Here is a 557736-nt window from a genome sequence, read left to right as displayed (position 1 = left end):
CTCTACCTTCTTAAGTTATTAAGGTTCATTTAAATCAATTTAACCTCAGGAGCTTGAAGCAATACAGAGCTACATACACAGACGGTGACAACTGGATTTACATTTTTTAAGGGGAACAAAAACTAAACTCCAAATAGATACTAATGTTGTTAATGATCTGATGAAATGTTAATAAAAGGTGATGATTACAGTGTTTACAGTTTGTTGTCACTGCTCCCGAGTGGCCCATAAAATCAGTTAATGCAGATTTAAAATAATAATTAATGCAAATCTAATTAATCCAAAACAAGACTCATCTATAAAACTTTAAAACATGCAAAAAAAGCAAGTAAGACATGTTTCCCAACATTTTATTTAGGGTAAATGTTCAATAATCAAGCTCGCTGTGTATTCTAGTATTTACCTACAGAAGCCATACAATTATGTACATAGAAATGTTGTTCCAGTTTTAGTCGGTGGGAATGGTATGTCCAATTGTAACCTGTAGAAAATCCCAACATAGATCGAGTGGAATGTGCAGAGTCAAAACAGCTTTGAGAAACACATGCGTGGGAGGTTATAAATAGCACGGTGGCACATTCATCCCAGATTCATAAAGGAGATTAAAGCCGGTGGGGAGGTGATATATGGCCCGAGGAATTTTCGCTGTAACCTTGAAAGGTCCACAATTGGAAACTTCACAGGCGGGAATGTGAGGGATTCCTATTTTTGTACGGCTGCAGTTCCAGCGGGGTTTTACTTTTACCCCGCGGATGTCCCTCCCTCGTCCCCCCCGTCACCCCCGGGTTCTGTTATGTTGTTGTGGAAGGCTGAGAGTCACGGGTGCTTTACATCGTTTGTCAAAGTGTAGGAAATACTACGAACAGTAAACATCGTATAACTAGTCTGACAGACACGAGTATAACATGTCAGTTTTGTGTCATTTTATGCAGACCGTTATTAAGAGCAGCGAAGTTCGAAAAAATAGTAGTGTAGTTATTCCAGTTAAAGGTGTCACATATCTCTGAATGATAAATAACAAATTAAACTGGTGGCAAAAAGTCTGCAAACCCCAAATCACTGAGAGTAACATAAATATAAAATCACTTATGTTTGTATCTGATTTTACTTCGGTTAGAAAGCATCTCATTCGGACAGATTTCCATCCGACCTGATTTAGGTCGGGCCAATCACAACCGTTTATCTAAAACTGGGTGGGTTTAAGTAAAAAACCAAGATGGCTGCCGCTGAATTTGAACATTTGAAATCCGCTACAGCGCCAGTATGACAGCAGTTCACCTTGCGTACAAATGGTTAGCATAGCAACTAAGTTCAGTGTTACATGGAACTAGAAGCCATACGAATTTGATGCTGGCACTAGCCTAGCTTAGCAGCCTCTAACTCAGCATACGTTTCATTGCTCTGTTCGTTGTAGCGTCCAGACGTATTTTGGGTTGTGCACATTTCTAACAACCACAAAACAGCTAACATCATTAGCATCCCATTTAAGTGTCCCAATTCACGCAGGCCTACATGCTAAATCATTGGTATGTGGCCTCAAGAGCCCAAATCTATGCAATCAGTTCCCCCTGTGGACGTCACAATGCCTGCAAGGAAAAAGCTGCTGTATTTCCATCAGTGAGATTCTTGACAGTCACATAGTGTGCTCATTTTTCACAGATATATTTTACTTTTCATTGCATGTGATGCACAAGTGTAACCCAGAGCATTATTAAAGCTCTGTTCCCTTTATTGACAGTAGAAGCAGACCCTGTCTCCCAAAGATTACATTTACTAAGCATTGGTTGAAACAGCATATAGATTAAAAAACGTGTTTTATCATAATGTGGAAATGATTTTAGTGAACAAAACTACAAAGCTTGTTGCACACATCATTTTTATTGCTATATTTTGGGCATGTTTTGTACAGGTAAAAGTGCTGAAATCAGTAGGACAGTCTACAGTCTCTCTAAATCTACGTATTTTTGTTGCCCAAACCTTGAGAGATGCACAACACTCCAGCTTTGAAGTCTTGCACTTTGTATGCCCTGGCCCTGCAGGTGCCTAATTAGTGTTATTAGCCACACCTGTGCACTTCCAGCTGTGTCAAAAAGAGGGCCGTTTGTATTTCTGATTCGACTTTCAAAGTTCAAACCTCGTCACAGTTTTAAGAGCAGCTAAAGTAGAAACTTTCCCAAACTGCTTACATAGGCTGAATCAGCACTATGTTAGGTGAATTGATAATAAAAACCAGTAAAGGACACCGCTTTATGTAAGAATGTAAGATAATGTTATGTGCATAATATCTTCAAAAGGTATTTCCACACTCATTATGCAGGAGGACAGGACGTGAATGTACGGCATATTTCATTTTCATGGATATATAAATATATCCATGAAACAGCTGGATGCACTCGGGTAAAACAGGAGAATTGTGTAGTCGGTGGTGTTAAAAAAGCAAGCACACTATTCAAGATTTGTGTATTACATCAGGTATTGCAAATGCATGAGATTTCCTTTGTTGTTTTATACAGAAGGGAGGTATTCTCTGGGGCAGTCGCGCGTAGGAAACAATACAGCTTTTATTACGGGTTGTCTTGTCAGGCTGTAGAAATGATATGTGCAATATAGAAGAGAGTGTGTGTGTGTGTGCCTGTGAAGGTGCTGGTTTCTGTGTGCTCTTTGACAGGTAAGACAGATTTTTACATCCTGTAGTTAATATAAAAATCAAAAGAAGAACTAGTGCTCCCTGTCACTCAAACTTTCTTATTTCCATGCTAAAACAATAGTCACAGAGCAATGGAAACATGACAAACCAACGATAAATTAGCTATGATGATACATTTCTTGGATAATTGCCTGCTCCAATAGCTTACAAATATAATATATATAAAAATGACACCCAGCATCAGATTATAATTGGCCTGGTTAACCGAGCTGAACGGAAGTGTAGGCTAAACTTTCCTGAGATAACCGGTGTCGTGTCCCTGCTGTTCACCGGTGGTGCATTCTCTCCCCAGGGCTACTGTGCATCCTGAACCAGACCATAAATTCCCGTCAGTGTCAGGGGGTTGACGCTTCAGCTGTCAGGGAGAATCATGGGATTGCCCGAGTAGAAACTCAAACTGGAGGATCTGGCCTCTCGGGCAAGGAGGTGGAGTCGGGATGGACTGTGGGAAGTGTAAATCTGTCCAGAATCCAAAGAGGCCTGGAGTCAACAGCTATGCAGAGAGGACACTGAATATAAACACTGAAAACTGAGTATAGGTCTATACTTAAAGACTGACCCAATGAGGCTCTTTAGAAGTTTGGTATGACACATCTCTTTTATAGGTGGGGTCAAATTTGTCTTCCTGGAAGATATATATGTAAAACTTCCATATTAAAGTGTCTAAAACCTACTAGGCCTGTGTTATACATTTAGTTAAGTTGTTTTCTAAATGTTTCCAACATATTTGAACCCAGAAAAATTCATAATTTTCATCCAGGTCATGGTGCTTTTCATTTAGTCTACTGTGCTCCAGGGAACGGCTTTCATTTGGATTAACAGACCTCTCGTCGTGTTGTGGATTTAATTTATTTCAATCTAATTTTCATCATTCATGTCTTAAGTTTTATTGTCAATACTCTGATCTAACTCTGCCGTCATTTCAGACCCACCTCTCTGCCTGTAGAATCACCTCGCCTGCCCATTCCCCTACTCACCTGTTCCCTATTGCCTGATTAGCTCCCAGTACATTTAACCAGTCCACCTTCACCAGCTCTCTGCCAGAGTGTCTTTGTGCATTGCCTTAGTGTTTCTTAGTCTGTTTTCTGAACTAGTTTTTGACGTTTTATTGGCTCAGCCTGACCCCTTGGACTTTGTTTGCCTGTCTGGATTTGTATCTTTGTATATTTTTAAAAACTTTGTTGCTCCAAACCACTGGCATTTGAGCTTGGGTCTTTTTTGCCTCTGAACTTTGACATGCTGCCAAACATACAAACATCATGATAAATTAAACATCACAGATTGACAGGCCCGCCGCTCACATCTGTCCGATAAAAAAATGAAGCTAAAGGCAGGAGATGGCTAGCTTAACCAGGCACATAAACTATCTAACAATCTAACAATCTGACTACAAGCATCTGTAGAACTCACTAATGAACACTTGTTCATCTAATTTGTTGACTAAAACGACACACAAAAACTTTTGTGTAAAAAACAAGAGCTAAATCTGAGGCTAAAGCTAGCAGAGTGAGCTTATTTGGCCATGAAAACTAGCAGCAGCCAAAATAGCTAGCCTGGCTTTATCAAGTGATAACAAAATCCGAAAACTAGCAGCTAAAGTTAACGCTAAAGCTAACTAATTAGCACGTTACATCTAGTTTGTTAAGTAAAACAATGTACAACAGTGAAGTACAAGAACTGCAGGCTGGTGTAAAAACAAGTAGGGCTACTAAATATGAAGCTAAAGCTAGCAGAGTTAGCTTATTTTGCCATGAAAACTGGCAGCAGGGGAAATAGCTAGCCTGGCCCTATCCAGTGATAATAAAAAACTAGCATCTAAAGCACATTAATTAGCACGTTAAATGTAGTTTGTTTAATAAAACAATGCACAACAGCGAAGTACAAAAACCGTAGGCTGGTGTCAGAACAAGTAGGCCAACTAAATATGAGGCTAAAGCTAGCAGCATTAGCTGTTTTTAGCATGAAGAGTGGAAGCAGGCAGAAATGGCTAATCTGGCTATATCAAACAAGATAAATGTGTTATTATTTAAAATTATAGAAGCTGATTTTTTAGCTTTGGACAGAGCCAGGATACTTGTTTTCAGTCGTTATGCTAATTCTGGCTAATTGGCCTCTTGTGGCCTGTATATATTTGTCCAGCAGATTTGAGAGTGTTATCAATATTCCACTCTCAGCTGAAGTGAAACAATATCGCAGCATGTAGGGCGATAAACTCCTGATAGAAAATAAACAGGGTAAAATAAGTTCAGGTGGGTTTATCTTACATATCCCTGACTCCCTGCCTCCAGCAACATGAAATTCATGAGGAGGTTTAAAAAGGCTCACTGCACTTTGGCAGCACCTCAATATTTCGAACTGTAAAGTAGGACATGATCCCAGCAGGGACAGTCAGTATCTCTCAGAGCACTCATAGATTCAAACATTTTTTTCTTGGGTGAATTATTGATCAGACGCTGGGGAAGAAGTGAGAAGAAGATAATGACATACAAAGCTGTGCTGCGGATTTATTCCAACTATACTGATCATATCCGTCTTTAAAAAATGGGAAGATTCTCTCAGTATTTTTGCTGGTTTCTTTAAGGAGCCAGGAATGTAACCATAAGCTGTTTTGGTGCTGCTGAATGACAGAACTATGTACAGTTTCAAAAGCCCCAATTTTATGGCAGCAGGATCAGGTTGTCGTACTGTTCACAAGTCGTAACCATATTACTTTCCTCCCTTTAGCAACTGTTAAAAGGGGGATCCAGTTAGGACCAGTGCTGACATGGAGGTCACAAACAGAACTGATAATGAACATGAACTGTAGGACCTCGTCTTTCTCCGCCCCCGTCACACACCGCTTACCCCCCTATGGCTTTGCTGAGCCTCCTGCCTCATACAGGCTGCACACTCATTGGGCTGTTTTACTCTGATCACCGTGACGGACACACCGTATATAACCCAGCTCCACACCTGGGATATGAATTAGCCTATCAAGGGTTAAGTACCCTGGTCATGGGCCCGATGACAATGCCTCACCTGGGGTCACGACACTTTGACATTCAGGGTCTCCAGTCCACTGACTCAGGCTGCAAAGAGCGGCTGGTGGATGAGTGGAAAATAGTGTTCATAACTTAATAAGGATATGGATTTGGATGAATGATGGTGTGTCAGAACACTAATGACAACCGCTTTGTCAGAGATTGGTCCAAAACAGAAAGAAAAAGATAATTTCCTCGATTGATGTTTTTAATAATTGCGCTGTTTGAAGAGTAAAAAATGGATAATAACTGCCACCAAAAATATGTTTTTATAAATGAGATTTTACTCTACTAATGTTTGTGGCTGTGTTTTACAGGCCACCTGCTTGTTGTTGCCTGTTGTTGTTTGATAGTAGGCTAGCATGTACAATAAAGTGCTCAAGGTGGCTGTCTCAAAGTTAGATCAATATACTATCACGTATAATTTAACATATTCACCTTTGATCATTAAGATATTTGAGATAAATGGGGATTTAAAAAGTTCAAAGACATCTTTTTAAGGTAGACTTTGTGGCCTGTTTTGTTGCCCATTTGCAGCTAGCTAGCCAGAGTAGCTAGCTACAAACCTTTCAAGCCACTCTGCTAGCTTATTTAGTCATTGTACGGTTAATTGTAGTATTATTATTTTTTATCCTGAATTCACTTGGGGAGGAATAATCTATCTGTAATGGTCTATTGGAGTTCAAAGTTCATTGTAGTAAGCAAATAAGCTGGTTCTTAAAGGAGTTAACTAGGCTACTGTTAGCCTAGGCTACTCCTAGCTAACGCAAAACTAGTGACTAGTGAACCGGATGGATATTGAAGCAAATCTGCTTAAGTAACATAAATGTTAGTGTCCGATAAATTGGAAACACTTTCTATGAGGATGAGGCTGTGTGCTAACTTAATGTGCTTGAAATTGAACTGCCTTATCGTCACGTTAGCTTGTCATTCAAGTAAGGCAGCGAAGGCACAGCAAATTAACAAACCACATAGTTTTACAAGATGGATTAAGATTATGCCCGTTAGCTTACATAAGTAAATAAGATTTCTTCAAACTAAGTGTTGGTAACAGAAGGAAAAAAAACGTAAATGAGAGGAGCACATCACTGCTGCTAACTCCTGAAATAAAGGCGTCCACTAGCAGCCGTGAAGGGCAATAAACAAAGACTACAACAGGTGGTTACAATGAGCAAATTCCTCCTCTCTAGCTGCGCTGCTGATTAGCCAGTTTCATTACCAGCCAGAAATAACCTCTGATGTCATACCAGGACATTCAATTATCAGCAGACGTAATCTTCTTTAGCATGACTCTCTATCTCTTGCAAAATCCATCGATTATACAGAGATTACTTGGCAATCGGCATAACCAGACCTACCTAAACTTGAGCCTCTATTTCTGTTCACATTCAAGATTTCCACTTAAGCTAACTACCTATACTTTCCCTGTCTTGCTTTGCTACCTTCTGCAAAAACTGCAACCTTAAACTGTGAGCTGAAAATGGCTTATAGGACAATACCATGACATGAACAAGCCATTTCCATTTCTTTGGCATACAGGAGAGTTAGCAGCTAAGTTGAGAAAAATGTATTTGCAGGAATTAGACAGGTTGCCAGAGTGCATTCAAGAAAATCATGCTCAAACAAGGTTGTCACTTTTGCAGTATTTAAAGTACCTCACACTATGTTTACAACACATTTAAGTGTTGTTGCTGTTCTCTAAATGTCAAGATATGGAGTAGCAAAATTCTTAATGCACATAGGCATAAAATCCCTTCCTGCACAGGGCTGGAAGAGTGCCAGTCGAGGCTAAAGTCTTCCACAAACAAAAGCTCCCCTGCTCTCGAGCTGTAACACAGTCACTACTGCCAGTATGATAGCATCTCCCACTGAAAACACAGCTAATCTTTTTGGCCTGGCTCCCCGAAACTCACAGGCTAGACTCAACTGTGGTCAAACAAAGCGGGGAGTAACTGTCTCTGGAGCTAAGCTAACAGACGGCTCCTCTCACTCGTGCCCTGAGCTGCGGGTTAGACGTGGTGGGCTTGGGTTTCAAAGGCGAGTGGGGAAGGCAACGCTGATGGCATCTGCCTTCTCTCTGGTGGACGACACAGGGATTCAGTTCAAAGGCCGAGCCGGCTGAAGTACATCAATTAGCGAGAGGAGAGAGCCTGCTAGCTTGGCCGTTTGCTAGCTAACTCTCTATGACCTCAGAGAATTACACTATGAGGCACGATAAGAGTGTTGGAAACTGGTCGGACAATGTCAATACACCCTTGCAAATGGACTGGTATTGATGGACTGGCTTAAAGGGTTGTTCCCGCAAATGGAGGCAAAGAATAATAACTCACAGAAGAAGAAGAAACAACAACTAGCTTAAAGCGCTAGCAGATTTAACCAGCTGTTCTGATCTGCTTTTCGGCCATTTTTTCAACAGGTCTCCCTGTAACAAACACTGAGAATAAGCTTATTGCCTGACAGATGATGGTGATTTAGTTGGGAGTGATCTGAAGGTCCCCCCTGATTGATTCTGTCCTCATTCAGGAGAGTGATGGATTAGATTAGCCGTTTAGCTAGTGTGTGTGTATTCGGTGTTGTATCGCTGTCTGCCTGCCAGACAGAGCCATGGACGAGGACTTAGAGAGGGCACTGGCCTTGACCCGACAGCAGACGATAGGAGACCTCTCGTCTGGCCAGCGAGGTGAGACGTTGACCCCGTTGCCCTCTGTCTGGTTTCTGCCCAGCTCTTATTCATGTACTTTTTGACAAGTGCCTCACATTGCAGAGCAATCATTGTGAGAGGCATTTCTTTTAAGTGACTTTTTATTGCTCAAAGAGAGTGAAAATTGATTCCAAATCAAAAGATGAAGCTGTTTTCTTTCTCCTTTTTGCAGTATTGCTTTGATGTTGCAGCCTGTAAACGATATGGTGGAACATCGCTATCATTAATATCACACTGCCTCTGGGAGCCGGGGGATGCAGCCAGCGATAACACCAGAGTGAATCCAATCATCAGCAAGTGTGACTGTAGCCATGGCAGCCTTGGTGACAATGATCCACCAATATTAGTTTTTTTCTGAAGTGTCTGAGCCTAGAACAAAGCGTGTTTTGTTACAATGAAAATTGGGCGCTTGAATAACAACAAGGGAAGGGGGATAAAGCGCCCGGCTCCAAGAGAAACTAATAGGATATTGATGAATGTGAGTGTTGACGAGTGAGGAGAGGGGCACTGCTGCGCTGTATAATTGGTTATATGGGGTCTATCATTAAAACAACAGATAGCAAAGGGCACTGAAGCTTTGGTTGGATGCAGGCAATAACATGATAGCCATAAAGCCACAGTGGGTAAAGAACACAGCCATGTCTGGCTCAGCCGTAATGGGGAGCCTTTGTTACCCAAAACCAATGTTTTAACCTGTTGATCCACAAATATAGTCGAGACGAGGGCGTATCATCTAGAATCAAGAGTTTCTTTAAACTTAAAGATGTCTGTAAGTCTCCTTAGTATTTTAGTTAACGCTGAGCTTAGTGGTCATCAGTCAACTGAATGATCCCTGTGCGCCCCAACCGGGATTTCAACGTTGAAATCTGGTTGCGTGAAATCAGGACATAATTTCAACCGGCTAAAATACGGTTACGACATCAGCATGTCAGAAACACATTTTTGTTTTATCATTTTGATAATTTGTTCAGTTCAGCTATGAAAGGGTGACGAACGTGACGATTGTAGCAGCATGTCTCCAAAATCATTCTGCAGCGGCTGGTGAAATCCGGTCTACATAAAGTTTACACATTTTATTTTTCATACAAAAATCAAAAACATGGCGCTTTATGGGCTGTGTGATGTTAACAAGAAGGTTCAGAGACAGTGTAAAGAGAGTAGTTTGAAACATTCCCCACAGAAGAAGAAAAAAGAAGACTGAGCCTGTGCAGAGACGTCGGCTGTGCAGCTCTGACTATGAAGGCACTAAGAAGTCACAGTGGTGCTATGGTTATGAGTGCTTGACCCGGAGGCAGTTATCGTGGGATTGAAGCTGACTATGTCCATATACTTTTTTTCGTTGGTGACTGTGATGCACTGCTTACTTATATAAACATTTTAGACGCTATTAGACTTTAAAATTGTCGTTAATAAGTGTGTGAGTGTGTGAAGAAGCAGGTGAAATCTGGTCTAAACATAAACGTTGAATCAACTTTTTCAAATAGTTAAAAAACGTTAACTTTTGAACCAGTTTTGAACGTCTTTTCAACAGTAAAATGCTCACTGGGATGGTTTAAGTCATAAATCAAGCACTAAAATCCAAATATTTCCCTGGTTCCAGGCCCAGCAGCTCCAGTGTCTGCTCATATTAAAGTCAAAAGAACTGAAAATAAGTCAATTTTAAGATATCACCGAGGGAAAAATTCCGGAAGAAAGTCTTAATCCTTTCTGACATTTTTAGAGTAAACAATTATCTACTAATTCTTAAAATTACTCATAGTTTCTCACAAGCTGCAGGCCTAATTTAGGGTTATGAAACTCTTCGTCAAAGACAGGAAATATAAGGGCACGTCATCCAGGGATAATGAATATGGATGGTAAATGAAGTTGACAGTCAAAGCAGCTCATTTTGTAATACATAGAGTTACTCTAACTATTGTAAGGACGCCAATAGAACATCTGCATATTTAAAGTTTATCTCCTTTCTGAAGTCCCCTAAAATTCTCTAAAACAGTGGTAACCAACTGGTGGGTCGGGACCCAAAAGTGGATCGCGGAGCTGTTTCCGGCGGGTCGCGGAAGTGTGGCAGAAAGGCTATGCTGCGCTTTTATTTTGAAGGACATGGGTTTCCTATGACGATTCTTGAAACTTGTTGAGCCCACCAGTAGTTGCCTTTATGTTGCACTTTTTTAGTTTATTTCTGTTGAAAAAAAGGCTGTTAACTGAATGAATTGTAGAGGCAATATGTTCTTCTTATGCAAGCTGCAAAGATTTTAATTAAATAAATTTGACTGGTTAAAAAATATGGGTCGCAATTTGGGTGGGTCCTGAGGCGAGACCAGCTGAGTACCACTGCTCTAAAAAGTTGTTTCCAATGACCAAATAACAAATATAATCTCTAAAATTGTCTACATTGCATATTTACTCCAACTGCTTCCACATAAAGTTGTCCATTTCCATTTCGTCCATTTTAGTCCGGCTTAGCAAAACTTTTTAATTTCCTTTTCCTAGACTCTCTATCCGTCCCTCAGGTCTTCTTTACTATATTAATGACCGTCTTCTGAAACCGCTCTTCAAAGTGATTCAACACTGGTGCATGTCTTCCAGAAGTAATGAATATGAATGATCAATTAGAGTGGACTTTCACTTCATCCAGTGTCCAAAATATGAGGAAATCTTTCTGATATTTAGGTTGATTCATTAGGACCACCCAACCCAACGTAATGGCCATCCTGTCGACTCCTCGCTACAATATTTATGATTGTCTGACTTGGCTGAAAGCAATAAATGTAATTTGATTTACATTTGATCCCTATAATGTTGACAAATGGGCTGAAGGCCGCGTCCATCCATACGTGTGTGTGGCCCACAAAGTGTAAGAGAATCCCGAGATTCCCACTTTTGACACTCGCATGAATTATTCTCAACAGGTTGCTCTCCACACCCAAGACCCTCCGGACTACCATTACTGTCTAAACACAGGGGAGGGTCATTTAGCATTGATGATAGTGTGTGTGTGTCTGAGCCAGTCTAGCATCCCTGTGTGTGGAATGCAGCAGGCACGGTGGGTCTTTTATTCTGAAGGTGTGATGTTGTCAGAACAAAGCGTCCTTTTTGCCGCTCGTGTACACACACACATGCAGACACAAACACACGAGTCGGGCACAGCGCCTGGTGCCTTGCACGTCACTGTGAAGGTCATCAACACCTGTTTGATACAATAAAAAATCTAGTGTTACTGTTGTGGAAGTTATTGCAGATAGAGTTTCATTGTGTGGGTGTAATAGTGGTGCAGGTGCATGCAGGGAAATGGTCAGACGGGTGTTATATTATTGATAGGGAAACATCTGCATGTTTTATTTTATAGTGGGAATCCTTATTGGAGACAATAATTCTGCGGAGAAACATTTGTCCTTCCAAATATGACTATCTAGGAACCACTCTAGGGTAAGTTTGACAGTCAGGTTAGCTATGATATATATGCAACATCGGGTTAAACTTTCAAAATAAAGCTGTCAATAGTTAAATAATAATAAAGCTTGCAGAGAAACACTTCATATTTTATCTCTTTTGGACGTGTAACAATCATAAGCGCCTGGTTTATACATTGTAGTATGGTTATGGTTGGGCACCAATACTATTTGGTTACGTTAAGGCATGAAAACGACTTTAAATTCAGGGAAATTATCATGGATGAGGTTTAAATAAGTACTGTATGTCTGTATATACGCTAGTTACGTAACTTCTGTATGCTATGTCGCTAACACACCTTATTTGAGGTAGCTAGCATGCGTACTTTAGGTATCTTAAAAGGTAGTTCACTTCTTTTAAAGAGCCCCTCCAGTGAAAATCAAGTGTTTAACCTTGTTAACATCTCCATGTGGTGTTCTTCATGTGCTACAAGACATATCAGGGACAACATCAGCAGTCATCTCCATGGCTGGGCCTGTCTGCCTTTAAACTGCAGTGTACCAAGGACAGGCTGAACAACACGTTTTCAGATTGGCAGGTTTGAGACGTCACAAACCTAAGGAGCCAATCCCGTTAATGGACGGGGTGATGCTATGGATATCATTATGTGTAACCTATGGCGACCACTAACATTAACGTTACTACTACTAATTACTACATTTCAAGCTAGCTAAGTTTCAACAAGTTGTCTCTAAATGATGGTAGAGACGTGTTGTTGTTTTCGCGACGGAGGGAGCGGTTGGAAATGTGCACAGTGGGCGGGGCCTATGCAGTTTGAGGAATTTTGAATGAGGGAGAAGGAGGAGATGCCTTGGGACGATTTTTATTTTCAAGTAGAGCATTTCTTCTGAATAAAAGTCCTGTGTTTGTTTCACCGATCCATCGCCCTCACTACCACCACTAGCGTACCTACAGCTTCATATTTTGACTCCTTGGGCCACTGAGCAAGCTGCTGTATTTGAAGACTAGGAGTCACATTGTTCTTGGATATAATGGGCTGTAATCCTCTGCAGAAATTAATTGTCCCTCCAAATGAAAGGTCACGACAGGCCCACCAGGTCCGCTCACACATAGAAAATCAATTTCTGTAAGAAGAGACTATCTTTTTCCGGAGAAAGTCCCTGGCTGAGCTTTTAGGGGATGGTTACCCTTAATGACTTAATCCAAGTTCAGTCTCAGTGGTCTCAGCTCTCGTTCTGTGTGTGTGTGTGTTTGTGTGTAATCCTTGCTGTGAGATGGGAGCCCAGAGCTGACCTCACTGTTTGGTTTCACAGGGTCTCCGGGGGGCCCAGGGAGGTTCTGGGGCTGGTCCTTACAGCAGAGCGCTCTGAAACACTGACATGCAGGCCGGGGTCCGCGGGGACTGTTGGCCCCGGCTCCTGTTACCGCCGGGTTAGTCACGCTCTGTGAGATTTATGTGTGGAACAGTAGTGAGGGTTTGGGTTGCACGATACCACCAAAGTGTCGCGATATTAATCCCCCGCGGTATTGAACTTGTAATTCCAAAAATGTCCTAATATCACTGCTATGTCTGTGAATCGGAAGACACTGTCAATATATGAAGTTCCTGCACAACTTTCCCGAAACAATATGTCTGTCATCAGATTTACGAGATCATGCAAAAAAGTGATCATGCAAAAAAGTGTGTTTTAATTTTACCTCCACACTTTAACTAACACCATTTCTACATTCTCTCCCAAACGGCCCTTTGGTGTTAAAGACAAATGGTGCAAAGAAGTTGAATTCTTCTTCCTTTGTGATAAAAGAAGTACAGATTATTTTTGCATAATCTGCCTTTATGAGTGTCAGGGGTTTTTAAATACATTATTGAACTATTATCATGGATGCATTTATGTGTAAGAAGTGTTTCTTTGTTGTCACTGTAAAATCTACCACAGTCTATCTTAATAAAAGAAGTGACTCAACTCAATCCTCAAAGAAATGTATGTACCTCATCCCAATGAATTAGCAGTCACTCAAAAAGGATTACTGTGGTACTTACTCATTTTGAGTGATATTAATTTCTGTAACTTTAAGTAAGTGATTACAGTTAGTTACATTAACTTATTTAGTCTAAGAAGTGGGGTAGCTAGCGGTAGCTGGCAGCAACAGTAATGTTGATTGTTGGGTGGCGGCTGCAATGGCGATTATGACGGTGCATGTCCGCTGAAAAAAATTGGGGAAAAAAACAACATCAAATTTTACAAAACAAATATTAATAGAAAATATTAGCAGCAATTAAATCCAATACAATTAGGTGTGTCTTCCTTTGTTAAAGTGAGTGTTAACATCTGACATTGATTTGAGGACACTGGGTCGCATGACACAGAAGCTATTGAAAAAAAACATAAATGATTCTATAAATGGATGAAAAGAATTGTGGTTTAATATGTAAAAAACAAACATGCAGGTTTCAAATTCATTTTACACAACCTCACCATTTCTTAAAGGGCCAGTTCGCCAATTTTCAACCTCAGTCCTATCATAATATCATGGGGAGCTAATGCCATTATGGTAGGAAAAAAATGCAATGTCACTCTGTGCCTTTGGAGGACGCAATCCGCTTCTCCAATGGGCCCTGGAAAACCTCCGCCAGACTACAGAAAAAGCGTCATCTGGCGGAGACCAGGGAGCTCGCTAAACTACACTTCCTCTATTTAGGACGCCCGCCTCCGATGTCATGTCCCGTTCAAAATCGTCAGGTTTGAAATGTAGACTGCAGACCTGAAGACAGGAAAAAATTAGAAAACATTAGAGCCATTGCCTGCAGCAAAAATGGTAGTATTTCAGTCCAGCGTCTCTAGCTGGGCCGTTCCTTTCAGAGGGAGGGGCGCAATGCACGCTGGGTGTTGTAGGAATGTAGAATGGGCAAAACCACAAACTGTTTGTACAACTTTCTCCACAGCTATGGCACAAATTTCAAATATTATTGCTTCTATTGATTACAGAGAACACCAGCTTTGACAATTAATAAAATCCAGAAACTTGGAATATTGTTGATCTTGTATGTTGAAATAATCTTACTGTGTTACTAGTTAACGTAATTATCCCCCAAAACACTAGTCCATGTAGGAAAGAGCTGATGTTATTCTTATTGCTTATTCTGAAGTTGGACTGAAATATGATTTCATGGTTCTCCAATATGCTTCTTCTCTCCATGCACACACCTGCAATATCTGCTTCTAATGATAGCTTCATCTTGACTCTGAATGTTGGATGGCAGATGGCAGATACGTCACTATGAATCACTGAATGTATAACCCCTGCAGTGTTGCTAAGCAGCGGTACAAATGGCATTGGAGGGAACATACCTTCATATAACTCAGACGTCAATATCAACACGTTCAACAACATCATAAATTCCTTTGGTAAATTTTGCAGGCAGGTTACGACAACAACAAAACCAACAACGTATCTTCACGAGGAGACCACACAGCGAGAGAGCTGGATGTGTGGCGGTCGTTTTTAAAGCAAGCACTCGTCCCGGTTGACATTTGGACAGGCCGCTGGTTAATGTGTTGTTTCACACTGTTTAGCGTTGGTGGGGTGGGCCCATGGTGTGGACGGAGCCAGGAGGGGACCACCTCTCTGGTGGGCGACCCTGGGTGCTCGGAGCAGGGTGGACAGGTGGAGCGGGACCCCCCAAATTTAACCGCGGACCTCCAGTAGAGAATACAAGGTCCTGTGTGCCCAGGTGGGTTATCAAGTTGGTTTTTAGGGGGTTTTTTTTAATAAGAGAATGTGACGTTCAAGTGTTTTTGGAAAATTCAGTCTTTTTCAAGCTAAAAAACTTTTTTAATGAGCTTAAAACATCTTCTTTTTGATAGAAAAGCATTTAAAAAGTAATCAATACTCTTGCAGTTAATAGGTTTTTGAGGGGTATCATACAATCTGTCTTATACTGTACATTATGTAGCAATTTAAACCTGTTTCCATGAGCTTATAACATCATTTTTCAGACTCTAAACCCTCTTGCAGGCTGGATTTCTAAACTGCATGTGTTGGCCAAACAAAAAGCTGTGTTATTACACCTCGTTCTTAGTGTAGGAGGGTTTTAGCATCCCGGTGCTACGCTGAAGAGCCATAAGGGCTGCGCACACGCCCCTGCATGGCTGCAGACCACAAACAGGCAGCACAAACAATCCCGAGTCTGCCTCGTGTTTTATCTCCATGCCACCCACAGTTTACACCAGCGGGGAGCTGAAACCTTGCGCTGCCCGGGGTTCATCTCAAAGCCCCCTGGCTAATCACCGTACCCGAGCCCATCACAGAGGCCATTAGAACTAACCCACCCTCTGGCTCCTGGTCAAATTATCACAACACAAACTGTAACTTTAAACTGCTATTAGACGTTAGTTCAGTTTCCCACCAGTTCAGTTCCGCTGCTGGCTGGAAATCAAGCTTTCTCCGTCTGTGTTTTTCGCCCCTTTGGAGGATTTCAGACTTTGTTTTAAGAGGGCAGCGCTGATGTTTGAGACCGGCACGCTCATTTGGACATTCTTTGTGAGTGAGGAGTGCGATGTTTGAGTTTTGAGTCATTTCTTCATGCTTCAGGGATGGAAAGAAGACGGTCAGGATGATGAACAATCGGAGGAAATGGAGTCATCCTGGAGCAGTGATTCCCCTATTTTCCCTTTCGCACAAATGTCCAGAACTGACCTGTCTGACCTTTTGTTAACAGCGCATGACAAAGGAATTCACATCTTTACTCTCTACAGCACCGGACTATTAGCATTAGCATCAAATCTTTGCTCAAGGCTCCTCCTACCTTCTCTGTGTCGGCTTGAGGCAGATGAAAGGCGACGTCAGTGGATCGTTGGCGGTGATTGTCGGACATGTTTTCCTTGATTCCCTCTCCCCGTGTGGTCCCCGGTGGCCCTGCTTTTAAAAATACAGCCTCCTGAGCCCGGGGGAAAGAAAAAGAAGCTTCTCATAGCAGCTGAGTCTTTACATGTGAGAATACTGATCTCACCAGGAGCTCGACAACAATGACAACAGATTATCCCACCACAACCGTGTAAACAAACCCCACAGTGTGCTGAAACATGCTGCACACAGTGTCAAACTAGCTGTAGATATGCAGTATGTTGTGCTTTGTTAATCCCCCCGGACTTTTCTTAACAAAAGCGGCCATGGCCATGAAATGTTGGACTTTTATGACTCATGCAGTGCTGCCATCAAAGCTCTAATTTGGCAATATAAAGGTCAAAGGTAAACATCAAGGTTAAACCATGCAGGCCTGACCATATGGAGACTTTACATTTTGGGTTGGTTTCACCTTATCCATCATTCTGCCTTACTTAAGCCGCTTCCCACTGGTCAGAAAACCCACTAACAGCTTTTTTGCTGAGTGGGAAAGGTTACAATCAGCATTCAGACCAAATGACTCTGCAGTAGACCCAGGTAATTATCGCCCCGGCTGCGACTCCACGTCATCTTAGCTACAAATTCCACCCGTCTCCGTCCGAGCAGCGCTCGAACATCGTTCCAAATTTGTCGGCGGCGAGTTTGATATAGTTTGAATGACTAATACAAACAATAAAGACCTAACCACTGTAACATCTTTACTAACCCTGTCTCCAGCCTGTTTGTGACGTCGGATGGTGACGTAGCAGAAAAGCCGACAGGAGTATACTTCACTGGCAATGGGAAAAGAGACAATCGGCATCTATAAGCGGGTCTTCCCGGGTCTAAAAAACCTGCGTCAATGCGCTCATTTTGGAGGGCAAGGGGTATGTGACCTGATGTCCTTATTAGTGGCTAATTTTTGTGCCAACTAGTGTTGAAACACAATATGTTGATCAATGTAAAAATAAGATGGTGGCAACCTTCCACAGCCGATCCAAAATAAAACTGGACAAGGGAGAACACCTGATGAGATTTTATGTTAGAAACTTAACGTTTATTTATGCTTAATACAGATTTTTAGTTTTATATGGAAAAAAATATGTGACTAATTTAAATGATTTAAGAGCCTGAGGGAAGGAAAAAGAAACTCATCAAAGCAGCTGTGTGAAAATAAAAACGGACTATGTGAATGAAAGAAGCAGAAACAATGGACATTATAATCCCTATCAGGAGAGACTGTTACAGTGAAACAGCAAGCAAGTGAAATATTGTGTCTGTTATGAAAGCTATCGCGCATTTATCCCTTTGTTGACTCTGATGGGGAAAGTTACTGTTTTCAAGACTGTGAAGCAAACCCACAGAGCAAAGCACACACATGCATTATCACCAAGCTTGAGTCCAGCCATTAAAGCAGTGCAGCCCAGTTCTGCCAGCAACCCCCAGTGGAAACCCCTTTGCTTCTGCTCATCCAGGGAGTTGTGTTCATTTAAGCAATAGTAGAAAGACATACTTGTTTAAGGACATTGGGACTTTATTATTTACTCAAATTGAAAGTGTTAAAGTAAGCCATCAAAGCTTGGAAAGAATTTAGAAGAAACAATTAAGAGAATTAATAAATCTTGCAGAAGGTAGTGATAATTCTTTCAAGGGCAGAAAGATCCCAAATCCTTTAATTATGTTGCATTGTTTGCTCTTTTGTTTTGCACGTTTAGGCATTAAAATTATAATTTGTTAGAGGTAGTAATTAGATTATGTTATACAGCAAAATAATCCCATTTCCCTAATATGAGGACATAATTCTCTATTAAAAAAAACACTTCCTGTTCAAAGATAAACCTTTGTTTTACTTACCCAAATAGCTAGGAGAAGAAAAAGCATACAAAGCAAAAGTTTTGGTCTTTAAGGGTTAAATTAAAGAAACCAACACTTTTATGTATTTTTTATTTTGTACTAAGATCGCTGTGCATTGCCATTTAGCCCAAAAATGCTACTTACCAGTTATCAGTGTTAGCATGTAGCAACACAGCTAACAAGCTACCTGCTGTGTGGTTGGTGTTTACATCCCGTGACAGAATCTGCCTGTAAAAGGCCTGCTTGTGTTATTTCAGCATTTGTCGTCAGGTTTGAGAAATATTTTGCTTGTCAACAAAGGTCCTCACCTGGGAAACGGTCTGTAGATTCAGAGGAAGGAGGTCTGGCATGGTGGGTAAAAGGGGAGGAGCTAGTGGGCAACCTGGGTAAACACAAGAGGGTCATCTGGGGTTCAAAGCAAGGAAACTCTGGTGAGGTCTCATTCTTTTTCTGCTCTGTTATTCTGCCTCTTCTTCTCAAACACCTCTGGAATTACTTTGATCACCACAAGGGTCCAAAACTACTTACTCTTTACTTGCACAGATACTTTTCCATTGCATTGATAAAGTTCTCTGCAGAGTTGGATCTGATAAATGTGCACGTGCATGTGTTATTGAAACCATTGTGCCAGGTGAGATATATCCACAGAGAATGTGAAGAATTTCAAAACCCATCTCCTCCTGCAATACGGCGTAGGAAGATGATTTGCACCCGTGCTGCCTGAGCTTTATATCACCACCAAAAAGAAGTCTTCACTCTGCTTCACTGTGCCCTCGGAGTTAAAGTTACATGATGAATGACAGGGCAATCAGATCGACTTTCCAATGCTGCGAGACACTGCCGCCCTTGAGACATCACCGGGGGAAGAATTGTTTCGCAGCCGGGGCTAAAAAGACATCAAGATAAAGGAGAGGCGGATATTGAGCATAAAACTTTAACAACAGATAACAACTGATACATTTCTTAAAGTGATTGTGTTTTATCTCTGCAGAATAAGTCGATCTTTATAACCTAATTACCGCAAGATGAGTATGAAGAAGTGCCAGGAGGAGTTTGGGGGGTGGGTCGGGGTGATGGGGTTAGAGGGGATCGGCGTGTCACTGCTCCGCCGAGCCTTCATTGAGCACTTGATGGATGCGCTGTAACCAATGGAGATAGAGAGCCCCCATAGCCGGAGCGAGCACACAATCTTCTCAGCAGATTAACTTCCATTGATTTATAGAGATTTACCTCAGGAAAGAAAACAGCTGGAAAAAAAGACAAATACCGAACTGGAAGGGGATAAACTTAACAAGAGAAAAGCTCATTTGTTAAAAAAGATTTTTATCACCATAAAGGTTGACGATAGAATGACCAAGCAGGTGGTTTATGACACAAAAACAACAGTGTGTGATAAAGAAAACATTAAACTAACATAATGGGATTTTTTATTTCATCTTTGGGGACGCAGCAAAAGCTGGAGACAAAACACAGACATATTATCATCTCATAAAAACTATATGGCTAACAGAGATTGTCTTATCATTGCTTAGCAACTTGTAATGCGGTCCTTACAAGCAAGGCTCTGCATTTACGTAGTGTTGAAGTTTTTTATTTTTCCTGAGTTGGATAAAACAGTGTTTTTAGCTCTAACTAACATATGCCGCTAATGTTAGCATGCGTGGCTAACTCACTCACCACATACAGTGTTCATAGTAAGCTAGCTCCAAGCCCAAGGAGCGCATCATTAACTGTTACTTTGTCGGGTTACAGGTAAGGTTCAATAAATAATGAAATAAAAACTAGTCATGTTTATGACTTGCACATCAAGTGAGTCGTAATCCCTAACTACATGGAGGACATTTCCGGAAGCGATGAGACTTTAAGGGAATGCTAGCCTCTGTCCTGCACTTTAACTACAGATAACTAGCTCCTCATTGCAATGCAGGAACAGAATGCTTAAACTTAGCTTCCATGTCTTCTTTAGCCTCAGTCTTTTAGCAATTATCAAGTAGAGTCATCAATTAGTTCTCAATCAATTTGTCAAGTATTTAATATGTGTCAGCTGGAGCCGTTAAAAACTCCCCTGGAAACACTATTTTCAGCTAGCGCTAGCTTAATTAACTAGCTAGCGACAGCTGATAAAAAACAGTTGTCACGTTAGCTAGCAAAACCACTGGAATTTGCTTTTATACTTACTTCTGCATTAAAAACTCCCCTTGAAACTATATTTTGACAATACACAGAGCTAGCAGTAGGTTATTTAGCTAGCTAGCTACTGCTGATAAAATCTTCTAGCAACAGTTATCCCGTTAGTAAGCAAAATCTCTGGAAAGAGCATTCATACTTTAAAAACTCCCCCTAGAACAGTATTTTCAACTAATACACAGAGCTAGCACTAGCTTATTAAGCTAGCTAGTGAGTGCTAACAGCAACAGTTGTCATGTTAGCTGGCAAATCACTGGAACGAACATTTACTTCTACATTAAAAACTCCCCCTGAAACGAATACACAGAGCTAGCACTAGCTTATTATGCAAGCTAGCGAGTGTTGATAAAATCCTCTAGCAACAGTGTGTCCCGTTAGCTAGCAAAATCTCTGGGGATTATTTATTCTTCTGCCCCATTTTAAGGACTTCCTGTTGGAAGGTCTTTTAAGAATTCTGACCCATTTATTAATGTAAACTGCTGAAGAGTGTAAAGATTGACAGGCAAAGCAAGAGTTACTAAGTGGAATTAGGCTTGGTGAATGGTCAGTTGCCTCCCTCCACAGACAGCCACATAGGATTCATTTGGAATCGTGTTTGTACCACTATGAATGTCCAATAATCTTTCTCACATTAGCTTTCTTTAGGGTCCAATAACTCCTGAGGGAAATATCTTTGTCATTAGCTGCTAAAGGCTCTACTATATGCTCGTCTGTATGCCTTTATGTACTGCGCTGTAGCACAAAGTGGGCTTTAACTGATACCAGGAGCATATCTGCTATAAAGAGCCAACATCTTCTAATAGGCTTTATTCTTATCATGTGTGAAATGGCCTTGCTTCTAGTAACCGATTGAACAATTTTATCTGGGACACTAATAAACCTGCCAGAGGTTGGAGATGTCTGTGAAAGGCTGAATAATTCAGACTCGGAGAGGAAGCTATTAAGTATAGATTATGTGAGAAGTTGGAATCAGAGGGGCGAAGATAATGTCGGAGTCTGGCGGCCGACTATTGAGAAAGAAACCTTTACTGGACTCCCTCGGACAGAGGCAGAAAAAAAACTACAATTTGTTCAGCTTAATAATCTCTCCTTTCCCCCTGCCATTAACACCCCTCCATTAAAGTGAAATATCAGATGTGGTCTAACATGAACATTAACACAGCTCCCATGACATCAGCGCCAAGCTTTGGCCAAAAAGCCGGAAACTTTGGCACAAAAACATCAACTCTGCAAGTGTCTTATTTTGTGGGCCTATACTGTGAAAGTATATGAAGCCTTGCTGCTGTAGCTAAGAAGCCTCGTTAGGGTGCTTTTCCTTCCTTTTCTTGTACATGTTCTTTTATGTGCTTTTTGTCTAAAGTGGTGCACTCATACATTTAAAACATTTCCTTTACAGACAATAAATGTTTGTAAGGCGTATGCAGGATTCTGTACTTCCTGTCCAATCAAAGAAAGGTCTGCTTTTTAAGTTTATAGCTGAAAAAACTACATCCTGCTGCTCTTTTTAATCAAAAATATAATCAAAAATGTAATATATAAAGATGCAAAATGCTATTGTATTTTTCCACTCCATCTGTGCCAGACATAAAACCTTCACGCATCCATCAACAGCATTTGCTTTTGTTTTCCCAGCCTCCAGACAAGTCAGGACAAGTCCAGTCATGTCTTGTCGTGTCACTTCAGGGGACTTGCATTGAGTCATTTTACCTCACGTTGCACACAAGCATGTATGGTGTGGCATTAAGCCATGTCGCAACTAATATCTTAATGTTAGAGTGTGTCGCATTTTGTTACAAGTAATTATAGTCAATCCACCTAAACAGAAGTCATGTTAAAGCTCCTGTGAGGACTTTTTCACTGGTGATGAAACAGACTGAAATTAATTCTGATGACTCTATATGAGCTACAAAAGCAAACCAGACCATCAGTGACAAGATAAATATTTTCTATATAGTTTTTTTTAATACCTGAAACTGCTGGCGGTGGGGGGTAGGTGTCAGACGAAGCGATTAACTGCACGATGCCTTTGTTTACATTTTCCAGGGCCAACATTTAAAGAGTGATACATATGACTACGGAAGAGGATTAGGGCCATTGGAAAAAAAAGATGAAGGTCCAATAATTTTTTTATTTTTTTCTCCCAGTAAAAATAAAAACATTTTTTTTCCAGTGGCCCTTATCCTCTTCCGTATATGACTGCTAAAGAAAGCAGGATGAGATTTTTTTGTTAAAAACCGCCACTTAAACATGTACAGCACAAAATCACTTTTGTCCACAGGGGGCGCCAAAATCAACACAAACCAAAAGTTCCTCACAGGAGCTTTAAGTCATGTTACATTCAGCTAGGTCATGTTGCATCGAATATCTTAATGTTACAGCGTGTCACATTATGTTACACGCCTTAACAGAAATCACGTTAATATATTACATTCTATTTAAACGTGCATATTTATATATTGAAAGAGTGGCATCAGAGCGTTTCAGATTCTAGTTCATGTTCCAAATTCTGTGTGAAATTTGTGCTGTAAATAATTCCTGCAATTAAATAAAAGATGTCTGCTATGCGTATTTATTCATTTATTATACTTTAAATATGTTTAACCAGAAAAGGCCTCATTAAAAGTTTCACACATCAAACATTTACAGACAATACTTTCTGCTAACATTCCCATGATGCATGGTTCTACCTTTTATCTATGCAAAAAATTGCCTTCATTTGACTCTACACTTGTCCGAGACAATGATCCATAGTGTCCCGAATTGTTGCTCAGCTTGTTGCAAAGAAACACTGAGTGTTCAAAGGAGGGAGTGATTACGAAAGTCCTGTAATTTAATGTCTCATCAAACACGAAGAAAACAACACCCCTTTACACGACTCACAAGCGCACAAATGAAGTTCTGCAACAGATGAACAGTGCTTAAGTTGTAAAGGCTGTTTTAACTGCGTGCATTCATGCATACCCACCCTTTAGTTAGACTGTGTTACAGCCTGGAGCCCCTGAACAGGAGTCTTAAGGGACCTGTGAGTGCGCACTGTTTGTTTAATAGCAGCTCATACAGTAGTTCCCTCCTGTGGATGCAGCCTGTATTAGATGCAGCTGTAGCTGTGTGTAGGTGTGCCTCTCTTGTGTGTAATAATGTTACACGGCTACTGCTGGACAGATGTGCACCTCTCTCCCTCTGACACACGCACACACACATTCATACAGATGTGCACAGACAGAGAAAAAGAGAAGTCTCCTCTCCCTCCTCCCGCCTGAATATCCTTCCACACCTTGTTGATGGGACCGGAACTTTCCTGTGTTTCGCCGGGGTGGGCCGTGCTTGACTCATGGGGCTGAATGAGAGGGGTCGTGACCCCGGCTATGAACTGCTTCCTGTTTCTGCTGAAGTGCTCTTCCGAGGCCTGCGGCGATCACAGGAGAGGCAGGCCGGCAGCCGGAGCGCGTCCAGTCTGAGTTTGACGCTGCCACAGTAAAAAACATACATCAACGGAGCAGTAGCTGGAACGGGACAGAGGGGAGATAGTGATGTGCTGTTATTTACTGCTGTGAGAGCTACAGGGAGAAATATGTTCACTCAGTCAGCTGAAGAAGAGGAGAGAGAGCGTTGGACAGGGCTCCATGCAGCTTGATGGAAGTTCTATGGTAGTGTCAGTTTTCTCGGCTTATAGCACAAACCTGGGTTGTTTTTTGTTGGGTTGTTTTGCGTGTATTTCTTTCACTTGTAATGAAATTGTACTCACAAAAATATCTGTGAAGTCTGGGAAATTGGGCGTGAAACAAGAGGGCTCATGATCAAACAGGTTGAGATTTAGCCTCACTATCTAAACCACTGTATGTGCCGGTAAAACTGAACCAAAGTGCACCTGAAATGTCGGTTAAAGTCCACCACCGGAGAAGAAAAAAGGGCAAGTGTGGCAGGTCAAAGGTGAACCATTAATTTGTGATTTTCAGCATGTTCATGAATCTTTTCCATGGCTCTTTGGGATAAACAAAGGGAACCAAGTTGCACCTGAGAGTTGTCTTCAATTCATCGATTGTGCCGAAATTTCACTGCCTGCCCCTATCCAAGCACCTTTATCCACTCTAGTGCAATTGGTGGTGGTAATGCACCTCTTAGCTTGTATAGAAGTAGACATCCACTCCCCTTTTGTAGGGTGAGAACCAGCCAGTCACAAGGATGCGAGAAAATATAGCGAAACTAATGTAGCAACATCTGGCCGCACTACAGCAATTAAAGCAACGATAAAGCAGAGTGCATCTTATGCAAAAGGAAAAAAATCGGTTAAGAAGGGTGAAAAGGAAAATAATACCCCTTTCCCACCAAAATTAGCGCGCTGATGCATGTTTTTCAGACCCGGGAAGACCCGCTTATAGAAGCCGTCTCTTTTCCCATTGCCGTTGGAGTATACATCGTCGGTCTCTTTACTGCTTCGTCACTGTCTGACCTCACAAACGTGCCGAAAACAGGCTGATGTTATGGTAGTTAGGTCTTAATTGTATCTATTACTCATTCAGTCTGTGCATCAAACTCGGCGGCGACAAATTTGGAACGATGTTCAAGCGCTGCTCGGACGGAGACGGGCGGAATTTGTAGCTGAGATGACGGAGCATGGCATCGCGCCAAAAAGGGGGCGGAGATTAGCGTGTCGACACGGGTTTTGTGTACCCATCAATGCCGATCGGAGCCGAGGTGATAATTACCCGGGTCTACTGCAGAGTAATTTGACCCGGGTCTGAATGCCGATTGTAACCTTTCCCACTAAGCAAAAAAGCCGGGTGTTAGTGGGGTTTTTTACAAGTGGGAAAGGGGGTTAACAGTCTGAACCTCTTCATAGTATCCACTTGTAACCTCACAGTCGTATTATGTTTGCAGGAGTTCAACAAAGAAGCGACCATTTCAGTTTTAGATTTAATTTGTGTTCATATGTATACATTTTAAAAGACATTACGTTTTGCCGGAAAAGTGGGGGTTAATATTTTCAACATATTTTTCATAGTTGCATGCAACCCTTAAGAGACACTCTGCTGAGCCCCAGCCTTCAGCAGGAGAGCTGAAGTCTTGGTAATTGGACAATTGTTGCAGAGGAAGAGGCAACAGGTTCCTGAAAACATTGAGACTCCAGAGGAACTCTTCATTAGTTCGAACATGAATAAAAAATACGATTTACTTCTTTACTGTCGCACTAATCAAAAGAAGATGTGAACTGTTGTATTTATTCCTCTTGTGCCTGTTAATTCCGAAGACGAGGAGGATAACAAAGATGTTTTTCTTGCTCCTGGAAAGTTGACTCTTGAGCAACCCGTCGTAAATCAAAATCCAACTCTGCTGCCAAATATATAAAACTTCTCTGTCACAAGTGTAGATTTTTAAGTCAGAAAATCAGCGATAGCTTTGGAAAAGTGTCAAACCTACCGCAAATCACAATGTTTCAGAGAATAATTGGGCAATTTGCAGCAATTACGGATTCACACAAGCTTTGTCTCTTACCTATCAAACCCAGTCTCCTCGTATCATTTCTCCTGCGTCGGTGCCTCCTCTGACCTCCTTGTGCCCCGCTGACAACTGTCATGCGCTGATTTAGGATTATTTTTAAATCAGGAGCTGTCGAGGTTTGACGAGGACGAGGATGGGGTACCCGGGTCCCTTGAGGCCTTGTAAATCTGGACAGTTTACTACAGAGAGGAGGGGGGGGCGGCCCCTGTGCTCTCCTCGTCCGAGCCCTGGCGTAATCCCACCACTTCCTCTCCTCCGCTCTGCTGCCCGGGCCCACGCCGTAATGCATTTTCTGTAACTAACAGCCGTTGTTTCCCGATTGTCACGCTCCCATCCCTCTCTCCTGGAATGCGTGTGTGTGTGTAGCAGTAGGATAGGGTTTTAAAACTCTCTGCAGACTGGGAAAAAAAAGAGAGAAAAAGTGGTAGTAGAAGGTCTGGAATTGCAGTTAATATTAACACTACCCTCCTCCATTACCACCTCCTTCTCCTCCCCATAATTCCTCGCTCTACGGGTGCAGCAACCTGGGCCTCCTGCTTCCGTCACGCTTGCCCCCTTCTCTGTCTCCAAACAAGAACACATGGACGTCAGGTCCTCTTTTTCTGCCAGCGTCCAGCCCCTTTCAACAGCTTTTACTCCTTTAATTAGCCATGTCCCCCACTCATCTCCGCATATAGGAGGCATGACGTGCAGGAGCGCACACACACTCGTCGGCAGGATGGCACGGCGAGCGGCGTTTGGCAGCAGTCAGAGGGCAATCAATTCACGCTTTTCTCTCTCGGTAACATTCTTCATAACACTTCCTGACAGGTCTGAGGCGAGGAGCTTAGAGGAGTCGACTAGGAGGTCAAACTGCTTAAAAAAGAGCAACAGGTTTTTGGGAGATTCGCCAACTTTGCCCCCAAAGTGATGAGAGCAAAGACAATAAAACTCACCTGCCCACTTCTGCTGATGTAAGTGATAAAAGATGACTCATTAAAGGTCAACAGCAATGCCAAAAAAGAAGATAGGGAAGCTCTAACAGGGACACACAGACAAGAAAGGCGCACACTCTCATCAATGTAAGTTGACCCAACGTATCCCTTTAATCACGACGTTAAAAGAAACAACAACAACCGTGGCAGCAGTGAAAGATAACCTCCATACTTCAAAGCTGTCTGCAGTCCCGCCTCAGAGCGCTGTGAACTCTAATAATCTGCTGCACAGGAGGTGACGCTCCGTATGAACTGTGTGTTTTCACTAAAATAGATCCCGGCTGACCCCTGAGCGAGGGGGATCAGCGCAGGTCCTCTTGCAGGTTGTCGCAGGGAAAAGGAGCACTGCAGCCGGGGCTGAAGGGTAAAAGGTTGGAGGGTGTGTGAGGTAGCCTATGACCCCTCAATTTGGCTCGGGCATAAGAGTCAGGGGTCTCGGGGGGGAAACCGCTGCATAACCCGGCTCACCCTGTGTGCAGGCCATGTCCAGAGCCACTGTGTCCCTGTGAAAAACAAAGATGGAGGCAGAAAAAGACGTGATCAAGGCAGATTTTATTAAGAGACAGTAGCATTGTGGATTGAGGAGCTAACCGGGCTGAATTGTTTGTTTTTTAGCCAACAATATCACTACAGAAAAACAGGATAAATATAAATAAAACATATGTTACTAAATGTAGAACGCAAGCACAATTAGTTACATTTATATTGAGTAACACAAATGCTAACGAAAAGTAACAACAGTTCAAAACAATCTTGATCCAAATAAAAGTCACCACAAAACTCAACCGTGTCTTTAAAAATCCTTCAGATGTGAGTAAACACCTCTTTAGCATTTACTCGGGTTAAATATTGTAAAGTAAATCCGTCTTAACGATTAAAACAGTAACACACAACTCCTGCCAGCTAGCATCAGCCCGCCAGCTTTAGCTAACGTTAGCCAGAGGAACACAGCACTTGACAGAAGTAGCTCACTTACCCGGCTAACAACGCTAACTCACAGTATGAATGTAGCTAGCTCAGGCACTTCTTCACCGTCTCCCCTATCGTCCTAATAATACTCCATGATGCCTCTCTGCCTCCAGCACGTTAGCAGTTAGCATCCTCATTCTGAAATTAGCAGTCTCTGATCGTTGCCACTGAAATTTCCCACTCTTCCTTGTTTTTTAGGGATAAAATGAACACACGACAAAAGTAGCTTACTTACTCAGCTAGCGCTAACTCATAGTATGAATGTAGCTTACTCAGGCAGTCCACTTCTTCCTCTGTATTGTCCTAATTATCTTCCATGCTTGCGTCACAATTACCCAACCATGTTAGCGATTAGCATCCTCATGCTGGAATTTTTAGTCTGTCCTTGTTGCCACCAAAATCATCCTCTTCCCCTTGTTTCTTTGTGATAATGAAATTAACACGTTCCATAATCATCTGATTTCCACAAAATTATTGTTTTACCGAAGCTTTTCAACACCTATAGTAACTCCTGGCTTAAAAATGTAAGAGTATGCTGTGCTAAAAAATGCTATTAGCCTAGCAACGATACAAACCCACCTGTGAAATCACACAACAAGCTCACGTCACTGGAACGTCATTGCATAAATTAAAATATGATTATATAAAGTTAAGCCAGATTGATGTCTTCATATGTATATATTACAGATTTTATTCCATAAATATGTAAATCACAAAAGCACTGCAGGGATGGGGGGCTAAAGTAGGGGCTCAGTGGGAGCTTAAGACCATGCTAGCCCCCTCTCTCCTGCCACAATAGATAGGAAACAAAGTTTCTGCGGTGTGATCGCACTGGGACTAATTCCGCCTTGGTTCACGTCTAGGTTAAATACGTCGGGAATGAGTCAATGCTGGCTGCTCAGAGTGTGACTAACAGACGAGTCAGAAACATGAAGCTCTTTTCTGGCTTCTTTCAGACCCAAAAAACATGCAGAGAGGAGCGCGAGCGAGGGCCTCTTTGTGCAGAGTGAAACAGATGAGATGAATCCATCATCAGCTCGATATTCTCCCCAAAACACTCGACGGTAACGAAGGGTACTTTAAGGGAACAGGCGGGGGTGATACTAAGTGGAGCGTGGGATTGTGGAATAAAGAGACCTGACTTTAAATTTGCCATCAGCGTTCAAGCCCGACTCCTGAAATGTTTATTTCAGACGTTCGAGTGGCTGCACATTTGTGATAGTTGTCCTTTGTCACAAGCAATGAAGCATTCTGCAGAAAACATTTGCAGGAAAGTAGGAAAATAAAAGACTTGATGAATGAAACAAGGACCATTGAAAGACTGATTAATTTGTCCGTCGTCTCCAAAAATGATCCTGCAAAGAGAGAACAAACTGGTGCGCAAATGATCCCAGATTGGTCTCTGAAATTTCTCCCAAACAAATACAACATCTGCTTTGCATGCTCACACTAAAACCCAAATAAAACAGTGCCTTTCCTACAGACACACACTTATAAATGCAGGATTGCTCAGTGTTAATTGTCAGGATAATTGCTGTCCTCTTCGCATGGAACTACTTGTAAAATTAGGAATCTCTTCTTAGAAAGTGTAGAAGTGTACTTTGGACTCTTTGCATAATTGATGAGGCCCACTTTTAGTCATCGAGATTGCAGTAAATGTCTATCTCTGAAGTTTGAAGATTTGAGCATAATTGCTGTAGATGTGAAAAAAAGGCACTGCTGAAAACTGTAAGAATGCTCCGTCAGCATCCTGGGCAGAAAGCAGATGTAATAAACACAGCCTACACACTGATGTGAATGTCTTGTCATCCATCATCTTAGCATGCATTGGCTGCTGGGACTCAGAGGGTGTGGGGATGCCACAAACATACCAAAAGGGGGTTTTGAAATTCAACATATTTATTCCAAGATTACCTCTAATATGGTCAGACATCAAACCTTAAAACTTTTTGAATTAAACGTGTCCGTCAAGAATCTAAAGTTTCTCCCTGATCTAAGTTTCAACAGCCTTCTTGCAGAGCCAGGAGATGGTTAGCTTAGCTTAGCACAAAGACTTGAATGAAACAGCTAGCTTAGCTCGCCTAACACTATCTCTAAAGTGACTAATTAAGCTGTTATGCCAGGTTTGGTTACTATGCACAAAAGTTGAAGTATAAAAATGACCGGCTTTTTATGTTATGTGTTAGACATTTCTTTTTCTCTGGAGCAGTTGCCAGGTGAGACTCCACTCCAATCTTTATGCTAGCTAACGCTAACTGCTATGACAATGTTATCAAACCTCTCCCAAAATAAGGAACTTTTCCTTTAATACTATGACTGCAACTACTGATTTTTTATTACTATTTATCAGTTGATCAGTTTTGTTCTTTTAATTTCCCAGATACGCAGACAGTGCTGCATGTGTGACGTCTACGGTTGGCTCCGGTTGTAACTCTTGATTTTCCTGGCTGACGGTCGCTTTCCTTTTCAGACTGTTTGCTTCATCTGAGCGTCGAGTTTGTTTCTTTTTCTTTGGATTTTCACTTCTTGTTGAAGTTGTATCTGTAGTCATCCATCTTTTCTGTGTTTGTTCAGCCATAGTAGATTACTGTTTACTCGCAACACTTGCAGAGAGCGGCAAAACAGCCGCTTAGCTCCGCCTACCCTCTCTGGCAGACCAACCACTGCTGGGTGATGGAAAACACGTCACTAACTGGGCACCGCTTGTGATTTTTTCCGCCAAAGTCACCACAGACACCCAGTCTGTAATACTGCAAATGCAAAGGCTTTCATCAGTGGGCTATAGGCTCGATCACCTTTGTGTTACCTTATTCAGCGATAGATAGAGACTTAACAGACATTTATTTACATGGAAATCCTCAAGATTTTTATTTTAAGGTGAATAAAACAAAGAAAAATCCTTGAGACTGTTTCGATAACTTGCTTTAGAAATTATTTTAACTATGAATCGATTATGGACATTTGTAATGATTTATTTGCTCTGATAGCTTATTTATGAATTAACAGTTTTAGCACTAGTTAAAAAAGGTTAAAGACACACTGAGAGCAACATTTTGGTACCAATAAACATAATTTCTTGATTTGAACATCAGACATACTGTAACAAATCCAGCTTCAGCCTCAGTGTTGACTTTCAAACTCCTTCAAAGACACAGTCAGAGTGATCACCTCTCCTCCAGGACAACGCAACAGATAAGCCGCTACGGTGGCCCCTCATTATCACGCTGGGTCCAAACAGCGGCGCGTCGCCTGGCTAAGCTGCGTTTCCTCTCCACTGAAGCAACATTTGCTACTGTCCCCTGATCCTCCGCTGCTGGCACCTTCAGCCAATTGTTGTTTACTCATCCAGGGCAATGAGGCTCGACGAGGAGGTCAAACTCTGCAGGGAGGAGAAGGAGGAGGAGGAGGAGGAGAGGAGAAGTCAATATATGTTAATTAAAATACCTCCCTTTTTATTTTCGCTGCCTCTTTCACTCTGCAACGAGGAAGCTGAAATAAAAATTTAATGCACTCTTAGTCGTGCTTGAAGCTCATTTTGTGTGTTTATGCATGTGGGTGTATTCATATGCTTTCATGTGTTAATTACAGAGTGTGTGTGTGTGTGTGTGTATGGAGGGAGGTGTCGTGAGGAGAGGTGGGGATGAAGTGCAAGTGATGACAAAATGCATCCTGGCCTAACACCTCTGTGCTTGTGTGATTTGGAGACCTACAGAGGCAGAGGTGTTAACAGAGGAAAGGCAGGTGCTAGGTGCAGTGTGTGTGTGTATGTGTGTGCACAGCCATAAAGGAATAAATCCTGCACACTAAATGACAAGATTTAAACACCTGAAGAACGACAACACTTGTTGCACAGAAATAACTCGGGCACCTTTGTGTTCAGGATCCAATTTAGTTAATTTACCTTCACAGACGCTTATTTTCTGAATCACTGGAAAAGTAGATTTACAGAGCTGTAACTGCATCAAAGCAGCTTGTCGAGAGGCAGGAAGTAAGCCAACACAGGTGCCAACATGTCTCATATCCTGCTATGTCTCATACAAATTACATTAAACAACACTGCAACAAACTGTCACTTCAGTTTAACTTAACTTCCTGCAGCCTTGCATGGATAATTTAAAGCAATCCAGTCTGTTGGTTTCTATGTTATGTTAAAATATGTTGAATAAGTAGACTGCAGCCCTCTCTTAGGAGGTCACACTGTCCATTAGAGGGGTTAAACTAATGGGCTAAACTGTAGGGGTGAAAATCACACGTTTCACCAGGATGCGGTATGATACGATATTGATACGATATTGATACAATATCGATACGATACGATGTGATACGATACTATATTGATACGATATGATATCGATACTACATAGATACAATATCGATACGATGCGATACAATACTATATTGATGTGATACGATATTTATACGATATGATACAATATCGATATGATGCAATACGGTATTATATTGATACGATACGATTCGATACTGTATTGATACGATATGAAACAATATCGATACGATAATATATTGATACGATATGATATTGATACTATATTGATACAATATCGATTCGATACTTTATTGATACAATATCGATACGATGCGATACAATACAATATCAATACGATATGATACTATATTAATACGATACGATATTGAACGATTCTTTGGACGATATTTTCCGATATCATGATAAGATGATATCATTGGCAATTACAATCAGCCACATTTATATTAACCCGCAAAAAGCAACTTAAATATAATTTCAAAACTTTATAACTGAAGTCTTTAATTTAAATAAAGTTTTTAATAGAAGGAAAAAATACACAAATATATCAGAGGGCCAATATATCAGTCGACATGTCTTAAAGTTCACAACAGACTGTTGTTTCACTTCACTTTGATAATAATAATACTGATGATATTTAATTGTTGATTATTGAATTCAAATATGAATCCATATCAATGTATGAGGCAGCCACTTGGACAAAGCATGATTTGTTAAGTGTCAATGAGGCGTTTTGTGCAGCTTTATAGGAGGTGGTTTATTAGAAAGCAGCACCTGTTGTTAGTCATGTTATAACTCTATGTTTAAGAAATCTAATGATTCTAGTTTCTTCAGCAGAAAATGATAAAGAGAGTTATATTGTTCTGAAGCTTATTCTGCTGTTGAAGAATGCATTACTGTGTCTCTAAGACGGGCAGTTTTGCTATTTTGACAGTTGTTTATTATATTCCTGTCTTACTTAAGCCATAATATACACACATTATTCTGAGAAAAAAGGAACAGAGACCAATTTTCCGGAGAAAAACAACCACAGACATCAATTTTGACAGCTCTGTGCTCCTTCCGCCTCTGTTCCCGGCAGCCTGCTGCATTATCCACATTAGTTTCCCCTCTGTTGTCAGCCCTTATTGCTCTGCTGCAGAAAACACAGCCATTTCCAGTGGCACTGAATGTCACCGGCGCAGCATTATATGGCCTTTAGAGGTGAGGCAGTCGGCAGGGGCAGAAAATAAACAGTAGTAAACAACAGTAGCAGTGGGGGAGTGGGCTTCCCTGCTGTGTTGATTATTGGAGGGCCGTACACAGGCCTGATCCCCCCCGGGAGCTCACCGAGCGGGAACGGCTGCTGCTGGCTGCCCACAGAGAGGCCAACAACATCTGGGCCTCAGCTCAGCTAAGCTCACCTCATTATAGCGCTGTTGTTGTGGTGGTGGAGCGGGGTGTGTTTGTGCATTTACATTGGAAGGAAAAAGAGAGCAATAACAAGAAATGGGCACAAATTAGGAGGAAAATGCTGTTAAAAAGGTGGAGCAGAGCAAATACACCACCAAGAATTCACACAGCTGAATATGCCTGCATTAAAACTCATCCGCCAAATCAGGAGTGGAAGAAACTGTGGTCTGTTTTTAATCACAGAGCAAACAAACAGGCCTGGAACGCGAGAAAACATTTCAGTAGTGTTAATTTATATGTTGTTTACACTGATTCCAGAGCAAAGAGGGCCTGCATAGCATTTCTAGACTATGACTTATTTGTTCAAGCATGTGGCACGCTTAATGTATTTGGGTATTAATGGGTACAAATGTAATGTGGTGCATACTCATCGATCATGTCTTGATGTGTGTGAATATGAGACATAAGAAATGGCAGCAAGCCAGTTTCCTAATGGCTGCAGGAGAGGGAGCTTTACGTCACTGGTTCACCTCTGTCTTCTGGCTCCCCCTGCTGGTCAAAAGTGGAAATTGTGTGGAAATTACAGGCAGGTGTAGACGAAGATTACAAATGTTGACTGCTTTTAAAAGTGATAATGGTCAATTTAGAGAAACTGCAACAAGCTTCAATATTATAATTTTATAAGTAGGTAAAGTGATATTTTTCCCAGGAGAACTTTTGTCTGATTAAAAATTGTTTAAAATATAATTACTGTAAGGGACAAAAGCAAATAAAGTAGCAACACAAATAGAGGAATTTAACTGAATTTGATACAAAAGTTTCATTTAAAGAATGAAAAAAGTTCATTCTTGTAATGTTGGCGTATCTGCTCTAAGTGATGTACATAATATAGAATATCAGTATATAGTAGTACATATAGTACTATGGTAATTGCTATGATTTACTTTAAAGATACAAAACTCTGTAGCATAATTTCTTAAAATAGTTTAAATTCAATTTAAATCTAGTAATCTCCTGTAACTAGTTTGTCTTATCCAGAGGTCAAAAGGTCAAGTTCAAATGAAAATTGATGCTACTGATGACGAGGACGTAATTTATGCTGACTAGGATTTTCATGATGATGACTATACTGATCTTGTTGATGTTAGAATTAAAAAAATAAACGCTCTACACACTGCCTGTCGGCACAAGTGTCCGATCGCACTTGAAGCTGTTTTTTTGCCTCTTACCGACTTCGTTCCCTCCTGTCTTGCTCGTCTTTGTGTATCAACTCTCAGATGTACGTCGCTTCGAACAAAAGCGTCTGCTAAATAAAATTGTAAAAGCTAATTATGTTGCTTATTTGCTTACCAAAGAGCAATTAAAGTTCACCACTGTTTTTGGCCAAGCAGGATATATAATGTAGTTCAATGTTGAATAATAAAAAAAGACAAATTAAATTCTTTGTTCCTCCAATTTATTAAGAAAATGTACAGGGGGATTAACGGTAGGACTTCTGGTAGCGGGCACGAGCTCCAGGTCCACCGAACTTCTTGGACTCGCAGCGACGTGGATCGGCGACCAGCAGGGTCCTGTCGTACTGGATCAGGATGTCCTTGATCTCCTTCTTGGAGGCCTCGTCCACATCTGCAGAACAACAAGAAGGTCATTCTGACAGTTCTTCTCTATCCAAAGCGTAACTACATTCTTAATTTTTAAACACAGTATGTGCACTAAAGTAAACACTTAACTATGAATATAAAGATTTCCACATTAAGCGGAGTGAACATTTGTAGCACTACAAGTTTGTTTTCTTTGCTTTAGTTAGAAATCATACATTCAAGAAGACTTTACCAAAGTGAGCAACAATGGAAATGTTTAAAGAGTCCTCAACAAGACAGTTTCTATGTGAACAAGAAGGCCAGTAATTTCACTCCTTTTGAATTTTGCACTGAAATTTGCCCACCGAAAATTGGAGTTTTCAACTGTTTTGAATTTCCACAGATCTGTATTGTCGTAATTTCCAAGACTTAACTGTCCGTTAAATCCACTCAGTACCAAAAAAACAAAAGAAGTGTATTTAAGTATGCTACTCCCTCTGCTGTCTCATTGGATGCTCCTAGAATTATTTTTAAGTTATTTGGATACAAATACATCTGGCAGAAGATATTTTGAATGCTGAAGCACTTTTGTGATCTCTTCTGATTATGTAATTTGATATTTTCATTTTAGATTTTAAAGTTAAGCTCCAAAAACATTTAACGTAAATCTTTCACACATACATCGACATCCATCGTCCTGTAATGCAACACATGCCGATAATATAATCTCAGTGAAAAACACACGCCACTGATCTTGCCTCAGATCACTAGGTGGAAACAGCAGCAAGCATTTTAACACACGTTTAACATGTTTTTAGTACATGACAACATTTAATACTCACACTTCTGGTAGTAGGCAACCAGGGATTTGGAGATAGCCTGGCGGATAGCTGCAAGATAAAAATAATTTTAAGCATTGGCTGTCAAAGAAAACAAAACACACTCACTGCAAAAAGGTTTACATAAGACAATTCATGACTAGGAAAAGAATGTTTTAATTACCGTAGATCTGTGCGACATGTCCACCACCCTTCACTCTGACTCTGATGTCAACTCCAGCAAAACGCTCCTTGCCCAGCAACAGAACTGGCTCCAGAAGCTAAAGAGAGCAATGAATGATGTCACGCACACATTTTATAAAACATCCAGAGAGAGAAACATCTATGGCAACAACTACAACTGCTGCAGGTGTAGAGATGGACAGATTACGTGATGCTGCATTGCTCATTCCACCTGTGACACCATCAGTCCATTCCACACACTACAGTGCCTTCTTTCAATGTTCACACACTGATGTTAATCACCCATTTTAAAGGGACTCACCTTGTACTGGAGGGTAGCAGGCTCCACCATCTCCAGGGGTCTACCGTTCACCTTGATCAGACCATTCCCCCTCTTGCAGTGGGCAACTGCTGTGGCGGTTTTCTATAACAGAAACAATATCATCAGATATCACAACCAACTGGCAACATTTAATTTCCTATTTATAGATAGATAAAACTAATTTAATTAAAGAATAAGTGCATCCTGACATCTTGTACTGATACACATTTGCTAATTGAAAACGCATATGTCAAGCCATGAGACAGTAAGTAAAAGTATGTATGTGATAAGATTGCTTGAATGACACGTGAGCAAAGATTGATGTTGGCATACTCTTTTTAGAAGTACAAGCACAACTACTGCTAGCTTGTGGGCTACATAGCTACGCTAGAGCTGAAACCATACATAGCAAAGCCAGCCGGTGGCTAACCTAGCTGTCAGCTAAGCGGACCTTAACAATCACATACAGCAGCAATATAGCTTCTAACAATCATGCAATACGTCTTAGAGACATATCGACCAACAAAAACGTTTCAGTGCAGGGGTATATCGGTGTAAAACTACGCCACACCACCACTTCTGGTTAGCTAGTTAGGCTAACGTGAGCTAGCAACACGGGCAGTCACAACACCACACGTGGATTATAAACTATTATTTTACTTACTTTACGTCCAAAAACCTGGACAGACTGCAAAGGACCTTTAGCTGGCATGTTTCTGAAACACACAGGGGACAACAATTAAATTACAAACCAGTGATTAAGTACAATTTATTCTATTTTTACGCATCAGGCTGAAGAACATACCGTCTTCAGCTAGGGTGCCGTACGGAGAGACCGATGGGGTTTCACACGCCGAACATCAGGGGCTGCCGCACGACAGCTCGGACTTGCTTTACGGTAGGTTGTGCGACAGTTGCTCCCGCTCTACCTCCATTTTACATGTTTCCTTCAAAGACTTTGCAGTTTGAGAGAGAAATAGGCGTTTCTTGATATAATAGGTGATTTTAATTAATAGAAAATATCACATATTTGGCTTATTGACTGTCAGTATGCAGACAGCTTTTCGGGCACATCCTGAAAATCCTTTTAAAGGGCATCTGATGGCTATTTAATAAAGAGGCAATGAGGTCCTATTGCTAATATTTATGGTCTGAAAGCTTGCACATGGCTTAAATATTTTGAATAATATTAAGAAGATTTCTACTCTGTTATGTAACTGCCAATAGCAAATATAACATTTTAAAATAATCTTATTTAATAGCCTACTTTTTCCTTTATTACTGTGCAATTCTAATAAGCCAATATTGAAGCCAGTGTCCACACAGCAGTGAATGTTTACATTGTATTTGAGGACCTCATAACAGACAATCTTATGGCCTTTAAACAGGACTGAATTGTGCTGTTACATCCCTATTCTGTGGCCATTTCTGCTTTTAATAAACACAAACTGACCACTATTAACATATTTGCAGTCCTTATTCCTTCATTCTTCTAGTCTGAGCAACTGCAAAGCACAAATTTACCCCCAGGGATAAATAAAGTATTTCTGATCTGATCTGAATCACACACAAAAAATATGCAAAAGAGTGAACCAAAGCAGTCAAAGGAGTTATTCTCCAAAAGGGTCACAAACAAGCACCCATTTTTTGGTTTTCATTAAAATGTCATATACATAAATAAAAATGAGGACAAATGTTTTTTTCTCATGTTAATGTTTTTATTGACCCTACCATTCAAGCCAATAATGACATTTTTTTCTCTCATCATAAGGAAGCTGCAATGGTGACACAGCATAAGGAGGAAGAAAATAACTTCTATGATAACCATGACAGCCACCTTTAGATCTTTTAATCCACTACGATATAATAATAGATTATTGTTTTGCATCTTTAATGTCTCTGTGTTGTAAATTCACAGGTAAGACCCTTTTATATTTAGACAGCGATCAAGAAAAGGGATGTCAAAACTATTTGTAAAACCAAACATTACATAACATTATGTTTATTATAGAAAAAATTCAACTAAAAGTTGATTACGTTGAATCCAACACTATCTTCCAACAAAAAGTGGTCAAGCAGTGAAAATCTGGACACATTTGGGAAAAAGTTTAAGGATGTACGACCTGTAAGATATATCGCCTTTTCAGTGGAGGAAAAGTAGCTGTCTAAACAACAAAAACCAGAAGCAGCAGCAGCACTGTTCTGCTGCCAACAAAGGGGGAAGGGTCAGGAGACACTAGCCAAAATCCAAAATTAGTTTCTTTACATGGACAGAAATTGTGATAAGCTGCCCTAGTCTTATAAAACACAATGATAAGGATGATAGTATAACAGTTTGTTTATTCAGTGGGGTCTGGTAGAGCCATTTTGCAGCTATATTGTTTATAAATATTAGCTATATATAGATTTTAATCTGGATTTTGCTTTGGAATTATATCACCTGTCAATGAGAAATTAAATAATGTTAAAATCTCCATGAACTGTGATGTGTCAATCGTTTTAGAGGCCTGGTTAATGTAAAACTAGTTTTGTTTCTAAAGGAGTCTCCTCCTTGGCTGTACGTCTAAATCCCTACACAACAGCGCCCTCTAGTGGTGGTGAAATGAATAACACTATTTTAAGAGTGACATCATTCCCATCGCCAAGCTGGGGGCAAGGCCGCATCATCAACCAGGCAATGTCTGGCAGGAATCCTTGCATTACATTTATTCCCCCCCTTCATTTGGGCTGACAGGCATTGAAATACACAAACTATCTGCATTTTGTTTTCAGCAAACTTTATTTATATGTTTCTGGTGAGTCAAACCCCAGAGATCATGTGGTTCAGCTCTGCTTGGGTCTGAGGAGCCGTAGGGTCAGGGTATGGAAACAGGACGTGACATGGGAAAAAGGAAGTGGTTAGCTTTTTGGACGTCAAATAACAGCTCGTAGTCGTACACAAGAGACAATCTTTGATCTGAACACAAAGTTGGACAATGTTGGCCTCAAACAATCCCCTCTGCTTTCCCAAGATTCACCATGCATGTGCAGACGACAAAAAGTCTTTGTGCTGATTGAGGGGAGGTACTTTGTCAAGAATTTCAACGCACAAATCCTGACACTGGAGACGAGAGAAAGTGTCAAGCCACAGTCTTACCCTTAAAGGAGGGAAGCAGCAGGGCCATTCCTGATTCAGAGAAGGACTGCAGATAGATTACATCTTGGGAATCTGTATACAGTGGCGTGAGTCATGTGTGCGATGTGCACTGCCTACCTATGCCTGACATTTACTACAGTGAGGCTGGTGTTTATAGTGGCGGCCACGGGTGAACAGGCACCTGGCTTCTTTTATTGTCAGAGGGGCCGGTACTCCCCACAGAGTGGTGCTCATGGAGACTCATTTGTGTGTAAGCATAGATTTCAAGGTTTACATACTCATCTTCTCTCTATTATCGCAGCTCAGCCTTAAAACAGTTTGGACCTAAAGCTCTATTCCTGAAGTAGTGTAAAGTCAGGTTTTGGCCACTTGGGGGCAGTGGAACGAACTTTAGACACTACATTAAAAACAGTTGAGGGAAAATGTTTGCAAACAGCTAGCTAATTATTGATCAAGCAGACACATTAGCATTCGTAGCATTTGTAGTCCAGTTGTGTTCATGGCCACATAATGAAAAGGAGTCCAATATTCACTCTATGGTCTCATCCAACTCCAGCTCGTTAGCATTTGGTGCTAACAGGAAGCAACATGTTTATGCTGAAAGAATCCCGCTAAGGCTGGAAATAATGTTAATGAGAGCTTTCAAAGTGAACCAAAAATTGATGTTAATGTGCTTTGTAAAGCTAAGGGGGAACCGTAAAGGTGGGTAAAAGTTATCTGTTGTTTATTTACAAAATAATTTTATCAATTGTTAATCTAAAAAATATCTCGTGTTGCAGCTTTAAAGAGCAGCTCCAGTCATGTTTAAAGACATATAAAATGTAAATCTCTAAAATCAAAAGGCTGAGAAAAGCTGTTTGGTTCATTTTCCCCAATACTCTTATCTTGAAATTTAAAGCCTGCTCTAACGGACTCATTATATAAGGACCTGGTCCAGAGCTTTATCTGCTCTTTTCTATAGGACGCTATCTTTCTGTCGCCCTTCCCTTTCTGTTTCTATTTGACAAGTCTGAGCAGTTTATTAGCCAACAGATACAGATGTAGCTATAGACTGAGGGCCAAAATCTACAGCCGAGTCAGGCAGACAGAGGAAGCACTGTGTGGGGACAGCGGGCTGCACGATAAGCTCTCAGATAGGCCTGTGTTTGGTCACTAGGGGAGCCCCGTCACTGTCTGCATAGGAAGCATGTTAAGGCCGCTGAATCGTCCCTGATTTCCTGTTCTGTTAGGCTGCATGCTAAAGCTAACAATCCTTATGTGATGCTAACTGTCAAGTTTATCTAACAGTGTCCAGACGTCTCAAAAGCTCTCACATTACTGCTTTGGATTGAGGTATTTTCAGCTGAAAACCCAACACAACCACGCTATAACTTCTCCCGCTGACAAAAGATAAATCTTCATGTTTTTAAGATCCAAGACTCTTCAATCCCACATTTTTTAATGAGCAGACACCGAGCTTCAGTGCTTAAGAAGAGGTGCAGAGCTTACAGAAGGAGCAGAGTCTGCAGTCATCCAGTAAAAGAGCGGGCAATAAATAAAGACCACACCATATATGTGCATTTCCTCTCCACGGCCTTATGGAAACACATCACCTGGAGGCGCGACCCCTCGACCTTGTCTTGTCACAGCACCCTGAGCATGAGACAACACTCTCAGATTTACAGGGGAGGAGATGCCGTTCCCGGCCGGCCGTAGCGTCTCATTTGACCATAATAGGCCTTGCGGTGGTTGAAAAAGTGTTGCGGGTAATTGAAGTTCCCTGAGCAGAAGGAGAAGATCTGCTAAAGCCCGGTGGGCGGAGAGGGCCGAGAGGGGCGCGAAAAGGTTTTGTGAGGTATACAGAAGCTTGGTCGCAATGGCAACGGGAGAAAAACTCTGAGGAGCTCATGAGGCAGAAAAAGTGTTTTTACTGAGAGGAAGAGATATGAAACCCCATGAATCTGCAAGTCAAGAGAAATATGATTCAAGGCAACAGGTCTTACCTTTTATATCCTTGTGCGCGGATCCATAAATAGCTCCCTATCTCATCTTATTCCTGTGAAATGCTCAAATGTACCAATATTTTCCATTTCCACTACAAGCCTGAGGTTGCGTAAATTTATCTCTGATATAAAAAAGAATAGAAATGAATGTATTTATTCATATTTCTTCTGTATCCTGCAAAAATGTAGTGTAAGAAACATAGAGCCGGTTGGGGCAGATGGCTGTGCACCAATAAGTCTGGGTGTGCTCGAGGTTTCGGCCTCATGAGAAGGTAACATGTTTACCTGGAGGCACAAACTTTTATTGGGAATTTTCGAATATCTTCTAATCTAATATGGCAGATTTTCCAATAAACTCCCTAGTCCCTCCTTTGCACAATCCAAAGGTGGTGCTCGAAAACGGGGATGTCCTGGCGCAAAGTCTCCCCTGAAAGCCTGAGGTACCAGAATGGCTTCCACACCCCCCTTTCTGGCCCGTCTCTGTGCCATGGCAGCAGTAAATATTGACGTCTGCCCGAGTGTGTGACAGCTCATAGCACTAAAATGTAGCCCGGTATTGAACCCTGGTTTGGACTTGAGCCCCTTCCATTAATTTGGCTATTTCAGCTCACATTTACCACATAGCAGCGGGCCTTGCAGCTGTCCCGTGCTCTGTCAACTTCCACTGGCCTTGGTAGCTGGGGCCAGCGGGTAATGCAGAATGAGCGGGCTCAGGGGTGCAGCGGACATATTGTCTGTAATCTCAGAATGCAATGCTCTGTTTAGATTAGTGAGTATGTCATTTTCTTTTTTATATTGCACTGTACCTCTCTGCAACAGGCACTTTCTTCATTGAGGACATTTTGACGTGTTATAGTATGTGCACTGTGCAGGCCGGCTCGCCTTAAGTTATTATCTAGGTACATTTTTGGACTTTAATTCTACAATTCCTTTCCTTCTGAGAACCTACACCTGTGTCCTAATCAGGAGGAAATTGATAAGGAATATAAAGACTCTTCTGTGTGGAGTTTGCACGTTCTCCCCGTGCATGCGTGGGTTCTTTCCAGGTACTCCGGCTTCCTCCCACAGTCCAACAACGTGCTCGTTAGGTTCTTTGGTGACTCTAAATTGCCCGTAGGTGCAGGTTTGAAAGGTTGTCAGTCTCTGGGTATCAGCCTTGTGATTGACTGGCGAACAGTCCAGGGTGTAACCCCGCCTCTTGAACAGGATATGCGGTAGAGATAATGGATGGATGGATGGATGGAACTTATTGGGGCAATACACCTTTAACATCGGGCAGAAAGTAAATTATAGTAGTAAATTATATTCTATATTATGATTGTGAGGATGCATTATGAACAGGTTAATTGGTAAAAGTCTAAGTTGATAATGCTGTAACACTTTTTTTACGTAAATATACTCCATTGGGACATAGTTTAAATAGAAATAAATACGATTTTTCAGCTTTAATGTATAAAATGCTTTTATGAGGCCGTAATCTTGCCCTTTTATTTTGAAAATGAATCCTGCGTTTTACTAGTCCTTGTTGGGTGCAGGGCCAAACATGTACCAACCCATATCAGCCCACCGATTTATTTGGTTTGATCATTTTTCATGAGTGTTCGGGATACTAAGTCTTGTTGTGTTATATGTATCGGGGGAAAAAACTCATCAGCGTTTGTGCCTTTAGTGGAACTTAATGAGTTGAAACACACCATCAAATTTGGTTTAAGAAAACAAAAGTCATTCAAACAGCCTCATTATGTATTTCAGTAGGATTTATTATTTAAAGAGGAGCTTAATACTCCACTTGAAACGTTGAATTCATGGCTCCGATCTGGCAGCGCAACAGGGCCAAACTTGCCAACACAACAGCCTTTCATTCGCCCATTTGTCTGCATGCGCTGTCACACATGCACCGGTACTTCCCCTCCATCAATCTCACTCACGCACACACTCAGCTCGCCCACACAATCTGCTCCATCACCCTCCTTCTTTGCTCTCGTTCTCCCCCTACTCGCCCTTTCTGTGTGAGAGTGTGTGGGTCGACTGTGGTCAGGAGGCAGTGGCAGCGGGGTGAGAACGAGGCCATGTGGGGTCTGGCTCACATCGACGGTGATAAAGCCAGAGAAGGTCACCACTACAGCAAAGCCTCCTTTATTCCTCCGCTGTGACTATCTGATCCAATCTGGAACATGGAGCTCCGGCCTGCTACGGCCTTTTACAACATCTGGGAATACAATGATGAATATGATGAAGTAGCATCGCCTCATTTCCCTGTCTTTGTTTGTGCCTCACGAATTAAAACGTCCAAAGATGATGAAGTGTGGCCTTGACAGCATGATAAGTACATGTTACGACTTGTGGTTTATTTCTCTCATAAGAACACATGAAAAATGACAGTCACGTCTCGCCGCTGTCTTGTGTTTCGTGTCTTCTTGTCTTAGAGCGTATTAAGTCAGAGTATTTTGGTATGTTTGTAAAGTATAATGTATCCATATTGTGTTTCCTGCAGTGTCTATGCTCAGTCACTCTGTTCAAGGCTCCCAGGGGTGGAAGAGACGAGGCTGGGAAGCTCTGATGGGAAAGTGGGCCAGCGCTCTCAGCCCTCCACTGGAGAGCTCCTTAAAAGGCCTGGAGAGATGATGTCGTGGACTCTCTTTCCTTTTCGCCCCCCCACTTGTGCTTTTTTCCCTCCCTCCCATAGCGGTGGAGAAGCCCAGGCAGCAGGAGCAGAGCCAGGCTTTGGCCAAACTCATCATGCACATCAGAGAAACACACGACACTGATGACTTCATTGAGCTGAAATAAGGCTTCCATCCATCAGAAGCTGGAAAGGCCTGTTATGAAAGATAGGATTTCCCAGATTGGGAATTATTCTGCCGTGTTGTACCCACTGACTCCACTTTTTCTAAATTTAAGAGCGTTACAGACAATAGCAGAACTGCTTCAAACTTCCCTTTATGTGCAAAGCAAAAGCAGAAATGAGGAGGAAATGCAATATCACGTTAGCAACAAGAGATGCAGAAGTAATCTTTTGCAAGTTGTGTTTTGCTAAGAGGGAAACCTTTTATTTAGACACTTTCCGCACACATCGGCTTGACCTGCCACTTCCTGGTAGCGCTGACCAATCAGAATCTCCAAAACACATTAAATGGTGAAAGTCTTCACACGCAGGCACTTGTCTCTCTGTTTTGCAAGCCTGACTAATTTTTTCCATCCTCTGTGTTAGGGGTCAAGAACCACTTCAATTACACAATGCTTGTAAGGCCAAAACAGCTCCCTATGCCCCCTTTAACCCCACGAACAATCAGTCTGGAGCCTCTGCGCTGGCTTTTCCCAGGTAAGCTTCAAGCGTGTGTGGGCGAACTCTTCGCTCCTTCCTCGCTAGGCTACAATCTCTGAGCCATCTGCTGTTATCTGGGGAATGTTCTCCACACACTTCATGGACATATATGTACCAGAGCTTTGACATCTTTGCTATTTTTAGCACCAGCTTGCCACTGGAGGTTGTTATAGTGATGTCACGCAGGCTTTCAAAATAGATCTGATTGTTTATCTTAGGCTACACTTCCTGCCCGCTTTGCTTGTCCTATTTGTTTGTGTTTATTCATCTGTCAAACTGGATTTTTTTTTAGCTATTTCAGAGAAGGGACGTTTGCCAGACGTACATCTTGAACTTAATTGAGTATTAATCTCAAGAACTGATCAAGACTTTCAAATAGGAGCTCCACAAACTTGTTAACTTGCTAGATGAAATCATTGGCTTAAATATGGAGCTTGATCCAGCAGGCAGTAAGGTTTAATATACAGCTTGCGCCGGTACCAGATTAGCTTAATTTTGTTGCTGAAGCTAGTAGCCAGTTAGGGTTGAAGCATAGCTGTAGCCAGCAGCCAGTTAGCTTAAATTTACAGCTGGAAGCAGCAGTTGGTTAGCATTAGTACCTAAAGCCGGTAGCCACAAATCCGTAGCTGGAGCTAGGACCCTGTTAGCTTAAATATCAAGAGCCTATAGCAGGTTGTGTTTTACATGTAGCTGGAGCCAGAAGTCAGTTGGTTTGAAAGTGAAGCTAGAGCTAGCAGGCAGTTAGCTTAAGTACCTAGCTAAAATTTAGTTGCTAGAGGTAGGAGCCTGTTAGTGTAAATAACAAGAGTCTGTAGCTGGTTGTGTTTTATATGTAGCCAGGTAATTTAAAGTGAAGCTACATCTAGCAGACAGTTAAACATGTAGCTGGAACAAGCCGGGGGTTAGCTTAAGTACCTAAAGCTAGTAGTGACAATTTAGGTGCTGGAAGTATGAGCCTGTTAGCTTAAAAACCAAGAGCCTGCGGCAGGTTATATGTAGCTGAAGCCAGTAGCCAGTTGGTTTGAAAGTGAAGCGACGGCTAGCAGCCAGTTAGCTAAAACATGTAGCTGGAACAAGCAGGTAAGTCAGTAGTCAAAAATGAGTAGCTGTGGCAAGTGGTCTGTCAGTTAAATATCCAAATCTTGTAGCCGTTAGATTTAAACATGAAGATGGATACCGCAACTAATTAGCTAAAACATGTAGCCACTTTGCTTAGCCCACCTCAGCACAAAGACAATCGTATTGCAACTTAAGAAACCTAAACATGACATTTTTACATTTAGGTATGTAGCTGGGAAAAAGGTCTGTTAGCTTAACTGTGTAGCTTGAGAAAGTAGTCTCTTAAATTGTAAATCTAGAGCTCAGAGCTGGTCAACTTAAATATGTAACTGGGGGCAGTCGCCTGTTAGCTTATAAATCAAGAACATGTAGCTGGTTAGCTTAAATACAGTATGTAGCTAGAACCAGCACCAGTTAGCTTAAAATTTAGCTGAAGCTAGCATCTGGTTAGTTTTAAATATGTAGCCTGTAGTCAGTTAGCTTGACTCTCTCTAGAGTAACTCTCCTCAGAAAAGCAAAATAAGCATAATTTCTAAAATGTTAGACCACGGTCTGTTAATATCATCAGACTGAGTGTAGGGTGTGCTTACACCTGGTTGAAAGGTTACTTTAGGAGTAAAGACATGAGGCTGGAAAATCAGCCTACCTTTGGGGCTCTGAACGCAACTGGTGATCCCATGTGACAGGTGAATTGTGCTCTGTTTTTTCGATGTTCAGAAGCTCAGACATGGGGAAGGGTAAGTCGTCCCAGGGGGCAAAGTAGACTCTGCTAACACCAAGACGTCTACCTTCTTTCCTTAGCCCTACGATCACTCCCACTCCCTACATCATCCTCCTTATTGACTCAGGTAAAACCATACTGTAGCTGTTCATAGGTAACAGCCTAGATAACACGGCTGACTGATACGCTACAATAAGGTTTGGTCTGTCATATTTTCCCCAACATGCAACTGACCTTGTCAAAGGCGCTTAAAATGCAATTCATTTACATCCCTCTGGCTGCATTTCAGACATGGGAGACAAGGACTGTGAATATTGGCACTAAATCTGCCTTGACCCAATTCATAATAGACTCTAAATTTAAACGACATCACAGAGAGCGGATCCAGCTTGAACCTCTGTAATCAAAAAATGTATTTGCACTTGCATCAGATAGTCCCGTCGCTAAGATTATAAGAAAGCAGTGGAGGTATATTTAAGTGTATTTCAAATGTGATTATGTCTAATCTCAGAGCGTTTCATTTTTTCCTTCTACTTCACACCCACTAAAAATGTTGCAAAATTATACATCACTTTGGTTTTACACTTCTGGGCATGAAGCATAACGTCCAGCCAAACAAACAGCCCTTCTGTAATCCTGCATTACCTGGTATATTTTCCTCTTCTGGGCGGTAATTGATCATCCCTAAAACTATTCTTGATATCATCTTGCCTGCTGGCTTCATGCTGCAAAGTTAGAGCTGATAATACTGTCAGCTGGCTGCATAAAGGGTAATATTCATGTGGGTAGCTTCACTGCAAGTGGGAGAGTAGCACAAGTAACACTTATCTATTTTTACGCTTCTGCTTGAGGGCTTCCTTTGTGAAGTGTGTGGATGGAGCTTAACTGAACATCATTTCTGCATAATAGGGGAGAGTTAAAAGCTGGATTTTACTGCTGGACACAGTTTCGTTTAAGTAATTCAGGTCTAAGATGGACTTAATTAACTTGATTTAACAACTTTAGCCAAAATGAGAGCCTTTGTTAATGTAATTCATGTATTCGAAGACATGCAGGGTCAAGTTTTTGCCCTCTGGCTGCAGCAAAGTGAGTATGATAGATGCTGGTCATGGGAAACACTGTACCCATTGTATCTTGCAGTGGATTTTAAGATTACGAAGGTCATGGGAGATGAGCTCAGTTAAGAAACCAGATATATGACACCTGTTAATTGAAACGTGAACCTGTCTACATGTGTAGTAAACGGCCTCGAAGTATTGCGCATGACAAATGAGATGGTCATTGACCTTTGACCTCGGAGAATGCACCCACTGGGCTCGCGCTCCATGGTTCGTCCATGGGGTTGAGTTCAGTTCACAATGTGTAAGTGGTATTTAAACCTGATAGGGCCCAGGCTTTAAAGACTGAACGCGGCTCTGTTTTTCCGCTCATGCTTCTTTTCATGAAGGTGAATGGAAATAATGAGGGTGGAGGGATTTCTATAGCTAAATCAAGAAGTCTAAAAACAGGGCAAACAAAGCTTTAAAACCAGACTTAAATAGGGCCATTGGAAGTTAGGGAGCATTGTTGTCAGTTTTCGTGGAAATCTTTTTGTGGAAGCTTTTCTGATATCAAATATTTGTATTGCTATAAGCTGTTAGCATGAATTAGCATGACGCAGAGAGCAAATCACAGAGAATAGTCACTTCACTTGGCAGTTACCCGAAAGTTATAGCCTCTATTGATTCATTAAAATGTTTTGGTGTTTATTTTTGTACACAATGTCTCTGTTTTATTCAGTCTCAAGGCTCTAATCAACCTCATCTGTTTTTAGGAAAAAGTGGTGTTGCGTGGAAGCTAATGAATGCTACCTGCTAGCAAACAGCAGAGAGACGAAGTTAGCAACAGGCTAGTGACCGTATTGTTGCATTCAGCAGCTAATGAGCCACATTTTTCATGCAGGAGATAGTAGTGACAAGGCCAGAACAAAAAGGTGTATAATATTGGACTTGCATGTATTAGATGGCAACAAACACAGCTCTAAATGAATGCTAATGATTCCCTGTGTCTGGTTTAAAGACATAAAACATGCTCATCTTTATCTGACGTATGGTATTTATTTATGACAGCAAAAATTGATGATCTTTTTTTCCATGGCTTGCCTAGCTGGAATGATTCATGGTAGCTTTTAGTACTAACCCATTACAGGCTTCACCGCAGCTCCAGATTTTGGCCTATTATTAGCCTCTTTTCTCTAGGAAACAAGGTCACTCAAATAGCCTTGGCTTATTAGGCTGTCATTACTCATTTGGCCTTAAAGACACATACATCACAGAATTAAGTCCACTTTTAATTTGCACATACCTCACATAACCCCGTCAGCATATATATTTGAATTGAGTTAGCACAATCAAACATCTATTGTTATCATGGCAGCATGACGGCCTGGGATTGAAACAGCAGAATGAACTGATGCTCCAGCTGTACAGCCCCTCGCTAAGTGAAAGCGACTGCCCTATTTCTGTCCGGGGTTAGGGCTCAGCTGTCGTCTGGGAGTGGATCACCTCGTGAACACTCTCCAACCCTTCACTATGGTTCCCTCCTGCACCCCACTTTTGAGTGCAGAGTGCTATTGCTAAGATATCTTGCCATGTTAACCCCAGACCATTCAGACTGCCAAAGGTTCTTATGTCGAGTTAGTATTTCTGAGAAGCTGATCACGTGTGTTGCATCTGTCAGAAATGTTGAGGCTGCCACAACTCTAGAATGTGCCATTCATTTCTCTTCCAAAAATGCAAATAGTAAATCAGTGCAATAGTTTCGAGTAGGTTTTATGCGATATACACATTGTTGTGTATTTGATCCGAATAATGAAGGGACCTAGCATGGATTAGCAGTGAACAGACAAACGAGAGCAACCCAGCAATGGAATAAATGCACTAAAATCGATAGTTTCCAAGGCAGGGGTTTGTTTGTAATCGTCAAACATGTAGGAAAAAACAAGAGATCACGCACTAGATCTTATCGAGATAAATAGGCAAGAATTGACCCTGAAAAATCCCAAATCCAGCCTGTGAAATAAACATCCTAAAATTGGGTCCACTTAAAATCTTTTTTTCTGGTCTATTAACATATTGAGTGCATTTTTGAGAGTTAAAGTTATGATCTCGAAGATCTCAGTTTCGTTGTCTTTGGCGGCACCTATGGCGATAAACGGTAATTGCGGGAGCACACTTTCCAGATATCCAGACAGTGTTGCATGTGTGACGTCCACGGTTGGCTCCGGTTGTAATTCTTAATTTTCCTCGCTGGCGGTCGCTTTCCTTTTTAGACTGTTTGCCTTCATCTGAGCGTCCAATCTTCACTTATTTTTTAAGTTGTATCTGTAGTCATCAATCTTTTCTTTGTTTGTTCAGCCATAGAAGATTACTGTTTACTCGCAACACTTGCAGAGAACGGAAAAGCAGCCGCTTAGCTCCGCCTACCCTCTCTGGCAGACCAACCACTGCTGGCTGATGGAAAACGCGTCACTAACTGGGCGCTGCTTGTGATTTTTTCTGTGAAAGTCGCCACAGACACCCAGTCTGTAATACTGCAAATGCAAAGGCTTTCATCAGTGGGCCATAGGCTCAATCACCATTGTGTTACCTCATTCAGCGATAGATAGTGACTTAACAGACATTTATTTACATGAATATCTAACAGAAGCCCACACCTCACCTTGCATTCTTGAATCTCCAGCAGAATAGGCTACAAACAAACTATGTAACATTAGCATGTCTGACAAATCAGTTAACATGCTATCCCTTTGCATAAATATCTTTGTCATACTCTAGATCTTTTAGCATAAGGCCCTGTTGAGTCAGTACTGTAGATCAATGAAGTGGCACAATCATATCTCTGACTGTGCATGAAGCCATTTGCCAGATCTGCGACCTTTGTGATGTATGACTCTTGTATTCTGATGGATATGCTCCAGAAATCTTATGCTAACATTATCATTAAAATAACCTGTGGGGTGTTAGATCTCCTTTGATCCTCTCTGTAATCTTGTATGCCATTGGATCATGCCACATACAGGTCCCTTTATACCAGTGCAGACACAAACACGTCAAGTAGCATCCACAGCTGAGGAGAAGGCCACAGCATGTGACCACCAGCCAGATCAGGTTGCTATTATTACACGTCTTGATGAGAATGGTCTGCCCCCACTCTTCTTCACCCAACCTGCCATTCCCTCCTCTCCTCTCTCTCTCTCATCTGTCTCCTCCTCCCCTTTACTTCCTGTATTAACCTTGGACAGAGTCTGTATTGTCATTCCAGTCTGTCTCTAAATACTCTGCCAGTTGAAGCCCCTCATGACATTGGATTGGGAGGTGAAGTTCTACACATAGTTAACATGCAGTCAAATGGAAGATGGACGTCGAGTTGAGCCCAGTCCAGAACAATAAGTCACCTTGGGGCTGGTACTTCATGGATGAACTCTTCTCGGAAGACTCTTTTTATATTCCATGTGAATCTGGCTTCTTGTTGTCTGTAGACCTGCTGACTGTCGCCTGATACCACAGGCCATGACAAGCTTTTAAATCCACCAGTGTCTAATTGAAAGGGTCTAGAGCCCACGCTATCAGGGTATTTCTCATCCTCACTTTTTAGACATCGTCAGATAACATCAAAGCATGACTATTTCTATCTGCTCGATAGCGGTGCTGTCTGGACCTGTGAATTGGAGAAGGAGATGAGTGTGTCAGTGTCCTGGGCGCCAACAACAGGCATTGGGTGACATGAGAGCATGGGAGTTCAGCGTCTGGCTTCTCTCAGATGCGACTGAGGTGTCCACACTTCACCAGTCACCCCTATGTGAGTGCTGCTTGTCTGGGTCACCTGCTCTGACATGCTGGGGGGTATGACTGGATACAGTAACTGTAATACATTTGAAGTTAGGTAGTTTCCCCTTCTGAGCTTACTGTTGGGGAATTTGGAGGGCTTATTATCAGTTTGAGTCTAGACTAACTGGTGATAACTTTGCTGATAGTCAGCAAACTGTATATTAATAGGCACATGGTCACTTTTACACAAACTAAAGAAAAAAGAAACATATTATATTTTAAAGGAACATATTATGTTCATATTTTTTAGGAAAGTATGCTAATTTGTGTTGTTGCCAAGAGTTAGATGAGATTACCACTTTCATATTTGTCCGGCTAAACCATAGATTCAGCCAGTAGTCAGTTAGCTTAGCTAGCTAAGATAGCCAGTCAGCTTAGCAAGCTAAGATATTTTTAGAGATACCACCATTTGTTACAGAACCAGGACAGCTGTTTTAGCCTGTATAATGTCTTTTTGCTAATCTAAGCTAACAGACTTTTGACGGTAGCCATTTATCAACCAAACATATATAAAGTTGGTTTCTTAATCAAACTCTAGTGCAATAGGGTTATTTGGTTTCCTGCTAGGAGACTGTTGAGAGTGCTCATATAGCAGCCAGCAGCCAGTTAGCTTAGCTTAGCTTAGCACAGACACTATAAAGTAGGGGAAACAGCTAGCTTAAAGGGACTGGCAGACAGATTTAGATGAGAATACCACCCTCATATTTGTCTGGCTAAAACATAGACCCAGCCAGTAGCCAGTTAGGTTGGCTTACACAATCTCCCAGTTTGGGATCAATAAAGTACATCTATCTATCTATCTATCTATCTATCTCGCCAGTTAGCTTAGCTAGCTAAGAGATATTACCATTTGTTACAGAATCAGACTCGCTGTTCTGTAAATGGACTTATTTGGTTTCTTGCCCGGAGTAGAAGGCTGATATTACTGTTTCACACTGTCAGCCAGCAGCCAGTTAGCTTAGCTTAGCACTAACACTGGAAAGTAGGGGAAACAGCTATCTTAAAGGCACTTACAGGCCGATTTTGGCTTTCTCTGGCCTTTTCTAATCTTTATGCTAATCTAAGCTAACTGCCATCCATCAACTGAACAGATACAGTTGGTTTTTTAATCTAGCTCTAGTGAAATAGGCTTATTTGTTTTCTTGCCAAGAGTCTGGTGAGAAGGCTAATATTACTGTTTCACACTGTCAGCCAGCAGCAAGTTAGCTTAGCTTAGCTTAACACAGACATTATAAAGTAGGGGAAACAGCTAGTTTAAAGGCACTGGCAGACAGTTTTAGTTACCTCTTATTGAGCAAGGCTAACCTTTTCTGCCCATTGTCTAATCTGTATGCTAAGCTAAGCTAACTAACTGCTAGCTGTAGCCATTTATAAGTCAGACAAATATAAGATGGATGTAATTCTTGGCAAGAACGCTTATTGGCGTATTTCCTTAAATGTCAAACAAGTGCTCTAATTAATTCAAGAATTCATTGTATTACAGGCGATGATTAGGACAGATTTTTCCCTGATATCACATATCTTAAGACCAAAACCATTCAGTGTTCATGTCAGCTATTAGCATACAATTAAACAGCCGAATTCCTCTCTTTTTTTCAGCTGTCCATCCTGAACAATTCACTTAAGAAAACCTCGTCTGGTTTAACAAACCACACGGGAGAACAGTCCCTTTGGAAACACTCAATTAAAGCTGTAAACAACAGCTTCCTCTTGGGGATCAGTCATAGGTGCTGAGGTCTCTGACAGTGATGTCACACTGCTGAGAACACGCCTACAGTGACATGACTTTTAGGTCTGTTAGTTTGCTCGTGCACGTTTAAGCAGCTGAAGGCAAACAGTGAGAGTGTGTAATTTAGTGATGTTGATACACTTGAGTCACATGCAGACAATTTTTATTCTCTCAAGGAACAGGAACAAAAGCAAACACTCATCGGAGATCAAAAGCAGGGGTAATGAAAAACAGGAGTTTGTCTTGGAGTCCCGTGACACATCTACAGTAAGACCGCCATCATATTCACAAGTCAGCGGTGATGCTGACTACTCACTTCTGTTGTTGTAGAATCTATTTCCAAAAGCCTCCTGACATCCCATCATTCATAAAAGTACTGAATTAAGCCTGATTTATTTTCTAACATCAGCCATAATGTACTGCATGTCATCTCTGACCTCACCGAGGTAAATACAGCTGCAGAGGGGGTACAGCAGGAAGCATAAACAGGATGTATTACTGTACCTCCAAGATGTTTGTAAGTAAGTGGAGTGTGCAGACATACAATGAAGAGTTTCCATGCCTTCAGTGCAACAAGAGGCCCCTCTTACATAACTATACTGCTGACAGATTTGAAGATAACTGTAGAGGAGATTTGCACTTACAATGCACAACAGAAATTTGTCCTTTTACAGCTTCAATTTGATTTTTACTTTTGTCTTGAGCTGCTAATAATGCCTGAAAAAGTACAGTAGAATTGAATCATGTTTTCATCTTTATTTGGAGCTTTCTGATTAAATACATCGATGAAATCCAATTTAGGGAGCTTCATGATATCAAGATAAGGGAGTTTGAGGCCACAAGTTTCCTCTCACGGTATAGTTAGGGTGAGAAGCTCAAATGCTTTCACAATGTTGCACTGCTGTGGTAAAGGTTGCCTGTCCTATACATGGAGGGAATCTGGCACATTGGACCTGGTAAGACTACGAATAGTGACAATCTAACAACAGCTGTTGTTAGCATGTAGCCATGTCCTTGCTAACATTACTGTTTAATTGTGCAACATGTTACGATAGATAAGGCTTTCCTCGGATCATATGATTTTGAAATAATTGAAAATAAAATTCCGTCTGGAGAAAGAAATCATGTAAAGGCTTCCTCAAGTTGGAACAACAACTTTGAAAATCAGATAAAAACTGACAGCCTTAACGTCATAAACATGGCAGACCAAGGCAAGTGTTGCTTGACATCAATAAGCTTTGGCTGTTAGTTGCAGTCCCCGTAGAGTAACCTACATTCGTTTTTAGGAGTAAAACATAACATGTCCTTTTTTAGCAACATACATTAAGACTTAAAGCTCAAGAACACACAAACTGCGACAGAACCACACCAACTCATGAAATTGAGAAGAAGCGAATGCAGAGTACAATCCTAGCTAACTTTATGTAAGCTAATGCTGTGTTTGCTAGCAAGTTGTTAAATGCTAACGTTAGCTGTTGTTTGGGCAATCAAATATGTTGTTTTACATTGAAATATGGCACAATGTCCCTCCATATGTATTTCTTTTCAGTTGATGATCCATCCAGAAGTGGTGACATGATAACTATTTCTCGAATTTCAAATGTTTAACGTTTAAAGTTTATACATTTAAACGGTTTTGAACTTCACACCTAAGCTAACGTCAAAGGAAATTGGCAGTATAATTTAGCTTTAAACCCGACTTCTTTGATTTTAATTTTATGTATTAATTTATCTTTATTTTACAGGGACAATGCATATTAATCAACATTTCTGTAAATATACCAGTTAGCCAAAAGGCTAGTTTACATCTGTCATCCCTGGCCAGATGTTAAAATAGGCTCCCTAAAAAAGAACATAACAGCTTGTGAAAAACAAAAACATTAATAAAATATATATATAGAAAGTGTCATGATGGTGGAGTAAAAAGTTAGTAGCCAGTGGCATAAAATACATGAAGCATGCAGGACAAACAATACACAACAATAGACAAGTATTGATAAAAACACCCAGGCAGCATATTGGATATTTCTGCACTGTAAGCTTAAGCTTGTTAAGATGTCTTATCACATATTCAGAGCCTGATATTTTATTGTTTGATATGTAAAACAACCTTTTGAAACAGCTGTTTGAGCTACAGGTTTTAACACAGTGTGCAGCCATAAAACTCTTAAAGAAATACACACTCATTAAATACTGGATGCGGCCCACATGGCTCGTCTTGTGCTGTCAATCACCATAAGGTCGTCCCTTCGCTGAACAGCAGCTTACACATCACTTTCACATTAAAGCCTCTGGCCAACAGCTTCCTGACACCGACGCTGTTGGTGTTCCACCATCCCCATGAGTCAGTAGAACCACAGTAATTTCCCATGACATTTCTGTAACATTTAGGATAAGTATCATCCGAGCTGCTGCTCCCCTCTGGGTCTTAACCTCTGTGTTCTGGCTCAGAGTCCCCATGCCGCAGTCCAAGTCTCATTTACAGCATTTGAAGACAATAAATTATTGAAATGTGTCCACATTCAGTGTCAGTGACAGTAAAATGAGAAAATAGGGGTAGTCTGACTCATGGTCACAGTTGTGTAAATGTTTTGGATCACGATTCTGCTTGGACAGCTTGTTATTCAGGATGTCAACTTCAAGTTCAGTAGGTGGGTGGTATCTAATCAAGCACAAGCAGCATCATTTTCAGGTTTAAAATGTCTTTAAACCTAAGAATAACATCATTATCGCTTGTAATGACACCTCAAGTAAAACAAAAAAAGTGGCTGCACGCTTCTTACCTACAAAATGCGTATGAGGAGGCACTACCGCACCCCCTGCTGAGTACACATGGGTGTCTGCCAACAATAACACACAGCGGAGCCAAAATAAAAAACACTTTATGCTTGGCCACCTTGCTTTTTACTCCAGGTTGAGCGGGACCACCCCGGTGCTCGAATCCTCTAGACATTCCTCGCACATCAAGTGTTACCCGTGAAATCATTACAGGTACTTTGTGGTTCAAAGGCTTTTATTTTCCATCAGTGAGCAAACTGTTTTCATTAGATGTAAACTACACATGTTACATGTGACCTAGTCTGAATAGGGAATTCAGATGCTGCAGTCATGCGTGGAAGAGAGGGGAAATACCTCAAAAAGAAAGTTTGGTTAGTGAGCGTGATTAAATATTATTTCCTGGAATGAAAAGAAAAAAGGTGAGTCACCTCCCAATGAAAATATAATACAAAACAAACAAACAACTGCAGGGACATAAATTCATTTTATTAATTAATTTCTTGGACAACAACCATTCAACTCATCTTCAAATATAGTGCCTTTAATTTGCCACAAATGACTGATTTTCTGTTCTCACGGTGTACTCACGATATATGATTAAGAACAGTCCAAATAAGCCACATGGTTGACAATTCAAATATGCAGATTGGTTCTTATATTCATAACTTAAGTGAGGCTATAATAATACCTATAATGTAAAATATATTACAGGAGATAAGTAAACTTTTGTCTTAAGGTTTGCGCTATTCCATAACTCCAATTTAGACAATTCAGTGAAAGAAAAAATGGTACACTAACACAAAAAACTCCAACACAAGCTAAACTAAATATCCAGCAAATATTTCTATGGCTTCCAGAACTATACCTTTTTATAATTTAATTCATTAAATGCTCAACATGAAATGAACAGAGCAAGTATTAATGTATTTTGCTGATGAAGGTGTTGAGTATTCACATAAAGAAAGATTTATAATGCTCATTATTGACCAAAAAACATCAACACAGCCACATCCAGCATCTTGCCATAACAAGGGAACCATCTCCATGAACTCCTGCTGCTGGAAAAAGGCCCAGGATGTGGTTTAAAGTTTTGGAAACAACAAGTAAATTGAAATTCTGGGAAGCTATTCATATAATGTCCTAGATTATTTCAACAAATAGCCTCTATTCACTGATTCTGTGATAAATGTTAGGGTTAGAGGGTGAACTATGACTTCTGTTTTGCACCTGGTAAATATCACGGTAAACAATCTTGTATTTAACATCAAATAGAGCTGAGAGGACATGTTACAAATACTTGCTACTGTATGTGACAGTGTCTCTCTCTGAAAGCACTAGTGAGCTAGCTAAATGTTATGTAATATTTTCGAGTGCTCTTGTCTTATTTGGTGTACACAGTCTATAAGGGATTACCCAGCTCACTCTCCCCTCATAATCTGCTGATGATGACGTTATACTGCAGCTTCTGAGCTCCAGCTCTCGCGAGATTATGAGAAACAATCCAGACGCCCTCTCTCTCTCTCTCGCTCGCTCGCTCTCTCTCTCTCTCTCTCGGTTCCCCCCTCCTCTCCAGCCCTCCCTTCCCACGCCCCAGTGCGCTGTGGGATAGTGGCACTATAAAGTATATCCTCTCTCGGAGAAAGATAAGAAGCCCGAGACAGGAGGGGGATGAAGATGGCGGACGCCAAGCAGAAGAGGAATGAGCAGTTAAAGCGATGGCTGGGCTCGGAAACGGACCTGGAGCCTCCTATTCTGAAAAAGAAGAAGACGAAGGTGAAGTTCGATGATGGCGCCGTGTTTCTGGCCGCCTGCTCGAGCGGCGATACCGAGGAGGTGCTGCGAATGCTTGACCGGGGCGCTGACATCAACTACGCCAATGTAGACGGACTCACCGCCCTCCACCAGGTTTGTGTGAACGTCAGTCACCGGCACTGCCAGCATCTTTACACACACATAATGCTCTGCTGCTAGCTGCTGTTCGCCCTGGAACACCTGTCAAATGGAAGCCATTCTCATCCCGTTGTTTACCTACCTAACCGAGCACAACCGTCCTCCTCGACGCAGTTAGAGATAAACTCTGGCTTTTATCTGAGTTTTGTTATGGGATACTTGAAACCATAAACAGTGCCTAATGTGCATGACATTTTTGGAGCAACAAAGTTAAAGTCTTAGCTTTCAGGACTACTTTCCCCCCTGCAAACTAGCCTGTAAACCCAGGTCGGTGGGCGCAGTCTAATTGGTGGGCTGCTGCATTTGAGATTGTTTGTGTTTTTATGTTTGAGTTATACTGCTGGATCAAACTAATAACAGCTTCTACGATCGACTAATGCTAGCATCTTATTGTAAATATTGTCATTGATTGAAACAGTCGTTTAGGTTGAATGAATTCCGTAGTGATGGCTGTAGCCTGGCTAGCAGTAAAAGTCGTTTTGTTGATAAACCCTCCACAGCGGCTGAGACTACTCTCTGGAGACGGAGCAGCTAGCTTAGCTAGTTAGCTTTACATCGTCATTCGGTTGCGAAGCTAACGTCTTCTTGATAGGCCTTAACCGTATACCACACTCGCACAGTATTCAGTGTTGACTGTCGTGTTTGGTATATGAGTTCAAATATGATCATATTGTGGATGGTGTTGTGTTATTTCATTGCTAAGCGGAATGTATGCTAACGCTACATTAGCTGGATAAGCTAGCTGTCGTTAGCTGTTTTGTAGGTTAATTCATTCGTTAGCCAGCTTGAGAAACGACGTCAACGGAAGCCCTTTTGTCTCAGAACTTAGCGTTTGGTGACTTTGGAGTGTTTGGTTTCAACGAGAAACATGTATGAGCCGCATACTCAGCTATTTTGCTGGAATGTCAGCGAGGCTACGCTAACTACTTTACCCACTAGCCATGGTAGCTGCGTCTTCTAGCCTCTGTACTTTGAAAGCCAAATAATGAAAATGGCAGCCTGTTTTGGCTGTCGTTAGTCAGTAACCCCAGGTGCTGCAGAATGAAAGAGGCTTTTGAAACCAAGCATTGCAAAATGTCTGACTTGCAAGGTTCATATAACACATTTTCAGCCATTTAAATAGCCCACGACTGGATCGTTGCAGGTACAGAAAGATGATTCCTGGTATGGCTAAGTTGGATTTAGTGCTGATGTGTACTGACACAGAGTCGATTTGTCTTTATTTTAAACGCTCCAACTTCGGTTTGTAAATACTTTATTGTAATTTAGTGGACATGTCAGTGTAGTTTCTCAATGCATTTATGTTGTCTACTACCAGGTTCATTATATGCTCCCAGGTGTGCCTTCTTCTCTCTATCATTTACTGGTAAACAAGTGATACCTGAAAAATATATGAGAGATTCTTTTCAGATAGAAACAGACGTCTTGATTTATTGCATCTGGTGTCATTTTTTTACAATTGAATATGATTAAATTATTTGATGTGCTTTACATCAAATCCAGAACTTCTTTTCAGTTTTTAATACTTATACATGGTAGTATTCGTTCGGTAGTAAACATTTAATAGTGAAATTGAAAGGGTACCTGAACCTTGCATTTTGTGTGTGTACCTTAGACCCCTAGGGCAACAGGACAACTCTGGTACTTGAGTAAAAAAAAGCAGTTATTGCTGTTGGAAACAAGTATCTCTTTTAGTACTTACATTTTATTAGATCTGTTTTAGACTAAACAACAGCAAAGAACAATGATGGCATCTTAACATCCACAGTATCCAGATAACAAACAATATATATTATGGATCACCGACTTTCAGTACTACTTATTTTGTAAACAAGTCTCCGTAATTGACGGAGTATACGGCATAAAGAAGGCAAATTGCATTTTAGACAGGGAGGATGCGCAGGGCAAGCCAACAACGACTTTTAGTCTGAAAAACATATTAGCTTTTTTGTCTATCATGTTGTGTTTAAGTCGCTTCCTAATCCTTGTAAAAAGCCAGTCTTTCTAGCTCATGAATCCCTTTAATGATCTTAAGCCAGTCATCTATTGTAGGTGGGTCTGTCTGTAACAAACAAACCTTTTTACAGTGGAATTCGTTGCATAAGCAATGTTGCTTTATCCACCTGTTTGTTTGGACGGCAAGTGTTTATATGATCTAAGGATTAATGAAGGACTTCTTACATTAAATGTTTAATGCTTGCATAGACTTCCAGTGATGTCACCTCATTACTCATGCCCACATGTCTAGTCTTAGTAAGCCTAAGTACTGTTAAGTGCACCACCTTGCTACATGTTATGTTTGTTGTCCAAGACTTTGCTATTAAAAGTTTAAAAGCAATTTTTCCGAGCTAGGTCATTAGCTATATCTGAGGATGATGAATCCAGTTTATTTCCGTGGATATTTTCTCTGTGCGTTTATTAATGAGTTGTTAAATCAACCATTTCTTTGTGCTCAGAGTCTGCTATAATTAAATCTGGAATTAGTGTGGCCCCCTGTGCAAGCTCATTGGGTGGAAACGTTGCCTTTTTTTGGGCCGATGTCCAGGGATGAGCTAGAGTGAGGAAAGAATTTGATTTGCAGTGCCGCTCTCCAGACCTAACCATCTCTGGAGACGAGAAGCTGGTGTGTGTGTGAGTGCGTCTGTGTGTGTGAGTGTTGTAGGTTTGGCATGTGATCCAGGGGTTTTGGGATCTTATAAAGGACTTGAAGAAGGCGATACAGGGATTCATGTTTAAAGTGCTAATCCCAGACTTGCAGAGAGGTCAGGCTGATGTTAGTCTCCTTTGATGAAGGGAAGAAGAGATTGACAGCCAGAGTTATTTGATGTCTTTGTCATTCTTTCCTTGCAGATTTTAGGCTGTAAACTCTACATCATTTTCTGAAACTAACATCTTTGTGTTGGAATAAACTTACAACTCTTCTGTTGAATGACTGACCTCTGGCTTTGTTGTGAAGTGTGTCATGTTGTTACATGAGGGCTCACTCCTCACTCATATCACTCCCAACTGGTGACCGATGCAGGGTTATAAATACCCCCGCCACAAGTTCTCCTAACTGGGTTTCAGGAGATGATACTAAGTTTGGGTATGAGTCAGAGTCTGTAGCTCTGCTTTGTAGTGCAGCTCTGGCATAATCTCACATTTAGAATAGAGGTTGTATCTTCGTGTGAGTCATGGATCTTCTGTCACTTTATAAATGATTTGTTGCAGAAGGATCGGTAAACATGTTCTCCACTGTTGTTGTGATGCATGATGAAGACCATTACAGGCCCGCTCGCAGATATGGACGCTGTTTAAGGTTTGGTTTTGATTCCTGCAAACACACCAGAGTGATAGTTTACGATGGTATGTGTTGTAGAGCTGCATCTTGATAGTCAAACGTTGGTGGGTTTGATACAGAAAAACCCCCTCAAACAGCAGCTTGTCCAATGTCTGATCGCCTTGTAGACCTATCTGTTGTGTAAGCCTTCATTTTAAGGAAGCCTTGTGGGTAATGTATGAGAGTTTGAAATGAGAAGTGACACAGTAAACTGCTTGTTTTTCATGGGCTTTTAACCTACAGTTACAGCAGTAAGTGTCCAGATAAGCTCAGGTTCAAGGATAGTGATTGTTATAAGGTCCCTGTAATGTGCTTGCTGCAACGATTGAATAAAGCCTCGGTTAAAGCACTGTTACCAAAACATTTCCCACCAGTTAGTTTGTTAGCGAGTAGCTACGAGCCAGGCTAAAGCCAACTGAATCAATGTAAAGAAACTAAACGTTATTCAGAGTAATTCTGGCTTTTTTAGCATTATCGCTCTCTTTGTGCGTGTGGTTGAAAAACCTATATTTAAGCTTATTATAATAGTTTAATATTGCACATAAATGCAGCACTTTGTTGCTTATAACGAGCTTTTTGAGCACTAGAACTCAAACAGTTTCCTGATGACCCACAACATGCATACTTTGATTTAATAAACTAATATCATAAATGTGTGAACACGCTTAAACAAAGTCTAAATAGGTGTATCTTTAGTCGGGAGCAGCCCTAGCAGAATCTGGGACTTGAGTGCAGCAGATCAGTTCACCCAAACACAGACTACATGGATTCAGGTGGAAGGTGAAGAGGACGCACGAGTGAATGTGGGGCTCAGACAAGTGGAGATTCCAGATCTCGTCGGCTAAACCCGTCTCATAGCGTAGCATTCCAAGTCCTGTCGTCCCGGCCTGTGCATTCCTCACATGACAGTCGCTGGAAACCATGGCAAAGAGAGAGCCGAGCAGACATTCCTCAGCTGTCACCTAAACCCCTCCCCTCCAGTCAGTCCCCCTCCCTCCCTCTCTGGCCCGCCTGTCCCCATACAATGCCAAGGCCCAGCTGACTGTCGCCCACTGAGCTCCACCAAGGCAATTAGCGTGGAGGTAACCAGGGCTTGTCGCCCTGCGCAGGAAAATCTCCACACTGACCCACACCTGAACTTTTGTCTCGAGCGACCATGATCCTTAGGAGCGAGGTGACAGGACTCAGTTCGGCTTAACATGTCCGAGTCGGGCATTACAATGCCTCTGCTCTGTTGACATTACACACCCTCATTATGGCTCTGAAGTCTATGAACATTATCTTGCACTGTTGCGATGACAACGACTCAGGCAAGGTTGCTAGTCACTTGTGTTGGTGGATTTGCATGTACAGAGTGGGAGTTGCATAACACAGTGAACACAGAGAGAGAGTCTTTGGCAGCGTTCTGCAGTTAGAAATGAGAATCAACCTCTATGAATCTTGTAATGGAACAATTACAGAGCATGTGATGGAAGGAAGATGGTGAGGTGGCTCTGTTTCTTTTCATCCGCACCAGCATCAGTCATATTAACGCATTACATAATTGCTGTGGATCTCACTACAGCCCCAACCCTGAGATTCTCAGCTGTGCCTCGAGGAGCAAAAACGCCTTTGACATGTCCCTGTCCTCCTGATAAAGACATCGTGGCATCCTCTTACAGACCCCGAGCCTCGCATCTTTCTGCCTGAGGGGGAAAATCCCACCATCTCACGTGGAGAGGCCCCCTTAGGCCAAGACGAGCGCGCATCACGTTGCATTTCAGAGCCTCCTTGTTGCTCTCACCTGTCCTGCTAGCTTACACAACAGAGATGGAGGTTAGTTATTTAATCCATGAGAATCTGTCAGAGCTGTAGTTTGGTAATCTGCCTGTATAATACCCCCCAGATTAAATAACTGTTAGATAAAGACTTTTAAGAATTACATATTTTGGGGATGAGACGTAACGCAAATTGCTGTTTTCAGTTTCCAGCAGCTTGTGGAGTTTGTGTGGGCGTACAGCGTGCTGCCCAGATGAGAAAGCAATGCTCTGTTGCATGTAGGTTGGTACATCATTCCCCGGGCCTGTACCACGAAGAGTTCAACAAATCCAGGAAGCCTTTTTTGTAACCTGGCTACATTAAACCTTAGGGAAATGAGTTTTCTGAATTTGCAATGAATGCATTCAAATAAAGGAGCTGTTGGTTGCAGCATAAGACCAATCACAAACACAGGCTACTGGCTGCATATTTTGCAAACTATAGTATTAGACAAAAGGGAAAAGTCAAAAACATAATCCAGGCTAAAAGCAGCACAGCTGCAGCCGGTAAATGCAGAAGGACAGCTGGCCAAAAACTGTGTCAATGTGTAAGTAAAGGCTTAAAATATCTAATACATATTTTTTAGACAAGGCGATATTGGTGGCACAGTTGGATGAGCTTGACTGTTGTTTGTATTACAGTAGATGACACCAGGGTGCTTTGGTGTGTAGAGGGGACTTCTGGCATGTGTGGAGCAAGCGTGCGTCTTTCTTTTGTGGATTCATGTAGAGATTTGCTTTCAAGAGTTACCGTCAAATACGAGTCGCACCAGAATGTAAGACGCAGTCTGTTTTGGCGGGTATCCCAGAGGGGAAAGGTTTTCTTAGTTATTTCGACACCATTTCAATTTATTGATATTTAAAACAGTCAAATTACTGCCTGTTTTTGCCATGTTGAGTGCTGTAGTTGGTGGTAGCTGGCAGCCTACGGTAACATTGATTGTTGTGAGGGTAGCGGCTGCAATGGCGATCATGATGGTGCATGTCCGTGATGAAGCGTTAGCAACAATCAAGGTAGTTTTCCTCCCTTAGAACAGCGAGGAAAACAGCACTGCTGCATATTGTAAGTAGGAGACGTTGTAGCGGCTTGGACCCGGAGATGTGACGTCCCCACTTGATAACCGGATAGAGCCACGGTCTGAGTAAAATAGCGTAACACAGTAACATACCCCTGCCTTTTATACTGGTATATTGGTTGCACCGGTATAGGACGCAGCCCACTTTTAAGATGAAAAAATTTATATTAAAAGTGCGTCTTATACACCGAATTTTACAGTAACTAGTTGAAGTATTATTGACATGCTTCTATGTCAACACAGTAAAGGCAAACTGCTTTAAAATGTTTGCTTTATTCTGTTTTTAAGGTAATTTACTCCACTCTGCACTCTGTAACAGGATCTCCGTCCCCATATTGTCTTCAGGCATTCGACCTGCCCCGTTTTAGAAGAAGTAGTCTGCTTTCACATCACATTTCCTGCAAGAGGTTGCACAAGGCTTCCAGGTTCTTTGTTTTGGCTTAAGGCTGTCGTACAGTAGCAGCTACTCACTCATGCATTTCTAACATATTGCAGAATACATTAAAATGCAACTTAATAATTCATGGACTGGAATCTAGACAGTGTAGATTTTATTGTTCTTTGTCTAGCTCGAATAGACAACTACCAGTCCTCTTTAAAGATGTTTATTGTCATGATTTTGTAATCTGTTGTGGCTGATATTCAGATCTAAATACTGCTTGTTGTATGAGTTATGATTGTGTGTAATTGCTATTTCAAAACATGGTGTAAAAGCACGAGCCGACACTGACTCATGTCGCTTGCTTTGTGCAAAGCGTACAAGAGACTAATCATGATTTACTTTTATTCAGCCTCTCGGTGTTGTTACTCATAATTCTGATGAACGATCAGTTTCATGAGGGTACAGTAGGGGAAATATTATTGCGTCATAAAATTTTGAACTACATAAAACAGAACAGGTCTTGCAGAAGTAAACTGTAACCTATCTGCTGAGTTCAAACAGATGGCAGGAGCAACGTCGGGGATACAGGGAAGGAAGCATGTCTGGGTCAATGGATCAAAGCCAACCAGCAGAAACAATAGTAGAAGGACAGAGCAGCTACATTAAGGCGTATTTAATTTTGTTTTCTGCCAGTTCCTCCCTGTTTTCATTAGAATAATCAATAAGAAGCTGGTTTGTATGCAGTTTATGTACCTTTGGGCTGTTTTGAATCAGCGTAGTAGTACTATCAATGCACTAAAAATGAGATAAACAAGACAGTTTAGCTTCTTACATTCAAGTATAGGTCATCACATGTACGCTGAATTCCAGTCTGCAGTGAATCATTGCAGCAGTATCGTAACCGCAGCATGCTTGGGGGTTAATTTTAGAAGCGGAGCCCCTGAACATGTATATTTTACCTGTGTGTAATTGTCAGGTCTCTCCCTGTCAAGCTGGCTCTGCGCTCTGTTCCATTCAGCCTCTCTACCAACCCTGTAATCAACAGCAGGAAGTCCTTGCAGGGTGTTTGCGCGCCAATGCTTCGCAACACGCCAGGTCATCTGCTGATTGTGACACGTCAATGTTGTTTCCTTCCACACTGTGTCGCGGTAACATGTATGACTTTGAAAGGAATGCACCCTCAGAGGATTGGTCTCTACTGAAACAGAAAAAGTGTAGATAAAAGATTCGACAACTCTACAAAATGTAAACATTGATCATTATCTTCATCTTTTAGATATGACTTCATTTTAAAAATTCCCATGGCATGTCATTGTCAATGTTTCCGTCCAAGTGTAAGGCTAGATAATATTGGCTGACAAATCAGTAAGGCTGATCAGTGTGGAAATATTTTGGATTTCGGACAAATGATGGGTTCAACGTGCAAAGCATATGCCACAAGCAAACAATGGCGTAATATGAAACACAACAAACCTGGCCGGCACCTAAAAATATACATTGTATTGACTTTCGTGCTAGCTTAAAGGAGCAATTCACCCCTGTAAAAAGCCACCGTCAGTCAACGCTGGTGTTCTCTGTAATCCATAGAAGCAATAATATTTGAAATTGGCGACATAGCTGTGGAGAAAGTTGTACAAACAGCTCGTAGTTTCGCCCAGTCTACATTCCTACAACACCAAGCGTACATTGCGCCCCTCCCTCTGGAGGGAACGGCCAAGCGAGAGACGCAGAGTGAAATGCTACCGTTTTTTAAGTCAAGGACAGTGAATCTTCAGGTCTGCAGTCTACATTTCCAACCTGACGATTTTGAATGAGACATGACATCGGAGGCGGCGTCCTTAATTGAAGAAGTGTAGTTTAGCGAGCTCCCTGGATGTAAAACGCATCATCTGGCGGAGGTTTTCCACGGCCCATTGGAGTAGCGGATAGCGTCCTCCAAAGGCACAGAGCGACATTGCATTTTTGTCCTACCATAATGGCATTAGCTCCCCATAATAGCATGATAGGACTGAGGTTGAAAATCTGTGAACTGGCCCTTTAAACTTTGAACTTTTCTGTTTGTCTTTTTTAAAACTATGACGACAACAATATACATTTCCTCTAAAACTACAATCCTGCACGTCTCAGTTAGATCCTTCCCAGCTCTATTTATGACTCTGCTTTGATAATGCATAGCAGGGATGAAATGCCAGAGGCTACCCTGCTGGTGGATCTGGAACAGCGAGGGTTCTCTGAAGTATTTCAGATGAGCGTTGCTGCTGCAGGTTGGAACTGGTTCACCTGGGGTCGTAAGGAGAATTCCTCAGCGGAGTAAACCTGCTGCCACGTATATGAGCCGGGCTGACTGGATTTCTACGGCAAGGCTGCGGCCGACACGGACTTGACCTTGCTTATAACCTCTTTTCATGTGGACTCTTGATTTCCCACTTTAAATGTCCATAACATTGCTGTACTGATGAGAAAATGAGAAAAGCAGCCATTTTTTAATCTCTTCCTTTCTGCTGAATGTGTTTTGATGACATCAGTGTAAACTGCTTTGATGTTTTATCCATATATGACGTTGCAGCTCTTGTTGCAGAAGTGTGAAATGCTTTTAAGAGGTGAAAAAAACACGTTTAAAACCGATTGATAAATGGGCCGTAACAGGTTAATGCCCACCACTCACTTCTCTGTCTGCCCCGACCTTTCCAGGCCCTGCATAGTATCGAGCTGCTGTGAAATGTTTGTGTGATGACTTCAGCTTGTTTTTTTTTTCCCACCCCGTGGCACAAAGTGTCTGTCTTCCACTTAAGCCAGGTCTTCTTGAAGCCATCCCGCTGTTGTTTGCTTGGCGGCAGTCACATGCCTCACGCTGGGTGTTTTTTATGAGCTGTTTTTGAACTGAAAACACCTGGACCCAGAGACTCTGTGAATTCCTCATTGTCTTACAGAGCGGCGAGTGCAATTAAGGCAGAGAGCGCGTGTCCATTTGTTGTCTGTACAAGGGTGAGGTTACATTCTTTCCATTTAGGCTCAAAATGGCTGCATCTTCGGATGATGAAATGCGGGGAAGAGGTGAACATGGTGATCGGCCTGTTGCACACACTTTGTGTTGTGAAGCCTGGAAGCAGTTTGTTGCTTCCACCTGTCACAGAATCTCCGACTGTTATGATTACTGTGCTGCTGATTTATCAGACAAATGATGTTTATTCCACAAAACAACACTTAGAGAAATAGATTGAATATTGGCTTTTAAAGCTAATATCTTGCTGCATTTTCACTTGATGTGCATTGATTTTTCTCAGCGCTGAACCATGAGCGGCCCTGAGATTAAATGAACCTGCTGTTTGCTGTGATGCTACCCCATTAGCGCTCCTGTGAGTGATACTCTTCCTGCAGATAAATAGCAGTGTCAGGCCTGGACCTTGACAGTCTGAGTGCTTTGGCTTTTGATTGAAATGGAATTGCATAAGTATGGTCTCTGTGTTAGCAAGGAGTTAGTTTTTCATATTTTGCATAATTAGAAATGTTTGAATCCTTGTTGAATGTGTCTAACTGGTAAACAAAACGGATTCTACTGACTATCCAGTAGGGCTGAACAATTAATTGAAATTTATTTGAAATCGCAATATGGCCTGCTTGTCTGCAATTTTCAATATGCGCAATATTTATTAATGGTGAAATGTGTGTCAGAATACCATTTTAATTTAAATATTATAATATAAATTATATATATATATATATATATATATATATATATATATGCCGCAGAGATGTTCTACATCCCACACGTCATACACAGACGTAAGTATGAAATATCTTTGTTTGGTGCAGATCCCTGCAGAAAACATACCGTAATCGTTTGAATGCTTTTCAATTAACATTAGGAAAAATTATGTAAGAATTATCATTCAATTTAATATCGCAAATCATGGGGCGCTGGTTTAGCTCAGTGGGTAGAGCAGGCGCCCCATATACAGAGGCTACAGTCCTCGTCGCACTGATCGCAGGTTTGACTCCCGGTCTGCCGATCATTTGGTGCATGTCAGCCCCCACGCTCTACTCCCCACATTTCCTGTCTCTCTTCAGCTTTCCTATCGAATAAAGGCAAAAAGCCAAAAAACAATTCTTAAAAAAATATATATATTTATGTCACAAATCATATCAAAATTGCAGTATAAGTCAAAATAATTGCAATAAGATTTTTTCAAAAAAAAAAGCAGAGCCCCTGATAGAAAGTAACAATGCTTTTGTTCATCAAAAAATCATACAATTTTAATATGCAAAATAATAGACGCAAAAATTAATTCATTGCAACGTCTTCAAAATGAATTTAAACTCCGTGTTTTATAGAGCAGAAGTGTCCGGTCACTGAGTCCAATCAGGCTGAGATGTTAATAAATGTAATGAATATTTAATTAGCCTCAACCGCTCGAGCAGCTGTGTGCAGACGGAAGAATTCATTACGATGCAGCGCAAAGACACAGACAACCCCCCTGTGCATGTTATGGGATCATGTTGTGTTAAATTAAATCGCCACATTATGTCAGATCTGTGGCATCAGTTGCATGTGATCGTTGTTTTAAGCTGCTGGTATTGATTATTGATCATGGAGGTGTCTAAGCGTATTAGGTACCCCTTTGTGTCTCCTTCAAGTCAAACAGAGGGCAGTAAAATGGATTGTGCTGCAGGTTTTTTAGGCTCATAACTCGGGGAGGAAAGGGGGATATTGCTCTTCTTTCCTCACTGAGGTGGTGATGGTAGGAGGGATCAGGGTGTTGGAGATTTCAGGCCAGAGAGGAACAGGAAGTGGCTGTTTATTTTTCTCATTTCCTCTTTGAGGCTCCACTAGTGAGCCTGCTTCTTCCACTCCCTCTTCTTTATAACTGACGCCAACCCGACTTAGACATATGTACACACATGTAAGCAAGCGTACAGCAATCTGTAACGCCTTGCGTAATATTTTGACTAAAACTCCGGGGGGATTTCCGTGAGGTCTGGGGAACCAATAGAGATGACTAAGTTCTGCATTGTCCTGCAGTTTCACTATTAGTTAAATGCTTTTCACTGGGCTGCACAATAAGCAAGTAAAATCTGCAGTCTGACTAGTGCAATTTTATAAATATAATGTGCATGTTACAGTTTAGTTTGTTTACATGAGTTTGTATTGTATTGGTAGCATTTTGCTCTTGATTAATCATAATAAAGCACTCCTCATTAATGCCTTATCCTGCCTTCTAAAATTACTAGGCCATTACTAAGAGTGTTCCCTCAATAACCTCCTAATTACTGCTAATTGATAGTAAGTAGGGGAGTTATTGCACAGCAATAATAATCTTAACAGGCTAAGCTCCTCATAGGTCCTTATAAGGTAGAATCAAATACAGAGCATTTTTTATACATGGAAGCAATTAAGAGATTATTGAGGAAAAAGTAGGTGTCGTGCAGAAATATAGTGTCCTCAAATCAATTACATTTTGCTGCTGCTGATTTTTTTATACGAATATTTTTATGGATCAAAAGCTTCCCTGTCATGTGACCTAGTGTCCTCAAATCAATGTCACTTGTTAATACTCACCTGGACAAATAAGACGCACCTTATTTTATTGGATTTTTTTGTTTTTAATATTTCATATTATTTTCCTGGAAAAATCAACTAAAGGCTTTTTTTCAATAGCTTCTTTACTTTATTAGGATCCCCATTAACACCTGCATAAGCATTGGCATTAAAATAAGTAGCAATTGTTTCTTGACAAAAATCAGCCCCGGGGATTTACACTTTCGAACAGGTACACTTTCTTATTGTTCGACCATCACCTTTTCCATGTCATGTGACCTAGTAAGAGATTTATTATAACGAATAATTAAGAGCCAGAACACTACTAATATTCATGATTATAATAATACAAAAAACAAAATGTTTATTTGTTTAGCTCTTCTCAAAACCACAGCTTCAAAGTGTTGTACATAGTAAGGCCTGAATAAAACAGGCTCACACAAGCATAAGAGAGGAACAATTCAAAACACTCGTTCACTTAAAATGATAAATAAAACACAAGGGATAAAAGTCAAGATTACAAGAAAGCCTTGCAATTAAAAAAGCTTATTTATGTAGTGATAATAAGCAACTAGTTAGCGATGAATACCCTTCTTTTTTAAGTCCGCTTAAAACTGTGTAATTAGTGTTGGCCTTTGCGTGACAATGATCGCACTTCAGCGTGCATTGTGATGCAGTGCTACTCTGGTGCGGATCCATACTCGTGCTGTAATGGCTGTAAATTGGGAGAATGCCTGCTGGGCAGACCCTGGCACCCACACTCTCCATTTAACCCCTCGGGTTCAGCACATGTTGGCGTGAGCAGTGACACTGTGCCTGTACGCAGGGGAAAAGAGAGGGGACAGGGGGGTGCACCCGCTGTGGTCCGTTCTCAATGCCTCTTTAGTAGACTGACTGTACATGACTGCTGACTGAGCTATCTACTGTCCTCCGTATAGCAGCCTCCACATAAGGCTTCTATTATATGGAAATATCAACAGAGGTTGTATTCTGCCATCTCTCCGTGGCTATATGACCCCTCTGCCTCCACCGCTCGGTGCCCCCCTCTCGCCTTTGGACCCCTCACATGGAAACTAATTTGGCTCTCAAGTGGGGCTATTGTTTTGGCTGTCGAGCGAAAGCCCAAGTGAAACATACAGTTACGATCTCGCCGGCATTTTTTTTTTCTTCTTCCCCCCCTCTCTTCCTCAATCCTGGTCTTCTTTTTCCATGGGAATCCCAGGGCCATATATGGTCGTCCTCAGTAGCAGGAGCAGCAGCTAGAGCGCTGAAGGCAGAGGCTGTGCATGTGTGTGTGTAGTCTGGTTACAGCTCCCAACAGGGCTCATCTAGTGGAGGGACCCAGCTGGTCGCCCTGCAGCGCTCTAACCCTCCCCCTCGTACCCTCTGGCCTCATGAACCCTGCCAATAGCACAGGAGCTGTGAGCTCTTTGTCTCTGGCGTAAACACACACACACACACAGATACACTACCTTACAGACTCAACATTAGTCTCTCTTACAAATATAGATTCACTGATCCTCATATAATCCCCTTTTATTCACGTATTGATTGTTCTGTTTGATATTATTTTTACTCTTACCCCCATTGTCTGGGCTGATCCGTCTGTAACGCACACATGCGAACGCAGACACATAACGCACTCATACTTACATGCAGGCGGTAAGAAGGAATTCCTTTTGTGGAAGTGGCTGCGCGCCTCTGAGCCAATGACGTAGCCCGCGAGGAGTGGCCAAAGCGTTGATGCCTGAAGCCCCAAGGCTAGGAGTATTACTTATCTGGGAATTTCTCCACTGGTATGCTAGTCCAGGGCCTCTGCTGCTTACTGCTTAGGTGGCTGCAGAAAGAGCCCTCTTCTGAGCTCAAGAAGAAGCCGCTTTGTTGCCCATATTGTTGCTTTATTTGGGAGAAAAGTTGTCTTTCTCTTTGAGGACAAACATGAAACAAGTTTCGCTTTACTTTAGATGCCCTAAGCACAAATTCTGTCTCTATTTTGTGCATGCAATGTTTGAGAAACCTTACACCATAATACCTAGATAATGTTTTGGCTCTCATGACAGATACTCGAGGGTTTCAGCCATCATCCATCTCAGTGAGAAAGTACAGAAGTTTCACTCCCCCCCTCCACATCACACGAAGAAGAAAGAACCAGATAATTGCAACGGAAGAGTTTGTTTTTTGTGTTTAAATGTGTTTTCTTAAGCAGAAACTGTAGTGAAATCGTCCTTTTTCTCCATGTTCTTTTGTGGTTGTGTAGTTGCTTTGATCCCGGCAAAAGTCCCGATCATAATCATAGCGAGAGTGACTCAAGCCTTTTGCGGGTTTGGGGGGGGTTTGAACAGCTGTTGCAGACAATCGCTGAGATAATCTCTCGGTTTGTTGCTGTTTTAGTTTTTACATTTAGTGACTGTTGCATAATCCGCAGACAACTCAGAGCAGAGTTTTCACCGGGACTGTTTATTCAGTTGAAAGTTCAGTTGTCCTTTATGACAGCTGTTGACAGTGAGGTCTGTGGATTATCCTGAAAGAATCTGGACATTGTTTCTGAAATGACATGTCTCTGTTGGATGACAGTGTTCAATGATTGAGCACCACAAAGGAAATTCCAGTCGCCACCATTGGCAAATACAGCCCAAACCTGAACTGTGCACAAGGCGAGATAACAACAGGGGACAGAGAGTAAACATATTGGATTTTTGTTTGTCTCTGATTAAGATGAACTGCCCTTTTAATGCATGTACAGTCCATCAACAGTTTTGACACTCATCCAAAGGGCTGTCTCATGTTTTACTCCCAGGAAACAGGTTCATGAGAGTTTTCCATAAGTGGCAAAAGTTGGCCCAACATATTAAAGTGTTTCAATGCTCGTCATTGTTGTTTATATTCATATAATTTCCCCAGAAGGAGGAATGTTGTCATTTAGCGGCCTTAAGTTAGCGTTAGCTTGGCACACAGACCCCGTGTTTCAGTGTTTCATTACCAGGTTGGTTTACTTTGAAGAGTAGGAGACCTAATTCAGCTCCAGGTAAAAAAGAAAATCCAGGAGTCTTAGGAATCTGAACCTCAAAACAAGCTGATTACCGAGAAACAAGCTAGCTACAGCTCTGTTGGCAGCTCCTCTTGACGTAAGTCGTCTGAAGAGCGCCTGAAAAAATTGGCTCCCCCTGAAACCTTGTAAACGCTGAATATGGAAGGGTCAGTTTAAAGAGTTTATATTGTAGCTGATGCTCCTGCATTGCTGTGTGTACCCCCACAGAACTTGTGTATATGTATATTGCACATATACACGGCTTCCCAATTTGAAGCCATACAAAGCACAACGAGGAGTCTTGCAGTTGTTTACAATCCTGCCACCAAACTGCACCTTATTTTGCCCTCCTGCTTTAGGCATCAAATGTGATACACACTGATGGTCTCATGATATCCCTTGTAAACAATCATGAGTGCAAGAGAGCTGCTAGCACAATTAGCTCAGCTGGCTGCCTGTGCCATCCTCAGCAGCGAAAAGTGAAGGAGCAACAAGAGCAGCTTTCTGCAGGGAGCTCGAGTTGTCCATCTGAGAGCGCTGCTAAAAGGAAGTCAAGGAGGGGAGGGGTCTTCAAGTGTCTCCTTGATGTGGAGTGCTGCTAAATTAAGCTTGGAGCTATCTGCGTGATGTGCCAGGAGATAATAAACCAACCCGTTTTTACACACACAGTAGCTGTACCCCCTTTACAGTATAAACTTGTCCAAGTGAGCAGTGTGGCGCAAGAAACTGTCCTCTGTGCTCACAGTTTGAGCTTCAGTTCCTGTTAACACAGACTGTTTTTACAGTGTTCTAGCTAGATAAGCTCATGTAGTTTTACCAGTACATCCTGTAGGCTTCCTCTTATGTTTATCTTTCACATGTATTCACTCATTTCAATATGAGATGCTAATGTGGCTATGTAAATTAGTGCAATTTTCTTCTTTTGCAAGCTGTGTTGTCTCGGCCTTTTGGAAACAGACCTCCTGCTGGAGATTGCTTTTACATGATCCTGTTTAATTGATCTAAAAAAGGGCCTTTATTAAATGTGCATTAGAAGGCTAAGACCTCTTTTGGGCTATCCCATTGTATAATCATTGATGACATCATAAGGTCACGTTTCACATGAAATGTGTGAACGGTTGGATTGCAGATGAAACTATCAAAACTTCTGGTGTGTTAACAAATTGTTTTGTACATTCAGAAATGTTTTAAATCAATATATTTTATGTGTTAATTTAGTTTGTATTTTTTGTATTAATTGCCAAATATCAATACTTTTACTAATAACTACAGTTCCCTGACTCAGTTACATAAACTTTAAAGGGCCAGTTCGCCGATTTTCAACCTCAGTCCTATCATGCTATCATGGGGAGCTAATGCCATAAATATGGTAGGAAAAAAATGCTACGCAAAACGCGTCATCTGGCGGAAGCCAGGGAGCTCGCTAAGCTACTTCCTCGATCTAGGACGCCCGCCTCCGATGTCATGTCTCGTTCACAATCGTCAGGTTTGAAATGTAGACTGCAGACCTGATTCTTTTTAGACGATCCCCCGGAATATTCTCATCGTATTTCGGATTCTGTACCGCTCGGAGTTGTTGCCTGCAGCGATCAAGTGACTTTTCCTTGACTGGAAAACGGTAGTATTTCACTCCAGCGTCTCTCACTGGGCCTTTCCTTTCAGATTGAGGGGAGCAATGCACGCTGGGTGTTGTAGGAATGTAGACAAGCGCCAGTTTCAAATATTATTGCTTCTATGGATTACAGAGCTTTGACTGACAGTGGCTTTTTCCAGGGGTGAACTGTTCCTTAAAGCCTCACTTGTAGAAATTACATCACTAAAAGCGAGTTCTTATCTCGGTAATGCATCGACTAACCTCACCTTCATCATATCTGCAGAAACAAAAGCCGCAGCTTTACTGTGGATTCAAACATTATAGTTGTAGTTTCAAGGTGATGGCTTAATATCCCACCACTGGGTCTTGAGGGTCTTTTGCTATGACTGGTGTCTTTTGAATGTTGTGATAAATTAGACCATAATTGGTAGCAGTGGCACCCACGGTCGCACTGCACGACGTCTCATTTTTTTTGCCATAAAAGGTCATGAGAATCGCTGCGATAACACTCAAAAGTCATCCCTGCGAGAGGTTAGAAAAAGAAAGATGGCACCTCGAGATGCTCCACTCAGCGAGACTTTTCTGATGTTGTCTCTCAGTGGTTTGCTCTTCGCGCTGCCTTCAGGGGCTATCCGAGCATCCCCCCTGTGCTTTATAATGAAGTCTTTTCTCTATTTATTTATGTTTCTTTCAAAAGCCCCGACGAGGCCTGAACCCATGTTCTCTTTTTGGCTTTGTCATCATGGCAACAGACCGGCCTCTTCTCTCAGGAGCATGTCATGGGTACATTTTTGGGCCCGCTCAGAGAATGAGCTTAGCCCATCTTCTTTGCGGGCGCTAGCAGGGAGTAGAGCTCAAATTCCTCCATATTATTTCAGGATTAGACTGGTGCATATGAGGGACACTATATTGTTTCTGTCCTAATCTTCTCCATTTTTATCCCCACCGGCTCGGGGAGGTTTATTAAGTTAATCTGGTGATAGCGCCTATAATCAGCCCCATTTTGGGTGCAGCTAATTGATGAGTGTGTGAAGTTTTTACAGTATTTACACACTGTATGTTCAGCATTTATGACTGCTATTTATCTCGCAGGCTCAGGCCTCATGACATGTTAATGTTTGCCTATTATAGAAGATTGTTTTCCAGTTTTAATGCCAGTGTGTGTGTGTATATTTTTATGTCCTGTTGTCTTGCGGTGCTTCACATTTACTATGGCTGCCTCAGGAGAGGTTTCTCTTTGCTTCTCTTTCATAAAGCGCCACTTGAAGCCATATTTACTCCGGGCTGATCGTCCAGTTATGTCTCGCTGAAGTTTCTTTTAATGCGCTCCCAACAGCTCATAAACACAGAAGACACTTTTTATGATTTAGAGCAACAGTTTTGGGGAGTTGGAAAAGAACGTCGTACGAGCTGTCCTGTGTGGTGAAATACGATGCTAAGTGTTCTGTCAGCAATATTTAAAAGGTCCCGACTTTCTGACTCCTATTGCCCAAGGTTCAGATTTTTTAATTTAGATTAATTTCTAATTAGATTTAAAGATTAATCACTGCTTTTCCTGCTCCACTGGTAACCACATCCAACAAAGCCTAATGGATAAACAGAGCCGTGTTCAGAAGCTGGCCACACACTGTACATTAAACTCTATCGACAAATCAAATGGAGCATCCTGTGTCCATTGATTAGTTTAGTACATGATTTTTTTACGTCAGCTTCCCAGAAGCCTCAGTTTCCATTAGAGAGGGCTTTTTATCAGAAAGGGCGGCAAGGATTCATCCTGTAGTCCGGCCTGGCAAACTGACAGGATACATCAAGTGATAACTAACATGCAGAGGCAACATGATTAGACAGCCAGTCGTTGCTCTCTTTAACAGCAGCTCTCACAGGTGTACTTTATGTGTGTGTTTGTTACTTAAAGGATGATTTATATACACACATGGACATGTGAAGCAGACCTAAGTTTCAGTGACGGGTTCCTGCTCAGCCTGGAAAATATGTAATATTCAACACAATTAGAGATAGACCGATATGGTTTTTTCAGGGCCGATACCGATATCGATTATTTGTAGTCAAGGAGGCCGATAACCGATATTTGGAGCCGGTATTCATTTGCAGTAAAAGTGAAAATATTGGCGTCAAAATTTTGAATAATACAAACTCCAACACTTAACTTTGTTTAAATGCCTTTAAGCATATGTTTATTAAACAAACAAACAAAAAGCGCAGGGAGTTCCCAGGGTCAGCAGCATCTCTTATAAAGTTAACTGAAAATTTAAATAAATAAATAAATAACTTCCTGAAGTTTTATAAAGTAAATAAAACAAAGTTAAATAAAATTTGCAAAGAAATGAAGTTTTTCTCCTCTCCGCCGTGTGTGCGAGCACTCCGCACTCTTATCGGCCGTCGGATATAAAAAAAAAAAGAAAAGAAAAAGAAAAAAAAAGGCTGATGCCGATATGCGTCAAAATGCCGAATATCGGCGCCGATAATCGGTCGATCCCTAAACACAATACATGTTTTAGCAGTTGAACCTGATAATGCTTTTCAATAGGAGTCTTTGACCTCTTTCACTTCAGCGTCACATAAAACAGCTACATTAGACGGAGTCTCATTTTTACATGCAAGACGCACATTTATCATTCTTCCTTATTTTCCCAGATCATTTGGGGAGCTGGTTTAGTCCTCGATGCAGCGCCCCCGGGTTTCAACTCCCTCGCCGCGTGTCGTACCGACTCTCTTCCCCTGTTTCGGACACACATTTTTGGCATTTTTATGCCTTATATTGAGAGACAGGACAGTGGATGGTCTTTACAAAACCTATATAATTCAACCAGACAAAGACTTTTATTAAGCTAGTCAGCTAAAGATGGTAGCAGCTTTGCTCGCGGCCCCGAAAGCCTCACCGAAGAGCGTTGGAAAGACCCAGATTTATAGTATGAAACTGCTTTTATTCCTAACCTAAAAATGAGCTAGCTTCTCCTGTTGACGTGCTTTGTATGCTGATCGGAGAAACGTCGAGAGGTCATTTTCAGACTCTCATGTTGTTTCTCCTGCGGTAATCTGTGTACAGTCAATTGACGAAATGCTAGTTGCCGCCTCTCGACTGATCTTAAGGGGAACTAGTAAATCCATCAACACATTTGTCAACATAAGATGACATCTACTTGTTGTGGTCCTACCCTGAGCGGTATCTGTGTGACTTTATATTCTAGTTTACCCGGCATGGTATGATTCTCATTAAAAAATCACATTTCACCCAAGCTTGGTTTATTTGATATCGCTCATACTCTTCTTTTTATAGGTTGTAAAGCCGTCCATCTTCCTACCTTCATTCTCGAAGAGGCCTCATCTCTGCTCCCCCTCGCAGGCACACTGGTCAAACAGGTTTAAATGGCAGCGTGTCGGCGAGTGAGTCGCTACATGTCTGAGTGTTTCGCTGCGGGCACCGTGCAGGTCCTATATGTTATTCAGGGGGCTGATTGTGATGTGTGAGACGGGATTAAACCCGCATTGTTGCTTTAAATAACGTAGATATAATATGAATCCCCCTGCTCTCCTCTGTCTGACTCACTCTCTGATAAACAATGGAGCTCAGTGTTAGTAATGTAGGGTTGCAAAGCTCTCTGCTGCGCCTCTCTATACATCCCTTTTTCCAACCCCCTTTCCATCGGCGGAATGTGGAGGATGCCACAGCACTTTCTCCAGACTCTCCTCCTCCTTCTCCTGTCCCTCTGGCCACTACACCACACATAGTCTCGGTTTAGGCTGTCACTTTGGCACCTGTCAGCCGCAGACAATTACGGCCATTAAGGGATTACCTTTGTTGGGCTCCACTAGCTGCTGGGAGGAGCCAGCGGAGGGCGGTGACGCACCGAAAGAGGGAGGTCACATCCAGCGCTGCGTTCGCCTTAAGGGGCTTGTTTCCATTCTTAGAGAAGGAGAAGACTTTGAAGAGATAATAAGCGTGCAGGGGCTGACTGAGGGGGAGGATTTGGAAGAGGGTATGGAGGACAGTTTTCAGACGAGAGGCAGAGAGCTGTAACAATCTTTTTTTCCCCAGTTCCATCTAATTTTTCACTATTGACAAAGACAAAACATCAGTGCAGTGTGTTACATTTAATAGCTGTTGTCTCACATTTCCTAAAGTTGTTCTTAAACACACTGCAAAGACTACACATGTTGTGCAAATGCACAAAAAGAGATAACAAGTGAGAATATGTCTGATTTTCTATGCTTTGCACATGAGTAGTTATTGCTTGAGGAAGAATAAAACGCCACCAACTTTCCCACCAAAATTATCACGTTGACGCAGGCATTTCATACCCGGCAAGACCTGCTAATAAATGCCGATTGTCTCTTTTCCCATTGCCAGTGAAGTATACTGCTATCGGTCTCTTTTCTCCTGCGTGACCATGTGACATCACAGGGTTAGAAAACAATAGCACGCACAAAGAACTTACATTATACTCTTTGCTAAGCAGTATAGAGGCCAGTGAGGATGTAACAGTGGTTAGGTCTTTATTGTATCTATTACTCATTCAGTCTATCTATCAAACTCGATGTTCGAGCGCTGCTCGGACGGAGACGGGGGGGAATTTGTAGCTGAGATGACAAGGAGTCGCGTCAATGTGTGTAATAGCATTGCGTGGGAAAAGGGGTGGAGATTGGCGCGTCAACCCGGGTTTTGTGCTCCCATCAATGCCGAGGCGATAATTACCTGTGTCGACTGCGGAGTTATTTGACCCGGGTCTGAATGCCGATTGTAGCCTTTCCCACTTAGTAAAAAAGCCGGGTGTTAGCGGGTTTTTGACCAGTGGGAAAGCGGCTGTAGGCCGTACAAAAATGGTGGAACCATTCATTCTTGATTACACTTAACAGCCAATAAGATGGCTCGCTTTCACTCACCGCCTTGGCTTTGAATTCAACAAGCTCACTCAGCTGTTGATAAGGGCCCATCTGCCTCTTCATCTCAAATCCCACAAGCAAGTAAAACGAAGCTTAATGAATCTGTGGAGGATCGGAAGAGCAACACGCTGAAAGATTAGCCTCCATCCTTCAGTACCCACAGAAAACCACGGATGTCATTGTCTTAACACGGTAGTAGATTAACTGGGAATAATACCAAGATGATTATATTGATAAATTTTACTATATCTAAGGATTGTCTGTTACACACATTCAGTGGGTTGACTTCTCCTGTAAAGCTCTCTTTTATAGTTATCAAATTGTAGGTTTGGATGGACACAAAGCAGCCATGTGTTGTGACAGGTTATCTATATTATTAGCACATGATTGTGACGTCTAGCTAACAAACCTTGAGTTATGTCTTTCTTTGTTGTCTGCCTCAGTAACAAACTCGCATTCAAAATCCATCTGCACCTGGAGAAACTCTGTGCCTGAGCTCCCACACACAACCAACCCTCATCCTACACACACACACACACACACACACAGCGTCAGATAAGCTCAGTGAGGCCTCTGCAGGCGCTCTTCAGCTCTGGCCATGTACGGGGGTTGTAAACGGCCCAAATTTGGACAAGGATTCCAGCCAGATAGTCGTGTGCCCTGAACGTGAGGCCGCTGTGCGTCGGTGTGTGTCTGTTTCCCTTGTCAACGCTTTTGTTGTCATAGCCATCCCAGGAGAGAGAGCGAGACGGTGCAGGCTCCGGGTTTAATGATGGGGGGAGAGGGGGCTGGGGTGGCATAGATTGGTTTTGGTTTTGATATTACTAAGTGGTCGTAATTGTAGATTTAAGGTGTGTATCTTAACTGATTATTTACTACAATGGCTGTCAGTCAGTGAGCTTGAGAATCCACAGCTCAGGTTATTTAGCTGGATACCGGAGAAGAGAAAGTTGCTGTTTTATCAACTTTATTTCAGACCGCTGCTTTTCAGATCACCTTTTTTTTAAGGTAACATCTGAACCGTAGGGCCTGTGTGTCCTGACTGAAAAGGGCACCGCAGGCTGTCTGTTGCTGCCTTTCCTCGGTCTCGTTGTCTCGGATTGTTGAGCAGAAATGTGACCCTTTGGACAGCTTGCTCCCTCTCAGGTGTGAAGCCAAGTAAAGCTGCTGCTGCCCTGTCTGTGTATGAATTTAATACCATTTTAATTAAGTCTGAAAATGTCTCCCTCCAACAAGATCCTCCAAAACAATTACACACCTACACACTTAGGCCAGACCTAGATATATGGCTTTAGTGTAGAATTGTAGAGGGTCCTGAATTAGGCACAACCAATGACTGTATATGTAGATGGACGATGCGTCTCCATCTGCTGTCATTGTATGAGATTGAAGCCAAAACAACCCCGTGATGGGCTCTGCCATCTTGTGATGGTGACGTCATTTGGAGCCAGAGCGGATCAGTAGAGATCGGTGGATGGAGCCGCCGTAGCCGCTGCCGCTAACCTAAACACACACTTAAAAAAACAGCAAGGATCCTGCACGTCGGCGTATTTAACAGCAGAACAGCTTCTTGAGTTGGTCTGAAGCAGACGTTCACATATATTGATAACTTCAATGACTGCAGTGATTGTTTTAGTTAGGAACAGATCGGCTGCAGGAGCCGGATTTGTCAACAGAGCTGTCAATCATCCTTTTTACAGCATCAGATAACTAATTAAAAATAAACTTGTCAGAAAAATGAACACTTGGACGTAAATCAGCATGATAAGAACTAACTATAATGACAGAAACCATGCTTGAGAAAAATTTATCGGGCGTGTATTTTGATTTTATAGTTTGACCCATGTCCCATCTGTTAACATGGAGGAGGCGGGCTTTATGAGCTACACAGCAGCCAGTCAGCAGGGGGCGATAGAGAGGGTTTGGCTTCACTTTGAGGGAGCTGTCATGTCGTCCATCTTTTCATGCAGTCTATGCTACTGCTATATCGGTTGGGTGGTATAATTGGGCCAATATTGGCCATTCACACATATCGGTATTGGCATGAATTTATTCAGACTTTTTTTTTTTACAAAACGTTTAATAGAGAAAACAACGCATGTGAAAGGTCAAAAATTCACTTGGCAGCCGTCTCTGTAATCTGTAGCCTTGTTTCCATATCTGTCTGGCTCTAGTCCGAGTAACAAAAAGGTTTTATGTCTTACAAAATACATAAAAAATCGAATAACAGTAAAGTACAGACTCGTGCAGGTGTTGTAAAGATAAAGGCCTGATGCATGTCTTGTGTACATTTCCTTTACACAACCAGCGCTTGTATAACGGAAACCCAAAGTACGCCCACCCTCGCGAGAATTCTGCATCATAGTGTAGGTAAATTCACAACACCTCCCACTTCATGAGTCAGAAGACCTTAAAATAGATCCCTCCCACTTGTGGCCGCTATTGATTTCTGTGGGTATCAGTCTTTGTTTTCACCTTGTCATCAGTCAGATTTGGTTTGATGCACTGGCGGAGGAGAGGGTGTCAGAAAGCGGTTAACAGCCTCTTTGTGGTCTCTCCTCCGGTCTGGGATGTGCCGATCATTGTCAAAGAAGCGTCATATTTTTGTGGGTGGACTGCTAGCTTGCAAAGCAGTGTCTTCACTTCACTTTGACTGTGTAGCGTAATCTCCTCAGTGTGACCCTGATTTGAGCTATTGGAGTGTTTTAATAGTCTAACATATTCAGATGTTCCTTAAGGTGCTCCAGTTTCCTTCCACACTGAACGACACGCTTGTCCCCACCACAAGAGTATAAAATAATTCCTAATGATTACAACTGATTAAATAAAGAGGACAAACTTTCGGTGCTGGCATATATCTGTCAAACTTTTGCTCAATCACAGATGTGGATGTAATCGAGTGATTCAGCCGCTCATTGTAAGAGTACGTTGTGGTTATTTTAGCGGTTTGATTTATCACCCTTGAGAAAATATTTGGCTCATGTACAAAGCTCTCTTTGGTGAAGTAAAAGCAGCCTTTGAACGTGTTTTTAAATGCTACTATTTCCATAATGTTGCAGCGTTCAGGCACCACACCTTAGAGCCTCCAGCAGCAGCACTATGCTATGTGGTATTTAAAGCACCCCCGCTATGTGCCGGCATTTTGGGAATGCTCCGGCTGCCTTAATTCTGGATGCACGTGGCAACCTATCAGACACTGACATAAGCACATATGCATCTGTGCACGTACACACGCACAGGGCAGGTCACATTTCTAGCTTACAGTCACCTTACTCTGCCTCTGCCTCTTTTTCTCCTCTCTCTCTCAGGCATGTATAGACGACAATGTCGACATGGTGACGTTCCTGGTGGAGCATGGAGCCAGCATCAACCAGCCCGACAACGAGGGCTGGATCCCCCTCCACGCTGCAGCCTCCTGCGGATACCTAGATATAGCAGAGTAAGTCTTGCACAAGGCTTAAGTTTCTAAGCGGCAGCAGTATCTGTTTCATCAGGTTTGAATTCTGCACACTCATCCTCACATCCTGTCTGGTATCTGGCTTATTCTAAGAAGCACTTCTTTTAGCGAGGCACCTTTCAGCTTCATGCTTTGGTGAAACTGTCCGAGCATCGAGGTCAGCTGAGTTCACGTGTACAAGTCCCATTGGTTCCACGCAGTTTCATTTGATTGTCAAGCACAAAGTGACATCAGGGCTGACATGGCTGCGCTCCAGCTGAGGTCTGCACCTCTTTGAGCCCCCCATTAGTGACCTCTGTCTTTATATCAGTGCTAGCAAGATTGATGTCTGCTCAGTAGGGCCAAGTGCATTGCTTTAATCTAGGGATGCACAATATTGGATTCTTTGCTGATATCAGATGTGCTGATATATTTTCAAACCGTTTTTGCCGATTACGATACCGATATATATTAGACACGTTTAATTGCAGAGAACATCAAGTCTCCACTGCAGTGGAATTGATATCATGTCTATCCTTATTGTAGTGGCCCACTGGCAGATGCAGAAATAACATAATACAGTGCTTTATAAAACGTACACAATCACTGGGAAAGGAAACGACTTGAACTTAGGTTATGTACAAAATGCCATATTTATTTGTATATAACATTGTCTTTCAAAAAAAACCCAGTAATGTTCATACAACAAGGCTTGGATGATGAGATTTGGCCCCTCCTCGCGTGACCGATTCCGAGCAACCATTACAAATGGCAGACTTGCTGTCCGTTTCGGAAACCTGCACCCTTCTTCACGCTTGACAGAAGAGGTGTGGTGCATGCGCTGCGTGCCATACTCACGCCGAGTTGATGTTTTTTGCATTACGTCAAGCTTTTTTAAGGAATCATCGAGCATTTAAGGCAGAATTAAAACGTTTTATCGGCGGAAAAGTGACATATCTGCCGATGCCGATATGTCATTTTCAAGCCGTAATCTGCAGTTACCGATAATGTGCCGATAATATCGTGCATCCCTACTTTAATCATGTGTTTTTAGCTAAATAAAATGAGATTTGGTTTGTCAATTAGCCCCCTTTACTGCAGAAATGCCCATGGTGCTTTTTTAGCGAGCATGAGTGAATTAACTTGTCTAAAGCCAGTTATTAGGCTGCACAAAATAGACTAAAAAATGCATATTTTGATCGTTTTGACAGATATTACAACAAGTTTTGTGGACCACTACTTCATTATTTTATCACATTATTCACATTATTTACCTTTTACCAGAAAGAAGAAGCGTCTGCATGGACTATCGCACTTGGCCTTGTTGCAATTTTGATAACATTTGGATTAATTGTGCAGCCTCTGTAAGCAGATCTCTGCACATTTTGACAGGAGCGTCGGCCCATCTGATAGCTCTGACACACATTGTTAAAAGTGATGTAATCAAATATGGCGAGATCATTGTCGGCCACTATATCTGGAATCGAGCTACACTCTAGTATTTTTCTTGCCTCAAGTCCTTTTCAGGTAAGAAGAGCGCTCACAGGGCGCTGAACACAACGCAGAGATGTTATCGGAGGATATCTAAACAGGCTAAAGGGGGCTGAAGGAGCTCAGTTGTGCTCATTGTTCAGCATATTGGGAGTGTGCTGTGACCTGCTTTACTTCTGTGTTACATTACAGGAACCTGGCTACAGATTTATCCCCCACTGTTGATGTTTATCCAAAAAGTAACAAGTGCAACTATCTGCAGGGAGATAAACATCTGGCTTATGTAAAAAGTGCTCTCCACGTCATTTAAGTTGTTTTCTAGTGGCTGTTTTATTTTAAGGTTTAAGGCAAATTGTTTTGTCTCTTATTAAGACATTTGGGATTAAATTCTGGTACACAAGTTTGAAAGAGAAATACAGTTTCTGATCCAGAATCTAGTTTCTAAAAAGTCTTGACACATGGACAAGATCAAAAAATATTTACATAGTCTGCTGAAATCCACTCCACACTCCCTCCAGCAGGAATGCTGTGACCCACTTAATTTGGACTACTTATTTTGGGTGATGAAAAACACAAATCACATTTTTCCAGCAGAAGTCTCTCCAGAACAACGGATTAGTGGAAGTTGAACTGGTTTAACTGTGATGTTACTATGTTAGCTTTCTTTTCCCAGCACTGCCTATTTATTTGTATTCACTGAGGTGAAGCCATGGTTCAGTTTTCCTATGATGCCTTTGGGTTTTTAAGTTTTTTAAGGTTAAATATCTGAGTTCAACAAAATCAGCAGTCTTGATTTTCTTAAAGGGCCAGTCCGCCGATTTTCAACCTCAGTCCTATCATGCTATTATGAGGAGCTAATGCCATCATGGTAGGTAAATGCAGTGTCGCTCTGTGCCTTGGAGGACACTATCCACTTCTCCAATGGGTCCTGGAAAACCTGGGGCCAGGGAGCTCGCTAAACTACACTTCCTCAATCTAGGACGCCCGCCTCCGATGTCATGTCTCGTTCAAAATCATCAGGTTTGAAATGTAGACTGCAGACCTGAAGATTTTTTAGAAGATCCACCGGTATATTCTCGTCGTATTTCAGATTCTGTAGCGCTCTGAGGCGTGGCCTGCAGCGAAATGGTAGTGTTCACTCCAGCGTCTCTTGCTTGCCTGTTCCTTTCAGAGGGAGGGGCGCAGTGCATGCTGGGTGTTGTAGGAATGTAGAACGGGCGAAACCACGAGCTGTTTGTACAACTTTCTCCACAGCTATGGCGTCAATTACAAATATTATTGCTTCTATGGATTACAGAGAACACCAGCTTTGACTGACAGAGGCTTTTTCCAGGGGTGAACTGCTCCTTTAAGAAACTGAAAAATCCCTCCCTCAGCTCATAAGAGATGTGTGAATCCTCAAAATAATTACAATTGTATTCATAACTAATCAGGAAAATTAGCTTATGTCTTGCTCGGTCCATTGTCTGTACCTTTGGTCTTGTAATGCTGGGAGAAAGAGTGGATCATAGGCCAATCGTATTTCTGTAGAGCCGAAATATGTGTGTCACCTCCGACCATCCAGTGGCCTTTTTGACCCGTTTACGTGTAGAAATTAGCCACATATTTTAGGGTTGTTTACTCCTCAGTTCCAGCAAGTCTGTTTCCAGTTGTCCTCATGAACACCAGCTCAGCACTGGGCTAGTATTACACAAAACAATGATTTTATTGTTGTCACATACTGAGTGAAAAGGTCAAGTGGCTGCCCTGCTTTGGGTGACTAATGGAGACATCATGTCACAGAGAGAAACTGCAACCTGATGTGGGTGTTGAACTCTCAGTGGACTCATTTCAATCCCAGCATCCTCATTTCACAGTAACAGGAACTCCAAAGACCCCCACAGCCGTTTAATGCCAGGGTTGGTTAAAAACCCCACAGTGGGACTCGAGACCACGAATCCCATCAAACCCAGCGAGGCTGACCCGAAATAGGCTGAATAGAAAGTCCAATCAAGATGATATAAAGCGCTGAAACGTGACTGCAGTCAGTCAGGGCCATGTGTGGGGGAAGTCATAAGCACCGAGGATATTTGAAGTGGTGTGTCGGCCTAATGAGAAGGGCCCGAGTCTCACCGCAGCTGTAATTGGAAGCAGCTGAAGTCAAGATGTTGAACGGTTAAAAAGGTCTCGAATCTCTGCTGGTGGGAGACAAACTTTTATCAAAGGGTTAAATCACTAACAAGCCATGAAGACGGTGTTAATTTAAACGCTTATTTTGGTTGGTTCTAGAGGATTTCATGGTTTAACTTTGGGTCGGTCAGGCTTTAAAATAATGACTTTATAAAGAGTTGTGCAGAGTTTTGATATTTATTCAATTTAAACTGAATCATCTGTGAAAATAAAAAGATTTCAACCAAGCAATGTTTGCACCAACTCTTTAATGAAAAGGAGCAAACAAAGATAATCATGAAAGCCTTCAATGCCTACATTTAGCACCCTTATTTTATTGTGGAACGTTAACCCTTTAGGATTTCTTAAAATGTTCAATTTCAATCTCACAGTTGACTTTCTGTTCAGTGCCCATTTTGCGTATAATTAATACACTATACAGATTTACAACATTCACTTACACTTTGAACAACTTAAAGCTGCTCAAGTCATGACCAGTTGAGCCTGACGGATAAATCAGCCGGACCATATAAGCAAATATTACCTTAATGAAGTCATAATTTACACGGTTGTTATTTATTAACCGACATGTGCCTGTTTAAATATATGTTGGAGTCATTTGGAAACGGTGTCTCCATTGCATAATTAGTGTTTAACCTTGTAAACATCAACATGTGACGTCACAAACCTAAGGAGCCAATCCCGTCAAGGGACGGGTGATGCTATGCATATCATTATGTGCAACCTATGGCAACCACTTCGGCAATGCATGAGCAAACTCACTACTGACTACTACATTTCAAGCTAGCTACGTTTCAACAAGTTGCCACTAAACGATTGCAGAGACGTATTTTTGTTTTGGCGACGGAGGGGGCGGTTGGAAATGTACGGGCATGGTGCCTCGTCACTAACTCTTCTTAAATCCACATTTTCTCACAATATTAGTAAAGAGAAAGTTTAAGAGATCCATCTAAGATAGTTTTATGTCTTGTGTTTATATTTAGAAAAACGAGTACAGGCAAATATTTTATTGTTTTTATCTGTTGTTGTTTGCCTTTATAGTAGTGTTAGCTGGCTATAATGTGTGAACACTGACAAAGGATACAACACCCATGTTACATGACATTTAAATGTGTGTAACTGACTCATCACACACACAAACACACACATCAACTAGAGGCTGTCAACAATGAGTGCTAAAATTGCATCTGTCACTGCTGTAGGTAGTTTACTGTAATATCCAAACATCCAAAACACACGTGTCTGTGTTTGTGTCACTCCTTCTCCAGGCTCCTCTTCTTCTTTATTATGTAGGTGTGGAGGAAGACTGCCATCTGGCTTTTTTAAACATGTTCCAGGAGTATATTTACCTCTTGTCACGCAGTGTGTGCTGCTGCTTCAGTGTGTTTTAAAAGCCAGTAGAGGTGACTACATGAGTATATTCATATAAGCGTGTCTTTAAGGGTTGTGTTTTGTATCAAACTCTAACAAATTAGAATGGTGACGAGGATAATCCATTTAATTATTGCAATTAGTTGTAAGTAGTGAATAATGTAATTGGGCCTGGAGGTGTCGGGAAGATGTGACCGGTAAAACAGGAGGTGCAGACTGTTGTTGTCGTGTCAACCGCTGTTGGCACTGACCCAAGAGCAACATTACTCGGCTCCTGCCCTTCAACTGTTTCCTCATCAGTTATCGGAAGCGAATAACCGCGACGCGTGCTATTTCCTTTTGAGTTTGACCTTTTCAGAACAGAAACTAACTAGAATATTTCTGATTTATGCTACTTTTTTAGGAGGATGTTGTATGAATATGTACTCGGTTCAAATCTTAACTGTTTGTGTTGTTGTTGCAGGTATCTCATCAGCCAAGGTGCCAGTGTGGGAGTCGTGAACAGTGAAGGTGAGACACCGCTGGACATCGCTGAGGAGGAGGCGATGGAGGAGCTCCTGCAGAATGAAATCAACCGACAAGGTACAGTGTAATCTTTAACTCTGCCTTTTGATCCTATACTGGGTAATCCTTCTCTCCCGATGCAAAAATGGGCATTTAAACGTGCACTACACTGTGTAAGTGTATGTTTTATGGATGTAATGTAATGTATTCACCACTGATAATTCATTATAGCCTATATAGCCTTGAATAAAAGGTGATTTGTAGGTTATGCTAAAGGGTTGCAGAAGAATAGGAGACAGATCAGTGCTGGATTTTTGTTTTAAACCAATAATTTGGAGACATAAATATGAAATATATCTACACTGTTTTATTTATGGAGTTATTTCACAGTACTTATGAGGGATGTGCACAATAACTGGTTGACCGCACATCGACCGAAGTGTGTGTGTGAAGAAGTTTACCGCTTACTTACAATGGGTAGGGCGATAAAAGCACAACACTTACCAGCAACATTTAGTGTCCGCCCGATCTGCCCCAACAAATGGGCTCTTCGGACTCTATTGTGATACCATTTGTTTGTCGTGTCGTACGGCTCCGGGTAGACAGAAACGGCCAAAACAAGTTGCTCCTCCGTGTTTGGTTGTAACCAGGGAGACACCAGCACCTTTCTGAAAAGTTGAGAGATTTTCAGCTCAAAAGGCTCGGAGCGACCGGCACAAAAAAGGCGGAGCACTCTAAAAAAAATATTGATGCGTTTGGAGGACGGCGTTTGGAGGCCTGGGAGGGATTCAACCTCCCAGGCCTCCAAACGCGAGGTATGACAGCCAGACACACAGCCGACAACCTCGCAGCTTCACTAATTGCTGCGGTGGATACCTGGGGACTCGCTGGGAAAGTGTCTGCATGGGTCCCAGACTTTTATCCAATCCAAAAAGTACATTTTAATCTTGTCAGTTAACCGGTTATTCACCGTTAAGTGTGTCGGTTAACCGGTCAAAAACTACACATCCCGAGTTATTAGTTAGCCAATAGGATATATTTCATGTATAGCCCCTGGATAGATGGCACCCTAAATGGGCTGAAAGACAACAATTAAGAAGCTTGCAGAGCACTGATGAAAAGCATGAATAATAATGTTATGACAAAGTTTCAAGCGCTGCCATGTAATCAGGCTTAATCATACCTCAAACCATCCTCATGTGTTTGCTGTGCTCATGGCAGCATAGCTGTTAGGGGCCCTGCGTGTGTTTTCACGCATGTATGAGTTTGTTGTCAAATAGATCCTGAGTTCACTCTGAGTGTCGGTTACCGCCTGTTTCTCCCTCGCTTGAAGAATAACTTGCATAACACAGAAAGGTGATCCAGCTGTGTTGTGAGCGCTCATGTGATGATTCGAAACTGAAAAGTCGAGTCTTTCTATTTTTGGCCGGGCAGGGGCATTCTTGAGATGATGAAAGGCCCTCCCCCTGCGGTGAGCGGCCACGCACGGACGTGTTAACTGGCCCCGGGCCAGGGGGGTGCTCCTCAGCTCGTATTCACTAATAAAGCTCTGCTGTTGCCGTCTCTGTGCCACCATTTGTTAGTTCATAAGCAAGCTTTACGTTCTTAGATGTTACTGCATGTGTTGCTTGCGTGCAGACAGGTAGGCAGTCATGTTAGCCTTGATGATCCATGCATCATGTTGAGGTGGATTGTGCGTCGAGCATCTGCAGCAACCTTGAGAAAAAGCTCGAGTTGCTGATCTCTTAACAGTCCTTTAAGTCATGGTCCAAGTGTGTGCAGGCATATGGCATCCAGCGATGATTACACTCAGAGTGCATATTCCATGTAGCGCTTCTTGACCGTGTTATATAACAGCAGCGAGACTTGTACCCGCCCGAACCCCGAGCATCTCGTCCACCGGCGGCTGTCAGCTTTGATTTGCCGACGCCTGATAGATGTGCTGCCTCCTCTAAGATCCATCACTAACGGATGCAACCCAAAAGTACATCTTCATTTGTCATGCCCCTCCACTTCAGAGCCAAACTTTTGAATACTTTTCAGTATGTGGAGTTTCTCCACTCGAGTTGGAGCCTAATGTATTAATCATGAACGCAGACTTTTCTATAAATCTGCTTTTTGAGATAAATCTCCAGTGAGGAGTGGATCTGCGCTGATCCTGGCCTCGGGGCGGCTGCAGACAATCCACTGCTCAGTTCTCTACGCTCGAGATAGCAGGCAGCATTATGCAACAAACTGTTGTGTAACGCTTCTGTATGTTTGTAATGTGATTTTCTCCTCTCAAAGAGACACCAGTCATGGGGTTAAACTTGTTAGCGAGTGGCCATGGTTTCCCCTCAGCAGGAGCAGCCTCTGGATGCTCTCCTTGACCCCGATCGGGTCAAGTGACTGGACGGCCCGGCTGCCAGCCTCCCTCCCTCCCTCCTCCATCAGCTGCCTCACGAGGGCTGCTGCTGTCCTTGTAGTGGACCGACGGAGGACAATATCTCTGATTTTCTGTCCCTGCTTCAGAGAGAACAGATGGGTCAATTGGTTTGGGCTGTCAGTAGTGTCCTCGTAGCTCAAAATAAACACTTTCTCCTCTGTTCTTTTGCCTTTTCGTTCTATTCTTGTGCTCGCTTCAGGATAGATTTCTGCAGATATTTCACTCCAACTCTGCGAGAGACGCTGCAGGTATAATGCCAGTGTGGAGAAGAGGGAGGCATGTCTTTTTCTGCTCTCTTTATCTCCTCACTGCTCATGTAGATGTGCCGTTCTCTTTTAAAAACTCAACTCTGAACTGCTGCCAATTTCTCCACTCCGCTCTTGTTCTGTAGTCCTACTTAGAGGCCATTAGGCTCCCTGCTTTTTATAGACACAGTGTAGGCTACTTCCCAAGAGATCACAGGACGTCGCCCTACCTGGCCGGCTCCCATTGAATACATCGACTGAACTGCCTTAAGGAAGTTTATATATCGTTTTCATTTGAAGCGTATCGAGCTTTCAAGGTTACATGACAGCTCAAGTGTGATTGATGATTGAACAGACTTACGGTAGACAAACCTGGCCTTTAAATTGACTTAACATTTTTAGCATCACACCATTTACTTTTCTTCTTAGTCTAATGTCTTAGAGAGCAGTTATTCAGCTTTGTTAAGACCTTGTGGTTTTTTGAAACTCAAAAAGAGATGCCAGAAGCTGGCGGGTTTGGTGTCATCCCAGCCAAAGTGCACTGTTAATCCTGCCAGACGTGGCCTCTCTGAGAGGCGAGAGTCAGAGACAGCTATGTGAGCTCGTCATTGTGCTTTTTTTTGAGTCTTAAAGTGGTAATCTTGAAGATCTCAGTTTCGTTCTCTCTGGCGGCACCTGTGGCGATAAATGGTAATTGCGGGAGCCCAGATATCCAGACAGTGCTGCATGTGTGACGTCCACGGTTGGCTCCGGTTGTAACTCTTGATTTTCCTGGCTGACGGTCGCTTTCCTTTTCAGACTGTTTGCTTCATCTGAGCGTCGAGTTTGTTTCTTTCTCTTTGGATTTTCACTTATTGTTGAAGTTGTATCTGTAGTCATCCATCTTTTCTTTGTTTGTTCAGCCATAGTAGATTACTGTTTACTTGCAACACTTGCAGAGAGCGGAAAAGCAGCCAAATGTCTGGTATCCTGGCTGCCCGACACTGACCGGCCAACTGTAGCGAGAGAATGACTTGGTTTGAAATGAAACTTAGACTCTGAGTCATCTTCTTCCCAGTCGGTTTCACTTTCTTAGACCTCAGCTCAGAAATCATCCCGATGAGTAACATGTCCAGCGGAATATCACAGTCGCCTTGCTCACTTTCAGCCTGTGTTGCACGTGGAAGGATTTTGACATCTCTCTCAGACTTTGAAAAGGCACTGGTTTCTCCTTGGCTGCGTTTGGGAAGTGAGACATTGCACTCCTCTTCAGCTTGGTTAATTTCGACTATCCCTCTGCCTGCACCTCTCCTCCAGCCAAACTTGCAGACACAGATGTCCTCTTTCATTGGTTTGAGAGCTTGAGGCAATTTCCCAAGCTTTCTAGGGGTGTCAGGAAGCGAGTGATGAGAACAAAAACCTATAAGATCAGCTGAAGCGTTGGCTCCGTCCCCGCTGCGCTCCTCTGTTTAGCTCAACACAGTTAACGCTCAGCTGACGAGTCGACGAGTCGACGTTTCAGCCCGTCTCGTGTTCCAGCCAGGTGTCAACAAGACAATACAGGCCTGTTTTCACTGCTGCGCCACATGCAGCTTATAGCTTAGACATATTGACCCACTTAACAGGCTGAGTCCTGTGTGAGTTTGCAGCCAATATTTCATTATTCAATTGACAGAATTTTGGCACAAAACTGAAGAAGAAGAAGTGCTTTACAGCTCCCTCTAGTGTTTAGGAAGGTTGCCAGAATATTGTTGATTATGTTATTCCTCTTTAGCACCCAAAAACTAGAGATTAAAGTAGAGAGAACGCTTATTTCTAGACTTAAGAAAATGCAATCGTTCAGCGTTCCAGCCGGCAGCTTGTTTCTAAGTAGCAGGTAATCCTCCTGTCCCGTGCCACTTTTAACAGCATCACTCTCGCCTGTCACTCACCAGGGGTGGACATCGAAGCAGCCCGCAAAGAGGAGGAGCGGATCATGCTGCGGGACGCCCGGCAGTGGCTCAACATCGGCCAGATCCAGGACGTGCGGCACGCCAAGTCCGGAGGAACGTCGCTCCACGTGGCCGCCGCGAAGGGATACGTCGAGGTTTTAAAGTAAGCGGTTTTGATCTGACAGGTAGAAGACGTTGCTTTTTGTTGCATAAAGTCTGTCCTTTATTTCTCATTACATTAATGCTATTAATAGCGACGACGGTGAAGGCCAAGAGCTGTAGTTTCTTTCAGTTCTGCGTCTTGTCAGAGCGTTCTGACAGTCTCTGTGGGCTGTTAATACGGCTCCACAGCTCGAGGAAAGAAGCTGCAACCGCCTGTCCATCTGCTCTGGGAATCCAGCCAGCACACTCTACTGCCATAGATAGCTCTAAGACCTCTCATGTTTAGCTCGACTCCCATATACATGACGCTGATCTAAAGTTTCCACGTCACGGCTGAACTATGGCCTGAAACGTTAGAGTTTTAAAATCTGCAAATCTCATCCCGCTCTCTTTCAGGGATGACTAAGATTTTCAGATTATGCGTCCACGTGTTTTCGGGGGTTGTATCTCATAAATCTGATCTGGGGCCACAAACGCTGACGCACTTCTAAAAAGCCTGGACCCTGGCAGCACTTTGAAAAGATTAATCCCAGAGAAACATTCTCTAATTCTAAGAAAAACTGTTTTTGTTTTCCTCCACTTTGCAGGCTTTTAATCCAAGCAGGGTATGATGTAAATATTAAGGACTATGATGGCTGGACTCCTCTACATGCCGCTTCACACTGGGGCAAAGAGGAGGCCTGTAGGATACTGGTGGAGAATCTGTGTGACATGGACCTTATTAATAAAATGGTGAGTAAGTGGAACTGTCACGAGTCCCGTCAGCGAGTGCAACGCAGCCCACATATTAGATAACTTTATTTCATTCCTCTCCCTCAGGGCCAGACGGCGTTTGATGTAGCAGACGAAGACGTTCTGGGATACTTAGAAGAACTACAGAAGAAACAAAATCTGGTAAGTCAGATTGGATGCAGAAAACGACTCGAGCTGCGGTGGATAATTGTGGGATTTGAACCTGAAAGAAAGATTATATGCTCTTCTGTCTCTTCCCCTGTGAGAATATGTGACTATCTGTGTTTCAGCTGATGGGTGACAAGAAAGATGTTAAGAAATCTCCTATAATTGAAACGACAACCACCGGGGAAAACAACCAATCACTGAAACCACTCAAGAGGTAAATATCTTGACAGTGACTGATTTACTTTTTTAGGATCGCACCGACAGTACAGGCAACACTAAAGCCTGTTTCACACATGCACTGCACTCCTGAACATGTCCTGACTTACGGCCGATTTTTTGACCCCGACACCGGCCGATGCACACAGCAGCTCTTCCTGCTTCTCTTTCTCCCACTCTCCCTAAAAACACAACTCGCGTTTTGTATTTTCTTCACCTATGATCTCGTCTTAAGAGCAGCGGGTGAGCCGAACGTGAGGGAGGCTCGCTGTTACGAAACGATCAAACCTGGCTAATGCGACCGACACTACACAGCTGCACTTAAAATCTTTAATACAGAATAAGATGGTCAGTGTTTAACAGAAAACGTCGCACCTCAATCAGTGCATGTACAGGAGGGACGTGATAGCGAGTGCGCTTGTGCGTGTGTTTTCTGATGAGCATGTGGGAAATGCTGCTGCAGGTATGGGAGAGACACAACGTGAGAAACAAGTCCAGCAAGTTAAACGATGGATTGACGATCTTTTTGACAGATAAAAAAAAAGACATGACAGAATTAGGTGCCAAATTTACTTAAACATGAAGCGTTTAAAGCAGAACAGCTGCTGCTTTTGTGACATCACGATAGAGACGATAAAAAAACACATACAATATTTTGTTTAACGATATACGTATATTGTCATATTGCCCTAGTCGTGTAGCCAGATTGACTTGACTTTAATTTATAGCCTTAATTACCTTTGCCAAAATTTCAACATCATGATGCAGGTTAGTAAAAAGTCAACATAAAGCTTTGTCAGGTCTGTCCTCAAGAGGAGAAGAATGCTTGTTTGTTTAACGGAGGTCAGGTCGATCGTCTCTGATGCATTCGAGGAAGTCGGGAAATCTAAACGCTGAATGGCTTCCGTGACACAGCGCCAAGGGAATTTATCCGAAGTTGAATTTTAGATCTAGAGCAGATTGTTAGCTGAACTTGCTGCAGATGTCTGTTTATAGAGGTTACCGTAAAGTCTGGAATAAAAGTCGCACCGGAATATAAGATGCAGTCTGTTTTTGGGGGGGTATTCTAGAGGGTAAAAGGTTTTCTATATATTAATAAAAACAAGTTATTTCAACACTATTCGGTAACGTTGATTGATGTGAGAGTGGCGGCTGCAATGGCGATCATGACGGTGCATTCCTGTGACGAAGCGCAACATTCAAGTTGGTTTTCCTCCCTTAAAACAGCAATGAAAACAGCACTGCTGCATATTGTAAATAGGAGACGTTGTAGCGGCTTGGACCCGGAAATAGTTGAATGCGTAGATGTGACGTCACCACTTAACAAACGGATAGCGCCGTCGTCAGAACACTTGCCATCCCTAAAATCCACGTCCCTGCCTACAGATTCTACGTTTCTATGTAGAATCTGTAAATAGAGATTAGGTGTAAACTAAAGGTGTTTTTAAATGTGTGTGTCGTAGCAAAGAAACGCTTCTCCTGGAGCCGGAGAAGAGCGCCCCACGCATCGAGACCTTAGAACCGGAGAAGGTGGATGAAGAAGAGGAGGGGAAGAAGGACGAATCGAGCTGCTCCAGTGAGGAAGAGGACGACGAAGACTCGGAGTCGGAGACTGAAGCAGGTACTGAGCGTGAGAGCGTGTGTCGCTTATTTTTAGACCTTTAATGTGGTATCAAAAAAAATCACATCTGAAGCCCCAAAATGTTCCTGTTTTGCATTTCTATTCTAATTCTGCCTTTGACCCCTCCAGACAAGACCAAGCCTGCAGCCTCAGTGAGCAACAGCACGCCGACGCCGACCCCGGCCGCCATCACCGTGACCTCTCCAGCAAGTCCAACTAACCAGGTGACGACCCCCACTTCACCAGTGAAGAAGGTATGATCTGGTGGACGAGTATTCATCATGCCGCCTCAGTCCTGGCAGATTTCACTCCCAGCGGTTGATTGCTTTTCAACGAACCCAATCATGCCTCGTTTCTCCCCTCAGACCGCATCACACAGTAGCTGCACCTCCTCCGTAACATGAAGCAGCGGCTCCACTGAGACATGTTGGTGCCGTGTTATGTACACAAATCACATCTATTTAGTTTTCTTCCCTTTGAGCAGAAACTTAATTTCACAGCCGGCTGAAGACACTCGAGGGCTTACATAAATGAGTTACTTCAGCCATCAGAGGAGTACGTCGTCCCGGTATGACTTACTCCTCACGTGTGCAGCGAGTACACAAATATATTTTCTGTGGCGTTAACAAGTGGGGATGATTAATAGCCAATCCTGGGTAGTGTTAAGAGTTGTTAGTAGAGTCAGTAAAGAGCAGTGGATTGTTTTTACTACTAGGGCTTCAATGGTAGTGTTGTCCCTCTTTTGAGTCTGCTGCCCTCTGCTGGAAGAATGAGGCAAAGCACTCAACCAAAGTGGACCTGGTACATCATTCCAAGCGCATGCATGTCTCCTTCCTCTTTAAACAAATACTTAATTTAGCATCATGTTTAAGGTAAAATGTTTTAGCGGAGATGAAGTGGAAACAATTTAGAGCTAAGAATTAAAATAAAAGCAGCATTTAATCTTGATATAAGAGCCCGCCTACACTCTGCATCATCTTTTCACACTCCTGAATGCAGCCTAATTAGGATGCCACCTTTTCTGTCTTCATGCTGAATTTACAGCCATTAGTCAGCAGCCCATTTTACACTGCCAATTCAAGGCAGTTGTTTCGTCTGTTACGTTTCGTCTTCTATGTTAAACGCACGGTAGGGCTTTGCAAGATGACAATATGTCGTTAAAACCATATAGAAAAACAGATACGATATACATTTTCATATCATCTCTATCGTGATGTCACAAAACCAGCGGCTGAACTGCTTTACGGCAGTTTTTACGTCATTTTGACAACGCTTTACGTTCTAATCCTTGCACCAGACCATCAGCGACAAGATTGATTATTTCTATATAGTTATTTTTAATGCCTCAAACCGCCGGCGGGGGGGTAGGTGTCCGACGAAGCGATTAACTGCACGCTGCCTTTGTTTACATTTTCCAGGGCAGACATTTAAAGTGATACATATGATTATTAAAGAAAGCAGGGTGAGATTTTTTGTCATCACTTAAGCACGTACAGGACAAAATCAGCAAAGAGATAAGAGGTACGCCTTTGTCCACAGGGGGCGCCAAAAGCGACACAAACAGAAAGTTCCTCACAGGAGGTTTAACGTGGACATTAAGGTGCCGAAAAGCAAAAACGGAAATGCAGTACTTTTTATTTTTCAAGTGTGTAATTCACACAAGATTTTACCATGTGGTTATTTATTTGTTAAATTACCAGAAAACATGCATATTGTGATATATATGTGTGTGTATATATATATATATATCGTTAGATAATGCACGGTGGTGGGGCAAAGTCGTTCCGCCTATGAGCCGGCATCAGAGGTAGTAACAGAGGCAAAATGGCGTCTGTGTGAAGCAGCATTTCGCCGGAATTAAATGTGACATGGCAAAAGGCGGCATGACGGCGGAGCATCATTATGGCGCTGAGGCGGAACTGCGGCGTTAAAAGGGCCGGCGTCTTGCGATCAGCGTCCACCTACCTCTGAACGTTTTCTCTGCTTCCTTTCTTGCAATGATCTTCTTGTTCCTGTCCTTCTTTGAGGCCCAGCGCTGCTCACACAACACAATGTCTTCTGTCTTAACAAGAGTGAGCAAAACATTAACCACGTCCGGTTTTGACACTACCAAAAGAATAATGGTTTGGCAGTAAGCATTGTGTGGTGTGACTAGGCCTTATAAGAATCTGTCCTTGCTATAAAGTGTGTTTTCTTTTGCTGCTGCTGCTGCTTCTGTCTTATTCTTGCTTCTTTTCTGTCTCAACCTCCCCTCCCTCCCTCCCTCCCCCTCTGTCTCTGCGTCTTTCTCATCCCGGGCTCTTGTCTTTGGTTGGCTTTAGTCTGATTGTATTACTCCCCTCATGCCTGTGGCGGAGCCAGGCTGTCCTGCATTGTGGCGTCAAGGCTTGCGCAAAACTGGCATTTCTCTAGTGCCCAAAAAACCTATGGTGAGGCATTGGTGTGCACCGGAGTTGTTTCCTCATTCTACATGCACCTGTGCACTGACAGAGTACTTAACAACCCCCCAGAGATTGCTGATCAAACCTCTCCTTTCGCTGACTTTCACTCGTGGTGGTGTTTTCACTTATAATCAACAAACGTACTGTCCTGATTGTGCTTTCACCGTGTGTCTGTGTGGCTTCTGTGCTTTGTTTAGTTGCTTGTCGTGTTCTGATGTTAAAGTCTTCGTGTGAAAACAAAGCTGAAAACTGTCAGTCGGACCCTTAAACAGGATAATCCCCTTTCACCACTTATTATACAGGAGCGCTACATATTAGCTGTGAGAATAGCATTCACTAGTAGTTGTAGGCGTGGATGTGATCGTACCTCTTAACCAGCATGCCTATTAAAAACTGAATCCCCTGGCGATAACCGTTTTGTTTGATACTCACCAAGACGACTAAAAAATCCTCTCCATAAATGAAGACATTCGTGCGCTAACCTGCTGCCCTTTCCATCCCTATCAGGCCACTCAGCCTGCCGCAAAGGTCTCGTCTAAAGTGGACGACGACAGGAAGGACGAGTCCCCGGCGTCCTGGCGGCTGGGTTTGAGGAAGACGGGCAGCTACGGGGCGCTAGCGGAGATCACGGCCACCAAGGAGGCTCAGAGGGAGAAGGACACGACCGGGGTGATGCGCTCCGCCTCGAGCCCGCGCCTCTCCTCCTCGCTGGACAACAAGGACAAAGAGAAGGTCGAAAGTCGCATCATTTAATTTTCAGTTATGTGTGGACTGAAATCCCGTCTTGGGTAGTTTTTAAATTACATTATTTTACAGGAGAAGGATAAAGGGACCCGGCTCGCCTACGTGGCCCCCACCATCCCCAGGAGACTGGCCAGTACTTCGGACATCGACGAGAAGGAAAACAGGTGAGCAAAGCTGCTAAACGTGTTAGCATGAGCGGCACCTGCTGCCCACTGCTGTGTGTTGCTGGCAAACGCCACGATGCTGTGCATGGTGTGTGGCACCAAGTCACTGCCTATTGTTAGGATGTTTTGAGCAGGCTTAGATTTGAAATTTAAAAGAATAAGGGCGGGTTAAACAGTGGGTAGAAGTTTAAAGGGACAATCGGGACATATGTAGGATCTATTTCTGTTTTTGGAAGCGTTGGGTACAACTGTAGCTTGTGGTTCCCCAGGGACTCTACTGCTCTGATACGTAGCGGCTCGTACACCCGGCGACGCTGGGACGACGACCTGAAGAACAGCGAAGGAAGCGCCTCCACCAACCGAACCCCCAGCTACCAGCGCAGGTCAGCCTCTGCTGCGACACAATCCTCCATCCTTCATCTCATCGACAGCATCGTCAGAGCTCTGTCCCATCCGATCGGATTCATTCATCCGTTCTGAAGCGGGCTAGCTCTAAAGTCATTTAAAACTGTACATTTAGCTTGGTTGTTTTCAGAGATGTGTACGTACATGCTTCCAAGCAATACAGAAACGCCTTTCTCGATCACTGCCACAGAGTGTGTTGCATGACTGTACCTGTCCTGTCGGGTTTCTGTGCCAATGAGTTTACAATGCATTACTCAGATGTTTTTACAAGCCTATATACCTGTCTGGCTACCAAATGAATCAAATTCCCAGGGTTGATCATGGCACAGAACCTAGATACGGACTTATGCTGCATGCATGTCGTGTGGGAAAAATACTGGCTGCAAACCTCCTTAAGTTTTCAAAGTTTCCAAGATAAAAAAAATCAGTCATTTGGTTGAATTTCTAAAAGTTCCAACATTATAGCATCAACAGCCGTCCCCATATGACATGCATGCACCGATAGCGTGCAAAGCTTTAGTCTTAAATATGTGTGTTTTTATCCTGTATCTGTGTGTTTGTGTGTGCGCCTCCACCGCTAACATGCCTCTCTCGCCCACCCGCCTGCCAACACGCCAGCACGTCCCACACGCTAGCACTAGGGCGGAGCGGCAGCACGCGGGACGTGCCAGCCAAGTCTTCGTCCACCTCCAGCTTGGACCCTAACACCTGTAACACTAAACCCTGGCAGCCACCCACCTCCCACTACCAGTCTTACAGCATTTACCGCAGGTACACCAGCCTCACCGGGGCTCCACCGTCTCTACACCCACCTGTCCTCTCTGACCGCGTGTCTCTGCGCTGCTCAAGAGCCACACCTTGTCTTCTGTGTTCCTCTTCTTACATTTTATGTCTTAATGAATATTTAAAGAGATGAAGTTCACCTGGGGATGAGATGAAAACAAAGTGATTCAAATGTCTAATACTGTCTCTCTTTGTAGCGTAGTTTACTAAAACAGCAAATTGTCTCTCTTAATCAATTATTAGCGCTAATGATAGACAAACCCTTAACCCTCCCCTAAACCATGTGCTTTGCAAAAACATACATGAATCCATGCAGTCATCTTACAAAGACAGTAAGATACTTTCTCAAATTAACACACATAAACAGAATTTATCACCATAGTTGCCTGTAATGGTGTAATAGTCACCATTAATGTATTTTAGTGTTTTAAAGTCAGTTTGTTTGATCCGCATCAAAGACCACATTGTTACAGTGTTGCCTCGAGTTTGGTTTGTGTTCATGCGGCAGCTTTTACCATGCGCAAGGAAACTGCTCTCTGATTGGTCAGAATTTCCACGTGGACTTTATTGTTTTGTTGTCGGAGTTTTTTTTCTTTACTTTAAACCGACACTGTTCCACAGTTCGATCAGTTTGAATTAGGGATGCACGATATTGGATTTTTTGCCGATATCAGATGTGCCGATATTTTACAACTCATTTAGCCGATTGCCGATACCGATACCGATATTTTTTTCCCGCACACCTAATTGCAGAGATCATCAACTCTCTTCTGTATTGGAATTAGCGTGCAGTATAATGGTGATACTCTTATCACATTTGTTAAAGCGGTCGGGGTGACGGGTCTTGAGATGGTTAATCAAGTTTGTAGTGTTGAAAGACTTTGCCTTGGCTCCTCCTCGCATCACCGAAGCTGAGCAGTCATTGCAAATAGCAGTTCTGCTCTCTATTTCAGACATTTTGAAAAACTTCCAACACCACCGACATTTTGGCTTCTAACTCTCTCATGCTGCAGGTAGACACACGCGACGTCATCACGCTGCGCCGCGCAGGTCTTCTTCGCACCGGGGACATTGCGCCGAGGTCGGGCATTTAATCAAGTATGCAGCAGCCCATTATTTTATCAGTTAATTATATCGGCGGATATCGGCCAACACGCCCATATCCGATAGTTCATTTTTAAGCCAATATCGGCCGATACCAATAACGTGCCCATAATATCGTGCATACCTAGTTTGAATACCTCCGTGTTCTGTGAAATTGTTCATTCAGCCTATATTTATATTAGAGCCCTCACCTCGCCGCTCCCCGACGTTTGTCTGCGTGTCTCTCTTTGCAAGTGACAGCACCCGTTACCAACCCACAATGCACTGCTTTTTAGTTAACGTCCTACATTAGGTCCTACTTTAAGTCCGTTTATGTTCTCACCTGAATCGAACAGGACCGTGGGGAGTTCGATTGCGTGTTCTCACCTGTCCAAACGAACCGGACTTTCAGAGTCCGAAAGTCCGGACCAAAGCTGTCGTGTGAAAGCACCCTAAGGCTCGATTTACCTCGTTGTTAATAATGTATAAACAGATGTCATCACTAACAGCAGAAACCAAAAATGAATGATGTCTTAAACCTCTGCAACTAATATATAAAATTAGATGGTAAAGAAAAAGTATAACGAAATTGTCTATCACAACATGCACGTAACAGGAACAATAACAGACAATAATGTTCCAGCGTGCGTAGTGTTAATTTAATTTAAGTGTCTTTTGGTCTGAAGACTTTCTGATGTTGGTGGTGGCTGCGACGCTTCTATATTCTCTTCCTGTGGGAGAGTTTAATGACTTCTTTAAATGAGATCAACTGGATTAGAAGCAATTTGTTAGGCTTTTAGCGTCACCTGTGTTTAATATATACATCCCAGTTGTTCCTAATAATCTCACTGGCAAACTTTGTTATACAGTCTATTTTTTTCCAAGCCCCCTGGTGCCTATAATTTAACTTAACTCGGCAAAAAAACTAAATGTAGTAGTAAGCTACATTTCCTCTCCCTCTTAATTCCATGCAGTCCGAATATTTATATATGAAGCACTATTATTTTAGCTCCAGACTGAAGCAGCGATCATGTGTAAAGGAAGGTAACTGAGCTCTGATCACTTTATTTTGACCCTGCTCTCTTTTATCTCTGACCTTTCGTCCCCCAGCGGCTCTTTCGGAAGAAGACACGAGGACTTGAGCTCCTCGACCACCTCCTCCTCTACGACCACCACCACCTCCTCATCTGTTACCTCGCCCACAGGCCACCGCGGCCTGCTCTCCAGCCTGGGCTCCTCCTCCACCCGCACTGGCTCCACCAGTCTCACCAGCAGGTACGTGAACAGGACTCGAAGCTTGTAGATGTCACACTTTGTCTTTGAGCATTTGTTAAACTTTTTGTGACGGGTTAAAACTTTTAGTTATTTTAACTTTAATGTGAGCTCAGGATGTTTCTACTATCAAACCGGAGAGTACAAAGACCCTTGTTTTGTTGAAACATTTAATTTTAGTGTAGTTTTAGTCGACGCCGCAAAACATTGTACGTTTTCTCTCTTGAGAAAATATGACCTCCCTTCCAGTCTCCATCTTCTTGTTTTAACTTGTTTTAAAATTAACACTTTAAATATCAGCAGATCATCCATACAGTAAATGAACAATAAGAGGACGACATCTAAACATTACTTTTCATCATTGCTTCTCAATTAAATTGTCTGACTGAATCCGACAGCCGATGATCGCTCCTTTTTGTGCAGAAGAATGACGCGTAAAACGCCCCTTTTTCTGTGAGCGTGCACAGAGCCTGAAGCAGTTCACAACCACCTTGGTGATACCTGTCATCTCCAACCAGGTTACCCAGTTACAGGAATGATTGCTTGTATTTTGACAGACAGATCAGACGCACAGTGGGGGAAAATATGCGTTTAGAATGTCCGACAGCCGACCACTAACATTTTAGTTCCGTCTCGTCTCGTTGACGAAAACAAAACATGCGTGTCGTCAGAGTTTTTATTATCAACGATCTATTATTAGCTCCTTAACGTTTGTCGTCATTAGTTTTGTTAACGAAATTGGTTGCTAGAGTAATCATCTAGCCAAATTTCTTGTGAAGTTTTAAGTATTTTCAAGCTTAAGTAAGCTACTAAACTAGCGTGCTATAATATGAGAAATATGCAATCAGTTGTGACGAGCACATCCTTACGCGAACCCTGCGTTTTTGTGTATTTTAATAAAAATGGGGCCAAAATTCACAAACAGAACATCACGCTGTATTGAAGAAGTCTCGTGTCTAGACATTGAAACCAATAAACTCATTAGGAGGTATTAATTAAAGCAAGAAGTGGGGACATTTGATCATATCAGTCTTCATGTTTGTAAACAGCAAAGTCGCCCCCTGCTGGCCATGAGAGAGAATGCAGTATCTTTGAAGTGGCTTCTATTTTCAGACTAATAAAAAAAGATCAACAACCACAACATTCAGTATTACAATAAAAGCACTCAAATGGAAGCTTTGAGGCTGTTTCTTTAACAAATGCTACAAATGCTCGGTGTGTGTGAACAGGTACTGGTCAGAGGAGAGTGCAGAGAGGGAAAAGGACAAGGAGAAGGAGTCTGCTGCGGTCATCCCCACTATAAACACTGGCTCTACTACGACCACCACATCCACCACTACCACCGCCATATCTACCACTACCACCACTGGTACTGGCACTGGTCCTGAAAGACGCAGGTAACACAAACACACCTGTTTATTGGGTTGAGAGTTTCAGCTTCTTGTAGCGACATGTTTTATTCTTTGTTTTTAGCTTTAAAGTTAAAATCTTTAGGGCAAAGACTTAAATTATCTTGCTCGACTTCTTGTATTTATGTACTATATTTGTTTGTGTATATTAATGACATTTAAAGCTCACATATCGGAACCAACCCTCGACTGTAAGCAGCTGCAAACAGAATTGTTACTAACCTTAAAAGCTCCCATTAATCAAACAGTAATCCGGATGCGTTTCCTCTGTTTGAGAAGAGGGTGTGTGTGTCTGATCTTCAACTGTGTACACAAAGTGTGTAGGGAGGAGAGTTTGTCTGTGCGTGTGTGTCACAGAAAGCAAGCGTGTGTGTGTGTGTGAGAGAGTGGGGTCGAGTGCGTGTCTTCCTGTTGCCGTGCTGAAATAAGCCACCTGTCACAGTGGGAGCAGCTCAGGCCTGGACCGCTCCAGCGACTTCTCCTTATAAGGACGGTGGGCAGAAGCTGCACATTTTCCTCAAGGCCAAGTTTCTGTTCTGCGCAGAATGAGTTCATACGTCAGTGCGGCCAACAGAGGCAGAGGCACACAGAGAAAGTGCTAGAATAACTCATTGTTTTGGTTCCCAAACTGTGTTGCCTGTTTGAGCCTGATTGTGTTGTCGCAAGAGTTTAAACACAGACCTGAAGCCTGTTTTACAACACTCAAGGGTTGTTTTAAAGCTTTATATAACTCTAAGGAAACATACTAACAAACAACAGAGCAAACACATTAAAATACAATGATAACAGGTGCAAGGATACATTTTTTATTTGTGTCTTTGTGTCCATCAGGTCATATCTGACGCCAGTGCGAGACGAGGAGTCAGAGTCCCAGAGGAAAGCACGCTCCAGACAGGCTCGACAGTCCAGGAGGTCCACCCAGGTCAGTTTATCATCTTTTATTGTGTTAAACACTTGATGATTCTGATTGGTTAATTACAGCATTCCGAGGTCTGTTATTCCTCGAGAGCAGACCGTTGATAGGCATGCAGCTCTAATCGCACAATCCGGAAGGCTAACTGTAATCGTATCAATCCGCCGAAAGAAGTTCGGTACATTTTACGTCGGCCTGTTTACGGAGGGAAAAAAAGAACATCTGAGAGAAAGCAATAAAGGTTAAACGATGCAAAAACTGTAGAGACGGAGGTCTACAAAACTTAAGACCGCACATGAAGTAAACATTATACAGTACAGTCATATACTAGAAGCATATGGGGAGGAGCTGAGTGAGCGAGAGTGTAGTGGTGCAAGTGGGAGAAAACGTAACAATGTGGGCATGAGTTACATGAAGTGTCGGGGATCGGAGCAGCAGAAGAGCAGAGAAAAGAGTGATCGGTAGCTGTACGAACAATAGAACTAATGTAAAGTTTAGGCATGCTGTTTGCGTATTAAAATGAGGGAGTTAGCCTCGAAGCTAGCGACAGTTTCAGCCCCGGAGCAGAACAACAAGTCTCCCCTGTGCTTTCTGACTACGGTCTGGACGCTGAAGCAGGAGAGGTTAACAACAGCTTGGCTCGTTAGTTTCCTCCCCTTCATTCCCCCCAAAAAATTCAACAATTTAAAAACTATACGAACAACTAAAAAGAGAGTCCCACGTAAAAGACGATGTAAACAAACGGTGACCTGAAGATGCCCCTGGTTTGCATTACGGTTTTATAGCTCAAGACTGTTTGAATACATGTCGTCATTTCAGGTGAGACGGCATGTTTCGTGTACGCAGGCAGCACATTTTACAAGCTGTCAGATCCTGAGCTCTGTCTTTTCCTGCATAAACGTAGGATCTGAACCGTGCCAAAGACTCACGCTAAGAATTCAACATCGTAAAGAACCAGTTAGACTTTTACTGCAGAGCTGAATGTAGTTTAAATAAGAAGGTTAAGAAATAAAGCTCTCTTCATCCAGGGTGTGACTCTGACTGACCTGCAAGAGGCCGAGAAAACGATCGGCCGGAGTCGTCCCCCAAAGACCCGAGAGGAGGAGAAGGAGGAGAAGGAGAAGCAGGACAAGGAGAAGCAGGAGGAGAAGAAGGAGACGGAGACGAAGGAAGACGATTACCGATCAAAGTACCGCAGCTACGAAGAGGTACGTGTCCGCTCTGGACTTCTTTAAACCAAATTCAGGTTGCTGTGTCTTTAACTGTTGTTCTGTTTCCTTTCCTACCAGCGCTACCGGCCTTCGTCTTCCTCCTCCACCTCCGCCATTTCCACACTCAGCACTGCCTCCACCCCGTCCTACTCTAGCACCGCTTTGTCCTCCAGTTCGAGCTCCCTCAACAGGCCTAACAGTCTGACGGGGATCACCTCCTCCTACAGCCGTTCATCCAGAGATACGGAAAAAGGTCAGTAACTAAAGAGGGCACACCTTTTGCTATAAGGCTGATTAAGTAGCTCCTCTCTTTCCAAATACATGCATGAGCGTCCGTGGGAAACTACAAGTCAGCTTCAGGAAGGAAACACTGACCGCTTTGTTCCCCCGCGACCAAATCCCTCTTTTATTTCCCTCTGAACTCGAGCCAAGTCAGGTTGTTTTTATGTTTGTGCCGCATGAAGTCAAATCATTGACGTGCTTAACCTGAACTTTTCCACTTTGCCCTTCTTGTTAGGAATGCTTTATGGGTATTTGCACACTGTTGATGTCAGAATAAGACGTCTCTAAGTGTTTTCTGGGGAAACACAGGGCAGAGTTCGAAAGCAGGTCATTCACAGAAAACAAACGGATGTTATAATCACCGCTCTCAGCTCTTGTTTTCTAGGTTTCCTTTCCTGTATTTGCTCTTTTCAATGGTGCAGATCATTGTGTGTAAATTTGTTTAACCTTTTGTCGTTTGCTCGATGGACAGAGTTGGACAAGGAGGAGAAGGAGGGAGAGGACAAGTCTCAGCCTCGCTCCATACGGGATCGCAGGCGGCCCCGCGAGAAGAGACGCTCCACCGGTGTCTCCTTCTGGACCCAAGATGTAAGAGACTAGCACACGTTAGCTTTGTTTCCATGGAGCCTGATGCATTTTAAAGTTACATTAATATAAAGTGCACGTGTCTCTGAACTGTATTTTGTGCTGCAAAGTTTTGCACATTTCCTTGGTAATATCCTCAGCACTCCTGCAGAAACCGTACAGCTCTTTCACTACACTTTAAACAGATATATTGTACAGATACACGTAATTTTCTTTAATATTTTACATGTTTTTAAACTTTTTTAAAGAGTGCAGCCATTTTCTACTTTTTATTCTTCCATGATCACCCCTCTGTGTACGTCACAAAGCTGTTTGAGTTATATATAAGGTGGAGCGTGTAAACACTGGACCGTGTCAGATCACATCTAAAGTCCAAAGTGAATCCTCCAGGTGATTTCAATCAGAATGTAAAAGTGAACATTTAACTTTTCATCTTTTATCAAAGGTTACTTATTTTATGCTCGTAAATATTCATGTGCAGGATGATTTATGACACCTGCACAACCCCGAGGTTTCTCTGTGATCATGTGGATATTAAACACCCGGAGTCGTGTGTAACCCTCGTATCTAATTTTTTAATCTCAGGGTGATGAAAATGACCCCGACCAGCAGTCCGACTCAGAGGAGGGCAGCACCAAGGGAGACACACAGGTGACTGGACACACTCTCACACACACACAGGACAGAAAGTAGGCTTTAAAGCAGGAGCCCAAACCGAGCTCTCTTCTCTGGTGCTTCCTCAACTCATGAAGTCCAAGCAGGTCCAGCAGCCTTTGATATTCACCACTCCATGCGGCTATGATTTCCTCCCCGCCCACTTACATTCCCTCCGCACCCTCTGCAGCCTTTGAATTCCTATTGTCCCCACACCGCCTCCTCCTCGTTTCCATCTTCTGGTGATTGTCTGGTTGCTGAGGTGACCTTGCAGACTAAAAGTAGTCTCAGACATGGATCAGTTGGTTTTAAACATGCAGACGAACAAAGGAAAGGAAGTCTGGGTCACTGGGGTCAAAACACACACGCACACACGGATGAGACGGCGAAAGAAAACACTGTTCAACTCTCAGTTTTGTGCTCACAAACAAGAATTTCAAACAGGGATGAGCAAAATTAGCATTAAAGAAATATATAAACCCGTCTTCTAGTCCCCGAAACAAGATAAATAACTATAAAGACGCTTTTTAATCCATGCTATACATGGGAGACGCAGCACAGGGCAGAAAGGGCAGTGTTGTAAATACATCCTGTTTGAATGGGTGTGTCTGTTACAGTAGCACAGAGAGCAAACAGTAGTTGCCGGAGGACACACGCACAAACAGCTTGCAGCCATCACATACAGTAAGACAGTAAAAAGGGTGGAGCTGCAAAAGAGCACTCAGTAGGAAACAAGCAATTATCTCTGCTTGGAGATAGAAAGGCTCTTCCTTTTCAGCCCGGTAAACTTAATTATAAACACTAGGGCTGCACGGGATTGGAAGAAACTGACACTTCGATAACTATTTGTTACAAAAAAATCATACTTATTACTTTTTGGGACTGTAGGTCTATTTTCTTCTAACAAAACAAAACGCCTTACCTACTTTTTCAACCCTTAGTTCAGCGGTGAAAAAGTAGAGTAAACGGGTAATAAACATGGCCTGAATGACACATAGACTCATGGGCTACAGTTCGGATCATCTGCTCCGTCAACGGTCTGTTTATGTGGCCACCAGGACGAGGTGCTGCCTTCACTATCGTTGCATGTGACAGTAGCAGTAGCGTCGTTTGTTTACAGGCAGGCAATCTCGGATCCCATCGGCTGTAGTCTGACGACGATATAGCCTCTGGGGACAGCGGTGGATATGTCGGCCGTGTAGCCAGTGGTTAGCGATAAACGACTTCATTTTCCGCGTGCTGCATTGTTTACAGAAAAAGAACCCGTCGTTCTTGTGATTGACTTTAATTAACGGGTCTTACCTTTGCCGAAATTTCAACATCATGATGCAGATCATCTTCTCAAGAAGAGAAGAAAACTTTTAAAATGCAACGTTTGTTGAACGGAGGTCGCGTCGATCATTTCTGATGCATTCAAGGAAGTCGGGAAATCTGAACGCTGACCGGCTTTTGCGTCACGGAATTTATCTCAAGTTAAATTTTACATCTAGAACGGATTGTTAGCTGTTAGCATGCAGATGTCTGTTTATAGAGATCAATAAGAAGCTAAATCGTCGTCAGATCACCCTGATGGGAGCCGGGATTACGGCGCATTACATTACGGACTGTTTTTCCTGCATACGCCACCGCCTGCTGATACGTGATTGGTCAATATTACTCGGACTACAAGCGTACTACAAACGGAAACACTTGCCGCCCCTAAAATCCACGTCCTGCACAGCGGACAGTTCACTCTGTGCTCTCGGGAAGAGCGGCACTAAAGGGATATCAGACGGACTCTTCCTGTAGCGTTTTCGTTTTACAGCAAGCAACAAAACATTTGTCAGGCGTTACTATCGCACGTCCTGTGATGTGACGATTGCGCATGCTCACATCGCGATTGTAAAACGATATATGTGCAGCCCTAATAAGCAACAAAAAGTAAAAGAAAATGGTAGAGGATGATTTATAACAGACTCTTAAAGCATTTCCATTGCAAAATATTGAACCTTCAGAGATAAATTAATCAATGCTGCATTTATAAAACTCATAAGTCAAAGGCAGATTGTGGCTATAAATCTCTCGCTGTTTATCTCATCAGTATGTATGTAGATCATTTCCCTCGGAGGCTTCAGGACTCCAATCGTAGCCTCGTCATGTCACCGCCCTCAGGAAGCCCACTGCAATTTTAAAATAGCTGGAAGCCCAACCCTCCAACCCCCCGACCTCCATATCTGATGCTCGGCCCCCGTTCTCAGGGCTGCTGCACGAGCACAGCAGGCCTCCAGGCGCTGTCTGACACAGCAGCTGTTTAGGAACGAGTCTGCATGTATTTGTAGGTAGTGGTAGAGTGTGTAGGAGGCGGATCGCAAAGGTCAGGCTGATGCATACAGAGAGGCTGTGGAATCTGAGCGAGGAGGTTTAGAATGAACAACACGTCCTGTTTCATCCTTCTGTTCGGTTTGTTGTTGTATCTGTGAGCTCATTACTAATACGGTTTGTTACAGCCATTAACATTCTCCTTCATGTTTGCTTTCTTACAGAGTGACAGATTGTCCAGGTATGTCTCACCCCTTCATTTTACGCTCTTTGTTATGCTATCCGTGTTGCTAAGCGATCGTACTTTAAATACACTTCTACTTTTTATTTTTTTACAGCACTTCAAGCTTAGATCGTAATGACGCTCTTTTTAGTCGTGGGTATGGTGAAAGTCGGAGGACATACTCGAGCCGACTGGATAGAGACGACACCACTGACTATAAGAAGGTATATGACAGGATTTTACTTTAATGTGCTGTGATTTATTTGTCTTTTTACTGCTGTATATTTATGTTTTGTTTAATTTTTCCTGTACAGCACTTCATAACTTTGTTTTGCCAACATAAACACACTGTAAAAACTTCAATGTACTCGCATAACGTTAAAAAGTGTGATAGGTGACAGTACTCAAGGCTGAAAATGGTCTGAATATAAGACATTTATAAGAGATTTTTTTTCCTTGACATGCATCTGAAAAAGTGGGACTGTCTAGACTTTTAAATGCCAATATACGTTCACAACAAACGGCACCACTTCTCTGTAAAGCGAGGCCAGCTGTCACTCACAGCTGCAGAGCCAGGGGGATAAAAGACGGAGAGACGCAGTGAGTGGCTTAATAGTAGGCCAACTTAACAAACCTTTGAGGCGGCGTAATTACCGGTATGTCAATTTTAAGATAGTAGTTGTCACAGAGTGTAATGTTCAAAAATGGGGAGCCCAAAAATACCACGGGCCACCGCAGAGCTCAGTGCCGCGTCCTCCTGCGCTCTTAGAGGGCTTAGCCCGGCCCTCCGCCCTTTGGTTAAGCTCCTGGGAGTCCCCCAGGACTGGGCATGCCCTCCCCGGCCTGGAAAAACGGGCCACCGTACCGCCACGTCTTGCTAACAGTCTTGCTAACAGGTGTCCTTAAAGCGGCCGCTTCCAAGAGTTTGACAGAACAGTGTGTGAGTGAGTTACTGGAAAACGGAACCAAGGTCAGCCCGTTACCCGAGCTGTCGTCGAGACTGACATTTAATTTAATTTAAATGTAAAGGATATTAAAAACGTGATTTTTTCGAAGTTTTTCGAAAAAGAATTGTCTCTAAAATCAGGGTCGTCTTATATTCGGACCAGTACTGTACTTTTGTTTGTTATAATTCTTGACTGCTGGATGCGTCTGCACCTCCCTCCCTTCAGCTCTACGAGCAGATCTTAGCTGAGAACGAGAAGTTGAAGGCCCAGTTACGTGACACAGACCTGGAGCTGGCAGACTTGAAGCTACAACTAGAGAAGGCCACACAGGTACGCTCACCTCCTGCTGCTTCACCTGATCAGTACTGATAACATAAGTAGACCTCTTAATGAGACTTGTATTCTTTCCTCCTTGCAGAGGCAGGAACGCTATGCTGACCGATCACAGCTTGAGATGGAGAAAAGGGTAATCCGACCTCTTATATCATCACAGCTCTGTTACATTCCTGTTTAACTCGACCTCTCTCAGAAGTGCGTCTGTCTATTGTAACACTCCCGCTGGGTTTATGTCTGAAGGTAACAAGCAGGCCCCAATATCATCTGGGTGGCGGTATGATCTAAACCTGAGTTTTTGTATCAGTCTCCTCTCTGCTGCTTCCTGTCGTGTCACACGTGCCCTTGTAGCCGGGGTCAAAGGGGACTTCCTCCCTCCTCGCCACCCAGAACACCTGCCACCTTCTCTCTCACCTGTTTATGAACCTCAGAGGCAGCGTGTGGTCACCTCTTCTCAAGCTTATTTTGTCATTTTTCTGTGTGATTATTTCAGTTTCTGCAGGACGTAGAACATTTTTAAACTGTTGAAAGAACTTTGTGCATGTGTGTTTTCATGTGTTCACCCTCTCAGTATAATGCTGTTTCTTCAGCTGTGCAGCCATTAAACTCCTCATTCATTCATTTAAAGACACATTCAAGAAAATCTGCCATCTTTCTTTTGTCTTTATAACATTTTATGAAACAAGAATGTCCTTTTTTTTTCTACAAAAAAGGCATTCTGACCCTCTGTTAACGAGTCATTTCATCTCTTACCATCCAATACAAACATCATTTGTCATCCCTGCCTTTCAATATCCTCACTCATACATACTGTATAAGTATATACAACATATATACTGTATACAAGAAGTGGGTGTAGCTACTGTGAAGTCATCCTTTGGTTTGTAGAGTCCTTTTAGGTTCGGACTTCGATTAAGAGAGGTAGCGTTAGCTTGGTTAGCAAGGTGCATCCGTAGTTTAAGGTAAAATCTTTCCAGAAACCCAACTCGTGTACAAAAAATTGACTACTTCCTGTAAGAAGTATTTGAATGCACTTAATTGTAAGTAATCTTTTGTTTTGCTTCGCATGAAATAAGCTGCGTCCCAATTCAGGGGCTGCGTCCTTTTAAGGACGCATTGGAAGGCCGCGTCAAAGGCTCCTTTTCCCGGTCCACGAAGGATCCATCTGGTGCATCCTTCGTTGCCCAACGTATCCCGAGATTCATTATGCGCTAATTCAAACGAGATAGCGGACTCTTAAGCGTCCGAGGAATACACTTTTAAACGTGAAAGTTTTTGGTTTCAACTCAGTCGAATAGCTAGAAATACAAGTTTTAAAAATAACGTAAGAGTAGTTAGCGTGCTAGCTCCCTTTTGCTAGGCTATGGCGATAAACGGTAATTGCGGGAGCACACTTCCCAGATATCTCGACAGTGTTGCATGTGTGACGTCCACGGTTGGCTCCGGTTGTAAGAAGTAGGATTGTTTCATACACGTCTATACAATCTGAATTCCCTTTGCAGCCAGTGCAGTCGCCCCCTGCTGGCCTTTAGAAAGAATGCAGGCTTTAGGCACTCCTCCTTAGGCTTTTATTTTGAAACCAGAGGCTTTATACGTCCACTTCTTTTATACCGTCCGTGTGTTTTCACCACTCGGTACATAAGTCTGAACTGGCTGTTGCTTGTAGGTGCCTCACATGACATGCGTGTGTTCAAGTGTGTGTGCTGTCGCTACACCCCTCACCATCTTCCACACCTCTTCATGCAGTGTGTTTCTGCTGATTGTCTCCATGAAATGTCCGAGTCCTGAGTTAACCTGCCTTTCCTCCGCCCTGCAGGAAAGAAGAGCTCTAGAAAGGAAGATTTCTGAGATGGAGGAGGAACTTAAGGTAACAACACACACTCACACACACACACACACACACACACACAGACAGAGAGTTATGTTTCATTTCCATTAATGGAGGCAGGATCGCAGCGAGTGTGTAGGTGGTACTTGTGAGTTCTAACAGCCGTCACTGCAGAGTATGAGTGTCTCTTTATAGATACACATGTGGTATTCATCTCAGATGCCCTGATGCTTGAAATATTGTGTTCAAACTTTGGTCTTATTAAAACTACCGTATTGGTCGGAATATAAGACATACATCTGAAAAAGTAGGGTCGTCTTATATTCAGGGTTTAGACTTTTAAATGCTAATATACATTCACAGCATTAGACGGCGCGACTTAGCTGTAAAGCCAGTGTACCCCTCATGACTGAGGCCAGCCGCCACTCATAACGCCAGGGGGATGAAAGATGGAGAGACGCGGTGATCGTCCGCAACAAAGTGGCTCAAAAGTCGGACGAATTATTCAACAACTGAGGCGGAGATATGATGTCAATTTTCGGATAATTGTTATCAATGCAGCAGAGTCATTTAACAAGCAGCCAAGAAATACATTGTGGCAGAGGGTAATGTTTGAAGACAGCGAGCCCAAAAAATGGGCTAAGCTAACAGATGCTAACACAGACAATCGTACAGCAGTCCTTAAAGCGCCTCCTTCGAAGAGGCTGGCAGGAGCGTGTGTGAGTGTGTTACTGAAGAACAGAACCCTTTTGAAAGAGCTTTCATCCAGCTGTTCCAAGACTGCTGTCACTTCACTTTGATGGTTAATGATTTATTAAAATGTTTAAAGGCTTTTTATTTCATTTAAATGTGACATTTTAATGTAAAAGATTTTGAGAATGTGATTTTATTTTAACGGTAAAGTAAAATTTGGTCTTCAAAAGTGAGTCTTGAAAAGTGGGGTGCGTCTTATAATCTGTGTCGTCTTATATTCAGACCAATACGGTAATATACTTAACGGAAGAAATGAGAGATACCATCGCAGAACAGACAGTCAACGGATTTGTAACGAAAATACAATATGTGTCACAGTCATTACCTCGTTAGTCCAATATCACGGCAGCCAATAGGAATGATGGTGATGCATGTACTGTTTCTAATAAGGCGTATGATATGGTTGATAAACAATATATATCGCTGCCACAGTCACAGTTGCCAGTACAAGCCCGAATATAAGACGACCCTCGGTCCTCGTCCGCCTTTCGTCTTGTAGAATTCTAACACAATTCTTCCGTTGAAAGAACAGTCTAAGATTAAGGGCGATCTATCGGCAGAAACTGAATATAATACCGTAAAACTTCAATTAATAGTACATTTTATTTACTAATCTCTAAACTCACCCTGCCTTTGTTTTGGACCAGTAAATGTGACGTGTGGTGTTTGAGTGTAGGGGGAAAAAAACTCTCGTTTATTAGAAGCTTTACGGTATGTATGCTTTCTAATAGGTGTATTAGCTCGTGAAAATGACAATCAATGTGTGTTTGTTTCCTAAGAATGAGGTTGTGTTATTCTGCAACTACAAAAGCCCAGAATGGACAAACTAAACACTTCCTCTATAAGAAAGACTTTTGCAATTCGCAGTTTAGCAGCTAATCTAGCAGTTATTACTTGGTTGCAATCTGCAGCCTCACCTCTAGAGGCCACTAAATCCTTCACAATGCATTAAAAAAACCTCCACAGATCCTCATTTATTTGCAGCCTGACAGCAGCCTCATGCTCACACACACACACACACACACACACACACACACACACACACACACACACACACACACACACACACACACACACACACGCACACACACTCCTGTCAAGCTGTTGAATCTGAAAGATTTCCGATGACTCACGATGCGATGACACCTGTATTTCTTGGCTGCCTGAGAGATTATTTGGTCCGTGTCCAAAGTGAAGACGTCAAGGAACACTTCCAAAACAAGTCACACCTGGCTTAAGTTAACACGTCAAGGGCTGACGTAACAACCCCTACGGTTATCAAGGTGTAAGGTTACTAACAACCCCTGATTGGTCTTTAAATCAGTGTCCATCTAATGTTATAAATATGCAAACATGTAGTCCTAAAAACCTCCACTTGTGCAAATGTAGTTCAATCACTGAAAGACTTTTTCCCTGCCCACGACGCTACATTCATCAGTATTCTGTTCAGGCCACGTCTCAGGTCAGCTGCGGTAATCTATGTTGACACAACATTTAACTTCCTCTCTTCAGACGGCCAATTAAACGCTCCCTTTCTTTAAAATTCGGCGCAAGAGAGGGAGAAAAAAAGAATCCATTAAATTCTGGTAACGCGGTGTTGTTCCCTTGGCTGTGATAACAAAGTGTGTTTATTTTTAGGTGCTAGACAGCTGGCCGATCTTATCAGTGTCACTTTTCCGTTCTATCTACAAGCATCACGCTGCAGCGGAGAAAAAGCTCTTAATCATTCCTTCCAAAAATCTGTCCCCATTTTCTAACAATCTTCCTTTTCTGTTTTCCCTCTTCTCCTCCTCTCGGCCCCTCTCTCCTGTTAATTTACGCTCTCCTGTCTTTCATTAACCCTCCTTTTTTTACACCTCCTCCTTCTGCCATTCTTTCACCCCCTCCTCCCTCTCCTCCCTGCCCCCCTTTTTCTCTGTTCTCCTGTGTTGTGGTTGTTGTTTTCCCCCCCTGCAGAACCTCCCCCAGGTAAAGCAGGTTCAGGCCCTGCGGCAGGTTAAAGAGCGGCTGCAGGCTGAGAACCGGGCGCTGTCCCGCGTCTTGGCAAAGCTCACGCAGTCCGCCTGCAGCCAGCTGCCCACCGTCGACCTCTAAAGCCACGTCCGTCTGTCCACCACCATCTCCTCCTCCTCCTCTTTATTCTACCTGTTCTTCCTCACCCTCCCCCTCCCCATCCATCGTTCTTCTCATGCTCCATTCGTGCTCTGCCCGCACCCATAGACAGGCAGGTGCCCAGCCGCCCACTGGTTTTTGTAAACTCCCCTTTCCGCCCCCCTCTGCCTCCCCAGAGCTTTTGGTTTTCAGATTGGGGAGGGTGTCTTTTTTTACAACAGGACACTCTCCTTCTACAGCACACAACAGGCAGGTGATATTTGCACCTTTCAGCTTGTAAGACATATAAAATATGTCAAATTAGAGGAGAAAAAGCTTCGGTAAGTATCATTTAAGGCACATAACCCCGTGACGTGCTGTAAAGGAGAGTGTCCTCTTTGTAGTTCCTAGTTGTGATGCTTCCTTCAGAGGGAGCTCAGTTGTTCCGTTTGGCTTGTTCTGGCTTCTTTTGCATGAAGTGGCTTCCTTTTTGTTTTTTTGGCATCAAAATATTTTTGGTCCAAATCTTCAGAGACTTTTTTTTTTTTCTTTCCCTCTCTTTCTTTACTCCCCAAGTTTGACTTCGACTGATCAATCAATCAATCAGTCAACAAAGGGTGAAGTCAGCTGCATGCAGCAACACGTTGTATGTGGAGGTGAAGCATTGTGCCCATCGAGTTTAAAGAAGCTGTATTTCAGAACAGGATCAAAATGTTTGCAAGCTTTGATCAATAAAGGAAAGTTTGTTTTTTAGGGGAACTGAAAGTCTGTCTTTGTCCTCGCCACCACAGCTTCTGTTCATTCTGTTAAAGGAGAGTCGAACAACGTTGGTGTACACACGATCTAAAGCCACACAGCTTTGTGAACTTCCAAAAGTCTTTTATTGGAGATATTTAGGTTCATCATTTTGTAACGTATTAAACAGCAATGTTGCAAATAGACGAAAATTCAAGTTCAAAATATCAGAATCTTTGTTTTTCCCCTTTTTGCAGACAAAATGCTAAACACTCGCTTATAAACAGACTAAACATTGGTGTCGTCTTTATCAGGCATAACCTCGAATACTGAACCCAGCAGGTGTCTTCTGGTTTTAAAAATACCTTTTAAGTCTTGAAGTCCGACTCTTCAATCGATAAGTCACGTTCACAAATTGTATCAGTTTTTGGTGTATGAACTGTGTCCAAATCCAGGGGCTGCAGCCTACGGAGGACGTATGTGAAGGCCGATTGCGTCCCATTTCGAAGGCTCCTTCAGGTGCGCCCTCCTTTCCCTGGGCCACGAAGGATCCATCGGGTGCATCCTTCACGGCCTAACGTATCCCGAGATTCATAGCTCGCCAATTCAAACCAGTTGGCGGACTCTTAAACGGTTTCAACTCGGTTGAATAGCTGCTATACAAATGTCTTAAATGAAAGGGGCCTTGACACAAATTATCTTTAAAATAACAGGTTAAGTTGCGTGACATTAGTTATGCTAGGTAGTTAGCCCGCTAGCTACTTGTTGCGACAGAAGCGGTGTTTGGTGACGCAAGGTTAAGCGCGGGAACAGCTGGTGACGCAAACAGGAAATCCTCCGTAGACCAGACCGTCTCGTTTCAGTTCGGCTTTAGCGTCTACACAGGCTACAAGTGACTCATCCTCCGTAGACCGCGTCCTTCGAACGATGCAGCCCCTGGAATGAGACACAACCATAACCCAATGTCATTGGATGTAGTTTGCAGCCTGAATAACATATTACAACTTGGGTTTCTCGTCACCGCCTTCCATTAAATTGTAATCCAGCTGTTAAAAGATGCTTTAAACATCCTAAAATATGAGTGCAGAGGATCTGGAGACATTTTGGCATTGTTCAAATTCAGCCGTAATTATCAAAGGATTATCAAATATTGCAATGCATCCTGGTCCACATCCTGTAGCCACTGCAGACACAGCTCCAGGAGCAAAAACGGCCCCTTCAGAAGTCCTGCGATGATTCTATCATGACGGTATTTGCACGCGCATTATTTTCTTTGACATAAAAATGCGTTACTCCCGACACCTCCCGGGTTCTGTATGATATAATACCACAGTCGACACTTTAAATTTCGCTTCTTAAATTAGATGAAACTATAGATGATATAAAAAACACTCTTTTATCTGCTGTGAATTTTTGCGGCTGCAGACGAGCAGCCGGTCAGACTCTGCATGGCTTTCTCAGGATCTTTGGCCTGTGGTGTGCCCGCTTTTTTCCCTCTCTCTCTCTTTGAAGGATGTTTTATTTATTTTTTTAAAAAAAAGGACAAAACAAAACATGAGAGATGCTGTGTGACTCCGAGATTTGCTTTACACAGGCTGCAATTAACACATGTGTCAAACCGGCCTGACTGGTTTAACGACAAGCCCGTCGTCTGTCGAGACTCGTCTAACCTTTTTCTCTCCGTTTCCTTTCTCTCTCCTTTCAGACGCTCCCAGACTTGAAAGCCGACAACCAGAGACTAAAGGACGAGAACGGAGCGCTCATTCGAGTCATTAGCAAGCTTTCCAAGTAGAACCCACCCCCTTTTTTCCTCCTCACCCCGACCTGTCTTCTGCACCCCCTCTAGTCCCCCATGGCAGCGACTAATGGAATTGCACATTTAGATATTAATTGCAACAGACATCAGAGACAAGACTCCTTTTATTCCTTCTTTATCCCAACCTTTTTTTTTGTTTCGTTGTTGCTCCTATTCCTCCACCGCTGCAGCATCCATCCATCCATCCATTCGTCCCCTATCCTCGACTATTCTCCACTTGATTGAGTCCCGGTAGAGCCGCCGAGTTTACAGAGCAGGAAAGGGAAACGGGGGTCGTGTGATGAGCATGTAAAAGCATCGTGTGGGGCGGGAACAAGCCTGAGAACTATTTAACCAATAAGCCTTAGTTGTACATAAAGAGAAAAACACTCTGCATCGATCTCTTCTCTCTCGGCTATCACTGAACGACAGATATTATCCAACACCTGATTTTATTTGTGCCACAATCTTTTTTGTTTCCTCTCCCTGTGGAAGTGTTGTGTGCTGTGCGGTTTCCCCCTCTCCTTAAAGTGCCACTTCTTCTTTTTTTTTTGCCCCTATATCAGCTCCTTGTGGCCCCCTTTTTTATTTTATTTTTCACCCCCACACACACGCTCCTCCATTTTTTTTTCTCGTACCTCTGTGTGTCTTCCTCCAAGAGGGAAAAAAATTTGAATTCTCGCTTTAGCGAAAGAGGCGGACCTGGTGGAATTTAAGCTTTCACTGTATGTGCAATATGCATCTTCTTTTCTTTTTTTTAATGCTTTAATGATGAGTCCATCACACGTAGGATTTTTCACTCTTCCACCGCTTCCATCGCTCACCTTTTCCTCTTTTTGTTTTAAGTTTGTAGTGTAGTCGGTTTATACTCTGTATTTCTCACTTTGTTTTAGCAGGTACTGAGTGACGCTGTATATACCTGTATGTATTTGTTTGAGACCAGCACATGGCATGCGTTTATGGTTCCCGTCTGTTACTATTAAAAAGTATACAAATTCCAGAGGACAAAAAGGTGTGTTTTAATTCTTCTTTTTCTTTTTATAGTCTAAAAAACATTGGCTACAGTACAGTAGAGCCTCTCCGTTACACGGGACAGACGGCAGTGTTCAGTGCTTTTCTTTTTGTTCCAGTTTAAAAATAAGTGTTCACATAATTGTGAGATTAAAAAGAAAATAATCGCTTCACTACATTTCACTTTCATTGTATTCAGTATCTTGGAAGAGTGCTGTTACTTTTTGTTTCCGAATTTTTTAAAGCTGTAGTATTATAGCCGAGGTGTTGTCACTAAAAAGTAAAAAAAAGAAAAAAAAAAGAATATCTTAGGTATCGCTAACCCGTTTCCTTTTTACAATGTCTACATGCACTGTCGATGCCATGTGAGGAGTCGTGATGTCAGGTTATAACGCAGAATCGCCACCGTCAAATATTTCATGCATCTGAAGACATTTTATGCATTTCAGTGGCCTTTTAAGGATATTTTAGTAAAAGAAGTTTAAAGAGAAAAGTCACTGCAGATGGACTGATGACCATCTTCTCTGGTTTAGACTTTTTTTTTTTTCTTTTTCTTTTTTTTTTTCCCGTCATCTTGTAAAATAGGTGTGTGGCTTAATACATGCAAGCTGTGCTGTGACTACCAACCACTGAAGAGTTCATTAAAATAAACTTGTACATTGTAAAGTTCCCACGTCTGATTCTTTTTTCAAAGTTGTTGTGCTGCTCATGAAAGTTCACTGTTTACACTGGTTTCATTTGATCTGTATGAATCATCCTCTGTGAGAGACGAAGCAACATTTTCTCAGATACTTTTGGTGGTAAGAAATCCATTTGTGTTTCTTTTAGGCTTTTATGAATCATGACTCATTAGTCTCAATACTTTAGTTTGGATCAATAATTTATAAGGTAATTTTTTTCACTTTTTTGGGGTTCCTTTTTTTTTTTTTTTTAATCTATTTATACGATAAGCTTTTATTGATCCCCCACAGGGGAAATTCACTTGTTACAGCAGCTCAAGAGAGGCAAATTAAAACAGTACTCAAGTAATAAAAATAGACAAAAAAGTACAGGTGGCTATAATATATAATATAAATAATATAAATGTGTAAATGATAACTGTAAGAAAAATAATAGTAGTAGTAATAAATCTATACACACGATGTACACATTTTTCCTTGTCGATAGATTAAATAGATTATTTTTCTGCACAGAAAATTGTACAGTTAAATGATAAAAACACACATGGTGTGCAGCATGATTACAACCAGAAATGAGAACTGGATTGGTTTTATTTCGAACATGTTATAAAAAGAAGGTCATACAGAAAACAATAATTACACAACTAGAAAGCACAACGCAGTAACAGATTGTCGAATATTTGATGACTCTGTACACACATCCGACAGGGAGTGGGAAGAAGTACAGACTTATTTAATCCCCCCCCCTCTCCATAAATCATTTTTCAATTATTTTCCAGCTTCCTTAAATATAAATCTCAATAATGATTTACCTAAACTTACCTATATATATATATATAGTTTTAATACAAATATATTACTAATATGTTCATATATCAAATATATAAAGTCATTATTTACATAATTATTTATTGTGACCAAAAATATGAATTCACTATCGATATAAATGTATATAAATAACAAACCAATAAATAAACACCTGGTTATAATCAAACACCTTCATCCCTGTACCTTGTGAAAATCACATCCTTATACCTCTTATTGAATTGGTTTATGTTTGGACATCCCTTCAGCTCATCATTCAAACTGTTCCATATTTGGTTAAACCACAAACCAAGATGAACCACTGTCACAAATTGTTGCATGTAAACCATTAAAAAATCCTAACTTCTTTTTGAATGTTAACACAGTTTGGTGTGGCGTTTTCTTTTTTTTATTAATCTATTAATTGGGATTATTTGAAAAACGGGTACAAAAAAGTACAACAGATTTAAATATGGAAGCAGTCATCAGCAATGTAAAGATGTCTGTAATGAAATCTTGTTTCGTTACCTTTATATTTCTTCTACAATAAGTACAGGTCTATTTTATTATTATTAGTGATAGCTGTGATAAAGCAAGAGTGTATAAATCATGAAAATGGTTACAGTACACAATAAAAATATCTCTCTATAAAAACGACTATTTATTCTCTAGCAAATTTAGACTTAGAATCAGTCAGAGTAACTGTGGCGCTGATTCTGGAAACACACGTTACCTTCTTGATTATGATCTTGATTTTTTTTCACACCTCAAACAACAAATGAATTCACCTCCAGAGGAAGTCCTTTCGGTATATACATTCAAAACTACTCGCATAGCTGCACAAGGGGAGGGGTAATAAAGGGATAATTTAGTTGTACTGGCCCTTTAAGGCTGTTATACACTTATACCAAGTCATATATATCTATGAGGTCACTTCTTGTACAAACATTACTTGAACTGTACAAGCTCCTTCTCCATCAGGGAGCAGTTATTTCACCGTTGCTACACTCAGTTACACCAGCAGATGGCGCACAGCTTTGCACACAATATTCACCTCTAGTGGAGTTTTTCATCTGGAGAGCACACGTTTCTTATGAGGGCAAATTCAGCCTTCAATGCAAATGTTACACTAAATTAGACATGCAGAATGAGAGGTCCTGGGTTGTGTTTAACTTCATTAGCTGCACATTATAAAGGTAAAGGTCTTGACCTATCAGGTGACCTATACTCATACTTTCATTAGTATTCAAGGGGAAAGATTAAGTAGATACAAAAACATGTCAAATGCCAAAAATCCCATAATGTCCATTTACATCGAGTCTCATTTTGTGAGAGCATTTCATTATTATTTTCTGACCCAGAATCCTCTGCAAGAAGAAGAAACAGAGTGGCAAGGTTGTCAAGTGGCTTTTTGCATCTCCAAGGCGGCCATTTTTTCTTCATAAACATGTGAAGCATGTACGAGCAATAAGGTCAAAGTTCAAGGTGAACAAAAAAGGTTTATACTTTTTATCAGCTGCTGCTGTATTGACTACTTTAAAATGATTATGTAATTATTGTAATCTCAGATGGCTCGGCTCAGACTAAGATGATCTGCAGTTACAGAATGAAGCAGTAGCAGCTCACTCCTCTTTAAACCTGTGATGAAGTGCTCCAATATTTACATTCAGCTTTGGGGGATAAGCCTCTTGTATCTGCAGTAATTGCCCCGAGTCATGCAAAAGTGTTTGTCCTCTTTATTTTCCACTGCCTCAGCGCGTGGTTAGGAGGTCTGGTTTGTGTCTGCGCTCTGATACGGACACGCTTCCCCGACCGTCCCGAGCACAAAGTCTTCATCAAGATCTCGACAGAAGGAAAAAAAAAAAGATCTCCTCGACAGATTCTTGGCCGTAAAAAGTCAACAAGTAATTATAGTAACAAATGGCTTCAATTAACGCTGTTTTTTCTCGTGGTGTTAGTCTGGCTCAGAAGCAGGGAGGGCAACATCAGGCGGTTAGTTTCTGTCATTGGAGTGTGTTCTGATGCTTCACCTGCATTTTCATTAACATCTGTTCGAGATGATGAATGATTCTTCTTCTACACTTTGGCTGCGGAAACTTCAGGACTTAATTTCGTAACTTTTTCATGTGTTTACAGCTGTTTTTGAGCGTCTATAGTCATGGCAGCTCTTTAAGACTGTAGACATTGGGGGGAATTTTTTCCCTCCAGGATTTTGTTACCTTTCCCCGTGATTGTTGCAACCAAAAACGTCTGATTTCATGGCAGCGTTTAAAAACGTTACGATGTTTTGAGGCTTTTCTTTTCACTCTTTAACACATCACACATCCATTGTGATGAAGCCATCTATTGCCTGAGTTACACTGTAAACTCTAACAAGTTAAGTTTACTTAAAACAAATTAGGAGGCTGATTACCCTGGGAAAAGTAAGTAAAAGAACATAACTGTGTGTTATTGGAGTAAGCTGTACTTTTTTAAAGATGTGAGCGCTTAATGTCTCCAAGCACACTGTAAAACCTGATCAGTTAGTTCAACTCAAACCATTTGAAGAAACCGACTCTTCTATTTATTGTTAAGTAAGTAAACAGGATCCATTCCATTCAGTGCATTGAACTTAAAATGAGTATTTTGAACTGATCAATTAAGTAAGATCTGGAACAAACTCCCAGAAACATGCAGGCCTGCTGAAACACTTACTACTTTTACTTCAAGCCTGAAGACTCACCTGCTTTTTATTAAACTATTTTAATACATTTATTTTAATAACTGTTCTAATTATTCTGATCTGAACTGTAGCTTTAACTCTTATCTTTTTATATTTTGGCTTCTGTTTTAGCTGTTTTTAGTTTATCTTCACTTTGCTTTTTAATGTCTTGTTTTATGATGTGTTTCTTTGCTTCTGTTGTTCTGTGTAAAGCACTTTGAATTGTCTTGTTGCTGAAAATGTGCTATATAAATAAACTTGCCTTGCCTTGCCTAAGATGACCTTAGGGAAGTAGTTTATCTCAACTTAAAACTCTCCTGTGTCTGCTCATTTCAGTTGAGGAAACCGATTATCTTAAACCTTTAAGTTGCATTAACACAACACAAATATGTAAAATTCGGTGTATAGGACGCACTTTTAATACACATCTGTTTATAGAAACATTTATAGTTATATTTCAGTAGTTTCTGTGTCATGTGACCCAGTGTCCTCACATCAATGTCAGATGTTAACACTCACTTGGACAAATAAGACATTGGATTTAATATCTGCTAATATTTTCTGTTAATATTTTTATGTAAAATTTTATGGGGTTTTTTCACGTCTTTTCTTTAACGGACATGCACTGTCATGATTGCATTGCAGCCGCCACCCTTACAACAATCAACGTTAACGTAGGCTGCCAGCTACAGCTAGCTAACGCACTTCTTAGACTACATAGGTTAATGTAGCTAACTTTAATCTATTACTTCAACCTAAAGTGTTCCAAAAATTAGTACCACAATAATCATTTTTGAGTTACGGCTAATTCATTGGGATGAGTTACGTCAAATTTCTTTGGGGATTGAATAAACGTCCTTCTTTTTTACGACTGTTAGGTCCGGTCGATTTCTGTGACAAGACGGCAACTAAAATGTGCTCAATTCAAAGCTATCTGCATGTGCAAAGAGGATATACACATGATAACATATTCGCTGTTCTACTCGTTACTTTGGGCTGCTGTGGCAATAAAGCAATTGATAAGAGAACAAGGGGGACTACTGTATCACTGAGATGACTATTTTAAAGTTTCAGCACAGAAGACATCAAGATATAGATTTATTATTATAGATTCAGTGTGTAGAGTCTCCTTAAAGACACTGTAGTTCAAGGCCGGATTAGGAAGCTCATGAAAGAGAGACAATGACACCGATCAGCTGTCCGCTTCACAGAAAAAAAACACGTTTTGAACATCAAAGAAGTGAGTTTGGGGCGTAAATGACTTCATGCACGTGAGGAAATCCGCAGAAAAGTTGCGGCAATCAGTTGAATTTGTGGGAATGCAACATCGCAACTGCCCAGAGAGACTGTCTAATCTTTATCGCCAAAAGTAGGTGGACAAAATTTGAATAAAAACACTAGTATGGCCTTTTAAGTGTCACAGCCAGAAGAAGTTAGTAGCTCATTGAAGCTCTAGAAATATGACCAGTAGTAACTCTCAGCAGGAGCTGTTAAGGACTCCTGATTGCTGGCCCCTGTCTTTGATTCCTGACGGCAGCTCCACCGTGAGATGACGCACTGCATGTGCTTCTCTGGGCTGGAAATCATCCATAAAGACGGAATAAGACACACGGAGACACTCTCATCCTCCCTGCTCATATTTATTTCCACCATGGCCTAATCTCCCTCTTCTTTTCTCTACCGTAAAGTGCAATTTTAAAACCCAGAGTAGACTTAGACACACAGGGTGAGCAGAAACCCTCCCTCAGTCAGCGGCGAGGACAAACAGCAGCGGGGTTTCTTCTCCGATGACAAACGATGACAAACGGAGGCGTCCTGGTGAAGTGACAGCTCGAGTCTGAGGCTGAAACAAAGACAAACACAGTTGGTTAGAAAAGAGCGAGAATTTGTCGTGGATGCTTCTAGAAAAGAGGATATAACATGTCTTACTGTTTGACTGCTTTTATTAAATACTTATTCTGCACTTTAATGCATCATGGGAATATTTAAGAGGTTATATTTCAACTTGCTGATTAATTTGAAAGAGTAGATGTGAATGGAAATGGGAAATAACTGTATGTGTGTTGTGTAGTGCTGACCTGTGTCTTTTTACTCCCTCTTGAAGCCGCTGAAGGAGCAGGAAAGGGGGCAGAAGTTAACTTGATGATGCGCTACAGTGTGACATTATGACATTATTATGGTGATTATGAAGTGACTCCACTTGCTGATCCGCCTACAGTGGACTGCACTGCAAAAAAATCAGCAATTTCAAAGAGTCGTGTAGTTTTGAAGTAGTTTGCTGCTTTTATTTTGGTAAGTATGCTAAGTTGCTCACTTGAAAAGATTGATTGGAGGATCAATATCATTCTTAAGTCTGTATAGTTGAAAAATAAGCTATAGCTTGAAGCTGGTTAGCCTAGCTTAGCATAAGGCCTGACAACAGACGTAAGTAGCTTGCTAACCAAATTCACCAACCAGCACCTTTAAATCTTACCAGTGTTTGTTTAGTGTGCAGCAGCTGGTTAGCTTAGCTTAGCATTAGAGCTAACAACAGATGTAAAAAGCTTGCTAAAACATTCAGCTTTTATTCGTGGTTTTATCACAATAATAAAATAGTTTATAACAACAAAATCAAAACTTTTCTGCTTTTATTTTGTTAAGTTTAGTAAGTTGCTTGCTTGCCAAGAGTTTGATGAGAAGATCAAAACCACTGCTATGTCTGTACAATAAAAAATTAAGCTATTGCTAGCAGCTGCTTAGCTTAGCATTAGGCCCATCAAGAGTTGTAAATAGCTCGTTAACAAAATTCACCAACCAGCACCTGCAAACCTCACCACTTATATGTGTTACATGTTGTTTGTTTAACGTACAGCAGCTGGTTATCTTAGCTCAGCATTAGGCCTAGCAACAGACGTAAGTAGCTTGCTAACCAAATTCACCAACCAGCACTTAAATCTTACCAGTGTTTGTTTAATGTGCAGCAGCTGGTTAGCTTAGCTTAGCATTACAGCAAACAACAGATGTAAATAGCTTGCTAACACGTTCAGCAACCATCAAACTTTCATTGCCAAAACAGCTTTTACTTGTGGTTTTATCACAATAATAATAATCATAGTTTTTAACAACAAAATCAAAACTTTTCTGCTTTTAGTTTGGTAAGTTTAGTAAGTTGCTCGCTATTGCTATTGCTAGAGGCTACTTAGCTTAGCATCAGGCCCGACAAAAGTTGTAAATAGCTTGTTGATAAAATTCACCAACCAGCACCTGCAAACCTGACCACTTATATGTGTTACATGTTGTTTGTTTAAAGTGCAGCAGCTGGTTATCTTAGCTTAGCATTAGGCCTGGCAACAGATGTAAATAGCTTGCTAACAAAATTCACCAACCAGCACCTGCAAACCTCACCAATTATATGTGTTGTTTGTTAAAGGTGCATAAAAATTTGCGTTAAAACATGAGAGAATATGAAAGATGGCAAATATTTCATACAATTTCGAACTTTTGAAGAACTTTTGTCTTTTAAAGAAGAAGAAGAAGAAGAAGAAGGAAGGATTCCTTTACTAGAGGCTTTATCACCGTACCATGATGTTTTTTTATTCCTAGTAAAGACAGATAATTATGTTATTTACCTTTGTAGCCATCAAAGTTAATTGTCTAACATGCTTAAACACATAATCTCCCAGTCCATCTCATTATATTCTCATCCTGACTGCAGTGGAGGGTTTCTGCAGCTCTGCTGGCCTTCTTGACATCTGTGGGAGAAACATTGCTTGAATACTTGCTTCCTCTTGGATAAACACTTTCATGGGGGAGTGGGCCCTTAATTTGGGCTCTCTGCTGCAAAATTACTCACTTATAACAGCCTCGGACTGAAACAGCACTGTCAAAAATATGTGAACGTGTGAACGCATGAGTGGCCCTTACACAGTGTTATATTTAATATACATATCAGGCCACTTTTGGTGCTTTATTTACATTTTTCCTCTTTACTGCAAACATTTTTGGGTTGCAAAATGCCTGAAATAGACGTGGAAATTAAGCATGCTTACTTTGGGAATACATTACTGGAATGTTGAAAAGGATTCAGTTTATGTTGGCATGGACGGAAATACTCAGCGGCGCCCCCTGTGCCCCCTCATTCTTCCTCATTTTCCCCTTCTATAGTGCAGACAGAAATATGCTAAATATGCAGCAGAGTGACCTGAGTGCAGAGACTTATTTTTAGCTCAGGAGAGGCGCCTCCTTCCTTTGCTCCACCCAAGTTTTCTCATTATCTGTAGCAGGGTTTGCACATGCAGAGATAATAGCGCAATGTGTTTGGGTGTCATATTTTTAGGCAAATAGGAGGGCTTTCTCAGACGCTTTCTAGATGTATATTTAGAGGGAAATCATCAATGATAATCTCACCTGAAAGTCAGCGCACCCTTGGGAGGTAATATGCACACAAATCTGCCCCCATAAGGCCCGTACCCTTCAGTAAAGTTAACTTATAGTGCTATTATCCTGGCGTGGAACGAGCTTTCTGACAGTATAGCAGCGTTAAATCACCGCATGGGGAGAAACCTGCGAGCGCTGTGAGGTAATGGCACAAAGCACAAGGATGGAATATCACTGGAAGGCCGTGCAGAGTTATTACAACGGAGCGATGACTTGCAGTGTGTTAGATTCATTATATTATAGCACCCTAAGCTGGGGTCATTACACAGGAGAGCTGCAGAAGGAGGCGAAACGGTGATGCTGATTATGTGACTGGTTTAAAAAACAGTTAAAGCAGAGCTGAATGATTCTCGACTCTTTTCCAGTTAGAAAGCTTTAGCTTTCCGTCCTATGACACAATATTCCTCAGCAGATGGAGTTCAGTGTTCCAATTTTCCGAGCACTTCAAGGACTTTTCGTCAATTTTCGACTTTAAAGTTGAGATTTTATTTTATTTTCTAACCTCAAATACAATTTTTACATGTTTTGATGTCCGAAAAAACAATCATCTCTATTAGTAGAGCCCCTTTAAAAAATAAAATGACTCCAAACAAAGCCACACATTACTAACACTTTGGTGTTGTAATATAATATAGAACTATGCCTTTAGGAACTCTTACTTTATGCAAATTTCAGGTTTGATTTTACATTTAATTGTGTTTCCATTGAAGCCATTTTCCTATTAATTTCTTTCTTTAATGGTTGGAAGTTACATGTCGTTCATTTCACTTGTACTTTCTTTTAATTTGAATGCATACAGCTTCAGTATGTAAAATTATCTTAGAATATTTATACGTTTTCTTGCTTCCTGTTTCTCTTTGTGTGTTTTTGACCCTGAAACTGATGTAAATATTGTACCTGCATATGTGTGTTATATCTTAAGGACATTCTGAAAGGCCAAGACTGAATAACTGAATGTAGACATAGAAGCTGTCTTTGTAGCCGAGAAAAACACTGATACATTGATGATGACGATTTCACCTCACGAGAACTGTCAAACTGTTCCTCACATATCTCATTCAAAACATCATAAGTGCAAGACATAAACGTGTCAATCTTATGTTGTCCTCACCTTCCCTTTAGCTCGAATTAAGTGTGTACATCATCAGCATGTGCTGAACCAGGAGTCTCTCCTCTGATCAGAGCTGGTTAGGTGAGTCATGCCGCGCCTAAGGGAGTCAGTCTGTGAGATCTGCGTGGGAGAGCTTAATCTTTGACAAAAAGTCTTCTGCAGAAATGTTGCACTCTGACTGTGCAATTATCTAAAGCCTGAAGGATAGAAATCGGTTACATCGTGCAGTCTGTGTAAGAAAGAGTCATTGAGCTGTACAGAGTTAAAAAGAAATAAAATTATCAATGAATTTACAGCGGAAACGTAAGGTTCTCAACTCTTGAACTTCTGTAAAAAATGTTATTCTACCTAGCTTTTATAAACGAATTAATATTATGCACTACAAAACAATACAATGGTAATGCAAAAGTGCAATAGAACAAGGCATGATAATAAATGTTTCATTGTCCCTATGAGAATATCACAAATGCACTTTAAAATGTCTTAAATACCTTTAAAAAGTACAATACTTCCTCCTTATGGGAATATAAAATGACTATTACAGTGCCTTTATCACCATTTCTGCTCCAAAGTTACTTCGGCTTATTCCGGAAATGTTCGGATGTTTCCGGACTCACCCGGTGTGCCAGAGGGCAGAGCGCGAGCGCAGCGCCTCTCAGCGCTAGAGACAAGCGCCATTCATCAGAGCGGACCGCAGGCACACCTGGTCGGACAGAAGAGAGCAGTTTAGCGACTGAAACAGCTCCGCACAGGTGAGTTTACACCTGAATTTAAGCTTTTACTTTTGTTTCGTCAACTTTGGCACACTTTGAGTTAGTTTTACACGAGAGAAAACCACCAGACAGACACGGAACGTTGCAAAGTTTTAACGCATTTAAGCTAGCTGCCAACGGTTATTTTTGACGTACGCACAATTGACGTAGAGACAAATTAACGTAAGGTTTTGAGGACGTGCCAGAGAATATTTTTTATGTAGAGGCTGACTTTATTTTCCTCCTACCTGTCAACAGCACCCGGGTTAATCACTTGAGGAATGCGGTGCCATTAGGACAGGAGCCGAGAGCTGAAAGTTCAACAAACTTCAACTTTTAAGTTAATTTTCACAAACTTTTGGGACACAAAAGGGATCATGGCAACGGGCGGATTTAAGTCAAACGCTACGACAGACTTTTTGGAGGAATGGAAGGCAAAACGGGAGAAAATGAGAGCCAAAATGCTTGGGGACATTGCTGCAGCGACTGGTGCTCCCATGGGTGCCAGCAACACAAACAACAGCAGCAGCAACAACAGTAGCCGCCACGCAGCTCCACCGGGCACCGAGCTCCCCAACAACCCGGACCGAACCGCCTCCGCTGGGAACTGCCACCCCTCCTCCTACTCGGTGGCTCGGTCCTCCTCCGGCTCGGCTCTAAAGAGACCCGAGGAGGAGACGCACCACCCTGCCCATCACGCCGCTGCCACCCCGGTGAGCAACCTGAAGAAGGCCCCGCCTCAGCAGATGGAGAAGGCTCAGTGTGCGACCCCGGACTCCAGCCCCATGGCGTGCAATGACAGTGACAAGGAGAGCCCATCACCCAGCAAGGCGAAGGAGAAGAACAGTAGCGGTCCCAGTGCCAGGAAGGGGAAAGGGCAGATCGAAAAGAGGAAGCTGAGGGAAAAGAGGAGATCAACAGGTGTTGTCAGCATACCATCCAATGAGGTAAATCAATTCAGCTTATGTTTAATGTTATTGTGACACTTTAAGTGGGTCCCATCTCCACAGGGAAGTCAGGGGACAATATATTATACAAAACAGCTTCACCTCAGCAGGATAGTTGATGCTGTACAGAGTTTTGACTCATTCACACTGCTGCCATAAAATGTGATGATGTAGCGCTGCGAGTGTTTTCTGTCTTTGCTGCATGAAAACTTTACACACCAGAAGTTGTGTTGAGAATAGAGCCGGGCTGATACTGCGGTTTAGAGGCTGATATCGGTACTGATATTTAAGAGTCTGTTACTTATTAGCTGTTGTTGATGGAGTCAAGACTTATGACCAATTTAAGTGCTGATTGGATTCTTTTTTTCACTTGATAAACTACTTAAAAAGATCAGTTTTCTGCTGATAGTTGAAGGGGTTAATTAATAGGCTTATTAAAACTAAATAATCTAAATCTAAATGCAACACTTAAAGCAAATATAACAGCATTTTAGAAACTGTAAACTCTACTGGAATAAAGAGACATTTTTTCCAAGATGAAAAACTAAACTTGGGCGAACATCAGAAGAAGTTGAAATCGTCTCCCACCATATTCTCACCTTCATCTACCTGAACTGCCTCTGCAATTTCTCTCTGTGATTAGCTTACATCAGTTTAATAGATTGATCTGCTTGATGCATTGGTCTGGCTCTTATCTAGAGCAATATTAGTGTGCTTGCTCTTGCATACTTCTGGCCGCAGATATAACATTTAGATTAAATGTGAAGTCTTCCAACTGCAGACGGACTTATAGGGGTCAGGTCGAGGGTTATCTTCCGTGCAGGGGGACGAATTAAGACTGAAAGCTTGGCTCCTTAAGTTTGTTATTGTTGCATATTACATGGATGTCCTTTTAAGGGATAGTTTGTGCTGCTGTGATTTGGCTTTTTTCCTCTTTTGTAGCTAAATTCACGTCAGATTTCTTGGCTGTCTTGTCTTTTAAACATCTTGGGAACATGTCGGAAACACATTCTCACTTTACCACGTTATCCCTGTGTGCTGTAGATCCATAAATATTTAATATATGAAAAAAAGGCTGTTTTCCAAAAGTCTCCAAATTCCTCCCATACGTGTGTCTGGTTTAATTGAGCCTCTGCAGCGAGAGAAATGTAAGCAGCTCTCAGAAGTTGGACAGGGGGAGAGAGAGAAAGGGAGGGAGGGGCTGTCTGCTGCTGGTGGCGGCGTTGGGGTGTTCATTGTTATTGAATTTAAATCATGTCACACTCTTGCCTAATTCCTGCGCTCCAGACACATGCAGGAACTCTGATATGAAGCTGTGCCAGCCAACGAGCACTCCTGAACAGTTTTGTGATTATGTACCCTCACACACATCCCAAAGAAAAACACAAACTGAACATAATTTAAAGGGATAAATGTTTATGTATCAAGGTGATGGTGGTTTGCACAACCACCCTGCTTCCCGTATCCCCTTCTATCCCTAAAACTTGTTGCCCTCAGGGAAGCACAACTTGGAGTTTGACCAGTTCCTCTGCTGGCGCTCCACATCCTGTTATTAGGTGCTCAGCAGTGCCGAGCAAAGCCGTTTGAAAACTGGTCACATGCCAGGCTGTAATACTGGGCTTCAGCACTCTGGGCCGTGCCAGATATGTTAGATCGTGCCCATAGGCAACTGATTACCAAGTAAAGTGAGCGAACAGGCTATTACCAAGGGAGGTGGGAGGTAATCTGATGAAGTGGTGAGCTGATTTGTGTTAGTGTGGCAGAGGGGAATAACTGGAAGCTTTGATCCCGACTGGAGTGCTCTGGCTTCGGGACAGTTAGAGGAAATTCCCAGAGTCAGCTCCTTATCTGTGAGATACATTGGGTACGTTTATGTCCACTAGTTAACCTTCAATCTGGAGCACTCAGATAGTTGAGCAGAAAGGTGTCAGAGAGCAGATCAGGTGCACTTTTATTTGTGTAATAGTCAGTGCAACAGAAACTATGAGCTAATAAACTGGGGTCACTGTCCCGGTTCTTTAATATTGGGTATCTGTTGACGCCTGAGGCCAATCTGAAACTCCTTTTACCTAGATTTACCTACATGTTGTTACAATTTTGGCATCCGTCACAATTAAGTAATTAAAATAAAATGCCAACTAGGGCTCGGCAAAATGGCTAAAATACAAAGCCGCTTTTTTTTTCACACCGAGTCTGATTTGGGATTTCGATTAAATTTGATGCAGCTAACTTTAGCGGCTTTTTAGCAGGTATGTTCAAGCTTAAACATTCTTGTGCATCACACACTTTTCCCACTCAGCCTTTGTAGGATATGCTGGAGTCATTTAGTTGTGCTGCTGCTTTTATTTGCACCAGACTTCTGGCAAACTTTGTAGTGGACGTCGGTTTGCTGAACAGTGCAAAATAACACTATTGCTGCACATTCAACAACATTAAATCCCTCGTGTCCATATAGCGTCTTTTTCTGAGCGCTGTTCCCAATCAGGACAGAGCGTATGTGGCTACCGAGAGAAAGCGCTGCACCCAGATCTGCCTTTTTTGTGCGGCCGCTCCGAGCGCTTCAAGTTGAAAATCTCTGAACTTTTCAGAAAGGCGCTGGTGTCATCACCGCTGCTTTTTTCAGGCAGCTAATCAGATGGGGCGCTACTCGTCACCCTGGTTACCAAACATTGAGGAGCAACCTTTTTTTGTAGAGACCGAAAAGCCCATTTCAGTTAGACAACTCACGTTATAGTTTGAAATGTTTATTGCAGCAGCTTGTGTTTGGCGTTTCGGCTCCGACCACATTTGGTCGCAGATTTGTTTTAAATGCAGAAATTGAGGAGCGATGAGATCATATCTTAAACCCCCTTAGCTGGAGCCGGCAGGTGGATGCTGGGGTGGTGGTGGGGCTGAAAGTAGGAGCGCAGTACTGGTGCCGGGCAGCGATGGCAATGACTGGAAATCTTGCAGCTTAAATCCACTGTCAGTTGGGAGGAAGTGTTGTCAGGTGACTGTGGAACTGACGCATATCAATTTTTAAATCAGTGCAGCTCGAGTTGTGTGCTTGAACTAGCTCGCAGGCGTCGCCCCATTTGTGGCAGCAGATCGGCCGGACACTAAATGTTGCCGCTATGCGTTGTAAGCTTGTTGTATGCTGTGTAGTAAGTTAAACTTATAGTTGTCACAGAAACAAAACACGCCTGCGACGTTTTTTCTTTCACCACACGGGTGCTTCATCCAGCGCCTTGCCAGCACTTTACCGCCAGAAAAAAGCACTATGTGGACACGAGGCCTAATAGGCTTTATTTTTCTCAGATGCTCATGACCTGAGATTCTGCAAGCCGTGGAAATCGGAGAGTAACGTAGAAATGCTATAACTGGCAGCACGGAAGATATTTATCCTTTTTAATATTTCCCTTTCTCTTCCTGTTGCAAAGTGGACCAAACTATGCAAATAAGGAGACCCTGCACACCAACTCTCTTTGTGATGTGAATATGAGTGGACAGGTGTGAATAGAGATGCTGGGGATTGTGTCCCCGCCCGCATAATAGCTGCTGAGCGGGATTTCAGAGCATCAGCGGAACCCAATCTTCTGCCTGTTGAGCCCATAATGGCTCGATAAAAGCTCCATACTTTACTGGAGAAAAGACACTTCTGCAAAGCATCAATCAGAACCACCTCCTGCACTCCAGGAAGGTGTCGCCTTTCTCTTACCCTGCTCGCTGCCTCAAACTGGGGGGCATTGTTGTTTTGCTATTAGTGACCTTTGACCTTCTCACGACATGCTTATGCAACAGAGGAATGTGGAACCCGCTGAGTGTGTTTGAGGGAGGCTGCGAGGTTTGAGCCGTCGCTTCTGAAAATGTTTCGGGTTGTGATGTCAGCATGTTTCCTGTCGGACACGCCGTATGTGGTCTCGCGTTGATTCATGACTCTCATTGCGCAGCTTTTTATGACCTTAGTGAGTTATGAGGCTGTGGTCACCCTTTTCCAGACAGAGAGTGTGAACTTTGTTTCATGTGGATGGCTGGAGCTGCCCCCACGGAGGCTGCTGCTGCTGGGGAGTGTGTGGAGCCTCCACAGATATTTGTCTGCAGCGTCACCGAAGAGGTCAACAGGTTTAACATGCGATACTGTGCCGAGCGCTCAGGCAGTTAACACTCCGGTGATAGGAGGGCATGGCAGACAAGAGGGCTCCTTGTTTAGCTCGATCTTTGGAAATGTAATGGGTTGTAATATGTTTAATGTTTTGTTAAACATATCTTAACCTTTATCCTAAACACCGCTATTACGCTGGGAGATCAGTCGTCACCTACTCCAATTTATAAGCCTTTATTTGAAGGCCTAGGAGAGTTCCCAAAGATATATGTGCAGAATATCTACTTCTCTACCTCTCTCTCCCTTCCCAAACCCGTCCTTACAACCTTCAGCCTCTCTCAGTCTGTCACCAGGACATAGCTGGAGATCTGTATGTTTTCAGCACTTGTGATATCCTTCTAAATATCTAGAAGTTGTAGTTAGGGGAGGTTATTTTATCTGGGTTGGGACACATGGGCCAGATCTGCAGGTTGCATTAAAAGAGTTGTCTGCTTCAAGCTTTAAAAGCGTAACACCACTATTTCGCCATTGCACTTACTAGTTCGCTAATCATGTGGTGACAAAGCCCAGTCAATCCGTTTAAATAGAGTGAAGTAAATAAGCAAATAAGTTGCCAGCATGGGCAGTAATGTTCATGGTTTTATTTCCTGAATGACGTCCATCCATCTGACTTGTTTGTGTTGGTGTAGGTCATGTGTTCGTGGTGACGTCAACGCTGCTCTCATTGTTCAAATATATCAGGTCTATCAGGTAAATAAGGTGAATAGATACTCGTTGGTGCTTACGTAATGTGGTTGGTACCATTAAAAGTACAGAGTGAATGTTTGAAGTGAAATTAAAGCTCAATTTTATATGAAAATGTACATATTTGGATGTTGCCCCATTTCGTGTCTGTCTATAATAATGTGTTGAATCAAATTAAGCTTTTTGCATCGTTGGGTCGCGGCGGCAGCTCTTTCATTTGCCTACTGTGACATGATTAAGCAAATGCCTTAAATTCAAACACCCCTGCCTTGTTTGTGCCCTAATTTGTTTCTGCTCCATTTTATTTTGTGCCGAGGTTCAGTGAAGGGTGACGTCGTACGGTTTGTTTGGAGACGGGCCGCGCCGAGGGCACATTTTGGACAACATTAGATCTGGTTTCACCCCAGTGCAGCTGGAGAGAACGCATGGATAGATGCTGGTTTAATGAAATGGATAGTAATAAGTGTTTTTGTTGCCAGTCTAACAGACGCAAACAGATTCTGGAGGATACTTATTTGTCCATCTGTTTTATAGCTTTCTAAAGGCGTTTAAAAGTTGTATATTGCTGCATTTTTATGAAATAGCATGATAAAGTTTGATGCAGCAGCTAACTGAGAGTGGAAATTAAAGTCACATTCTCTCCACTGACTGAATGAAACCAACTGTGACACCTTTGTCACATAACAAATATTGAATTTTGTGAACTGCCCTCCCTAAATCCTTAAGTTTGTTAATCAAATTTAAATAGGCTTTCAGCTCACAGCTGTGCAAAAGAATGCAAGAATGTTAATTTGCATGACGTGGAGCGTGTTTTACTCGCTGTTAAAACCTTCTCCAAACAAGGGCACATCATCACAGCAAATACCACAGGGATTTAATCATGGACTTAAGTAGGCACGGAGCTATTTAGACGGGGTGTTTTGTTTCCTTCTTTTCACTTGTTAGTCGAACAACAGGAATGCTAAACCTTTTAATTAAAACGTGTTTCAGAAAGTGAAGTTTGCCAAGCCAGAAGCACCCATTCCCAAGCTGAACATTTAGTCCGGTTGACGTATTGGAATGAACTCTGGGCTGTTTACGAGGGCCACTGTCACTGGAAACGTTTCAAACGGGTGACTAATGGCGAGAAAAGTCCCAGTCGAGCCGCTCTGAGAAATTCAAGGGAATTCCAGAGAGGGAGAAGAGCTGGGAAGAAAGAGGAAGCGCTGCTCGTCTGCTTTCTGCAATGAAGTCGTTACCAGCTCGCCCCTTTTTCCATACAGGCACCTGAGGGTCTCTCAACACCTCATAAAACACCCAGCACCCTTGTAATGCGCCGTGACACGTGGTTTTGTTCAGTTTGTAGGAATGTTACATAAACTTCAGTCCCCCATTGAAGTGACCCCTGAGTAGGTGGGGGCCCATTTTCTGTCAGGTGGCATCAAATCACCGGATTAGAGTTTAAGAGGTTGTGGGAAGGAAGTATTACAGCCCGGCCACAAGCTAGTTAAAGTGAAACAACTCGACTCACTGCATCACTTTGTGGTGTTTTCTACTTGAGTCGGAACTGGTGCTTAGGGCCCTTTCCCACTGGTTAAATAACCCAGTAACACCTGGCTTTTTTGCTCAGTGGGAAAGGTAACAATCGGCATTCAGACTCCTTGTCATTTTGGCTACAAATTCCGCCCGTCTCTGTCCGAGCAGCGCTCGAACATCGTTCCAAATTTGTCACCGCCGAGTCTGATAAATAGACCGAATGAGTAATAGACACAATAAAGACCTAACCACCGTAACATCTTCACTGACGTTACTTTACTAACCCTGTCTCCGGTGCATTTGTGATGTCAGATGGTGACGCAGCAGAAAAGAGACCGACAGGAGTATACTCCACTGGCAATGGGAAAAGAGACAATCCGCATTTATAATTGGGTCTTCCTGGGTCTGAAAAACCCTGTCAACGCCCTATTTTTGGAGGGAAAGGGGTTTTATTGCCCCAGCCAGGGCGCTAAAAGAGCTTTGAGTCGCCCGTGTTAGTGTCTCTGACACGACACACAGGCAGATACTTTATGTACAGTAATATACTAAATAAAAAGTCCACAATTTGTCGAATAGAATCAAAATTACAGGACCACAATTTCTGACAATTATAGAAACGTTCCCTTGTTATTGGCCTTGTTATCACAGTAGTAATAGGTGCTTTTAAAGTTGGATCCTTTCCTCTCTGCTTCCTGTTGGAATTTGCTGATATTTGCACACCAAGTTCAAAGTCTCTTTTTATCCAGGTCACTGCTCTTCAGTTATGGCTATTAAGGAACTCTGTGGAACAGATTGTAGATTATTACTGAACGCCCCCCCCACCCCCCTGCATGGCATGCTTGCACCAGAATGCACAGTCATGTAAAACCTGCACTGGCCCCGAGCACTGACGTTGCATGCACACATCTCGTGAAGAATTGAGACGGAGCCATCCTGCTCGCCTGCAGCCACTCGCTCTCCCTCCTCTCAACTTAACAGTTACGAGCTCTCAGATCTCTCAGGGAGCTTTATCCCAAAAATCTGCTCAGTTGGGGCTAATATCGTCAGCACGGATGATCACTGAAAGTAGGATGTTGACTGACACGATTGCTGTCTTTGTGGCTAATCTTTAACCACTGATCGTGTACATAGCCAGGAGAGACAAGTTCGTCACTCATTAACTTTTGTTGAATTAGTGTCGTCTTGGAATTCAAAACAGCCCCTCTAAATAGAGCAGAAATGATTGATACTCTGTAATTTGCATCAGTCAGATGTTATGAAGGATGAGCTGCACAAATTGGTTAAACCCAGAGTGCAGCATAGCCCATGTAAATATTTAACCAAATCCTCTTTGACTGTTTTGTCTTCAGGCGCAACACAATGTCAGAGTGAATTGTCCTGTCCTTGTCTGACCCTGGAGTTAGGCCAGTATTTTCAGCCCTGAAAGTTAAAGTCAAACCTTCTTCACTCAGAAATTTTACACCTTCAAGTTCGATTCCACATCTTTCAGAACATCTGTCATAAACCCCTTCCTGGTATTTTTCCTCCTCATTACCAGCACTCATGCTGAGGCCATTAACACGATCTTGAGTATGTTGTGGTAACTGACATGCAGCTTGTAGAAATTTACTGTTCAGTCCTAATAGTTTATGGACGCATGCTGCGATAAGCGATAATCGGTTTCATGCATCGGCTTTTGGGAAACGAGTCTCCCCCCCGTCGCGTGGCCGTCGGGGAACTTTCTGTACTCTGCTGCCGGGCGTCTTGGTTGTATGACGGCACACAGACACACACAACAGGGGGTGTTAATCAACAGAGTCGTGGATTAGAAGAGTCAGCAAGTGTACGTTGTGATTTTCTGCGTCTGTAATGTGTAACCTAGTTGTCGGACATTCCTGTGTGTTTGCTGACGCCTGTGGGGAATATGTGAGTCAGCTCTAATCAGGCCACTCTGCATGATTAGGCATTTGGGAGCCTGTCTGTTTGTGTTGGTTAAAGTAGAATTACTTAGAGACCCCAGTGTCCGTTTTCCCACTGTGCTCTATTTTAGATTCTGGTAAACATTTGGTAAGCCTGTGTCCCTCCTCTCTGAGCACTGCTGTCTGTACGCCGCAGTTTAGGAAGGATTCATCACTTTTTAAAGGAAGGACTTCCTCTTTCAAAAGACACGAGAGAGAAATGAAGTTTGTTGACTGTATGACACATAAATCTGTGCTGCTGTTACACTACCTTTTAAGCATGTTACAGAAAAGGATATAGGAAATATTCTTGTGAAAATTTGAACATACCGGGCTGCACGGTGGTGCAGTGGTTAGCATTGTCGCCTCAAAGCTAGAGGGCTCCTAGTTCGAATTTTGGTTTGGACGTAGGTGGGGCCTATGTGTGGGTTCCCTCCGGGTACTCCGGCTTCCTCCCACAGTCCAAACACATGCTCGTTAGGTTCATTGGTGACTCTAAAATTGCCCGTACTATCAGTCCAGGGTGTACCCCACCTCTCGCCAAATGACAACTGGGATTGGCTCCACCCCCTCCCCCCTGGTGACCTTGAACAGGATAAGCGGTACAGGTAATGGATGGATGGCCACACAAACACCAAAATGCTACTGGACGCTATGGACAGACCTACAAGCAACCAGGACAAGCTGCTTGGCTTGGTAGCAAGATCCAACATCCAATTCCTATTGCTCCTAGTCCATCATGATGCATAGATATATGGCGGGACATCATTTAGTAACCAACACTCACCATTTGTACGTATAGTGAACTCCTATTCAGTTTATTTCATACTGACAACAATCGCATTAATCCCACCCCTTACCAGATAAATGGTTGTGATTGGTCCAACCAGGATTCGGTCAGAACTGGATGTGGACCAGAGCTAGTGAAACATGAGCTTGCTGATTTCTCTGGTTCCCAGGCCGATGTATTTATCTTGTTATTTAGCTTTGAACTATAGCATCATGACTAGGCTAATTCGTATATAGCCTGTAAGCTTAATGTTCCTCCCAGTTGAGAAACAAAGAAAGAAAAACAAAGCAACCACAGACAGAAAACACAGACTCAGAATGAAAACAAAGACACAGATAAATCATCAAATGTCTCCCTTAGTGAGGTTCAATGTAAGGCATGTAAACGAGCCAAAGGCAGCTCCCCTTTAGGAACAGTTTGGGAGAGGTTGATTCACATTATTGGGTCTCTAAACATTCAGAATCTCAGTTTTAGAGCATTTGTAACAGACCAGTGCTGTCTGATATGTCTTGTTTGAAGCAGCCACAGTCCCCTGCTCACTCTGCCGTTTTATTACACGAGGGACAATAAGCCTCAGTAATATCCGTATGAGTGAATGCACACCAACAGACTCTGATTCTGTCTGCAGTCTAACAGGTTTCACGCACTGCCTCTGTGCGTTATGTCACCATGGATCCCTCTCAAACGGGTTTCTCTGCCGATATGCATCGCTGTTATCAGACAAGGTGGTTTACAGCCCCTCACCTACACTGGAGGAACAATGAACAAACATAACTTCCTTTTGAGAGGGAAAGTGAAAGACTGACAGAGGAATGTTGGCTGAATAGGATGATGTTTTTGAGTCTCCGGTGTTTCATTTGGCAATTTTTACTTTCCAAGAGGAGGACAAACTGATCTGCAAGAATAAAAAATCTGAACCCCAATGATGCTCTTGGCGCATATGCTGCCCTCGAATAAAAACAAATAGGATTTATTAGAATAAGACACAAGAGGATTTATGTGGTAATTTAGACTGAAGTGAAAATATTTTCATCACCAGCCGATTGATTTAATTTCAACATTATGACAGGTTTATATTTGATGGATGTGCAGGGTTTTCCCTCCCATGGCTGTTTAAAAAGGCCACAGAAAGTCGCGCATCAAAAGGACTCCGTATTGGAAACACAGCTCGGTAAAACAGCCCAGGAATGCAGTCAAACCCTTGAAATTGAATAAATATGTGGCTCTTAACTGCCAAGCGCACAAAGCCTTGATCTTTAAGCCTTTCTTTCCAACAAAGGAGCCCAAAAGCTGCTCGAGTTGAGAGAAGGGCCTACCTGTTAGGAAGCTCATGCCTTGAAGCTCGAGGGTCTTTGTATGCGTGTGTGTGTTTACTGACACCAAAAACACAACACTAGAGGAAGTCATCTTAAACTGCACCATCTAGAAAATACCTCATTTTCTCATTCCAGCTCTCGTCCCTTTATTTTCGAGCTCAGTTGCATAACCAATGGTACCATTTATCATGTCTACCCTTTTTAGCCAAGCTGTATTTATCCCAACGACTCACAGGCATAAGTGTGGCAGCTTGCAAGTCTGCAAAAAACACAGAATAAAGTAGAACAACCAAACAAAAACTAAAAACTGTATCTGGCTTACATTTTAATGTAATCGCCTTTAAATTTAGGCTACATGTCAACATCTTAACCTTATAGTTCTTGTTTAAAGAGGAGGTATTAAGCTCTTTGACATTTTAAGACATATACTGTTACAATGTTGGATGTCCGTACTAAACGCGTGTTTCAAATCTGTAGGTAAAAGTATGTTGCAGGGTTGCAGGCTTCTCAGCTTAGTCTGCAGGCTGCTGTGAACGCCAGGTTTCAGACGTTTTTTTGTACTCTGCACTTTGTGACGTCACAAAGTTGTCAGAGAGCTGGCCAATAAGAAGAAAGTGGGCTTGTATGTACGGCGGTTTCTTAAAGGGACAGAACTGGCTGAGTCGTTTCAGGCGGAGGCTGTATGAGGGCCTGCACAGAGCACCAGTGTGAGAAAAATTAGGAGTTTTTCTAACTGTAAATTATGCTAAGCTACTCCACAGGTATCACAGAGTGAAATATGTCAAATCAATCAAACTCCATTACAGTGTTAACACGACAAAAAGCAATAGAGCAAAGACCAGTAGAAAGCACCACATACCGAGGATCCTGTTGTGTCTTAGCTATATCAAACACTTGACTGTAACCTGCCAAATTTTGTCCTCCATTTGTTTAACTTGTTTAACTTAACCTTTGAGATTGTGAAATCTTGTACCCCGCTGGATATTCTCACACTGAAATCTTGTGACACAGTGTCGCCTGGCTCGTGTCAGACCGGCCCAAAAACAAACAAACCAAGATCCGCATCACTTCCGTCCCATCACTTGAACAACTTTAGTCTGACTCATGTTAACCTTTGCTTTGTTTCCTTTCGGTATTGCTGCGTATGTTGTTGTTGTTGTTGCAATGACGGCCCTAATCCTTGCTGCATGTGTTATAATGAATGCCCTTATCCATGGGTGTTAACCTCACCTTAATGATCAGGTCATCGGCTGTTATTCACCTACATCTTCTTTGTCGGTTTTTCCTTTTTTAAAGTGCAGCATGATTTATATCGCGGCTGAAAATATCTACTGCCACTGTTACACAGCTCTCTGTTGTTCAAGCGTGCTCTCCGCCCTCACGCTGATGCCGTCTGACTGCAATAACTTAATTTGGATGCCTGTCATGATCCGACAGGGAGGTCAAAGCTCGGGGCAGGGAGCAGACACAGTGATTTGTGTTTTCTCTGATCTCTGACCTTCACGCAGTGGCCCAAGCAGCACGTCTTTTTTGTGCTCATCATGTTGATTATTAGTTGGGTTGATTTGAAGACTCATAAATATTCAAATGCTGGAAAAACAACAATTCCAGCCCTAACCTTTGAAAGGTGAAGCATTTGCACAAAGGGTAGAAATAAGTATACTTAGTACTTGTGTGTAGAACAATGCCAGTCAATGTCGTGTTGGAGTACTCTACAATCATCTTAAACAAGCACTTGAATATGGAGATAATTTAAATCCTATCTCTTATTTGATCTGGAAGTATCAACAAATCCTCTTTGGCTTTTTGGTACGTTCTTAGTAATTGAGAGGAGGCGACGCAAGCAGGAGCAGCTCAGGAGAGCACATCTTGTTACCGAACTTTGATAGAAGCGCAGACATAGCATATGATGGCCTCCATGTTTGTTTCCTCAGGGGGTCTGTCCGCTCACCTCTTTAATTTTGCATCTTCCAAGTTTTGAGCTGTAAACTTTCTACTGCTCTAATCACAACAAAGGAATGCTGCAGACCCCGGGGCGGCAGTCTCGGATTTTATGCTGTTTTTATTTATTCTCCATGAATACTTGTGTCGCTCCGATGTTTTTTTCTTTGTATTTCTCCTCACTTGAAAGCAAAAAATGTCGCATATTTGATGCCGCAACTGATTTGTTTTTTTCCCTTTTGCTGTCTGACCACACAAAAACCCAAAGAGAAAGTTGAAAGCACAGATGTTGAAGCGTTTCAGTCGTGCCTTCATGTTCGGAGAAGCAGAGCAGTGATTTTTAGTAAAGCGGTGTTTTGCAGCCCTCTCTCCTCTGTGGGTATTAACCTTTGCCTGTGGCTCCTAAAAGATTCATAGCCAATGAAACTTCTCAGTACAGCGTGACACATTGGATTTTCATCACGAGCCACCCTGGTTGATTGTATGTTTTTCTTTCTACCGTATGTCACAAATCCCTCTGTTTTTCCACCACCAGTTCCTTATTTATATGTTTGTCTGGTCGCTTTCTTTTTTTATTCCATCCTTCTTTTTGTATTCAGCCTGTGGATGGTTTTATTTTTCCATTTCATCCACGCTTCTCTAATAAAAATCCTGCCTGTCCGCAGCTCCGTCCTCAAGCGGCTCATTAGTAAATCAGTCCTCGAGCCTGCATGCGTCCATACTCATTTGTTTGCATTCACAGATTTCAGGCTTGGAGCTCATAAGTAAACATGAGGTATAGCTGTGTGCGTCGCCTGCGTGCCCTCTCCTCTGTCCTTCTCCTCAGCTCTATTTTTTCCCCCTTTTTTTAACCGTTGGTCCAGTAGCCAAATGTGGAGCTGTCCAGGCCAGGATGAATTGCCCGGTGTCACCAGCTCTGTCTGTCCGCAGGGCTGGATTCATCTTCCTCTTGTCAGCCTGAAAGGTCACACAATCAACCGCAAACAGTCGTCAGCCAACCGTTATAGAGGACACAGAGAGAGGGTTGCATGTACCCCTGGGAAGACGTTACTGGATGTAAACAGGATGCTTCTGGAGTGCAACAACTTCATTATTGTCACAGTGCACAAAATGCATGACAGTTCTATAGTGTTCGTCTTTCTACCTCTACTAGGAGTGATGTGTGCTTTCACATGCACCCGCCTTATCACAGAGTGGAGCAACAGTAGGGAGCCTTTCCAAGCTGAGGCACTGCAGACTAGGCCTTTGCAGCCTGAATGTTGTGGCTCAAAATGACTGTATGTAAAGCAGCTTTGATAAAAAGGGCTTCAAACTGCGAGCATGTTTCTCTGACAGAAAAAGGTATGCCTTATTTTAACAGGTATTTCTGTTGGTAGCTGCTAGCCCCTAAGAATACATTTCTCTGACTATGTTTACATGCACAAAATATCCATTTTTTTGCACATTTGAAGTGCTGAAAAGTGCTTAAATTTTAAGTTTTTAAAAGCTGTTTGCACCTCATAAAAGTGGTTTTCATGTGTGAAACCTCCCCCAGTTTAAATTTATATCCAATCAACGGGCCTAAAACATTACCCTTCATAGGCTACATCACGTCTAGTCTCTTTGTTATGCCAGATTTATAGTTAAAGAGCAGCTCCAGTCAAGTTTTAAGACATGTAAAATGCTCTGCTTGAAATAATAAATTGTGTCTGATATGTTTTTTCTGCAAAATACGTTTTAAAATCCTCAGAAGGCATCTCCTCCTTCTCCCTCATTCCAGAATCTGCATAGGCCCCGCCCACTACGCACATTTCCAACCGCCTCCTCCTCTGTCGCGAAAACAAAACACTTCTCTGCCGTCGTTTAGTGGCAACTTGAAACTTAGCTAGCTTGAAATGTAGGTATTAGTAGTAGTAACGTTAACGTTAGTAGTCACTAGTGAGTTTGCCAAAATGAAGATGACGGTTACAGCTGGCTCGTGCATCGCCGAAGTGGTTGCCATAGGTTACACATAATGATATGCATAGCGTCACCCCGTCCATTAACGGGATTGGCTCTTTAGGTTTGTGACGTCTCAAACCTGCCAATCTGAAAACGTGGTGTTCAGCCTGTCCTTGGTACACTGCAGTGTAAAAGCAGACAGGCCCAGCCATGGAGACGACTGCTGATGTTGTCCCTGATATGTCTTGTAGCACACGAAGAACACCACATGGAGATGTTTACAAGGTTAAACACTTAATTGATTGATTTACACCGGAGGGGGTCTTTAAATATGAGAGTGCTGTGTGTTTTCAGTTGCTTGCTACTTCCATTTGAGACCTTCATTGTTAAATCGTCAGTTGGATTACTAAATTACTCCCATTTACTGGTTGCTTTTCATGTAGATAACTTGCTCCATCCTTTCTTCAGAGGGTAGTCACACAGCAAGAAATAACCAACCTCAAACTCACAGTTTGATGAATCAATTTTTACAGCCTACAGGAGAGCAACCATCTGATTTAACCAGACTGACAAGTGAAATTGAATTTCTTATTTGCAGAACTCTGTCTCTCACAGTTCATGGTCTCTTGGCAGGAAACACTATTTACATTCTGCATGCTTTTGTACTGCGATCCAGTTTTTCATTTCCAGGCTCATGTACTCGTGTCATATCTTGTGCTCGTCTCTCTCTGGTTGGCAGGAACAGTAAAAGCGAAGCAGGCCTGAATTTAGAGCTGATTCAAAGTGTGTGTGTGTTGAACAGGCTGTAACCTTTCCCAGCCCGTGCTGTGAGCTGCTGGTGGGGAGTTCAGACTGTGCTTAGCATGACTCATGGTCTGGTTTGGTGTCTGCCAGCGGACAAACACAATGGCCTCTGTACACAATAGCACTGCCCCTTATCCTGCTGGAATGCAAAACATGCTTCAACGGTTTCCGATACTGTATATTGTGTTACTCGGTGAGCAGTGAATGTGCACACGCCCCCCCAAAAACACACATTTCCATGACCTACCTTTTTCAAATTTTTAGTTTGCTGTCAGAGAGTCAGATGAAAGTAATTTTTCTGGAAATGATTGGTACTTTCAGTCAGGTTTAGTCAGTCAATGATGGTAAATGTTGCGTTTCAACATTTTAATATGCATACATTTTTCATATTTTTGTCTCAATTAGTACACTATTTTATTGCAAGAATGAAATAATATACTCTATATCCTCCAGCATTACACTTTATCTAAAGTGCTAGCTTCCTAGTTTATCAGGTAGACTGCTCCTTTGACTGCTTGACCTCTGACCTTCTAGAAAATACTTACAAGCATCTTCACCAAAATCCATTCCCCTCGAAATTGTTTCGAAGAGAACTAACTTTTTTATTATTATTATTTAACATTTTTATTATTACACTGGACTTTTGCTGTTGCCTTATTACAAAGTAAAAATTCTACAGGCTGTATTATGAATGATTTAACACCCATATAAGCCCCCCACTTTAGCCGCTACTGGTTGCTAATTGGGCTCAATAGTTGACGTGTGCTCAGGATAAAGGAAGTTCAACTTCCACGAGAAACTTAACCAAAGAAGTGTCCGTTACCGTATGTTTCAAAACAAAGACAAATAAACGTGCAAACGGCAACAAACCAAGACACATTCAAAAGACAGTTTGCCTCTGCCCGTTAGCCATAGCTGTGCTGGTAGGGCATGACCTTAAATAACCTGGCCTCAAATTGCGCCCCCTGGAGCCCAGAGGAACAATATAAACAAATAAATACATGGCTCCTACTTTACTCATTAAAAAAGCCAGAAAGTTGGATACAGACAAAAAGATGTTTGAACAGATGTTTTTGGGTGATCAGTCTCTGGAGCTGATAGGAAAACTTCTCTAAACAGGAAGTGTAACCAAGAGGCAGAACAGTGCTTCTGATGCGATTGCCTGGAAGTCCAGCTCCTCTGGGACCTGTGGCACATTCACAAACATTAGCTTGATTATTGTGGCAGTGCAGCCTCAAGAGACAGCCGATCACATACTGACTGTCCTCCTCATGTGCTCCAGACTTTCTGTTCTCAACATCTCTCTAGCAGGAAATGAGGATATTTCTTGGTGTTACAGGAAGTAGATCCTCTGAAATACCTTGAGAGGTAATGCTTCTGCGTTGTCACGTCACGCTCAGTTTCCAGCCATATTTATTGCGAGTCCACCCTCCTCCCACTCACTCAGGGTTAATGGGAGGCCTGTCGTTGTCGAGAAAGTGTCCACCCTCCTCTTTGATGCTTCCCCTCCCTCCCAAAGAGACTCTGCAAGTCTTTGCACGCAGGAGAGAGGAGGAAACTGTGAGGGAGTTTTCTGCAGCAGCGTGCCTCCTCAAGATGCTTCCATCTGGCCATTAATATTTGAATATATCACGTCTGCCTCTGTGGAGAGTGATTTATAATAAGGATCCATTGGCCCTAGAGATGAGTTACATAATGTTACGATACTTGTGCTGTTACGCAACAGGAGCAGTCTTGATACACCTGGACTTTGGAGATGAGTCTGATTTATGAGTCTTATTTCCAGCAGGAATCAGAGACGCTGATGGACATGGTGTTGGACCCAATGTGAGCGCTTCTGCAGCGATGTGCTTTCGATTAACGTGCCATGTTTTTCCAAGCTGGCTTCCTCATTTGCATGAAAAGCTCTGCCACTCTCTCTCTCTCTCTCTCTCTTTCGCGGCTCAGAACTGCCCTTCTTTCCTGAAGTGACGCTTCAAAGAACAGATAAGGAGCTTAAGTCTTGAAAAATTAAGAGGGTGCAATCAGCTGTCTGTGGTTATATATTGTGTTGCAGGTGTTGCAACCCAATATCTCTGCTTTGGAGGCATTGGCTTTCACTTTTCAGACCAGAGAGTGAACGTGTGCGTGCAGGGTATCAGGGTTTAATGGTGCAGTGACAGCATAGCTAAGGATTCAGTTAAGATAAGGATAATTCTTTTAAACCTGTTTTTGCAATCACGTTTAAGCTCAACAGGTCTCAGGACATACCTGAAGGCACATTCTTTTGCTTTGCACTCTTCATCTTCATCCCCTTCTCTCCCACCCTCTCGTGACGAGATGAGTGGCTGGGCTTCTTCCAAAGATATCCATTATCGAAATACTGAAGTAATTCCCCCACTCAATCTCTTGCTTTCCTTCTTCCCTCCTCCTCCCGCATACTCACCAAATCCAGCCTTCTTTCTTTTTCTCTCTTTACTCTGCTGAGCAAGATAAGCCACAGCGGGGCGCAGGGTCGTGGAACACTGCGGATTGACGGCAGCCATTTCTTTTGAGCGGAGCAGAGAAAAGCAGTTCATTCGTCCAGACCCCACAGGACAATTTTTCCCAGAATCTCACGAGGAGAGCCAGCGTTCTCATGAATAACAAACACAGCTTTGCTCAGGGGGAAGGAGTTCACACTGACTCTCCATCTCTGCTTTCTCACCTCAGATCTTCGGGGCTGCTTCTGAAGGCCCCACAGAGTTTATTGCAAATTTCTGGGGTGATCCTCTCCGCGGGCTAGACTTAAGAATAGGCAGGAAGAGCGTGCTGTAGATCTACCTGCTTCAATCAAACAACAAACACAACAGAGATAGAGGCTTTTGTGCCTAAGGGGGCCGTGTAGAGGAGCTGTGATTTATGCCTCTCTGCAGGGGAAGTCGACAGGGCAGTGTTGCATAGACAAACCTTCATTTAAGAGACTATTATCCCCCTGCTGCTGTCATCACAAACCTATATGTCTCCTTGTGGTGATGCTGGCTGAATTTGACATTCAGACCCTCTTTGTGTCGCCCTATCCGAGTTCAGGAAGACCGCAGAGCTCTTGTAGCCCCCGGCAAATCAAGTGGCTTCTCCAATCTGACATCCCCACAGCTTCTTTCTAGAGAAAAGCTGGGGAGAACTGGCAAATAACCAGAGACACACAGGCACGCAGAAGGGGGGCAGGCAGCGATAACTATCCACATCCTCTCTCTTATTTGTATGTAAATACACAGATGCAGCGAAGCGTTGAATCAGCCCTTTAGAGAGAGCTGGATGGGAATGGAGAAGGGAAATTTTATTGTTGCTCTGCAGCTCGTCCACTCGCTGTGTCTGTGCTGTTGCACCGGGCGGGGTGGAGTGGTGAGGAATGCACTAATCATGCAACTGTGCTGCCCTGCCCTTGCCAGCCACCCTGTCTTTTGTCTGCACTTTGAAACCAAAACAAAAAAACCCAGCAAAGTTTCAACCATTTCTCTCTTTCTTGCTATACAAACAAAGTGACATAAAGATAGAAGGCGGCTATAGGAGTGGCATTGTTTTGGTCTTCCAGGAAGAGCTTAGGCCCCCCCTCCAGCTTCCCAATCCTCTCTTCTTCTCTCTCTATGGCGGGAATGTTGTGACACATTCAGTAATCGAGGCTGAGCTGTACCTCAGGGAACAATAAGTCGTATTCACAATGCCTTCCCTTTACTCTCACTCAGCCCTCACCTGCCTTAATATTGCAAACGTCCTCAGATATCAGCACCGTTCAGCGTTAATCAGGACTTGTTGTTTTCTCTTGCAGCATGCAAACAGATTCAGGGTGTTTTCTAAGTCCTTTGTGTTTTCTTAGATAAAATATTTTATGAGACAATAAACTCAACAGCTAAACTCAGCCAGAAAGTGTCTGCACAGGAGCGGCGTGCTTCGCATAGCAGAGAGATTTATTCTAAGCTGAAGCATAAAACTTTTAGTTTCCTAGAACACGCTGTGCTCCACTTTCCTGTAGTAAAACTATACAGCAGCTCTGGTGTTTCCATGTAATGTTGTAACCAGTCGCATTTGTACAAAAATAAATCTTGCGTACGGTTTTGATGGTTTGGCCCGCAGCACGGTACATTTTTCATTAGGCTTGTGTTATTCCCCTCAAGTGTGTTTTTTAAGATTATGTTCCGTTTGGAAATGAATGATTGGCAGCAGGAGGCAGACTGCACAGCTCTGAGGCACTGTGAAGTTTCTGAATGTCTCGCTCAGGGCACCGTCATCAAATTGACTCATTGCTTTTTGCATTAAGGTAATTATATTTGCTCTGTTTCGCACATTTTCTTTCATGAAGAAGTGAGTGAACCACTGATGAACTCTTCGTATTAAGTCTCCTTTGAAAAACGTCTCTTCTAGCATGTTGTTAACATATTTATTGTTGCATACAGCAGGTACAAAAAATTACATTTTAACGGCAAATTTGTTTTCATTTGCGACCTGCTGTCACTCCAAGATTGACTTGATTGATTGACTTCAATTACTAACAATAGGTGCCATTTAAATCCAACAATTTGTTGAAGATTTTTGACGCTGGTGAATATTTTTCAGCGTCGTGTGTCAACACAAAAGAATAATTGTACAATGTTCCCAATTAAGCAACAGTGAGTTATTTTCTGGCTCATCAGGACCTGATTGTGACTGATTGGACTGTTAGCCTCCACTTTTCCCGGCTTGTAAAAACTCAGAAATGTTTATTTCTTCCTCAGCAGTGACTTGCTGCACTGATTAGTTACTAAGAAGTGAATGCATGAGTTTCCTGTATAGCTGAATCCATATGCATTTCAACTTATCAATGTAGTTTAGACAAACAATCCCCCTCAACTTATTGAATACTCTGCCCTGCTGCTAGTTTCCCTGCAGCTTTATAGGCCTAATTGTGTCATAAAACTATGCAGCCCCCTTCATGAATACTATTTACAAAGTTTATTGCTTCCTGTTTGATGCTGAAGGGAGTGCATTACCTATTTATTGTTCCTTAAATTCTATTAAAGGGCCAGTTCGCCGATTTTCAACCTCAGGCCTGTCATGCTATCATGGGGAGCTAATGCCATTATGGTAGAAAAAAAACAGCAATTTCGCTCGGTGCCTTTGGAGGACGCTATCCGCTTCTCCAATGGACCCTGGAAAACCTCCGCCAGACGACGTAAAATGCGTCATCTGGCGGAGGCCAGGGAGCTCGCTAAACTACACTTCCTCTATCTAGGACGCCCGCCTCCGATGTCATGTCTCGTTCAAAATCGTCAGGTTTGAAATGTGGACTGCACCTGAAGATTTTTAAGATGAGACGGTATATTCTCATCGCTCTGAGCCATTGCCTGCAACAAAAACGGTAGTATTGAACTCCAGCGTCTCTTGCTGGGCAGACAGAAGAGTGCAGTGCATGCTGGGTGTTGTAGGCATGTAGAATTGGTGAAACAACAAGCTGTTTGTACAACTTTCTCCACAGCTATGGCGCCAATTTCAAATATTATTGCTTCTATCGATTACGGAGAACACCAGCTTTGACTGACGGTGGCTATTTCCAGGGGTGAATATCTCCTTTACACGAAAGTCAAGACAAGAGAAAGACTGACTGACAGCTCAGACTCAGTTTATGACCACCTTACACCAAATAATCAAGATGTCCGGACGCCTGAACTCCAGAAAACTCACGAATTCATTCAGAAAAGAATCCTGCCTTACTGAAAATAGTAGTCATTTGGTGTCAGGTCGCTGTAATACAGAGAGAACTGCACATGTGCTGAATGGCCACTCCCACTCTCTTCAGCCAGGATTCATAATTAAAGTGCTTCTATAACAGCTATTCAATGCAAGCAAACAACTCATGACTCATTTTGGTTAAACAAGCAGTTGTTTCTTCTTTTTCTTTCTTGTGGTTTGCGTCTTCTGTGGTTCATACCCCACCAGACAACCCCTCGCCTCTGAAATAAATCCGTCAGTGTGTCAGACGGATAGGAAGACGTCAGGGTTGAAGGAAACCAGTCAAAACACAAAGGACCCCCAATTGTTCCAAATGTCAAAGCAAACTCTGAGGGAGCCTCTGAGCCGCTCACATGCGGATCAAAGCTCTGTGTGTCACATGCTGCACCGGGTCCAGTTTCCTGTCCTACTTTCAACAGATTGTTACAAAGACGTATTAATTTACAGCCAGAACGGCGTCAGGTAACAGGGAACTCTTAATCAATGCACTGAGGTGATTAGAAGGTATTTCATTCATAAGGACAATACAACACAGTGTTGGTATGTGTTGTGTTTGAAATGCACGGGGTATTTATGCTGCCTGCATTGCTTTCAAATGGCCTATCACTGGATTTAACCAGCACCTTCAATTCAAGCTCCAAATCAATGCGCTTATTTTAATTCAGGGTTAATTTGAGTTAAGTGGTTGTTAGAGCCCAACAGACATTATAATCATGGTATTAAATCGGTTGGCGATCTGTCTCTATGTGCAGGTGGCAATTGCTCTCAGTGCATATCAGGGTCATCATATCATGTCAGGATACAGGCAGGATCGCACATCACATTCAAAATCACAGATAAAGGACAGGAGAGTGTAAGAGGAGAAGCTCGCGTTAGGACTCCAAAGCAGAAGGTGGCGCTAATGCACCTCAAAAACAAGGAGAAGAAGAAGAGTTTCATCAACTACGGAACATTGTTTATGTCGTCATTCCAGTGTAGAAAAGCGTGCAACTTGCATGATCCCAAGCCCACACAATGGAGCCGACCTTCGCGCTATGCCGACTATTATTCATATTTTGGAGAAAATCTCAAGAACGACCCTCTCACCTACATTCCTACGGTATCAACCACGGCCGTGCAGTTCAGAGGATGAGATCGACGGCGGGTGCTGCGCGCATACGCAGATTTCGGAGGAGACGTATAAAGCAGTCCACTTCCGTGGTTTGGTACGGTTAGCTTTCACATCTGATGCGCACCGTACCCAAGTACTTTTACCGACAGCTGATATTATTAAAACAAAACATGACAAAGATGTATGATAATGTCTGTATGTACTTTATGTGAGGCAATTAAAGCTTTAAAATAAAAATATGCATTGGCCCAAAATGAACATTTGTTAAGTAGCCGAACTACTTTTAATTTTGTGCCCAGTGAAAGTGCACATTTTGCACCTGGTCCATCAAGATGTGATAAGGCATAATTAAATGTTTATTTCAGGACAGGAGAGAAATCGATTATCGCTTAAGTTAGTGAGAGGAAACAAAAGCATATCAGCGTCAGACAAAATAAGCAAGAATCCAATCTCATCATGCATCCCCTGAGCTATTGACTGTGTTTTCAACAGATTAAACTGATGCTTTCATTGCAATGCACCAAAGACGTTACAGGTTCAACCTTAAAAACATTCCAACAATGTCAATAGTACTTAAAATGTATGTCCAAGTTAATCGCAAGAGTTTAAAAAGCAGAGGTTTGCTTGTTTGGCTATTTGGGAATTAAGTCGACAGCAAAACTACCCACAGAAATTGCAGCCAGTTCACAGGAGTTGGTCAGGGGAGGGTTAACAGGTATTTAAAAGGAGACTATAAAACTTGTATATTAGCAGAACTGTTTGTCTTTCCTCTTCCCTGCAGAGCTGCCCTTTATGACCTGGTACGAATTTAATGTGTTATTTTACAGCCTCTATAAATACATGAAGCCGATCAGAGTGTAATTATGTAATACAGAATGTAACCTCATGAATCCAGGGAAGCTAAGTTCAAGGGACACATTACAAGCTGGTGAAACAGAACCTCATGCAATCTATCAAACCTTTCCTAGGGTATTACACCAAATATATATATATATCTATATATATATAGATATATATACATATACAAGTCCCTCTATGCACACAGGGGAGACTCCAAAGACGACCTACGCAAAAACTTTGAGGTTCAAACTTTGAGCAGGCCAAGCCTTAGTGGCATCCTTCTCGTTTGGCCTGCAGTAAAACTGTTAAAAGGACAGTAAACATGATGCTATGCTGTTATGTAACAGTTAATTGCCTTTGCCTGACTAGTCTAATAATAGCTTTTACCTTTACTCGTTTACAAAATATCTTATAGTCCATTTAAACTGGCTGTAAGTTGACAGATTTTATGGATGTGAGACAACAAAGCCTTTAAGAAGCCCACAGAGTGAATATTAATCACTTAAAGGACGTAGACATAAAAGCTTGCTACCAAATTCTACACATGTTGGACTCTCTACAGCACAGTTAGTGACGTCAGCGTGAGTCTGGGAAAGTTGCGTGCTGGGCTGCATGTGAACGCACGTTATCACATCGCTTCATCTGGAACTCGTGTAACCGGTCTTCATTAGAGGGCAATTCATTTAAAATTACTGCAATCTGTGCAGCCAGAGCAAGTTATTCTCTCCATTCTCCATTCTCTTGGTTGTATTTGCAACAAGCATGCTGGGATATGTAGTCCAGGATTGTTGATTACTCAAGAGAGTTTGCCTTGAGGAGGGCAGATGCTAGCTCGTAGCTTCCTCAGTGTGTTCTTGCCCTTCAGGCACAAGGAAGAAGGGCATAGTGCAAGTCTTCCTTTATGGAAACGCAGACCCCTGCCCCACAAAGATAAGCGCCCGCTTTGACCCCATTAATGCCAGGAAGGATGTAATCGTGTGTGTGTAGAGAGAGAGAGAGGACCACAGGCATGTAGCAGTTAAAGGCAAACCATTGTTACCTTCAGTGGAAATTGCATAACATAATTACAGGCTGAAACCACACACACATAAACTGCAGGCTTCCCCAAGAAGCTTCTTTTGCCTTTATCAAACCCCCCCACTCGCTGTTACAGAGCTTCTAGTAAAGCTGAGCCACGTTTATTTTAGGTAGAAGACTTTACTGCGTCCCAGCTCCAGACGACATTCAAATTCTACGCAAATTTAGTTTCATTTACTAAAAGATGTCCATATTGAAGATGTTTTATTGCATTAGGAGGAGCTACAGCTCCATGAATATCTCACAGAGCAACAAGCATAAGTGAAAAGGTTGTAAATATCTCAGTATGGAGGACGTAAAAAACAAACTAAACTAAACTTCACTCCCGTTTTTTCTCAAAGATTATTTGACTCAGTATTTTAGTGAAGACCAGATAAATGAAAGAGCCTTAAAGTTGTAATCTCGAAGATTCTCTTTGGCGGCACCTGTGGTGATAAACGGTAATTGCAGGAGCACACTTCCCAGATATCCAGACAGTGCTGCATGTGTGACGTCCACGCTTGGCTCCGGTTGTAACTCTTGATTTTCCTGGCTGACGGTCGCTTTCCTTTTCAGACTGTTTGCTTCATCTGAGCGTCGAGTTTGTTTCTTTTTCTTTGGATTTTCACTTCTTGTTGAAGTTGTATCTGTAGTCATCCATCTTTTCTTTGTTTGTTCAGCCATAGTAGATTACTGTTTACTCGCAACACTTGCAGAGAGCGGGAAAGCAGCCGCTTAGCTTCGCCTACCCTCTCTGGCAGACCAACCACTGCTGGCTGATGGAAAACGCGTCACTAACTGGGCGCCACAGACACCAAGTCTGTAATACTGCAAATGCAAAGGCTTTCATCAGTTTTCATTTGTTACTTTCAATCAGTATCTTGAATGAAAGAGCCTGAATGGATCACGATAATTCATTCATTTGGACATGGATCTCTGAAACAAAACTCAAGTGCGTTTTAGTAATATAGCCTCAAATAATAAACAACAAATTTCCATCAAAGTCTATTTGTTTTACATAAGACATCCTTCTTTAAATCTATATTAGCTAAATAAAGGAGCAGAACATGGAGAAGATAGAGCAACCTCCAGATGCCACCCCGGGCATCAAAACAACGTCTGGAGAGACGTGGAGAGAAGAGAGACTACACAGATACGTCAGAAGCCCACAGATGAAGAGATGCGACGAGAGGATGAAAAACATAAAAGCAGACAACACATAATGTACACTTTAAAAAGCAACATATTTGGAATGTAATCCAAAGAGAGGAGACTTAACTTTATGTCAACAAGAAGCCCATATGCACAGTCTCATCTCGGGGTCATTTTTTGGTCCTTTTATCATCCCTGACTAACAACAGAGCATCAAACACAGTGAGCAGACTTTATGAGTCGCAGAGGAGCGAACGCGTTTGTTTTTTGTGCTTATATTTGGAGTTGGTTAAATGCCAATCTCTTCCAAACATCCTTTCTGCGTCCTCAGCCTGTGGGTACTGCATCATGCAGAGACAGCCCACATGAGAAGTACCTGACTTTCATCTGTGCAGTATCTTTGTGGTTTGATACGTGCCTGCTGAAGGAAGATAAGACTGTACCTGCCAGTGAAATGAGACTGGAGTCTGTTTATTGTATAGGCGTAGATACTATCTTTTCACTTATTGAACACCGGTTCTGCTGAGGTGGCCTGTCGTATCATATTAATCTTGCATTATTGCCAGTGAAAGTCTGGAAGCAGTACTTTGTATTGTGCTCCACGTATAAACACGAACATCTGCATTGCGATAGAGAGTCTGGTTTGGCCGGAGGTGTCCGTGGCCACACAAGTTTAATTACTCCACCAGATGTAATTTTCATGTTCGGCAGCTGCACACGGGGGGGAAGACGGGATATTTTCCTAAGTGTCTGCTACTCATCTCTGCTGGCGAAAAAGAGCCGACTCCGGAGAGAATGTGGTGCAACGTGCCAAAACAAACCCACAGAAACCTGATGAGTGTCCTGCTGCCGTGGCTCTGGGGATCAACTCGCAGTTCATTGAAATTCCTCTGATATTAGAACCTGGCTCGCTGCTCACCTTTGGGCCTTCTTTCAGACTGATTACCTTGACACGCATTCACACACACCATCCTTAATGTGGCTCTTATTAATTCTCATATCGATATGTAAAAATAAACTCCTGCTCTTCCCTTGTGGTTCTTATTACTCTTTGTAGCTTTTCGCCTGCAAAACTTCCCTCTCGTAGAAGTACTGTAGCTCCGAGTTCAGATTATTGAGCTGTTAAATCCTGTTCTACAGCTCCACTTAGTCATGAACTCAAGCAACCTGGTTATAGTCGGCTTTATTTTTCATGTAAAGGAGAAACCCAGTTGCCTTAATCAGGGAACAGGATTAAGGAATAAACCTAGTTAAGCCAGATTGTTGCTGAAAAGACCTAATCATTTGACATGCAGAAGCATAACTGGGTTTGTAGCAGGGTTTTTATACAAACTCAATGGAGTTACAAAGAGAGAGAACAAGGAATAAGTGATGAAAGTATCCAGCGCCTCACAGCTAGCTCGAACCCTGGACATAGTGGGCCTAACCGTGTGGATTTTGCATGTTCTCCCCGTGCATGTGTTTGTTTCCTCCGGGTACTGTAGCTACCTCCCACAGACCAAAGACATTCTCGTTAGGTTCATTGGTGACTCTAAATTGCCTGTAGGTGTGAGGGTGAAAGGTTGTCTCTGTGTGATCAGTCCAGGGTGTACCCCGGATTGGCTCCAGCCTCCCCCCGACCCTAAACAGGATAAGTGGTATAGATAACGGATGGATGGATGTATCATGTCAGTGTTTGAGTCGCTGTAGGTGGCTCTGTGTCTGTGGCTCTGTGGGTAGCAGAGTGCCCCTTCTCCCTCCTAAAATCGTGAATTACATAAGAATAGGAGCCACGGCAAACATCCAGAAAGAAAATGCATAGAGGAAGAATTGGGTCGCCTGGAACCTTAAGTTGGTATCTTTAAAAAGCACAAACCAAAACAGAAACTGGAATCATTCATATGCATCATAAGACACCAATTAATTGATAAATTCATGAAAAATTTGAATGATAAAAGCTCCTGAGAGATGTGATGCTCAGTAAACTTCTTGAGTCTGCGTGGACCCACTTAGATAGATTAGGTTTTAGTTTATTCCACTGTTAACATCCTTCTTATGTGTCGCTTTTGTTGCAACAGTTTTGCATCACATTTGTCAAACTAGGTCAGGACAGACTTTATCTACCTGCCTCCAGCTCATTGTGCCACCTCACCTTTTACAACCACATGAATAAGCGAAGTCTTTGGGAACCTTTGTTATTGTCTTGGTTTTATGAAAGGAAGTCATGCATGCTGCAGTGTACCCAATGCATACTTTTGGTCCTAAATGGTACCAAATGGTTTGGGAATGTGTTGTTGGAGTGACGTGACTGCCTGTCTTGTGGTCTCACAACATGTTTGTGGCCAACACAGACGCTGAAGAAGCTTCCATCTTTAGCGTCCCATTTCACCACACATGCCTTCATGAATAAGGAATTCTAAATGTGTCGTCCCACTTTTGTTTTGAATGTAGATCATTTGTTGGTGTATCCATCATCCGGCTGCCCTCCCTTTCATCTCTTTTTACAGGAGTCATCATGAATAGAAGTGAGTGGTGTAGCATCGAGAATAGTCAGGCAGAAGTGAGCTTTAAATAGAAATATTCTCAGCGTTTTCCACTCATTGTTTGTCCTTCTCAGCTGTGTCAGTCATAGCTGCAGTCGTCCCTGAGGCCCCTCTCCTGCTGTGCTGTGCTGTAGGTAGATGGTACTCAGTTTGTTTGGAAGAGCTCCTTCTTACTGGGCTCAACTGTGAATTCCACATATGGGTTTAGCCACACAGGTTGTTATGCAATATGAGGCACAAATGGGAGCTCATAATAAGAGGCACTTAAAATCTGGCTTCATTTTTCATCCACGTTTCCATGTCATTAAATATCCAACAATTTTGGTTTGGTGCGCTTCTCGAAGTGAAAGACTATTTTTAAGTCACAAAGCTGCCAGAAATACACGTGCAGGTAGTGGAGTAAGTTTATATCTGGGCCAGCGTAACAACTCAGGTTTATGTGACGAAATAATTTAACCTGGCACGACCTGGCCTGCATGCAGCCTCATACTGCATTGCCAAACAAATTCCTGCTATGGTTACACAGGATTAAGTTGTTGTTGGCATATGAGCCCTGTGACTTCCTGATTGTTGTTGTTTCTTTGTCTTGTCACCTGTACTCGGTGACAGCATGCCTTTTTGTGTTCTCTGTGCAGTGCTTTGTATTTACTCTCATATATGACAAAAGAAAGCAGCAAATTCGTACATTTAGGAATCTGGAACCAGCCTGGGTTAATCAGTTATTACTTGAAAAATAACTTGAACAATTCACTCATGAAATTGTTAGTTCTTTGGTTCTACAAATCCAGCCAAAACTAGGGATGCACGATATTATCGGCACGTTATCGGTATCTGCAGATAATGGCTTGAAATGTACATATTGGCATCGGTAGATTTGTCACTTTCTGCCGATATTTTCCACGGATAAAACAATGCTTTAATTATTCCCAAATGCTCTAAGATTCCCTAAAAAGCTTGACATAATGCTACTGCATTAACTCGGTGCGAGTGTGCATGCGCACTGCGTGCACCGCCCCTCTTCCATCAAGCGTGAAGAAGGGTGCAAGATATCTGCGGTATGGCAGTTTCCAAACTTTCCTGAAATGGACAGCAAGGTTGCTTTTTGCATTGGTTGCTCAGCAGCGGTCGTGCGATGGAGGGGCCAAAACTCATTCATTCAACACTACAAATGTAATCGCCCAGTTAATATGCCAGTGGGCCACTACAATAAGAGTGGGCATGATATCAATTCCACTACAGGGGAGACTTGATGTTCTCTGCAGTTAGATGGAAAAAAACATGTGCCTAATATATCGGTATCGAAAACGTCAATCGACAAATAGGGTCGGAAAATATCGGCATATCAGATATCGGTAAAAAATCCAATATCGTGCATCCCTAGCCAAAACATCTGTGTATTTAGCTCTTCAGTGCAGTGATAGATTTGGGTGTGCATGCATCTATTTGCAAAAGTTAAGAACATGGTATGAAAACTTGAAGGTGGTTGGTGGTCTGATACACTCTTACTGCACCGTTAGAGAAGCAGAAGAATTGGTTTTGGGGTACATATGAGCTGGAACAGAAGAACTTGAAGAAGCTGTTGTGTCATGAAAGAGGTCTAGAATGATCCAGATGGTTTTGTAGACACTTTAAAAGCATCTCCTTTATTCTCACAATAGATTGAAAAGCATGTTGCTGGAAATACAAAATGAGCCAGAGCTAACAAGACAAAGAAAACAATTTATAATGTATTTCCAATAAAGCAGCCTAGTCCCAGTGCTACATTTATCTCCTTAATGTAGCTGTGATTTAGGCTAAGAAATTCCTCTCCAACAGGCCAGACGCTTTAAAACAACAAAGAGGACACAATCTCAGGAGGAGATCTCTGCTTCCCAAGCCATTCTTCACTAATGACTGGATCAGGGCTCTGAGCAAACTACAATACCCAAGCACTCTGGCATCTTGAGCGGACCACAGCATTGTTTTGTGGAATGAAAACTCCCTCCCTTACCTCCTTTTTATAAGATTTTTTATACAGGCAAATTTGTTTCAAGTCATACAAACGTACCTGTGCAAGCCAACTGACCAGACAGCAACACAGGTGTTCACCAGGACAGTGTTTGATCCTTCTCCTGTGAGACTCAGCGATGGCTGCACCTGTGTTTACCCGGACGTGTGACAGAACCGCAGACCCTTTTATTGGCAGGTGTGTTGTTCAGGTGCTGGTCAGGAATCAGGATGGTTAAGCACTGCCATCAGGTGCCCTCAGGCTGCTACTGCTCTCCAGCTGCCCAGCAAGTCACACAACAAACAAGCAAACGCACACACACAGGCACGCACAAGGAGGACGAGGATGACTCACCGCTTCTTGTTTTCCAAACAGCTGTCTTCATCATTCACTCAGCAGGTACATGCTGTCTCAGATGAAGTCTTTTGTGCTGTGCAGAAGTTTCTGGATTAATCGACACAGGCCTCAGTATGACACTACATCACATATCTAGTGTTATTAGGTTTAATCGATTCTGGTTGTTCTTTTCAAACATGGCTCAGATTCTTGTCAGTATTTAACTCTGGGAAGGATGTCAAAAAGAAAGAAAACCTCAGCATAAACATATTTCAGTTGCCACAAATACTCTTTTGTTGTAGTAGATGAGGTATTGATCCTTCCATGTCTTTATTGTGTTCGCTTTTGGAAAAAGCTAACACAAATATGTTCTTGATAAAAATGTTTTGATTACTGGAATATGCAGCGAAATTACACACAGCCATTAGGCTATCATTCCAGGATTAAAACCAGACGCTGGTGCCTTCTTGCCAGCTTGGTAACCAGCTTTAAAACACCCTGATGAGACCTGAACAGGATGGATTGCATTGTATAGCAGCTTATAGGATAGATATGTTATTTTGCTTCTCTACGGTACCGTCACATTCTGCAGCATGTTGGGCAGCAGTATCATGAAGTACTCTGACAATGTGTGAAAGCCATTTGCACTGTGGTTAGTGCTGCCATTTGTGCCGCTTCCTGGATGCTGTGGACCTGGCTTCCCTCCTGCTCAGCATGTTTGTGGTTCTTTTGATAGGTCTATGAAACCTGAATAGTCCCAGAGTTGTTGGAGCTCTGAATGAGCGCGAGACCTCGGCCAAGAAAACCCGGAGCCGGCCGCCAAAACAGACGAAGCCAGAGAGCAGTGAAAGGCACTTGGCTCTCTGACTCGTCTCATTCTCATTAGATAAACCCAATCTACAGAGAGGCGGGACAGATTTCTGCTTTTAAAGCCACAGAGCTTCACATTGGCGCGAGACTTGTCTTCTTTTTGTGTGGTGTCCATGGTGAGAAAGGTCTGCTGACACAATTCCTCTCTGTCTAAGAGCCGGGTTTGCTTCTCCCCCAGCAAACGGTTGAGTTTGGCGCATGCCAAGTTGCAGGGTAGGCCCATCCAACACACTCCAAATGCATTGTGGGTAAAATAAAAGAATAATCTGGGATAACAGATGTTGTAAAACCAGTTTGGCACACCGTGTACCAGGGCGATGATCGTCCGTACACGTGATGAGATACCAGACATTCCAGGGAGAAGGTTTATGCAGAGTCGGAGGCTGCCAGCCACAGCTCCGGGTCAGCGGTCAGAGTGCAGTCTGCTGATAAAATGCCCTTGAGATAAGCACTTATTAAATTTGAGGCGCAACATCTCCTTTCTATCCATCTGTCATAAGTGCAAACATGCATACAGTCACATGTGCAGTACCTGCTCACATGTGAGTGCTTGTCCAGAAGGAGCCTGTGCAGAATTCAAAATTATGACTCAGGCTCAGCCTTGATTTTCTTGAGATCCAAGTGTTTTTAAAGGAAGCAGGTCAGTTAAAATCTATTTTAGTACTATGTGACTGTGTACCAGATATTTTAGTTTCCTCTTGAAGGTAGAGATGCACACGTAAAACTTTTACATTATTGATGCTGATAACAAAATCGTTCTTTATGTGTTAGTCAACGTCAGGCTGAGGCTTGACTTCAACAACCTTCCTTACTCTCTAGAACAAAACGTAACACTTTACAGAAATTGTAAGAAAATTGTTTGCATGGCAAATGTAAAACACCTCCTTTTATGTCGACAAGATAGCTTCTTCCTTCTTTTCTCTGCTGCAAATCACGTGCAATAGAAGTAATCACAATCTTAGTTTATAGGTCTAGGACAGGCCCCATCGTCACTATACTTGCTCTGTTATTTGAGTTAGTATTGGACCGATATCTACATCTGTATATCCCTGTTTTCAAGAAGACACTTAAGGACATGTAAAACTTGTGTTGGCAGTACAAGATATTCTCTTCTGAAAAAGTTCTGCAACCAAAAAGTGAAAAGAAATAAAAATAGCTTTTGTGGCTTTTTAATATTCTCGATAACTGGCCTTTGGAGGAGCAACAGAGCGTAGAGGCTAAAGCCTGACGTGGAAGCAGCAGGATGTTGGATGCTGCCTTGGTGCACATTTTGTCTCTTGGCTTGTCGTCCTCTCTTTTGGCTGCATATGTGGTACCCTAAATCCTACCTACATTTGGACGATGGGCCTTAAAAACAGCAGGGTTAGTCAGTAATTTACTGAGTTCTGCTTGTAACTTCCAGTTTATATTATCAAAGTGTTTTAAAATCAACACTTGTGCAGCAGCTTGGTTGGATTGGCGAGTTTCTGTTTTTTGCCCAGTGTGCAAAAACATCGGGACAGGAAGGAAGAAGAAGTGCGGATGCCAGCACCGGGGCAAAAACAAGATTAGGGTTTAGACAAAACACAGAACCACTTCCCCCCCGCGGCCTCTGTACGGCACACAGCAGGCACCCCGTTATTACTGCTGCTTTGCAGGAACTGGATTTATTACTGCAACATGGGACTCAGGAGAAGGCTGCAGGGATAAACGCTCTAGCAGCAGCACCACCAGCCTGCCCCCGCCGTCTCTATCAGTCTTGAGTTACAGCCATCCTGGTCTGTGGTTTGGACACACAGATGTTTAAACTATCTTCACTCTCTGAAGACGGCCTGAAGCTTGTGTCCTAACTGAGGGAGAAAGCGGTTATTATTCAATGTCATGTATTGAGAGGATGATTGTCAATTTGGCTTTGTCAGAATGGCTAGTGTTACTCTTAAGATGATACATTTGTTTAGATCTCTACAGCTATTGATTTTCCTTTTTTAAACATCTCCTGATTTATAAGCATCGATATCGCTTTGAAGACTAGATTTAGCTCTTGTGCCCAGTTTAACACTTGAGCAAACAAATTTTAGGACATGCTAATGAGGCTGTAACTACAAGCTGCATCCCCTGCATCGAGAGGCGAGTCAGCAGTGTTTATGAGAAGGAGGCTTGAGTAAATATACAGAAAGATAAAGACCTCCAGCACAACAGGGTTGGCGAGCTCAGTCTGCTCTTATTTTCCTGGGATGACGACGATTATTCCTGGAGGAGGCAAAACACAAAACACAGACATTTGAGGTTTTGGTTTTTATCTCAAACAGCAGAAACAGCATCTTAAGTTATTTTGCAAAGCACAACAGCTTTGACATTTTCTCCACAGTTATGGAAAAACCAATCTGTTGTGCATAAATTCAACCACTAGCAGAATATTTGTCAGTGATCCAAGGCCAAACCATGTAATTACACAATTTTCCGTGATCTTGAATAATTTCACGGCATTAAACAAATTTGTTTAATGTCATCCATTAGCGTGTTTTACTGTCTTACTCTGCTGTCATGGCATCTTTTCTGTTTGGCTCATTACGTGTTGCATACCTGCAACTCTTGATTTCACCTGCATTTTGATTTAAATGCCTTCAAGAAGCACTTCAGATCTGGATCCTGGTTGGAATTGATAATGATTGTTTTTTCCTCGAGGTTGACAGGCAAAATACTGCTGTTTTCAGAGTGATATGATGATTTGTAGGATTATGATTCAGTGCTTGTGGTGTTGTTAAGCTTGGTAAAGTACTGTTACTCTTAAAGCCTGTCAGTTGGTGCACGCAGAGGGGTCACAGTCGCAAGACTGTTAAAGTCTGCTGAGGGTCAGAGCACAGCATGGGGGCTGCAGTGAGCCTGTTTAACACAAGGAGAGAGTGTTATTCAAGGACTGCCACTGGCCTTTTATACACTTCACTGTGATGTAATCCATGTTCAAGAGCTCCGGCAAGCTGTTTGACTCTCAAAGATGAGTGACAGTTACTTATAATTCTTCTCTATGCTATATTTTCCTTAACTTGCATTTGTGGATGTTCATCACTGTGGCGGCAAGGCAGATAAGAAGTGGAGACCATGGGAACTGTGACTGCTCATCTGGGGCTGTTTGAAGTCATTTGAAGTTAGCAAGAATGCTATTTACATCTGTAGTTCATAGGAAGCTATAAAAAGTAGAGAAGTCAAAATACACTGTGCAGCATGTCAAGTGCTGTTAACCCCCTGCGTCATGTCCAAACTAGAGATAGACCGATATGGTTTTTTCAGGGCCGATACCGATACTGATTATTAGTAGTCAAGGAGGCCGATAACCGATATTTGGAGCCGATATTCATTTGCAGTAAAAGAGAAAATATTGGGGTCAAAATTTTGAATAATACGAACTCCAACACTTAACTTTGTTTAAATGCCTTTAAGCATATGTTTATTAAACAAACAAACAAAAAGCGCAGGGAGTTCCCAGGGTCAGCAGCACCTCTTATAAAGTTAACTGAAAATTTAAATAAATAAATAACTTCCTGAAGTTTTATTAAGTAAATAAAACAAAGTTAAATAAAATTTGCAAAGAAATTAACTTTTTCTCCTCTCCGCCGTGTGTGTGAGCACTCTGCACTCTTACCGGCCGTCGGATTTAAAAAAAAAAGGAAAAAAAAAAGGCTGATGCCGATATGCGTCAAAATGCCGAATATCGGCGCCGATAATCGGTCTATCCCTAGTCCAAACCCAGTTTTAGAGCCACACCGATACAGGATATTTCAGGCCCTGCAGGAGCAGTGATGCTTATAATTAGAACAAAAGCATATGTTCCAGTATATTAGATGATATCGGTCAGCTGTTTTTCAGACTTCTGGCCCGGCCTGACAACTCTGCACAGAATGGAAGCTGTGAATACTCCTCTGTCCTCTCAACCCTGCACACACACTCAAACACGCTGGCAGCCCGACGCGTTACAAGCCTGGTCGAAATTGCTGCACCATCCCAACCTGCTGTGGAGGTTACTGAACAGGGCACAACTTTGGCAAACTTGAACTGCGCCGAGGGCTGTTTCCCACAGATGTGCTCGAGCTTTTTCAGACAGTCGGAGATCTCTGCCCAGCCCTGCTGAGTCTGACCATGCTGCCCTCAGGCCTCAGCTCCATCTGACACATCCAGAGGAATGCTGATGCTGCTATCTCTGGGTCAACAATCCCAGCCGGACCCCTGTTTGTTTGTCAAAAGTTCTTCTCAATACTTCGTTTTTACGGCACCCCACATGTAAAGCCAACTCAATTTGAGGTCTGGCTCAGTGCTGATTAAAATATTATAGTCTTTCTTGGAGTGAAAATGAGGGTCAAGCTGATTTCAAGTTCAAAGCCAAAAAGAACAAGGCTTTTACTTGATAAACAGACTATTTTTAAGAAAGCAACCCGAGGGCTTTGTGGCCAATACAAGCTTTGATTCTTGAGAATGTCTTGTACGCCGTTTGACTCGACTCTGTCCCCAAACAACCCTCCCACATAAAACCATCCTGTTGTGCAATTTTTGGGACCTGAATCAAAGGAAAACGGCTTCTGATTTTGGAAAAAGTGAATGAAACCAGACCGGGGTCAACGATTGTGATGCGTCTTTAATGGATTGGTGGTAAATCTTGGAAATATACAGCTGAGAATGCCTTTTATGTTTGTTCTCCATGGCGTGTTGCAAAATCATGGCGCCATTTACGATGCAACTTGAGATTTTGATCCCCAGAGATCCTATAAGTCAAGCAAGTTTGTTTTGGGGAAAGCAGAGCAAACTCTCGAAATAAAAAGGGGAAATGCATTCAGTACCACCTCTAAACCTTTGCTCAGACGTACCAGTTACTTCAAAAAGGTTCAAGCAGGGGACAGAGAACATTTTCCTTACGGTATTGAATGTAATATTTTCTGCAGTGAAGGTCCAGTCACACCTCTTTGAGGCTGTCAAATGATGTCTCACTCCTGCTCAGAGTTGGCGAACCTCTCCTGGACCTGACGCTGACCTCGGCAGTCTGAAGTGTGGCATTATTAAGCCAGCAGCTCCAGGCTGGATGTCCTCACTTTGATCTCTGCCATACCTGAGTGCAGCGCAGCGCTGTGCCCGTCTGTACTATTGTCTGCGCTGACTTGCACTCATGATTAAAAGACAGCGAGCATCATCGTACCAGCGTCCCCTCTTCTCTAATAGATCATCTTAATGAAGTCACTGTGCTGCGTCATGTGGCAGGTGATTAATACACAGAAGTCGTTAAGCCTGCTGTATATGAGCGTGCCTCCAGTAGCTGCCCTTTGCTTGTTTAGAGATAAATCTGAGGGCTAAGTGGACAGGGTGCTGGCAGGGTGACAAGCCAGCATGGATGTTCATGTTGGAGCTTAACCAGGTTCTCTGAGAGGAAGAGGAGGAGTGGTGTTACTGATATCATGATTCTTTTAGATTCCTTTTTAATTAATACACTTTTTCAAGGGGGTAGATAGACAGCGGGTCAGTCTGTAGGGACTTGGCTTGGGAATCGGATGGTGGGCGGTTCAAGTCCTGGAACGGACCAAGTATGGAATTGAGGCTGGTAGCTGGAGAGGGGCCGGTTCTTTCCTGGGCACCATCGGGGCGTCCTTGAGCAAGGCACCAAATCCTCAAACCACTCGGGGCACATGTCCACCAGCCCCCTCACTCTGATATTTCTCCATTGCCCATGACATTTTAGAATTGAATTTCCCCTTGGAGATGAATGAAGTATTTCTTCTTCTTCTGCTTGTGTATGTTAAGTCCATGAGTATCTTTACTTAGGCTAAAGTGAATCCAGATAACTGTTTAGCACTTAAGTAAGAAGCTAACGTCAGCGTCATTATATTAATTAATATATTAGCGCTAATGTCAGCTGCTTTTTAGGAGATCTTTACTGGCTACCACCAATGTTTGCTATTTCTTTTAAATGCCACACACACTGTAGAACCGAGCCCCTTCCAGATGAGGCATTTTTTTGGGAAGAACTCCGACATGTTGACATTTTACCTGTGTCTGAAGACACTTCTTACGCTACATCTGCCCAGGAAGCGTTGGAGGGTCACTCATCCAACTTAAAATAATAATCAATTCAACTTAAATGGATTTATCGCCCAGCTATATTTAGTTGCAAACCAGGGTATGCTTATGACTGGAAAGAAAAAATAAGCCTTTAGTAGGCACTCTTATATCCTGCATCTTTTGATTGCTGGTTACATGCCTCATTATAATCTCACTCTATATGTTTGAATTGCCGCAACAGCAGTTGCCATGGATCCAACTGTAGCTATAACCGCCTTATTGTGTCGGTGCCACTGAAGAGTTTTCTGTTGTGGAGACTTGACGTCATTTGGGATCATTATCTAACGACCGTCTTTGTTAAGCATGCATGCAATGAGGGGGAGAATGCGCAGCAGGTCTCACTTTTCCGCTTGAGTTTTATTCATGTTGAAATCAAAGACGGTAAAAATAATGTGCAGGAACAAACATACAAGAAGGTTTTAGTCATCACCTCTCGCTGTAACCTGTTACGTTGATCCCTGCTTGTCAAATGATGGGGAAGATTATTGCCACATGAACCTTTTCATTGTTATCAAGAACTCGATGAACCCTACAGACCCTGTCAGAGCTTATAATGAAAAATATCACCTCTTACTTAATGCCTCCATTTACTATTTCACATGTCTGTGTCAAATGTACCCGCTCCATCTGCAGTACAGTCACCTCCTGTCTCTGTCTACTTGCTACTTCCGACCATTAGGGTGACAGAAGCCTCTCTCACCTTTTTAATATGATGTCTAATGCTGCAGGTCTCCTGCCACACATTGTACTCAGCTCACTGAAATTACCCATAATACGGCCTCACTTTGACAGTCACTTAAAAGGCAAATGCCAGAGTCCGGAACTAAAGCACACCGCCTGCTATTGTGCAGAGAAAGACTCAAATACGTTCAGATATTTGCAGCCAGGGGCAGACAGAGGTTTAGAGTAGTCTGACTGATCATTTTCCTCCCCGAAGAGCGAGTTTCCAACCACAACACGCATTCCAGCAGACCGTGAAGCTCCGCTCCAGATGTAGCTTCTTTAATTCTTTATACGCAGAGTGACGGACATGGATTCTGAGGCTGGAGCAGACCAGGGATACGTGCTTTACTTGGTTCACTAAAGTAAACACTCTTGTGAGGCCCTGACACTCGGTCCTGCTGTAAACAGGAAGCAGGGAAGACTCTGGAAATCCGTCTGCTTCCTTTCAGCTTATATTCATGTGTTGAACTCCTTGATTTGATATGTATCATCAATGTCAGGCAAGTTTTGTTTATTGACTTCTTGCAGCATTTTACATAATCAACCCAAAGTGTGGCTCAATTAATCATAGATGATAGTAAATTGACTTATTTCCAAGATTATGTATCATGTTATTCAGCAATATGAAAGTGTTTTATATATTGTCAATTGATCTGATAGTCCTGGTGGCGTATGAAACATGCTTCTTGCATAATCTAATGCATCTGAACACAAAACAAATACTGTAAAATTCTATGTGTAAGATGATTTTCTATTAATACAAATTTCTTTTTTTCAGTAGCTTCCACGTCATGTGACCCAGTGTCCTCAAATCAATGTCAGATGTCAACACTCACCTAGACCAATAAGACACACCTCATTACATTAGATTTAATTCCTGCTAATATTTTATTTTAATATTTTTATGTTAAATTTTCCAATAATTTTCAATGGATGTGCACATTTCACGATCGCCATTGCAGCCGCCACCCTGAGAACAATTAATGTTACCGTAGGCTGTCAGCTACCGCACTGGTTGCTAGCAGGATTGCAAACTACACATGGGCCGTAGTTTGTTTGAATGTGTGTTTAAATGTGTTTTAAATGAAAATAAATTCATATAGGCCGGTGTTGAAATATCTTGTGTACACGTTTTTATTAATAAATAGCTGTAGAAAACCTAATGCGATACCCCCAAAAACAGACTGTAGCTGTGTCCCAATCCACGGGCTGCAGCCTTCGAAGGAGGCGGTCCACGGAGGATGCTCCAATCATAGCCTGCATAGACCGTTAAAGCCGAACTGAAATGAGACAGTCTGGTCTACCCTTGCGTCACCAGACGCCGCTCCTGTAGCCTAGCAACAGGTAGCTAGTGGGCTAACTAGCTAGCATTACTAACTAATTGTTTTAAAGAATTTGTTTCAAGGGCCCTTTCGTTTTCTTAAACATGTGCAACACTTGCTATTCCATTGAGTTGAAACCAAAAACTTTTACATTTTAAAGTGTATTCCTTTGGCCGTTTAAAAGTCCGCCATTTCGTTTGAGTTAGCGAGCAATGCATCTTGGGATACGATGGGCCGCGAAGGATGGATGGATTTTTTGCTCTATTTGGTTTGAGAAATTAATCAATTAAAAGTTTCTCTTCATTTTCATAGTCTTTGTAGAAATCAAATGTGAACACAGAGCTCAAAACATTCAATCACAGCATCCCTCATTCATCCTTCCACACCTTCCCTTCGCTTGTATCCACGGTCCAATTGGCCAGAAAAATGCACTGATTCATTTTGGTGATGTCAGGAGCAAAAACATCCCTTATATGGCCGCACACAGTTCCCCCCTTTCCCCCTTTATTTGGAATAGAAAAAACGTACAGCAATTTGAAATAGTGGAGGGCAGACGCTGGCTGCTTCTCTGTCCAAAATAAACTTTGTGATTCCCAATTCTACATTTCAGGCAACTTTGTGCATAGCAGACTGGTTAGTCACTGCATCATTCACTGTGTTGACAGAAAAACCTCTGTTTAATTTCATTGTTTAAACTCTGAAACCTCTACCGTTTATTCCCTACATATTGTTTGTTCTAATCTTGGAATGGTCCCACTTTCAAGTTGGCAGCTGTAAAAGAAAATACTTCATGTGTAGGCTTGTGTGGACATGCACATTAATGCATGCAGCACGAAATAGTGCAATCCAGTGCAAGAAGTGGAAACCATAAGTTGCAGGGATTGTTCCTGTTCATGTGCACATGCATGTAAGAAAGGAGAGGACTGCTGAGTAGTGAGTTGCATCAGGAGAACAGGGCCTGGAGTTTTCCCTTAGGACAGCTGATAAACTGTTTGGCAGGAAAGGCTTTGCAAATGACTGCATTCCTTGTTAACCTTGTAAGGCTATTTTTGCCGCTAAAGAGCCTTTTGAGCGGCCACCTTTTGTTCGCTCTGCAGCGTCAAACAGGAAAGACCAGTCTGCATTGTGACCCTGTGGGAGTTTGGCCGTGATCTCTCCGTCTCTCATCACCGTCCAACCATCCATCCTAATGTCGAGCTCTGTTTACGCAATGTATCTTCGCAGCTCCTGACAGATGAACCCACGAACTCTGCTTCGCAGTTCACTGTAAAGAAATGCAAAAAAAGGCAGCTGAGGCCATGCACATATTTCACGATAAAGTGACAATTTCAAGGAGTAAAGTTGGAGGTTTTCCCAGGCAATGTGCAAAATGTCAACCTAAATAACAACAGCTAACTCTCCACTCCACTGTCAGACATGTTTGCTCTCTGTATGTTTGTCTTTTATTGTGTTTTCAAGGGACATTCCTCTGCTGAAAAATCCCCTCTGACTGTCCCCATGAGGTGAAAGGCCCTCGAACAGGCTGTCTTCCTGTTGCCTGACATTGACATAGTCCCTTAAGTGTTCGGTAGTGTTTGAGCTGCGGCTCCTCAGGGATTCCTGGAAGTGAATGTGATCATGTCTTAAGAGGATTAAAAGGAGACCCTGGCTGTGTTCAGCCACGGGTCAACATCGCTGTTATGGTGGGAACGACCTCTGCTGTCACTCCGCATCTGTCAGTGCGCTCGCATGCACTGAAGTGACAGTGCATTTATAGTGAACAGGAAAGATGATTTCTTGAAAATCATAGTGGCACAGCACGGTCAGATAAAACTGGTTTCTTGGTCATGCTAAAGGTTAACTAGAGGTTCCTTACGAGCTCACATGTGAGACAAAAACTAAGCTAAGCTAAGCTTTGTATCGGAAATGCATAGCATGCTAGTTTTGGAGAAACCTTGGGCCAGAGTCACTGAAAGGATTTTCTAACAGCGAGTCACATTTCATGAATGCCCACAAATTTGCAAGTCCCAAAGCTCCAACGTACTTTCAACATTTGTTTTCTGTAGTGACGTGTCGAAATGAGCATGAAGAAGTTATTTCAAGTGGTAGGCCAAAGTTAGCATGCTTCAAATTTGATGAAACCAACCCCAGGTTTCTGTATGCATATAGACTTATACTCAGAGGTGGTTATGGGGTGAAACTAATGACTGTATATGTAGATGGACTACGCGTCTCCATCCGCTCTCATTGTACGAAATTGATGCCAAAATAGCCCTCGCTATAGACGCCATAGTTCAGCAAGGGCTGAGCAGTAGAGATTGCTAACCAGAACACACACTTAAATTAGCGAAAAAAGAGCAAAGATCCCACATGTCGGCGTATTTAACAGCAGAACAGCTTCTTTGTGTTTGTCTGAAGCAGGCATTCACAGATATGAAAACTTCAGTGACTGTAGTGATTGTTTTGAATCTGTCACCTCTCACCGCTCCTCCTCTACTCCTCTAATCCGGAACAGATCGGCTGCAGGAGCCAGATTTGTCAACAGAGCTGTCAATCATCCCTTTTACAGCATCAAAATACTAATTAAAAGTAAACTTGTCAGAGACATAAACACTTAGACATAAATCAGCATGATAAGAACTAACAATAATGACAGAAACCATGTTTGAGAAACATGTATTTGACGTGTATTTAGATTTTATAGTTTGACTCATGTCACATCTGTTAATATAGAGGAGGCGGGCTTTATGAGCTATACTGCAGCCAGTCAGCAGGGGGCGATAGAGAGGGTTTGGCTTCACTTTTAGGGAGCTGTCATGTCGTTGTCATCTTTTTATACACTCTATGGGTGAAACTAATGTAAGACAAGCAAAAATGATTGACTAAACTTACCACTCAAAGCTGATGAAATGATTTTCTTACTTACTCCCTTCATCTATTATTTTTTCTTCTTCTTCTCTCAGAGCCTGGACGAGCTGGACGACGACGACACTGGGGAGAAGAACCGGAGGGAGGAGGAGGAGCTGGTTCAGGCCAATACTTTCCAGAACGAGGCCATGACAGCTGACCCCGCCACCGGATACATAATGGTAAGAATATGATCAGCTGAGTTTTGTATTTCTGGGATTTCATGCTCCAGCTCAATGCAGTGAAGTTAAATTGAATTTTAGTGTTCAACATGAACACAGAGTTCACAGAGAGTTCACTTATAGCCCAAAAAAGCCTCCCAACATCTGAGAAGAGACATGATGTCTCTGCAGTACTGCCGCTGTATTCCAGTCCGTGATGTCTGCTGCAAAATAATATCATGTTCTACTTCTCCTCCACACTTCCCTCGAGCAGAATACTGCACAGATTGATACTTCTGTGCTGCCAAACAGAGGCACTGTTGCTCAAGGAGACACCCAGAGAGCTCAGGATCTGAGGTTGTGTGAAACACTGGAGTGATGCAAAACCCAAAGGTGTCTCTGCGTTTCATCATCGGTGTGAAATCAGTTAAAAGCAAAAAGAAACAGCCTAAAATGCTCTTATAGCTACTTGAAGAGATGGCTGCTCACAAGTCTGGGGCCGGGGGGGGTAATGCTGGTGTAATGTGCTTTTTCATAGACTGAAGATGTTTTCAAATGCAGCAGCTGTTCGTCTGACTTTACAGAGTGGTAGATATTGCCTGTTACAATAGCAGTGCTGGGATGACTTTTTTTCCTGATGAATCGATTATTGTTTGGTCTATAAAATGTCAGAAGTGTCGGCCAGTTTTGGTCTGAAAAGAGAACTCAAACCAGTAGATGTATTATCAAACAATGTTTACTTGTTTAAGCTTCTGATATTTGAGGATTTGCTGCTTATTCCAGATTTCTATCACTGATGTTTTCTGCCAAAAGGACAGAAGAAGCTGTTGGAAGATATCACCTTTCTTTTTTAAATGAATCATTGAGCAGCAAAATATCAGTTGAAATATACAAAGCTATTTTGTAATCGGTCTGGCTGCACAGCGGTGCAGTGGTTAGCGCTGTCGCCTCACGGCTTCACGGTTCCTGGTTTGAATCCCAGTTCAGTTTGCATGTTCTCCCCATGCATGCGTGCGTTCCCTCTGGGTACTCTGGCTTCCTCCCACAGTCGAAAGACATGCTCGTTAGGTTAATTGGTGATTCTAAAATTGCCCGTAGTTTTGATAGTTATTGTGTGAAAGGTTGTCTGTGTCTATAGCCCCCTTATACACTACCAGTTTAAGGCGGAATTATTACACCTCTGGTACGTTCTGTCTTATGGGGCGAAGTCGTTCCACCTCTCGTATGTGTGTATTTGAAGCACGCCCTGTTTGTTTACACCTCGCACATGTTTAGCTCTGTTCCGCAGTGCTGGAGCGCTGTAAAAACACACACGGGGGCGGCTTTACGCAGGCGTTTTTTGGTCCAATGTAAAATGGAAAGGCTGCATGACGGCGGAGCTTCATTACGGCGCAGAGGCGGAACCGCAGTGTAAAAAGGGCTTAAGTGTCAGCCCTGTGATCGACTGGCGATCAGTCCAGGGTGTACTCCGCCTCTCGCCCAATGACAGCTGGGATAGGTGCCCTGTGACCCTGAACAGGATAAGTGGTATAGATAATGGATGGATGGACGGTCGCAGTCCCAAACATAAGCCAAAACAAAGCCACTTACATCACACGCCTCTTGGTGCTTTTCTGCAAGAGCCACATTCATCAAATGTAATTTGAAAGCCAGCGTTAGGATTTGCTGTGTGCTTCTTAACTGTGTGAATCAAAGACTGTTGATGTCTACAAAGGGAATCTTTTAATCATGCCAAGTAACTTTGTGTTTAATTGATAGAAGCAAAGGAAGACAGACAGAGACAGTCTGATGTTCCTTCAAATAAAGTCCAGGAGATTTCTCTCTGTTGGGTGAGCACATAAACCAATGATTAAAAAATGAAACCAAATCAAAAACTTCAGCTCAGAATTGTTTAGTCTTTTAGTTTGCTTGAGCACAGTAGTTAAAATTCAGTAGTGCAGCGTATGTAATTTCAAAGACCACTTAAAATGCACACAGTGATTTTCAAAAGAAAGAGAGCACACGAAGGGAATGAGAAGCATCCAGCTGTGTAACATCGACTGAATCCTCCGCTCTGTATTTTCTTCCTGTGAGACATCTGATTGACGTGAAAACTGCGCATGAAAAAGAACTAAAACATACTCATCATATGGAAGTGCAGCTGAGTTAAAACCTCCTATGGATGTAGCTAAGAGTTACCTACCAGATGCATCGGCTGTTACGCATCAGCAGGCTTATTTTGTTTTGGGCTGGAACCGTCTGAGGCTGTTTACGAGAAGCGAGGGCTTGTGTATGAAGTACGTACACAAACACCACACAAACAGGAAGATTGTGACAGCACCTGCTGAGCTGCTGGAAAAAAATACACCTCAAAGGGTTCAACTATTTACATGAGGTAGTCTACAGAGTAAACAGACATCAAGCAGTTCGGTAGAAGTTCTGCAGCTCCCTCGCAATCCGTCCGTCATTTGAAACAGAATATTTCCACTCATGTCTGCCGGATCTATTTTTACCAGCATCATATATGAAAGCTAACACAGACCAGATGTAGCTATGCAGAAAGTAACCATTAGATGTCTCGCTGTCACTCAAATCAAACGTTGATATTCTGCTGGGGGTCCGCTGCCAGCTCGCTCATAAGGAGGCAGTCTGGGAGACATAAAAGAGCAGACAGTGTGGTCAGTGGATTTACAACAGAGCTGTCAGCTCGACATCTGTAGAGACAGAGCATCCAAAAAATGTGCCGCTCCTCTCGGGCCCCATTTATCAAGGGGAGACAAGCAATTGCCATGTCAAGCCCGGTTATGATATACTGCGGCCATTCGGGCCTTGTAGCTGGTATCAAGATATCAGGACAGAAAGTTCTTAAAAGTAGATCATGTCAACTTCTCTTCAGAGCTGTTGGGCTGTTTACAGCCTCCTCGGGTCTCCAGCGTTTTCCAACCAAAACAAGCTGTAACTCCTCCGTGTTCGCTGCTGAAGACATAATGGAAACTCCACGAAGGATCTCGCATATAAAATATTTTATCAGATGTTTTATATTCTGCTCTTTTTCCATCTGTTGGCCTGTGTTCCATTTACGAGCACTTATAGGAACAATGTGTGCATCCCTCCTCTGTGTGACGGGACACATGTATCTGATATGAGCAGGCTCGGAGAGGCCCTCTGCAGGCATGTGGTCCTGGTTATCAGGCCTTACCTCCCTCTGGTATGCATGTGCTACAAGCAAACCTGGTTCAGTGATCCAGAAGCCAGAACCATATGGAACATTCCTCGGGATCATCTGCATTTAATGTGGCGCCAGGTCCAAAACAAATCAGCTCAGGTCTTTTTCTGCCTCTCTCTCTAAAAGCCACGCTGACAGTCTCCATCCAGCGTTTCATAACAAGCCTCATTTGCATTTTTAATTATCACCTTTCCGTCCAAAACTGGTGCTGATGCAGAGCATCTTGTCTGAACAGCAGGGACGTGTTCACTACCTGTCACATGGCTTTTCCATCCAGGAGCAGCGGTCCCTGTGCTCGCAGCAAAATGAATTTCATCCTGCAGCCTGAAACAATATTTGTTCACATTCACACCTCTGTTGATTCAAGATTGTACGGATTGCTCTTATATAAGCCAACTAAACCACACCAATATTTGTCTTTGAGCGGACTGCTACCAGCAAAAATACTGAAAGGAAGTTGGTGGGAAACAGAAGGAGAGCCAATCAAACTTTATTCAAATCTTTTAAAACATACAACATATAAAAGAAGCTGCAGAGGCAGATTAAGAGTCCTGGGTTGTTTTGCAAAGGGGAAAGAAAAGTTCATTTAAGCAATGGAAAAATATCTTTGAATAACACATGTGCACGAAGTAGCCGCAGCACAAAAAGGCCAAGAGTTTAACATGACTGTCTGCAGGTGTTTACAAAGGAGTTTGTTTTCAGCTCAGCTTTGGATTTATGCTCCAGGTTGGCATTTTGACATCCATCCCTTCAGCTGGCAGCAAAGCCTCAGACAGTTAGGAGAGGTTGGCATCTCATTTAAAACGGTGTGTGTGAGAGAACTTATAAACATCTCTCTCTACGACAATAAACAAAAAGGAAACAATTCAGATGTTTCATGCAAACATACACATGGCCCCTGTGATCTTTCCCAGATTAGAGCTGCAGTATATATTGTTTTAGCATTGACATTGCCTTTTGCACGTGTGTAATAGTGACGTTGCAGGATGCACAACACAGCATGCTGCTTGATTCAGCAGGAAAGACCCCACGGTTGTCATTTGTCTGATGATAAATGATTAAAGAAATAGCACAACTGCAGAATACCATCGTAAAGAGTAGCAAGAAAGGTGTCGTTTTTACGTGCAGGTGTCTGAGTTTCAAGAAACTTGAAGAAGAGAGGTTTTAGCGGATTTCTGGAGGTTTAGCAGAGGATTTAACCAAATATGGTAAACATAGGAGGGGGATGTTTTGGTGCCAAGCTCATGATTGTCTGTACATGAATGACACACTGCACGTATCTGGTGAAATGTCCCATATTGTTCCATGTCACAATTAGAGATAGACCGATATGGTTTTTTCAGGGCCGATACCGATACTGATTATTAGGAGTCAAGGAGGCCGATAAGCGATATTTGGAGCCGATATTCATTTGCAGTAAAAGAGAAAATATTGGCGTCCAAATTTAGAATAATACAAACTCCAACACTTAACTTTGTTTAAATGCCTTTAAGCATATGTTTATTAAACAAACAAACAAAAAGCGCAGGGAGTTCCCAGGGTCAGCAGCATCTCTTATAAAGTTAACTGAAAATTTAAATAAATAAATAACTTCCTGAAGTTTTATAAAGTAAATAAAACAAAGTTAAATAAAATTTGTAAAGAAATGAACTTTTTCTCCTCTCCGCCGTGTGTGTGAGCACTCTGCACTCTTATCGGCCGTCGGATAAAAATAATAATAATAAAAAAATAAATAATTAAAAATCGGCGCCGATAATCGGTCGATCCCGAGTCACAATTTATATTGCAGGCACAAAAAGGCATCACAGTCAATCATATTTTTTCCAATGTCATGCAGCCGTTTTGCTGGTTCAGGTATTTTGCCTGCCTGCTTCTTCTAAATGCAAATAATATACACAAATGTAATCCTCTTGAGCACCTCTCTCCCTCTTGAATTTATTAAATACCTTCAGTTACATCGTGATCTTTATCAGCTTAGTACAGAAAAAGGCTCTGAGCACTGCACTTTAAGCAAAAGATCCCCTTTTTATAAACCAAGATGGCATTCCTTTACAGATCTCTAAATTTAATGAGCCGTCAGGACATTAATCACAGATCAAATAAACCCATAAATGTCAGAGAAAGATGAATGTGTTTGATCCGACATTCAAGATCTCACGGAGCGTTCCATGCAGGTGCACAAACAGAGAAATGCAAATCAAGTAGTAATCCGCTTCAGTTTGCTGATAAAGAACTTGTTTTACTGCTGATATTTGTCTCCATGTATTCTGAGTAGCTCTGAGTGCTGCAGCGGGGCTTACGGGAGCTGTCAGCGCAGCTCAAGCATGATAAATAAAGTTGCACAGGCGTGAATTGTGTGCAGTGAAGAACATGAATTACGCTGACCTTGTCTCACAGATTCATATCCCAGATAGGAGGCGCACATGGGGGGCGAAAGGTGCAGCTGTAATGTGTAATCTTAGCCCCAAAGCGACTATTACTTAACCTGTTTGGACTGTTTATTTAGCTTATAAAAACAGATGTGATTGCTGTGTGTTTTTCCAGTGTGGACATATATAAGAGGGTGGATCCTGTTCGACACATTCATGCTGTTTTTTATGCACGTGTCTGCATTAGGGAGGACCTGCTGCCTCAGTGGGACTTGTTTAAACTGTCTGCATTGCGCAGACAACATAATGATGCTAAAAATAATGAACTAGCACGACCTTCTGACAAAGTGCAAGTGATTAATAACAGATCCGATGTACTGCTTTTATTTATATCACATTGTTCAGGACTATGTTGCAACTTGATGTTAAGATATGATAGTGCTGTCAATGTCAGTTCAGCAACCACAATATAATGCTGGATGTTTCCCAAACTCTACTCCGGTTGTAGCTAAAATTTTCCTGGCTGACGGTCTCTTTCCTTTTCAGACTGTTTGCTTCATCTGAGCGTCGAATTTGTTTCTTCTTCTTTGGATTTTCACTTCTTGTTGAAGTTGTATCTGTAGTCATCCATCTTCTCTTTGTTTGTTCAGCCATAGTAGATTACTGTTTACTCGCAACACTTGCAGAGAGCGGAAAAGCAGCCGCTTAGCTCCGCCTACCCTCTCTGGCAGACCAACCACTGCTGGCTGATGGAAACGCGATAGAGACTTAACAGACATTTATTTAAATGAAAATCTTCCAGATTGTTACTTTAACACGAGTTAAAAGATGTATTAGTTCGTATGCTAGCCAGTGAATGCCGGAGATCTGCTGTACAGTAGCTTTACAATCCACACTCAGTATAATGTGAGAATCCTTCTTGCTCTTTTGTTTGGATTTCTCACATCACAATGTGCAAATGAGGATTGGCAGAGCTTCACAGGATCTGCTGACCGCTTTGACCTTCCCTCATATTGTGGTTTCGATTCATATTTCCACCCCTTTTCACCCTTTCGAAAATAATCAATCCTGTCCCCTGACCCTTGTCAGTAGGCATACAGTATTGGAATATGAAACCTGCTCATGTTGAGTCTTATAAAACACATTATCAGAATTATCCGGGGAAATCTGAAAGCAAACTATTATTCCTTCTTAGTCGGGTTCCAGTTGGAAACGACAGCCCGGGTTTCCAGGTCAATTGTTTATTCAAAAGATCCTGATGGTTTACTTAAGTTACACTAGAGTGTGGAAGCAGGAGAGCAAACACACATTTACATTTAGACAGCATTTTTTATTCTGATGGTGGTCTGTATGAAAGCAGCCGGGGTTTAAAACTGCCTTGAAAACTACATGCTTTACGTCTCAGCTCAGAATGCTTCATGTAAGGCCTCACACTTTCTTCCTGTGGTAGCCACTGGAGACGCCATGGTGAGGAAATATTGTCAGCAGTAAATGAAACACCAGTGTTACTGATTTTAACAGACATTTCATGAGAAAAGATGAGGCTCTAAAACAATATTGATCTTAAAATTTAGTTCCTCCGCCATGGTGTTGTCGATTACCTGCCTCTGTACGCGCCTCTGTGTAAACTCTCTCGCTCTCCTCACTTGATTTGTTGTCAAATTTTCATACTTTTTTTTTTTCTATCGCTGAATGAGGAAACACAATGGTGACTGAGCCTATGGCCCACTGATGAAAGCCTTTGCATTTGCAGTATCACAGACTAGGTGTCTGTCGCGACATTCACAGAATAAAATCACAAGCAGTGCCCAGTTAGTGACGCGTTTTCCATCCCCCAGCAGTGGTTGGTCTGCCAGAGAGGGTAGGCGGAGCTAAGCAGCTGCTTTTCCGCTCTCTGCAAGTGTTGTGAGTAAACAGTAATCTACTATGGCTGAACAAACAAAGAAAAGATGGATGACTACAGATACAACTTCAACAAGAAGTTAAAAACCAAAGAAAAAGAAACAAACTCGACGCTCAGATGAAGCAAACAGTCTAAAAAGGAAAGCGACCGTCAGCGAGGAAAATCAAGAGTTACAACCGGAGCCAAGCGTGGACGTCACACATGCAACACTGTCTGGATATCTGGAAGTGTGCTCCCGCAATTACTATTAATTAGGTGCCACCAAAGAGAACGACACTAAGATCTTCGAGATTATCACTTTAAAGTCATGTTTCGTTGGAGCCCTCGTTGTGAGAAACTGGCCTTTCGACGTCGTCTTAAGTCTTAAAACAGAGGGAGGCAACTTGGAAGAAACGTACATGTTACAAAATCTAACTGCGAAAATAACAAATCCATTCCCCCACTCTATGTTGTGCTGACTCTATGTTACCCTTAAAGGATCAGGCCCAGTCTGAAATCGGAGTTATATTTGGAGTTGCTCCGTCTGTCTTCCTCTGACTACATTCCTGATAAGATTGAGAGAGATAAGATAAGAACAGAAGTGGTATTTCAAGTACAGCTAAGCCAGCTGTTGGATTGCACCAAGTCCTGGAAGAAAAATCACGAATTGCTCTTTAATCCAGGTGTTGCTTGAACCTGTTCTTGTGCGCAGATGAGGTATTATTTAACGTTTGACCTGCGTCAGCTGGAGACTGCCGCTCTTACTGTCCTCCATCTTCGTAAATCTATCCAGGCCTGAGCCGGGGAAGAGATGACGTGCCGGGGTGTCATCCACCGGTAATGGATGATATGTCAGTGAGACAGAGAGGCCGGCGTGTGCTAAGAGTCGGGAAGCGTTTCCCTTCCCTCCGCTAAAGCCGAGTTCTGTCTGATAGATCGCAGCAGAGCCAAGGCCCCTCCATCAAACCCGGGACCCTTCACTGCACAAGACCTTAGGAGAGAGACGATGTGTATTCGTCTCACAGCGTCCGTGAAAAACACCTCATTTTTCGAGGGCAGCTATTTTACCGGAGGCGTCTTTATTGGAGCATCACTGCTGTACAGATCTAAACAACCTTTAGATCGTACAATAATGGGAAAAGAAGATAAACATCCACCTCCTTGTTAGGAAACAAGATTGCCTTATACGACTTGGGGCTGTAGGGCTCCTGCTGAACTATTAAATGCAACAAAGCTCATCTATATATCAGCTCAGCAGCTGAAACGCTCATTCACGACCTTAAGGCTTTCTATAAATGCTCCTCCTGATGAATTTCTCTTATCCTGTAGATGGGATTCTATGTTTTTTCCCTCTAAGTGAACCAACACAACCCAAGGCACACGGACACGACAGATGATACCAAAAAACTCATTCAGCTATCTGCTCTCATTATTGTTTTTGCACTGAACGTATTGCTCTTCTTTTTGTTTCAGGATACCCCCAGATCTGGGAGCGGCCGCCACAAGAGGTGAGACTGATGTTATTACCCTCACGCTGAGAGTTTATCTGCGACAGCATCGATAGCAATGTGTCAAGAAAAGGAACAGAGGCTTGGATGAGAAACAGCAGTTTGAGTCATTAATTATGAGAGCAGAAATGGACTGAGGAGTCTTTTTTTTTCCTGGTGCGCCACTTTTTGGCATTTCTGGTTCAAGAAAGATGACTGTTCTGAACAGCAGTTGACAGTTGATCTCATCTTTCTTTCCACTATCATGTCTCCCTGCTGTAGCTGGCAGGGGATGTTGAAAGTAAATCATTTGCTTTGAAAGATTTGGGGTCTAAAATGTTTACGACTAGCTCTCTATAGTTTTGCTTTTCTTTCCCCAACCAACCTCCATAAAGAAGAAATGATATTTGGACAGACACACCTCCGTCTGGGCCGAGGTTATTTGGTTTACAAAGATACAATTTACAGTAGAAGTTTGTGGTCTGAAAGGTTCGGTCATTTGCTTCCATTTCAAGCCAATATAACCTATTTGTCTAACTTTTGTTTTTCAAAATTATATTTATTGGGCTTTTTTCAGGAATGACAACACAACAGATGCACTACACAAATGCTAAACACAAGCAAAGCAAGAAAAAACTCATAAATAAATTCTCTTTATGCATTACATCAAATACTCAAGTATTCATATATCTTAGTAGAAGACAAGATTTTAAATAAATTGTCCCCATATTCAGAAAAAGCTTTGTACTTTCCCTTGCGTGGCATACGTCAGTTTTTCCATGATTAAACAGTTTGAAAGACTTTTAAGCCAAAGTCCAACTGCAGGTATTTCAGTGTTTTTCCAGGCTGTTGCAATACAGTATTTAGCCTGAAGTGAGCATAAGGTAACTATCATTTTGTTTGCACGTCTCAATTCAGGTGGAAATAGTCCAAGGATAAATGCCCGAGGGCAGACAGGGAACCCAGTAGAGATAATATCAGATGTAGTTTGTACGACCTTTTCCCAGAGTTTTTCTCAGGCAGCTCCAAAGACAGCGGAATAATGTGGCTTCTTCTAGGCCTCATGTAGATCAGGATTATTATTATCAAAGAGATGTAACAGGGAGGGGGTTATGTATGTACGCATAATCCATTTAAATTGCATCAACTTAAACCTGGTAATAGTCACGTTTTAGTGAGAATTTGTGCATCTTATAGACGAGTTTCACCATCACACTGCAGCCTGTAACCTTTACTCCAGCCTTTACTTGTGGTGAAGTCCTTTGAGAACCTTCGAGTGTTTTAAGTGAATGTTTATTTTGAATTATTTGCAACCGAACTGAAGTTGTTGCCAAACCCAACAACAAAGTTAAACAAATGACGTTCAATCTGGCCGTGTCATGCTCTTCTCAGTCGCAGTTCTGCAAAAAATAACCCTCATGTTTGGTCTGGGCAGCACAAAGATAACTTAAAGAACAGCTTTGTCTCTCTCTAACACACTCCCTTTATTCAAACCCTCTTCTGTCTCATGCACTTCATCAATTTCTTTAGGTTCAAGCGATTTCTCTGCAGTTTGTCCCTGCTGTTCATGACAAAATATGTAGCCCTGATTTCTGATTTCATCGGGATATCACACCAGATTCCATTTAAATATCTAGCTTTAAATATTGTCTCTTATTAGCGTGCATCCCAACGCTTCATCAGTATCACAAGTTTTGCCTGAAGCTTCTTCTACCTTTCGAACGACAAGAGAAAACTGCCTTTCAGCTGTAGGTCTTCTCGGGTAGTTCAGGGGCCATGGGACATGGCAGTATTAGAAACCAAAACATGCCTGGGCCCGCTTAGAAAGCTTTAAATCTTGGCGGCCATTGACTGGCATTGATCAGCTAAACCTGCAAGCCCCCAACTGCAAATTGTGGTTATTAAGTGTGAATGCACTGCGAGAGAGAGTTTTCTTGCTATTTAGAGGGATGGTATTCATCAGAGTAAGGTGGGGCGTGCATAGAGTATTGTGTGTTAAGGTTTCTAGTGTAGTTTTGACTTATTCACTGCCACCTGAGTTTGTGAGAGACGTTGTTATACCTAAGTCTGCTGCCGCTGTCTGTGTGTCTCCTTCCCTCCTGCTGAGGATCCTAAGAGTGTGTGATTGGCTCAGCCTCTCTCTCCCCCAGACCTCCCCTGCAGGGTGCTAATGGGCCGCGGTGTGATATTTAGTATCGAGGCCATGGTTGTTTAAGCTTAGCTTTTACACCTGCTGAGAACCTGTGTGTGTGTGAGTCTGTTGATTGTGCGTCTGTTTCTGTGCCACCACGGAGATATCTCTTAAAAAAAGATGACAAACATGGACGCAAACACGCAGGTTTTTATGTTTGGCAGAGGAGGTTTTTGTTGCATGCTTTGTAATGTGTATCTGTGTAAATGCACAAGCGCTTTGCATATGTGCTTGCATGTGTACGCTCGAGCCGATAAAGGACGAGTGGCCGTGAAGAGCCACGGTGAAAGAGACAAATGAAATGCACTTTATCTTGGCGTGGGCGAGCGCTAAGGAGAGCCTTTCAAGGACTCCCTCTTGATCAAAAGCGATGGCCGCTGTAATGTTTGGCTCTTTGTAAGAGTGAGTGAAAATAAGGTACAGAAAAGTACCGCCTCTGCTTGTGTATGAGAAATAGACACCCAGTAGAGAAAAGGAGAAAGGCTGAGGTGAGTAAAATAGATATAAAACTCAGAAGGAGGCTCTTTCCTGTAGTTTGTTGCTTGTTATGTATTTGGGGGGGAATTCCCAAAGGCATTGCATGGCTTTTGCGCCTGTGCAAATGACACAAGAAGACTCTGCCTCGTTCTCCAAGCACACGCAGAGGGTTAAGTGCACGCCAAACAGTGCTGCAGAGCAAGCAGCGTCTGTGCTCCGGTGCTGCTTGTTCGTATTTAAATGAGTCATTATGCAGACATTTGGGGCAAATTTGGTCCCTTTCTATGCAAAATGGCAAAAAGTGTCTAATTCACAAACGCCAGCGCTAACAGCACCGCGCAGTTAGAGAGAAATTATTACCATCTGCAGGGAGCTGGTGGTAACTGCGGCGCAGTCTTACAAGGGCTGTCACGCTCTGAGTTTCCAGTGATCATGACGACAATTCCACCTTTTGTGTGACCAATAAAATCTGCGAAGACAGTCTCTAGATTTTGTCATTATCGTTATAATCAGGAGATCAATATGTATAATATCACAAGCACGCTTTTCCACATATTGGAGATGGTCTGGAGCTGTTGCGCATAATAGGGATGCAGACTGCTTCTTCAATCAGAAGCAAAAGAAGAGCAAACTGCACGGATCTGCAAACCTGAATATCATCAGTGCAATTTGCTTTGTGAATCGGACCTTAAGACGGAGCAGACAGCGGGTGCAAATGATGCACAATATGCCCCTTTGGTGTTTTAAAAGTGTCCCCATTTCAAAATAATACCACCAGGACTTCCCAAACTTTAACGCCTAGTGTCTCTAACTAAGGTACATCAAAGGAAAGGTTCCATTTTCCACTTTCATCACAAATGATCCTATCAATTTCACTCAGTGGAGTCCTGCTGGAGTAATATGTGTAACATTTACATATTTACCACCTGCTATCAAGATCTTCAGCCCCCTTTCACGTTTACATTCTGTTCCCAAATCTTTAACTGAAAAACACCCGTGTGATTAGTAGCACCTTTTTCTAACTGAGCCCCGCCCCCTTTAATAGTGAGACGAGTAGAAGATAGGTGACATTAAAAGAATAATAATAATACAGCAATGACCAGAACACTTACTAACTTTGGCAGTGTTTATTTATAATCCTGTCATTCATACGAGGAAGCTTCCAAGACCTTTAAGAAGATGAGTAACTGCTCATTACAGATTGTCAACTGTAGCTAAACGTGAGGCTTTTTAGGGCCGATTATCGGCGCAGATATTAGGCATTTTGACGCAAATCGGCATCGGCCTATTTTTTATTTTTTTATCCGACGGCCGATAAGAGATCAATTTAAAACTGGGTTATTTTGGCTCTGATGCATATGCTTAAAGGCATTTAAACAAAGTTAAGTGTTGGAGTTTGTATTATTCAAAATTTTGACGCCAATATTTTCACTTTTACTGCAAATGAATATCGGCTTCAAATATCGGTTATCGGCCTCCTTGACTACTAATAATCGGTATCGGCCCTGAAAAAACCATATCGGTCTATCTCTAGCATTTACAGCATCTTTACTCAAATGTGAGAAAGTACCTTCACTCATTGGGTGTTGAATTTAATAGAAAACCAAAACAAGGATAATCCTGTCTGGTTGTTTAACCTTTTAATGTGTTCATAACTAAGTTTCCAGACAGCTTAACCAGTTAATCAGAGGCCAGACGTGACGCACTGTAACCACTCGAATCGTTTAAAGCAAGCACTCAAAACATTAGAGCACAAATCTAAAAGAATGTCAGACTTTAGGCTTTTTTTTAACCAGTATTTTGTCCAGTCTTTTGTCAAATACACTAAATTTAAAAAACAAAGTAGGCATTCCAGGTCGACCTTTTCCATACTAGCTTGGGACCCCTCCTGCATTTTCCACAGCCCTCTTTTATTCCCTGTGTCTACGGTAAAAACAGTAAAAAAGGAAGAATGCCAAATCTATGTTATGACAGTATTTTACCAGACTGCCCACTGCTGCCTCCAATCTCCGAGTTAAATGCGCTCTGTAAAGTAGTCTAATAATGGGAACGTCACATTTGGCAGATCCTGAAAAGAGTGCAGATGGTACAAAGGAGTAATGTTTGTTCTTTGTCTTGCCAGCAGCTTCCTTGTCTGGTTCAGCCGCAGAAACATGCAGACATCCTCCTACAGAAAATTCAAAAGTCTACAGACTTAATAATTTAATTTCCAGGGAGATTTTATAAACCTGACACAATCTGCCAGGTTTGGGGAGCGGTGACAGAGCGAGCAGCTCATTCCAAGTTTCCACGTCGATAATTATTGAAATAAGGTCAGTTAGAAAATATACCGCACATGAATATTCTTCCCCTGCTGCCCCAGAATCCGTCTCCAAGCAGCGAGGAAGAGGAGAGGAGATAAGGTTAATGTTCTGCTCGAGCTGCATACAAAAAGCTGTTTTTTTCCTTCCCCGCCATAAGAACAAGCCTCTGCCATTCTTGAGCCTATTTGAAGTTGTAATATGTAAATTGTTTCTTAATCAGAACCCTTTTTGCACCAAAGTTGCAAACCCTCGACGACCTTTTTTTGCATTAATGGAATAAAAGGCAGAGGGCTGTTAATAATGCAAGCCTAATTGAAAGGGCAGAAACGCAGAAGATATTCCCACCTGCTCTTTTGATGATGGATGTGTCATCCCATTGAAGTTTAATAATGTGGCCATGATTCATACCTTCAAACAGCCTCAGCGTGAATGCAGTATTGGACACTGGGTAGAGGGGAAATTGCCACAAAATTAACTGTTTTACAACTTTCTCTTTAATGTGAAGAACATTAATATTCAATTTTTATTTGGGGCTTTATTTATGTGTTTTTTTGTGTGTTTGTTGCAGCTCTGCAGGCCCGGGTTCTGAGGAAGAGATGGGTGGGAACAGCAGACAAAGACACAACCGTCACGGCAGAGATGGAGGAGCTGCGGCAACAGGAAGTTTGGAAAAAAGGATGGAGGAGCTGGAGAAGGTACGTCTTCTGACACTTCTTACTTTATTCATTTTTTATAGAGACAGTGTTACTTTCATGCCAAAAATTGGATTAGATGATTGATATGCACTTTGCATAATTATGGAGCCAAAGCCAGATAGACTTAAGAGTCGCATAAAGACTAGAAAAAATTAGGAATAGCTCATTAAATATTCCTACAATTACACCATAAGCTGACTTAATATCACTTGAACAAACCAAAGTGTAAAAAGAAGTTGCCCTGTGCCCTAATGATACGGATAAGCGTTCAGTAAATGAACCCCTCCCCTTGTGCCTTCATCTCAGTACTTATAATGAACCTACCACATGGCCCTTAGTGGTCACTGCACCCCAAGCAGCAATGCCAACTTCAGCAGACCCAGGCTCCGTTCATACTAGCTCCAGGTATTGACAACACCGGAAATACGTGCTTCATTCCAATATTTAAAGGAGGCACCACATTCACCAGTGCTTGTCGACCGAGACAGCTGACTTCTGCTCATTGCTGTAGCAGCAGTGTTTACGTCTAACACGAATGCTTTGCTGCTCCTCCTCAGTATGCTGCATTATTTAGCTGTAAACTCTGGCTCAGGAAAATACAGTGGAATAGTCAGTACGCAACAAGCGTGTAAAATGCAACCTTGTCTATAACATCCTCTGCGCCATTTTCAAGTTTGTAGTGTAGTTTTGTAGCTAGTTTGCAATTTAAAGTAAGGATGATACCAGAAATCCAATCTGAAAAAGCCTGTAGTTCTTATAAGCTGCCAAATACATCAGGGCACACGTGAAACGAAAACAACTGTGTGTGATTATTCACTGTTAACTAAAGTACTCAATACAGTACTTATTGCATGACCATTATCTTCAATGGTAGCTAATGCCATGACCTAATCAAAACATATGATTTTTTTTTCTTAGACATACTTTATTAATCCCCGAGGGGAAATTCAATATTTAGTACAAACATGCTACGCACACAAAGGCCCGAAATACACACATGCACACACAGGAACCTGTGGACATGCACTAAGGAGAGATGTCAGAGTGAGGGGGCTGCACATGGACATGCACCCCGAGCAGCTGGGGGAGCATTCGGTGCCTTGCTCAAGACCGTGCCCAGGAAAGGAACTGGCACCAGATACCAGCCCCAATTCCATGCTTGGTCTGTACCTTGCTTGAACCGGCCATCCTCCGGGTTCCCAACCCAAGTCCCTACAAACTGAGCTACCGTCTACCCCAATTATGTGCTATCCTGTTGCGTAGTGTACCCAATGTTTAACTGTCGAAGTGTCTCGCACTGTAGGAAAACACAAAAAATCAGACTTTTCGTGGTTTCCCTTCCTGTGTGCAGCCAAAGCTAAAGCGACCCCAGAGGAAGCATCTGCTTTAATGCAGATTGACATCTGCTATCACTACCAAATCAACTTTTCATTGCTCTCTGAGTTTTGCAAAGGTCAATCTAAAGAACTGTAGGAGAACTCAAAGCTTCTATCGGCAGTGCTTTGTTTGGATGAGTCCTTTAAACCTTCAAGAGGAAGCCTGATTCTGATTTTCTGTCTTGAAACCCCGGCAGAAATTCTCCTCTGTGTTGTTGAAGAGATGACCTTTTCCTGTGCAGATATGTCTTTTCCTCCCACACCGTTCCTATCAGACACTCAACCTCTCACTGTAGAAACTCAACTCGGAATCAAATGTCACTTGAGCGGCTTTCGGAAAAGGTTTTTAAAGCAAGTTCGGCTGTGACCTCAGCAGCTTCCTGTGCGAGGAGTCAAATGGCTAGAAATCACATTTCACACACTTCTGTTTGAGCATTGTTTCTTTCACTTTCCTCCTGCAGGATCAGATCTGCTTTACATGACATTGTGTTCTCCAAGCGTCCTCACGGGTCCAAAATTTCGTGCCCGAACCCTAAGAGACCCGTTATTGTGTGATCCGGAGCCGAACTGGAGCCGTCTAATAGTTGAAAGCTGGGACCCGAACGCAGTTATGTCAGACCCGATCCCGGCCAGACGAAACAGACCCGATCAGCAGCAACTTCACAGCTGATTAATATTAACTGTATTATATAAGTTACCGTTACTCAGCAGTCAAACAAACCTTTTTGTCCTGCCTGTGTGATGCAGCCTTCTCCCCTGAGCCTGCCGGTGCATATAATCCATCCTCCGCCAAGAAAGTTCATAAAACACATCCAGGTTTCCTTGTATCCATGTGGTGTTGATAAAAACAGAGATGCTAATCCACTACTTATCTCAGATTAAAAGTCCACTCCAACGTGCGGCTCATTTAGAAGCCACACACATGTGTTGCACGTAACTGCGCATAATTATTCTCGGAAGGTATCCATCATGACCGGCTTTGGCTTCAACTTTTCTCTGAACCTGCAGTCACGTCACTCAACTGGTTGTTGCTCTTTCTTCTGTTTTTCCCACTTTAATTCCCGCACATTCTCATGCGAATGACACGTTGTTGCAAGTTAAAATACACACAGAGACACACACAGCACTTTAATCATGAACACTTTCTAATCACGAACCCGGAACCGAGTATTATAGAACAAAGCCCGACCCGTTTGAGCACTTAATACGTGAACCCGAACCCGTCCGGATCCTGGGTCCATGGGTTCCGGTAGACCCGTGAAGACCTCTACTCCAGGCTGCAACTTTGGATATTCCTAAAAAAAAACTTGCAGATATATTCTAGATTTCGACACGCTTCAAAGCCTGGTGGTGTCTAACCTCAACCATTATTAGGAGAATCTTAACCTGCCTCATTGCTCTCTGTTGAAACACTTTCCTGCTTCTTTGCAACAGAAAACGAACACTGGAAATCGCGGTCTGATCTTCATTTCCACCATAAAACACAAACAGCCGTTCCAACTTTGATTCATGCTAACTCGTCTGCGTCAGTATTCCTATTGACGTACAGTCAGTAATTTATTTCACAGTAGTTGTTGGAGGAGGCGGAGAGGAACACACTGACAATGAAGGAAGTACAATTAGAAAGAATCACAAAAGCACTTAAAAAAGAAGCTTTTAATGCTTTGTTTATTGACAGTTTTCATTGTGTTTAATACTGAAGATTGCTTCTTTTTTTTAGAATATGACTCTTATTCAAACCATCACATGACAGAAAGTCAATGCTTCGTTTTGACAAAGTCTAGACGTCTTTTGAAACCACTCAAATATGCTGTTAATAAAGAAGAAGAATTACTTATAATGTGTTTCATTTTGAGCTTTTCCTACCAAAGCAACTTGATTTACCCTGCAGCACAAATACATGATAGACACACACGGCATTTACTGAATATATCTCCTGGATTAAGAGCATTTTAAGCCCCGTAGCAATGTTCAAGAACCTCAATAAAACTTTTACACCCTATTTTTATTTCGTGAATGCTTTATCATACGTAATCATGTTGCTTAAACGTTTTCAGGAGCTGGCCAGGGAGCGTCAGGAGAACGGCCGGCTGCTGAAGGCCCACCAGGACAAAGACGACCTCATCGGGAAGCTGAAGGAGGAGATCGACTTACTGAACAGAGTGAGTTCAGCCTACGTGATTTTCTGCTCTGGCGTCTGATATTTTGAGCGCTCCTTTGTGTGTTTTCATGTGTGGGAGGCGTGCGGGGGTTGTAAATCATCATCTGGCGTTTTAGTGGAGTTGTGTTTAATAGCTGTGTGCTTTTCTACTATGATGCTCCAGCTGTCCATTAGGATTTTTACATCAACAAACCTTTATTTTTGGTTTACTGGATAAAAGCAGAGGCATGGGCACAATCAGCTTTTTAAACGCTTGACACAAACTCACATGTAGTTTGTTGACTCTTGAGCCTCGCGAGCCACTGGTCAGTGTGGCAGTTGACATTAATGCTTATTGATCTATGCACCAAAAACCAGGAATTTCAGCCATGATTGTGTGACTGTGAAAGACTTTTCTGAGGGTTTGTCAGCATGAATTTGAGGGTCTTTTCAGCCAAACTCTGTTGTGGACCCCGTCTGAAAGCGTTTGGACGGATCGTTGTGTTGAAAAAGGCAGCAAAAGAAAGAGATCAATAGGTAGGAAAGTGTTCAGTGACAGCTGTAAATACAACAATCTTCAACTTTTCAACCCAGTTTCTTTCTCCTTTTCTGTTCCAGTGGAACTTTTAAGGCACTCTCAGGCAGTTTTTTAATGGTCAAACTTTCACAGTTCATAGACCCTCTGAAAGCTTTAACCTCATACATACTGATGTATGAAGCATTTCTTATTCAGTAAGGTTGAACCACAAGTCAAACTGAACGATTACCCAAATTACCACCTTATCATATTCATCCAATCAGTGTGTTATCAGCCCTAGTGTGAGGACAAAGACTACAATCAGCCAATGTCTTTATTTCTAAGCTGAAAAATGAAGTTAACTTTGCACAGCAGGATGGAAATTACAATGTGATTAATTTATTCACAATCACGCTAAAAGTCATAATGCTAACTCATGCTTCCATTGTTGCATACATGTAGATTTCATCAGGGATAGTAGCCTATTTTTTTAACTTCACACTGCTACAAACAATAATGTCTGTGCAGAGTCTCTAGGCTTGTGTAAGTCTGTGAAGAAGAGTACATACAGCAGGGTTGAGAGGGAATCTCACCTGACAACTACTCAACCTTGTCTGCTTACTGCAGCGAGGCAAAGGTAGTTATAGAGCCCGTTATGAATTTGCATGGCACAGCTGTGCATGGTTTGAGGTAGAGGTAGTAGGTAACGGATAACTAATGTTACAATGACTGGTTTAGGGAAAGGTCGTGGCTTGGGTGGAAAAAAAGTACCTTGTTAGAATCTGGGGGTCTGCCAGAGAGGGTAGGCGGAGCTAAGCGGCTGCTTTTCCGCTCTCTGCAAGTGTGGCGAGTAAACAGTAATCTACTATGGCTGAACAAACAAAGAAAAGATGGATGACTACAGATACAACTTCAACAAGAAGTGAACTCGACGCTCAGATGAAGGCAAACAGTCTAAGAAGGAAAGCGACCGTCAGCGAGGAAAATCAAGAGTTACAACCGGAGCCAACCGTGGACGTCGCCAGTAGGTGCGCCAAAAAGCACGAAACTGAAATCTTCGATTGAAAAGTCCGATCTTGACCCATCCGTCTACCTCAACATCCTCCCCGGACTTTGTTGTTTTTACCGCTGTTTAATAAAGTCACCTGTCGTCCTCCTTTTGACACATAAACAAAGACACTGAAATGACGGATCCTGCCACTTTTCTTTGTCTCACATTATCTAGAAAAGACAAACGGCTCCCTGGTGAGACTCAGTTGTGTCTCTTTTTAAAGTCTCTCTGAGGAGAAGAACTCCCGGTCCTCCCTCAGGAAAATCAGTTAAGACATGAAAGCTTAGATGAGTGATAACAAGCCGCTTTAGATGGTGATAATCGTCTGTAATGGTTTTGAGAGATGCTGTAGCCGTCGCACTCCAGACTGTTTCACTCTGACGTGAACCCACAAGCAGGGGTCGTGTGTGTCTGCTTTGCCCTCATGGGTCGGGGTCCTGTGTCCTCCTCGGGTTGGTCAGGGTTCACAGTTCAGAGGATACTCATGTAAGCTGAGCGTGTTTAGTATTCAGCAGGCAGAGTGAAACCTCCCTGAACCCTCTGAACCATCATCTCCTTTTCAACCCCAGACTGTCAACAATCCCTCTTCATCTCGCAGCCTCTACCCGTGTTTTCTGGGTCACCGAGGCTGGTGGTAAAATACATCTCTGTTTTTTGCCATCTCAGACGGGAAGCGCAGCGGGAGGGGGGGCGGATCTGAGAGACTTTCATGTCTGAAAAAGTCAGAAAAGAAGAGATCTCGGCTCTCCCCTGTGGAGCCAATCACACCTAAACAACAAATACAGCTGTTAGAGATGTGTACATTTTCAGCAACAAGTGGAATGAACGCTGCTCGGTTATTATCCTGACACTTCAGTCATTATGATACACAACACTTCTGCAAACACTGAGAGCGCAATATTGCAGGAGACATCTCGCTGATAGCATCAGATGGACAGGAAGCCGCTCATAAGAGAAGGCCTTTATGCAGGGATGGTCGACAGCCTGATATCAATCAGAAATGTCCCAGAGAGAGGCTCCCGCAAGGCCTGATGGGAAAGCAGGAGATAACGGCTGATCCAGTGTGCTGTCTCTGCTGAGGATGATTGAACCCTCAGTCACTGTCGAAGTTTATTTGGGAGAGAAAGAAAAGATAAAGCTCAACCCCTGGACCGTTATCTCCCTCTTCATTTGAAGGGAGAAATCTGCTTCTGTAGAGGGCTAACCTGTAAACACATGCATGCAGGCTGTTCAAGGTGAGGAAACAGTTGTAGATGAACCTTTTTCAAAGTGTAGCGTGCAATAACAAGCCAGGAATCCACCAATTGGTAAAGGCGAATTAGCCTAGAACCTTCAGCCTTCAATGGGTGTTATAACGTGTGATGTAGCGGTCGGCGCTTGTTCCAGCATCCAAAGCATACGCCTTTTATTCGACATAACACACAGACATTTGGCATTACATGATTAAGCATTTGTAACATAAATTATCCACCAGTCCGTTTAATACTGAAGCAATAGCAGATTCAGAACATTCCCAATCAGTGGTTGTCTAAGGAAATGCCTTACAAAACACTGAACTACGTTTATAGTTGGCTAAAAGTTAGTTAGCTTATTTATTCATCCAGCGAGAGGGGTGCTGAAAAAAAAAGATTAATGTCAGAATCGCAATTCTTAATTTCTACATTTTACTTTGTGAATCAAATCTTCTGTTGGCTTCAGTTGCCCACAGTCCCAGCAAGGAGTGTGTCAGTCCTGGCTTGTCGGTAGCGCTGCTAATGTTAGCTAGCTCTCTGTGTCGGTAATGTGTGGGGGGAGCCCTGACCAGCGCCCACAGAATCGCTCTTACCTGCGACGCGTGGACCTCTTGAGCCACCCAGTTTACTTTACTTTCACCGCTCACTACGTGACGGATGCCTGGCAGCAAGAATCGGTTTGTGAGATGCTGAAAGATTCACACCCCTATCCAGCAGACACACAGCAACATTAACATTCCAGGGTAGTCATATTCATCTTACTCTAATGGAGTCTTTTTTACCTCTGTTTTTGGTTTCCACTGCCTTTCTCTTTTAAGAGCAAAATCCAAACTCCACTTTGCTCACGAGCTAGTGGCTAAATGTGTCTTGCTTTAAACAGCTTCCTTCTGTAGGCAGAGAATGATGCTCTTAGAGCTACCGGAGAGAACCAAAACAGCAAATTTGCAACCAGACAGCCGAAGCTCCATAACGCCACGTGGAGCTGCTGAATCAGGTTACAATGTGCTGCTGATGCATCATTAAGAGCGAGCCCTTTCTCAATGCCAAATTGTTTCCTTATACTGAATAAATAATGTTGTTTACAGCCGCTCGTGCACAAAGCAAGTCTGTTTGAGCTGGAACTACAACTTCTTCTGCAGAAGGTGCTTTTAAGAAGCACCTCACTTTGACTTTTCGAATTCCTTCTAAGTGCAGTACGGCTCACTCTCAGGAGCCAAGCGATAATGACCAGTGATGGGAGAAACTGAGAATGAGGAGCGTCACTCTGATGAGGCAGCGCTGTAGCAACTGAGAGCCTCTCTCATTTGCAGCTAATTGAAGTTGTTAATGTCTAATTTGTTGCCATCGAAGCAGCCTGGCTGGAGGGGAAACCTAGCAGCAGCTAATGCTCTTTGACTCTCACTCTAACACTCTAACCAGACCGGGCCCTCACAGGTATAAAGGCAGGGTTGTGAATATTCATGTTTCTGGAGAGTGCTAACCCCACATCTGTCTGTGTTTACCCTCCTCTGCAGGACCTGGATGACATTGAAGACGAGAACGAGCAACTCAAACAGGAGAACAAGACTCTGCTGAAAGTGGTCGGTCAGCTGACGAGGTAGAACTGCACACGCCTGGACCTGACACAAACAACCCAGACGGCTGGAGCATCTCTGTTTTTTTGACCTCCTGCCTCGGGTCACGGCCTTTTATTTGTTTGATTCTGTCTGTGTATGTAGTCTTCCTCAGCCTAACAGCCTTAAACGCATCCCCAGAGGAGGATTTAATCCATTTGTTGTGAAAGCTGAGCAACACTTTGGGCTATTGTTTTCCTGTTCTGACCGTCTCTGTTGTCAAATCCATATTTAATGTAAATTTATGTACATAGGCCATTTAGATTTTTTCCATTTTTTGATAAGGTCTAAAAAAGCATAAGTAAAATGAATGTATGTGCTGCACAACGGAGCACACAAACTCTTTTAAAACTTGTTTGGAGCTAAAAAAAAAAGTAAACACAGAAACCCTTCCAGGTAAATTAAAAAAAGATTTCCTATGTTGCAATGTTACAGTTATGTCTAAGTGCAGTTTCATCAGTGATGGAGCTTCTGTTAAGGACCAAATCCAACATCATCACTGCTACATTACCATCAGCCAAAGTGGGCATCGTCCCTTGCAATGCAGGTGCAATTTTATTTGTCAATTCTTAGAAAAGAAGGTTAAAGCCTGGTGCTTTATTCATGTGCCAGATTTATTCTCTTCCAATAAGTCCTTGGTGCATTTGCAACCCGATGGAGCATCTTCAAACCTGAATTCAATGCATCATTCATTTCACTGCTAACACCTGAGTATTACACTTGTCCTGGATGAAATGTTTCAGGGTTACACCCTTCTTTTTAATCTGTAATTCGTTTACAATTTATCTCTTCAATATTTGATCGATTTTCTTAGCTGCTCTGTTTATGGCATCTAAGATGTGTGGAGTGAGCTACAGTGCATTTATTTGTATGATAACCAAAATGAACTGAAGGAACATACTATTTGAAATGCATCTCTTTTTGTTTACTCAAGGGAACAGGCTTGGTTGGTAACTTTGTGTGTTTAAATCCTTTATATCCCACCGAGGAGCCTTTTCAGTGAGCTCCTCGTCTGTGGTGATTAATCAATAGGTTTTAGTCCGTCAGTAGATAATTCTGCTTTTGCATACATGCTCACATTTTGGGGTGAAGATCATCCCCCTCGCAGACAGACGTCACACACCCATCTCCCTTTCCATTACATTATGCATGTACAGAAGATTAAGACATTTAATAAAAGTTTGATTATCTCTCTCCTCAGTCGACTCGCTCGTGTTCATTAAGACTAATTTGATGTGATGATGCTGTGCCACCGAGGCAGTAATGCAATGTGACGGTGGCGGGGGGTTCAGTTCCCTCCGCCGAGCTCTCGACGCACACACTTGAAGTCATCATGATTCAACATGCCAATCAGCAACCTGACTGCATAGAGGCCACCATTCTGGGACGTGAAAACCTCAATCCACCCCACAAAACCTCTATTACACCATCGAAACCCATTAATTCCCTCATATAGTGACAAAGTAGGGAGGGATGCATCCATACAGGAAATATATGAGGACTAATGTCATCTAAATTTCCACATTATGGCCTCTTTGAGCTGATCGAAAGTGCTGGAGGCTCTCTCTCCATAATCCCTATTAGCATTTTTATGAAAAGTTGTCATTCGCTACGGCTACAGAGGGCAAAGACAATTCATTTCTGCCTCTGGTTTGTCTTTAACAAGGCTGCTTATTCGCTGTTACCAATAATATTAGACGTCTGCTGAACTTTGTTTTTCATTTCAAATGAAACTTGAATTTTTTTTAAACCAGAAACTCACCAAAAAACTGTTGAAAGGGAAAAAAGTTGGCACCAAAAACAAGATTTTAATTGATGTAACACACCTGACATGGAAAACATTTCACAGCCAGCTCTGCCAAATTGCAGTGATATATTTGCTTCTTTGTCTGAAGCCTTTTTAAGCACAGACGAATGCCTGTGTTCTTTCTAAATCCACTAATCATTGTACAATTTCAGCCTTGTTTGACGTAAATGCACCCAAAAATACCTAATATAGCTGGTAATGAAAATCTTGTGTCCAATCTGGTTTGTTTGTTTGTCTATAAAAGTGCATTAGATGCTGAGAGGCAGATAGTCCGGACAGAGATGAGAGGCAGGCCTTATCTTGCCCTTGTAGAAACCCAGCCATATTTCATTATCAGTTGGTTTCATGCTCTCGGTTCGGCGGCCAATCTCCTCCATCTCCAGGGTCCCTGGTGCGGGGAAGCACTCATCCACACCGAGGATGGCAGGGGTCAGGATGCCAGAGAGAGCCAGAACGAATGGATGGAACGATACTGGACATATTTGTGCAATTTCCTCTGCCTATTCCTTCTGCTCCACTTTATCACAGCGGCCTGAAAATGACTTCTACCTACCCGTGCGCCTTTTATACCTCATTATCTCTAAACTAAGTGATATCTGAGGTGACGTTTTAAAGCCGGTATTCAGATTGAATTGTCCTCGGTGTCGGGGAAATGATTGCGTTCAGACCTTCGATCTCAACCTAATGTCACACTGAACTTCCAGCAGAAGGCACAATCTCTCCAAGCCTCTTTCGAAGTTGCGAGATTTCTCCATCGCGCCTCCATGAAAGTGCTTTTTGAAGTCACGCTGCGTGGGCCAGGCTTTCTCTGAAGACAAATAACAACATGTTGGAGCTGGAAGTGCAATAACAAGACTTCAGATGCACTTCTATCAACACCTGGACCACATGCTGGGCTGCCCTTTGTTGAAATGTCCTGTAAAAGTCAATGGGATTCTGATACAGTTCACAAACCGAGAGGAATCAACTAATGGCTGTCCAAAGGCGTGACATTTAACAAATGGCATAATTTAACTTGCCTGGCTCAGACAAAATGAAAAGTTTCTCGTTGTGTTGTTTAGTTGTCTCATTTGGCTTCCTGTCACGGCAGGAAATATTGAGGTAGAGGGGTAAACATTTAATATTAAGGAGCCAACGCAACAAATGTGGAGTTTTAGCCTCAAAAAGAAGCTAAATAATGAAACAGCTTACCAACATCTCATAAAAAGTGACCAAAATTTTAAAGAAGTTGTAAAAACAATGCCAATAAATGTAAAAGTATAACGATATGCAGATGATGCTCTATTATTTATATGCAATTAAAAAAGCTCAATGAAATTTTATCCCAGTTTGTAGCCATTCATCACATTTTGACAGTGATTACTTTATGCTTCAGCTAACACATTATCAGCTGCTATAAACCACATCCAAACACCTTCCATCTGGCCCATTATATCACTGCAGCTATCACCCAAATCACCCTCTCGCCAAAATGACTCCTATCTACGCCTTATAACCCATTATCCTAAAAAAGAGATCTATTTCAGGTGGAACTAGAAACCCATTTTCTGCTCTGTCCTTTACCCTGTCAGTTTGATACTTCCATTGGTGTAGCTGCTTTATCCTTTTCTGTAAACTTAGGGTCCAGTTGGCTTGAGTAATGTAGTTCTTTGTGGCATTATTTTGCTGTTTTACATACTTTAATGATACATAAAATAGTTGTGATTGAGAATAACCTAAAAATATCTAATCTGCCACCTTAAAAACAAAGCAGTACCACTTTACAGTAAGAGAACGCTTATAAAGGACTTATTAATGGGTTATAAATAGGTTATTAGTACATTTTTACATCAGAACCAGTAAAACACTGTCTTTCAAGTTAATAACCCAGTAGTAAGACTAATGAGAAAGCGTAGTCTTACTATAAAGAGGTGGAGAATATTCTGAATAAAATAAGACAAAAATTCACTTTGATTTTGACTTAAATATTCATGTAGAAGCTCTGCAGCCTGGAGAATACATTCAAAGCACTTCCAGATGAGAGAGTATGCAGGGGGGCTTTGACTTTTTCTGCTTCTGGATTAAGAAAAGACCAAATGTTCTTCTCTGACTTTCCATGACTGTTTCTTTCTCCACAGAGCCCCCAGGGTTGTAGAGTCACGTAACGCTGTTATGTCGGGTTTGGGGTGATGTTTGCGTTGTATTGAATATCTGCTGTTAGTTTTAATGTGGAATCCACGGGCACAGCTTTGGACCACAGTTAATTGTCATTGGTAGATTTAGTTGCTGTGGTGCCCCGGGGCAAAATTGAGCAGTTGGCCCCAATTTTGGTTTAACACAAACTTATTTCAGAATTTTTATTCAGGAGAGTGCACCTCTCTCTAAGAGCGGCCTGAAGGCCCCTCGTTTCAGTTTGCATATGGGGCTCTCAGGGCCGCAGAGATCAGGGGCCCTGGGGCAGTTTCTGGGTTGGTAATCCATCCCCAGGCCAAAGTGTCCAAACTTTTTCACATCTGTAATTACATTTATATTCCATATGCTGTTTTTCACACAAATTGCATGTAGACTTTTATCTTATTAAAGTAGTAATATGTCCAAAAGAAGACAGATTGAAAACTTAAACTTCTCCTCCTAAGTTAACAGCTTCAACAGCAATGTACGGATATTAGTCCAAAAGAATAATGTGATAATTGGCAATTATAAAATGTATTGTAATGTAACCAACCAGGATATATACCCTCCTTAATGGCATACATTTGTATCAGATCTATACCAAATTTCTTGGACTCTCAGGCCCCTCAAAGAGCTAACAGAGCTATATAAGACATACATGTTGTTATTCTGAGGATTTGTGTGTCCTACAATGGGCAGAATACAATCTTTAAAGCCATTATATACTTTGAATACCATATTTTGTTTGACATTTGCCCCAATTTTGCCCCCATAAAGGTTCAACTTTCGCTATTGACAGACTTTTTTGTTGTGATGTGTGATTGTTTTCCCCAAACTAATCAGTGCCCAGTCCATGAGCCCTGTGCCCAGAGGCAAACTATGAACAATTTACATGATTTACTTGCCCTGTCTTCTTCAATCTCTCATCTCTGAGGGGCCTTAAATGCAGCACGAACACAGCTGTCACCTTGAGACTCCGTCCTGTGGAGCTCAAATCTACATGCACGGCTATCAGTCTGATTAGCATGGAGATTTAAATTCTGTTTTAAGCACGGTGAAGCAACCGCAGCCGCATGACAGACCTGTTTATTGTTTTCACGCACGCACACTCACACTTGTACGGCGAGTGGAAAAAAACAAGGATGACAGACATGAGTGTCCTGTGTCTCCGGTGGGAATAAAGTCATTTGTTCTGAAGATACGTGTGTGTGTGTATTCCAATCAATGTCGTCGGGAGAAAAAGTCTCTCTGGTTGTCCAGTCGAATCCATCTTAGAGGTATGACACACACACTCAGACAGAGAATGCATATAGAAGCATCACACTGTGTGCAAAATGCCAACGTATTGACTGCCAGATCAGATGACTCACACTTACTATAAATGCGATGACAAAGTGCTGCTCTACATCTGCCACCCACAGACTCTTAATGGTCGCTGGGAACATTATTGATGCCTTATCTTTCGAATGCATCCCCGGTGTCATTTAATTGAACAGCATGATAAACAACATTTTTTTTGCTCCAGAAACTGAAATTTAAAAAAGAAGATGGAAAGATTCCCCCGACAGCATCTCTTCACGTCACTTCCTGTTCTCCTCCAGTGGGTGGCAGTGCTGGAAGCCATCAGTGTGGAAACAAGAGGTAGCTTATCATATATCAGATGGTGTTTTTACAAGCTTCTTTGCAGAGTGAAAAAAACTCATAGGAACGGATTTAATTCAATACTTTTAAGGCCATTAAAATAATAAGGGCTGTTTATGAATTTGGAGCTCCTTTTAATTATTTTTTCAGTAATATATAAGCATGCACAGGTTATTTTGGGCAGCCTGTGCCAACTCATCCTGATGGAAAGCAAACTGTGCTTTTATTGTTGTAATATCAGTTCTTCAAAGTTGGCATACTGTACTTCCTGTTTAACATCTTGCATTGCTGTTACTTAACAGCCTGCGTCCTTATGCTACTGTGTATAAAAGCTGATGGATAAACAGTGCAATACAATACTCTTCGATCCTGCTCTTATATCATGTTTATGATAGACATGCAATTAACAATGCTAATCAGGTTACACAACATACAGCGCATTTCTGCTGTTGCGATTCGCCTCATTTTTTCCCATTTGCTCATCCATTTTAATCAGCCCCAACCTCTAGAGAGAGAGAGAGAGAATGTGAATTTGAATGTTGTTGATGATGACTCACAAAGTCCATGCCAAGCAGAATCGGAGGCGGCTCTGGGGAGCATCAACAGCCTCTGAAGGTCACTCTACGCTGCTGCCATGACAGCTACGGCCTCCCCTGGAGAAGTTGTTGCTGTCCTTGTTGTTGTTGCGTAGCGTGATTTAAGAGGGGGGGACCTGCCTTTGGGATGCGTGCGAAAACAACAAGTCTTGCTCGGCATGTAGGCACACACAAACATGTGCGTCCACGCCCTCCCTCCTTCTCCTTATCATCATCAGCACTACAAAGTCAGCAGGGGAGAAGCAGAGGTGCATGTTCAGCCCTGAGCAGAGTCTCATTTTAAGCTTTCCCCTGGGAAGGACGCTCAAGCGTCAGGTTAAGTCTCAGGAAAATCTCAAACAATCCTGGTGAATCCTGGGCGTGCAGAAGCGAAAGTGGGCGGGGTTTTACCTCCCTTTTCCATCCTGCAAAATGTAAACAAAGTGTGAAAAGACTCTGTACAGATGGATTACACAGTCATGTACACTAATCATCCATCTGTCATCTACACTTACTCTGAAAAATGGCTGTCAACTGCTCAAAACGTAGCCGTCTCCGTCCTCTTTGTCCCTCCATTCATCTGTCAGCCATCACCACCCACAGCTTCCCGCCCGCCATATCTATGGAAAACGTGCGTTTCCTGACAGCTTGCAGGTGGTTACTCGCTGAGGAGGAGGAGTGCACAGTTCATCCATATATGCATGACCATTCCCATGGCGGCTCACCGGGGGTGCTTATTTCATAGGAGGCCCTAACAAGGCAATTATCCCTGTTAGGATACGTTTGACTCCTGCAAATGGTGAATGCTGTCCTGGGGGGTTATGGCCTCAGATAACTGGAGATCTTCCCCTTTAAAGCTTGTTGCTCAAAGAAAGGGAGCATGATTAATGTTCACGTTTAAAGGGTCAAACGGATGGTTTTAGGTGCTCTAGCAAGCTAACTGTAAGATGCATGTATTTACATTCTGCCTGGCATTTTACAAACTTTAATACTGGTAATTCGGAGGGTTTATTTTAAAATAATATAGGTCCCAAAATAATAGTTACCCTGTTAAACATGTAATAATGAATCTAAACATATTTGAGCAGAGTATTATAACTTTTCAAAGTTTTATTTTGCAGTTTATGTCACTAGCCAAATCTACCTGCCTTCTGTCAATTCCCTTATGCGATGGAAACCAACATGCAAAGACGTTTACCTTGCTTAAGCTAGGCAATGCAAACAATTAACATGTTGTTGCTTTGATTTTGTGTCATGGGAAATCACATGATTCCTCACGGGAAATTAAATTCTGGGAGTGCATCTGTTTTGAAAACTTATCTGCGGCTCTTAAACTGACTCTAAATATCCTCTTTTGAACAAAACATTTGCCATTTGCTGCTGAATAAAAGATTGCGTGTCTGTGTCCAATTTTTGATCCTTTCTTCATTTTTTTTGTTGTTGTAATAGCTGGAGTCACTGAAGCATTATGACACAGACATTCAGACACGCTATGCTTAGAGGGGCCACCTGGAGCATCACGGGCAGGTGACACATGGCTGAAAAGGTCACTCTCCACGTGGTGCTACCCATGATCCCGCACTAGCAGGAATAATCCACTCTGTGCATGATGGTATAGATCCACGAAAAGCTGTACACGACTTGTTTGACAGAGCCTCCAGGACGATATGTGACAAAAAAATGACCTTTAGTGCAAAGTAAAGCATGACAGTTAGCTTATGTGTCCAACAAACGTCATTATCCTGCTATTGTGTGTCTTATTGTGTGACAGCCTGCACTTTAAGATTGTTTCTCTTAGATATGGGGGTCACTTTGACAGCTTCAGATTGCTCTGAAAACCTGGCTGTCACATCAGATGTTAAAACTGCTCCCAGTCCACAAGAGACCAATGTAACTTTGGCATCCATCACCAGAAAAAAAATGTCATCTTGACTGTGGCATATGGACTAAAAAAGAGCCGGAGAGGGAGCAAGAATGGACTGGAAGAGCCATATTTTGTGCTCTAGTTTACATAATGGCTGGCTGTGAGGGTAATATTGCGGGAAACATTGTGAAACAGCAGTGTTGATGGTTTTGAAACTCCTCTCCAAAGCCATTAGTGATTAGATAAAGAGTGTAGATGGACTTGTAATGATGCTCTCTCGCACGTCTCTCTCTTTATCTCCCGCCTCAGACAGATGAAAGACAGCGAGAGCCTCAGAAGGCCTTTTGTTGTGGACATTATTTTAGCCTTACAGGCACTGTACGGCCACTCCACCACCTGCAATTGCACCTGTCCACTTTGATCACTGCTTATTGGTAAGAAATTGGAACTTGAATAATATGAGGGCTGAAATAGAGTTAAGACAGAGGTAGTTCAGTTGCATGCAGTGTTGCCAGATTTGACTGACATCAAGTAGCCCTAACAGAGCCTTAATCCTATAAAGAAGCACATTCCCCACGCCCCCCCATTACACATCCAAATAGGAGCCCTGGGGACTTGCCTCTGGGCTTCTGTTTTATTAGTGCAATAAGCACTAATAAACCATAAGGTTTAAGCTTTTACAAGCCACCAACAGAGCTGATTTAATAGTGAAACCTTAATGGTATTTGGTATTGTCCATCATATCAGAGAGTGTGTTAATGAACTCAGTGCCCTGCCATTGTCAATAACTGGATGGGTGGGCGTGATACATTATAATGGCTTAACTTTGTTGGGAGCAAAACCTGCAAAATAGTAGTAGCCAAAAGTAGCTGATTTAGGCGGAATATCTGGCAACATAGAAGATGTCCCACACCATTCCATGCCATGTTATTGTCAGACTTTAGCATATAAATTGCGTTTGACTCACTTGCTGCTAGTGTGTAATACTGCTTCACATTGATAAGAAACTTTGCCTGCCAAATGTCTGAACATGTCGCTTGGGGAAGGTTTTCTAGAGGAAATGACATTAACGGCCAGTGCTGCTCTCCCTGATGCTGCTAACGGTTAGCTACATTCGCCGCTACATTAGTTAGCCAACGGTCCAACTGCCGTCTACGTCCGAACTGTCAGTTAGCTGACGCTCGAGCTAGCTAACGCTCGAACTGTCAGTTAGCCAGCGTCCAGCCGTTAGCTAACTGTCAGCAGCGCAAGTGACTTGAACCCAAGCGCTTGAGGTTTCCTGCTGCTGTTATTATCAATGCCTCCTGAAGAATTTATAACAGTAACGTGTCAACTGTTTTACAACTTCAAGGTAAGAATTTGCTGCTTGTGCTTACACCCATATCTGCTAAAGAGTTAATTATAGCCTCTTTGAGCCTGACACTGTGCGTCTAGTACACTTTTAGCATAGTAGTAGGTTACATTAATTAGCTACAAGCGGTCCAGAAGCAATCTAGCATGATGCTATCTGCCATAACACAGTTGTTTGCATTGCATGAAGTGACAGTCAGAATTACTTTCTTGCAGTGCCTGAGCTCATTTGCTTGTTAGTAGGCACTTTATGCTGTGGGTTGTATATATTAAGCTTTCCTGATACTGAATGTTGTGGCATTAAGTGGCATCAAATATCAAATGCACTGGTTATGAAACTCAATTAATTACATATTTGTTGCATGCGTTATATTCTCAAGCTTTTATTGAGCTTCTGCCCTACAGTATTGTTTACGCTGCTAGTACAATGACGGTAAACAACGTCTTTTTGCTTGTTGAAAGCATAGACTGTATAAAAACAGTCATTGGTTGAACGCAACAACATTAGAGTTCACTTAAACTGTACATACCCTGCATTCACTTAAAGTAATGAGCTCTGTGTGAATTGCCTGACTGAGCTGTGAGTTTGTAGTTTGTTTTTCTAAAGCCCTGGCACTTTGAATTGCCACAGAGGGACATTCAGCAGCAATCTATCTATTGATTTGACACTGTGGCTCTCTTTCTTTCTTACAGTACATCACCTTTTTTCAAATAATCCGCACAAACAAGGATGACCTCGCCTCGTCTGTGTGCTTTCGCTTTCTTTTCTTCAATTTTCTTTCTCAGTTCCCATATCAGCGTTATTCTCTTTTCAAAGTAAATCTCACCAACCTCTTCTCGGCGGCCTCACAAACACGGCCATTTCAGAGGCTAGTGTTTTTCAAAAATTGCATTGAAAACTTTTATATTAGAACTTCAGGTTGGACTTGTGAAGGAGGTTATCTGCTTGAACCGCTGTTATTTCTCCGTCGGTTATAAAAAGGAAATGAAAAGGAACAAAAAACCCATTTTGATGGGTTTGAATCTGTGTTCTCAAAACACATTTGCGCTCCCTGATTAAAAATCTGCAATCGAGCAGCATAATGTGATATTTTCTGCTTATTTATTTGCAACTGGAGCCATTGATTAGTGGAAATGATGTTCTAGCTGAACTGCCTTGGGAGCTCAAAATAAAATAGTTCTTAGAAATGTAGAACAATGAATACTAAATGGCATATTACTGAAATGACTGCCTCCCTGTGGACCTAAACATTATTTTCCCTGTTTTAATTCGCTCAATACTCAGAGGAGCATTTTATTTCTGCACTGTTTTATGTTACTTATGGATGTTTTAAAGGCTTGGCGGGTCTTTCAATGAACTTGTTGTTTGCAGCTGCAGCAGCGGTCTATTTATCATGAGAAGCAGGGCTTCAGCAGGAAGTTCATTTAGCTCACACAGCCAAAGAGTTGATGTTGGACAAAGAGATGGAGTGCTTCACTTTCAAACAGTTTAGCGGTGCCTGCAGAATCGCACTCCCATTACTTTTAATCGCGTTAAGCAGCTAGGGGATTGCCGTGCATGCTGGGAGATGAGTCTATAGGATCCAACGGCTGCACAGAAGTGAAATCTGTAGGATAAGCTGAGCGCTGAGTGTATAGGAGAGCAGGCTCAGCTATAATGGCTTTTTACAATGGCACCTAGCTGCAGGCGAAGGATAGCGAGAGCAGCTGATCACATGTTTGGTCCTCTCACGTCGCGTTTGCCTCACTGGGGAACAGATGAAGGCATCTGCTTTACAAATCAAACGCCTCAATCAGCCCCTCCTCACACGTGCGACAGGGGTCGTAAACAGGCCGAAGCGTGCAGAATAATCGACCGCCTCTCATCTTTTCCACAACTTAACTGATCTCCTGACTAAAACAACAACCGTTTGATTTGCAGTCAAGTGAGGAAAACGCGGCAGCGGGGGAAAACCACTCGACCATGTGCTCCCTTCAGTCTGCACTTCCAGCTGACACACTGATGAGCTGCAATCAGCCCCCTCCTCCCTGACTGGTCCATGCTGAGGCAGTGATTGGTGAGTTGTGGCGGGGGAACAGTCGGTTTGGGCTGCTTAAGCTAAATGTGAGAAAGGAAGTATAGCATTAAAAGCCCTGAAAGCCATATGTGGAAATATGTTTAGAAGATTGTAGCTTGAGAAATCATCATGTTTAGAACACATATCAAACTGTAAATGTCATTTCATAACCCTGAGAACTTAAGTGCAGGTTCCTGTTTACCCTTTGCCTGTAATCCATTACCATTTCCTTTGTGTATCAGGGTAATCTTTTAAAATAGGGCTTGAGAGCCTCTCTGTTAGGAAATGGGCTGAAATGAGACGTGTTGGTTATTTCAGATGCGAACGACTACAAGAGCTGAAGCTGTTTTCCTAAAAGCCTAACATTTATTACTCTGCACGTAATGAGCAAAGCAGTAAACCACTCTGGTAATGTCTCATCCAGTTAAAAACAGGAGGAAATGAAGGTTTTAAAGTAGCAGCAAATGGAGTTTGATGGTGAACATAGGGACTGTGTGTGATGAGGGTTACAAAAAGGCCATGAGTAGTACTCTGTGTACTCATTCATCCTGTGGTGTTACAGATTCATTTAGGTAATTGTAAATGACACCTTATATCTTACGAAGTCAAAAACGACAGCCTTTCAGAATGTGACATATTTATGAGGACAGATCATATTGGATGTTTTGGGTTCGTCTCTGCAGGTGGATTAATGTCTGTATGTCTGATAATGCTGTATGATAGAGCAAGTGAGTTTTAAGCCATCTTTTGGAATGTATGGCGCAGGGAAAAGGACCAAATTAAGGCCATGTCCACATGGAGACGGAGCCGACTTCTTTATGAAAAAGTTTTCCGTAAACACGGCGCTGTCTCAGGAAATGTTTGCGTCCCCATGAAACCGGAGGCGGCGCGATTCAAGAAAGATCCGTATAGGCTGTACATACGGAAACGCCAGGGTGGCGTTTAGGGATTTATCCACTCTGGGAGGCGGTTTCAAAAATTAGCGTATATGGGCTCCTGAAATGCCGGTTCCGTGTGGACGAAACGACCATACGACAAAAAACTTTGGCGTTTACTCCTAAACCCGTCTCCGTGTGGACATGGCCTAAGACTACTGAGAGGCCAAAGGAGGCGATATCCATGCTGAAGCTAGCAACCCACTGGATTGACTACTGGATAGGCTGGTCATTCGCTTCCGAAGCTGTCAGTCTGAGTTACCAGCACTGGCTTATCATTGGCCAGATCAGTAGCTGGCTTCGCCAAGGATATAGCCTCCTTCGGCTTTTCAATTGTCTTAATTTTTTCCTTTTCCCTGTGCTATAGGAATGTCGCAGAATGGAGTTGCAAACTAGGCTTGTGGGTAAGCATTATTTCGTTAAAAGTAGGTGGGCTAGGCTTCAATATATGCATTTAAATAAACAATAGATAAACAAAAAAAGTCATCCTGGCAAACTAACCCATCTTCAGGATTGAGATGGAGAGACATCTGCAGGATTGCAGGTTCTTTGTTTTCGCTTGAATCCTTTTTAGCTAGTATCGGCCGTATTTCATGCTGTCCACAGACAAATGCTGTGTCCGAAACTGCATACTAACGTTCTGCCTACTACATACTCAAACAGTATGTACTGCATACTGCCTACTAACCTGACTAATAGGATGCCGGTGGAAGCCGTCTTCTCCGTATCACGTGACTTAATCGTTTACGTATGTCCGGTCTGATCTCCGGTCCATCTCCGCCATAGTAGAAGCTGAATAGCCGCAATGCATTTTGGGGTGGTTGAGTACAAACAGTGAGCTCCCGTCTCATACTAAAATATCCGGGCCGATCTAGTATACATCTGGGCATTTCTCGCATACACAAAATTGCATACTATGAGATGGGAACGCATGACATACTAAATTTTACGTCACGGTTAGTATGATTTGTATGATAGTGTGCGGGTCTCTGACACACTGAAAGACAAATTAATGCAATAATTCTTATGAATGCAGCAAGGGTCAGCGATGTCAGCGATGTTGTCTATGTGTTTTACATAGAAAAATGTGCTTTAGAATATGTTTACAATGCCTAGAGTATTTCCATACCTTAAAGATGGCCTCTTTTGTCGGAAGAACTCGGCAACATGTCTTCCATCCGGCCCATCATGGCTAAATTTGTCAGATTGTCCACTGAGGTTGCACAGCCCACGTCTGACAACAGGACCATTATTTCTTTCCAAATATCAGAGAAAATCTGAGACCTTGTTCAAAGCTGTCTGAGCTGCTCTTTAGGATGAAATCCTAATCAAAGATTCCGTAAAACCCACAGAGGATGCGGTTTGTGCTGAAGCCGGCAGCGCAAACAATTTGTGGAAGCTTAAAGCCGACACGACACCTGACCTCCCATTTCGTCTGCTCCCGCTGTCGCGACGATCTGCCAGAAACTTTGAGCAGAGAAAGTTTTCGATTACAGCCTTTCAGCTCTTCCTTTTAGTCAAACTTTTACGCGGATCCACCTCCTTCATTTTCCTTCTCTTTCTGAAAGTATTTTCTCCCAGGTGGTGGGAGTCGGGACGAGGGAGTCTGTTGACCATGACTGATAACCGTGGATGATCTGAGATGAAAATTACAGTGCAGAGCCACCGAGCATGACGGCATGACAGAACCTTCCCTTCCTCAGAAAGCAGAGAAAAAAGAACCTATAGAAGTACATCTCAGCAATGATAGAAGTCTTTTTTTTCTTATGTAACGAGCAAAATTATAGATAATACTGCCTTTGAAAATTACAGGGTATCATTCGCTCCTGTGGTTAATTGTTCTGGCCCCCGATATCAGCTGTGATCCCTACAGGTGTGCATGCATCTTGAAAAATCCATTGTTTCGTCTGCTTATTTAGAACACAGGTGCTTACCTAAAGATAAATCACAGAGTGATACTTTATTATTATTTAACCTCCTTTCAACTTGTGTTTCTCATCCAATTGTGCAACAAACAGCTTCTCTTTGTTATGCTAATGCTCACTTTACTTTCCCACAGAAATGCTCGTAGGAGTAATTGCTTGTTAAATAAGATATACTGCGCGCACCGTTCACCTGCGTCTCTGTGGCTCGTACATACCGCGAGTCCTTAAACGGTATAATGCGTCAATAAATTATTCAAGCTCCTTCAAGTGATCCACTTCAAGCCGCATACAAACTGCTAAATTCATAATTTATAGAGGGGGTAATCATAGTGAACCAGAAAATTCCCCCTCTCCTCTGAGAGTTATTAATTACATTGTCTTTTTTTCTGTGTCATTGTTTCTGAATGACTCTCAATCAAGCGGGTGGGTTGTTCCCACATACAGTCAACGGCTAGATTGAACTGCTTGAAGGCAAAGAGCTAATACAACGTTTTATTTCCATTAGACGCGGTACAGTTAGGCATCTAGAAAGACAGCTGGCATGCCAATATGAGTGCTTTTTTAACTTTAACTTAAAGCTGTTGATGCCAGTAGGAAATCTCAGATCGCCGGAGCGTAGTAGAAATGTATGAAGACGTGCTGTTTCTCCGTGCGACCACAGATCCGCAGGATACCGCTCATTTGTTCCCGGCTGGGAGCTGTGAATCTGTAACATGTTTGTACCAGTAGCCTACAGCTGTGAGACTCCACTTGCTCTGACATCACGTGACAGGCGGACTAAAAATAACCCTCTCTCCAACACACATGATGAGCATGATACCAGCACTATGAATAGGCCCACTGGAGGGAAACGATATGATAGTAAATCATGAGTGAAGCAGCGGCGGCTGCGGTGCAACAGAGAGAAGGTTTAATAATTTGGCCTTGAAACAATGTGATATCAGCAAAGCCTTGTGACAGGATAATTTGCTCGGAACAGCTTCTGCTCGGTACCTGTCAGGTGTACATGCTGCTAATTGACTAGAGGACGGCTGGGTAGAAAATAAATCAAGAGGTAACCTTGGAGCGGGGGGTAAACAAAATTCTGCTTTTATCTGCTGAATTAAAGTGAATGCAACAGAAGAATATGATTCAAATCGGGCAAAAACTACAGTATAATCTATAAAGTATTATAGCTATCAGTCAGTCCAGAGGATAGCTAATCCTTTGCCAGAGAATGGATCATCTGCAGTGAGTCTAGTGCAAGATATACCCTATAAGCTAAGCAAGGGGATTGAGGAGGTGGCAGCTAGGTGTAGGGGAGACAGATGCTTAGATTTGAATGGCAGGACTTTGACCTGGAGTTTAAGTGAGTTTGTAGTACTGGTTGCAAGCAGCAGAGCTGTGAATGTGTTGCAGGTAGAGGATGTTCATGAGTTGACTGACTTGAAGAAAAAGGAAGGGTTAAGAATCGGTTGCAGATGTTAGAGTTGGAAGGTGAAAAAAGCAGTTTCAAACTGGATTGGTGGAAGCTAACTAAGGACAAAGGACAAAGCCAACTTTGCACTTATAACAGACCTTACCTGATTCCTCGGTTCTTTCTATTATTTATTTTTTAGCAGAATACTTTAGCATTATACATGCTCATTATGGGATGCAGTTATAACTCTATGACCTTTTTTAGAATGCAAAAAGGACCATAAAGGTTTAGTTTGACACTCACTGTAAATGGAAGAGGAACCTCTGAATACAAAATGTTTTTCAGCCAATAATTCAGGCATAGAATATACAATATATACAAAAGTATGGACCAACATAATCAAGACTTTACTGACTTCCATAAACATGCTTACCTCCTTACTTACTGTAAACTTTATAATAACTTTTCTATAATCAATAACAAAATTTAAAGTGACAGTATCCCACATTAAGGACACATTATTTTTTCGTCAACTAAAGTTATAATCCCAAAGATCTCAGTTTCGTTCTCTTTGGCGGCACCTTATGGCGATAAGTAGTAATTGCAGGAGCACACTTCCCAGATATCCGGACAGTGCTGCATGTGTGACGTCCACGGTTGGCTCCGGTTGTAACTCTTGATTTTCCTGGCTGACGGTCGCTTTCCTTTCAGACTGTTTGCTTCATCTGAGCGTCGAGTTTGTTTCTTTTTCTTTGGATTTTCACTTCTTGTTGAAGTTGTATCTGTAGTCATCCATCTTTTCTTTGTTTGTTCAGCCATAGTAGATTACTGTTTACTCGCAACACTTGCAGAGAGCGGAAAAGCAGCCGCTTAGCTCCACCTACCCTCTCTGGCAGACCAACCACTGCTGGCTGATAGAAAACGCGTCACTAACTGGGCGCCGCTTGGGATCTTTTTCCATGAAAGTCATAACAGACAATCAGTCTGTAATACTGCAAATGTAAAGGCTTTCATCAGCGGGCCATCGGCTCAATCACCATTGTGTTTCCTCATTCGGTGAGAGACAGACGGTGATATAACAGATATTTATGTACATGGAAATCTTCAAGATTGTCATTCAATCTGCTGATTATTTTCTGTACTAATAGATCATCAGTTGGTTCATACAGTGACAGAACACAGAAAATTCCAATTGCAGTTTTTAAAAGGCGACTATAATGTCATTACTTACACTTTAGACAGGAAGTGTAGCAGACTCCCATAGCTGAGAGGCGACTGGTGATGGTGCGATGGTCATGTGCATTATGATACATTTAGATATATTTTCTATCATTTAATTCACATTTGCACCTAAGATTAACTGTACCTTGTGACAAAGGTAGACTCACCGTTTCCTGTGAATATACTGGCATTTAGACAGCATGATCTTTAAAGCCTTAACCACCACCTAAATCATGTTATCCCCACTATGCTAATCGATTGATTCCATGTATGTGCATGGTCTGTTGCCCTTGGGTGCTCAGAGAAAAGACCTCATGTATCAAGGGTCATTTCTCATCCCCACAGTGCAGCCTATCAATGAATCCAACAGCCCGGTTATGTATTACCTTTAAGGCACTATATGTGGAGCTGGCTGCCCTGTCACTGGGAGGCAGTCAGGCGGCCATATTGCTTCCTATAAGAAGAAGAAGATGATGTGCTCTCCGGCAAACATGCTAGCCCCATTTATCAGGCACCTGAAAATGGCCGAGCAGACAGACGGGTCGATGTATGATCATACGATCACAGGTGTTATCGTGTGTCAGTGTGGACTCTGCCTCAAACACCTCCGGGGCAGAGTCGGGCGATAAGGCCGCTCCGAGGTCTGGATGCACTGATAAGAGGAAGAGGCTCACCTTCTACTTGGATGACCCCGAGAGGATGAGGGTTGCTGAGGTGAAGGACATGTCCTAATGGCTGTTTCAGCTCACTCTAACATATATAATGTTCATTGATTGATTGGATTTTACTTAAAAAAGATGCCCAGCCCAAAACAGGCTTAGAAGGCACCGTTATTTAGTAGACATAATAAATAATACTAAAGAAATTATTAGAGCTGTTACAATACCTTTTATTACTTCCTGATATTGGCTGACACCGAGTACCCTCGGATGCTAGTGCGATTAAAAATATATACATACAGTAGCTAATTGATCCAGGAATCTACCCATGTCGCCCTGACCTGCCAAAGTAGGCGCTTACCTCTGAATGCCTAAAAATTCGCCTCCTTTTCTAAATGTACGTCATAAAGTAAAGCCTCCTCTGATGATACCTGCTCCTCTCTGTGTTCACGTGACAGACTAGATGTTATCACCGTTTCCCATTTAGTCAGCGATGCGCTCCGTGTATTTACAGAATTACCTCACCATGTCTCGGCTTCAAGCTAATCTCCTGAACTCAATTTCACCACAACAATAGAAACCATTAGCAGACTCACTGGTGGTGAAAACATTACAGCGTTTTTCCCCTCAGGGTTCTTGGATTAGTTAGTGCCAAAGCTGCTGTCTTAGTCAGTTTAATATGAAGAATATGAACTAGATTTATACATTTTCTACTGCGATTGGATGTAACGATTATTGATTTTCATCCATTGCTAATTAAGTCGTCACAAAGAATTCTAAAAAACCTCCTCTGAGGCTTCCTTTCTGTTTGTCCGTCAATAAGAATCCCCATTGTGGCTTGAAACAATGCAACTCAGACAGCAATGAAAGGGGAAGGGGAGCCTTGTGAAGAGGTGGATTAGCAAGTCAATGGAGCCGCGCAGAACTGTAGCCTCATTGACCTGTAGCATAGCAGAGAAAAGGTAACAAAATCCACTGAGGCTGCTGCTAAGCCACATCTGGCTGCGCTCAAAAGCAGAGCCTAATTTAGCGGGAAATAACTGATGACCTCTGACAGTAATCATTCACAAGCGAGGAAGAGAGCGGTGGTGAAGACAGTAAAGAGAACCCCTGTCGATTTCCTAACTGTAATCACTGAAATGGCTTTACACAATCAAAGACCGGGCTGGGAATCTTCAGCTTCCAACATGCAGCCATTTTTCAACAAACACATCTGTAGGGCCCTGTCTGAGTTTGAACAACTGAAGAAGAAAATATCCAAAAAACAAGATTTTTTTAAATTAAAAAAGTGCTTCAATAGCCATAAAATAATTATTTTGTTTTCCTGACTTAGAGTAGACGTTTGGATATTCTGCTTAAATCCATACTTTGATTCTTCTGTGTTTTTGGAGTCATTTTGCCCAGCTCACACTTTGCAACTTACGAGCTCATACGACACAAGCTGATTGGCTGAATTGGTTGAAACCAATGACTGTATATATAGTAGATGGACGACACGTCTCCATCCGCTCTCATTGTACAAAATTGAAGCCAAAATACCCCCCTGTGACGGGCGCTACCATCTTGTGCCGGTGATGTCATTTGGAGCTAACAAAGCACACACTTAAAGGGCCAGTTCGCCGATTTTCAACCTCAGTCCTATCATGCTTTTATGGGGAGCTAACGCCATTATGGTAGGGGAAAAAAAGCTATTTCACTCTGTGCCTTTGGAGGACGCTATCCGCTTGTCCAATGGGCCCTGGAAAACCTACGGAAAACCTACGTGTCATTTGGCGGAGGCCTGGGAGCTTGCGAAACTACACTTCCTCAATCTAGGACACCCGCCTCTGATGTCATGTCTCAAAATCATCAGGTTTGAAATGTAGACTCTTGTATTTCAGACTCTGTACCGCTCTGAGTTATTGCCTGCAGCGATCGATCTCCTTGAAAAACATTATTTCACTCCAGCGTCTCTCGCTGGGCCGTGACTTTCAAAGGGAGGGGCGCAATGCACGCTGAACAGACGTTCACAGATATGTAAACTTCAATGACTGTAGTGATTGTTTTAGTTACGTCTCCTCTCACCGATCCTCCTCTACCGGAACAGATCGGCTGCAGGAGCCGGATTTGTCAACAGAGCTGTCAATCATCCTTTTTATAGCATAAAAATAACTAATTAAAAATAAACTTGTCCGAAAAATGAACACTTGGACCTAAATCAGCACGATAAGAACTAGCTATAACGCCAGAAACCATGTTTGAGAAACATTTATTTGAAGTGTATTTTGGTTTTATAGTTTGACTGTTACCATAGAGGAGGCGGGCTTTATGACCTATACTTCAGCCAGTCAGCAGGGGGCGATAGAGAGGTTTTGGCTTCACTTTTCAGGAGCTGTCAAGTCGTCCATCTTTTTATACAGTCTGTGGTTGAAACGTACCTTACTGACATGTACAGTTTGTTTCCTGCTCATTCTGCCACCATTTTTATTATTCACTTCTGCATATCCGTTTGTGTTCCTGCACTATGGAAATTAAAGGGCCCCTAAATGTGTTTCTACAAATGCAAAAGTTTGACAATAACTCCACTAAGTAGCAGGTTCCACATCATGCAGCGTTGTGGAAGAATGTTATGGATCCGCGATGCTGCAGTGATTGCGAACCACAGAAGGTGTGATTGAAATGGTTACATAAGAAATCCTTGTCATTCAGTATTGACTGTGAGCCCGGTGCTCCTCTAATTGCCATCCTTTTCCGTGAATATGTGGTTGGAGGGTTTAAGTGATGGCAGGGTGGGTAAAATCAATGTAAGAAGATTAATCCATCCAACTGCATACAAAACATTACTTAGAGCTGTTTACTCGCTTTAGAGATCTGGGAAATTGGCAGGCACGTCTCGGTGAGTTTAAGCTCTTAATTTGAATTTCAACAGGCCTATTACCCAGAATGCCTTATCAAAAAAGACGTCCAGTTTGAGCCACATCACTCAGTCGCAAAAGCCAAATTCTAATTAAATATCGACTGCAACGTTAAGCATAAATATTTCTTTTTTTTACTCAAGCATCCTTATTTCCTTATAAATTATTGTTCAGATGATTCGACCCTGTGAGTCATCCCACTGACTGCTGATGTGACTTATTATGACTGCGTGACATTCTCTCCACAGTATGACTTCACTCTGCGATCTCTCAGACAGCCGGTGTCCGTTTGCCGACCGTTGCCTGTATTTTTCTCTTCCTCTGCATCCCTCCATCCTTTTGCGGTGACATCTCGAGAGGTGTAATTTTTCGGTCGACTTTCCTCATTTCTATGCAGATTCGTTTGGCGCCCTCGTGTCCCGTCACCTCTGCTTGTCACCCGTCTCATCTGGCCTTCCCCGCTCCTGAGCATCATCATCTGCGGCGAGTCTGGCCTTGACATCTGGCCGTTAACAATCAGGCGAGTTGACAGCCGCCCACAACCTTACCCATCAGGCTTCTCTCCACATACAGATGCATGGTTTAAAGATAGAAAAACTTCAACCTTGATCCACTTTATCAGGGTTTCTTTGAACACTGCCAGATTGTGTATTAACCTGATAATAACGGAAGCCTGAAGAAAACACAGGGTTCATTAGTTAAACTTATATCATCATTTTAAGGCTGTTTTATTATTTCTAATTGAAGATAATTAAAACTGGTGGTTTAATATTAAATAAAGCAGTTTGATGTTAAACTTCACGGCAAACATAGAACGTCAGAATGGGCAGTGAGTTTAGCTGCAGCTCACTAAATTAGCAGTTTTTAGGTTAGGTCCCCTGGTCTAAACAAACAGACCCTGTACATGAAACTTGTTAACACTGAACAAAGCGGTTTCATGTCAAGAAATCAGTGTTTCTTCCACACACTGTGATGCACTGGATGTCAGAGAGGGGCTGTGAGCTGAGCTGCGGCTAAGACGTTAGCTTAGCTTTAGGTTAAGATTCCATTATGGTTTACGTTCAAGAAGTTTCTCCCTGAAGCCAAATTTAATTAATTAATTTAATGTATGGCTGTGACTAGGGCTGGGCAATGTGACAATATATATTGAAATGTAATGAAATATGAAAATGTCTATCATGTGTTTTTCTATATCGTCTATATCGTGATGTCACAAAACCAGCGGTTGAACGCCAATTTTTACGTCATTTTGACAACGCTTTACGTTCTATAATCCTTGCACGTGGGAGTGAACCTGGAGCGGACCATAGAGGGAGGCGCTGTTTATTAACATGGACATTAATGTGCAGAACAGGACACAGGACTCAGCTCAAGTGAAAAGGGAAACTCTGTACTTTCTACTTACTATATTTAAGTGTTTAGTTCACTCAGGATTATCCAAAAATAGGCTTTACCGTGTGGGTATTTTATATGGACTTGCTTGCTATATCGTGATAAATATCGTTATCGAGATACGAAAATAGACTTATCGCTCAGCCCTAGCTGTGACTGTACAGAATTTTTCTAACCATGGTGAAACACTTACGCCCCCCTGTGGTTTGGCCGTTAACCGCCGCCCCAGCCCGCTGCTGGAGTATGTTTTGTTTTATTCACTACAGCACATCACCCAGACGGTAAAACATCATCGATATGAGTGAACACAGCATGAGCGATGGAAACATGAGTTTATTATCACTTCTTAGTCTGTATCCTTATTTGTTGTAATGACATCCGTGGTGTTGGGCTAGTTGTTGTTGTAGCGGCTAAACTAGCATGTCACTAGACTGCACACAGGCTCGTCTGCGCCGATTAGATGCGCAGAGGGTCGAAACAGCGGTGCTTTGATTACTGTGATTTTTAAAACCAGTTTGTTGTTCATAATGCATCGTTCTGTATGGAAAGATGAGGTCCTAAGACGTGTAGATAGTGAGTTTAGATTTTAATGTGCCAGAGACGCTGGACATGTAACTGGGTCTATATTTGAAAATAAAAAAGCGGTGGTAAAGGTCACTTGGTCCACCCCGCGGTTGGCGTCACATGACCGCGGTATTGCGGTCATGCAGTTACCATCACAGCCCTAGTTTTATGTTAGTAAAACCGTGTATCTCCAACGTTCTTCCTTTGGCAGGAAAGGTGCTAGGAACCGATCTGCCGCTTTCAACTGTAACTCAGTTGTTACGTTAGGGTTCCTTCAGTCTTCTTTCCTTATGAGGTTTCTACCGGGTGCCAAATTATCTGCAAAACGCTTCATCAGATCAAATGACAGTGTGTGAGAAACTACCAAGATCCAAAAAGTGATGGCTGTTTTTACATTTATTTCCCCTTTATGATGCTGCTATCTATCCATATAGGTGATACATGTTCAAACATCATCATTGTTATCGACGTAAATTTCATCACATTGTTGTATCTAGGTTGTTTAATCTCCACCCTTATCTACATGCATAACCACACACACTCTTCATCCTCACCTCAGGCGGCGAGCGTGAGTGTGTGAGGGGAGAAAGGGGAAGGGGGATACAGGGATGACACAGAGGCGCATGAGTGTCACATCATCCATCAGTCTGTCACAGGCTGTCGCCCAGCTTCTCCCAGAGACGCTGTTGATCTGTAAACAAGAGAGAGAAACACCAGGCTTCCCGGGGCTCCGTGTGTGCCGACAGTCAGGGCAGGGCAGGCCTCTCTCTCTCTCTCTCTATGAATCACAAACTGGCAGAGGGCGGATTTGACCAGAGTGGGGTTTTGTTCCACACAGCCAGGTGTGGATGACTAATGCCTCTGAAGAATACTGCTTATAAGCAACCGCCCGTATCAGAAGCATGAAAACAATCAATGGCCCTGTGACATTTCCTAATGAGAGAGTAGCATCGACTGGGAGACACTGACGACGGGAGTTTTTCCGCTTCAACACCCTGATAAGAGCAGTCTGATTGGTTTGTTTGACTAAATAATTAGGAAGGGGGTCTTGTGATGTTTTTGAGTGCATTGTTTATTAGCTGGAGTGCTTCAGAATGCTCATTATGCAGCCTTTGATTGGTGTTTGAAGTTAGGGTTTTGCTTAGCTCAGAATGGGCCTTTTGGGGTTGACTATGCACAACAATTAGCATGATCAGTATGCTAACAGTAAAGGCCGTAAAAGTCTTTGTTACCTTCTTTGACAGAAATCGATGTATTTTGCTGTTAAAGATGTCGTCTTTAAGTTTATCTTACACATTTGGAGAGGATCTGAATTGCAAATCTTTATACTTAATTCTAAGGATGCACCATATTGGATTTTTTGCCGATATCAGATATGCTGATATTTTCCAACCCTTTTTGCGGATTGCCGATTTCAATACCGATATATTTGACACGTTTTTTTCCACCTAGTTGCAGAGACCATCCCTCCTGTAGTGGAATTGATATCATTGATATACCTACTCTTATTGTTGTGGCCAAAAACCCTTCAGCGTTGTACAAAAGGTCACGTGTCTGATCACTCACGTTTCTGAGCGCACCTGAATGCAGCATCCCCCCGAAACACGGCAGTGAGGGAGATATGCCCGGACTTGTTTACTGCACCTATTATGTAGACATCAGTGATCGCCGACGGACTGTTTTTATCATGTGTGCGTCCATGATTTTTATGTTACACTCTGTTAGCGTCCGCTTCGGCCGCAAGTGTATTTTCGGCATGTTTGATGTCCGGTAAAATGATGAGAATGTGAGCTAACTTTTAGCTAGTTAAGAGTTGTGAACGTTGTTTAGCTTCTCTTCATTGGCTCGAGTTTCTGTGACTTTTTAGTCTTTAATAGTAATAATTAAAGTGTTGTTTTATTGGCGAAAATTATCGGCAGAAAAATGATACAGATACCAATAACATGCCGATAATATCTTGCATCTTTACTTAATTTTAATCAAATTTCTCTCTGCAGGAAAAAGCATGACTGTGTGGTTTTTAAGATACTCAGTTGTTATTGTTGTCGAAGTGACAGTGAGTGAGATGGATTTAACTGATTGGCACCTGCGTCCAGATCTCAGGTGTCTGTGATGTAATTGGCTGCTGATGGCCACATTAAAAACCAAACCGCCACCCTTTCATGACTCACTGAGCCAAGCGGTGATCAGCTATCTGCAGTATGTTGTGGGGGAAGGGACTCTCAGTCCTTTATTGCCCCTCTAATTATTTTCCCCATCACATGATTAATATTGTCACTTTGATTTTGTTCTGAGCCCGTTAGACGAGCGGCTCTGTGACAGAGGACACTGCTTATACAGCGAGGGGTCGGAGATGTTTGCTGCCCCGTTTGTTTCCGGGCCTCAGAACCCCCTCTGTCCTCCAGGACTGAGGTGGGGGGGCTCGGAGCCAGGCTTGCGGAGCCGGGCCTGCTGCCGGCCTGTTGAGGGGCTGCTGCCTGGGACGGGGCCATTGATATGACTGGGGCCAAGCTATTTCTGAACGGGAGCAGGGAGGATGCAGCTGGTGTTCCTGCTGTTGACAGTGTCAGTGTGCCAGTGGAGCCCCTCCAGAACCAATGAGCTCTTTTATATTGAGACAAACCGCCATTATGGCTGGTAATTACTGTACAACCCGTGGCAGCAGCCCCGGCCGGGGACACACAAGGACAAGAGGTTTTACTTTGGCGGGATTTTTAATTAGCGTAGACAGATATACAGAGCTAATATATGGCTCTGCAAAAAAGTAAGCGTTACTTCATCAATACACCCTATCGCTGATGAAGTAAAGATGAAGATTTAACTTTCTTAAAAAGTTTTAATGAAAACAAAACTTTTTAACTCTCCTTCTAGCAGCTGTTAAGCAACCTGGTAATTTCATGTCATGAAACATGGGCAATTACTTTCTTGCCTAGAAGACCTTTGTGATGTTCTAGAAGTTGTTTTCTCCCTGATGATAACAAATTAGAAAGAAATAAATGATCAGTTAATACAGCCTCAAAGATGTTGGACAGATTATCACGACCACGGGCCCTGGACACAAACTCGCTACGGGCCCCTGCCTACACACACAAACAGTGTGCGCGCAAAGGCGGTCTTCCCATTACGCACGTAACAACACATTTTCCTGGCCGCCTTCGAGGAAAAGTCCTTGATAAGGTCATCAAAGTCCAACTCTCGGACCAGTTCGGCCTCTATGGCCGTGATTGACAAACTGTTAAGGCGTCTCTGGGTCATTTTTGTCCGAAGTTCATTTTTTATCCAGGCCATTTCAGAAAATGACCGTTCTCCCTCGCAGTTTGTGACAGGAAGCGCCAGATAAAGTCTTCCTGGCACCGCTGCTATGAGTACCATCATCTTGCCTCACTTTTCTGGTGAAAAATGTTGAGATGGATGGAATTTGCTGCACCAAAGCGGCATCTTTGACTTCTTTTTCTTTCCATTGTTTTCGTTTAGGTGATCCACTGAGTGCCCGCTTCTCCATTTTGAAAACGCGCTGTATCCCCAGCGTAGCTACTTACGTCTTTGTGTCATCACACATTACTGATTTAATTTAACAATTTCTAAAACATTAAAATGATTTTATTATCATACTACATTTTCAAAACCACATTTTATTTTTAAATTGTACCAAAAAAAAAAACAACAACTCTGAAGGCCAAGGGCCCCTATTGGCTCTGGGACCCTGGGCACACGCCCACTTTGCCCATGCGGTAATCCGTCTATGGACGTACCTTTTTTCTTACCATGAGCTCTATTAAATAACTGTTATTGAGCTTTGCCTCATATAACATGATCTTCATCAGAAATGTAGGCTGCCCATCTGTCATAGCATTAAAGATGTTAAAATGCATTTTTTCTGAGTGCTTTAAGGCAATAACAACTTACACTTACTAATTATTATTAGCTAAATTATTAGCAATAACATTCTTTCCCCAATTATCATTGAAGAGCTCTCTGATGGTCCACAGTGTCCTCACATTGTGACTGAAAATGTGTTCATACTATAAATGTACCGTTGATTATTGGATTTTTGTTATAAGAAAGAAAGCCGTGCAGAAGAGCAGGATGACCTTTAAGTCTTTGGATAAAGAGAGGTCACCACAGGGGGCTACAGTGTGTGACTCACCAGTCAGACTCTGGGTCTTTTCTTGGCTTGTGAAGGAGACTTGAGAAGACTTGTTGCATAAAACAGCAGCGCAGAAAAGGAACAGATCGTGCAGCTTTTGTTGGGATTGATTTTCGATTTGACATCTAATAACTTTACCTGGTTACTATCATGTTGAGGGGCGGAGTTATCCTGGATGAGACGCCAATCACATGGCTGCACGTACAATATGGACAGACTGTGTTTCATACTCTTGTTCACACCTACAGGCAATTAAGGGTCGCTGCTGTTAAACCCTAACCCCCTCAGACAGTGGGTAAAAATATACACAAGGAGAACATGCAGACTCAATTGGACTTGCATAAAGCAACGACAAACCCACCACTCACCAGGACAAAGGTTCCTAATCCTCAGCATGCTTAATGAAAGCTTAATTGAAGTGCATTCTGAGTCGTGTGTAAATCATTTGACTCCGGTGATTACAAAATATAATGCGCTTACAGCCCCCTGTAGCTGCTCCTGTGCAACATCACGCAGGCATGGGAAAACACAGGACAGAGCTCTCCATTCATCCGCATCCTGCCGGTTCCTGTCTGACCTTTGAGTGCAGCTGGGCACTGCTTTTATTCAGAGCTCTCCTGCAGCCAATAGAATCCCTGGTCTGCTACCTGAGGCAGCTAAAAATGGCATCATCAGGCACCGTGCATATTCATAAGTCGTGTGTCACGTGACCGCTCCGCTGGCACGTCTCAGCTGGTTAATTTCCTCCTTTAGATTCAAAGTCTGTATGTAAGATTGAGGGATAACGACAATTTTATTAAAACTTAATGAAGTGAAAGTTTATCAATTATAAAGAATACAATTATAATTAACATAATATTTACATAAATCGACCTCTTTAGTGCTTCCTCTTAATTATGTAGACAGTGGCAGCCCACCCAGGTCTGATTTGTCCCACCACAGCGCCGTGATGAATCTTTTACACGTCTTATTTTATCTCATAACAACATAAAGGATTTCTATCACTGTGTTGTGCGCCATTGTCAGTCACCCCACCCCCCCATGTTTAATGAATTTAACCAGGGTTCAAAATGAACTTTTTTTGTCCACCGAATGACAAGTGAGTATTGTAGTATTGTAGTAAATTTTACGAGGCACCCAGTTGGTTTCTTTTGTTATTTTTGCTCTTAAGCGAAGCAAAGCTACCAACCATTCGCAGATGATTAGCAAATTTTAGCTCCCTATTTACAGTATTATGAAGTAAGACAAGTTGAACCTGACCACAGGAATCAGTGCAGCACCTGATTGAGGTTTTCTGTCTCGTCACTGTCAGAGTCTGTTGACATTTTCTTTTCTATTCACCGTCTTCAAACACCGCCGTATCCCGTACTGTGTTCTGTTTAATGTCTACTTCATGTGCCATGTTCATGTTTTTTTTTTAAGATAATTTATGGGCCTTTTATGCCTTTATTAACAGAGAGGATAGTGTCGGAAACAGGAGAAGAGAGAGTGGGGGATGACACGCGGCAAAGGGCCGAGTGTGGGAATTGAACCCGAGGCCGCCCATCGAGGACTTTAGCCTCTGTATATGGTCGCCGATTTAACCGCTGAGCTGAACCAATCAACCTCTATTGCTTTCTCTCCATTGTTTTTGATTCTTCTCTAAACTTCTTTCAGATTGATATGATTACAGTTAGTCCTCCGGATTCTGTGATTATAGCCGCATCCCTAGCAACGGTCTGTTTCTCATAGCAACGGTCTGTTATCGAGAAATAGCAGACCTCGGAATTAACCAATCACAATCATGCCGTAGTTTTTCATTGCAAACGCTAGATTAATGTCAGTCAAAATAAGATGACTGACCTCTAATGTGAGATCTAATCTAATCTATTAGTGTTGCGGCAATGTTACATCTTTGCTTTTGAACTTTGATAAGGATAAAAAAAATGTGTTTGGTTCAGTGGATAATTTCAGGTAAGGTTAGATACCGTTACCGAAGTCTGACCACTTTTGCTTCCTATCTTTGACTGCTCAAATAAATCGACCCGATTTTGTGTTTAGACGTTTCTGCAAGTCTGAACAGTTCCCCGTCTTGGTTGCCATGTTTGTTGATGATTCAATTATACATTAAAGCACAAAGTTCTTTATAAGAGCAAACAGTTCTTCAGCGATCTAGCCTCTTAATTCATCCCTTTACAATATTCCCTCTTAGGGGACGTTTGTCCTTGGACGCCCTTAGACGGTCATATGTCCACCCACCACAGCCTCCAAAGATCCTGCGGGAAACTGCCATATGTGCAGCTCAAGCACCATCGCTAGGGTTTAAATACAGTTTGAATAAGATGTTCGAGAACTTGCTTTTACTTCACACTTCTGGGGATTGTCTACACTCACTCTGTGACCTCTGTGTTGGTTGTGAGGTCAGCGTGAGAACATATTCAATCACTCTAATGAAAGATTGTCCTTGCAGGTGTTTGTGTGGTTTTTCTATTGACAGGCTCAGCCCTCCTCTGGGGAAATCATCTTCCCTTCACGGACAAGTTCATGCAGGATGTTGTGTGTGTGCACGCGTGTGTTTGTATTTGCTCATGTGCAAGGGCTAGGTCGTAGTTTACTACGATAACACACACGCGCACACACACGGTCATGCTCCCAAGAATCCCAGGATCCGAGGGGAGTGGATTTTTATTTGCAGTGTCCTTGAAGGTGACGGGCGTCCCGAGGGGCTGACAGACACAGACAGGGCGTGTTAATATGTGGAGAAAGGGTCATCTCAGGTTACACGGCGTTGCCCGCCATCCTTGGCGTCTCCTCACTGTGCAACCAATCACAGCCAAGGACTCAGTGATGCAGTGCTCCTCTTACTGGAGGGATTCCTTGGAACTGCTGCGTGACGATGGTGGCTTAAACAGCCCTGAGTCTCTCCTGTGTCTTTCACACCTCCTCCTCCTCCTCCTCCTCTCGTCACCAGCCCCCGGGTTTCTTTCTCTCTGCTATTCACGAGGTGCAGCTGCCGCGTGTGTTTGAACAGGAGATGATCTAGCGCCATCCACACTGCTCCCACCAGACTGGCTATATAGACGGCAGACAGAGTCATCATCCAGCCCTCCCTCTCTCCTCCAAACCAGGCTCCACCTCTCTCTCTCTCCTAGCCTCACACTCACACACTCTCTCTCTCTCTCTCTCTAAGACTCCCTTCTCCCACTCCAGATGAGCGTGCCTCCTCGTCAGGGCGAGCAGATTTGGAGCTGAAGGTGTTGCCAGGTAAGAGCGCACGTTTCCTCTTTGGGCAACCCCCGAAGTTACAAAAAAACGGGGTGTCTCTTGTTGCTTTTGTGGGTGTGTTTTTCGTGGCCTGATGGATGCGTGTTGATGTTTTGGTGTCTAGGCGACATAATCAGGAAGGGTGGGTGCTTTGAGGGAGCAACAGGGCAAGTACACTTTGTTACAACTCCCATCCCTGCTTTGTGGCACCAGTTTTGCCGCCCGTTTTCGTGCGCCGTGAGGGTTTTCTCGTTTGCTTCTTTCTGTGAAACAGCTTTAGGTACAGGGTGGAGCGCAGCTGACGATGGCAGTAGCGACTACAACATATAGAGCATGTCTCTGGTTGCGAGGGGAGACCACGGTGTGGATGTGTGGGCGGATGGATGGAGAGAGAGAGGGAGAAAGAGAGAGGGAGGGGAGGGGGAATGGAGACGGAAGACGAGCAGCTGCTTTCATCCCATGGAAGCTAATCCCTCCGTTTGTTCACCTCTCTCCATCAGATAAAACGCGGGCCGGCTGTGGCTCCGGTGCCCTGTCTTTTCTCCCCGCTCTCCTCCATCCTTCAATTGTGATGGGTTTATCTTCGGCAGGGAGGAAAGAGGCATGCTATTGATTCGGAAATGAGCTGTAATTCTATTTGAAAAGGGAACAAGACATCCCTCTCTGTCTGTGTGTGACTTTTCTCCTGCATGCTTTTGTTCCTGACTGAACCTCGTGTGCTGATAATCTATTCCACAAACTCACAGGTGATAAAGAATTCCTGCTCGTGGTTTACAGCGAGTGATTAGATGCAAATGAAAAGCCACTTGAGCTCCATATGTTGCCGAATATCTCTGCTATTACTGTGATTGGAAGGAACCCTCCTCCTTGCTCTAAAGGAGGCTTATCACTTCCCACAGGTTAACTGATAGAGCGCCAAATGGCCACTGCACAGCGCACATGCACAGAATTGCTCCCGGCTCTCGGCAAACATGTCAAGCATATCCATAGTGATAGTAGCGCGGCTTGGCTGACAAATAAGGGCATCGTTAAAAAGACGGGCGGCCTATCACCTCTCGCCTGCTCCCGGATTACCTAATATCTCAGGAGGCAGGAGCAGCCAGTGCAACGGGAGAGAAAGAAAAGGAGGAGGAGGGAGGAGAGGAGGGCTTGCTCAGGTGTTGCTGTTTAGCCTAGCGCTTCAAATACATTAGCCAGGAAGCTCCCATGTGTCAAACTGTTACCAGGTGACGGAGAGAGTGAGAGCGAGGCAGCGCTGCATGCTTCCCCCACCCTAAATCTAAATGACCCCTCAGCTCATTTCCCCAGGCAGAGCTTATGTTTACATACTCGCTGGGAGCTTCTGCAGATGCTCCATTTCATAAGCACTAACTGAATCAGACAGGCTGAGGCTGTGTCTGCACTGATGGATGCAGCGTGGACTGGTGTGGAATAGCTGTTTGAAACACCCAGAGGGTATTCTTCACATTTGTTGTGTTTGGAAGAAGCCTGACTGACTGTTAGCTTCACCTGGGACTAAGGCTGGGTGATGCAACAGGAGAAGCTAACGAGGAGCTGCTGGGGCTCTGAATCTTAGATAGAATTTAAGTTTAATGATGATAAAGTAAGACATAAGACATTTTTACTTCATATGTTTGGATCAAATGTAAAGCAGAAGAAGCATCAACAGCAAGTTAGTCAGATTTTTTTGCTTGAGTGTAAAGTACGCACCTGAGTACAGACTTCTTCTTCTCTTACAACTTCAACTACAACTTCTCTTCTTTACAACTTCTCTGTGGTGAAAGTGAACTGCCGTTATCCTCCAAAATTGACATATTCGATGACAAAAAATGTGCAAAACATTTATGTTATATGGATTTAGTTGTAGCTCAGCAAGCAGCCCCCTCACCACACAGGCTGTCTACTTAAGAGCATTTGAGAGACACTGATTGTTAACCTGAAACTCCTTTATTTAGTGTTTTTACTGGTTTGAATGACCAGGTTCGTTAAAATAGAAAAGCAAGTGAGCTCTGTGATTAACTCAGCTACAGTTAAACCTTATGCACGTTAAAGTGGTAATCTCAAAGATCTCAGTTTCGTTGTCCAACCAATCACAGCCAAGGACTCGATAACTTGATAAACGGTAACTGCGGGAGCACACTCCCCAGATATCCAGACACAGTGCTGCATGTGTGACGTCCACGGTTGGCTCCGGTCGTAACTCTTGATTTTCCTGGCTGACGGTCGCTTTCCTTTTCAGACTGTTTGCTTCATCTGAGCGTCGAGTTTGTTTCTTTTTCTTTGGATTGTCACTTATTGTTGAAGTTGTATCTGTAGTCATCCATCTTTTCTTTGTTTGTTCAGCCATAGTAGATTAGCAGCCGCTTAGCTCCGCCTACCCTCTCTGGCAGACCAACCACTGCTGGCTGATGGAAAACGTGTCACTAACTGGGCGCCACAGACACCCAGTCTGTAATACTGCAAATGCAAAGGCTTTCATCAGTGGGCCATAGGCTCGATCATCATCGTGTTACCTCATTCAGCGATATATAGACACTAAACAGACATTTATTGACATGGAAATCTTTGAGATTTTTACTTTAACACTGAAAGAATTCCCAGGACACAGAATTATGATGTGAAACTGCTTTATTGTGTGTTTGTGCCTCTCTTAATTATCTTCCCTTTAAGAGAAGAACACAGCCCAAATAATGTTAAAAAGCATCTGGTTGTCCGAACACTGACAGATCACATTATATATTGTGATAAATATCGACATTGATCTGTATAGAAAAAAAATCTTCTTTCTGAGCTGTGAATCTCGCTGCATCATCTTCCCGTCTTATTTACACCGAGCTCCAGAGAGCAGCGGCACATGTTGACCCCCCAAACTAATCAAGCCTCCGCTCAGCTGTTGCCGGAGGTGTCGTCATGTTTTATCGGGCTTGTTAAGGAGCTATTAATGAGAAGTACCGGCCCAGAGTCCCGAGCCTGATGTCCGAGCCGCTCTAACCTTTTGTCGGGGCCGCGTTATCTTGAGTGAACTTTTCAAAAAGCCAAAGGCTGACGGGATAAAAGAGCATCTGCCAGGATTATTTGAATTTGGCCGAAGCCTCTCTTATGATCAGTTTATTAGAAGATGGAGGGAAGCGAGGTAAAGGGAAGTGTCACTGACTCAGCAGGAGCGGTGTTTGTTTCTGCTCTGTATTGCCATACAAAATGGAGGATATAAATAGCATCGCTCTTATGATTTGACCTTGTGTGGCCATTTGGTAGTGGGCACATGTGAGGAGGCCTGTGCTCAGATCAGTGACACTGTCAGCACTGACACTGACTCATGTGGGTAGAGATGCCTCAGGACCAGTTTTCCTGCTCTTCTCACTAGGACTGTTTTCTGTGTCCAATTACTCCCTATAATCATCATCTTATCCACTCTGTATTACATGCATCATCCCTTCAATGTACTTCTTCTATCAGAGACAGCGTGGCGTCATAAAGTGAGACCATTTTCCACAATGCTGTTGTGCAAATCAACCGTGCCATCAGATGGACTTATTTCTATCAGCCAATAAATCTCTCCTTAAGCTTGCATGTAAATCTCTTTGAACGCCGTCTTTACCATCAAGGGACGTTGTTTAACGATGACTCAAAACAAACGAGATCGCTGTGACTGTTTCCCACTCAGAGTCAATGATGTGACTCAGTTGCAGTAAATTAGCAATGTAATTGATCCAATTTATTAATTTATTTATGCCTTTATTTTTAGAGAGAGGAGAGTCGATAGCGTCAGAAACAAGAGCAAAAGAGAGTGGGGATGATGCGCCGCAAAGGGCCGAGGATGGGAGTCGAACCCTTGGCGCCGCGTAGCGTCTGTATATGGGACGTGCGTTTTAACCGTTGAGCTAAACCAGTGCCCCAATAATCAGATTCTCCTGACAATGAATATTATTTTCATCCTAAACCAGGACTGAACGTTTTTGGGTAAAATCTTCATAACTTCTCCACAACAAAGTTAGTCAGAGTTTTTTTGGCAGTAATGTTTTACTAGAGACAAACCCAGACAAGATTAGCATCTTTATGATAAAGTGACAATTAGCTAACAGTCAACCGGTCGGAAAAAATAGAATGCTTAAGCCTCATTATCACTTTAATCTGACATCACCGCCACCCTTTGCTTCTGACGTTTTCCAAAGTTCCCCCTACATTCCATCTTGTGTACAATAATAAGGCACTAATTGGAAGAGGTCGCTCTAATAGCTTTTAACTGCGTAGCTAACTAGTATCAGCTTTGTTTTAAATGCCCGACAATGAGACGCTAATCAGCTCGGCCTAAGTCCTGATTTACAGCTCAGTGTTTGACAGGGTGTGCGGAACTCAGGACTGCTTGATCTCTCGCAGACCCACGGAGATAAGACTCAGATTACATGATCAATCCACACACGCGCTCTAACAAATACACACATACTCAATCTATTGACAGAGCTTTATAGAGACGCATATTCTTAGAAAGATAAGACGTTTAACTGACGCAGAACTGAAAGGACAAACTTTAATATAGAAGCAGAAGAACACAAACATCACACGGCACCAAAGACGTCAGCGAAACGCATCACACTCCATCCTGCAGCTTCTTCACACGGTGTAGCATCACACGGTGTGAAGCTGCTGGATTCAATACAGCGTGAGTGGGACCTCTGCTCACAAAAGAACAGCGCTTATGACAGTGTTTTCATTCGTGCCAAACAACCGCAGCAATATTGGGTTTGCGACAAAAGCCCATTCTTCCAGCCGTACGCGCATGCATTTAAATTCATATTTGTCAGCGGCAGCGGCGGTCAAAACAATTGGCGTTAAGTCGCAGCGAGTCGGGAAGGATCAGCAACACAGCCTGGACAATGTCTAATGAAGCAAGTGAAAAAGTCGGCGTTGGATGTGTCGGCCTCGGTTTGCAGATTCAACAGTCAGCTGAGTGAAATACAATAAATGAATGGCGTCAGCAGTCAGAATGAAATAATGCAACACTTAATTCATTCAGGATTATCCTCACAAGGAAATAATGGATAGTACAGGACCCCTCTCTTTATGTGCATTTAAAGGAGCTTTATTTCATGCTTTTGTCATGACACATAGACTTTCAAAACAGATGTACACATAGAGCGCAGTCGGTGGAGGAAAGGTGTTTTATTGTGAAAGGTAAGGACAAGAAAATGACTCTATGTCTAAACTTACCTTCAGTCTGAGAGCTGTAATTTTAAAATCCCTTCAGGGGGAAATTGCTTTTGCCCTCCTACAATTTTTTAATATCCTGATTCATACTTAGCGCTGGTAAAACGCATCATCTACCCGCGGCATTTCTCCCGCCGCTGCCTGGAGGTGCTTTGTGTGGAAGTTATTAGAGATTAATACCATCTGGGTGTGTGGGACCGCTGAGGGACACGAGACCTGCCCCCGTGTGCTCCGTGTCTGTCCTCACGAGCCCCCAGCCTCCTCTGTACATAGTGGGTGTAACATCCCTTTTTCCTAATGAAAGAGTAGATTAATTATTACTGAAGGGCACGCGGCATTAAAAGGCACCCGGGAGGACATTTTGGATGTTTCATGAATGTAATAAGGCGTTAAAAAACACTTTAAAGGCAATCCTCCTTCTGTGCTTACCTGCAATGCTAGTGCACATCCAGGAGCACTTATATCAGGTGCATTTCACCTTACGTTCAGTGTGTGTTTCATGCCTGATGCGCTTTCTCGTCTGTGCCAATTGGGCCTTACATGGGGGCATCCTATAATGCACCTGCTTGACATGATGATGCTAAAATAGAGGAGGAAGTGCCACCTTACCTCCAGGGTAATGTCAGTAATAACCTCACCAACTGCTGTTCTTTGTGTAATTGTCTATTTGGCTCACATTGTTCGCTTCTTTTTGTCTGAAATGATTAGATTAGAGGTGCTCCACTCCGGTCCCCTGTTGATTTAGCCACTCTGTATTGACAGTGTAAGTGTCAGCGTGGAGACGAGCCCGGAATCCAAATTACTACTGCCTGTTCTTCATTTCCCATTCATGAGTTTGTAAGTGTAAAACAGCTGCTATATTTTGGGGGGAAATTAAGTCATCTGGACAGAGCATCAGGAAGGCGGACGCATCAATTTGAGCGTAAATGACACAGTCACAGCTCTGAGCGTTATCTCAGGCGGACAAAGCTCATTGTGTTTTACAGCTTTTTCGCTTTTCTCCCCCAAACATGTCACCGCGACGACGGGAAACAAGACAAAAACTATCTCCCAAGTTCGTCCCCTCCCGGCTCTGCTACAGCGCCCTCGCTTCTTTCTGCGCGCCCTTGGAGGATTCGTGAGTCATAAAGCGACACGACAACCAACAGTGTGTGCAAGATACAGTGGCATGACGGGGTAGAAAAAAAAGCAATTAAAATCAGTGTCACCCTGCACCGCCCCGTCCGCGACACCAACGACCTTGGTGGATTTAAAGTGTATCGCAATAATTCTCAACATGTGCTGGAAATCACGAGCACTTGTCACATATAGTGAAGTTATTGCCTCTTTTATTTTCCATCTCCCTGTCAGCTGAGTGCATATTGGACTGAAGAGAGCAGCAAGCGAGTCACATTGCTGGATTGTTTTGCTCCCAATCAAGGTCACCGCTTGCTCATTAGATGCACCATGGCTGGATTAAACGGACTACAATGCATGAGTCTTAATATTGTGAAGTGACCCTACTGTGAAGATGATTCGAATCTTCAGTGTATTACAGCAAGGCAAGACATGTCATTAGCTGTTGAACCTCTTACAGTGTTGCGAGGGAACGCTGAGTGACAAGCAGAAGGCATTCCTCCACCTTTCACCCCGCCGCCTTTATTCTCCTGCCTTAGCCCCGACCATCCGTTCTCCATTGCTGTTAAGTCGAGCTGCATGTGTGCCCTCCGCTGCCGACCGCTGAGATTCGCCTCTGATGCAAACATCCTTGTTTGTCGCCATGGCAACCAAGTCTCCCCTGCCTGCTGTAGGTTGTCATGCCAGCCGCCTCCCCCGTGCTCTTCCTCACCCATTAGCGCTGTACTGTAGATGACACGTGCTCCGCCGTCTAGTTATCTTCATAACCTGCTCTCATTACGTCACACGCATCGCCGTCTCTTCTCCTTCTTGAGGTGGTCCCCTTTTTCTTTTCTTTTTTGCAGCTACATATTATCACAACCAGAGGAATGTTTTCACTTGAGAGATCTGCCAACCGGCACAGTCAGAGTCAATTGCTGGAATAATAGCACCACCAGCCAGAGCCCAAAGCTCACAAGACGGGAAGATATAACAGCAAGTGGCCTCGATTTCCTTTTTTGCTCCACCAGCCTCCTTCCTTCCTTCCCTCCTTTAAAAATGGAGCAGTGTGACATGTTTGGGGCTCCCGTGAACGATGATGCAAATGTGGAGGCACACGGGTCCATGCTGTGCGGAGTTCAGTCTCAGAGCCAAGCTTCCTAGGGGGGGGTTTCCTTCCAAAACATGTCCACCCAGTCAGACAAAAAACACTCATTACCACCGCACCACGGGGCCAACCCGGCCCACTTTGGGATAATAACTAAGCATTTGGTTAAATTTGATATAATGCTGGCGTACTGCTTGGTCTGGGGTCTGCGATAGTGACAGAAATTATTGTGCTGTCTTAAGCCGTTTGACTCCCGCACTTAGCTGCCTAAGCTGAAGCGTTTAAAGCAAACCCCTCTCGCTTATTCAAACCAGAGGGTTAACAGTGAAGCCTCGGGGTAAACTACAATATTTGAGAGGATGATTCCTCTTATTTACTGCTCTGTAACACTATCACGATAATGAGCGACTTTCCCCCCCTCTGCTTGATAGGACGGACTTGAGGAGCCATTTTTTGCTGCTGGTGAAATTTGCGAGATTACATTTGCTGTTCCTTATCTCCTAAATTAACTCATTACCTTGACATCCTGCGTTCCCTCCCTGGGAACACGCTGGCCTTGAATTTATAATGAAACATGGCTGCCCACCCCTCCCACTACCCCCACCACCCCACTCACATCCCATGTGCACAGCGAGAGATACAACACAAGCACAAGCCATGTTCTTGCCATTGATTTTGACTCCGCAGCCAGATGAATAACCTTGAGGAGGGGCGAGAAAAAAATGAGAAAGAGAGGGAGACAGGAGCTGAAGAGCCGGGGCAAAAATAGATCACCTCCCATGTTTGTGTGTTTCTCCTGTGGAATGAAATCCCATCAAACTGGCTCCTAGCTTGACGGCCAAATCTTCAAAGTGTTTCCATACAACTGAATGCAGATTCTTTTCTTTGATTGTCTGAGTCCTGTTCGCCAAAAAATCGGGCATCCTGAGACTTGGCACCATCGTCAGTCTTCATTTCCTGCTGTATCTCCAACTTACTTGAGAGATACCATGCAGAAACACTTCCCATAAAGTCGACCATGGCCGCTCTCTAAATTGGGTTCAATCAGACCAACTAGGCAAAACATTTCAGTCCTGTCAATCAAACCCTTTCCTTGAAGCCAACACTAATTGCGTATGCAAATTGCCTGAGATTATGAATTTGCTCCTGCTGTAGGGTTTGGTGATTGCGAGTCGCGATAACGTTGGATTTCCTCACATTCATTTCTTAAACGTCGCTAATGAAGAGGAAGCCACTTAGCGACGTGGATTATGCATGCACTGTGCATTGCAAAACAAACTCTGCAAGGCAGCCGCCATTATCGACAAGTATTCCAATTAAAAGTTACCCAGGCTGAATATTACTCACCCTTAATGCGGCCAAATAACGAACAAATTTAATGAGGGCTGTTCACATCAAGATGTGCTGATTAACGCGAGATATTGTTTCCGCAGAGACATATTGATGTTTGCTTTGCTTTGAGCAGCGGAACAAAATTCCATCCATGTGTATTAAGTTAGAGACAGAGTGGATGTCTTTAGGGGTCAGTGAGAAAATGAGTTTATTTGGTGAACAGGCCTGTCTCCATGTTCTCTTCCTCTGCTGCTTTGGATCACTTTGCTGTACTTTGTAGACTTGACAGTTACCATGGATGCTGGGTAAAATCTTCTTCAATGTCAGTGGAGTGTGAGATAAAAGCGTTAACTCTAACCAGAGACGGGGGCACAACAGCAGCTAAGGGGAGCAGTGACAAGGGCAGCTGATGGAAAATGAGGTGTTAGAAGCCATGTGATCAGTCATGAAGGTTCACAGATCCTCTAACAAGCTCAGCGAGATGCCTCAGCGACATGATAGCATTGACGCTTTAGCTTCTCCAGGAGGCAACAAAACAAATCATTTTCCAACAGTAAGAATTCTGATATATAAGAACCCTTCTCTGTGTCACATAATGAGCCATTTTCTGGCTGCAGCACAGCGCAAGGTGTTGAACCCGTTCAGTTGCAGCAGGCAGGCCGACTTCCCTGTCAGAGCACAGGCACACACAAACATCCTCGCCTCAGCCCTGCAGCACCTCTGGACCTGCTCACAGATTATGAGAAGCTTCAATCAATAACTCCTCGGTCCGTCCTCCCACTCCGGCTGGCCGACCCCGCTAAGAGCCCCCGTGGGTGCCGAGAAAAGCTCTGTGCCGGCTGCGGACCTGTTACTTCCACACATCGTTGTTTGAAGTCAGTGGGAAACTTTTATGAAACCATAAACACAACATCATCCGTCTGTCCTTATGATCAACCGGGGAGCTTTTCACAGCGCAGGTTTGGGAGGATCGAGGTGCAGTGAAGCGTCACAGCCACTAGATCCTGCTGCAACCTGAAATCTGTCCGTCCCTCTGGAGAATCAGCCGAGACATTCGACGTCCGCAGAGAGCCGAGGTAGTGATGCGTAACACACCTTCATCTGTTCATCTGTAAACACCTGAGAGTCAGACAAACAGGGAATAAAATCAGCTCCAGCCCCCACCTGTTTGAGAGACAAAGTTGTAGATTATCAGCACTAATTAAATATCTCACAATGTAGTTGTTGAATAACTTGTGGACAAGCTGTTGACGCATCTTTTTTTGTTAATTGGCTTCAGTTCCACTTTCGTGCACAAGAATTCAATTTGTCTAACTTGATTGGTTGTGAATGAAAAAGCAAAAATAGAGACGCTTTAATCTGAAATTCTCTTCTGACCAGTCAAGCAGTGCAAATGTAATTATAAATGTGAGGAATCTTATTTTGAAAAGCCTAAACTCCCAGGAACGAGTCCTCTCAGGCTGTCAAGACGTCAGGCTATGCGATTGTGAGCCATGAAATGTATATCCCTCTTTTCTTGCATCCTCACTGCAAGTCACCGGCTCCTGATTGACCCTGTATCTCAGAGGTGTGCCGCTCAATGGTGTTCGTGTGTGTCCCTCTCTTTGTGTATAGTAAACACAGTCACTGACTCATGACTCCATCTCAAGCTTTGGGGTCACATCCTGTACTAACTGGCTGTCTGTTTACCCTCCTGAACACCCTCTCTCTCTGGTTGTTATCCCTTCTCTGGGATCATATATATATATAAAGAGATGCAGAGAAAGACACACAGTTGCAGCCCATTGTCGAGCTTCAAAATGAGTAGTTGTGCACAATCTCTCCCTGTTGTAAAATATAATTTGTTTAATGTCTGTCAAAGGCAAACGTATTGTTTTCTGCATTCTCTTTGATGTGCAAGCTGTATTTCATGCCTCAGAGCCATAAATCCGGTCTCAGTTGAATGACTGAAACACATTACAGGCATATGTATTAACTGATCCTTTCGATCAGGGGTATGTATAGTTTCCAAAGAGTCAGCGATTCATGCTAATGCCTCCCTGATTCTTGTGCTTCACATAAGCCAAATACTTAAGCCCACTTTATCCTGTAATGTTATTTAAAACAGGATTCGGTGTTGTGTTGGAGGCTTAAAGGGGCACAGACTCCTGTAATCTGATACAGCCAGTGAACCAGTCTTTTAAATGTTGAATCGATATGTTGCTAAATACGCTTCGGCTCTTGGTGGAGTGCCAGCCCGTGGATCAAAATGACTTCCTCGCCCGTTGATAAAAATAACTCGATGCTCAGTTTGTGGGTGTATTGCTGCGTTTTTGGCCTGTTTCAACCTCGTGGGACCTCCACGGGCCCGGAGACGCCGTCTGTCAGAACAAGGAAGTCTGCTGCGAGGATGTGGTTTGTTGTTTGTTAATGATGTGGTGTTAGCAGGGAAAAATAGCCTTAAAATACCATCCCTCCAAACAGGAATGTATTATCCGTTCTAATCAAAACAAGTGATGATATAATTCTTCCATACTATGTCATATATGTGTACAGATGGGTCGCTAATTAAGCAAAAACTGGTATAAATGAGCTGAGGAACATAATGAATGGAGATGCTTCTGTAGAGGGCACAAGGGGTCACTCCATGGTATGAAAACGATGTGATCTCAACCGCAGATTTGTCAGACAATGTTCTCAAACATGGTGAAAACACCAAATGAGGGATTTGCAAGTGACTCATTTTTACTTTTCTGTCATTTGTTTCCTCTGCGTGTTCACATTGCTTACATCGTTTCCAGCTAGGAGTCTCTGTAAGGGTACGAAACCCCCAAACCCCTCAAATCACAGCTTTATTATGGTCTATTACTGGATATTTAATCTTGTCAGGCCTTTAAAAGGGGACATATTTTACTCGTTTGGCGATGCAACCACTTTTCGTGCATAAAAACATCTATATATCTATATTTAAACAATTTGAAATGCACATGTCCCATTAAACACCATGTCCAAGTGGCTAAAACAACTGAATCACAGGTTTGTGCCATTTATAGCAAACAACTTCCCTGCCCAGCCAGTGCGAGTATCTGTGCTGTAGAGCAGTGCAAAACCACAGAGGTGGAAGCAGATTCAGATTCAGCACCACAGCCTGCTGGACAGCTCCCAGCGTCACCCGGACCAGCAGTCAAAGCTGAGCCGACTTCACACAAACTTTCTCATTAACTTGTGTAATGAGTCGAGTGCTCGGATGCAGCGCGTCCCAGACCCCCTCCGTCCTCCGGGGTGGGCTCCTTCTGTCCCGCCATCAGTCAGGGAGTCACTGTGTCAGATGTTTTATTCAACACAGCTGTGTGTATTTTTGGCACCTGGCGGCTCCATCACACAGAGGAAGGAGGGTGGGGTGAGTGTGTTGTAGGTCTCCAGAATGGGGTCACCGTTGCTTCTTGTTTCTAAACCTGCTGGACCACCGCAGGCTAACATCAAACAACCGGAACACCTGTTTCCACACGGTTCCTCGTTCGGCCTGTGCTCAGATGAAAGGACCTGAAAGTTTCCGACTGCGAGGAAATTGCACCAAGATCAAAGACGCGGTGTTTGTTTAAATGGAGGAACCGAATGGTTTTCAATTGGCGAATGTTTTGGGGACTGTGTGTGATGCTAAGTTTGTTCCTAAGTAATGCAGCTTGGTTTGTAGAGCTGGGCATCAGAATTGTGTTTTAAGCACATTTTGTGATGTAATCTTTGAATTGTGACAAAAAGACAAAGAGTTGTACATTTTAGGACAACTTCACGGTTGATTTACAGGATACTGAATGGACTGACATAACTGATTAGTAAAGATCAGGATTTTTGTGTTAGCGTCCGTTGTCCTAAGTAGAACAAATCACTTTGAATCATTGCTGAAAAACCTTTTTTATCATTGGTATCAATGGTGTTCTGCTCAACTGCCATGAGAGAAGTGGCTAGAAAAAGCAAGTCCAAAGTCAAACCAAGTACTCTAACCAAATATAAGCACACTAACCTAAAGTTTGAGTCACTTTAGTTCATCATCTTATGCAGTACTGAGCTGGTTCTTGTACATCCCTCTAAGTCTTATGAACATGATAACTCAGGGATGTCTGGAGGGAATTACTTAAAATTTGGCGCCAATGCCCCTTGGACTCTAGGAGGAACTTGCTATAATTCTGAGGTCAAAGGTCAAGGTCAATGTTACGTCACGTCAGTCACATTCTTGTGAATCTCAGCCTCGCCAAACCGCATAGAATTTATTTAATTTTTCCAATCTGTCGGAGAGAGTGATGCCATCAGGGATTGATTCATGGATAACCTCTTCTCGCTCTACCCTTACTGTACCTGTTCTTTCTGCTGTCGTGAGAAGGTACTACTGACAATTACGTTCAGAGACAGAGAGACAGAGAATTTCTCTAGTGTAACTACAAATATACACCCAGGCCCGGCAATATGCTGTTAAACTGTTATTGTGTGGTGAACACTGAAGGATAAGGTAAACTGCAACTTGACCGGTCGGCGACGGCGTACAGCCACATGGGAATAATTCAGATTTTACAAACATTTCTTGACATCTACATGAAGAAATGTCTTCTTAAACTACCTGTAGTCTACAGTGGCCTTTACAGCACGAATCACTGTTGTAAAATCATAATAATGTGAAGCTATTCTATAGAATATTCTACTGCTGATATTTTTAGATTATCTCTAAATGATCAAAATATTTTCAAAGTGCTCTTTTGATTCCATGAAGAGCTGGGAAAAATACATATCTCCTCCAGTCCCAAAGCCCCATGGCCTGAATACTGCTGAATACTAAAGCCACAGAAATGTCAAAATTTCCATGTTGTCACACACAGAGAGGGACGGACACTGGCTGGATTTCAGGGGCACGTGTTTGAAGTGTTTCCCCCCAGAGAAAGATGGCCCTCACGCTATCTTCCATTTCCTTTTTCACCGTGTGAAGATATCAGCAGAGTGAGGAGAGGCTGGGGAAGCAGGGACAGTTTACCTACCGATTTGATTACCACACCACAGGTAGATAGTATTGCTTAAATTTGTTTCAAATCTCCTCAAACATTTCAATATTTTCTTCCTTCTTCTGTGCATATGGACGTTATCAGTAGGGCTGGGTATCGATAAGAATTATTCTCAATTCAATTCGATTCCGTTTCACAGGGTCCCGAATTTCAGTTATAATATCAATGCACCGCTAACGTGGTGCATTAGCAAAATGTTTTATGTTTACAATAAGAATTAGGAGATATGGGGAAATTTTACCATTTTTTCCCCCCTAAATATTCAGTTTTGAATACAGTAGTTAGAATCCCGACTGATACTCCATACCAGTTGGGGGCGGTGATGCACCATAATGTTGTTTGCCAACTGCCATAAAACACCAGAAGAAAAGAAGAAGATATGGGGGAAGGCATACTGTATAACAACATGCTAAAAACACACTCGTGGCCAAAGCCAACGCTAACGGAGAGTAGCATAAACATCAGTGCAAAACGAACTTACATATTCATGTACGCACACTCGATGAAAAGAGTCCGTCGGCGATCACTGATATCTCCGTAGTAGGTGTAGTAAACAAGTTCGGGCATGTCTCCCTCACTGCCGTGTTTCGGGGGGATGTGCTGAGACGTGCTGCGTTCAGGAGCGCTCAGAAACATGATTGATCAGACAGGTTCTTACACATATTTTTAAAGATCCATCTCGGGATTTATTTATCGATATTGGGTCATTCAAATGAGAATTGATTCAAATCGGAAAAATCATTTTGTTTAAACCAAGCCCTAGTTATCAGCATCCATGTGCTTACCATGCTAAGCCATGAATTAATGGCTGTCTAAGCTCTCAGAAGGTATAAAGGAAGCCAGTACATGTAGATAAACATGTTTCACCACAAAGGATGAATTACACACTTCAATAAAATGATATCCTACGGTTTGAAAAGGTATTCAATGTCCAAAACTAATTAAGACACCAAAAAAGCTGCTCAATAAAAACAATTGGGTGTCCAAATATTCCCGGATTAAAGTCATACAATCAAAGAATTGGTCCCAAAAAACAAAAGATCAAAAGCTTTGGCTGTGCTTATAATTAGTTCTTTACAAGAGCATCAGAGGATTTGAAAATTGAGCAAAGACAACCCGCCATGAAATGCCATCGCATCAAGCAAGCACTGTGCAAAGACCAAAACACAAAATGTCCCGTCTTCCTTTAATTCACCATAAAATGATTTTCCTCCCCCCTCTGTGGAGGTTAGCAGCCATGGTTCCACAAATATTCATTAAACATAAATACAAAATCAGAGCGATTCACTGGCAGTAGCCACCTTTAGCCCTATCAATTTGAATGCGTAACTCATTCAGTTGCAGTAATGGGATTGCACCACTGTTGTAGTGGCAACCTTCAATAACTGCAGCTGCAATAATGAACTGGGCCCCTTTCATCCTCAGCGTGGCCCGCACCTACATCAATAGTTTAATGATTTCTCCGTCTTCAAAGTGTGGACGCACTGTATCCAGGCCGTGCAATTTTCACTTCACAATCATTAAGCCCGCCTTCAACCAACCAGAGGCCTTCTTTGTGTTCTTGCCTCACATATTTCTGAGTATTAGAAAGAAACTGTGTGAGATGCATCCAAATAGAGCCTTGGGCTTTTGTTGTATCGTTTATTTAGTACATAAAAGAAGGAACCCAACCCCAGATACTGTTAAAGATCCCTCAGTGCTGTTTGAATCTGCATACTAATGCGCTTCCTTTTGAAACAGGAAGCTAGGGAGAGACTTGGTGCAGATATTAATGGGCGTTTATATTAGCCAATAGCCTTTATTGTAACTTAAAAATCTATTCTTATTACATGGAAACTGTAAGAAATTATTAAAGGGTTCCGTGGTCGCAAGCCCAATTCTATCTTAGTGACAATTGACTTGGACTAACCTGTTATGAGATATACATTAAAATTATGTTAACATCCTCCTATGTAATATATATCACTGAGCACATCCTGCACATGCCCTCCTCCTTAGCCCATTAGCATCTATCAGACTTATGTAGAAATGCAACCACCTTGAACGTTACATTCATTAAATCTCCAGGTTTAAACCTCTGGTGTACTTACCCATTACAAAATCGAATCATTACATCATAAATTTGGAAGCTTGTTGACAGGCTCACTGAAGTGGGACAGCAGCTCACAGGGGAGTCAGCGGTTTTGTCATGTTTCTCTGCAGTTCCTCCTCACTGACTGTACAATGTGTGTGTAAATTTGGGCCTAAAAATGGCGCTCAGAAAAAAATAGTGAAGTACATTTAACCATGATTTTATTACCTTACTTTTTATGTCAAAATAATCCATTAATGTGTAATAATACAGTCAGATATCAATATCTTAAAAGGGCCGATAATAACGTTACCTAGATAAATTTGATTTGTTGGCTTGTCAGCAGCAGTACGCCTCGGTTGTCCGAGAAATAGAGGTGCTGCCAAAAGGAGCGAAGGGAAGGAATGGAAGATAGAGCGTCCATGAGCAGCCAATGATGAATGACATGGCGGAGGGGTTTGATTAGCTTTTTATCTGCTCACGGGACTCTTGGGGATGAACTGAGATTGATGAGCTGCGCAGAGCTGACATGGTGTTGTTTATTTGGACGCTGCATACTTGGCTGGAGTGTAGTGAGCTGTAGAAAAATGAGCAGTAAAGACCTCCCCCTCAGCCTTTGTCCTCTATGTACGACACTCCTGTCTTGTTATTTAAAGGAATATTTATGGCCACACAGTCCAACATAGTCGGAATATTTTCCTTCCATGCATAAAATCTATGTTTATGAGGAAAAAATCAAATTATTTCCCGAGTTAATTCCAGTTTTTTGACCTGGAGAGGGCATGGGAAGGTGTCAGTGATGCTCACACATGATGTAATAATCCTAAAATCAATGCACAAGATCAATATTGATCAACTGCATTAAGTGCCACCTTGTAGGCCTACAAGTGTATCTCTGCTGCCATGAACGGAAGCACTCAAACCATGCAATAGATTTTCTTTAAGGTTCAAGGTCACCTTGAGAAATGATGTCTTAATGGAAAAAAAATCTTGCTAATGTGTAATCAGATTGCAGCTAAAAGCAGGTTAGAGTATACACCTGTGACATACAGATATACAGTATACTATAGGGAGTGTGAGCGTGTTCAAGCTTATTTACAGTGTGCCAGAAAAAACTGAAAGATAATCACACATTAATAGCAAGCCAAGAAGGAGAATCTTGGCTAAGAAGTCTCTTTGGAATTGAAACCTCAGTGTTGAATATTAATGAATATGTCTTATATTATTCTGATAGAAGTCTTTAAATCTGCAGAATCTTAATCAAAGACTCAGTGAATGCAGAAGTTGTTGGTGTACATACATAGCTTTTAATCATTATGGCACTTTTTAAAACGTATATAATGATGTCGTCAGCGTAGAGACTTTAGTGGCCAACACGTAAATGGACTTATATAGCGCTTTTCTAGTCTAAGCTGCTTTTAAACTACATATCACATTCACCCATTCACACACACATTCATACACTGATGGCAGAGGCTGCTATGTGAAGTGCCCAACTGTCAATCAAGAAGCAATTTGGGGTACAGTGTCTTGCCCAAGGACACTTCAACATGTAGACCGAGGGAGCTGGGGATCGAACCTCCGACCCTCCGATTGAAAGACGACCGACTCTACCGTAGAGACAGTTCCTGACCAACATAAACAGTGGTTGCAGGAATTATAGTTGGTGTATTTTTACAATCACGTCTCAGACTCTTTGAACCGACAAGTTGTAAATTCTTAAAAAATGTGTTAACTTTAAGATTTGTTCTAAATGCCGACCATTCAGGAACTAGTCCAAAACCTCCTTATTATTCTGAAAAAGATAGTAATTATGTTCCGTTAGAGAAATTCATGAAAGATATCAACAGTTTTCAGTTTTCTGTCCAACTCTAAAGAGCTAAATTCATGAAGGACATCAAAACAGTGTGGTTTCAAAATTTAGCAATATAACAGAAGCACACTCCACCCTGTGTATGTGTGCGGTCTGTCAACATCCATTTCCTTCACTTAGAGCTAATACCCCGTATTGAGCAACAAGCAGGCGTACTCAAACAGAAGCCAGGGCTACATAAGCATGCCTAATAAAGCCTAGTGTTTCCAAAAGGGGAATCTGTGCGTCCAGAGTGCCTGAGAGTGTTGGAATATTCGACGTTGATGAAAGTCAATGTGCAGGCCTCATATCTCCTCATGGATTTATGGGCTTGGCAACCAAAGGGCTCATGTGCTGGTAAAGTGGGTATGGATTGATGTCATTGACAAAACCTAATGCACAGACACAACTGAGGAAGGCAGAATTAACGTCTCATCACTTTAACGATGAACAGACTAATGAATGCAGTTTTTGGGCGATTGAAGAAAGGCATTTAAACTCTAAGTGTTTACTCCAGCGAAGTTGGCAGCAACATCAGTAGCCTCCAGAGTCTGAGGCCTGTGGGTAAGATTAAGCAAAGCTCCAAACTGGCAGTTTTGGAAGCAGTAATCTTGGACACCCTTTTTACTGTTGTTTCATGGTCAAACCGGTCATGTTTATCATGCCCTTATTGCGGTTTCCAGTCGTGCTGACGATGCCTGGAGCTTTCATGAAAAATTTCAGCCCTGTCCGAGGCATGTCACTGCTTGCCTGCCCGATGGATGGCCAATGAAGTGGTCATGCCAGTTGGAAAACCTGGTTTCAAATTGGATTGCATTTTTGGGCTGATGTGACTTGCTGAAAGTCACCAGTGAGCTCACAAAGCTCGACACCTGGAGCCTGTTTGTTTTACTGATGCAGCTTAACGTCAGTATTGAATAGAACAGACCTGAAAAAAGGTTGAAACTGCCTGAAATATCCAGCCTGTTCATTTGCGCCTTCCCCTTCCAAAGATGGCCTCTTTGATGCACAAAGTTGAAAATATTTACCGCTATAGTCTAGACAGCAGCTGTGTTTAACCATCTGTCGTCCATGGCTAACATCGCATCTGCTGTACACGCAAGCAACCCATCACTCTACAAATGTCTTCCTGAACATCTCTTCCGTAGCATCGCCCCAAACAGGATTTCTGTCTTAGGGGTTGTGGTTAAGTGTCTTAAATGAGTCATAAGTAATTCTGCTTCTTTTCATCTCCCCTTCATCTCATGTGTAACAGCGTCTTATCATGCATTTCTTTTTGGTTCTCATCCTCTACACGTAAAAGACACTTCAGCTGTTCTCAATCTCGAGCGGATGAAGGCTAATCTGCAGCTTTTTACTTGCAAAACGACTCCTTTTTCATCACGTTGAACGCTTCCCAGAAATGTCCTGCTTTGACATTTGCATCAGATTGAATTGCCCTCCTGCGAGTCAATATTGAGTACCACCACGCTGCTGATTTGTCTCAATGGGCGCCCCAAGCTATTGAGAAAATCATCTTAATAAGGAAGCTACGCGGTAACTCAACCTTTGAGCGGAAAAGATGACAACACAATTCTTCTGGTTTGGAAGTCTTTTTGATGAGTGTTCTATCATCCGTAATGAGCACCAAAGAGAGCTGTGTAACCCAATTTGAATTCCTTGAGGTATTTTCCATGACAGAAATCAAGAAAGTCTGTAAAATATTGGGTTGAAAAGAAGGTTAACACGGAGTACGAGCCCACCCTCGAGGTCCTAAGTGGCAGGATTTGACCCAATTTCAAATCTAGTACCCAAGCTTCTCTTGTGGTTTGTTTATTGTGCTATAACCAGACCCCTTGACATATAATATAATAACATAATATAATATTCATCAGATAGCATGCTGTCGACAAACTCTTGGATAACCACACTGTTAATAATTGAAAAGGGCACAGGCTTCAATGCAAACATAAGGGCAGGGTAGATGCATTGTTGAGTAATGGGTGGGATAATGGCGGTTTTTACCATTTTAACTGACGTTAGAAACTGTATTAAAAGGTTTTCAATGTGGTTTATAGTGTAATAACTTTAAATCTGGAGCCTTTTTTCAATTAATGGGATTTCTGAAGATGAAGTACTGGCATTAGAGGAATATATTAATCCATCCAAGGAGGTTTCTACATTCTAAGAGTCGTCAAACATTTGACTGGCCTCTCGTAATTCCTATGACGGCCGCCCAGACCTGTCAGCATCTATAACCCTTACCGTCCTCTGTGACGTCCACTTGACTCCTGGGAAAAAAAAGAAGAGGACATTTGGCAAAGGGAGGGAGCGGGGGGGAGGACATGCCAGAGATCTGCGGTGCTTCCAGTTCACCACAGGCGAGAGCTTCCTCCTCCAGCCGGCCCCCCTGCTCGTCTTTTGGCTCCAAAAGCGGCACTAAAAAGGTCAAAGCATCCTCTGCTGCCTGCCGCGTTATTTGCCCTTTCTGCTGGCCAAGATCCCCCATTGACCTCCAGTCGCATTCCCTCCCTTTTTTTCGGCCGAACTTGGTGGCGCTCCTGGAAATGAGATTCAAACAGCTATGGTCATAGCTTGTTTTCTCTATTTCAAACAGCCATTAAGTCCCTCTGGCTGCCGTTGCCGTACCGCAGAAAATAGATAAATTACCTCTGATAGTAGCTCTCTTATTGTGTCCTGTTTTCATTAGCCGTGTCACCCTGCTCTCTTTATCGGCTATCTCTAGTCCATCATCTTATGTAATGTATTTTCAGGTTATGATATTTACACAAGGACTTCACAGTGAATGTATAAAACTGTTAAGTGAAAAGCACAGTTCTCCAAAATGCCTGGAGCTGAGAACAACAACCCTGATCACAGCTTTTAAAGAGGTAACCCTGTGTTTTACTTAGCTTTAAAGTCTCTTTCAATTAAGGAACGCATAATTATAAAGATAATTTACAAAATCACTAAATTGGAGAAAGGGGTAATTAGTGATGTTGCTTTAGTCTTGTTTGTTTCCCTTTTGTAAAATTCAAAAGTGGGAAGAAACAGAGCGAAGCAGTCAAAGAAACACAAGGAAATGACAAGTATACAAGTTTTAAAGGTGTAAATCACAAGTTTTATCATGATACAATATTATATTGATTCTTTATGATATGGTAATAGTAGATATCATGACGTCTGCCATGATACAATTTTTGGTTCCATTCAGGGGCTTGAGTTTGTTATGAGAATATAAGCCCATTCAATACAGTTAGCTAACAAAAAATACAACTACAATCTGATTTAACAGTTTCATTACTGAACTATTTAACAGTTTTACACAGTTTTTTATTCAAAAGAAGCACAAAATAGATGTTGGTACATTCATTATAATGTAAATCTACGTCATACTTGAGGGTAGCTTGGATAGAAGCAGTAACACAGACGTGCACTCATATCATTTCAAAATAAAGTGGGATCTTCATGAAGAAGATTTGGATCGATGTTTGAACTTGCCAGATGCAGACTGAGGGCCCGATCAGACAGAACGAGTTTTAGCAGGTGGGGGCTTTTTTGTCATTGTTTTCAATGAGAGGGACACTGCAGAGCGCCTCGCATTTTCCGTGTTTTTGAGGAAACACTCCAAGCACCTCGAGTTGAAAAAACTTCAACTCAAAGCAGAAAAGAGCCTGACGTCACGTTTTTTCTGGTTGTCCAATCGGATGAATGTAGTGGCGGGCCTTCTGTCAATAAACAATATAACGGTTAAGACAGCTATGATTCAGTGGTTGCCTTAACAACAGTAGAAAAAAAAGGCCCTACGGATGATTTATTTAACACAAAAACGAGGCAAAATCAAAAGGTTTACTTTTTAGAGCCCAGGTAGCAGAAAATCCAACAAAAGGGAAAAAACACAAAAGTCCACTTAACAAATCGTAACTCTATCCACTTACGTTTGATAAAAGGTTTCTTGAAGGTTGACGAAGAAGAAACGGGCACAGAGGCAGAGGAACACAAAGACTAAATACACTGGGGAGGTGAGGGTAATCAGGCGCAGGTGAGACAATTAAGGGGCAGGTGAAAACAACAAGGGCAGGGCCTGTAATCAAGCAAGTGGGAAAACACACAAAGGCAGGAAGTGGAAGGTCACGGGGGACAAAGTGACAAAAGTAAAACCGTAAAGGATCTGAACAACGGATTACAAATGAAATACATAAGTCAACAAGAACTCATGACCTTTAACCTTTATAAATATCCATGTCATTATATTGTTACGTCCATACTGAGTGTTCCTATTGTGGGAACAATCAGTGCTTTTTCGTGCTTATATTATTTAGCTTTATCCTTAAATCTGCTTTAAGATCCACCTTCATAATACAGATTGATGCTATACTGTTTACATCATGTTTGTTAAATTGAAATCATAAAATTTGAACATATCTTAATTCAATGTTAAACTAATGTGGGAAGATAATATCCAGCACCTGTGATACTCAATCTACCAGCATTCATTGCACTGTATGCACTGAATGATGACCGAGATACTGTAGCCCCACCTACTGTACAGGAGCATACAATGTCCAAGCTATATTTAAGACTCACAGCCTGAAGGGAGAGAGGAGGAGGATCACATCGTGGCTTGTTATTATTTTTCAGGTCTTCCGATCTGTAATTAAACATGCAACTGGCACACAGCATGTTATTTATACTGTGGTGGAGCGTGTTGCCCAACTGCCACGAATCTTCTGATTGGTTCAACTGCTTTTTCTAGGTCAGACAGTGGATCATATGCACACACACACACACAGACAAATGTTCTCTTTCTCTGTCTCACACACACTCAGCCAAATGCTTCCACTGAGGAAGGTGATGTGCATTACTCGCCTGGTTGCTCCTCTTCCTCCCCAATCTAAATATAAACATGAGTCACAGCGAGCGACGGCACTTGCGCTGACTCAAGATGGCGGCATACCTTCAGTGGTTCTTCACCAACTCTGACAGGGTCTCCTTCCCCCGGCGGCAGTGTAGTTTTCTTCTTATTTATCCGAGTTTCACACTTTGTTCCAGCCTGTCAGTAAAAGACAGATAATTGCTGTTTCTTGGGAATAATCTATAGGTAATAAACGTGGCACTGCCAGCTGTTGTGTGCTGCTCAGCGGCCCCCAGAGGTGCTAATCAGGTGGGTGCTCATCTGGCGGCTGCAGAGGCAGGATGAGTCTTGGCTCTGCCCCATTGCCTCCCTCTTTCTTCTCCTCGTCTCTCCCAATCTCTCCGTCTCCTGGGTGTTCTGGTGTGTGTGCTCTCGGACAGGAGTTGCTGTGAGGGAAGCAGTGAGAAATATATTGGTTTGTTCCTCAGCAGCACACAGCGTTTCTTCTACTACTGAGGTAACTGAGGCTATTAGGTGGCCCTGTGGGGAGTGTGCAGCAAGAGTCATGCCTGCATAATAATAGTGTTAAAGTAAGGTAGTAAAAGGTAAGTATTATGAGCGTCATAAATATTTTGTTTTGGGTTTTTGCTCCTTCCTAACGACTACAAAAGACTATAAAGATGTTGTAAGACATCCGTAAGTTAGGTTAGTCCTGTCTTTTAAGGTTTAAAGGCTAATTTCAAGCTCCACATTTCACTCTGTGATACCTGTGTATTAGCTTAGCATAATTTACAGTTAAAACTATTTTTTTTTTCTCACACTGGTGCTCTGTGCAGGCCCTCATACAGCCTCTGCCTGAAACGACTCCGCCCCTACAAGCCCACTTTCTTCTGATTGGCCAGCTCTCCAAGACCTGCTGAGGCTGCACTTTGTGAGGTCACAAAATGCAGCGTGTAGAAAAAACTGTGTGAAACCTGGCGTTCACAGCATTCTGCAGACTGAGCTGAGAAGCCTGGGGATTACTCCAACATACTTTTACCGACAGATTTGAAACTTTACCCACGTTTAGTCTGGACATCCAACATTGTAACATTATATATATATCATAAAATGTGAAACAGCGTAATACCCCCTCTTTAAGAATGAGTTGTACTCCGACACTGAAGGGGCGTAAAGTTCTGACACCTAAATTACAGCATGTGAAGAGTATATTAATCAGACCGCATTATAGCTAAGTAAAATTGTAGTTTGGTCAGTCAATGCAATTAACATTAATTAGCTGGAGGTCTGCCGGCTCCAGCTGTCACTGATGAAACTTTCATTGCAAGTTGTACAACTTGTTACAACACGGTTAATAATGTATGCTATAATTAAGACTGTGGCTGTTCCAGTTTGAGACTTGCCCTCTGTCAAACTGAGATGTTGATAGATAGAAATTCTTAACAGCCTATATTTAATGTCCAGATTATGGTTCTTTTGCACTCTTTTTCTTAAAAGCACCACTGGTTTACACAGTGTGCATCCTGTTTCAACAACTGTATTCTAGTACTCTACTTAATTATACATGTTTGTACTGTCGTCATGCTTCCCTATATATGGAGAGCCTGTGAAATGACACGTTGCTTTATATCCAGCACTGACTCCTCTGATCGGCTCCCATGCAAGCCACCCAGTCTGACCTCATTTCAGCCTAACCTGCTGGTGTGACTGCCGGCTTTGTCACAATATCGATCATCTCGACTCCACCAACAACGCCTCATTGGTTATCGTTTCAACCTTGGACGTTTTCTTATTTTCAGCTCCTTCATCACCTCCATCCATCACACGCCAATGAAACATCCCTCCCCTCCGCCTCTTAAGGCATAAAGAAGATAAAAGACGAACTAGTTTTTGATCTGTATTTCTGGATTGACTGCCAGAATACAATTCGAATTCAACCTTTTTTGCTTTTCTAAGAGAAGCTCTTGGTTCCATTGTGTGTTGCCTTTGGCCTCTGAGGACGAGGTCTGGTTGTTTCCAATCCAAGGCAGGCTGGGCTCTGAAAGCCAGACGCCTGAAGGAACAAAACCTTTAAAGTGCGCTGTCACTTTACATTTCCAGCCTCATATTAACATTGCAGGCTGCAGAACAAAGGAGACGAGAAAACATTAGCTGCTGCTTAAAGCAGATAGCCCTCGGGCTACAGCTGAGTTCAAAGTGTTGACCAGCAGCTTGAGAACCTGGGAAAAGTTTGTTAAGTAGAAAATGTCCTGCTGTATGTCTATGAACCTGGAGAACTTTGGTTCAACTTCAAACAAAATGAAATGACTTGGATTGCCACATACTAGGGCTGCCGTTTGAAGGTGATCATACAAATGATCACTCGAGATAACGCTGAGTCGACTCTTGTTTTTCAAGTCAAATCCTGAGGTCATATTTCTGCAACAAATGGACCCCATAATTGATTAAAAACACTGAATAAAGCTGTTTTATTCAGTTTTTAAGTTAATTCACTTCGTTAATTCGCTTATTCAGAGGTCTAAGAACCTCAGGAGAGGTTTACAAGATTTTTCCCAAGCCAAATTATCTGCACTGGCTGCAGTATAGGTCATAAAGCCCGCCTCCTCCATGTTAACAGATGGGACATGAGTCAAACTATAAAATCAAAATACACGCCAGATACATTTTTCTCAGACATGGTTTCTGTCATTATAGCTAGTTCTTATGGATGCTGATTCACATCCAAGTGTTCATTTTTCTGACAAGTTGATTTTTAATTAGTTATTTGATGCTGTCAAAATGATGATTGACAGCTCTGTTGACAAATTTGGCTCCTGCAGCCAATCAGTTCCGGGTGAGCAGAGCGGAGGACGATCCGCGAGTAGAAACGTAACTAAAACAATCACTACAGTCATTGAAGTTTCCACACCTGTGATCGTTAACCTCAGACCAACACAGAGAAGCTGTTCTGCTGTTAAACACGCCGGCGTGCGAGATCCTTGCTGTTTTTTGGTAAATTAAGTATGTGTTTGGGTTAGTGGAAGTGGCTACGGCCGCTTCACTTGCCGGTCTCTACTGCGCAGACTCTGGCTCCGTATGACGTCACCATCGCAAGATGGCAGCGCCTATCACAGGGGCTATTTTGGCATCAATTTCGTACAATGGGAGCAGATGGAGACGCGTTGTCCATCTATATATACAGTCATTGGTCTGCAAGCTGAGCTGTCATCAACTTTAGCCAAAGTATTAGCGAAAATCCTTCATCCCGTTAAATGATGAAGTCCAAAGGAAATGATGAGGAAGAAACAGAAAAGAGAAAAGGATATTAGTTGAACTCTGTCCCTTTGATTTGGGCGGAAAAAATGCTTACATGTTCTCTGGCTGCGGCTGTGATGTTGCACACGATCAAGGGGCTTCTTTTGTACGGCCAATTTTGTTCTTGGAGAGACTTGTCCTTTGATTTCTTTGCATCCAATCAATGTGTCTCGCCTCGAGCTGTTGACGAGTCTCGGTCCATTTAATGAGCAGTCACTGTAATGCAGGGGAACGAAGAACGGTGATTGACGTGAAGCCTGAAATTGTAATGTAACAGTACGTTATGTTCGAGGTGAGTCAGTCATTTCTACGTCTACAGTGACCATAAGTGGTTGAAGAAATGTACATAACACCTCAAACCACACGTCTCTTTGTGGCAGTACATGTAACCACAGGAAGTAATTGAACTTAAACTCCTCTATGGTACACACATCAATCTGACGTGAATGGGCTGATGTATTCTGCACATTCTGTGGTTTGTGGTGTCCCGCAAGCTCTCCAGAACAAACTGATGAATATGAATTTCTTTTCGGGTACATACCGCTCCTTCACAGTCCCCCCTCCCTCTCCCCTCCTCAAATCTCCTCACTGGTGTAACAGTGCAATCTTCACATGCAAATATTCCAGGAGGTGGGTGGGCAGTTGATGTGGCCAACTCAGGAACATAAATTACATTTGCATGTGATTTGAAAGGAACAGGGGCTCAGTGGGAGCACCGAGGCAGGAATAACGAGGCAGGAGAGGGCCTTGATTGCACTCCTCTCTTTACTATTCCAAACATTTCTTGATGCTTTCAGAAGGACTGACTTTGAGTTTCTCCCACTGTCATTGTTTTATAGTTTGGACTGATATAACATACATAACCAACAAAGATTATCTTCATGGTTCATATTGATTGAGTTATCACATTACTAAACTAAAAGACGTTTAGGTACAGCTAGCAGAAGCTAATACAACAAAGTAAAAAAATACCATAACAAACAGTTCTCTCTCTAACAAAATACATACAAAAGAGGTGCTTATTCAACTTTGTCAATTCGTGGCCTACACTTTTTTTAACTGTTGACTTATATTGCATTTAAAAGTCTTATATGTAGTCTACCCTCATTGTAGGGTTGGTCGATATGTCTATATGAATATACAGAGCAATGACACGACGGGTTCTTGTGAGACTCTTTTGATCTTGCAAAGCTAGATATTGTGCAAGGTAATGCGAACAAAGAGCAGAAGAGGCGTCCCAGCTGTTAACCTTAGAAGTAACAACATTTCTGTTACAGTGGCGCAGTGGGCGGCTGTGGCTCAGTGGTAGAGTCGGTCGTCTTTCAATCGTAAGGTCGGAGGTTCGATCCCCAGCTCCCTCAGGCTACATGTTGAAGTGTCCTTGGGCAAGACACTGAAACCCAAATTGCTCCCGGTGGCATAGCCAACAGGTTTGAATGTGATTGACAGTTGGGCACTTTACGTAGCAGCCTCTGCCATCAGTGTGTGAATGGGTGAATGTGACATGTAGTGTAAAAGCAGCTTTGAGTGGTTGCAAAGACTAGAAAAGCGCTATATAAGTGCAGTCCATTTACCATTAGCGCTGTTGCCTCACAGTGAGAGGGTTCTTAGATCGAGTCCTGGTTCGGAAGTAGGGAACCATTCTGTGTGGAGTTTGCATGTTCTCCCGCATGCATGGGTTCTCTTCGGGTACTCCGGCTTCCTCCCACAGTCTAAAGACGTGCTTGTTGGGTTCCTTGGTGACTCTAAATTGCCTGTAGGTGTGGGTGTAAGCGTGAAAGGTTGTCTGTCTCTATGTGTCAGCCCTGTGATTGACTGGCGACCAGTCCAGGTGTAACCCCGCCTCTCGCCCAATGACAGCTGGGATAGGCTCCAGCCCCCCTGTGACCCTGAACAGGATAAGCGGTGTAGATAATAACAAAATCGGAGATGTTGCTGAACTTCACAATATCAACAATTTCCCAGAGAGTCTTTTCTTGAGGACAACTTTTTCTTCTTAGAGCCAGTCAACATGTGGACAGAGCATGTCCACATCAAGAGCATCAACCTCACACTAATGACCATTGTTGATGCAACCTCATCTGCTGCTGAATCATTAACTCACGCAGTTTCTGCCACACTCAAGCGCACACATGTCACGGCAAAGAGCAGCAGTTCTGTCCAGCGCAGACTAGTTCACATGACGCAACAGGCCACCGTTACATAACACACATCACTGCTGGAACTGGAGCAGAAAAAAAGCCACACGAGCCAATCACAGGACTCCCCCTCCGCCCACTCTCTGAGAGCCCATCACCTTTTTAAAATACCATTGTCTGTATACATATGCAGAGAGAACAATCAGAAGAGTAATTACACTTCTGAAGCAATGCCTGGTTAAGTTTTCATTAGGCAATAATTAGTAATCAATATATGATTTACCCAGAGAGGGGTCTGTTATGGCGCTGGTAATTGCTTCTTATAAAATGCCGAAATGCAAATGGAATAGGATGAGTTCTGAAGTTGTGGGCTGAGACGGAGTAAGGGAACAATGGAGGCTTTTGTTTACTAAGGCTTTGATAATGAATGTAGTGTGGCGCTGGGAAATTACAGTCCTCGTTTTGGCATTTCCTTTGGACATTAAGTTCCAATTAAAAGGGGAAATTGAGCATCCTGAAGTGAAAGGATCGACTCCCTTGATTATATGCGAAATATAAAGCCCAAGCTCGACCAATTCAATATCCCACTTTCAAATTAGCATCCAAACAAACGAGCCGTGATCATCAAACAGTTTTGCATACTAATCCTATAAAAGAGATCTGATCATTTTTCTATATGCATATCTGCTGTTGTAGTGATAATCTTGGTTAAAACCACAGCAGCTGTTGATTAATTTCCATCACATATAGGCTGATTTAAGCACTACGTTTAAGTCTTAACAAAAGCAATATGTAGCATTTTATTATAAGGTATGGAGTGGTGCCAGATTTTCTGCAGGGACTCTGTTCCGCTCAGAGTCATTTAGTTACTTTCTTAATGGGTTTTATCACATGAAAGGCCAAACACAAAAGGGAGACAGAGGCTGGAATTAAGCTGCTGTGGCTCAGATCAGGAACAAGAGCTGTAAGTGGCACTCTGGCAAAGAAAAAATGTGAATAGAGGGACGTGGTTTAAATAATTGTTCAGAAAATGATTGAAGCAAAAACAGAAACTCTGCAAGAGAATGGAGAGAAAAGTATAATCCAAGCGCATACACAGAACTAGGGTTGAAAATTACATTGTGCATAGCTCAATACTTTTGAGGAAATCACCTTATTTTTACCATAGCAACAGTAAGAAAGAAGATGAATATGTAAGACCCTGTTTACACTTGCCTTTAAGGTGATTCAAACGCAGGTGGACAGCCGAGACACATCGCCGCTCGCAACTGTGTCCATCAGGCCTCTCCAAGGTCTCAGGCTGAACGCTTGTTTTCAGGTTTTGTTACAGCGCACGTCACTTTGGCTCCAAGGTCAAAGGGCTAGACTCCCAGTCAAGGGCCAGATTTATTTGGCAGCGGCTAGTACAAATGTACAGGCGTATCCAGCTGTTGCTAATGGCAGGACAAAGCAATTGGCGAGTGCAGGACAAGATGAAAAAGAAAGGAAGAAAAGTGGCTTTCATGTATCACAATGCGTCTTGGTTGAATTTAGCTCTGTCCACTTCTGATCTATTTACATAAGGCTTATTTAAAACCAAGTTTTCTCTGCAGCTGTTAATCACATTTCACAAATGATACCTTAGTTAGCCTAGCGTCTGTGTGTTATGCTTGTGCAAATCGAAGAGTTTCACTTTTAGCTAAAAAAGGGTTTATTTATTTTTGGGGTGAGCTCGCTCTTATCCTAAAATAAGGTTTGTGGGGGTTTGTGTGTGGAGTGGTTGTCCTGTGCTGTACAGATTTTAAAGCCCTTTGAGATTTGGGGCTACAGAAATAGAAATTACCTTGGAAAAAGCCAAAGGACAGTAGCACTTCCTGGACGTCTCAGGAGCTCTTTTGATCCGGATATGTGGTCATTAAATCACAAGAAAACTTCAAGACACAATGCCTTTATTGTCACAGCGTTGGTCATGTAAAACAACACGCAGATGACTTGATAGTTTACTTGACTAAATATGTTATACTTGACAGGAAGTCCCTTTTACACCAGGTCAAATTCTCACTGATGCTTTCAACATTTTGTGGGTCTTTTATTCTGAAAAGCTCTGCTGGTTTTTCATATTCACTCCAAACTCTTTGGTGGAGTACGTTTAAGCAAATGAGCTAATGACAGCAATGATTTAACTTTGTCCTTGTGCCCCTCTCAGAGGGTCAGGAAGTCTAGACAATAACTGCTGCTTAACGATACTTTTCATTGAATAGGTAGCTGATTAGATAACACAGGCTACACTTAACGTAGCTGGATACTCATTTTTTGCATTTTTACCACTTTTGATTAGCTTGTTTTTTTAAGTTCTGAATCACTTATATTCACCGAGGCGCTGAGAAGTGTTGATATACTCCTGGAAAAAACAACAATAGGTCAAATTAGCATGTCGTTTTCTGCAGCAAGCAGCATGACGCTCATTATTCACAAAGTTTCTCGTCAACAATTTACTCTTCCATCAGTTCATATGGTGACAGAGGAGCTCCACTTATGCAGCCCACACTTCTGCCTCTACACTGAGCCTCTCGGCCTCATCTGCAGCCCTCTGCTCTGTTAATTAAGGGTAATGGACGTGAGCCGCCGAGGTAGAGCCCCTTCTGCATGAACAAAACAACTGATTAGACGGATAAAGCTGCGTCACAAGGGGACGGAGACGGCTCGGTCATCAATCAGACTGACTGGACTTCTTCCATTATAACTCCAAACTTAAGTTAGCCTTAAGGTAACACATATCCACTATTGGAGGAGGTAACATGCCTGTTCAATCAGTTACATTCAAAGTGGTGGCTTTAAGGCCCCCAGAATTTTCCTTTTCAATCAAATCACATTCAACTTTGATTGCATGCCATTAACCTATAACTGCGGCGACCCCCTGCTTCATCACCCCAAAGCTTTCTTCTTTTCAAAGAGAAGTTTCAAAAGAAGGAGACGTTTGACAAATCACGGCTGCAGCTTTCAGAGACCTCGGCCGTTTTGCCTCTTTGACTTCTTAATGAAACATAAAAGGTCGTAAAAGGTTCACAAAGCTCGATTCGTGGAATACTGAATATGCCATTGTTGGCGCAGTCGGATCCAGCGGGCACCCCGCTGGCTGCACCGCTGCCTCAGAACGGAGGCGGAAATGGGCTTGTCATTTTGAAACGCTGCTGAACATATACAGTAAAGAACGGCGAATATAATCACATCAAGGTGAGATATTGCCCATTGAGCTGTTTCAATGTCCCCGCTGTGAAAATGAGCATCTCCTCACCTCTGCCGTTGTTTTTATAATGGTCGGTTCTCAACCGCTATATCTGCCTCTACTGCTCAACATCATTCTTCCAATTCTCATCTGCAATGCTTATTCTTTTCTTAGTATGGGAAACGGTCAGTGCTCAGTCTCCACCGAGGTTTACTGTATCGTCTACAGCCACACTAATTCAATTCTTCCGTCCTTTGCTGCCAGCTGCACGTCTCAGTCAAACATGCTCTCATCAAACAAACCCGATTAAAACAGTCTAATCTATGCGGCTGCTGGATGATGAAGCTTATGTGTGTGTGTTGGTGTGTTTTGTCCTGATGTCCTGACGTACAAGAGGACCTTCGTTTATCCGTTTAAATACTGACAGCGGGCCAAAAATAAGCATGTAGGGCACTGAGGGCGGCTACCTCCATCATGACAAGAGCCTTGTAGGTTGTGACTCTGAAAACATGCTGCCTTTCAGTATGAGAGGGGGGGAAGTCTGTTGGTTTTTGCACTACACTCCGGACTTGACAGCTGACCTACTTTTGTAAGGAAGAAGTTTTGGAATGTGGAAGTGGAGTCAGACAGAATAAATATAATGTTTTTATACTTCAATCATTTACTCCCCGTACGCTCTTTAGACGGCCTCACAGGACATGTTTGATCATGTTTATAATTAGTAATAAGTCTGTAATGATTTGGTGTGTAGTATATTAGACTTTTTTTCATATGAAGGGAGTTTATAGGGGTGGGACAAAACGATATGGCAATATATCATCGTCCTGACTGGTGCAATACAATTATTGATATCCATATTTTAATTTACAAATATATGGTGCTCTAAACAGCTTTTCCTACATCATGACTCCTCACAGTGACGCTTAAGGGTAATGTGAACGGAAATGAATTGACCAAAGAAGTTAACCAGATATTGTGATTAATCATTATATGATTGTCTTGCAATATATCAATTATCACTGTATCGTATCGTGAGTTACCCTGCGATTCCCACCTCCTAGCATGTTGTCACCGACTTGCAATTAATGTTCACCTTCCATTAAATGTCACGGAATAATAAACTGCTTTATCAATACAATACTAACTTTGACCATAGTTTATTTGTTGTAAATGTGGTACTTAACCACACCACAGTTGCCATGTACAGCCCTCTGACAGACGCAGATAAAACACAATGCTTTTCAGGATGTACACATCCACTCTTTAATATACTTTAAATTACTTTAACCCCTAAAAACTAGGGATGCATGATATTATCGGCACGTTATCGGTATCGGCCGATATTGGCTTAAAAATGAACTACCGGATATCGGCCAACACGCCGATATCCGCCGATATAATTAACCGATAAAATAATGGGCTGCTGCATACTTGATTAAATGCCCGACCTCAGCGCAATGTCCGTGCAGTCACGTATGTCTACCTGCAGCATGAGAGAGTTAGAAGCCAAAATGTCCGCGGTGTGGAAGTTTTTCAAAGTGTCCGAAATAGAGAGCAAAACTGCTATTTGCAATGACTGCTCAGCTTCGGTGATGCGAGGAGGAGCCAAGGCAAAGTCTTTCAACACTACAAACTTGATTAACCATCTCAAGACCCGTCACCCCGACCGTTGTAACTAATGTGATAAGAGTATCACCATTATACTGCACGCTAATTCCAATACAGGAGAGAGTTGATGATCTCTGCAATTAGGTGTGCGGGAAAAAAATATCGGTATCTGTTATCGGCTAAATGAGTTGTAAAATATCTGCAAATAGTATATCGGCAAAAAATCCAATATCGTGCATCCCTACTAAAAACTGTAACATTTTCACAGCTGCGTAATGCTACGGAATGTATGGTGTGTATCAAATGGCATGAGATCATCTAACTAGTCAACAGCTCCTGTCACATGAGCATAATTAAGTCATATTAGCAGGAATGTTCATCTTCCAGAATAATCCATACAGACGTTGTTGTCCGATAAACGGATCGTACCTTGAATACGATCACATCTGTAGGGTGAGACATTTTTAGGCAGCATAGTTAAACGCAAACAACAAACTAAGCAGTATCTCACTTAAAGAAACATGTTGTTAATTCTGTTGATTTTGTCCCCTATGTGTTACAGTAAAGGCTTATTACAAAGGAGACGACACATATCTCTGTTATTAAATGTACATATGGAAACATCAGAGCACATTCTTTAATTAAAGTCCCTTCTGTATAAGTGACCTTCATAGTGCATTGCACATAACCAAATTATCCCACATAAAAGCCCATTCTGCTCGTCTGAGTAACGATCATATCAATTGGCTGTAGGGTAATGACTGAAAACTTACACTTGGGAGCTCATTCCAATTGGTTCAGTTCTGCTGCGTGTGTGCGAGCACGTGCATGATATAAATGTGGAGACGAGAGAAGAAGTACATGTTGGCCCGGACACAATGAGGTATATTGTCTGGTGTGAAAACCAAATTTCATGGGAGCTCATTAGACGGCCCACCTCGAAGAAAGAATGTGCGAGAAGGATGAGCGAAAAACGGCACTTTGTGTGTTCTCTTAACTGCAATAAGACTCAATCTGAAACTTAATGAACCAGCTATAGATGCAATATATATATATATATATATATATATTTATATTTATATGTGCATCCACAGTAAGAAGGGCAAACGTACCCTTAAAAGGTGATTGGTTATTTTCTCCTCTGCAGTCTAACAATGAAAAGAATAACGAAGCAGCAGTGTAAGGGAAGTGTATTTACATAAGGTGGAGTTTGTGAGTGTGTGCATGTATCTGGTGTGATGATTTGTGCTTATCATAAGGTCACAGTCGCTCAATTCCAACACTAATAACTGTGGATTTTCTACAATAACACTTCAGTACTTCAGCTTTTTATGTTCCCTTTTTCCTGCTCGGCTATAAAACGGCAAATAAGCATTTCTGTCTGTAATGAAACGGCTGTTTTTGCATTTAAATAACATCTGCTAGTGAATCATTTTATCACAGAGGTTTATGTAACTTTAAAGACTTTTATGAGTAACCTAACTCCATGGTTTTAGAACATTCTCACTAAAGTGTTTTTCTTATTGACACGGCCTCGGCCCATTTAGAATAATGCTTTTTGCAGCAGCTGTAGTGGAGTTTGCAGGCAGACAATATTAAAGCACCCTGAACTACTAGCTGCAAAAGAACAGACTGACATTCCTCCTCCTGCACGACCAAATGACAGGCCTGAATACAATGTAGATATAAGACATCGTAAGGTGCAAGTATGAGGCATGACTTTAGCTTTTTGTGACTGCAAAAAAATGTTGCCGCCTTTAGTTAAACCATTAACTAATTCAGACAAATTCACACATTAGCTGTGGCCCAATCCACGGGCTGCAGCCTTCGGAGGAAGGATGCTCCATTCATTCAGCCTGCGTAGAAAACTGAATTGAAACAGTTTGGTGTACCCTCGCCTCACTCATGTCGCCTAGCAACAGGTAGCTAGCGGGCTAACTAGCTAGCACAACTGACATCACGTGACTTAACCTATTATTTTGAAGATAATTTGTTTCGTTCGTTTTCTTAAACATGTGTAACCGAGCTATTCGATTGAGTTGAAACCAAAAACGTGTACACCTCGGCCGTTTCACTTGAATTGGTGCACAATGCATCTTGGGATACAATGGGCCGCAAAAGGATGCACCTGATGGATCCTTCGCAGCCGGGGAAACGGAGGACACATTTGTCGGCCGCATCTGAAGGAGCCTTTAAATTGGGACAGCCTTCGACGCGCTTCAGTGACGCAATCTGCCTTCAAATACAGCCGTCGAAGGCTGCAGCCCCGGGATTGGGACACAGCTATGGTCTCACATGGCTAAAGGCATTATGGGAAATGCAGAAATGCAAAATCCCCAAATGAAGTAGACAAAAGCAAGTTGGAGTAAAGTAGGAAAACATCCAGAAAAGTTGATGCACTGCAACAAAATTTTGGAATTAGAATCCCCTTCATACAAGCTGCAGTCAACAAGGTGAAACAAAACTATTTGTCATATATTTTAATGAGATGCATTGAAGATTCACACCTCTCTGTGAACAGGAGTGTGACTAACTTTTTAGAGTGTTTGGAGAGTTGGCTTTCATCCTCCATCGTTAGCAGCACGTCAGAGCCTTGTGTCGCCTTAAGAAGGTTGATGCATGTTTTTCTTAATCTTCATTATACCCCCATAACATTTATCAGACTGTCATTGATTGCAAACTTCAAGAGAAAACACTGATTTCTGAGGAAAAAATAATTACACTCTAACTTGATTTCCTAGAAAAGTGATGCAGTCAAAAATGTATTTTACAGTAAGTATCAAATACTTAAACTGCTTCTAGAGCTCACAGGAAGCTGGTGTAACATTCGGCTGTACTGTATATGTATATAAGGGTCATTCGAGCAGTATGTCAAATTTTGGCGTTTGCTCCCAAACTGTCCGTAAAGAGCTCTAATTGCCTCTGAGCAGCGCTTTCCCCTCTCTGACTCCACCGGCGAGCCGCACTAATGAGTGTTGCCTCGCAACGGTTAAAACCGGCCTGGTAAAGTCAGCCTTGGCAAAAAGACTCCCGCTCAGCGAGATCTTTTCTCTTTCCTTCTCAACTTGATATTCATGTGCCATCTGCATGCAGAAACAATGCCCGTTTTAACACTGACATCTGAAAGGTTGTCTTGTTGTGCCAAGACATAATTACTTTCCATTCTTAATAAGCGACCATCTTGAAGCCTTATGCGACGTCTGTAATGCAAAAACATGGATGATGGAGAGGGAGATGTGATTTATACTTCAGCTATAGATAAATGGACTCTCGATTTTGCAGCCACAGTAACACACAGATGAAAAATAACACATTAGGTGATAGTGGCCTGAGGGTTGGGCAGGACATATAGCTGTATATATTCATAAATGAAGGAAACAATTGTGCACTAAAGCCACTTACAGAATCGTTATCTCTGGAATTATAGTCTGCAACATCCCATTACCGCATATTCAAATATGAAGTCAACGCTCTCATCGGCGAGTATTCATTTCCGCAGAGCTCCGCCGAGGCGAACGAGCCAAATACGACTCAATTTAGCATCAATTGCAAACGCTGAACGTCCGCTTTACACCTGCGGAAGCCAAATAATGCACTTTGATTGCATGATTATCCAGTGCAGAGTGCAGACTGTGAGTGCTGCCGTTCAGTTTGATTGTGTTACATGAGAGGATCGAGTCCTGAGCGGAGAGGAGGCCGAGTTCAAAGAGCTTCTGATCCGCTTTCTAGATGGTCTTCTATTCAGAGAATCTATCAGCAGCAGCTGGGTTTAGTTTGCCCTCTCCCAGACCAGACTGTAAAGTAGTGTATCACCTAACAAAGACAGATTGTCCCTCATGGAACCACGTTATGGATCCGGGTCTAATCCTAAGAGCATTGCCTTAAACAGCTTACCCACACTGGCTGAGACTTAAGATGCTGTATTTCAGATTAAACCGAGTGTGATCGATATTTGGCTGGAAGTGGGTCACTATGACCGGGGAGGTGACCAGTGAGGCTGCCGCACGCCGCTCATGGTCATGGTTGTCTCCTCCAATAAACCATGTGAGGCTTCAAGTTATGCAAAGTCTGCTTGCCTTTCAGCTCCCGCATTAAGAGGGACTCCTGTGTCTCAGGTGGAATAAGGGATGTTAGAATACTTGTGATGTTTTTTGTCCCTTTTCTGTTGCTGTACCAAAACCAGACTTGGTCAAAACCTAGTATGTGGCTGACCGCAGCAGGTCAATGTGCGCTTTTGGGGGCAATGTGTTACAAGGACTGTCCTTATGAGGCCGATGACAACGTGTTTGAAAGCAGGTTCGAGCTGCGGACGTAGGTGAGGACATCGGACGAGCAGCGGAGGAGCAGCCCCGCCTACTCCCCGAACAAAGTATCCAGAGCCGTATAGACGGAGAGTCGCGTCAGTGGAGGTCCAATTTGCTTAATGATCCGCCATTGCGATGTCGCAACTCTCTCTCTATGGCTGTGAAAGTACCGTCACTCAGTCAGTCAGTCACATACAGACCCGTGTGTAGGGCTGACCCCGGCGATCAGCCAAAAAGTATGCATACATATTAGAAAAAGTGGACGTAGCCTTTGGTTTTCAGGTGTGAAGCTAATTATGTGGAAGTCCATTAAACCTGCATTCTTTCTAATGTCCTGCAGGAGGTGACAACACTGGCAACAATAAGAAATGTGATTGTATGAAACCAGATTGGAAAAAGACCCTACTCCTTCATTGATTTATTACCTCACTGAACTTTTTCCCAATGAGTTTATGTTTCCTAATCACTAGTTTCCGGATCTTCTTCAATGCAGCAGGCTGTTAATTTTGTAAATTATGTTCCCATGTAGCGTAAACTTGAGGAGAAAAAAGGGTCTCCTTTAGGGCGTGGCCACCTATGATTGACAAGTTGTTACCGGCTGCTAACCAGGAGCGAGACATCCCAATGTGTATCCAACCTGTCGCCCAAATATGGTCACTTCTTGTTCCACACCAAGATGGTGATCGCCATAAAAACCCATGGGCTTTAAAAGAGGGGTTTTCAAACCAATGGGTGATGTCACAGTGGCCACGCCCACTTCTTATACAGTGACTCTAATGGGAATTTGCAAAGAGAAAGAGGAAGTAAAGCTAATGGAAGTGCAGCAAATGCAGTACATTAAATAAAAGCTTGCCAACAATTTCCTTCTAGGGAAAGTGGATGGATGCATTGATGGGAAGTTGTCTAACCATAACATTGTACACAAATCTACAACATTCAATTGAAATATATTCACAACATGACAACAAGACTTAGAGAAAGTAGAAGACATGACACCAGAAATGCCAACCCACCACCTTCTTAACAAAGAACACTGGCCTGTTTATAACGAAGCACGACGACAACAACAATAACACACCGCCATACTGATACGGAACATAACAGCCTGTGATGTGAGTCGAGCTGAGTAAATGCGAAGGGTAAAGGCTTTATCATTCAAGGGCAAAGCAGCGGAGAGGCAGGGCTCTGCCAATGCTGCGTCATCATCATGCAGGGAGGCCATCTGAATGTTATTATGCTGTCTGATTTGAGTGCCAGCTTCAAGGGCATTCTGCTCCACCCAGACGGCTATTCAAGTTCCTCACAGCACAGATCTGGACAGCATCTCGTTTATACAATGAAAAACATTTAATTATACTTACTCAACACAAGTTTACTTCATTAACGTGATGATTTTGGCTCCATTCAGCTTCGGAGGTAATCGCCGTTTTCCGGCTCCGTCAGAGGAAAACATCTAGAGAGTGGGTACGTTTAGCGTCGTTAGGTAAATGTGGCCTCCAGTGACCAATCAAAGAGCCTCTACAAGAAAAGGCACACTCCAGATTAGGATAAAAAAAAAACACTTTTCAGAGGTTTGATTGTGAGGGCTTAAGAGTTAAGTTTATCGACTGTGGCCCACCTACACTCAGCAGCGCCGGCACAGACTTCAGTGGTTTGAGAAGTAAACATGTTTGCCTGAGATGCTTTGTAATCAAAATGACAAGTGTGTTTCATCTGTTTACATTCTTACAATTAAATCAAAATCTGTTGCGTATATTTCTGTCACATATTCATTTTTCATTTGCGTGCAGTCAGTTTGGATTGTTTCTCCTGCGTATTCAAAAATGCAATTTATTGTTAAATGTCATGCAATTTAGTGCAATGACAAAGCGACATCTCAGGCTGCATAATTAGCAGTTGCAGCGTACCAGGCTGTTTCCCCCCTTTTCAGCATCTGTAGTGGCGTGATTATCAACCGCTTTGATGTCAAGAGAGAGAAATGTTGACTGACAGGCCCGGCCAGACCGGAGCAACAGATCATACAGTAACTGACAGCAGAGACCCGTCAGTTCTCCTTTGCACGGAAAAACAAAGCAAACAAAACATTTAATTATTCCTCCAGCATCAACAGACAGAGGCAGAGCCGGATTGATGCGGAGGAATGAGTTCTGCCCGGGCCGCTCTCATGTGGTTTCACTTGTAATGCTCCGAAGAGAGATCGTGTTTGAACACTAAAGCTGTGTTCAGAGCCAGAGCAAATCGAATGGTCGCGTCTCGGTTCTCAGGGGAGGTTCATCTTATCAGTTAAACCTGCAAATATTTCCCCCTTCACATATGCTCGTTTACCAAAAGCTGTCTGGTATTTAAAATACCCTGGACGTTTAAGGCAGCAGAAACAAAACTTTTCCCTACTTTGGTTCCATTTTCCGGAGACAAACGGAGAGGTGTAAGTCACTCTCTTGCATACAAAACAAACCATCACTCAAGTATGATATGTAATCAGCTCAAAAACAGTAGGGATACCAGACAGTGTCATACGGCAGACTCATTACATCCCACAAAAATACAAGCGCCCCTGTGTAAAGGTTTGGCAGCACTGAGATGCATTCATCTTCTGGCCGTTTGCTAACAGCCTTGCTTTTCTTCAGCCAAAGTCACTCCAGCCAAATTCAAACGCGCCTCTGACTGGCGTTGTCAAGGCTGCCTGTCTGGTGGGAAGGAAGCGCAGGGAACAATGAAGGTGGCTCCATCCAGCCTTCAAACTCTAAAGAGATGATGGCATGAGATCCACAAAGTGATGAAGGCTCTTCCTCCCCCGGGGTAATATCTCTATACCGGATATTGGCTTTGCGTCTCTGCTGCTAAACAGCGAGGCCACCATTGTTCCTTAAACATCGGTCCCCTCTGCTTCTTATTAAATAGATGTGGAGATCTAAACACCAATATGAGCCCAAGTTTAATATTGTGTTTTTCATGAGACTGTCCTTCCTCCTGCATATGAGCTTCGCAGTGTTGTGCACACACTGGAGATTATTTGATGTTTTTCAGGAGGAGAGATAAATGGACAATGGGACAGTCACTTGTTTATCTTGATGCTGGATATTTTGATCAAAGCAGAATGCAATATACAGTCATGTAATATGTATTGCTTAGCTTGCCTGAATAAGATGTATTCATATCATTCAGGCTGTTGTAGTAAACTCTTATTTATGGCTGAAAAGAGATGAGACTCGCAGGGTAACTCACAATACGATTCGCGATAACGATAAAGTAAAGTGCAGAATGAAGGTATTATTCACTGCAATTTGGTGTCACCAGCTGAGATGAAAAAATGTTTAAAGTCTGCAAATTAAATTCACAAAATTGGCTGGTGCAACTTCTTTTCACTGCTGTCCGACATTATCCCAATGTCGACTCCTTTTTCTTCTTTTATCCTGCTGCCAACTTCTTCTTCTTCGGCCAATTAATTTCCGGTCACGTTACCCTCATTCATGTCATAAGCGCCACCACGAGGAGTCATGAAGTAGTGACGTAGTGAGTCAAAATCACAGATATCAATATTTGTTGCCAGCCTGTCGATAATTTTATTGCACGAATCAGGATGACGACATATTGCCGTATCGATATTTTGTCCCACCCCTACTGATGACACCCATGTATTTCTTTTGAATTGAAATTTGTCCATGTAGGCTGTCTGTCAAGGTTCTCAGTCATCAAGGTCGTTGTAATGCTATGCTTAATCCAAAAGGCAACTGGACATGAGAGCCACTTGGAACTTCAACCACGTCCAGTTGCCTTTTGGATTAAGCTTAGGATCAATGTCGGCTGGGTAATTTCACTTTCAGCCACCTGTAGTGCCCTCTCTTTTGAGTGAAGGCACAGAAAATGCCAAAAGTTGGCCTCTGTGATGGGGCCATTCTATCCTTTTTCCAGAATTTGGGCCACTACTAGTTGGCTATTAAATGCAATTCAGCTTCTTACATTTAAAATTAAGACACAGTACTCAAAAGTGATACGTGCAAGAACATTTTTATGCAGTTTTTTTTTTATATTATAGAATAATTCAGACCGGAAATCATTAAAATATCAAACCTGACTGTTAAAGATCAGAAGATCGGTGGCAGACAGAAACATTAATATTCATCAAATGAATTCAGAAAACAGGCAAATGCCATATTTCCAACATGTCTTCTGCGAGGTTCTCTTGATCTGAGGTTGGACTGAAGCACTAGTTACACAAATAAAGTGTATTAGCATAATCAACAACTCCATAATACTGAACTTAAATAACGATGACAGGACGTCACATCAACAGAGACCATTTTCTGAATTGGCTCTCCACATTTCAAACTGCTGTTTGGCAGCAGTTGATGCAACAAAGAGGCCTGAAAGGACCTCAGTAATCATGAAAAGACAAAGCCACTCCACATGCCACTCCTCTGTCGCTCTGCTGCTGATGAGACTGATTGCTTCGGTCCTCAGACCGGCAATGAAACCTCCACGATAATAATGTTTGGGCTCACCTCCAGCCGGCTCCCAGGATGAATGTTTGCTGGGGATATTAGTCTGAAGCAGGGCAGCATAAGATCGATCATCTGTGAGTATGAAAGCAGAGAATGAAGGACAGAATGCTGATGGGGCAACAGCTATAAAAGCTATGCAGTGGGGCAACACACAGACATTTGTTGGAGCAGTTTCTCCACAGAAGTAGGATAATGAAAGAAAGATCAACCAACATGCCAAATGTATTTACTCTCTGCAGTTTGGAAACAGCTGATTGGCTCCCAGGAATCAGTTTGATATCTAGTTTACATTCTGTGTTTACGTTTTTTATTGAGATTTAGGTTCAATGACATCTTAAAATCCAGCTGGTCCTCCGTCCCCATCTCTCAGGGTGAAGGGTCATTTCCTGCCCGCCCCCTTCACTGTAAAAATAGACTCGCCTTTAGGCCCTCTTCACCCAGCTTATTTGGTGTCAATGGACTGTTATCCCCGGGCATTTCAAGTCTATTTTGGGACCATATATCCCAATGGGCAGACGGTGAGGTGTTTGTCGTTTCAAACCCACATGACTGTTGCACGTACACCTTTTCAGTACGAGCACAGAGCTGCCTTTCAAAGCCCTCCTGCTGCCTGCTGGTAAATATCAGCCTCTAATTAGCGGCTGTTTAGATCTTTCACGCCATCATGTTTTGGGAGACAGCCGGCCAGTTCTGGTTACTGGTTTTCTGCCATTAGCAGTCAATGGACGAAACTTCCCCCGTGCTCTTTCCATCTTCATGTTTTTATCCTCAGAGGAAGTCAGGGTGAATATTTTTAATGTTGTTTTCAGCAATATTTTTTTAGAAATCGTGACTTTAAAAGTCATGAAAAGAAGAACTGAACTTCCCTGAACTTAAATCTCCTTAAATCGTATTTTTCAGTCCTGCTGTTGTAAATGTTCCACCCCCTGACATGGTGTGATATTGGTTGCCCCACTTACGCCTAATTTAGGAGGGTAACACCTCACCTCTCTGCAGGGCCCTGGCTTCATTGCTCCCAAAAATACTCACAGATTTCTCTTAAACAGCGGTACACTTGCAAGGGCCAATTAAGAAACACTATGAAGCCAGTGTTCATGTTGGGGCTGGATCTCCCAATGACCTTTAATCAACATTTAATTACACCTGCCTTTATGTAACCAAGTGCTTTGTAAGAAGTTGCTAGCGTCAAGTCGTCTGCTTGTTTTACATGTTAAATTGATTTACGTGGGTTACTAACACAGATGGTTGTTGCATGAATGAGTTCCTACAATCTCATCACACGAACCGTCAAAGATCTTGGAAAAAAATACCACTGCAGTTAGGCTCTCATTTGTGAGTGTGGGTAGTGGGAGGTATAAATAGTAGTCATGACTTTCTTCTGATTCATATAGCTTGTTTGTCCCCTGAACCCATTAAAGTGGCCCGGCATATGTTGTTTATGTATTGCTGCTTCATGGCGTGCCATCTGCTGCCTGCAAATTAGACCACCAATTTCTGCCACCAATTATTCGAACACTTATTAACATTTTAAAGTAGAGGACGGAGGTTGGGTTCAAGCTGCTTTTTCATTATTCAAACCTGACTGGTTGAAACTCACAGTAACTGATTGGAAGCTTAATAACTTTTGTCCAATTTCACACCAACTGCTCCTGAGATACTGCGCCGCAAATCACAAGCTTTCCCAATGTGTAATTGGTGTATGTTGGTAAAAATGTTTGTTTGAACCAGTGGGGACCTGATTCAGTGTTGGGTATCTTTCACAAAAAAACAAATACCGATGCCAATAGAGTACTCTTTTTTTCTACATCATTTATTCAGATTCCACACACTTTTAAAGTCGAGCCGAAACGGCATTTCGAGAGTATCTAGCTTCCGTATCGTGACGTATTTCCGAGTGAAACAGGACGTGCAGGCGGGACATATCATTAGAGGGATTTGATTTGATCGTTGAGAAGTGGGCGTAGACAGACGTTCTCCACAGCGCAGTAGCTAGCTAACTGACCGAGCGTTCTTGGCGCTCTGCGGCTAAATGTTGCAGATTGATTGACAGGTGGATGTCATGATTTATTGGTTGGTACTAGCTTACATAAGCACACATGATATTTTGTTTTACAGGAAGAAAAAATTATCAGATTTTGATACAAGAACACGAAGAAAATGATTTTCTGTATTTTTTTACCGGGAATGTGATCTAAAAGGATTAAAATGACATTTTTCATTTCACCTCGACTTTAATATACATTCAGGTTGTGTAGGTTGTAGCTTCGGCTATAGTTGGCCAGTCACACTTTGTATAAATTCAAAGAATAGTTTTGGCTGTGAGAAAAACAACACAAAATGTTTGTTCTTTAGCTCTGCATCTTAAAGGGATTGCAGGCAGGAAGCGTTGGACAGGAGTAGTATTGATGCTGTGTTAAAACCTTAAAGGGATTGAGTGCTGATGCCCAGCCGTGACATCCATCATTAAAATCAGTATGATGTGAAAAGAAGATTTCAGAATGATGCGTGAGATAAAGTTTTTTTAAGAATGGAGATGGTCCAACAAACAGACCTAGAGAGCTACCGCACCGCCTCCCTGAAGAATCAGCCTACTTCTTTCTCTCACTAGTGGACATTGAGAAATTGAATCGTACTGACCTGTAGTAATTAATAGAAACTGGTTAACCACTGTGAAAGTCCTGCCTTCAGGCGCGAGTAGTTGTTATTTAATCCTCAAGCTAATAATTTGAGGCTAATGCTCGACGTTGGCCCACTAATTTCATTTTCCGGGGAGCCTCTCTTTCATACGTCTTCATAGACTCATATGACACATTTGATTACATTGCACCCAGCACTGTGGCTGGAATGGGCTCGTGTGTTTGACGCTGTTAGCTCAATTGCTTTTACAGTGTTTTTTTAGTGGTGATGATGGTGATGGACACTGACGCGATTCTGTTTCTTTTTCAGCGAGCTGCCGTTTGGAAAGGAAGGAACCGGAGGACACCCCTTTAACCCCTTTAACTGAAGATATTGTAAGTGTTAACCATTTGCCTTTCCTCTGACTCTATCATGTGACCTGTGATGTATTGGGCAGTTTTAAGTAGCCCATTTACAGCGTGTTATTCAATCCCAAATTCCAATTTTCCCCCAATTGTGTAATTTGTAAAAGGGGCCTAATTATATTTACCGAAAAAGGACATCCTTCTTGCTCCACTCTGACGCACACACACAATATCAATCAAATCAGTACATCCAACAGGGAGTCAGGATGCCTGATGGCCCCTGGTCTCATTTGAGATGCAGACATTGTCCTGTTGCTTCCTTTAATGAGATCTGGAGGCGTGCAATCTAATATTCACCACTGAGCCTCCAACATGGCCCCTGAGCCTGTAGCCCAGAAGGCTGTGTGCTAATTCAATGGACTGAAGTCAGCTGTGATCACAAGGACCGGAGTGGCCACTCAGTGAAGAGGACGAGAGGCATTAGTCTTTTCTATACATGATGTTCTAATTGTCTGAATCCTGGGTTCTTTTCTGTTCGGTACAAAGGACGAAGGTTTGAGAGGAGATCTGCTTTGGGGCTGAAATCATCTTAAAAGCAAACATGTTTTGTAACAAAAGACCACAAAGACTAAATAGGAAGTAGAAATGTTGAAGAGGGAAAATCACACTGGTTTAACATCACACTCTGCACCCTGAAGTACCCGTTTGCTCATTTTCATCGGGCCAGAAGAAGCTTGACTTTATACTCGAATCAAACTCTGCAGGCCTTCAAGACTTTAAAGGTGTAATGAAAATAAAACAAGCCTACATCTGCACGTCTAATCTAAAGATTTTTTTACCAGCCAGTCACCAATAGAGCTCTTCATTTTACACTATCGGAGGAAACATCTTTTGTTGGATCACCCAAGAAAAGGTGTAATCAGGCATGGGTAAAAACCTTTACTGAGAGGTATCTTTGAGAACAGAGCGAAACTCACCTGTGTAAAGGAAGAGTGTGTCTTAAACCCGTGGGGCTCGATCAGGCTCAGCTTGAGTAATTAACCCTGGTGTTAACCCTGGAGAATGTGAGAGCTCCTGCTATGTGATGTGGAAAAGGAGACTGCTTTCTGCGTTCATGTGCCGAGCAGTACTTCAGGCGATCCGGACCTGCCCACTGTGAGTGCTGTGTTGTTATCAAACCTCTCTTTCTCGTCCTTTCATGGCTGCCAGAGTACCACAGGCCAGGCTAAGTGGTAGGAAACGGATGGACGGATAGTTATATTTGACTTTCTGTACTTGTTGCTCTTTTGACTAGACTTGAATCCAACTTATTTTTTGGGGATTGCCAACTTCTTTTGGAAAGAAATAAGCTGGAAAAGGACTTTCTTCATGTTGCATTTGGCTGACATGAGCAGTCCTGTAACTTTAGAAAAAGTTGCTAGATTTGTCGGCAACTGCGTCTCAGAAAAGTCTTGAGGGCATTCTTAGGTTGACAAATTGGCAACATTGAATAACCGTGCTTGACTGCCATAACCAATAGGATTAATCCTGCCTTCAGAGCAGCACTTTCTCACCCATTCATTTTGCTGCTAATACCTTGTCCCCCCAAAGAGCTAAAACTTGATATAAAAGATCCAATAAATACTGCATGATAATTCTCTTGGATATGTTTGCACAGTGTCGTCGGGAACCCTTTGCTTGGTTCCTGTTAAGAGGAATAGATTTGCAGAAATCACTAATTAGCGCTGTCTGACTCGACGTAGCGGAGCACCCACTCCTCTCTGGATGATGAAGCTCCCCCTGCGTCTGTCCCAGCTGTCAGCAGTGATTGATGCACTGTGCACTTCCCACCTTCCACTCGCCGGTGTTCGCTGCTGTTTACGCCTCGTACCTGACCTCAAACCCGGAGATGTCTCAGCCTCCTCCCGTTAGCGGGCATATTAATCATCCTTCATGGCGTATGATTGGGTTAAAATCCCAGTAGCAGCATGGTTCCACACTTAGCCTGCGGGAAATCAATGCTAAGAGTCTATATTCCTTCTTTAAACTTACTTTATGCTCAGCAATGCGATAAAAGACGAGCCTTGAGTGCTTTAGTAGTTTCCATCTCTTATAGTAAACATAATTATTGAGATGTTTTTAATAGACTTATGTGCCATTAAGTCATTAGCTTGTGTTTTGGCAGCAGTTTTTTGCTAAGTTGCGAGTGTTTTATGGAGCTTGAAAATGTCAGGAGGTTACAGAGCTGTCTGGGTCAGTGTGCAGAAAGCAGAGAAACATTTGTACACTTTATTACTTTAAACTCACTCTGCCTTGCTGTGGTTGCTGCAGGGTGAAAAAAAACAACCTTACATAACCGCTAAAATGTCTGGTGGTCCTGACCGGTCTCCTGACACGTCCATGAGTAAGTTTGTTGAATCTTCTCTTGTCTCTTAATATTTTCCCTTCGGCTCAGAGAAGTGATGACTCTGCCACTCGATGTCAGCTCATTGGACTGACAGCCGTCTCACTCAACCTTTAAGCTCTTAGTGAGCCACGTCTGCGTGTGAGATAAAAGACTTCACGCTGCAAAGTTCAAAACAGAGAGAAACTTCTCCGTACTTAATATTCCACCAATCAGAGGCGTAAAAAGCATGCATATCATTCGTTACTGAATGAGCTTGAGATGTGTCAGAGTCTGTTTTTAATATAATTTCTCAGTCATAAATATTGATTGACTTTCTTGGGAAGTGATGGAGTAGTGGCTGATGACCTGCAAGATGCTTTTATTCAATCATCAGAGAAAAGATCATTTTACCAGCTACACAAAGTCCTGAAAGTTCATTGATCCTGGACACGTCTCTGATGCAAGTTTTGGCTGCTAAAGAGAGAATCAGGTTTTTAGCCATGCCAGTGGTTTGGCTGTAGGGATGGCAATTACAGTCGGTCTACAATCCAGACTGAAATACATCCACAGAATTTAGTTGAACTCCTTTTAATGTTGCTCAGATATTCTTGGTTCTCAGGAGAGAATAATCCTGTGATCCGCTGACCTTTCCTCTCGTGCCTCAGTCAAGCTGGCGTGTTTGACTTGGAGAGAGATATCTTGTCATGTATAAGATGTGTGGTGATGACATTTAGTGCAAACATTAATTTCCCCGACGATGACTTGTAATAACTCAAGGTTGACTCAGATATTAGACCTATGTTAATATGTTAGCAGAGGCATTCCAAACATGCTCGCAGGCAAATGTTAATATTTAGCTCATGTAGCCTTCAGATGGAACCTGTTAGCTCCTGATTGGTCCATGGGAAGTTGTTTTCTTTTACAGGATGTGCTTCATGCAAGGCAACAGCAAAATCGACAACGAGCTGGAGTCACTCTTGAGCTGTGTCACAATCCAGGAGCTGCAGCCTTCGGAGGCCGTATTTGAAGGCCGATTGCGTCACAGAAGTGTGTTGAAGGCTGTCCCAATTCGAAGACTCCTTCAGATGCGGCCGACAAATGCGTCCTCCATTTCCCCCGATCCATCGGGTGCATCCTTCGAAGCTCACCGTATCCCAAGATGCATTGCGCACCAATTCAAATGAAATGGCGGACTTTTAAACAGCCGTGGAATACGCTTTATTACACGTTTAAAAAAACGAAAGGGCCCCTCAAACAAACTCTTTTAAATAATAGGTTCAGTTACGCGTCGTTAGTTATGTTAGCTAGTTAGCCCGCTAGCTACCTGTTGCCAGGCGACAGGAGAGGCGTTTGGTGACGCAAGGACCAGACCGTTTCATTTCATTTCGGCTTTAACGCTCTAAGCAGGCTATGAATGGAGCATCCCAGGTGGACCGCCAGCCCGTGGATTGGGACACAGCTTTGGTGTCTAGAAGCCACTGAGGCTAATAATTTAGCAAACTAGCAAGCGGGCAACGTAAAGCAGGAAATGCAAATTTATGTGAACATTGCGAATATAAACATTTTCCTCAGACATATTGTAAAAATATAAAGAAAACCTCCACAACTACAATATATTATATCTTATATATCTTATCATTGACTGAAAACTTACCTTAAATAGGCTCTTAACTGTTAGCAAACATGACACGGCTATTAACTTGAGCTGTCTTTTTTAGCCACTCATGTACTGAATCACACCAGAGGGAGGGAGTATTACTTCGAACTTCAAAAACAGACAAACCAAGTGCAACACTGGAAAAATAAAGGTATTAATGGAGTCGGGGAAATGCAGTCAGACAGTATCTCCCCCATTACCTGCAGAGCAGACCTCTATCAGTAACATCCTCATTCTGTCTTCTGGCTTGTCATTTCCAGCACAAAATGAAATCCTCCTCCGCTGTCACAGTTGGTATTCAGCCATGTTTCCTTTTCAGAACGGACAGACAGCTCTCCCTGTTCCCCCTTTTAATCTCGCTGTGCTGCTATTTCATTTCCGGCCTCGTTCATTGAATCAATCTGAGCCCGCTGTTGGATAATGGCGGGGTGACACCAGGCAGACACACTTTCATGGCACTGGCAGGCTTTGGAATTTCTTAGAGAACAGAAACTGTAATTCCTAAATTGATGTGTTAAAAATCATGTTATGAGAGCCAAATTATTACATAATGAACGGGAACATGGGAAAAATAAGACGGTAAATTTGCTAAATTTGCTAACAGACTTTCCAAAGAACGCGGAACCTCAAACAAATGACCTGCTGTAATAATGAAAATGATTGGAGCGAGAGGTGACCATATTTGGATTGGAGGGTGGAGAGAACCGAGGGTTAGCAATGCTAAGTTTTCCAAGTTATACTGTCTGTGCCCCATGTTGGTTATCTGGCTAATTAAACTGTGAATGAGCTCAGCTAACAAGCCAGGCATGGTAAGGGCGGATACCAATACCTGCTAATGGTTACTAACATAAAAAAAACAAAAATACTTGTATTTAACTCGATAAAAAAAACAGCAGCACAGACTTGAATTTAAACTCAGTTTATTAGTAACTCCCTTAATAAAACATACATTTATGATATTTTAAATGGGTGAGCTATAAAGCTCAACCCTTTTCATGAAGACAGAAATGAGCTATAAAGACCAAAGTGATATTTGTACCCTGCAGGAAACATTGTTAATTCTGCTGTACAGTTGGGCATTTTAACATGGGCGTCTATGGGGATTGACTCGCTTTAGGAGCCAGCCTCTAGTGGCCATTTGGAGAACTACAGTTTTTGGCCCTTCTGTCTTGTGCTTCATTTTTCAGCACAGGATGTTTTCTGTTTGGTTCCAAAACTAAGTGCATAAAGTTGTGGTCTTGAGCTGCAGAGCATTATGGTGGTACTTACAGTATATGTATCTAAGATGTGCTACTAGATGTACACAGCAGTTCTTCCCAAGAGTCTCTAGTGTGTGTGCTCGAGGCTTTCACACAGTGTTTAGTAACCATCAGATGGCCTGGCTTGTTCAGCTCTATGATCCTTCCATATTCCCCTTTGGATAAGCTTAAGAGAAGAAGGCACGTGGGGGAAGATGGCCTGGCGTGTTCAAAATGGCCACAGGGAAGCCATTTCCCACAATGCTCCAATTCCCCTGGCTCCTCGGTGTCGATCTGTCCTTTGTGAGCCAAAGTGTCTCGGACACATTGCGGTCACTGTGGGCTGGAGGAGATATGACAAACACAAAAGACAGACCCTGTTTGCTCCTCTGGAGAGAAGAACGAGTGATATTCTGTGAGCTCAGCTGTGCTCTGCTTTCTTTGGAGGGCTGTCAAATTCATTAGTTCACTTTCACTTCATTTGCATATAACTTAAGAAAGCGCTGCAGTCGAACAAAACGGAATACATGCACACACATGCAACAAAACCAAACCTATAGCAGGAATATTTCAGGGCTTAAGTAGACTGATAGTTACTGAGAAATGGTCCATCCAGACTCTATCTCTTATATTTTCCGTTGCTACATCAGCATGTCACATTGTCGAGTCACATGGCCTTACTTCTTCCATCTTCAGAACCACAGCTCACGTTTCCTTAACATACGTCCTTCCATTGATTGCAGGAAGAGTGAGTATGAGTGTGTGTTTTTGGAAAATGTAACGTCCCCAAAAAAAGCCAGCCGGGCAACAGATTGAGTCCGAGCCCCCTGATGTGCACAGACATGTTCTGCCTTTATGTCTTCAGAGACCGACTTCAAACTCTTGATTTTCTGTTCGTGTCCGGGCACGAAAAAGGCTCCTGGTGTGAGTTCAATTGAAAGCAAGTTTTCTTGTGGCCCAAGTTTATCTCCTGAAAAAGACATCTTCACGGCAGCCGTACTTCATGATTGTTATTGTCATATTTGGGCCTCACTGGTAGCACAAAGAGCTCCTTTAAGAAAAAAATGTATCAGGGATACAAGAATAGAGGGTTATATTTCTGTCCTGTTTGTGTGTTTGTTGGCAGGAAATCTCAAAAACTTTGTTCACAGATTTTCAACGAAGTTTAGTTGGAAATGATCGGCAAGAAGCCAAGCAACAAGTGATTACTTCTTTTTGAGATAAGTCCCTTTTTAAATGTTTTTGCTAGTTTGAGATAATCTGCTGCTTACTTAAAGGAAAGCATCTGGCACAAGCACCATGTTTTTTACTGTGTGTACTTTGATTCATATCTTGATTCTGATGAAAAGTCTGCACATTTAAAGGACTGAACCCTGGTGGTAGTTTGCACTCCTTATAGGCTTCTTGGGTAATGTTGTATTTTTAGTATGTATGCAGAGTTATGGTTAGAGTAAAGTGTGTGTGTGACTCTCACTTGTCACGGCAATCATTTTAAAGATCCTAATCTCGAAGATTTCCATTTAAATAAATGTCTGTTAAGTCTCTATCTATCGCCGAATGAGGTAACACAATGGTGATCGAGCCTATGGCCCACTGATGAAAGCCTTTGCATTTGCAGAATTACGGACTGGGTGTCTGTGGCGACTTTAACAGAAAAAGCAAGAGAGGGTAGACGGAGCTACGTGCTAAGTGTTGCGAGTAAACAGTAATCTACTATGGCTGAACAAACAAAGAAAAGATGGATGACTACAGATACAACTTCAACAATAAGTGAAAATCCAAAGAAAAAGAAACAAACTCGACGCTCAGATGAAGCAAACAGTCTGAAAAGGAAAGCGACCGTCAGCCAGGAAAATCAAGAGTTACAACCGGAGCCAACCGTGGACGTCACACATGCAGCACTGTCTGGATATCTGGGAAGTGTGCTCCAGCAATTACCGTTTATCGCCACAGGTGCCGCCAAAGAAAACGAAATCTTTGGGATGATCACTACTTTAAAGGTTTAGGTTTTCTAATGGAAGTTGGCAGGTTCAAGTTAAATCAAGAGCTGGGCCAGCGAGGAGTACCCGTATCGTTTGACTGCACTGCCATCAAAAGTTAAAATATTTGAATTGCTTGCTTCTGTGACTGAATGAACAGTCAGATCTGATGCAGCTCCCTCACACTACCAGAAAACAATCTGGACACCAATAAGCGAATGATTTCCTGTCTTTCCATCAGACTGTTGGTTTGTTTTTTGGTTCCATGTAGAATGTTTTGTCAGACTGGCGTCCACTCTCTGCTGAATCCAGAGAGGCAGAAAAGGGGCGAATCGAAACACAAGACAAACCAGAGCATCACTGCGAAATGTAATGAGGCACATTTATCTTGATGATCTTCTTCTCATTGTCACAAGAAGCCAAAATCGTGGGTGAAAATATAATTCAATTAATCATCCAGCCCCATGGACCAGTGCTCATATTCAGCTAGCTGGCAGCACCTACATCAGACATGGTGGGGTGTTAAAAGTGCATCCAGCTAATGAGCAACTTATGAGTGATTGTGCAATGAAATGAACCAAACACAATTACAACCAAATAAACTCTGAATCCCGAGTATAACGTTATTACTTAATGATTGAGAGTCAGAGGACTCGTAAGAGGAAGAAAAAAAGGAGAAGATATCCAACCCACTCTGCTGATCTGCTGGCAGGGAGAGACAAATCGTCTCGTGTAGCAAAGGTGGCGGAAAAGATGGTCGGCATCATATTAACAGGATCAAAGCGGCTTCGTTCTAATCTGCTCCTCGACTTTGTGAAATATCTGGGCCAGGCGAGCTTCTCAAACTGCTCTCAGATCAGCTTTCTGGTGACTCATCACGACGCCCGAGCCCGAGGCGCTTTCAAACTGAGTCAATGTCAATAAGAAGCGTTTGTTTCGTGTAACACCACGGGGGGCTAAAACATCAGAGTTTGGGGAAATGTGAGCGAGTGGGCGCAGTCGTGTTGAGGTGTGAGGTAAAAACGGTTGGTCTAATCCCTCTCTGCACTCCCTCGGAGAGCGTGGGTGGTGTTTTTTTCCCTCCCTCTTGGGGGATTAAGCTATGGCTTGGTAAATATTCAAAGACTTGAAGAAGGCCGCTATTACTGCCTGAAGAGATCTGGCACATTCACATCACAAATCTTCTTTAGAGCACAGTTTATGTTATAAAGATGGTATTTTTCCATTTTCTTCTTCTAACTAAATAAGTAGCTTATTTTTGACATCTCAGATTAGACTGTGAGCTCACAATTCTTCCTTCTAATACAAGATAAACATGAATGAATATTGTCTTTGGAGGAGGCAGCCTCGGGTCTTTCTGTTCAACTAAAGTGTCTCCAAAGTTCAAGCGAACCGGACTGTCGACCCTTTCACTTCCTGCCTGCAGGCGGCTCTGAATCGTCCCGCTAATGGATTGATAGGCTGACTCTGAACCAATTTAGCTCCCTCTCATCGTCACCACGGCCCCCCCCCCTGTCCATCTCTCTTCCTCGGCGCCTTAATGACACACGCTCAGGCTAACGTAATTGCGCTGAATTGTGTGTTTAGCAAACTTAATCTGGCGGGGAAATATTTGAGCAGGGCTCAGAGGTGAACTCAGTCACACTGATGATGCCTGTTGAGCTCGTGACTTTGCATACGAGAGCTCGTGGCCAAAGACATGCTTCTGTCTTCATGTCTGAACATCTAATTCTCATCTAATGCAATAAAACTCCTTTGTATCCTATGACGGCCATATGGGTTCCCCTGGTCACTGTGTAATCACTGCTATGTTTCTGGCTGGTTTAAAGGTTCTGTATATTGTTGCTTTTTCCACATCCCATTCTGGGGTTTGTCTTGTGACTTAAAGCCTGAGACTGTATAATGAAGTGTACGCTGCCCAATTATTTGTGAACTACCGCTACAAGCCTTGAATTGGCATCGCCATCTTGTTTTCCTGGAGCCAGAAATGACCATTTTTGGGGGACAGTTTGGGGATGGAGAAGAGGGTAGGGTTAGCAAACCTTAAAGAGGGGGTATTATGCTGTTTCACATTTTAAGACATGTATATCATGTTACAATGTCGGATGTCCAGACTTAATGTGGGTGAAGTTTCAAATCTGTAGGTAAAAGTATGTTGGAGAACAGACCTCAGCAGGCTTCGGAGAGCTGGCCAATCAGAAGAAAGTGGGCTTGTAGGGGCGGGGTTTCTTAAAGGGACAGAGAGTCATTTCAGGCAGAGGCTGTATGAGGGCCTGCACACAGCAGCAGTGTGAGAAGAGTTTTTGTAACTGTAAATTATGCTAAGCTACTCCACAGGTATCACATAGTGAAAAAAGAAGCTTGACATTAGCATAATACCCCACTTTAAACTAGCAGCTATCGCTAATGCTAGCTTGGTTAGCAAGGTGCATCAGTAATTCACGGTACCCCTGCTGTGATAATAATTGGGATGCTAATTTTAGCTAGCTAGAAGACATTTTTCAGGTCGCTGTTGTAAGCAAGGTAGCGACAACCTACAGCACACCTTGTTTCACAACCTAAACATCATGCTGTATGTTTACTGAGGTTATAAATAAAGTGAGAAGTAGGGTGGGTTTGTCATTACTCTACACACAATAAGGCTTCTTTTTGCCTCATGCTGGCCATTAGAAAAAATGCTAATTAAAGGCGATCTATGATCTTATCTTGTCATGTTGGCGGGTTCATGATCATTGCTCCTCAGATTGTTTCATTCAAATGTGCTTCTTCATCCTGGTGACACATTATTGGCAAGTTTAAGGGTCGGCCAATTCTAGGAACCAGAAGAAGAATTGTTGAGGACGTTTTCTTGAAAGAAAAGTACAATTTGCCGTTAGCGGGTAAAAGAGAGCGAGTTCTTTAAATGGACTACAGTAGACTCTGTAGCAGAGAAGGTCAGCTGAACACATGGAAACATTTGTCTAAAAGACTAAAAAAGATGTTAATTTGGTTTTAAATGGAGCAACTTTATCAGGGATATTCCTCTGGAGATCAACAACTTCATTTCAAGTTCCTCGCTAGAATAACTGTCACATAATAATGAGGAGGCCTCAGACGTAGCTCCATCTCTGTTCCGAGCCTCGGAAAGAAAAAGGGGGGATCTCTCCGCCTAGCTGACGGCGCCCTGAGCCAAAACACCCAGATGCTTGTTTAATGCCACGCTGGCTCACAGTCGGCTGTAAATTGAACATGGGAGTATAATTCTAGGTGTCTGTTTGTTGTGTTCAAACACCGGTGAACCTTCTGCCTGCGTGGTTTCATCAACGCTCCCCCTCTTCAAAGAGGATTTTTAATTCATCCCTCCTGACGCCTTTGTTCCCATAGAGGATGTCGTGTTGCTGTATCATCTGTGCCGTGTGTGTTGGGACTGTGTCACAAATTCTCTTTAGTTAATGTGGAACTTCACCGTTAGCGTCAAAGTGGGTTTGCAGACGAGTTGCCGGGTAACAAAACGCCTCCTAAGACTGAGACTGTGCTGTTATTTCTGAAAACTACGTCAGGTTTTTTCACTCCTCTAAGAATAAATGCTCACAGGCTGCTTTGTCAGACGGTTACGCTGTGCTATCTTGCCAAAGTTAAAATATCATCATATCTTGTGTATTAAAGCCAAAGCAGACTCTTTTATTAACCTCAACATGCTGAAGAATCTCACAGTAGATTCGAACCACAAAATAGGAATGAAACTCTGCAAAAAGACGAGAAAATGTTCAGATAAAGTGGGAGAAAAGAAACACGTTCAGTCTCTTCAGCAGGCCTGCGAGCATCATTAAAGCCTGAAAGAGGGCCGTTCTTGGAAAAGCGCATTAGTGCGAGAACAGAATGACACGCGCGCTGTAATTGTTGAAAAAGACAGGTTCCAAATGATGCAAATGGCTCTGCTGATGTGAGCATCTTAGGTAGAGTCTAAACAAATTCAAGAGCATAAAAGCACCAAAGTGTCCCACTGGGGCAATTGTCACAGTGGGGGTCAACTTGACACAGCGGTTCTGCCTTTTAGCCCAAACTTTTTCCTTTTTTCCTCCGCCACCTTACTAATAAAACCTTTTAAAATCATCCAGAAAAATAAAGACATGACAGCATTTACTTCATTTTCTTTGCACACACTCGAAGAAGCACTCTTTTTTTTCTCCTTCTTGCACTTAGATCTGAAATTGCAGCAGGCATCTTTCAGGACATCTACTCTTGGTAATAGCAGCGAGGCAGCAGGAGCAAATGGAAGCCCAATTGGGCCCCTCAAAGGCTACAGACAGGAGCTGGAGTCGATGGACCCCTTTGCCCCTAGAGTCAAGCTCTTTACAGGGACCAGACCAGCTTTGATCATCGGCCAGAAAAACCCAAGGCTGAGAGGTGCATTAAAGGCAGTGGGGCTGCAGTCTTTTTGTGACGCTGATGCAGCAGGCCTCTGTAGCCTCTGTGCTTTGTTGTATTAAAAGAGATGCAAAGGATGAGTTTGTGAATGAAGAGAGAAGCCAACAAAGCTGCTAACCTTTAGTCCCTGAACTCAAATGTTGCCAATCTTTTTATAGAGCTCATTAACCACCGCTTGGAGAAGGTTGTTATATTGTAGTTTGAATTATTTTCTATTTTCTCAGCCTTGGAAAAAAAGGGTAAGGAGCTCAAGACATCTGGACGGAGCTCAGAGAATAGTCGCCAAAGGAGCCAGTTGATGTGGTTTCGGGCATCCAATGAGACTGCATCCTCTGCAACTTCCCTTTTTATTTTTGGGGGTCGAATTGGTAGGAGACCCGAGTTAGCTTGGGAAAACCTCTGGATCCTCCAGGAGGAGTTGCCAAACATTCCTGGGTAAAGGGAGGACTTGAGTAACGTTCTAGGTTTGCAACCAGATTCTAAAAAAAGGGGAAGAAAATGGATAATAGGCTGATGAAAACATCCTCTCTGGTGGTACATTTTAAGGACATGCATTTTTACGCACTCCTATTGCTTTAAATGGCCAAATGTGCACCAGTTGCATGAATGTTGATTGAACACCCCTACTTAGACCTTGGAGCGTCAGGTGAGTACTCAGCTGCTACAGCTGTTTAAAGGAAGGTAAAAGGAATAAAAGAAAAGGATTCTCTCTCCAGAGAATGATATTTTATGAAGACATATTTGCCTAAATTAAAAGATAAATTGTCAATATATTTTCACATTGAGCCTACAAATTCATTTGTAATATAACTTTTTGCCATTTAAAATGTGATGCCTGCAGAGCGCCTTACGACCATCAAATGACGCACGTCAAATGAGGTGCGTCAGTGATCGCTTTCAGTGTGTTCGGGGGCCGGCTTATAGAAAATGGAACGTGCACTTTACACAGAGAGTATGTTTTCTGTGGAACAATAGCACCATTCATATGTTTGAAAATGTCAGGCAGAAAGGATCAGCAGCACTTTCTATGAAGCAGCAAATGGATTTTAACCACTTGTGTTCTAATAATACTCCCAAAAAAAAGCCTACAAGTAGCTGCATTACACAGGTGCATGAGGCTCTTTAGCTACTGTCGCCATGGAGACGACCCCCTACATGGCCTAGTTTAGCTTGCTTACCCTCCCTAACGTATGAACACTTGTGCAGTTCATACAGTGCTCCACTGAGAGCACGCACACTTCTCGCATGATGATTTACATTCTGCGGAGGTAAACCTGAGGAGGGCAGAATACATGATCTCCTCAGACATCAGTCATGATTACTTCCACTGTTTCATAGCCTGGTGGGCAAACGCACTGATGCAACAAGGTTATTCAGACATTATGTACAGTGTGCATGAAGGCCAGTGAAGGTTTACTGACCTTTATGCATTCTGTGCATAATGCCTCGCAGTTTTAGTCGACTTTGTATTAAATTAGAATAAAGAAACTGTGAGAAGAATTGTAAACATCCTGTTGAAGTTGCTGTTTCTGTCTTTCTTCTTCTTTACCTTTAAATGCTTAGAATATCTGGTTATGTGTCATAAGAAAATCTTGCTTAACAGATAAAAGATCAGCACTTTGTCCTGCTTACTTTTACGTGATGTAAACGCCCTTGTGTTGTCGATAAGCTCCGCATCTTTAAAGTGGTAGTCTGGAAGATTTCAGTTACGCTCTCTTTGGCGGCACCTGTGGCGATAAACGGTAATTGCTGGAGCACACTTCTCAGATATCCAGACAGTGCTGCATGTGTGACGTCCACGGTTGGCTCCGGTTGTAACTCTTGATTCCCTTTTTAGACTGTTTGCTTCATCTGAGCGTCCAATTTGTTTCTTTTTCTTTGGATTTTCACTTCTTGTTGAAGTTGTATCTGTAGTCATCCATCTTTTCTTTGTTTGTTCAGCCTTAGTAGATTACTGTTTACTCGCAACACTTGCAGAGAGTGGAAAAGCAGCCGCTTAGCTCCGCCTACCCTCTCTGGCAGACCAACCACTGCTGGGTGATGGAAAACGTGTCACTAACTGGGCGCCGCTTGTGATTCTATCCCATTAAAGTCACCACCCAGTCTGTAATACTGCAAATGCAAAGGCTTTCATCAGTGGGCCATAGGCTCAATCACCATTGTGTTACCTCATTCGGCGATAGATAGAGACTTAACAGACATTTATTTACATGAAAATCTTCGAGATTATTACTTAAACTACAAAAAGTGGCTGGAAAACCATTTTTGCATCAATTAAATAAAGATTAAGTAAAAAATCTACGTGGTTGTCTACATGTATGCATTGTGCATCTGTTAGCATAGTTATCACATGTCTTGCAGGCTATTTCAGGTAACTGATTTCCTTGTTTTTTAGTCATGTTACAACCACAGTGTACGCTGTTACAGATCAGGCTCACATGCACTTAGATACCTTTTGAGCAATTTTACAAACTGAGTAGATAAAAAAGTGTTTCTTTTATGTTTTTGAGTGACTTCCTTTTGGAGCATTCGCAGACTGCAGTATTGAAATTGGTACAATCACGGACACAGAATTTAAAGTACAGAAACCAAACAACTTTTTATTGCCTCTAAATTGCCTGCTTTTAGTTTGTGCACTGTGCCACATACATAACCACAGTGTTGCTGAGGCTGTGAGTGGCTTTCTATGGGTTAGCATTTAAGTTTCTTTCAGGTGCGTGCCTTTCATCACACGTGTGTTTCATGTGCAGTTTCTGTGTATTCTTGTAAAAGCCATTTCTTGAGTGAAGTGCTACTACAGACGTCTTGTTTTTATCCCACATCTCTATATCCATCTCCAATCTGTCTTTCATCATATATCCCATTTCCCTACTCGTACACTGGCCGTTTAGGGTCCCTGGGCGCTTTTTGATGCCTCAGGCATGTGCATGAATAACAATCATGTTTCCTCCGATAGCTACACGAGTATTGCCTCCAGCAGACGGATAAAGCATTGTGGGGAATGACAGAGAACGAGATAGGAATCAGCCACCCTTAGTCAAGATGGAGCCCACTCTCAAATGGCCGTCCGCCAACCAAGCGCACGGCTATCTCTCTTGCTCCGGCAGTTGCACAGCAGACCAGACACATGTCGACATCCATCATGATCATATGTGAGGCAAACAGGTCCAGTCCATGAGCAGTGTTTATAAAGAGCGAGTGGTGCAGATGTGGTGACACAATGAACGCTGCTCGACCAGGCATCGGCCTGCATGTCAGCGTGTAGCTTCCACATGGGAACGTTCACTGGCTTGAGTAACGAGATCGAGCTGTCGCAGTGTTGAACACATGTCGCACCATCAAACCTTTGTATTTATTTATTGTGGAAAGGGTGCACAAAAACCAGCACCTAAACTGGATGTATTTATTGTATATTTGGAGGACGGTATTATTGCCATGGATTCTCCAATTACAATTATTTTGCATCGAGATAATGCTGTCTGTACAGCACGGTTAAACCAATCATCTTGGTGAAGGCGAGGGAAACGTCTTGGTTAAACTGTTCCAACAAGTAGGCTTCTCTCTTTGTAGTCAAAGTCTTGTATTACCCATTTATGAGTTCCAAATAGGAATCAATCCAAGATTGAAAATAACCTCCAACCAATGCATTTTTTTACCAGTAGATTATTATTTTTGGCTTTTTGCCTTTACTGAAGGGACGGTGAAGAGTGACAGGAAATGTGGGGAAGAGAGAGTGATGTAGACGTCTATCAAAGGGCCACGGTCGGAGAGAAACCAGTGGCCAATGCGCCAAGGCCTCTGTATATGGGGCAATTACCCTACTGACAAGGCTAAACCAGTGCTCCAACAAAAGCATTACTGAGTAGCATTTACTAAAAACTACAACACGTTATTGGTATTAACTAGTGTTCTTTTAAACAATTTCATAACCCATTTAGTGAGCCAATGAGAGTGCCGCACATGAGGTAATCTTACGTCAATTTCGTCAACAGCCAATATTTCATGGCTCTCGGTGTAGCCAGTAGATATCCTGATAATATTAGATATCATGGCCAGGACTTCCTCTTCCATCCGTTGGTCATTCTTTACGGTCTGAACAGCAACTTGGGACTTTAATTCGTACTTATATGCAGATATCTGTTCATAAAGATCGCTAAATTGTTGGCTGGTGTCGGAGATAGCATCTTGGCCTCCAAAAAACTTCCCCTGCATACAAAGCAAAGCCTGCTCAAATGTAATTGGTCCCTAAACTTAGACTCTAAACAGATAGCAGAAAACTTTGTACCTTGGCTACAGATTAAGCCTTTATATACAGATATCTGTTAAGAGAGATTACACATTGGTTAGTTACATTGGTGCATTACTGGTGTTGGAAGTTAATATGGAAAAAGTCCAACTTAAAGTCGGTGTCTAAACTATGGGGGTACCTGACATCCATCCTCCGTGGATCACACTGCAGATCACTTTAGGCCAGAGCAATAAAGAACATAATAAAGATGAATCAAATGACACATGAGACAACTAATAAGAACTTCTAATTGGCAATTGTCCTCCAGTGACCTGAAAAGTTCGACCCGGCTGTACAGAAACTTTGGATTGGAGTTTTCTTTTAATTCCTTCAGTTACCTGAGAGCTGCCGCCCGTCTCCAAAGTTTCCCCTCCTCGCTGACAGTGAGTCACCCCCAAAGTACCCTTGACTCAGGGAGTAAACAAGCCCGCCTCTGTTCATCAATGTAATCTTGTTTGCTCAGAGGGCAGTGTCTGTACAGGACAGCACTGTGCCACAGGGATAAAGGGCCTCTGCTGGAGATATTGTGATCCCTGTTTTCATGTCTTTTAAAGACGCTGGGGAGTATCAGCCTGCGCGCGCTCTAATCTGTGTGACGTCACTGGAGATGATGGGTGACCAACAATGCTGCATCACACACGCTCCAATTCAGGCTCTCACAGCTCTGCTGTTAAAGGATAACTTTGGGATTTTTCAACCTAGAGCCTATCTTCCCATGTGTTTGTGTGTAAGTGACTAGTGGAGACAACAAACTGGACTGGTCAACACACACCAGCCACCTGTACGGGAAGACACAAGGCAGGATGTACTTCCTAAGGAGACTGCGGTCTTTTAACATCTGCAGCAAACTGCTGCGGATGTTTTACCAGTCTGTGGTTGCCAGTGTCCTCTTTTACACTGTAGTGTGCTGGGGAGGCAGCACATCCAAGAAGGACACATCCAGACTGGATAAACTGATCAGGCGAGCCGGCTCTGTGATCGGCATGAAGCTGGACCCTCTGGTGACGGTGGCAGAGACAAGGACACTAAACAAACTGTTGGACATTATGGACAATGCCAGCCACCCTCTGCACACCGTCATCAGCAACCAGAGGAGCCTGTTCAGTGAGAGACTGCTCCTTCCAAAGTGCAGGACTAACCGACTGAAGAACTCCTTTGTCCCTCATGCCATCAGGCTGTACAACTCCTCACTTAGGGGGAGGAGGTAACAGGGACAGACTCTCTCACAAGCGGTAGCCACTAATTCAGCTCACAAAGTTAATAGTAGTTAACTTCTTCTATTCAATAGTAATATTTATTTATTTCTCAAAGGGTCATATGTGCAATAAAAATCTGTCAATGTGCAATAATCTCTCACCACAGTGCAATAACCTAATACCACAGTGCAATAACCTAATTTAGTTTAATTGAACTATTACCCACTGTTTACTTGTACATTTTCTAAGAGTGTATATTTTATATATTTTGTTATCTAATTTTGTACTTTTTTTATATATATATATATATATATCGATAGATATATATATTTTGATCTTTATTTTTTACCCTCTGTGTGCTGATTCTTTCCTATTGTATTGTACTGTATAAGCTGCTGGAGACTGAATTTCCCAGAGGGAGTCATCCCAAAGGGATCAATAAAGTTGAGTCTAAGTCTAAGTCTAAGTCTAACAGTTATTGAAATCGATCCAGTATTCAGGGAGGGAGCACCGGCCGGCAGCCGCCAAATGAGATGTACAATGTTACTAAACGGGGCACCGCACATACGGCAATATACAGCCACTAACAGCGCTTGTTTTTGCTAGTGACAGGCTCAGATGGTTATAATAAGTGTCTGACAACACTGTGGCAGCCATTACCTTATGATCTCTGTTGTTGTCTGTAACCAAGTCTCGCTCACGGAGAAGTCTTGCGCGAGACCGTAGTTGTTGCAGGAAGAAGGAGAGAGGAATGAATCGTAGAAATCAGATACATCTTCAGCCATGACAAGCTTTTAGAGCGCTGAGCAACGCTTTCTGTACTCTCCCTCTTCGTCTTCTGTCACTCCTCTCTCCTTCTTCCTGCAACAACGACGGTCTCGCGAGAGATTTCTGCACAAGACTTCTCCATGAGCGAGACTTGGTTACAGACAACAACAGAGAGCATAAGGTAAAGTAGCATGGCTGCCACAGTGTTGTCAGTCACACGTGGTGCCCCGTTTAGTTACATTGTATCTCATTTGGCGGCTGCTGGCCGGTGCTCCCTCCCTGAATACTGGATCGATTTCAATAACTGTTGTCTCCACTAGTCACTTCCACACAAACACATGGGTAAATAGGCTCTAGGTTGAAAAAGTTATGCTTTAATGTTTACTATGGACCTAAACATGGCTGGCATGTATTTGTTAGTTATTTGTTAGGGGCGGAACAATAGGCTTTTGTCTCGATTCGATTCTATCATGACGGTCTTCAGTATTTAGATTCTATATGTATTGTAAATCAATATTACAATTTATTGCAATTGTTGTTCTTTGTCTTAATACCCAACTATGACTGTATAGAAGAAGTGGAGCCTCTTGGTTTCATAAGGAAAACTAGCCCAGAAGTACCTGCATTCTCTCATGGCCGGACTAATGGTCCCAAAAAGAACTCCAACTGAATGAAAGCAGATAGGAAATGAGCCTGCCTTAGACTACTTATTATTATTCTTCAGCTTTTGCCTGTATGTGATTGGACAGCTGAAGAGAGACAGGAAATGTGGGGAGGAAGTGTTGGTGGTGACATGCATCAAATGGACACAGACCGGGAGTCGAACCTGCCTGTGCCTCTGTATATGGGCCGCCTGCTCTACCAACTGAGCTAAACCAGCCCTCCAGGACATGAGCCTACTTCTACATTGATTTATAAACTCATAGTCAACCAGTATATGCTCATAATTGCAATTAATAGCATGATGTTCATTTTACATAAATTATGCTCCCAGTTAGAGTACAATTGATGATAAGGCAGGGTATGCTTTGGGGCGTGGCTACCTTTGATTGACAAGTTGCGACAATGGAGGCCTGTCAGCCAGGATAAAGACGCGACCCTCTCCTCCAATGATGGTCGCGTCTAGTCTAGTAAAAAACCAAGATGGAGACCAAACCAATGGGTGATGTCACAGTGGCTACGTCCCCCACACTGAAGCGCCAAACCTTCTGACAAAGGAACTCCTACACTTTTAAAGCTCATACATCACATCTGCGAACGCAACGCACACGTCAGTCGGTATTTCTCTAATCCCATACCTTTTTGTTCCACTCACCCCTGACTGTTGTAATTTAAAATGACTGCCTCCACATGCGGGGCATTTACCATTCAAAGTGATCTCCGGGGTTCATAATTACTCTCCCATTGAGAAGCCATCAAAAGAACGAGGAGAGGATTGAGATTGAGTCACAGCAGAATAACTCATCCTGTTATACCTCAGCTGCTACAGTCTGCATTTTATACCAAGGTGCTGCATTTCTCCACCATAGACCTGATTCAGAGTCTTTGGTGTGAAGAACAGCGGGCGGGGTGTTGTGATGGGATGTGATGGATGGGAAAAATATCAAACATAACTCTCAGTTTCCTGTTAAAGCTTTTTCTGGGACATTTTATAATCGTTCCACTGTCGGGTCAATCCCTGCACACGGTTTCATTTAGATCACTGTAAACGTTAAGGCAGAATAAACCTTAGGATGGACAACAGAACGAAGCTTCTGTGTGACAGCGAAAGGTGCAAGACTGCATACGGCGCCGAGTCAAGAGGACGAGCTCAGGAAATGCGTGGAAATGGAACAACAGCATGCTGAGCCTTGTCAGATGTCTTATTCCTCGCCACCTGCTGAATCCAGTCGGCTGGTTTAAGGACATTCAACCTTCATGCATTTTTTTTCAGGAGGAAGTAGCAAAACAGCAGATACATCACGTACTTATGAGAGTGGAAGCGTCTTCCTTGGAGCAGATGGTAAGCCTGGTGGAGACCTGTGCACGGAGAGACTCGCCTTATGTAGATGTGGAGCACGGTTGTTGTGAGGCATGCTGGGGGAACAGTTGCTCAGTACGTGAGTGGCATTCGTGTCGTAGTGGGAGTCACATGGATGGTATGTCAAAGCACGAAGGACCCAGCGTTACTGGCCTCATTCATTCAAGGCTCTCTGGCATTATAGATGCCTTAATGTGGTCGGCCTTAATGATTTACTCTCTCTAGCAAAAATGCTTTAAAGGATACTGTACTTTTATGTTTATAAAAGAGCTGTGGCTCATCTCTCGCTTGTAAGGTTGGCGTTCGATCCCTGGCTGCTACAGTCACATGTCGAAGTGTCCAAGACACTGAACCCCCAAAGTCTTCCAGCCTTTGCTGTCACCCAGAAGCTTCATTCTGTTGTCCAACATAAGGTTTTTATCCACGCCTGTGTCCTTGGGCACGACGTTAAACCTCTATCTGCTCCCGAGGCATAGCCCTCAGTGTATGAATGTCCATAAATCCTGAATGGAGATTGGCACTTAGACCTTTGCCATCAGTGTGTGACATGTCGTGTAAAAGCGTCTTGAGTGGTTGAAAGACTAGAAAAGCGCTCTTTAAATACAGTCCATTTACCTTCTACTATTCCTTCTTGACATCAAGCTCTCTCTTGTCTCTCTGCTATCACTCTAAATGCTTCCTTCGCCCTCTTAACAGCACAGAAATATAGTACATAATTAAGCAGTGTGATGTCTTCGGCTGGTGGAAATGGATTTCTATAAACAAAAGTTACATCACCGTCAAAATAGTCCAAAATGGGCCGAATCGAAGGAGGAAGGAAATGTGTTCCTTAACTTTTAATGAATGTTCCAGATCAGTGACGGATGCAGCCGGAACATGGGCAACCAATGTAGCTCATTATTTTTAAGTAGCCTAACCTTTCATGCCTTTTACCGCAGTTTCTGGCCACGCTGGCTGCGTCGGTGGACACAAGGCATGATCCAGGAAGTTTGATTAACAGACGAATGTGTTAAAAAGGCTTCTCAGATGCCAAAACGCTGCGACACAGATCGGACTTTACAACTCGGTAGTACACATGCGACAAACAAACCAAAGCACATTCTGGCGTTTTAAAGGAAAGTGTGAAAAATGGTGCACAGATTATATTTGTGACTCCACATCATTTATACGTCTGCACCCAGCTGACATATCTGGGTCTCTGCTTTCTGCCTCGCTGCCCGTCAGAGAGGAAGAAACACTCTTTTGATTGGCAGGTTAAACTCTTCAAGGTCAGCCCGCTCTACAGCTCTCTCTCTCTCAGTGTAGATTACCGCTGTAATATCTCTCCTGTTGAGTGTCTCCCACCTTCCAACCCCCCTCGACTGGTTCTCAGTCTACACTCAGATCTAAAGATTGTGTCCTCATCATGTCGTTGCAGAAGCCCCGGCACAGGTTGTTGAGCATGGAGATTGCGCTGCATGTTGCATTTGCCCTATCTGGGATGCTGTGAGGGAAATGAATGTCATTTGATATCTGCAGGTTGGGTTGGGGGGGAAATGGGATGTGGTTGCATAAATTCATCCAAGATTTTAGTCAAATAATATGTGCTTAAAGACAAACTGAAATCTCCTGAGAGATGTGTCAGCTTTATGTGAGGATGATTCAGATGAGAATTGTATTCTTCTGCATCCAGGGAGATGAAAGAGAGAGCTGGACAAATGCCTCCCAACAGAAAGAATAATTGTCATTATTTTGTGACAGAAAGTGTTAAAAAAAGACAGAAATGTGGGAAAGAAAATGTGAAATCGCAGCAGGAAACAGGAACTGTCTTCTATGAAGCCCTCACAAAAGCACTTGTGCAGATGGCTGCTGAAAGCCACAAAGGCAAACGCTGAGTTGCTAGCGACTAATATCACGATGACATGCTCATTGTGTTCCGATCGCGCTGTTTGTTATGCATGCATATTTAGCAGCGCATTGGAAACGATGGCGCGTCACTGATTTGTGCACGAGGTTGTAATGGGACTTGCTGTCACCTCGGCCTGCACTCTGTTTGTGATTTACATGGAAAGTGTTTAGAAAGACCCATCAGGAGCAAATAGGACCCAATACACAACCAATATGTGACATTAGTAGGTAATAAAAAAGGGATGGCACATGAAAACACCTACAAAAACAGGCATGAAATGCTCCAACTAGTCGAGGACACATCTGTTTTATTATATTAAACACTTCTGAATGTTTGTTTCATAGTATTGGATATAAGCAGCACAGCAGGAGGGTAAAAAAAACCTCACTAGCATACGGCTTTGAAATCTGTTTGCTGTGTAAACTGGAATTTATTTACCTTTTCAATTTCCATCCTAGTTGTGTATTCTGTTAAAGCATGACAGGTGCATTGAAATGTGACTGAATGGGCTGTCTGGGAATGCTGTCCTTTATATTCCAGCCAAGTAAACGTAATGGCTTTTAATCTGTGCATCAGACGGCGGGTAAATCCACTTTTCACAGTATGAGGGGAGAGAATGAATGCCGACCATCGCAAGTCGCTCTGCGTTCGCACCACTACAGAGCGGCGCGGGTTGTTTGCGTGGTCTCCTCCTGTGAGTTCTTTCACAAGTAGTTGTAGCTCCTTTGAACAGGGATGTTGTAAAGTTAGTCTATCCTCCATTGGAGATGGACATGGAGATCTGGGGTCCCCAGAGGATGATTCAGATGATCTAATGACCTTAGAGCCACCAGAAGGCATCAACTTGCCCTTAACCAACCTCATGGTATCACTTAAACCAATGGCCAGATTCATTTCACTTATAGGATGATCCATACTGATATTTGTACCTTCCTTTTTTAAGTGCTGTTACTGGGTAATAATTTACCCACTTCAGGCAGTTGTGTCCAACTGTATCTTGAAAGCCAATGTTTGAATTCCCAGTAAAATAGTTGCATTCATGGTCCCCAGATGATGATTGACCTTTTATCCTCAGCCACACAGAGCCCTTAAGTTACTTTAATCATGGTGTCGCATGAAGCAATGACTTCCTCTCTGTTTGTTCTTGATATTCATAGTCCTCAGAGGATGACCCATTCTGATTTTGGTAACTTCCTGAGCTTTTGTTAGGCGCTGGCATTGGGTTATATTTAAACAACGTCAGACAATTAGTCATCTTGAAAACCAATGGCAGCATTTCCAGAGATCTTGTTGCAGATATTCCCGGTCCCCAGAGGAGGATCTGTAATCATTTTGACTGTTGTGTCCATTGTAGATACTACATAATGATTCTGGCCTTTCTTACACCACCATAAAGCCCACATTTCATTTCACTCCCACCTGAAATCTAATCAACAGATTGCTTTGAAATATATTGAACACTTTCAGACTCTCCAGAGGATGAAGGTTTTTCATTTCCTCACGTCAAACCAGTCGCTGCGCTATGAGTAATAGCAATATTCCTGAAGAGCATGTTGTACATCCCAATGTTTCCAGACATACAATATATCCTTGCTGCCCTGAGGTAGAAAGTAATTGTCCCTGATGTGTTTATTTTAAGTTACACTTTATTTCACTCTGCCCAGACCGATGGCTAGTTAGCTAAACACCAATAAAGTCCTGTTTATTTGAATATCAAGCTATCATGTAAAACCAAAATGGACCAGAAGGAAGCCTTAATGAAGTCTAGAGACGAAACTGACCCTTGTGTTATGGCAGCCATAAATATGACGTCTTTTGACTTTAATTGACTGTTCACTCCATCAATAAAATCAATCAAGCCGAGCACCATTTAAAAGCCTTTATGGCGTTTTATTATCCCCTCGGGAGACATGTAGGACAGAGCGCAGACAGCAGCCAGACCTCCATCATTCCCCCACAAGTGCAGTCCTGGACGTCTTCCCACACCTCCACAGCAGGCATGCATCTGCTGGGAGGAGATCCCCAGCTGCTTCCTGTAACTGGTTTTCCAACACATGGCTGCTCTCCACTGGTCGTTCTCTGAATACGGCCAATTGAGTGTGAAAACAGTCCATTGATAATGGATATCTGCCACCCAGCCGCTGACGCAGATTACTGAGCTGATGGAGAAATCAACGGGTTGTTTGAGCTCATTGTGCCCTCTGATTAGACTTCAGGTGTGTGTGTACGTACAGTTTGTTCCCTTCAGAACACAAACATGTTTTAATCCCATAATGGATATATTAAACCAACGATCTTTAAATCCAATTTGTTTTCAGCTACTTTATCTTATACATTCAGCAGAGTCAGAACACCAGGAAGTATCTAACGGCTTAATTTGAATACTCGCACAAGATAAACAAACACGCTTTCTCTTTTCATGTTCGTCTCCTCCAGATCTGAGTGACTGCCTGGGAGAGTAAAGGAAGAATTTAAAGAGACACTACAGCAGGCATCTTTGATTTAAAGGTAAGGTTTTCCTCATCCTTGTAACATTATAGTACGCTATGTTTATTTCCTGTGTTGTTTTCCCTCCATCCATCATTTTATATTCATTTAAAGCTCGTTTATAGTCACGTTATTGCACTGTGATGTCGGATATTATGTCGTATAAGTTTTATATTTCATTAATATTCATAAAGACATAAAATAAATGGACCATAAAATGTATTAGCCCTTGTGGGAGGCCACCTTTTCATTTTAGCCTTCATGTTGGTTATAGAAAGCCACCTTAAATCTAGCTGGATGCACTCTGGTTGCTTTATAGTGTCATACATATAAATATTATAAGAATATATATATTCTTGTGGTGTGCAGGAGGATGGAAGATGAGGTGTTAAATGTTTAAGCCTGCTTTGACCCTTAAAGGGAGTGTTTAGAAGCAGATGCAGATTGTTTCCAACAAGCGTAGCCTCCACAGTTTGAAGATGGATTCCTCGCGTGTCCGATACATATGTGTTGAATAATGCCGTCTGATATATCAGAAGGGAAATAGATTCATAAGATGCCTGTACACTGCATCCACCTGTCATCATACGAGCTGTGTTATCAGGAGAGAAGGAGAAACAAGACGAGTGGTGTGTTGTTGGGAATCTGATTTCTCATGCTGAATGCTAAGTAGAGGAAGACTTTGTTGTTTCAGCGACACGTGACCGCATGAATATTCATGGGAATGTGTTGAATAACTTTTACAGTGAGAAGTCGGAACTAACGATCAAGAGAAGTTTAATTTGTTGCATCAGCTTCCAATTTGAAAGTGACAGAAAGAGTAAAAAGGTCAAATAATCAGATATTTAGCTGGTCTGAAAAATTTTGAAGTCCCTGAATGAGGTAACACAATGGTGACTGAGCCTATGGCCCACTGATGAAAGCCTTTGCATTTGCAGTATTACAGACTGGCAGTGTGGGGGCGACTTTGGCGGGAAAAAATCACAAGCGGCGCCCAGTTAGTGACGCGTTTTCCATCACCCAGCAGTGGTTGGTCTGCCAGAGAGGGTAGGCGGAGCTAAGCGGCTGCTTTTCCGCTCTCTGCAAGTGTTGCAAGTAAACAGTAATCTACTATGGCTGAACAAACAAAGAAAAGATGGATGACTACAGATACAACTTCAACAAGAAGTGAAAATCCAAAGAGAAAGAAACAAACTCGATGCTCAGATGAAGCAAACAGTCTAAAAAGGAAAGCGACCGTCAGCCAGGAAAATCAAGAGTTACAACCGGAGCCAACCGTGGACGTCACACATGCAGCACTGTCCGGATATCTGGGAAGTGTGCTCCCGAGCAGAGTCTTTATTCATTCCGACTCTGGCATATGTGCATTCATATATCCTGGTGGTTTCATTTGTGTTCAGTCGTGTACTCAAACCTGAAAAATCCTCCCTCCTTTGTCAAACTCCATATCCCCACTCCCAGCTTCTCTGCTGAAGTCTGTATTCAGCCACCGCTGCTGGTTCAGGCAGGGTTCAGCGGCTATTTACCGAGGCATTGTGACTGATTCTGGCCTTGTTAAATCCTATTTTGTCTTGCGAGTGCAGAGCTCTTTCTCCTCCAGGCATGTGAAGGTGGAGGCTGAAGCCGGCGTGCCGACTGGGGACCCAAAGAGCAGTCCAATTTTTCATCCTTATTGCCCGTGACACATCCAAAGTGGCAGAGCGGCATCCACGGAGAGACAGAGGACGGGAGAGAGAGGGAGGAAAAGTGAGAAGGATGCAGCTCAGATGGAGTGAGAGGAGTGTTTGTCGACTTCCGCCTTGAGTAGTCCCGAGCACAGCCTCAATTTGCTTTGCTAAAACAATGCAATCCACTGGCGTTCATTAGGGCAGACGAGGTTAAACCGAGAGTCCCAGGGTCCCTGCTTGTCTCTGACTTACTCCGCCTTCAGGCTTGTTGTTTAGCGGTGGAATAAATGCAGGTTTGAAGTCTTGAGAAACAGAAGATATGGAGTGTATTAGATTCTAATTCGCACCATTAGAAAGGCAAAATAAAGATGTGACCCTCAGCTTTGACAGGAGCTTTCTACAGGAGTTTTTTTTCTCTTATTTTCGTGACTCTTAGTTATTTACATCCTGTGTGGATTTGAAGAGGGGAGTATTCCTTTTCCTCATGGAAGCAGGAAGAAGGTGTATTTTTCCAAACACCTTGAAGGAATCCTGAAATGAATGAGCAAGCGTGTTAGACGCGTTCTGTCACATGCAGCGTAGTGACGGAGGGCCGTGAAGGGCACCGTCAAGGTGACTTCACGGGGTGACGGATAGACGGATGGGATCTTTTTCACAGGGGTGGGGTGCGAGTCCAAACACGGCCTACGTGACTGGAAAATGCTCACGAGAGAGATTTTCCCTCTGCTTTCATTCTCACGTTTGAGATTAAGATCTCTTGTTGTAATTATTGCTCGGCGAGGCGGCCTAATTCTGCCAAGTCGATAGCATCGCACCCGTCAGGTGCTGCAGAGGAGATCTGGCAGCAGCTGCTCATGTCCTCTACATGTTCCAGTGGGCTGCAGAGGAAGGTAATTTCACTGATATGTGATACATGTCTGCTGATCGGCTCGATTTTGGAAAGCTGCCAATCCCCCCCGCTTCAACGTTCCCTCTCTCGGGAAGTGGAAAAACGATGAAAGAAGATTTAAAAAAAGAAAAGGAAACCTCTTGGGTGTCTGGAATTTTAAACAGCTGTACAGTAAGGGCATCAATCACCCGCCGCAGCCCTGAGAAACATCTGTCTGGACGCCTTTCCCCCCCAAACACAGGTGCTTGACAGACAGTCAGAGTCAGTTCGCTCTAATGAGGCATTGTGCCGACATGAGCTGTACTCTCTGTTGTGCACAGGAAGCTATGGATCTAACCTGACTGCCTACATCAGCACACGGACAGAGCACTGATCCACCCAAATACCTGTTGGCAGTTTAATATTCTCAGAGGAATGTTTCTCAAAAAGACCTTTTGATACAGAAGGAGTGAGAGATTACATCAAAGCACTTACTGTTGGTGCTCCGAGTTCAGAGCAGCCACACGAGCTGTCTGAATTGAAGCCGCCCTGTTGACCCCTGAAAACATCCTTATAAAGATCATCCATCCATCCGTTTTCTTCCGCTTATCCAGGGTCGGGTCGCTGTGGCAGCAGGGTAAGCAAGTTAGCCCACACGTCCCTCTCCTCAGCAACGTCTTCCATCTCCTCCTGGGGGATCCCGAGGGGACCCCATGCCAGGTTGGATAAGTTATCCCTCCTGCGAGCTGGGTCTACCCCGAGTTAACGTCCCAGTTGGACGTGCGCAGAAAACCTCCGCAGGGAGGCGCCAAGGAGGCATCCTAATCAGTCGCCCTACCCACCTCAAGTGGCTCCGTTGGATGCTTAGGAGCAGGAAACTCGTATCAGCCGCTTGTATCTGCGACCTCATTCTTTCGGTCACTACCCAGATCTCATGACCACAGGTGAGGGCTGGATCGACTCGTATCTTGAGAGTTTCGCCTCTTGGTCGCCATCGGTCGCTAAAGATGATGAACACATGAAACATTCAAATTTATTTTTGGTTTATCCAACTTTGCTAGACGGCTTATCTGGGGTCCAAAACTCATGTTTAACAAGCTAAACAAATAGCTTCTAGCTTCTGTAAGGATTGTCTGCTTTTCTTCTACTTGCATAATACGAAGGCAACAGTTTTTAAATATTATTATATATAATATACATGTATTTTTTTACCATTTTGCCTTTATTAGTAAGGACAGCTGAAGAGAGACAGGAAATAATGGGAGGAGAGAGTAGGGAATGACATGTCGAGGACTGTAGCCTCTGTATAAGGGGCGTGAGCTCTACCCACTGAGCCAAACCAGCGCCCTGTAAGACAATTTGTGTAATGCAAAGGGCTACATTAACAAAGAAAGTAGTTGTTGGCACGTATAAGTGTGCACCCGTGTCTTGAGGCTGGTGTATAAACAGAAAATGAAGGACAACACAGTGAGACAGTTTCTTGAGAGATATTATGGTACCGGAACAGGACAGTGGATTACCTGAACAGGAGAGGAAGTCTCCTTCATCGTTAATGTAAAATGATTGAAAGTAAATTAAAGGAGACAGCACAACAGGATAGAAGAATAGAGGAAATACATGTCCTTTATAGCGTCTAATTAATTCCACGGTATTGATATATGTCCGAGCAGCTGCCGTCCCTGCGTTTGATACGGGCCTGCGTTTGAGCGTGTTGTGATTTGGAGTGTGTGCACTGAAGGTGCTGACGTGTGCGGAGGAGTCCACATTCACGTGTCAGTGTGAATTTGCCTTTGCATGGATGCTCGTGCAGCAAACAGGTACCTTTGGCGCGTTATCTCCCTGCTGCAGCTCATAGATGTATTGAAGTCCCAGCGCTGCGGCTTAATGCCGGGTGACCGAGAAGTGAATGATTAAATAACAGTTGCTGACAAATCCGAAGCTTTAGCGGCATCGGGATGAATTTAGTGCAAAGCTTAAAGGGACTTTTGGTGGATAATTAGTGTTGAGGTGTCATGTTGGGCCTCGCTTTGGCTTGATGTCTCAGTTAGGAACATGTGCGGTTAATTTGAGATTGCACTGGAGTTGTTGTTGGCGTGTTTATATGTCACTTTGAGATGTTTAGTGTTGTATCGTGAGTCTGCTTCCTGAGCTGCTGCGACTCCCACGCATGTCTTAACCCACCGCTCTTTAACCTCAGCTCATTCCTCACTTAACCACCGATCTACTCCACGTCACAGCGACACATAAAATAACTTGTGTTCTTCTTCATGATGGATCCCCTCGGTTGGAAGTTCCACATCAAAAAGGCTCATTTACGTCGTGCGTTCAGCCATAAATCACACCACTTTCAATAAATATACTTTCATTCACATCCATGCTAGTGATAACAATACACTGCAACATAATGTATGCCTCTCCCCTTAAGCACACACAGGCATGCCAGTTTCCATTTGTGTGATAAGAAGCACGCAGCGTTATGTGTTGTGATGCTGCTGTGTGACTTTAATCGGACGGAGCAGCATTTTTTCATGGGGCTTAATAAGGCAGAAAATAGTCTCTCAGGTTTTCAATTTCCATGCAAGAACTGCAAAGCAATGCTTTTAAAGTAGGGCGAGTTTTAGCGAACAGTCTGGAAGTTTCTCAGTCATCCAGGTCAGGGTGATTTTCACCTCTCATCTGAAAGGCTTCTTCAGTCCTGTCACTATTAAAGGTGACATATTTTAGCTATGCAATTGTTTTTCGGAGCCTCTCCTTCCTCCTCAAACGAACAAGCCGTTTTGCCGTTCAAAGGTCAGACCTCAGCCACGATTGGCTGACGGTATTTGGAGTGACCGTGTGCGATCCCACGTGAGGGAGGGGCCGCACTGCACTGTCACTCCAAAGTTGAAGGAAACATGGCTGCTATAGGATCGATTATTCGGCCTTATATGTACGAGCCAGAATCAACAGGAGGTATCGGAATGGTGGATTGAAATCTTGACAACGACTTGATTTAAAAAAACCTTGAATTATGCTGTTTTCACTTTTTCACCGTGAACAAAATGTGAAACCCGTGCAAATCAGAGAACATCCATTTAGAAGATATGGCCCCTTAAAGCTTAGAGTTATTTTTATTGTGGAAAGAGACGCAGAGAGTGTGGTGCAGGACCCTGACAAGAATGGGAGGGGTCTTGTTTCAGGGAGGGATTTTGCAAATTGTTTCATATGTTTGAAAATTGTTTAATTTCTTGGATGCCGTTTTAGCTCAGGGGTTGCGCGTCAGTCCTCGATGCGGCGGCCCCGGGTTCGACTCGCACTCTCTCCCCTGATTCCAACTCTATCCACTGTCCTCTCTCATCTCAATAAAGACATAAAAGCCCAAAAAATTAAATTAAAAAATGTTTCTTGTGCTAAAAAAAGCCAAAGCTGACCAATCAGAATCGAGTATTCACCTCAGCTGTGTAATAAGCAAATTTAGCATCTTCTTAAATTTCACTCTCGCTGACCTTGACGGCTCTGTGTGGCTGGGCTGTAACGGGGTGGCGAAGGTAATTTAATTACCAGACCCTCCACGGGCAAGGGTAATTACTGCTCTCTAAATCCCTGCTAATCCCCCTTCTGAGTCCTCTACACAGACTCGGCCTGGGGCGCTCCAACGCTGACTCCTCAATCCCGTCCCAGACAGGAGCCCTCCAAGAAAAACCCAAACACGCTCCTCTGTTAGGTGTGGTTTGTGTAAGATGTGTTCCCTCCGTGCTATACGGTGCGCTTCAGAGCAAAGGGCTCCACTCATCAGTTCTAAAGAATTCCGCGCACGTTGCTCTCCTCGTCTTCGCGTGCGTGAGTCAAGAGGACTCTCAGGTCAAAAGGGCCACTCATCTCTCCATAAGAATGTCGTAATTATCAGTGCTGGGATGAATAGGATGTGACCTCTGTGAGCAGCAGCGCCGGGTGACGGGAGTTAGAAGAGGATATAAGGCTACTGAGCATGCTAATAGAGCCTGCTCTGGTAAACAAGCAGGGTTAGCATATATAACATGTTCTCTGCAGGGTTTATGTTTGAAATAAGGTTGAAATAGGTAAATAAGGTAATCTCTGGAGCAGCATGCTACTTAATGCAGAGCAGAAGGCCAAACAATGAATATAAATAGTGTATAATTTACATATCTGACTTATATTTAAAGCAGCAGTAGCTCATTTTTGGCCACTTGGGGGCAGCAAACCAAGCTGTAAATTCAACTTACACATATAATAACCTTATAAAGTTGTTAGACATCTTAGCAATCATTTGTCTATTTATACATCTTGTTAACTTGGAGCAACATTCTCTAGCGCCCCCTGCTGACTGGCTGCAGTATAGGTAATAAAGCCCGCCTCCTCCATGTTAACAGATAGGACATGAGCCAATCTATAAAATCAAGATACACGTCAAATACGTTTTTCTCAAACATGGTTTCTGTCATTATCGTGCTGATTTGTGTCCAAGTGTTCATTTTTCTGACAAGTTTACTTTTAATTTGATGCTGTAAAAAGGATGATTGACAGCTCTGTTGACAAATCCGGCTCCTGCAGCCAATTTGTTCCAGATTAACAGAGTGGAGGATGAATGGCGGGAGGAGACGTAACTCAAACAATCACTACAGTCATTGAAGTTTCCATATCTGTTAACGTCTGCTTGTTAAATACGCTGATGTGTGGGATATTTGCCGTTTGTTTTCGCTAATTTAAGTGTGTGTTTTTGTTAGTGGAAGTAGCTCCACCCGCCGATCTCTACTGCACAGCTCTGGCTCCAAATGACTTCACCAAGGCGAGACGGCAGCGCCCGCCTCAGGGGTATTTTTGCTTCAATTTTGAACAATGAGAGCAGATGGAGATGCATCATCCATCTACAAAGACGGTTATTGATTGTTACTATAAAAATATTAAAATGTGCAGCTTTAATTTCCTTCCTTCTGAGTAACAACTTTGAGTTTTACTGCCACAGAATTGTCAACTTGCAGAATCTGAAATCCATCAGAGTGTTTTTTGTTTGAAGGCTCCCTTTGAAATGCAGAATAAATGTCATTTTCAAGGTCACCTTCATAATCGCCACATTGGCTTAATGATTGAGATACGTTTTATTGATTATAACAGATTATAAGAGATTCCACTGCTTTTAACAACCTTTATATCTGCTGTCAGTGTCCTTTAATGCAGCGATAAGAAATTCCACAACAAATTAAAACTATATCCTTATGCAGCTTTGACAAGACAATAATAACAATCATTTCACAAGAATTAAACAATGAGAATATAATTTAAAAATGCGCTAAAAAGAACAGAGAACAACAGCTTTATACATAAATAACAGTGATATGATGATTATACTGTCTGCTTTGGATGACTGTAATTAAATGTATGCAAATTATATTTGATTGACTAAACCATTCATTGTCCTTTAAGTAACTTTAAACCCTCTGAAGTTGTTAGCACTTGTTAAAAATGGAAAATGTGGTAAAAACAAGCAGCTCGGCGCTCCTCCTCTGCTCCTCCTGTCACCTCGGGTGCCAGCCAAACATCTGCGTGACATCAGTGCCTTTGGAAAGTGTCACTGACCCCAGCAGGTGTTGCGTGTGTAACTGTGTTTCCTGTGCGTGCGTGTACGTACAGTATAAGAGGCGTGCGTGAGAGTGAGAGGAGCCGGGTGGTTGGTGAAAGGAGCATCTGTGTGTATTGAAAAGAGTTCTCTGAATAGCTCCATATTTGAACAGCCACTTATCCACTGATAAGGCTGTAAGTGATTCGTGGCAGCTTCCTGCTGCAGAAGACAGACAGAGAGAGAGAGAGAGAGAGAGAGAGGGAGGATGAGGGGTAGAGGAGAGAGAGAGAGATTAAATGAGAGCATCAGTGGTAATTAGGGATACTTTCCTCTATTTGGGAGTGCATGTTTCTGTCTCAGAGAGAATTACTTCTGGATACTCTCAGTTGGACAAAGCAGTACAACTTGATGCTTTAAACAGGCAACAAGTAAGATCTGCATCCAGCCTGTCCTCAAGATACAGTCTCTGTTCGCTTCAGAACACCACGATGCCAACTTCAGGCCTCATGGGTTACGTCACGGTGGTTGTATCCACTAATCTCCCTCCATGATGTTTGGGGAGTGGGTGGTGGAGGGGAGTGGATCATATCTGACTTTCATGCAGGACACAAGAATCTCAGGCTATTGTTTTTGTGTTGCCATGACCTTCCCACGCCCTTAACCAATGGTTTTAGTATCTTAAAGCAGTAATCTCGAAGATCTCCGTTTTGTTCTCTTTGGCGGCACCTATGGCGATAAACAGTAACTGCGGGAGCACACTTCCCAGATATCCAGACAGTGCTGCATGTGTGACGTCCACGGTTGGCTCCGGTTGTAACTCTTGATTTTCCTGGCTGACGGTCGCTTTCCTTTTCAGACTGTTTGCTTCATCTGAGCGTCGAGTTTGTTTCTTTTTCTTTGGATTTTCTCTTATTTTTGAAGTTGTATCTGTAGTCATCGATCTTTTCTTTGTTTGTTCAGCCATAGTAGATTACTGTTTACTCGCAACACTTGCAAAGAGCGGAAAAGCAGCCGCTTAGCTCCGCCTACCCTCTCTGGCAGACCAACCACTGGTTGGTGAGTTACTGTCACTGCTGCTGAGAAGGACAAAGGCTTGGAGCCAGTTCCTACGGGATATCAATCATAATCTTTGACCGTCAGAGCAGCACTATAACAAAACATTTAACCTTTTATATTTATGACCCAATGTATAACGATTAAAGTCCAATAAAATGTGCGTAAAACATACAAAGCCATTTGCAAGATCGTCAGTTGTTCCTCCAGTCTGATACTTCCTCTTCCAAAGCCTCCTGCCTCTCTGGTTGATTCAGACCAGTGATTTACCGTGTCCAAAGGTGACCATTCAAATGTTCCTGACATTTGGGAAATTGTCCTTTTTGTGCAGCCGTCTCCTCCTACTTTACCGCCTGCTTCTTCTAAATGCCATTCGCCCTTTTCCTTCCTCTTTCACCTTGTGGATCTCTCTCCCTCTCTCCTTTTACCCCTCTGTTCGCTCGAGTTTGACCACTGACTGGCCCCCCGGTGGAAAGATTAGCTGCTTTTTACCTTTTCAGTTCATATCTCTTTTATTATTCTTTCAAAATGTTGAAGCGTGCTTGACTTTTGTTCAAATTCAAGAGCTCTCGATAGAATTAAGTGCTGTTGCACCGTTTGCAAAGTGCTTTTGGTCGTAATGTTCTCCTCCATCATTTCTGCCTCAATCAATGACTCATACGGTCCCTGATGTTTTTCACCTTGTCTTAATTTGAAGCTGTCAGTATTTTGGTCCTTCTGTTTCACACTTCTGAGACGTCGTGTGTCAATCAAACACAGCCTTTTATTTTTTTTGGATTGATGAAGCAGGCAGATTCTATCTTTGCTTAACCTTATCTGGCAAGAATTCTTAAAGATATCAGAGATACCAAATAAAGTGAGAATTTAAAGGAGGCCTGTGGAGTTCTCCTGTAAACAAACCATAGTTGTGATGACACTCACTCTTCCGTACGGTATGCTTGAGGTCGAACAAACATGTTCTCCTTTAAAAACACTTGCAGAGCAGACAATTGGACCACAGCCCCACCAATTCACAGACGACAATATGGCTCCAGATATATTGGGTTTAGATTCGGGTGGGAAGAGAGGTACTACCCCAAGCGAAGGAGTTCCAAGTATCTATGGGTCTGGTTCACGGGTGAGTGTAAAATGGATCATGATATTGACAGATAAGTTGGTGCAGGGTCAGCAGTAATGCTGGCGTTGTTCCGGACCGTCGTGGTGAAGAAGGAGCTGACCCAAGTTCCAACCCTCACCTGTGGTTGTGAGCTTTGGGTCATGACCGAAAGAATGAGATCACAGATTCAAGCGGCCAAAATTAGTTTCCTCTCTTAGAGATAGGGTAAGGAGCTCGGATATCCGGAGGGAAGCTGGAGCCGCTACTCCTTCGCATCGGAAGGACCCATTTGAGGTGGTTCGGGCATCTGATAAGGAGGCCTCCTGGGTGGGCGCCTCCCTGTGGAGGTTTCCGTCCAACTGGAAGGAGACCCCGGGTAGACCCTGAGCTCGCAGGAGGGATTATATTTCCCGTCTGGCCTGGGAACGCCTCGGAATCCCCCAGGAGGAGCTGAAGAATACAGATGTATGGATAGATTGGGGTTTTGAGCTTGAATGAAAGCAGATCTTTCAGTCTGCTAAGCTGTGATGCTCTGCTATGTGCTGCTCAGAGTTATCTAAACTATTTAGTTGGACCACTCTCTACTGGAAGAACTACTTGATGACACCAATCATGAGTAACGCCAAACGTTGTTTTATGTTCTGTAAATGTTACCAACTTAGCATATATTGGAAAAGATACAGTTCCATCCATCCATTGTCTATACCGCTTATCCTGTTCAGGGTCGCAGGATTGCTGGAGCCACACCCCGGACTGATCGCCAGCCAATCACAGGGCTGACACACAAACACAGACAACTCACACTTGCATACCATTACTGATATATACCAATGATAGGTCTATATCGGCCCTGTAACATCGGCCTGTTGATATTTTGGTCCGGCTCTAGTCTGCTGTTTCCACATTTCTTTTTGTGCATCAGTTACCTCCTGTCAATCACTGAAATAGCATGAAACCATTACAGGAAAACAGGCTTGCAAAACACAGTTAGCATAATAATGGGGGATCCACATGTACAGTATTTGCTCCATAGAACGACTGGTGACCAGACACAGATAAGTGCTGCACCTTCAGTGCATCTTTAAAGGTCAGTAATCTGCAGCTCATTAGCAACCAACAGTATATTTGCCTGCATTTTTCCTGTGCCATTTATCTCAAAGCAGCTCCTATATTATGCAGAATTTCCTCTGTGTTTAATGTCTTTCTCAGAGAAATTGTTCGGCCAGGACTAAAATATATCTTGCAGCCATTTGAAAAGAAGATAAGCTTTTGGAGGTGTGCAATTTTCAGCCCCGAGCTGCGATAGCGAATGCCCTCTGCGCTGCTGGGATGTGCCTGTAGCCGAGTTTTAAGGGATTCGCAACAAATATTCTCCATGGAAGATGACCTACACCGCTCAGCATGGCAGCAACCCTTCCCCTGCTCATTAGGGCTGAGCTATAAGACTGCTGGGCCAAAAATCCGCTCTGGCCACACCGCCTGACCCTGCAATCGATCCCCCTACAGCCACACGACACACGACACACACAGAGGCAGTGAACCAAAGCTTATGTACAGCTGTGCAGTGTCCAGGCGGGGTGTTAGTGGCTAATCATTAACCCAGACTCCCTGTTTGCTCTGCCTCTGTGGCGGCTATATGTCTGTTAGCTCTCATGCATGTGTGTGTGCGGCGTCAACAGTGCCGTGTGCCTCAGTGGGCTTTATCAGACCGTGCACTTTATTTACACACTGGCTCTCTCTCCATAGACACACACACAGACACGTAACATCTGCTCACGCCTGCAGTCGTGTATCTCGCAGAGTTACAGTATGCTGCAGACTTCCTGTTTCTCCCCCAGCTCGCAGATGAGCGAAGAGGAGAGATGTATTGTACTTGAGTTGAAAATAGCAACCGTTCACATGCCTCATAATTATTCTGTAGACAAAACAAGCAGACACTCAGAAGGTAAATTCGAGGATTTCATGTGGAGAGGATTGATTGCGAGATGACCTGTCAGGGAAGTGAGTGGGTCGCTGAAAGGGCAGACAGGAAGCACACATCGGACAAACATAGCAGCAGGGTACTGCAGAAGTCTCACCCACAGATTCCACTTTAATCACATGAAAACTTACAGTACAGACTGTGTTTAATAGCATGTACTGTACCTCAGTGGACTTAGGATGTTTTAGAATAAGAAGATAACATTGATACATTTCAGATGTTAAGTATTTCCCAGAAGCCTGTCAGGACATATAACCTGTGTTTAATATAACTTTAAACATGTCTTCATTCTGGATATATGCTGCCACATTGTATCCAGGGCATTGGATGTGATGTGCACGTTCTAATATCAGGGATAATGCACAGTGAGCGGGTTGTTATAGTGTAAATAAACCCTGAGTGGGTGGTGTAGGTCTTTTTTCCACCTTGAAGTCACTACTTCATGACTCCACTCGGTGGCACCTATGACATGAACTAGAGTAACGTGAATGGAAATAAATTGGCCGAAGAAGTTAATAAGATATCGTAATGTATCGTTACATGGTTGTTTTGCAATATATCAATTATCGCAGAATCACTGTATCGTGATATTATCGTCATGGGCCACGCAACGTATCGTAGATTCCCACCCCTATTAGATTCTACTGTTAGAACTTGGATCTACATCGGTAGCAACGTTAAACTCTGAAGCCTCCTTTAAATGAACCTACTCAGCTGTTTCAAATCAAACATTTTCAGTAACCCTTTTTACACTGCGGTTCTGCCTCAGCCTCGTAACGTCATGCAGTCTTTGCCGATTTACACTGGACCAAGCAACGGCGGCATTAAGCCCCCCCAGAGTGTGTTTTTATATCGCCTTTCGACACTGCGGAAGGAAACGTGCACGAGGTGTGAACACACACCTAACACACGTGTGCTTCAAATACACTCACGGCGCTGTTTACACAGACGCCCTTTCACCTCTGTTACACCTCTGTTACTACGACTTTGCCTGACCATTCGGCCTCCGTGCGTAACAATCCCGCCTTGAACTGGCAGTGTAAAAAGGGCTGTTGCTTGTTAAGTGGTGAATAGCACTTGCTGATCTTTTAACACTTGTTTCTACGTAATGATGATTGGACAAAGTCCTCCTGAGTCTATGACTGTTTAAAGCAACAGTCTGTTATCATGAAATAACAGAATGCCATAATCGGCCAATCAAATTCCAGTATTCAACAAAGCCGTGTTAAAAAGGTAATATTATATCATCTATAAATATATCATCACTACGATCTACTGTCAGTCATTAGATGTAATAGAGCGCAGCTTGTTGTGACTACCATCACCCTCTCAGGGCTGCATACTAAAGCTGGCAGTGCGCCTAAGCGCTCCTGTATGTCCTGCCAATAAAGCACCATTAAACATCCACACCTCCATCACCTCAGCTGCTGCCGGCCTCGCTGTGTCCACCTGAGTGGTCAAATGAGACTCCTCGACCGCTCGGCAGATTTTTTTTTGCTGCCGGTCCTCCTCTTTGCCTTTCACATCTGCTGCCCCCCCCCCCCCGTGAGATCAGAGAGACACACATGTGGTGGGTTTGAGAGTCGAGGGGCAGCCGGGCAGCTCCTCAAGGCGGGGGCATTAGCATATGCGTACTCTGGGAATGCCCTTGACTCGCCGTCTGAAGAAAGACACGTGAGCGGAATCAGATGAAGATGAGGATGGAGAGGAAAAAAACACACAGAATATACAGTATTATTGCCTCATTACCATCATGAGCACTTCTTTTTATTCCAATAGAAAGTGCCCGCTGGAATTCACAACAAAACAAGTGAAAGTGTGTGGAAATGCACACCTCATAGTACCCTCCAACTGCTATTTGTTTGCATGGAGCAGAAGGTGTGAGTGGGTGGGGAAAATGTCAGAAAATAGTGAGCTGAGAGAAAGAGGGGACGTGTGTGCATTTTGTCTGACAGACGAGGGAGAGAGAGAGAGAGAGAGAGAAGTCGGGGGAGGGGGCTGGAGTAGGTGGGCGGGAAGAGAGAGGAGGCGAGTGTCACGGACAGAGAGAGAGAGAGAGAGGGGAGGAATAGCGAGCTGCTTGTTGCCGGTTGCTGTTGTGTTCGAGTGTGTGATCGTGAGAGCTTCTTGAGCCGTCGTGTGAAAAAGAAAAGAAAAAGAGGGGGACATCGCTTTTTCAGGCTTTTCTTTTCTTCTTTTTTTTTCTTCTTAAAGTGCAGCATCGAGCTCCGTCGGCGAAAGTTGCCCGAAACCCCCCCACCCCCCTGCTTCCTGGGATTGTAAAGAGGACCCGGGGAAGACAGCGTGCTGCCAGGTAAGAGACACACACACAAAGGGGATAGTAGTGCGGAGATGTGGAGAGAGCGCGGCGATCACGTCAAAGAGCTTTGTTGCTGAGGGGACGTGGTGTGTGCACATGTGTCAGCAAACATCGCTCGCAGGACGCCGTACTGTACTTGTGATCGGAGGAGTCAGGTCGTGTAGAGGGAGAGGAGGGAGATGTGGAGCAGGAGGAGACGTAGCGCTCATGCAGGATGACACATGTCAGGGAATGTCAAATTTAGAAAGAAGGGAAACTAGAGAGACTTGTAGCGCTTCTTTTCTTCTCTCTCACTGTCTCTTTGTGTAAATCAAAGGCTTGTTTTTATACTTTTACTAGAGATGAGAGTTAATATGGCAACACATATAGTCAGTTTCTTTCTGAAGTATCTGTCAGACTCAGGTTTTGTTGTTGTGGCCAGGTCCAAGCATCCAGTTGGGGTCTCCATTTATAAGCAGGACCCAGATTGATTGATTGTTTTTGATTTAAATGTATTATAGTGTCATAAATAAGATTACACGCAGGTGCAGAAGAGGTCATTATTTAAAAAAACGGACCAGAAACCAAAGTAGAAACATCAGTGTTCAGGAAATAAAGCATTCTAATGTTTTCTCAACTTCTTTGCATTAAAATTAAACACCCGCTTCATTCTGTCGTCATTTTATGACTCTGAGCGTACGTTTCGTTCCGCTGGACGTGGCTCTACATCTGACAGGAATCCTTGGCAGGGACGAGCAGACACCCAGGGAGGGTTAGGCCGAGCTCCAGATCAGCGTGGCAGCGGTAAAGACGGACGAGGCAGTTCTTCCTCTACAGAAATGTGATATTTAGCAGTTGCATCTTTCTGTCTTTCTTCCCCTCCCTCCCTCCATTGCTGTCATTCCCCCCTTTTGTCGTCCCTTATCTCTCCCTCTCTCTCTCTCTCTCTGCCCGTCCTCATTATCCCAACTGAAAGCAACTAGTCCATCTCTCCTCCTTTTCCATCCCCTCCATTCATGCATGCTGACGTACAGTAGACTATTAGACAAAGACAGACTACAGGGCCAGGGGCTGAACAAAGCCTCTCTGTTCTTAATAACATTTGCTCTTTTATTTATTTCTTCTTCTCTCATTTAGAAACATGAAAGCGCGCTTCAGGTCGGGTAGATTGTGGAGGCTTCAAATGGCCTCGCCGTCCTTTTTGATTCCATTGTCGCGTGCGGGAACGAGCCATGAAAGCCGTCAGTCTTTTCAAGCGCCAGGCTAATTCAGATTTTCTCATTTTGACTTCATTTTTCCACCACCTTCCAAAAGCTTTTCTTCTCCCACAAGGTCCAATAAATCCCTTTCACATCCGCGGCGCCTTGGAAAAATGGATTTGTACATCCAGCCTGCTCACCTTTTGTGTTCACGCCTTTGTCAGCGTTGGATTTATGTGTGTAATCTGCAGTCGTTTATGGAACTTATTTAAACGACTCATTCTCTGCCGGCACAATTGAATCCTTTTGTTGTAAAATGTTGGCGTATAATTCAACAACAGTTGCGTGCGTGTGTGCGCATGGTGTGTATCCAGCTGTGAGATCTCCCAGTGCATCAATAGTTAATGAGCATCTCATTCATACATCCCATTCACACTGTGTTTTTGTTTCTCTAGCAGCAGTGTGACACTTCCTGCACTACACCATCATGAAGCCTAAACACAGCTCAGAGTTGGATTCAGATCTAGGCAGTGTGCTGACCTTCACACAACCTTGCAGTGCCACAGAGGGTGTTTGGGTGGTTACTAAAGGGGTGGCAACATTTGAGAGTAATGACTTGTGTCATAAATCATAGAAGAGACAAAGCCAAGGACAAAAGAGTGTCATAGATGAGGGGAAATCCATATTTTTTGCCCAAAAAAATGAGCATTTGTAAGTCGACAGGCAGTGTGTGTAAGATTCCTGACCCCATCCCTCCAACCATGGAGCTTCCCTGCCCACAGCGGCAGGCGGCATCTCCTTTCGGTCCACTGGTCTCAGTCCTGCTCTCCCTCCGTGACTCATTGCCTCGTCCACTCTGATTGGCCAGCTTTTCTACTCCGGGGAAAGACAGGACGGAGAGAGAGAGAGAGAGAGAGATAGAGAGAGGTCGGCCTCACACGAGCAGGGATCAGCCGCTCTTTTCACACAACATCCCACTGCATGCACATTCGCAATTTGTCGGTGTGAATGGTAAAAACACAGGCGTGGAGTTGGATTGGAAGAACAGGAAATGCTTTTGGACGCAGAAAAACTGCACATGTGCTGTGAGACATTCACACATTTGAGCAAATTCACTGAGATCACGCTTCTCGAGAGAGGCGATATTCCTCCCTCCATCCAGCCCCAACCACCGTCATGTTTTGTATCCATCTAAGCGATGTATTCAGGCCTCCGGCCCTCCCATCCCTTTGTAGATGACGCTGTCACATGTGACAGCTCTGAAGCAAACAGGGCGTGGAGCTCCCTGCCCGCCTGCCTGCTGAGACTCGGGCTTGTTTGCCTCTTACAGACAGATCCGGCTGAGACAAGGTCCAAGCTGCTCCACCCAGTCACCCAGCCTGCAAAAAAATCATATTTTTGGTTCTCTCTCTATGCTTAGGCCATGCAGCGCTGATCCAGAACCATGGACAGTGCTCGCGGACTGAGGGAGAGAGAGCTGAGACGGGTGAAATTTCAGCACCTCCGCTTGTGGACAGCTCCCACAGCCTGTGTAGTCAAGGATCAGACAGAAACGGAGGCGCTAGGAATGATAGAAAATAAATGAGACTCTCGCGGTGTCATAGCAAGGAGGTGATGAGTTTATTGCTTTTTTTTGTTGATATTATTCATATGATAATTAGATCATATAATGTGCGAAATGACAGATTTTACATTACCGCTGCAGAAGGATCTGTAGCTGAGGAGCAGGAACAGCAGTGTTTGAATATTTACCAGCTTTAATCTGTTTGTGTTTGCAAACCAACAGTGACTGTCAGTTGAGTCCACGAGCAGCTGTGCTAGGTACTTAACCAGGTAGTCTGGGTAAATAATCACTGTTTCCAAATATGCAAAGCTTACAAACAGGCTACGTGTTCCTTTGCCACAGAGGGTGTAGTTCACTGGAGCATTAAATCTTTGTTGGCTTGCAGTCAGGGATGCTCATCATGCACTTTCCTATTTCTCTTTAGTCTGATATCAATCAGTCATTCAGATTTATTCATACAGGAACTGTCAAACAAAAGCATTTCAAAGTGCTTTGCAAGCGACTGAAAGAACGAAGGTTGGTATGAATGGATTCTGATAGTAATGCGCACTTAAACACCCAGAATGAGCATTAAAAATGCTCTTTGTGGAAGCAGACGAGGTATAAAGTCAGGGACAGCCAAGTTTTATAACATCATCCAAACTGCAAAATATAAAAGCCAAATCCCTGAGTCTGCAACACACTGGTTTCATATTTGTGATCAAGAACTGTTTAACCAATGCAATACCTGGGTGTATAAAGAATGTCTTAATATAGATGGTATATCTGCATTCTTTTGGTAACTATAACTAGTAAATTAACTTAGTGGACTTTAATAACTTTAGTCAGACGTGGAATAAATGATTGTGAATTATTATATGGATATGTGCTGCATTGATCTTTGGCATCTAAGCTAGTCAATCCCTAAAGGAAGCACAGCAGGGAGGAGCGGGGAGTAATGATGACACCTTTCTAAACAGACATTGTTGTTTGTTTGTTTGATCTGAATCACAGACCAAATTGTTACAATGTTGCACTTTGCCTCGAGCGTTCACACGGCAGCTTTAACGAGCTGACCAAAAGTTTTGATGCACGAGGAAACTGCTTTCTGATTGGTCTGAATTTCCACGTGGGAAAACTCCCCGAGCGAGCACACTCCTCGATCGACACAATCGCAGACGTCAGTGTTTTGTTCTCAGAGTTTTTTTAACTTTGAACCGCCATTGTTCCACAGTTTGATCAGTTCCATTCTCCTTTAGTGTGTCACTGAACACTTTGGATATTTACACGTTCTTTTTATCAGAGCCCTCACCTCGTCGCTCCCCCGAGTTTGTCCTCTTCTCATCTTGCTGCGGGGCGTCTCTGCAAGCGTCAGCATCCGTTCACAACCCGCAATGCACAGTGTTTTGGTTTGCTTCCTATATCAGGTCCTACTTTAAGACCGACTATGTTCTCACCTGAAACGAACCAGACCCTTTTTTTTTGCCGGATGGTCTTGTAATTTGGTCGCACCAAAATTTGAACGCGTGTTCTCACCTGTTCAAACAAACCAGACTCTCGGACTTCACTCCAAAAAGTCTGGTTGTGAAAGATTCATAAGGCATCCTTGTATGAAAATGCCACAAAAGTGTTTAGGAAAACATTATTTGGGTTCTAAACTTCTACATTCAGATCAGCGTACCAGTTCTCTGAGATCACAGCCACAATCGTGACTGTAATCCTTTTCCAGCTTAGCTTCGCCCCACTCTGCATTAGCGTATCATATCCAAGACGAACACTCTCGCCCTGAATCACGCTTCATTTCACACTGTAAATCATTGTCATTAATCTGCTGTAATAAATGTACGAGTCAGTTATGGCTTTGTCGATCCATTCTATTGATTTTAATACATGGTTCTACTGTGCATACGTGCAGAGCATTCAAAACCGCAGCTACAGCATTCAGATGAAGTTAAGCACACTCACTGATACAATAACACTCGAACAATAACTGGAGCAGTGTGTTCTGTAGCTGGTTGGAAGTGACTCAGTTTCATGAATTAATTGGCTGTATTTTATGTCTTCTAAGAGGGAGCGAAATCAGACGTGAGAGCTGGTTATTTCTGTAAGTGCTGTTGGATGAAGGCTCGCTGTGCTCTGCTCCTTGATCTTTGGCGACATGAAGTTCACAGGAAGTTGAGGACTCATGCCTCGTCGCTGCATTGAAGCTCGAGAGATAAGAGCTACTTGTGCTCATGCATCCTCCCTCATGCACGTCCACAAATATGCATGCGTGGCCTCCGCATGACATCGATTTTCTGCGCCTTGCTGCACGTCCTCCGAGTACAGACGATCTCCACAACGCACTCACCCGACGGAAACAATGAAAGCTGCACAAGTCTCGCCCCGAGGCTTCTGTTATCACCAGTGGACAGCAAACCACCCGTCACTCCTCTCTCTCTCCTTCTCCATATGTCTCTCTCTCTCTTCTAAACCCCCACACACATGTCCTATAATTGAGATGGCTAATAACCAACCAGGGTCATTTGTATATGTATGCATTAGCATAATTGAATAGGCATGAGTCAAGTGTTCTCCGCTGGTGTGTTATTAACACGGTCCAGTAAAGAGGAGAATACACGTGCGGCTGTTTGTTGGGCTCAGTGGTGTCATGGACGGAGAGGCATCCATGCGTTCACTTGTCTTGCCTTTGCTCCTGACGCGCTTCTTTTCCTTGTATAGCACCAAATCATAACCCAAGTTATCTCCAGACACTTTAGAAAGAGAGCAGGTCTAGACCGACTCTTTGTTATGTTATTTAAAGAGAGACCCGACATGAATCACCATGAGGAGCACTTAGCAACATTCGGCACGTTGGCAGAAAAACTTCCCTTTAACAGGCAGAAACGTCGAGCAGAACCAGGCTCATCTGCCTCGACTGGACGGGCCGAGAAGTGGGATAGAAGGAGATGCAGGATAGAGACAGGCAAAGAGAGCAACAACAACATGTTCTTGCTACATCAACAGGGCACATTTCCCCACCTTTGTTCTCTTTCACTGCTGCAGAGGGTCAGTCTTTGCATCAACTAAACGAGGAGATGGTTCCACTTAGCGTATTTATATAGCACTAAAACCACAATAAATGAAGTAATTATTCTTCATTAGATTGTTTTTTGTGTTGCTTTGGATTTCTCCTGCTGATTTTAGCTGTACAAAACTTTGCAGAAATGGAACCATGCATTGTCTCGTTCGCATGGCCTCCAGTTAGAAATTGTTGTGGCTGAGATGTCCTTGTCCCATCAGGCCGTGTGCTAGCCAGAGACTTCCCTAGTGTGAAAACAGGTGTATGTATGGCAGGCTCGACAGCTCGACGGCTTGTCGGCCACTGCAAGTTAATTTTCTTGTGTCAAGCAGACAGGGCTGAAGAGAGTTTTGACCTGAGCACAGAGGCCGCCGCCACCTCTGGATGGAAGTTCGTTCCTCTTCTAGTCCCATCAATTTGTGGCAGAGAAGGCCCGATGTCAAGTAGCAGAACATGGAAGGCAGGAGGCCGGGCACAAGAAGGAAGAGGTGACGTGAACCGGACTCAAAGTGAAGGTTGGGATGAAGGAAGGAGGGTGGGGCGAGGATATATTTTCCATCTCTGTACACTGAAGCTGTCACCGCTGTCACCTCGCTGTGTAAATCAGTTTCCTGTCTGCTGCGATCTGAGCGGAAAAGAAGAGCGCCTTTTATCACTACATCTCTGACTCCACAGAAGGCTGCATATTCACCAGAGACCTGTGTTTACAGGGAGGGAAGGGGGCAAAGCCGACAGCGCAGAGACAGGGCAGGGATTTTTCAGCACTCAGTGAACAGGCTGCTGAAAGGTGAAAAGAAACTGAGGAGTGGCACACCTTAAACGTAGTTGATTGTTGCATAGCAACAACACACTGGTTTCGTAGTTGAAACACAAGCAAAGGCTCGTTAGGTGTTTGACAGAATGGAAAGGAGACTAATGGAAAGAAAAAAATGTTCTAACTTTGGTTAGAAAGTATTGACATAAACACAGCTGAGACTGGATCTGAGAGTGTCTCCTATCATGAATCTTCATCAGTTTTATCCTTCAACCCCATCAATGCTGAAAGTCCTGCAGAGAGAGTCGTATAATTTCCTGGATCAGAGAGGTTATCATCAGAGAAGAAAAGAAAGAATAGATCGTTAGCAACAGTTTGCATGTGAAATCAATTCTTCTCCAGGCCTGCAGGATGCTGACACTACATAGAAATGTTATGCAGTTACATTAACAAGTTAGTTATGTTAAAACACGAGTCTTTCTAGTCTCCCACAATAAATGCCCTCCACAGCCAACTTTTGGAAACGAAACTCACGCATCCTACTTCCTGTCACCAAACGCACAACCTCGTGCCGTGTGTGCGCAGCAGGTGAAGGCACCCCACGGGGACACATTCACTGAAAAGCCGACTCGCGTAACCGCGCGTCTGACTCAATCATCCCGCCGACATTATACATGATGGCTGCAGCGTTGCACGCATGTTTACAGGCAAGTGACACACACTTTGCATGCAGAGCGTCAGGACTCTGTGTGCTCTGCGGAAGAGATGCACTGTGTGGTAAAGAATTACATTTAGGAGTTATATTTAGTGAGTTAAAAGTAGTTAAAGAAAGGTAACGCCCTGTGTTTCAGTTTGTGCCAGGAAAAATGGATGATATAAAGAGACCTTTGACCCTGTCCAACCCGAAAGGCTTCTGTCGCTGGGCAAACTGCTCGTCTTTTAACTGGCCACCCTTCATGGTAAAAGAAAACCAATTTCTGACTTATCCCGCCTCCGCCTCTGTTGGTTACTGCTGATGAAACTCTGATTTTTCCCACTTCCATCCAATGAAACAAAAGCAAAGCACACTCTTTGTCTTCGCATGCTTTTTGGAGAGAAATTGGATTTCCAGCGGCTCCCATTTCCTGTTTACCAGGGTCACTGGTGCCACCATCTCCCTGTAACCTTCCAGTCAATAGCGGTTTAGTGCAATTAAAGGATCTATCATGTTAAAAGGTTGTCTTAGAGAGGAAGAAGTCAGGAGGTTATCTTCACATCAGGCATTTTCTCCAAACCCTGTCCTCTGATGCATCGACATGCCCTGAAGGAGAGCCTGCGGCGGTAAATGGAGGTTAATCACTGATCTTAGATGTCCACTTGGGAGTATATTATCAGCTTCCCCATCGAGGAGGTCCACTATGGGAGAAAAAGATCCCATTACAGATGTGTCTCACGGGGCTTACAGTCGCAGCGCGCAGTCAGGAATGCACGCAAACCGAGGCTGCATTCATGTGCAGAAATGTGATTCATGTCTTCATGATTGCAACGCTGAGAGAGAGAAAGCATTTCAGAGGTTTTCAAAGTTTCCTCCTCTTCATGCTGAGAGCAGAGGAAGTACAGAGAGGCAAGTGGGTTTTGCGGAGAGGCTTCTGTGTGAGTGGAAATTCACCGTCCTTCTGCATGCATTTGCTGAGTTCTTGCACAAAGGACAGGTTTGAAAAGAATGGTAGTGCAATGAGTGGTTTTGCATTTCTTTTGGGAGAGTCACCTTTTCCAAAACAAACGCGCATTGTGATGAGTTTCAGCGAGCCAGGATGATGAGAGCAGAGATACAGAAGGACATTTTTTAGGCAGTCTTTGTAAAGAATGGTGCATTTAGAAATTTGTGCAACGAGATAAAATTAAAGTCAAGACGGAGACATAAATATTAGCTTCACTCGTGTATGAGCACTGGTTTTAATAATTGCCTTTAAAGACTTCGTGTTTATACAGTTGTCATTTTCACGCCCAGCGCCCACATTGTGTAAATAGCAAGTGATCCTGCGCCCACGTTAGCGCCCATGGTCTTAAAATGAGGTGTGTTCAGGCAAGCGGTTGGCGCGTTACTATCTTGAGGACGCATAAAGCGACTGCGCCTTAGACCAACAAGAACCTGGTCTAAAGTCTATGGCGCAATTTGTTCCTAGTATTTAAAGGGCGCATTATGGACATACATCGGCGAGTTCTCAACACGCAAGTCTCTGCTTGTCGTCCACACGGGATGCACAGCACTTCCCCTTAGAAGGAGAAAGCAGTGTGTTTGCAGATACAGTGAAATTACGTTGTTTCTGGGAAAGAGGACTTCCCTTGTGTGAAGTGTCGGAAGACGTGGACAAGCTCACCGCTGCCTCCACACACGCCTGATTCACCTCTGGGAGATTCCTGCTCGAGCCAGGGACGGGTCAAAAACTCCTGCCCGAGCCCAGATTGTGAGCCGCTTAACTCGCCAAAAAGGGTCGGACACGCCCTAAATCACTTAGCGCCATGAGCTTTAGACCATGCACCATCGGCGGTGTAAATAGGGCCAGTGTCAGTGTTGAGATATTCCTGCTTGAGGCTGCATCATTCAAAAAACAAGCATTTCAAAAGTAAGTAAATTCAGACGTTTAGGAAGTCTGCATCAGGACGATAACTTTGCCCTTTGACCCATTTATTCCAATATAATAGGAGCCAATTATGTGAATCTTAAGGTTCAAACCTCTTCAGTGAGCCGGTTTGCAGCTGCTACATGAGGTACAGTGAAACTGCCACTCACTGGAGACAAACCGTCAGGCGCTCGACAGCTGAAACGGAGGGCAGCAGTTGGTTTCCATCTGAGCTCTCCTTATACAGCCTGACCCAGCTAACAGGACATCAAACTGGACACTGGTAAGACCCAAATACCCGGAAACAGCTGTAGGGTGGACCCGGGCACAGTCCCTGGAGAAGGCAGGCCGAGCTGTGTGTGCTTCCAGGCGATCTGATGAACCCGGACACGAGGGTGTTTGGCTTTCCGACATATCTGGACGTGTGAACATTAGTAGGCTTGTGTTTAAAATAGCACAAATGATGCTTTGGTCAAACTTAACAAGCAGGATGTAAAAATACTCTTCCCTTTTGGTCTGATCACACCTTAATGTCTCACCCTGATTTCACATCACCTTCTCTCAGATCAGAGAAACACAGTGGAGGTGTGTGTGTGTGTGTTGGGAGGAGATATAGCGATGTGTGAGATCACTGTGATTAACGGCAGCACATCGAGCTCATGCATTATTCATCCGTCGTCACCTTCACCCACTGCCAAAAGTCGTGCCTGGGTTTTTTTGGGGAGGGGAGGAGGAACGCGTTGTTCCTCAACATTTGAAGCCAAATGAACAAAATCCATCCTTCCACGATCGAGTCTATTACCTGAGAGCGGCTCGGAGACGTATAATATTAAACAGCCTCTATCAACTCTGTCAAGGCTGCGTGCTTGTAAAAGGGAAAGTAAAATCACAGGGAGTTTATTGGCAAAGCTGAAGTCGGCTGCGTTTGCCGGGTTATTGGTTTAGAAAAAACTGCATTAAAATGATATTAATAATTGTTTGAAAGTGTCCTTCACATCTGGCTTCCTCTTCCTGTTGTCACCGAAGCCTTCTCCTCTCTGTGCCACAACTGTCAGTATGAATAACCTCTGTGGATGCTGATATGATAAACCCCCAGGAGAAGCAAGAGAGGGCGAACACGCCGCTGGATTATGGAGGCTTGAGTCTGACATTCACTGAATGCTCTGTACTAATTTCCACCTATAGTCAGTGCAGGATCAACATGTCTTTAGGGAGTGAGAGCAGGGGCCGAGATAAAAGATACATGAGAGGGTAAATCTCTCTAATAGGTCAGTTAATGTCTGTAACAGCAGACTGACAGTTTGAATATCTTTAAGTTTTAGATTCTTCAGACAAAATAGGACATTTGAAGACTTTATAGACTAAATCATAACTAGTCAATCAAAAAAATAATCAACATGTAAATCAATAAGAGAATAATCAACATATTAATGGGTAATATCCATATTCCAGGTGGTGGAATGACTAACCAAACTCCATTCGTCCCTTTCACCTTTAAGAAGAAGACTCAGCTCTTTCTGAACACCTCTGACCTTCATGATATTGAAGCCTCTGATGACATTGAGGATGTTGCTGATGTTGATCAGGATATTCATGATGATGACGACGACTATATTGACCTTGTTGATGCTGCTGAAGATTATAATAAAAAACATTTGTTTTAAAAGCGCCCTGTGCTCTGCCTGTCAGCACCAGTGTCCGATCGCACTTGAAGCTGTTTGTTGGCTCTCACTGACTTCGTTTGTGTTGTATTAACTCTCAGATGGACGTCGCCTTGGACAAAAGGAAATTGTAACACTGTAACATATTCTTAGTTGCACTGCTAACATTGCTTATTCACTTGTGCTCACATCTCCAGACCATGAAATGCAAACAAAAGCACCATTTTTGTTATACTAAGAGGTACGACCATGGTATCTGCATGACCACAATGCGGCGGTTATGTGAGGACCCAGTGACCGTCATCACCATTTAAAAAAAATATTATAGACCTATACTTGCCGACTTAAAGAGCAGCTCCAGTCATGTTTTAAGACATATAAAATGCTCTGCTTGAAATAACAATTTGTGTCTGATGTGTTTAATTACCTCCCAAGGCATCTCCTCCTTCTCCCTCATTAAAAATTCCTGAATCTGCATGGGCTCCGCCCACTATGCACATTTCCACCCGCCCCCTCCGTCGCGGAAACAAAACACGTCTCTGCCATCGTTTAGAGGCAACTTGTTGAAACTTAGCGAGCTTGAAATGTAGTAGTTAGTCGTAGTAACGTTAACGTGAGTAGTGAGTTTGCAAAAATGGTGATGGTGAAATGGTTGCCATAGGTTACACATAATGATATGTGTAGCATCACCCCGTCCATTAACAGGATTGGCTCCTTAGGTTTGTGACGTCACAAACCTGCCAATCTGAAAACGTGTTGTTCAGCCTGTCCTTGGTACACTGCAGTTTAACAGCAGACAGGCCCAGCCATGGAGATGACTGCTGATGTTGTCCCTGATATGTCTTGTAGCACATGAAGAACACCACGTAATTTTTACAAGGTTAAACACTGGATTTTCACTGGAGGGGGGCTTTAATGTCTTTTATCACTTAAGCACAAATTATTATTATGTTCAAAGTCATAAAGGTGTCCAGGATGGAAATTGCTACAAGGTGCTGCATACTGATTCACTTGTAATCACATTATTTAAATTTGTTTTGCAGCAATCATTGAAAAAGTGCTTCTGTCAGAAGTGACACAAGTAAAAATGACAAAGGGCAGTGTTTACAGCCGCTCTGTAACTGAAAACCAAACGTGATGTCGCTCAGGTTATCGTCTCCTCTGATGGACAAAAGCAGGAAAGTGTTGGTGCTGCTGCAGCTGCAGGTTTAGGAGCTTTGAGTGAGCTGGATTTCGCCCTCGAGGAGCTTCTTCTCTACCTGAATGCACCGGTCAGATCCGTGACATTGTCTAACCTCAGCTTCTCTCCTGTGCACGTCTCTCACCCCACCTGCCTTTTCCCCTTTAGCCCGTCAATCAATCCGGCCTGCAGCACGCTCTAGTAAGCTTGACTGGCACTGAGGAGGGAATCCAGCCTCTGAACGCGCTGTGTGGGGCACTAACCCGCTCATATACACATATATCCACACGTTTCTTTCATCTTTCCCTGCAAGAAATGTTGCTCAAAATGGCAGCACGCCTACAGAAGCGCTACATGCTAGCCGCCCTGTGATTTATCTCTTCCTTCTACGAGTTGCTTTTATCTGCTTCAGCTCCTTCACAGGGCCGCGAGGTGGGTCACCGCTGCCGGTCAAGGACCCAGCTCATTTGCCTCTTAAAAAAGCTCCTCTGCTGCTTTTTAACACTCACCAGACACCCCTGTATTGATTCCCGCATTGATCCCCTTCAACTGTTTGTCCCTGAGCCTCCAGAATACATCCTATCATGTCCGCTTGTGCATTATTACACGGCTCACACAGTATCAGAGCTGCATCCTGCTTTGTGTCAGCGTGATGAGTGGTGACAGCGCTCCCAGTCATGTCTTTTGTTGTGCATGGGGGCATATTGTGTTTGTACAGAGTGTGCAGCGGCCTCGAGGCAGCGCTGCGCGAGGCGAGAGGAGTCGAGGGTTCAGGGTCGAGGCTGAGCTGCATTTCCACAAAAACATGGCAGAGAATCAAACTGCTCTCAATGAATGACCTCTGATGATTCACGGTATTAAAGCCGCTGTCGTGTTGGCTTTACTAATTCACTGTTGATGGAAGACAGGGCAGTAACAGATGGTTGGGACCATAATGGATGTTTTTATCAAGCAGGTGATGCTTTAAAAGTCTGATAACACATTGTGGAAATCTGTACTGGATGATTTTAAGGCCTAGTTTGTTCATTTAGGGCTCCTCTAATTACAGCATTACCTAGCTGACTAGTTGCATTAGCTAATAATGTATTTTTTGGGTCGTCACAAAATGGGTTGAGTTCCAGGGCTGAGAAAGAATGCCAGTAGTAACATTATTAACATTGTGTTTCATCGCAGAGAAATAGGCCTCTAAAATATGCATTTTACAAATGCACGCTAGCAACAATGCTAACAGCGAAAGCAGTAATGATCCTGAATGTGTGAGAACAACAGACAAGGACACTGAACATTTATTTCTTAGTGTAACATCTTCCCTTCCCTTTCTTGGGTTCCCCAAACTGTAGTTTGGAGACTGCTGGCCTCTTTAGGCCCCGATCAGACCGAACGAGCCGCACCGCACTAACTTCTCTGTTTAAGCCTACAGTTAAAAAAAGAGCAGCTCGCTGCACCTTTTTTTTCTGTTGTTAAGGCAACCACCGAATCATTAGCTGTCATTAACCTAACCGTTATTGTGTAAACTGACAGAAGGCCAGCCCACGATGAGAAAAAACGGCAATGACGTCTTTTATGGCTCGAGTTTTTTCAAACCAAATGAGCTAAACCAGCGCGGCAATTCGAGGCAAGGTTTTTGCCTCGAGTTGCCGCGCTGGTTTAGCTCAGTTGGTAGAGCAGGCGCTCCATGTGCAGAGGCTACAGCCCTCGACGCACTGATCGCAGGTTTGACTCGCGGTCTGCCGATCATTTGGTGCATGTCATCCCAAACTCTCTGCTCCCCAAACTTCCTGTCTCTCTTCAGCTGTTCTTTCAAAATAAAAGCAAACGCCCAAAAAAATATCTTTAAAAAAGAACTAAATCTGTCTGTAATGGACTTATCAATTAATTTACTCCCCACATTCTACGGCAGACATGCACAACATTTGTTTGTTCATTTGTTAAAAACATTTGGGGTTTTTTGTAACATTTGTATGATTGTAAAATAATTTGGACACAAGCTTTTCGATACCAGCAAACGTACGACAAACTGAATTATCACCCAGCTCCACAATTTGTGTCCCCATACATCTTCAGTCCTCTTTGAAGAGGCAATAACAAGTGTGTGTAATCTGTGCCACGCTGTTTGCAGCTGTCTTTATTTCCTCCAATTTAACCAAAAACCTGCTCCATTGGAAGCAGAATTCTTCCCCTCTTTTGTGTATTAAGAAACATGTGGCTTAAATTGACAAAGGTACCCTAACACGAGTCTGTTTGGAGCCTGTCCCGCAGTATGTCCTCCCTGCAACAGCTGCCGCGGCTTGTTCTCTCCCCCGAATGTTCCAAAGACATTAGCAGACAAAGTGCAGCAACACCAAACAATAACCGGAGAGAGTCTGGCACGCTGTCTCTTCCACCTCCAGGCTGCTGGAGAGGGAACGCAATTTCAATTTTAGTCTTATTTTCTGATTGCTGTTTACTTTTCTAATTAGAATTTTACACTTTCTGAGCTCGTTTAGAGCCCAGATAAACAATCTTTAGAGACAAATCTGAAAATTATTTTGAGTTTAATATTATAGCTGAACTATAAAGCAGCGTCAAATCACTTAGTCGCTGTTTAAGTGTTTAAATTCCCTCAAAACAGCTACAGATATTTAGTTTAAATGGCCACTGTACCTTTGAATAGTCTATATTTGATGCTTTGTGTTTAAGGAGAAAGCGTGAGCATCAGTAATGTTTCTATAAAGCACAGGTTGCACTTGAACCCCACATGGAGGCCACGTTACACAAAATGGTTCCAGAAGCAGCCCAACACGAGAGAGGGAATTTGTCACGTCTTTATTTAAGGGAGCCGTATTTTCACACTAATTCCCAATGTTCTCGCATGTGTAAGGGATGGCTTAACACCGTGCACCATCCTCGGTTTCCATGACGACTGTGATCCCTGTGTCTGATAATCGGATTCCCACTACGGCTGTGAAAACAGTCGTTCCTGCCTGATCCGAGAGAGGAAATTACAACATGAAACAGGGTGGCGGCGAGGACGCTAAACAGCCAGAGTGAGGAAAGGCTTTGTGGCCGAGTCTGTTCAGAACTACAGCAGGACGTCTGGAGCATGGTGGAGGGGCTGAGCAGGGAGGGTGGAGGAGGTGGACTGAATGGAGGCCATTTGTTGTGTGCTTATGTGTAGATATCGCCTGTTTTCTTCCTGTTCAGTTTTCTTTCACACCTGTAGTTTGGTTCATTCAGTTCAAACGAAGGAAAACCTTGTTGCCTCACAAACAAACCTAAGCTCTACTTCTAAGCAGTTTTGTTATCGTACATGATCAGCACAACTCGGACTCTCATGTGGAAATTAAATCTCTTTATTTATAATGTCATGTTCCCTGGAGTCACAAAGAGTTCACGCAATTATGAGCATAATTAGTCGAGACTGCGACTTAACCTCATTTTTGAATAATGACACAAACGGTACGAGACAATAAACAAGGCAGGTAGACACAAGTGGTAGCTTAATAACTAAGTCCTTCTTACTGAGGAACTGCTGAAACACACACAGACAGTTTACAGATACTAATACAGATTTTTTAAAGGTCTGGTTTGCAGGATTTTGAGGCCAAACACTAGAGCTCCTTTCTACAGCCAGTGATCAGTTTGTCCGCTCTGGGCTACTGTAGAAACCGTTTGACCTGCGCTGTGGAAGATGACCCGCTCCCTCTGTAGATGCTGTATAAAAAGCTCATTAAAAGTTTTATTACTATAACCTTTATTTAACCAGGAAAAGTCTTATTGAGATGAACAATCCTGGCCAAGACGGGCAGCAGCACAGTGAAAGCACGTAGTTACAGCAGCTCTAGTCCGTTTTGCAACCAGGTAAATTAAAAACATCTGAAAGAGTCCACCTCTAGTTCTTTAATTTTTTGATTCAACAGCATCGACTATTACTTTTAAGTGACAACATTCCTGGAATATTATCTTCCTTTTCCGACAACAGATCCTTCCGCACTGGTCCTTAATGATTAGGAAATATTTCCTAGCAGCAAAAATCCAATTTCTAATCTCATAAAATCCTGATGTTTGCTAATTCTGCTTCAATGCTGCAATCAAACTTTCATCCTTTGTGCTTTGACCACATCAGAGTTTGATTGACAGCTTTTACAGCAGCCTAAACCAGCTGAACTCCATGGGCAAACACACTACACTACTGTTCTACTGTTCTACTGAATGAAGTAATGAACTGAGTTCTACTGAGAGCAGTAATGAATGAAATACAAAAAAAAAGCATTGAGAACATCCTGACTCTTGTTTCAGTTTTGGATACTCTGTGAAGCAGGATGTGCATTGTCTGATGATCAGTAACCAGCCCTGAATAACAGACAACTGCGGTTTTAATTGCATCCTTTCTGCTTCCAGACACTGAGGCCTTTTTTTTCTACACTTAGGCAGAGAGAGGAGGTTTTTCTGCATAAATTTGTTTCTCTGGCACAGTCTTCGCCTCTCACATTTATCTCCAGCTCAGACTATGAGAACTATAGATCCCCTCTCCTTTGCACAAGACAAACGACCTTATTACCGAGGAGGACCATTCAAAATAGGATCATGTCAGACACGGCGAAGAAAAAAAACCCTTCAGAGGAAATACAGACCTTTCTCTGCCGGCCGCGCTCTGTTTCTCAGGGAAACGGTCGAAATCAAAAGCACATTCTACCGACCAGACGGGTTTCGGCACACATCAAGAGGCTCATCCAGAACCACTGGTGGACTGAGCAGGAGTGTCACTTTCTGTATAATGTAATACCGTCCAGGCGTTTGTAAAGGAGCACCTTCCTCTGAGGCTTATTTGCTGCCGAGGACACATTTGTTCCACCATAATGAAGTTTTTCTGTGTAGCGACGAAGATATGCCTGGAGGGCAGCACTCCTCTGCTTTACTCTGTTTGTTTGTGGGAACGGGCTTCTCCCCGCTTGTGTAAAGAGACAGGCCAGGCACACAATGTCTTCTCTTGTGGTACATTAGTGTCCGCTTGCATAATTACAGGATAGGATGGCCTGGATTTATATACCTCAGCCATGTACATCTCTTTAAATTGCCTTGTTAAATAATTTATGTGTGAGACACTCCGTCCGAACGGTGCGAGAATCCAAACTGTTTGATTCAAGGTAAACAATCACGTTGACCTCTCTGCCCCAAAGGTCACAGCTGTTGTAGTCCTTTTATAAAGTGGACATCGTTGATTTGGATCCGAGGCTAATGAGCCCAACATGCTTTAGTGTCCAATCACAAACCATCAAGGCTGATCCATAATGGCAGACCTTAATTGCATGACTGATAGGCTAATGGACCAATCATATTTGTGTCAGTCAGCCAAAACAGGCTCGCTCTGTAAAGTGGAGTCCATCGATTTGCATAAAGAGCGGCGTTGCTCTACTGGATGGGTTTAATTGCTTTGTTCAAGGACTTTTCCCACTAAGGCAAATTAACAGGAGGTTTCACTAGTTAAAGTTAAAAAAGACAAGCGGGCATTTTATCCAATTAAAGCGCTAAATGGATTAGCAAAAGAGAAAAAGAACACTGAGTAACTGAGACACCCTGAACAGTCACAAAAAGATGATGAAGAGAGAAGTGAGAGGAAGGAGACTGGAAAGGTTTACAAATTAAACAACTTGAGAAGGTAAAATGAGTCTTTGGCCACAACTTACAGACGTATTAACCCACATGTGCTTCATTTTCGAAGAGTCAGGAACTAGCAAGAACCTACTACGGTTCACATCCACGTCAAGGAAGAGCTAACTTCCCTATAAAATCAGTAATGCAGCATTAATCATCTTCAAACCCCTTGAACCCTGTACTCTAGACCCTTAAGACTCTCTCCTTACTGCTAACTTTAGCAACTAGCTGAAAAGTCCAACAGGAAGAGCTAACACCTTGGTCAATGAACGGTAGCATGTTTGCTGTTACCATACAACTAAAACATCACTGTTAGCTGCTTAGGCTTATAGTGTTAGCTGCTACCAATCAACCAACCAACCAACCAACCAATCAACAACCAACAAACCAACCAACCAATCAACAAACCAACCAACCAAACAACCAACGAACCAACCAATCAATCAACCAATAAACAAACAAACCAACCAACCAAAACAACCAAATAACCAACCAACCAAGCAAACCGACCAACCAATTAACCAACCATTAAACCAACCAACCAACCAAGTAGGACACGTGCTAGCTCCTTCTCAAGTTAAGGTGCACAAAACTCACCATACTCATCCAACCACCATTTAGTTTTGCCACACTTTCCTCTCTGCTATACTTAAACTTAGTATAACTACACCAAGCTTCTTTGATATTGACTGCAGCATCTCTCTGACAGAACGAGAGTAACAGGAAAAGTAACCTTTTTATTAATTTTATCTGATCCCAAAATGATTGAAAAGTTCTGGATGAATAACAGTGACATTTGGTGACCTAAAGACATTGACACCCATCAGCAAAAGTCGGCATATCTTCACAGACAAATGTTCAAGCAAGAAGCTCAAACTATCTCAAACTCTAGGTTCCTTTTCTCTTGTGCTAGGGTAGCTAACGTAGCTAACAGCAGACTGGAGCTGTTTTCAAATTCCCACTCATTGCCTCCACTTTGTCCTCGTTCCTCTTGACAAGGCCGACTGATGATGAAACAATGTGGTCTGAATTAAGTCTAAAGCAAATATGTCTTGGAATTAGCATCACCAAACCACACAGGAAAAAAGGAGTGCTATCAAACCTGATGATTTGGAGGGCCAGAAAAACAATTAAAAACCATCTAGTAATCTTAAGGTGTTGATTTACTCCATCTAGTCCCACTCTAGCAACTTAACTCTAATGTTTTATGACGGTGCTTTAAAAAGTAAACCTCCTGGATGTGAATGTCCTCAGTCGATTGTTTAGCAAAGTCAAACTTGTTTTCATCTGAGTGACTCTTCAAATCATTCATCGTGGCGGCTCCCCCTCAGGTGAGCCACGCTTCTCACTCCATGTTTATGCAGCCCGTCAACACCTGACAGCAGACGAAGTGGGGCTGACAGTTGGTTTTCCCTTTGCCTAAACAGTGTGGACCGTTGGCCCACAGCTGAAGGTCAGAACAGGGCAGCCTCACAAGCACACACACACACCCTCATTCACTTGAAAAATCAGGCCAATTTAGGAGGAGATTTATGGAGGAATCAGCCGACATCTGGAGGGAGCTGGAGGACGCTGAGAGGAGACCAATTAGACAGAAATTAAGCTAATTTCAGTTTGTATAAAACTCAGCAGCTGACCATCAAACCTGAAGCTTTAGCTGAAGGAATTCCTGCTTTTATGCGTGCATCTTTACATCTTTATTATTTAGTATCCTAGCTTTGTGATAGGCTTATATTAGCAGCCTGTCATAACAATAAAGCTGTCTGTTTTTCCACAACTCAAAGCCTGTATATGTAAACCTGACATCAATGAGGCAAGAAGCCCCAAGAAGCCCTTCACAACTTTTCAACCCTAGGCAAGTGGTGCTCTCAAAAGCCCAAGACTTCCCCTTTTGTGTGTTTCAAGGCTCGCCTGAGAGCTGCGCAAAATAGTTCTTCATGTCTTGGCTAAGCTCTTTAACAGAGACAAAGCGGTTGTCATTTTTTTCTAACACCGCTTAATTCCCTTAAATGTCACAGGAAAACACATTGAGCTGGTGCTGAACGGAGCAACACTGTCAAACCTGATGCCGCTTGTAGTCCTATTGGGATTTTCCTTTTTTTATTAAGTGTATCCCTTGGATTGGCTTCTCTGAATTTCCCTCCCTACAAGAAAAACATTCAGTTGCATGAGGTTAGTTAACCTTAGCTTCGTTTCCACAGCAGGAACTTACCCCAGGAACTAGGGACTTTTGGAGGAACCATGTGCGTTTCCACGGCAAGCAGATCCAGGGACTTTATTTCACCCCGAAAAGGTTCTTGGACAAGGGGTAGTAATTTCCGAACGTACAGGGACTCTGGGGGTGGGTTTACAGTGCAGAACATCTCTGATTGCTCAGAATAAAGATTCAGAATACCAGCAGTGCAGCAAAGGGTTTACGGCCTGGATTTATTACCACACCATGCTTAAAGGTTTCGACATTTCGAGGAAGTAGTGGCTGTTAATTTGACCATTGATCTTAATGCTGCATTGGAGGCAATGGTTTATAAGTTAAAACAATAGTTATGTGACAAATTCGCTTGATTATAAAGGGCATCCGGGAACTTGCGTAAAGCAGGTTTGGTTGTTTAAAGTTCAACAACCTACTTGCCCAATCTTTGCCTGGATACACGGACAACACTGGGCTGGAGGAACCTTTTAGACCCTTGAAAATAAGGACTAAAGTTCCTGGAAAGTTACAGTGGAAACTTGGCTTTTGTCTCTGTTTTGCTGAAAAAGTCCAAGGAGCAGTGTTGCCTTCGAGCTGCTTTATGAAATCCAGCTAACATGGAGGAGACTTTGACTCTTCTCCACCCTGTTATCGTCAGAACTCGTTCGTGTATCAACCGTGTGCAGATATTCTCCAGACTCCCTCATGGGATAACCAACAGCTTGCTCAGTCAAGGGTTATCAGCTGCAGATGGCTGAAGACAATAAACATGATCAAACATGGGGGTGGGTATTTTGAGGCTGTATATCTTAAGCCAAGTCAAGCAATGCTGCATTTTTTGCTAAATTTTTTATCTTTATCTTTTTATATTCTCACTGTTTGCGTCAGTTTGACCTTTCATACAGACAGGAACTTATGATCGAACATCCTCATTCATAACAGCAGGCACAGCTTCTTTTACCAACTCTACACCATCTAACTTGTGTGATGAGATGTGTGGGCTGCCTCTCACTATTAATGGCTCCTATAAATCACCTATTTATCTGAGCTCACGGCTAATACTGAGTATCAGCCTTTCTCTCTCCTCACAGCGATCCACCTTCAGGCGATCCTGTCCGGTAATCTTGATTAATACTGTTTACTTTGGTACAGTCATTATAGAGGAATGGCCTCTGGGATTTCAGCAGACGACGTGTCGGGGTTAAGGGAGTTGACCTCCATGTTGTTTTGCCGTTTCTTCTCAAAGTTAGAGGACATTAAAACAAAGTCTTCCTGATATTTAAAGAAGGGGTATTATTCTATTATGTCACATTTTAAGACATATATATATATATATAATGTTACATTATTGGATGTCCACACTACACGTGGGTGAAGTTTAAAACCTGTAGGTAAAAGTATGTTGGAGTAACTGCTGTGAACGCCAGGTTTCACGCAGTTTTTTCTACACGCTGCACTTTGTGACGTCACAAAGCTTTGGAGAGAGCTGGCCAATCAGAAGAAAGTGGCCTTGTAGGGGCGGGGTTTCTTAAAGGGACAGAGCTGACTAGGTCGTTTCAGGCAGAGGCTGCGTGAGGGCCTGCACAGAGCACCAGTGTGAGAAAAATGAGGAGTTTTTTTAACTGTAAATTACGCTAAGCTACTTAAGCATAATACCCCCCCTTTAAAACGTATATATATCCCCCAATGCGGATTAAAGGAAGCAAATACATTTCCTCTTTCACGCTGGTTTCCATGTGTTAAATGCAGAGCACAATAACACGATGTAGTTGTCATTCAAAGGAGAGCTAATCTCTTAACCTTTCAAGGACGTTCGCAGAGCAGCAAAGATGATACAGTATGTCGCTTTTTGTCAGAGAAAAATCACAGCAAACAACCCGGCGCTGCATCTCCATCTGCTTAATGATCACGCAGGAGAGGGTCCCACTCCAACTACAATGCCGCCTGATTGCGGGGTCCTCAGCGTTGTGGGAGGCAGCTTGTGCCAGGCCGGGCTTACTACACATCATCTGAAACTCCTTTGTTCGCTGATAATACCTCAGAGAGAGCATTTTATTTTCATGTAATTGTTCTGCCGCCGAGTGCCCTCTTTCACCTTATCCACTCTCACACACGGAGGGAAACACATCGGTCCACTTATGTGCCATTTTGCACGATTAGATAAAGGTCGCTCGGCGCCTCTGATTGGGCATTATGACGGCTTCTGTGTTGTGTGTCACTGAGTTTAAACTTGTAGAAGTGTGTTAAAAAAATCTGCTTGAACTGGGCTTTTGTCCTGCAGCTGCGATGCTTACAGTGTTATGATAAAATGCTCCATAAAGGAGGTGATCCATCTCTATAATCATGACGAGTCAGAGCTGAATGTACTATCAGCGGCAATTTCATATATTCAATTTGAGCTAATCGTGCTCGCTCTCTTCTTATTTTCCACTTAAGTCGCTGAAGTGAATCTGCAGAAAAGTGATTAAAGAGATATTGTCGTACATGGTAGAATGTGAAAAGAGGCTATTACAAGAAGGATTTGATCAAAGGTCGAAGAGATGCACACTAGAGCTCCAGTATCTTCATATTTTAATGCTTAAATGCACCTTTTTCACTTGTTTTCTTTAACATTTATTACCAAGACTACAAAGAGCAGAGACAGAAGATGGCAAAAAAGGAAAACCCTGCTCGGCCCTGCCACTCCCTCCCAAACTGACCCCAAATGGAGCCCCGTAATAGACCAATTTCAGCCCAGCCTGGAGCAAACCAGCCCCCTTTTATTCATGCACTAGTCTCTTCCTCTTTGGCCAGATTGCACAGGCACAGAGAGAGAGATTCCCCCTCCCTGGCGGGCTCAAAATGAAAGAAGATAGTACAGCTGTGAGGTTTCTGGATGGGCTCAGCAGCACAGAGAGAGAGCCCACATTATGGATGGTAATGGACTTGTCGTATGCCCAGCTCCCTCCCTGCATCCTATTGTTCATTACTCAGGCTCCCAGGGCGTCGCACCTGACTCCAAGGTCACAGGGGCTTTAGCTGGAGAGGGCCGGGGCTGGGCTCAGAGTATCTGGGTCCCCCTGGTGGAGCAAGGCTGGTCCAATCACAGTGAGATCTCAGGTAATAAGCGCTGCTCCATCTGGCTGCACAAAAACAGAGCTGAGTCCTGGGATTCAGAGCGTGGCGGGGGGATAGAGGCTGTGTTGTTGATGAGAATGTTCAAGAAATACCTCTAAAACCTGAAATCAATCAGAGGAATCCCGCAGGGAGAACGTCGAACATACAGCACATACTCAACTCTGTGTATGTGAAGCCAAAGGCTTCTGTTCCTGAGTCATTTTGTTGCTGCCGTTCAATATATCTCTCAGCGGAATAATTGCATTTTTTATTCCTATAATTACAGAATTATAATTATCATTCATTGTGATTTCATTGCAGCTACTAATGTTTTAATGTGCTTGTTGTAAAAGTGCTGTAAAGCTCGGCCCTGCTGCGGAAGGAGGCATTAAAGACATGGAAGTGAAGTTTATAGCTCTCCAGGCAGACTTTACAGCACGCAGTCAAACACTGCCGGTGTTTAATGCTTGTGTAGCTGTTGCCTGAGATGCATAATAATTATTAAGTTATGTAGAGGGAAATTGGATCTGTTATTTTCATATTTGGTTATGTGTTTGTATGTTGGAGAATGGGCTCTGATCCTGGTGGTACCCCGCTGTGAGTCCAAGCTAATGTGTTTCAGTGTGGAGCACAACGGGATGAGACAGCAAAAGCCAGATATAGGAAATACAAGATACACACATTTAACAAGAGAATAGATATTATTGACAACATGATATGCTAACAAAGAGCAGACCGAGCCGGTATGATTAAAGGTATGATCTCGAACTTTTAAATAAATGTCTGTTAAGTCACTATCTATCGCCGAATGAGGTAACACAGCGGTGATTGAAAGCTGTTGCATTTGCAGTGTATCATACTTTTATGGACTGGCTGTCTGTGGCGACATTCACGGAAAAAAAGTCACAAGCGGCGCCCAGTTAGAGACGCGCTGTCTATCGCCCAGCAGTGGTTGGTCTGCCAGAGAGGGTAGGCGGAGCTAATGCAACAAACATACTTTCGTGTTAAGCGTCCGTTTTCCAAGTCTTTGCAAGTGTTGCGAGTAAACAGTAATCTACTATGGCTGAACAAACAAAGAAAAGATGGATGACTACAGATACAACTTCAAAAATAAGTGAAAATTGGACGCTCAGATGAGTTAGAACCATGACAGACGTCCGGTTAAATTAGGAAGCGTGCCCCCTTAAGTACTGGTTATGGCCTGTGGGTGGTGCTCAAGAGCACAAAACTGAAGTAGTCGAGATTGTATCTTTAAAGTCAGTTAACACAGCCCGCGCAGCAACATGCAGCAGGTTGGATCAGTGCATTAACTCTGCAAAGATTACATTCATTATGAAGTATTTATGGCATGCTGAGTTTTCTTATGTCTAGTATAATTCCATTTTTTTCAAATGAAGTTTGTCTTGTAGATTATTCCAAGCTGAGAGTGTTTAATATGAAAAGACAGTTTTGCTAAGATGAGTAAAGACCCCGGGGGCGTTAAAATAGACTCTGGGGACTCATGAGACGATGTGATTATTAAGTACGCCTCGCTGTCTTCATTTAGTGACTTGCTGAATTCAGAGTGCTTTTGCAAGTCTGGAAATATTAACTTACAGTGTTTTGTAGACCGTGAAAAGTTTGGAGTGGTTTGTGAACGGATGCAAACAGACCTGAGAAGTATTAAAGTGTTGTTATGCTGTTCAATGATTCATGCCTTGTATGGGGTAAATGTTTGTGAAAAGGCGGCTCCTTCCAGCCCGTCTCTGCAGCCACAGGAGTGCTGTCAGATGGGAGACAGCAGTGAGGATTTGGACAGCGTGCTTCTGTGTGCTCTGACCTCCGCTGGGCTCAGGAGTTTGGCTCTGCGTGGCGGCGCTCCGCCGGCCTCTTCTCTGTCTGATCGGATTGCGCCGCAACTGAATGACACAAGTGTTTGCCGGTGCCCAGCGGAGGCCGACTGGCATTCTGCTCGTGCCAGAACTGGTTCTCTGCTGAGACGTCTCACTGGGAAAATCTCCCTCCAATCCAGCTCCACCTCCCAAATCTCCTGCTGTTCGCCGAAAAATAAGAATTATCACAGCAGCACATCCTGCACACATTGTCACCTCTCGTCATTTGAATTACCAAATGGCAGTCAGGCTTAGTTAATCAAAGGATAATTAAAATATCCTCGTTTTGATAAGACATAATTCAGGATTTGGAAAAGAGGGTTGACCTGGAGATAAACTAACAGTTGGCAACCATCACGTTGTCAGAGTTACATCATTATTATAGTTATCGAATGATCTCAGTAGGGAAAGCAACCAGGGCTTCTTGTCACTACAGCCCGATGTCTCCTCTGTGGGGAAAAGCCAACAACAAGATTTATTCCCAGGAGCTTCCCCTTACAAATACATCAGTGTCTGACAAGAGCTGAACAAGCTTACAAGCCAGGCAGACATCAATACCTGCTAAGTAACGCTAACATATAAATCATTTCATACTAGATTTTCACCGTGAAACGAGACAGATTATTTGTCTGATACTTGATATGAAAAAAACATCCATTAGGCATCAAATCAACAAACATGACCAAGAGGTAAAGTTCACTGACCGAATTAGCTGAGGTAAAACCTAGCACACAGCTAGCGGTTCCCTGGGGATTGACTCACTTTTGGAGGCAGTCTCAAGTGGCCACTCGAGGAACTGCAGCTTTTGGCATTCAGACAAGGATGTTCCTGTTTGCTTACAATGCATCCATTTCTAGCTTGATCGTGTCTCCATCTGTGATGTCGGAGAGTTCCTCCAGCTGGCCGCCTGCAGCGCTTTCCAACCACAAAAGTGGAAATGAAGAAGCGTCACTTTGGGGTTGTTGCTGGGGACGGGTGTCAGGAAGGATTGCACACTGGAGCTGGCGAGCCCTGACATGCCATCCTCCATAAGAGGAGAGTAATTGGCCTCCTAATTGCTCTCAGAGGCATGTTTTCACAGAGCGAGCCAGTTCCCGGGCCGGCCTTCAGCCTGAGTCCAGTGTCGGCCCCGTGTGATCTGACCTGAACACGACACAGACGAGAGAAGAAGGCAGCTCTTTCTTCCTCCTCCGGCTTCCCCTCTTCCCCGGTATTCCATTAAAGCCCAGCAGCCCTGTCACTCTGTGTCTGCAGCTCAGTTCATCCCCCTCAGGGGGCACTCTCTTCTCCAGCCTTAAAACCCCAGTCAGTGAACTGTTAAATCAGACTCGGATCAATAGGAATTACATTTCTACTGCTGCTGTAAAGCATCCTCACAGGAGACACCTTCATGATCTTTACTCCTGCTATTTTTGTCTTGAAACTTGAAAGCGCACTCAATCATTTCTGATAGAACGCCTAACATGACTCATCCTCGCTGTGAATTAGAGCTGAAATCAAACAGAAACACCAAAAGAAGATGATGTGCTGCATCAGGTTGTACAGCACAGTCGTGGCGGTCTCTCTTTTTAGGCTTAAAGGAGAAATTAGGTTTTAATTTCTTTTGATTTATGGGTAAAAAGTAAGAAGGAATGTTACATTTTCAGATGGGGATTGATGACACATCAGAGAATGAAGTAGGTACGTTTGAAAGCCTACAAAACACATTGGCGCAACAACCTCCACAATATTGATTGTGCATGACTATTGACTGTGAGGTGGATGGAGCATCTTTGTTTCAAATTAGTAGCCAATGCTGAAGTGCCTAAATCTGCATTTTTCCTAATGGCCAGCAGGGGGCGACTGCACTGGTTGCACAAAAAAATCTGCTTGTATGGAACCAGATGAGAAAATGTGCCTCTTGCCTGATTTCTAACCGTGGTAATAAAAAATTGTTGATGTGTTTTTGGTCTCAATCGCTCGTTTGAAGTCTCCTTCAATACAGCATGATGTTAATTTTGTTAATTTTGGTTCCATTAAGTGTAAAATTGAGGATCAGGCAAGGTATGCTTCAGGGCGTGGCTAACTGTGATTGGCAATTGGCTAACCTGTCAACAAGGATAGAGATGCAACAATATAATAGTCACTCTGTCGTCCAAATAAGGTCACTCCTGGCTCCTTTAAGGCTTCAGAACAGAAGTCAGCAAACTAAAGGGTGACATCATGTTGGCTCAGTCCACCTCTTCTATACAGCCAGTGTCCCTGACACAGTAAAATCATACCTTTTGTGCCTTTAATCAACATCATGCCGACTGTGTTTGACAGTTCTGTGCTGGATTGGAAAGTGTAGAGAAAAGGCTTCAGTGTTTGCAGCATCTGTTAGTCATCCTGTAGCTTTAGTCATAGTCATCTGTGGAAGCGTTTGCGCTGCATCTGAATGAGCAAACATCTCATTTCCATGTGGAATAGTCACGCTCGTTCTCTGCGAAAAAAAGAAAAGAAAAGAGTGTTGATGTTTCAGCTATAAACAGGGGATCAGTGAAGTCAGAAGGCTCAGTGACTCACGGAAACCCATGACAGAGACAGGGAGAGATATACCGGGGGAGATTTCAACAGCTCGCTTGAAAGTTAGACGTGCAGTGAAATTGGATGTGTACGGGGGTTTGGGCCTGGGCCTGATCCACTCTGACAGGGTGGTGTGTCAGATGCAGTTCTCTGCAAAGTACACAGATTGGAGTTTACTTAGACAAATTCCCAGCCAGAGCTTCACTGGAGGCAGAAATAATCAGAAGTGTTGTGTAACTGAGCTGGCAGAGGCAAAAAGAAACTGAAACCTGAATAAAAACATTAGCTTTGTTCTTATTGTACTTGTATTTATATTCTAGGAAGAATGGAAGGTTATTTATCTTATCTTAATATATTTAATCATGTTTCTGATTTGCTTTGTAGTTTCATATTTTTGTCTAAGGATTAAAAACAAGAAGGTTCACCTGGAGGGGAAAGTCAGTGCGGCTAATTAAAATTTTGAAGGTATCTAAACGACGAGTTGATAATGTAGGTTACTAATTATGAAAGTGGAAATGAGCACTGTGAATGTGCAAGTACAGCATGCATGTAGCCAAGGTGTACACTCCCATAAAACATTTCTTTACCCTTTCAACATCCAAATGTTTGGCTTCTGAAGAACCTCGTGCCTTTTACAGCTCTTTACTATCAACAGTAACTGTAAAGATACTTTTATATGTGAAGCATAAAAGCAGAATGAGATGAACAATGCAGTTATTAAAAAATATTAAAAAAATAATACCCTAGATTTTAATTCATGACCCACTAGAAAGGTGTGGCTGCATCCGTGTCTTCAGAGATCCTTTCTTCTGCATGTATTTTAAAAAAATCAATGTATATAAATTGGAGTGACATAAGTACAGTATGTGACATAACCTTTTTTAACTGACCCCGCCCTCTTCAAATGCATGAAAAAAAGCTGAACCAAAACAATACAGACACAAAAATCAAGTGAAATCACTCAAATTAGCAGAAAATTGCGTGGAGAAAACAGAGCCCATTAAACACATTGAATATGTGATACCTTACCTCCTCATGTCTCGCTGTTTGTAGTGTCATGTTTTGTAGAAGATGCTCATCTGGTTCGATCCAATCCGGTTTGATTCAGCCAAGTATTTACTTCTGCCAATAGCTTTTTGTGTCTGTTTCAGCACCACGGACAGCTCCCTACACAGAGTTTGTAGTGATCAGTTTGCACATATTAAGTACAAGGACACTCTTTTTAATCCAGGAAAATAACCAACTATAAAGAGGCCTTTTTAAGAATAACATAGACCCCCATAGGCCTCATTTATTTTAATCACAGGACCGTGCAGTACCCAGAATTCACTGAGGCGTTACTTGGACATGGCTGCACGGATGGTACACAGTCGGCTTTGGCCACAGCCAGCAGTGATAATTATCATGTGGGCTGTGGGAGGTGGGGGGGTTTCTCTGTTGTTGCCTGGAGGTACGGCTACAACAGATGTTTTTGTACGGAGCCTCGTCTGCCAATGCTGGGATCATTGTGATTATGATTCTGTCTCCGAGTGTCAAGACCAGCGAGTCGGCTGTAGCGGAACAGAAGGGGGTCGGATGTCAGAGGCTGGTTGCTGTTTGAAGTGGTGAAGTGTTCAGGGAGTAGGGGAGTAGTTTACTTTCTAATTCATCTTTTCTTTGTAAAAAAAGAAAGTTTATTAAATGAAACTTCAGCGATTAGATGAAGAGGTGACAGAGAGCATACAGGAACACAGGAAGTGTTGAGGAGATTAGGCAGAACATCCAGTACTTGATAAACAGCAATTTAAGTAGTTGCTTGATAATTGCTGTGAGTAATTTCTTAAGTAAAGAAGGCGGTGTTTGAGCGGTTTCAACATTTCAACATCTCAAATGTCAGGCTTTAATTGCTGTTAAATATCATTTTAATTTTAATACCTTTGGGATTTGGTTGGTTGCATAAAGAAAACAAAAAATTAACTCTGTATTTCCCGACATTTTACAGGCCAAACATTAACCAAATTGTGCTTTAGATCAACCTAATTTGAATTATTCATCAGAATAAGGAAGGAAAAGACTCCTGTCTGCAAAGAGGAAGTAAAAGAGCAGTCCAACGGTACAGGACAGGGTCAACTGCAGGGGACCCCTCTGTTAGCATGGAGGCAGCGAGCATATTGTTCCTTTTCCTTCTTCTGTATACTGCCAAACATCCATCGCAGAGCTCCATCTCTATATCGCACTATCATGGCAGCAGACTGTATTATTCAAGAGCAATCTCAACCCAATTTCATGGCCTGTCTTGATATGGCTGCATCTGATCTCAATCTGCAGACTTGATGCTCAGAGGAACAGAAATCTCTTTGATGCTATCCAGTTTGCCTGTCAGGTTTGTGCCACATGAAGGTTCACTGTTGCCAAAAACCCAATGAAACCTGTGCTGTAACCCAAGATGAGATATCATCAGGAATATGCGTTTGTATCTGTTTTCTCTTCCCGCTCTGTCTCTATGGGAAACTGGAGCTTTACACAACCTGGGGTCGCGGCGATAACAGCTCACTTGCAAATGAGAGCTCGTCTCCCAAATGAGAGAAATCAGCACTCATGCTAATGCGGCGTGAGCGACGCACTGATGGCGAACGATAAGATGAAAAATCGTCGGTCACAATGCGAGGTTTATTTCAATGTCACCCTCAAAATGTTATCTATCAAGCTGTCAGTGGGTTCAGTCTCACTCTTCAGTCTCCAGTATGATTTGTGTTAAATGATAGTGCCGGGAAGATCTGATCTGACAGCTCACTCTGCTTCAATGGAAAAAAATGATGGAAAATGATAGCATCTTTTATTTTTTGTCCTCTCCTCCGCCCCTGTGAAAAGGTCGACTTCCCATTAGCTAGATATTCATCGGGCACTTTTTGATGTTATTTTGTACTTTGTGCTGCCGTAACCAAACACGAGCTAAATTATAGTTTTGTGACAATTACCGAGCCGGTTGGACGTTGGCAGGCATGCTGCTTCTCGAACAAAGAGTGTGGGTGAAAATGTTGCGAGAGGCTGGAGGCGTATGAAAGGAAGCCCAGTGGGGGAAAAGGCTTTCTGATGGGTGGACGAGGAGGAAGGAAGAACATCAAACTCTGACACCATGAGGAGATACAGGAACTGAGGGAGAAGTCGACGCTCGACATCCTTATGAACCCAATCATCTCATTCCCCCACATCGCGCCGCAGTTTTACATCTGCTTTCTGTACCTGAATATTTGTCACCTTTGTATCACACTCCCGCGACACCTTAATCTGATTAGCAACCTGTCAGCTTTGTGTGTGCGTGTGTGTTAGAAAGAATGGGGTTCAGGCATCCTGTGAGTCAAACAACCAATCTGTTGCAAGTGTCAATTAGATTCAAGACGTGGGTGTTTTTGGATGAGCTGGTTTTATTCCATCACTCGGTCGAACGCTGAGGTTCGGCGACCTGAAATTCACCCGACCTTGATGAGTTTTGAAACTATTTAAAACGGTCCATGCATCATCTCTTGTTAGAAAGTGTCATTGCGAACTTAAGAGACGTGCTACTGCTGAGCAGAAAGTTTGAGTCAAGCCATGGGCAAGTGTTGACTCTTCTTAAACCCGAAAAACGCCCCAAAATACCCGCTTTGAACGACTTTATTCCGGTGATAAATAAGATGTGACAGCTCAAATTCACCTCTTAGTCATCTGTTGCTTATCCGTGTCTTGTTGGAGCCCACGTCATCAGTAAACTGCACACACACCGCACTCTAAACAGAATTAAAAGGTCAGCTGCCAAGTGCCTGGAAAGAGCACTTGAAGGCCCGTCTGTTTGAGAACACAAGCAGCTCTTGGGATGTGTCTCTTTGACGTGAGCGCTGCAGAAAGTGACAAACAACAAACAAGAAAGTGCAGCGTCGTCTGGAAATAAAGACAACAAGAAACGGGAAAGAACAGACTGCTTCCTCCATAAATCACAGCTCCTCAGCTCTCCAAACATTCTCTGCAACCATCTCTTTATTTGTGCGCTCAAAAGCAATTAGTCTTGAAAAATGTGGAGACTCGAGGTGATAACGACCCTTGGCATTCTGAAATTAGTTGCTGCCTTCCCAACTTCACGCAATATACCTCTCCTGATTATTTGCCTCGGTAAACCGTGTCAGTTGTGATATCTGTGGCTGGGCTGAGCCCTGCGGGAGGCCGGGTGTTGCAGAGGGAGGCGTGAAGGAGTGGGCGGGTAGAAGAAGGAGAAGAAGAAGAAGCAGAAGAGAAGAGAAGCTGGAGGGTGGAAGCTAAATAAAATCAAAAAGCTACAGGGTGTTTGTTTTATGTTGTTCCTCTGCTGAGCTGCAGGACTCCAAGGCGAAAGATTCACATCTTTCTTATCACATGTAGATGTAAAGATGAACCAGTTTGAATGGCTCTCGAGGGAGAGAAGCTACTGAAGACCAAGATACATAGCTGCAGCTGCTTTAAACAAAAGCTGAATGTTTAAATGTATTCTCATAGAAGTTTTTCTGAATACTTTGGTCTGGTTCTTTTGAAGCAGAAGGGTGCATAAGCATGCACAAAAGCCTTCCTTTGTTCTTTATTTACTTAAAATACAGTCGAAAGCTTTCGAGTGAGTCGGCTTTTGGGACACATTCAGAAGTAACAGCTTTCTACCAGAAACATAATTATGATTACACCAACTCTCCCCCGACCTCTCTGCCCATTGGTATTTAGATTTATGAGGGTTGTGACGTTAAAACCTAAAGCTAAAATGCAAACGTTCAGACTGAGATGAGAATATCTCATAGACTGTATTCTGCTTTAACTCCAATGGCCAGCAGGGGGCGACCCCATTGGTTGCAAAAAGTAGTCCAATTGTTTGAGTCTTCTCAGTGGATTTTTCCCATTGAGTTCAAGGTCTCTGTCGCTTGTTTCAAGTCTTTTTTAATGCAGCATATTTCATAACTAATGGGCCCATTTACAGACAATAAAGCAGGGTGTGGTTAAGGATGTCACTACCTGTGATCAACTAGTGGTCCATACGTAACTTTTGGCTCTGCTTACCTGTCGTCTCGAGGCTTCCAAACGTCTAACAAACCAAAGGCAAAAGTCAGCGTGACTTCATCCAGTCTGTGGGAAACCTTAAAATACCTGGCAGAGACAACGTGTGCCCAAAGAGCTCAGGATGTAACTTTTAAAAGCAGGCATATTGTAGCTGCTCTAGAGAGAATTACCAAAATATTCCTACATGTAACACCTTCTAAACCTCGACTCTGAGCACATCTACTGCCCTCCTCTAAGGGTCCGTCTCGCTGCTTGACCATTAATATCCTGTCACTCTCTTTTGGCTTTTGCCTCCACAAGCTGTCACGCAGCCACCGGTTGCCGGGCAGATTTCCCTAAAGGGCAACCCTAGAGGCAGGCAGTGGTCGAGCAAACAGCCCCCTTTTATCTTTATGACTCACCTACCTGTAGTCGTGCCATGGCCCCTGGCCTCGCCTCCCTCATCAGGCTGATCCCAACAGACATGACTCCCCAGGCTACGCTGTATTAGCCCCAGCCCTCAACCTACTCCCCACTGCCCCCCCCCTGCAGCCTCGCAGTCAACTAAGCACGCAAGCAAGGCTAAGGGTCGCTAAATGTGGGAGGTGGGCTTTTAAGCTACTGCAAACTGTGTCTGCCAACGTGAGAGAAAACAAAGCAAGCCAGTCAGCCGGCTAAAGAGTTTGATCTCTTGTTTGTTTGTCTTATAAACGCGGGGGCCAAGAAACAGTGGACCATTACTGATCCCCAGCCGTTCATGTGTGAGTAATTTGTGAGTAATGGGCAAACCCGAGCTCAGTGCTGGAATAAAACGAGAGTAAGCCTTACAATGTTTTCTCTTTGCTGCTGGAGGTTTGGCTTTTTTCAGTTTAAAATCAAGGTACTGTTAATGTGCTACAGTTACTCTAAGACAGTTTGAGGAAATGCAACGACACTTTAAGAAGAAGAAAACGAGAAAATATAAGCTTCTCTTTTATCACTGTAGATGCAGATATCATCGGCATAAAGGCAGAACTTTTCATCTTTGACTATCGAGTCAGATCGGACACTTCTCCAATTATAAAGGCCACAGTAGTGTTGGTTATAAATTAGGTTCTGTTAGCTCCTCAGAGCTCTTTTGGATCTTTTCATTGTCTCAATATGCATTAAAATCCTTGCATTTAAAGCCAGCTTCAGCAGCTTAATGTAGGACTCCATCAGGTTTCTCTCCACGTTATTCTGCCCTCTGCTCCCCAGCCTCTCATTTAGCTCCTGGCTGACAGCCCCATTTCCAGGGCGTGTGTGTGTGTGAGTGCGCCGCCACGCGATGTTTTTCATATAAATAGACTGAACGTATCCACCGACAACTCAGGGAGTGTGTCAGACCTGCGCTGTATGAGGAACAACAGTGGATGATAAGAGCTGCCGGGATCTGGGGGCCCCTGCGTCCTCCTCTCCGGTAGACAACAAGGCTGCTTTTTTTTCTTCTAACTTTCCTCAGCGCTTTGGTGGCAGTAATTGAAAATGGAGGAATCTTTGTGCACTGGCTTAATAGAGCTGTCCTGCCCTCGCTGCAAAGCGGGGTTAATAACTTTTTCCAGTTCCATTACCCCCTGAGATTGGCTTCAGGTGAGTAAAGAGGCTGCACCGGACAAGGGGAAGTGGCCACAGGTCCTTCTCGGCCTCCTCTTATCCATGCTCACTGCAGGCAGCTCACCTGACAATCATTTGCGTGACTTATTATATACAAAAGACTCCCCCCTTGTGTGTATGTGTGCTTGACCACTGTGTGTGGAAACACCCCACCCCCGACACAGAGGTATGCTTACTTGACGGACAGCCAGTAATTAATCTGCCACTTCTCTATCTCGTTCCTCCTTGTTCAATTAGTTTGAGTTTAGGTGCACTGTTCGGACTGTTAACTGTATGTATTAATGTAACACTTCTTAGATACTGCTGTCAGTTTATTAGGCTTCAATATTCAACATGTGCCGCTGCCAAGAGATTTCTTCTTGTGAAGCAGCCGCTTGTTCCGACGCCGCGATCATCTTTGATGGAACAAAGTCAGAAAACAGAGAGAGGAGGAGCACAGTGGGGTTTGGAGTTCATCCGAGGTGCAGGTTGAGGCTTTACGCATGAATTGCTTGTTTCTACTAGAATGACCCAACACTCATTAGTTACGTTTATATGCACAGAGCCAGCCAGCTCTTGGTTTGTTCTTTGGACACGGTCCTAAACTGGGGATTAAAGTGTGTGGCTGCCATTAAGAAGCTTCTTAACACATACTGACTAGCCCATTGTTGTAAACAAATCAAATGGACTTAATCCTTTATATTTGTAGTTTACTTCAAATGGAAGTAATATTGGAAACATAAAGTGTTGCTTTGTTAAAATGTGCCCATCGTTTAGCCTCACATCCATCAACCCAAAGGCAAATACACTTAGAACCTCTTTTCATTTGATTCCCTAAGGGCGCAGACCAAAATGCCTGCAACTGGACAACACCCAAACAGAGCATTGAAGTCTGCATTAGGCTCCTAGGCTAGGTAGCCAGTTGAACCATTAAATAAATATGGCTTGTACGTTAACAAAATACAAAGAAGCTTTTTATGACATGATTTGGTGCCAACACCACCGTTCACAGCACAGTACCGTTGAGTTCGTTTCACATTAGCGACAGCTTTCTTGGTGGTTTACAAAACTCCTAAAGCCTGGATTCCACTTGATCCGTGTCCGCCATGTTCCGTGTGTGCCGCAACCTATGGAGTTGATCGCGCCCACTCTAGTCAGTGCTCGTTTTTCCACAGCATGCTCTGCGTTCCAGAAGCGTCTCTCCGCTCTGCTCCGCTAAAGATACGCACCGTGTCTGTTTTTGACGGAGGCCACTTCAAGCACGCATCAAGCCGAACAGAGCAGATCGTTTCCAACAGGAAGTCAGACACGAAGGCAGCATACAGCATCCGGTCATTTCAAAAGTAAACACCACGCACAGACTCCAGGGGTCCAGGATTAAAGTCGAGCTGAAACGGCATTTCGAGAGTATCTAGCTTCCGTATTGTGACGTATTTCCGAGTGAAACAGGACGTGCAGGCGGGACATATCATTAGAGGGATTTGATTTGATCGTTGAGAAGTGGGCGTAGACAGATGTTCTCCACAGCGCAGTAGCTAGCTAACTGACCGAGCGTTCTTGGTGCTCTGCGGCTAAATGTTGCAGATTGATTGGTTGAAATTGTTTGGTGCTAACTTACTTAAGCACGTGTGAAATTTAGTTTTACCTGAAGAAAACATGATCGGATTTTGATATAAGAATACGAAGAAATTGATTTTCTATATTGTCAAATAGATGCACTATATTACCGGGGATGTGATCTAAAAGGATTAAAAGGACATTTTTTATTTCACTTCAACTTTAAGTCACTGTGTTAAATTCACCCTATAGTGAACAAAAATTGGGTTTGGCCTGACCTCTGATGGAAATCTGCCAGGGTAAAGAAAACATGAGCTCACAGAGTCGTCTTGCTCGTTGGCTACCCATAATGCTTTAGGAGCATAGATTTGTCCAGATTGTAAAATGACGTTTTCCAACAAAAGCCAGAACACAGTTACTTAAATAACAAAGGTAAGATCTGAATCCTCCTTAAAGCAAATACTCATAAACATTACTGCCTTCAGCCAGCTGGCATAGATGACTAAGGCCTGACCTGAATGGCATTTGTTCTTCAATCACACTGATGACAAAGGAAAGAGCATTCTCATGAGTCACAACAGTTTGATAATGAAAAGGTCCATGAAGCACGGAACGACTTAAAAACGTCTAATTTCTCTGCTGAACGTCTCCCCAGTTCGACGTAATGATGTTAATTGTTTTATGCAGCACTTTATTATGCATGCGAACACAAGCTTTCATTTGTTTTCCGTGTCGTTTATTGTAATTACACTATTAGCGTTCCCTTTGGATAAAAAAAGTGTCCTTGCTATGATTATGAGTTTATTCAGGTCTGTAAAGCGACTCACACAAGTGTGTTTAAACGTGAAGCTTTGAAATATAATCAAACAGGCAAAAAGAGTTCACCTGTAAACGACCGTCACCGTGAACTATCTGAACACAGCTTCATTATCACTTCAGTGTTGTAACGGGAGTTTAAACTGTCGTTCTGGATTCAAATCAAATGTGTTCATTTACTCACAGCTGTATTTGAGACTCCTCATTTGTGTCTGCTTGTTTAGTCAAAGCTCCTCCCTATTGATCAGCACTATTGATCTCTGCGCTACGGCAGCATTTGTGTGTCTGGAAACATTTACGCCCATATTAGTCTCTTCCTCTTTAAAAAGTCAAAAACTCAGCCGCTCTCTCTAAATGATCAGAGACGTGAAGTCCAGCCTTTAATCTGTAACCTGCTCAGGCCGACTGTAGATTCTTCAATTTGACATCAATTTCACAAAAGCAGAATTATTTTGTAGACATGCACTGTGCTTATGTAGCGACCACTCAAAGCACTTTTACACTACATGTCACATCCACCCGTTAACACCAGTGACTGTATATATAAATGGAGAACGCGTCTCCATCTGCCCCCATTGTACGTAATTGATGCCAAAATAGCCCCTGCGATAGGCACTGCCATCTTGCGATGGTGACGTCATACGAGTTATGGAAACTTCAGTGACTGTGGTGATTGTTTTAGTTACGTTTCCACTCACGGATCGTCCTCCGCTCTGCTCACCCGGAACTGATCGGCTGCAAGAGCCGAATTTGTCAACAGAGCTGTCAATCATCTTTGTGACAGCATCAAATAACTAATTAAAAATAAACTTGTCAGAAAAATTAACACTTGGACATAAATCAGCATGATGAGAACTAACTATAATGACAGAAACCATGTTTGAGAAAAATGTATTTGACGTGTATTTTGATTTTATAGTTTGACTCATGTCCCATCTGTTAACATGGAGGAGGCGGGCTTTATGACCTGTACTGCAGCCAGTCAGCAGGGGGCGATAGAGAGGGTTTGGCTTCACTTTTAGGGAGCTGTCATATCGTCCATCTTTTTATACAGTCTATGGTTTACACACTGATTTGTCATGTGACTGTAGCAGTCAGGGATCGAACCCCCAGCCTTCCAATTGAGAGCCGACCGACTCTACCACTGAGCCACAGCCGCCCCAATGTACCACTGACACTTAAAATGAAACAGGTCCTTACTGGGACTTGTAGTCAATGATTGAAGAGCAGAAATACAGAACAAGGAACATTTTTTCCCCTTATGAAAGACATAAAAGAACAGCTGTAATCACAGAAATAGCTGCAATATGTCTTTAACACGCTCCTTTATGATCTTAAATGACTCCAGGCTTCAGGCTATTGAATGATGACGTACCGCACCAAGTATGCAAAACGCTCTTTACCAAGAAAACCAGTCTGTAAGTGTAGATGATAAGCTCTCTCTCATATTGACTCCATTACTTTTGTTGGGGTTTGTGCATACATGTACTCAATCGGCTTAAATGAGGCCAAACCGTCTGGTGAGAATTAGCCGATAATTCTTGATAAAATGCGTTTAACTGGTGATTTACTGGCTGATTAACTCATGAAACCCAATAAAAGGACACGATAGGAGGGTTTTATCGGCGTGTGTCTTGCTCTCCATACTGTGACGTACAGTTGGCTGTCATCTGTGAATTATATTGATGAGAAAGTGGACAGTGTTTGTCCTCGGTCGGGCTGAATTTGGCAGCTTTATCACTTCCTCAAACAGCATGAGATATAATACGGAGGATCTGGCCAAACCAGTGGGGAGCAAAGCAATCCACATGATACCAACATTCAGCCAAAGTGGATACAAACAGTTTGTTTTCTCATTTTACTGAGCAAAAATAGTCCTATTTATGGTATTGCCCAGGTTAAGGAAAGAGGAAATCCAATGTGTGAGGAGGGAAAAAAAAAACATGAAAGGATGATGAAGGAGATAGCGGGAAGGATGGAGGGGGGTTAAGAGCAGGAGAGCTGACCCAGTTAGAGAGACAGAGCAGAAGAGAAAGATGGAGAGAGAGAGAGAGAGAGAGGTGATAGGATGGAGCTGTGTGCCAGCGTTGCCGCTGTGGTTGGGGACCTGCTGGGCCATCTGGCGGCCCTGTAATTGGGTTGGGGTTTTACACCTGAGAGGCACACCTCCATGGAGGAGGTTGGAGGGAAAAGGAAAGAGGAAGCAAGCAGTTTGGAAGATGACGATGGATCGGTTTTTGGATTTTCTTGTAGCTAATAGTTTGATCAGATAACTGCTCTCAGATTGGAGCAGATATTGGGGGGGAAACGGGAGTCTGAAATTGGATTAGATCAATGAGCCCAGTTTTTGTTTTGATCCGAGAAGAATCATGATGCCATCGCTGTGTAAAATTGGGATTGTCCAAATGATACATGGACTTTCTAGTCTTCCGACCACATGGATGGCAAAGGCCTTAGTGCCAATATCCAATCGGTATATATGCCCATTCGTATACAATTTGGGGTCGATTCTCGCCCAAGGACTCTTCGACATGTGACTGTAGCTGTCAGGGATCGAACCCTAGACCTTTTAACTCTACCACTGAGCCTCAGCCGCCCCAAATCCCAGCTGAAGTTTGGATGAAGGTTGGATTTAACGATCAAAACTTTATTAAACTTTACAATTGGTCCAACATTTCTATCATGTAAAATATACAGGAGACTTTCAGTTTTATTTTGCAGTGATAAAGTTGCATCAAACTTGTTATTTATTCCTAAGGTTAATTTAAAACCATCCAACAACCGTGCCCAGGTCACAGAATGGGAAGATGGAACGCAGCACTTTATCACTAGAGTGGAAAGGACAAACTGTAGTGTAGCTTTAAGCCGTTCTGTGCAAAAACAGCAGCGTTATTTACAGCTGTCTTCCATGTGGGTCGCCATACTGAAAGGCCTGATGTGTTGCGGAGGAAATACAGTATCATTACATAGTGTTGACAGCCCTTCAAAAGGGAAAAAGGTCAACACGGCTCTTAGTTTCCATAAAGATAAGCGAGGCCTGATCCTCTCTAAATGAAACCGGCACTTCAATGTGAGCGCCCGCTGCGAGGCACGGCAGACAGTGGAGCTAATACGGACATTGTCATCTTATGTGTGAAGGGACAAGTAGTCATTAAAGTGCAAATAAGATGAGCTGAATTAATGTTTCAGTTTTTGTCAGCGAGGTGAGGCCTGACGGGGGGAGGCATAACAGACTCCAGGGGTGGTCCTCCACACTGACGTTATGTTCGGAGACAAGGAGCGTCACCCTTACTCATTCTTAAGAAAGATGATGGGATGTAAAATCCGTTCAGAAGCGTGTCTCATTCTGCATATTTTTGAGAGCTCCCTGAAATGGAGCCATTTACATTCAAATTTGCTCCCACTATCTGCGTTCTTCAGGGTAATTATTCTGTTTTCCAAATGTTCCTTCCTACACATCCTTGGGAGCACTTTATGTTTGCACTTCTCTCCCTCACATCAGCTCACTTGGAACTATCCAGTGGAAGCCGCTGTGCCCCCCACCCTCAGAGCACGATCAAGTCCACACAAGAAGCCTCCCACATGCACTCTGCACGGCGTCATTGTGCTCCCTAAAAGTCCTCGCCTGTGTTGAAGTATCTCTGTCATTGCTGTGCGTGCCTCTCAATGGCTCAGCCCCCACACTAACCTTGCAGCGTTTCAAAGGGAGACCAAAGGGAGGCTGAGCGAACACGGACATGCGTAGGTGCCCGCCCAACAAAGGGGGGAGGCTGAGAGGGCCGAGGCAACCAATGGCCGCTTTGTTCACAGCGAGGGAAGGTTCACCGCCGCTTTTTACCTGAAGTTAAATCGTCTTCAATGACGTACGTTTTCTTAAAGTCGTTATAGGTTACACGGTTCAGTAGTTTTCTCTCTCGTTGGCAGGTATTTTCTGCTGCAGCATGTCTTGAAAATATCTCATGGTGACAAAGATGTTGTTAAACAAGTGTTAGCTGAGTGTTAAAATCACAACTGGAGAGTGCAGCGATATCATGCTTTCACAGTATGTTGGGTAGCAGCAGCTGGCAAACATGAAGTGATTGTTAATACCGCCTCATGCTAGCAGGATTTCTTTTGTTCGCCAAATTCAGTGTCAGAGCAAAAGAGTGATTAAATCAGGCGGGCGGCGTATGATAGCAGTGAAAGTTATCAAGATTGTTAAGAAGTTATTTCACTTCCTAAATAGAGGGTTATCAGTGGAATCACAAAGTCACTTTTCCGGGGCGATGGTTTATCTCAGTCGTTGGAGCAGGCGGCCCAAATACAGAGGCAAAGTCCTCGCAGCATCCACCGCTGGTTCGACCCATCCCCACTCTCTCCTCCCCATATTTCCTCTTCACTCTTCTATCAAATACAGGCAAAGGCTTCCAGGACTTATAAGGATATGGGCGTCAGTGTACAGTCACTTTTTTGCGTACCTGAGTAGTGAACACACTTCGTCTCTTGATCTTCTTCGTCTTCCGGTGAGGCTGGTCGTGACTTTAAGCGTGTTCGGGGATTTCACCGCCGAGTCTCCTCCTGCTTCCCCTCCAGCCGGTGTTTGAATTCAAATTTACATAATCATATTTCCTCCGGTTGTTTGATGATCTGTATTCTCCCTGAGTGATTTCTGTTGTACAAATAATGTAATGTCAGTGTTGGTATGGTCGGGAAGATGGGACTTTGGTGGGTTTATTTCACCTTAGACTGCTGACAATCCTAAATAAAGTGTATTTTCTTCCATACATAAATATACCTGGTCATGATGAAGCTCTATAACTGCATGTTTGATGTCCTTGATAACTAAAATAACTTCTGATGGGTCATTACTCTCTTTGAAAGCACTGCGTTTGATGTACAGATCAAACATGCGCTGTCCGTGGTGCTGATTTGAGGTTGTTGCATGCTATTAGCCTAAGTAGTGATATTAGCTGTCTGCTTTTTGATGGTACACAGGACTGTAAAGCTGGAGAAAATGGCTGTGTAGTTTGGGAAGGGTCAAAGAAAACCACTAAGGTGCAAAATGATATGCTGTACCTGACGCAGGTAGAAAAATAAACCCTGTAAGATCTGTAAGTTCTTCCTTCCTGGTCCGCCATATTTACTTTAAACGCAAGTTAGTCTAACAAAGTTCAGCCTACATATTAGGGCTGGGTTTCGAATTTGAATCGATTCTCATTTGAATGAAACCAGTATCGATTCATAAATCCGGAGATCGATCTTTAAAAATATGTAAAAACGTGTCTGATCACTCACGTTTCTGAGCGTTCCTGAACGCGGCATGACTCAGCGCATCCCCCCGAAACACGGCAGTGAGGGAGACATGCCCGGACTTGTTTACTACACTCACTACGGAGACATCAGTGATCGCCGACGGACTATTTTTATCGTGTGTGCGTCCATGAATATTTAAGTTAGTTCTGCACTGATGTTTATATTACTCTCTGTTAGCGTCGACTATGGCCGCGAGTGTGTTTTTAGCACGTTGTTACACAGTATGCCTTTCCCTGTAAGTCTCATGTGGCTTTGTTCTTCGCGCTGTGAGATCTCGTGGGCAAATCTCACGCAAGTTGAAGCCCAGTTCGTGAAATCAAATTGTTAATATTGTGTTGACTGCTGTGTGTTTGTCATGTTAAATAACTTATTTGGGGTCATTTCGTATTGTAAGCATTAAACATTTTGATAATGCACAAGGTTAGAGGTGCAGTGATATTGTAACTGAAATACCCTTAACAAAAATCGATATTGAATCGAATCAAATTGGATCAGAAATCAAATCGAATCAGGGCCCTGTGAATCAGAATCGATACCCAGCCCTACTAAATATTAAGACTAAACTTAAACCAAAAGCTAGTGGTGGTCTAACTACATTTGTAACATTCTTAAAATGCAACTTTGACCACTTTTTCTTTAAATGGATTGGATCTGATGGCTGTGTTGTTCATTAGTCCACATTTGTAGCAATAACTGAGACATACTGATAAAGAAAGCCTCCTCTTCTCCCATGAAGCGGTTTGAAATACATGCAAGTACTCCCCAACAAACATCCTTGATATATGTAACGGCCGATCAGTTTTATACACGGGACTGTTTATAAGAGCTCCCTGACTGATGCTGCTGCTGGCACCGATCAGAACAGTAGCAGAGAAGATAACGTTGTTTTTATCGAGAGGCTGGAAAGTTGCCAGACTGAATCCCGAGATCAGCTGGGAAATCTCTGAGAGTACAGAGACTGAGAATGATCTTTCCTCCCACAAACGAATACAGTCAGGGAGAAGTAAACAATATGATACACAACTATCAAAGAGAAGCTGCACGATGGCTGCCGGTGCATCGTGGTTGTTTGGAAATTGTAGTGAAGGGAATAATCTGTGCAGAATCATTGAGTGGAATGAAACGGCCAAAGAAAGTCCTGATGCATTTAAACTGAATCCGAGAGGCACAAATATTGAGCAGACACTTCATATCTCTGCTGTGATTCAGGCTAAATTGCCTCCCTGCTTATTGAAACCCAATTTTATATATTCAAAGAAACATAAATTGGATTTCAGCTCCCTGAAGCTTTCTTCTTCTCCATGTTTTTTAAAGCTTATATTAGGGCGTATTGCACCACATTTCTTCTTCTCTGCTTTTGAGGTTTATTGGAGTTCATTCTGAGGGTCACATTTAGATTTTTCAATTACACACAAACCTTTTAAAGTCTCTGTGTCAGCACCGGCGCACTGCCCTTTATGAAACAACACTGTAACTGGGGAATATAGGAGTTTAATGGGCACTGAACTGTGGCAAAGGAGGAGAATTAGACCATCAACCTTCACTGTGTGCTGCTGGATAAACTCTACAACTACAGCAGCCATTTACCTCCCTGATTGCTATGGTGACAGAGCCAAATTACAACCTGCACAGGACGTGTGGACAATAAATAGTTCCTGTCTGCAGCAGGCACAGAGCTGCAGCAGTTATGTGTCATGATACTAAGACAGTGAAGTGAGCTTTGCAGTGGTTAACGGCATCGTTGTGAGTCTTATAAAAACACTTAAATCTGTTTTATGTTCTTAATGTTTGTCAGCCTCCAGATTCACCACGTTCTGTTTAACACATGAATAAGCAAAGATGAAACTACTTTATATAGGTTTGTCCTGATTACAGTTTGCTTTATTCTATTGCTCACAGAGCCGGAACACACACGTCTATTTATTAAGATTCAATAGGTTTATAGTTTTCTTTAAAGGCACAGTGAATTGCATTACAGACTTCAAGTCAAAGTAATGTGGAGTATAAGATGCAATTAATGTTAAAAATAGACTACACGATGCAAAAGGCAGTTAATACAGACATGGGATGATGACATATCATATATTGTCAGGTCTGTCCTCAAGAGGAGAAGAAAACGTTTAGAATGCTCGTTTGTTGAACGGGGGTCGGATCGATCTGATGCATTCGAGGAAGTCGGGGAATCTGAGCGGCTGAAACAGCGTCAAGGGAATTCACCTCAAGTTAAAGTTTAGATCTAGAACAGATTGTTAGCTGTTAGCATGCAGATGTCTGTTTATAGAGATTAATAAGAAGCTAAATCGTCGTCAGATGACGCTGATGGGAGCCGGGATGGCGTTACGGCGCCTGCTTTTGCTCTCCTCACGGACTGTTTTTGTTGCGTACACCGCAGCCTGCTGATACGTGACTGGTCAATATACTCAGACTACAAGCGTAGTTCAAACGGAAACCAGAACACTTGCCTTAATATGACAGTGACTGACACCTCTTTGGTTTTTGGATTCCAGGCAAAACTACAACGTTTCGTAGACAAACAATAATCTTCTAATAGTCTTTCAGAAAGCACTTGCAGCCCCATTTGTTCAGAGTTGTTTATATTTGTTCTGGAAGCAACATAATTTCCTGTTCAATGTATGGAGTCTATAATAACACGTTATTACACAGCACTGCACATGTACAGACACATGCGTGTATCCACACACACTCACAGAGCATGGGTTAACAGAAGCGATACATTGTTTCCTTCTTCCCCTCACACAATACACCTGAATGCAGAGTAAATACACCTGTTGTGTACAGAGAGCGTGCTGCGATAAGAGTCTCTGCACGTTATTTACTGTACTTTGAGCTGACTTGTAAAAGCGCAACATTTCAATTAAGCCAGCAGCAGCGCTTTGATTTACTGCCGGAGCCGTGAGAGTAATAAATAATCATTTTATCTGGGCTCTGTGATGCTAATCTGAGCTGTAAGCAGTGAGTGAGGAGCTTTGTTCTCAATTCAGCGTTCTGGCCAATTCATGGCGGACCCCAGCTGATGTTTACCCAGCAGCTGCTCGCACGCTCTGTGCCGGCCCAGTCATCTGACGAGGCGAACGTGCAGCTTCTGACACGCATCTGTCACAGCCGCAACAAAAGAGACAAAATCTAACCCACTCTGTTTCCTCTCTCTCGCTCCTCTTGTCCAGCATCTGCCGGGCTTCCCAGCATCGCCACCATGAGTGAGAGTCGAAGGGAAGCGCTGGCGGCGGCTCCGTTGCCCACCACCGCCTCCTCCTCCACCGCTGGCGCCAACACCACCAACATGGCCGGCCCGGACGGCGGCGAGGAGGACGAGGCCTTCTCCAAGCTGAAGGACAAGTTCATGAACGAGCTGAGCAGGATCCCATGTGAGTATTTCGACTTTCTCCGACAGTGTTAGAGCGAAGGCAACTATTTTGACCTTCCTTTAAACATTTTCACACAAAAATGCCAAAAATTCACAGGTTTCTGTCGTTCAATTTGTTATATATACTGGAGTCTTTTATCAGTGAGGTGTAAATCTCTGGGCTTTGGACGAGAGCTGCAGCTAACGCCTCATTTCATTGTTGATTATTACGACTCCTGATTCATTGATGAAGTGATTTGTCTACAGAGTGCTAAAAACATCAACGCGTCAGAGAAGACATTTAATTTTTTTTAAATTTTAAGAACTTGTTAATCCGTGGGTTGAAAGGAGGAAGAAATGATTGTTGTGACGGCATTTCACCAAAGGAAAGTGGTGGGTCAAACCTGGTCTATGCAAAGACGTAATTTATTTTTCATACAAAAATCAGAAATACGGCTCTTCATGGGCTGAGTGACTTTAACAAGAAGGTTCAGAGACATCGTCTTTAGAGATCACCCACAGGAGAAGAAAACAGAAGACTGAGCATGCTCAGTTCTGTCTACGAAGGCAGAACGACCCCTGGATGTCGTTGATTATTACATGACTTGATTTCGGTGGCCGACAGGGGTGAGTGCAGGACTTAAACGCAGCTCTCATGAGATCGAATCAACTCCAACTGTGTTTACAATAAACTTTCTTGATGCTCACTGGGAACTATTTAAACTGGGATTTAAACATCTTGTAGTCCAAACAATTAATTTAATTAATAGAAATAAAGAATTTATAGAACAATGGATCATTAGAACACTGGAGCACGTATGATCCATGATTGTGCTCCTGACCTACGTGACTAACGTGTTGGTTTTATTGAGATGATTCAGTCAAGTTCAGAGGTTGGAGATGACAATAAAACAGCATGTGGGGAACAGTGAGAATTCTTTAACAACAAACCTGTAACATTTATAACATCTGAACTATAAGAGAAAGATCAGAAAACGCCCCGGCATGCACGTGTTTCCTCTTTCGTTAATGTGGTTTTTCAGTATCTTTGCACCAACGTGTGATGTGTCTGTAATTACGCTCCCTCTGACTCAAAGTGGATCCATCAGAGATCGCACCATTCAGTGCTTTCAGCGCGATTCCCGTGTAAGCGTGACTCACCGACAGTTCTCGTGAGTGAGCTTCCGGTTCTGACACACAAGGATAAAAGCTCCAGCGTGAGCCGCGACCTCTGACAGAGTCCTCACGTGAATCAGGTGAACTGGTTTTTTCCACTTCCTCTTTCATTTTGTGTCTTTGAGTAAAAAAAGACAGACTGGTGTTTTGGTGCTCGGGCTCAGATGGAATTGTCTTTCTGAATTATCTCCTGACAGAAGTAATCACATCTGAAGTGGAGAATAAACATCTGGCAACAATAATTCGAGTGTTTGACATGATAAATTGCTAAATTATGCGTGACTGACTTTATTATTTGCTGTTAGATTTTCAGTTTTTCTGTCTCACTCAGTCAAAACTGTCTCTTCATTTCCACATGATGCTCTCCCTCCGAACCTTCGAAACAAATAACATCCAAATGTTACTGCCTCCAAAAGTTTATGACAGTATCGTTATCACTGTGTCATCTTTGACGCCTCTTGCCTTCAGCAGAAGCTACAGGTAGATGTATCTACAATTCCTGCAACAGGAAATGACTCGTGTGGAATGACATCACTATTCATATGTTTTAGAAGTCTTTGGTGTGACTTGTGGCTGCATGGTGGTGCAGTGGTTAGCGCTGTCGCCTCACAGCTAGAAGGTTCCAGGTTGAAACCCCGGCTCGGTTGTAGTGGGCCTTTCGGTGTGGAGTTTTCGGGTTCCCTCCGGGTACTCCGGCTTCCTCCCACAGTCCAAAGACATGCTCGTTAGGTTCATTGGTGACTCTAAAATTGCCCGTAGGTGTGTGTGCGTAAAGGTCTGTCTGTGAGTCAGCCCTGTGATTGACTGCCGATCGGTGCACCCCGCCTCTTGCCCAATGAACAGGATAAGTGGTGGCATTGATAATGGATGGATTGTATGACTTGTGGGAAAGTCATACTACCAATTGCTTCCAAATCTAAATGTTACTTTCTGGAGAATTTAGCCGTTTAAGGACAATGCGATTATCATCGTGCCATCCATGATAGCTGGCTGACTGGAGATCCGCGTGGCTTTGCACTCAGAAGTATTTCTCACCAGGGGAAGTGGCTCTTTTGGAAGATGAGCGCCCGATCGTTCAGCAAAGACACAAAGAAACATTCCCCAAAAGTTCTTGGACTGACTCATACCTGCGAGCCTCCTTTTTATCGTTTCTCCCAAACTTCACTCCCTGCCCAAATACCTTTATTCCACTTCAGCCCAATTTGCAGCAGTGATGCACCTCTAAACTATGTTGCCATTCGCCAACAAACACTAGAAGAAGAAAGCAAAAAAGAATCAAAGAAAAACGGAAGAGCTCTCTCTCTGAAGGGAGCCATGAGATCCGTCTCCCTCCAAAGAACCATAATTCCCATCACACCATCGACACACATCTACTGTCTAGAGATTCCTATCGCAGGGAGTAAGAGGAGGTTTCCAGGCTGCATATTTACCAAAATAAAAGACCTGCTTTATATTCAGATAACTCCCGGTTCCCACTGCTCAGCTTCAGCTTCCATGCCGGGTTGAATGAGATATTTTCATTGATGGAAAAAGGGAATGCGTTCTGATTTTGAAAGCAGGCATTGGCGCAGAAGGTGAACGAATATGATGAACAATGTTCAGTGTTATGATTCCAGTATGAGGCTGCCGACGTTGGCGTCCCCTTTGGCTGAACATCGACTGTCTGTCACTGGAATGTTTTGCTACTCTTACCTCATTTAGCCCGAGTCGACAGCTTCTTCACATCAGTTTTAGAAGCAGAAGAGTCGATGTGTTATTGCTTCTAACTCTTTGACGCTGCTATCTGGAGAAGAACTAAATTAGAGCTTCTTTTGTTTACCATAGGCAGAAAAGTTCTCTTCTTATAAACGCAGGCCTGTCAGTAAATACAGGATTTTTAAATTACTGTTTTCTCACCCAATCCCCTCAATCAGAAGCGGTGAGTTCGCTCTGCGGTGCTGCCAAGCTGGTGATGAATGCCCCAAGACTTGTTTACTCCACGAAATATCGATACCGTCTGGAGAACGTCAGGTAGCAGATTTAACAAGGGAATATGCGCGAGGAGAAGCCGAAGCGCTCAGCGGTGCCTCTGCTGCTCCGCTGCAGAAGAAGTTTTCTTCTGGGCTTATAACCCAGTTTAAGCTCTGCTGGCTCTGAGGCCGGTCGCACGGGGCTGTCAGTGGCCTGACTAGTTGCTGCGTTGCTGTCCGTCAGGATCTGCAGGACACATCTCTGAGCGGGGGGATATTTTCCCCGGCTCCATCTGTCTGCTGAAGGCTCAAGCGTGCAGAGAGCCGCAGACTTTATGTCAATCTTTCTGAATCTACTGTGCTCGCTTTTTTTTTAGTTAGGAGGAAAAATAGTTTGGATGCATATTTTATTCAGTCATTTGGTTCATTCATAAAGATTTGTTTAATGTGCTCTAGGGCTGCAGCCAACTATAATTAATCACTCTGTTGATAATTTTCCAATTAAAATGTTAATTGTTAATCTATAAAATGTCAAAAAATGGTCAGCAATGTCCATAACGAGTTCCCGGAGCTTTAGGTTATGTCTTCAAATTGCTTGTTTTGTTCGAAATTCAATTACACAAATGTATTTCCAATAAAAGTTGCAAATTACCTCAAATATACTCAACAAAACAAGCAGGTAAAAAAGGGGAAGAATGCACCTCTACATGCTGAAGATGGAGTTCAGAGGCATACAGAAATTAAGTGTACAATGATTCCTTCTGCGACAAATGTGAAGCCTTAAAATCAATTTCTGAATGACGGAGCCTTTCACGTCCACACACACACACGCTGAGGTCCGACTGTGTAATCGCACTAAACCATATTGTGACTTCTCATTGAGCAGCGAGGTTGCCTCCAAGGAAACCAGCGTATTGAATTTCCCAGTTCCTTTTCTAAACACCCGAGGCTTCGCTTCCCGATAACAATTAACCTCTGAACACGGAGGCTGTTTGATCCATGACTGCCGGCTCCAGCGGCCATTACTCCAAATAACACAGACAAGCGATTGACATTTCAGGGAAATAAATAATTTTTTAGTCTGTTTTATCGGGATTTATGCTCTCAGGCGGCCAAATGGACCCTCGAACGTTTGAAACAGCTGCAAAGAGATCGATTCTTAAAGAGGGGGTATTATGCTGTTTCCCATTAAAGACATACTGTATATATAATTTCACAATGTTGGATGTCCAGACTAAACGTGGGTGAAGTTTCAAATTTCAAAACGCCAGGTTTTAGACAGACTTCTCTAGACTCTTCCCTTTGTGATGTCACAAAGTGGAGGAACTCTATATTTGGGCATCTGCCTGAGACACAGCAGAACTTCCTGCCCCTGGCACAGTTCAAGGAAACGCCCACCCAGCAGCTCAGTCTGCTTTGGAAATTGTTTTCACTCCACCTCTCTGCTCGAAGGCTCTGCTCGCCTAGTTGACCAATCAGAAGAAAGCGGGCTTGTAGGGGCGGGGTCTCTTAAAGAGACAGAGCTGACTGAGTGGTTTCAGACAGAGGCTGTATGAGGGCCTGCACAGAGCACCAGTGTGAGAAACATGAGGAGTTTTTGAAACAGTAAATTATGCTAAGTGACTTCACAGGTATCACAGAGTGAAATATGAAGCTTGACATCAGCATAATACCCCCCCTTTAACTTTTTAAGGCTTAAAATCTTCTGTTTCTCAGAAACAACAAAAAAACTTTGAAACTTTGCTTCAAATTAAAATCACTTTTGTTGCTTAGTGTTTTTTCTTCTCTAACTGAAGTCTCGTATTTCCAAATTTAATCTAAGAACTCATGAAAGTTGCATTGTAAGCAGGCGCAGTCCTCTTTGAAAATCAAACTCTTTGGGGACTTTGTGACGGACCCACAGTGTCTTTCACTTTTCTGCTGACAGATGAAAGTGTCATACATCTGATGGGTGCAGCTAAAAGTGCAAACACAACAAGACTTCGTGGTGTAACTTCACACCAAACTAAAGGAAAACTACAAAAAAAGGATCTGTCAGCTTTTAAAACTTGTTTGACTTTGAGGCCGCTCACAGCCGACAGACAGCAGAGTTTATTAAAGGGGATTACGGTGGAGGCTCAGCAGAGCCATTCATCTCTGCCTGCCTGCTGCTCTGGCGACAAGCCTTGTTGTAAACTCTCTGCCCTCGCTTTACGAAAGTCTCCTGCCTGCCATGAGACGCCATCAGGGGCTCGTCCAAACCAGAGCCAGATCAGATCCGAGCAGAAGTCAGGCAACAGATGGGATATAGATCTTCTCCTCTCTGGATGTTTGAAATGTTTTGGTTTTATTTGAGGGTCAAATACATGTTAGCAGTCTCTGTTTGTCATCAATCTCCACCTGCAAACACTCAGAAAACACCAAATATGAGCAGCAGACCCGACAGTATTTTGTCATACAGGGCTTATTAGGCTTTAAAAACCAACATCCATCCCTTCTGAGAGCTGAAGACGTACCCCTTTTTAAGCTAGCCTCTGTTCCACCAGCCAACACGGTTTCATTGTTGGTTTTTATCGGCAAATGGAAAGTGTGAAAGTGTGCACCCTGTCATTTTACCTTGCAAAGAACATTTTGATAGCAGGAAACTACAGCCCACTTAAAGTTTTGATAAGACTCGTGAGTTTTTCAGAGCTAAGAAAATGATTGTTTTCGTCCTTTTTACAACAACAAGCTGCCTCACTTATGTTTCACAGTACAGCGGTAGCTGCCACTTTGTCTCTAAAACCTCCACGGACCTGTTTCAGCTGTGTTTGGATTTTCAAAAAGAAAACCTGAAGAGTCGACAGCCATCATCATGCTAATCATGATGCTCACAAAGACAATGCTACATGCTGATTTTAGCAGGTGATATTTACCATTTTCACCATGTTAGTTTATGTTAAAGAGGGGTTTACAATATCATCATATAGAGTTACAATGTTGGATGTTCACACTAAACGTGGGTGAAGTTTCAAATCTGTAGGTAAAAGTATGTTGGAGTAATCTGCAGGCCGCTGTGAACGCCAGGTTTCACACAGTTTTTTCTACACGCTGCACTTTGTGACGTCACAAAGTGCAGCCTCTGCAGGCTTCGGAGAGCTGGCCAATCAGAAGAAAGTGTAGGTGCGGGGTTTCTTAAAGGGACAGAGCTGTTGGAGTGGTTTCAGACAGAGGCTGTATGAGGGCCTGCACAGAGCACCAGTCTGAGAAACAGGGGGTATTATGCTGTTTTACATTTAAAGACATACTGTACATATAATTTTACAATGTTGGATGTCCAGACTAAACGTGGGTGAAGTTTCAAATTTCAAAACACCAGGTTTCAGACAGACTTCTCTAGAATCTATACTTTGTGATGTCACAAAGTGGAGGAAGTCTATATTTGGGCATCTGCCTGAGACACAGTAGAACTTCCTGCCCCTGGCACAGTTCAAGGAAACGCCCACCCAGCAGCTCAGTCTGCCTCGGAAATTGTTTTCACTCCACCTCTCTGCTCGAAGGCTCTGCTCGCCTAGTTGACCAATCAGAAAAAAGCGGGCTTGTAGGGGCGGAGTCTCTTAAAGGGACAGAGCTGACTGAGTGGTTTCAGGCAGAGGCTGTATGAGGGCCTGCACAGAGCACCAGTGTGAGAAACATGAGGAGTTTTTTAAACTGTAAATTATGCTAAGCTACTCCACAGGTATCACAGAGTGAAACATGAAGCTTGAAATTAGCATAATACCCCCCCTTTAAGTGCTAATGCAGTTCTTGGTTTTACAGGTGTTTGGTCTACGAACCCATGACGGTTAGAAGTTTGATCTTCGGGTCTTTATTCACTTCCGTCTTTGAATGAATCATTCCATATATTCAGTTGACATACACCCTAAATCTGGAGGTAAATACACTTATGTCCACTGCTCTATTCCCACCAAATGTTCCTGCTTTCCTTTCCTTTGTGCCTCCTAAATGACAATCTGCTCTCTAATCTCACGTCATTATCCCATCTGTTCTTGTAAGTCCATCAAATTATTTCTTTATGTAGTGTCACTTCATCTCAGCTCATAAGATTTCCTGCATGTGCGTGGTCTGAACGCTCGAAACGCCTCTTCTAAATCAATCTTTGTTTGATATGAAAGCAGCAGCCTGCACGTCGGGTCTCTGAGCACAGCTTCCTGTTCCACTGTAGGCTGTCAGAGCCGTATGACGCTCTTTGCTGCAGTCATACTGTTTGCTTAAATAGGCCCCAGCAGGGAAAGGGCGCGGACAGAGTGTTGCTCTCGTAAGCATAACAAGATATAATGTCAAGGTTAATTGACCAACAGGGTCGTGTCACATTAGATTAGCGAGGGCTGCTGGAAGTGGATATAACGCAGATGCAATATTAAGCACACACACACTGCCATGTATAATACACCAAAGTCTGTCTTGTTCATAAAACCTGCCTTTGTGATGCAGAGTGCTTTGTTTTATCAGCGATGTAGAGGAGGATGAACGCAGGAGAAATCCTTTTAAATACAGAATTGAGTCAGAACAGGGACGTAGAAGGGGACTGGCTTTTATCTTTATGACATAAATTTGAAGTATTCATCGAGTAAGAGGCAGAAACAATGTGAATCACATAAAAAGCTTTGGGCTACATAAGGGAAATGCTTTTCTTGGAAAGATATATCTGCTTATATGGACTTCCTCTAAATGTTGCATTTCATTTATTCCCAGCAAAAATAGTCCTGACATGAATTTGACCCTGAAAATGTCGTTTCCCAAATCAGTCCTGCGTCATTAAATATACTATTAATGGATAAGTGGGCTACACCAATCAGCCGTAACATTATGACCGCTGACAGGGGAAGTGAATGACATTGATTATCTCCTTACAGTGGCACCTGTCAGTGGGTGGGATATGTTAGGCAGCAAGTGAACGTTGGTTAACGTGTTGGAAGCAGGAAAAATGGGCGAAAGGAAGTGAGCGACTTTGACAAGGGCCAAACTGTGATGGCTATGATCTATGAAAAGTGGTCCAAGGAAGGAGAAGTGGTGAATCAGGACGGGTTCGTTGATGCACGTTGGGAGCAAAGGCTGGCCCGTGTGGTCCGATCCAACAGAGGAGCTGCTGCAGCTCAGCTTTGGTCTTGTCTGCGTAGCTTTGGCTGTTGGTTTAACTGGTTTTGCTAACATAGTAGTCACCAACAAGTTTTAGATAATAATAGTTAAGCCAGGTGATCTAATCTAAACCATTTTAATTTAAATGTAACCAAAACTTTTGGTGATAGATCCTCCGTGCAAGAGAAAAGTGTAAATAACTAATTTAAGTATTGCAGAAACAAAGAAACACCAGTTGGCCAAATCTCTAAAAGAAGATCTAAGTTTTACTAAAAGTGAATTCTACTTTAAGTTCTCAAACATTTAAAAAAGCGTATATTGGACGATTGGAGTGTTGTATTTATTTCCCCCTGAGTTACTAATGGTCCCTGGTACAGAACACAGCTGGGATGACTCATAGACCAACATGTAGGCTTCTTTGTATACTTGTTCTTTCACTGTATATCTATAGAGGTATGAAAGAATAACTCCAATATGTCTAAAGGACACAAAATGTCAGCCTTTCTGCTTTCTGCAGAGGTTGCTGCACTTTGACCTCCTCTCACAGCTCAGCTCTGACACCGGATCAGCTCCTCACAACACTGTTTCCTGTTCTGACGGCCGAATATATACATGCCATTCAAAACTCATTGAGGGGAAGTCATATTTCTACTATTCTTAAATAACCAAGATTGAATGCCCGTATATGGTGTTTCCTCCAAATACAACCATTTAACAGTTTACTACAGCTTTTAAAGGCCTTGAAAGAAATACCTCTGACTGAATTACATTTTCTCGGCACAAACATTTCCGAGCATACAAACAGAACTTTTTTTGTGTGTGTTATCAGAAATACGCTAACCTCCACAACCGGCCTCTAAAAGGATCTTGGAATTGGCAGGAGGGGGAAGTTTATTTATATAATCCTACAAAGTATTTTCAGATATTTTCTGTCGTGCTTGAGATTTCTTCTAAGAGTCCAATGAGAATCTAAAAAGAGTTTCATTACTCGTGGAATTCAGGAAGAAACTTCCTTTCAAACAAGGTCTTTGATGAAAAGTGCATTTCATTTACAAAAAGCCAAAATAAGACTCCAAAGAGCTCGACAGCACTGCAGAACTGTAAAAAGTCAAACAGTAGAATTAGTGTTAAAGGAAGAAGAGCATACAGTAAATTCAATCACAGTGTCTGAAGTACTCTGAAGCTTTCTCATTGTTTAGTGCCCTGCCTTTCCACCCGGCCGTACCTTTTCGATAACAGCGCTGAGATGTGATGTGAGCCTGGAAGAACAGCAAACATGGATTCCATCATGGGCGACCCACCCATTAGAGAAACTCCATTTCCCATGCCATGTCGCTCGGCTGCACAGGAGATAAGTGGCGGGAGTTGAAGTGGAGTGGCAAGCCGGCAATACTCGCTCTCCCTTTCACGTCCCCACTCTATTTCTCTCTCTCTCTCTCTCTCTGGAGAAACGACATTCACACAATGTAGTTAATTAGGGGATGCTTTTATTGCTTTCTGGGACTCAGGTTCCTTTAATTAAAGAACACAGAAGTGCCTTTCGCTGGAAGACGTGCGCCTGATGAATAAGATAAGAGCTGTGTTCATGGATTGATTTCCACTGTAACTGTCTGAACGGCATTCCAGCAGGCGTTGTGACGTAATCACTCTGGGTTATGAGCGAGAGATTTTATGGTGTATTTAATTTGATTTCTGCTAATCAGAGCTTCCATTTGGGGTAAAAAACATATGTCAACCTTTAGAGTTCCTTTAGAGAGGTGTCTGTGCTTTGCCAGCTTGAAAACGTGTCACATGTCAGACCGTTTTATGTGCGATGTTAATGTTCCTTTATTGACCGGTATAAACATTCATTAAGAACAACATTTGGGTTGCCAGGTTGGGGATAAATCCCAATCACAGTTTGTCTTCTGACATTCTGTAAAATTACTGCACAAGATAACGACCAAGTTATTAATATGTCAAGGCATTTATATAGGTAAGGAAACATGTATTACTGCATTAATTACCAAAGGATAAAACACCACCGTTGACTCACAATGTATGTGCTTCTTTCTACTGTAATAAACCTTTTGTTTAGTCGTAATAATAATGGTTTTAGGTTGTTCAAATGTACACTTAAACGTGATTTAATTTGGTCCAGAGCGACTGTGCCTCTTTTTCTGAAGGTCAAAAGAACCTCAGATTTTTAAGAACCTGGCAACCTACAACCTGTCCCTTTTATGAGTTTTAAACGATCTATAATCCATCCATCCGGTCGCGGGGGAGCTGGGGTCGATCCCAGCTGTCATTGGCCGAGAGCTGATCGCCAGTCAGTCACAGGGCTGAGACAGACAACCTTTCATGCTCACACTACAGGCAATTTTAGAGTCACCAATGAACCTAACGGGCATGTGTCTGGACTGAGGGAGGAAGCCGGGGTACCCGGAGAGAACCCACGCATGCACGGGGAGAACATGCAAACTCCAAGTTAGTCACAAGTTGGCAGGGCCTTTTCAAACCTTTATTTATGGTGTCTAATTTAAAGTGGCACCACAAATGTGTCTGCAAAATACAAATGTCCATCAGCGTTTCAGCCTCTCTCTTTAACTGTCTAAGGTCTCAACACCACAAACACGACATGACCCACAGTTTATCCTCTCTATAGTTTTAAATGTTTAAAGGAAACTCGGCTCGCTCTCAGTGTCTCATAGTAAACAAGTCCCATCCAGTGTCACCTCCATTACCACCCCGCTCCGAGCGAAGGCCAAAGCTGTGGATGCTAAAGTTATTTTAGAACATCACTCACTGTTTTTCCTCCGAGGAGAGTGCTTATTGATTTTGTCAACAGAGCATCGATTTTTTTCCTCCCCTCTCTCTCTCCTCTCGGTCCTCAGCAAAGAAACCGCAGCTGAACGCTGGTTGGCAAAAAACCCCAAAGTGATGGACTGTAATACACTTTTCTGTTTTGATGGGTCTTTTTGGAGTTTTTCAGATAAAGTCTTCAAAGTTTGACCTGCTTTATGTTATTTTTCAGTTTGTGGGATTAATGGCTGCTATGGAGCTCATTCCTTTTTCTCGCCTCTCAGAGAGATAAAACCAAAAACATGCTCCTAAAATTGGCTCATTTGTCTGTTATTCCTCTCTATTAAAATGAGGGCTGTGCTGCCAGGTGTTTTCTGTCTGCTGAGGAGAATAAAGGAGCAGCGATTATGACTGCTGAAGTGAGAAGTCTGTTGCAAGGTCTCTCATTATTTTCAGCCCATCTGGACTTGATTTTGTCTCCCTCCGGTACTTAAAACAACCCACTTCTTCTTCTTCTTCTATCTTTGTGTGTGTGTGTGTGTGTGCGCTGTACCTGGGGACAGGGGAGCACTCGCTGACTGTAGCTGAGACATGTGTCACTGTGTTTGCAGACGGCTGTTAGGGCTGTCACTGTGTTGTTGAGCCGAGCGTCCGCGGGTGACAGAGTTGACAACCGGTTGTCCAATTTCTCACGTCAGGTCCGTGAAGTCCAGTAACGACATATGGTGGAGGGAAAAAGTCAAATGCAGCTCACATCGATCTCCCTTTTCTGATTCATCATCCTCTGAATAGTTTGAACCATGAAAACAAACCAAAGTATCTTCAGATGTTTCAGATACCCCCGAGACGGGCACAAGCTATGTTCTGCCGCTGCAATAAACTACAGACGTGAGCCGTCCGACTGAGATGTTATTAAGTGTGAAGGTTGATTGCTAAACTGAGATTTTGGGTTCAAACTTTTCTAAGCAGAAAACTTAAATCATAGATTACAGAATTTGTCTTTCCCACCTTCCCGCGGGCCGCTGAATGCACCACCCACAGTTTTGAACAGCCTGCAGCAAAAACACACCAAACTAAAGTGACATTGTTGTGAACCTTTTTGGTTTCCTGACCTTTTTTTTTTACACACTCCCAGAGGTAGAAAAACTTCCTCTAAAACTTGGGGACGTCGCTTGCCTTTGAGAGATTCTTCAGTCGTTGTGTGAAGGTTGTAGCAAAAGTGTTTGCCTGAGCACTCGGTTCTCCACGCACAAAAACAATATGGCTTAGCTGGGGGGCATGAATGAAATGTTTCGACAAGGACAGGGTTACTGGGAAATTGATGGCTGACTTTGGGGTTACTGACAGGTTATACAACATTTTAAATTACAGGGAGCCTCCTGCTTTTGTTCTATAACTTTTGGTTTGAACTCTAAATGTTCCAGGTCAATTTAAAATGTGAGATTCGGCTTCTTTGTACCTAGAAAAGTTCTGCCCCTGAGAGAGGTTTTTGTCCCAAACTAAAGGGTAAAATTCTGAGCCTTAAATCTCAGCACAAAAGGCTGATGTAATACTCCGTTTTTAAGCTAAAATAGGAGCTGAGAGCATGTTAACAACGTGTGTCAAACCTTGTGAACCCGTTTTGTTTTACTGCATCATCGGCTTGTCACGGTCGCACCACTCTTAATGCCTCTCAAGCACACCCTGCGAAATTACCCCCACTCTCTCAGTCACGGCGAGTTCTCTGCTGCCGGTGATTGCCGTGAAAGTGTCAGCTGTCTGAAAATCTTTTGTTTAAATGGCAAGTGGAAAATGCCAACATCTGTTACTTCCACTAAATTGGCTGAAGCTGCGCGGCCGCGTCTTGTCCTTCTAGTCGGGAGCGATCGTTAGGAGTCTGCCACTTCCTGATGGACCCAGGAGCTGGCCCAGGTGCTGATCTGGCGTGCCAGCTCTGCAGACAAACACATTTTCCGACATTTATCTCACCTGTCAGTCGCTTTAATCACTATTTGAAACTTTGGCTCAAATGCTGCTTTGGCGTAGCTCGCTGAGCAAACTCTCTCCTGTCTCTGCTCCCACAGTGCCATCATGGGCCATTGTCTCTATCGCCTTCGTGGCGATCATCCTGGTGTTAGCGTGCTGCTTCTGCATCTGCAAAAAATGGATATTCAAGAAGAAAAACAAAAAGAAGGGCAAAGACAAGGGCAAAAACGCCATCAACATGAAGGACGTGAAGGACGGGGGCAAAACCGAGGTAAAGACTTTGAACTACTGTCTCTTTAAACTCACACACATCGCTTCTAACGTGCTAATTTAACAACACATTCACAGCCAGAAAATGTTTATGCTGGAATTTGTGTGCATGAAGTTACCCTAAAACTTTATGAAGCAATAAGTTGATGATAATGTTTTTTGTTGCTCATTTAGACATACATTTCTCTTTATAATTTTAACGCTTCGTATAATGTATGGCGACAGGTTTGATTGATCATATTTGCAGTAACGAATTAAGTTTCACCGACAGTGTGAAAGTAATTTTACTGCAAATATGGCCGTCAAAAATGTCCCTCTTTATGCACTGGCTGCTACTCTACTGTATGTATTCTATTCTGTATGAATTATGTTTTAATTGCCATACATACAGTATTACTTCCTATTATATGTCGCTACTTAATTACAAAAGAATCCAGTCTAATTACAGGAGAGTTAATGGAAGTCATTTAAATGGCTTCAGATTGAAGAGAGAGTATTTCAATCTCTTTTTTTCTCCTACTTTTCGTTCCTGTGAGTGTTTCTTTTTGTCATATGAGGACCCGCTCACTCGTTGAAGAGAGTGAGTAACGTTTGCCGTGTAATGAAGTGGTATCCACCCAGAGAAATGACATCACCAAACCATAAACTAACGCGAGGAAATTGTAATTAAGTCTACCTTTCAGCGGCGCAGAATAGGGAACAGGGAAACGCTGACACGTTAAATGGAGTTTGCAACACTAATTGCACCGGCGGAGCGTCATTATGCTGCCGTCCAACGTGCAAAGTGTGTTTTAATTTGCTGCAACACCCTCTGCTAGCAGAATCGCAGACAGAAACCACTGACAATGTTTTCATAATACATTTGTCTTAATCGTTGTAGAAGAAATTAAGAGAACAGTGTTAGCTTAAACAACCAGCAAGGTCAAGAAAATAGCTGCAGCACAGCTCCATATATCACTTAGAGGAGATTTCCCTTTAATTTCCAACATCCCGGCCGCCTTCGTCGCATCTAATTTTCATTATTAAAAAGCCATTAATCAAAATCAAAGACCTCACCCTGATATCTAATCTCCAGTATCGGTGAATCTGCCACTTCCGAGGCGAGCGGTCATTTCTCCTGGTGTGCCCAGACTCTGGTGTGTTAACTCCTGTGTGTGGTTGTTTTAATTTGTGTTTCTTCCTTCTATGTCCTCCTTATCTGTGTTGTGTCTGATGACTGTTCGGGATGGTCACTGGCGGTAGGTTCCTAATTGCTGTTGGATCTTCTTAAGCCTGCTGCTCTGATGTTTTTTTTGTAGCCTCTTGAGAACAACTTACTCCCATAGAACCAAATATATGTAACTATGCACACAGTACATGTATATCTACTCTATATATGTGCGTACTACCTGCATATGCACATATATATGTATGAAAGAAACACTGGGTGCGCATTGACAAGGTTGAACCATGCTGATTTTTGTGCCGAGCTAAAGTCTCCTGCCTTTTGATTCTTCAATTTGCATTTCAAACGAGTGGCGGCGAGCGAAATGTGGAATGATTGAGAGGCTCTACAAGTAAATGTTCTTTTGAAACTGGTGATGAAAAGGAAGCTTTTGACGTACAGTAGCGATTTGCATTCGCAGCTGTCAAACTAAAGTGAAATAGATCTCTCCTTCCCTTCAGCACAGATGCATAAAAGTTGGATTAACCTTTTTAAAATTCTATAAAATACACGTTTCGAGGGATTTTATTTCCTCGATCATTTGACTGCCAATTTTCTCCCTCTTTTATGCGTCGAACTAAATCTAAAGACCACTCCATTCGCTCCCAAAAGACAGAGACTCAGCGGAAAACGTAAAAAGCAATCAGTGTTGTTCAGCCTTTTGCTTTCACATGAGCAACTTGACAAACTAATAGGAGCAGGCCCCCCCGATGTACATTACAACCCCCTGTTACCAACACCTACCCACCCACCGCTGGCATGATGCTTCTAGCTACCATCGGCGTAGGGGATAACACAACAGCTTTAGGGGGTTATGATGCAATGTGACTTGTAATGTCTGAGGGCGTAAACAGACGTGGGAATGTGGGAATCACACGAGAGCACCGGATTGAACAGAGAATGCTCTGCATGCCTAACGAAAAGAGACATCTTGGAAGGCAACTTTTGCAGAATGAATGACCTTGAGAGCTAGTCTTTGCCTCTTCAAACGCATGTTGGTCTTATAAGAAACTCCACCCCCACCCCTCCCTGCCCTCCCCCCTACCAATGCCACCACCTGCTACCCTTACCTCAGTGCCAGGCTAGCGAAAAGGGCAACTTCACTTCTCACTCTGCCAATTCAGACACTTCCCAGTTGATATGTGTTTTTGCCAGAGACTTGATCTGCCTGAAATAACATCAAGGGAATTGTCTTACTGTGATCTGTTCCGGAAACATCTCTCTCTCTCCTTCTTTCTGTCCTCTCTCTAAGTCTTTACTTCCTCTAATGCCTGCCCATTGCTCTCATCTCTGGCGCCATCATTTGATCTTTCCTCCCTTTTAGACAGAATCACCCAGAGATTGATAGAAAAGCATCATCAGGGGACCAGGCCCGGGGCTTTAGTGCATCACAGAGCATGTCCTGGTGTTAACTGCTATGGTGTTTTAGTGCTTGCTTCCCCCCTCGTTTTCCCCCCTTTATACACCATAAAACAAGTGGCAGCTTTTACAGGAGTAGGTCCGCTGGCAGGACCTAGGCGGGGGAACGGCTGGCTGGGTGCTAGCGCCAGCGACAAACAGGCGACACTGACTCTTGGTGGGTGTCTCCTTCAGGCCTTGAAGGATGAGGAGGATGCCGAGACAGGGCTGACTGAAACGGAGAAAGAGGCCGAGCCCAAGGAGGACCAGAAACTGGGCAAATTACAATACTCCCTGGATTACAATTTCACAGAGAATACGGTAAGGGTCTGTTCTCCGAATCTCCGTGTGTGTGTCGTTGTAGCGAAAGGTCCTCCTTCGTAAGTATGGTCACACCCAACCTCTGAGGTGGTCCAACTTTTCATCCCTCCAGAGATTAAACAGGACCCACCCAAGGTTTTGCACAACATCTTCCTTTGGTTGCATTACCGCTGCTGTAAACACAGTGTGGTCACTGAAGCTCGAGGCGAATCTCACAGGCATATCATGGCGGTTGAGTTTGTGCATTTGCCACTGAGCCTTGTAAGAGATGCAGAACACTACTGGGATTTATTTAGCCTCTGATTTGTTTTTCTTTCTTTCTACTTGATTGAAAACAGCCCCTGCAGATACCCATCTGCTTTATTCTTTCCAGACACTGAGTTTTAAAAAAGCAGAATGAGGATGCACATCAACTTCCTGGCGCCAGATGTTGTGTGACAGATAATAGATGCGGTGCGTGAACACAGCGCTGTCCCTCACAGGGCTAGCTAACTCCCTATTAAAACAGAACTGACAAGTAAAACAGGTACATCCATAGATATAAAACAGTAGACAGGACTTTTTATACCAGCTGGAACCAAATGGCAGCCATGTTGCCTGGGCTCAGAGTCGTATCTTGTCTTGTAATCCTTGTATTTATCTAACAATTCAACTATGACTGTTTTTTTTTTTTTTAAGTAATGAGCATAAGACATCTCTGCCTGAACCAAACATAAACAGACACACTGAGTCAAGAGGCTTTAAGTTTGAGGGAGAAGTGTGCATGCATACAGTAACACAATAATCTAGCACATGCAGAATCTTAGATTTTGGCCAATAGAGGGCGCTAGGGCGCCGCCCTGCCTAGTGGAGAGTGTGTTTTTATTTTTATTTATTTTATTTTAAAAAACTAATATTAACAAAATTACTTATTTAAATATGTAATATATAAACAAAGAAATGGCCCTAAAGCAGAGACGAGTAGCCAATCAGGGACTGTTGCTAGGGCAAGATACGCGCATATCAACGTGAATTTGGCCAATCAGCGTCGTAGAAAGTGATCCCCGAAGGGCGATTCCATTCGGTTAGTCTCGGTGGTCTGTGAGTGATGGAAATGACAATGATGGACGCTGAAACCGCAAACAACTCTGTACGCTCTCTTCTTCAAAATCCGTTCGAGAGGAGAAGTTTAAGTGAAAAATTATGGATTAAAGAAACTGGACCGGATCAGCCAGATATTAAAATCAAGCAACAAGCGAGTGAAAAAGGTAAACCCTACACCAGAGGATTTTCTCGCAACTGGTACACCAGAAAGGCTTGGCTGGCTGGATGTAGCCGTGTAAATGCACTATTTTGCTTCCCGTGTTTACTTTTAAAAACTGCTGGCACGGATACAGCATGGCCCTGTTAAAAACTGAGTTTAGCACAGCACAGCCCCACCTAGAATATTTTGCACCAGCCGCCGCTGGATTTTACAGTGGTCTTTCTACAAGCATGAAAGAAAATGATTAATTTCTATATACAATTACATTTCGATCTTCAGTTTGCCAAACAAGTCTAAAGTTCTGTTATCCAGCCACAGAAAACAGTTTCAAAATAAGAGCACTAAAGGGTTTTGATATGGGTGGTACCTTGATAATATTGACTCAAAACATGGGCTACATTTAGTTTTACCAGAAGCAGTTTACAGTTTGGGGTGGAGGAGCTAAAATTATTTATATAATATATATTTATGGTAAATAGAAGAGGACCAAGAACGGACCCCTGTGGAACACCAGTACAAATGTCAAACGCATGTTTTTTGCAGGATTTGTTTTATTTATATCGCTCAAACTTCATATGTAAGAGCTGTTTTGGGTTCTCTGCATAGCTCATACTGTATACTGCATTTAGCAATGTCTTTTATGTATTTCTACCATCCAGGCAAAATACTTTCATCAGTAGGAAGACATGTTCTCATGCCGTTTAGTTCCCTTCTCTGGTAACATTCATCAGTACACAGTTTTAGGTCCATTATTATGCAAATAAAATGTATCAGCACCAGTGTTCAGTCATCTAGAGCCTTATTTCTTTTAAAGGAAATGAAAAGTATTGAGTCACTTCATTGAAAGTGATATTATGTGGCCACTATTACATTTCACAGCGTTGATCTGTCATGTAGTGGGAGGCAGTGACAGGTCTCTCTGTGAGGTTTCTTGATTACAATGGTAATAAGCCTCACACTGGAGTTAAAGTGTAATGAATGGATGACAGTTTTCACACTTTGTGACAGTCACCTCGGAGAAGCTGGGCTCGGCTTATCGTCTCTGCGGCTGCTGCCCACGAGGTTAAAGAAGCTCACAGCAGACGGACCTCAAACCTGCGGTGGCAGCCGGTCATCTGACCCACTTTCAGCTCGGCGACAGACGCAGTCCAGAGCCACAGTGGCCTTCAGGAAATGTGTTTTTTTTTCCTCTAATCCTCTGGCTTTGAGGTCCATGTAATCAATGTGAGCACCATAGAAGTGCTGGAGGAGAACTGACACAGGTGATTGGTTTAATGCCTTGGCTCAAGCTTCCTTTATGTAATAACAGGCTGTGTGTGAAATCTCCATTATTAACAAAAAGGTGGCTTTGAAGGAGAGGAAATTATGGAGATGATTGTCAAAGTGTGTAATAACTCAAAGTCAGAGTTGATGTTTGATCATTGTTGAAGCATTTTTACTCTTCAAGCAGGCCAATCTGAGAACTCGATATCACAACTGGAAGAACCACCTCATATTAGACACCGTACCAAATTCGAGTGTACTTGATATGAAATAATAAGTGATTATAGCTTCTCCAAAGGAAGTGATGAAAGGCAGGGCAAATAACCGGAGAGGGGGCTCTTTTTAACACACAAAACATTACAGAAGAACTTGTTTAAAGAAAGAGAAAGACAGCTCGAGGGACGTTTAAACCGCCCTCCAGTTCTCAAATAGGGGAGACTAATGATATTCAGTATCTTAGCTCTTAGTTTGGGTCTGATTTTTAGAAATTATATGTCAAAAGTGAAAGAAGGGAAGGATCCTTACTATTATCATCTTGAATAAAGCTACTCCCACCTTTATGGGTCTGAAAACTGCCTTTCTGCCTTTCTGCCTTTGTGAAAGTGAAGAAAAACTTAGCAGAAAGCTCTGCTAAATGATAAATCGTCCGTCTGAAAATGTTCCACCCTAACAAGCAAAAAAGGGGCGAACACTGTCGTGTGTGCTCAGAGACTGAGGCAAGAAGATCAGGCCGAGTGGGGAAGACATGCAGATTAATGTCAGGTCCTCGTGGCAGCGAGTCGCAGCTTTGTTTCTGTCTGTTAACCACCACAAATGGCTGCTGCCCCTGGTGTTGATGATACTGGGCTTATACACTAATGAGACGAAAGGTTTTGTAAAAGATCCAAATCACTCTGGGAGCGACGAGGCGGCTGCATCAGGCAAATACACAGCAAATGAACCACAAAGAGCGCTCTCAGCACAGCAGGAAGGGAATTATAATGTCATTCCTACTTTCAACATCATTACCATTTTCATTGCTCTTTCTGCAGGTCAAGAGCGGGCCTATTGTGTTGTGTCCGGTCTGAATGTGGGAATTTTGAACTCATTACTTAGAGGGGATGAATTTCAAAACATTCATATCATTTCTTCTTTATTATTTATTTCAGAATTTATCCCTTAGACAGTTCTTTTCAAATAAGCCACTTCAGTAAATATTAGGCTCCTCTATGGAGTGTATTTGTGTGTGAAGCGGTCACAGCAGAGCCGTGATGCATCAGTCCTCCAGGACTAGCTGCCAAGGGCTGAATCACCACCATGTAACCGGCCTGGTCAGCGTGCTGCTCGCCGGACCAGAGACGCACACACAAACAGAGAGGGGTTAATACTCCGTTAAACAGAAACACCCACACAGGTGTGCAAACACAGGCACAGAAAGTTTCGACTCTGATTGGTTGGATGACCAGTTGTCAGGTGAGCGAAATGTTTGTTCCGATTAGTTCTGAAATAGTGGATTATTTAGTGAGTGGAACCAGAGAGGTGTGAAGTTGTAGAAGCTGCTGGTCCTGGAAGTGTACCGTCCTGGATAGGGGTGGGACAAAATATCGTTACGGCAATATATCATCGTCCCAATTATCAATAGGCTGGCGCCAAATATCGACATCTTAATTTACAAGTACAGAGTGCTCTTAAGACATTTCCCTGCAGTCACTACTTCATGACTTCTCGTGGGGGCACCTATAACATGAATGAGGGTAACGTAAACTAAAAATTAATGGCTGAAGAAGAAGAAGGAGACAGCGGCGAAAAGAAGTTCAGAGATGCGCCAGCCACTTTCAAGTCCTAATTTGTTTTTACAGTTGTTCTATGGTTCTGTTAATGTAACATTGTATGATTGTCTTGCAATATATCAATTATCACAGAATCGCCGTATCGTGATATTATCAGTTACCCTGTGATTCCCACCCCTACTCCTGGAGGATGTAATGATAATATAGCTTCATGCTATGACCACCAGTTTTCAATATTTTAACTTTGTTACAGAGAAATAAAAAAGTAGAAAATACTTTCTGAAGTACTCCAGCATCTCACCTCCTTAATTTCAACCAGTCGTATGTTATTGATTCCTAATATGCTGAATTTGTTCTTTAGTGTTTCAGGTCCAGCAGAGGACGGCACGAGCTTCTTTTTGAAAAAGCCAAACTACTGAAGAATTTAGCATTTTTCTTGTTTTATGTCGATTGTTTTTATCGGACATTTTGTTGACAACTTTTTAAAACAGAGAATGATCCTGAAAGACTTGGATTTCATTTACACATATGTGTAAATGTCAACTTTTCTCGTACTTTAAGTATGTATCATATCTGTTTGAACTGACTGCAGGCTGCGTACTGTGGACTGTCAGACAGACTAAACGAGTAGCCTCACTCTGGGCTCATAGGTCACTGGATTGATCTTTTTTTTCACATTTTATGCCTCAAATGATCAATTGAAACAGAAAAAATATATTTGAATTAATGTAAGTAATGTATTATTTCACCTCTGGTTGGATTGTGGAAATTGCCCACAGTGCATACAAGAAATAAAGCCGTTAAAATGAAATAACCATGAAAGACCAAATTACTCGGTTACTATAATTGAGGAGGTTTTTCCAAAGAAAAAAAAATACAAGGACTAAGTGAATAAGGGAAAAGCTCATTAGAGGCACGTCTGGGAACGAAGCAACACTTGATTAAAAAAAGATTTGTTTTATACGTAGTCGTACGTTCAGGAGTGCTCTCGCTTACTTTGCAGCAGAGGTGTTCCTCAGGAGTTCGGGGGAAACCCATCCTGAGTAAAGATAACTTTTCCAACCACTTCCTGCTCTTATCTCTCTTCTGGTGCCTCCCTCTTGTAGAGCTGCTGCGACACAGCGTGTCTGCCACAGACTGTGCTGCTGAAGTGTCACTTCACAACACTACAGAGCAGAGCATTACATTTAGGTCCAGGTAGATGACGGCTGGAGTGAATGTACGTCTCGTATTTACCTTCTGAGGTATATAACCATTATGCTGTGAGAGAAAATCACAGACTACGTGTGGCTGTGCAATTATAGAAGTCATGTTTATGTCAAAGTGGTCCGTAACCATCTCGACAGAATTTCAGCGTTTGCAGCGTGTTTTCAAGGTAATGTCAAGGAAGTGTTGTGCAGAACCTGGGGAGCAGGATCCTCCATGATGTCTCATCTTGTGTTCACTGCTGTCGTGTGTGATGGTATCTTGTGTGTGTGTACATGTGTGTGTTGGTGGTAGATCTACAGACGACATTGTAGTCCATATTCCATCATTTCATGAAGACCTTTCCATGCTGGAATCTCACCACCATCCAATGCAGATACACTAAGACAGATACTGTAAAATATGAGGAATGGTATCATGACCTCTGCTGGAATGTTTTTGATGACAGCTCCGAACCTGGAGAGTCACCAGGAGATAAAAGACAGGTTAAACCCATGATAGACAGGAACTGTGGGGGATGACATGCACCAAATGATCGTCAGACCGGAAGTCGAACCTGCGATTAGTCTGTAGCCTCTGTACATGAGGCGCCTGCTCTACCAACTGAGCTGACCCAGAGCCCCAAAAACAACAGAATTAATTGAATTCACTCGTATTGGTCAAAGGCAAAGAAGAACAAAGACCTGTGAAACTGATGCGGACATAAAAACATTGCAGACAAAAAATTTTGTCCATTCATGGTCGTCGTTTAACCGTCTAATTTTCTCGTACTGGAATGTCCACCAGGCAAACTGTCTAGTTGGGGCGGCTGTGGCTCAGTGTCTTTCAGTCGGAAGGTTGGTGGTTCAATCCCCAGCTCCCTCAGTCTACATGTTGAATAGTCCTTGTGCAAGACCCTGAACCCCACATTGCTCCTGGTGGCACACATCAGTGTGCAATAGCGCTTTGAGCGGTCGAAAGACGAGAAAAGCGCTCTATAAGTACAGTCCAAGTTAGAGTAGACTGCCAATATTAAGATTGGGCCGAACAATCAATCGAACAGGTCTACTGAACCGTGTTTCAGGCGTATAGCCTTTGACCTTTTTTAGTAGGAATAGTTTGCTCTGGGATTTGAGCCGCGATTGTTTTGCCGAACGACCACTTCAAGGCTCAGAAGCAAACTTTCAAGAGTTTTCTCCATCACTGTAAAATCTCTTTCAGCACACTTCTGCTGGTACTGCTCTGTTAAATTACTTTTTCCAAGGTCAGGAACTCTTACGGTTGCAGGCATCTAATTCTAGTACTGGATTACATGTTGGCACCCCAATGCCAAAAACAGGCGCTTTGGCTCCGCCCACTACAGTTCTTACTTTTCAGAGCAGCTCTGCTTCTTTTTAAGTATTTCAGAACCTTAATTTTGCCTTGAAATAAGAAAAACAATATAAATCGATTGCTTCCTACTATAGAATTGATTGTCCTTCATATTTGAGGTTATTAACCAACTAAAAGTTGTTTACCACTATTTTATTAACCACTGTGTCCCTGGTAGCACCACCCAGTAAACTGCTGCAGCTCCTGACAGCTGTAGAGCTCCGTGGCTGAGTGCCCTGGTCGGCCTCCAGATTGCTGTTTGATGGCTGCCTGATAGGAAGTTGATTGACTGACTGGCCGGGCTTCCTGAGAGGCCTTAGAGGAGAGGCTCTGACTGGCAGGTCAATCAGCCTCCCCGGCCCCCCTTTGTGGTTATCAATTATCGGCCTTATGCGAAGAGAAACAGTCCTCTCCTTCCTGCTCTGACACGTCCCGACCTTTACCGTCTCCTCAGCCGCTGTCGGGCTCTGCAGACGTAACCTTCTAATGCTGCTGCCGTAGCCCCGGAAAATGACACTGAATCATCTTTAAGGCACCGTTATTAAGAGGTGATATCAAAAGACAATGTGACTAAAGGTCTCCAAGCAATCATTAAGAAATCATTCTCGACATTTCTTCAGCTCATACATGATTTCTCTGCAAGGATGTTGGTGGGATGAAGGCTCACGTTATGATCGTTTGGATAAGTGGACAGTCTGATGTGCCCTCTCTCACTCTTTACCCTTCGTCTTCCTCTTTTAGCTCATGGTGGGGATCATCCAGGCAGCAGAGCTGCCTGCTATGGACATGGGCGGTACATCTGACCCGTACGTAAAGGTCTACCTGCTGCCTGACAAGAAGAAGAAGTTTGAGACCAAGGTCCACAGGAAGACCCTCAACCCTACCTTCAACGAGCAGTTCACCTTCAAGGTACGCCTCACGAGTCGAGTCCACCGAGCAGGGAGCACTTTCGGTTCCACTGACAGTCTGATTTGCATGCAGCCATGAATGCTGGAAAAGGTGTGGAGACAGCAACCAGCTGGCACATTAACAAGCCCCTGACAGAATATCTCTCACACACATGCTGTCACACTCACAAGCACACACTGCGGCTCAATGTGATTGGGATTAACACAGGCAGATGCACCGCTACGCCCTGGCCGTGCCTCGGCTATAATGGATGCATGGCTGTAGCTCAGCTGTGGGGAAAGTTTTGTTAGAGCTCAGGTGTTTGGTGCAACTTAAGCATGACTTCCTGTGATATCCACGTCAATACAAGGTTTATTTATGTGTCTAACACTTGATCCCAAATCTGTGGAAACAAGCAGGACAGGTGATTATAAAGGCCGTCAAGAAAAACAGATGATTGTGTGAGATAATGTCAGGGACGAACCAGGAAGTCTTATCTTGCGCTTTCTTTCTTTGTCCTCTAACATGACATTTCCGTTTAATAAGTTCTGTCCCAAAATTGACGGCAATAAAGGATCACAAGTGCAGCTGGAGGGCCCGTCTCACCTGTCGTTTACCGGTCCCCGGTTATCGGACTGATAAGAGCGTCTGTCACGGCTGTAAGAGTGCTGATTCATTTGGAAACACAATCACGATCTACCCACTCCAGAAACACACGTCTGACTCGGCTTGGCATGTAATTAACTTTGGAAACTTTACTGGATGTCCTGGACAGACGGGAAACTTGGGTGAAGCTTTATTTTGGGTGTATGTGTACCCAAAGTGGACGGGCCCACTGTTCCTTCACCCATCAGTTATGGGGGGACGTGCATTTCTACGTCTCTCTCATCTTTGTCAGATTGCCGAGACATTGACTTGTTAATCACAAGGCAGCCACGCCCCAAAGCATATCCTGCTTTATGTTGTATTTTAATCTAAAACTAGCGATTCAGTTCATAAATTAATTTGGAAAATATTTACTGAAGGACTAAATCAAGTGAGAATTAGGATAATTTTCTCATTAGCCGTTTCCCACTGGTCAAAAAACATGCTAACACTCAGCTTTTTTGCTTAATGGAAAAGGCTACAATCGGCCTTCAGACCCGGGTCAAATGACTCTGCAGTAGACCCGGCATTGATGGGAACACAAAACCCGGGTCGACGCGCTAATCTCCGCCCCCTCTCCGGCGCGATGCTATGCTCCGTCGGTAACTTCTGCGACTCCTTGTCATCTCAGCTACAAATTCCGCCCGTCTCCGTCGGAGCAGCGCTCGAACATCGTTCCACACCGAGTTTGATACACAGACTGAATGATTAATAGATACAATAAAGACCTAACCACCGTAACATCTTCACTGTTTACTAACGATGTCTCCGGCCTGTTTGTGTGAAAAAGAGTCGACTCCACTGGCAATGGGAAAAGAGACAATCGGCTTCTATACGCGGGGACTTCTTGGGTCTCAAAAACCTGCACCAACGCGCTAATTTCAGTGGGAAAAGGGTAACAGACATGTATAGACTTGTATACAATCTGAATTCTTCTTGGAACTAGTGGAGCCGCCCCCTGCTGGCCGTTAAAATAATGCAGATTTAAACTTCTGCATTTCCTTTACTTTCAGACCTGGAGGCTACGTCTATGTCATTTAAACAGTCTATGAACCTTGTGCAAAAAAACAACAAAAGCCACGTCTTACCTCATTTGAATCAACAACAACTGAACATAATGAGCTTTACACAGCTAAGAGTCTCAGTCATCCAGGTCAGGGTAATTCAACGCTTCATCCAAAAGGGCAAGTTCTTGAAGCTTCACCTCTCTGGTAACGAGCGTTCTCTTAACACCAGAGGATGCTAACAACGCTCGTTGCTATTATGTCAACAGGCCAGGTCCCCTTGATTCTATTAGCATACTAGTGACTTACAGAGGCTTATATTTCTAGCTCCGTCCACCAGCCAGTTTAGAACTGAAGAAGCCTTTCGGATGAGAGGTGAAACGACTTCAAGAACTTCAACCAGTCCAGATGCCTTTGGATTTAGCTTAAAACATAAGAGTTATTGCGAGTCTGGATGACAGATATTCTAAATAAACTTGTCATAGTTTAAATGATGTGCTTTCAACAAATTAACAGGGTTTCCCCTGTAGTTTTCTCTGGAGCAGCATCTCCAGACGCTCAGGGACTGTAGCAGGTTGCGTACAACTCGAAGTGTTAGCTTAGCCTGCTAACTTAAAGTGTATAGAATCAGTGGACATATAAATATAAGAAAGAAGAGTTTTTAAAACCCTTCTATGTTACTTAAAAATATTCAGCCCGTCCTCAGCTTTCATTATATGCTAACTAGCTAACGCTAAGACAAACATTCATCATATCAACAGTCGTTTTTCCGAACGCTTCCTCTTTCTAGTGGAGCAAAAGAGGGAATACTCACGAGCTACAAGTCCAAAGGTCGCCTCAGCGTGTTCATTAATACTTCGCCTCGTGTGTCTGCCTTTAGACGAGCTCCAGATTGATACTAATGGTGTTTTCCTTTCAATGACACGGCAACCTCTTCAACAGCACTCCTGTCAGCTGTGTGGGCCGCAGTCAGTCCGTGTGTTTATCTCCCGCCCTGTCAGGAAAAGTGACACCGGCGTTCTCATTGAATAAATAAAAGCAGACAGATACAACCTGGATGTCGGACTGTCTTTAGAAACGTATGCTGCTGATAAAACCGGTCATATTGGGCGAGTCATCCAAGAACCGGAGCCTTTATACGCCCCTAATGTGACAGCGCGTGTTACTGTTGTTGTCCTCCTCAGGTCCCCTACGTGGAGCTCGGTGGAAAGACCCTGGTAATGACGGTATACGATTTTGACCGCTTCTCCAAACACGATGCCATCGGCGACATCAAGGTGCCCATGAACAAGGTGGACTTCAGCCACGTAACGGAGGAGTGGCGGGACCTGCAGAGCGCTGAGAAGGAGGAGGTGAGAGTCCAATCACTCGGTGTAAAATGTGTTTATGTGTTTATGTTGCTGTTTGCATAAGTGATATCGCAGTGATTGTTTTCTGTGTTCAGCCAGCTGTTTGAGCTCGAACCACAAATGTGTTCGCGTGGCCGGAGTAATCCATCTCCCCTGGAAATGTCACTTAATCAGATGTCCACACTTCCCCTTCAATTAATAGAAGTGTGCCTTTCCAGGCAACAGTTCAGGAGATTCAATTTTCATGGTAAATGTCACGGCATATAGCACATGTTGCCAGGGGAACCTCATTTTTAGCATTACGTGGGTTTGATTTAAAGGTTAATTATAACGGTGTCGAACGGCGGCTGGTGTTGTTTGAGTTGAAGGGCATCAGTATACTTCCTGGGCGTCTTGTCGCACAGCTGCACCTGATCGTTTTTTACGCACGGCTTGAGACACCGCGGCGAGGAGCGGAGAGCCGTGCAGAGGCAGAGGTCGAGCAGGGAAAATGCTACGACACCTTCCTGCTGATGGAAACTATTGACACCTTTTATCATTACAGTTCATAATTAAACGCTCTTATCGCGATCCGGCACACTCCAACAGTAATTGGGAGTACGTAGAAGTGACAGCTCGTGGATCCAATTTTTCTACAACCTTTGAGATCATTCGAAATGTCAGGGTGGTTTCAGAGCCGCGTTACAAAGTGTCTGCCTGTGTAGCTGCAAATTACACCTGCCAGAGTGAGAAGCAATCCATCGTCTCGACAGCTCGGCAATCGTACCAATTAATGATGGCAAACAAAAGTATTTCTTTAACAGTAAGTCTGGAGGTTAAAAGAGACGTTTGAAAGTGTTTTTATGAAGTGTTTAAACAATAAGAATAAGAATCATTAGAATAGTATAATTTCCTGAATGGGGAACTTGTAGCAGATATATTTGATAGCATTAAAAGGTTATTTTAAAAATGGTGGCATGTGCTGTTTTTATGGGCAGTTAACAGTGTGTTGAAAGTTGGGATGGGCATGGAAGGAAGATTCCTCTCCCCGCGTTTCATGTCAAAGTGTGCACCGAAAAAACTCCATAAAACACGGGGCATAATAAATTGTGCATCTTCCCTAAACAACGAAACAGACACAGATCATGCCTGTCATACTGTGCAGAGTGTTTGTAGATTTATGATATGCTACTTTTACCTTTCAAAGCAGAGCTCTTTGACGGCTGCAGAAGTCTCCGGTTCTGAATCTCAAAGCGTTTTTTCCGGCACCTCGCACTAATGCTTTCTTCTTCTTTTGCTATTTAATGGTGGTTTAATTATTACTATCACTATGATTATATTATTACAATTGTTATGTTACGATCACCATTATCAATATCATTATTATTCCATGTTCTTCTGTTTATCTTTCTCCACCTGGCTCCATGTTTAATAATGACACAGCAGCGTGTTGTCTTCATGTTCTGGTGTGATCGTATCAGCGTCTTGTCTTGTAGTTGGTTGTTAATGTCGCTCTTGTCTTGCGTTGTTGTTGTATATTGTTTGTTTTTGCACAATTAAAAATAAATACATATTTAATGGCGGTTAAACAGCTTTCAGATGCGCTGCAGCCACCGTCTGGCGGGAGTACAGCACTACAACCAGCCGCTGGTAAAAACAATGAAAACAAACAATTTTTTATGCATTAATGACTATTCGAATATTCAAAATTCATGACCCATCCCTGGTTGAAAGTAATGTTAACAATAAAAATAATAATAAAGCTCATTTATTCATAAAGAACCTTCTTATATTGCAGTATGACTCTTACCACCTTTCATATCTTCATACTGTTTCTCTTGGAATGTCTCCCTTATGTGAGACGTTGTCAGGCAGATAGAGACAGCGTCACTGCTGTTTTAAAACTTACTGTTGGGCAACAAATAATTCTGAAAGTAAGAAGATAATTATGGCCATGTAAATAAAACAAGATATGACAACAAATGGTGCAAAATGTTCTCTATGAGCTCTGCAAAGTTTGACGTCTTCGAACTTAAATTTGAAAACATATAATCAGTATAAAGTCTCCAACCTCGGGGACGGGACCCTTGCTAGGAGTCACAAGATGAATTCTAATTTAAGAGATAAGTAGGATGTGTTTTTGCCATGTGTTGCCTGTTTGTTGGGATTTTATTCAGCAGAGTAGAGATATTAAGAAATGGGGGAATTACAGGGTGCAGCTACCCACAGAGGATGCCTGTGTTCAGGGTCAGCTCCTTAAAATCCGAGGTCACTCAAAAAGTACATGTTTCTCCTGGAGGAAAATTGCTATTTTCCAGACTGATTTTTATTTTATTCTTCAACCAGCGGACACTCTGACCTCCTCAGGCCTGCTGAAATATTCAAATGAAGGAGGAAGAGTCCGTCTTTGGCTTAGCTGTTCAACAACTCTTGTGAACCCTGGTGCAACCTGTAGCCCTTTTTACACTCCCAGTTCACGGCTGGATCATTACCCCTCTGTTACGTTCCGTCTTCTATGTAGAACGCACAGAGGCGTAAAGGTGAGGCGAAGTCGTTCCATCTCTGAGCCGGCATCGGAGGTGGTAACAGAGGCGAACAGCGCCATGCGTGTGTATTTGAAGCAAACACTTTTTCTTTACACCTCGTGCTTCCGCAACGCCGGAATGCTTTTTAAAAACACGCAGTGTGGCAGCGTTGCTTGGATGTAAAATGACAAAGGTGGCATGAGGACGGAGCAGCAGTGTAAACCGGGCTCGTGGTCAGGTGTCAGAAGTAGACCGAAGATGAAGATTTGAAGCTGCTGGATTTAAAAAGAGCTCTCTAAGGACTCAGCATGGGGGCGTCCGCCTCTACTCCAGGTATAAATCTTTAAACAGGTCGCTCAGTGAAAGGAAGCAGAATGAATAAAACTCTCAGGTTACACAATCCTCTTTACCTTGAGGTCAAATATAAAGTAGCGGGCTCCATAAATGCCCTTTAAGTAGAAAAAGCAGCTGCTGGCCTCTTACAGCTTACAGAGGCGGCTCACTGCTCTTTGATGGACGTAATTAGCCGTCACTCCTTCTCTCGCTGGCCGTCGAGGGAGTGTGCAGTTGTTGATTAAAGCCAGGTCCTCGTCATCAGACTGTTCAATCGTTGGTTGTGTAGAGACACAGTCAACGTAATGGATGATGAATAGGTGGGGACCTTTCACAGTACAAAACACATGGAAACCGCTTCCAGCACTCTGACTCCGCGTGAGGAAATAGACCCTGATTGGAGCGTGATGAAGGACTCCTGAAATAAAACAAGAGTCGATTTTCAGGTCCGGTTTGCCTCTGATTTATAATCTTCGCTCGAAATGGCCCACACGTAACGCAGGTGTGACCCGAGCGGGAGTTATTGACTGTCTGCTGCTCCTGTTGATAAGGGATATGGAAGGAATACGACTCGCTCTGCGCTCTGTGCATGATAATGAGGCTGTGCTGTGATGGTGATTTGTGTGAAACAGTGAAGTGATTGCAGCCAGTCGGTACTTTTCCAGCAAAGCGCTGAGTGACAAACAAAAGTGGGAGCCGATATTAGAAGGAATTCAAAGCAAAACAAGAGAACAGATCGACGGAGGAAGATGGAAACATGCGAGAGTTTCTGTGATGATTGAATAAGACTCTGACGATGTGACTCAGATGGGCAGAAGGATTTCATCTGACAATCTCTGTCTCTTTTTGGCACGGTGCAGGACACACTGTTTTTACACCTGCTGCGTTTTAACCTTGATCGTTTAGTTGGTTTAGTTGGCTACTCGGTCGTACAGTCGTCCCAGCTGGAAGAACGTTCTGAGAATGTTACGTGCGATGTTCTGGTGATGTTTTGAGCGGGACGGTTTCATATTGGTTCCCAGAATGTTCCTTTTAATAGCAGGAGAACGTTCTCAGGAAGCTGCAGTGAGAATGTTCAAATCACAGTTCAGGAACGTTTTATAAATCACGTTCTGATAGTTCAGGCCTCAATAACATCCTGAAAATATCCTCAAGCGTTGCAGATAAAACGTTAAGTTTAAGTGATAAACATCCTTAAAACGATCTTTGAATGTTAGATTAAAAACGTTTTAATTGGAGCTCGTAGGTAATGTTAGCTGATGGTATGGGAACGTTCCCTGCTAGCTGGGGTTAGCTCTGTCACCTCACAGGTAGAAGGTTCCTGGTTTGAATCCTGGTTTGGACGTAGTGTGGATTGTTCTCCCCGTGTGTGCGTGGGTTCCCTCCGGGTACCGGGAAATAATTGAAGATAGAATGAACCTACTGTATGTAATGGATAAGTAATGTGTATGTATGTAATAAGAGCTAAGTATAAGAAATGATAGCATAACAACAGAGTGAAGTTAAAAACTGTTGGATTGTAAGAGTTTAAACATACGCTTGAGTTTAAATAAGAAGTCTATTTTCTTTACTTTTACAGGAAAATGTCAGACTGCAGAATAAGTTGTGCGATGATCTTTTCACTCAGATTTGATGCACTCAGTTGTGTGTTCTTCATTAAATAAAACATGGGGCGCTGGTTCAGCTCAGTTGGTAGAGCAGGCGCTCCGTGTACAGAGGCTACAGGCCTCAATTGCAGGTTCGACTCCCGGCCCAGCCGATCATTTGGTGCATGTCATCCCCCCACTCTCTGCTCCCCACATTTACATTTGCTGTCCTATCACGTAAAGGCAACACCAGAAAAATAAAATAAAAATAACAGTCTTAAAATAAGATTCTAAAACATCACAATATATTGAGTTATAACTCTTTATCATGATATGTTTCATATCGCCATATTCTTGCTAATACATCACCCTTTCAGTTGTTGCAGCTGCCTGAAATTTAAATTAGATTCTAATTAAGTTCATTAATAGTTCATTTAATTAGTCAGCAACATTTGGAGATTGTCATGAAAGAAATAGTTACAGCCCAATAATAATAATAATATTATAAATCAGTGAGTTTCTCACTTCAGAAAAAAAAACAGCTGAAAAACAAACATTGTGTTTGTGTTTGTGTTGATTTTTTTCCCTCTACTTTATTCTGAATGGATTTTTCCACTTGTACAATAAGACCGAAGACAGCCGGCTCACGAGATGACTAACCTTGTTAACAGCTTGTCCTGCCAACGGATCAGCAGGCCATTTTAAACACACAGAATATCAGTTCAATGTTTTCATATTGGTCTCCAAAAAAGTCAAAGTCATAAAAACTGCTTCTTTTCGAGTTAATGATTTGAAAGAAGAGTGCAGCAGAGTTTCTCCTGAATGTTCCTGATGAACTAGAGCAAAGATCAGTGTGTGTTATATGTTCGAGAGTAATCTGCATAAACATGGAAGCACTTAAAGCAGCTTTAAAAACATGCTTCTGTCACTTATGTAAATGTTATGCATATACTGGACACTGTCATTACTGTAAACAAATCTATAACCACGTGTCAGTGCACTTTAACACCATTTAACTTGCAGCTTTTGTCAACCTTCCTGTACGTGGTGAGCAGGAGCAAATAAACATGTTAAAAAGGCAAGCTAAAGCTCCACTGAATAATTTCTAATGTTCTTTGGAAGAGTCTGTTTTTCCCTCTGAGTGAGCATCTGCTGCGAGCATGCCATGCAGTAAATTTGGATTCAGTGTGTCGCTGCTAAAACCGTTTCTCACCTTCTGCCTTGTCCAACAGCAAGAGAAGCTGGGCGATATCTGCTTCTCCCTGCGATACGTTCCCACCGCTGGCAAGCTGACCGTGGTCATCCTGGAGGCCAAGAACCTGAAGAAAATGGACGTGGGAGGCTTGTCAGGTGAGGAGAACTGTAATGGCGTGTGTGGATGCCACTGACTTTCCCTCTGACAGGCCTTTTGTCTGTGATTACACATGCACTGCAGCACACACTTTGCCTCTCCTACAAGTTTTATTTACTTTAACAACCACCCAAACACATCACCTCTCACACAGATGCTGAAGGAACTGCACTTTTCAGGCCAACAACTGTGTAAAAGACACACTAAGAGTCGTCGCATGCACTGATAAAGGCGAGAAAAGAATGAAGTAGAAGGAATGAAGCGTGTTCCTCCTGCTGTGTGGCTCCAACAATGCTCTCATGTAGCATTAAGATCAATAGATGACATTTCTCACAATACAGTCGAGGCTGAATAGCGCCTCTAATGTCATGGTAACAGAATGTGCCGCCTGTGAGGGCAGGAAAGGGTTGGAGATCCTCACACATGCAAACACACACAGCTTCACGACTAGAGTATACACGAGCAACACAAGGCCGGCCAGCGTTTAAAGGACTGATGACTCATTAAGGGACACAAACAAAGCTTCTTAAGTCTCCGCCACCGTCCCAGGATGCTCCCAAACCCACCGTGGCTTCACGGTGCTTCATCACAAAAGTTTTTATGTCGTTGTGTGAAGCGAAAATGAAGAAATCTCATTTTGTGAAACTGTTTATTTCCTGTGGGGGAAAGTCAGCGATGTGGGTAAATGTGCATAGCAGAGCCAGCTGTGTGCACATTACAGATTTAGATCCAAACACACCTTAATCGCTCGACAATAGGCAGACAGAGCGCCGTTTATCCTGGAATGGGTTTTGGAAACAAAGACTTCTGAAAGTTATATTTTTCTCCCTATAAAAGTTTTCTCTTTTAAAATCTGTTCCTGTGGACGTTTAAAGAAATAATCTCGAAGACTTTCATGTAAATAAATGTCTGTTCAGTCTCTATATATCGCTGAATGAGGAAACACAATGGTGATTGAGCCGATGGCCCACTGATGAAAGCCTTTGCATTTGCAGTATTACAGACTGGGTGTCCATAATACTGCAAGCGGCGCCCAGTAAGTGACGCGTCCATCAGCCAGCAGTGGTTGGTCTGCCAGAGAGGGTAGGCGGAGCTAAGCGGCTGCTTTTCCGCTCTCTGCAAGTGTTGCGAGTAAACAGTAATCTACTATGGCTGAACAAACAAAGAAAAGATGGATGACTACAGATACAACTTCAACAAGAAGTGAAAATCCAAAGAAAAAGAAACAAACTCACGCTCAGATGAAGCAAACAGTCTGAAAGGAAAGCGACCGTCAGCGAGGAAAATCAAGAGTTACAACCGGAGCCAACCGTGGACGTCACACATGCAGCACTGTCTGGATATCTGGGAAGTGTGCTCCCGCAATTATCGTTTATCGCCACAGGTGCTTTTTCTTTGGCTCATTTAATTGACTCTTTAGGGGGTTTTTTTTTGGTTGGACTCTTTGCAAAGTGTGCTTTTAATATTATTTTTTGCTGGCCTTAACAGACTTCATTATCTCCTCCTCTTTTGATGCCTTAAAGAGCCGAAGCTTGTGTATTGTTTTACTGCATATTAAATATTTAGAGTGGAAGCAGATGGACGGCGCAAGTTAATGCATCAACATAAAGAGTGGTTTACAATTTTGGAGTACCGTTCAGCAGATATGACGTGTTCACATTCTTTATTCATACAAAAATGCAGCATAATAACGAACTAATGAGGTTGAGGTGTTTTATAAATTACTTAAAGCTCCTGTGAGGAGTTTTTCACTGGTTATGAAAGAGACAGAAATTAATTCTGATGACTCCATATGAGCTACAAGAGCAAACCAGACCATCAGCGTCAAGGGCGGTTATTTCTATATAGTTATTTTTAATGCCTGAAACTGCTGGCGGGGGGGTAGCTGTCAGATGAAGCGATTAACTGCACGCAGCCAGGGCAAAAATTTAAAGTGAGTGATACATATGACTTTTTTGATATTGTTAAAAACCACCACTTAAGCATGCACAGAACAAAATCAGCAAAGAGATGAGAGGTCCGGCTTTGTCCACAGGGGGCGCCAAAATCAACACGAACCGTTCCTCACAGGAGCTTTGAACAAACACGTCTGTGTTTCAGTTTGACTTTAATTCTCTGGTTAGTATTTGTAGTTTTTAAATGTACTCTATGAATACAAAGGTCTTCCTTGATTGGACAGTATGTGATGAAACGCAGGCCGACAAATTGACACAGAGCCCGACATGTACACGCTCAGAATCCAAACTACAAAATCACACAATAAGCCGCCCCCTCTCGCTCGCTCCCTCCCTCCCCTTGACTTTCTTCGGTGGTTTCATTTAAATTCCCCGTTGTGCACTTCCCTCCCGCTTTGACTCTTTCTGCTGCAATTACCATACACCTGGGTCCACTTGCTTTCTGCCTGACAGCCCGGCCTCTCCACATAAGCCTAAACATCGTGCAGTACAGTAACACGGCGCACATTAAAAGCTCCCTTTCATCTATCAGAGCGGCGCGTTCAGCCATTTGGCAAGAAAAAAAAGAAAAAACCCTCCCCCGCTGCCATTTTATGCTACTGGCATTAGCTCTCACCTGTGCCCATTTGCATTGTGGGAACATTTTGTCAGCCACATCGACCAGCCAGAATAAAAAGGGTGTGAATCAGCTAACTTTGGAGTCCAAGAGTTTCTCTCTCACAGAGAGGAGATAGCAGGGAGCCAGACAGTTTGACACCACACACTGCACGTCATGTTTAATTGGACTGTGTTTTATCTGTGTGCACTGGTCTGTGGGCTTCAGGGTGAATTATCAGCATACAGTAATAGCACAGCGCATGTGCCTAATTACACACAACCAGAATATACTTTAAATTGCAGTTTGTATTTTTTTAGCTGCTGCTGTATTTGCCGCTCAGGGATTGAGCTTCAAAGTGAAGCAGATGGATGAAATAATGGGCAGGTCTGTAATAACAATAATTAGCCTCCTTCCACTGGGCGGCTCAGCCAGAGCTTAAGGAGGAGGACATGTAATTGATGGCCTGGGATCAGCCTTCTCCTCTATTGTCATCCTGTTTACCATGCCTAATTATGGCTCACGGACGAAGATGTGGGTATTATCATTAACCAATGTATAATCAGAAATAATTCTTTTGATTGGCTCCTCATGAAACATCCCTCCAAATTTACCCTCATGCTGTTTCTCTCACTGAAACACATCTGAAATAATAGTTTAAAAAAAGTACACTTGACTTTCTTCCTTTGCCAGGTTGTTGCTATTTAAGTGCGATGATGCAGCGAGCAGCATGCTCTTTAGCTGTCGTCTCAACATAAGACAAGTTACTCCTCTCGCGCTGCTGTAGCCGACTCCAGAACAATGGGAAGTCACGATGGATATCCATTATGTTGAGTTGTAGGCAATCTGATCTCTAAGAAACCCTTGTGGGTGATGCATTTTAGATTCTTACAAAGCAGACTAAAGACTAGAAAGTGAGTTATAAAGGCCTGTTATTGCAGCAGCTGTTAAAGTCTTTTATTGTGTGCTAAGGGGCAGTAAAACTCCCCTTGTTGTTTAAACTCGTGTTTTTCAAGGTACTGAAGTGTTTCCCTGGCATGGCGCACCATCAAAGGTGAGTCAGACTCAGAAGTTGTGTCGGACACAGAGGCTAAGTGTCTGTAAGAAAGTGAGTTTATAAAGGTGGTGGAGGGAGAAGTGTTTCATCCCGCCCTCTTTGTACCTCTGAAGACTTCCCAGGGGGCTGTGAGGCGGCACAGAACCAGGTAATGACCCACAGTGAGGGAGGTTATCAAAGCACACAGGCGCCATGTCGGCGGTAATGAAGCCGCTCTGCCCCGACCCGGTGCTCCGGCTCACCATCAAACCTCTCGGCTGGAGGGTTTATTTGTTTTGTTCCTGTGGCTGGTCGAACTGAGAGGTTTTCTCCCGGTCAGTAAAGCAGCGGGGCCAGAGGGGTCGTTGAGATGATGAACAGAGCTTGAGGGGAGGAAGCAGTTTGAAATGTTTTATTTTGATGTACACAAACTCTAAAGTGGACGTAGACAATAATAAGATAATAAAGATTCTCATTGTACAAAATGAGACATCACAAAGCTCTTGTGGCGCCGGATTCATACAAGTTTAACTGTGAGCGCTCGCGTTCGTGCGGTATGTGTGTCATTCAGAGCTGATCTAAGTGTGTAAAACTAAACCGACAGCCACCCCCGGGTGCACCCACCGTGGCAAATCCGAAATGATGTGAGGAAAGCTAAGATGACAGCTAGGCTATATTTAACCTTGCTTGTATTGGTGTTCATTTGGCACATCCCTGCCTGCACCCGCAGCAGCCACACACCATGAACCAGGAAATATTTGAGGAAGAAATTTGTTTGGTAATTCTGTGCAGATAATATAGTCCCGAAGATCCTCAGCAAAAGAATCCAAGTGAGTCACAGCTGGCGATTATTCACAGCCTGCGAAACAAACTGTAAGTAACCACTTTAAAATTAGACAGCTTTAGTGGCTCTACTGAACTCATCGCTGAGCTCAACACTTATCCGCAAACCTGCTTCTGGCCTCCTGAGGGAAACGTAAGGGCCGATGATAGTGCATCGCCTCATAAAACTATGGCCAATATCCAGGACTCAGATGAGTAACCCTCAGGATAACGAAGGCGAGCCTCCGTGCTGTACACATATGTGAAGAAGTGCTCTTGCATCACCAGCGCTGGCTTTCATCCATGAAATGGGAGAGATTACACCGGTCTGGGATAAGACAGCAAAATGGGCCGGATATGAGGTACAGCGAGCTTCCCAAAAACTCAATAAAGCCAAACTCTCATCTACTGGCCAGAAAGATAAGAGGCGTCTGGATAGCAGTGATGTGGCGCCACAGGTGTGTTTTCTTTTTCAGCCTGAGAAGGGTTATCTTGCATAATCCCATTCAGCTGCTGTAATGTGTTTATTTAGGCACGGTTACAAATAGATGAGGATACAGGACATGTGCTGAACATGTTGCTGTTGGTATTGCAGCGTGTATAGCTGTATTCAATGGTAGATATCATTAAAAATACAGTTGGCTTAACCCCCCAATTAAAAAATAACATGGCACAGTAGCTCTTAAAGTAGGAGTGTTTTTTAACCTTTCCCAAACCAGAAACAAAGCAATCCATGTGTTTGTTGCAATAGTTAGCATGCTACGAACTACAGCAGTAACCTCACGTCAGCTTCAAGGTCATGAGTTCATCAACCAACTACTTTCTTTTGAGGGAATTAAAACCATGTTAGGTATTCCCCGACTGTGTGGAGGCACGGTGGTGGATGCCACCAGCATGTAGGCTTACATTAGATGCTGTTTCTTGATCTTTATTGGATTTGTTGGAATTTACACTCCAGCAACCTACATCACTCGAAACAATGTTACATTTGGCAAACACACTGGTTAATCCTCATACTAAGCCTGATTAAGCCTGTTCTCTTGGAACATTACAAGTTAAAGTGTTCTGTTTGGAAAATACAAACAGGTCTGAGAGGCAGACAGAGTTATGTTAAAAAATAAAAAGAATAAAATAACAATCAGGTTTAGTAGCTCTTCCCGGCAATAGAAGACCAAAGCAGCTTCAGTTTTTCATGTCTTCATCAACAAGTTATGAGGCTGACTTTAAGCCTGGGGCATTTAATTTTAACATTCTCAATCAAATGCATATTTATTTTGTCACACAAGGTTATTGTTTTAATGTGACTCAGTTGAAACATGACGAAGTGATTAAAACCAGTCCCAACAATGATAGGTTAACCAGAGAGAGCGGTTTGGTAACAGTCCCAACAATGATAGGTAAACCAGAGAATGTGTTTTGGTAACAGTCCCAATAATGATAGGTAAACCAGAAAGTGTGTTTTGGTAACAGTCCCAAAAATGATAGGTAAACCAGAAAGAGTGTTTTGGTAACAGTCCCAAAAATGATAGGTAAACCAGAGAATGTGTTTTGGTAACAGTCCCAACAATGATAGGTAAACCAGAAAGAGTGTTTTGGTAACAATCCCAATAATGATAGGTAAACCAGAAAGTGTGTCAATAACACAACGGTAGGAAAACAGGAAAGTGTGTATCAGTAAACATTCTCACAATGTAGAAACATTACAAAAAGGCTCCATGCTGCTGTTAAAGATGAGAACTCCTCATTTAGATATACTCTATTCTTAGGAAACGTGGTAACCAACACACACACACACACGCATGCGCGACCCCTATTCGCTGATTTTCTCATCCTGGCGCTCCAGCTCCTCTCAGCAGGATAGCTATAATGGACACCCACTCCATTAGGAGCTTGTTACCTTTTCACTCATGTCTATCATCTATTTATTCTCCCTGCTTTTTCCCCCTCTTACTTTGTTTGTATGGTTTCCTGTCTATATTTACGTCAGCTGCCCTGGATGAGCCCTGTTAGTCTGCAATCAAGTCCTTATCCCCCTAAATTGGATAAAAGATTATGGGAGCTAAGCTTGTTCAGTGTTTCCTTGCTGGAAATCCAACAATGTTACAACAAAACACAGATATTTTTCACAGTGTAAGACTTGTGCATATGGGATCCAGAGATAATTCAGGTTATCAGAGCAAGCAGTGAAACAACAACTCATTATAAGCTCTGACACAAAATTGTACTCCTCATTCATTCTGATGCAAAGCTCTAAGGTTCAGTAGTTAGGCGGGATATTGTAGCCTCAGGCGAGGGACTGCCTCATTAGCATCTCTGAGATTATTGAGGTTATTTGTTTTTGTCTTTTTTATGAGCAGCGTTCTGTCTGAAATGATAAATGACACAAAGCGGTTTTTATTTATTATCCTCCTATAGCTGGCATAGTAGTCCTGATTGTGGGCTGAGATCAAAGATCATGATCAACATAGCTGCAGCTTTAGTCGCATTTACATTCTGTATTTTTACATAATAAACCCTGGTTCAGTAAAATTCAACACAAGAGGTAGACCAGAAAGTGTGTGTCAGTAGATGTCTCCACAAGGCTAGGTAAACCAGAAAGTGTATTCGTAAAAGTCCGCACAACATAAGGTAAACTAGAAAGTGTGTGTCAGTAAATGTCCCTACATGGTTAGTTATATGACAAAGTGTGTATGAGCAAATGTCCCTACATGGTTAGTTATACCAGAAAGTGTGTATGAGCAAATGTCCCTACATGGTTAGTTATACCAGAAAGTGTATCAGTAAAGGTCTGTACAACAAAAGGTAAACCAGAAAGTGTGTGTCAGTAATAGTCCCCATGATGACAGATAAAACAGAAAAAATGTCCCCTTAACAATAGGCAAAGGTTGTTTCGGCAAGAGTCCTCGTAACGATATGTAAACAAGAAAGTGTGTGTCAATTAAATTTCCCCTATTGCGAGGCATCTTTATTTCTTCAGACACTTTAAAAAATCAGGTTACAAAGTATTCCAGCGAGGAAACAAAATGAAGCAGACGAGACATAATTCAGTTTTAGATGAGGCTTTAAAAGAAAACATGCACCGAAGAAACCACGTTACTTAAATTAAGGTTACACAGGAAATGCTATATTTAATGGACCAGTTACATAAAACGTGATTACAAGCAGCAAATGTCTCTGCCACGCACATGTGCACATGTAAAAACACGACACATCATCTATGGCATGTTTGTCACCTGCCAACGGTGTATCAGAGTAGCTGTCATTTGATGTTCATGATGTCCATTTCATGCAAGTTGCCCTTCATTTTCTCTAACAGACTGTATTAACCAAGAAAAACTGTGGATGATAATGAAGAGTACAAACTCTTTGAACCAGAGTAATTATGAGTCTTTCTGTACGCCATTGTAAATCACAGTGGGACTTATTACATTCTTCGACTGCCTATATTTTGAACTCATTAGTATCTCTTTGAACATAACATCTTCACCTCGTTCATTTAATGGTCCAATTAAAAATTTGCTCCACCAATTGAAAAGGCAATTGGTGCCTGCTCTCGTGTCTGTGTTTTCCCTCCATGCGCAAACCGAAACACTACATTTTCTCCAATTTAGATGTAATGACGAATTTGTGATTGTAAACAAATCAGGACAAGTAGCTTCACGTGATAAATGAAAGCGAAGGGTGGTTTGCCATTTTCAGGCGCACACTCAACCTGATTGCCAGAGAGTGGATGAGGACGGATGAAGCGGACCACTTGGGTGCCACTTGAGATGGCATTCGGACAGATGAAAATGAGGCTCTTGAATGGGGAAGGTTAACTGAGTGATGTAAACACACAAGACTCGCATTGACATTTATAACCACAGTCCATTGCCTCTTTTGGAGGCATTTATCTATAGATGTTGGGACTGTTGGTTTTAAGGTTTATTAATGGTGCTGCAATATTTTTTTGTTTGTTTATCTAGAAAAAGGTCTCCAAAAAGTAGCTTGTGAGCTACCGGTAGCTCGCAGCCTGGTTTTTAGTAGCTCGCCAAGAGGTTCACAGACTCTACAAAAAATCAGACGACAATAAATGCACCTTGAAAGCCTCTTCCCACTTCAATTCAATCTAATTCACAGATGCCCCACCCCTCCATTACAAAATATTAGGACTTGCCCATCAGCTGTCAATAAAAAACGGTGATGCTCCTGGCAAGTTTGTCAACATCTGAACCGAACCAATCACAGCAATGTTGCAGCAACCTCCGTCGACAGGTCGGCTCAGTTATGCTGTACGCTAGTTGGGCTAAAATGAGGAGTTCGGTGCTGTTAGCCTGTTTAGCCAGATTTAAGATAAAGACACTGAAGGTGGCCACGCCAAGAAAAAACGGAAAATTTGAAAGTGTGTGTGCCTCATCTGTACCAACGTTTCAGTCGAAAAGAATCAACATGGGGCGCCACCAGAAGTTACGGCGTTGTAATGCAAGTAGCTAAAACATAAACCTCTAAAACCAACGTTGCTGTCTCTTTTGGAGTTGTTTTCAGAGACAGTAGGCTGAATACTCTGCAGTCTACCCTGCACCAAATGGCAGAAAGTTAAAGTTAGCTCCTGGAATAGTGCAGCATTTAGCAGCTAAAGAGCCCCATCTATTTGACTCGGTGGTTGGTGGAGACCAAAACAGAGCTAAAGGGACATAAAATTAGACGGTGATGCGTCATGTGGCCTCAAACAACACTTCAAATATATGGTCATGTTGTCTGCTGGTTGTGTAAATAAGCTCCTGTTTTTTCACCATGCAACATGTATACCATATCCACTACAGATGCATGATGTAAATTTTCTGCAGGTATAAATCTATCCCAGTTTTATCGATATATATCAATATCTTTATTTACGTTGTCGCTATGTGCCTTTATCCCAAGATAATTTTTCTTGTAAAGCCAGCTCTTACTTTCTGTCATTAAGATGGGATAAGATGGACTTTATTCATCTCCCATTGGGGGAAATTAACTTGTTACAACAGCTCAAAGTAAAGGACAGGGTAAAACAAGTGATGGATAAAACAAGGCAAGATAAGAAGACAATAAATCTGTCTCTGCTGGGTAAACAAGACGTTCTGAACTTATCTTTTACAAGGAAAAGGGGGGTTATTTTATCGTGTTGTATCAATCATATGCAGCAGATTATTATTTCTTATGGTATCAGCTGCAACAAGTCCATATCGTGCATCCTTAATATCCACCTTATAAAGTATAAAGATGTTGTCCACCTGTCCCAGAGTGTCGGATTATAATGTTTAAAAAAAGGATGTTTAAATCTGATCCCTGGCTTTGTCTCTGCAGATCCATATGCCAAGATCCACCTGATGCAAAACGGCAAGAGGCTGAAGAAGAAGAAGACGACAATCAAGAAGAACACCCTCAACCCTTACTACAACGAGTCCTTTAGCTTTGAAGTCCCGTTTGAACAAATCCAGGTAAACTCTCGACCAGTTTTTTTAAAGGTAATGTGCTTTGCTGTCGGCTGAAATGATACTGTAAGAACCAGTGAAGATTTGTTGCATATAAACCTTTGATAAGTGGAAGCTCATTTACCAAATAATCAGTTTGGAGGCTTTTCATCATAACAGTGTAATCAAAAGCACTTCACTTTAAATCAGCCTTGGTTCTGCAGTCCGACAAGCCAATTGCTCGGTTGATGTTATTCTCTGCACTTGTTATTGCCTGTGGCATTAATCCCAGTGCTATTTGTTTAATGTCTTTCAATGATTACCACGCACACCATGATTCAGTGTACACATCAACAACTATATCGAGACCGGGGAACGGATAGAGAATGCGTAAACGGTGCCAGAAAAGAACAGCGATGAACAACATTATCTCTTCAGGCGGGACAGTAATTGAGTCAAATTGATTAAGCCTGTCGCAGCTCACAAATCACAGGTTTGAGTCCGTGTTCGATTCCATTTGATCCCAATCAACCCCGTCCAAACCAAGCACTTATTTAGAGCTGCTGATACCACTACATTGTATAAATTTACATGACTTATCCTGTCACCCCAAGTCAAACTACTCATTGATTAGGCGCATTGAACGTTCTCCTGAAAGTCATTAGAACATTATGCAAGTTAAAACATCCTTGATTTGACTGAGACCAATCAGCCGAACATAAAATTGTCTCCATAAAGACCTAATGAACAGTTTAAACTCTGTCGATATAACCGACCGCTCTTAAGGCCTCTGGCTGCATCTGATATTAAGTACAGACATTAACTGTAGAGCTGTGGAGATTTTTAATCACACAGTTTTACTCCCAAAGTGTAACTCCATCAGCTGTTCCTCAGAAAGCAAACACAGTTTAAGTTATTAATCGATTTGTCAGGATTCTTTTCCATCCTGTTAACATCAAAAGCTGCAGAAAATTGCGTCAATGCACTGAGGCGGAGCGGCGATTGTGAGTTAAACTTGACCCTCTGACTATTTGTGTAATGAATGTAAAGATGTTAATTGTCTCAGAGATTGTGTGGGAATTACAAACACAGCTTTTAATTAGTCGATTTCCTCACACGAACAGAAGGTTTGTTATGTCTCGGGTTGTTCCAAATCCTCTTCAGTACACGCACAATTAGTTTTACAGCACTCAGTGACACCATTTGGGTTTATTGGTTTTAATCGACAGGCTCTTGCATACTTTTACAAGAGAGTTTTACGTTTACTCATAATGGAAAATATGTGTGAAACTTTACCTCTCCTGATTTTTTAAGGGGTATTGTGCTGTTTCACATTTTAAGACATATATATATATATATACTCTTACAATGTTGGATGTCCAGACTAAACGTGGGTGAAGTTTCAAATCTGTAGGTAAAAGTATTTTGGAGTAATCCCCAGGCTTCTCAGCTCAGTCTGCAGGGTGCTCTGATCGCCAGGTTTCACACAGTTTTTTCCACACACTGCACTTTGTGATGTCACAGCAGGCTTCGGAGAGCTGGCCAATCAGAAGAAAGTAGGCTTGTAGGGGCGGGGGTTTCTTAAAGGGACAGAGCTGACTGAGTCGTTTCAGGCAGAGCTGTAAGAGGGCCTTATAGGGTTAAAAATGATGCGTTTTTTATCTGTAAATGATGCTAAGCTACTCCACAGGTATCACAGATTGAAATATGAAGCTTGAAATAAGCATAATACCCCCCCTTTAACTGTGAAACCTTATGTGTAAACAGAAATCTACACAAGTTACAGCACATTTTATACACTGAACCGACTCACAGTGCTAAAACAATACATAAAATATGTTTAATAAGAAGAAATACAGTAAAGACAAAACCTGTTGAGCCGTCCTTTAATGATGTTTTTAGCAAGATCAATATCTGAATGAAAACACAGGTCAGTGATGATTTAAAGAAGAGCCTGGCGTGAATCAATCATCCATTTGAAGGTGAACTTCCCCTTTTAAACCCAACTAACCCGAACCGTCCAGCTGGGAGCCTCCTTCACCTTATTCAGCACGTCATTACATGGCGTATTAGCCATGCTCTTTTATTACAGTGCCTCTGTGCTCATGCAGGTGGCAGGAGCCCGTCTCACTGTGCCAGTGGATCGAAACTTAATCAAGCCTCTTTGTGCACTAATACATATTCTCTGCCAGAGATGGATGCCCCGGTCACTCCTCTTTGAATAAACACATGCCGGGGATGAGTCTTAGACCTCTGAGTAATCAAACATTCTGCCACGTTTGGCTCTGAAAGTAACCAAAGCCTGGTCTGAAATGTCACTTACTGTTAATCAGCATTAATGTCTGCAGGAGCACCTCCTCCTCTGTATGAGTGTACAACATAAAGTAAAAACCAGGAACTGTTTCATGTCTCTTCATGTTTGAACATGTTTCTGCTCTACAGTGGTTGATGTTTTGGCGCATACTGAACTTAGTTTGTGAGGGCTCTTAAACAGTTTATCTAAGAATCTGGAAAAACTGGAAACTTTGCATGAGCAGCAAACTGTACAAAGGAAAAGAAAAGGGCACCTTCGGGAAAGGCAGCATGGAGACAGTATAGCACTAAAGACAAAAGATAAAGTTGTTTTGATGTGTTGAAGCACCACGCACCAAGAGACCAGTCTGTGTTATCATATCACAATGACAGTTGTGTCGGGAAACTTGTGTTGTGTTGTAAAATGCTGCTTTCCTGATTTTATTCAATGATTTTTTTCTGATGCCCTGATGCAGTAAATTTCTGCTGGTACAAATAATAAAGACTTTATTAGTATAAAACCCATTATAAACAGAGTTTACAAAGGGCTTTAACAAAGCAAAGCAGGACACTCAGAAGGCACTATGACAAAAGATATCCAAACAATACGGCCAAACAAAAGCAAGAACATTTTAGTCATAGTTAAGATAATGTTAAAGCAAGAAGACCAACAAAGCAAAACAAAGAAGAGGGAAGACAGACAAGGACGATAAGAGATAAAAACAGTTTTAAAACGTGTAAATAAAGATGCATAAAAGAAAAAAGAGCACATCTTATCAAAGGTTTTAAAGAATTAATATAAGTCACAGATTCTGCAAACCTTATGTACTGTAGCAGGTTGTTAAAAAGGCAAGGGGCTAATAAAAGTGATAATAAACCTTATTTATTAAGCTGTTTTAAAAACATGAAGTGCTTCACACCATGAAAATAAAAACAAGAGACAGCCACATCAACAAGATCAAAAGCAGAATAATAGCAGGACAGGCTTGGAAACACAGCTCATGACATATGCAGAAAAACATACAATGAAAAAAAGATGAATACAAAAAACATCCATATTACCAAAAGGTCAATTTAGTAGCTGGATTTTTATCAAACAGTCTTGTTTAGCAGATTAAGTTGTCCTGTTGTCTTGGAGTTGTAAATGTTCAAAACAGTTCTTAGTATTGAAAACAGTATTTTTCTGAAGCAGATTGAGTCAGCCAGTCATATAATTATATTTTAAGATGTGAATTAAAATCCTGATTTAATATTTTGAAACTTAGTTGTATAATAAACCAAACATGGCTGTGTACAGGGGAGGATTATCCGCCCCTATGCAGACGATACCTCGATTTATGTCTAAGTTCTTTCTTCTCTGATCTTCTTCCCATTTTGCAGAAAGTGCAAGTTGTTATAACTGTTCTGGACTATGACAAGATCGGCAAGAACGATGCCATCGGCAAAGTCTTTGTGGGCCTCAACAGCTCAGGGACGGAGCTGCGCCACTGGTCCGACATGCTGGCCAACCCCAGGAGACCCATCGCTCAGTGGCACGTGCTGAAGCCCGAGGAAGAGGTGGACGCTCAGCTCTCCACCAAGAAATAGGCAGGGCCCTTTCAGCACCTGCCTTGTAGTACTCTTTAGCCAGTATGTGTAAATACCTCAGTGATATATGGGTCCATCCATGTAACCCTGCCCCCCCTCTTTATCCCGCCCTCCCAGCTTCCTGAAATCACAAACAATCCTAGTTGTTCAAACTTCCTGCGACATCCAGCTTTTTTTCTATCAGGTTCCCCACTTTTGTCGCTTTCTCTTTTTTAGTTCCTCTCTGATTCAGCAGTTCCGTTTCCCATCTCTGTGCCCTTAACTGCCCCGACCAAATGCCCCCTTCTTTTAAGCAATATGATCTGTATAGATAGCGCATGACTGAAAGAATTTATTGTACCACAGTTGTATATATAAGTATGCAGACAAAAATGATTTCTAGTTTATGTGTTTGTATGTTGTTACCCGTTTCCTAATCTGTGTATATCTTGATGTTTTTAATAAGATGTTCTATTTTAAATTATGTAAATGCAGATATAGAGGAAAGCCAATATTATATATCCCAGGATTTAAAAATTCTACCTTATTACCTTATTGCATTCCAGATAAAAAAGAAATACAACCTGCAAGACACTAGTGGAAATATATTCAAATATTAAAGGACGATGTCTGGCTTTAAGTTCAGCAAAGAATCATCACAGAAAAGACCAACGTATGAATATATACACACAAAACTCCAAAATAAAAGGCCATTAACTACTATGGTTCTGATGGAAAAATTATGCTGCTGGAAATTATACAAGCACATGATTTCTTACGACTTTTTGTACTTATTTCTCAATCAGAGGACCTATATGTTTAGCTTGATGCACACTGTTACCAGAAGCGATTAGCAAGTTAGCGTTTATTTTCTCCATGTTTGGCAGATTCTCTTCAGTGAAATAGGTCCTCGTTTTAAAGGCCGTTTTACTCGTTTTCTTTTTTCCAAAAATGGAAAATATTGCCTCTAAGAAAAAAAAAAAGAGTCATTCCTCAACCTTTCAGAAACAGACTCCATGTGAAAAAAGCACCAAGCTGTAGCCATTGTGTCCTTAAGCAACAATATTTTGTTAACTGCTTACTTTGAACAGCCTTTGTCGTTGTTGGAAGTAAATCGCATTTCGGCCGGGGTCCGATCTTTGAGAGGGAGTTTAAAAAAACAAAAGGAGTCGTGACTCTGGCTTTAAGAGGACTATTTTTTAGAGCAATTCAACGTCTTGACTATTTTTAGTAAACTGCATGATTTTTTTTACAATCTTTACTAAAGGCTGGGACAGGGTGGGAGATCTACTGACACCAGGGGCTGTCTCTTCTGATACGCTCCCCTTGCCTTCAATCAGAGGAGAGGAAAGAAAAATCAAGAGAGATGTTTCCGTTGTGGGTCGGTGTATTTTGATACATCGACGGAGGCGAAGCGAGTTTCTAAACACTGCCATTTCCAGGGAGGCGGCTTATGTAGAGCCCCTCCCTTCATGCACACTCCCACTTGCTAGTGGTTGTAGCTTTGGTTTATTGGGAACAATGTCTCTGGCTGCAATGGTGCCCTGAATCGCAGTCTTTGCTTTGCGTTGCCTTCTCACAGTGACAATAGAGCTAGCCATGTTTTACTGCCAATTTTAACTTTATGTGGCTGCTGTTTTTGCACTGGACGTCTTTGAACTAGCTTGTTGACTTCTTTAGCGGACAATTCTTTTGGACGATTGTTGCTTTACTTCAGGACACCTGCAGGGGGAGCCAGAAACCCGCCTGCTTGATCGGCTTATTTAAAAGAAAAAGGAAGCAATGATGACAAATCAGTTTACATCGGTTTTGTTTTCTTGTTGGCGCAGGACTACACCAAGAGAACGGGAAATAACCGTTAAAGTTAATGGTCTGCGAAGGCTGTTATTAGTCCATCATGTCCTTTACTACGGGTCCAATTAGGAGAGGAATAAGTTTTAATCCATGAAAACCATGAAGTCTCTTATCTTGGAGGAACCTCTTGCATATACTCGATGCTAGCTTCAGGAGGACTTTCTAAATGTTTTCAATGTTATTGTGTAGTTGATAGCACTATTATGAAAAGCTACTTGTCATTCCATATGAGTCTCTGAGGACTGCTTTGTGTATCACTGTGACTGCCGTGTGTGCTTAGAGATGTAGACTTATCAGTAGGTAGCGAAACCAGTTTGTTCTGTAGTGATGTCGTAGCGTTTAATGCCATTTTCCCTTCTACACGCAGAGAAAGAGAGAGAGAGCGCGTGGCGTCGCACAGACCGAACACGGCAACAAAAAACAGACGTTTGAATCGAGCGCGAGCGGGTCGCTTCACACAGCATTTCGTTGAGCACTGTGCAATACTTGTATGTTCATCCCATAGTGTTGACGTGGGCGGCGTTGCCCGAGGAAATATAGATTCTAACCTTCGAGGATGATTTCAGTCCAGAGAGACGTTTCTCGGTTAGGACACAGCACACGTAGATTCAGCGTACAGGTCGGAGCTTGACCTCCGTTTAGGGTTCCCTCCCTTTTTTTTCACAGCTTTCTTTTTTCTCTTGCACACAGTTCCAGCATCAGAAGTTTCAGGGAGTGTTAGTTAAATACCAAACATCTAAACATCCCCTTAAAATGTATATATTTACATAACCGTGTCAAAAATGTATATCTAGAATAAATATAAAGTGACATATGATTATTCAGCCGCAAATATCATTATATCTCTCTATCTCATCAGCGTTATGGATTTCTTTTATTTATTAACTGCCCTGTTGATTCAAAAAATCCCTTTTATATTTGAGATGAAAACTCTGAATGTACAGTATGGACTGTGTTGGTGTAGATTACTTTAAACGTGAGATTCGATGTACTTTGCACTTTCTGTTGTAAAAAAAAAAAAAATGTCATTTTTGTTTTATATTCTTTCAACTATTCTGAATTTATCTCATTACCCTTCGGGGTAAAACCTCCCCTGTCTGATAGCATTCACAAATCACTGAATATACGTCACTACAGCTGCGTTTCCACTCCCTCGCCAACAGAGGGCTTCATTTATTCGACATGTTTTTCATTTGTAGATTAATGAATTCCAGTACAGCTTCAGATTTCAAAGTAAGAGAAATGTAATATTAATGCAAAAAAGGTTGTATTAAAGGAATTACCTGATCAAAGCTGAAAGAAAATCAAACAGAATTCTGACACAAACGAGTATCAGGAAGTTCAGTATCGGGCGGCATTGCGGACGGCGAGGTGTGTGGAAACACCACAAAGCCATTACCTGCGCCGTAACGCAACGCGATGCTCCTCATACTGCAATTTCTCCAAAGTATGCATGAATAATCAAACCCCTAAATTCTCCTCTTGTAAAAACTTTATCAAGCTCTCCGTGTGACAAGATTCTCTCCAGTGACACTGACGAAAAGCCACACTGACCTTTCGAAAACAAAGCTGTGTAAAGTATTAGAATCTGATGCTGTAGAAAGATCCTAGTTGCCTTTGTGTATATCAACTGCCTGCTTGAGTATTTTGTGTGTGGAAATTTTCTCTGTAATCTTGTAGAACTGTTTGGGGTGTTTTTTCCTGCCATATCGCTCGCGGTGACGGCGAGCCGCTGACAGTTATATTTGCTGTGTATACCTTCATTTTTGACGAGGTGTTTTACAGTTTTGTTTCACTTTGTGTAGTGATTCACTCTGTGGAGTTTTCTGACTGTTGTTATATAACTTCATATACACAAATGATCAATAAAAATGTTTTATTTCCTGTTGATACAGAAGCCTATCCTGTCATGTTTTCAGCACTCATTTAAGAAGCAGAAGATGCCTTTAGTAGCATCTTTAAGAACAAAACCAAATGTTATTACTATGACTACAGGACTGATGATGACTCACCGCACGAAACTACTGCCACTTGAAAAAGGAATGTGCCCATGTGCATTGTTTGCACGACAAATTCCAATTTTTATAATGATTTGACTTTGAATCATCCAGACTTGTTAACAAGGTCACTACTGCCATCTACAGGATGTAAGGGAGCATAGCACTCAGTGAACGAGCACATCAATGGGGAAAAAACAGATAATGTTTTCCATTCTCCTCTTGGAGCAAATCAATTTCTACCAGAGAGAAAATACGCTGATGTGTACTCACGCCAGGAAATAGGGACAAGAATTTGTTTCTCCACCAAATGCATGATGTCACATCTGTGTGAGGCTCAGGTAAGAGTGATTTAATGATGAGAGAATGCGTGGACACAGATTTATAGATTTTAGCTGGCATTTTATTTTATGTCAGTTCCACGTCATGTGACCCAGTGTCCTCAAATCACTGTTAGATGTTAATACTCACAAATAGGACACACCTCATTATATTGGATTTTTATTTCTTTTTGTATTTTCTATTAATACTTATATTTTTGTTGAAAATGAACAGACATGATTTGAACCTGAAATTGAAGCTATTGAAAAAAGACAAAATAGAAAATATTAATTGAAAATCAAAAAGTAGTAAAATTCAACATAAAGAGGTGTGTCCTATTTGTATAATTTAGTATTAATTATTATTATATTGATTTTGATCCACTAGGTCACATGACCTCGAAGCTATTGGCAAAAAAATCCCTTATTCTTTATAAAAGCATTTAAAATTAGTGGGCAACGTGTACACAATTTAGTTATATTTTTTTAATCCTTATTTTTATATGGGCAAGTCATGGAAATGTTATAAAAACATCCGCTTTGTGTCCATAATGGTTATGGCTGAAAAGGTTAAAAAAAGTTGGGTTTTTTCGTTAGAATTTTTTATTTATTGAACAGCTTTATTTTGAAAAAAGAAGGATCCATGTGGAAGTGACGTTTGATCCTCTGCTCCGTTAAGCCACTTAGCGTTAGCCGTTATCATACCGGAAGTTTTTCAAGTGCAGTTTTTTTGGAGCGTTTGCCAGTTGTAAAATATCAAGACCACATAATCTCAGCGTGAATAAACAAATAAAACCGTATCTTATTTCTTATTTAATATATTAATGTGTATAACAATCTTGCCACGTGTTATTTGAAAAAACTTTTTTTTTTCCCCGGAAACAACGCTTTTACTTTGAAAGGCAATGACCGGATGTGTATGATTGCCCTTTCTAGCTTGATAGCCTTCCTTGACAGCTCGCCCTACCGTCATACGCGCAGTAAACTCATCTGGTACTGCTCTTTGCATTGACTTACGACCTTGCAGTCGCCTAAAGTGACTGAAAATGCTGTCCTACATCATTGGTGTAAGTATATTTATATGAAAGATGCCAGGCTTATTTTATTTGAGATAGTTCCTTTGCGTTAGCTAAGCTAACACGAGCTTGCAGATAGTTTTCCTAATCAAGTACAGTTGGTAGCTCTGTCAGGCCTCCCCACAGGAATGGCTATGACTCATTTTTCCTGGTGTGGATTAAAAAAAATAACTTACTTAAGTCAGACAACGCCCATGAGGGGTTTCAAAAATAGTTATTTGTTAGCTAATGCCAATGCTAGCTGGTACAGTCTGAGTCACTCTCTTGCTTTGGCTCATTATCACAGCTGATCCGGAGCGGCTTTGACAGCATCATCAACCTGATATTCAGACTTTTGTTCTCAAAGAGGAGACCAGCCATCACCTTAGAGGACCCCAACATTAAGTATGCACTGCGGCTGCTGGACAAAGAGGTAACAAGCTTGAACATCGTCATACAAACCTGGACTCTGCAACAACACTGCTGCACAAAGTCGTCTGTTCCTGTTTTCAAAATTAGCAGATGCGTTCAAGTGTCGGTATTTGCCTGCTGTTTTTAATGCTGCTGAATTTCTGATTAACTCTTCTGTGTTTGTTGCATGTTCAGATTGTCAGCCATGACACACGGAAATTTCGCTTTGCCCTGCCTTCCCCTGAACACGTCCTGGGGCTCCCCATCGGTAAGTGTGTGCACTCATACCATCACTATTAATATTTAAACCAGCAATAATCACAGTTAACATTTTCTACTGTGAACTTCCTGAGCTCCACAAAACAAATAAAACTGCTTCCTGAAAAATCTAAATTATGTTCAGGATCAGATTTAAATTTGTGATTAACCTTTAGCTAGGAACAATGGTTTTAAATGGGTTAGGCATTGTTGAAAGAGTTGGCATGACTTGAAATGTTTAACTCTTGTGGGCTTGTAGCTCTGGTGTTAAGCCTCATAAAACTCCACCTAATAAAACTAATAAAGGTGTGTGTGACGACATGATAAAACAGTGGAACATTTGGGAACCCAGAACATGCGTATATGCATGCATAAGAACAAAGAATTTGAGATATTGTGCCAAGGAGTTAAAGTAGAGCTTTATATAAACAAAAATAAGGTAGAAGGATGATGTGTTGAGCTCCTTCTTTTCAGTGAAAATAAATTAATATTTTGGAGGAATGATAAAGTGTGACATAAAGTGTGTTTTCTCTCCAGGGCAGCATATCTATTTGTCTGCAAAAGTAGACGGGAAGCTGGTCGTCCGTCCGTACACGCCAGTCTCCAGCGATGATGACAAGGGCTATGTGGACCTGGTGGTGAAGGTATAATCCTTAAAAAAATGTTCCTGGATCTTTTAAAGGTGTGATTGTTCTGTTTCATTCTAAAAAAGTTGTACCTGTTGTCTCTTGTTCACAGATTTACTTTAAAGACACTCATCCTAAATTCCCAGAGGGTGGGAAGATGAGTCAGTACCTGGAGAGCCTCAGAATCAACGACACGATCGACTTCAGAGGACCCAGTGGTCTACTTGTTTACAAAGGCAAAGGTGAGCCCCATAAACTCATGTACTTATGATATTAGGTAAGATGATTTATAGTCAGTTATCAGAAATTGAGCTTCTTATGTTCTCTCTTCAGGTGTTTTTGCCATTCAGCCAGAAAAAAAGGCCCCAGCGGAGACCAAGACAGCCAAACATGTGGGCATGATAGCTGGAGGGACAGGTAAAAGAAACTACGTTTTTGTTTAGTCTATAAAAGTAAAAATCAATACTAAAAATGTCAGCTGAAATGTTTCTACTGCAGGTAGTTGTTTTGCCTGATCAACAGTCTTGAACCTAAAGATATCACCCCATCTCTGTGCTTGTGTCACTAGTTTGAAGTGGGAGGGGCTCAGTTTTGTTGTTGGCTTGCTGTCATATCTGATCCAACTACACCCACACAATCTTCATGAAGCAGATATGCGTATGCGTATGTATGTTAGTATGCATGAATGTTAGAATGTAGGAATGTAAATATGCATGAATGGTAGTATGCGTGAATGTTAGCATGCATGAATATAAGTATGTATGAATGTTAGTATGTATGTATTTAAGTATGCATGAATGTATATAAGTATGTATGTAAGTATGCATGAATGTATATAAGTATGTATGTAAGTATGCATGAATGTTAGTATGTATGTTGGTAAGCATGTATGTTAGTATGTATGTTGGTATGAATGTATGTTAGTATGTATGTTGGTATGAATGTTAGTATGTATGTAAGTATGCATGAATGTTAGTATGTATGTTGGTAAGCATGTATGTTAGTATGTATGTTGGTATGAATGTATGTTAGTATGAATGTTAGTATGTATGTAAGTATGCATGAATGTTAGGATGCATGAATGTTAGTATGTATGAATGTAGGTATGCATGAATGTTAGTATGTATGAATGTTAGAATGTAGGAATATAAATCTGCATGAGTGTTAGTATGTATGAATGTTAGTATGTATGTTGGGTAGCATGTATGTTAGTATGTATGTTGGTTTGAATGTTAGTATGTATGAATGTATGTAAGAATGTAAGTATGTATATTGGTATGTATGAATGTTAGTATGCATGAATGTTGGTATGCATGAATGTTAGTATGTATGTTGGTAAGCATGTATGTTAGTATGTATGTTGGTATGAATGTATGTTAGTATGTATGTTGGTATGAATGTTAGTATGTATGTAAGTATGCATGAATGTTTGTATGTATGAATGTTAGTATGTATATTGGTATGCATGTATGTATTTAAGTATGCATGAATGTTAGTATGTATAAATGTAGGTATGCATGAATGTTAGTATGTATGAATGTTAGTATGCATGAATATTAGAATGTAGGAATGTAAATCTGCATGAATGTTAGTATGTATGTTGGTTAGCATGTATGTTAGTATGTATGTTGGTTTGAATGTTAGTATGTATGAATGTATGTAAGAATGTAAGTATGTATATTGGTATGTATGAATGTTAGTATGCATGAATGTTGGTATGCATGAATGTTAGTATGTATGAATGTTAGTATGCATGAACGTTAGCATGCATGAATGTTAGTATGTATGAATGTTAGTATGAATGTTGGTATGTATGAATGTATGTAAGAATGTAAGTATGTATGTAAGTATGCATGAATGTTAGGATGCATGAATGTTAGGATGCATGAATGATAGTATGCATGAATGATAGTATGTATGAATGTTAGTATGTATGTTGGTAAGCATGTATGTTATGTATGTTGCTATGCATGAATGTATTTAAGTATGCATGAATGTTAGGATGCATGAATGTTGGTATGCATGAATATTAGAATGTAGGAATGTAAATATGCATGAATGTTAGTATGCACGAACAATAGCATGCATGAATGTTAGTATGAATGTATGTAAGCATGTATGTTAGTATGTATGTTGGTATGAATGTTAGTATGTATGAATGTATGTAAGTATGCATGAATGTATGTAAGTATGCATGAATGTTAGTATGTATGTTGGTATGATGTATGTTAGTATGAATGTTGGTATGCATGTATGTTAGTATGTATGTTGTATGCATGAATGTTTGTATGCATGAATGTTAGTATTTATATATGTTGGAATCTATGTTTGTATGAATGTTGGTATTTATGAATGTTGGTATTTATGAATGTTGGTAAGTATGTTAGTATGCATTAATGTAAGTATGTATGTTGGTGTGCATGAATGTTAGTATGCATGAATGTTGGTATGCATGAATGTTAGTATACATGAATGTTAGTATGTACTGTATGTTGGTATTCATGAATGTAGTATGTATGGATGTTAATATGCATGAATGTTAGTATGTATGTTAGTATCTATGAATGTTAGTATGTATGAATGTATGTAAGTATGCATGAATGTTATATTGAATGAATGTTGGTATGATGTATGTTAGTATGTATGTTGGTATGCATGTATGTTAGTATGTATGTCGGTATGCATGAATGTTTGTATGCATTAATGTTAGTATTTATATATGTTGGTATGTATGTTAGTATGAATGTTAGTATGTGTGAATTTTAGAATTCTGCTAGTATGAATGTTAGCATGCATTAATGTTAGTATGTACTGTATGTTGGTATTTATATGTTGGTATGTATGAATGTTGGTATGTAGGTTAGTATGAATGTTAGTATGTATGAATTTTAGAATATATGCTCGTATGAATTTTAGTATGCATTAATGTTGGTATGTAATGTATGTTGGTATTCATGAATGTAGTATGTATGGATTTTAATATGCATGAATGTTAGTATGTGTGTTAGTATGTATGGATTTTAGTATGCATCAATGTTGGTATGTATGAATGTTAGTATGTATGTTGGTATGACGTATGTTAGTATGTATGTTGGTATGCATGTATGTTAGTATGTATGTTGGTATGCATGAATGTTAGTATTTATATATGTTGGTATCTATGTTAGTATGTATGGATTTTAGAATATATGCTAGTATGAATGTTAGTATGTATGAATGTTAGTATGCATGAATGTTTGTATTTATATATGTTGGTATGTATGAATGTTGGTATGAATGTTAGTATGTATGAATTTTAGAATATATGCTCGTATGAATTTTAGTATGCATTAATGTTAGTATGTAATGTATGTTGGTATTCATGAATGTAGTATGTATGGATTTTAATATGCATGAATGTTAGTATGTATGAATGTTAGTATGCATGAATGTTTGTATTTATATATGTTGGTATGTATGAATGTTGGTATGTATGTTAGTATGAATGTTAGTATGTATGAATTTTAGAATATATGCTAGTGTGAATGTTACTATGTATGAATGTTAGTATGCATGAATGTTAGTATTTATATATGTTGGTATCTATGAATGTTGGTATGTATGTTAGTATGAATGTTAGTATGTATGAATTTTAGAATATACGCTAGTATGAATGTTAGTATGCATTAATGTAAGTATGTATGTTGGTGTGCATGAATGTTAGTATGCATGAATGTTAGTATGCATGAATGTTAGTATGTACTGTATGTTGGTATTCATGAATGTAGTATGTATGGATGTTAATATGCATGAATGTTAGTATGTATGTTAGTATGTATGAATGTTAGCATTCATGAATGTTTGTATATATGTTGGTAAGCACGTATGTAAGTATGTATGTAAGTATGCATTAATGTTAGTATGTATGTTGGTATGCATGTATGTTAGTATGTATGTTGGTATGCGTGAATGTTAGTTTGTATGAATGTATGTAAGTATGCATGAATGTTAGTATGTTTGAATGTTAGTATGTATGTTGGTAAGCATGTATGTTAGTATGTATGTTGGCATGATTGTTAGTATGTATGAATTTTAATATGCATAAATGTTAGTATGTATGAATGTTTGTATGTATGTTGGTATGATGTATGTTAGTATGTATGTTGGTATGCATGTAGGTATGCATGAATGTTTGTATGCATTAATGTTAGTATGTATGTTGGTATAGATGTATGTTAGTATGTATGTTGGTATGCATGAATGTTAGTATGCATTATTGTTAGTATGTACTGTATGTTGGTATTCATGAATGTAGTATGTATGGATGTTAATATGCATGAATGTTAGTATGTATGAATGCATGTTGGTATGATGTATGATGGTATGCTTGAATGTTTGAATGCATTAATGTTAGTATTTATTTATGTTGGTATGTATGTTAGTATGAATGTTAGAATATATGCTAGTATGAATGTTAGTATGCATGAATGTTAGTATTTATGTATGTTAGTATGTATGAATTTTAGAATATATACTAGTTTGAATGTTAGTATGCATTATATATGTTAGTGTGCATGAATGTTGGTATGTATGTTAGTATCCATGAACGTTCGTATGCATAAATGTTCGTATGTATGTTGTTATGCATGAATGTTGGTGTGTATGAATGTTGGTATTTATGATTGTATGTAGGTTTTACTTCAGATTAAAGACATCAGGGTTTTAGTAATGTATTTTTATTTCACACATTAGACTCCATGAGTACAACAATCTGTAAAATGATTTCCCAAAAATATCAGCACACCTCATGCCCCTAAATTTCCTCCTTGACTGGAGTCTTGAAGTCATAATACATTGACCACAGAGATCTATAACAAAAAATCAAAACAATGGCAATGTTCATACATACTAACATTCATACACACATACATACATACATATTCTTGGCAGTAAAAAAAAAAAGCAATATATATCAATATAAAGACTTTTAAAATAACACACTGAATGCTATTTATAAGAGAGCAGTCTTTGCAAACATTTATTATTAACAGCTGTATTACATATTAATGTGAGTGTTTTAAATTAGCTGCCACATCAAGGTAACATGATTATATTGGCACAAGGAGTGGTTTCAATACACAAAACTATTAAAAACAGCCCTCAGCAAAGATAACATGTATGTCCACAAACTTTTGGCCACTTAATATCTGTATAACGAAACCATTTCTGTATATTAATATAAAAGTATGACCTCATTGATTTAATATAACTCAGAAATCCCTGAATCCGTACAGGAATCACTCCCATGTTGCAGCTGATCACCGCTGTGATGAAGGATCCTCAGGACCAGACAGTGTGTTACCTGCTGTTCGCCAACCAGGTCAGTTTCATCAGCCGGGATCAAGTTATATTTGTCTGCCTGTATAATTGGGCAGAAGTGGATTAAACCAAAGCAGAGGTGAAACTTAGGGTGCTGAAACTTGATTCTTCCCATCCTGTCGCAGACTGAGAAAGACATCCTGTTGAGACCAGAGTTGGAAGAGATTCAGGCGAACAACCCAGACCGGTTTAAGCTGTGGTTCACCGTGGACAGAGCACCTGAAGGTACGTTTACCTAACTATACCTGTCACAAAATCAGAGAACAAATTGTACATCACTACTGCCATGTAATTGTTAACATCTTGGTTGTCAAATGCTCGCACAAAGAGCAGGTTCTGGTCTTATCCATGGCATCAGCAGTGCTAAACATTTAATATCTTCGTCTTACTTATACCTGTGATATAATTCTTCTTTCTGTGAACAAGAGTTTGTAGCCACATTTATTAGATATCTAAAAAAAAACACATTAATCACACATTAGTCTTGTTAGTTGATTGACAGACATTATATGCATATGATATGATTGTTCACTATTTCTTGGCATATTATGTACCAAACAATCTTCATCCATGCTATCATTCATTCATACATACTAACATACCTTCATTCATACATACTAACGAACAAATGCTAACATACATTCATACATTCTAAATTTAATTCATACCAACATACATACTAACATTCATACTAACGAACAAATGCTAACATACATTCATACATACCAACATTCATTCATACCATCATACATACTAACATTTATTCATACTAACATACCAACATTCATACCTTCATTCATACTAACATACACACTAACAAACAAATGCACATACATTCATACCAACAGTCATACCAACATATGTTCATACTAACAAACAAATGCTAACATACATTCATACATACCAACATTTATTCATACTAACATACATACCAACATAAATGCATACCAACAGTCATACTAACATACATTCATACATTTTAAATTTAATTCATACCAACATTCATACTAACATACGTTCATACTAACAAACAAATGCTAACATACATACCAACATTTATACCAACATACAGTCATACCAACATGCATTCATACCAACAGTCATACCAACATGCATTCATACCAACAGTCATACCAACATACGTTCATACTAACAAACAAATGCTAACATACATACCAACATTCAGACAAACTTTGGTTCGTCTCCTGTGTTTCAGGCTGGGAGTACAGCCAAGGCTTCATCAACGAAGACATGGTGAGGGAACACCTGCCGCCTCCCGGAGACGACACTCTCGTCCTCATGTGTGGACCTCCGCCGATGATCCAGTACGCCTGCAACCCAAACCTGGACAAAGTCGGACACTCTGCCAGCCAGAGGTTCGCCTTCTAGACGTCGGTCCACTCCAAAGAATCGAGGTGTTCAGTTATTATTTTCTCTGCCGACAGCTTTAAAGCACTCGTACAGTCGCAGTGGGTTTTGCACTATGTATACTACTATATTCATGCCATGGTATACCTGCAACAGAATCACAGCTCGGACCAATTCAGGTTATCAGGAAGTGTAGTGGAAGGTTGGGAAACGGTGGATATTTCAGCTTGTTTGGGATATAAGAGGTGGATTTTTCAGATGGGAAAGTGTTTATGTTAGAAATATGGATGTGATTCCAAAAATGTTGCAAACAACCCCCGCTGTCCTGCAGAGGCCTCAGTTTGGTTTAAATATCAGAGGAGTTGAGGTTTCCTGGCTGTTTTCTGAGTGCCTTAACACATGCAAAGCTTTTTTTATGCACAGAAAAAGAATCGTGATCACTTGCTTTGATATAAACAGAATTGTATTATTCCGTTACTGCTGTTGAGTGTGTTACAGAATTATACCTGTGCTGCCCTCATCTGTTGTGTCAGAGATGTCAATATTTTGCTTAAAAAATGTTAACGGTGGTTTGTAGTTTGTAATGTGGTCACTGATGAAACGTCTTAGCTGCAAGTCTGGCAACAGTTACAACTCGTGTTTGGATGCAACATAAAAAAAAAACAACTGCTATTGAATTTGTGACACTGATTATCATTTTGTGTTAGAACTGCTTTAAAGTATATACAAATCATCCACATTTACAAATGTTGAAATCATTTTAAGGGAAATGTTATCTAAATGAAGACGGGGTGAAAAATGCATTTTCTCCTTTTATTACAAAACATTTAAAAACAATGACTTTGGTTTCCATGTTTCCTTTCAATCACGCTGTTTCTGTTTAACGTTTGGAGATGGAGAAACTCTTGAAAGAGTCTGGTGAGAGGATCAACAGCACTCTGGTCTGCGTGTGTGAAGTACAGAGCTAAAGCTGGGAGTTTATTAGCTTAGCATGGAGACTTGAAGCAGAGGGTAAAGCTTAGGCCTACCAGCACCTCTAAAGCTCGCTAATTAACTCTAATTTGATTAGTCCTTACTAAAACATGACAAAAACAGTTTGTGCTTTTAGGGAGAGCTACGAGCTGTAACTATCTTGTTGTGGGAAGCTTTTGGATTAAACAGAATAGATGCGTGTTAATAAGTGAGCTTGAGGAAGTGCAAGGCTAGCTGTTTGCCTCTGCTTTAAAGGATAGCTTCGGGATTTTTCAACCTAGAGCCTATTTTCCCATGTGTTTGTGTGTAAGTGACTAGTGGAGACAATAATTATTGAGGTCGATCCAGTATTCAGGGAGGGAGCACCGGCCGGCAGCCGCGAAATGAGATATAATGTAACTAAACGGGGCACCGCACATACGGCAATATACAGCCACTAAAAGCGCTTGTTTTTGCTACTTACAACACTGTGGCAGCCATGCTACTTTACCTTATGCCATCTGTTGTTGTCTGTAACAAGTGTCAGACAAGACATTTATTTTAACGATCTGAGCCTGTCAGTAGCAAAAACAAGCGCTTTTAGTGGCTGTATATTGGCGTATGTGTGGTGCCCCGTTTAGTTACATTGTATCTCATTTTGCGGCTGTCGGCCGGTGCTCCCTCCCTGAATACTGGATGGATTTTATTAACTGTTGTCTCCACTAGTCACTTACACACGGAAAAATTGGCTCTAGGTTGAAAAATCCCAAAGTTATCCTCCAAGTGTTTATGCTAATCACCTACGAGCTGTAGCTTCAAACTTTAAGCACAGAAATAAGGATGGTTTTAATCATCTCACCTTACTTTCAAAGAGAAAGTAATTAAAACATACTTTTGGATAAAAACAAACTGTTCTCTTCCTCTGGTTGTTTCTAGCCATGGAGATAATTTTAGATTTATTTATGCCTCTAAGATGTCTGTCTCAACGCCAATACCTCCATCTTTTTGTAAATAAACTTAAAAACAAGAACTCTTTGTGGCTAGAAACAACTAGCAGGAAATACTAGAACATTTGCTGCAATTAAAAATAACAAAGCAACTTTACGTACCACAAATAAATCTGACTCAGGAGGGGACAGCTGAGGGGGACGCCTTAAAATAAGTATTCTTACCTCACTTACTAACAACACAGATGTTTGAATAATAAAACGAATGCAGGAAGAGGTACATTAATGTCATAAAATCCTGCATTTTCAGTTCATGCATTATAGGTTTGGCAGCTTCAATAAATATACATATGGTCATGAAAGCTATGGCTGTACTTCTGAATGATGAAAATACTGTTAAAGGTCTCACATGGTCTATTACAAAGGCTGGAGCGATTTGTGTCGGCACATTTCGTCTCAAACGGAGCCAGAGTTGTCGGTTTCTGCCGTGTCGACCTCCGGAGGGCAGACCGAGATCTCGTGGAAGAACTCATCGTCCTTCAGCATGCTCTGAAACACAACCAGAGAGAAGGAAGAAAACCATTGTTGGTCGTTATTCTACCTTTGTTTAAAGCAAAGGTACTGAATCACACAGGAGCAGGTCAGCGCCTCACCGTTAGATTGTTGATTCCCTCAGAAAATGCTCCGATCTGTCTCACAGTCCCTTCAGAGTCTTCCATCTGCACGAACACAAAGGGTCAGCCAACACACGAATCAGATCAAAACTCAATAACAATCCAAAGTTACCTTCTTGAGTTGTATGAAGGAGGCGTCTCCGTACCTGTTCCAGGTGCTCTAAGTTTTCCTCGTAGATCCGGACCCCTCTCTGGAAGCTGCTGCTCTTTGGCATTTCTACGTTCAAGGGGCAGACGTACTCCTCGCCGTCATCGTGACGTTTCTTCCTCAAAGTGCCAAAACCGCCGAATGACAGGCGTCGAGGCTGGAGGAGGAAGCACGAGACTATTAGGAGCCGGCCAAGACGCGGTTTTGATGTCAGGAAAGACGCAGATATAAAACGTTTTGTGCCAATTTCAAGTAGATCGGAAACAATTACCGGTAGTTTATTAATTTATTATATTTCAAGGAAAACATTCTCCACTCTCAGCTTCTCACTTTAGGGACTTCCGGATTGTTGTTCAACAAAACAAGCAATTTCTGCCTGTTTCATAACCACCAAAAAAACAACAAATCACTCTATTATCTGTTCAATATGAAGCTGGAGCGAGGAGTTATTAGAGACTTACATGAGCCTCAAGTTACAGTTGAGTGACCGACAATAAAAGAAGAAACTGCAGTTAGACTGACATTTATTCTGCCTGAGAGGATGAGTACAACTGAAGCTGATATTTGTTTGTGAAGCAGAACAAGCTGCAGTTACCTTGACCTTGGCTGTGGCGGTGAGGACGTTGTAGTCTGGGTTTTCCAGACAATCCTGTTTGAGCCGCTGCGCCTCGGAGCCGATGAGCAGGTGGAAATGCGTGGCCAGGTGGCGTCTCAGCAGGGTTTTGTTGGGGGGGATGTTGAGCAGGAGGGCGAGTGCTTCCACGTTGAAGCGAGGCTCCAACACCTTCAGAGCAGGCAGACGTTAAGAGGTGGTGAGAGGTCAAGTAGGGAAACAGCCAGAACACGACAGACTGTAGTGAATATTTTCTGAGATAAAAGTGTGAAAATTTAAGAGAAAACATTTGAAAATTCACCGAGATCTGCATAAATAAAAGAACAGAAACAGAAAAAAAAAGTGGGTTTTGTCAAATAAAATTTCTTATATTAAATGTACCACTTAAATCTTAGAGAATATCTTAGATTAAAGTCAAACATTTTACTAGAAAAAATTAGTATTACTTTGCCATTTTAACTTCAAGATGTTCTCCGAATAACTTCTAAAATCGTCTGTTTCCCCACTGGGTTTGTTACATTTCATCTAATCCTTCTCTTGTCTCACCATCAACCCTCCATGAACACCGCTGCCCCTCAGATTCGGAGCGTATTCTGCCAAATCCACCGACCGGAGCCACTCCATCACTCTGTGGTTGGTCCACTGTGAGATCTCTGCTGGTGTGATGTTGTTCTGGACAAAGATAAACATGATTTATTTATTTATAATGATGATTTCAGGGGCAGAATTATTTCATAACTAAAAGAATAGAAGTCGTTGCTTCCTGTGTGATACCTCATCAGAGGGTCGTCGTCTCAGACAGTTGGGCTCGTAGGCGTTGAGGCGGAGGACCTGGATGGCCCTCTTGATGCTGAGATGATGGAGAACACTGCCCACCTTCAGAGACAGCAAGTCCTCCTGGGAGACGAGATCAAACAACAAAGAGTCATCACAAAGTCTGCTGAATGATTTATTCAGAGTTAAAAGTTTCTCCTCACTTTAAAGTTTTACAAGCTTCTACAGGCTGCAGTGACTCACCACGGTCATGTAGTGCAGCATGCGTCCGTCAACACGAGCCTCATCAAAGTGGCTTTTGTACTGCGGGAGGCCGATGTCATCCAGCCACCCTGAAATAGAAACGTTGGTTGTTTAATACCAATTAAAAGTCCTACAGTGCTTTTTTCTGTTAATGACATGTCTGGACACTCACTGGTCACCCAGTTGTGGTCCAGTCTGCCTTTGAGGTCGTCCTCGTCTGACCCGAGCGCCTGCAGAGCCAGCTGCAGCTTCTTCCTGTGGAGCGGCTGCTTCATGCACAGCTCCTGAGCAGGAAACAGAAACACAACATCATACACGTTTACAAACTGTGGCGGAAGAAGTACGATACCACAGTGTAGAAGTCCTCACCTTCTCCACATCGTGTTGTGATGCCTGCAGCAGAGTTTGTCCTGATTTGATCCAGCTCTGACCCTGGGCCACATACAACCCGAGGCCCTGCTCATGCATCCAGCCGCAGACCTCCTCTTTACTCCAGCGTGAGAAAGGAACATCGACAGCACTGACCGGGACAGAGGAGGCTTATTGATCACAGTGTATCAACTGGAACGTCATTTTAGCAGACAAACACAGGCTGATGAAGATTTGTTTCCTACTTGTGTTTTGGTTCACGTGACCAGCCGAGTCTGGGTCCGGCTGTGGCTCTGACTCCGCCCCTCCTGAACTCCATCTCTGCTGCATCATCGAGGTTGAAGGAGGTAGAGTGACTCCTCTTTAGTCTGCAGGAGTTTCACATCATAAATGATCAAACATAATAACCTGATGACTTCAATTCCAGCCGACAGACCCTTGACTCTTACCTGCCAAAGAATTTCATGAAGCCCTTTGACTTCTTTTTGGTTTCGGGCGAGGACGGCAGAGGAGCTGCATCGTGGGATTTTCGCGGGGGAACGCCGGCTAAGTCCAAGTGCTCTGTGCCTTTACGCTCTGTTTCAGCTGAAAGAATACATATATACGCATTAACATGATGACAAACATACTTCCAACAAGGCTGAAGCACCCACTGTTAGCTTCAAACAGAACTTCAGAAGCACCACTATGATCCGATGTTAATCTAAAAAAGAACTGACACCACGCATGCAACAGACCGGTTAATTACTACCACACAACCTACAGATTTTCTCATGTATAGACAATGAGAAACTAGTAAGTATCAGCAACACGGCTTCATTGCAGATGGTTTAAAGTCGTGGATCAGGGACAACTGGACAGTAAAAACCTCACACCTGAACAAGACACAAGAAACTGAAGAAAACATCTTTTCGATCAAGATTTCGAGCAGTGATTCCCAACTTTTCTGGAGAAATAAAGTGAAGTTTTAACTGTTAAAGCCCTTGCAGTTATTTTCTTTGTTTAACTGAGCTTTTCATGTAAACATGCAGTCTGTTACTAAAGGTTGGGAACCACTGATTTAAAGAAAAACTACAGTTGTCCGTCTATGAGAGAACAGTTTTGTGAACATCAGACCAACAGTTTTCTAAATGTTCACATTTCAGTGTCAGTTCTGTCCATATTCCCATCCAGTTGTATAATCCAGAGCCGCCATACTGCAGGAAAACAAGCCCTCTCTGCTCTACTGTACCTAACGCAGGTTCACTGGCACTCCGGCTGCGGTCTTCACAATTTACAGAGCAGTGAAACAAACACGAGGATCAGTAACCACACAGAAAACACAAGTAAAAATGGTGAAAAAATGCCAATATGATACAAGTGTCAGATTCTCACCCAGGTTTGGAGAGCTGGCCGCCTGCTTGCCTCCTCGCAGCTTGAAGAAACCGCGGCCGAAAGAAGAGCGAGCCTTCTTGGTACCAAAGCTCTCGTCGCTTGTGGCGTTTGGTTTATTCGGCGGCGAGGAGCCGGGTCCTGCTTTAACTTTGGCCTTTGAGTAAAATAAAGTTCAAGCAGCAAGTAAAGAGAAAAAGCATGTAGTTACAGCATCTAACCACTAGGTGTCAGAGCAGGACTGACTTCAGGACAGGCTGCAGGTCCTGTGATTGGTCCTGTGACTACATGAAGACTGACAGAAGACACATTCAGTTCAACTTACTTAGATGGACAGACGCAAAGGTCAGCATGAAAATGTATGAAAAATGTAAATGTGTAAGCTTTTACTAATAATGTTATTTTACAATGTGGAGGCAGAACGTTATCGTCTCTGTAATAAAGAGTCAACATGCCGGCTCTTACCTGCTCTGTGCTGATGGTTCTGGCTGAGCTGCCCGGCTGTGGGACGTCTAAGGAACTGTAATAAAAAGAACTCAAGTGTTTAAGCTTCTTTCTGACTTCACACATACTGTTGCAAATACTAGTGTGGAATATATTTCTCCTTTATTATTCTTATTAGTAAGTAAGGATGCAATCATGCCTGACAGCTTTGGTCCAGACTTTTAAAGTCTGAACGTCGGGACAGGTGAGAACACACATTTGAACCCTGGTGGGGACCAAACCACCGGACCGTGCTCCGCCAGAAAAGACAGGACTCGGTTTGTTTCCAAACAAACCCGGGCCCCGGGTTCGACTCAGGTGAGAACATAATCGGACTTAAATACAGGAAGCAGCACAAAACACAGTGCATTGTGGGTTGTTAACGGATGCTGACACTTGTAGAGGCAGCCAGAGAGCAGGGCTCTAATAGAAATTAGATGCTAACACAAATGCTTGTGGAAACGCACAAGAATACAGACGTAATCAAACTTTAAATTAAAGGAGAAAGGAACTGATTGTTTTGGAACAATGTCGGATAAAAGTAGAAAACACTCAAACAAAACATTAAAGTCTGCGTTTCTCTCTCCTCTTGTTCTCTCTCTGTTTACTTCAGGGAGTACTTTTGGTCCGCTGGTAACAGCTGTCGTGTGAACACAAACCGAACTCGAGGCAAAACATTGTAGCAATGTGGTCTTTGATTGGGATCAAACAAACAGACTGCAGGTGTGAAAGCGCCCTGCGAGCCGTGGGAACGTTTTAGAAAGGTCCAAAACTTCATCAGCAGAGTGCATTCGCATGTGGTTTGGATATTTAATTCCACCCATGAGACGAAATAAAGCTGAAACAAATGGGTTTTAATAACATGGAGGGAAAAATCTTTCAAAATGTTACCTTTGGGCTGCCTGTAACTGTCGTTCTCTGTCCAGCTCATTCATCTCAGAGAGCACTGCTATACAAGGAATAGACTGAGACAACACACAGCAGACAGCATGATTAATTGAGCATATTGTCTTAACAGCAGAACATTTACACAACTCAAAACTTAATAACCCGAAGAGAAGCTCTGAATTCCTGAGAGGAACAATTTCAGAGTGGGAGGCCAAAATTGAGCTTTTCTCAAAAGGAAGTCTGGTCTGAGGTTCATCCTGTGCTGCGAATTGTTTTGACAGACGTTGTGTTTACCTCGCCAGAGCTCCTTCCTGCCTCCCCCACCAGCGCCACGGTGACCTGATCCACCTCCATGGATACAGGAAGCGAGGGATCATCTGGGATATCGTCATAGTCGTCTTCCTTTAACTTCTCTGGGAGAGGAAGGTTAGGACAGTTCAGGGAAGTTCTGCAGTCTAAACTCACAAGACTCAGTTTATATTTCACTTTTAAAGTTTGTCCACATTTTCAGGCTGTAATAAACTTTTACGGGGAATGTCACAGGAACGTTTAAGTAAATAAATGGAGGCTACTTTTTGTATTTGATGTTTGGGACTGTTTAGTCTATCTAAATACCTGCTGAAAGATTTTATCAATACCTCTAAGAAATGCCTGTTAACAGTACTCAGACAGATATAACGACTATAAAAGGATGTAAAATATTTCAGCCTCAACAAAAACTGAATCTGTAACAGAGAAATATGTATTTACAGAAACTTATCATTGCTTTGGCTCAGTTTCAAAGCAGCAAACTTAAAGGAGCAGTTCGCCCCTGCAAAAAGCTGCTGTCAGTCAAAGCTGGTGTTCTCTGTAATCGATAGAAGCAATAATATTTGAAATTGGCGCCATAGCTGTGGAGAAAGTTGTCCAAACAGCTCCTGGTTTTGCCGGTTCTAAATTCCTACAACACCCAGTGTGCATTGCGCCCCTCCCTCTGAAAGGAACAGCCCAGAGAGACACGCTGGAGTGAAATACTACCGTTTTCACAGCGGTACAGAATCTGAAATACGACGAGAATATACCGGTGGATCATCTAAAAAATCTTCAGGTCAGCAGTCTACATTTCAAACCTGACGATTTTGAACGCGACATGACATCGGAGGCGGGCGCCATAGATTGAGGAAGTGTAGCTTTCCCAGGGCCCATTGGAGAAGCGGATAGCATCCAAAAAACGCACAGAGCGAAACTGCATTTTTTCCTACCATAATGGCGTTAGCTCCCCGTGATAGCATGACACGACTGAGGTTGAAAATCGGCAAACTGGCCCTTTAAGATGCTGATCACATGTTAAGCTCTCTAAATGACTAATTCATTTCTCCCAAAACGTTGCTTTGTACAAAGTTGCTGTTCTCTGACCTTTGACTGGCTCCTGCGCGTTGTGCCTCTTTGTCAGTGACTCCTCCAGCTCTTTTATCCTTCTTTCCTGTAGATAAAAAAGCCTCATGTTACAGTTACGACTGTTTAGAGTAAATCAAAGCAGCTGCTCAGCTGCTGCTGATTACCTCAGCGTCTCATCGCATCCTACCTTCACATCGTTGGCTGAAGCGAGTGACTCTAAAACCATCTTCATCTTCAACACTTCTGCGTCTGTAATACAAAACAGATATTTTATACATGTGGAAGGATTAATTAATTCCAACTCCCCCTGGCTCTGAAATGAGCGAGCAGGAAGCAGAGATAATGAAGCCGCTGGGACTCGGTGTTTTGGTCAGCGGGGCTGCTGTTTCAGCTTGTTGCTGCAGTAAACTCTTGATTCAATTATCACCACAAACTATTGAAAACAGGGACTTTCTGTGCGTATTAGCAGCAGCGCTACACAATCAAACATGTGCAAACCACTTGGTAATGTAATCCAAAGCATGTTTATCTACAGGGCAAACCTCATATGAACTCTGAAGTGTGTTTATGAGAGTAGAGCTTATCATTACACTGTGGTGAGGCCATTTAATAGATTAAGATCAAATATCGAGTCTTTTTAATTTAAATTTAAACCTTTTAAAATCTATTTCTTAACAACTTTAAAGCTGCTTTTATACATTTTACATGAACAATATATCCATGATTATATTTCTTTAATAAAAACGTTGTTGCACTGAAGCATCCCAAGAAAATCAAACTCTAGAGTTCTGCTCCGTTTTATGAAGCGTTTTAGGATCTTTCAGCTCAGTTTTGGTTTAACGACCAGCAACTTCACAGTTTTGGTTCCGTCTCATCTTTTTCATCAGTGTTATTTCCAGCATTTGCAGCTGTTTTCAGCATTAAATGTTGGGTAAATCCACTGTACACTCAGACAAAGTCAGATACTAGCTACTGGACATATGTGCAATGTGTAAAAAAGCACTTATTCGCAATAACAACTCTATTACTCCATTACTTCCTGCCTACTTTTGAAGATAACTATTGTAATATTGTTTTTCTTTTCAGCACTAACCCATACACTTTATATCTTCACGTAAATTTGAGTTGTTTTTTGTATTTCTCTAATTTTGTTCTGTATTTTTGGAGCTATCTGGCACTATAAAATCTTCTCTTATATTAGGTGATACTTTAATGTTAGTGTTGGATTTACATCTTATTCAACTTCCACCAAATGGTCCAAAAATCAAAGATCGCATCTTCAATAAACAAAAGTTACAAAATTAAGAAATTCTAAAATGTTTCACGTTGCTCTTTGCCAATAAAAACAAAAGAGATAAAACCCGACTAGAACTAAACACAGAAAACCCCCTGTTCTGTTCGTCCAAGTCATTTAAAAATCATATTTTTTTTCGTTGCAGTTTTTTTGTTTTCTGAAAAGCAAACATTTGACCCAGACGGGGGAGTAGCTCGAAACATCTCTCTGCCTGTACAGTAAGACATAACAAATACCTTTGATACTGTACAGCACATGTTTACAGGCAGACATGTATAAGAGACTCCCTTTAAAATAAAAGGCATTCCTCCTCCACCAGAAGGGATAAGATAAGGCCAGCAAAGGGTAGAAGGAGTAAAACAGTCAGAAATGTTTGGTATGGAGCCAACAGACAGACAGATAAGGAGTTAAGTTAAAAAAAAACGGCCTCAGATCACCTTATTGTAGTTTACACTGTAAATAATGACTGAATAAATCCAGGTGAAATCAAGATACCCATAATTCCTTCAGGAAGGTTGTTAGAGGGGGGTCTGGTATTGTTGGAATGTAAAATGTCTGTTTGTCTAATCCTCATAAACCCTTCTGTAATATCAGAGTCAGACTCCACAAAGACGAGAAGCTCCCAGACAATGATCGAAGCGGCTCCCACCTCTCTCTCCTCCCTCAGCTCTGCTGTGGCTCCCCGTTCTCGGCCTGCTCTCGTCCTTAAGCCTCCTCAGCTCGGCCTCTCGCTCCTCCAGCTGCCTCTGCAGGAGCTGCAGCTCCTCCTGTAATGTGAGAGAGTCATTATTTCTTTATTAATAAATCAGACTGATAGAATCCATTTACCCTCTTCTAGATTTACTTTTAATGCACAGACACTAGAAATACAGCATCTGTGGCTGCTGCAGGCCGATGATAAGTTCATGCAATAACTTTTGGACCAAAGGATACAATCAAATGTTTTTCCGCCCACCTGTGCACACTCTTAACGTACACTTATTGGGTATAAGCGGAGTCTTCCACAAGCTAGAGCTAGCGAGCTAGTGACACAACACGGGCAGAGAGATAGTTACCGTGTTAGCTATGATAGCGATGCACTGCTGGATGCAAAGCTGCATATACTTTTAAAATCCAGCTCACACTCATTGACCCTACAAAGTTGTCCTACCACAGCTTTAAATGTTAACAATAGTTTGGTTTATAATCGAACACCTGCAAAGCTAACACCATTCCCATCAGCCTCTGCTTAATTAGCTAATTATAGCATGCTTGGCCCTTGCTGGTAGACTCTGCCACATCTTGTAAGAATAAACTATATCTTCTGTTAACACGACATTTGCAGGAATTAGTCAGTTGGTGATGAAGTTCAAACACCATATTTTCTACTAAACACACTGTGAGGTTATTCAGTGCAAGCTCACGCGAGTCACTCACCTGTGGACACACCAAAAAACACAACATTCACATAAAAAAGCTGCAGAACATCTCAGTTTTCTAAGAGCTACTTCGACCTTCAGATTATCATCACGTGTAGCTTTATAATTGGAGAAACACGCCACAAAAGGGGATTCTCACTGTGACACCTGAACAGACACTAGTCAGGAGTAAATGTTGTTTCAGTCTACAGCTAAAAGGACATTTTAACCAGGTAAGAATCCTGAAAACGGTGCAGGTGAAAGCACTTACAGCGAGCGTGGTGAAAGTCAGGAAAGCAGTGTGCAGCAGTGGAGAAGGAGCAGGTTTAGAGGATCTTAAGGGCCAGAAAGGAGAAGAGGGAAACACTCTGGAGATTAAACCTCGTTCACCTCGTCGCCAGTGAAGCGCACAGTGTTCCACTTTGGACGCTTGAAAGGTTAGCATGATGCAGAAAGATGTTAAAATCACAGTGGAAAGGGGGAGCAGAGATAACAAGGATTTAAACATGTTGGGGGACATTTAAAAAGATCTTCTTTTACAGGTAAACAATCAAGTTGTCTCCAGCAGTGATCTCCACACACTCACTTTGGTAACTTTGAGTTTCTTCTCACTCTGCAGTCTTTCATTCTCTATATCAGTCACCCTGAACCGCAGGTCCGTTACTTCCTGGTACAGGCCCTGGGGAGGGAGAAAAGGACTCCATTACCCATTAATCTCAGAGAAAACTTGCACTGGGGAGGTTTCTGGAGACTGTGTGGGAGAGAGTTCAGATTTTTTTTAACAGGGGGGCCATTTCCTGCCAAAAGCACCAAACATTATTTTCAGACTGACGTCCCACTGGAGAGAATTTGAGAGTTCACACATGGAGACAAATCCTGGACAACAGGGAGGCGTCATGGTCAATTAGTGTGAAACTGCTTCTATCACAATCAGCAACACACAACAGTGATGAGGCCCTGTGCTGTGGTGAGAGTGCCATTAAATGTGAGGTCGATTATTATCATTATCTTGATGGTAAAGAGGCCCACATTGAATTTGATCGGATAAATTGGGCGACTTGGGCCTTTTGATGTTCCGTAGTTCTAAAGGTTTTCAACCCACAGCAAATATCTGCATAATAAAAACAGGAGAGCATCAGTGTTTCAGTGATTTACAGCTCATCTCGGTCGGACAGTGAATATTTGAGTACAATCCAAAAATATTAATGACAAAAACTTTATAGTTTTGGCACCACAGTTCCAACAATCGTGTCTTTGTTGATTTAAAGTCCACATTAAAAGCCCTGTGTCCCAAGTGGGAGAACAGCATCCATCAACTTACAAACAATAAGTTGATGGACGTCTTTACTATTGTTACACACTGCTTATGGTGGTAAGAGTTGCACAGATTCTGGCAGTATGTGTGAGATCTCCGAGTGCTCTCGTTTCACAGGGTTATGACTGTGACGAGAAGAAGGGTTAAGGGCTTGTTTTTTTACATCACTCATCGGCCACTTCATTAGGTACACCTGAAAAATCTAATGTAATCCAATACACCAGCTCAGCCATAAGATTTGCTTTAATGTTGCCTGTATTGTACAGGCTTTTTTTTAAAGCTGTCACAGAGGTGTTAATTCAATGATATTTCAGCGTCAAGGTCATAATTGGTGGTGGGGCTGTACTGAGCTGCATTATATTCAGGAGTGTTCCTAATACTCTGGCCCCCTCATGTGTGTAAATAGGGAGGACAGAAAAGTAGAGACACATCTCAATATAATTGAACAACTCTAACGTCAACAAAAACTAAACGTCATGAAAGCAGAATCCATGGCAGTGCTGTTGTATTGATCTGCATTAGATTGTACAGGTGTACCTAATGAAGCTGTGTCCCAATCCACGGGCTGCAGCCTTCGAAGGAGGCGGTCCACGGAGGATGCTCCATTCATAGTCTGTGTATACTGTTAAAGCCGAACTGAAATGAGACTGTCTGGTCTACCCTTGTGTCACCTAGCAACGGGTAGCAATATCAATATCACCTAGCAACGGGTTATTTTAATGATAATTTGTTTCAAGGGCCCTTTCGTTTTCTTTAACATGTTTACACTAGCTATTCGATTGAGTTGAAACCAAAAACTTTTACATTTTAACGTGTTTTCCTCGGCCATTTAAAAGTCCGCCATTTCGTTTGAATTGGCGCGCAATGCTTCTCGGGATACGATGGGCAGCGAAGGATGCACCCGATGGATCCTTCGCGCCCGGGGAAACTGAGGACGTATTTGTCGGCCGCATTGAAGGAGCCTTTGAAACGGGACAGCCTTCGACGCGCTTCCGTGACGCAATTGGCCTTCAAATACGGCCTTCGAAGGCTGCAGCCCCTGGATTGGGACACAGCCTATATCAGGTACTACAGGTTGAACAAAAACAGAAAATGGAACATGTCAGCATTGCTCATGTGGGACTATATGCATTCTTCGTTCTGTGGTTTGATTTAAAGCTAAATGGAAACAAAAACAAATAAAAGCAGTTGCATTCAATCCAGCCAGCTTCCTTCAGGCTTTTACTGTCTGGAAAGAACACATAATATCCCCCGAATATACGTCCCAGCTAGTGGACAGGGCGTATGGAAACTATAACTCTCACAGCCTTTTAGCCCCTCAGAGAGGGGAGAGGTATGGGCATGAGTGAGAGGGGGGGGCTTCTGACAGGAAACAGCTGCCGGAGCTCAAGGGGTGTTAGAGCCTAACCCTTGAAGAAGTTCACCCTCCACCACATGACAGGACTCCGAGTCCTCCAGTGGAGTGTGACGGACCTTTTGTGACTTTAAAACAATGACTGGGCTGCTGCCAGGATTCAGAGTCGCACGTCACATTAAACACGGTGCAGGTGCAACTGAGAACTTCAGCCATCTCTGCTCCACTTCACACGGAGTCCTAAGTACCTCATTGTCCCTGTGATCTCTCTCCACAGCTGTTAGGTTCAGCTTCAGACTGGACACCTCGGTCATCAGCTCCAGCTTCTGGGTCTCCAGTGCTGACCGGGTTAAGAGCTCCTGGAGAACAAGATGTGCACAGTGAAGCTGCTCTAAAGCAAAATGTGGAGTTATTTTGGTCTGCAATAACTGCTAGGAAACTCTGTAGAGGCCTTACTTGTTGAAGCAGCTCCTCAGTAGCATTTAGTTTCTGTCGATGATGCTCCAGGCACGTGTCAAGGTCCCGTATCTTTTCACCTTGCACCTCCACCTGGTCTGTTAGCACACTTACCTGGACAACAGTAAGAAATATACAAGATATGTTATTCTGATGCAGGGCTGCAGTGAGTAAATCTGCCCCTGAAAATAGCCTGAGAGTTGATGTATAACTGTTTGAGTAAGATCGGCTAAACACTACAATTCCCAGCAGCTTGAGTAAATGATTGAGCCTTTCTAGAAAATAAAACACTACTTGTGATCTCATCTTAAGTATGATTGAATGGCAATGGGCCTGAGTGCCACAGACAGGGCAGGGACGGTGGAAAGTGCTGAGAGGCGGAGCGCCAAATTGTTGGTTTTCTGAAGGATTTGTTAACATTGAGAGACATTCAGAATAATCCCACCCTTAACCTTTAATTGGATCAAATGTTTTTTGTTTGCCTTTATTGGACAGGATAGTTGAAGATAGGGAGGACATATGGGGAGTAGAGAGTGGGGGACGACATGCACCAAATGATCAGTGAGAAGAGGGCTGTTGCCTCTGTACATGGGGAGTCTGCTCTACCAACTGAGCTAAAGCAGCGCCCCAAATTGCAGCACAATCTTAAGGTACAAGGCCATCATGTTTTACAACCTAACAAGATAAGTGCACATTATCTAAATTTGGTGAAGAGTAATGCAAGTTATAAAAAAGCAATGCCAACAAGAACATAGCAACCATTTTTTCCTGCTCCCAGAAATATTTAAAAGGTTCCAACCACAGACTGTATAAAAAGATGGACGACATGACCGCTCCCTAAAAGTGAAGCCAAAACATCTCTATCGCCCCCTGCTGACTGGCTGCAGTATAGCTCATAAAGCCCACCTCCTCCATGTTAACAGGTGGTACATGGGTCAAAGTATAAAATTTAAAATACACGCCCGATAAATTTTTCTCAAACATGGTTTCTGTCATTATAGTTAGTTATTATCATGCTGATTTACGTCCAAGTGTTCATTTTTCTGACAAGTTTATTTGTAATTAGTTATTTGATGCTGTCAAAATGATGATTGACAGCTCTGTTGACAAATTCGGTTCCTGCAGCCGATCAGTTCTGGGTGAGCAGACTAGAGGACGGTCTGCGGGTGGAAACGTAACTGAAACAATCACTACAGTCATTGAAGTTTCCACACCTGTGAACGTTAACCTCAGACCAACACAAGAAGCTGTTAAACACGCCGGTGTGCGGGACTCTAGCTGTTTTTTCAGTAAGTTAAGTGTGTGTTTGGGTTAGCCGAAGTGGCTACAGCCGCTTCACTCGCCGATCTCTGCTGTACAGTCTCTGGCTCCGTATGACGTCACCATCGCAAGATGGCAGCGCCTATCACAGGGGCTATTTTGGCATCAATTCAACAATGGCAGCCGATGGAGACGTGTTGTCCATCTATATATACAGTCATTGGTTCCAACATTGAAATTGTCTTCACAGAATATTAACAAAATTTAAATTTAAATTTCAAACACAAGTTTATAATATCATAAAATATGATCAGCCGACACTTATGGATCTGAAATCTATGACAAAAGCATGTTTGTATTCAATTTTAATGCTGTTTAAAGATAGTCTGCTGAATAAAACCAACAGTTGGGACTGAGAACATGGCCTCTTTGTCAGAGGTAATTTATTTAAGAGCAGCCACAGATAATACTACCTAATAAGCTATTTAGGAGCAATTGTTCTGCTGTTCTGTAGCAACAATGAAGGGTTGTGATCACAAACCTGAAGAATGAGACACTCTTTGTCGCTCTCCAGTCGTGACAGACGTTCTTGGTAGACTGCTTCTGAGCTGTGACCGTTTGTCTGAAAGGAGAAACAATACTTGTTGATTTGTGTTGTTATAGGAAGTAGCTGAATTTGCCGCGTCAGATAATAAATGTCTTATTTCTTTTGAGAGGAACGCTCATGAAAAAAAGAGGGGGCAGGACTGTGGCTGTCACACTGAAAGCAAGCCTGTCTGAGGAGTCCAAAAGAAAAAACGCACCAGCCTTGAGCCGAATAGAACTTCTAATGGGTACATACCACTCATTTGATAACCATAAAAACCTCTTACAATGAACTCACACGGTCTTCCGTTGAAAAAACACAGAACAAAAATGTGAGAAGAGTTTTCAGAGAAGCCTGTGAGGGTCAATAGTGTTCTCACATGCAAGTGATTTGAAAATCGAATCAAAAGCAAACTCTTCTCTCAAATATCACACGTGGAGCGACGAGGCCGTGAGGGAAGAAAAACAAGAGTCTCAGCCTGAGATCGGAGGATGGAAAGTATTTGCAGCAGGACTCCTATAGAAACTCCATCATTCACTAAGCATGTCATAACAGAACTTTTACAATAAACAGTCACTGGAAAGGGAATGGAGTAAATCATAACAGGCTGCGTCTTCCACTGGACCATGTAAAGACACTGATATCATCAAACACAGATATGGGCTGCAGAAAAACACTAATTTAAGTCCTTTTTTAGATCTAAAATAAACTTTGGCTGCAAGATGTATGATGTCATTTTCTATCTCAGGTCAGTGACAAAAGGAATCAGTTTAAACCTCATGCATCTTTGATCAGATTGCGATCAGATATCCAAAGAGGTTCGTGTAAATGCGTCCAAGACACGTTACAGATGGACTGGAATCCAATGACTCACACAACCTGAGGAAGTGCTTTGAAATGCATTCTATCCAGATGTTGAAAATGTGTAAATGCATTCATATCTCTAAGAGGCATACGGAATATTTACTTTACTACAAAGTGCAACAGGTCAGTGCTTTTGCAGAAAAAAACTCCCACAGGGTTTGATCCTAAAGATAGCGATAGCTGTACTTAGGTTAGCCGTTGTTAACCGTCCTGTTAAGGCAACAATGTTGTGAATGATTGTCCCTGATGACAACAAAACTTCAAAGTCAACATGTATAATTTGTTTACATACTCACACTACGCTTATTCAATCTTTTAACTATGTTTAAAACAGTTTGAATGTGTTGACAAGACTGTGTAGTGAATTAATTGAACAATGAATTTGCCTTGCTTTGTCAGCCTAAATACAAGTCATCGATACAGCTAGCTGTTAGCTTGCTAGCTTTACTGTTCTTGTTGTGACTACATCGCGGAAGTGCAATTTATGGCCGCTAGCAATCAGCCTCAGCTACATTTGCACCACACTGAAGGTAAAAGGGGGGGGTTAACTCCTATGTGCATGTAGCACAGGAAAAAACAAAGCAATGACGTATCCGATCGTTTCAACAGAAACACATGCGGCTATGTGTAACTGTGTTAAATCTTATCTGGATTTCACACAGACAAGACTTGGCACCAAAGAGAAACGCACCAACCACAAGGTATAGCACCCGACCGATCAAAAGCAGCAACACGCTCCCGAACAGAAAACAAGCATTGCACAAATTTATAGAAATATTTTGTCTTTGGTTTCAAACACATAAAACAAAAACCACACGTGTGAGGCTAAATCACACTTTAAAAATGAACTGTTTACCAATCGTCCGTGCAGCCAGTCTGCCAGCCCCTCTGCTGTGGAATCAGGAATCTGACATCGCAGGTTGTCCTTCTCCTCGTTGTCCATGAGCTCTAGGGCTCCCCGCAGGTCCTCCAGCAAGTGCAGCACCCGAAGGCCACCCAAGAAAGGTGACGTGGGCGACTGGCAGTCAAACAGCCCGTTGGAGTAGTCCATTGCCTTGGAGCCTGGGAAAGATCGAGAGGAAAAGACTCGTGAAGTTGTGAAATTAGACGTGGTTATTTGTCTGCCAGGCTATTAGAAACCAAAATGTGTTCAAAATGTTTAATCAGCAGGCTTTGACATGAAGGGAAGGATTTAGAGCCAGAGCCACATTTGGTGCTGATCAGTGGGTGTGGTGGAAGCAGGATGACTACTCAAAGCAGTAAATTTTAGTGTTTGTGTAACTGCATGTTTACTTCTTTTACTGAACTTGGAAGTTGTGTCTGACGCCACATGGTACCAAACGCATTCATCTAGTGCAAGTGCAAATAAAGCAACAGAGCGGATATTTAAAACTCTGTGCATACACGGACTTGTAGTTAAGGACCAACACAGACAGATGTGTGCAAAGGCCTTTAGTCAGGTTTATACTGTGGTGCCGGTGCGTACTCATGCTTTTGTTTAAAAACCACAAACACTAGGGGCATGATTTCCACTTCCAAAGTTAGCACAATATGAAAGTAAAAAAGCCCTTCAGCAATATCCATCCATCCTGTTCAGGGTCGTGGGGGAGGGGTGCTGGAGCCTATGCAAGCTGTCATTGGGCGAGAGGCGGGGTACATCCTGGACTGATCACCAGTCAATCACAGGGCTGACACACACACACATTCACACCTATGGGAAATTTAGAGTCCCCAGTTAAGCTCACGAGCATGTCTTTGGACTATGGGAGGAAGCTGGAGTACCCAAAAGGCCCACTTCGTCCCAAACCGGGGTTCGAGCTGTGAGACAACGGTGCGAATCACTGCACCACTGAGCAGACCCCTTTAGTAATATGTTTGTATAAAAATACTTCGGATCGCAGCTTTGGCCAACTTGAGAGACAATGAATGGTTTAGCTAGTAGCGTCATAGAAAACAGACTTTACAGATTGGTATACACTGGTATAGTATAATTTGTAAATACGCAAAACATAATAAATAAGAATGGTTTCTCTTAGAAAATACCCAAAATGTAAATTAAAAAACCATCTGGCTCGAACAAAAAATGCTACATTTGGACAAAGATTAAGACTGCTTAAGAGCATACTTTTATTAGTCTGTCAGCACATGTTTTAATAGATATTGTGGATTTAACACATTGAACTTTCAAGTTAGCGCACATGCATTTATTAAAGCGATATTTTATGGTTCAAATCAAATCTGAGAGCCGCTTAACAGGTACTTAGAAGGTTTTCAGAAACCAAATTCAGTAAACGAATGTTATTATTACATTTACTAATGTTAATTAGGGCCATAAGACATGGGGGAAACAAATATTCAAAGAGATTCTATCAAACCTCATGTGACCCAGTAGAAGTAAATAATGCAAATTAAATCTTCTCTTATGTAAGAAGAAACCATATTTTCAGATTTTTTTTCTTGGAAGCAAATGCAGCAGCCTGTTGACTGAAGTGCGTGATGTTCCCGTCATGTGCTCCAGCCTTCTCCACACCATCTGTCATCTGTCTTAAATGTCAGCCGTAATATAGATGTCCAACGTTAACAAAGAGGGAGTTAAATCAATAAATATCCAAACATTCATGGCGTCCCCCCACAGTAGCGAGTGGGAGTGGGGCTTAGTGACGGCTGTGGTTTCTGCGGAAACAAGGGGGGTGGACCGGGGGGAGTCACGTGACCAGTCGCCTTGCTCCCATTGGAAAGGTCAGCGCTATAATTACACACATCAGCGGAAAAGTCGGGACTCAGAGTGAAGCCTGCTCTGCTCATCTGCAGCGGCACCAGAACAGAGTGTGGCCAAAAGTTCCCAGGCAGGAGTTTGTAATCCAAACTCACAGAGCTTGAATAATCATTAGTTTCCGTCACTGCGGGGACAATGGAAACTCGCTTTCATTTTCATGGTACAGGAATGCAGTGAAAGCAGCAATGGCCGGAGATCTAGCTGCACAATTACAGCATTATTCCAAACTTTTATGCACAAGCAGGAGGATTAAATTAAACTGCAGGTAGAAGAGGAAGGAGAAGGACACATTGTACTCCCTTCCACTGGACGTAGTATTCCCAGCGGGCTATGAAATGGTTTCCAGATGTGGCTAGACCCCATGGTATGCCATGCCCACTTGAAACAAAGTGCTACTGCCAGCTCTTAAAGTCCAAGTGTACAATGTGGTTACCTGCTATGATCCCGTCCATTTGCTCCAAGGCTGCTGCCAACATCTCGCTCGCGTCGGACATCATCTTCAGCTCGATTAATCTGAAAGAGAAAAGAAGGAGAAGAGAGTTAGAGAGAGGGAAGAGAGGGATCCATAAAGGACTCTGCCAAAACGAAGACATTAATGAATAACAGAGTCTGCTGTGAGTTTAACCTCAGTACGGACGGGGGGTTCTCCAAAATGTATTGCAGGAAGTAAACAAATTGTACATGGTTATGAGATTATTACAACTTAAAAAGGGAAAATAATGTATAAATAAAACCAGTAGTAATCCTCTAAAACAGGGGTGCCCAATCCTGCTCCTGGAGAGCTACCTTCCTGCATGTTTTAGGCTTCTCTGTGCTCCACACCTGATTCGAATGTTTTGCTCATTATCAATCCCCTGAGAAGCTTTAGTTGATAACGAGCAGATCATTCAAATCAGCTGTGTTCAAGTGCAGAGAAACCTCAAACATGCAGGAGGGTAGCTCTCCAGGAGCAGGATTGGGCACCCCTGCTCTAAAAGGTTGAAGGATTGTAAATCTAAAAGAGAGTGAGCTAAAAGAATCTAATTTGCAGTAGATTTTCATGACAACTGGGAAAAACCCCTCTCTATTAAAATGTGCGACAACATCAAAAGCTCCATAATGACCAATAAAACGTCCCTCTGATGAGATTATTTTGACCGCTATCTAAATGGAATTAAATAAAACTACAGACAATAACAGCTCAATAAACTTCTGTCAACTTTCCAAAAGGCAAAAGTAATAAATTTGATATTAATATAAATGTCACAGCTGATGCAAAATTGATAAGCTCGCCACTAATGAAAGAATCCTTTCAGGAGTGTTCACAGATTCAAAGTGTGGTGGGAGGACCGGAACTTTGTGGGAAAGACTTTTTAAACTGAGTGAAGCAAAGGGATAAAAGAGGTTGCTTACTAAGCAACATGTAGGTGGAGAAATAAGCAAACTGGTCACGCCACATGTAAACCAGTGTAATTTAAATATACAGCATAAACAGCCTGATAAAGACCTCTCACAAATGTGCAGCTTCAGGTCCTTTCAAACACAAATCTGCAGTCTTTGTATGATCTTATCCCCATACTAGAGACGCAGATAATGATAATGTGTAGTATTAATGTCCATCACAATATTCCAGAACTTCAGTTGACGCATTCAAGTTAGAGATAGACCGATATGGTTTTTTCAGGGCCGATACCGATACCGATTATTAGTAGTCAAGGAGGCCGATAACCGATATTTGGAGCAGATATTCATTTGCAGTAAAAGTGAAAATATTGGCGTCAAAATTTTCAATAACACAAACTCCAACACTTAACTTTGTTTAAATGCCTTTAAGCATATGTTTATTAAACAAACAAACAAAAAGCGCAGGGAGTTCCCAGGGTCAGCAGCATCTCTTATAAAGTTAACTGAAAATTTAAATAAATAGATAAATAACTTCCTGAAGTTTTATTAAGTAAATAAAACAAAGTTAAATAAAATTTGCAAATAAATGAACTTTTTCTCCTCTCCGCCGTGTGTGTGAGCACTCTGCACTCTTATCGGCCGTGGGATTTAAAAACATTTTTCTTTTCTTTTTTTAAAGGCCGATGCCGATATGTATCAAAATGCCGAATATCGGCGCCGATAATCGGCCCGGCCGATAATTGGTCGATCCCTAATTCAAGTTGCTTATTTTTGCCGTACAACAGTCCTTAAACTAAGATATTCAATTTGCAATCAGAGAGAAAGACCATCAAACTAAACAGGGAAATAATCAAAAATGATGACATGAAAAACATAGCCGATTAATGAGGCACATGGAAAATTAATTTGCAACAAATTAGATTTTTAATTAATCATTTAATCCATACTCACTTGTGAGAATCTTTTTTTCTTTGTCTTATCTTAGTAAACTTGTTGGAAACTTGTGGATTGTTGACAGACATTTTAAGATGCAATCTAGAGGTTTAGGAAAGTGTTGGCTAATTTTGACTTTTCTGGTAGTTTAAGGATCAGACGATTCATCAAGTAAACAATCAGCAGAATGTGAAAGCATTTACATAATTGGTAGCCTCCGCCTTAATCCCTACAATGTGTACTGCTTTGTTTTGCTCCTGTACAAGCATCAGTTTCAAACTACAAAGCCTCCCTGCATGTTTTACATTTTCCATTTGAAAAAAACAACTGTGTAACTCACTAATCCTGTTATGGAACAAGCCTTCATTCATCATTTCTAAATGACTGCTGCATCAAATTAACCCTGCAGACTGTGCCACAGAAAAAACTGTCTGTCTGAGAGACAAAAAACAAAGTGATCTCCTGGACTTATTACCCAGCAAGCCTTATTTCCGGCGGTCTGGGCAGCAGTCACGGGTGCTCACGGGGAGGCTTCTATCTGGAATAATGGCACTATTCTCCCAGGGGTTTCAGGCCTAGTAGCGTCGGCATGCAAGGCATCTCAAACTTCCATAACAAAGTTGGGACAGTATCCCCCATGACCACCGTATTCAAACAATTATCATGTGTCTGTTCCTTACTTCTTCACTTCAAATCTGATTTAATTGGGTTTATATGACATCCAGTAAGTTGAGAGAGCAGCTAAAGCCCAAAACAACATAAAACAGTGGCTCTACTTGTTCACATAGTAAGGGGGCAGGGGCTGCAGAGTTTACTTCATTTCCTCCTTCTCTGGGGTCACAGTGTCACACCCAGCGTGGGCATTAAGAGCATAATTAAACCAATGGTCTCATTATGAGCTGGGGGGGCTGGGGTCTGCGAACACAAGGGGCCTTAAGAGCGTAATTTCAACAACACACTCCACAGAAAGGGAGCAAGTTTCTTCCAAACCGTCATACAAACAAACACTATGTTTATTTGTACTACTCCATAAACAAAACATTCAGGTTGGTTACAAGCAGAATGCTGGTGATTAAGACGCACATAGGAACCAATCACAACAAGAAAATACTTCCCTTTTCAAATTAGAACAACCTGCATTCAAATTCAATTGTGCCGTTAAATGGGGGGTGGATGAAACACGACTACATCTTACAACTAATGTTTTTCTCTGCAGGTATTTCCAGAGTTTAAATGGAAAACCATCTCACTCTCACCGGGGTGGGAGCTCTGTTTGGTCAGCTGCTTGTTTCACCCCATGGGAGAAATTAAAAGCGCTGTTTTCTTTGTTGGGAATCCAAATATTTTCTCTCTGTGTGAATGCAGAACACAACAAATGGCATGAAGAGCTCAACTATCTTGTCCTGTCCTCTGGTGAGAACGCATGCAACCTTGGGTGTACATAAAAGCAGCATGAAAACAACCTAGAATTAAAAAAAGAGAGTCACATGAATCGGGTTAGTTTTGTTGAGAAATCAGATTCAGGGAGGATCTCATCAGTCCACACGCAATTCAGAATTTAAGGCAAATCACATCAGTCATGGCAGAAGATGGCATTTAAGCTTGCACTGCAAACTACCAAGACCATGCTGCAATATTTTCCACTTCTTCTTTTCATATCACAGATAAGCAGATCCATAAATAATTGAGAAAAAAAAATGAGGATCCATCTCTGCCGCCATGTGACAGAGTGCTTGTAACGATGATTGATAACACCACAGTGTAGGAGTGAGCTCTACGCACATTCCTGAGCAGGTTACTTCTCCCTAAAAACCAACACTAACTGCCTGGTACCAACATCCCCACTGACCTGTGTGACCTCCACTCCCTCCACCCTTCAGACAAAAACCGAAGACTTTATTCAGTCAGAGACATCAGGCGTGTTTGTCAATAATAACTCTAAAAAGACCATTAAAAGGACGATTATCTGTGACATATAGACATATTCCTCTGCGCCAAAGAGCTCCATTGTTGTTCAAAGATTGAAAACACTTTACTGAGCCAAACTGTTGCACTTCATGTTTCATTACCATGAACACAGTAACTTGTATTTTCGCACAATACCACATACACTTGTTAATACATGTCATAGGACTTTAAATCCCCTGCAGGAAATAGTCTCATATACGTTTGAGTAAAGTTCCCTAAAAACTGCATTGGCCAGGTGTTAGAAGTAATTACTTAGCCTAAAGCCATCCATTCCTACTGAAGATATAAATCTTTAAAAATATGTAGTGGTAAAAAATGAATGGTGTCATTTGTAAGGAAGGCTGAGAGCTACAGACGAAGCAACTGAGAAAATATTGAAAGCCATACTAACTAAGTGTTGGTTTGTTTGTTGATTCACTGACGCAAAGAGAAATAAATAACACAACCATTAACTGTAACTGGTATTGTGTTGAGGTTGCACATTTCCCTTAGGGTCTTTTAATTCTTTAGTTTTGCTTCTAGGAAACACTATCGATGAACAGATGATGTACTCTGAAAGAGCCTTACCCGTTCACTTCATTCAGGACAATCTAACTTCTCATTAGATATACTTCTGTGTCCAAAACAATACTGCACTCTTTGTCTGAATTCACCTTCTTGATGCTCTGACCGGCTCCAAATGTATCTGAGGGAATTTCTATTTTATAAAAAGACGAAACAGTCCGAAAATGTAACTTACATTTTCAGATGCTGTAAGGTGGTTTTAATATTAACCAGATGGAGAGAAAGAGAGTGTGGGTGAGGAAGAGATATGGAAGGGGGGGTGACAATGCATTTGCAAAGAAAATAGTCTGGGATTACTTGACCCTATGCTGAGTGGTGTGCTCTAAAAACACAAACACACACACACATATACACAAGCACACGCCTCTGCTGGTGCCTCAAACCCTCGTACTCCATTTAGCCTACTTCCAGCTGTGGTACAGATGTGCATTTCAGAATTGAACTGGCTTGGAGCAGTAATAGAAGCAGCGTTAGTTACTGTAGTAAAGTAACACAAAAAGTAGTGGCTTTAATGAGTTTAATAGTAGTAATTGTATGGTTTACGACATTGTTACTTGTTGGATAAAATGCAAAATTGAAACTTTGTAAGGTTAAAAATGATAACAAGTATCAACCCAAAAAAGTTCAAATAAACTGGCTCCCACTAGTTTTGATGATTCTGCAACTCTTCTTGCAAATAGTTTCAAATCAAGTCAATTTTCAATGTTATTAAAGGTGTCCCACAGGGCTCAATACATGGTCCCTTGCTATTGACATCTAAAAAGTATCTTTCTTCCGGCTTTACGTTTAACAAGTTGATGATACTATCTTGTATCTTACCAGAGCCATTAACAAACCATTAGGGTACACCTAAGGATCACTTGTATGTTATATGGACCTTCAGATTATTGCTTCGATTGAAAGTGTGGTCTATGAAAGTAAGTAACTGTACATACTGCTCACCTTGTTTTGTCCAACAAAATCTGAATTCTAAAAGAACATTATTTCAAAAGACAATGTCTTATCCTGCTGTGTAATTGGATCATACTATGTGCTCGTGTTGCTGCAATCACTCTTAAACAAATGGCATTTTATTAAAGTGCCATTTTATTCTTTAGTCAAGAAAGCTTTTGAACTTGTTATCAAGACAAATATGAGAAAGTCAGACTCCATTACTGCGTCAAGAAGCCACCATCAATACACAATTGCCAAGATATTACTCATCCTTATAGTTGAATTTACAGCCAATAACAATGACAGTGGATAAGTAACTATAAGTTAGTTTTTCATGCCATCATACAATTTGGTCTTTCTTCTTTCTCAAGTGGGTTTAGCAAAACAGTGTGACAGTGAGTAGTATTAGAAGAGGTTGGAATAATATAAGTACCAGAGTAGCATATTTCAACAGCTGTTTTTAGAGAGTACTCTTTTTGAATTAGGGTTGTAAATAACCAATAACTGTTGGTTGATGTGAAGATTTTCTTTAATAGCCTTATTGTTTAGTGTATGAAACAGTGAAAAAATGCTAAATCACAAGCTCCCGGAGTCAAAAATGTCTTCAAATGAATTGTTTAATACATCCAACAGTCCAAAACCCATCATATAATACAAAAGAAAGACTGAAAACCTCTTATACGAGAGCCAGAGTATTGCTTGCAAAATGACTCAAATTATTAATCACTTAAAAATTAAGGAAATCAGCTAATTATTTCAGCTTTAGGCTCATTTAGTTCCAATAACGCAGTAAGTAGGCCTAGCACTTGAGAGAGGCAACGTGGACACTAAGCGTGACATGGCCTTGTGGAAGTCAATCCCACGTGAAACCCAACCACCAGTGCACTACTCTGCCTTTGTTTACACTTCCCTCTGAGAGATGGTCCAGTGGACTTTAAGTTTGGGCTGCTCTGAGGTCAGACTGTTTGACAGAAACGACAGCCCAGACTTTAAACTAGCGCTTCATTTATACACAAACAAGTCTTTGTCTCTCGCTGACTCTCACATGATAGCACCGCAACACTGAACCCGAGCTATTGCAGTTTTTTCCATGTGGCTCGAAACTACATCACAGACAGAAATCACATTGGAGGAAGGGGGAAAAATGGAAGAGGATTGTGGAAAAGGGGGCAGGAGGAACTGAGTAAGACATCACACTAAGCCAAGAAAAACTGACTTTCATTGCTTTTGTTATCAAAGTCTTAGCACAGTGTAGCCCTTTCTAAGTAGGCTTTTAAGGGCATAATTTCAAAGTTGCTGCTGTAAACTTTGACTTAAAGATGAGCAAAGAACTGAAAAGTCAAATGAGTTCTGTAGCAGTGCCTACAATGAATGAAACCATAAACGGGCTTGAGGCAGAGGCATCCCAACACTCAGGAAGACCTTCAGTCAGTCCTGTCAGGAAGCGTTTCCTGGCACTTTCTGGAGAAATGTCTTCCTCTTACTCAGAAATTGCCAGGACTGCAAAAACAAAGCTTCAAGCTGAAAACCCCAAAGCCACTCGCACAGCTCATATAGAAAACTGGGTCTTTAATTATATTCCTGTGTGACAAATGTTTCAGATTAAGATTTTAATTCGATTTCTGAAGCGTGTACGTAAACATCTCAATATATCATGTGACATTAAAGCACCACCTCCCTTCTTTCAAAATACACCACGGGAAGAGTACTGTACCAAGAATGCAAGGAATGCAAATGTCAAGACAGAAAGGTGGCTGAGATGGAAAGGCGCCTGTTGATTGTCTTGACACGTGGCTTCAAGAAAAATAAAAGTTAAAAAACTGGGTCTGTGCCATGTTGATGTAACTGTAGGCCAACTTTTCTGCTAATACAAACTAGGCCCAATAATGGACTTTGTCTCCTCTTACTTGACTGAGCAACAAACAAATGCTTGTGGCCTGAGGAAACGAAGTGGGTGGTGCCATGAGATCTATTTATTTTAGTATTAAACAATCACTCAGCAAGGTGAAGATTTATTTTACTATCCAAGATCTCCCACTGTAACATTAAATATGGCTGTGCGAGCAAGTGTGCAAAAGCATGGATCTTCTCAACGGCCGACCATTCGCAGTAAGAGTGCGCCAGGACACAAATATGGTTATAGTCCGAGAAGGGAATAAAATCCTTTGTTTTGCTTTGTCTCCCCGGAAGCCAAGAAGACATCATCATACGCACGCACAGGTCATGCAGCGCCTCAGGAGGGAGGTTATTCCTGAGTTACCGTACACTGCAGAGGTTTAACCCAAACAAAGCCTGCAGAAGTCTGAGACTTATAATGAAAGGAGCTGACAGTGGACCAGAAGTAGCTTTAAACTGCTAGTGACGCGTTGGCTGCTACTGCCTTTCTTGGTGGGAGTCAAACTTGAGGCTCACCGCAGTGAATCATGATTTGGCTTGTACATTTATAGGCATGTGATGCATAAATTAGCTTTGGTTAAATTGCAAACAAAGCATAATTCATCTTACTAAAAGTTACTATAATGCCATGAAAGTATCAATTGAGGATATATTACTTTCTCTATGAACATTTTTTTCCATTGTTCTTCTCTATGGATAATATATGATATGAATAAGAGGATTTTACATGCGTATTCGTTGTTAATATGAAAGTGTAGCCAGTGATGCATCTGTTTGTCTTAGTTGAGTAGTATAGTGATTCTGCCGTACAAAAAAACCCCCCCATAAAATAGTATAAACCCCATAAACAGTAAAATATATCAAGTCTCAAATATAATACCAGTGGGATTTTTTTAATGCCAAAGAAAGAACACAAAATAAAATATAATAATACTTGTTTTTTAAGTTACTATAAATAACGTTAACTTAACATTATAAGTAAAACATAGAAAATATACTTAAATGTTATTGACAAGGGGAAATGGTCTAAACGATACGTTAGCTAACACCAACACTTTGTATTAAGCTAGCTACGTCCAATTAAGGGGTATACGTTTTAACACAAGTAAGCTAGCAGTCCAACGAAGTTTGGTCAAAGTAACCGTTAAAACTTTCTCTTTTTCGAAAAGTTCATTTAAACTTCGGTTAACTTACAGTTTTCGACCAAGAAACGTTAAAAGGGGGGTCCAGCAGTCTCCAGTGGCTTAACTCCAAACACTTTCGGCACTTTTCACAGGAGCTTCATGATTAGCGTCCACCTTCCCATTGAATTTCTCTGAGAACTGAAGTTTTCATCCCAACTGGAGACATTTCTCGCGGCGTCAAGCTAAACAGACAGCAGGAAACGTTCCAGGACAGTCGCCTTCAAAATAAAAGCGTAAAAGTAGGTCGCGGTAGAGTGTAACTAAGTAAATGTACTCTACTCAAATATAACTTCTGTTTCTGCCTAACTTGAGTATTTCTATTTTGTGAAGCTATATACTTTTACATAATATATATATATCTAAAGCGATTACATACAGATTTAGGAGGAAAAGAACACATAACCATAACCCCTACCACCTTTACTTTCAATCTAATTGTTATTTTATTTTCCTCAAATGTTCTTGTGAAAAGCCAGATACTTTTGAATTTTTATAGTTATAAAAAAACCAATAAAAATCATAAATAACACAATATAGGAATAAAATAATATGTGTTTTTGTTTAACTTCTCATTTTCCACACTGAAAGGCCCTTACCTGTGGGCATATGTCGATATCACTGAAGTTATCAAGTTGGTTTTATTATTTACACAGTTTAAAACAAAACTTTGTTGCTGTACAAGCTGCTGTACAACATACAACTTAATTGACTTACGTTTCTTTTTGTACGTAAAATTGATTAAGATGTGGTTAAGCAATATGGAATAAAAATGCGCATTATTTTGAAAGTCCAAAGCGGAAATAATTTGTTATTCTCCTCACTTTATATTGCGCATGCGTTTAAGCACGGTTTAGAAACCGCGACAGTCCCGCAAATAAAGGTAAAAACGGGAAAGTGAGTTTTTAGCTCAAAATAAATTGTCTCCAAAGAGGTCAGAAAGAATCGAAATAAAGAGTAAAATTTGCTTCTTCAAAAGCATTTTCATCACATTTAAACGTTGAATGGTTACCGTTTGATTGTTCGAAGAGTCATTCAACTTTAAGAATTCCGAGGAGACTTTGAACGCAACACTAGTATTTTCTTCAATTATACCTGTAAAGCCTGAAAACAACTTTATAGAACTAAATAGCCGTTTTATCGCCGTTTATCTGGCATCTATCCATCTCTAAACATGGGAAGGAAGCAGCAGGGAAATGTGTCATTTCTAAAAGGTGTGAAGCCCTCCCAAAGGGCCTCTAGTGACATGCAGTGAAGCAATATCACAAGAGAGGGAGTGCTGTTGTACGAAATATTAGCACGGCTGTGATTCGGCTGTGTACCTGAGAAAATGACACGTTCAAATATTCTGTACAACAGCTCGACCTCAAGTGTAATATTCCTTTTAGACAACAGTACTACAAGCTGTATAGTGCTTAATTTATTATAGTAGCCTACGAAGAATAACGTCTTTTACAGTATTAATAGCGCTAGCATGAACAAGACAAGACCCTAAGCGATGCCCAAGAGAGGGCATTTCTCAAAGGAGTCAGATGTGTTACAATAAATGGGCCAGTGTTTGGGTGGGTGGGTGTGTGGGAGCATTGGTGCAAATTGGCAGAAAATTTCATTACACTTGGTGCAAATTAAAAGTCTCGTGCTAAGCGATAGGTCAAAATCATTCTCACTCCATCTTAAATAAATCACCTGTTGGTCTCCTGATAAATATACTCTCACACCATCTCTTAAAACATGGACATTTCAACCAGCAGGTGGAGTCAGAGGTGTTCTCACGGTCTTTGCAGTGAATACAGAGAGCCTTGACTTTGTCTGACAGTACAAGCGCATGTTTCTACAGACATGATGTAACAGGCCGACCATGGAGCAGAATAAATGCTGCAAAATTTGTCTCGCTGAAGTCTGGAGCAACCAGAGACAAAGTGCAGGATGGTGTTTGATTGGACAGCATTGACTCACTGAGAAATAAATAGATTAGGTGTAGAAAGATTGAACACAAGCTTACATTAACCACAAGACTTCTGTGCTCTCTCTGCTTTTTCTACACAATGTCTGACATCCTACGCACACTTCACATAAGGATATGATTCTCTTTCATATTATATCCTCGGCTGGATTTGAAGATCAATATGGTGCGTACTGATAGAGGTTAAGGAAACGGGACTGAAGCTGAAGTATGACTCTATAGCTGACGATCACAGTGTGTGGACGTGAGGCATGCATGGAGCTGAATCAGAGGAGGCAGGTGGATAAAGGCTGAGCAACAGGTTTTTCCTCAAATGATGTATCACCTTGATGCTTGAAAATTATACACTTTGGGATGCAATCTGATATCCTCCATCCATCCATTATCTATACCACTTATCCTGTTCAGTGTCGCGGACGGCTGGAGCCAATCCCAGCTGTCACTGGGCGAGAGGCGGGATACACCCCGAACTGATCGCCAGTCAATCACCGCTCACGCACACGCTCACAACTCACACCTACGGGCAATTTTAGAGTCACCAATGAACCTAACAAGCATGTCCTTGGACTGTGGGAGGAAGCCGGAGTAAAGGGAGAGAACCCACGCATGCATGAGGATAACATGCAAACTCCACACAGAGAGGCCCACTTCATCCGAGCCAGGATTCGACTTTTTATGAGCTAACAGAAATTTTTTGTTTGTTTGTTTTTACAGTAGTAGCAGCCTCAGTGTTGCTCTGTTAATGCTGACATACTCTACATGCTAACTGCTCTCACAAATGCCTCTCATTAGACATATTCCTCTGAGCCTCAGTCTGAGGGGAAAGCGTCCCTGTGCACCTCATCATATAGCAATCACTGCACTTAAAGCAATAAGAAATTTCACAGCCTGCAGTCTTTTATGATTGTTCTTGTACGGCACTTTAAATCCTGAAAAAACATCTGCAGCTGATTGGAGTCCTGACACATCGCTCTGATCATTATGCCGCTGAAAAGCTTTCACTCTGCAGCCAGCTGTCATTCTGGCTTCATGAAGTGTTTTGCCTATTGAGATCAATCTCTGGAGATAATGTCCCAAAGCATCCCATCATGCAGCATGATTTTAGTGACCATGGCAACCTCGTTACTTGGAAATACCTACACCGCCCCGTAACAAGTTTTAATTTCTTTGCGTGGTGCGGAGGTCAGAGGCGACTCAAAACCAACCAGGTTTAACGGATGTCAAGTTGTTCATGCGTGAGGCTGCGGGCGGAGGTCAAGAGCCGTTGGTGCACATTAATGGAGGTGGAAGCACTCACAGAAATATCCAACAGTGCAAATAGAAATTTATAAATCATATCTGATTCACCTGCCGAGCCTAAAAGCTGCTCTGAATCATCGTCAGTTCAAGATCTAAAATTTAGCTCTTTTTAAGGTAGCAGCAACAGATGGCGTATCTTTATGTAAGCTAACTTTGCTTACACCAGCAGTCAGTTAGCTTAGCCTAGCCTAGCACAAAGAGTGGAAACGAGGAATCAAGTAGCTTGTCTCTGAATAAAAGTGCAGTGACTTTCCGGAGTCTCCGAAGATTTTTCAGGAAGTTCATGGTGATGAGAAGACAGGCGGAAGTCAGTGAACTGGGCCCAGCCAGAGCTAAGCTTGCTAACACCAGCGGCCAGTTAGCATAGCGTAGCCTAGCACAAAGAGTGGAAACTAGGAATTAAGTAGCTTGTCTCTAAAAAAAAAAAGTGCAGTCTCCCGGGGTCTGCGAAGGTTTTTCAGGAAGTTCATGGTGATGAGACAGGAAGTCAGTGCGCTGGGCCAAGCCAGAGCTAAGCTAGCTGCTTCCTGTTCCCAGTGTTTAGATTAAGTTATGCTAACCGGCTGTTGGTGGTAGCTTCAGATACATCATATAGACATAAGAGCGATATCGATGTACTTATCCAACTGGTGGTGAGAAAGTAAATACTTAATTAAATATGATTTCTTTAACATGCTAATACTCCATCATCTTAGTTTAGCATGTGATTGGAACAACAATGACGCTTACTAGCACTAAATGTAAAGACTGAAGGTAATACATAAATTATTGGAGACAGATCACCAAAGCCCCTTTCACACATGCACTCCTGACATGTTCGTGACCGTCTGACCCTGACATTACCCAGAGTTGCCTTTTCACACGTCCCTCACAGCGGGCGATTTTTCTGTTTGGGCGACTTTGTAAACAAGCAGCGATATAGCTTTCTTTGGCCGTGAATGTTCCTGCTGCGTTCACACATTGGCCGACCCGGACTTTCTCCCGACATGTTACTAGAACGCTGGCGGGAGAAAGTCGGGGTCAAAAATGGGTCACACATGCAGCCCACCCGGGTAATGTCGGGAAATGTTCAGGAGTGCAGTGAATGTGTGAAAGGGGCTCAAAGTTACTACAATTCATTCTCTGGTGACCGTGACTGTCAGTATTAACTTTCATGTCAATCCATCCAACAGTTTCAGAGTTATTTCACCTCCTTGCGTCAGTAGAAGTCAGGTGATCAGTACGGTCATGAGGATTCACCAACTGGGAGTCACGGCTGTCGTTTTACTGACAAAGACTGATAGATATTGATGCTTTACTGATAAAAAGACGACGACAAGATTGATTTTTTTTTAAAAACACTCAATGTTTAGTGACCATTCAGAGGAAAAGAGAGACTGAAATGAGAGTCAGTGTATTCAAGCTTGAAGCACTGGCAGAGATCAGTTTTGAGAGGTCGTGTGATCCCTCCATCAGTCGAGAGAGTTTATTTCATCATCTAGCTCCCTGCTGATGAGGGCCTGGAGATCACGTTCCTTTGTGATTGCTTTAGTTCTTATGTAACACACCTGACAGCGGGATAATTAATGAGAAGAGGGCTCAGGTGGCCGGGTCCCCGAGGGTCCCGAGTCCCCCCTCGGTGAGAGGTTCAAATCCATTGCCTAATGCAGGTAAAGTGATATTTATCAGGGCACTTGAAAGCTCAATTTCTCTCTTTGCACTTTGAGGATTCATCCAGCGTTCGTTCTGTGTTTTCTACACCAAAAGATTTTTCGTTGCTAATCTCATGTGACAACTGATTTACATACTTTGACAAGACTCTAGCAACCGTCACCACTGACTGCAGGCACTGAGTCGAGCATTTCTATTCTTAGTTCCTGCTGAAAAGAGTCACTGGACCCGGCGTGTCACATGGAAAACGGCCACTCTGCCTCTTAAGTGCGAGTTGTACTAACAAAGAAAGGAACGTACCACAAATAGCTTTGACATCCCATAATTACGCCCTGATTGTCAGGCTAATGATAAAGTTGTCCGCTTCGGTGTGGACAGAAGCCAAAGCCACGCTAAGAGAGGTCGATAAAGACGGAACACAATGTAACAGATAGAGAGAGGAGGAAGAAGAAACAATTTGAGGTAGAAAACACTTACAGATGCGATCATGGACTGGCAGCCATGTTGGATGGTAATGGATCTCTTAGGAAGAAGCTAAGTACTGAGCTAAATGCTTTGAACAGTGTCACCAGAACTCAGTAAGCACTGTTTCAAGTGTGGATTACTTTTATTGGTCTTGACCACAGACTGTATAAAAGATGGACGGCATGACAGCTCCTTAAAAGTGAATCCAAACCCTCTCTGGTGCCCCCTGCTGACTGGCTGCAGTAAAGCTCATAAAGCCCGCCTCCTCCATGTTAACAGATGGGATGTGAGTCAAGCTTTAAAATTAAAATACACGTCAAATACATTTTTCTCAAACATGGTTTCTGTCATTATAGTTAGTTCTTATCATGCTGGTTTACGTCCAAGTGTTCATTTTTCTGACAAGTTTAGTTATTTGATGCTGTAAGAAGGGGGCGTGACCTCATGATTGACAGCTCTGTTGACAAATCCGGCAGCCGTTCTGTTTCCGAGTAGAGGAGGAACGCCGAGAGGAGAGTGTAGCTGCAGAATGAACCCACCTGAGGGCTCCAACACATCAAGTCCACAATGTATGTTTTGGGTAGAGGACGGGGCGGGACGTCAATATCGCGGCTCCACCAGCCGATCTCTAACACAGAGGCTCTGGGTCTAAATGAGCTAGACGGTAGCGCCCACTTCTGGCTTCACTTTTGTTCAATGAGAGAAGGTGGAGACGCGTCATTGAACTTTATGTAGCCTACAATCATTGGTCTTGACGTTTTACTTAAAGGGGACATATCTTAGCTCTGCAATCACTTGTCTATTATTCTAAAATGTTTTTGAATCACGTTGGAAACTTAGTTTAGTTTTAAAAATTGTATACATATTTTAATTCAATTATTTTTCGGAGCCTCTCCGTCCTCCTGAAACCAAAAGGCCATTTTACCATTCAAAGGACAGACCTTAGCCACGATTGGCTGACAGTATTTGGAGTGAACGCGTAGCCCACTGTATCACGTCCTCTATTAATCATGTTCTGTTTCTGTCTCCACCTCTGTCCCTAAAAAACAGTTTTTACTCTCTACAATAACAATTTCATATCAAAATAATTAAAAACCATTTAAATCTCTGCAAAGTCACAAAATGTTCTTTCTGACTGTTAATCTGTGAAAGCTTCACTTATTGAACATATTTGTTTACTTCAATATCAGCGCGGCACAGGTCGACTGAAGGTCAGAGAACGGTGTGATCCAAGTTTAAACACTGCAAAAACACGAGAGCTGGTTTACCTTTTCAATATTAGAACCAGAAGAAACATCTTTCCCTAACCTTTAACAAAGTGTTTTTGTTGCCAGGACCTGGATGTGTGAAGACCCAGGTTTACAAATACTTCCTTCAAAAGGAGCATGAGCACAGTTCATGTCACATCTCTGAAGACGACTTAGATCCTCTCCTGCTGATAAACGGTCAATTCTTTCAACTCCACACACCAAGGTCGCAGAGAAACCCGTCAACTTCTCAGGTTTACTTTCTCCGACTGACGGAAAACTCCTCGACACCAACAGAAGACATCAAACAAACATTTCGCAGGCTTATTTGTTTCATCTGTGCAACCAATCTTCAGGTGTGAAACTGCTCCTTGCTCTACTTTATTTCTAATTAATTTCATGGTGTTTTTGGCGGAGGAGGTGCAGCTGCTGTGATGACACGCGGAGATCCATATAAACAGAATAACTTCCAACTCTGTTCAAAAGTCTTAAAAGAAAGACGTAAAAAAAATGCGACACCAGTAACAACAGCTGTGTGTGGGAGGATGCATATGTTCATGTTCTATTCATTATCTGATAATGTCTCAGTGCTCTCCAATATGAAAAATGTACGCGTGATAAGAAATATAAGAACTGCATGCTGGCATCCGAAATGAGGCCTGACTGAAGCTACGAGAAACTAATGTTCTCAGTTAACCGCACATTTTAGACTATGAGTCACCTCTCGCTCAGCAGAAAGACAGAAGCTGTTTCTTCCTCTGTGGATGACGCTAACCGTCCACCAATAAGCATCATGGGAACTAATGGTGCCTTCAGATGGGGTCGTTTTAAGTGTGTACGTGAGGAGAGTCAATATAAACGCCCCCATCAGCTTCAGGAGTGACGTAGACGGTGCATGGTCAGCTAATATATTGTAATTCTAGTCGTATAGAGTTTTCATTTGTTGCAATGGCTTCCTCTTTTCCTCATCATGCCTTTATTTGTCCTCCAATTTGTACCCGGCTCCCTGTCTTGATAAAACGTCAGCCTCCTTAACTTCTGGGTGCAAACAGGTACATTCATTTAGCGTTCATGTTGCCCTTGTTTGACACTATTGTCAGGCATGTGATCGTAGAACAAACAAACTGATCTACTTTAAAAAAAGAATTGCTCGATAGCACTACTAGTGGTCTAAAACTCCTTTAAAGGAGCAGTCCGCCCCTGGAAAAAGCCGCTGTCAGTCAAAGCTGGTGTTCTCTGTAATCGATAGAAGCAATAATATTTGTAATTGGCGCCATAGCTGTGGAGAAAGTTGTCCAAACAGCTCATGGTTTTGCTTTCTTTTGGTTTTGGTTTCTACATTCCTACAACACCCAGCATGCATTGCGCCCCTCCCTCTGGAAGGAACGGCCCAGCGAGAGACGCTGGAGTGAAATAAGACTGTTTAGCTGCAGGCAACGGCTCAGAGGGGTACAGGATCCGAAATATGACGAGAATATACCGGTGGATCGTTTATCTGTTTTGATGACTTGCGACTTGACTTGACAAAATGAATGACTTGAGACTCGATTTGACTTCAGGCATGATGACTCGGATGATTTGAGTGTGTTCATAACTTAGAATGTAAGCTGTTAAATATAAATTGATAAAATTCAATGTTGTCAAGTTTCTAACTGTCAAGTATGTACGCAGCGCAAACTGGGATTCATGATTGGACGACTCAAAAAGCTCCCTGGTATATGATTGTCATGACTGGCCGTCAGTCAAACTCCTCGCTATGGCAACACGCAACATCAAAGCCCCCAAAGAGAAGCCTCATCAGTCGTACTCGTTACTACTCAATACGGTGTCAGAGCAGACCATCATCATGGCTGCATCTGTGCCAAGATAATACAGATACAATTCACTGTCATACTTTGTGAACAGGTTATATAAATTGGCCAATAATATCATTATGGGCTGCTAACACCTTGTCTTTTCTCTTTATAAAGACCGGATACTACAGGTAAGAGTGCTGGATCTTGGGTGGGAAAAAAGTGACTTGCCTTAACTAAGGACTTAACTTGACCTGACATAACCTGTGACTTGACTTGCCCAAGAAAAAATGACTCGAGACTTGCTTGAGACTTGAGCAAAGATGACTTGGTCACAACACTGCATACCAGCTCTGTTTTTGATGGTAATTTCCTCCATCTCTTCAAGTATCTGTCCTCTTAATCTAAAAAACAACAGACATCTGTTCAGTGGATCTCAGGAGTTAGGCGTGTGCTTTTATTCTTTTAATCGAAAAAACATGCCTCATATCATGTTTACGTGTGTACCTGAAGCAGTCGCTGACTAATTGGACAGTTTCCTGAGACTAAAGCATCTGCCGGGTTTATCTTCTGCCAGGTCGAGCGCAGGGAAACCTAGCAACAGGCTGCAGCAGACCGAGCGCGAGGCACACATGAGCATCACTTTGCCGTCTCCGTTGGGTGGACAGGACACACTGTGCCACGAGAGGAACATTACACACTCAATTGACCCGAGCACATTCCAGCCTGTTGCTCATTCCAACACAAAGACCCAGATGAGAACATTTTGGCAGCTGTGGATGTTTCTAAGTTGATTTACTTTTCTGTCACACTGTGTGGATTAAAGGAGCCTGGTCACGCCAGTCATATTTAATCAGAAAGCACACAGGCCAATGACTCTTTCTACTTAATCTCTCTTCTCTGCTTTAACTGCACACGCAGCGTTCAAAGCCCTCTTGTTTGTTTCTGCTCTGAAGCGTTTATCGTCTGTCGTCTTGTTCCAAAAACAGGACCTGGATAGAGACAGATATAAGATGTTTGTGTCTTCTTGGCAAACAACAACGCAAGATTTGGGATATTTTGGAGCATGCTGGGAAGTGTTTTAAAAGCCTGTTTTAAAAGAAAAAACGAACATTTTAAGAATATATTGGCAGGACTTTTTCTGATTCCTGTTGTCCACACTGTGCTTCCAAACACGTTTTTATTACTGCAGTAACAACAAAGCAGTTGTTAATATCCATTACACGTTAATATTTGTTCTGTCAATAACATCATATTTTACTCTATGAAAGTTACAACATAAAAAACACAATAACCATAGAAAAATATACATTACAAAACAGAATAACGATCTTTAAGATCTTTTCAAATTACTCAGAATGTCTGTTAAAGTGTCATTTTTCAAAAATATTAGTTAAAGGGGCACTCCAGTTATAATATTATTGAACTTCAGTAAAGTTGTGGGACTCATAAGAGAAAGTTTAAAGTAAGTTTGGTTAAAATAAAGGCAGCAGAGGCAAAGATATCCTGACTTTTAGTCCTTGTTAGTGTCGGTTAAGATAAAAAAACACTGTATCCTACATTTCCCATAATGCAACTGAACTTTTCTTAATACCGACTACATCTTTAGGGTCATTATTTTTTAAACTAAAGATAGCTTGATGCAGAGTCACAAAAAATATTATACAACTGCTTTGCTGTACAGTTTTTTATTTGTAAAATGGGTGGGCTGGCCCTTTAAGACATGATCACTAACAATCCATTTTACCCTCACCCCGAGATACTTGAACGGCTTCGCTTGGGGCAGTACCTCTCTCCCCACCTGAAGGAAGCAATCCACCGTTTTGCGGTGCGGATCTATACATAGTGCTATATTGTTCGTACCTGTATTGAACTTGTAGTCCTGCTTTGTTTTAAGTCGTAAACTGTGTCCCAATCCAGGGGCTGCATCCTTTGAAGGATGTATTTGAAGGCCGGTTGTCTCACAGCGGCATGTCGGAGGCCGTCCCATTTGTCGGCTGCATCTGTCCTCCTTTTCTCCGGGCCACGAGGGACGCATCGGGTGCATCCTTCGTGGCCCAACAAATCCCGACATTCATTTAATTTAAACGAGATGGTGGACTCTTAATACTTTGAAATGTAAAAGTTAAAGGCGGGAACAGCTGGTGGAACAAACAGGAAATCCTCCGTAGGCCAGACCGTCTCATTTCACTTCGGCTTTAGCGGTGGAAGCAGGCCATTGAGACACAGCTATTGTGTACAATTAGAGCAATGTTAACTGGAGTCAAATTCTTTGTATGTGTTTGCATACTTGGCCAATAAAGCTGACTCAAAACAGTCCGGTGTTTCCCCACTTAATTAGACCTGTATTAGGCCCTATGGTCCACATTATGTCACGCTCACAGACTCCTAAAGTCTGTCTGATGTGTGTTTCCAATTCCAGTGACCCGATGTTTCGTCTTGTGTGCTGACAGTGTATTGGCTTTCACTCGGAGGCATCGCTGAAAGTCACTCTTTTCAGCGCTCCGTCTTGATTTGGCGTCTAATAAAACTGTCTGTGTGAACAAGTTTGATGCGTCTAAGTTTAAACTCACCTCGAGGGTAGGAACAGTGGTAAACAAACCTGCAGTTTCTCAGAGTGGCAAACACGAATCTAAGCACACATATGTCCCTCTCACTTATGTTCTATTTCTGCACATTGAGTGTACAATAACAACACCCACATTGTATGGTGTATATAACTATTTGGACGAGATTCAAGATGTTGGATGTTGTCACAGAATGTGCCAGAAGGATGTGGGATTAATCACAGGACATCAATCGGCTCGTATTAATCATCCTGATCAAGAGGCAGTCTAAGGCTGCAATACTGCAACTGTTAATTTGATCTGTAGATCTGTAATGAGCGAAATACCCCTAATTGTTAAGGAAATAAAAGCTACAAGAAGGACAAAACTTTTAATAAAGCCTCTGTGGAGGATCTCGTTACAGTCGTGCATGTGAGCAGGCGACGTTAGAAGTCTATCAGCGTGGTTTAAGCCTTATCCCATCAATTCAATTAGTAGCCTATTATGCTACAAGTGGAAAAAGTGATATCTCAGCTCCACTCTCAGGATGAGCAGCAAAACGGATCAACCCGTCCTCTTTCTCCTCCGCTGACTGATGAGACGCGGCGAGTTTCTGGCATAAATGTAATTATGTTCATATTGAGCCTTCACTCCGCCGTCTGTCTGACAACAGGAGATCACATTACTGCCGCATGCTGGAAGATTTGTCCTTCGTCAAACATCAGACACTTCATTTCTTTCTGTATGTGGGTTATTGAATATTTGAAGGTGACTACATATAACATATTTTCTAAAGGGGGAATTGATCGAACAAGACGTGTTCCCGGGAAAACCTTAAAGGGCCAGTTCCTCTATTTTCAACCTCAGTCCTATCATGCTGTTACGGGGAACTAATGTCACTATGGTGGAAAAAAATGCAATTTCGCTCTGTGCCTTTGGAGAACGCTAACCGCTTCTCCAATGGGCCCTGGAAAACCTCCGCCAGACTACGTAAAACGCGCCATCTGGTCGTATAATGTAATCATTTGAGGTGATGTGCCTTGAAACGCTGCCTGCTCTCCTGTTTTCCCTCCCAGACATTCCACATTTGTAACCGACTCAAAATTGTCAGGTTTGAAATGTAGACTACAGACCTGAAGATTTTTTAGTCGATCCACCGTCTAAAAAATATATGCTCATCATGTTTCAGATTCTGTAGCGCTCTGAGCCATTACCTGCAGCGAAAATGGTCGTATTTCACTCCAGCGTCTCTTGCTGGGCCGTTCCTTTCAGAGTGAGGGGCGCAATGCATGCTGGGTGTTGTAGGAATGTAGAATGGGCGAAACCACGAGCTGTTTGTACAACTTTCTCCACAGCTATGGCGCCAATTTCAAATATTATTGCTTCTATCAATTACAGAGAACACCAGCTTTGACCGACAGCGGCTTTTTCCAGGGGCGAACTGCTCCTTTAAAAACCCCCTCTAGTAAAAATCAGGTGTTTAACCTTGTAAATATCTCCATGTGGTGTTCTTCGTGTGCTACAAGACATATCAGGGACAACATCAGCAGTCATCTCCATGGCTGGGCCTGTCTGCTTTTAAACTGCAGTGTACCAAGGACAGGCTGAACAACACGTTTTCAGATTGGCAGGTTTGAGACGTCACAAACCTAAGGAGCCAATCCCGTTAATGGATGGGGTGATGCTATGCATATCATTATGTGTAACCTATGGCAACCACTTGTGCAAGCGATGTGCAAACCAGCTGTCGTCATTTCTGCAAACTCACTACTGACCACTAACGTTAACATTACTACTACTAATAACTACATTTCAAGCTAACTAAGTTTCAACAAGTTGCCACTAAATGATGGCAGAGACGTGTTTTGTTTTCACGATGGAGGGGGCGGTTGGAAATTTACATAGTGGGCGGGACCTATGCAGATTCAGGAATTTTTAATGAGGGAGAAGAAGGAGATGCCTTAGGAGGATTTTTACGGTAACTTCTTTTGCAGAAGAAAATATATCAGACACAATTTATTATTTCAAGCAGAGCATTTTATGTCTTAAAACATGACTGGAGCTGCTCTTTAAGATTGATTCCCCCGCGCCCAACATATCTAATCCTTTAACACAAAGCAGCAGAAGACCCTGAGCCACCTTTCCAAACTTCAGTGCACAACCTCGTTACTCCGGTGGGATTTTATCGCCTTTGTTTGTCTTGTGATGTCAGAGTCAAACACCACTTTGGTGCCATTTGAAAACCTAGAAACTTGGCTCCAGTCCAAGATCACCTGCTGGGCTTTACTGAGGACTTCAGACTGCTCTCTCATCCTGTCATCAAAAACAACAAAAGAGGAGAATTCACAGATTCATTGCAGCACATTTGGAAGAAACAGCTCCCTCACATCTCTGCAGGATAGAGCATGAAAAAAAAAGTCATAAAAAGAGTCAATTAAGGACAGAAAACACACAACCAACAGGTATATGTTTATTATGTAGGGCTTAAAATGGAAGCATCATATCATTTGCTTCTCTTGTATCCCGTTTGTAAGTTTCAGCTCGTCACCAAATACTCCTCGTGTTGATACAGCTTGTCTGTGCTTGGCAGAATTTTCCGGACTGTTCCCAGCAGCCTGATGATCTGACAGTTTTGACTGATGCACCTGCAGTCTGGGCGCAGATGAATTTGGCCTCTTCCAGCTCTGTTGTCTCTTGTGGCTTTGAAAACTCTCACATCAGAATCCCGATCAGCTGCAGCGGCAGTGTTTGTCATTATGATTAAAGTCCCGATCTGTAATGTGTTGACTATATCATCAACCCTCATCAGCAGCTGAAAATAAGCTAAAGATTTAGTTGTTTTCTGTTTTGTGTTGAAAGTCATAATCTCTATAAACAGATGTTCGCATATGAATGCAGAATCTCCAGAGAATCACCTAGAGAGTACCAAACAGGAAGTCTTGGCCCAGACATCTCTTATCCTTTATTTGGAAATCTGTCAGCTACAATGGAAGTCCAGAAACATAATATCCGTCATTCAGTAGCCAATAGCTTTCTGGATTGGTTAGCGCTGAAGGTTCCTGCTTGGATGAAGGCGGCCTCTCTGTGTAAAGTTTGAATGTTCTCCCTGTGCATTTGTAGGTTCCCTCCAGGTACTCCGGCTTCCTCCCAGAGTCCCAGACATGTTTTTTAGGTTAATTGGTGGCTCTTAAGTCATTCCAGGGTGTAACCCTGCCTCTCGCCCAGTGACAGCTGGGATAGGCTCCAGCTACCTGTGACCCTGAACAGGATAGGCGTATAGATAATCGATGGATGGATGGATGGATGAAGTAGTATGGACATATCGAGTGTGACCTGGCTTTGGCTGTATACAGGAAAACAGTACATGGGGAGAGCAAAAGAGGCAGAATGCAATGCCTCAATACAAACCGAAACCAACTGGCAATCGCTTATTATTAATCTCTGCAATCAGATATCAGTGTATCAATGTAGATAACAATCAGGTTGTAGACACCAGTTCTAATCTCCAACTCAATTCTCGCGTCTCAAATTGCTAGACTGTAAACAATGACAAGTGTACCAAACAGGAAGTCTTGGGCCTGATATCTCTTATCCTTTATTTGGAAATCTGTTGGCTACAATGGAAGTCCAGAAACATAATATTCGTCACTCAATAGTCAATAGCTTTCTGGATTGGGGTTTAGACCTGGTTCCAAAGTGCTTTGAGTGTGCCGGCCTGATCTGTTTAATGTAAATTTCTATTCTGTAGTCGAGGGTTTAAATGTTGGTATTGGAAGCGCTCTGGTTTCCGTTTGTAGTCCAAGCAGTGTTGACCAATCATTTGATTGGGTTTTGGTTCAAGTGGAGAGCAAAAGCTGCAAATCGTTAGCCAAAACGCAGTCATGGAACCGCTCTTCTATCAATGAACAACTACTTAGCTTTTGAACTGTATAAGATATATGTACACGTTGATTTATGCAGATAAATACCCTAAGTCATTGTCATACCTTAGCAGATAGCTGGCCAAGGAAAAGTCTTTGCTCTGACATCTGCTGGCTACACCAGACGCCTGGAAATATTGGCCGTCACCCAAACAGGCTAAATCACGGCTGCTGACGGGTTCTGATATTAGTTTAATGCTAATTGTCAAACGTTAACGTGCTAATACCTTAAACTAATATGGTAAACATGGTAACAGTGTACTACTATTCTATACATCGACTGATGTTAATGGTCAGCAAAACGTCCATGTGCCTGTCCATTTATGCTAAGCTAGGCTAATCGGTTGGGTGTTTTGGCTGTATATTTTACAGACAGGTAAATTAGTGGTATTGCTCCTCTTATTTTACTGTTAAGCACAAATAAGAATATTTCCCAGAATTATGAGCCATTTTTTTAATTCATGCACAAAAATCAAATTTACTGAGCTCATAATAAACAAGCATTATATCTAGTTTACTGTCCATGGTCAGAAATCAAGGTAAAACAGGGAAAACACACAATGAATTCCACCTTTATGCTTATATGTTCAGTGGTGATAGTGGCTTGGTATCGAAAAGGAGATTCTGTTTAAGACGACACATATTTCATACTGTCAAAGCTAATATTAGCTCTGTATCCCCTCCTGAAATTATGTAATATTATCTCAATGAAAGGCGGAGGTGTTTACTGTACACATGGGTTTATCCCTCAGTCATTCAGAGACAGCTTAGCCTGCAGCAGATTTAGGACAGGATTACCAACGCAGGCACTCAGAGGAACACCCACGCGTAACACATTGTTTAAATCTGGGGATTTCACAGCACGAGTGTCAACACTTGATATTCAAAATGAGCCTTTGATATCCGTTTGCTTTGTTTTCTCACTTATGAGACGTGTTAAAATCAAGTGCTCCCAAAAGAGCCAGAGCAGTGCACATCTTCATTTCAACTAGAGGATGAGCAATGGCAGAGATATTTATAATAATGGCATTTACGGAGTAATCCCTCGATATGGGAAGGCTACAGCTGAGAAAGATTTTTATGATGAATGGACTGCGCTTGTGTAGTGCTTCTCTTCTCTTCTGAACATTTCAAGCTGTTCACACTACATGTCAACATTCACCCATTCATACACTGCTGGCTGCCATTATGATTAATCTTGTTAACATTTACATCTTCAGAAAGATACAAAAAAATGAAAACAATGTGAAATACCTGACATGTGTATTGTTTGCTAGGATGTAGCTAGGAATGAATACTAACGTTAAATGTTGTGACTTAGCTTTCAGTAGCTTAAGAGTTTTCAAAAGCTAAGTAACAGCTTACATTAGTTTTCAACCGATTCCTAGCAAACATTTATTTTAGCTAGCACACATCTAAAGCAAGGAATTTACACCTTAGTTATGGTGTTGTATAGTGTACAAATGGTAATGCTAGTTAGGAATTAGTCGAATGCTAATGTTGAATGTTGTGATTTAGCTGTTATAGCTAAAGAGTTATCAACAACATATAATCTCCTCCTAAGTTAGCATACATTACTTCTAGCTAGCTAACATCTCAAGCTAAGAACTTAAACTTTACTTTACGGTATTGTATCGTGTAACACTATTAAATGGTAATGTTAGTTAAGAATTGGTGGATGTTGATTGTTGCAACATAGCTTTGGTTTAAAAAAAACATACTTGTAAACTTTTAGGGACAAGTAAGTAACATTAGCTGTCAACCAATATACTAGCAAGCATTCCTTTTAGCTAGCTAACATCTATAGCTAGGAATTTACGCCTTACTTATGATAGACTTGTTGTGTAACACTGTCAAACGGTATTGTAAGCTAGGAAGTGGTTTAATGCTGACATTAGCTGTTAAACAGTAGCTATAGGTTATCAAATGTTTTAACTTCAAATTGGGCTCCAAGTCACCCCAGATTTTCATTTTCATTATCTTTTCAGCTTCTGATTTATAAATAAAACGCTGAAACGATGACAATTTGTCAAATTTCTTCAAATCTGGAACACAGCAGTAACACATCATAGGACCCACCAGCATGACATTAGAGGAAAGCGGCCACCAAGTGAATATGGTGTCTATATCTTAAGTATAAAGCTGTCTGTTGAAAAAATAAAAGGTCATGGTTTGTGACAAGTCAGGTAAGCTTACACGAAAAAACAAGCAAAAAGCTTTGGACTGCTTTGAATCTGTGGTCACACAGAAAGGTCAGCCCTCGTCTAGCCGCCTCGGCCCTGTACCAGTGAGCCTGACCGCTGTGTTGAAGACGTGATTCCTGCTGATGTCGCCGTGTAGCCTGCGTGGCCAGGCTTTCTCTCACAATAGAGGTGTTTCTTTTCCCTGTGTGCTACACTTCTTACAACCATTGAAACAGGATTAAAGGGGTAAATGTTCGAGCTGTTTGTTCTGGATTGTTCAACATTTATATGACCAACTGCTACACAGGAACGACTTCTGTTTGAAAGGTTTTATAAAAATGTTCTGTGCCTTCTGAACACTTCTTGTGAAAGCACAACTCTGTCCTTTCAGTCGAGGTTTGTGTCAAGAACAAATTGTTTTGTGACTGACTGAACAGCTTCATTATCATCATTGGTGTTCCAGCAGCTGCTGTTTCTTTAACCACTACCACCAATACTCATTTTTGTTTCTTGAGACCTCTTTATAAAGAAAGTAGTCTCTGTGAAAATTGTTCACAGCACAGTTTGTGGCATATCTAGCCTGGGGATGTTGTTTCATTGTTTCAAATTATGGGAGATATTTGCTGAATGATAGTTTTGTTGTTTTAGTCTGGAGTATTTGTTGGCAATCTGTTGGTCAGAGCACAAATTGTATTAACATTAAAATACTTAAACAACTATGAGAGATTGGAGATGGCCACAAACATTGTGTAGGTGTGTCTCAGTTCAGGGGCTGCGTCCTTCGAAGGACGCGGTCTACAGAGGACGAGTCATAAGTCGCTAAGGCCAAACTGAAATGAGACGGTCTGGTCTACAGAGGATTTCCTGTTTGTGTCACCAGCTGTTCCCACCCTTAACCCTTGCGCCACCAAATGCGGCTCCCGTCGCCTAGCAACAGGTCGCTAGCGGGCTAACTAGATATCATAACTAACGACACGTAACCTATCATTTTAAAGATAATTTGTTTCAAGGCCCGTTTCACATTTGTAACGCTAGCTATTCGATTGAGTTGAAACCACAATCTTTTCCATAAAAGTGTATTCCTGAGCCGTTTAAGAGTCCGCCATCTTGTTTGAATTGGTGCGCAATGCATCTCGAGGTACGTTGGGTGGCATGGCGCGGGAAAAGGAGGACGCATCTGAAGGTGTCTTCGAAATGGCACAGCCTTCGACGCGCCGCTGTGACGCAACTGGCCTCCAAATACAGCCTTGGAAGGATGCAGCCTCTGAACTGGCACACAGTCCAAATATGATCAAGGCTCAAGATTAGCACCACCGGTTTTAACCTCACTGGTTGCACCAATTACCTGAATTTTTCCCCTAGATTGATGCAGCTTCCCACTTCCAACCTTAATGGGACTTTGAACAAGGAAGCATCCAAGACCTTGTTAAATTTCAGTTTAGTTGATGATGTTTACCATTGTATGTATACTGAAAGACTGGACCTCTAACAATATAATCTTGTAAAACAGCATACTTGCTGATGAGAAAACATGGTGGGTTTATCATACATAATATAACAAGATATAAAACAAAACAACAACAAAAGAAGCTGCTGCTCTGTAGCGCTGCCTGGTTATTGATTCTTAAAGTAACAGTACATTACTTTGCTGTAGTATTGATGTATGAAGGTAGACCTCATCCCTCTGTTATATATTAATAGCTGGTAGCAGCAGTAGCGTCTGACACATGGGCCGCGGGTCACAAACACGTTCTCTCTGAAATGCTTTAAAGCGCCGGCCTGCGGTTTGACTGCGTCACTCCTGTGGCAGCCTGTCAATGCTGCTGAACGTCCCTTTGGCTTTTCCTTTTATAGCCGCTTTTGTACTGAGGCAGCAGATACACCAAAACAAGAGCTCGCATTTCATACACAGCATGTCAAAAAGCAATCTCATGTGGGACGAATGTTCACACTTTGCCACTTCTGAAGCGGGTATTTACTATTTCATGTCGACGTGTGAAAGGATTTTGACATGAAAACATGACGTTTTCTTGTGTTAAGTCTAACTTCTTTGACATGTCCTCCCAGCTTGGTGAACATGATGTTTCCGAACGATAAACAGAGGGACTAGTTCCAAAGAGAATGCAGGGTTTTGGGAGAAATATCATCACATCCTGCCTCTTTGTTTGTCTGAAACGAGGGAGTCCTGAAGACAACACCCTGTTCTTTGATTCCAGGGACATTCAGCAGACACCTTTAAAGTTCAGCTCTAGCACGCCATTTCCTGATGTCTGAGACACACACACACACAGGCGTACACACCTGATGTCAGTAAGTTACCCAAACACACACACAAGTGAAGAGACTCGAGCTAGTTTCGATTCACAGACTTTTCTGTATTCGGGGCCACGGCTGCTTCGGTCTGAGCTCCAGCTCAGAAGACTTCAGCGACTTGTCCTTTATTTGTCTTTGGTTAAGATTTAAGTTTCATTAACTTTCTGTTTTATTTTTTCTGTTTATTTAGAAATCTAATTAATCAAATGCGCCTCATGAATAAATGGTGACAATTTCATAACCAAAACTCTTTTCAAAACAAGCAACACGTCCTCATCGCTAAACGACTAAATTGGTTGTTTGTCATCCCCCCCATTGAGCATTTATTGACCTGACACCAAATCACCATTGTTACACCATTCTCTCGTTCTCTTCCCACATTTCCTGTCTGTAGCTCAAATGAAGGCAGAATGCCAAACTATACTACAAAAAAAAGATGAAAGCTCAAGATATACAGTATGCAGCTTCCTTACTGCAGGATCCAAATCTATCTGAAAACTCGCCGTTTTTAGTGTCTATGTTTTAGGCCAGTGGCAGGCTTAAATATCTGACGCTACACCTGTTGACTCAGAATAGTCACCTACTGAGTCCAAGGTGCTGAATTAACTCTCTCAATCTTTGAACCCAAGCAGGGAAAAGGAAGGAAGTCCTTAAAGTGCTCAGAAAATTGGAAATTCCAATGACAACTGGGCAAAATCCATCTGATTAGGAGGATCATGTGATGTGATCCAAAGCAGCCGAACAGCTACTAGATGGAGTTTGTGGGGAACATCTCGGTTAATGCCAGAGAAAGATCATTAGTTAGTAGTTAAGAGAAACCAACGTTGAGCTGCTGGTAGGAGGTGGAATGCAAACGGTTGTCAACACTATCAAGGTCAAGTTCTCAAGTAGCTTATATTAGCGTTTATAGTTTGGCAGCAACCTTTATTGGCCCAACAGGTGAGCCAAAAGTCGAGATGAGTTTTTAAAGGACACATATCTTAGCTCTGCAATCGATTTTTTAATCACGTTGGTAAAGTTTGTTTCGTTTTAAAAATTGTAAACATATTGTAATTTAATTATTTTTCGGAGCCTCTCCTTCCTCCTGAAACGAACAAGCCGTTTTGCCATTCAAAGGTTAGATCTTAGCCATGATTGGCTGACAGTATTTGGAGTGACCGCGTGGCCCCTTCCCCACGTGTGAGATCCTACGAGGGGTAGCGGCCGCGCTGCACTGTCACTCCAAAGTTGTAGAAAACATGGCTGCTCTAGGATCAGTTGTTCGTCCTTGTATGTACAAGCCAGAATCGGACCCTGAGTGGCAGGACAATACACCGGAGCAAGTGCAGCAACCCAGGAGTTCCCAGGAGTTATCGGAATGGTAAGCTGAAACTACTTGTCTTCTTACTCACAAGACACAGAGTGATGCTAATGCTGTTGGTGCTTCGGCTAACTTGGCTACAAGCTAGTGCAAGAAGGCAGCCTTCAAGCTAAAACAAGATTATGTTTAAGGTTACGTTACTGCGTTACCGACTGACAAAAGTAACACGTTAGATTACTTTTGCGTTACCACCGATTAAAAATGACCCCTTTGCGACTTGTTACACATATGGATTATATTGTCAGGATGGCGTGTAGCCTACTGTGCTGTACTGTAGAAATGTAGTCAATTTTAATCACATTCTGTAACTTAGCTGGTGTAGGTGGAGAGGGCTAGCAGCATGTAGCAGTTAGCAGATAGCTGGTTAGCTCAGAGAATTGACACAGAGTGGAGATTGTATCCTACAGAACATGGAGCATACAAGGCCAGGTCTCCACGGCGCTACATTCACTAGTCATGCATGAGCAGTAGAACATAGACACATAACCTGCAGCAACATCGAGTCGTCTCTCGGTCAACCTGGGCTCTCCGAGTGTATCAACTCTTCTCTAGCACAAGACCAAAACAAGAGGACACCACCTGTAGTTCCTGTAAGACTTAAACAAGGTCAAGTGACACAAAAAAAGGCAACTGAATGAATAAAATGAGTTTAAAAAGAGCAGAATTATTTTGAAAACCTTCGTGTTCGGTCACACGTCTTCAAAAGGAATCAAAGCGTGTTTGTGTGTGATGGAAATTCAGCAGCTGTTCAAATCAAAATGTTCTTTCGCCCGGAGATGTTCTTACAGTCATTTCTGATACCGACTATAATTGCAGATCTTCCCCTCCTCTAATCCTGCACTCTCCCCGCATTCGTTTACTTAATCACTCGTGTGTGCGTGCAGCAAACGGAAGGACACAAATATAGCTTTACATCTCACATCTCATGTCAGCAGAGATGTGTACGCCTCGCCTCCATTAACGGGATCCTGCCAAAGCCGTGTATGTGCTTGCTCATAATTTCAGGTTGCTTTCAATTAGCCTCTAACCTCGATAATGTAGCGGCTTTGTGGGCTTCCCGGGCAACTGGTAATCTCTGCAGCTGCTTCATTAGCAATTATGCATGAAGGAGATATTTCCAGAGTCAGGCTGTTGCGGTAAACAGGTGCTCTTGTTTGCTGACAGTGATGTTTGTGAGGGAGGAGGGCGGTTAGCTTTGGGTCGCTGGCAGGACTCCATCACACTGAGAGCTGCACAGACGTCCGTCAAACCGGGCTCTCAGGTCTGATGAAAGTTTTGGGAGGTGGAGGCTGTAATGGATTTTAGAAGGACAAAAAGTAAGCGGAAATCCAGTAATTGTTTCGTCAGTGTGCTCAGACCTGTTGGCAGCACTCAGTGATTTAAGAGTGGAGCTGCAGGAGACGAGAAAGGACGCAGGCCTTCTTCACCTTCTGTCTTAAGAAAATATGAGTTGTCTGTACATTTCTTCACAACTGTAATCAGCAGACGCTTTCACAGTGATGTTAAGTCAAAGGTAATTTGTGAAGCTGTATAAATTTAGACCTCTTAAGATATTAAAAACAACACGTTCCCAGCCCACTTTTTTTCAGCTGGACGTGAAAATCAACAGACGTAATGGAGCCGTGAAAACTTCTATCGGGTTCCTTTGTTAGTTTTCTGTTTAGAATTTGTTTCCAGATTTAAAGCTGCAATTAGAAGAAGCAAAACAAAGTGGCGAACAGTAATTTCTGAGCTGAAACACGTTAAGCAGAGTACACTGCACTCGGGTACAATGCAGACTTGTCTACCCAGTGAGAAAATTTGATTATGAGCAGAGAAAAAAAATCCTCTCAGAGACGCGGTACACTCCCTGTTTTCGTGGCCAACTTTGTCACAGCCAAATGGTCTGTCAGCAGTGATGTGAATGTTCCCGACAAAACAACAAGAATGTTTCAACATTTCACTCACTGACTGAAAAAAAAAGAAGTGTATTGGGCTGTTTTGCATTTTGACTCATGAAGCTTTTATTAGAAAAGTCTCAATTTAGAGTACTTCAAACACACTCAACATTTCCTGCTAAGCTACCTACGGCTCTGAACCTGTGATCCTCCTCGAACAATGGGTCCTGTTCTGTGATCATAAGAGGCACGTGGGTTTAAAATGTGGTAATATGCATGAAAGAAACGGGATAAATGGGACTGAAAATAAGTGTGAATCATGCTCATGTGTCATGCACACCAAAGAACTTTGTTGAATCTGGAACATTAGCAAGCACCTTTAAGCTTACAGGTGGCGTCTGATGATATCAAATGTTATCAGACTTCATTAAGTCGCAGACAAATGGGTCGACATCAGCACCAATAAGACTGCCAACATGAACAAAGAATCTAACATTGTCTCAATAAAAGTATTTGATTGTGCTCACAGTGGGGATTTAAAGTCATAAGAAAATATTTACCAGTCTGATTGATTGTTCACAGCTTGTCATAAATCTGATTGGTTCCAGTTCTAAAGAAAGCAGGTGTTATGTTACACGATAATGACAGTACGGACACATGAGGATGGTGAGCTGCAGATGATTGCCAACAGCAACTTTTTTGTTGAATAAAAAGTAAGTTGGTCGAGGTTCTGCCGGGTACCAATCTTACTCAACTTTTACTGTAGCATAGAGGAAAAAGAAATGGTCACTTATGAGTAAACATGCTGATGGTAAACAGGTTATGTTTAGCATGGTCATCATCTTACTTTATGTGAGTGTGCTAACATTTGACAATTAGCAGGACAAACACAAAGTACAGCTGAGGCAAATGGGAATGCAGATGTTTGGTGCTAAACCAAAATATTTGACACATTGAAAAAATTGACCTCATGGTGGCGCTAAAGGAAAAGTCAGAGGCACACCAAAGTTACAACAATTCAACCTAAGGACGACAAGAATGGGCGCACCAAATTTCATGGCAATCTAAACAATAATTCCCAAGATATTTTACTTCAACCAAATTGGTGGACGAACGAATTGACCAATATACATTACCCTCCCTATAAACCCATGATAGTGGTAACTAAAGTACAGGTCTGGGATTAGACACATTTCTGTCTCAGTTGTCATCCAAACCACTCCAATTTTTCATGACAAAAACTACTTCCTGTAAAGTCAGAAAATGTGGGCAGAATCTTTCAGTACGAGTGTAATTCCCGGGGACAGGCTGGTTACATTGTCATTAGCAAAAAAACACTTTTTTTTATCATGCGCTGACATTATTTATTTGTTTTGAAAACAGAACAATGGCAAAATCAGACAAAACATCAAAGATTGACATCCCCATTGAAGAAGACCGCAGACAAATTGCATAGTTCTACAAATTAGTGTGTGCTGCCAGGCTTGCAGCTGATCTTGTGACAGTGAACGCCGCCTGCCTGACAATACTCGCATTATTCTGGATTCATGAGCATGAGCATGACGATAAGAAAGTACAGTGCTAAGAATCTAATCAGCCATCAAGAGAGACAGCCAGGACGACGCGGCTGCTAATGGATGGGTGAAGTGCACAGTACATTATCCCCAGCAGAGCAGTTGGCACTCGCATGAATCAATGTTCTTTACAGCAAGCCCAACAAATGATGGAACACAGTCTCATGTCCAAATCAAAGTTCGGATTTGACCTTTACACCGTCATCATATATCATAATATATCATTCTGACTAGATATGTAGAGAATACAATTCTGGCTAAGCATTTATTCTTTTAATCTATTTTTTTGGTATTGGTGATAATGTTGAATGTACGTATATATCATAGACATAAATGACATATGCACTAATAGCGATAGGATATCAGTTTTACTAAAGCAGTATCTTATATATCAAACTGCAACCACAAGACTTCAAAACTCTCAAGTCTTTATCAATAACATTCTGAATATAATATTTTTCTGGGACTGAGGACAGAAGAAGCTAAAGAGAAGGCCATCTTGCTCCCTTCTTATCAGGCAGGGTGTACAGATTGGGTAGTGACACCGATCTAGTTAGTTCAGCTCTCTGGTTCCCGTTCTCTGAAGCTAATCTCTCCGCCAACTTCTCAGCAGCCTTACTTTTTTACATTTACCCCGCGTCGTAATGTGAGTATCCTGGTTGGTTAACCACTTTGGTGTCGTCTGAAATATCTGAGCGAGAGTTGGATGAATCTCACACTTACATAGTCCCAAGAGGATGAACTCTTCTCCGATACCTTGACTCTTCACCGAGCTCTAGCATCAGGCAAATATTACAATTATGCAATAATAGCCCTTCAGCTATCGGAGGAATTTGCAAAATTTTTTTACAGGCATTTTGGTGTCAAGCATTTTTTCCTACTGACTTTGATGATCTTCTTAGTTTCCCAGCATGCAATTGCAATTCAATTTATTACAACCGTTCCAATACAGTCACAAGGTAAATTTTTGATACTAATGACATGGGCGGCTGTGGCTCAGCGGTAGAGTCGGTCGTCTCTCAGTTGGAAGGTTGAGGGTTCAACCCCTGACTGCTCCAGTCTGCATGTCAAAGTGTCCTTGGGCAAGACACTGAACCTCAAACTGGCATAACCATTGGTGTATGAATGGGCATAGATCCTGACTGGCACTTTGCCATCAGTGTGTGAAAGGGTGAATGCTGTTAAAAGACTAGAAAAGTGTTATATACAGTATAGTCCATTTTCTCACTCAAACCCAGTGTTTAGCGCTAACTAGCAAACGTTAGCATGCAAACACACAGTACTTAGATGGTGCAAATGGTGAACAATGTACATGCTACACATCCTGTTGCTGAAAGAACAGCTATGTCCAATTGTCTGTAAGACATTTTGAGCTCTTACATAACTCAATCACAAAAAGCCATCATCATTATTATGACTATAAGGTTTGTTCTTCTCATCCTGTCTGGATACAGTTTCTGTAAAAGTGGTTTAAGGATGATTTAATGATGATGAAAAAGCAAGGACACAACCTTCGTCACCTTGTCTGCAGCTTTCATCAAATATGTATACGTCCATTTTCTCCCGTTTTTCTCACAGCTTGCCTCGTCTCATGTTTGCTGCTGCGGTATGTCTGATTAAAATGTAAAGGTCTTGGTCTATGGAAATTTATGTCGAAATCCCCCCCCCCCCCCCCCTAAATGCAGCTGTCACCATCAAATATCTCCACTTAGAGCCATTTGAAAGCCCCACCAGTTTAGTGGATATAAATTGATTTTGTCTGTCATGTCGCATCTCTCTGCGAACAAGCCCTCAGTGATTTTCGACAATCACACCGAGGACAACGTCTGGATTTCCTGGTGACTTTCCAGCGCTGGATTTTCCCCCCTCGGTTTCATGTGGCCCCACATCTCTGACCCTGTCACTACCGATCTCAAGCATTCGCAATTACAACTTGTTTACTTCTGTCATTCCCTTCAGCTGGGGGAAGATGCTTATATAACCCAACATACAATGCATGATCATCACCGCCGCTGTCTCCCTCAGAGAAATCAATTTTGCCCTGTCGGTTCGCGCCTTGCCCTTTCCGTCAGCTCGATCCACCTCCTTTCTTCTCGCCCGGGTGTGTGTACTCGCTCTCTCCTGGCTGTGTGTGAGAACAGCGGGAGTCCCTTCATGGTTACTTCATAGTGCGGCTTCCACTCTGCCTACAGACCAACACACAGCTTGGGCTGAGTTTGAAGCTTATTCTTTATGAAACATGGCGCTTAGAGTAAAAATATATCAAACAGCTGGACGGTGCTTTTGGGTGTAACTGTTTTGTAATAATAATAATATTAATAAACTTAATTAGTAACACCTTACAGACAGGAAGTACAGCTAGAAGCGCTTTTTAATGAGGTAAAAACAGATTATTTAAGTTTAAGTTCCTCACAGTCTATCTTCTAGTGTTCGTGTTATATTTATCACTTGAACAACCTGCTGCTGATGTAACTCCACAACTTCCCAGTTTGGGATCAATAAGGTCCGTTATCTATCAATTTATCTTGCTATAAAAACATAGAAAGCAGAAACTACGGAAGCCCTAAGCGGACATCCATCCGTACATTTTATTTACGCTATTTTCCCGTGTTAACAAGTAAATTCCACTTGTTTTCTCGAGATCTCGACTTATGTTTATTGTTATCTCAAAATAACAAAGCTGGTTTTCTCGTCATAACTGGTTAATTTCCTGCTAGTTGCTTAAGCTACACTGCCGATAAGTTGATTTGAACTTAAGTCCCACCTCTGACCAGGCAGATAGACAATCATAGTTTAGGATTATGGGGCATTTGGGGTGGCCAATCAGATTTCAGGTAGGGCACATGCCATCCCCTAGAAACGCCCCTGTTTAGGGCTTATGCTGTGTCCGAAACCGCATACTAATGTCTCAAACAGTATGTACTGCATACTGCCTACTAACCTGACTATTAGGATGCCGTTGGCATTATAGTCAGAGCCGTCTTCTCCGTATCACGTGACTTAATCGTTTACGTATGTCCGGTCTGATCTCCGGTCCATCTCTGCCATAGTAGAAGCTGAATAGCCGCAATGCATTTTGGGGCGGTTGAGTACAACCAGTGAGCTCCCGTCTCATACTCTATCTAGTATACAGCCGGGCATTTCTCGCATACACAAAATTGCATACTATGAGATGGGAACGCATGACATACTCAATTTTGCGTCACGGTTAGTATGATTAGTATGATTAGTATGATAGTATGCGGTTTCGGACACGCCGATAGACTGTATAAAAAGATGGACGACATGACAACTCCCTAAAAGTGAAGCCAAAACATGTCGGGCGCCCCCTGCTGACTGGCTGCAGTATAGCTCATAAAGCCCGCCTCCTCCATGTATAAAATCAAAATACACGTCAAATACATTTTTCTGTGTTAATTTTTCTGACAAGTTTATTTTTAATTAGTTATTTGATGCTGTAAAAAGGATGATTGACAGCTCTGTTGACAAATCCGGCTCCTGCAGCCGATCTGTTCCGGATTAGCAGGGTGGAGGACGAACGGCGAGGAGACGTCACTAAAACAATCACTACAGTCATTGAAGTTTCCACACCTGTGAACGTTAACCTCAGAGCAACACAAAGAAGCTGTTCTGGCTTTAATTCTGTTTGTTTTGTGCTTTAGCAAGTCTGGGGAGACGAGTTATGATCATCTGACGTTACGGTGGTGCAGCGTTGTCATCTCGAGATTAATGAGTCGAGAGGGGAAAAAAAGTTATCACGGAAATACAGTAAATAAAATGTATGGATGCATGTCCGCTAAGGGCTTCCGTAGAAAACAATAGTAAAAATAAGATGGATTAAAACATATTTAAAAACAGGCAAATAAAAGCCACTAACAATAAAAATAACGTCTGAGTGAATAAAGCTTTTGAAGAAGTAAAGCAGAGTTTACAAAAGCCAGTACCGGCTTCATTGATATCTACACGCACACACTTGGAACCGCAAACGTTTGAGTATTTTCCAACAAATTAAGCAACTTAAGTGTGTCAGAGTGGAGTCTGTTTATTTGCATAAATCTTGCAAAAAGCTAAAAAAAAAACATTTAAAGGTCAATCGAAGAAAATGGCTCCATCAAAATCCTGTCAAACACATGTCACCCTGCTATCACTGCACGCCTCAAACGGACAAATGTGACGCACACATGACATGACCGTGACTCTGAACCCGGTGCGCTTGGCTGCACAAGGGGGGGCGGGAAATCTATTAACCTTTAAGGCAGCAGGAGAAGCACCGAGCTGGCCGGGAGGGAAGTGAACGCATCTGTATTTAAAGGTTAGTGGAGATGTGGAGTAATGAAGCACAGACGTACAGGAGTGGACGGGGGAGGGGGGAGTTTCCAGGAATGTAAACACACAAATTACTGTGGACGTGGAAAAGAGAGTGCTGCATACTTGTACCCTTTTACACTTTATACGAGGGATTTTTTTAACACCTACTGAGGCTTTAAAAATGTTTCTACTGTCATTAAATGCAGCTTTGACGAAAGGCTAGCGCTTCAGTGACATGCGAGCAACATTGATTTTCATGACACAGCAAGATGAGGATGGATTTTACACACATAAGGAGGGAATTTTCCTCACTTTTCCAAGATTCAGATTCAGAAGGATTTCAGTCCCCGTCACCAGGCCGGGTTTGTCGCAGAGGCTCCATGCTTTGCCTGAAATAACGTCTGTCTCCTCTAACGTCAGAAGAAATTAATTTATTTTCATGAAATTGGACTTTCGCAGCTCGAGGGAAGATGAGCAGTGGTGCTGCACCACACAGCAAAGGACACATATTTAATAAGGGAGGTGTTCTTTTTTTTAAATTGTCGTCCTGTAACAACCCTGAGAACGAGATGAGATAAATCAGGATTTTTCAGGACCTAACACCTCTGCGGATCATTTTCTGGAGGAGGCAAGAAAAAGGGAATTTGTCCTTGATAATGCTCATTAAATAAATTGTGAAAACACCGTAAGGGCCTGATCAGACAGAGTGCGTTTTGCAGGGTGTGAAATGTGAGGCGCACCGCACTGCCTTTTTTGTTGAAGCCTACAGTTAAAAAAAAGAGCAGCTCACTGCACTTTTTTTTTTTTTACTGTTGTTAAGGCAACCACCGAATTATAGCTGTCATTAACCTAACTGATATATTACAAACTGACAGAAGGCCCGCCTCTCCTTTCATCCGATCGAACAATGGAAATAAACGCCCATGAAGTCGGCCGCTTTTCTGCTTTGAGTGGACGTTTTACAACTCGAGGTGCTCGGAGCGTTTCCTTAAAAAACGTGAGGCGCGCAGAGGGGAAACACGCGAGGCGCTCTGCAAAGCAAGAGCGGCGCGCAAAAAGCCTCTGATTGAAAACAATGACAAAAAAGCCACCAGCTGCTAAAACGCGTTCTGTCTGATCAGGCCCTAAGTAAGGATTTTATTTAGTAAATAAAATCATGCAAATTGTGTAAAGTCAGCAAGTGAAATATATTGAAATGAGTAAAGTTTACCTGCATTACCTAATTTTCAGGAGTAACAATTGCAACCCAAAATAATGCAATAAAATCTTCCCAAAGATATCTGGCCTTTACTGCAAAGTGCACAAGTGCAGTGTATCATAGAATGAATGAAAGTGATTATATGTTTATTACGCCTGGATCCCACAGGATCCGTTTCCGTCTGTGGTTCTGGTCCGTCAAACGGCACGAGCCCTCGCCCACAGGTAGCGTGTCTGATCCGCAACGCAGCGGAGCGCTGGAGCCCAGGCAGCTGGATTGTGATTGCGCGAGAAATGCGTAATCACGCGATAACATCAACGTTAAACAGAGCAACACACAAACAACAGTTCAGTTTGCACCTCCGCAGTTGATTATCAGATCATTCTGTGATTTGTGTGCTTCTACCATGGCTGAGTACACTACTTAATTAACAGTTTCTCAAGATTTCAGTGTGTTGTTGTTATGGAGACGAAAAAAACAGTAGTCTGTACCGGTCTGTACATGGTGTTTTGAAATGACCGGATGTTGCTTTCATGTGTGACCTCCTGTTAGGAACGATCTGCTCTGTTCAGCTTTACGCGTGCTTGAAGCGGCCTCCGTCAATAGACCCGGCGCGTATCTTTAGCAGAGCAGAGCGGAGAGACGCTTCTGGGACACGCTGGAGACGGACCGCGGGCGCGTGCCGTGGAATCACGAGCGTTGACTTGAATGGGTGCGATCGACTCTGACTTTCCTGAAATTAACACGAGCAGGCTCATGTTGTTGATTAGAATTCATTTTTATTTGAGCATCTTGAATTCCCAAAAGGCTGCATGGTGGTGCAGTGGTTCGCACTGTTGCCTCACAACTAGAAGGTTCCTGGTTCGAATCCCATTTAATCAAATGAAGTGCAAATAGTTACCTCAGTTTTATTGAGTGGATTCTATAGGTTGTTTTTTATAGTGTAGTTAGAAAGGGCACCATAAGAGCATGTGGCAACATTTACTTCGCCGGTGGTTTGTAATGTTGGAAGATGTTTTTGGGAAGGAGCGGGAGGTCAACACTACAAAAACCAGCAACCAGAGACTATTGATTGAGACTATTTGTAGAAGCTGCAGCAGGAAATCTAGCGAGCCTTAAATAAACACCGGTTGCCATCTCAGAGACCTGCTTTAAAAAGCGTGCTGACATTTTTGTGAGTAGAAGAAGTCATGAGGAGGTAGTGCATCCAAAATACAAGACTGCCACTCACCACGAGGATGGTTTGTCGTCCTCTTACAAACGTTTCCCTCGGGAGAACGGACGCAGAAGATTCAGTGCAAGAGCTCAGTTTGTAATGATCTCTTATGCAGAAATAAACGGCATATAAAATACATGTTATTTGCAGCGCTTTAGGAAAATAATTTATGTATTTATTCAGTTTATCTTGACATTTTCTTCCATACTGTGGCAACATTTATACCATGCACCACAAGTGGACTTTAAGCATACTGTCACTCTGCATTTACACACACTACGTTGGCTTTATTAACCATTAGGTTTCTATTGTGTGAACTGTATTTTTTAGTTTGGCTCAACAGTGCAGTATCTGCCACAGTTATATAGCTTATAACAGTATTGACGTGTTTGCACGTGTGTGTTTGTGACTGTGCTAGAATTACAGTCATTTAACGTTATTCTAAGCAGGCGTGACTCCAGGAAGAAAGATCAGAGACTAGCATCAAAATTCCGCCTTTTTTTTGGCCAAGTTTTGAACATCCATCGTTTTCTAGTCCCCGGCTGTCAAATACCAGCTGGCTGTCAAACTCCTTCAGAGAGGTCTGTAATCTCCCTTTCTAATTGTGCATTCAGCTTTGGACCGGACTTCTGGACTTTACTCAGAAAGTCTGGCTCGTTTGGACAGGTGGGAGCACGCATTCGAACTCTGGTGCTGACCAAGTCACCGGACCATGGTTCGATTCAGGTGGGAACATAAGCAGACTTAAAGCAGGACCTAATATAGGAAGCAAACCGAAACAATGAGCATTGTGGGTTGTTAACAGACGTTGACACTGGCAGAGACAGACACGCAGCCAGCAGCAAGGTGAGCAGAGGACAGACGTGGGGGAGCGACGAGGTGAGGGCTCTAAGAGATTTATTGCTCCAGTGCTGCCTGTGACAATGTGATGTGTGACTCTCTCTCTCTTTTTTACTTAAAGAGCAGCTCCAGTCATGTTTTAAGACATATAAAATGCTCTGCTTGAAATAATAAATTGTGTCTGATATGTTTTTCCTGCAAAATATGTTTCATTACTTTGTAAAAATCCTCCCGAGGCATCTCCTCCTTCTCCCTCGTTAAACATTCCTGAATCTACATAGGCCCCGCCCACTATGCACATTTACAACCGCCCCCTCTGATGAAACAAAACACATCCCCGCCATCGTTTAGTGACAACTTAACTAGCTTGAAATGTAGTAATTAGTAGTAGTAACGTTAACGTTAATAGTCAGCAGTGAGTTGACGGTTACAGCTGGCTCATGCATCCCTGAAGTGGTTGCCATAGGTTACACATAATGATATGTATAGTGTCACCCCGTCCACTAACGGGATTGGCTCCTTAGGTTTGTGACGTCTCAAACCTGCCAATCTGAAAACGTGTTGTTCAGCCTGTCCTTGGTACACTGCAGTTTAAAAGCAGACAGGCCCAGCCATGGAGATGACTGCTGATGTCGTCCATGATATGTCTTGTAGCACATGAAGAACACCACATGGAGATGTTGACATGGTTAAACACTTGATTTTCACTGGAGGGGTTCTTTAAGTGAGGTTTCGCATGTGGAAATTCTGACCAATCAGACAGCAATTTAACAATTTTTAACAATTCTGTCTTTGATTCGGATCAAACAAACAGACTTTAGATGAAGTCCTGCTTTCGTCCTATTCATCGCACCTGAATGCCACCCCAACTGAACTTTATAGATCTTTCTACTATGGCACGATGAGCAGTTACTCAGGGTGTCAAATATTGTTGTAGATCTGTTGGTTACAAATGAGCACGCAATTCAATGCATTCCCACACCGTCGCTGCGGGGTCCACATGAACTCAGTTTTTAGGAATAAAATCACAACACTTAAAACTGACAAAAATTTAGCAGTTTTATGTTACAGGTTGATTAAAAGCAGCCACCAGACAGCTGGTTTACACAATGCAGAGCAAAAACAAAGCAGTAACTCTTCAGCCAGACTGGACTAATTGTCAGGACCATAGCTATTTACCACATGCAGCAGTGCAAATCATTATTTGGCTGCAAGAAGAAAATAAATCACGTGCACAAAGATTGAAATACAAGTTAATACATAGCTGACACCAGCTGTAAAAACCAGCAGGTGTGTTGCACTGAAGCTTAAACTACAACAAGCAGCTACTGACAACATGATATTTACTTAGACCTGTCAGCACGTGGCAGCAAGAGTGTGAATACGACCACTTAGATGTGGAGGAAAATATGCTTTTTGTAAGGAGGAACAAGAGACAAAAGCAGTCACAGAGCATTCACACGTGCTGGTAAGGACAGCCTGATGTGACCTTGAGATATAAAGACGGCATATTTTCTCTCAGCTGGAGTCACATCGAACAGAATCAGAAAGAGAGAAAGTATCCAGGAGAGAAGACAGCTGCATGTTTGTAATGATCTCTAAACGTGTGCGGAAGCTGAGATACAAAATTAAGCTGATCAAAGTCAATAAAATGAGATGCTTCAAACGGAAACTGATACCCGAAAATGTTTAAACGGATTGTGTTGCCTCTGCAGGAAGTCTGACCCTCAAATTCCACAGGATACGTCTCCGGCGCATTCCACGTGCGTCGCAACCTCCGAGTCAATCGCGCCCATTCAAGTCAATGATCGTGATTCCACAGCACACACCACGGCCCGTCTCCGGCATGTCCCAGAAGCGTCTCTCCGCTCTGCTCCGCTAAAGATACGCGCCGGGTCTATTTTTGACCGAGGCCGCTTCAAGCCGAACAGAGCAGATCGTTCCAAACAGGAAGTCAGACACGAAAGCAACATACAGCATCCGGTCATTTCAAAATAAAACACCATGAACAGACCAGTACAGACTCCAGTTTTTTTTCGTTTCCATAACAACACACTGAAATCTTGGAAAAATTTTAATTAAGTAGTGTAATCACCTGGTAGAAGCACACAAATTACGAATGAGCAGATAATCAACCTCGGAGGTGCAAACTGAACTGATGTTATCGCGTGATTTCGCAATTCTCACGCAATCTTGTGATCTCGCTAATCCAGCTGCTTGGGCCAGCGCTCCGCTGCGCTGCGGATCAGACACGCTTCCTTTGGACGAGGGCTGGCGTTGTCTGACGGACCAGAACTGCGGCACAGACAGAACGCGCCGGACACGGATCCAGGCGTCCAAGTCTTTCAAAATCAAGCAGGAAAAAGTCACTTCTTTCTATAGTATGTGCTGTACATGACGGTGCAGATCGAGCTGGAGGCCAGAAAGCAAAGACATTGTCATTGAGACTGGTTAATGAGGAGAGTAAATGTCCCGATCCTGCCCGAGGCTGTATTAAAATATCTAATGAGATGTTTAATGGATAGCCCTCCATACCTGCCCGACAGAAAGTCATGATCTCTCACACACGCAGGACTCAAATTACACTTCTTCTTCAAATGCCATTTCCTCCATTTTACGACATACTGTGTGCAGCGATGTGTTAAGCAGCCTGCGTTACCCGACTGCCGATGGTGGGTGTTCTGAAAGGTGTTCTGAAAGGCCATTTTGAATCCATCATTTTGTTCATACCACACAGAGATGCTTCAGACGGTTTGGGCGAAGAGCACTTTGCTGAATTGAGGCGAATTCAAAGAAAGCAGTCTGAGCCGCAGAGTGAGTGACAGCTGTACCCAGACAGACTGAACGGTCTGGAGTAGGAACACTTGAGTTCATATTCCAGACAAACCTTTAGCTTTGCAAGACTATTTTTTTCCCCCAAGACACCATAATCCCAGAAGGGCTCAAAACACCCCGGCATAAAGGTCGTCTGTGCAATAGGTTATTACGACCCATGTTTGCTTTTACGGAAAGGCTGCAACCTCTAGCGGCATTATTGATTATGACGAGAAAACAGGAGAGGCAGGTGATCGAGTGTGAAGACTGATGATCTGCATTTGGGCCAATGGTCAGGGCTCTCCTTCGCATCGAAAGGAGCCAGTTGAGGTGGTTTGGGCATCTGGTTAGGATGCCTCCTGGGCGCCTCCCTTTGGAGGTTTTCCAGGCACGGTCAACTGGGAGGAGATCTGGGGCAGACCTAGAGCTCGCTGGAGGGATTATATATCCTGGGAACACCTCGGAATCCCCCAGGAGGAACTGAAAAATATTGCTGCACGGGACGTTTTCAGGAGGGGAGCTGTTGTGGTTCCCTGAGCCAATCACAGCGTATAGATGAGGGTGAGAGTGGTTCAAATTAGCAACTGGGCCCCATTCAGACCGGCGAAAATGGCCAAAGAGCGATGCAGAGTTGGCCTAACTTCTGTTGGACAGGTAGGTGCCTCAAACTGGGTAGGACAAGCTAACTGGCGGTTAGCATGCTAGCACAACAGTAACCGAGATTAGCATGCTAGGACAACGGTAACCAGCGGTTAGCATGCTAGCACAACGGTAACCACGGTTAGCATGCTAGCATAACAGTAACCGCAATTAGCATGCTAGCACAATGGTAACCGGCGGTGATGCTGTCGGTGGTAGCTCGGCAGGGTGGGCGTGTTCTCGCACGAGAGAGTGAGAGTGAGCTTCTGGTGACGAAGAGCCCAGGAGGAGGGGCCCAGTTTGAATGTGTTGTGCAGGACAAAATCCTACTTATTACACCTTTAACTAATGTAACAAGCATACCACAATCTTTTTGACAAACTTTACCAAGATGTTTCACACTAATAATCACGTGTTGCGATGAGGAAACTTTGCTTGCTATCAGTAGGAGCACTACTTTAGCATTTCAAAGCAAGAAGAAAATAATAATGCACCACAATCAATCCAGCTCTAAAAGGACTTTATAACCATGCTTCATCCACTACAGGTGAAGTGTCTCAGCAAGAGAGCAAAGAATGAAATAAGAGAGTCAGGTGAATTCAGTCTGTGAAGCCTCTTTTCACCCACATGTGTAACTGAACATTTCTCAAGTGCTTCTCATCTCCACAGGAGGCTCAGAGGCGTCATGACCGACGTTAATTCATCAGCCTACAAACATAGACCTGCCAGGTGGCTTCTCTTCATATTAACAGGCGGAATGTGCTTGTTCGGAACTATATAGCACCTTATATTAGATGTGTTCAATCTGTTGAGGTGGATCCATTAGATGTTCTTTTTACTCAGGTCTCGGGTCAAAGCGACACACTGTTCAAAGTAATGACCAGGTAGAGCTGCTCTCTAAAGTACAATGGATTTCTTTGTGACCACACAGAAATACACAGCCACCAACATTGACCTCAATGCATTGATCTTTTTGTACCTTTACGAGCTAGAAATTATATATCAAAGGAAAACAGGGGATTACTATGATTTGCTTTCCATAGCCTCTGTTTGATGACAGAAAATTGCTCGACGTGATGGAAAAAGAGTTGGACAAAACTATACCTTTCTTTGTGAATTGCAGACAGTTGAAGGTTATAACTTAAAGGTACTTTTTAAATTTTTATTTGTAGAGAAACATTTATCTGTCCAGTGTTTCAGAATAAAATGCATTATGTGTATTTTACTTAACGTGATGAACACACAAGGTCTCTCACAATCCCCTAAATGTTTTTTTCGTGCTGTCTATCACTTTTCTTCTTGTTGCATTTTGCTGTATTTTGCTGCATCTCCTGGTCTGTTACCTCTTTATTAAGGTTATTGAATAAAATGATGTCTATCTCTTCATCTATGTCCTTGTGCATGTGCTACAGAAGCACAACAGCACATACAAACAAAAAAGGGAACAAGTTCATCAAAACATAGCTCCTCTTTTGGTCCCTTTAGTACCTTTAATTTGAAAGAGAAATTTGCACGCTCACATTTCATTAAGTTCAATGAAATGTTTCACCAAAGAAGTTGGTCTCATCCTTGTTTCTTGCCTTGACAGTGCCCATAAAGCCATCTAATCACAATCAGACATCTGTCCTTGCACTTCTACTACACCTGAATGCATTATAGGCAAAGATAGGGAACTGAAGCTTCTGCTGCTGCAATGCTAACATGTTGCGCTAGATACGCAGGCTGTGTAGACCTTATGTGAGTGGAGATTGGTATAAATTAATCAAAACAGGTTGAAGCACACAAATATGCTTCTTAAAAACGGCATAGTTGTTTCTTAATAGTAGAACCAACCAAATGAAAGGTGTACCTGTTAAGCTAGCTAAACCAACTGACAAAGCTAAAGTAAGCTAGCTAATAGACAACCCTGTTTAGAGAGGTAAAAAAGGTCTTTTGACACATTTGAACTGACATTTGGTTAAAATGATGTTTGTTGATGAAGTAAAAAGGAAAATTTTGAATAAAAATTCACACAAAGAACATAATACTCCAAATAAAAACGTAGGTTAGCATAATCAGTTATTTTCCGCTCATTTTTAAACCTAATGAACGCAACTTACCCTGACACAATATTTTTTATGTTGCAGCTAGTGAAGCTAAATCGATGGCTTTTTTTGGACACCAAAGTCCTTACTAGCTAAAAGAAATTCCTAAAGGTGTAACAGCTTTAATGGTACACCTTAGCTAATCACTAGCTTGAAACTAGCTAGTTGGCTGGCATAGATCGATGACAACGCAACAGCAACTTTTCTGATCCAGTAATGCTAAAATTGTTGGTCAAGTTTGACAGATTCGTCGAGTAGGATTATTGGTACATTGGAGCTGGCCCTTCAAAAGTCCTTTACAATCAGCTAAAATTTGAACAGTTATTTAATCTGCATCCATCTAACTTGTTTGTCTTGCAGCAAAATCCTCTCTGTCCTTGCTGTTCCTGTCGCTCAGCTCACATCTCTGCCGGCCTAAAAGCCTGAAACTGAAATAAAGAGGAGCCTGACAACCCAGATCTCTGGCCCTCACATCCCTTCCCCGTCCATTCGCCCAAACCATTACCCCGAGTCGGATAATCTATTACGATAAGAGGGAGATAGACCTGGACTGAAGCGGCATCTCTGTTAGCTGTGATTACACAACAGTGTTATCCCTATCCTCCTGCTTTGGCCTTTTGTCCCAGGTGATGTGCTGATGAGCCGCTTCTCCCTGAAGGCACGCTATCTCTGCGGCTCAGCCAAACAGAGGGTGCACACGATGCGAGATAGGATCATCGCCTGCCTGCAAGAGGTCCGAGCGAGAGGCGAGGATGGGTGCTGGTTTCATCAAGTATGTTCCTCACACTGGAGTCTTGTTTCTTCAGAGGCTGTGAGGGTTTGCGGCAAGAAAGAGTCTGTGAATATGGAATCTGGAGTTTGCCGCATTAATATACTTTTTCATTATTCTACAGACTGTCCATGTTTACAATCACCTTGCAAGGATCTCGTGTTTCTTTTGGAGGCAAAGGTGGACAAAGCATGATGTAATAACACCACAAACCAAAAAGGAAGAAGGTTAGCGTGGCGAATCAGGTCCATAAAGCTCGAGACTTTCACACAAGACACCAGTGTTCACCTGCCGGTAAATGTTGGCTTCATTTTAACAAGACAATGCTGTTTTTCTGACCTTTTTCTAAAGTAGTTGCTGAGGCGCAGTTGCAATTCCCCCCTCGCTTTTATTGTTTCAGGCTGAAGCTTCTCTGAATTTTATCCTCTTATTATCCAGCCACTATATTCCACATGAGAGAAGTTTTAGCCTCTCAATTTACATACAGGCTCCTCTACCTTATTACTGAAGGTTGCAGAGGCTGTATGCAACCTGAGAGGAATATCTGCAGACACAACTCGGGGCTAAAAGGTACGACCGAGTATTAGGACCACATTGAGGGAAAAAAAATTCTCTAAGATTTTGAGAATAAAGTCGTAATTTTGCAAGAAAAAAAGTCATAATATTACAAAAATAAAGTCGTAATTTTAAGCTATGGTTAGCATGTATCTTATTTTGAAGGGTAATATCAGAAGAGCAGCCGCCTGCACTAAAGTGAATAAAATCACGAGTCATTTTCAAATAAAATCACTTTTCAGAGTCCTGATAGTTACAACAAAGTGGTGCTGATGTTCCGAAAGATTAAGTATTTCGTATTTATGAAACCTTTACTAATGTATTGATATATAGCTGTTTAGTGTGCTTGCGCATTACTGGGCAGGAGATTTGTATGTTCTCACGAGGTACATGCACGCTAAGCTTCCATGCTAGGTGTGTTCAATAAATACAGCTCCGGCTCAAGTTGTGTTAAGCTTCCTGTGCAATCATTACAAGCATAACTTTACACGTTCCTCATTTTAGTGAAGGCGGCTGGCTGCTACTCTGATATTTATAATATAAAGGCTAACAGACTAAAATTATGACGTTATTCTCGTAATATCACAACTTTATTCTTGTAATATAACAACTTTATCTCGTAATACTACAACTTTATTCTCGTAATATAACAACTTTATTCTCGTAATACTACGACTTTATTCTTGTAATATCACGACTTTATCTCGTAATATAACGACTTTATTCCCGTAATACTACGACTTTTTTCTCGTAATATAACGACTTTATTCTCGTAATATAACAACTTTATTCTCGTAATACTACGACTTTATTCTTGTAATATCACGACTTTATTCTCGTAATCCTACGACTTTATTCTTGTAATATCACGACTTTATTCTCATAATCCTACGACTTTATTCTTGTAATATCACGACTTTATCTCGTAACATAACGACTTTATTCTTATTTTTTTTTTTTAAGTGGCCCTAATACTCAGTCGTAAAAAAGTGTACTGCAAACTATACTTGGGGTAAAAATTAAATTGAAACAATCCTTTAATTTACTGTTGACGTGGTCCTAAAAACATCCTATAACTTTTTAAACTATCTTCACATTGTATTCCCCCAAAAATGCACCCAGTTTATTGATTAATTAGACAGTGAAAAAGTCCAAAATCATTCCTCTGTCACTCTCCACGCATCATCTTTGAGAGGTGTCAAACTGAAAATAGCGCTTCAGTCAATCAACCACAACTCCGTTTGTCACTTTTAAGCGACATGTGGTGTTTTTCTGGGGTAAAATATGATTTTCTGCACGATGTGTGTCCACCACAGCAGGTGCTGCACAACAGGAGTTACATAACATAGCTCGTCTCTTATGTAACCTCTGAGGAGCATCTCAGCCTTGCCTTTTTTTAATAACCACTCTGCCTATATTGTGCCGGAAAATCTCCCTTTATAACCCTGTGGAGAAAACGCTTTGATGCCGAGGAGGAAGAGGGAGAGTCCTTCAAAAGAAGCTTCATTCATAGTTCTGTTTTGTGAGTGGGCGAGGGTTTAAGAATAAGTCAGCCAGTGTTCAGTCAGAGTGGATAAACAATAAAGAGTAAGTAGCTCAGGCTCAGACCTATTTGTTTGGGTGTCTGCGCTGTTGATTTCTCTAAAATGTACCTCAAGATTTTAATATTGTCGCTGACTTTTGAGGGATTATGTGTTCCTGTCTCGTTCGATCCGCTCTCAGATTTGTTTCCAGGATCACATGGTCGCAGAGAAACCGATGAGCAACTTTTTTTTTTCGTTTTCTCTTTTTCTCTCTCTTTCTGTATTTTGTGGATTAACTGAACAAGCTGTACATCTTAAATGTTTGTAACGTGCAGGGGTGTAACGTGCAGGGCTGGCCTGGGGTGTCATTGGCCCCCCTGAAAATGATTAGCCTACCCAAGTCATAAACCACAATTGGCTTTTGGCACAATAGGTGAACAATTTCAACATCAGCCCTCACAGCCAGAAGCTCCAGGATCTCTTCATCTCCTCCAACTTTGCTGTTGTCGTCTTGTAAATCATCCAGTATGTAGCATGTAGTATGTAGTACGTAGTGTGTAGTACGTAGTATGTAGTATATAGTATGCAGTGTGTAGTATATTGTATGTGGTATGCAGTATGTAGTAGAGTATGTAGTATATAGTATATAGTACGCAGTATGTAGTATATAGTATATAGTACGCAGTATGTAGTATATAGTTTGTAGTATATAGTACACAGTATGTAGTATAGTATGTAGTATATAGTATGTTGTATATAGTATGTAGTATATAATATGTAGTATGTAGTATATAGCATGTAGTATATAGTACGCAGTGTATAGTATGTAGTATATAGTACGCAGTATGTAGTCTGTAGTATGTAGTAAGCAGTATGTAGTATATAGTACGCAGTATGTAGTATAGTATTTCGTATATAGTATTTCGTATATAGTGTGTAGTACGTAGTATATAGTATAAAGTATGTAGTATACAGTACGCAGTATGTATATGTAGTATATAGTATTTCGTATATAGTATGTAGTATACAGTACGCAGTATGTATATGTAGTATATAGTATTTCGTATATAGTATGTAGTATACAGTACGCAGTATGTATATGTAGTATATAGCATGTAGTATATAGTATGTAGTATAGTATGTAGTATATAGTATGTAGTACGTAGTATATAGTATGAAGTATACAGTACGCAGTAAGTATATGTAGTATATAGTATGTAATATATAGTATGCAGTATGTAGTATGTAGTATATAGTACGTAGTATATAGTATGAAGTATGTAGTATATAGTACGCAGTATATAGTATGTAGTATATAGTATGTAATACGTAGTATATAGTATGTAGTATACAGTATGCAGTAAGTATATGTAGTATATAGTATGTAATATATAGTATGCAGTATGTAGTATATAGTACGTAGTATATAGTATGAAGTATGTAGTATATAGTACGCAGTATATAGTATGTAGTATGTAGTATATAGTACGTAGTATATAGTATAAAGTATGTAGTATATAGTACGCAGTATATAGTATGTAGTATATAGTGCAGCATTTCAAACACAGTCAATGTAATTGAAAGAAACTTCTATATGACTCATGAGATTCTCGTTCTTCATGCTTGTTTAACTTTCCTTTAAGATTTCCAGCTTAAAGCGTCAAAGTTTAACCAAGTAACAAATGTACGAGTCCTACAGGCACACACGCCAGAAATAAACAAAACACAGATGATCTAACTTACTAAAAAAAGAGAACAATCAATGCCACTCTTTCGGCTGATGTGAGGTTATCACGCCATATATCTTCATCGCCTCATTCTCCAGAGCATCACACCGAGAGTTCACCGAGTTTGCCGCCAAGCACGCTCTCTCCTCATCTTTGCAATGTCCACAACCTGCGCCGAGAGATTAACGCTGCGCTTTGCTCTAAATTGTGTTTAATTATAGCTCCGTGAGAAGTGGGGATAGTCTCTCACTCTCTCTCTCTCTGAGGTCCAGCCAGGTATCTATCGAACATCCATGTAACCATGACAACGGCTCAATCAAACAGCACTGAATTGCGGATGTCTGAACACGCACTAATCTTTGTACAGAAGAGGGGATTTGATTGTCTTCCTCTCGTGAAAACAGGGAAATAAAAGTTCACTTTAGCAGAAGACGCCCGCGGGATCGGCTCATGCACCTTTTACCACACACTATAAATTAATAATTCATGTTACACAACATTCGAATACAAGGCTTGTGTCCTCAGGAGCAATATGAGGGTGAGAGACAAGCAGGAGGTGATTTGAAAATTGAATCATCACAGCGGAGAAGACGAAGATAGAAGAAGAAATAGAAATCAAATGCCATGAATTATATAGTGACATGTTTCATTCCCGTCTCCTGGCAGGAGAGAGAGCACCGTCACACAGGTTATTGATTAGTTCATCTGAAAGAGAATACATTATAGGCAGAGCACACTGTCAGGGAAAGTTATAATGTGCACACTTTGGTGGTAAATGTAGAAACAACCTTAAGTGCAGAAAATCTTCATGTTCTTTTTGGACAATAAGGTTAAGTGGCAAACCTCAGCTAATCCTCGCTGATACTCCCCGCTGTGCCGCCTTTAATAAGAGAGATATGACTGCAGACAGAAACATTGATTATCACGATTACAGTGTCCAAAGGCCAGACTTGCTTTCAGAAATGAAAGTACAGTTAAAGGGAAAAAAATCAGTCCAAAGAGAAGGCGATTAAAAGCAAACCAAGGCTGCTACGCATTCAGAGTGTCCTGGAAAAAGCTCCTGATCTGAACACTCAAGAGTACGAGAGAGAATAAAGAGCTGGTCTAACATCAAATTACAGGCTTTAAAATGATTCCCAGGCACAACAACACAAGGTTTTTAAAGTTTGTTGTCCTGAGGAAGGGAGCTGCCTGTTTAAATATTTAGCAGATCTTTATATCGCTTAAATTAATCAATATATTGCTCGAAAGAGTCCCCTGAAGACAGCCTTGTTTACACACTTTGCAGTTCCTGGTAATGGATCTTTTAAATGACGAGTAGCCTAAAGTCTGAAGGCTGTTAAAGCCACTGAAACCCCAAATCCACAGTAGCCTTCCAACTATGTAGTTTCTAATGTACATGAGCAGCATATAGCTGCCAGGGGAACTGCCAGTACTACCATGACCTGCCACAAACTACCAGACCAGTAGTGGCAGTATTGGTGCCAACGGTACCGCGACCTGCAGTTCCTCTGGCAGGTCCTGGCAGCCACCAAAACTGCCACTACAGCTCTGGCAGGCAGTGGCAAGTCGCAGTAGCTACCGGCAGTTCCTCTAGGTCTTGGCAGCCACCAGAACTGCCACTACAGCTCTGGCAGGTAGTGGCAGGTTGCGGTAGCTACCAGCAGGTCCTGGCAGCCACCGGAACTTCCACTACTGCTCAGGCAGTTTGTGACAGTTCCCATGGCAACTACCGGATGTGCCATGGCAAGCTACCGCTACCACAATTGAGCTTGCCCTCTCTCTCTGGATACCTGCAATGAAAATTAAGCAATATCTTCTGCATACCAATCATGGGAATAGAAACACTGCAGCTATTTAGCTACAGTACATTTGCCTTTGCCGACCATGGTAATTTAGGCTTAGCTCCATAACAATATAGTAATTGCTAACACAACAGAGCCATCGTTTAGCATTCATAGCTTTGAGAACACGCGGGCATCTAAAGCTAATGTTGCATGTGTATGCTAACTGCTAACAGTGATATGGCTAGCAAAACATTCTGTAACTAACCTTTCAGTGACCAGCTGAAGTGAAGGACTTCTGCTTCCTCCTCTGACTCTGACTCAAACAAACTGGTGGATCCATGTTGATGTCAGTCAAATCTGCCACGCCCACACAGTTCGAGAAAAGGTTTGAAACATCCAAATGAGCTGTTTTTTGAGGTAGGTTTGTGCACATTTATTTTTAATTAGACTCTCAACTTGGATGTCATACATGCAGTATAAAACATGTTTTACACAATAGGGGACCTTTAAAGCCAAATATCCAGAGGCTTTAAAAGTCACTGTTATGTTCCTGCCTGGTCTAAAGCTCAGCACACACGCTCTGGGAGAAGTAACTCTTGTTCTCACCTTAACGTTTAAATAGCCGAACATAAAATGGCAATGAAAGAGAAAGAAAAGAAAGAGCTGCTCGCACGGCTGCAGACTCATGTAGCGTTTTAATAACCAAAACACACTTTGTGCTGGACTATAACCACATTCATAATATCAGAGTCAATTAAAGCAAGAGTGTTAAGATCTTATATGACAAATACAAACCAGAGCACTGATACCGGGCTAATTGGAAAGTCAGCTCTTTCACCTTTAATGTCAGACCACCTGTTCGAATGCCACAGCTGTTCCAGGGTTCGTTGTGTGAGACGTGGCTTCCTGCTGAGAGAATTAGATAACATGAAAAAAGGACACAACCGAGAGAAAGCGAGTCCATCATTGTTACTTCTCCTCTGCAGCTATTCAATAATACAGCAGGAGAAAATGAACGGCTACACTGCCAGACGAAGCCGGTGGATCAGGTCAGAGCCACGGGGATACAAGATGTACGTGTTTGTTACGAGAGAAAATAGTCCTCTCTGAGCTGCTCTTATGAAAGTCGGATTTACAGGTGTAGTGAAGTGGACACTTGGTGTTATAAGAGAAAATACTGGAACAAATCTGTGACCAACAGACGCCCTTAGATCTGAGTTAACTGAGGGGTTTTAAATGAGATAACTCCTGAAATACTCCAAAATGTTCCGCCCCAAACGACCTGATTCCTCAGACTTTGCCTCATCCAGTAATGAGCGTAATTGGAGCCATGCATCCAGATCGCCCCGGTGGCCAAAGCTCCACTGTTAATGTGAATTAATTGTGACTGTAGCGAGCAGCCTCTGGTTAAGATAATGACTTCACCTGAGGGGTCCTGGGCGGCAGCGAGGCAGAGGTAATTGTTCCGAACATCCCAGTGAGGCGCTCTCAGTGTGCGATCAGACGCCGAGTGTGCGCGCACCCCGGTGTGAAGCAGAGAGGGAGAGAGGGAGAGATTGACACCTTATGAATTCATACTGGGGTTTATTATGCAACAGAGCACTGTAAAGTAACAGAAGACATGTGAAGACGTTTGTTATATTTGTCTCATTATTAGTTATTTTGGAACATTTTATCTCACAGTAAACAGTGTAGAGAGAGAGAGAGAGAGGAAGCAGGGTGTTTGATATGCACAAAGGTCGCTGTCGACATTTCAGTTATCGGGTGTGGGCCTTAACTATTGTAATGTATACACTGTTCAGATGTTTCAAAGCTGCAAAAAATAAGGAAAATCATTTTTACAATATTAACATAAATTTGGAGCCACATTAAAGTTGATTTACAGTCAATATTTGCTTCCACTTGCTGAATGTAATTCACTCTTTTTGCTGTGTTTTTGGTCTCCACCAACTAAAAGTAGTCCGCTTACACCAGCTAGCTTCTGTCTGTATTGTTGCTGAGCAGGTAGTGTACAGTGAGTGTACAGCAATCAATGCAAACTGTTCAGGTATTTGAAAACTGCATTTCATGGAAATTAAAAATGGTTACAACATTTACCTATTTTATGAAATGGTACATTTTACAGGTTTGTCAGTGTTGGACATCTTTACTTTTTTGTAATGTATTATTTTGGCTTTATTTACAAAGAGAGGACAGTGGATAGTGTCGGAAACAGGGGAGGAGAGAGCGGGGATGACATGCCGTAAAGGACCAAGGGTGGGAGTTGAATCCGGTGTCACCGCTTAGAGGACTGTGGCCTCTGTATGGGGCGCGCGATTTAACCACTGAGCTAAACCACCACCCAAAGCGTCAGATATTTTGTTGGAAATTTTGACCTGATAATGGCCCTACTGTAAAAGAGCCATTTCTTCTTGAAGGGGAGATGATGACGGGTGTATTAAAGCTGTCGTGGTTCCCTGAGCCAATCACAGCGTATAGGTGAGTGTGGGAGTGGTTCAGATTCGCAGCTGGGCCCCATTCAGACCGGCGTACATGGCGAAAGAACGATGCAGTCGGCCTTCTTTCTGTTGGACAGGTAGGTGCATCAAACCGGGTCCGACAAGCTAACTGGCGGTTAGCATGCTAGTGCAAAGGTAACCATGATGCTGTTGGCGGTAGCTCGGCGTGGTGGGCGTGCTCTCGCACGAGAGAATGGGAGTGAGCTTCTGGTGACGAAAAGCCCAGGAGGAGGGGCCCTGTTTGAATGTGTTGTTGACAAATGCAAGGAAAAATCCTACTTATTGTACCTTTAATGTCGAGCTGAAACGGCATTTCGAGAGATTCTAGCTTCCGTATCTTGACGTGTTTCCGAGTGAAACAGGACGTGCAGGTGGGACATATCATTAGAGGGATTTGATTTGATCGTTGAGAAGTGGGCGTAGACAGACGTTCTCCACAGCGCAGTAGCTAGCTAACTGACCGAGCGCTCTTGGTGCTCTGCGGCTAAATGTTGCAGATTGATTGGTTGAAATTGTTTGGTGCTAACTTACGTAAGCACGCGTGAAATTTTGTTTTACCGGAAGAAAAAATGATTTTGAAATAAGAATACGAGGAAATTGATTTTCTGTATTTTTTTTGGCCTATATTGTCAAATAGATGCACAATATTACCGGGGATGTGATCTAAAAGGATTAAAATGACATTTTTCATTTCACCTCGACTTTAAGGACACGAAGGACCTTTAAAACAAACATATGTTCTATGTCGTGTAGCAGTAAAAAACATGACACTTGGAGTAAAAGAGAACACAGGGAAAGAAAAGATGCCAGAGATGCTGCATGCTAGAAACATCTTGTGCTTCATAAATAATCAGTTCAAAATGAAAAAGCTGGTTGACTCCAAAGACTTACTGTTTAAGTTCAAGTTATTTAATTACACTCTGACTTAAATAAAGTGTGTGTGCCACAAAGTGGGAGGACAAGTACAAGTTTCTCTATAGAGACCTGCTGTGATGAACGAGCCTGTAGGCGTCACAGTGCAGGAGCGAATGTATGCCGGTGCGCTGTCTTTACTGATATAAAGGTAAACAGGGGAAAAAATCAGCATATCTGTTTCTCCTCAGTCACATGGAGCTGATAGTGTTGGTGCAGAGGGAGCACGGCGGTGAAAGATGGCGGCCTGGTGTGGATGTGGGCGCAGACCTGGCAGTTAACCTTTAAATGGCCTAATTAAACCACAGAGCCATTAGGAAATCGGTGATTAAATCAGAGCGGCTCCATGAGGGGGGTGAAAGATGTCTTTTTAACCGGTTAACCGCAAATCACATGCTTCTTCTTTAACAGGAAACGTTTACACTTATTCACCTACACATACTGTATGTTTATAATAATGTGAACTTTAAGCAGGTATAATCAAGATTCTGATATTATAAAAATGTATTCAAAGTCTATGGTAAAAGGAATTCCCATAGTGAGGAACCTACCGAGCACAATCAGTCACATCTGCGGCCCTCCTCAGCTTTATGGAGCTTTGAAACGGGTCTCAGCTCATTGTTTAGCTGTCTGGACCACAATTTTACAGTTCACTCTCACTGCTCTCGTAATGCCATTTCCAGACGCAGCTGGCAGCCAGCAAAAAGCTCTGAATTACCACTGAGAGCTACCTGCTAAGCTGCACACAGCAGACAGAAGAAGTTAGAGATTAGCTGGTGATAATGGAGTATTAAGCAGCTAACGAGACGGATATTTCCCTCAGTAGTTGGTACAAAGAACAGAGACAGAGTTAAGTATTGAAAATTGGACTTACATTTATCAGGTGGGCACAAGCAGGACTCAAAATGAACGCTAATGTCGCTCAATTTCTGCTTTGTGTGTGAATAAGCGAATAAGCCATATCATTTTTAAGGTAATGATGTGTCAGTGTTGTTTACAACTTGTTTCTGCTGCCCCCATCAGTACTGATATAAAACCAGGGTGGTTCTGCATGTTTTAATCCAGTGACTACGTAAGAGCTAATCATTACGTGAACAATGCTGTGAACAGTGTCTTTTCCCCGCCATTTTAGGCATCAATCAGTTTCTATTCACACCCATATTATATGAAGATTTTGAAATGTGTTATGCATAAGAGTGGACATAAAAGCTAAGCTATATAAGCTAAATTCCACATTTTTCCAGTTTGGGATCTGTCCCACAATCAACATAACCAACCAACAAACCAACCAACCAACCAACCCAACCAACACAACCACCAACCAACCAACCAACCAACCCAACCCAACCCACACAACAAACCAATCAACCCAACCACCAACCCACCAACCCAACCCACACAACCACCAACCAACCAACAAACCAACCAGCCAACCAACTCAACCACCAACCAACACAACCAACCAACCAACCAACCCAACCCACACAACCAACCAACCAACCAACCAACCCAACCCAACCCACACAACCACCAACCTACACAACCAACCAACCCAAACCAACCCACACAACCAACCAACAGTAAACTCTAAACTTACTTAGTGCTGACACTGCATTCTTTAAGTGTGCTTTAAAAACAATTGAGACCGAGAGAGTTAAAGCTGTATATTTCAATTTATTTCACTTCCTCTCCTGCTTGAGACCAAAAGCCTCTCATCAATTTGAGAGCACTGTGTCTCCTCATTTCCAAAAGTATATTGAGCGTGCAGGCACCACTCTGGAGTGTGTAAACATAAGAAAATAATCCCTGTCATGTTGCTGCAGCTTTTAAATCTACCAAATGGTGCTCACTGCCAACAAATCCCTGCTTCAGCGGCTTCAAGTGTTGTGAGAATAATTAACACAAAATGCTCTTTTTGAGAGCGTGCTATGGGAGGGAACCAGGGTGTCATTAAATTTTTTGGTAATAAATTGGTGCAGCCTCAAACATCACTCCTTGGTGAGTTGACACAGGGAGCAAAGAAAAAGAAAAGAAAAAGCTACTGCAAACAAAGCACTTCACTAAATAAATGGATGCATCCACTGGGATGTCACCCATCGGTTTTAAGTTCTGCACTTTCTGGAGCTAGAACCGACCATATTTGGACAAGAGGGTGGGGCAGGAGAGGAGCGAGGGGTTAGCAAACGCTACGCTATGTAGTCTATGCTCAACACTAATTAATGAGCTAGCTAAACATGTGTTTTCTACAGACTGTGATTCTGTTATTGATGTTAGGATCGAGCAGCAGGTGATAGATAAGTACAGGGTAACTTAAGTCTTCTCATCACTACTGTCTGCCATGATCTCTCAGGGACAAGCCAACAACTACCCTGACATATTTGCACGGGCTGCCGAATAAACAAATCTATTATATCACTGAAAGAGCTAGCTAGCCAGGTACGGTAAGCTATCTGTACGATACCTGCTAACTAGTGCTAACAAAAGGTAAGACATGAAAGAATCCACCAAATGCACCAACGACACAAACACGTCTGAGAGGTTTAGTTTAGTGACTGTATTAGCTTAGACATATAGCAGACAGCTAGTGGCACCTAGCTAACACTTAAAGCGACCACGCCCCTACCTATGCACAACTTTAAACCTTAATATAATTTAAACAGGTGAGTTATATAAAAATTCACCCTCCTTACGGTTGTCATGAGTAGAAGAATTAGACACAGAGACCAAAACTATTGTGAACGTTTTAAATTGTGCTTTAAAATGATTTTAATATGGGGCCTAATGGGGATTAACTCACTTTGGAGCCAGCCTCAAGTGGCCACTCATGGGACTGCAGTTTTTGGCACTTCCCTTTTGGCTTCATCTCTGCCCTGGAGGTTGATGTGTGGTAGAAACAGCCAGGAGACAAAATATAACCAGCTTGGGAGATAAACATTGTGTAACCATGCTGTTTTTTTCTCCTCCACAATCAGTTTTCTTGACAACAACCGAGGACTGGCTCTCTCCCCGAAGTTGTGCTGATGCATTAAGATGTCTGATGATGTTCCACTGTCTCCCAAATAATCAATTACGGCTGTAATTTCTCTGTTGTGTTGGTGTCAGGCAGCAGCGCAGCGTGCTGGAAGCCACCCATGTTGCCGCTCATGAATGTTAATGATTAGATCATCCCTCACTGGCAGGCTCCCTTAATGTCAGCCAATGTAGCAGAGCATGTTCTTAAAGCGTGTCTGTCGCCACAAGGCTCCTTGGCTGCCTGCTTTCTGAAAAATCACAACATGAAAAAAAACGCCAAAGATGATTAACAGCCTTCTGTTAAATTTGAAGTAAATTGGTTAAACCACCTGCAAACAATTTCTCTTCTTTGATGTACTCCGCTTGATCACTTGGAGAGACGCCGCTGAGCCGAGTTTACCTTCTTGTGTAAGAAGAAGAGACAGAAGATATGAACACTTTCACACTGATGTCTTGGCGGCTGATCCTCTGACATTTACCGTGACATTTGACATTCTTACGTAGACTCCATCCTCCAGCAAGTCAACAGAAGGAAACACAGGCAAAGTTTAGAGATAGAAGCTCTCATAAACAGTTTTACTCACAGACTGCACACAAATCCATCTGCTGGTAGAAACACTGATGTTTGGTATGAGTTCAGTTTCAGCTTTGGGTTGGATTTTATAAAAGGCCGCATTGAGTGGACTCTGCTCAAACATTTACAACCTTAAATGTAAATTAATGTGTTTGAAATGCATAACAAGAATGACTTAGTCTAATAGGAATAATTGTCAAAATGTCCAAGTGCAGATATCTAATCTGGCTGACAACGACTGGGGAATATCACAGAGTCGGGTAGGGTCAGACGGGACTCAAATAGAGCCCAGGTTATTTTGTTGTGGACTCGCCCGATCCGAATCAAACCCAGAGAAGTTTTTCTCAAAAATGAAGACGTTAATTTAGGAAGGAGTTTTTCCTTCAAATATTTACCTCCTCTGTGTCTGTTTATCAAACGCTGGTCAGAATAAAACTAAACAAAAACTATACAAGTCAGAAGGTATTTGTGACTTAGTTAGCATTCCCCGACAACTCTACTCCCCCTGTGCAAAGCTCATCATCACCTGCAGTTCAAAGCTGCAACATTTTAGAGCCGTTGTTCTCAACTGGTCTCGCCTCAGGACCCATCACCTCCTCCTTAATGACTATTCTCGACCCAGATCTTTCGAACAACTCAAATTTATTAAATGAAAAATGTTGCAGTTTGGACCTGAGACAGAACAAAACATCACAGTATGTGAACTTCACAAAACACAACAGTATATTAGCCAACCAAAATTACCAGCAGGTGGCAGTTCATCAGAGGAAAATATTTCCTCTAAATCAACGGCCTTTCTTTAACAGAAAGAAACTCAAAACTACAGTGGCCCTGAGAGCTCAACACACAGCAACTTAAGAAAACACATGCAAATACACAAGCTGTGTTTTTCTATTTGCAACGATTTTCTATTTGCTGCGCATATGTTGTCAAATTGATGAAGATATTTTCTTAATTTGCTTGTGTTTTGTGTATTTGCATGTGTTTTCTTAAGTTGCTGTGCGTTGAGCTCTCAGGGCCACCGTACAAAACCACTGTAGGGCTCATCAAGTTTCAGGAATAATAATGCAGCAATAATGTAGCTGGGATCACCCAGTGTGAATAATCTACAGTACTACTGCACGCACATCATAGGAAACCCATCTCCTTCAAAATAAAAGCGCAGTATAGACTTTCTTGCCTTTTTTCTAAGCACACATCCGCGACCTACTAAAAACAGCTCCGCGACCCACTTTTGGGTCCTGACCCACCAGTTAAGAACCAAAGCAGGTTGTTCGCTGTTCTTCTAAGTACAAAGGCAAAAACATTTGGCAGTTCCAGCAACACAAAGTAGAGGATTATATGCTTTTATTTTAATCATACATGACAGTAAACTTAATATTCTTGGGGTTTGAACTGTTGGTCAGACAAAACAAAACATTTGAAGACCTGGACTCTGTTTTCTTTCATTTTATAGACAAAATGATGCATAAATTGTTTGAGAAACTTAATGGCTTATTAATTGATAATAATAATAATTGTTATGCTCTTTTAAAAAGGTGTTCGCATACCATAGCCCCAATACGTCTCTTAAATTATTAGCTTTAGTCGCCTAAACTCAAACAGACATCAACTTGGCTGATCTTTTCATCACTCCTGCCCCTTATATCTGACAACTTGTTGCTCCTGGCGTTTGGGTCCTCAAATCAGAATAAACCCTTTTTCCTTGAAGTCATACAATAGTGTTTGATCAAACCTGTTTTTACGGTACTACAACCCAGACTCTTTTATCATGCAAATCAGCTCTGATAGGAGTGTTCTTATTCTGGGGAGAAAATACCAATACAGACAATGTGGGCAGTGATTACTCTGGTGTTTACAAGTTAGCATTAGCATAATCACAACATAACCTTTCATCATCCAGCCCTCACTCCTTTCAGCACTCCAATTAGTAACCTATAACTGCCATTTAAAATGTGTTTCAAAGTGGAATTGATTTTCCAGCAGTGCTCAAATGTCTCAGCAGGCTCTGCAGCACAAATGCTGTTTATGTCTCTCCACCATGATGCTCTGGACATAAACGGGGGCTATTAAGGTCGCAATGTCCCAGATAGTTTCCTGACATTTTGTGTAGTTTTCTCTAAGAGACCCTTTTGGATTCACGTCAGTTGTGTCGAGAGATTTGGTGTTGGGAATAAACTGCTATGGGAAGATAAAACACTTTAGGAGCAGGAAAAGAGTCAGCATATTCACATGGCGGCCATCTTTCTCTGAAGTCACACTCAGGGTGGGACGCTTACATGCTTTTATAATGTTGTGTTCTGTGGACAATGTAAATATGAAGGAACATAAGGCCACATTTCAAAGTTAAATGAGTTATTGATAACCCAGTAGCTACCACATGACACAAGCTAATGTTCGTTTCCAACTGCTCTAAGCTAACATCGCCGTTTGATACATGTTACATGATTGGATAGGAAAGGCAGAAACTCCTAGCTAATGACGTCCGCTAGCTAACGGTAATGTAAGCTACTACTTGGCTGAATGTTAACGGTAGCTGTTATTACAGTTCACAAATATGTTGTTAACTCATTATTTACTGACAGCTGAGTCACAACAGCTACTGTTAGCATTCATCAATTCCTAGCTAATATTAGCGTTTGACAGTGATACACGATACAATACTATAATAAAGGTTTAAAGTCAGAGCCAATGATAGCTAGCTAAAGGTAGTGCTAGCTACAAATTGGTTGAAAGCTAACATTAGCTCTTCTGACTATCTTAATTTGTTTACAGATATGTTTAATAACTCACTAGTTACTGACAGCTGACTCACAACAGCTACTGTTAGCAATTCAGCCATTTCCTAGCTAACATTCCCATTTGAAAGTGTTACACGATACAATATCAAAGGGAAAAAAAACTTCTAGCTAATGCTGTTAGCTAGCTAAAGGTAATGGAAGTCAAGAATTTATTGAATGTTAAAGTTAGCTCTTGTTACTCACAACAGTACTGTTAGCATTCAACAAATTCCTAGCTAACGCCATCATCAATTAGCTAACATTAGCTAGGACATTTTCCTGTTGTATCTTGAAACACTGTCAAATATTTATATTAGCTTACAGCAACTAGATAACTGTAGTATTAGCTATATAGTGGCCGAATGCTAGCATTAGCTGTTGTCTAACGGTAGCTAATGGGTTATCAAAATCTTGAAATATGGCCAGAGTTCAGATTTACACAGATCATTGTCTTTTTAGTTGCTGGTCAATCTGGAAGCAGTGAAATTATATCATTAAATCATATACACTAAACCTATATAACATCCAACCTGGAACACAGTGTTATAATATTATAGCGGCATTTGAGCTTCTTAACCTGAGCACGAGCCGGGTGTGAGTATGGTCAGTTACGTTGGATATGTGCTTAACGAAAGGTTGATATATTTGGCATGAAGGCTGGTGTTGATACTAAAGTCGTCCATGAGGACAAAATGTAACAGGACGCCTCCCTGCAGATGGTTTATTTGTCCTTCTGTGTCCTAAACAACATCGTCCCATTAAGTAATTACATTACAGTCCACACACACCCCAGACTGCAAAACTGCTGGCTGTATGCATACATATGTGCCTCATATCAATTTCATGATATTGAATTGAGTCTGCTTAGCCAACTCCAGCTCACGCCAGCAGTTGATTATTTTGCCCTTCTGTTGCTTAATTCCCAATTCTACAGGTTTGCCAAACAGCTCCTGGTTTTCGGCTTCATGAATGGAGACAGCGTTGGGCCTGATGCTCAAAAATGTGACACCTTGCTCTTATGGGAGACTGGGAATAATTTTAAACGGAGGACGATGATCTCCAATCAGGAAAAGATTAAAGGAATGGACATGAGCGATGACTTTGAGTGTTTACTCACGCAGCTGAGTGGTTAAAACCATCTGGTACCTGAAATTGCTTCAGAAACAAGAGTCTAAAGCCAGCCGCTTTGTGAGGCTGCAGTGAACAGAATAGCAAAACCTAATCTATCAACAAGAAATAACACTGTTAGTGACCAAGTCACCCTTCAAAATGAATGCTTGAGGAAGAATGCCAAACATTCAATAATTGTGGTTCCTGCAATGTGAATATTTACGGCTTTCCTCGGTTTTATATTTCTGTAAAGTCCTTTTCAAGAGAGAAGTAACATTTTCACCAGGGCCAGTACATACAAAGTCTCTCCTAGGAGATACAAATCATGCAAATATGTAGTTTCCCATCATTCTCTCAAGTGATAAATTAGCATGAAGCTATGTCTCAAAAAGCTATCAGCATTGCGATTTTCCTGACACCGTGAGATTGCATAAAAAATGGTCAAACCCAAGAAAAAACAAGCATTCAAAGGCGTCAAAGTCAATCGATCAGACCGTACTCTGTTTGGCTGACCGCCGGAGTCAGACCTACACACGGGTCTGTATGTGACTGACTGACTGACTGACTGACGGTACTTTCAGAGCCGTAGAGAGAGAGAGTCGCAACATCGCAATGGTGGATCATGGAGCATATTGGACCTCCACTAACGCGACTCTCTGTCTATACGGCTCTGGATACTTTGTTCAGGGAGTAGGCGGGGCTGCTCGTCCACTGTCCTCACCTGCTTTCAAACACGTTGTCATCGGCCTCATGAGGACAGTCCTTGTAACACCACAAAAGCGCACATTGGGGGCGCTGGTTTGGCTCGGTTAGTAGAGCAGGCGCCCCATGTATAGAGGCTACAGTCCTCGTCGCACTGATCGCAGGTTCGACTCCCGGTCTGCCGATCCATTTGGTGCATGTCATCCCCCACTCTCTGCTCGCCACATTTCCTGTGGAATAAAGGCAAAACCCCCCCCAAAAAAAATCTTTAAAAGCGCACATTGACCTGATGCGGTCAGCCACATACTAGGCTTTGACCTGGTCTTGTTTGTTATTTGGAGAGACCCAACATGAATCCACCATGAGCAGTACTGACCAACATTTGGCAGCAGTAACAAGGACAAACTTCCTTTAACAGGCAGAAACCTTAAGCAGAACCAGGATCATGCTCAACAGCCACCTGCCTCGATTGGCTGGGCCGAAAAGTGGGATAGAGGGAGATGCAGGGTCAAGACAAACAAAGCAACAGCAAGAACATACGGTATGTTTTGGTTGCAACAACAGCCACAACATGTTACAAGAACATAAACAAAGGTATGACAAAGGCATTAAGGTTTGTCCTCTGGAGCCACGTTGCTGAAATGGAGGTTAAATCTGATTTTAATACCAGATGTTTTTCGTACATGCTTTCCTTACTTCTAAAGTCAAATAACGTCTTTTAACAGATAACACATGAAGGATGAAATGTAATATTTGAGTGCGGTCATGTGAAATGAGTTCACAGGAGACGCTGAAATGAGCTCCTGATACAAGTAGTCTTTGACATTCATATATGTATGTATATTACTTTATATGCATGGACTCTTTGAATTTCCATTTTTTCCATTTACCCGGTTAAACTGTCAAATGATTCCTTTCATATCAGCTCGCAAATATAAGAGAACACTGTGACGAGACAACTGTCTCATCACTCCGGTTAAAGCGATTGGAAAGTGTTTTTTATTTCCTGTTCTGGTTCATTTCCTTTATTGACATGTTTTTTTTTTTTTTATAAAGTCTGAATCCTTCTCAGCTGTTGTTTCCTCTGTGGCAACTGCAATTTCCAGTTTCCCTTGGCTACGGTTTTGTGCCCCCCGCTGGCACAGAGTGTAGGGTAAATAATAGAAATACTCAGGCTGGATCAGGACGGAGCTGCTGCTGCTGCTGCTGCTGCCGCCTTTGTGGAGAAAGGGACGAGAGATACTTGAAATTTTTTTGTGTTTTAAGCAGTTGTTGCTTTTGAGATTTGACTTTTTCTGTCCGGTGGTTGAGAAAAACAATTTTATGTGACATTTTCCACAGGCACATCAAAGCATTAAGGATTGTTCTCTGTGATGGCGTTCTTATGGGGAGCCAATTAGACATTTTATTTCCCTCCGTTTGTTAAACAATTACATAAAAGCAGCCTTAATTACTGATATTTAATATTTAACGTATGTATTATGTGTTTGAAGAGCTTATTTGTGAAAGGAAAGGGTCTCTATTGGTTTGTGTCTTTGTGCCATCCATCCATTATCTATACCGCTTATCCCAGCTGTCACTGGGCGACTGATCGACCTATAACGGGCAAACTCCACACAGAAAGGCCCCCTACGTCTGAACCAGGATTCGAACCATCAAGCTGTGAGGCAGCAGTGCTAACCACTGAGCGCAGAAAAAAAATATCTGTACATGTGCACTTATACTGTATGTATAAATAAAACGGTTCCTTGGAGTCAAACAAGCCAATCTTAGAGCCGTGACCTTTGATATGTTGTGATTTCAGACTGAATAATTACTCATCAAGACGGTGGTCCCTGACATTAATTAAACACGCTTAGCAACATGTTGAGTCTATGTTTAGAGTTTACATAGGCTGTTGATTAGCAGCTGTAGGTTTATAGCTACATGATCGGCAGGTAAAGTGTGGAACATGTTAGAACTGTCCCGGACTGAGAGAATTCTGATTTAAATTGAGAACAAGACATCAAAGGAGAAATTATGAGATTTAAGATCAAAGGCAAAATACGTTTTAGGACAGTACAGTGATTCTTTTTGGAATACAGGTGCAGATATTTGTCTAAATGTGCAAAAATAAACTGTAACTGAGGTTAAGTGACTCGCTGAGGGACAAGTAGCTGTGAAAAACATTGTGTAAAGATAGAAAGACAAACAAATGAAAGAAATATCACGTAAAGAAGTGTTTTATGTTCTGAAAGAAATTAGGAATTATAGTTTCTTTAGGTTTTTAAAAGCTTTTGCAGCCACTCCATCCATCTATTAGCCCTCATGTCCTCCTCTGTGCACTCTTCAGGCTCTCAGGGGAATAACAATAATTATTATTATTTATATAGCGCTTTAAAAGGTACTCAAAGACACTTTACATGTAATAACAACATAGCAAAGACAGTAAAAGCAATATACAGTATAAAACAATCAAGGTGCAGAAAAATAAAGTTAAAATGTGTGTAAAAAAGGAAAAAACACAGGGAAAAGACCTGTTGGGGGTTGGGAGGACTGAGTCTATAAACCAGCGCGTGCTGGACGAGAGGCGGGGACACACACGGGGAACTCTCTGGCCGTTACTAGAACAAGTAATCCCGTTACTGCCACCAACTGACTGCACTCACTAGCAACCTGATGCGCATTGCCATTAGTCGAGGGTTGGACTCGCAGCCTGTTATTCCACCGCAGCGCACGCGTCTGGCCAGTCGTTCCTCGTTGCGCGCTGGATATGGATCAGGACGCAGCGCGCCTCCCTGCTGTCTCCCGCGGACAGGCTGCACTCTGCGGCGCATAAACCGGCGCACAGATGAACCGCCGCCCTCCTGGCTCCTCCGGCGTGCAATGGCTTAACAGGAGAGACATGAGTGTCCGGACGGAGGACAGCATCACCCTGTGCCAAAGGGCTCTCCAGATCATTACGGAACTTTGTCTCACGGGACACGTAGACCGGGAGAAATGTGCGGATATATTTCCACTGGAGAGCACCATACCAGGTAAAGGACACGCAGGTAAATAGAATAAAGTCATTATTTTCCTCCTTTAAATCCCCTTAGTTCATCACTTTCGTTTGTTTATTGAAAAAAGAGATTTGAGTAGTTCCAGCGTTTCAGGAGATCAACTCTCACATAATCAAACTTTATGACACCAGTAAGTTTCGTTTATGTTACGGTGTTGAACTGTTGTGAGAGTGTTTCTCTACCTGTTACGCATCTTGCTGCAGCTCGGTGCAGACAGACGCAGCAACAGGTGGGAAACAGACTGAGGCTGCAACTGACAAAGGAAATGATTGTCCTGCTTTTCTCTCTTTCTTTCCATTTGCACTCAGAAAGTGGGGAATGTATTCAGTGTTTTTCTTGCATATGATGCACATTCAGTGCAAACTTTCCATTCAATGTTTCACTTGGAGCAGGAGCAGACGGGAGACCAAACTGTGCATGTGATTTTCTTGATGCTGAGGTTTCATATGACTTTATACTGTCCTGCTTTATCAAACAGGTGCACATGCTGCCCCTTCTTTCTTACAGCTTTCCTTCTCTCCTCTTTTCTCTTTCTCCCTTGCATGTTTGTCCGTCATATTTTGTCCCTTTTGCTTGCTTCTCCTTTCCTGTTTCCGTGTCTCTGTCCTCCTCTATGGGTCCCTCCTCCATGGTTACATGTAGACATCTCTATTAGTCTCCTTGCTGTGGTCGTGGGTTTCTGTGGCCTCGCCCTGTTGGTAGTCTCTCTCTTTGTCTTTTGGAAGCTGTGCTGGCCCCTTTGGAGGAGCAAGACTTTGTCACACCACGCCGAAAATGGCCTCCGTGTCGGCTTCCCCGAGGTCCCACCACCCAACTCCCCTCTGGAGTGTAAAGTGGCGGAGGTGGAGAAGAAGTACCCGCTGGAGGTGAAGATGAATGGACGGAGCTCAGTGAAGCTCCTGGAGGCGGCCATGAAGATCAGCCAGACATCTCCAGACATCCCCGCCGAGGTGCAAACAGCCCTGAGAGAGAAGCTGAGCCAGCAGGCGAAGATCCAGAGGCAGACCACCGAGCCAACCTCCTCCTCCAGGTACCTTACATGAACCCACTGCAGGCACAACCCCTCCCTTCAGAGAGAACATTACAATGATCACTGTTTATACACATGTATCTGGTGCTCACTATTAAAGCACAATGGAGGCATTTTTTAACCTACTTTGGGGTTTTTTTTCTCCCCCCACACAATACTGATGCCCTCACAATGAAAAACGGTCCAGGCAGTTCATGACAGAGTCAATGTCCTTGAGGTGTTTTGGCACATGTCATGCAAAGCATCACGGACTGCCTGGTGACCTTGAAACGCAGTCGCACATGTTGCATAGTGTGACCAGGAAAAAAAAATCACCTCCTGCAGGCACATCAGCCAGGGCAGTGGTGCATCTCCTCGCCTCAGTATGAACCCTATAATCTCCTGTACGTGCCAGTCAAGCTGCTATGGTAACGAAGGGGAAGCAACCCCAGTAAATAAGCAACCAGCTCTGGCTTCTCTTTGTTTGCCAGCACTGTGTTTAAACTACATCGTCCATAATTAGCAGTGCTGTCGGGTGGGAGCTGTCATGGTGGAAGGTTGCTTTCCTGGTGAGACGCGCCAGGCAGCTGCGCTCGGTTTCTCAGAGGATTGCCAGCTCTTATCAACAATTGGCTTGGTTTGTCATTAAGGGCTTGTTAATTAAATTATATGGAGACGAATGTCTCCATTAATTATACACCCACAAGGCCAGGTTAAAGATTACAACGCCTACTGACACCTACTCTCTTGACAGTGATTCCTGATTTTTACTGATTATTTCCTTAACACCTACATCCTGCGATAAATACCGTTGTAGGCCTTTTAGGACCCTTAAGTCATTTCAGTCAATAAAGCAAAGACAACAAAGAGAGGTCAGATTTGCTCCTGATAATTTCATACCAAATATTGTCTCTGCAATGTCCTTTTCAACATTTATAAGCAAGCAAAGAATGGTGTTTCTATTTGCTCTATTTACCACCAATTCAATTAAGCCACTGATTTCGCAGCAACCAACATTTTCGTTATCGATTGAGCGTTTGGTGTATGCAGTGTGAACCCAATATGACAAAGCCCCAAAACATTAAGTTTATTATCATTTAAGACACAATATGACTAACCAAATTATGTTAAATAACTGTAGCAGAACTAATTAACTATGGAACTAAGAAATATTGGCCTCGCCTTGAATGTACCCAATTGGAACACGGTGTCGGCCATGATTGGAGATTCTTTCCCAATTGTTTTGGGGCAAAAGTAAGTTGTACTTTCACTATAACAAAAAAGACAATTCACACAAACATCTTTGACAAGCTCTTTATCCTGTCAACCATCACCAATCATTCCTTTGTGTTGGGGAGGGTGCGGAGAAGTCAGAAGAAGTTGTCTACGAACTCACGGTGACATTTTCAAAAACAGAAAAAGAAAGCAATAATTATGGGTTTAATCTTCAGTGTTGGTGGATTTGGTGTAATCCTCCGATTGATTGTAAGATTGTGTGAAGTGGAGCTAGAGGCTTACAGAAGTCAACAACACAAACTATGAGGTGTAAAAGCAATTAGTTACTTCTACTCCCGGGCAGTTGGTTTCCAGATAGCATGCAGCCTTCTGTGTTTTGTGTTTACAATACTTGAGTGTAGTATTTAATTTTCAGCCCAGCTTCCTGTGGCATATCATTTGTGCCATTGCTGTCAGATGAAGGAGGAGGGCCAGTTGCTAGGTGACAAGATTGGCTTGGCCCTGGTTTCCACGAAGGATGTCAACTTCAGAGAAATTTACAGCATTCAGGTAATTTGTTTCAGAGCTCAAATGAAGGCTGGAGATGGGTTTTCATATTTCCAAAAATGGTAAAAAAAAAAAAAAAGAAGAAAATCCATCAGTTTGGCCACTTGAGAGCTTATTTACTGGTACTATTCCAGGGTACAACCAGCTGTGTTCAGCAAGAAAGAGCAGTATGTTGAATTGTCACTGAGTCATTGGGTTGTCTACAATAGAGGTGGTTTTTGGATCAAGCATCAAGGTTTTTGGGGTCTTGGTTTTAGGCAAATTCAGGCAGTTCAACCGGGCTCAAAAGGCCAACATATGCATATCATATCATTGGCTCTGGCATTTAAAGGTATTACTGACCAATGTCCATGAAGGACATTAAAAGGTATGCCTCAGAATCTCAGGTGGTTGTTCAGGAAGAAAGAGAAGCATGTTGAATTGTCCTTGAAGCATATCACCGTGTCCTTGGTTAGTCTACAATAGAGAGGCTGTCGGGACTTGATTTTAGGCACATTCAGCCCATTCACCAGGCTGAAAAGGACAACTTATGCATATCAAAACATTGGTTAGGTCTTGTGAGCATTTTGAGGTATTGCTTACCAATGTCCATGAAAGACACTGAAAGATATGCCTCAAAAAGTCAATATTGGTAAGGGTTGTCTTGGGATTAAAGCTATTCGAAGCTGCATTCCCTGTAAGCCATTGCTTCAGTATTTCTTTATTTAAGTGAATGTCACATGGTTGTTAAGTGAATATTCATGCTTTTTTACTCTGTGCTTCTTTCCAGAAGTCTAAAGACCGACCAAAGACCATTTTCTTAGCTATATGTCAAAACATGTTCGAAGAAAGCCACCTTAAGATCTAGTTCTCTCCAGGAAAACCATAAGCACCCATCATAACAAAGCCAATCACGCATATAACGCTGACAGTTGAGACATTTACCCAATGCTCTTTACCCTTTTCAACAGACACAATTCATTCCGGCGCCACCTGCCTCGTCAGATGAATGTCACCAGCTTTGACTTCAGCATGGACACAGTGCCTCTCCGCCAGTCTTCGACAGTGAGCATTGGAAGAATAAAACCTGAACTCTACAAGCAGAAATCTGTGGACTCAGAGGGCGAGGTCAAAGAGCCCGTGGAGACTTGCGGAAAGCTCAGCTTCTCGCTGCGCTACGACTATGAGGAGCAATCCTTGGTGGTGAGAATCCTCAAGGCCTTGGACCTGCCTGCCAAAGACTTCACGGGCACCTCCGACCCCTACGTGAAGATCTACCTGCTACCAGAGAGGAAGAAGAAGTTCCAGACGCGTGTCCATCGCAAGAATCTCAACCCCATGTTTGACGAGTCCTTCTGTTTCCCCGTTTCGTACGATGAGGTTTGCAACCGCAAGCTGCACTTCAGCGTCTACGACTTTGACCGCTTCACCAGCCACGATATGATTGGCGAGGTGGTGGTGGACAACCTCTTTGAACTCTCGGACCTTTCCAGGGAAGCCGTGGTTTGGAAGGATATCCATGCAGCAACTACGGTGAGTTGGCTTACACGCCATCAAATCCTATGTGGACTTTGTTGTTGTGGATATTACAAAGACTTCTGTGTTATTGTTGAGGAAAGCATATATTGCGAATTATAACTGTTTTTAGAAAGGTCTAAACACAATGTATCATGTATGACTCACATCTAAGAGCCTGAATTCATCAACAGTGTTCCACAAAAGTGGCAGATGGAACAAATTGCATAATTGGTTTTTGGAAATGTATTTCATCCGCCAAACACCCACACATATTTTCCAGATACTGCTGAGCATTCCAAGGATGTAAATATAGCAACTGATTACAATATTCCTAAGATTAATCGCCATGTCTTTTTTTGTCAGAAGCAATATGTTGTCGAATTTTAACATGTTGCACAAACAAGGTGTTCAGATATAGCGTATTGGAGATGGTATGTCCTCATTCGAACTTATCCCTGAGTGCATTTCACTTCTACATTGACACATCTTACTGAAGACCCTGAGCTTTACGTATGAATGCTTTCATGGTGATAAACACAGAGGCTCTCTTTTCAAGGTCACATTAGCACGTTGTCGACTATAGTAATAGCAACAGGAAAGCTGTACAATCAGTTTTGAATACAAGGCGAGAGATATTCAAGGTGTTTCAAAAGGAAGGCCACATTAATATAAACTGTCACAAATGACCTTTTTGGGCGTCATGGCTACCTTTCGTATAGGAAGTAGGAAATCATGCAAGGCAAGGCCACAGTTTGATCCGCCTTCTATACTCAATACATGCAAGATGTTTTGTTGGGGCTTGCTACAGTATGCTAATACAGGCTCACAAGCTAGTCTAAATCACATTGTGAACTCCACCAGGGATAATTATGATTCCAGTCCAGTTTGTAAGTTGGAAGATGTGTCTAATGCCTGCTAATGGTTTTCAGTAAATATCCAGTTATTAGTTATTAATATAGATCCACATCCAGGGTTTTTTAAAGGATTATGTAACAGGGTATTTCTTAACATTTATAAGAGCAAAGTTAATGATCTGTGTTCTTTCTTAGTGCTGAAAAATTTAAGTTTACAGTCAACAGAGTACACTTTTCCTTACCCGTGCTGGTGTCGCCTAGCTTTAAGATTTGATTTACCTCCTCTAGCTGCAGGCCATAGATTAACCTGAAAACGTCCTCCTGTGCAGACACACCTGAGGGCAGCTTCTGTTACTTTGTGGACTTGAGTTTAAGGTGTTGGCTCTATAACTCTTTAAAGTGTGTACGCGTGTGACGGAGAGCTTCGATGCCATCTGTCCAGAAGTTTGTGGGCAGAAGTGAATAATCGCATTGCTGATTCGACTGCAGAAAATCATGTTAAATCTTTCTGCCAGAATAAAAAATGTTCTTTGCCCTCAGGTGTGCGTCCAAAGTTTTCCACATAACTCGATGAAAAATGTATAAAACTTATATTTACTAAGGTCATACGGAATACTTTAACCATTTAAATGAATTATTGCATAATAAAATCTAAAAGATAACACGCTTACTTCAACAAACTGACCTTGTTGCCCATGAGACTGCAGTAATGTGCCTTTAATCACATTCTACCCCAGAGTGTGGCCTTCTGACTAGCAGCGCCGTTGTAAACACATCTCAGATTGTGAGAGTATGGCATCTGTTACAAGCTTGGTACCTCTGAGAACGTTCTACTTTTAGCAGGCATATGTTAACAGTAACATGTCCATTGGTAGCAAGAAAATAAAGCCAAAAAAGCTGAAGTGAACTAACTTAAATAAGCTAGCGTGAAAATGTAGAGTCATGCTAGCAGCTCTGTGAGGCTGTTCTTGCTAACATCAGCATGCTAAAATGCTCACAATGGCTTGTTTGCATTTATTAATCAACATCTTTGTTTGGCTTGTTAGCATGCTACATTAGCTAATACGCACTAGAGCAAAGGCTGATGGCAATGTCATTTAAATGTTATTTAAATGTTGACCTGATGATGGCGCTAGATGGAAAGACAGGCTAACCAAACTCATTACAGTTCTTCTTGAGAAGGCCATGGATGTCTGATTTCATAGGAATCATGCAATATATGTCAATATATTTCACTGAAAAACCAGAATGTTAACCTTATACATAATGGTGTCAAATGAGACCATAAAACTATGTAAGATAAATCATCTAGTGACCCCTAATGTACACACAAATGTACATGGCGAACCATCCATTAATTGTTGAGTTCTATCGGCATTGAAGGAGATAGACATCATAATAGCCTACCAAGCTGTGCTAATAAAAGAGCCAGGTTACGAAATACAACCCCCTTGACCTGTTGGCATATTAATCCACAAAATGTGCATGTTTTCTACATTCTATCTTTCTTATTCTGTCCTTCAGGAGAGTGTGGACCTGGGAGAGATCATGTACTCGTTGTGCTACCTCCCCACAGCAGGGAGAATGACCCTAACGGTCATCAAATGCAGAAACCTCAAAGCCATGGACATCACAGGCTCTTCAGGTAACCTGACAGCAAATAAGATGTGGCTCACATCAAAACCACAAGCTGAGCCATGAATCAAACTTAGCTGACAGGAGACAGCAGGTGGCCACTTAGAATGGAAATGGGGAGGAGACATGGAGAGGCCAGTGAGAACAAATTAGTGGAAGTATAACCCTCCGTAAGAAAAGGGACATACATGACATGGATGTACTTTTATAAGAGAAAATTACCTTACCATTTATTGTATTCATTATTTATGGTTTTAAGATAAGTACAAATTATAAACGACTGTATACGTGTCTCCCAGACCCTTATGTGAAGGTTTATCTGATATGTGACGGACGGAGGTTAAAGAAGCGGAAAACAACCACCAAGAAAAGCACACTTAACCCAGTGTACAACGAGGCCATCATCTTCGACATTCCCCCGGAGAACGTGGAACAAGTCAGCCTGTCCATCATGGTGATGGACTACGATCGGTGAGTCGAGCAGCTATTAGATGCTGTAGCATGCTAACGTGCTAACTACAAGTCAACATAGCTCACAGTTTAATCTAACACTGTTTTTTCAGTTTAGTCAGGATTTATGTGTCTGCTGCAGGAATTAACCATGTGCATCCCCTGTGTGTAAATGTGCTTTACTGCTAACAGGGTTGGACACAATGAGGTGATTGGTGTGTGTCGCACCGGGCCAGATGCCGAGGGTCTTGGACGGGATCACTGGAACGAAATGTTGGCTTATCCGAGGAAGCCCATCACACACTGGCACGCTCTGGGAGAGGTACAGACACTTTTTTTTCTCTCCAGTCTCAAAGAACTCATACTTACAGAGCTTTCTAGAAGCTCCTGAATGTGACATTTAGACATCCTTAATCCAAGCTTTGTCTAGTTGAGCTTTTTCTTTCATTTCCTTTCTCCTTTACTTGCATCAGGAAGACACGTTTTCGATACACCAGGAGTAAATGTCAGTCCAATCTACTCCTTTGAGAAAGTCTGGGTACTGTATTTCCTCAAATTGCAGCCTTTATTTACCTCATCTGCAGAGACTACCAGGCCTTTATTTGAAGCAGGCTTTTGTTAGAGGCCTTTATTTGGTCATACTCGCAAACTTGGTTTTCATAGGGCACTTAAATGTAGCCACTTCCCCCTTGTGGCACTTGTACGTAACTACAAAATACAGCCTGGCTGAGCCAGACACCAACAGTACCATACAATAACGCTTTATATGAGTAATTGTAGATCATCTAACAGGCCCCAAAAGTTTATTCACCCTGCCAAGACTCAGATGAATCTAGTGACATTTATTTTGATCTCTGAGCATTCAATACAGTGATAGCTATTGTATTTTTAGGGGGAAACATTTAGCCCAGTTTGGGCAAAATTTCTTTCCAACGATTCCAATACCATTTACATGCCTGAGTGTATTTTACTCGTGTATATCAAAAAAGAGATATAAAGTAGTTACCAAACACAATCATGGTCTTTAAAGAGAAGCTTTGCAGACTTCAAAGAAGCTAACTCTATGCTAGCTAAAAGGATACCATGTGTGAACATTGTATAAGTTGACCAAAGGCTAACTGTCTCCCCTCTGTTAATGTCATCTCATATTTTACATTTTATCAATGTTTCTTCCTCTTTTGCCACACCCACTCCCCATCTGACGAATAGGAAATTACAGGTGATTACCCATTTTCAGTGGTAAAACTACTTTTGGTAAACACTGTGATCATAGGCACGAACCATGTCCTCTGTAGCTCTCCTCAAAACATTGTTCGAGATGGGAAGACAGACCACTTGGATAGCGTCTCTCTATTCTTGGGGTAACTAGTTTTGAAATTCTTAATGTTTGACCGTGTGGAGCAAACAGAGAGGAGAATTGTGCTTCAGGAGTGGTTTCACAGGTGTCTAACAATGTTTTGATAGTTTTGTGAAGTTTGTGAAGGTAAAAATCCCATCTGGGGATCAATGCTTATCCTGTCTGTAACTTTTTTCCCCATATTGAGCAAAATCCTTAAATGTGTTGTAATTGCATTGCATCCAAGCTGACTACAGACACTGTGCTCCACACAGGAGCAATGTTTTAAAAGCCAACTAGCAGCCCGACACGGGGTGTGGGATTCATACTCAAAATGGTACAGTGTGACTGCAAGTGGAAAGAGTTTACACCTGATATGAATTAAGTAAGCCCAGAAAAGCTATGTTTTTTCAAGATCAAAAGTTAATTAATTTGACATCTTAAATAACAAAGTGGGTTTTCCTTTGAAAACGGGTGTGTGTCTTATCTCAAGCCCACAGGATCCGTGTCCTGCGCGTTCCGCCTGCGCCTCGGTTCTGGTCCGTCAGATGGCGCGAGCCCTCGCCCACAGGAAGCGTGTCTGATGCGAAATCACGCGATAGCATCAGTGTTAAACAGAGCAACACAAACAACAGTTCAGTTTGCACCTCCGAGGTTGATTATCTGCTCTTTTGGAGATCATTCTGTGATTGTTGTGCCTCTACCGTGGCTGAGAACACTACTTAATTTAAAGTGTGTTGTTGTTATGACAACGGAAAAAACGGGAGTCTGTACCAGTCAGTACATGGTGTTTTATTTTGAAATGACCAGTTGCTGTATGCTGTTTTCGTGTCTGACTTCCTGTTTGGAACGATCTGCTCAGTTTGGCTTGACACGTGCTTGAAGCGGCCTCCGTTAAAAATAGACGGGCGCGTATCTTTAGACGTTCCAGGGATGTGCCGGAGACGGACCGCGGCGCGTGCTCTGGAATCACAAGCATTGGCTTGCATGGGCGCGATTGACAGAACAGAAGTCGCGACGCACATGGAACATGCCGGAGACAGATCCTGTGGAATTTGAGGGTTAAGAAAACGAAAGGCAAGAAAATCTGGAGGAAACTTTTGTTTTCTCAAGACACAGGATTAGAAAATAAAACTGGAGAATGGGTTCATTTGATCACTCCTGATTTCAGCCTTCAAGAACACTGTCATGGCCTTAATAGTGATTGTAGTAGTCTGATGCATTGATCAATATCAGTTGCAACATTGCATGCTGATTTGGCACTTCTGATATCTGATGAACTTAAGATATAAGAAGAAACAACTTTTGTTTTTCTCGTGATAACGGGTCGATTTTCTCTTTCTTTACGATAACAAAGCACGTTTTCTCGAGAGAACAAAATTATGAACTCAGGATCTTGAACTTATGGAATTAAAATTGTAGTGTAGTTGATGGTGTGCAAATGCATGCAATACTTTGTCCAAAAAGTAATCTAATGAAATATGTGTTTTAACCGTTATCTGACTCGGTCGTAAAGACCCAGCTTTTCTGCCTATGATCACAGTTCATCCTGACGTCTAGAGAAATTACCTGCTCAGCTGCCCCTTGAGGAGCGTCCTTAATGTGTTGTATTTTGTGATGTTTTACCTTGCAGTGGCCAGGAAGAGCGGCAAGCTTTGAGAGTCAAGGTTCATGTCCTTCGCCCAAACCTCCTCAGACGCCCTGATGGCCACAGGTGGAGCGACAACACCTCCTGCTGAAGAAACAAGACAAAGTTTCTGAAAAGCTGTGTTGCCTAAGAGTCTCCTTGTGAGCATAGCGTACTAAAATTTATTTATTTCTTATACATGTTTATACAAACAATGTTGTATTGAAATTTGTTTTCATTCATTCATCTCAATTCATCTCAATTCCAGTTCTTCTGGCTATGCACAGCACTCACTGTCATTCAACTCAAGAGGCTGTTTTCACACATTTTCTTTGAAACTCTCAGAAAACTGTATTCACCAACATTTACACAACATGAATGGTAGGCCTCAATGCGTCACTGCAAACTGAATCAAGCTTTACAATATTCAGAGCAGCGTTTTTCTGGCCCAAAAGCTCTTTAAACATTTTACTTAGAAATGGCAAAATATTAAAGGGCTACTCTGCTCAATGTCATGAAAAGGGCTGAGAAAATATCTTCAAATTTATCACTCAAAACTGTTACAGATGTGTAAAAACCAGCCATTTACCTGCAGATAATAGAAAAGCCAACAGAGCTCAGATTCGTGGAAAATGTAGCAGATACATGTAGCAAACGTACGTACGGAGAAGAAACAACACCAAGTGTGTTTGAAAGAATTACATTTGAACGCAAAACTTTAAATACAACAATTTAATGTTTATTTTTGTACAGTTCAAATCAATCTGAGTGCATAATTGCAAATTGAACTAGCATTATAAGACTACTATTAGTGAGCTCACCCTCTAATTACTTAAATATCATAAATATATATTATAAATAAGGTATTGTTTATGCTGAAAATGTCCATGTTGAAATAAAAATTGAAGTAATATTTTGGTACCAAGTTTAACCTTTGAAATTGGTGAATCTTTGCTAGAGAACATCAATACATGCTTAAATTAGCCAAAAAAATAGTTAGCTTAGCTTAAAGAGTATCGGCCAGCACGCCTGTCAAGCTTTGTTTTCTTCTTTTCTCACCTCTCAAAATGAAAAATACAAAACCAAAAAATGTTAGAAATGGATTCAATCACGTGTGTATCTGCTCAACTTTAACTTCTATGGTTAGCATGTCTGGCTAACTAGCTTACCACCTACAGTAGCGACCCCACTCTGTGGCTATCCTTGATGCTACTCCATCTGAATATAAGCCCTTTCCTGCAAAATTGGATCTGAGTAAGTCTAGCTTCATCAATCACAGTCAAACTTGTTATCTGTGATAGCAAACAAACAACGGACTTGACAATTTGTTTAGTCCTCACCTTAAAGCCTTTTATCTTGTAAAGTTCAAGGTGAAACAGAAACACAGTAAAGCATAAAACTATCAAACTGAAACACAAGAAATATCCTCTCTCTTTTACACGAGTAACTGTTAAGACTTTTGCCTTTAGCCTTTAGAAAGTTAGCCAGAGCAGCCTTTTCAACCAACTTTTTAAGCTAACGTTAGCTTAATTAGTTAGCTAGCTAGAGCCGGTGAAATCTGCTAGCAAATGTCATTTAAACTGTCAGAATTTAAAGTGGGAAATGACGGAACCATTATTCCAAGAATTCAACTGTATTTCGAGGGGTAAATCTCCCACCTTTGCCATTGTAAATGCCTAATGTGCCATGAGAAGATAGCCTTGACAGCCATAGCGCCAGTTAATAGCGAGGGCAGGGCTTAGCTAACACAGTAGAGTATAGTAACACTAACAGTTATCAAATCTGAATTTAACCAAACTTTTACGTACAAAAACTTTTCCTCTCATTACACTTCAGGGAATTATAATCCATAAAAGACATCGCTCAGTCATTTGCAGATGTTGTGTACATTTTTAAATCAAGCTATCTGAAGTTAATTTAAAAGCATCTTAAACAGAACATTGACTCAGCTTCTCCTTATATGTGAGTAATAAAAAATTAATAAACCAAACATAGCAAATACAACATGGCTATGTACTGTTAGCTAACTTGCACATAACGATGCTTTTTCCCCTGCGCTGCCCTAAATATTAGAAATAAATATTTTTATTCGTAGCATGCGTCCCAACACTTTAAAAACACTGAGAGAAGTTGTAAGAGATAAAAAAGTAAGAGTATTTAAAATTAAAATCTTTGTGTTTACATCTGTATATATACTTGTTTGTACATATTCAAAAGTGAAATTTCAGAATATGTCGTAAATTCATGGAAATAGAGACATCACAATGTATTTCTATTGTTTGGTGATAATTTGAAGAGCTCAGACTCGAGTGAACTTTAAACACGTTATGTAATAGTTGTGAACAATTAGTCAAACTGGAGACCCAGTGAAGCCAACTCTACCTTATCGAGCTGTTCCATGTGTAGGAGTTTAGAGCTTTGAGCTGTAACTGTTTGCTTATTGGTTGAGTCTATATTGAGCAAGAACAACTGCAACTACCGTCATGATGTGTACAGTTTGTGATAACTTTTGTATAAATTTAAAGTAACATTTGGAATATGATTTATTGTATCTGTTTCATATGTATTTTAACAAAATAAAAAATAAAAATGAAGAGTCGCAGCAGGTCGTACTTTGTCTGGGAAGGTAGAATTAGCGTGTCCATCATCCAGTCCTGGCATCTTTCTCTGCAAGCATGTGGTCCATTATCTTATTTCTCATAGACTGTTTATTCCATCAACTGAAGGATGTTTATTGGTAGTCTGGGAACCACACAAATCTGAAAGTGCTCTGGAGGATGCTTCCAATGGTTTCCAATTTCCACCCTTTCTCTAATATTGGGCAGGTTCAATCAGGTTTAATCCAGCAGAGTCAAACGATTGTAGCGGGGAGCACCGATAAGGCATTTTTGTAAAGAAGCAAGATGGCTGCCGCTGATGTGGAACGTTTTGAATCCGCAACAAACAATCTTTGGTTGTGTGATACAACAGTGTTGGCTACCAAATCCTGTCAAGCAAAACGTCCCTGTATTATGTTGGAACTAGCTACCTAGCCATACCAAGCTAGTTCATAGGTTGGTCTGTCCAAATTCAAAATTACATGAATGTGTACTAAACAGTACAATTTGAGCACCTGGTAATTTCTCACAAGATAAAGTTAGGATTCTTTTTTAGTCTTAAGTGCAGCCATGTTGTTTTGCATGGCATCATTATACAATTTGACCTTTTATACAGACACGAGACGTTTTCAGCATTGGGAGGGATATGTCAACCAACAAGATGTGGATGTAGTTCAAAGTGATGCTTTTTCTACGGAGCTGACAAGCATCAAAATGGGAATAAATGGGAAATAGTGTCGTCACTGGACCCATTTGTCCCCCTGATCTGCAAACCCCAGCTGTACTTTGACCACGACTGGGTTGTGTTTAACTTTAGGCAATGTTCCAATGGGGTCATCCAACGCACTGTGTTGTGCAATCACAATTGTGCACATGGACATGCCGGGTAGAGTGTTTTGTATTATGGGTGCCATGACTCAACAGTTAACTTTTAGACCATCAGAGAGAAGGCATGATAACTTTCAAGAGTTGTAAAATGTGTTGGCGTCTGATTGGCCTTCAGACGAAAGGAAGTATGACTCAAAATGTACTTCCTGGTTGGACTTCCAATTTTCTCGACAGAAAACGTAGGTTTCCTTTTGGGAATATGAAAAAAGACAAAGATAAATCGGTTAACGTGGGGTTTTTTTCTAGCTCAAGTTTATCCTAAAGCTTTTCCTAGCTCTCCATGAAGATCTAGAAAAACAAGCATGGGAGAAAAATGGATGGGCTCTCAAGAAAAATGACCTGGTAAGTCAAGGCAATGTACACAAGTATTGCACACATTTAACGGCACTCTCCCTCTACACACACAGGTAGAGCATGTGTGCACAAATAGCCAAAGTTGGCATCTGTAGTGTTGCTGCTTTGGGATATTTATAGTGAACTGACTTGAGTGGTCAGATTAGCACGAATAAAGCGAGGTGAAAATCCACTTCACCTTCAGTCTGAGTGATAACAGCGTGTCACCTTGCTGTCTCCACACCTGCCTGCAAAAAGTGGTCACACACTTTGTCAATCGACACAGTCAGATTAATAACGCACAGGCTAGTTTTTTTGTGCCGCTTCTCTTGAGCTGAGTGTTGTCAGACGCTGCCTTGTGTTTGCTCCTTCTCAAAATGCTGTTGACAATAATTAGAGCGACTTTCACTTTAGCTTTTCCACAAATGCAAAGCAGTGTTTCATCGTATAAGTGGGACGAAATATAACGGAACTGGTCTTTCTTTCTTTCTCCAAACACTTATGTGTCTCTGAAGGTGGGCTGGCACCATGCTGCCTCCTTTAAACCACCTCTAACGCACAATCTAAAGCAGATATGTTTCATAATAACATCACTGAGCGACACCAGGCCCTGAGTTTGCTTTCAAGACCCTTAAGACGAAATAAAACCACCTGTTAAAAGACGCTTCCCTCTTTCTCATGAATTCGTTTGATGGTGAAACACAAAGAGAATATTTTGATCTCTTGAAGCACAACTTCCTTTTGATCCACAATATTAGATAGAAACAGACAAAAGGGGGATGTTGCATTAGTTTCCTTGGCAATGAAAGCTGCCCGCTGGTTGAACGCTAACCCTATATTTAGAGTGGAGCTGGATCCTTCGTTAGCGAGGGCTAATGGCTCCATGGGTTGATGCATGTGATTAAAGCTTGGTCATTTCCTGAATGCTAATTTTAGCTGGGTATTTATTTAAACCACTATGTTGTTAGCATGGACTTGTACTTGCATCCAGGTGTCAATAATGCACCCGCAGGATTGTTTTGGCGGTTAAATGACCATCCTATTTTCAAATGTCATCACAAAGATAGTAGAGGAAGACATCCTTAAAACAGTCTTTGAGATACCCCTAACCAAAGTAGAACAAAGCACAACTATGTTTCTTATAACTTAAACATGTCTAGTTAATGAAGAAGATGGTTATATACAAAATAATTTACTGCAAAATTAGGTTTTTTGGATCCTACCCAAAATCGAAAATAGGGAAAATGAAGGTGTCTCCAAAAGCAACAGGGTCTGCGTTATCACATGTATCTCTGGAAATAAAGGTCAGAATGTCACCAAATTTCGAGAGGATGGTCAAATATAGTTATTACTTACAATAAAGTAAATATTTTATCAATATCTTTGTCCATTTTTGAATCGTAAACACTCAAAAATACTTACATTTTAGGCGGAAATTGAGTAGGAGATAAAAAGGTAAAGTCTGTAGTTTTAAGTTAAGGACACAAATCACCAAAAGATGTTTTTTTTTCTACCAAATACTTATAATTATTCTATCATAACAGTTGGTAATTTGACTTTTCACCTTAGCCTTTGCTGTCACCCTCCCAACAGACCAACAACTAGTGGAGCCATATTGAGCCAATGGGGCCATATTGGTGTAAATGTCTGACAATAAGGACAAAACCATAAATAAAGACAAAAACTGTATTCTTGTAATGGGAACATTGTTAATTAGACTTTTCTTTATAATTTAAATAAATTGTAAGTATTAGCTCCAATTTTTTCTTTACATATCAATGATAAAAGGGTGATAATGTGAGCCAAAAGTACGCTAGCCGAAAGAGCTCGACATACTGTAATATAAGAAAACAATAAAGCTTTTAATCTCTACTCTATCTTCTGGATAGAGGTACCATTTAAGACCTTTGATGAACCGTCACTAGCTGATCAAAGAGCTCAGATATATCAGCATAATACAACCCTCCTTCTTCCTCTCATTTAATCAGAAATATCAGTACTTTGTTTATATTTTAATTAAGAGTAGGCCTTGCTATCAAATCCGTCTGGCATTTCGGATGCTTGTATTTACCTCGTTTCCCAGACAGTGTCACTCCTCAGCTGAAGATATCGATGTGCACAGACAGGTGTGATTTATGAGAGACCGAGATGGTCCATGGCGAGCTGGAAACAGAAGGTCAAGGGTCAACTCATTAATGGTGAGGTAGCGGGGGCCAGTTCTATTCTAAGAACAATTACAGTTGAAAGGGGTGGATGAAGAGACAGTTATGTAATGCCTTCGCCCATTACAGCATAACGGCCATTTTTATGGCCTTCGGTGGGGGCATTAAAAAAAATCATGGCTCTCAGGAACGTTCGAGTTGGATTAGATTATAAAGATATAAAATTTTATGGTGTAAAAGATTTCCAGCAAAAATGCAAATCATGAGTGATTAAAGTACCAGACGCATTCCCATCACAGTTATGGGAATCATAACTTCAGAGACGCAGACACACGCTAGTTTTCAATTCAATTCACCAGAGAGATGAAGCATTCTGTGATGCTATCTTTAAAGTACGTCTTCTTGGAGTTAATGTAAATGCCTGTGACATCCTGGAACATCCGTGGGGAGTTAGGCACAGCCGCACTTAATGATTTTTCTGTCTGGCAGAATATCAGAAGCTGGTCTAAAGAGATGTTCAGTCGACATTTTCTCCTATCTGATATCGATTTCAGTACTTGAGGTTGCTAACTAGTGAACAACGATGACTGATCTGAAACCAGTGTCAGACTAAAATACCTGCTGTATACTACTAAGCCTGTATGGATTAGATATGATGATATGAGAACTTTCTTTCATGATGTAGCCGGCCTGTCAGTCGTAACTGAGAAAGAACAAAAATCTACTCATACATTTCAATTTCGTTTGGAGATTAGTTTGAAGCATCTCTCTCAGAAAAAAACACAACTTTTCAATGTGAAACTGCTTCATGCTGTGTTCCTCTTTGTTTTGGAGAGGAGGAAACCTCTGCGTTTATTTTGTCTCGTGACAAACCTCAGGAACAAGGACAGACGGAGCAACGCTAACCTAAAAACAAGCAGAGCAGCTACAAACAAACTAAGCTAACGTTAGCGGCAGCGTTGGAGAAACAAACATTGTTAACTTGTGAACAGCTTCATTCAGCATCGCTCAAACTAACGCTAACTTCTCCGCTAGTTGTGCATTGTTAGAAAAAAGATTCGCTTCTTTGGTGCTCTAAAATGGTAGTTACCAGTGTCAGCCATTATACCTCCATCAGGGCAGTACGGCGCTGCTAGCTGGGTAGGCTACTGTTTTTGAACAGTGACTAACAACTGACTTCTGTAGCTCAGAGAATGAATGACAGAGAACTTTTATAGAGTAGCTTAACTGACGAAGAACATAAATAAATAAATCTAGGAATACATTAAAATTTCGTATGAAGATTTATTTGATACGACTCTCTCGCTTGCTGTCTTAAGAGCCTTGAAAAGATGCAGATTTAAACGTGAAACTGCTTCATCAGGTCTTTTTACTGTTTTTTATTAGCAGATCTTTTTGTTCTGGAGGAGGAAACCTCTGTTTAATTAGCTTCTTGTAAAAAACAACAACTCAGGAATGATGGAAATAGGGAATGCTGGCTTAAACAGAAGCAGAGCAGCTACAAACAAACTAAGCTAACATTAGCTTAACGTAACTTGAAACCGTTTTATTCAGTGTAACTCTGACTAACAATAAGTTTTCTACTAGCCATACACTGTTGTTGTAAGCTAACGCAATGTAATAATTGACAGGAAATCAGTTCTTCTTTGCTGCTCTAAAACAAAGACATGCCTCCATGGTGGCAGTACAGCGCTGCTAGCTGTGTAGGCTAATGCTTTTGAGCGGCAAAGATGGCTCTAATTTCTGACAAGTTCATTTTATTTGCGGCTAATAAATGATTGTATCGGATAAATGCATAGACGGTGGACTCTACGATACACCACCCCACATTTTAGGGGGTATCAGAGGCATTTTCTGGTACTGGTACTCGCAACACTTATCTGACATGAACAGTCCACGCCATTCTTGGTATGAAGGGAAATTAAGAGTGTTTTACCTTAAGGGTGTTTAGTAGAGAGTCACTTAAGCTCGTCAGGTATTTAAGGATGTTGATTTTAATTAAGTAGATACTCAAAGACTTCACGGTTCAAAGTGACTCGTTGTATATTTGTCTTAACTCTTGAAGTAATTAACCGTAATCTTCAGAATGAAACACCCAGCAGATATCTTGTGTAAACAACACAAGAAAACATATCACGAAAACAAAGCTGAAGCTGCTTAGTGCCACTACCACTACAATCACCACCAGCAGAGAGGAGATGAGAGGCTGCAGAGCGAGCTTTATAAAGCATTAGACACAGAGGGGGAACATATTGATGTTGAAGGCTATAAATAGATGTTTTACCCCATGGGTAAGAGCACAGGAATCCTCTCTCATTACTTCTCTTCCTTCAATTGATTTGTCCTGACAGAAAACGTCCAGCTCATGAATAAACATGACATGGATTCATTTTTAGACCAGCGGGGGAACTTTTGAACTGAAGAGTGTGAATGTTTTAATTGTAGCACTCAAGATGCCCTTGAAGAACAGGTCTAATACCTTCTAGATTGTTAAATAATCAGAGGGTATTGACACACAGCGTTGGGAAGTTGGAAGACGTACTTTTTCCCGTTTTGTTTTCCCATTTTATCCGTTTCATGTGTTGATATTTTCAAACATTTTAACTAGAAACATGAAATTCTCCATGATTATAAGATGACGTGTTGGCTACTAGTTGTAATTATTAAAGGTTAGAAAGAAAGGAATGCAACAAGACCAATGAGTTCTTGGCGATATTACTATGAAGGAAGAAAAACAGACACGAAAACGCAGCTGGCAACTTCATACCAATTTTCAGTTTGCTTGTTAATCCAACTTTTACCCAGGATCCAAAATTGTATGGTATCCAGTCGATGAACTCCATCCAGCCGTCATTTATCTAATTTTGGACGAATTTAAACGCCATTTTTTGTACACAACCAAGATGGCCGCCTCTAAGGTGGAACGTTCTAAATCCCCTTCAGTGTAAAATTAACTGGACTGTAGTTCACAAAACGTACAAATGGTGAGTTTTGGGTTCTAACTAATGTCATGCCAAACGTCTGTGCATTATGTCGAAGTAGAAGACATGTAAACTGGATATTGGAACTAGCTACCTAGCTGAGCAACCTACCGTTTGATTGGTTCTAGAGTCCAGAGCAATGTTTTATCCTCTCATATTGATAACATCCTTTAGGACTGATTGGTCTGTTGATGTGAAGGTTCAAAGTGAATGGTTTTGGGGCGCTGGTTTAGCTCAGTTGGTGCATGTCTTCCCCAACTCTCTACTCTCCATATTTCCTGTCTCTCTTCGGCTGTCAGATCAAATAAAGACAAAAAAAATAAATAATCTAGTGAACGGTTTTAGCTGCAGATTATATACAGTCGTTACTTTTGTCAATAGGAGGATCTTTGGCTTCTTTGCGCGCAACAGAATTTAAAGATCTGTAATTGGATGCTTGTTTGATACAAAGCTAACATTAGCATAGCTAGTGTTGGATCTCCTTAGCTTAGTTGATGGTAGAGTCTTCAATTCACCTCTTTTTTAAATGTCATCTCTGTGGAAAACGTTGGTTCGTCCAGTGGTCTTCCTTTAGCGACCTGTTGATACGATTATTAGCTAGTGTTGGTTCTCCTCAACTTAAGTTTAATCACCTGTAAAGATAGTATAACAACAACATATGAGTACATTGTATTAGGAGATGTTTAGAGTATAAGAGCATTAGTACCAGTGAGCTTTCTCCCTCTACCCGAGATAAACACCAAAGCTTTTTACGGCCTGTTACATAATTTCTCCCTGCTGCTCAGTTTGCCTCTGATACCCTCTGACTCAGATCTGTTTTAAGCCCTGAGTCTGAGGATGGTAATTAGGACATCGTAAGCACCGCTGACACGAGACACAAGAGCCTCCTACAGGTGTGAGCAGCGGTACTATCATCAGCGGCGTCACAGTGGCTGGGGGGGCGTGTTAATAACAGGCTGGTAAGGGGAACGGGCCACTCCAGCTGATTTACACGTCGAGCAGAGGTGGAGGAGCCGGCGTGAATCACCCGAGAGACGGCGAGGACACAGCGGAGGATGTGAGCTTGAATTTAAATGCGGCCGTTTATCAGATGACACTCATTCCGTCACAGGTACGCCGATTCACCCCGGAGATCTCATCCGACGTCCAGAGGAAGCAGAACACGTGAGAACAAACACAGACGTCAGATCTCTCCCACTGACTACACAGGAACAAACAGTCCATTAACACACCAGCATTGAATTAGTAATTGCCGGATTAATCACTGCCATGCTGAGGCCATAACTTTCACTGTAAAGACAACAAAGATAAATGTTGATCATGCTAACATCCTCATAATGATAATGCTAACATTCTGATGTTTAGCAGGTTTATTGTTTCCCATTATCCTCATCTTACTTTAGCTTGTCGGCATTAGACTGATGGGAATTTCATTGGTTCTAGAAGGTTAGAAGGTCGCTAGAAGGTTCCTGGTTCAGACATTGAGGACATTTCTGTGTGGAGTTTGCAGCTGTGTCTCAATTCGGGGGCTGCATCCTTCGAAGGATGCGGTCAACGGAGGTTGAGTCATTCGTAGCCTGCCTTGACAGCTAGGGCTAAACTGAAATGAGACGGTCTCGTCTACGGAGGATTTCCTGTTTGTGTCACAAGCTGTTCCCGCCCTTAACATTGCGTCACCAAACGCCAAACCTCGGCTGCTTGAGCGTCCACCATCTCGTTTGAACTGGCATGCAATAAATCTCTGGATATGTTGGGCTGTGAAGGAGGCACCCGTTGGAAAAAGAAGGATGCATTTGTCGGCCGTATCTGAAGGAGCCAAAAATGGGACGCGCCACTGTGACGCAATCGGCCTTTGAAGGATGCAGCCCCTGAATTGGGACACGGCTTGCATGTTCTCCCTGTGCATGCGTAGCTTCCCTCTGGGTACACCGGCTTCCTCCCACCGTCCAAAGACATGCTCGTTAGACTCACTGGTGACTCTAAATTCGCCCCTAGGTGTGAATGTGAGCGTAAATGGTTGTCTGTCTGAGTGTTTCAGCCCTGTGATTGACAGGCAATCAGCCCAGAGTGTATCCCGCCTCGCGCTCCAATGACAGCTGTGATTGGCTCCATTTGGCCTCACATTAAACTCTATGCTCAAGACTTTCTAACAATCAACATTCTGGCATAGTGTTGATTTCAATGCAAAATAATTGTCACAAAATCTTCCCCGGTGAGTGTGTCAGTCTGCAGCCTGAGCTAACAGCAGCTAGCAGATGCGAGATGTCAGTGTTGTGTTTGTTTCCATGAATGAACAGCCCGAGCTCCTACACTCCAGCGGTGACCTGCGTCCTCACAACGTGTTTGTTGTTCTTCAGACACTGGAGGGGGGCTGTGGTGTTTCTCTAGGATACGTGACAGAACATAAAGACACGAGACGTGACTCACTCACAGGCCACGTGTGTCCAGGAGTACAACATCCAACTGTCCAATACACTTACTACTACTTTCATTTAAATGAGTACAAAGAGATTTCTCTTTACAGAGGAGGTATTACTGCAGTGTTGTCTAATCTGTAATCTGTTAGAGCGTAACGCTGCTACTCTCCGCCTCACAAAGTTATAATTAGACTAAAATAGCTCCATTTAAAGACCCCAGTCTGACCTGCACCCGTGAGCATTGATTTGATGAGATGATAATAAAGGTTAGAAGATGAGTATCAGAACTTGGAGGTTAGGACACCTGCAATATCGCCTGGGCAGGATTTTAGAAGGGCCTTATTGTCATTAAAGAAAACCTTTAAGGTTTAGCCCTCCAGTACAGTATAATGACTCAAATTAAAGCATCTAAAGACCAATCTGAAGATTAAAGATCAAAGTGCTGTACACCTTACATGCACACGTAGAAAAGGTTCAAACTCGCTGATTTGAAGAGTAGACACTTTTTGTGCTGCGTACCAGGATTTAGTAATGTGTTGTTTTTTTAACTTTTGGTTCATAACTTTCGATGCACATGTTACAGCTGTATGTGCTCCCTCTTCTGTTTGTCCCTTCTCAACTCTGCAGTTGAACCTAATTGCAAATGAAGTGCACCTGGCCTTGGATCAGTAGCCTATTTAAGACACCAGCACTGACATCAAGAGAGGCTTCTGGAGTGGGGACTGCTGTCAGACTGGGATTCTGTGTTGTGTTCTAGTTGCTTTTGTTAGACTTCAGCTGTTAGTATTGTCTTCAATAAATCCCTTGGTTTTGACTTTTTTAAGGTGGATAGTTGTTATGTGGACAGTTGTTAGCCCCATAGGGCCACCTTAGGGTGGGGCGTAACAGCTCAAGAAAAGGCAGAGGTTGCAAAACAGCGAAATGAAGAACAGTAAAATGTTGAACAGTGTGATTCAAATGTCATCTCAGGGCGGGTTAACACCAGCCTTGTTTAGTCCGATAGAACCGAACCCCTGGAGCGTTTGTCCCCTCGGTGCGGTTCGGTTAGGTGGTCCCGTGCCCCGCTAGAAAAGACTTGATTCTGGTGAGAACGTAAACAGACTTAAAGCAGGACCAAATACAGGAAACAAACCATAAAAGTGTGCGTGCAGTGGTAACAGGTGCTGACATTTGCAGAGACACGCAGCGAGAAGAGTAGAGGACAGACGTGGGGGAGCAATGAGGAAATATAAATATGGGCTGAGCAAACAATTTCACAAATGCTTGTGGAAACGCACGAGAACACGGAGGTGTTCAAAGTGTTGAGTGAAAAACTAAAGGAGAGTGGAGCTGATCGATCTGTGGAACGGTGTCGGTTAAAACGGACTGAGTGTGATCGATCAGTGTGCTCTGTCGCTAGGTTTACTTCAGGGAGTTGTCCCATGTGGAAATTCTGACCAATCAGAGAGCAGTTTCCTCACGCGACAAAACTTTTGGTCCGCTGGTGAAAGCTGCCGTGTGAACACAAACCAAACTAAAGGCAAAATGCAACTTTGTAACAATTTGGTCTTTGATTCGGACCAAACAGACTTTAGGTGTGAATGCACCCTTAAAGTAACAGGTGATCCACAGAGCAAAGTGCATTATGGTTAGTCAAGAGCATCCACTAAAGTAAAAGACATTAGCCTTCTACTGTTTTAGGGTACTTTTATGTTTTCTCTTTGACTTTTAATTACTTCTGAAGGCAAGTTTCTCCTGTAGACATTAAAGTAAAATGATGAGTGTTGTATCTCTAAACATGGTTTGTCAAGAGGACGGCCGGGACGAATAAGACCACCTGCAAATATTCTCAAAGCAGTGTTGGAGTCGAATCTCGAGTCCCCAGTGTTCAAGTCCAGGTTCTGGTCCAAGTCACCAGAGAAGAATCCAATTCTTTTACCTGAATTACCTTAGCTCCGAGTTAGCTAGCAGTTAGCTAATGGTAATGTTATCAACAGTCCAAGTAACTTCAGCATCTTGCTTTCTTTTCTGGACAGATGTCTGTTAAAGTTTGAGGTCGTCCCCGTCTTCTCCTCGATGGTTCCTTTACATATCAAACATGTTGCACTTCTCTTGCGTGCATTTCCTGTAAAATCTTTGACATCAAAATTTCTGGCGCCTCTTTAAGCGTCCTGGCAGGAACTGTTGCTGAACTAGTGTGAAGCTTTCTTTGTTGAAAGAAATATCTGCAGTCTTCTTCACATCCATTTGTTCATAAAGCAGCTATTTGTAATGAAGTAGCAGTGATCACAGACACTTTGGGATGAAGACACTACAGCTGAGCCTGCACTTCAGTAACAAACAGACACTCCAGCTATGTTCTCATGCACACACTGTCACAGGGCTGCAATGAGGTGGAGATAGGATGCACGGCGACATCAAATCTTTATCCGACCGCGGGGATCGAGGATGGAAAACCCGCATGAAGCCAAAGATGTGCGGAGATTAATGCCCTGTCGGATCGGCTAAATCTCTTTTATACCTCTGGACGCGACCAACTCCCACCTCAATCTGAAGCAGGTTGGAGATAAGCCCGAAGCGCGGCTTCTCCAGGGCCGGCTCATTTATCCACCGGCTAACGGCAGCCAGAGAGCGAGTGTTTCTCTGAGCCGGTTTCCCCGACGGCTACATGTGTTTGTTTATGAAAGGACAACACGCAGAACAAAAACACAAAGGAGACAGGTTACCATTGAACAAAAAGCCACTATCATCAATAGCATCAATATCATTAAGGTCAGAGGTCATGAAGGAGCTGGGGCTTTAGCTTCTTCTTAAGGTGAAAGGGACTTTGCGGACTGAATGGAGTTTGGTCGCTCGTTCCACCACCGGGGGACGACTGAGGAGAAGAGTCTAGTTAGAGACTTAGATGAGAGCACCAGGTGCCTTTCATTGGCAGAGCATAATGGGCGGGACGGAGTGTACACCTGGATGAGAGCGTTCAGGTAGGCAGGAGAAGTTTTGTTGCTGTTTTGTAAGTGAGAGACAGTCATCCCTGCTCTCTTCCTCTGTTTCCAACACTATGCACTGTCCTCTCTGAATAAAGACATGAAAGACCAAATAAATAAATATTAGCAGCAATTTAATCCAACGTAATGAGGTGCGTCTTATTTGTCCAAGTGAGTGTTCACATCTGACATTGATTTGAGGACACTGGGTCACATGACATGGAAGCTACTGAGAAAAACTTTTCTATAAAAAGACTTTTAAAAATGTATTAAAAGTGCGTCTTATACACTGAACTTTACAGTATTTGTTTTGTGTTCAAACAACTTAAAGGTTTAAGGTCATCGTGTCCTCAGTGAAACGAGTCGACACAGGAGAATTTGAAGGCATTTCGAGAGTATCTAGCTTCCGTATCGTGACGTATTTCCGAGTGAAACAGGACGTGCAGGCGGGACATATCATTAGAGGGATTTGATCTGATCGTTGAGAAGTGGGCGTAGACAGACGTTCTCCACAGCGCAGTAGCTAGCTAACTGAGCGAGCGTTCTTGGTGCTCTGCGGCTAAATGCTGCAGATTGATTGGTTGAAATTGTTTGGTGCTAACTTACGTAAGCACGTGTGAAACTTAGTTTTACCGGAAGAAAAAATGATCGGAATTTGATATAAGAATACGAAGAAATTGATTTTCCGTATTTTTTTTGGCCTATATTGTCAAATAGATGCACAATATTGCCGGGGATGTGATCTAAAAGGATTAAAATGACATTTTTCATTTCACCTCGACTTTAACAATAAATAAAAGAGTTGGTTTCCTCACATGGTTTGTGTTGAACTAACTGATCAGGTTTTACAGTCTGCTTTCACATCTTCAAAAAAGTACAGCTTACTCCAATAACACGTTTATTCTAGACACAGAATCATTTCACGACTCGACACAGTCAAGTTCTTTTACTGACTTTTCCTGAGTTAATCGTCACCCTAGTTTTCTTTCAAGTAAACTCAACTTAGAATTTACAGTGTAATTTTATCAGGTGCCATGTAGAAAAAAAATCACCTCTTTGGATTTTAAATCAGCATTACAACTGAGTGAACAGTTCTCTTTAACCCTTTTAGTTTTTGTCTGCCCAGAATTTGGACGAGCAAGGAGCTTTTTTTTAATCTTACTTTTCCTAAATTAAATCTTAAAAAACATTGTTATCAGCTATCTAAATGAGGTGAACTCCAAACACAAGGAAACTTATATTTTGAAGAAGTCGCACTTCCTGTTTGAAGATTAAGGACATCAATGGGACATTTGTTACAGCGCTAAGAGAATAAAAACATCCCTACAAATCCAAAAAGTCAGCGCTCTGAATAAATGTGAACATGTTTTGTGAAACTGAGCCGCATAAGAAGTTCAGCGTTGAACGTGCGGTCCAGGAGCTGTCAATCATGCAGCGCTCACATTATCCTGCAGCCTCTGCTGGGTACTAATGAGCAGACAACGCCCCCCTGATGTGCCTGCAGCTGCTGTTCCTTCTGCACACACACACACACACACACACACACACACACAGTCACACTATATATCCTTTTTTATATAAGAGGACATGTTTACCTCCATGTGCATCACATATCTTATATTTTATTTTATAATAATTTATTATTAAAAACGTAAGGATACATATGTGATGACTTATTTTACTCTTTCCTTAATCATTGTATCTTTTGTGTTAGTGGCTGTTTTCCTTTAAACCTGTATAAAATTATAAAATTCAACTCAACAGAGTAAAAGCACGTGTAGGTTTAAAAAAGTAAAGAAGCTCCAGATTGATGCACCGTCGTGTCCCGATGCTGTCAAGTCACCCATCTTTCACAACCTCATCAACACAACCAAACCCCAGCACCTCCACTCTGCAGAGAGAGCACGAGCCCGCACACGGCCTCCCGTCCCTCCATGCTAACCTGTTAGCGGCTCACTGCCGCGTCTGAAGGCTTTCGCGGCCTGTCAGCGGGCCGTGACAGCAGAACAGCAGCGCGGCGTCTACAGTCCGAGGCTGAGTGACAATCGGAGACGACGGCGGGGGAGAAATTCTGTTCATCACTGGTTTGATGTTTTAGCATTAGGTGCTTTCTTACAGACGTGCTAACGAGGATGGTCCCCTGCTGTGCATGGAAAGACTATGAAAGAATATTAAGCCATAACTGGTTTATAAGGACAAAGACAAAAAGTCTGTCCCCACTTAACCTTTGTGCTTAACAGTCGACATCACCACAGAAACCTCTTTCTCTCTGATTAAAGTGTTACAGTCTGTCTGTACTGTATACAACATTTAGTTGCATTAAGAGTGAGTATTAAAAGCTGTCTCAAACTGGGGCTCCACTGCCACCTAGTGGAGACACTCAGTACTGCAGGCTTTGACATTCATTTGACCGAGAGATATTTTTGGACCTCGTGCACACAAACAGAGCTGATGTTGTTGCAAATAACGATCGTGACAGTGTTTTTAAGCTTTTTAATTATTAAACTGGATTATAGCTACAACTTATATATCTCTATTTATTGCAATTCTACTTTTATATCATATTAAATTAATAGTCCATATCATACAACACTATAAACATACTGTATTTTATTGCTTCTATTATACTAGTGTGGACCAGGCGTGGAATCGGGGCTGACAGGTGGAGAGGTGTCCTTGAGCAAGGCACCGAATACGCCGACTGCTCGGGGCGCATGTCCACGCGCAGCCCCCCCCTCACTCTGACGTCTCCTGTTTGTGCATGTTGTAGCATGTTTGTAATGAGAGAGTGGAAACATTGAATTTCCCCTCGGGGGTTAATAAAGTATGTCTTCTTTCTGTTTTATCTCATACTGTTAAGATGTTGCTGCGATTAACCAAGCATGCCACTTTAACTCATTACTTGTATACACCTCTTATTTATTATAATTTATTGTTATTTTTATTTGTATTTACTAGTCGCTGTTTTCTCTGTGTCTGAGCCTTAACTGCTTTTTTTTTTGCCTTACATCAACAGCGTATATTTTGCTCTAAATGTACATATTCCTTATTTTAATTTTAGTGCCGCTCCCGAATTTTGTTATATACATTTTATTTAATTATATTTTATGTCTTTTATAATTAATACATACCCCTTTTTACTCACAGTTGTACTTGTATAACCGGAGTGACCATAAATATACACCTGAATTTCCCCTCTGGGGAGAAATAAGATATAAGATTGTCTTGTATTTTTAAAGAAGATTTCTTTGTGGCATTTTTGTGTTGGATATTTTCTGTACGAGTTCTGAAAAACATTCATCTAAATTTTAAGACCATTTTGTTGCCAAAAATTCAGATTCTTGTGAATATGAAGACGTTAGATTTAAATTGTTTTATAATATTATATATATATATATATATAATATAATACACAATATAAATTAAAACTAACAATTTAAACTATTGTTTGCTACTTAATAATGATCTGATTCATTTAAACAGGAAGTGAATAAAAACAGAAATTAATTTGCTATGATTTTGTGTCAGCTTGCTTTTAAATCAGTCGCAATTCTCCGTCCATTCACTCACTTATATCTCAACGAGCTCCATGTCCTTCCAAGAAAATAAATAAAGGTCATAAATTATTCTACATGTGACTTTGAGATGTGTACATAAAGAGTTTGAAAAGTTGGACCTTGTTGGTTGCAGTTAAACCCCCGTATCCCCCGGGAAGCTCCCTCCTCTCTGCAGACTCTCGGGGTCGTGTGTTTGACCTCTCAGTCGACAGTTGGAGTCTTTTTGCTAAAAACACTGCGGGCTGCTCCTGAACCTCAGAGACCAAATTAGCTCTTTAAGAAGTCAGCTGTGCTACACCTGTTAGATCTCACCACCACACACCCACACGTAATGACACTATTTACCACTCGTTTAATTAGGTAGCACAACACAAGTTCAGCAGAGTACAGTTTAAGTTCTCGGTACTTCGGTTGTTTCTATTCGCTTACACGTCACGTGACTTTAAAGATATTAAAATGTGTCTTTTGAAACTGAAGTTTCAGCACTTATTTGAAGAATTTTAAAACTTGGATTGCAAATTTTAGTCTGAGGTCAGAAAATGGAGTAGTGAAATTAACACCACCACACATTCAGTCAAGTTTAATAACCACATGTCGTGAACAGATAAACCGTTGAATACCAGCGTCACAAAGTTACAACAATCAGATATTCATGCATCTTTGAAGATGTTATGATCTCAACCTCAGTCCAAAAGGAGTCTCCCCTCCAATCCACACACAATCCCTGTGAACGCTTTCATGAAACAGCAGGAAAAAGGAGCCAAATAGTCCACACACGCGCTCACTTCCAGGAGCCGGTCTTGCCCTTGGCCCCACGGGAGGTCTTGGACGCTTTGGAGCCCCTCTGGTGGTCGCTGACTCGGTTCCGGAGCAGGTAGATGTCATACTTCTGCCTCTTGAGCCTCTCGCACAGGTCGAACTTCTCGGCGTGCAGCTGTTGGAGGTTCTGCAACAGATCCTGCGCCTTCTCCACCAGCTTCTCCTGGCTCAGGTGGTCGATGTTCAGCGGCTTCCTGCGCTCCATCAGCGCCTTCTTCTTCTCCTCCCGCGCCGTCAGCTTCTTGCCCTTCTTCTGGTCCACTTTCTGCAGGTAGCCGCCGAAGGACTTGTTGGTGAAGATCATCTTCTTCTTCGCTTCCTCCTCGGCGCGGAGTCTGGCGGCCTCCTCCTCGCGCTTCGCTTTTTCCTCGGCCAGGCGTGCTTGGCGTTCGCGCTCCTGCTCGGTGCGGACGCGTTGCTGTTCGGCTCTGTCCGAGCGGCGGCGTTCGATGCGGTTTCGCAGCGCCACCAGCTCTTCCTCCTCCTTCTGGCGGTTGGAGAAGTGCGACTCAATCAGGCTCTGGAGGTCACTGAAGTCCTTCGTGACTCTCTTGCGGTGAAGGTCGTCGAAATCCACCTTCTCGCCGTCAGGGAGCTTCGGAGGAGCGATGTTTGGGAGGAAAGTCGCCTTAGGCCGCGGTTTGAACTCCTCCTCCTGCTCATTCTCCTCTGCATGCTCTTCTTTCTTCTCCTCAATTTGCTCTTCTTTAACTTCTTCTACCTCCTCCTCAACTTCTCCGACTTCTTCTACCTCCTCCTCTACTTCTCCGACTTCATCTACCTCCTCCTCTACTTCTCCGACTTCTTCTACCTCCTCCTCTACTTCTCCGACTTCATCTACCTCCTCCGGCACCTCCTCTTCTTCCTCCTGCTCGTACTCCTCCACAATTTCCTCAGTGTCTGACATGATGGCAGAAGAAAGCAGGGCGAACACCGAGACCAGCTGGTGTCTGAGCACAGGAGACTCTCGGGCGTTCCCTTTGGGGGGCTTTTAAGGGTTCGTCTTCATCATGTGACCACGCTGAGTCTCCAGGGTGTGGGTCAGCAGCGGGGCGGGTTTTGAGACAGATGGAGGAGTCTATTTTCTCCAAACACACCCCCACTTATCCCCTGTAGACCCCCCCTGCTCCCTGCTCTGACCCTCCAGCTCCTCATTCCTTTGTAAGGACAAGATGAGAGACTATTTCAGATACACAACAGATGCGCACACATGCTTGTGCCTTCCAGTCCCACACAGAAACACATCTTCCAGAACAAAGGCAGAGATTTGAAGCAGAACTCTCTGATGATGATGTTCCACGGCGTCTGCAATTTGGGGAACTCGCTAATCCCCCGCGCAAGTTTAAAAGTCGCCGTAGTGTTTTAAAAACTTCCATCAACAAAGCTCGTTTCAGTCTCTTAAGTACGTCAGAGCCAGTGAGGGTTTTAATGACAGGAAGTTACAGCTGTCGCATTTTCCATCGCCCTGCCCTGTGCAGCATTAACAAACCACGATGTAGAGATGATTGTATGCAGAGCTGGACTTTATGTACGCTTTATTTCTATGAGCAAATAAAAAGGAGCTTATTAGAGCCTGACTGATATATCTGTTGGCCGATATTATCAGGCTGATATCGGCCTTTGACGGATATATCATAAATAAATGTCATCCGTCTATTTTTTTACAGAACATATTTGCAGTGATTAAGGAATGGTATCATCAAGTTGTTTGGCAAGAAGCAAAGCGCGCTCAAATCGCACATTACTCTCAGCACCGTCTGCAGCACATGTAGCAACTGAACAAGAGAGCAGGCGGTGGTCCAGACTCGGTTGACATTATAATATAATGTTAAATATTCATTAATACATTTTATGTTTAATAAAGTAACCTTCTGAGTAAGCAACAGTGGTTCCAAATCCATACATAAAAATCTGTATATCGGTAATCTGTGAACTTTTCCTTTTAAATATCGGTATTGTATCGGTCTGACATATAATATATCAGTCAAGATCATTTTATCAATCTATGTTTTTTGTTAAGGTGACGCATTCACTCACTCTCAACAAGTACTGTGACTCCTGCAAGTTGGAGGTAGGGTGGTCAATTTAACACTTAGGATGAAGTTAGGATGACTTTTGTTAGACCTTTTCCAACGATTTTAGCAATATAATAATGCCTATATATTTATAACTTTTATCAATCAGAGGTCGTGCCATGTTTTTATACCCTTTTTTGTGATTTTTTTGTAAGATTTATTTTCGGCCATTTTTGCCTTCATTGATAGGAAAGCTGGAGACAGACAGGAAATATTGTGAGAAGAAACTGGGGGACGACATGCAGCATAGGGCCAAGGTCGGGAGTCGAGCCTGCGTCCACTGCGCTGAGGACTGCCTCAGTACTCGGGGCGCCCGCTCTAGCCACCGAGCCAAACCAGCGTAATTTACTATTGTGTTTTGGTGTACTATCTATTATTTTTTTGGGGTTATGTAATGTATGAAGTGAACCCAGCACACAACATTTATCTTATATTATCTAATGTAATATCTATCTATCTATTTACCAGTGAGTTTGAGCATTGTATATATTGTTATTTAAACACCATAAGTTATTTCTGTAAAGCAAAACAACACGTAAAAAAGAGAGGCCCCACAAAGACCTCCAGTAAGAACAATGACGTGTAAGATGAGCTCCGCTGCTCCGCCTCGTCTCCACTTTGGAATGTAATTAAAACATTCTTGCTATTGGAGGCTTTCTGCTCTCTGCGCCGTGCGGATTAAAGCCTAATTGCTCCCACGCTGCAACATTTAAACGCTGATGTCAAGAATTTATGTTCCCGAGTCTTGAGTTATCGGTGGAATAAAAAAGACAGAGATAACTGACGGGGAGAGACAGGTGCTCTGCAGTGTCTGGGAATCTCAATTAAACTAAACATGCGCCTCCTTGGGATTAAACTTCATGTTATGGTGCTCACGTGTGTGCGAGGCAGAGGACACTTTATCTCCAGGGGTTACAGTTCAGTCTTAATATAAATGAGTGAAGATGAAGGCCTTAGAGGACAAAAAACAAATCTTCATGCCTGTGATACTGTCCCATGTCCGTCTCACTGAGAGAGGAACATGCCTGAGCACAACATGAAGACAGCAGGTGGCTCCAGGATCATCAAGGCACTCTGGGTTGCTGGTGGGACAACTGTGTCCATCAGCAAAGGAAGGCAGCGAATGACCAAGGGCTAAAAATAACCACACACTCTAACATACTCAGAATGAACAAATAGAGTGATACAGTAACAGTAAAGGAGTTCCTGAAGAGGGTGTTAACCTGCGTCCTGATAGGATATTTTCTTTAAATAAAATAATGAAACAGCATCCAGCATAAAACCGTCATTTGTCATGTCCTCATCAAACCAGTGCTTCCCCCCAGATTAAGCCTCTAAACTTAACCTTTTATTGTACAACAAAGTCTATACAGTTCAGAGAAAGCAGCAGTTATACTGTAGCAGATAACACTGTGTGCATAGCGTCCTCTTCTGGTCAAAACTGGGGATTGCCATAAAGTGAGTCCCACAGTTTTGCTCTTCAGGTTGACAGGCCTTTCTGTCTAAGTTTCTACAAAATTGGTCATTAAGATCAATTGATTTAAATATCACAGTAAATATTGTTTTCAAGATCCCTATTATTTAATATCTGTTGTATAAGACAGGTTTTTGTTGTGTATTTGTACCCTCACAAAGAACGCATCACCACCTTAAATACCTTAATGGAAGAAAAGATCTAATTAAGCACACACTCACAATATATGAGGAAAACAAAATCATATTTACTCACCCATGAAAACACTTTCAGAAGCCAGGAGGGATTTTGAAGCTCAGGTCTTCTTTTTCCTCTATGATGATGTAATTCTGTTGATCTGACTTAAACCCTTCTCATTGGTTTAAATCCATCAATGTTGGATAATATTGTGTTTGTGTAAACATTATAATTATATTTATATTAAAAAAATCAACATGTTTCCCCTTTATGTGACTTCTTAGTTTAACCTAAAGAAAAAGCTGTGTACAATCCAGGTAAAGGTTACAGTAATGTGTTTCTAGTGGACCTTTGTAACATGCTATCACTTAACGGTCATGTTCACACTCAAATTAAAAACACCATTTAGGATGATGAAACATGTTTTTTGAGCTGTTGAAGAGGGCCGTGGTATCCAGGAAGCCAAACAAAACATGCTAGCCCCACAATTAAGCAAAGCAGAGTTAGCCTAATTAACTAGTCTTCATTGCAGACCTCTTTGCTGCAGCGTTGTTATCTGTTTCTATCAAACATTTGCTTATAACTAGTCTGTTTATTCTTGTCAGGTTATCCATCCATGTGTTGTTAAGGTAGCTAATGTAAACTAGCTAAAACTATACTACTAGGTGAATTATGCTAGCATGATTTAGCTTAATGTTTCGTCTTAACAGTCAGCCAAAAGTGACAGAAAGCCATAGCTAGCAAACCTTTTGGGCTTTATAAGCTAAATGTTACATCAATACAGTATCAATGTACCTCTAAACTTCATGACGGTGGCTGGCAAGTGTTACTACCATGAGGTATTACAAGTGGCAACGGCTTTATACGGTCCGGTAGGCGGGGCTTGATGTCAAACTCCGCCCCAACGGCCGGCAACAGGAGGGGTCACGTGTATCCCTTGTATGGAACGCCAAAAGGGTCATAATTTTGTAAATAATTTAATAAACGCCTCAGATGTTTAATAAAAGTCACATATGCCTGAAGAAAAACAAGCAAGAATGTTGCTTTTGTTGTATTATTTATAAATGGTTTTTACTATTATTTATTTAAAACCTCAACACACACAAGTACAATCAAACCTCTTCAGTGCAATACTGACTTGTGAATGTGCAATACCTACAAGTGAACGTATAGTTCCGCCTCCGTCATAAATGTGCGTACGTTGTATGTATTTAAAAAAATGTACTTATCCTTATTTTTTATTTTGTTTTATTACTGCATCCTTTTTTGTTAATATATTTTATTTAATTTTATATGACCCTTATATCTAACATTAACCCTTTTAATTGAAGCCTTCACACAGCTGTACTTGTATAACCTGAGTGACAACAAATACCTTGAATCTTTATTTGTACATATTATCGTAAGTTCAAGTATGTAAAGTAAAGTGTAGTTCTATCTGTCATTATAGGGAAATGCCTTTTTATATGTTGGTTTTGACTGGAATAAGCTAGCTTGCCTGCTGTTACTGTAGAGATAAAAGTGTTAATTTGCACTCTTATCATGAATAGTAACAGTTATTGTTACTATTATTGGTTATTAAACAAGCAGCAGAGAACTAATGTAAAATCAATACCTGTTGTTAGCTACTGTAAAATTCCTGAAGGGAATTTCTAATAATGCAGATGGTAGTAATCCTGTGTTTATTTGTCTCCACAAATCTTCCCAATGATCATATTATTTGTTAGTGTTTATTTGCCTTGTGGCGTATATTACGCACCGGGACGGGGAAATACATTTTGACCCTTTTGGCGTCCCGTACATTTACAACTACCTCTGACTCCGCCCCTCTACTACTCTCATGTTATGAAAGCAGAGCAGCGGGTGTGTTACGCACGGACTCCGTCGGCTGCAAGGTTTGGAAACTGGTAAAATAACCTGATTTACTTTATATTTTACATAAGTAGACAACCTGTGTGTGTGTGTGTTTTCTTAGTACTTTATTACGCGTGGAAGGATTTTATCTGTGTCTCGTCCTGTGTGTAGTTTTGGGCACACGGGTCTTACACAGCCTGTGCTATACAATACATGTATGTACCATCACATGCCGCTGTCAGGACAGAGTGTTCCCTCTGATTGTTTGGACTAAGAACAATCGTTATTGATGCATTTTTAGAAGGAAATTACACTTTACACTGTTGATTCACAGTCATGCAATGGTTTAATGTAACTGGTTAAGTACTCTTTTAAAGTCCAAATTCAAGGTGATTGAACTTTACTGGAGCATTGCCTTTCTATGCAGCTTTATACTTGTATTCAAAGGGAAGTGATTTGAGATAATTTTTTTAAAGGCTGTTCAGTAAAATCAATGTTTACAAGATGATTTTGAATGTTATATTTCTGAGGAATCAGGTCTTAATACGCTTCCTTCCCTTACATACACGTCCCTTCCTTCATTAGCTTAAAATGTATTGCTTTAAAGGTGAAAACAGGGCTGTTTTTCTAAGTTCTTTAATAGTGAACTATTTGTGAACTACTCACAGATGCTCTTTGTTCTTCCTGCAGATCCACTAAAGTTGTCTAACATGCTTCGTGTCACCACCGCCTCCCTGTGCACCTACTGCCAAAGGATGAGGCTCCTCCTGCCTTCCTCTGCGTCCGCCTCCACTGTGCCTTCTCCCAGTAAACGTCTGGAGAACCAGCAGACTGTGGACTCCCTCTATGAGCTCTCTGTGGACATCCGAAAGGTGCGCAAATTTAAGGGCTGGGTTCTGTCTGAGAGCTCTGCCTATGTTTCTGAAACTGCTGACCTGCTGAGGGACATGGGGGCCGACTCGACTGTAATCGCCCGCATCCTGGAGAGTCACCCCGAAGCCGTCCTGTGTCTTCCAGAGGACGTGGCCGCCCAACGAGACCTTTGGGTGTCCGTGTGCCCAAACAGACGCGAGCTGGTGAGCATCATCGAGAAGTTCCCGGCCTCTTTCTTCACGTTAACTCACCACAGCAACCAGCGGGCTAACATCCTCTACCTCCAGCGTCTTCGCCTCAGCAAGAGGATCATCGGGAAGCTGATGGCGAGCGCCCCGCAGAGCTTCAGCCGCCCCGTGGAGAGGAACCAGGAGGTGATCCACACTCTGAGGGAGACATACCTGGACCTGGGCGGGGATGAGGGGAACCTGCGGCTCTGGCTGCAGAAGCTGCTCAGTCAGAACCCGTACATCCTGCTGCGGCCGGCTGAAGCCTGGAGGGACAGTCTGGGCTTCCTCAGGGAGCAGGGATTCACCACGGAGGAGCTCCTCAGCCTGGTCTCCAGCCTCAGAGCATCCATCGCCGAGCTGCAGCCGGACAGCATGCAGCAGGCACTGGCCTACGTTGAAGGCGCTTTATCCTGCTCCAAAGATGAACTCAAGCAGATCGTGATCTGCTGCCCGGCTGTTTTGTACTACTCTTTGCCCACGCTGGCCGAGCGCTTCCAGGGATTGATGGATGCTGGAATGACGATGGAGCAGGTGAAGGAATCTCCGAACGTGCTGGAGCTCACACCGCAGATCGTGCTTTATCGTATTCAGAAGCTGGCGTCCTACGGATACGACGTGCGCTCTGGCAGCCTGGACCTTATCGTGGGAACTAAGAAGGACTTTGAGATGACGTACGGGAAGCTGCAGCTCAGGCAGCAGCGGCCGCTCTTCAACCCCGTCGCTCCCCTCAGGTCTGCTGAGGAGTGAACGTTAATATGCTGAAATTTTCTCTAATATGGTGACGGTTTGTGGTGGACAACTTAGAGTTTTTTTAGGTTCAAAAATTGAGCTTCCTGCAAGATGCATTAAGAAGGGAGGCAGTTTGAAAAACGACTTGATTATAAAACTCGTACGTGTCACACTGAGGCCCCGTCAGGGTCCTTTGATGCACTGCTGAGACACTTCTGAGGGCTGTTGTTAAAATATGACACTTTTAAAACCTAGTACTGTTTTTTATAACGCAAGGAGTTTGATCAGAATGAGTTTAACTGGTCAGGTATGTGATGCAACTATTACTCGGTTAGTTATCAGTGATTAAATGAACCTCCAACTATTTTGAAAATTAGTTTTTTTAAGAAACAAAAAAGGTGAAATGCGATTATTTTCTGCTCTCTGTGGCAGAAAACTGAAAATCTTTTAGTTAAAATAAGACATTTGGTGACATTATTTAGGACTTTAGGAGACAATTATTTAACTTTTTTTTTAACCATTATTGCAAATGTTAAAACACCAAATGAGTAATTGATTATTGACAGAATGATCGCCAGAATAACCAACGAAAAACAAGTTGCAGCTCGAGTTAAACAAGTAATAAGACTCCAAATAGTCTTAATGCACTTACAGAGAAATATGCAGATATGGAGCGCAAACATAAACAACATAAACTCAACTACTCTGTACAGAAAAGTGTTTATAACGTAAGAAGTAAATATAAATACAATAACACATGTGTTCTACATATTTAGACAGACAGTAGTGCAATGGTTCAGAGTGCACAGGATGCTACATACATATGATGCAAAAGAACAAGCGTCTTTATATATAGTACGTGGGGTGTGTGGATTTGACAGTGATGTATTTAAACAATGAAAGTTTATAATTTACAGGTTTGGTGGATGTTTGTGACAGATAAGCTCTGTCGCTGCTGGACAGTCTGATGTCGTCTGTCCTTCCAATGCAATCAGTGCTGCCAAGAACACAGACAGTGAAACATTAGATCAGTAACTCCTCATGCAGTTTGCACTACTCGTACCTGAGTTGACACAGGAAGCACATCACCCTTCTTTAAGAACAAACACTGGAATATTGCAGCGTGGATTCAAGTGCAATTCGCAGCCTGTCGTTCATGTAACTTCTGATTTATTACTGTAACAATGAATGTGGGAACCGATCTTGTCAGAGGAGCAATAAATGCCACGTCTAAAACTGTTCATTAAGTTGCAAAAAGCTGCTTTCTTCTCCAACACGAGCGTCAATCTTTAAAACAGCTAGCATGCATGCTATGTTTAAGTTTTTCCTTTAAAAGATGTTAGGGAGGGACTTGTTGCAGATATTGATTGGCCTTTACTGTAGCCAGTAGCAACACACTGACGACAAGTGTTTGCTAGCGTGTAGGTACTGTGGGTAATGGGGGCGACACATAACGGTTAGAAAAAGTAGCATTTTGCAATTTTGCAGGTGAAATTAGTGCAGGATGAAAGGAGCAGTTCGCCCCTGTAAAAAGCCACCCTCAGTCAAAGCTAGTGTTCTCTGTAATCCATAGAAGCAGTAATTAAAATTGGCGCCATAGCTGTGGAGAAAGTTGTACAAACGGCTCGTGGTTTCACCCATTCTACATTCCTACAACACCCAGAGTGCATTGCAAGGCAACGGCTCAGAGCGGTACAGATTCTGAAATAAAACGAGAATAGACTGGTGGCTCGTCTAATAAATCTTCAGGTCTGCAGTCTACATTTCAAACCTGACGATTTGAACGAGACATGACATCGGAGGCGGACGTCAGATGCCAGATCACGCATTTTACGTAGTCTAGTGGAAGTTCTCCAGGGCCCATTGGAGAAGCGGATAGTGTCCCCCAAAGGGACATTTTTTGTCCTACCACAATAGCATTAGCTCCCCATGATAGCATGATAGGACTGAGGTTTAAATATCGTTTAAAATACGATATTTCATTGTTTTTCGAGGAAACAAACTCAAATATACCATTAAGAATGCCTGCAAAACATTTGTCATTTTAGGCGCAAGAAACATAAATCGAAAAATAAAGAAATATCTTTGATTTGATGGGAACTTTAATTTGAACTGTCAACCTTCGGCACGTCTTAAATTGTAGCCTACCAACTGTGCAATTACTTAATACTGTATCATTACTCTATCAACTGGAGCTTTGAAGAACTGATTGAACCTGTTTGTAAATTGAAGTGAGATTTAATCAAACACATTGAGAAGAAACAAGAAGCAAGAGAAGTAGTTCTTTCCAGTGGTACATTTATTGGGGGATTATACAGGAAGGGGGCACCATGATATGAAGACTCCTGTCGCATTTTCTCAACAACCATTGACACAGTTAACGTCATATTGCCTCTACAGTGGGAAGGAACAAAACGAGCACTGAGAAATGATCAAAACACGTCTGTTGATACATCAGATGGCTCAAAAAGGAGAAAATTGGGAAGTAGAATAAATGCGCAGACAGGCGGCTGTATTTCATTAGGTACAAGATTCATCACCTTTTTTCTTCTTTGATGGACGGACTATAAATGCTTTCATTTTTTATTGAAAAAGAAAGATCCATCCACAATGATTTCTCATATCAAAAATATATCAATGGGTCTATGGCTACACAAAGAGAGAAAACACACATACAATATCCAAATATGTACAAGTTTGTATGTGAGCAGAAATTAGCAAATTCATTATATACACAGGGACCTTTAGTCCCGGCAATCCACGAGCACCGTGTGACAGCCACTGCAGCCGGGCTGTGCAGTTCCAATGAGAATATACAGTCCCGATTCTTTGAGAAACGTGTGAGTGTGTTGAATGAAGGGTCCTCCAGAAGGTGTGTTCATGCAACAGTTAAGTGCTGTAACAAAAAGTCTTTGTGTCCATTTTGGGTCGGCTGTGTGTGCACGCTGCGACTGACGGCAGGTCTGCAGGAATCTCCTGTGAGAGAGGAAGAGAAGACACAAAGACACCAACAGTGAGAAATGCTGCACGTCTGATATTGTAATGTTGGACAATCTTCCAGTCAGAACTCCAAAATATTCCTTTGTTAGAATAAAGGGGAATCTACACAGGCAGCGTATTTGAAGTGTATTTTTGACACGCATGTGCCGGGGCAGAACCGCTCCAATGTTACTCAATGCTGCACCAGCCGTGCATGCTGCGTGGGAGGCAGGCACAATACGAGAGTGATTTTCTTCTGCTTACGCGTCAAGTCTATTTCTCTCCATTGACTGCTCTGTAAATACATTCCATGTTAAACAATGTGATCTCTTCATCAATGCATAGTTGATCAGAGTTATCATGAGCGCGGGGAGGAGACAGACGTAAGAGAGGAGCAGATATAACACAGATATGTGTGTGTTTTGATGCTCTGTAAGCTACCTATCTCTGTCACGTCGCGATCTGTCTGTATTTCCGCGTGCAGTTCAAGTAGTAACTTCTTCTCTACCAGCTGTCATATGTCCATATGCTGTGTAGTGCATATATTTCACTGATAACACAGCTGTAGAGGGGCTTCAGGCTTCATGGGATATGAAGCCAGGGTTGCCAGGTCTGCGGTTTTCCAGCTGAATTGGGCTACTTTTGAAGTGTTGCTGCGAGGCGCGAGGCCCTGTGCGGTTGCACACTTCAAAACAGCCCAAGCGACGATTCTGTCTCCGTTTATGTTTTGAATGTCACAGACACCTATTGGGTTTCGCGGCCCGGTGCTAAACGACCCAAGGCGCGGTACCGGTCTGCAGCCCGGGGGTTGGGCAGAGCAATGAATATGTACATTTCCTCAACATCTGCCAAACCTATTGACTTCTACATTCGACATAAATACAGAATTTACGCACAATCAAGAAACAAGTCGACAAGTCGGTTGCAAAGTTGTCTTCTTCCACTGTGTCCGGCAGACTGCACATTTTTTGGCGTCACTGCCGCCCCTATTTATGGCCAGCAATCGCAACTACCATCGGCTAACTTTGAGACTCATCTTTTCTGTAGTCACAGCCGGAGTACATCGCAAAATAAATGCTGTGATGAAGCTTACGTGGCGCGCACGTTTGTCTGACGCTACGGTGTCGGTGTAGATTCCCAGTAACAGAAATATGTTTCCTACTGACCTTTCTAGTGTATACTCTGTCTCTGGACTTTTGAGCCTTTGACATTCCCGGAGTCCTCGCTGTGCCGCTTGCCGCTGGTCTGAGTGCTGCTGTGGTGTTCGAGTCCTGTCAAACAGAAGCAAACAACGGTGCATTTTAGAAAACAGCCCTGAAAATAGAGTTATTAGACTATAAAGCATGTTTGAGACAGGGTGGTGCCATGCGTGGTGCCAGTTCTCACCTTTCTGGATTGCAGGAATCTGTGTGCCTGGGTTGTAACACATCACGCCCGCACTGGTTCCTGCATAACCTGGAATTCAAGCAAATTAAAGGATTAGCAGAAAGTTAAGGGGGGCAGATACAAAAAAAAAATGATGTAATTTAAATTAGAGAGCTTGGACAGATGCCTACCTTGCTGGTGTGTGCCCATACTGCTCTGTGGATCGCCCTGCAGGTACATCATGACCCCGCTCTGCCAGTTTTCCTGGGACTGAACCGGCATCTGATATCCTGTTAAAACAAAACAACAAATATATATCTCCTTCATAAACGTATCAACAGTAACAAGTTCTTAAGTATCCAGATCTACGGCAGGCTTACCAGATGTAGCTGCAGCGTCGTGTCGAGCCTCCACGGAGTATCCCACCACCTCTGAGGACATCTCAGTGTTACCGTTACCGTTGGAGTTGGACGGGACTGTAGCCAAAAGGCCTGAAGACACAGACAACAGACAAAACCTTATATGAATTACCTGTTATATAAAGTATCAAAGCGCTTGTTATTGGTCAATTTTCAGCCTAAATTTAAAACAAGAAATGAGAGCTTCTTTGTAATCTGGAAGCCAAAGCCTGCCTGAGGAGTAAAGCTGCATAAACCTGCGTCATCGCTTAACGTCACCCTTTTATGTAACACACTTTCAGGAACATTGGGTCACTATCGTTTCAGGTATTTGATCTGTTGACTCCGAGTCAGATTAATATTGAAGATGCCTGTGAGAAATGACCATCTGTATCCAGTGTTGTGTCCTTACCGAGGCCTCTGTAACAGGAGAGCTGCTGGTAGATCTGTTTCATCCTCTCGATGTTGAGGCGGCTGGCCTCGGCGTGGTGCACCATGGGCTTCGGGTAATGCACTCCGATGATGCACTTGGCCGCCTTCTGCACACTCTCTGGAGCGTTCCAGGGATCATAAATATACTTGGCTGGAAACCCTCTCAGGATGGGCAGGTAGCGCCTGCGTGAGGAGACGAAGAGGTGTCATTTATTAATACAATAAGTCTCCTGTCAGTTGTGCCACAGTTTCAGCATCAGTTATTAAAAGATTCCTGCATGCGCTGCAGTTTAAACAGACAAATTATAAGAGTGAAGTAGATGTAAACGTACCGTATGTAGTCGCCGTTGGGGTCCGTGCGTCGGCCGAAGCCCACGGGGCAGTAGCAGTGGAAGAACTGCTGGAAGAAGGAGCTGCAGGAGAGCCACATCCAGCTGCCTGCGTTCACGCTCCAGTCTGCATCCAGCAGCAGCTCCTCAAACACCTGCACACACACAAACACGTGTTTTCATGTTAGCTGAGAAACTTAAGCATCCATAGTGTATGTGCTCTGCAGCCTGGCCTCTCTGAGCTGAGTCTGAGCCACTTGCCATTTTAGCAAACAAGAACAATGAGATAAGAAAAAAAAGTAGTCATCATCTACCTTCATGCCCTCCTCCCAGCCGATCCACAGGTCTCCTCTGGTCAGGAAACAGGCGACGGCGTGCCGGGCCAGGTGGTGGATCCAGCCCTCCTGCCTCAGCTGTGTCATGATGGCGTCGATCCAGGGGAAGCCGGTCCGGCCCTCCGCCCACTTGGCCAACGCCTCGGGGTTGCGGTCCCAGGGGATCTGCACACAGATGGGGTTGCTCTCCATCTTGTCGAAGCAGGGGTTGTTGGTGGCCGCCGTGTAGAAGAACTCGCGCCACAGCAGCTGACCGTAGAGCGAGAGAGGAGGGGAGCTGTTCTTCTTCACCTGGTGGAGAGAACATAGTGTTGTTTGTCAGATCCAAAGAAGTGGGTAAGGATGTCTTGGCGCTTGATCTAAGGAGCCTTTAGGTGCTCAAAATTTTTAATTCATGTATTTTTTTTTTTTTTAAAGAGGCTGTACTTGCTTATTTTAGGCTCAAGTGTTCAACAAGAAATTGCCTGAAAACATGTTTTTTAGACTGCAGATTATTGAGGCTTTTATTGACAAACATCTGCACCTTATGACACCAAATGAGTGAAACTGAAGCCTGCAAGAAATCACCATAAAAGGTGCTCATATCGCTGCTAATTAGCAATAAAAAAAAGCTGACATTGCCCTCATAATACTTAGATGTCTTGACTGAAAACATTTGCATTGGAGTCTGATTATACAACACAACACAAGAGGGAGCCAGAGCGATACAGCAAGACTGCTGAGGAGAATTCACCTCATTGCATAACACCTTAGGAACCATTAGGGGGCGGTATAAACAACAGGGTATATAACTCCCACTTACACCTGCTGCAGAAGAAGTAAAGCTGACTAAAATGGCAGAGTCCAAAAGAGGTACGATACTTTTACAAGTTTGTCACAAAGAGAATAATCCTACTTTTATCTGGAAACCTCATGTTGGATTTTGGAAACAACCTCTTAAGATTGAAGAATATTTGCTCCAACAGTTTTTATAAGTCCACGTCAAGAAGTTAGTCATCTTTTTAGGAGCCATTTCTCTGCATATATGTCCATCGTGTCCAGGTAAGTTCAGTTAAAGCTAAAACCCCCATGCTGTTTATCTGTTGCATCTCAAGGCTTCTGAAAGAGTGTCTTTAAACTCAACATGTGACACCAGCTACTCTTTGCATGCCAGTCATTCCAGTAATGTCTTTGAAAACTATGTCACATGCTCTTCTAAAAATCACCTCTCAGTTAAACTGGCATGATTTGGGCGAGCACCTGAGACTTATTTCGCAGTCTTAATCTGTAGGAGCCAGTATTCTCTCAGATCTAAATGTTCAAGCTTATATGCTGGCATTGTGGCTATTTAACAGATAGTCAGATTGTGTTTTCTTTTTGTGCTCTGAGGTGTTTAAAGACTTACCTTCTTGTAGAGGTCGGTGAGTTTGAAGTAGAAGAGGCGACAGGAGAGGCAGCCGAAGCGCAGGTACGGGCTGAGGCCCGTCGGGCTGGCCAGCAGAGAGTTGGCGTTCATTCTGGGACGCTCAAAGTTAGCCACCCACGCCTGAGGGAAACACAGATATGAAGTCAACATCAGATATGAAGATGTATGATAGTAAGGTGTTATATCACAAGGTGGGCAGATTGGGAAAGAAGCAAACATTTATCTAAAACAATAATCTGGTTTGTTGATCTATTTAATGACACAAGAGTAGCTAAAGTCTGTTTAATGGATATTTAAATCATCATGCTATTATCTGGATTACCAACCTTCCTCTCCAAATGCCTCTCAAGTCGTGTGAGAGCTTCGGTCTCTCCCCCCGGCCACACAGCGGAGGACAGACCTTCAGTATCAAAACCTGCAGGGAACAAATAAAAAACAAATCAGCCTTTGATGTTGGATTTCCTCTGCAGGTTTGCAGTCTGACTGTCTGACTTCACTCACCAAGCTCCTCCAAGGACGGGACCCCGAACTTGTCATCGTGGTCGTCGGACAGCGGCGTCGTGCATTTGCCCATGATATCAGCCGTGATGGACTCCGCGGGAACCTCCACCGCCTCCATCCGACTGATGAGGGTCTGGAACCGCTTGTAGGTAAGAGGGGACTGTCCCCCGTTCAACTCTATGATCCTGCGGGAGCACAGAAAGGGTCAGAGACCTGACAGGCACACAGATGCACAAAAACACAGCTCATGTCAGAGGTGGTGTTTACTTACTTGTCGAGGTCATAGAGCGTGTGGGAGATGCGAACTGTCACCTCCACTCCGGCCTCAGAGGCAAGTTTCTTAATAGCTGCATCTCGCTCTTTCCCAAACGGCTCGGAGTCGTACTCATAAGACAATCGAGAGATCTTCCATTCCTGAATAAAAAGGGAATAAAAAAGAAAGTGAGCTACAGAAGAGGATAAACAGAGTTTGTTTAGAGTATTCTGAGGCATTATGGGTAAATGTGAAGGCTGTGTCACCTTGAAAAGTCTGGGAAAAACATCCGTGGGTTGGCCCCGAATCACAAACAGTCGAGAGTTGAGCTTACGGAGGCTCGAGTCCAAGTCCTCAAGACTCTGCAGTAAAAACCTGGAGGAGGACAGGACGACAGGAAGAGGGCTTTAATACACTAACAGATATATTCAGCTAAATGTCCACAACACTTCATGAACTTGCATGATGTGGACGCTTCAGAAAAGAGAGATCATGTCTCCTACTGTAAGTGTTAAACAGAAGAAGACCTCCTCCTGCTGTGTTTGGATGTGAGGGAGGAATATTCAGGTTGTACTGAGACATGAATCAGCGTTTTCATATGCTAATTTTATGCAGAGACGTACAGCAAATCTTCTCACACAAACTTCTCCATGGACGAGTTTACTGAACTAAATTTTACTGCAACTTTACAGAAAAACATTTAAAGATTTAAAGTGACCTAATTAAGCAAACTCTCTTTTTTTTTAAAGGAGTTGACAGAAGAGGAAATGCTGACGCTCGTTCCTCCTGTCACAGAACAATAGCGGCCGTCGGCCTAGATTTTGAAATGTATTTATGCAGATTTGATTCCCCAATTGTAATTCCTACTCGGCCAGTCCTTCCTTATTTAGCAGCATTGTGTGCATCCATGTTTTAATAGATGTCCTGTCAGGGATGAAAGTGTCGAAGATTCAACGATCTGTGTGGAGCAGGTATGTGTGAGTCAGCAGGAAGAGCTAATGTCAGTAAGCCAGGGGAGACGGGAGGAGGAACGGCCTCCTTAATGGTGTTGAGGGAGCACAAATCTGTGTTTCACTGTTAGATAACGGCGCCACAGGCACAACAAGACAATCAGGACAACTATAGGAAAACAAATACATAAAAGCAACTACTGACACACCAGGGAGCGCCTGCCTTTTAGCCTCCTTGTGCTATATTTAAATCAGGCGTTTACCAGCGTGGAGAAAATAAAAGTTAAGTCTCTGCACTTCTGCAGCAGTAACAGCATGACAATATGATCTCATAATGACCCTTCAGCGTTAACTGTTAATAAGGTTTTCACACAGCCGAATTATCCCCAGATGTCCTCTTTACTCCAAAACAAACAGCTCCAGTGATACAACCGATGAAAACACTAATTAAAGCGGTTTAATGTTAAAAATCAGTGTTTTTTCAAAGCTCTTTGGCAGACACACTTCAGCAGAGTTGCGAGCTCCTAAGACACGATTCCTTCAGGGTTGACAATTGTTTTAATGGCAGCTGAACTCTCCACAGAGGCCTCCTCCTCTCCACAACAAACAGAACAGGTAATAAAATCAAAGCACTTTCTTGTTTAAACCAGTGTAACCTCTTTTTTCGGGGCTGCAGGGGGGCCGAGCTTCTACTAACCTTCAATCAGCTTGGCGTCCAATGATAAAGAAGGGAACACATCCGATTTGACCGACACAATTCAGACTCAGATGCAGCCCTATTGGTTGCTTGTAGCTAAAAGTGTCCCGTTACATAAAGTCTGAACGGGACCTCTCAACCTTCGTTTTCTCACTTCTAGTGACAGTTATTCCTGATGGCAAATAACCTGACAACAGCAGCGCTACAAAGTGAAATGAAACCATGATCCTGAATGGCAGCAGTTTTCCTCTTTGTAATCCTGACAGCATAATTCCACCTGAAATGGCGCAATTTAACCTCCATTTAGCCTGAGTGAAAAACCAGGTTATTACGCTTAGGCAATGGAAAAGTATACAGTGCATGTCGTACACTCTTCCCCTTCTGACATAAGTGACGATGATGCATCATTAATTTCAAAAAGAGAGGCCTTGAACGCATCCTTAAGGCTGAATCATGCAGACAGCAGATGAGTCAACCAGCCCGCATCCACATGAGTGTAATCATCTCTGAATGTGACGTCAGTGGACATAAACAAACCGAACGTACCGACCCCGCAGAAGAAAACATGACCTGCAGAAACACTTTGTTACTTTAGAACAAAGTCTGCTTCATCCTTGTTCCATTATAGAACAAGCCGTGTACTTCTTTTTCCAAAAATAAGGAACAGACTGTAAACACTTGAGCACACACCCACAGCCACAGGTCCACACATGCGTGCAGGCGGAGCAGCAGTAATGCGATGCTTCCCGTGGTGTTGCTATAGGCACCAAAGTTCGTAGGTGGAAGCTTCCTGTATCATTTAGTCTAACCATGTCTGATGTGAAGCCAGGTGGGAGCCGCAGGTGCACTGACAGTGGAGCTGAAATAGTGTCAATATATTTCTCCTTATCGGCACCATTTAAATATTTAAGTCTGTAATAGCATTTTTGGAAAGCTATATTCTTTAGGGATTGTGAATCACAAGGAAACTTATCATCCTGATATACTGACACTGTTAAATAACAGCAGTGAAATTCCAGACGTGTTGCTGCTGCATGTGTGCTGAACAAAAGAGCTAGAGAGAAATGTTTTCGGCGGTGGTTTCCTATTTCTCAGACCCAATGTGAAGAGGCTTTTTTTATACATAACTTAACATGCACTGAGCAGTGCATTTTTCCAGCCACACCCTGTAACAGTAACAGTATTCTTTGACATCTGGAGGCTGTTGAAACCACAGTCTTATCTGATGGAAACTGAAAAGCACTCTGACACCTCGGCTAAGATTTATCCTGCAAGTCCAGGAATTGAGTCCAGGGTCACTCGCTATGCTCGCTGTTTGTTCTCTCTGCCTGACCTCCAAGGTCAATTTGAAGCCCGACTCAGATCATGTGACATCAAAAGAAAAGCTTAATCTAGGCCTATACGTCTGTCAGGGGTGATTAGATAAAGACAAAGCTTTGCCGCAATGCGCAAACTGTGTCTGTTTTTCATGATTTCATTTTTTAAATCTTGTTATAAACACTCGTGGAGCAGCTGCAGACTAACCACATCCTCATGACCCTCTTTCACTCAAAGTAAGGGACTTTCATGAGCATGGGCCACCCAGAACAACTCTTTCGGCTAGCCTTAACCGTTTCAAGCATTAAGAGTGAACATCGATATCAGATGGAAGCAGCTTTGTTGGGATTAGAGCTGCTCGATAGTCAGGGTCTCCTGCAGGAGAGCACAAGTAGGTCAAAAAGACAAGAAGGGGTGAATGTCTACTACTAACACACTGACCTACTTGCGCCACGCGAGGGGATGTTGGAGGGGGGTAGGGAAAGTTATTGTGATTATGTCATGTAGCATTGACCCGACTCATTCATTGAAGATTACCCCCCCCGATCTCGAGGACAAGGCTGCTCACTTGTTCAGCAGCAATTAAAATGATAACCTGAGCGCGCTGTAAGAGAAGGGTTAAGTGCTGGTTACAGGAGCTGCAGGATATGTCAAGTTTTGCATAGCCTCCAGAGAAATCCTCCTGTTGCATAAGCATCATTTAGTGCAAATGGCTTTTCTTGCTTCAAGTAATGTAGACACAGACATGACTGTTGCACAGCTGGAGAAATATCACTGTGGCTTGCAACAGAGCAGTATGTTTTGGTGTCCTAATAGTGACAGATTTTTACTCCGCTTTGATTCAAGCAAATACGAATGTGTTATGTTTTTAGACTCTCAGTTGCCAGTTTTAAGCACACTTAGCTAGAAGTGATCTAGTCTAATACAACAGTACTGCAATCACGAATGATGCTCATAATTTATCAAATCACAAGCAATTTAATTCTTTAACTCCTTGTTGAAGGCTTGAAGACAAAAGGTGTTGTCGTTTGTCTAAAGATTTACATAACCATGCTCTGACATGAAAGGTGTTTTAAATGTTGCATTGGAGTATTATTGTGTTTTGAGCACCTCAAACTAACTTTAGTCCAGGAAGCGTTCTATTCCTTACATGTTGTCCACTATTTGATGTTCAGTTTGAAGTTAGTGATTATTTTGGAGGAGGAGATCTGTGGCAGTTTTAATATCACATCATCATAGAGTCTCATGACTCCAAAAAGAGAGACTTTGATTTTCTTAATATTTATTTTCTGTGCAGTCCTACTGAGTTAACGATGAGTGGTTTTACTTCTTGCAGATGTCTGAAATGTGTTCCAAAAATTGAAATGAAGAGAATAAATCAAAGCGCACTGAGCGCTGCATGTGAGCTCTGCGTCACTCCAGGCGGCTGTTGCATAACTGTGGAAGCACAACATGGATGCTCCATAAAAAGGCGCGCCTGCTGCTGCTGCTGCTGCCCTACTCTTCCAGTGACGGCATGGGACCAAAGCAGTGCGCGAACGGCGGGAAAGGAAACAAAAACATCCAGGGAGACTCCTACTGTACTGTACAGTAAACCTCAGGAGCTCTTTCAGTCAGCAGCTGTAAACAGTTTCCATACAGGAGCGGCTAGCCGGGTTGTAATAAATAAAAGTCTGGGTCACAGATCAAGCTGGGTGGGGAAAAAAAGCCAACTGTTTGTTTTGAAAGGGAAAACTTTCCACAGAAGGTTAGCTCAAGTTGTCTGCAGGATGGGTTAGCATAAAGGATAAAGACGCTCCACTATCCATTACAGACTTCCCTCTCATCTCCGTCACATGAGCCTGCAAAGCTTCGTATACTTATTCGTGTCACCAGACTCAATTAGCCCGTCTCTATCTTTCATTCATAAAGCACATGCCCGCTCGCTGGCTGTCGGGACTTCAGTGAATGTCAGTTATGTAAAATCCTAAATATTAAATGATGCATTGCCTCGTCTCCACCAATGAAATGTGGGGATACATTTTGGATATGCAAGTTAGGAAAAGCTGATGTGCAAGAACAGACATAATCCACTCTAGACGTTTTAAATATGCAGTGATTTTTCATCTCCAACATCCAAACAATTCTTTATTTTTAGCTGTAATTAAGCCTGGAAATATGGAAATCTCACTATTTTTATCTCAAAATATTTAACACATTAGTCACTCAGGATGTTGGAAATATCTTCTATGACCCTGCCAAGGCTCTAATCCCAGAGGTAGAACTAATTAATCATTTGATTGCTGCCAAAAGAAACAGAGAGCACAGTAAGGTCTACACTGCAATGAACTGGGGATGCTGCGCTGTGAGGAAGATGTGTCGTGATATAACACTAAGAAAAAAAACACTTCATGCTATAAAGCAGGCTGTGCAGTCTGCAGTCTATTTTTCTCATACAGTAATTATACTCTAGCTGGGAGGTGAAGAACAGCACACAAAGTACTGTTTACCCATTTGACATCTAACTCACCTATGGAGGAGAAAAACATAAATATATAAATTATGCATTTGCCCCTTTAATTATGTATTTAAGGATTTAATTGATGTTTGGTTTAATGGTGATTACTGCGTAGTTTTATTCACAGCTATATCTCATGATGTAATGAAGGGGAACCACTTGGAATAAATGTGCACAACACCTATCAGTCATCTAACTGACATGGATACATACTTTTTATCATGTAGTATAAAATCATAGCGAAGTATGACCTTATTTCAATAGATAAATTAAAATTTCTGAAACAATAAAATCAGATCAGATTTTCCTTGTGTGACATTACAAACAAACAGTCTGTTCAGTGCTCTCTATATTTGACATGAAGTATGATGATATCAGTATTTTGGTACCAATGAATAGTGCTCAACAACATCTGCATCTGCACCAACAACAACTAAATTACAACCCATCAAATACTCCAAAATGGGAATTATCATAAGGATAGATTGCTTGCTTTATTTGACAACATGCCTACACCCAAAGGTGTTTTAGTTTAATATTATAGATTAGGCAAAGAACTGCTGCAAAATACAAATGTGGCTTGAATGATAATTTGATTATTACATAAGCAGCATATATAGTCAGTTGACTTATGTATTTATGGTCTAATTATTGCAGCTTTAAACCAGATATCAGCAAAAGATGCAGTTTTAGATGTGAAATACTCAATTGCCCATTGCATACAACTACAAAATACAAGCAAATATTAAATGCATTGTGCATTTGTCACCGCGCTGAGGCATCTGCTTATATGGGAACGTGTACGTGGATGCAAGAAAATGAGAAGAAATGAAACTGAAAATGAGTCAAGGCGTTCAGGTTTGCATGCATCACAGTAAGGACCTATGTGTAATGAGTAAAGAATATATAGTTGAGTCCCTTATGTATGGCTGTGTTTGCATGTGGTTGGATGCTCACCTCCACCTGTTGATCCCAACGTTGGAAGATCCAGCGAACCAGGGGTCGAGGATGTAGACACAGCGGACAGTGTCCGCTCCCAGCAGAGATTCCTTGAGCGACGGGTTGTCGTGGAGCCGCAAGCCCTTCCTGAACCAGTGGATCGTATTAATGACCATTACTCAACTGGACGAGTCCTTGTTTTGGTTTTTGAAAGATGAAAACAGTCTTTTTGTGCTCACTCCGCTTTTATTCCGACTCTGACAGTGTTTAAAAAGTATGTCCAAGAAAAAACTGAAGAAAGTCCACAGGGAATCCAAATGTATGAAGAAAGGGAGCCTGTATGCCTTTTAAGCATACAACCCGTTGATTTTCAGCACAGCAGTCCAGTATAATTAGCCTTGCTCTAAAAGAACCTTTTCCATTATGTCGAAGTATTTAGAAACCGTTGGTTGCTGAACCATTTGGGCCGCAGACAGCGCGCGTTCCCCGGCAATGTGACAACCAGCAACACGGCGGGCTTTAGGACCTCTTTCGCTGTGACCAGCGTGGCTTGTTGTATAACTTGTTTTTCTGAATAGTGAAAAATGCACATATAAATGTACATTTACTAGAACGCTTTGGTGGATCCGCTTTTAAAACACACTATATGCGTTTAATTCAATAACAGAGAAATTAACTTGCCCGAAATTTGAGGCAGTTGGCGATGCTAACGGCCACAAGACACGGTGGCTAGACCCGGCTGCCTTGAATACCGAGAAAGCTGGTTATGTAAAAACAATTTCTGACTGCGATATTGTCAAATTCGTCGACTTAATGTACGCAAAACAATTACTTAGCTGTCATAAATCCGCTTCTGTTCCGTATGTATCGTCTCCTCCACTGCCGAGCGTTTGTTTTGGGTGGCTATATCAGAGAATTCTCTTCAACGTCTACGAATAGCTGCTCGACCTCCTCGCCGCACCTACAATCGTAACTCCGCCCACAGCAGACGCACAAAGCTCTGGGCTTTCTAATTGGTCCAGAAGGCTGAGTGCGTTTCCCAGCGTGGTCACGTTTCTGCAGCGTGCTTTCTCTGACCTAAAAGAAACCAGACAGCTAACAACGTTCTGTTAGCATACTTCTGGCATTACTACTGAATTGTGACCTCTTACGGTAGACGAAACAGTTTAAGCATATTTGTAGGCTAATTCACGACTTTATTCCAGTAAATACCTAAGTAAACAGACAGTGGTGAAAACTACTTTGGTATATTGTTGTTTTGTTTTTTACTATAACGTTTAGGAAGTTTCAGATATAAAGTTAACCGTTAATGGTTATATTGTATGTGCGAATAAACGTAGAAGATATGTTTGTGGTGAAATTATAAAACAACAAACACAACAAATATGTCTTCATCGGCCTACATATCCCAACGGCTTGTTTACGATGAAAGAACCCGGATAAGCACATGAAGTAAGGCATGATCGGTTGGACTTCACCTCATGCGCCACCCTGCGTGCTTGTGTGTGTGTGTGTGTGTAGTCGTATGTGTGTGTCACTGTAGTACTGTAGTACACTGACGCACTTGATAATAGAAATCAGTTGTGCAGTTTAAGTGAGGGCTATTGTAAAAACTTGTTTTGAAGGAAGCTCAAGATGACTTATACAGTTATGTTCAAGGTCTTGACTATGATTTAAGTAAATTTTATACCCTGAATTTGAACTTTATATAAGTTTTGTCACGCTTGCTCTGGCGTGTTTCTTTTTTAAGTCCTGTTTGCCACTGCATTTTATAAAATTAAATACTTTATTAATATCTTGCACTTTAGCTTCCTATATATCTTACTTTAATTTAGTTTCACTCTCTTTTTAATCATATTCATATATGCATAATTGTCTTTGTTTTATATCTCCTTGTGTTTCCCTTAATCAAATGATACATAAATTATTATATAATTTATTAACTAAATATAAGATGCACAAAACAATGTCTAAAACTATGTAATTGACATTATGAATAGAAGTAGCAGTAAACTGATGTCATGTAATGTCATGTTATTTAATATCTCAATAAGACATGCGTCACAATATTCTCTTACATAAAATGGTTTGTAATTATGCAAGAGACAAAATGCAGTCTTGGACTTTAGAAGTAGTACCGTCTTTTGACCACTGAGTGGCAGCATAACATCGTGCCACCAATGCCCTTCCTCTACTAATGAAAACTTAATGGTATACAATCAATACATGACAATAGGAAGTTGTTATCATTGATGCATTTGTCTTTTTATGGCCTAATATTTCCAAAGAATCACAATGTTATTTTTAAAAACCGTATTATGTTTTATTAGGCTACTGTTGTTGTATAATGTTAGATTAATAATTATACAAAATTCAGTATAAGTCATTGTAATGTCAAATGTAATTTTTATTTTAAAAAAACAACAACAAATTACCTAAATTTGAAAACAAAACAAAAACAAAGAACGGGCTCCTAAATATATATAGATTACAAATTATACAGCAAAAAATATCAAAAAAGTCAATTTTAAGAAACAGTGGAGAAAAAAAGGCCAAATAAGAAAACGTGACTGCACGCATGACTAAGGAAGCATGTTTACATGGCACACTCATTCTGCTGGCAAAATACTAACAATCTTTCATCTTGCCGGGAAAATCATGATCATTTTTTGCTGTTACCAGGCAACCAACGCTTGATACGTGAGGACAAGCTTTGGAGGACCACAGAGCACGTAGAGAAGCAGCTGACAGCTGCCCACCTCCACCCGCTCTCACCTTAGTTAGTCAGCAAGATGTGCTGCAATGCAGACTGCAGGAGATAAACTCGGTTACTGTCACAGAGTGGAGGATGGGATTTGAGGAATGTTACTTCTGCTGACATTGAAACAAGTCTTTATATACAGATAGTTCTTTGTGTAAACTACCTACTCTCTTTACCCTAATGTTGATATTCAGTCAACAAAATGCTTCCCAAACTGCTCCTTCATATGCAAAGAAAGACGCTGAAATCTAATGTTCTAATATCTAATATAACAGAAAAGGCGTAAATTCCTAGCTGACGCAGTGTACACTACAAAGTGGTTAAATGCTAGCATCAGCTATTGTCTTACAGTAGACAGGGTTATCAAAGAACAACTGCTAATGTTAGCATTCAGCCACTAACTAGATAATATTACTGTTAGCTAAAAAGTGGGTTAAAGCTCCTATTACATTAAATAGTGTTAACTTTTACAAAAGGAAAGGTGTAAATTCCTAGCTAACGAATGTAAGCTACAAATTGGTTAAATGCTAGCATTAGATATTGTTTAATAGAAGAAAATGGGTTATCAAACAACAGCTAAAGTTAGCATTCAGCAACTAACTAGATCAGGGGTGGGCAACCCTGCTCCTGGAGGGCCACCTTCCTGCATGTTTTAGGTTTCTCCGCACTCTGACACACCTGATTCGAATGTTCCGCTCGTTACCAATCCCCTGAGACGCTTCAGTTGGTTGATAACGAGCAGATCATTCAAATCAGGTGTGTTAGAGTGAGGAGAAACCTAAAACATGCAGGAAGGTAGCCCTCCAGGAGCAAGGTTGCCCACCCCTGAACTAGATAATATTACCGTTAGCTAGAAAATGAGAGCTACTAATCTGTATGGGAGTGTTACATGACATGATAGGAAAGGCCTAAATTCCTAGCTAATGTAATGAAAGCTACAAAGTGGCTTGAATTCTAGCATTAGCTATTGTCTAACAGGAGATAATGGGCTATCAAAGAACAACTGCTAATGTTAGCATTCAGCCACTTCCTAGCTAAAAAGTGGGTAAAAGCTACTTTTACATCAAATAGTGTTAATTGTTACAAACAGAAAGGTGTAAATTCTTAGCTAACAAATGTATGCTACAAAGTGGATAAATGTTAGCATTAGATATTTTTAAACAGTAGAAAATCTAGCCAGAGTTAGCATTCAGCCACAAACTAGATAATATTACCGTTAATTAGAAATTGGCCGAGAGCTGCTAATCTGTATGTGAGTATAACATGACACAATGGTAAAAGCTTAAATTCCTAGCTAACGTAATGAGAACTACAAAGTGGTTTAAATTCTAGCATTAGCTAGTGACTAAAATAGATAAGTTATAAAACCCTAACTCTTGAAATTTGGCCCAGTGTCCCTCTGGATTTTCATTATCAATAGTCCTTTCAGTTGAGATTAATTAAGAACAGATGAAAGGATAATAATTGTCATATACCCCACATTTAAATGACTTATTTAATTTACTTGGCCACCATGTGAATATGGTGAAAAGCATTCAGAGGTCCTCATGCTGTGTGGTAATGCTATTTTTATTTGTCAGCCAAACAATGACAGAAAGATGCTGGCATTATTTGTTTTCCCTGTCAATCACTCTGCAGCAGTGGGTGTCGCATCATTTCTCAACAAATTCCGATATAGTAAGTTTTTCAGTCCTGGCATGCTTAGTGCAGTGTCATGCTAAGAAAATATGAAAGGGCCTCTGGCAGTGCAGGCGGCGTGGACAGATGGTTGGTCCAGCTCCGACGTACAAGGAGGAGCCCCAGCAGAATGGATGAATCATGATTCCACCAACTGTTCCTCTCAGCACGCCTCAGAATTCAGCTCACTCACTCTTTGTTTTCATAACCTGACAAAAATGTCGTATTAGGGACATAAAATCCTTCAAACAACATCATAAAGGAATGATACTAAACCTTGATACCTGTCGTATTATCAGCGGATGTAACTCTGATCTTAAATAGCTTGGACTATGTGCGTTGAACAGTGAAATATTTATAGGGATCTGACAGTAAAGCTTATGGTGCTCCTCAGTAGAGCTACTTTAGCAGCAGACTCACGATCACTTAGGATCATCACAGAGGTGGACAGCATGCCAAAAAAGAACAGCTTTTCATTGCAGGACCCTGACTCTGTATTTCATGTTTGTGCCATTCAGAAAAACTGAATTGTTCCTAACAAAAATTTAGCATTTAATAAGAAATAAAAAATAAATAATAATAAAATAATTATTTGTCAGTATACCCCAAATTTACCCCACCAGAGCTGCTTTGGCTATACAATAAGCGAGTAAACAACTACATGACCTCTGACCCCGGTAAAATGAAAAAACAAACATAGTTTTAACAGTCTGAATGTTTAATCTGGTTTCTATGTTTCTTGTGTTAAAGTTAAAATTAAAAGTTGGTAGTTTATGTCATTAGTCCACATTTTTTCCCACATTCATATTTCTACCATGTGTTTCCTCAGCGGGATCCACCTCTCATCCTGGCACTGCAGTGATCGCTTCACTGCAGCTACACCACAGCAAATAACAGATTGGTTGGCACAGCAGCCTACGTGTGATTCTGATTCTGCAGTTATGTTTCAACAGCACCAGGTAGCCTCTGCTGAAAGGTAGCGGGCAGGTTGTCGATGTCAATCACAGCTGATGGAGGTGCTGATTGGCTTGTTTCAAGCCGCGGGGCTCGAGGCTCCACCTCTCCATCAGAATGTATGGAAAGCTAACAGAGCAAAAAATCACCCCCTATTTGAATGTGATTTACATTCAAATATTTATGCTGGTTTAGTCCTAAAAAAACGCCTCTTTTTACGAGTTAGAATGCTTCATATTTAAGAACTTCTAGAGAAGTAAAGTAAACCACAGTCTTTAAGGCTTAAAAAACTGGTCTTTTTATGGTGCTCTACTTTTAATGGCTGAACACGGCTTTTTTAAGAGATACATTACAACGCAGTTGTTTTTTTTTTACACCTCCCAAAATAGTAAAATACTATTAAAATGCTGGAGGCTGTGAAGCTGTGAAGTGCCAAT

The 557736-nt window shown here is 42.4% G+C and overlaps 10 protein-coding genes across 16 annotated transcripts; 6 read left to right on the top strand and 4 right to left on the bottom strand.

Moving 5' to 3' along the window:
* Positions 1 to 35322: 35322 nt before the first annotated feature.
* Positions 35323 to 37654, bottom strand: rps16 (ribosomal protein S16). The gene is made up of 6 exons (XM_069671027.1): positions 37592 to 37654; positions 37451 to 37502; positions 36787 to 36888; positions 36466 to 36562; positions 36306 to 36353; positions 35323 to 35509 (listed from the first exon to the last, which is right to left on the bottom strand). Exons 2-6 carry the CDS (start codon positions 37496 to 37498, stop codon positions 35364 to 35366), a joined length of 441 nt encoding a protein of 146 aa, XP_069527128.1. The 5' UTR covers positions 37499 to 37502; positions 37592 to 37654; the 3' UTR covers positions 35323 to 35363.
* A 20336-nt stretch (positions 37655 to 57990) lies between these two features.
* Positions 57991 to 121047, top strand: ppp1r12a (protein phosphatase 1, regulatory subunit 12A). 2 transcript variants are annotated; one of them, XM_069670698.1, is made up of 26 exons: positions 57991 to 58289; positions 83276 to 83406; positions 88898 to 89016; positions 93522 to 93681; positions 94268 to 94412; positions 94500 to 94574; positions 94703 to 94794; positions 96260 to 96417; positions 96547 to 96671; positions 99366 to 99590; positions 99675 to 99766; positions 100036 to 100149; positions 100790 to 100942; positions 103148 to 103312; positions 104539 to 104706; positions 105550 to 105640; positions 106660 to 106839; positions 106921 to 107095; positions 107597 to 107712; positions 108295 to 108360; positions 110886 to 110902; positions 111000 to 111108; positions 112057 to 112161; positions 112250 to 112297; positions 113981 to 114031; positions 119277 to 121047. In XM_069670698.1, exons 1-26 carry the CDS (start codon positions 58053 to 58055, stop codon positions 119361 to 119363), a joined length of 3204 nt encoding a protein of 1067 aa, XP_069526799.1. In that variant the 5' UTR covers positions 57991 to 58052; the 3' UTR covers positions 119364 to 121047. The 2 variants fall into 2 exon arrangements, with proteins under 2 accessions (XP_069526799.1, XP_069526800.1); XM_069670699.1 differs by lacking the exon at positions 119277 to 121047 and adding an exon at positions 116702 to 119270.
* Positions 121048 to 130755: 9708 nt separating this feature from the next.
* pawr (PRKC, apoptosis, WT1, regulator) lies at positions 130756 to 197342 on the top strand. Its single transcript, XM_069671150.1, has 7 exons — positions 130756 to 130841; positions 131100 to 131788; positions 173500 to 173625; positions 182534 to 182568; positions 188087 to 188213; positions 191647 to 191751; positions 196044 to 197342. The coding sequence occupies exons 2-7, from the start codon at positions 131219 to 131221 to the stop codon at positions 196128 to 196130; spliced, it is 1050 nt and encodes a 349-aa protein (XP_069527251.1). The 5' UTR covers positions 130756 to 130841; positions 131100 to 131218; the 3' UTR covers positions 196131 to 197342.
* A 28578-nt stretch (positions 197343 to 225920) lies between these two features.
* syt1a (synaptotagmin Ia) lies at positions 225921 to 404409 on the top strand. Of its 4 annotated transcripts, none has more exons than XM_069670818.1 (12): positions 225921 to 225966; positions 270488 to 270552; positions 294765 to 294836; positions 309252 to 309351; positions 354142 to 354342; positions 367387 to 367559; positions 370356 to 370481; positions 378054 to 378221; positions 381034 to 381201; positions 386854 to 386971; positions 396703 to 396836; positions 400482 to 404409. In XM_069670818.1, the coding sequence occupies exons 5-12, from the start codon at positions 354171 to 354173 to the stop codon at positions 400686 to 400688; spliced, it is 1266 nt and encodes a 421-aa protein (XP_069526919.1). In that variant the 5' UTR covers positions 225921 to 225966; positions 270488 to 270552; positions 294765 to 294836; positions 309252 to 309351; positions 354142 to 354170; the 3' UTR covers positions 400689 to 404409. The 4 variants fall into 4 exon arrangements, with proteins under 4 accessions (XP_069526919.1, XP_069526921.1, XP_069526922.1 ...); XM_069670821.1 differs by having other exon boundaries at positions 225930 to 225966; positions 370365 to 370481; XM_069670820.1 differs by lacking the exon at positions 309252 to 309351.
* A 1369-nt stretch (positions 404410 to 405778) lies between these two features.
* On the top strand, positions 405779 to 414580 carry cyb5r3 (cytochrome b5 reductase 3). The gene is made up of 9 exons (XM_069671380.1): positions 405779 to 405905; positions 406201 to 406326; positions 406500 to 406572; positions 407100 to 407206; positions 407301 to 407430; positions 407522 to 407605; positions 412462 to 412547; positions 412672 to 412771; positions 413763 to 414580. Exons 1-9 carry the CDS (start codon positions 405885 to 405887, stop codon positions 413933 to 413935), a joined length of 900 nt encoding a protein of 299 aa, XP_069527481.1. The 5' UTR covers positions 405779 to 405884; the 3' UTR covers positions 413936 to 414580.
* Positions 414581 to 415476: 896 nt separating this feature from the next.
* On the bottom strand, positions 415477 to 443023 carry ppfibp1a (PPFIA binding protein 1a). Its single transcript, XM_069670865.1, has 25 exons — positions 442926 to 443023; positions 434488 to 434567; positions 432135 to 432340; positions 430370 to 430450; positions 428569 to 428682; positions 428361 to 428471; positions 426030 to 426122; positions 424696 to 424813; positions 422940 to 423001; positions 422771 to 422837; positions 421670 to 421788; positions 421379 to 421452; positions 420470 to 420524; positions 420008 to 420161; positions 419083 to 419218; positions 418879 to 419001; positions 418634 to 418784; positions 418437 to 418548; positions 418265 to 418353; positions 418022 to 418144; positions 417794 to 417919; positions 417230 to 417418; positions 416633 to 416791; positions 416466 to 416531; positions 415477 to 416361 (listed from the first exon to the last, which is right to left on the bottom strand). The coding sequence occupies exons 2-25, from the start codon at positions 434549 to 434551 to the stop codon at positions 416269 to 416271; spliced, it is 2685 nt and encodes an 894-aa protein (XP_069526966.1). The 5' UTR covers positions 434552 to 434567; positions 442926 to 443023; the 3' UTR covers positions 415477 to 416268.
* A 57957-nt stretch (positions 443024 to 500980) lies between these two features.
* syt10 (synaptotagmin X) lies at positions 500981 to 511459 on the top strand. Of its 3 annotated transcripts, none has more exons than XM_069671113.1 (7): positions 500981 to 501167; positions 501834 to 502221; positions 504933 to 505494; positions 507858 to 507978; positions 508268 to 508439; positions 508611 to 508740; positions 511388 to 511459. In XM_069671113.1, the coding sequence occupies exons 1-7, from the start codon at positions 500981 to 500983 to the stop codon at positions 511457 to 511459; spliced, it is 1632 nt and encodes a 543-aa protein (XP_069527214.1). The 3 variants fall into 3 exon arrangements, with proteins under 3 accessions (XP_069527214.1, XP_069527213.1, XP_069527211.1); XM_069671112.1 differs by having other exon boundaries at positions 500981 to 501182; XM_069671110.1 differs by having other exon boundaries at positions 500981 to 501182; positions 508611 to 508757; positions 511381 to 511459.
* Positions 511460 to 529749: 18290 nt separating this feature from the next.
* tnnt2c (troponin T2c, cardiac) lies at positions 529750 to 531041 on the bottom strand. The gene has a single exon (XM_069670922.1). It carries the CDS (start codon positions 531003 to 531005, stop codon positions 530061 to 530063), a length of 945 nt encoding a protein of 314 aa, XP_069527023.1. The 5' UTR covers positions 531006 to 531041; the 3' UTR covers positions 529750 to 530060.
* A 5347-nt stretch (positions 531042 to 536388) lies between these two features.
* On the top strand, positions 536389 to 537528 carry LOC138599899 (transcription termination factor 2, mitochondrial-like). Its single transcript, XM_069671655.1, has one exon. It carries the CDS (start codon positions 536389 to 536391, stop codon positions 537526 to 537528), a length of 1140 nt encoding a protein of 379 aa, XP_069527756.1.
* Positions 537529 to 539796: 2268 nt separating this feature from the next.
* Positions 539797 to 552856, bottom strand: cry1a (cryptochrome circadian regulator 1a). The gene is made up of 14 exons (XM_069670705.1): positions 551926 to 552856; positions 545774 to 545882; positions 545526 to 545668; positions 545255 to 545439; positions 545080 to 545168; positions 544733 to 544873; positions 543328 to 543639; positions 543017 to 543168; positions 542665 to 542867; positions 542235 to 542345; positions 542046 to 542144; positions 541876 to 541944; positions 541656 to 541760; positions 539797 to 540486 (listed from the first exon to the last, which is right to left on the bottom strand). The coding sequence occupies exons 1-13, from the start codon at positions 552081 to 552083 to the stop codon at positions 541660 to 541662; spliced, it is 1872 nt and encodes a 623-aa protein (XP_069526806.1). The 5' UTR covers positions 552084 to 552856; the 3' UTR covers positions 539797 to 540486; positions 541656 to 541659.
* Between the last annotated feature and the right edge of the window lie 4880 nt (positions 552857 to 557736).

Source organism: Semicossyphus pulcher, unplaced genomic scaffold (genome assembly GCF_022749685.1).
Source record: "Semicossyphus pulcher isolate SPU_LCO1_2020_fin unplaced genomic scaffold, fSemPul1.0.p SCAF_20, whole genome shotgun sequence".
Taxonomy (NCBI): domain Eukaryota; kingdom Metazoa; phylum Chordata; class Actinopteri; order Labriformes; family Labridae; genus Semicossyphus; species Semicossyphus pulcher.
Note: the sequence above shows the minus strand (reverse complement) of the source record. Positions and strands in the feature narration are given on the sequence as shown.

Coding starts and splice junctions, on each gene's coding strand:
- cry1a (XM_069670705.1), bottom strand. CDS start 552,083: ATGGTCATTAATACGATCCACTGGTTCAGGAAGGGCTTGCGGCTCCAC. Junction 545,669..545,773: donor TTTTTCCCAGACTTTTCAAG/GTGACACAGCCT, acceptor CTTTTTATTCAG/GAATGGAAGATCTCTCGATT. Junction 543,169..543,327: donor GCTGGGAGGAGGGCATGAAG/GTAGATGATGAC, acceptor GTGTGTGTGCAG/GTGTTTGAGGAGCTGCTGCT.
- pawr (XM_069671150.1), top strand. CDS start 131,219: ATGGCAACGGGCGGATTTAAGTCAAACGCTACGACAGACTTTTTGGAG. Junction 131,789..173,499: donor TCAGCATACCATCCAATGAG/GTAAATCAATTC, acceptor TTCTTCTCTCAG/AGCCTGGACGAGCTGGACGA. Junction 191,752..196,043: donor AGATCGACTTACTGAACAGA/GTGAGTTCAGCC, acceptor CCTCCTCTGCAG/GACCTGGATGACATTGAAGA.
- ppp1r12a (XM_069670699.1), top strand. CDS start 58,053: ATGAAGATGGCGGACGCCAAGCAGAAGAGGAATGAGCAGTTAAAGCGA. Junction 99,767..100,035: donor ATCGACGAGAAGGAAAACAG/GTGAGCAAAGCT, acceptor GTGGTTCCCCAG/GGACTCTACTGCTCTGATAC. Junction 104,707..105,549: donor ACTGGTCCTGAAAGACGCAG/GTAACACAAACA, acceptor TGTGTCCATCAG/GTCATATCTGACGCCAGTGC.
- syt1a (XM_069670820.1), top strand. CDS start 354,171: ATGAGTGAGAGTCGAAGGGAAGCGCTGGCGGCGGCTCCGTTGCCCACC. Junction 386,972..396,702: donor GGACGTGGGAGGCTTGTCAG/GTGAGGAGAACT, acceptor TTGTCTCTGCAG/ATCCATATGCCAAGATCCAC. Junction 396,837..400,481: donor TCCCGTTTGAACAAATCCAG/GTAAACTCTCGA, acceptor CCCATTTTGCAG/AAAGTGCAAGTTGTTATAAC.
- rps16 (XM_069671027.1), bottom strand. CDS start 37,498: ATGCCAGCTAAAGGTCCTTTGCAGTCTGTCCAGGTTTTTGGACGTAAA. Junction 36,563..36,786: donor CTGCTACCCTCCAGTACAAG/GTGAGTCCCTTT, acceptor TGCTCTCTTTAG/CTTCTGGAGCCAGTTCTGTT. Junction 35,510..36,305: donor GGTTGCCTACTACCAGAAGT/GTGAGTATTAAA, acceptor GTTGTTCTGCAG/ATGTGGACGAGGCCTCCAAG.
- LOC138599899 (XM_069671655.1), top strand. CDS start 536,389: ATGCTTCGTGTCACCACCGCCTCCCTGTGCACCTACTGCCAAAGGATG.
- ppfibp1a (XM_069670865.1), bottom strand. CDS start 434,551: ATGATGTCCGACGCGAGCGAGATGTTGGCAGCAGCCTTGGAGCAAATG. Junction 428,472..428,568: donor CTGAGGAGCTGCTTCAACAA/GTAAGGCCTCTA, acceptor CTTGTTCTCCAG/GAGCTCTTAACCCGGTCAGC. Junction 417,419..417,793: donor GTGTTCATGGAGGGTTGATG/GTGAGACAAGAG, acceptor CCTGCTCTGAAG/GTGTTGGAGCCTCGCTTCAA.
- tnnt2c (XM_069670922.1), bottom strand. CDS start 531,005: ATGTCAGACACTGAGGAAATTGTGGAGGAGTACGAGCAGGAGGAAGAA.
- cyb5r3 (XM_069671380.1), top strand. CDS start 405,885: ATGCTGTCCTACATCATTGGT. Junction 406,327..406,499: donor TGCGGCTGCTGGACAAAGAG/GTAACAAGCTTG, acceptor TTGCATGTTCAG/ATTGTCAGCCATGACACACG. Junction 407,606..412,461: donor CATGATAGCTGGAGGGACAG/GTAAAAGAAACT, acceptor GAATCCGTACAG/GAATCACTCCCATGTTGCAG.
- syt10 (XM_069671110.1), top strand. CDS start 500,981: ATGAACCGCCGCCCTCCTGGCTCCTCCGGCGTGCAATGGCTTAACAGG. Junction 508,440..508,610: donor ATGGTGATGGACTACGATCG/GTGAGTCGAGCA, acceptor TACTGCTAACAG/GGTTGGACACAATGAGGTGA. Junction 508,758..511,380: donor GAGGTACAGACACTTTTTTT/TCTCTCCAGTCT, acceptor GTGATGTTTTAC/CTTGCAGTGGCCAGGAAGAG.